This window comes from Pristiophorus japonicus, chromosome 2, assembly GCF_044704955.1.
Source record: "Pristiophorus japonicus isolate sPriJap1 chromosome 2, sPriJap1.hap1, whole genome shotgun sequence".
Taxonomy (NCBI): Eukaryota; Metazoa; Chordata; class Chondrichthyes; family Pristiophoridae; genus Pristiophorus; species Pristiophorus japonicus.
In genome coordinates, this window is record NC_091978.1 from 349,537,617 (window position 1) to 350,079,861 (window position 542,245).

Here is a 542,245-nt window from a genome sequence, read left to right on the forward strand (position 1 = left end):
GAGAGAAGCAATCAGGCAGCAAGCTGGAATAATCTAATGCCTCAGGGACCATAGTAACCAGTCATTCTGCAGAGTGCAGCTCATGTTACTGAAGAGTACAATAGATCGAAAGGACATGTTTCTGTCACGTCATCATCAATAATCTGTTTCAACTGGGCACTTTGATACTAGATCTGAAAAGAATGGCATCTGATTTATTTCTCATCATTTGAAGTCGGAATGCAGTCACTGTTGCCTTAAATATTATACATTATATAAAGGGTTGGAGCTTGCTGCAAAAATAATGGTGTGTTAATGATGCACGCCCTTATTAATATGCAAATTGGCCAGCACATTCAGGTAACACAGTGAATTGGGCACAAACAACAACTCGTCCTTAACCGCCCCCTGTTATTTATAAGAAATTGATGAGTTTGCACATTAATTGCCCATTGAACTCACTACAGAAAGTTAAATCTGGTCATTAACACTGTAAACAACTTTTTAACAATGCGATATTTGTTAATGCAATGGCAAGCAACCTCTCTGGCTGAGAATGGGAACAATCTAATTCCTGCATGTAGTCATAGAAACACAGAAAATAGGTGCAGGAGTAGGCCATTCGGCCCTTCTAGCCTGCATCGCCATTCAATGAGTTCATGGCTGAACATGCAACTTCAGTACCCCACTCCTGCTTTCTCGCCATACCCCTTGATTCCCCTAGTAGTAAGGACTTCATCTAACTCCTTTTTGAATATAGTCAATTGTTGTTAGAGATTTAAAAATGTCACATCTTACATTTATAGATATTTTTCTTACTTTTCCTTTCCATCTCTCATCTTTCTCTCTTAATCCAATCTTTATTTCTCTCCCTTTAATTCTCTTTCTATGTTTGATTTGATTCTAATTCACCCTCATTCTCAGTCCTCCCTCTTTTTCAATCTTTCAATCTCTTAAGTTAAGGAGATAGACTGTTGATCTCGCCGTTCACTAAAGCCACTAAGGTTGCCCTCGCTGCACCGTTATCAGCTCACAGTTCCTGCAAGTTACAGTGCAAAAAAACTTTGAGCTGCAGGGTACAGGAAAAGTTGAACTAACGGGGCCACTCCAGCAAGATCTGGCCCATGTTACCTACTACTCAATTTCCTATATTATAACAATGACTACACGTCAAAAGTATTTAATTGGCTGTAAAACATTTTGGGACATCTCAGACACTATATAAATGCAACTCTTTCCTTTTTTTATTATACCGATTTCAACCCTGCCTGGCGGAAACACTGCAGCCAAGGGTTAAAAAGGCGGCTGGGCAGAACCTGTTGCATCCCAACAGTGTTCTCGCCCCCCCGTCGTCATTTTAACTCCTGGGCTTTTGGGAGCACGGAGGTTATCTGTTGCAGGCAGGCAGAGACCTATAAATAGTGAAATCTTGGCTCCAGTGAATTAATTCGGATCCTGGCATATTATTAATGGTGAGATGCGAAAATCCCGCTCAGTCTCCGAGCCACCAGCAAAAGCTGGCCACAAGCCAGAAGAGGCCCAGGTAAGCAATACATTTTTGAAAAATTCCTTGTGGCCCAGGAGGAGCATCACCCCATATTCTTCCATCTCAGCCCAGACCCATCATCTGCCTGACTTACCTTATGGGGGAAGTTTCAATGGACTCGCCGGCCATGATGTCATTCCCACTGGTTTTGGCTGGAAGACCGATCTGAACTATTCAAATGAGGCTCGGGAGTTAAAATAGCCCGAGCTTCACGCCGAGGACTCTGTATGGGATGCTCACCCACTACACCTTGGGTTACAATCAGGGCTTACGTTTATGCTGCAAGTTCTAGTTTTCCCAATTCCCATGACTTTGCAAGGAGGTCCAATCATGACATGAGGTGCTCAACACTCATCAAAACCCTGCAAGTATTAAGGAATTCTATTCAGTTAAATTCTTATTACAAGAGAATAATTGACCTTATCAGGTTTCCCAAAATATATTTTAAAAATTCAGAACAATATCGAGGCAGAATTCACTTTATTTTCCTAATTGTTTCCTCGTTAATTTTAGTATCTTAATTTATTGTTACCTTTTTATTTACTATTGATTTCCAGTAAAATCCCATTTATTTTATAAACATATTTATCTGATAATGTCACAATTCATGTTCAGTTCATATATATAACATATATATATATTCCATACAAGCTCAGTCTGCAATATTCAATATGAAATGGCCCATGTCAAATATTCCTCAGAAACTCACACCTCATCATCTGAAGGTAAACTCTGTCGGTCTTTTTCATTAGCAATTTTTTTAAAAATCAACTTACAAAACAATTTCAAATTATGCAAAAGAAATTAGGTAATTGTCTAGGGCTCAAAATCAAATCGAGTCTGATAGCTGCATATTAAGAGGTTCATTTTGAAAAGGTTTGTGCAATGGCTTTGTGCCCATTGTGAGCCAAAAGAGCTGGTGGTGATAGAAAGGATCTCTGTTTTACATATATATATACCCCTATGTATATTAATCTCTGTACCTTCTCTGGAGTCACAATATACTTTGAGAGATGGGGTGGCCAAATAAGTACACAATATTCCAGAGGAGGTCTCATCAAAGTATTATATAACTCTATTATCATGGCTTTAGTTTTATACTGATTAGTCTAAACAATTCAACCCAACACCCACAGATTTGCGACACTGCACTTGAACCACTCCCAGGTCGCTCTCCCTTCCTGTCACCTTTACCCTACACCTACTCATGTTATACTGTATGATTTTCGCCTTGTTGTTGGTTCTGTTTTCGCCCCAGAGGGGCGGCAATGGTGACGGTAAGCACTTCCGGGCTCCGGCCAGCTTCCAGCGCCCCATCGGGATTTTCAGGGCCGGTTTCGGTGGGGCACAGAGCATTACCACCCAGAAGAGGCGAGCCAGTGTGCAACGCCCCTGGTTGCGACACCGGCTTGATTTTTGGCTCCCGCCCGATTCATAGCGCTCCGTAGAGTGCCGTGCTGGGACAGCCTGTGATGGCGGGCGGTCCAAGCTGTAACGACTGCCATGAAGTAAGTAATGTCGACCTCAGGTAAGTGTGATTGTTTTTTTTTTCTCTGCGATTTTTGTTGTGGTGGCACGAGTTATTTATTGGGAATGTTTTTGGCGGTTTTTTTTCATGTATTCTTTTCTCCCCAGGCCTGTCTTCGCTCCGAGGCCGGTTGTTTCGCTCGGGATTTTCACATGCTCAGCCGGCCTAGTGCCCTAAAAGAGGTGTGTAACGCCTCTCTTAGCGCTCCGCCCCACACTCAGGGCCCAGCTGCCGAATTTTGCTGACTGAGGTGCAACCTGTTCCCGGGCGCAAACTTTACCGCCCTGTTGCCATTACCGCCCCGAAATAAGCAAAGCTGAAAATCCAGCCCGATATCTTAATTCTGCATATCTATGTGCCTAACTGCACACAGATCTGCATTGAAGGACGCCTGCCAATCTTGGGCCCACTTGCCCCAATCTGTCCAAATCTGGTTATAATCTATTTCCTTATTCTAGGGTCCTGACTTTACTGCACAATTTGGTAATATTTGTGAATTTAATAATGTGCTATCATTGCCTGACTCCAGATTGCTAATAAGCATAATAGGCCTCATGAGACCCAGCAATGATCTCTGGGCCATCCCTGTGGTTAGTGGATCCCATTGTGAAGCAGCTCCACCCTTTGCCTACAATCCTTTAGTCAATTTATGATCCATTTCATAATATCACCCTTGACACCATGCAATTTAATTTTAGCAGAGTCCCGCATGTGACACTTTATGCGAACAGGCTGGAGTTATTTTTCCATAAAAATAAAAAATTGAAATTTATTTCGCCTTTTTTCAAGCAGTCCCTTTTGTTGTGTATGCATGCCTGTTTACAGTGGGATGTCTGTAACACTGTTATGCCACATTGAATGTACCCTTATACTGCACACAACTTACCGGTACACCAGAGGGTGCTGCTGCTGGAGACCTATGGGTTGCCTACACTTACCGGCGACCTGAGGGCCAAGAAATTGCCAAGTATGCTGCACACTTAAGAAGACTAGCTGCACCGTGTGATTTTGGCGACCACCTTAATGAAGCACTAAGGGATATATTTGTCATCGGAATCGGCCACGAAGGCCTCCTACACAAATTGCTCTCGGCTGACATCACGGTCACCCTGTAGAAAGCAATTCAAGTGAGCCAGGCCTACGTGGTTTCGGCCAGCGACTCCAGGCAAATACTGACCCAGGACTCTAAACCGGCGAGCACAGTGCACCGCATGGATAGTTCTAAAGGCAGAAATGCTGCCCCGAGACCCGCAACCCTGAGTCCGCCACATGGAGCAAACCGAATGGCCCCATGCTGGCGCTGTGGAGGAAACCACAGGGCCCACCAGTGCCACTAAAAAGACTATGCAAGCAAAGGCTGAAAAGAGAAAGGGCACCTTCAGAGAATGTGCAGAAAAGGCTGTATTCACCGCGTCTCTGATGAGTTGGCTGATCACCGGGGCTCCGACACAGATGAAAATGAAGCTGCTCACACCTTGGAAGAAGAGTATGGAATCTTTACCTGCTCCACCGGAAGTTCTCCGTGGATGATGGAAGTGGACATCGATGGAGTTCCAGCCTCCATGGAGATCGACACAGGGGCGAGCCAGTCTGTGATGAGCCAAATGACCTTTGAAAAAATTTGGATGAATCCTGCCACTCGACCAAAACTGTCTCCTGTCCAGGCAAAGCTGCTCACCTATAGAAACATAGAAAATAGGTGCAGAGTAGGTCATTCGGCCTTTCGAGCCTGCACCGCCATTTAATGAGTTCATGGCTGAAAATGTAACGGCAGTATCCCATTCCCGCTTTCTCGCCATACCCCTTGATCCCCCTAGTACTAAGGACTACATCTAACTCCTTTTGAATATATTTAGTGAATGGCCTCAACAACGGTAGAGAATTCCACAGGTTCACCACTCTCTGGGTGAAGAAGTTTCTCCTCACCTCGGACCTAAATGGCTTACCCCTTATCCTTAGACTGTGGCCTCTGGTTCTGGACTTACCCAACATTGGGAACATTCTTCCTGCATCTAACCTGTCTAAACCCGTCAGAATTTTAAACGTTTCTATGAGATCCCCTCTCATTCTTCTGAACTCCAGTGAATACAAGCCCAGTTGATCCAGTCTTTCTTGATAGGTCAGTCCCACCATCCCGGGAATCAGTCTGGTGAACCTTCGCTGCACTCCCTCAATAGCAAGAATGTCCTTCATCAAGTTAGGAGACCAAAACTGTACACAATACTCCAGGTGTGGCCTCACCAAGGCCATGTACAACTGTAGTAACACCTCCCTGCCCCTGTACTCAAATCCCCTCGCTATGAAGGCCAACATGCTATTTGCTTTCTTAACCGCCTGCTGTACCTGCATGCCAACCTTCAATCACTGATGTACCTTGATACCCAGGTCTCGTTGCACCTCCCCTTTTCCTAATCTGTCAGATAATAGTCTGTCTCCTGTTTTTACCACCAAAGTGGATAACCTCACATTTATCCACATTATACTTCATCTGCCATGCATTTGCCCACTCACCTAACCTATCCAAGTCACTCTGCAGCCTCATAGCATCCTCCTCGCAGCTCACACTGCCACTCAACTTAGTGTCATCCGCAAATTTGGAGACACTACGTTTAATCCCCTCGTCTAAATCATTAACGTACAATGTAAACAGCTGGGGCCCCAGCACAGAACCTTGCGGTACCCCACTAGTCACTGCCTGCCATTCTGAAAAGTACCCATTGACTCCTACTCTTTGCTTCCTGTCTGACAACCAGTTCTCAATCCACGTCAGCACACTACCCCCAATCCCATGTGCTTTACCTTTGCACATTAATCTCTTGTGTGGGACCTTGTCAAAAGCCTTCCGAAAGTCCAAATACACCACATCAACTGGTTCTCCCTTGTCCACTGTCCTGGAAACATCCTAAAAAAATTCCAGAAGATTTGTCAAGCATGATTTCCCTTTCACAAATCCATGCTGACTTGGACCTATCATGTCACCTCTTTCCAAATGCGCTGCTATGACATCCTTAATAATTGATTCCATCATTTTACCCACTACCAATGTCAGGCTGACCGGTCGATAATTCCCTGTTTTCTCTCTCCCTTTTTTGAACTGTGGGGTTACATTGGCTACCCTCCACTCCATAGGAACTGATCCAGAGTCTATGGAATGTTGGAAAATGACTGTCAATGCATCCGCTATTTCCAAGGCCACCTCCTTAAGTACTCTGGGATGCAGTCCAAAGCCCTGGGGATTTATCAGCCTTCAATCCCATCAATTTCCCCAACACAATTTCCCGACTAATAAGGATTTCCCTCAGTTCCTCCTTCTTACTAGACCGCCTGACCCCTTTTAAGAACATAAGAACATAAGAATTAGGAACAGGAGTAGGCCATCTAGCCCCTCGAGCCTGCTCCGCCATCAAACAAGATCATGGCTGATCTGACCGTGGACTCAGCTCCACTTATCCGTCCACTCCCCGTAACCCTTAATTCCCTTATTGGTTAAAAATCTATCTATCTGTGACTTGAATGCATTCAATGAGCTCGCCTCAACTGCTTCCTTGGGCAGAGAATTCCACAGATCCACAACCCTCTGGGAGAAGAAATTTCTTCTTAACTCGGTTTTAAATTGGCTCCCCCGTATTTTGAGACCAGTGGAAACAACCTCTCTGCCTCTATCTTGTCTATCCCTTTCATTATTTTAAATGTTTCTATAAGATCACCCCTCATCCTTCTGAACTCCAACGAGTAAAGACCCAGTCTACTCAATCTATCATCATAAGGTAACCCCCTCATCTCCGGAATCAGCCGAGTGAATCGTCTCTGTACCCCCTCCAAAGCTAGTATATCCTTCCTTAAGGTGACCAAAACTGCACGCAGTACTCCAGGTGCGGCCTCACCAATACCCTATACAGTTGCAGAAGGACCTCCATCCCTCTCGCAATGAAGGCCAACATTCCATTCGCCTTCCTGATTACCTGCTGCACCTGCAAACTAACTTTTTGGGATTCATGCACAAGGACCCCCCAGGTCCCTCTGCACCGCAGCATGTTGTAATTTCTCCCCATTCAAATAATATTCCCTTTTACTGTTTTTTTTCCCAAGATGGATGACCTCACACTTTCCGACATTGTATTCCATCTGCCAAACCTTAGCCCATTCGCTTAACCTATCCAAATCTCTTTGCAGCCTCTCTGTGTCCTCTACACAACCCGCTTTCCCACTAATCTTTGTGTCATCTGCAAATTTTGTTACACTGCACTCTGTCCCCTCTTCCAGGTCATCTATGTATATTGTAAACAGTTGTGGTCCCAGCACCGATCCCTGTGGCACACCACTAACCACCGATTTCCAACCCGAAAAGGACCCATTTATCCCGACTCTCTGCTTTCTGTTAGCCAGCCAATTCTTGATCCATGCTAATACATTTCCTCTGACTCCGCGTACCTTTATCTTCTGCAGTAACCTTTTGTGTGGCACCTTATCGAATGCCTTTTGAAAATCTAAATACACCACATCCATCGGTACACCTCTATCCACCATGCTCGTTATATCCTCAAAGAATTCCAGTAAATTAGTTAAACATGATTTCCCTTTCATGAATCCATGCTGCGTCTGCTTGATTGCACTATTCCTATCTAGATGTCCCGCTATTTCTTCCTTAATGATAGTTTCAAGCATTTTCCCCACTACAGATGTTAAACTAACCGGCCTATAGTTACCTGCCTTTTGTCTGCCCCTTTTTTAAACAGAGGTGTTACATTAGCTGCTTTCCAATCCGCTGGTACCTCCCCAGAGTCCAGAGAATTTTGGTAGATTATAACGAATGCATCTGCTATAACTTCCGCCATCTCTTTTAAACCCTGGGATGAATTTCATCAAGACCAGGGGACTTGTCTACCTTGAGTCCCATTAGCCTGTCCAGCACTACCCCCCTAGTGATAGTGATTGTCTCAAGGTCCTCCCTTCCCAGATTCCTGTGACCAGCAATTTTTGGCATGGTTTTTGTGTCGTCCACTGTGAAGACCAAAGCAAAATAATTGTTTAAGGTCTCAGCCATTTCCACATTTCCCATTATTAAATCCCCCTTCTCATCTTCTAAGGGATCAACATTTACTTTAGTCACTCTTTTCCGTTTTATATCAGGAAGGTTGTTTGTGTCCTCCTTAGTGAATACCGAACCAAAGTACTTGTTCAATTCATCTGACATTTCTTTGTTCCCCGTTATGACTTCCCCTGATTCTGACTGCAGGGGACCTACGTTTGTCTTTACTAACCTTTTTCTCTTTACATACCTATAGAAGCTTTTGCAGTCCGTTTTAATGTTCCCTGCAAGCTTCCTCTCGTACTCTATATTCCCTGCCCTAATCAAACCCTTTGTCCTCCTCTGCTGAGTTCTAAATTTCTCCCAGTCCCCGGGTTCGCAGCTATTTCCGGCCAATTTGTATGCCACTTCCTTGACTTTAATACTATCCCTGATTTCCCTTGATAGCCACGGTTGAGCCACCTTCCCTTTTTTATTTTTACGTCAGACAAGGATGTACAATTGTTGTAGTTCATCCATGCGGTCTCTAAATGTCTGCCATTGCCCATCCACTGTCAACCCCTTAAGTATCATTCGCCAATCTATCCTAGCCAATTCACGCCTCATACCTTCAAAGTTACCCTTCTTTAAGTTCTGGACCATGGTCTCTGAATTAACTGTTTCATTCTCCATCCTAATGCAGAATTCCACCATATTATGGTCACTCTTTCCCAAGGGGCCTCTCACAATGAGATTGCTAATTAATCCTCTCTCATTACACAACACCCAGTCTAAGATGGCCTCCCCCCTAGTTGGTTCCTCGACATATTGGTCTAGGAAACCATCCCTTATGCACTCCAGGAAATCCTCCTCCACTGTATTGCTTCCAGTTTGGTTAGCCCAATCTATGTGCATATTAAAGTCACCCATGATAATTGCTGCAGCTTTATTGCATGCACCCCTAATTTCCTGTTTGATGCCCTCCCCAACTACTACTGTTTGGAGGTCTGTACACAACTTCCACTAACGTTTTTTGCCCTTTTGTGTTCTGCAGCTCTACCCATATAGATTCCACATCATCCAAGCTAATGTTCTCCCTTGCATTAATCTCCTCTTTAACCAGCAATGCTACCCCACCTCCTTTTCCTTTTATTCTATCCTTCCTGAATGTTGAATACCCTTGGATATTGAGTTCCCAGCCCTGATAATCCTGGAGCCATGTCTCTGTAATCCCAATCACATCATATCTGTTAACATCTATTTGCACAGTTAATTCATCCACCTTATTACGGATACTCCTTGCATTAAGACACAAAGCCATCGGGCTTGGTTTTTTTTAACACCCTTTGTCCTTTTAGAATTATGATGTAGTGTGCCTCTTTTTGTTTCTTGCCTTTGTTTACTCGGCCTTCCATTATTGCTTTTTACCTTTCTACCATCTGTTTCTGACTCCATATTACTACGCCCTGTCTTGCTGTATAGGTTCCCATCCCCCTGCCATATTCGTTTAAACACTCCCGAACTGCATTAGCAAATGTTACCCCCAGGACATCAGTTCCAGTCCTGCCCAAGTGCAAACCGTTCCTTTTGTACAGGTCCCACTTCCCCCAGAACTGGTTCCAATGTCCCAGGAATTTGAATCCTTCCCTCTTGCACCACTGCTCAAACCATTTATTCTAACTATCCTGCTCCCTCTACTCTGATTAGCATGTGGCACTGGTAGCAATCCAAAGATTACTACCTTTGAGGTCCTACTTTTTAATTTAACTCCTAGCTCCCTAAATTCAGCTTGTAGGACCTCTTCCCGCTTCTTACCTATATTGTTGGTACCTACATGTACCACGACAACTGGCTGTTCACCCTCCCTTTCCAGAATGCTCTGCAGCCGCTCCAAGACTCTTGCACCAGGGAGGCAACATACCATCCTGGAGTCTCGGTTGCGGCCGCAGAAACTCCTATCTATTCCCCTTACAGTAGAGTCCCCTATCACTATAGCTCTCCCACTCTTTTTCCCGCCCTTCTGTGCAGCAGAACCACCCATGGTGCATCGAACCTGGCTGCTGGTGCCTTCCCCTGGTAAGTCATCTCCCCCAACAGTATCCAAAACGGTATATCTGTTTTCGAGGGAGATGACCTCAGGGGACTCCTGCACTACCTTCCTGCACTTGCCTTGTCTCTTGGTCACCCATTCACAATCTGTCCTAACCCTTACCTGCGGTGTGACCAACTCACTAAATGTGCTATCCACAACATTCTCAGCATCACGCATGCTCCAGAGTGAGTCTATCCGCAGCTCCAGTGCCGTCATGCGGTCTGTCAGGAGCTGCAGCTGGACACACTTCCCGCACACATAGTAGTCAGGGGCACTGGAAGTGTCCTTGATTTCCCACATAGCACAGGAGCATGACACGGGTCCGAGCTCTCCTGCCATGACTTAACCCTTAAATTAATTTACTTGCATAATTTACTTAAACACCAAACAGCTACTTAGTAGTTCGCTGCCAATTAAACCAATCTAAAAGTCAGTCTAAAAGAGAGTTATACTTACCAGCTGAACAGCCAATCACTTACCAGCTTGGCTGTGATGTCACCTCTCGATTTCGCACCCCTCTATCTTTGTCTGCAGCAGGTTGGGCTGGTCTCTGGGCCTCCGCCTCCTACTCTCGCACTCCTTATCAGCTGCTCTAGTGACAGCACTGGTAGGAAAAACAAGGCAAAACAACACCTGCCACCCCCACTTGCCCGAACTCACCCACTTATCAAACTCACGAATGCCATGCTATACCAAAGGTAAAATCCAAATCGTTGCCAGTGTAGACGTCCAGGTCTCCCAGGGCGGCGTGTTGAACAAACTCCCCCTGTGGATTGTAGCCGGCAACAGTCCCACGCTGCTGGGCAGGAATTGGATGAACCGGGTCCACATCAGGTGAAGTGGCCCTGTGGAAGAAAAGACCACCACAGCCCTCCTGCGTGAAAGCCAGGAAATGGCTTCAGCATCAGCAGCACAAGGGGAAACACTTGTAATCAAAATGGCTGCTGGCCATGCCACCAGTGAGCATGGAGGAGCATCACATGACACCGAGCGGCCAATCGGATTTGAAGGCTCCCTTAAAGGAGACCGGTAACCAAAGAAATTTAAAGGGGAAGTTTCAACTATTTGAGTACACGGACTTTAAAGCTAAAGATGCGATTAAAGGGTGCAAGTATGAAAATGTATGCAATGTAACAATGAATTGTGATGCTGGTTTAACTAATGTGATGAATTATATGAATGCAGGTGTCAGTAAGGTTAAGAACAAGTTTATTATGCTTAACAGTAATGATAGAGATTGTGAAATGCCTAATGTAACCATGTCTGTTGAAACCAGGACACGCAAAAGTGATGCAAATGCTAGAATGTATAATGCAGGCTCGACTATGTGTGATCAGAGCCAAGGTGTGATGTTGGGTCCTACAGGGACCATGCTGATGCCAATGGAATTCCCCTGTGGGAGACCCTCAGGTCCAGCAGGCTACCTGACCATGTAGCCTGGACCTTTGGAACAAATGTGATGCCCCTTGCAGGACACACACACAGGCAGTGGAAGCAGATCCACTACAGGGACAGTGGTCAATGGGCAGCCTAGCCACCACCAATGGCAACCTGCACCAGACTAGCCCTACAGCCCCTGGCTACCAGGACCAACACCAGGAGCATGAGGCTAATACCCTCCAGCTTCCCTGGCAAACGCTGAGATGACCTGACCTTCATCCCAATTGGTGGACAAGGAGCCCACCCAGTCTCGTGGCCCTGCCCACCACCCCACAACTACCCACATCACAGTGTATACACACCACCCAGTGCTGCCGTGGCTACCTCCCCGAGGGATCCCACAACTGTGACACCCACTTGGTTTGTGTGTAAGCGAGGGGAAGCATACGAGGCCAGCCACAAGCACAGGGGTCACACCTGGCAACCACACAACCCTCACCACAACCTCCCATAGCCCACCACTGATCACCTCCCCTGGTCATGACAATAAGGATATGAAAAATGCTCAGGGGGGAGTATTGTTGTGTATTCATGCCTGTTTACTGTGTGATGTCTGTAACACTGTTATGCCACATTGAATGTACTCTTATACTGCACACACCTTACCAGTACACCATAGAGTGCTGCTGCTGGAGACCTAGGGGTTGCCTGCACACGGCAGGTAACCCAGCATAAAAGAGAACTCTCAGCTTGTTGTCAGCACTCAGGAGCTGCAAATAAAGGACTACAGGTCTCGACAGTTTAAGTATCATACCCTGCCTCGTGGAGTCATTACTAAAGGTGCCTACATACACTATACCTTTACGAACCATTCGTCAGGCTATCAACGCCTCGGTACAACTGCGCCCATTTGTACTTGAATTTCAATCCGAATCCTGCAAGCGGCATAGGGGACCCCAATTTTCATTGTCAAGCATCCTAACGCCTGTTTCAAGCCTGCCAGGCTGCTCGCCGCTTCACAGGCCTGGCCTGAATATCGTGTCAGGCAGGGCATGGGTGTCAAAGGGGCAGTCAAGGTGCCTTCCCTTCCGATTTTCAATTGCTGGCCTCCCGTTTCTCAGGCACATAAACAGGCAGCTGTGAGTAGGAATTTCCCCCCGATTTGATGAGCCAATGCCACTGTTGGCAAGCACTAGAACCAGCTTTGGGAAAGAACCTGCAATTATTGCACAATATCCAATACTTACATACCTCAGGCACAGGCAATACTATCTCTTTATCAATTACATTATGAATACGTCTGAGTTGTATTTATACTATGTCAGCAGGCTTCCTTTCTGAACTCGGTGGAAACAATTCTTAGCTACATAATCCATTCAGACTCTTTAATAATGTAAGATTTTATTGAACAGTTATGACAGTTAGACTATACATTATTTACAAATTATCCCTTTATGACTTAATTGCTTCCATTCCTACTCTCGACCATTAAATCTCCTTTCAATTCGATATTCCTTTCAGTATTACTCAACACATTCTGTTTTAATTTCTAACATGTGCCTTATTATATAATTAGCTATTGTGGTCAAATTTTTGCTATCAGGGTAATTAAATCTTTAACTATAGACTGTTTCTTCATTGTAGACCCATATTTGTACAGTTGTGCTCCCCAAGCATTTATATAAAATGACACATGCTTTTAACTTTCAAGACAGTTTTAGATGTGCTTCAGGGAAAGTTCTTGATAATATTTCAGACATTATACAGTATACCTATTGTCCGATAAGAGCATAAATTAAGTTACTTCGTTGTTTTGCCTTAAAAAGTACTGATGCATAATAGACTTCAGTAGTACAGTGGTAAGACACTCATGTACAAACTATAGTTAAGCTTAGGTTTAACTCCCAGCTAAGCTGCTAATTGTTCTTCACAAAAATGGAATCAAACACTTCCTCTTGCTGTAAAATGAATCTTTCACTGATTTAATTTGGCATCAACTGTCATGCAATGACTAACATATCCTTCAAGCTGTAGGTTAGGCATGAATGAGAATAGCTATAAGGATTGGTGAGAGTGACTAACAGCATGGGAAATGTTATGTATGTAACCATGTAATACTTGCCACCAGAGGGCGCGACTGTTGGAGTCCTAATGGTCACCTGCACACACGTGCAGGGCCGGTATAAAAGGTTGGCTGCCATGTTGTTTAGGCACTCTGGAGTTGTAATAAAGAAAACTAAGGTCACACTAAGTTTAGCTCACAGTACTCAGCCTTGTGGAGTTCTTCTATGCACAACAGGAAACATAAATAAAACAAATCACTAATGTGTTGCATTATCATGAATTCCAGGGAAACTCCTTCCATATTCACCAATGTCCTTTAGGGAAGGAAATCTGCCATCCTTATCTAGTCTGGCCTACATGTGACTCCAGACCCACAACAATGTGTTTGGCTCTTAACTGCCCTCTGAAATGGCCTAGCAAGCCACTCAGTTGTAACAAACCGCTACGGAAAACAATAATGAGAATAAAACCGGACGGACCACTGGCATCGATCTCAACACCAGCTACGGACTCAACGACGCCACATCCAGCCCAATCGACCTTGCGAAGTCCTCCTCATGAATATCTGGGAATTTGTGTCAAAATTGGGAGAGCTGTCCTGTGACTCATCATCATAGGCAGTCCCTCGAGTCGAAGATGACTTGCTTCCACGCCAAAAGATTCACAGGTGTTTCAATGAAGGACCTAGTATTCCAGGTCCCGAAAATAAATCTTGAAGGGTGGAAGATGCCAGTGCATGGATTTTTTAAATGTGTGGTTGGCTTTGCAGACCAGCCACCACACGGGCTTGACAGAGCTAGGTCTTGGTCCAGTGGCAAGGGTTAACCAGGACAACTGGAGACCAGCTCTGCTGCACGGACCTAGTGCGCGCACATATCGCAGTGTGGGCTGGCCCGTGCTGCCCCTGGGCCCTCGCCTCTTCTGGGCCCTGAACTCACGCCTCTCCTCGGCCCCGATCACGTCCCTCTACAATCTCTCGGCACTCCTACGCCCTGACCTCACCGCTCCTGCAGTACCTGGGGAGCGGAAAGAGCAGCGAGTCCTGTGACTACACAGGAGCTAGACAACACAGACTAGTCAAGCAACAGCCTGACATAGTCATACTCACAGAATCATACCTTTCAGCCAATGTCTGAGATTCCTCGATCACCATCCCTGGGTATGTCCGATCCCACCAGCAGGATAGGCCCGCCAGAGGAGGTAGCATGGTGGTATACAGTTGGGAGGGAGTGGCCTGGGAGTTCTCAACATTGACTCCGGACCCCATGAAGTCTTATGGCTTCAGGTCATGCACGGGCAAGGAAACCTCCTGCTGATTACCACCTACCACCCTCCCTCAGCTGATGAATCAGTACTCCATGTCGAACAGCATTTGGAAGAAGCACTGAGGGCAGCAAGGGCACAGAATGGACTCTGGGTGGGGACTTCAATGTCCATCACCAAGAGTGGCTCGGTAGCACCACTACTGACTGAGTTGAGCGAGCCCTGAAGGACATAGCTATCAGACTGGGCCTGCAAAACAAGGGAAAAATGTACTCGACCTCGTCCTCATCAATCTACCCGTCACAGATACATCTATCGATGATAGCATTGGTGGCAGTGACCACCGCACAGTGCTTGTGGAGACGAAATCCAGTCTTCACAATAAGGACACCCTCCATCATGTTGTGTGGCACTACCACCATGCTAAATGGGATAGATTCAGAACAGACCTAGCAGCTCAAAACTGGGCATCCATGAGACGCTGTGGGCCATCAGCAGCAGTAAAATTGTACTTCACCACAATCTGCAATCTCATGGTCCAGCATATCTCTCACTCTACCATTACCATCAAACCAAGGGGACCAACCCTGGTTCAATGAGGAGTGAAGAAGAGCATGCCAGGAGCAGCACCATGGGTACCTAAAAATGAGGTGCCAACCTGGGGAAGCTGCAACACAGGACTACATGCATGCTAAACAGCGGAAGCAGCATACTAGAGCTAAGCGATCCCACAATCAACGGATCAGATCAAAGCTCTGCAGTCCTGCCACACCCAGTCGTGACCGGTGGTGGACCATTAACAACTAACAGGAGGAGGAGGTACTATGAATATCCCCATCCTCAGTGATGGCAGAGCCTAGCAAGTGAGTGCAAAAGACAAGGCTGAAGTATTTTCAACCATCTTCAGCCAGAAGTGCCAAGTGAATGATCCTTACCGGCATCGTCCTAATGTCCCCACCATTACAGAAACCCGTCTTCAGCCAATTCGATTCACTCCACGTGATATGAAGAAATGGCTGAGCACACTGGATACAGCAAAGACTATGGCCCTGATAACATCCTGGCTGTTGTGCTGAAGACTTGTGCACCAGAACTAGTCAAACAGTTCCAGTACAGCTACAACACTGGCATCTACCCGACAATGTGGAAAACTGCCCAGGTATGTCCAAAAAGCAGGACAAATCCAATCCAGCAAATTACTGCCTCATCCATCTACTCTCAATTGCCAGCAAAGTGATGGAAGATGTCGTTGACAGTGCTATCAAGTGGCTCCTTCTCACTAATAATTTGTCCACTGATACTCAGTTTGGATTCCACCAGGACCACTTGGCTCCAGACCTCATTACAGCTTTGGTCAAACGAGCTGAATTCCAGAGGTGAGGTGTGAGTAACTGCCCTTGTCATCAAGGCAACATTTGACCGAGTGTAGCATCAAGGAGCCCTAGTAAAACTGAAGTCAATGGGAATCAGGGGGGGAAACTCTCCACTGGCTAGAGTCATACCCAGCACAAAGGAAGATGGTTGTGGTGGTTCGAGGTCAATCATCTTAGCCCCAGGACATCGCTGCAGGAGTTCCTCAGGGCAGTGTCCTAGGCCCAACCATCTTCAGCTGCTTCATCAATGACCTTCCCTCCATCAAAAGGTCAGAAGTGGGGATGTTCGCTGATGATTGCACAGTGTTCAGTTCCATTCGCAACTCCTCAGATAATAAAGCAGTCCATGCCCGCATGAGGCAAGACCTGGATGACATTCAGACTTGGGCTGATAAGTGGCAAGTAACATTCATGCCACACAAGTGCCAGGCAATGACTATCCCCAACAAGAAAGAGTCTAACTACCACCCTTTGACATTTAACGGCATTACCATCGCCAAAGCCCCTACCATCAACATCCTGGGGGTCACCATTGACCAGAAACTTAACTGGAACAGCCACATAAATACTGTGACCCCAAGAGCAGGTCAGAAGCTAGGTATTCTGCAGCTGGTGTCTCACCTCCTGACTCCCCAAAGCCTTTCCACCATCTACAAGGTACAAGTCAGGAATGTAATGGAATACTCTCCACGTGCCTGGGTGAGTGCAGCTCCAACAACACTCAAGAACCTCGACACCATCCAGGACAAAGCTGCCTGCTTGATTGGCACCCCATCCGCCACCATAAACATTCAGAGCTAGATTTTCCACTTTTTTTGCATGCTTAATGCCCATTTAATGCCCATTTTACCGCTGAAATCGCCTATGTATTGCCCATTTAGCCACAAAATGGAAACTGACGGGCATTTTTTGGAAACTTATCGCTGAGCGTTACTTTTCTCATGTGCGTACCAACAGGAAAAAATAATACCGCCCGCCCACTTTTTGGGGGCAAAATCATCAGAATGGGCGAAATCAACGCCCATACTATTGCCCAGCGATAATTTCCGCACTGATTTAACGCCAAGATTCAATAATACCGCCCGCCCACTTTTTTTTGTCGTAAAGAGCATATTTTCTGAAACTAGCGGCCATGAGATCGCCCAGCGTCAATTTCGCCACCTCGCACACATACCGCCCACAATATCGCTCAGCCAAAAAAACGACCAGAAAAAGTAGAACTAACCGGAATTAATCACAGCGTTATGGACGCCATGTTCTACATCACATTTCACATCCTTTAAAAGGTTGCTGTGCTTCAACCTCGGTGGAGTTCGGATGTACTCTGAAGGTCGTTGGAGTTGATGTGAACATCTGTACAAACATCTTGACCATACCGTGACTGATTGGAATTTAATAGGTGTCTTCGTCAGGTCATTCATTGTTTGTGACCAATCGGTGGAAAACAGAGAACTACTGCAATGGGGCCTGTCCTTTCTCACCCTCTCTTGGTGACCAATTACATGCAGCAGACTTGAGATGGCGCTCCACAGCATTATGTGCCCAATGTAAGACATGCCAGACTGATGAGGAGGACCAGATGTTACACCCCCCGCAAGTACTGGGAGAAGCATTCTTACCTCAACACCACCTGCCTTCGGAGACTGCGCTTCCAAAAAGAGGTTATCACTGAGGTATGCCAGCTAATAAGGGCAGATCTGCAGCCTGCCAGCACCATCAGTACTGCACTGTCTGTCGAGGTCAAAGTCACCGCGGCACTGTCGTTCTACGTCTCGGGTTCTTTTCAGGCCACAGCTGGTGACATTTGTGGACTTTCTCAACGTGCCATACATTGCTGCATTAGACAGGTCACTGAAGCCCTGTACGTATGCAAGAGGGACTTGATCAACTTCCCTATGACCAGGGAAGCACAGAGTGAGAGGGCTCTAGGATTCTCCAGCATTACAAACTTCCCCAAGGTGCAGGGAGCAATAGACTGTACGCACATCGCGATGCAAACACCTTTTCAGAGGTTTTCAGGAACTGCAAAGGATTCCACTCCCTGAATGTCCAACTCATTGTCGACCACCGGTAAATTATATTGGCAGTGAATGCTCAATTTCCGGGCAACATCCATGATGCTCACATCCTGCATGATAGCACTGTATCTGACTTGTTTAACAATCAGCCACAAGTCAATGCTGGCTGCTTGGTGACAAAGGATATGGCCTCGCCACCTGGCTGACGATCCCCTGCTTGACACACACATCGATACCGAGAGGCGATTCAACGAGTGCCACAGAGCCACTCGTAATATCATGGTGAAAAGCACTGACGTGCTTAAGCAGCGCCTTAGATGCCTCGACCAGTCAGGAGGCGAGCTCCAATATTACCCTTAGCAGGTAGCTCAATTCGTGGTGGTGTGCTCCATGCTGCACAACTTGGCTATCAGGAGGGGACAATAATTGCCTGAAGAGTCTGACAGTCCACCTCATCAGAGAGAGGACAAGGAAGACGAGGAGGCGGACGCTGACATCGGCGCACACAATCAGGCTGACGCTGAAACCATGCCCCCACCCCCCCTGTAAACCACATGAAAGGGTCCATGGTGGCATGATAGCTGCAAGAGCCTTAAATCAGGAGCTCATCAATGATCGCTTTGCCTGAAAGAACATTGGTGTTATTTACAAAGCTGCCACACTGCTCGGTGTGCAAGTCATACATCAATGGTGGCCATCACCTTGATGACAGTTAAAGTTTAATTTGATTGAAGTTAAGTGTCATTATACACTTTGATGTTAAGGAATCACCAGCATGTAATGGTGCAGCTATCTGAGCCAATGCGCAACAAGGTTTTGTTAAATAAAAAACATTTAAACCGAACATTTGTCTGAAATCATCAATATTTCTGTAAAAACCAACCCTTACCCCCCGCTTCTACTCCCCACCTCTACCCCTTCCCCTTCTCCTCCTGACTCCAAGCCGCCTGGCTGAGGAGCTCCTCAGGTGATGCTTCATTGGGGAGAGGGATGACGGTCCCGAGGTGGGAACGTGCTCTGAGCCAGAAGCAAGATGTTGCTGCTGGTTCTCATGTGTGGTTGGCAATGGGTGTGCGGCACCTTGGGATACAGTGCTGCACTCCGGGACCACTGGGAGCTCTCTGCCACCAGTGTTCCTGGCTACCAGCTCCAGGGCTTCCACCATCCCTTCCATGTTATATCTTATTTGTTGGACAAAAACTCGGTGCCAACTATGTTCTTGGTGCTTAGTCGGCTTTCTGCTGCTGCTAAATCTCTCTCGTGCCTCCCACAACAGCCAAACAAGCACACACCACAGCCACACATGCCTTCAGTCCCTCTGAGCTCCCTCTCTCTCTGTCTCCTCTTCTGCGCATGTCATGATGACAAATGATCTCCTGAATCGTGGGAATCGAACAATGCCATACCATTGCTAAGGATGGCGACACTTTACAACAGAAGGTCATCAAGATTTAACGCTACTGCCCATTTCATATCGCTCGCGGTAACGCCCATTTTTAAAAATGGAGACTAGGGGGTTTGAGAATGGGTGAGAAGCCGGCAATCTGAAAATCATTACCACCCGTGCCGGAAATAACGCCCATTTTGGGGCGATAAGCACAAAAGTGTAAAATCTAGCCCTCAGTCTCTCCACCACTGGCGCACCATGACTGCAGTGTGTTCCATCTACAAGATGCACTGCAGTAACTTGCCAAGACTTCTTCGGCAGCACATCCCAAACCCGCGACCTCTACCACCTAAAAGGACAAGGTCAGCAGGTGCATGTTAACACCATCACTAGCAAGATTCCCTTCAAGTTACAACCATCCTGACGTGGAAATACATCGTCGCTGTGTCAAAATCCTGGAACTCCCTCCCTAACAGCACTGTGGGAGTATCTTCACCACACGGACTGCAGTGGTTCAATAAGGCGGCTCATCTCCACCTTCTCAAGTGCAATTAGGGATGGGCAATAAATGCTGGCCTTACCAGCAACACCCACATCCCATGAACACATTTTTTAAAGCCCATAGTCAATTTGATCACAATCCTTGAATTGTCTTATAGGTTGAATGATCTGTAATATTTCCAAACTTTGTTGAGGTCAGTTAGCTGTTTCACAGGGGCCAAGTTTCGGCCCGAGTTGCTCCTGTTTTTTGGAGCAATTGGTTTAGAATGGAGTATCTTAGAAATTTGAATTCTCGGCATTTAGTTTGCTCCAGTTCTAGTCAGTTAGAACAGTTTCACTTTGGAACAGAATTTTTTTTTCAAAAGGGTCGTGTCTGGCCACTTACGCCTGTTTTCAAAGTTTAGGCAGTGAAAACTTACTCCAAACTAACTTAGAATGGAGTAAGTGAAGATTTTTGTACGTTCAAAAAAACCTTGTCTATACTTTAGAAAATCAGGCATAGGTTACAAATTAGGCGTAGGGAATGGGGGGGGGGGTGTTTAAAGGGAAGTTTACAAACATTAAACACTTCAATTTTACAAATAAAGAGCCATCATCAATAATAAATGATCAATAAATCAACCAATAAATCAATCAAAAAAAATTAATACAATTTTGTAAAAAATGTAAAAATCAATAAATAAAACATTTTCTACTTACCAACTGCAGCGTGCTGGGACGCCCCCCCACCCCCCCAGTGTGTCTCTGTCAGTGTCTCTATCTCTCTGTCTGTCTGTGTGTGTGTCTCTCACTCTCTGTCTGTCAGTGTCTGTGTTTCTGACAGCGAGGGGAGGGGGTGGGAGGGGGAGAGGGAGAAGGGGGATGGGAGGGGGAGGGGAGAAGGGGGGTGGGGAGGGGGAGAAGGGGGGTGCAGGGGGAGGGGGAGAAGGGGGTGGGGAGGAGGGGGAGAAGGAGGGGGGTGAGGGGGGGAGGAGGATAGGGGTTGGGGGAGGGGGAGGAGGAGGGGGGGGGATGAGGAGGAGGAGGGGGGGCTGGGGTTGGAGGAGGAGGGGAGTGGGGAGGAGGAGGAGGGAGGTGTGGAGGAGGAGGAGGGGAGGTGAGAGGAGGAGGGGGGAGGAGGAGGGGGGGGAGAGGAAGGGGGGGAGGAGGAGGAGGGGTGGGCAGGGAGGAGGGGATGGGGGGGAGGAGGAGAGGAGGGGTGAGGAGAGGAGGGGTGAGGAGAAGGGGGGAAGGAGAAGGGGGAGAGGGAGAGAAGGGGGGAGAGGAGGAGGAGGGGGAGAAGGGGAGAAGGGGAGAAGGGGGAGAGAGGGGGAGAAGACAGAAAGGATGGAGGGGGGGAGAAGGGAGAGAGGATGGAGGGAGGGAAGGAGAGAGGAGGGAGGGAGGGAGGGAAGGAGGGAGGGAAGGCGGGAGGAGGGAGGGAGGGAGGGAGGGAGAGAGGAGGGAGGGGGGAAGGAGAGAGGAGGGAGGGGGGAAGGAGGGAGGGGGGAAGGAGAGAGGAGGGAGGGGGAAGGAGAGAGGAGGGAGGGGGGAAGGAGAGAGGAGGGAGGGAGGGAAGGAGACGAGAGGGAAGGAGACGGGAGGGAAGGAGAGGGGAGGGAAGGAGGGAGGGAGAAGGGAGAGAAGGAGGCTGAACGGCTGGGCCCAAGACTTCGGGCTGGATTTACAGGTAGGTGGCGTCGGGTCTCAGGGGGGATCGTGGAGGTCCGGGGTGGGGGGGGAAGAGTCGCGGAGGTCCGGGGTGGGAGAGTCGCGGAGGCCGGGAGGGGGGGGGAGAGAGAGTGTCGCGGAGGTCCGGAGGGGTTGGGGGGGAGCGCAGAGGTCGAGTCAGGTCGGGTCGCCGGGGGGAGCGGAGGTTGGATCGCCGGGTGGGGGGGTGGAGAGCGGGGGACGGGTCGCCGAGGCGGGGGGGTGAGAGCAGGGGTCGGGTCCGGTCCGGTCGGGTGGGAGGAGCCTTATCCACGCAGCCCCAGTGAGGCCATTCGGCCAGGGCTAGGGGCTGCGTGCTTCGGGCCCCTCCCACAGTTTTGGGCGCCTGGAGCTACTGCACATGCGCGCCCACTGTAGCACGCATGTGCAGAGGTCCCCGCACTGTTTTCAGCGCAGGGACCTGGCTCCGCCCCCCACAGCTCGTGCTGCGCCGCGCCCAGCTCCAGAGAGCCAGAGAATAGGTAAGTTTTTTTTAGGCGCACTTTGTGGCGCGAAAAGACGCGGCCCGAAACTTGGGTCCATAGTCTCATCAATGTTAGAGCAATTTCCATGACCAGTACTGTACTGCCACTGGCCACCAATCTACTGTTCAAGTTGGGCAAAATCTACTGAAATCAGCAAAAGTCGGAAAAACAAGGTAAGTGGCTAAACTATGATTGAAGAGCAATAACGAACTTTGCTTGAACTGTACTACTGAATTGAGGATGGCAGGCCAATTGATGGATGAATAACTTGCCTACACTTGATTCTACGTTATTATTTGAAGATAAGCAGCGGAGCTCAGTTGAACAGACATTAATGATGTGTTGTTAATTGTACTGGATTCAACTTCTGATAATATGGGAGCTTGGCACAAATTCGAACTGCTCATTTTCATTTTACAATCTAAACATCTAAAGGAATGTAAATATTTAAAGCCATTAAACGATCTCTTGTGGCATTGCTTGTGGGTAGTCTAGGATCTGAAGTGTGGTTCTGATGTTTACCAAACGTCCTGCTGCAACCTAAATGCACCAGAGCGAGTACGATAAGTTTACTGGTGCAATTATATTACATCACCAATGTGCACTTTACTGATAATGGTAAATATAGGTCCCATATTGGACTGTACAGTCACCTGAGAACTCACTTTTAGAGTAGAAGCAAGTCTTCCTCGATTTCGAGGGACTGCCTCTGATGGAAGGACACCATGTTCAACCTTTGAGTGGACAAGTTTAAGGTGCATTTGTGGCACATAAACTGAATTTTTGCGATATTTTACTATTGATGCTCATGCAGAATCATCTGTGCTTCGCCTTCGCGTGTATGTATACACAGCAACAGCGGCATTGATTCTTAGAGGCAAATAGGTAGCACGCTGAGTCACTGTTCAACGGGATTGGGACAATCATGGACACGCCTGCGGGATTCATCGAAAGCCTCGGCATGAATTATTCAGTTCTTACATTGAGCGGATGGAGGCCAATAACATTATTGAGACCGAAGGTGCAGATGAGAATGTTCATGCTCATACCAAATCATGTGACAAACCACGTATTAATACAATACATTCTCCTATCCATATACACAGTCACCGCTCAACCTTGCCATCTCAGGTGGCCGCTCAATTCCCATCGTCTCAATCACAGACGAGGCCCATTTCCTTCTGCTTCTATGGGCTCTGCACATGATCTCAGAAGCATGGTCCTGGAAGGTGCGTATTATTTTTTGGTTCAGACTAGTTGGCTGTCCTTTCTGCAGTTGGTGATTCAAACTATTAAATTCAGTTTTCTGCCCTTATTTTACTGCTCAATTTTTGCACAGTTCAGACTGGAGTACTCCTTTCTGATGACCTTTTCTTGATCTGTATGAGATCTGATGAAGGAAAGCTGCTTTATTCTCTGCACACTGTTGGTTCCTTTTCTGCCCTGTCAAAAATCATTTATAGCTCTATTATACACCAAAATAATTAATTACTAAAGATAGAAAATACTACTGACACAGGTCTGACAATTAAAACATTTTGGGCCCAAAATTGGTGGACATACCGTCGCATACCATGCGGACCGCCGACATACCGCCCAAAATCACAAAATTGATCAAAAAATACCTACATACCGCCCACATACTGCCCAGCGGGAAATTCATCAGCGACATACCACCGGGCAGTATGCATACCATCCGCCCGTGTACACTACTGACATACCGCCCCAAATTATCAAATTGATCACTTACCAGCGACATAGCGCCAATCCTGCAGACCGCCCTGGAAAAGGTGGTTTTAAGTTGATCTTCAGTCGGCGGTATGCATCTTCACATGTGAAATTATCCTTTTATCTCTCACCCCCAGTCTCTCCCAACGCCCCCCCCATTCTCTTCCCCTCCCACCCCCACAGCGATTCCCCCCAAGTAGCGATCTCCCTCCAAGTAGGCATCTCCCTCCAAGTAGGCATCTCCCTCCAAGAAGTCATTTCCCTCCAAGAAGTCATCTCCCTCCAAATAGCGGTATGCATCAAAGAGCAAGTTATTATTTAAATGGAGAAAGATTGCAAAGTGCTGCAGTACAGCGGGACCTCGGGGTACTTGTGCATGAAACACAAAAGGTTAGTATGCAGGTATAGCAAGTGATCAGGAAGGCCAATGAAATCTTGGCCTTTATTGCAAAGGGGATGGAGTATAAAAGCAGGGAAGTCTTGTTACAGCTATACAGGGTATTGGTGAGGCCACACCTGGAATACTGCGTGCAGTTTTAGTTTCCATATTTACGAAAGGATATATTTGCTTTGGAGGCAGTTTAGAGAAGGTTCACTAGGTTGATTCCGGAGATGAGGGGATTGACTTATGAGGAAAGATTGAGTAGGTTGGGCCTCTACTCATTGGAATTCAGAAGAATGAGAGGTGATCTTATCGAATACGTATAAGATTATGAGGGGGCTTGACAAGATGAATGCAGAGAGGAGACTAGAACTAGAGGGCATGATCTTAGAATAAGGGGCCGCCCATTTAAAACTGAGATGAGGAGAAATTTCTTCTCACAAAAGGTTGTAACTCTGTGGAATTCACTGCCTCAGAGAGCTGTGGAAGCTGGAACATTGAATAAATTTAAGACAGAAATAGACAGTTTCTTAAACAGTAAGGGAATAAGGGGTCATGGGGAGCGGGCAGGGAAGTGGACCTGAGTCCATGATCGGATTAGCCATGATCGTATTAAATGGCGGAGGAGGCTCAAGGGGCCGTATGGCCTACTCCTGCTCCTATTTCTTATGTTCTTATAGTCATCTCCCTCCAAGTAACGATCTCCATCCAAATAGTCATCTCTCTCCAAATAGTCATCTCCCTCCAAATAGCCATCTTCCTCCAAGTAGTCATCTCCCTCCAAGTAGGCACCTCCCCCCCAGCAGTGATTCCCGCCCCCCCCCCCCCACATACCTGTACAGCGCTCTCAGGTCGACAATTGCTGTCGATTCTGGTCGGTGTCTCTCGGGGGGGGTGGAGCTTTGCGCAGAACTCGGGACCCGAAGATTCTCGAGTGCAAAGGACTCACCGCCCGCATACCGCTGGCTGCACTCTGCTCCGCCCGCTGCATTCCACTTGGCATACCGCCAAGAAAAAAGTGATGATAATTGCACACACTCCGCCCAGTAGTACCCAGCGGTATGAAACGACATACCACCAGCATACTGCCGAGAAATGGGCGGACCGTCGGTTTTCACCAATTTCGGCCCTTTATGTTTTGATTTGGCACTAATAGTTTAACACAAGCTGTAGACTAAATGGTTGTGGTAATATATGTTACATTAAACCCCTTATGCAGAATATTCAGACAATACAGATCGTGTCCACAGCCTCCAGTAAATATGATGATTGATAATGTGCCTTTTCGGCACATTTCAAAGGGGACAATTGGCAAACTACCAGCCATAATAAGTAATGTCTGTATGCCATGTGTCTTAATGCGGAGATGTGCAAGTGTTTAACTGCACAAGCACATATGTTATTCTACTTGTCTATACAGGTACTGAGTGGATCTTAAGAGATTTTGGTCATGTGTAACTTTTAGTAGATATTTCCTCTAGAATTACATTCAAAACTTGTCCGTAAATCCATTGAAATATAGCAATAAACCAAATCAGTTTGATTTTTAAACTAATTTTGAACCATATTTTACTACCGCTCCAACTGGTCAGCTAATAATGACAATACTTCTTATATGTTTATTCCAGAAAAAAGATTCCAGTAGAAAATGTGAGCAACTGGCCTGAAATTTATTTCACGCTAAAACTTAGTGAGCAATGCAGACACCGTTCTGCCTACTTTGAGTGATCCATTCAGTTAAAGCAGACCTGCGATCACAGTAGGTTGCAAAGTATCCCAGCTTGTTATCCTTTACGAGCTTCAGTCCTTGGTCTGAGATGAGTTGACTGATCTCAGTTGGAGTGATAATAAAAGTGCTAAAATCGCCTTAGCCTTAGGAAGGGGAAACCATTCAGAGGGCATCTAATTGCTTTCCAGTGGCATGCGTGCAGATGAGGGCAGGATTGGGGTTGGCTATGATACCCCAGTCTAGCTAGCAGCACTCTCGTTTGGAATTTTCAACTTCGGCAGGGGGGGGGAGGGGGGCGCGGGGTGAGGGGAGGAGGGGGAGGGTGTGGAGGGGGGGTATACAATGGGTCGTCCGCCAGTTAATGGAAAGGAATATCAGGCAGGGCGTATAATGGGTGGCCGGAACGACATCGTCCAATTTACACCCCCGCCTAAGTTGAAAGTGCTGGCATCACTGTGTGTGGACACCCATGCTAAGAATGGGAGATGAAACAAAGTGGTATAATGGAATCCGCTTGTAGCAATCCTGCGGATGGGCTGATCAAACCCTGCTTGCCACAGTTCATTTCAGCTAAAGCTGTGTGCTTTCTCTTGGTGGGTTTGTGCTGGAAAACCAGCTCAGAAACTGCCAGTTCTGTGAAAGAATGTGATCATCCAAAGATCCCTTGCAGGCAGTTGTCAAATGAAAGCCACCCTTTGAGCTAAGTGATGCTAAGCTGTTTAAATTGCCAGTAACAAGCATTGTTTAGCAGCGGAGGAGAGCAGGACTCACGTTAAACTGTAAATGAACGTTTAGAGCCTCAAGGTGTCACCAGCACAGAAAAGGTTCAAACTCGTTCCATTTATACTTGCCATTCGATCCATACTTTTCTGTCTGTGTTCTCTTTAACAGGCTGGTAGAGTAAAACAGGGGAGATCAGCAAACATCACATCTACAATGAAATGCTCAACCTCTCCTACCCCTCAGTATTTTAGAACATGAGCACTTTTCCTAAAAAGCAGTGTTGTAATGTATTTGCTTCATGGGTTCTTTGCTTAAGAATTCATAGCAACACATTGCTATTAAGAACGAACTGGTTTATTAACAAAGGTTTAACAATCACACTACACATTACCAGTTCATCCACTAGGCTAACAACTGCATCATCATCATCATCATCATCATCATAGGCGGTCCCTCGAACGAGGATGACTTGCTTCCACGAGTTCACAGGTGTTTCGATGAAGGACCCGATGTTCAGGTCCCAACTGCATAACTCATCGTGGATGACCTAGACCCAACTGACTGGGGTTTTAATGAGTCTGTGAACATCATGTGACTGGCTAAGCCACCCAAAATGCAACAGCTCTACAACTATTTTAAGTAAAAACATTAATACAAATGCCCCCTTATTAAATGGACACTAAAACCGACACATTAAACAAATTAAACTTTGGACATTAAAATAAATCAAATTAAAATTTGGTTGCCGGGGGTGATGATGCACTCCAGTCCCTCCGGTGCCCACCTCTCACGGAAGGCTGCGAGCGTACCGGTGGACACCGCATATGCTCCATCTCCAGGGACACCCTGGCTCGGATGTAAGCGTGGAAGAGAGGAAGGCAGTCAGGCTGAATGATCCCCCCGACCGCCCACTGCCTGGACCGGTTAATGGCCACCTTAGCCATGGCCAGGAGCAGTCCTACGAGGAGGCCTTCCGACCTGCCTGCTCCCCTCCTGTTATGTATTGATGTTTGGGGTCACCAGACACCAGGGGACGCCACTGTCGGAGGTCATCAGGCTGTACACGCGTGTGCGCGGTCACTATAAAGGCGGGTACCATGTCACGCTTGTACTTTGAGCGCGAATAAAGTTGGATCAGGTTTACACATGAAGTCGTTTACAGTAACAAGACTCTTGAGTCATTACATTTGGTGACGAGGTAACTTAAGAACCTTCGCATGTACAATGGGCACTAGTGAAATTCTGAAGAGATTCGCAAATGGAGAGGATTAGGCGTATTTTATCGACCACCTGGATCAGTATTTTGTGGCTTACAAAATGGAGGGAGAGGCTGACGCAGTTCGCCGCAGGGCAGTTTTCCTCACCGTTTGTGGTCCGAAAATTTACGGCCTTATGAAGAACCTTCTCTCGCTTTACGTCCAACAGACAAAGAGTACGAGGATTTGTGTGCTTTGGTGTGTGACCTTCTTAAGCCAAAAGAGGGGATCATCATTTCAAGCTATCACTTCTATACGGATGTTCGTGCTGAGGGCCAGGATGTATCGGGATTCGTCGCTGACCTGCGACGTCTTGCTGAGCCGTGTAAGTTCGGGAACATGTTGGAAGACATGTTGCGAGATTTCTTCGTGATAGGCATCAACCATGATGTGATTCTTCGGAAGTTATTGGCCGAAGAGAAGCTGGACTTGAGAAAGGCCATCGCAACTGCCCAGGCATGCATGACGACTGATGATAATTTGAGGCAGATATGATCGAAGAGTCAGAGCTCCACAGCAGGTACTGTAAACAAGATTGTGTCGTCTTCTGGCAGAGCTGCTTATGGCAGGGCCTACTCGACTGCTTATGTGAAACCTGTAGCTGCTCAGAGTCTGCCAACTGTTACGAATCTGATTTCACTCTGTTGGCGTTGTGGGGGCAATCATCGGCCTCATCAGTGTCGGTTAAACAATATGCCTGTAATGGTTGTTCGAAAGTGAGGCATCTTCAGAGAATGTGCCCATAACTGAGCAAGCGTGCTGCCGCTCATCACATTGTTGATGATGACCAATCCAGTGCTGGCCCAGATACCCAACCCGGGGAGGAAGTGTATGGTCTGTATTTGTTCTTAGGAAAGAGCCAGCCGATAATCGTTAATGTGAAGCTGAGTCAGTCGATAATGAGCCAAAGGACATTCGACAAGCTGTGAGACACTGAGGCTGTGAAGCCTAAGCTGAGTCCAATCAATACCAAGTTGTGTACTTACACTAAGGAACTCATACCGGTGATTGGCAATGCAGTAGTCAAGGTGTCATATGACGGTGTGGTTCATGCTCTAACATTTTGGATTGTCCCAGGTAATGGTCCAAAGCTGTTCGGCAGGAATTGGCTCGGGAAAATCAAGTGGAACTGGAATGATGGCAAAGCGTTGTCCTCGGTGGATGACACTTCATATGCTCAAGTGTTGAAGAAGTTTCCTTCTTTGTTTGAACCGGGCATTGGTAATTTTACTGGAGCCAAGGTGCAGATTCACTTGGATTCTGATGCAAAGCCTGTCTATCATAAAGCTCAGTCTGTTCCTTACATGATGAGGGCGAAGGTTGAAATTGAGCTTGAAAGACTCCAACGTGAAGGGATCATATCACCGGTCAAGTTTAACGAGTGGGCCATTCCAATTTTCCTGTATTGAAGAGTGATGGCACTGTCAGGATTTGTGGAGACTACAATTCTCAAAACAGAATCAGTATCCGTTACCGAAGGCTGATGACCTGTTCGCCATGCTAGCTGGTGGAAAGTTGTTCACTAAACTAGATCTGACGTCAGCCTATATGTCACAGGAGCTTGTCGGCACTTCGAAGAAACTCTCCTGCAACAACACCCATAAAGGACTGTTTGACTACAACAGGTGTCCTTTTGGAATTCGTTCGGCTGCAGCCATATTTCAGACGAATATGGAGAGTCTACTGAAGTCCGAGCCCAGAACTGTCATGTTTCAAGATGACATTCTGGTCAAGGTCACGCCACTTCTGAACATCTGAACAATCTTGAAGAAGTCCTACGTCATCTGGATAAAGTGCGGCTCAGGCTGAAATATTCGAAGTGTGTCTTCATGGCACCTGAAGTTGAATTCCTGGGGAGGAAGATTGCTGCTGATGGCATCAGGCCTACCGATTCAAAAACCAAGGCCATCAAAAATGCACCCAGGCCTCTGAATGTGACGGAGCTGCATTCCTTGGGCTGCTCAACTACTTCGGTAATTTCTTACCCAGATTGAGCACTTTATTAGAGCCACTGCACATGCTACTCACAAAAGGTGACAACTGGGTCTGGGGCATGTCTCAAGATAGAGCCTTTGAGAAAGCTAAGAATCTGCTCTGTTCAAACAAGTTGCTTGTTCATGATGATCCGTGTAAGCATCTTGTATTGGCCTGTGATGCTTCATCATATGTACTCCAACAAGCAAATGAGTCGGGTAAGCTGCAACCAGAAGTGTATGCTTCAAGAAGTATGTTAAAGGTGGAAAGAGCTTACAGCATGGTAGAAAAAGAAGCATTGGCCTATTTTTATGGGGTTAAAAAGATGCATCAGTACCTGTTTGGTCTTCATTTTGAGTTCGAAAAGGATCACAAGCCACTCATTTCATTGTTTTCGGAAAACAAAGGTATTAATACCAATGCAACGTTCCGTATCCAGAGGTGGGTGTTGACATTGTCTGCCTATGATTATTCGTCATAGACCGGGTACTGAGAATTGTGCCGATGCACTGAGTTGTCTGCCTTTGCCCATACCTGATATGGAGATGCCTCAACCTGCAGATCTACTGTTAGTAATGGATGCTTTTGAGAGTGAAGGAACTCCTGTCACTGATCAACAAGTTAGGATCTGGACCAGCCATGACCCTATTTTATCGGTTGTGAAACGTTGTGTCCTCAGTGATGATTAGTCTACAATACCTATGGAGATGTGTGATGAGACCAAACCTTACAACAGTCGCAAAGGTGAGCTGTCCATTCAGTCAGATTGTTTACTGTGGGGTAATCGTGACATTATGCCTAAGAAAGGTAGAGAATAATTCACGGGGTACGTGAACTACATAGTACTCATCCCGGTATTGTCACGATGAAAGCCATTGCTAGGTCTTATGTACGGTGGCCTGGAATTGACTCTGATATGTGTTCGATCTCTTAATTTTCAATGAGATGCGAACTCCGGTTGTAGATTTAAAGTAATTTTATTCCAGCAGCCGCAACAGAACCTTGGCAGGGTTCCAGCTCTTTGTTCTTCTGAGAACACATGGCAAAAATGGCTGTTCTTATCCTGGATCAATTTACAGAAATGAACTCGCCTCCTTTGACCTTATTGGCTCAATTGACATATTGTTAACCCCTAATTGGCTCGCTGCCAAAAGTCCTAAAATGTCAAGTTGATTGATGACTTAATGCAATGTGCTTATTCTCACGTAGACATAGGTCTGTGTTTTCTCAACTTTGCAGCCTGCTTGAATTCTCTATCATCTGGAATCATGTGTGCATCAGTGCAATGTTTGCATGCAGCTAAGTAAAGTACAAGCGGAATCTCCGCTGAGTCTTTGGTCGTGGCCAACTAAACTATGGTCGAGGATCCACATCGATTTTGCGGGCCCTTTCATGGGAAGATGTTTTTTGTTGTGGTGGATGCATGTTCAAAGTGGATAGAATGTATTATTATGTCATCCAGTACATCTACAGATACTATTGAGAGACTTCGTGTCATGTTTGCTACTCATGGTTGGCCTAATATTGTTGTGAGCGACAACGGATTTTGCTTCACAAGTCTTGAGCTTCAGGAGTTCATGAAACTCAATGTCTGGTGTAAAAATAAAAAAGGGAAGGTGGCTCAACTGTGGCTATCAAGGGAAATCAGGGATAGTATTAAAGCCAAGGAAGTGGCATACAAATTGGCCAGAAATAGCAGTGAACCCGGGGACTGGGAGAAATTTAGAACTCAGCAGAGGAGGGTTTGATTAGGGCAGGCAAAATGGAGTACGAGAAGAAGCTTGCAGGGAACATTAAGGCGGATTGCAAAAGTTTCTACAGATATGTAAAGAGAAAAAGGTTAGTAAAGACAAACGTAGGTCCCCTGCAGTCAGAATCAGGGGAAGTCATAACTGGGAACAAAGAAATGGCGGACCAATTGAACAAGTACTTCGGTATTCACTAAGGAGGACACCAACAACCTTCCGGATATAAAAGGGGTCAGAGGGTCTAGTAAGGGGGAGGAACTGAGGGAAATCTTTATTAGTCGGGAAATTGTGTTGGGGAAATTGATGAGATTGAAGGCCGATAAATCCCCAGGGCCTGATGGACTGCATCCCAGAGTACTTAAGGAGGTGGCCTTGGAAATAGCGGATGCATTGACAGTCATTTTCCAACATTCCATTGACTCTGGATCAGTTCCTATTGAGTGGAGGGTAGCCAATGTAACCCCACTTTTTAAAAAAGGAGGGAGAGAGAAAACAGGGAATTATAGACCGGTCAGCCTGACCTCAGTAGTGGGTAAAATGATGGAATCAATTATTAAGGATGTCATAGCAGTGTATTTGGAAAATGGTGACATGATAGGTCCAAGTCAGCATGGATTTGTGAAAGGGAAATCATGCTTGACAAACCTTCTGGAATTTTTTGAGGATGTTTCCAGTAAAGTGGACAAGGGAGAACCAGTTGATGTGGTATATTTGGACTTTCAGAAGGCTTTCGACAAGGTCCCACACAAGAGATTAATGTGCAAAGTTAAAGCACATGGGATTGGGGGTAGTGTGCTGACGTGGATTGAAAACTGGTTGTCAGACAGGAAGCAAAGAGTAGGAGTAAATGGGTACTTTTCAGAATGACAGGCAGTGACTAGTGGGGTACCGCAATGTTCTGTGCTGGGGGCCCAGCTGCTTACATTGTACATTAATGATTTAGACGAGGGGATTAAATGTAGTATCTCAAAATTTGCGGTTGGGTGGCAGTGTGAGCTGCGAGGAGGATGCTATGAGGCTGCAGAGTGACTTGGATAGGTTAGGTGAGTGGGCAAATGCATGGCAGATGAAGTATAATGTGGATAATTGTGAGGTTATCCACTTTGGTGGTAAAAACAGAGAGACAGACTATTATCTGAATGGTGACAGATTATGAAAAGTGGAGGTGCAACGAGACCTGGGTGTCATGGTACATCAGTGATTGAAGGTTGGCATGCAGGTACAGCAGGTGGTTAAGAAAGCGAATGGCATGTTGGCCTTCATAGCGAGGGGATTTGAGTACAGGGGCAGGGAGGTGTTGCTACAGTTGTACAGGGCCTTGGTGAGGCCACACCTGGAGTATTGTGTACAGTTTTGGTCTCCTAACTTGAGGAAGGACATTCTTGCTATTGAGGGAGTGCAGCGAAGATTCACCAGACTGATTCCTGGGATGGTGAGACTGACCTATCAAGAAAGACTGGATCAACTGGGCTTGTATTCACTGGAGTTCAGAAGAATGAGAGGGGACCTCATAGAAACGTTTAAAATTCTGACGGGTTTAGACAGGTTAGATGCAGGAAGAATGTTCCCAATGTTGGGGAAGTCCAGAACCAGGGGTCACAGTCTAAGGATAAGGGGTAAGCCATTTAGGACCGAGATGAGGAGAAACTTCTTCACCCAGAGAGTGGTGAACGTGTGGAATTCTCTACCACAGAAAGTAGTTGAGGCCAATTCACTAAATATATTCAAAAGGGAGTTAGATGAAGTCCTTACTACTCGGGAGATCAAGGGGTATGGCGAGAAAGCAGGAAGGGGGTACTGAAGTGCAAGTTCAGCCATGAACTCATTGAATGGCGGTGCAGGCTAGAAGGGCTGAATGGCCTACTCCTGCACCTATTTTCTATGTTTCTATGTTTTCTATGTATTAGACATGTGAGGCCAACTCCATTCAAACCTGCTTCTAATGGTCAAGCAGAGCATGCTGTTCAAACGATTAAGCAGAGTATGAAACATGTAACTCAGGGTTCACTGCAGACTCGTTTGTCATGTATATTGCTCAGTTACAGGTCAAGACCTCATACGCTTACTGGGGTTGCGCCTGCAGAACTACTGATGAAGAGAAATCTCAAGACCAAGCTTTCTCTTGTTCATCCTGATCTGAATGATTGTGTTGAAAACAGACGTCAAAGTCAGCAATGGTATCATGAGCGTGCTGCTGTGTCATGTGATATCTCGGTCAACGATCTGGTTTATGTACTGAACCATGGTCAAGGTCCAAAGTGGATTGCCAGTACTGTTACAGCCAAGGAGGCTAACAGAGTTGTTATTGGCGTGCTTAAGAATGGACAAACATGCAGGAAACATGTTGATCAGATAAAACTGCGGCACATAGATGAACTGGAACCGTTTGAGGAAGGTGCAGTCAGTGACCAACCAACCAATGTTCATTCATCAGAGGACATGGGTGTCATGACTGAATCTGGACCTTCAGTCACTGATATAGTCATTACCATTCCCATCAGATCGGTTACTCAGCCTCCGGTCACAACTGACTCAGAACACTCGCTGTCATGTATTCAACTATCAATGTAACCCATGTATAAGCTGACCTAAGTTGTACACCTTGAGAACATTGACCACAAGGGGGTGAACTTGTGGGAGACACTCCTAACCTGGACTTTCAGGTATAAAAGGGGAAGCTCCACCCACCTTCATCACTTGAGGTCTTGGTAATCAAGGTAACTGGTCACAGAGTGACCTTTTCTCAAGTATGGGCCTCGTGTGCATTTATACTGTATAGTAAGGAGATATCATTGGCGACGAGAAACTGGGATTTAAACCAGGCGAGCATGGCCACTAGCAGCACAGAAGAGAAGTACTGTGTTGATGATGATTTGGACGACTTTATTGAGAGACTACAACAAAGTTTTGTCACGATGGAATAGTTGGGACAGGATTCAGGCTGACAAACGCAGGGCTCATCTCCTGACGGTTTGTGGATCCAGAACGTACTCCCTGATGAAGGACCTTCTAGTGCCAGAGAAGCCGGCGGACAAGACGTTCGAAAAGCTCAGTAAGTTGATCGGGGAACACCTTAAACCGGCGAGCAGCATTCACATGGCGCGACACCGGTTTTACACGCACCGGTGGCGAGAAGGGCAAAGTGTTCCAGACTTCGTGGCAGATCTCCGACGACTGGCGAGCCTATGTAAGTTCACAGATGCATGCAGAGCGGGGATGCTGCGAGACTTTTTTATTGAGGGCATTGGGCACGCTGGGGTTTTCAGGAAACTGATTGAGCCCAAAGACTTGACCTTGGAAGCGACGGCTCTGATAGCCCAGACATTTATCTCAGGGGAGGAAGAGACCAGAATGATGTATGACAAAAATCTTGGCTCAAATGCGGCAAACAACCAGGGAGTCAACATTGTTAACGCGGCACGCAGTTCTCTAGGCAGACAAGGGCAATCGGACATGCCCCAGCATGCAGTCGAATCCAAAGGGGGAATTCAACAGAGACGATGGCTAACTGAACGGCGATTCATGCCATTGTAATCGACAATGCGGCCAGTAATGGGGCCAGCAACACCTGTTAATGGTACACTAAAGGACAGTTACAGAGACAGTCAGAGATGATCGACTGGTAATGGACCTTTTGTTTCCAACAACGGGGCCTCCAGCTCATGCTGGAGGTGTGGAGGCAAACAGCCAGCCAGAGCTTGCAGGTATCAGCAATATACCTGCAGAAACTGCAACGTCAGTGGTCACTTGGCGCGTATGTGCAGGAAGCCTGCAGCCAGGTTGATGTACGAGGAGGATGGGCCCGATGTAAGCCCTACGGGCCAAATGAATACTGGGGGAATTCGCTGGAAGCTGAAGTTCAGCGAGTTCATCTGGAGCACATATACAGTTCATATACCAGGACGCCACCGATAATGATGAAAGTGCTCTTCAATGGCATCCCAGTATTAATGGAGCTGGACACGGGGGCCAGCCATTCCCTGATGAATATCAAACAGTTCGAAAGGTTGTGGGTGCCCAAGGCCAGGAGGCCAAAATTATTGCCGATTGACGCACAGCTACGGACATATACAAAGGAGATTATTCCGATGCTAGGCAGCGCCACGGTAGTCGTGACCCACAAAGATTCGGAGAACAGGTTGCCACTCTGGATTGAACCGGGGGATGGTCCCGCACTACTGGGGAGGAGTTGGCTTGCTGTCATGAACTGGAAATGGGGCGATGTCAATGCAATTTCTTCGGTGGAGCGAGTATCATGCTCACAGGTCCTGGACAAATTTGACTCATTATTTCAACCCGGCATCGGCACTTTCATGAGGGCCAAGATAGTGATTCACATAAACCCGGTCGCCAGGCCAGTATACCACAAGGCCAGAGCGGTGCCGTACATGATGCAGGAAAAGATAGAAGGCGAATTGGACTGCCTGCTGAGGGAAGGCATCATCTCGCCAGTCAAATTCAGTGACTGGGAGAACCCGATCGTGCCGGTGCTCAAGGCGAATGGGTCGGTCAGGATATATGGTGATTACAAGGCCACCATCAATCGGGTGTCACTCCAAGACCAGTACCTGCTACCGAGAGCGGAGGACCTTTTTGCGACGCTATCCGGTGGCAAACTTTTTCAAAAATGGACCTGACCTCAGCTTACATGACCCAGGAGCTGGCGAGTGAGTCAAAGAAGCTGACCACCATCACGACACACAAGGGGTTGTTTGAGTATAACAGATGTCCGTTTGGGATTCATTCGGCCGCCGCGAACTTCAGCAAAATATGGAAAGCCTCCTCAAGTCGATTCCAAGGATGGTGGTTTTTCAAGACGACATCCTCATCACGGCTCGCGATACTGAAGAACACCTCCACAACCTGGAGGAGGTGCTACCCAGACTGAACCGGGTAGGGCTGCAACTGAAAAAGGCGAAGTGCGTCTTCTTAGCTCCAGAGGTAGAATTCCTGGGGAGGAGGGTAGCAGCAGACGGGATCAGTCCCACTGTGTCCAAAACGGAAGCGATCCAGAGAGCACCCAGACCCCGTAACACGACGAAGCTGTGTTCGTTCCTGGGGTTCCTGGAACTATTTTGGTAACTTTCTTCCCAAATTGAGCACGCTGTTAGAGCCGCTACACATGCTCCTACGCAAAGGTCGCGATTGGGTCTGGTGGGGACAGACAGGAAAGGGCTTTTGATAGAGCACGCAACTTGTTCTGCTCCAACAAACTGTTAACATTATATGACCCGAGTAAGAAACTTGTTCTCATGTGCGGTGCGTCGTCCTGTGGGGTTGGGTGTGTGTTGCAGCATGTGAATGCCAATGGTCAGTTACAGCTGGTAGCTTATGCCTCCAGAAGTCTGTCCCAGGCAGAAAAGGGTTACGGGATGGTAGAAAAGGAAGTGCTAGCATGTGTATATGCAGTAAAAAAAATGCACCAGTACCTGTTTGGCAGGAAATTTGAGCTGGAGACAGATCACAAACCCCTAACGTCCCTTTTGGCGGACAACAAGGCCATAAATGTGACTGCATCAGCCCGCATACAGAGGTGGGCACTGACATTAGCCACCTATGACTACACAATTCGGCACAGACCGGGCACTGAAAACTGTGCTGATGCACTCAGCAGGCTCCCACTAGCCACCACTGAGGGGGCAACTGAACATGATGCTGAGATGGTCATGGCTGTTGAAGCTTTCGAAAGCGAAGGCTCACCTGTGACAGCCCGTCAGATTAAAGTCTGGACAAATAAAGACCCGTTACTGTCTTTAGTTAAGAAATGTGTCCTGAATGGGGACTGGGCAGCCACGTATGGGGCATGCCCTGAGGAGTTTAAACCATTTCATAGGTGCAAGGATGAACTCTCGATTCAGGCTGATTGCCTAATGTGGGGAAACCGAATAGTCATGCCCCAGATGGGCAGAGAGGTGTTTATCAGAGAACTTCACAATGAGCACCCGGGCATTGTCATGATGAAGGCAATTGCCAGGTCACATGTTTGGTGGCCAGGGATAGATGCAGACCTGGAACACGTGTGCTCAGCTGGGCAACGCACCCAGGGAAGCACCCCTTAGCCCCTGGTCCTGGCCCGCCAAGCCATGGTCACGCATCCATGTGGACTACGCAGGTCCTTTCATGGGAAAAATGTTTTTGGTTGTAGTAGACGCCTACTCCAAATGGATTGAGTGTGCCATTTTAAATTCAAGCACATCCTCTGCCACGGTAGAAAGTCTACGGGCAATGTTCGCCGCCCATGGTCTACCAGATGTCTTGGGCAGCGACAATGGCCCGTGCTTCACAAGCACTGAAATCCAGGACTTCATGGCAGGCAATTGAATCAACCATGTCAGAATGGCACCGTTCAAGCCAGCCTCAAACGGCCAGGCGGAATGAGCAGTGCAGATAATCAAACAGGGGATGCTCAGAATCCAATGATGTTCCCTACAAAGCCGCTTATCACGCCTCCTGTTGGCCAATAGATCCCGACCACACTCGCTCACAGGGGTTCCACCCACAAAGCTGCTAATGAAAAGGACGCTCAAAACCAGGTTATCCCTAATACACCCCACTATGAAAGAAATTGTTGAGAGCAGGCGTCAGTCACAATGTGACTACCATGACAGGAATTACGCTGCAGGGCCCAAATGGCTTGCAGGCACTGTGATTGCCAAAGAGGGGAATAGAGTTTTGGTAGTTAAACATACCAATGGACAAATCTGCCACAAACACGTGGATCAAACTAAAAGGAGGTTCAGCAACCCCATAAAAGAAGAAGAGGAAGAACACGATGTAGAGTTCACTCCACCACAGGTGACCGAACACAGGAACCAAAGGGAGGAGAGCCCAATCACTGTGGGCAGTCCGGACAGGCCTGAGGCACCGCAAACAGCAGACACTCAGGCCAGCGCCCAACAACCGGAGCCCCAACTCAGGCGCTCTACAAGGGAGCGTAAACCACCAGAGAGACTTAACCTGTGATTCCAATAAGGCTTTGCGGGGGAGGTGATGTCATGTATTCAACTGTCATTGTAACCCATGTATAAGCTGACCTAAGTTGTACACCTTGAGAACATTGACCACAAAGGGGTGAACTTGTGGGAGACACTCCTAACCTGGACTTTCAGGTATAAAAGGGGAAGCTCCACTCACCTTCATCACTTGAGGTCTTGGTAATAAAGGTAACTGGTCACAGAATGACCTTCTCTCAAGTATGGGCCTCGTGTGCATTTATACTGTACAGTAAGGACATATCACTCGCCGAGAACTAAAGTTGAATTGAGACGATCAAATCATGAGAGGAAAGTCCCAGACTGTCTTAATTTGTAAAGAGAGTGATATTAAGATTTTGAAAGAGGATGTTGTTATGTATTGATGTTTGGGGTCACCAGACATCAGGGGGCGCCATTGTCGGAGGTCATCGGGCTGTACGTGCGTGTGCGTGGTCACTGGTATATAAATGTGGGTACCATGTCACGCGGGTGCTTTGAGTGCGAATAAAGTTGGATCAGGTTTACACCTGAAGCCGTTTACAGGAACAAGACTCTTGAATCATTACACCTCCGCACAGGGTGCCCAAAGATCAGGAGCGTGGGACTGAAGTCCAACCACAATTTGAGAAGCAGCCCATTCAAATATTGGAATGGGGTTGCAACCTCACACATTGCACATACACATGGAACACGGACTCAACCAGACCGCAGAAATTGCAGGCGGCCTGGGAATCTGTGAACCGACTTAAAAACCTATTAAATGGGACTGTTCCGTGCAACACCCTCCAGGCCAAGTCCCCAATAAATACAGGGAGAACTCCCACATCGAGAGCAACAGCTCTACAACTATTTTAAGTTGTGATCAGTAATCAATTGCTCCCTGATTAAAGGGGGAGGGACACTCCAAAATCTTTTCAAGTGCCCCCTTGTTTTTTTTTGAGGGCACTAAAACAAATTATACAAGTGCCACCTGGCTAAAAGCTGGGGGGGGGGGCACTAAAACCAGCACAATAAACAAATTAAGCTTTAGACAAAAAATATCAAATTAAAATTTGGTTGCCGGGGCTGATGCCGGGGCTGATGATGTACTTCAGTCCCTCCGGTGTCCACCTCTCATGGAAGGTCGCGAGCGTATCGGTGGACACCGCGTGCTCCATCTCTAAGGGCACCCTCGCTCGGATGTAACCACGGAAGAGAGGCAGGCAGTCGGGCTGAACGACCCCCTCGACCGCCCGCTGCCTGGACCGGGTGATGGCCCCCTTGGCCGTGCCCAGGAGCAGTCCTACGAGGAGGTCTTCCGACCTGCCCGCTCCCCTCCACACAGAGTGCACAAAGATCAGGAGTGTGGGACTGAAGTGCAACCAGAATTGGAGGAGCAGCCCCTTTAAATATTGGAACGGGGGTTGCAACCTCGTACATTCAATAAAAAGATGGAACACGGACTCTTCCAGACCGCAGAAATTGCAGGCAGCCTGGGAGCCCGTGAACCGACTTAAAAACTTATTGCAAAGGGAGAACTCCCACATAGAGAGCAACAGCTCTACAACTCTTTTGTTGCAAACTAATAAATAAACAATTAAATCAAGTGCCCCCTTATTAAAGGGGGGGACACTCCAAACATTTTTCAAGTGCCCTTTTTTTTGTTTTTTTTTTGTGTGTTTTTTTCTGGGTTTTTTTGTGGGTTTCAACAGCTCTACAAACCTGTGAGCATACATTACACTGGGAAAAGATGACCACTCAAGTTACTTCAATGTTGGGTAAACCTTTCAGACATTGATGATGTTGTGTATGGAGAAAGAGTCAGACTGAACAATGTGAGCTCAAAGTAAAGTGTGACCTTAGTCTTTTATTGCAGGTCTCCAAAGTGCCTCTCCAACCTGTGAAGCCTCCTTAAATAACTGTGCTCCCAAGGGATTATGGAATCCCTTGGGACTCCAGGGGATGAGCCCTCTGGTGGCTGTTCAGAGTGAATACAAGTGTATATATATAAAACAACACTCGCCCGCAAAGTCAATAGTGTGACTATTTACAATGTGAGTCGATCTGGGGCCCTTCTTGCCCTGGTTGATCGTCTCGGTGTGAAAGCTGGTGTTGTTGAATCATTTGTTGGGCCCTTGCAGGGCTGCTGTGCAGCTGGCCTTGCTGGGCTGCCTGGTGTGTTGGGCCCTGCTAGGCTGCTGTGGATGATGGCTTCTGCTTCGTGGTCAACCGTGGTGTCGGTTGCCACTGGTGTGTATGTTGGGGAATCAAAAAAGTTAGGGTCCAAGGTGAGTTGCTCAGGATAGTCCGTGAATCTGAGTTTGATTTGGTCCAAGTGTTTCCGGTGAATGAGTCCATTTGAAAGTTTGACCCAAAACACCCTGCTCCCCTCCTTAGCCACAACAGTGCCAGGAAGCCATTTGAGGCCTTGTCCATAATTTAATACAAATACAGGATCATTGATTTCAATCTCGCGTGACACATTTGCGCTATCATGGTATGCACTTTGTTGAAGCCACCTGCTCTCTACCTATTCATGTAGATCAGGGTGAACTAATGAGAGCCTTGTCTTAAGTGCTCTTTTCATAAGTGCTCTTTTCATGAGCAGTTCAGCAGGTGGGATCCCAGTGAGTGAGTGGGGTCTCGTGCGGTAGCTTAGCAGGACTTGGGATAGGCGAGTCTGCAGTGAGCCTTCAGTTACCCTCTTCAAACCTTGCTTGAAGGTTTGCACTGCTCTCTCTGCCTGACCATTGAACGCTGCTTTAAACGGGGCAGATGTGACATGTTTGATCCCGTTGCGGGCCATGAATTCTTCGAACTCAGCACTGGTAAAACATGGCCCGTTGTCGTTCACCAGGACATAGGGTAGGCCATATGTGGCAAACGTGGCCCGCAGGCTTTCAGTAGTGGCAGCGGACGTGCTAGCCGACATTATTTCATATTCAATTGGAGTACGCGTCTACAACCACAAGGAACATTTTACCCAAGAACGGGCCTGTATAGTCGACGTGTACCCGAGACCACGGTTTGGAGGGCCAAGACCATAAACTTAGCGGTGCCTCACTGGGTACATTGCTTAATTGCAAGCATGTATTACATTTGTGAACGCAGGACTCTAAGTCCGCATCGATACCGAGCCACCACACGTGGGATCTGGCTATCGCTTTCATCATTACGATGCCTGGGTGGGTACAGTGGAGGTCATTGATGAAGGTGTCTCTGCCCTTCTTGGGGACCACTACTCGATTGTCCCACAGAAGGCAGTCTGCCTGTATAGACATTTCATCTTTGTGCCACTGGAACGGCTTTATCTCTTCCTGCATTTCCACCGGGCACTGGACCAGCTCCCATGAAGCACACAGCTTTTGACTAGAGATAATAAGGGGTCCTGGCTTGTCCAGGTTTTGATCTGCCGGACAGTGACGGGTGATTGCTCACTCTCAAATGCTTCCATAACCAAGGCTAGATCTGCGGGCTGCGCCATTTCGACCTCCGTGATGGGCAATGGCAGCCTACTGAGAGCATCGGCGCAGTTTTCTATGCCTGGCCTGTGGCGGATGGCATAGTTGTATGCGGACAACGTGAGCGCCCATCTCTGGATGCGAGCCGATGCGTTGTTATTTATCCCTTTACTCTCGGAGAACAGGGATACAAGTGTCTTATGGTCAGTTTCCAATTCGAATTTTAGCCCAAACAGGTATTGATGCATTTTCTTTACCCCATAGCTAACGCTTCTTTCTCAATCATGCCGTAGGCTCCCTCAGCCTTAAACAGACTCCTGGATGCATAAGCAACCAGTTGCAGTTTCCCGAAATCATCAGCTTGTTGCAATACACACCCGATGCCATATGACGACACATCACATGCAAGTACCAAACGCTTACATGGATCATACAACACAAGCAATTTGTTTGAGCATAACAATTTTCTCGCTTTTATAAAGGTATTTTCTTGGCTTTTGCCCCAAACCCATTCGTCCCCTTTTCGTAGTAAGACATGCAGTGGTTCTAACAGTGTGCTGAGACCCGGTAAGATGTTACCAAAGTAGTTCAGGAGTCCTAGAATCGACCGCAGCTCCGTCACGTTCTGCGGCCTCGGTGTGTTCTCGATTACCTCCGTCTTCATGTTGGTGGGCCTGATGCCGTCCGCCGCAATCCTCCTTCCCAGGAACTCCACTTCAGGTGCCAGGAAAACGCACTTCGAGCATTTTAACCTGAGCCCCATGCGGTTGAGTCGACTAAGAGCCTCCTCCAGGTTCTGCAGATGCTCGACTGTGTCCCGACCTGTGACCAAGAAGGTATTTGAAACTGTCCTACATAACAACAACAACATGGACTTATATAACACCTTTAACATAGTAAAATGGCCAATGCACTTCTCAGAAGCGTAATCAGATAAAAATCAACACCAAACTGAAGAATTGATGACTATTATGTTATGAAATATTAGCAACTAAAAGCTTGGTCAAAGAAGTGGGTTTTAAGGATGGTCCAAAGGAGGAGAGGAAGGTGGCGAGGTAGAGTGGTATAGGGAAGGAATTCCAGAGCTCAGCGTCTAGATGACTGAAGGGTTGGCCAGCAATGGTAGGCAAAGTGATTTTTGGAATGCACAAGAGGCCAGAGTTGGAGCAATGAAGAGCACGTGGAGTTTTCTAGGGCTGGAGAATCTTGCAGAGAGAGGGGTGAGGACATGAAGCGATTTGAATATGAGGATGAGAATTTTAAACTATCCTTAGACTGGGAACCAGTGTACAGGCAAGTATAAGGATGAAGCGTGATCAGGACTTGATGCAGCATAGGATATGGACAGCAGAGTTTTTGGATGAGCTTACGTTTATGGATGGTAGAAGGATGGGAGGCTGGCCAGGAGAGCAGTGAAATACTTGAGTTGAAGTTGAGGTGAAAAAAGCATGTATAAGTGTTTCAGCAGAAGATGGGTTGAGGCAGGACGGAGATGGATAATGTTGCAGAAGTGGAAGTAGGCGGTCTTTGTGATGGAGAGGATTATGGGGTCGGAAGCTCAGCTCAGGACTGAATAAGACACCAAGACTGCGATCTGAGGCATTGGTCAGGGTGGATGATGGAATGAGTGTCAAAGGTACAATGTTTGTAGTGGGGGCCGAAGGCAATGGCTTCGGACTTCTAAATATTGGAGGAAATTGTGACTCATCCAAGACTGAAGGCGGGCAAACAGGCTGATAGCACAGAGGTAGTGGAGGATTCGAGAGAGATAGTCTAATGGTAGAGCTGGGTGTCATCGCTGTAAATTTGGTTCCTGTCCTCATGTATTCAGATAATGTTGCCAAACATATAGATGAGGAACAGGATGGTCTTTGGATAGATCTTTGGAGGACTCCAGAGATAATGGTACAGGGGCAGGAAGTGAAGCCAATACAGGACATGTTCTGGCCAGGGTGGCTAGGCAAGAATGGAACCAAGCAAAGGCAATAGAGGAGAGGCATCAGAGGAAGATAGTGTGGTCAAACATGTCAAAGGTTGCAAATGTGTCAAGAAAGACGAGGAGGGATTGTGTACCATGGTCACAGTCACGAATGATGTCATTTGCGACTTTGATTTGGGCAGTTTTAGTTCTGTGGCAGGGGTGGAAAAATCTTGGAGAGATTCAAGCATAGAGTTGCGGGAAAGATGGGCATGGATTTGGGAGGCAATAAAACTCTTCAAGGACTTCAGACAGGAAAAAGTGGTTGGAGATCGGTGGTAGTTTGGACATTCAACAAAGCAAACAGCTGCTGAGTCTGTTTGACTACACTTCAGAAATGCTTCATTGACTGTAAAGGGCTTTGGGATGTCCTGAGGACATGAAGGCACCACCTACAAGATGCATTACAGCAACTCGCCCAGGCTTCTTCAGCAGCAGTTCCCAAACCTGCGACCTCTACCACCTAGAAGGACGAGGGTAGCAGGCACATGGGAACACCAAGTTCCCCTCCAAGTTACACACCATCCTGACTTGGAAATATATTGACGTTTCATCATCATTGCTGTATCAAATCCTGGAACTCACTCCCTAACAGCACTGTGGGAGTACCTTCACCTCACTGACTGCAGCGGTTCACGAAGGCGGCTCGCCGCCACCTTCTCAAGGGCAGTTAGGGATGGGCAATAAATGCTGGCATTGCCAGTGATGCCCACATCCCGGAATGAATTTTTAAAAATATATAAATGCAAATCTTGCTTTTTACATCTGGAATGGTGTTCTGGATAGGGTACTGGAGACAAAATCTCTGGAGTCACTTAAGAAGTAGATAGATGCTGTGACAGTGGTACTATAGGTTTTTAGAGGATGAGTTATATGGTTTGAATGGACTTGCCCCTCTCTACTTATCTATGTGATGTTTATGAAGAAAAGCATTCTATTCTTTTCTTCTTTTACATTAGTCTTTCACAGAGGAAGAGTTTGAAAACGGAGTTCAGTCCTCCTTAGTTTCCACTCCAATAAACTGCTACAATTTTGAGGGCCTGCCTTAGATAATTCCTTGGGTACAGCAAGTGGTGGTCACTCCTGTAAGCACTTTACGTTTAGGGGTATGCCTGTACTACCCAATATCTAACTATATGACAATGTAATCCAAGACTACCTTGTGTTCTGAACTGGATATAATGGGGCCGATTTTAATTTCCATCGACATCGGGCGGGCAGTGAGCGGAATGATTGTGCCACCTCTCCAGTGTCACCAGTGAGAGTGTTGGGGAATACTAGAAAGAAAAGCTTAGAGTTGTGCTCGCTGTGCCAGCAATGAGAATTCTAGATGCAGAATCTTAAGCTTATAGATTTATTAGCAGAAATAATACTCACCGACAATACACGCAATGATTCAAAGGGTGTGGGAGACCACACGTTGCACTTGCTGACTCAGTAGCAGGATGATCAGCACTGGTCTTCCTAACTTTGCATTGTAGTGTCTCACCTTTATCCCTCAGCATGTCAGCTGTGACTCAGTGAGTAGCACACTCAGTTCTGAGTCAGAAGGTTGTGGGTTCAAGTCCCACTCCAGGGACCTGAGCACATAAATCTAGGTTGACACTCCAGTGCCGTGCTGAGGGAGTGCTGCACTGTCGGAGGTGCCGTCTTTCGGATGAGATGTTAAACCAAAGCCCTGTCTGCTCTCTCAGGTGGACATAAAAGATCCCATGACACTATTTCGAAGAAGTGCAGGGGAGTTATCCCCAGTATCCTGGTCAATATTTATCCCTCAATCAACATCACCAAAATAGATTATTTGGTCATTATCACATTGCTGTTTGTGGGAGCTTGCTGTTGCAAATTGGCTGCCACATTTCCTACATTACAATAGTGACTACACTTTAAAAGTGCTTCATTGGCTGTAAAGTGCTTTGAGACATCCGGTGGTCCTGAAAGACGCTGTAGAAATTCAAGTCTTTCTTTCTTTCTTTCTCAGCTGCACCATCACTCATGTCCTACATTCTGTAAACTTTACCCCCATTTACATTAACTTACTTCAGCTCAGCAGTCCAAAGGCTCGCTGTCTCAGTGGTATCTGTAGTGTATGAATAAAGAATCTGACCAGATACTGTGAGCTCAAAGTAAAGTGCGATCTTAGTCTTTTATTTCAGGTCCCCAGAGTGCCTCTCCAGCCTGTGAGGCCTCCTTAAGTACAGGTGCTCCCAAGGGATTGTGGAATCCCTTGGGACTCCAGGGGATGTGCCCTCTGGTGGTTAAACAAGGTATATACAGGTTTACAATACTTTCCCTCCCCCCCAAAGTTAATAATAGTGTAACTATTTACAAGGTGAGTCGATCTGGGGCCTTCCTTTCCCTGGTTGATCATCTCGGTGCAAATGCTGGTTTTGGTGAGTCGTTTGTTGGGCCCTCACTGGGCTGCTGTGCAGCTGGCCTTGCTGGGCTGCCTGGTGTGGTGAGTCCTGCCAGGCTGCTGCGGGTGATGGGTTCTGCTTCGTGGTCAACTGCTGTGTTGGTTCCCACTCGTGTGTGTGTTGGGGGGGTCAAAAAAGGTAGGGTTTAATGTGGGTTGCTCTGGATAGTTCATGAATTTTGAGTTTGGTTTGGTCCAAGTGATTCCTGTAGATGAGTCCATTTGAAAGATCGACCCGAAACACCCTACTCTCCTCTTTGGCCATGACACTGCCGGGAAGCCACTAGGGACCTTGTCCATAGTTCAACACAAATATAGGATCATTAATTTCAATTTCACATGACACATTTGCACTATCATGATATGTACTTTATTGAAGCCACCTGCTCTCTACCTGTTCGTGTAGATCAGGGTGGACTAACAAAAGCCTTGTGTTAAGTGCCCTTTTCATTAGCACTTCAGCGGGTGGAATCCCAGTGAGCGAGTGGGGTCTCATGCGGTAACTAAGCAGGACTCGGGATAGGCGAGTCTGCAGTGAGCCTTCAGTTACCCTCTTCAAGCTCTGCTTGATTGTTTGCACTGCTCTCTCTGCCTGACCATTGGATGCTGGTTTGAACGGGGCAGATGTGACATGTTGATCCCATTGCGGGTCATGAACTCTTTGAACTCGGCACTGGTGAAACACGGCCCGTTGTCACTTACAAGGACGTCAGGCAGGCCGTGCGTGGCAAACATGGCCCGCAGGCTTTCAGTGGTGGCAGCGGACGTGCTTGCCAACATTATCTCACATTCAATCCATTTGGAGTACGCATCTACAACCACGAGGAACATTTTTCCCAAGAATGGGCCTGCATAGTCAACATGGACCCTAGGCCACGGTTTGGAGGGCCAAGACCATAAACTTAGTGGCACCTCCTGGGTGCATTGCTTAACTGTGAACATGTGTTACATTTGTGCACGCAGGACTCTAAATCCGCATCGATACTGGGCTACCACACGTGGGATCTGGCTATCGCTTTCATCATTACAATGCCTGGGTGGGTATTGGAGATCACCAATGAAAGTGTCCCTGCTCTTTTTTGGTACCACGACCCAATTACCCCACATAAGGCAGTCTGCCTGTAAAGACATTTCATCTTTGCGCCGCTGGCTTTATTTCTTCCTGCATTTCTAACGGGACACTGGACCAGCTCTCGTGAAGCACACAATTTTTTACTAAGGACAGTAAGGGGTCCTGGTTCGTCCAGGTTCTAATCTGTCGGGCGGTAACAGGTGATTGCTCACTCTCAAATGCTTCCATTACCATAGCTAAATCTGTGGCCTGTGCCATTTCCACCCCCGTGGTGGGCAATGGCAGCCTACTGAGAACATCGGCACAGTTTTCTGTTCCTGGCCTGTGGCAGATGGCGTAGTTGTATGCGGACAATGTGAGCACCCATCTCTGGATGCGGGCCGATGCATTCGTATTTGTCATGTATCTTACATTATTATATATAACTGTATCCTAACATGCTATACATGACTGTAATAAGATATGACCTGTAACCACCAGCATACCTCACCACCAGGGGTGCACTTGCAAGAGACAGGTATATAAGCACAGGTCTCAGGCAAGTGCAGCACTCCAGAGCTGTGAAATAAAGGTGCAGGTCCAGAGTGACCTTGACTTCACTACATGCCTCGTGTGAATCTGTACTGAGGGGACAGGACTTTACAGTGGCGACAAGTTACGGGATTACAGAATCCACAGAATGGCGAACAACGGATCAGATGAAAAGTACAATGCGGGAGACAATTGGGAGGACTTTATAGAAAGGCTCCAGCAAAGCTTTGTAACCAAAGACTGGTTAGGCAATGATAAGGCAGACAAGAGAAGAGCCCATCTCTTGACCAGCTGTGGCTCGAAAACATACGCTTTAATGAAGGATCTGTTGGCACCCGAGAAACCAGCAAGCAAGTCGTTTGAAGAATTAAGCAAACTGGTAAGAGACCACCTGAAGCCAGCGAGCAGCCTACACATGGCCAGACACAAGTTCTACAACTACAGACGCTGTGTGGGCCAGAGCATACCCGACTTCGTGGCGGAACTTTGGAGGTTGGTTAGTTTATGTGAGTTCTCCGATGAACTGAGGAGAGAAATGCTGAGAGACTTTTTCATTGAAGGAATAGGCCACGCAGGAATATTCTGAAAGCTCATGGAGTCCAAGAACCTGACCTTAGAGGCAGCAGCACTGGTTGCACAAACTTTCTTGGTAGGGGAAGAAGAAACGAGGTTGATTTACAATGCAGGTATGACAACTAACGAAATATCGGAACAAGAAGTCCACAGCACTAAACAAGCTGCTACCACCACACACAGACAAAACCGGGAGAACAGGCTCTTGACAGCAGGCAGAAGCCATCAAGGGCCATAGGAACGGCCATTCACACCTCATCAACCCACAATGCGAGCAATCAACTACAAACTGAGAGAAGCTCAAGAGAGATCAGCCAGACGCAGCTCGTTCTTTGGGAACACATTGCGCCATGCTCTCTGTCACACACAAAGGGACAGTGAACCGACTTCCCCTGTGGATTGTCCCCGGAAACCCCCCAGCACTGCTGGGGAGAAGCTGGCTGGCAAAACTAAACTGGAAATGGGATGATGTCCATGCCATGTCATTAGAGGAACGGACCTCCTGCTCAACAGTGATAAAGCGATTTGAACATCTCTTTCAGCCATGTGTGGGCACTTCCAAAGAGGCCAAAGTCAAAATCTACATCACACAGGATGCTAGACCGGTCCATCACAAGGCCAGAGCTGTACCCTATGTGATGAGGCAAAAGATTGAACACGAACTAGACAGGCTCCTGCGGGAAGGCATTATATCACCTGTGGAATTTAGCGACTGGGCAAGTCCCATCGTTCCAGTCATGAAGCCTGATGGATCCGTACGAATCTGTGGGGACTACAAATCTACCATAAACAGAATCTCCCTACAGGACCAGTACCCGCTGCCCAGAGCGGAGGACTTATTTGCCACATTGGCTGGAGGTAAATTTTTCTCAAAATTAGACCTCACATCTGCGTATATGACACAAGAATTGACCGAGGAATCCAAGCTACTCACCACCATCAACACACATCGAGGCCTTTTCATGTACAATCGATGCCCATTCGGCATTAGGTCAGCAGCTGCCATATTCCAGCGCAACATGGAGAGTCTGCTCAAGTCCATCCCGGGGACGATTGTATTTCAAGACGACATACTTATCACAGGCAGGGACACCGACTCCCATCTCCGTAATTTGGAGGAAGTACTAAAGCGGTTGGATCGGGTAGGCCTACGAGTCAAGAAATCCAAGTGCCTGTTTCTCGCACCCGAGGTTGAATTTTTGGGCAGAAGGATTGCCGCTGATGGAATCCGCCCAACAGAGTCCAAAACAGAAGCAATTCGCCTGGCACCCAGGCCCCGGAATGTCTCAGAACTGTGCGCCTTTCTCAGGCTACTCAATTACTTTGGGAACTTTATGCAGAACTTAAGCACGCTGCTGGAGCCTCTCCACGTGTTACTCAGGAAGGGGTGCGAATGGTTTTCGGGGGATGCCCAGGAACGCGCCTTCAATAAGGCACGCAACCTTCTGTGTTCCAACAGTGTTTTGACTTTCTTTGACCCAGGTAAAAAGTTAGTTCTCACATGCAATGCATCAGCGTATGGGGTCGGGTGCGTTTTGCAACATGTCAATAGTGCGGGCAAATTACAACCCATAGCTTATGCTTCCAGGTCACTTTCGCGGGCGGAGCGCGGGTACGGAATGGTAGAGAAGGAGGCGCTCGCGTGCGTGTACTGTGTCAAAAAGATGCACCAATACCGTTTCGGGGCCAAGTTCGCGTTAGAAACCGACCACAAGCCCCTCACGTCCCTCCTACCCAAGAGCAAGGCAATAAACGCCAACGCCTCGGCGCGAATTCAACGGTGGGCACTCATGCTGGTATCTTACGACTATACCATAAGGCACAGACCAGGCACAGACAACTGTGCCGACGCGCTCAGCAGGCTACCCCTGGCGACCACGGAAGGGTCTGACGAACAGGACTGTGAGATAGTCATGGCAATCAATGCCTTTGAGTCCACAGTTTCGCCCATGACGGCTCACCAAATCAGAGCCTGGATGGCCAGCGACCCCACGTTATCCTTAGTAAAAAGATGTGTCCTAACCGGTGACTGGACAGAGGCTCGCAATGCCTGCCCCGAGGAATTAAAACCCTTTCACAGGCGCATGCATGAGCTATCACTACAAGAAGACTGCCTGATGTGGGGCAGCTGAGTAGTCATGCCTCTGCGAGGCAGAGAGGCATTTGTCCGGGAGCTCCACTGCGAGCACCCGGGGATCGTTCTCATGAAGGCCATAGCCAGATCCCACGTCTGGTGGCCTGGTATTGACGCGGACTTGGAGCTCTGCGTCCGAATGTGCACCATTTGTGCCCAACTCAGCAATGCCCCCAGGGAGGCTCCACTGAGCCGCTGGCCCTGGCCTACCAAACCGTGGTCGCGGGTGCACATAGACTATGTGGGCCCATTCATGGGCAAAATGTTCCTTGTAGTTGTAGATGCATTTTCAAAGTGGATCGAATGTACCTTTTTAAACTCGAGCGCAACCTCCACCACTGTGGAGAGCCTCGCAACCATGTTTGCAACGCACGGAATCCCTGACATATTGGTCAGTGACAATGGTCCGTGCTTCACCAGCGCAGAATTCGAAGACTTTATAATTGACCACGGCATAAATCATGTCAAGACGGCACCGTTCAAGCCGGCCTCCAACAGCCAGGTGGAGAGAGCAGTGCAAATCATTAAACAAGGCATGCTTAAAATCCAAGGTCCCACGCTGCAGTGTCACCTGTCGCAACTGCTGCTGGCATACAGATCTCGTCCGCACTCACTGATTGGGATCCCCCCCGCGCAACTGTTGATGAAAAGAACTTTAAAAACAAGGCTCTCATTAATCCTCCCAGACACGCACTAAATCGTTGAGGCAAAGCGCCGTAAGCTGACTGAGTACCATGACAGAAATTCAAGGGGGAGATGGAATGAGATAGGGGACAAAGTGTTTGTACTAAACTATGGCAGGGGTCCCAAATGGCTTGCAGGGACAGTAACGGGCAAAGAAGGAAACAGGCTACTGGTAGTACAAATGGACAATGGCAAAACCTGCCGGAGGCATGTAGACCAAGTCAAAAGCAGATTTACCAACAACACTGCGGAACCAGAGGCAGACTATAATGTGGAACTCGCACCACACCTGGTGGATAGACAGAGGGAACAACCTGAGGAAAAGGCAATCCCAACAGACAGCCCAGGCGAGTCAACAACAATCACACCAATCGAAACAGACAGCCCAGGCGAGATACAAGCAACCACACCCAAAGAAAAACAGACACCAAGGCAAACAACTGAACCACAACTCAGACGCTCCACGCGAGAGCGTAGACCACCTGAGAGACTGAACCTATAAAGACAATAAGACCTTGGGGGAGGGTGATGTCATGTATCTTACATTATTACATATAACTGTATCCTAACATGCTATAATGACTGTAATAAGATATGGCCTGTAACCACCAGCATACCTCACCACCAGGAGTGCACTTGCAAGAGACAGGTATATAAGGACAGGTCTCAGGTAAGTGCAGCATTCCAGAGCTGTGAAATAAAGGTGCAGGTCCAGAGTGACCTTGACTTCACTACATGCCTCGTGTGAATCTGTACTGAGGTGACAGGACTTTACAGTATTTATCCCCTTACTTTTCAAAAAGAGGGAAATCAGGGGCTTATGGTCAGTTTCCAATTCAAATTTGAGCCCAAACAGATATTGATGCATTTTCTTTACCCCATAAACACACGCTAAAGCTTCTTTTTCAATCATGTTGTAGGCTCTCTCAGCCTTAGACAGACTTCTGGATGTATAAGCATTCACAAGATTCATTAGCTTGTTGCAATACACACCCGACACCGTATGACGACGCATCACATGCTAGTACCAAACACTTACATCGATCATACAACACAAGCAATTTGTTTGAGCATAACAGTTTTCTAGCTTTTACAAAGGCACTTTCTTGGCTTTTATCCCATACCCATTCATCTCCTTTACGCAGTAAAGCGTGCAGTGGTTCGAACAGTGTGCTAAGACCCGGTAAGAAGTTACCAAAATAGCTTAGGAGTCCTAGAAACGAACACAGCTCCGCCACGTTCTGTGGCCTCGTTGCATTCTTGATTGCCTCCATCTTCGAATCGGTGGGCCTGATGCCGTCCGCTGCGATTCTTCTCCCCAGGAACTCCACTTTAGGCGCCAGGAAAACGCACTTTGAGTATTTTAACCTGAGCCCCACACGATTAAGCCAACTAAGAACCTCCTCCAGGTTCTGCAGATGCTCGACTGTGTCCCGACCTGTAATTAAGATGTCGTCCTGGAAGACCACGGTGCGCAGGAACGACTTCAGTAAACTTTCCATGTTTCTCTGGAATAATGCCACGGCTGATCGAATCCCAAACAGGCATCTGTTGTAGATGAAGAGGCCTTTGTGCGTTTTGATGCAGATGAGGCCTTCGATGATTCCTCCAGGTCCAGCGTCATGTAGGCCGAGGTCAAGTCCAGCTTCCTGAATGTCTTTCCTCCCGCCAGCGTCGCAAAAAGGTCGTCTGCCTTTGGTAGTGGGTATTGATCCTGCAGGGAAAAATGATTGATAGTTACTTTGTTGAGGACTGGAACAATTGGACTGGCCCACTCGTTGAATTCGATCGGCGAAATGATGCCCTCTCGTTGCAGCCTGTCCAGCTCAATCTCCAGCCTCTCTCTCATCATGTATGGCACTGCTCTCACCTTGTGGTGGATGGGTCGTGTCCCCGGAATTAGGTGGGACTGCACTTTTGCTCCTTGGAACTTCCCGATGCCTGGTTCGAACAGCGAGGGGAACTTGTTTAGGACCTGGGCACACGAAGTCTCGTCGACGGGTGAGAGCGCTCGGACATCGTCCCAGTTCCAGCGTATCTTCCCCAGCCAGCTCCTGCTGAGCGGCGTGGGGCCATCGCCCGGTACCACCCAGAGTGGTAACTTGTGCACCGCTCCATCGTAGGAGACCTTTACAGTAGCACTGCTGATTACGGGAATTAGTTCCTTTGTGTAAGTTCTCAGTTTAGTGTGAATGGGAGTCAGGACTGGCCTTAAGGCCTTGCTGCACCACAATTTATTGAAAGTCTTTTTTCTCATAATGGACTGGCTCGCGCCTGTGTCCAGCTCCATTGACACCGGGAGTCCATTTAATGCAACCTTCAGCATTATCGGGGGACATTTTGTGGCAAATGTGTGCACCCCATATACCTCTGCTTCCTCGGTCTGAGGCTCTGGTTCGTCGTGATCCGCCGTGGATCTGTCCTCCTCTGCAACATGGTGGTTTGCAGGGTTAGCAGGGTTTGCCTGCACATACGTTGAAGATGTCCCATTGTTCCACAGCCCTTGTAAACGTATCCTTTGAAGCGGCATGAATGGAAACAATGATCAACCCCGCAGCGCCAACAAGGTGTTAATGGCCTAGCATTCATCACCCTTAATGGTGGACTCTGAGACATCTGCGGACGTGCAGCTGCAGGCATATGAGGCCTGCCCTGTACGTTACAATTCAAAAACAATGTTACTTTGTTCCCAGTACTTGTAGCAGCGCTCGTGTGCTGAGAGATTTGTTTGGTATTGTCACTGGTGGTGATGAACACCTGGGCTATTGCTATGGCTTTACTCAAGGTTGGGGTCTCTACAGTCAAAAGTTTGCGAAGTATTACTTCATGGCCAATGCCGAGTACAAAGAAGTCCCTGAGCATGTTTTCCAAATGTTCTTCAAATTTGCAAAGTCCTGCAAGGCGTCTTAGCTCAGCGACATAGCTCGCCGCTTCCTACCTTCAGACCTCTTGCATGGTACCTCACCATCAGAACGCTTTCCTTCAGGTTAAGATGCTCCCGGACCACTGTGCACAAATCATCGTATGATTTCTCTGTGGGTTTCGCTGGAGCAAGCAGATTTTTCATGGTGCCCCGCAAACGGTGAGGAGAATCGCCATTTGTTTGGCAGCGTTCATTTCTCCTTCCAGCTCGTTGGCCACGAAGTATTGGTCAAGCCGCTCCACAAAGGTTTCCCAATCATCTCCCTCTGAAAATTTCTCCAGGATGCCCACTATTCTCTGCATCGTTGCGGTGGGGTTCGATATCGTCGCCAGTTGTAGTGTATGAATAAAGAGTCTGACCAGATACTGTGAGCTCAAAGTAAAGTGTGACCTTAGTCTTTTATTGCAGGTCTCCAGAGTGCCTCTCCAGCCTGTGAGGCCTCCTTAAGTACGGGTGCTCCCAAGAGATTATGGGATCCCTTGGGACTCCAGGGGATGTGCCCTCTGGTGGTTAAACAAGGTATTTACAGGTTTACATATATAACAGTATAATTGGGTGAAAGCTCCATGACCTCAATTCATCTACCTTGATGGGTGGTCTTAAGACAGTAAGACAGATAAGCTTATCCACAAGAATATTGAGACTATCCAAAGAACAGGTAGCTATCATTATGACACCAGCTGTACCAGCCACAGGATATGGGAGAGAACCCACAACCTTGAAGGTCTAGCCTTACTGGACCTGTTCCAAGTACTACCTGTTTCAGCAGATTTCTGCAGACACTGTCCTTTGTTGCAAAAAGGAGTTTTTAATATAAAATGGATTATTTAACACAGCCTTTCCTGCTAGCATTTCTAACAGCTCCCCATCTTGTGGAATTGAGAGCAACTCCCTGGCCCTCGCGCACTATCTTGTTAACATTACATAAAAATGATCTTCATCCATCCATTCCTGCAGCTTTTGCTTCATCACGTGTGTTCTCCGTTAGAATAATTTCCCCTAATAAATCTATAAACATAAGATTCTGGCATCTAGAATGCTCATTCCTGGCATATTCCTGGTTTCTCGAGTAGTCTCCAACAGAGAGGTCCAGACCACTGTGATGGCCAGGCTTCATTTGCACAATGCTAGCGCTCACTTGTGGCTGGTCTGGGATCATCAAATCCAGCAGCTCCTCTGTGAAGCCGAGCCAGAGGGTTAACTGTTTCCAGCGCAGCCTGCAGCGGCCCCTTTAAGGACTCCCGGCTTGACCGCTCAATGCTGACTAGCAATGGGTGAAGTGTGCGCAGTGGATGCTCAGCCCGTTGATGCCTCAGAATTGCACCGAGGTCTGAAGCTGGTGTAGGAGCCTGATTTGCACCTTGTAAGTAGGCTCCTGCATGTTTCACCTGGGAGAGCTACATGCCTCTTTGCTGTCCCGCTGCGAGATCACAGCGGGTTAGATGGTGGCGGGGATGGGGCAGTAAGTGGTGCACTGCCATTTGTGGACTGCTGCTTGTTGTGTACGCGTAAATAACTGACAAACTGAGACAGGAGAAATGTAATTTAACTTAACTGTGCTTTTATACAACCCAAAATGGAGTCTCAAACCAGCATGAATCAGAATGAATACAGCAACTATGAATAGCTCCCGCAGGGTCCTAATGCCCATCCAGTGAGCTGTAACAAATAAAAAGAATATGAACACAACACTGCTGCCTCATTCCCACCAGGCAGAGCAATGAAAATCAGGTCCTATGTATTTTGCATGTGTCCTTATGTGCCCTTCTCCAATCTTTTTAAAGGTGGACTGAGAAACATTTGGTAAGACAAGGCTGGATACAAATCATTGCGCTGGTTTATTTCACAATCAGCACATGAACATACAAAGGACAAAGCAAATTCCACTTAGTTAACTCAATCTCACCTCACCCTGAAACCATGGGAAAAATGAATAAACCACATGCCCTATCCCTTTCATGGCCAAATTATTTGTTTTATGTAAATTATCTTTCTTTCAGACTGCGTTCAATTGTAAAACTGACCTCTTGCATGGTTTAGCTTCCAGCTCTGGGCCATGAGCTGTATCCCATAGACAGTTGTTTAAAACATTTTTGGACATGTGTCTTTTGTGTCTTTGTGTGTCTCCACTTTGGGGATGTGGGGGCGCGGCGGGCAGGGGGAGGTGCTCTGAGGCACCAACTTCCTTTTTCTCATGATCCGCCAGTAGGCTTGTCAATATAAAGAAAGAAAGAAAGAAAGAAAGACTTTCACGACCACCGGACGTCTCATAGCGATTTACAACCAATGAAGTACACTTTCCTTACCCAGAGGGTGGTGGGGGTCTGGAACTCACTGCCTGAAAGGGTGGTAGAGGCAGAAAGCCTCACCACATTTAAAAAATACTTGGATGTGCACTTAAAGTGCCGTAACCTACAGGGTATGGGCCAAGAGCTGGAAAGTGGGATTAGACTGGATAGCTCTTGTTGGCCGGTGCAGACACGATGGGCCGAAATGGCCTCCTTCCGTGCTGTAAATTTCTATGATTCTATGATTCTATGAGCTCTGTGTTCCTCCAACTCTGGTTTCTTGTGCACCCCCCACTATTGGTAGCTGTGCCTTCAGCCGTCTAGGCCCAAACCTCTGGAATTCCCTCCATAAACCTCTTTGCCTGTATGCTTCTCTCTCCTCCTTTAAGATGTTGCTTAAAACGTACCTCTTAGAGCAAGCATTTGACAATCTGTCTTAATATCCCCTCTCGATCTCAGTTTTTTCCTGATTATACCCCTGTGAAGCGCCTTGGGATGTTTTACTACGTTAAAGGCGCTATATAAATGCAAGTTGTTGTTGTTGACAAAATCGGCAAGAGTGCAAAACGGGAACTAACGAATCAGCAGCCCGTTGTACACTCCAACCGATTTGCCCTTTCCATTGAGTCAACAAAAAGCGAAATCAGGCACATTGTATAACGGGCGACAATCCCTAATCGTCTGTTTTGCATCCCGTCGAAGTTGAATTTCACTCCCTTCCCTTTGTCTCCCTTTTTCTCTGTCTCGCTCAGAGCTACGAGTCATTAAGTTACACCTCAGTGAATAACTCTGATTTGTTTCACTAATTCGCTTAACTAGAATTATGTAATTCCATTCAGCAGAACAGCAACATTAAAATTTATTGGAAAGGACTGGGTTTTTGCTTTGATTGTTTTAATCCCCTTTAGTAGACTCTCTTGTACTTGCAGTAACATGTAAAATTTGCTGACACCATGCTACGTGACAGGATGAGTACAAGATTGAAAGGGGTAGATCTTGACTTTGAGTGATAATGTAAACCGGGCCGGTATCTCTTCTATTGAAGTCAATGGAAATAAAAATCAGGAGAGATGTTAAAACGGGCTGCCAACTCGCTGTATACTGTCACACAAAGTCAAGATCTAACCTATAATATTCAACGGATTTGGACTTGTTGGGGTGGAAATTCCTTTAGGATGATTTTTGGGCCTGAAATGGGCCCCAACTGGGATTACCCGAGGCCGGACTGAAATTTGGCTTTGGAACTCCTTAATATTATTTAGCTCAGCTGCCGGTGTCTGTTGGGCCTCCACAGGTAAATGGCCCATTTTTCAAGGATCAACATCAGGCCACTGGGCTCAATGGCAGTAATCCAAAGGTAACCGGAGGTTTTGGCGGGCGGTTAGTGGAACCACAATGGGGGAATGGTTCTCCAACATATTTTGAGCCAGATCCCATCAACCAAAAAACACAACCAGTGCTAGAGTCACCTTTTCTTTGTTTTTAACCAGAGATACCAGGGCGGTACTAGTATTGACATTGAGGACAGGCAGCACATAGCGATGATTCCAAAAATTGTTTTCAGCAAAACTGAATTTTGCAGGGCAGGTACAAAAAGCCATTGGATTAAGCTCAACAGATTGTTGGCAGGGCCTGGGGGACAGTGCAAGAAACCAGACATCAACAGAAAGAAGAGGGTTACTAATGTGCATGGGAGGTGATGAGTGGATTCTGGATCCTGTTACAGAAGACAAATTGATCAGCAGTAAAAACATTTACAATTATCCAGGATTCCTTCCCACCCTGATGGCTATTCAGCACTATAGTGGAAGTGAGCATATGTGGACTATGGGTGTGGCGCATGATTGCACTCACTGTAATGCTCCCCACCCCCCCAAGTGATCGAATTATCAACCGACCACTCACTGCCAAGACTGGCACATGATTAATTAATTAGGCTGGGCAAGGTGACCGGCGACGGGCGCTTATGGAAGCATAAGTGGGCAGCCTATGTGGAACTGTACCCCAGCAGAGCTAGAAAGAGTGAGGAACAATTGGCAGGAAGAGAAGATTCATTTCCCCACCAATCTGTGAATAAATAGAATAGATTGCAAGGATAAAAAGTTTAACCTGTAACAACAGCAACTTTTATTTATATAGCGTCTTTAACGTCGTAAAACATCCCAAGGTGCTTCACAGGAGCATTATGAGACAAAACAAATAAATTTGACACCGAGCCACATAATCTATTTTTAAAAAGTGTTAATACATATCTGTTTAAATATGAGATTAGAGGTTATAAGGTTAAGGAAGGGACCTAACTTTCTTTGGAACAAGACTGTTGAAACTGTGCAGGAACTATTGGAACATAGAAACTATAGCATTCAGGAACAGGAGCAGGCCCTTCAGCCCTTCAAGCCTCTTCCGCCATTTAATTAGATGATGGCTGATACTGACGCGTCATCTGTGGAATGTAACTGGTCAAACCTGTAAGTGTGGACTTAAGCGTCAATTAATATTCTGGGAGTTTGCTTAATTGTTTTTGAGGGAAATGTTATGGGAGATTATTTTCTTGAAGGTTTACTTTTGGTTAGCTGCCACCATCATGAGATTGATTAGGTTAGTTTAAGTGACAGAGCCATTATGCCATGTACATTAAATGTGGAAGAAATGGGCTTGCTGAGCTGACTGGGCGATTCTCTTTCCTTGTGTTTCTCTTTCTTTCATGAGGCTTATAGAAGCAAAAGAGTTAACAATTATTGTACTGTTTTTGCTGACTTTAAGCGGACTGACAGATTTGACAGAAAATTTCTCTGATCATGTACTACCATCATTATCGAGTGAAAATTAGTTTTCCATTCACTTTGTTGCACTTGTGGTTTATATCACCAAAATATTTACTGTCAAAGAGGTATGCAGACCATATTGACACAATTATGTGCCTCCAATTTTCATAGTTCGTCACTAAAAGTAATGCTGACCTTTTTGGGATGAATCATGCTCTAAGTGTGTTTTTGGTTTGTGTGCTTCTGATGGGTATTTGATGTGAGACAGATCTGTGTGAAGAGAGGTTGCTGTAATGTCTAGACTTATCATTACAATGGGAAAATTTCACACAGCCGCTTCATTGATCCCAAAATTACTAATATCTACCTTCCACTGAGCATTTGGATAAAGTTCAAAATAATTAAATGATTATAAGTTACTTCACAAAGCTAATAGGAAAAAAAACTTGCTGCACATGTAATTGCTGTACCTGAATACTAGATCAAAAGTAAATTGCTCAGTTACCCCTATGACTCAGTGGTAAATGCACAAAGTGGTTTCTCACTGTGTGGTGTGTTACTGTGTGATGTATCATCATCATAGGAAGTCCCTCGGAATCGAGGAAGACTTGCTTCCACTCTTAAAATGAGTCCTTAGGTGGCTGAACAGTCCAATATGAGAACCAAAGTCCCTGTCACAGGTGGGACAGATAGTCGTTGAAGGAAAGGGTGGGTGGGGCAGGTTTGCCGCATGCTCCTTCCGCTGCCTGCACTTGATTTCTGCATGCTCTCGATGATTGGTTTGTGTGCTTCTGATGGGTATTTGATGTAATTAGTAATTAAAAAATTGGCACACAGGTCTGGAGCAGGAAGAGAGACAGAATTGTATACGGCACTAAATCACTCATGATGCTGAGAGAGACTGAATTACTATTTGGAATGGTAGCATAGTGGTAATGTTACTAGACTAGTAATCCAAAGACCTGGATTAATGATCCAGAGACGTGAGTTTCACAACCCACCACGGCTGGTATATCAAGCCAGTATCAGTAATAGTGACAATGAAACTAGTGGTTTGTCATAAAACCCATCTGGTTCACTAATGTCCTGTAAGGAAAGAAATCTGCCATTTTTACCCGTTCTGGCCTATATGTGACTCCACACCCACAGCAATATGGTAGACTTGTAACTGCCCTCTGAAATGGCCTAGCAAGCCATTCAAGGGCAATTAGGGATGGGCAATACATGCTGGCCTTGCCAGCGACACCCACATCCTGTGAATGAATTTTTAAAATCCTATGCTTTCTCATTTTACACTTACACAAATCAAATCTTAAGAGGCGAAATGAAAGTACAGCCAGAAAGTGAATAGCAAACATGGGTGAAAGATATACGTAAGAGAGAACAAACTGATTATTTTCCACATCTTTCACCAGTTTGGAAATTATAAAAAAGGTTTTCATCAATCTTATTCTGCTGCGACCTACAAACTGCGCTACTTCTGATTCAAAATTTCCATGATTTATTCAGTAATGAAGACCACAGAAATAAAATACAATGTTTACAAAAGTGTACTAATGAGCTCCCCTCGATAAAAGGAATATATTTTCAAAGAGAATTATAGTTCACATTGCTGAAATGTGAATGTGAACTATGGCATTTATGAGACAAGAAATATGTTTCTCATCACTGATAGCTGCCTATGAAATCCATAGCCACAAAGAGTCTTTTCTAAACAGTTAATGCAAAATTGATACATTTTGGCTCCATTTAAACCACAAGTCCGTATTTTATTGCTTCCAAAATCCACATATGAAACTATCATTTTAAATCATTTGCTTTTAAGAAATGCATATTGAGCAAAAGATTGCAAATTATGTGGATTCTGTAAGGATATTCATTTATCACGTTTGCATTAACAAAGCAATTTTAGCCAACATTCCAGGAATGTTGGTTAGAAGGATTGTCAAGACAGATAAAGCTGGGAGACGTTGATGTGTGTTTCTGTTGGCCATCCACTTGCATATTAATAGATGAGCTACATTCGAAAATAAACCAGCCAGTTCCACTGACTAATTTCACACCCATTTTCCTTCTAAAATGTCTAACTTTTGCAACTGTGACTCCAGAAAAACTTGGAGAATGAACACGTTTGTTGTGAAAGAACCATATTAGTAAATACACCACAAAAATGAGTCCATCAGAGAGTAATTCTAGCACATTGTTTTTAGTTGGCCAAACTGATAGATTTGAATTTCACTTGTTTTGGTGTTATTGGATAAGAAATGGAAAAAGGGGTTCCATTTAAAATCTAATTGTTTTTAGAAGGATTAGTTCAATTAACAAATGAAGCAAAGTTCAAATCTGGCATGCTTTGGAGGAATTCATTGGGTGTTTTTTGAATGATGTATATTGAGAATATGCTGAATATCTTTTCTGAATGTGTCCTTCTATTTATATTACGAATTGTTAACAACAACTTGCATTTATATAGCACCTTTAATGTAACTTTTGGTCACCTGCCCTGATTTCTCCTTTTGTGGTTCAGTGTCAAATATTTTATCTCACAATACTCCTGTGAAGCGCCTTGGGACGTTTCACTATGTTAAGGGCGCTATATAAAAACAAGCTGTTGTTGTTGTTGTTAAAACATCCCAAGATGCTTCACAAGAGCGTAATCAGACAAAAATTGACACCGGGCCACAGGCGATATTATGACAGGAACTTGGTCAAAGAGGTAGGTTTTATGGAGCATCTTAAAGGAAAAGAGAGAGGTAGAGAGGCAGAGGGATTTATGGAATCACAGAATCATAGAAATTTACAGCATGGAAGGAGGCCATTTCGGCCCATCATGTCTGTGCTATCCAACAAAGAGTTATGCAGACTTATAAAGTTTAGGGAAGGAATTCCAGAGCTTAGGGTCTAGGCAGCTGAAGGCACAACCGCCAATGGTGGAGCAAAGAAAATCGGGGATGCGGAAGAGGCCAGGATTGGAGGAGTGCAGTGATCTCGAAGGATTGCAACTCCTCATTAATACTCAGTTGATTTTTTTTTGTCGTGGATTTTCAGGTATCATGTGCTCTTCATCTACAGGACAGCACAGATTATGACATTTCAAAGATTATACCATCGTGAAACACAGGTTAGTTCCATTCAAGAGACATCAGGCCTGAGTTTGCTTGCAGGTTGTGGGGCATAATGTTGGTGGGGGGACCTCCGGTTTGGAGCATATATTGGGCCGGAACCAGTTTTAAGCAGGCCTCCGCCCTATTTTCAGGCTGACAACATTTCTGGCTCAGGTGGGGGAAGGGCACACCCTCCACTTACCCACAGATATTTAAATCGGATGGGTCCACGTCATGGGGTGAATCCGACAGAGCAGATCATGTGACTTTGACAATGGGTGGGTGAACCACTCCAACAGACGGTGAAGCTAAAAACCCACCATCATAACTTTCTAGTGCCTGTCATTTTCACCGCCTTTGAACTCAATGGGGACATCGTGCACTGGGCTCTATTGGAGTAAACGGGGCGGCAAGAGTCTAAAAATGGAATCGATAGTGTTACCGCCCGGTAACCCCAATGATCGGCCTCCTGCAGCCATCATAGGGGCCTACCGCTGGGCAGCTCAAGAATCTGCCTGAAAAATGTGGTAGACCTCTCTCCGAGGCAATTCGAGGTTCTAATGAGGTAGTTAATTATAAGGGACACATGGTTGAAGCTTGCAACACAAATATTCAGGACCATGTGTACTGATGTTCTATACAGGAAACGGCCAGAAAAAAATTAAACATTTTTAATTCTTAACATTTTTTAGGACTTCAGTTATGTGGAGAAACTAGAGAAGGTGGGAAGATTAAGGGGAGATTTAGTCGAGGTGTTCAACATTATGAGGGGTTTGATAGAACAGATAAGGAGAAACTATTTGCACTGGCAAAAGGTTTGGTAACCAGAAGACACAGATTTAAGGTATTTGGCCAAGAACCAGAGGGGAGAAGAAAAGACATTTGTTTACGCAGCAAATTGTTATGATCTAGAATGCACTGTCTGAAAGAGTGGTGGATGCAGATTCAATAATAACTTTCAAAAAGGAACTGTATATCTGCTTGAAAAGGAATAATTTACAGGGTTATGGGGAAAGAGCGGGGAAATTGAACTAATTGGCTTTCAAAGAGCCAGCACAGGCATGATGGGCCAAATGGCCACTTTCTGTGCTGTATGATTGGATGCATATGTAAGCTGGTTCTTTGTGGAGCCAGATGAAGCAGGAATGCTCCTTCTGGCTCCACAAAAATAGCACTGGCCACTATCGGCCTAGATTCACCCCGCCTCATCATTGCCTTCCCCACCCCCCAGAAAACCTACCTGCTGGAGTCCAACTAGCAACATTCATGAGGCACAAGAGCGGCGGACTATATCGGTACGCTCGTTGGCCATCCGCAACTCGCCTGCCAAATTCAAAAGAGGAACTGGGCCTGAAAACTACGGCCGCCTCTCTGTCACTAGAACGGCGGCCAGCCAGTCTGCCCGATGTACGTCACACATGAAAATCAACTCCAAAGAGTCAGAACTTGTGGAGATACTTATCATGGGTCAATTGCTGGTCATGACATGTCCTCTATTTCTATAACCTTTAGATAGCTTACACTTAAAGTATGAGTTGGTAAGATGTAAGTAAGTCATGGGAGCATTGATGGAACTATCAGGCGAGTAAAACTACTGTTTAACGCAGTTACTGGCATAATCCTAATTACAGAGTCAGAGGCCCAACTCAATCAGTAAGAATTCTGCTTCCCACCACACAGTGCAGGGGAGGGTAGTAGGTGGAGTGTCTATTAAAAAAGCAACTTAAACTGAAAGACAGGAACACACTAGTCCTTATTTACCATTCTTAGATGCTTCCAGTCTCTGAATCACAACCAATTAATTACAACTCACAGGCACCATGCTTGGCAATGTTTATTTAACCCTCTAATTACTAAAGAATGACAAACAATAAACATAGCAAGATTATAGGCTTTGAAAGTTTACTCTACGAATACTAAAATACGCTTTATAATTCTGTGCCGGTCTCTATATTGCGATTTTACTCCATAATATTCACCAAAAAAAAATGGACTGCACCGGTCAATTCTGAGGCATTTGTATTGTAGAACCATTCAAGAAAAAGCAATTGTGTATTATTCTAGGCTCCCAATATTGCAGAATGTGTCCCTTTTATATTGTGGGGTGAATTCCACAGCACTGGAGTAGAACCACAAAAAAGAACTGTGTTTGTAAACGTGTACAAGCACAAAGGTTTTTGAAAGTCGTGATTCACAACTTTCAGTGTCACTGCGAAAGGTCGGTACAGGCTGACAATAGGAATATCATATTGCTTGACTAAACCAGACTGTTCGCAACATAGGCATCATATCCGCGGTATAACTAAAACTGCCTGTTTCTACCTCCTTAACATTGCCCACATTCCGCCCCTGCGTCAACTCTTCTGCTGCTAAAATCCTCATCCATGCCTTTGTTACCTCTAGACTTGACTACTCCAATGCACTCCTGTCTGGCCTCCCACATTCTACACTACGTAAACTTGAGGTGATCCAAAACTCGGCAGCCCGTGTCCTAACTCGCACCAAGTTCCGTTCACTCATCACCCCTGTGCTCGCTGACCTACATTGGCTCCCGGTTAAGCAATGCCACGATTACAACATTTTCATCCTGGTTTACAAATCCCTCCATGGCCTTATGTCTCCCTATCTCTGTAACCTCTTTCAGCCTGTCTGCGATCCTCAAATTCTGCCCTCTTGAGCATCCCTGATTATCACTGCTCAATCATCGATGGCCGTGCCTTCAGCTGTTTGGGCCCTAAGCTCTGGAACGCCCTGCCTAAACCTCTCCACCTCTCTTTCCTCCTTTAAGACGCTCCTTAAAACCCACCTCTTTATACCACGCTTTTGGTCACCTGCCATCATTTCTTCTTGTGTGGCTCGGTGTCAAATTTATCTGCTTTGTCTTACAACACTACTGTGAAGCACCTTGGGATGTTTTACTACATTAAAGGCACTATATAAATAAAAGTTGTTGTTGCTGTTGGCTGCCCAAGCCGGCTCTGAGTGCTGACACTGGTAAAAGCTGCCTTCTGAGGTGCTGAGTGGATCTTGGTGCTTCCAGAGATAACTGTACTGCAACCAAAGTTGAAGCTTCTGATGGCAGCAAGCACTGTAAGGTAGACTTGAAGAATGGCCCTTGGATGACGTGCAGTGGAATTTGCTTTAAGTAACGGATGATACTAAACTGGGGAAGAATGGTGAGTGAAGAGTAAGCAGCCAGGGACCTACGAAAGGAGTTGGATAAAATCTGGAAAAATACTACTCAGTAGCAGATCAAATTCAATGCAGACATATGCAAGATCTACACATTCGAAGGAAAAATCTATCACAAGTAAATAATTGATGATGTAGAAATGATTAATGGTGAAGTGGAAAGAAAGACTTGCATTTATATAGTGCCTTTCACGATCACTCGAAGTCCCAACGCGCTTTACAGCCAATGAAGTACTTTTTGAAGTGTAGTCACTGTTGTAATGTAGGAAACACAGCAGCCAATTTGCACACAGCAAGCTCCCACAAACAGCAATGTGATAATGACCATGATAATGGGGAAGAAATTCGTGAGTGCCCCATTTGGGGTGCTAACTTTTCAAAGTTGGAAAAATTAGCACCAGAAGCTAATGTTTTCTAACTTAAAAAAATTCGGCATTAGCGCTCCGGGGAGGAAGTGGAGCGCTAAATCAAGCAATGACCATTAGCTGAAATGGTTTTCCAAGCAGAGTAATGGAAGAAAAAATCTTATTTTTATTTAAGATGCTAGTATGGTACTTGTATAGTGTTAACTAAAAACTGGATGGTCCCCTGATGAGAGTAAGCACACTGTAAGGAATTACGTTTGTATTTCTTTTGTTATTCTGTAAGGAAATATTCTCGAGGGGAAAATAAAAGCAGCTAGTTATTACCACACCACACGAGGCTCCCAAAGCAAACGCTCGACTCGGAACTCATTCATGGCAAGCGAGCCAAAGATGGGCAGAGGAAACGTTACAAGAACACCCTCAAAGCCTCCCTGATAAAGTGCAACATCCCCGCTGACACCTGGGAGTCCCTGGCCAAAGACCGCCCAAAGTAGAGGAAGGACCTTGATGCCTGGTGCTAGTGGCAGGTACTATAAGCAGCAAGCTAACGATCTCAGTCAAGCAGGTCGGGCGAGACACTTCCCCAGAGGGAAAATGGTCCAAATAAATAAGAGAAACAGCATGTAAAGTGGGTTCGATATTTTTTGAAACTCTTACAGCCTGAGATCTTACCTCATGAAATTCATGTGTTTGCAGAAACCTGATTGTCCTTGATTTCTTCTGGATTTCAAGCACCTGAAATTGATGCTATTTCATGTAGTTAACAAATTGAACTCTTTATATTGTACACATAGTTGCTTGCTCTCGGTTTCTACAGGCTGCGCTGTACTTTCGCTCTCTTTTCTACTTAAAACATGCAGTTTTTCTTTGTTTACTTGTCACTTGTCATTTTACTCGATATCCTATTTGTTTACCTGTCCCTCGAACGAGGATGACTTGCCTCGAATGAGGATGACTTGCTTCCACAAGAGTTTGCAGATGTTTCGATAAAGGACCTGATGTTGCAGTCCTGATCTCCAATTCAGGGGGTGGAAGATGCCTGTGCCTGGATTTTTTTAACGTGTGGTGACCGTTGCACATCAGCCACCACATGGGCTTGACAGAGCTAGGTCTTTATCCAGTGGCAAAGGTTAACCAAGATGACTGGAGACCTGCTCTGCTACACAGACCTAGTGCGCGCACATATCGCAGTGTGGGCTGGGCCCGTGCTGCCCCTGGGCCCTCGGCTCCTTTGAGCCCCCGTACCCTCATTCGCCGCACCTCTGCCCACGATGTTCCAGGGCCCGGCGCTCCAGCTCCATTTATAGCCCCGACGTATTAAGTGATAACGTTTCATTAGTCTTCGGTTTGGAAGTAGCAGTGGTTCATTTTCCAAACTGTAGATTGATGGTCAGGAGCAACTCCCGTGTGAACAATTTTAAAAGCATGCTGAACTAAAAATTGCTTCTCGAAAGCTAAGGTACAATTATAAAGATAATCTTAAACTTTTGCACATTTGCATTGTCTGAACCACAGGAGTGGGAATTTGTAGACGTCTCCACCCAGTTTTAGGTTTGGTTGAACCAGCGGAAATGGTTTTGAATGTTACAAGGTAATGTGACTGATGCAGTCTCACCCTGTTCCTTCACTTACCCCTGGATGTCTTATGACGCACTGACTAGTCGCTTCATGTAATTCTTATGGCTTCTGTTCATTCCTGCCAACTCCAAACACCCAGTCAGACTCATCATTTAATGCTTTTCCAGTATAAAAATTGCTAATTTTATACATTTAACTTCATTCTGACTGCTACCTTGTCGGAACTAATTATAGTGACTATTGGCTTCTCGGCCACAGGGGGACTAACCTTTTACCTAGTTCTCAAGCTTCAAGGTGACTAACTATCTTATGCCTCTATATGCATCAGGATCTTCCACTTTCCAACTCTCTTATTTTTTGTTTCCCAATTATTGTACCTTTATCTACTCCAATCTCATTGCTTGCGCCCAGATCAGATCTCAACACAGCTTTTCTCACAGATATCAAAGCTTTTCTCATCTTTTAAATTTTAAACCTCAAACATTTAATTGTATTTCCAGCCCCAGCCTCTGGCTCCACAGTAATCCTATTGCAAAGACATGTTGAACACCTTAAATGCTGTGCAGCATTCTCAAGATCAATTTTTATTCTCCAGGGGGAAAAAAAATGTAATCATACAGAAGACTTCACGTTTGATCTTTGCAGCTCTCCATTGTTTGTTTTTTTGGTGTAATAATGAGGCTAAAGAAAACTGCAGCAGAATTTATTTTCTGCTCCAACATGCAGTTGGTTCACATGTGGGTCCTAGTGACTTCTATTGACACTTCAAGGATGCTATATCCTTGTCGAAATCAACACCACAATTCCCGCTCCCACCCGCCAGCCCTGATGTCATTCCCAACTGTAATGTATTTGCTTCATGGGTTCTTTGCTTAAGAATTCATAGCAACACATTGCTATTAAGAACTGGTTGGTTTATTAACAAAGATTTAACAATCACACCACACATTACCAGTTCATGCACTAGGCTCACAACTGCATACCTCATCGTGGACCTAGACCAACTGACTGGGGTTTTATTGAGTCTTGTGAACATTATGTGACTGGCTAAGCCACTCACAATGCAACAGCTCTACAACTATTTTAAAATAAACAGATAAAGCTGCGACCTTATTGAAGGGGGACTAAAACCCACAAAATATCAAATAAAACTTTAAAGGGAACTTAAAAGATCAAATTAAAATTTGGTTGCCGGGGGTGCAACAGCTCTACAATTTTAAAGTAACATTCAATCAAGTGCCCCCTTTTAGTAAGGGCACGAGAACTCACAAATTTCCAAGTAAAACTTTAAAAGAAACTTAAATCAAATTAAAATTTGGTTGCTGGAGTAATGATGCACTCCAGTCCCTCTGGTGCCCACCTCTCGCGGAAGGCTGCGAGAGTACCGGTGGACACCGCGGCAACAGCTCTACAAACCTGTGAGCACAGTTGTTTTTAACTTCATGATTTTTGGGTGCGTCAGTTGCTTCAGGCCTCCCCACGCACCAATCCTCCCCAAAGTTATAATCGGCCCCCAAGTCACTGTGTGAATAGAGTGTTACTGGACAGATGTTAAGATACTGACTTACAAAACATTTTCCCCAACTCAAATGCATTTTGCAGTTTTTTTACTGGTGTATTCCAGAGTGATCCGTTTTTGCACTGTTGTATAAACTTGTGAAAACATACCTGTGTACTCGTTTTGGCTAAGGTGATTTGAAGTGAAAGAAATTCTCTTCACTTCTTATTAGTGTTGCCAGCCTATTTTCAAACTGGTTATGGGCCATTTTTATTAATTGGATCACCAACAAGTATTTAAAAGGGACTACAGATTCGTTCTGTAAATGGGATTTTTCTTTAGAAAATGATTGAATGATAGACTGACCAATGATTAAGTAATGACCATTCATTGAATTTACCTGTATGCCAATGATAAATATGAGCACTTCCTTTTGACTTTTGATTTAGTTTGATTATCCCTCTGCTTAACTCACGTTTTCTCATTTTTTTCAGTCTCCTTCTTTCTGTTTTTCTTTAACTCTTTCTGCTCACCTCTTTTATCATCCCCTGTATGCTTCACAATGTTCTCTCGGTTGTTGACTACATCACTCCATTTTGGCTTTTTCTTTTGTACACTTCCCAATCTCCATGTATGCCTATGATTCATGTTACTTCAGTGATTTACTCAACTATGTCTCTTTTATCCTGTTGATGAGTTGGTACTGGACAGGGCTTGAAAACAGGAAGTCCTTGCATGGCTGATGAATGGCCAACCTTGCAGTCAATTTTAAACAAACCTAGGAACTGAAATTCTGCTGGGGTTCTGCCGGTCTCCTGCCAGAATTATTTCATAATATTTGATATCCTTCCTTCAAAATGTATTGCATTCCTCCAAAAAAATACTTTTTCGATCGACAACAAAAATGGCCATTCACACAACGCTGGTGCAGCGTGGGAGTTGTACTCTGCTAACTAGTTGAACCTTCAATAGAAACAGAAAATGCTGGAAATACTCAATAGGTCAGACAGCATCTGTGAAGAGAGAAACAGAGTTAACATTTCAGGTCGATGACTTTTCATCTGACGTCATTGACAAAAGGTCATTGTGTCAGCTGTGGCTCAGTGAGTAGCACACTTGCCTCTGAGTCAGAAGGTTGTGGGTTCAAGTCCCACGTCAGGAACTTGAGCACTTACATCTAGGCTGCCACTCCGGTACAGTGCTGAAGGAGTGCCCCATCTGCCCTCTCGGCTGGATGTAAAAGATCCCATGGCACGATTTCGAAGAAGAGCAGGGAAGTTATCCCCGATGTCTTGGACAATATTTATCCTTCAATCAACATAACAAAAACAGACTATCTGGTCATCATCACATTGCCGTTTGTGGAAGATTGCTGTGCGCAAATTGGCTGCCGTGTGTCCCACATTGCAACAGTAAAAATACTTCAAAAGTGTGGATGCAAAGTGCTTTGAGATGCCCGGTGATCATGAAAGGCACTATATAAATGCAATCATTCTTTCTTTCATTCATTGTCTCCACAGATGTTGCCTGACCTGCTGAGTATTTCCAATATTTTCTGTTTCTATTTCAGATTTACAGCATCCGCAGTATTTTGCTTTTGTATTCGTAGTTGAACTTTCATATCAGCCGGAGAGATGATGGCAGCTATAGGAACTCAACAAAACTCAATGATAAGATTCCAGTTAAAGAGGAGGCCACTGCAGGGAAAGTTATGAGAAATATTTCTAAGATAAGGCCAGGGGACAAAATATACATTCTACAAAATAAATTTGGGAGTTCAACCACAGAGAGTGCCATTTGAAACACTGGCAACCCAAATTTCCGAGTTCTGCTGGCTGAGTGGGAATTTAGGGGTCTGGGATTTTTACCTCAACACTCAACAATTGGACTCACTACTAAGTGAAGTGATCAGGAGGAAGCCTGATTTCTACCTGGGGAGAGTCAAGAATTTGGAGTTTTAATTTCCAGTGGAAAAGACCACGGGCGAATCTTTAACCCCTCTGCCCCTCCCCTCTCCCAACGTTACATCCATCAAAAGAGTATGTTTTCAAGAGTTCCCAGACTTCCCAGAGAATTTCAATGATCTCTGGAGTCCACCTGATGCTTCTACAAAAATGGCAGAGGCTTTCAAAATAAATTGACAGAACTGCTACTGAAGACCATTGAACTGATAGTACTCACAGAAACAGCACTCTTTTAAAAAAAAAAAATCTGGACCAATAAAATGGCACACCCAATGGCACTAGAATAAACGGCAGGGTCTCAAGGATTGGTCAGAATTTAACTTGAATAGGTAAACATTGTTTAGGAAAGATTGTTGGAAGAGGAGACACTGTATTGGATTTAATGTTTAATAATGAGCCAGAGAGAAGGGAGAGCATCTTGCAGATTTGGACTACTGTCAATAGGTTTAAAATATGTAGCTGGTGTAAGTTTGGAGACAATAGTATGTTGGTGCCTCATTTTAAAAAGGCTCAGTTTGTGGAAATCAAAAGGGACTGAACAATAGTTAAATGAGAGAGTGACTGGGTGCAGATAACTACAATGCTCAAAAAGGTAAGCTTTGAAGAAAATCTTGAAAGAAAATGATTTATATATCCCTATGAAAAGGAAACAAGTATATAATGGAAGAAAACCACAATGACGCCATGGGGAGTCAATTTGGCAACCTGTACTCAAGAAGAGGTATTTTAGGCGTTATGAACAGAGTAATAGCCCTTCAGATAAACAAAGGTATATAAAGCAGTTAGAATGGACTTTTAAAGAGTATTAGGAGAACTAGAAAGATCTGAAAGATTGTAGAACAATGGACAATAGGAAAGTATGTTTGCTTATGTTAGAAGTCAACGGTTAGTTAAAGCCACTGCAAGATGATTTTGATAGTTAAAAATGATAATGAGGGCATTGCAGAAAAGTTGAATAGATGCTGTTACCTGTATTTAATTATGAGAAGGTTGGATCTGTTCCTTGCCGAGCAATTAGGACTAAAGCCAGATCACAAGAGGAAAGGTGCTGGATAAATTAAAAGGGCTGAAGGTAGAATCATCATCATCATAGGCAGTCCCTCAAAATCGAGGAAGACTTGCTTCCATTCTTAAAATGAGTCCTTAGGTGGCTGAACAGTCCAATACAAGAGCCACAGTCCCTGTCACAGGTGGGACACATTAGCTGAGGGTAGGGGAGGGTGGGACTGGTTTGCCGCACGCTCTTTCTGTTGCCTGCGCTTGATTTCTGCATGCTCTCGGCGATGAGACTTGAGGTGCTCAGCGCCCTCCCGGATGCACTTCCTCCACTTAGGGCAGTCTTTGGCCAGGGACTCCCAGGTGTCGGTGAGAATGTTGCACTTTATCAAGGAGGCTTTGAGAGTGTCCTTGTAACGTTTCCTCTGTCCACCTTTGGCTCGTTTGCCGTGAAGGAGTGCCGAATAAAGCGCTTGCTTTGGGAGTCTCGGGTCAGACATGCAGACAAAGTGGCCTGCCCAGCAGAGCTGGTCCTCCACCAGCCTGTGCTTGCCACACAGCACTGCCCCCCAGTCACCAAGATCCACGGAGCAGCCCTGGACAACGAGGACCATTTCCCATACCTCGGGAGCCTCTTAACAACAAGAGCAGACATTGATGACAAGATTCAACACCACCTCCAGTATGCCAGTGCAGCCTTCGGCCGCCTGAGGAAATGAGTGTTCGAAGACCAGGCCCTCAAATCTACCACCAAGCTCGGGTCTACAGGGCTGTAGTAATACCCACCCTCCTGTATGGCTCAGAGACATGGACCATGTACAGTAGACACCCCAAGTCACTGGAGAAATACCACCAATGATGTCTCCGCAAGATCCTACAAATCCCCTGGGAGGACAGGCGCACAAACATTAGCGTCCTTGATCAGGCCAACATCCCCAGCATTAAAGCACTGAAGGTAGAACAATATTTTTTACTGAAGGAAATAGTTAGCGGTCAGGGGATCAGGGGGTATGGAGAAAAGGCGGGTGTGGGGTACTGAAGTTGCATGATCAGCCATGATCATATTGAATGGCAGTGCAGGCTCGAAGGGCCGAATGGCCTGCTCCTGCACCTATTTTCTATGTTTCTATGTTTCTATGTGAGATGCCCTAATAAATATTTTCAATAGCTCACTGAAATTTGAGATCCAGAAGACTGGAGATTGGAGAAAAGCATATATTGTCCTCTTATTCAAAAAGATTGTTCTAGAGAACTACAGGCTTATGGTTGAAAAGACAATGGAAAAATCAAAGAAATATTATGAATGAGTATTTGGAACTTACAGGGTTTATAGCAAATACCCAACATAGCTTAAGAAAACGGAGGTCATTTTTAATAAACCTGATCTATTTTTTTGAAGCGGTTACTAGAACAGTTGATCAAGAAGACCTGGTAGACATCATCTTTTTGGATTTCCAAAAGGCCGTTGAGAATATGTCACATGAGAGATTGCGTGGCAAATTAGGTCCCACAGAGTGGGAGGGGGAAATTAAAGACAGATAACAAATTGGCTAAGGGATCATAAACAAAATGTTGGTTTTAAATAGTATAGTGTCCCAGTGATGTCATGAGTGGATGCCCAAGGGTTTGGAGTTGGTCCCTTTCTGTTCATTATACTCACTGATGATCTGTAGCAAAGCATTAGCAGCACAGTAATTAAATTTGCCAATGACAGCAATTTATGTAGGACTTTAGAAGGGGAAAATAGATTACAAATGGATTTAAATAGATTGAGGAATTAGATTGAAGTCTGGTAAATAGCCTTCGTGATAAACAAGTATGTAGTTATGCATTTGGGCATACTTAATAAGAACATGAAATATAACAATAGTAGGTGTTGGTTAAAGAGAGGAAGCAAGATTGAGGAGCAATCATTGGCCATTCCCTCAAAACACCATATCAGGAACCTATGGCCAATGCAAACTGGTCTGGGCAATGCAGCCCAGGACCCTTACATTCCAAAACTTGGACCACAAAAAAGGGTTATATATTGCTTTGGTAAGACTGCATTGTCTAGTTTTGGTTGCCTACTTCAGGAAGGAAATTGTGACTCTGGAGAAGGCGCAGAGAAGAGTAATAAGGATGATCCCAGCCAAAGTGCATCAACTTATGTAGAGTGACTTGGGCCTGTAATTGTTGAAGAAGTGCAGACTAACAAAGGATCTGATTCTGATAATTAAGATTATTAATGAGAAGGACAACATAAAAGTAGATAATGAATGGAACTTTCAACTTTGGCGGGGGCGTAAGACGGGCGGTAGCGAATGAGTTGTTGTTATACACCCTGTCCAATTTTTCTCTCCATGGCAGCCGATCCACTACCACCCAATTTACGTCCCGCCAAAGCTGAAAGCTCCGCTTAATATGTTTGAGGTATGGGTAAATAGGTAGAACTAATGGCCACCCATATCTTTTACTTCCCAGAAGGTGATCAATCTGTGGACCATAATTCCAGAGGAAAGAGTGAAGATTGATTCTTCACAGTCCTTCAAGAAGCTGATGAATGTATTTTGAGAAAAATGGTCGATCACAGTATATGAACCGTAAGAATAAATTATTCTGGATAATAATTTACAAGTCTGAGCCCTCCCGGGCTTGATTGATCACTCACTAGGGACCTGAGGGGAACTTTTGACGGAAGGTTCCTGAATTAGCTACAGGCTTCTGGGTTTTTTTTCCTTTTGAAGGAACTGAGGGAAATGGAAGGCGGATATATGGGATGAAATTAGCTGAAGGATTGGGGTGAACATAAATGTGTGGGCCTACAATCCAGGAATTACATCAGGATCGTGCCCCATGGCAATTTCTGCCACTGACCCCAGTGGACTTTCCAGGGTCAGTGGGTGGTTCCCTACTTACCATTTAGTCACCCCCTTTGTGAATCAAGTCAAAACAGATCTTGTGTAAGTTCCTATATATCGAATAATGGGTGCCTGCACATATACTAGGCTAAAGCACAATTTAGTGATTCAGAAGTCACAGCAAACCATAAGAGTGAAATTTGAGGTTGTGTTACATCTTTGTAACAGGCCCATTTGGTGCTTTGTGTTATACATTCGACTGTAGTCTCTTTGGGATAATTCAAAGATGTTACATTGCCACGGTAACACACTGGCTTGATTACGCATGTATAGCTGTGTTTCACCTGTCAAAAAGGTCACCAGCTGCCACTGGTCATTAAAGGAGTTATATCGGAGTGGGGATTGCTGAGTGGGATGCCTCAGGGCTCAGTACTGGGAGCACTACTGCTTTTAATTTATAGAAATGACCTGGGCTCAATGCAAAGTGGTCAAATTTGCAGAACATACCAAACTAAGAGGGGCAGTGGAATCAGAAGAGGCAACTCGGAAATTACAAAATGAGTTGGACAAAATATGTAAATAGGCAGAAAAACGGCAGAAGAAATTTAACACGGACACGTGCAAAGTAGTGGACATATGAATTAAGAATATGTGACATGACTACCCTCCACGTTGATATGGCTAAAGATAAAGCTGAACAAGATCTAGCAGTCTTAGTAAGCTTGACGTTAAATATATCCAATCAATGCAGAGTAGCAATTAACAAAGCCAATAGGTCGTTGAACGACTGAGCTAAAACAGTAGAATACAAGAAATAGGAGGAGTTGATCAATCTGCACGGTGTTCTGGTCAGACTGCAGCTTGAATCATTGGCCTAAAATTTACCAGGAGTTGCTCCGTTTTTTTTGGAGCAACTTGACTTTTCTGGGCTATCTTAAAAATCCCCATTTTGCACATTCAATTTGCGCCAGTGTAAGTGAGTTAGTTTGGATTTTTTTAGTTTAGTTTAGTCTTTTTCAAAAGAGGGCGTTACCAGCCACCTACGCCAGTTTTAGCCATTTAAGCCACTTTGTACAGATAATAGTTGCTCCAAACTAACTTAGGCCAATGTATGTGACCACGTGGCTGCACAGAAAACCCTTGCGGGGAATTAAGAAATCAGCGCAGGTAACCAGAGATGGGGGGGGGAAGGGAAGCAGAGAGGACCTTGCAAAACACTAAACACCTTCACAACAACATTCAAAAAGCATAAAAACCATCAATAATAAATAAAAAATAAAACTTAAGTCCTACCTTCCTAACTGGGTCCGGGGAAGTCAGCGGGCCGGCCAGTGGAAGAGGCCACTCGGCCGGTGTGAGAGGCCACTCGGCGGGCGGGATGACCGGGCGGGAGAGCACAGGGAACTGACTCTCTCTCTGACTATTCCAGCGATCTGACTCTCTCTGACTATTCCAGCAGCCAGCCCGGCGCGTGTCGTGAGGCCGCTTGGCCAGGGATAGGGGCGGGACGCATCGGGTCCCACGCTGCAGCACGGCTGGGGGCAGGAGCTACTGCGCATGTGTGAAACCTCCAGAGCGCATGCGTTGAGCTGCCGGCACTGTTTTTCGCGCAGGGCCCTAGCTCCGCCCCCTAATGGACAGACCACACCGTGCCAAACCATGGGAGAGGCCACAGAGTGGCCAGAATCAAGGGAGATCTTTTCAGCGCCGTTTTCACCCTCGGAAGTCGGCGCATCTCCGGTGAATGCGCCGAAAAAATGGCTGAGCCAAATTTGGGTCCATTATGTCCAGTTCTGATCATCGAGAACAGAAGAAACATTGAAACAGCAGAAAGAGTGCAGAGAAGAGCCACAAGGCTGATTCCCAGTGTCAGGGTTCTGAGTTATGAAGAAAAGTTGGGTAGACTTGGTCTTTTCAGTCTGACAGCTGACCTTATAGAGGTATATATGATTGTTCATGGCATCGGAAAAGTTAACCCAGAATATGTCTTTAATTAAACTGCGGGGAGGTGGCGGGGGGGACAGAACTAGGGGAGACAGGTTGAAACTACTAAAATTTTATTTAAGAATTGATATCAGAAAATTCCCTTTCTGGTGGGGCCCCAGGAAAGTGAGTCAGGGTGGCAGACGGAAGTCCTGTGTAATCTTTCCCAGTGGTAGAACGGCCCCGGAGGTGGCTTCAGCCCCAGGAGTTCACAAGTAATTTTCTGAAGATATTGTTCAATATTTGCTTAACAGCATAGTATTTCATTCTGGCAGCGGGCGGAGGAGCCTCTGCACAGTAATCACAGATTCCATCCACTTTGCTGTTTGAAGTTTGTTTTTCTGTAAAGTTATCCATTTACACAAAAATATTTTTTACATGTGCTATCCGTTTGCAGCTCTTGTAACTCAACCACAAGTGGTTTATAAAAGCTGTATTGAAGACACATACTTAAAACAAATAATACCAGCAAATATCTCTGCTAAAAGCGACAGATTCACACTAGCCTAATTAGTCCTGGTGCCATGGCTACTGTAAGATTGATTGGTTCCTTTGGGATTCCAAAGTGTCACAGTCCCTCAAGCCACTTATAGCTTCATTTAGAGAATCTGAAAAATCCTGTCCTTGCCAATTAGAATTCCTTATGTTGAGCCATTAGCAATGACTCATAAGGCTTGACATTTCTGTCCAATTACTACTAAAGTTTGTAGGCCAAAGTTTTTTTTCCATTGACAGTAAAATAAAAATGAAAAACTGCAAATGCTAGACATTTTCTGGTTCATACCTGTGTGATATTCAGCTTCTTATGTTTTCATGGACCTCATCTGCATCTTTTCACCACCCAGCCCCCATTCCTACACCACTCCCACCCCCTGGTCCACTATTTGCATATTCTTTCTACATTATTTCATTGATGATCATTCATATCACCAAACTGGTTTCTATTAAACATTTGCACATCATTTGACACATAAACTCCCTTTCTGGAGTATCTGGTCTCCTCCCCTCCCTGCCCCCTTATTTCTTTCCATTTTCTATCCTTACTAAAATGTCTGCTTATCTCTCAACCTTCAGTTCTGAAGAAGGGAATACACCCAAGATGTCACCACTTCTTCACGGATGCTGGTTGAGCTGCTGTGTATTGCCAGAAATCTTTGTTTTCATTTTTTATCTTTTGACTGACTATAGTACAGCATTAACAATCACATTTATATTTTTTGATTCTGTGGTTATATTTCCCTTACTGTCTCTCTTTCCCTTTCCCTCTTGTTCCTCCTCTTTCTCTCGCTCTCTCCCCTTTCATAGTTCTTGTCCTTACCTCATCTCTAACCATTCCTCGTTCTTCATCTTCTCCAACCATATATCCATGTCTTTATAACAGAAACTGTCTCGTGTCGAAGAGATACATCTGACATTTTTCAGTTGTTTTCATTGCGGCAAAGTCACAGCACAATTCAAAATGGTTAGATTTAGATGAGAAAAGATGGGAGGAGGCTCGAGTGGAGCAGAGCATAAACTCCGGCATGGACTGGTTGGGCCGAATGGCCTGTTTCTGTGCCGTATGTCCTATGTAATCCTATGTTGGGACTGCTTGTGATGATGATGACATCACGTACCATTTCAAGCTCTCCTATTGGGCTAGTGGATAAAACAGCACTCTCCTCACTTTCTGGATAAGAGAAAATAATTGCTGCTGTTTAACTAAGATACTTCTTCTGTAAATACACAGTATTTACTAACATTATAATGCAAACAAATCGGGTGTTTAAGTGCACTTCACTACTCACAGTGAGGCAAAAAACATGGTTATGATGCATGTCCAGTTAGTCCCTGAGTCTGAGTTTCCCTGTCTAGCAAATAGAATGATCATCCCCTCCGTTCTGATCTGTCAACTCCACGGTGACCTACTACTCCAATAATGATCCCTTCCCACACCCTAACAGCTTCAGGTATCACTCATGATAGTCTTGGCCTCACACTTGGCATCGAGTCATTGAAACAGGTCATTCAGCCCTTCAAGTCATATTCAGCATGATAATTATGATATCTCAAAACTTGCTGATTTCAACAGGAAACACCGGCAGTAGAAGAATAAGCACTCCCTGAAGGGCTATGCAGTAGTAAATAAAGAGTACTGTGGTATGTTGCAATGTGATTAACACCCAAATATTTTAACACCCCACACTAATAAAACTGCTACAACTGGTTAGCTTTCACACCTATAGATAGTAATGTTTTGGACATTTGCAAGTATGTAAACCACTCTAGTGACAAGTATTATTTATTGTTACCATGTGCACCATTACAAATTACTCTGTCAACATTGGCGTTTCTTGCACACCAAGGTTAAGAAACCAAGGTAAACTCATATTTGATGTTATTCTTAAATGTCCTTAACAGGTCAGTAAGTGATTAAACACTTCCATGAAATAGGTAATTAGGCTACATGCCTAGCTTCCCAGCCTTTTACTGTCTAGCGCCTACTGGAATGGTAAGTCATACAAAACATTCCAGTTGCTTTGGAGTGCAGTACATGTAATCAGCAGGGTTCAACAATGAGAATTTTTTTTTAAATGTGTTTATTTTTCCTGTCTTTCTCTGTTTTAAGCCTCACAGAACAATGGGTACAGGTGAACATAAATGATCCTATGACATTATTTTGAAGAAGAGCAGGAGAGTTCTCCCCACTGTCCTGGCCAATATTTATCCCTCAACCAACATGACTTAAAATAAAACAGATTATCTGGTAATTATCACATTGTTGTTTGTGGGACATTGCTGTGCACAAATTGGCTGCCGCATTTCCTACCTCACAACAGTGACTACACTTCAAAAGTACTTCATTGGCTGTAATGCGGATTAGGACATACTGAGGTCATGAAAGGCGCTATATAAATGCAAGTTCTTTCTTTCTTCCTTTCTATTTCCCATGTGTCTGCCCTCAACCCTTCTCCTAGCTGTCAGAACTATGATAGGGTCCCTGTTATCCTCATTTTCCACACCACCAGTTTCCGCATTCGACAGATCATCTGCGGTTTCCACCATCTCTGATGCAATCCCACAAGCAAACAAATCTCCTCCTCCCCTCGTCTTTCAGCATTCTGAAGGGACCAACACCTCCATGACACCTAAGTTCACTGTTCGTTCACCCTGCCCAGCCAGCTGTTCTTCTTCCCCTGGCTCCTTCCCATGCAAGTGCAGGACATGAAACACCTGCCCATTTACCACTTCCACAACACTATCCAAGGCACCAAACACTCCTTCCGGCTGAGACAGCAAGTTATATGTACTTCCTTCATCATACTGTATTCACTGCTCACAGTGTCATTTTCTCTAGACTGTGGATAATCGTGCTCCTCCTCCCCTAGCTCTTAGAAGAATCCTGCCTTCTCTAAATTACTTTGGCCCTTCCCTTTACACAGAAACATAGAAACATAGAAAATAGGTGCAGGAGTAGGCCATTCGGCCCTTCGAGCCTGCACCACCATTCAATAAGATCATGGCTGATCATTCACCTCAGTACCCCTTTCCTGCTTTCTCTCCATACCCCTTGATCCCTTTAGCCATCAGGGCCATATCTAACTCCCTCTTGAATATATCTAACGAACTTGCATCAACAACTCTCTGCGGTAAAGAATTCCAGAGGTTAACAACTCTCTGAGTGAAGAAGTTTCTCCTTATCTCGGTCCTAAATGGCTTACCCCTTATCCTTAGACTGTGACCCCTACTTCTGGACTTCCCCAACATCGGGAACATTCTTCCTGCATCTAACCTGTCCAGTCCCATCAGAATTTTATATGTTTCTATGAGATCCCCTCTCATTCTTCTAAACTCCAGTGAATACAGGCCCAGTCGATCCAGTCTCTCCTCATATGTTAGCTCCGCCATCCCGGGAATCAGTCTGGTGAACCTTCACTGCAACCCTTCAATAGCAAGAATGTCCTTCCTCAGGTAAGGTGACCAAAACTGAACACAATATTCCAGGTGAGGCCTCATCAAGGCCCTGTACAACTGCATTAAGACCTTCCTGCTCCTATACTCAAATTCCCTAGCTATGAAGGCCAACATGCCATTGGCCTTCTTCACCGCCTGCTGTACCTGCATGCCAACTTTCAATGACTGATGTACCATGACACCCAGGTCTCGTTGCACCTCCCCTTTTCCTAATCTGCCACCATTCAGATAATATTCTGCCTTCATGTTTTTGCCACCAAAGTGGATAACCTCACATTTATCTACATTATACTGCATCTGCCAGGCATTTGCCCACTCACCTAACCTGTCCAAGTCACCCTGCAGCCTCTTAACATCCTCTTCACAGTTCATACCACTTCCCAGCTTAGTGTCATCTGCAAACTTGGAGATATTACACTCAATTCCATCATCTAAATCATTGATGTATATTGTAAATAGCTGGGATCCCAGCACTGAGCCCTGCGGCACCCCACTAGTCACTGCCTGCCATTGTGAAAAGGATCCGTTTATCCCTACTCTCTGCTTCCTGTCTGCCAACCAGTTCTCTATCCACATCAGTACATTACCCCCAATACCATGTACTTTAATTTTGCACACTAATCTCTTGTGTGGGACCTTGTCAAAAGCCTTTTGAAAGTCCAAATACACCACATCCACTGGTTCTCTCTTGTCCACTCTACTAGTTACATCCTCAAAAAATTCTAGAAGATTTGTCAAGCATGATTTCCCTTTCATAAATCCATGCTGATTTGGACCGATCCTGTCACTGCTTTCCAAATGAGCTGCTATTTCATCTTTAATAATTGATTCCCACATTTTCCCCACTACTGATGTCAGGCTAACCGGTCTATAATTCCCTGTTTTCTCTCTCCTCCTTTTTCTACTTTCTCAATTAAGTTATGTGAATCGATCGAAAAAAGTGTTTCTTCTCCCCCGCCCCTAAGAGCTGATGGAGAGATTGCTTTCTTGTACCCCTGCCTCATGGGCACCCCAATGGGGAGACTGAACACCTCTGTTCTATCAGCAAGTGTGGTCTGAACTCCCTGTCACTTCCCATGTCAATTCTCTGCCCCACTCCCAGTCTGACCTTTCTGTCTTTGGCCTTCTAAACTATTCCAATGAAGCTCAACAGAAGTTCTTCTTTCCACAAGGCATTTTGCAGCCCTCTAGCCTTAATATAGGATTGGCTAGAAATTCGTTGAAGAATTTTTTTAAGGCATTAAAAATGTTGGGTGGTGGCTAAATTTAGTGCCAGGAAATGGTTTGCGTCGGCAGCCAAAAAATTCCGTGGAGTGGAGCACGAAGGGAAGCGTTCCACACTTCTCTTAGGGTGCTAGGCCGGGTGAGCAACTGAATAGCTCGTGCTAAAGAGCTGGCTCGTAGCGCCCTCAGAGAGGCCTCTCTGCAAAAAAGTGAATCAGAGCAAAAAACAAAAAAACATTCCCGATACAATACTCACCCCAAATAAGGTTAAACCGCAAAAAAAAAGAAAATCAATCACACTTACCTTGTGCAGACATTCCTTCCCTTAGCGCCCCGGGACAGCTCTGCACGTCAGCTTTCTCTGGCGGGGTCATTGCGAGGCATTGCAGTGCAAAACAAATTTTGAATGCGTGTTGATACAAGGGGCGTTGCACACCGGTACAACACTCCCGGGTGATACTCCTCTGCCCCACCAATACCGGCACACTGAATGCCGGCGCTCGTAGCTGCAAACCCTTTAGCGTTCCTGTTCCGGCCCTCACCAGGGGCAGTATCCCATCGAATTTATAGCCATTAAACTTTAAACATAACTCCCATTTTCTTTCCGCAGTAGGTTCTTTTAATGTTTGATGGGTGTGCCAGGATTTCTGAGGATGGGGAAGTGAGCTGGTTGGTGCTAGGGATGTGAATCCCCATCCCGGCTTTTATTGAGATAAACTAGGAAGCCAATTTGTACACAGCAAGGTCCCACAAACAGTAGCTAGACAAATGATCTAGTTATGGTTGAAGGAGGAATTTTAGACAGGTCATCTCGTTGAGTAATATCAGAGAATCTTCTGAGCAGTCACAGAAGTTTAACATCTCATTCAAAAGATTCCTCCTCCAACAATGCAACACTGCCTCTGTGCACTGCAGCATCAGCCTAGATTATGTGCTCACATGAGCATGTGTCGTGCATACTCTGACTAGTTTGTCCTGTTGTACAGCAGCCTCGGTCCTTAAAGGCCACCGAAGAAAAGGTTGGTAAACTTGTTTTTTAATTACCCTCCTGTGGATTTAGGAGAAGCAAGACTACGCCCTGCCCATAATGGTCCCGCGGCAACCAACAAACTGCCTCTGGAGGTGTGACAGATGGCCACAGCTCATCAGTAATATTATAATGAGGTACCAAAGCCCAATGATCTGGTTTAGTGATTTTGGTTTAGGGATAACTTGTGGCCAGGACAAAGCTAGGTGGGAGAGTAAGCTGTGAGGAAGGCGTAAAGAGGCTGCAAAGGGATATAGACAGATTCAGTGATTGGGCAAGAAGGTGGCAGATGGAGTATAATGTGGGGAAATGTGAAATTATCCACTTTGGAAGAATAAATGGAAAAGCAGAATATTTTAGGTGAGAGGCGAGTAAATGTTGGTATTCAGAGGGATTTGGGTGTCCATGTACACAAATCACAGAACGTTAACATACAAGTGCAACAAGCAATTAGGAAGGCAAATGGTATGGTAGCCTTATTGCAAGGGGATTGGAGCATAAGAGTAAGGAAGTCTTGTTGCCATTATATAGGGCTTTGGTGAGGCCTTACCTGGAGTACTGTGTACAGTTTTGGTCTCCTCGCCCCTCGGGCCTGCTCCGCCATTCAATAAGATCATGGATGAACTTCCACATCAACTCCACTTTCTCGCTCTTTCCCATAACCCTTGATTCCCTTAGTGTAAAAATATCTATTAATCTCAATCTTGAATATAGTCATCGACTGAGCATCCACAGCCCTCCGGGATAGAGAATTCCCTCTGAGTGAAGACATTTCTCCTCACATTAGTCCTAAATGGCCAACCCCTTATCCTGAGATTATTTGAGCCCCTAGTTCTAGACTCTCCAGTCAGGACATAACAGTTTCTCAACATCTACCCTGTCAAGCCCTCTAAGAATTTTATATATTTTTCAATGAGATAGATGAAGAAACCAAAAAAACAAATTTGAGTTTTGTGTAATTGGAAAGCACTAAGCTTTTTTGTAACCTGTAATAGAAAACAGTAGATCAATGCCTCTTTATTCTAGAGTAAAAAGAAAATTAAAGATTTGCATTAATATAATGTTATATAATGTCTTTGAAAATCATCTCAACCATTTGATACAAATTACTTTTTGACGTACAGTGACTATTGTTAAGCAGGATAATGTGGCAGCCAATTTGCATTTAGAAAGATCTCTCAGACAGCAATGAAGTGAGATGAATGATCATTTAATCTGCTTTTTTGGTGGCTTTGATTGAAGGACAAATGTTGCTGGGTAAACCAGGTGCACTCTCTGTTCTTCAAAAAGTGACGCAGGCCAACTGAATGGGTATACAAGGCCTCAGTTCCGCATTCCATCCAAAGGATAGTGCCATTGACACTACAGGACTCCCACCGGCCCCTTCAACCCTGATCCGGCTTTCTGAGTGAAGTCATCTCATTCGCGAAGCAGACTCCTAATGTGATCTCTGCCACTCTCTCTCCCTTCCTTTAAGGCCCTGCTTAAAACCCACCACCTTGACCAACCTTGTATCACCACTCCTAATAGCTTCTTCTTTAGATCGGCATCCATTTTGTTTTTAATTACCCCCCCTCAGTGAAGTGCCTTGGGACATTTTTCTACATTAAAGGCCCTAAATAAATGCAAGTTGTTGTTGTATGGATAAAATTGGCCTCTACTGGGATCCCCCTTCCCTGTCCATCTTCCTTTTCTACCACCACTGCCCCCTGAACCATTGCAGTCAAATGGCGTATTACCACACACTGACTAAATTCACACATGAAGAATGGCCATTTGACTGAAGTAATGGAGAGCAACCAGCACCGGTAGAACTGAACCCCAGCAGAAGTCAAGAATTTCAGGGGTTGAGCGGAACTTGGTAACATTTCATTGGGCATTTTCTCTTCCGGCTTACATGCTTCACAATTGAAAAAATTTTTAAATAATTTAATCCAGTTAAGTGACTTGTTAGGTGCTTCAGATTGTGAAAACAGTATCATTACAAGCATATTATGAGTAATCAATTTGACATAGGTTCATTAAAATCTATGAAGTTAGAGCATTTAAGTATTTATTCCAAAAAAAAAGGAAGTTATCATTCAAAATGATATTGATAATGCGTGGGCTATTCTGTGCTATGGGCTGATGTCTAACTGGAAGTGAGTGGAACTGTCCATACTCATTGGCCCCGGTTTTCATAAGCTGCAAGGCCCGCCCACTTGCCGCCCAAAGGACCGCCAATGGCCGCCGAGAGACCGGGCGGTACTTTGCCTGAAAGATTCCTCTAAAAGAGGTGGCAGTAACACCCGGCAGCAAAATAATGGCTTACACCGTCAATATGGGCGACAGCGGGCAAGTGCTCTCAATCTCGGTGGCAAATGAGCTTGCCGCCCAAGTGCCGACAAGAATGGAGTCAGGCCCAGGGAGAGGGGAACTCTGAAAAGTAAAAAACATTAACAAAAAAAATAACACCGGAACACCTTCAGGGGATCCCATCCAGGTAAGTTGCTGTAAAAATAAATTTAAAAAAATATTCACTAACCTTTTCTTTCATGTCTTCATACCTACCATCGTGGTAAGAACAGCCTCTACGTAGCGGTCCTTCCCTCTACTAGCGTCGACTCCCGCCGACACCCGCCCACACCAATCTGGCAGCTCAGCGGGAGGGAGGCCACTTACGCGACTTGGCCACCAGAGGACGTCCGCGGGTGGTTCCCGGCAGTGCTCCCCTCCCGTCCGCTCCAGCCCAAGTGGAAACTGAGAGCGAAAGGAAAATGGCAGCAAAACTCGGTGGCAGTCGGCGGCAGCAGGCAGCAGTGGGTGACAAGGCCACCAATATCGGGGCCAATGGACTTGAGGACCTTAAAAAGCCAGTACCTGAAAAGCATCAATCTGAACTGGGTGTGAACTGCACCATCCAGGCTAATTAAAAATTGTGTTTCGGAGCTATGAGTCAATGAGAACTGAAAGGTTCAGAGGAAAAGTGAGAGCTGAATAATGTTACAAATAATGAAGAGTGCCAGAACATCAGTTCGTTCCATACACCACTTGCGATGAGTTCAGTTGGCCTTCACTGAACATTGCTCTGCTATTAATTGGTGAATAATACAGTGAAGAAACATTGTGGCAACAAATTTCACTTTTCGTCTCCTCGGTGATAAAATCAAAGAATGAAAACACAATTATGTGTAATGGATACAAAACACTCTTCTGGGACCCAGACAGCTACAGCACATAATTACACATTAATTAGTGTCTGTTTTGCTCTGCATTCCTCTTTATTGTGAAACATCGTCAAGGAATGAAGAAGTGGTCAGCGAGGTTACCCAATGCCCCTGAATATTACACTGCCGCCGCCTGGCTCGGCAGGTGGTCTTCTGGAGTCGAACGATGGTTAGATGTGGCAAATATATTAAAGAGCCACCAGCCCTGGACATTGCGAGCCATTGCTGTGTGGTTTTTTTCTTTCCGTGTGGACGCCACCCAACATCAAGAAAGGCAAACCACCTCAAAACAAAAAGTGGTCATTGCCATTTTTAAATAGTCGCACAAGTGCATTTGTTTGCCTTTTGTTGCTGGCCCATGGAAATCCACCCTGCAGTGTGAATCGAATAGAATACTGAGCAGGCAGGCCTAGCGCAGCGTAGAACCCTTCGAAGTGCAAATGGTTGCGTCACATTAAAGGACTTATTCAGTTATCTGTCAGAAGCAAAACTTTCCATACTTTATTGTTTCTGGGCAGGGAGGGGGTGTTTAAACTGTTTTTTTTTTACATGTCCCCTAAACACAAATTTAAAACATGTGTTGCCATTTACTGTCAATACCCTGCAAGCATTTCCCACCTCCCTCCCACATCCAAACTCATCTGAAGTCGTTTTGTTTTCATATCCGTGGACTCTGCATGCCACATGAACTAGGTTGAGACTGTCAGGTCAAGCAGCTCGGCAGTGTGGCGCCTGCTGGGACAGTTGACAGCTGAAATGATTTCTGCTACAGTGGAATTTAAGTCTAATAAGCACCTATACATCTCCTTTTTCTCCACCTTTCCTGTACGCCCACAGCACAGGAGATCAAAAGGCTTTCAGCATGAATAAGGTGTTGGTGAGGTACTTTGCTGTATTAGCACAAAAACAGTGATTGCCTCCGTGGCATATTAATTGCATACTTGTACGACTTATTTTGGCATTAAAGTGAAGGAAATGACACAGTCCAGTCTTGTAATTTTCAGAAGCTATTCATTTTTGTGTATCCATCGAATGATCTTCAAAACCAAAGAAGCATTTTAAATCCAAAAATTATGTTTATTTTCCTTCTCTTTTGATGGGCTGTGTTTCATGGTGTTCTTTTTCATATTGCATAGATTATAACTGCATCATGCCATACTCCAATAGCTAAAACAAATAAATAAATCTAGAATACTGCCTTCATAAATACCTTGCATAGCAGCACCACACAATCAGAAGCAGGTTCAATCTCGACCTGAATGTTATCATTTGTGGGACGGCAACAAGCAGAGGCCAGAGGAATGGGAGGGAGAATCAGAGGGAAATTGTTCCTCAGGCTGTTCTCACACACCTCTAAGTAGCTGTCTTAATGCAGCTTTGGCAAAGTACTGGGAGGAGGTCACCTACCCATTCTCATGGCTTCAGTTGGTGTATGGCCCTCGGCCTTTGGCTAAGATCTGCATAACTAACCTGACCAGCCACCATGACGTCCGGGTGGTTTCTCCCTGGTCAGGAAGGTATATGCTTACATTTTTGTAAACAGGAGGTGGGTGGGATTGGTGACCCATCCACCTCCACGGAGGTGTGTGGGGGACCTGACCCATCCACCTCCATGGCACGAACCTGGTATTGCAGTACTTCCAGGAACGGTGCAGTGGCTCTAGGCCTTTTGGCTAAGAGCATTGGCGCAGAGTGATCCTTGACTGGTGCAGGGTGACCTCTGGCGTTTGACAAAGAATTGTAACGATTGGATAACGATTGGACATGAATTTAAAAAAAAATAAAAATAAAAATAAAAAAATAAAAAAAAAAATGGCCCTTGGGAAGAGAAAGAAAAAAATGTGGATACAAAAAGAGAGAGATTATTCTTAATTTTTTAAAACATCTAATAGACAATACATCAAAAGGTGCATTTTTCAGTCATTTGCTATGGAATAAAACTGGTAATGCTACAGTATCTCTAATATGGTACACTAAAAATTCAGATCTATGTGGCCTAACTTGTTCTGAACTTCAACAATCTTGACATAGTTCCTCATGAACTTTAACTCACTAATACAGCAACTTTAATTAGCTGTCCCTAATTTGGCAATCTCACTCAAGAAGGCCACTGGGTATCTGGCGTGGAATAATGGGACATGTCACACTTGTGCAGTAATAGTACTTTTCTGAGTTTGGCAATAAGACATACTGTCAAGAGAGAGAAGAGAGACCTTTCTCTATACAAAAGCAAAATACTGTGGATGCTGGAATCTGAAATAAAAACAGAAAATGCTGGAAATCTCAGCAGGTCAGGCAGCATCTGTGGAGAGAAACAGAGTTAACGTTTTGGGTCTGTGACCCTTCGTCAGAACGGGAAAAGTTTGAGATGTAACAGATTCCTAAGGAAGTGCAGGGGCAGTGAAAGGGGGAGGGGAGGGAAGAACAAAAGGGAAGGTCTGTGATAGGGTGGAAGGCAGGAGAGATTTAAGAGACAAATGGGATGATGGGCAAAAATGAGATGGTAATGGCACAAGTTAAGAAACAAAAGATGAGTCTAGATGGGGTATGAATGGCAGAACCATCGCCAGCTGCCATGGGAAAGAGAAAAATAGGGGGAGGGTCTATTATAAAAGGAGGAAAGGGAAAATAGTATGGGCAAAGGTTATGGTCTGAAATTGTTGAATTTGATGTTGAGACCAGAAGGATGTAAAGTGCCTAAACGAAAATGAGGTGCTGTTCCTTGAGTGTGTCCGTTGAGCTTCATTGGAACAGTGTAGGAGGCCAAGGACGGAGAGGTCAGAGTGGGAGTGGAGCGGAGAATGAAAGTGACAGGCAACCTATGTTTGGATGTGCTATAGCTGATCCAGTAACATTTGATGCTGACAATGGTTGACTGAAATGGAAAGTGTTCTGCTCTCCAGCACTAACATCCTTTGCTTTGATGAGTACAAAAATTAGTATCCATTGCTCTATGTAATAGGGCACTATAATTAACTTTAAGCAACATTAGAAAACTCCCACATCAAAGAAATGGTTCCTCACAATGGGTATGAAGAAAAAAAAATCACCAACTGCTGTAAAAGATGATGCTTAGTCAGAGATGCAAATACTACCACTGTGCCAGTAGTCACTCCGTCTGATCAGCCCAATATTAGAGACAATCGTATTTTGGTCTCCACTCACTAGGACTGTCTGGAGCAGGGTTCAAACTCTTCACCTTGTGATTCAGAGGTGAGAAAGCTACCACAAAGCCAAAGGCTCGCTCCATGTTCCAAAGTATTGATGTTTTATTCAAAGTAATGAACATATGTATAAATAAGATCTCACAGTACCATCTTGTACAATTGTGGCATTATTCAGTAAATTCTGATGAAAGTGCAGAGTATTGCAAGCCTTTGAAACATATTTCCTTCTTTAATAGTCTATTTCTGTAGACTACTAAAGATATAGTTGAATGCTACATTTAGTTCAGTAAAACATGCATTTGTCTTTCCAGTTTCTCACTTTTGAGGTACATCTAATGCAGTCAAAGCATCAATTAACTTAAATTGACACGGGGTGACCCTAGCAAGAGTTATGGATACATTTGCTGCCCTATTCAGATAGGGCGTGGTTAGAACTTCACAGTCATCAAGTCCCCTCCACACACTGACAGACTATTTTGCAACAGACTGGTTTTCCCAGTGTCGAGATCAAAGGAAATTATTTTTTATCAGTATCTGTATCCCTTCAGATCACTCCAGCCAGACTCCTGACAACTGCCCAGGCAGCAACCTTAAAGGAGCAAAGCACGGAAAGAGCAGAAGAGAAAGCCCCCGCGACTGTATTATAATTGTGAGATTATGTCGGAGGAAATTGCTGCATGAGCACCCGCAGATGCTTTGAAGGTGCAGTGGCAGAGCCTGGGGACTGTGGCGTCTGCTGATTGTCGGTCTGTCCAGCTTTGCAGGCCTTTGGGTCACAAACCCATTAAGACCTCAAGTTAATAGCTCTGAAGTTGAAACAGCATCCACTTGTTTTTTAAAGACGATGGTTTTAAGGAAAAAAAAGTACATATATATAGACCTGCCTCAACCTGCCTCAATCTGAATTATTAGCGAATTAATGCTTTAGAGGTTCCATATGGCTACTGGCACCAGACAAAAGGAAGTTGGAAAAGGAGGTTAATTAATTAGGACACATTCCTGCAAACGTTCACACTGTGTTATTAGTGTTGAGAATGTTGTGCAGGATGTTATTATATTTTCTTGTTGTGGCATTTCAGAAATATGTTAAGGAACACCGTTATTATGGGGAGGAGCGGAGAAATTGTCACTCAGGGATTCAAATGCAGTGCCTTAAAAGAAATAAAAATTCAATATAAACTGGAACTACTGAATAACTTTAAGTTAGTTTTGTACAATGTATACAACCTGAGGAGTAGCAAGGTAGGATCACTTTACGCATGGGTCAATCACATCGCATTCAAATTTTTTAGCAAAGAACTGGCAAAAAGTACATCAATATCAAAAACACTTGCACTGAAACACCAATTAAAACATTATTTTGAAGAAATCCCCCCAAATTATGCAAATGAAAAACAATCCACCAACAATATTAGACATAATCTGCAATGCCACAAATCTACATAATCGCCAAGTAGATGGAGTTAGGTCACAGATCAGCCATGATCTCATTGAATGGCTCAAGGGGCTACATGGCCTACTCCAGTTCCTATGCTATTATCATATCCCTCCATTATCAACAGCTAAGTTCTCTAATGTTTTGATTTTACTTTCCATTTCTTACCCTTTATATAAGTTGAAGACCACGGGGTTGAAATTGGACAAGGGCGCAGAAACAAAATAGGCAATATCCTGTTACACTCTCCGCCCCATATTCAGTTCCGCTGACTTCAATAGAACTGACTGTCAGGCGAGTCATGTAAAAGAAAGAAACATAGAAACATTCAAACATAGAAACATAGAAAATAGGTGCAGAAGTAGGCCATTCGGCCCTTCGAACCTGCACCACCATTCAATAAGATCATGGCTGATCATTCACCTCAGTACCCCTTTCCTGCTTTCTCTCCATACCCCTTGATCCCTTTAGCCATAAACGCCATATCTAACTCCCTGTTGAATATATCCAATGAACTGGCATCAACAACTCTCTGCGGTAGGGAATTCCACAGGTTAACAACTCTCTGAGTGAAGAAGTTTCTTCTTATCTCAGTCCTAAATGGCTTACCCCTTATCCTTAGATTGTGTCGTCTGGTTCTGGACTTCCCCAACATCGGGAACATTCTTCCTGTCCAGTCTCGTCAGAATGTTATATGTTTGTATGAGATCCCCTCTCATCCTTCTAAACTCCAGTGACTACAGCCCAGTCGATCCAGTCTCTCCTCATATGTCAGTCCTGCCATCCCGGAATCAGTCTGGTGAACCTTCGCTACACTCCCCCTCAATAGCAAGAACGTCCTTCCTCAGATTAGGAGACCAAAACTGAACACAATATTCCAGGTGAGGCCTCACCAGGGCCCTGTACAACTGCAGTAAGACCTCCCTACTCCTATACTCAAATCCTTTAGCTATGAAGGCCAACATACCATTTGCCTTCTTCACCGCCTGTTGTACCTGCATGTCAACTTTCAATGACTGATGTACCATGACACCCAGGTCTCGTTGCACCTCCCCTTTTCCTAATCTGCTGCCATTCAGATAATATTCTGCCTTCGTGTTTTGGTCCCCAAAGTGGATAACCTCGCATTTATCTACATTATACTGCATCTGCCATGCATTTGCCCACTCACCTAACCTGTCCAAGTCACCCTGCAGTCTCTTAGCGTCCTCCTCACAACTCACACCGCCACCCAGCTTAGTGTCATCTGCAAAGTTGGAGATAGTACACTCAAATTCTTTATCTAAATCATTGATGTATATTGTAAAAAGCTGGGGTCCCAACACTGAGCCCTGCGGCATCCCACTAGTCACTGCCTGCCATTCTGAAAAGGACCCATTTATCCCGACTTTCTGCTTTCAGTCTGCTAGGGCTTGTATTCATATAGCGCCTTTCACAACCATTGGACGTCCCAAAGTGCCTTACAGCCAATGAAGTACTTTTGGAGTGTAGCCACTGTTGTAATGTGGGAAACACAGCAGCCAATTTGTGCACAGCAAGCTCCCACAAACAGCAACGTGATAATGACCAGATAAGCTGTTTTAGTCATGTTGACTGAGGGATAAATATTCACGAGGTCATCAGGGATAACTCCCCTGCTTTTCTTCAAAATAGTGCCATGGGATCTTTAACATCCACCTGAGAGAGCAGACGGGGCCTCAGTTTAATGTCTTTTCCGAAAGACAGCACCTTTGACAGTGTGACACTCCCTCAGTACTGCACGGGAGTGTCAGCCTAGATATTTATGCTCAAGTCTCTGAAGTGGGGCTCACAACCTTCTGACTCAGAGGCAAGAGTGCTACCAACTGAACCACGGCTGACACAATTGGTAACAGTCGGGAAATGCAATTCTGCCTGTTTTGCGTCTCAGTCCATGTTTAATTTCAGCCCCGCAAATCCCATTGTGATACTACATTTAAACAACTGGACGTTCACATGTGTCGTTTGTGTGTTATGGGATCATTGCTACTCATTGCTTAAGTGTGGCACCCAGCAGGGAGGCCATGCCTTTTTCTTTATTTCTCATACAAGCAACATAGATAACATTTATGAGATGCATAGCCTAAAAGTGTTTCATATTTATATTATTTTCTTTTTACTGAATATATAATTTTCTAAGACTGCCCTATTATATCATAAATTCCTGCTTCATTGGCCCAGCCTGCTGAATGGTGTGATGTAGCAGAGGTCTCATAAGCTAAGCTCTGCCATGCCCCTTCTTCCTGTCAAGTGATGTAAACAGTGAATGTATTAAGAAAAGACTGTCATTTACAATTGTACTTCAAAGGGTGTTCCCTCACATCAAAGGAAAAAAACACTCCAAAGTTTTTTTTAAAGGCTACTGTTGAATACATGTTCTGAGCTTGATAATGAACACTGTAGCCTCATTATACACCATGCTTCGTAACATGATGCACCAGTGTAGTCAATTCATTACTGTGACTCCAGGGCTACAGAGACAATGGAGAAAACCACAGCTCTGAAAAACCTCTCGGAGATTGCAAGGTGATATGTGCTGCACATATTAATAAAACAATTGGGTCGGAGCAAGTTATAGGTTGTCACATATTGTGAGAGCTTCAATCACTACAGAAACCATTTAGGTCACGATCGGAACCTTTTGGTCGTGTTGCAGCACTACAAAACATTCCAACTTAAGTATTAAACCGCGTGTAACCGTTAAATTCGGAAGGCAACAAGAAAAAGCAATCGTCCATGCTTGACTTGGAATGGATTGATATGGCGCCTTTCACAACCACCAGACATCTCAAAGCGCTTTACAGCCAATGAAGTACTTTTGGAGTGTAGTCACCGTTGTAATGTAGGAAACGTGGCAGCCAATTTGTGCACAGCAAGGTCCCACAAACAGCAATTTGATAATGACCAGATAATCTGTTTTATTGTTATGTTGATTGAGGGATAAATATTGGCCAGGATACCGGGGATAACTCCCCCTGCTCTTCTTCAAAATACTGTCACGGGATCTTTTATATCCACTTGAGAAGGCAGACAGGGCCTAGGCTTAACATCACATCCGAAAGACGACACCTCCGACAGTGCAGCACTCCCTCCCTCCCTCCCTGGAGTGGGAGTTGAACCCACAACCACCTGACGCAGAGACGAGAGTGCTACCTACTGAGCCACAGCTGGCATGCTACAAAATCTGAAAGAAACACCATGGGGTAGAAATTGGTATGCGGGTGTAAATCGAGTGCAAAGCCTACCAATTTAACAGTGGGACAGTCTGTGCCCAATCTGCGCAGATGACTGTCCCACTGCCAAAATCATGTGGGTCACTTTTTAGGCATCCCAGGCAGATGCCTAAAGTTAGCGGCCTAATGCTTGTCAAAGGAGAGCAGGCATTGGGCCTGTGGCGATCAGGATTCTTTAGCGTCCCCAATGAACACCAACCTAAGGAAGTTTTAGAAATGTTTTCCTCCAGAAACCAGGAAGAGCAGGAATTCTCCCCCGACTCCACAGGAGACATGATCGCTACCCCAATCACACACGTCACCCCCCACTCCCACACCCCTCAGGACATACCTGAGGGCCGCTGCCGGCGATGCAGGAGGGCCGAAATTGGTTTCTCCCGTGGGGGAGAATTGCCTGTGGAGGTGCGTCCAGTGCTGGCAGCGCGCCCCATGTCTGCAGCTTCAAATCTGAGCTCGAAAAAAAGGCCCAAACTAATTTCTACACCGATATGATTTAACAAGTTGGAAGTGACAGCGCCCTTCTTGCAATCTTTAACATTTGAAATGACGACTGGTTATAAGACAACACAATACTGTCGAAATTGGTATTCATTTTGCAGCTGGGAACAGGGTAAAGCTGCCCAATTTTACTGGGGTACGCCCTACGCCCAGAATGATTTTGTGCGAGTTGCGTCAGAAAAACCAGCACAAATCGAGCAGAAACTCCAGGCCCAAATATGAGACGCAAAACATTGCAGCTGTGTTTACTGGAGCAGAGAAGTCAGGGCCCGAGGGGGAAGGTGGGGGGCGGAGGGTTAAATCTAACAGAGGATTGACAATCGTGAAAGATTTTGAGGGGGCATTATAAATTTCGGGTCTGCATTAGATAGCCTCTTGAGTACAGCAGAACTGGCCGCTCCCATACCCAATCTGAGCATACTAATCAACATCTAGTGATATAACATAACCTGGGGTGTAGCAATAGACCCACTTGTGAGCTAAACGATTGTGTGTATCCTCATGTGCGCTTCTCCAATCTTTCAATAGGCAGATTGAAAAACACTTTCGTGTGACGCACTCTGATGTGTATCCTGAAGCTGCTTTACTTTTATAGCAAGTGAACATAAAGAGTATCAGTTAAAGCAAATCCCATTTCCTTCCCTCAATCACACTTCACCCTTCGAAACAAATAATAAAACACACGCCCTGTCCCCTTTGTGGGTTGCCTTATTTATTTCTAACTACAAACACTGATCTCCGGCATCTTAGCTTCCAGGTCCAGGACTGCATCTCACAGTGTTCTGTTCAAAGCATGATTAACTGTCACGATATTTTCTTTTCCCTCTCTGTCTCTGTGAAGAAAGAAAAACATAAAGAAGAAAGACTTGCATTTGTATAGCATTTTCAAGCCCTCTGCAGGTTTTCAGCCAATTAAGTACTTTTGAAGCGTAGTCACTGTTGTAATGTAGGAAGCGCAGCAACCAATTTGAGCACAGCAAGCTCCCACAAACAGCAATGTGGGAGCCTGATTTAAATATAATAATGAAGTGAGCTGCCTCTCCGAGATGGGACACAGGCATGCCTCACAACCCACCGCCATAAAAATGGCAACAGGTAAGTGAGTGTCAGGTAGGCAAGGTGTTTCGCTATTTTAAATTTTAACCCACTCTCCTGACCCTCTCCCACACATCATGGGGGTTAATATTGATCCCCATGATTTAAAATGACCAAAAGTTCCAAAATGTGCCAGAGTAAAGGCTATTTTAACCCTACTCGCTCAGCAGAAATCTGGCGAGTGGGCAGTTAAAATCACCTTGGCTCTTACCTGTTCAAAAGCCGCCATGATCGCATCTGCAATTTTAACCTGCTCTCTGTGATATATTCTTCACAAACACACAAACTTTACAAAATAGCTTCAACACAGGAACTTGTCAGGTGACCTGTCACCTGATGCTTTTATTCTTGTAAACAGGAATGGCTGCATTACCACAATAGTCCACAAGGTGGAGCAGTAGTCCATAAGATGGAATTATATTACACTTCTCCCTCCTTAATGTAGAAATAATTACAACAAACAATCATCAAACATAACATGCATGGTTATATATAACAAAAGATATGGACTTATTTTGCCATATTTACAAATCAAACTTAACCACTGGTTTTCTGTTTTGAAGTGGACACCTTCACTCTCGAACAGAACCTTCCATACATGGTGTTGCACTTAGACTCATTCTAGGCTGATCCTGAGGAAAGTTTTCCTCCAAGAGATGCCCTTTATTTACATTTGAACTCTTTACAACTTCAGACTGTCTGTCTGCCTGACTCGGACTCAGACTTTAATTCTGATTTTCTCTTGGATTTGTTTCTAGTACATTTGATATAGGATATGCTACTATCTGATGAGTCAAAAATAATCGAATCATTCCAACTTTCAACTCCTTTCACATCTGTAGGTAAAATATGATCTATGTAAACAAACCTAATCTGTCCATGATCAAACATCTTGACCAAATATGTGCGAAGACCACATATCTTCACCACTCTTCCTGGTAACCATTTCAGCCATTTATGGTGATGGTTCTTCACTCTCACATTCTGATTTAATTTCACACTTCTCTCTCTTAATCTACCTCTATCATGATTCTCTTTACGCTCACTGGCACTGAGATTGCGTGAAGCAAAAGCAATTGGTCTCCCCTCCCCACTATGTAGTACATGAGAGATCACTGCCCCAACTCCATACGGAGAGGCGTCACATGCTAGCTTGATCTCCTTAGATACGTCATAGTGAACTAACATGGTGCTCTCTACCAACTGGCTTTTACACTCCTTGAATGCTGCGTCGCATTCTTCTGACCACTTCCACTGGACCTGTTTTTTCAGCAGCTCATTCAGTGGATGTAACACTGTAGCCAAATTTGGTAGGAACTTCCCATAATAGTTCAAAAGACCCAAAAATGATCGCAGTTCAGTGACATACTTGGAAGTGGGTGCATTTCTAATTGCATCCAGCTTTCCCTTGGTTGGATATAAACTATCTTTGTCTACTCTGTGCCCTAAGTACTCCACTGAGTTTTGAAATAACTCACACTTGTGAGCAGTCATTCGTACTCTGTGCTTCTCTAGCTATTTGAGCACTTCATTCAATATGTTACTATGGATTTGCCTATTTGTTGCTGAAATTAGTATGTCATCTAAATAACATACTACCCCTTCAATGCCTTGCAAAATGTGGTTCATCATCCCTTGGAGTATGGCGGGGGTGGGAAACACTCTAAATGGTAGCCTATTAAATTGATATAGGCCGAGATGAGTATTTATAGTCAAGCATGATTTGGATTCCTCATCTTGTTCAAGTTGTAAGTAGGCATTTTTGTAAGATCCAACTTTGAGAAGATCTGTCAGTGTTGTGAACAAATCTTCTACATTTGGCAATGTATTGGGGAGATTACCCTCTAGAACTTGGTTTACATTTACTTTATAATCCCCACACAACCTTACCTTACCATCTGACTTAGTTACAACAACATTAGGTGTAGCCCAATTAGATAGATCTATCTTAGAAATAATATTCTCAATTCCTAGTCTTTTGAGTTCTTGCTGAATTTTCTCCTTGAGTGCATATGATATGGGGTGTGGCTTGTAGTAAACTGGTCTAGCGTCCTCTGTATCCTAACACTCGCCTTGAAGCCTTGGATCGGACTGCCTGTTTCGGAGAACACCTTCGGATACTTCTAGATGATATCATCCTTCGATGATATCATCCTCCAGGGATATTCAATATTCAGGAAGGAGAGACAGAAAGGAAAAGGAGGTTGAGTAGCGTTGCTGGTTAAAGAGGAGATTAACGTAATAGTAAAGAAGGACATTAGCTTGGATGATGTAGAATCTGTATGGGTAGAGCTGCAGAACACCAAAGGGCAGAAAACACTAGTGGGAGTTGTGTACAGACCACCAAACAGTAGTAGTGAGGTTGGGGATGGCATCAAACAGGAAATTAGGGATGCGTGCAATAAAGGTACAGCAGTTATCATGGGTGAGTTTAATCTACATATAGATTGGGCTAACTAAACTGGTAGCAATACGGTGGAGGAAGATTTCCTGGAGTGTATAAGGGATGGTTTTCTAGACCAATATATCGAGGAACCAACTAGAGAGCTGGTTATCCTAGACTGGGTGTTCTGTAACGAGAGAGGATTAATTAGCAATCTTGTTGTGCGAGGCCCCTTGGGGAAGAGTGACCATAATATGGTAGAATTCTTCATTAAGATGGAGAGTGACACAGTTAATTCACAGCCTATGGTCCTGAATTTAAGAAAGGTAACTTCGATGGTATGAGACGTGAATTGGCTAGAATAGACTGGAAAATGATACTTAATGGGTTGATGGTGGATAGGCAATGGCAGACATTTATAGATCACATGGATGAACTTCAGCAATTGTACATCCCTGTCTGGCGTAAAAATAAATTGGGGAATGTGGCTCAACCGTGGCTAACAAGGGAAATTAGGGATAGTGTTAAATCCAAGGAAGAGGCATATAAATTGGCCAGAAAATACAGCAAACCTGAGGACTTGGAGCAATTTAGAATTCAGCAGAGGAGGACAAAGGGTTTAATTATGAGGGGGAAAATAGAGTATGAGAGTAAACTTGCAGAGAACATAAAAACTGACTGCAAAAGCTTCTATAGATATGTGAAGAGAAAAAGATTAGTGAAGACTAGGTCCCCTGCAGTCAGAATCAGGTGAATTTATAATGGGGAACAAAGAAATGACAGACCAATTGAACAAATATTTTGATTCTGTCTTCACTAAGGAAGACACAATAACCTTCCGGAAATACTAGGGGACCGAGGGTCTAGCGAGAAGGAGGACCTGAAGGAAATCCTTATTAGTCAGGAAATTGTGTTAGGGAAATTGATGGGATTGAAGGCCGATAAATCCCTGATAGGCCTGATAGTCTGCATCCCAGAGTACTTAAGGAAGTGGCCCTAGAAATAGTGAATGCATTGGTGGTAATTTTCCAACGTTCTATAGACTCTGGATCAGTTCCTATGGATTGGAGGGTATCTAATGTAACCCCACTTTTTAAAAAAGGAGGGAGAGAGTAAACAGGGAATTATAAATCGGTTAGCCTGACATCGGTAGTGGGGAAAATGTTGGTATCGATTATTAAAGATATAATAGCAGCGCATTTGGAAAGCAGTGACAGGATCGGTCCAAGTCAGCATGGATTTATGAAAGGGAAATCATGCTTGACAAATCTTCTGGAATTTTTTGAGGATGTAACTAGTAGAGTGGACAAGGGAGAACCAGTAATGTGGTGTATTTGGACTTTCAAAAGGCTTTTGACAAGGTCCCACACAAGAGATTAGTGTGCAAAACTAAAGCACATGTTATTGGTGGTAATGTATTGACGTGGATAGAGAACTGGTTGGCAGACAGGAAGCAAAGAATAGGAATAAACGGGTCCTTTTCAGAATGGCAGGCTGTGACTAGTGGGGTACCGCAAGGTTCAGTGCTGGGACCCCAGCTATTTACAATATACATTAATGATTTAGATGAAGGAATTGAATGTAATATCTCCAAGTTTGCAGATGACACTAAGCTGGGTGAGGAGGATGCTAAGAGGCTGCAGGGTGACTTGGACAGGTTAGGTGAGTGGGCAAATGCATGACAGATGCAGTATAATGTAGATAAATGTGAGGTTCTCCACTTTGGTGGAATAAACAGAAAGGCAGAATATTATCTGAATGGTGACAGATTAGGAAAAGGGGAGGTGCAACGAGACCTGGGTGTCATGATTCATCAGTCATTGAAAGTTGGCATGCAGGTACAGCAGGCGGTGAAGAAGGCAAATGGCATGTTGGCCTTCATAGCGAGAGGATTTGAGTATAGGAGCAGGGAGGTCTTACTGCAGTTGTACAAGGCCTTGGTGAGGCCACACCTTGAATATTGTGTATAGTTTTGGTCTCCTAATCTGAGAAAGGACATTCTTGCTATTGAGGGAGTGCAGCGAAGGTCCACCAGACTGATTCCCGGGATGGCAGGACTGACATATGAAGAAAGACTGGATCGACTAGGCTTATATTCACTGGAATTTAGAAGAATGGGGGTGGATTGCATAAAAACATATAACATTCTGGAGGGATTGGACAGGTTAGATGCAGGATGAATGTTCCTGATGTTGGGGAAGTCCAGAACCAGGGCTCACAGTCTAAGGATAAGGGGTAAGCCATTTAGGACCGAGATGAGGAGAAACTTCTTCACTCAGAATTGTGAACCTGTGGGATTCTCTGCCACAGAAAGTTGTTGAGGCCATTTCGTTAGATATATTCAAAAAGGAGTTAGATGTGGCCCTTATGGCTAAAGGGATCAACGGGTATGGAGAGAAAGCAGGAATGGGGTACTAAAGTTGCATGATCAGCAATTATCATATTGAATGGTGGTGCAGGCTCGAAGGGCCAAATGGCCTATTCCTGCACCTATTTTCCATGTTTCTATGTTTCGATGATGCAAATCTCATTTCAACATGAAAAATCTCACTCCAATCCAGCTTCAGTGATCCCAACCAATTTCTTCCTAGTAAAGCAAGCTTGTTTCCTGCCACTACTAAGAGAGGCAAACTCTGAAATTGAACCTTATATTTCACCGGTATGGTGATACGACCTACCACAAAAATGTTCTCTCTTGAGTAGCCTTGCAGTTCTATCTTGGATTTCTCCAATGGGAAATCACGCAATTTGTCGAGATATAATGATTACGGTACTATGCTCACGGATGTATAAGTGTCGATTTCCATGGGTATCTTGGTTCCTGCAACATTTACTTGGATGATCATACTTTTTGAATCGCTGTTAGATACTCTCGTGCTCCTGATGATGTGTATCTCTTCATCCTGTTGCTTTTCTTCCATGCTATGTACTCTTTGGGATTTCTACTTATAGCCTTGAAAGTTGGTTTACTCTTCAGTGGGCATGCATTTGCAAAATGCCCAGTTTTCATGGAGAAGAAACACTCTGCCTTCATATATGGACAACTTTGAGCAATATGTTGTCCCAGATACCAATAGCACGACTTCAATGCTCTCTTCCCATTGCCAGTTTCTGAGAACTTGGGGCGCAACTGCCTTTTACTTTTAACCTGCAAGCGATTCACCTCAGTTGTCTGATGACTGGAAATCGTACAAAATTCTCGGGAGTATTGGTCGGCCATATCCATCGACTTAGCTTTCTGACAAGCTAAATCAAAAGTTAAGATAGGCGCTGTCAACAACTTTCTTCTGATCGCTTCATTTTTCATCCCACAAACAAAGCAGTCACACAATGCTTGGTCCTGAAAGTTTCTGAAATGACAGTGAATAGATAGTTTCTTTAATGCTACAATGTACTAGTTGATACTTTCGTCAATTAACTGATCTCATGTTCCAAAACGATAACTGTCAGCAATTTCCAGGGGCTCAGGATTGTAGTGCTGTTCTAACTTCCTTAGAATCTCCATAAGTGATGTATCCTTTGGCTTGACGGGAATAAGCACATTTTTCAGGGTTTCATACACCTCAGGGTCTACTTCAGTCAGATAAATAGCCCGTTTTCTTTCCAACACCATCTGGTTACGGTTTTTATCATCGGGGACTTCGATGATACTATTCGCGGTGAAAAACATTTCTAGGCGTTCCACATAAGCTCCGAAAGTCTCACAGTCACGATGAAATTCACCCAAGCACCCTATTATTCCCATAGGCGCGGCCATCTGGACTCTGGTAGGTCAGTCAAGTGTGCTTATATTTACCTTCGATTTTTAGCTGTTCTGCAAATAAAGGACCTCTCTAGTTTCTCTGTTGTTTGGCTGGAATCATCCACCAACAAAAATTTCAGCTAGGAAATCCAGAAATACAATCCTTCATCGCCAATGTGATATATTTTTTACGACATCACAACACACACAAACTTCACAAGATGGCTTCAACACAGGAACTTGTCAGGTGACCTGTCAATTGATGCTTTTATTCTTGTAAACAGCAATGGCTGCATTACCACAGTAGTCCACTAGGTGGAGCAGTAGTCCATAAGTTGGAATTATGGGCTTTATTTTCGCCACCACTGGGCATTGTTTTTTTTTGACGTCCGCTGATTTTTTTTTGAGCAATCTTGATTTTGCAACTTTCCTCAAAGTTTGTATGCTGGCAGCGATGGTCAGTGCTGGATTTTTTGTACTCCAGATTTTTTGGCGCAGGTCTGGTTGAAAATTGATTTCCGCACCGCTTTTGGCCCTTTTTGGCCACTTAACCGATTTTTGCCAACACCAATTTTTTTCAGGACGGCGCACAGTGGCCTTAAGTACCGATCAGAAAAATCCTACGTTAACTTAAGTATACGCTGAGTATATTTCTGAGTTTTTGGAGCGAGGGAAGGAGACAATTGAAAACACAAATTCATGATGATTTTTGCAGAAGGAACTCGGAAAATATCTCGGAAAGTTAATTTTTCCCACAGAATGTTAGAAATGTAATTTTTTCCATGTCATGTGAGAAGGCAAGTTGCGACTCCACCCCACCACAGAATCTCTGCTGACAGGGTTCCAGGCACGGGGTCGGAGGAGTGCCGGCCGACTGGCGGCAGGATCGCTCCCTCGACCGGACACAAGCACAGGAGCTCGGCGCTTGGATTCCAACCCTCCCCCCACCCTGGGCTCAGCTTGTAAAGAAGCCCGGGGGGGGGGGGGGGGGGAAGGGTGGCATGGGTATACGAATAATACGACGCCACCATCGCAGAAACCAGATCACTCGGGCATTATTGGGGACGAGGCCAAACCTTGATCGAATCTATAGGGACAGGCACTCATACCAACACCTGAGTGAGGCAGACTGCATTCACAGGCTGCGATTTAGAAAGGAGGTTATCATCGAGATCTGCCAGCTAGTCAGGGCAGACATTCAGCCATGACGTGGCAGGAGGGCTGCCCTACCTGTGAAAGTGAAGGTCACTGCAGCACTTGCCTTCTATGCTTCTGGCTCATTTCAAGCAGCAACTGGGGACATGTGCTGCATCTCGCAGCACGCCACATATTGCTGCATTCGACAGGTGACTGGTGCACTGTATGCCAAAAGGGACCAGTTCATCAATTTCCCTATGACCACGCAGGCAATGCAAGACAGGGCTGTGGGGTTCTCCAGAATTGCTGGCTTCCCAAAGGTACAGGGTGCGATCGACTGTACCCACATCGCCATGAGAGCACCTTTGGACGACTCCTAGGTTTACCGCAACAGGAAAGGGTTCCATACCTTAAATGTGCAGCTTGTCTGCGACGATTTGCATCGGATCATGGCAGTGGATGCCAAATACCCAGGTAGCATCCATGATGCTTTCATCCTACGTGAGAGCATTATATCTACCATGTTTCAGGAGCTGCCAGAAGGGCACTGCTGGTTGCTTGGGGACAAAGGGTACGAGCTCACCACCTGGCATCTGATCACCCTATGCAAACCCCTCACTGAGCCAGAGCGTCAGTACAACATATCACACATAACAACATGGAGCATCATAGAGAGGACAATTGGCATATTGAAGCAGCATTTCTGATTCCTGGACCACGCTGGAGGCTACCCTCAATACGCCCCTCACCACATCAGTCAGTTCACTGTCATGTGCTGCATGCTGCACAACTTGGCCATCATGAGGGGCCAAGCACTGGACATTGAAGATCCTCCTGAGGGGAGAAGGTGGGGGTAGGGGGGTGGGGAGAGGAGGACAAGGAGGCTGACAACAAGCATGATGAGGAGAAGGAGGATGAGGAGGTGGAGGAGGAGGAGGACAAACCCATGCCACCACCTCAACCCCAGGACGATGGCAGAGGAGGTGGCCTCGTGCACCTATAGCCATAGTTAGTGACTTGCGTCAGCGGCTAATCCCTGATCGCTTTGCTGCCTGAAGGCTAAACGGCCGGACAGTGTTGACTCTTTGCACCTGTTAGTGTGAAAAAATAATGTACATAATACTAATAATAATGTAATGTTGTGTTGGTTTATATTGCTTTAATTCAAAAAATAATGTACAAGATTCTGCTTAAATTTAAAATATAATTAGGTTTATTAAACATTTGTACAGTTTTACTTAACTTTAATTTTTAAAAAACTGTAAACTTTTCAAAGTAAAAAAACAAGTAGCAGCAACAAGCAAACAAACTCTAGCTGCAGCCATCTTTCCTCCCCCTTATTCAAAGACCTTAGCGCTGTGTGCCCCTCTTGTTGCCTCTACCCTACCCATGCCCGTTGTCTCAGACTTCTGCTTCCTCACCCTAACCCCAAGGTCTTTTCTGTCTTCTGCGTGAAGGCGCATTCGTTGTTGTTGGGGTTGGACAGGGATAGATGTAGCAGACAGCATTGTGGGAGGCCCAGGTTCCTCTTCGGACTCTTCTTCAGCCTGTGGATCAGCCCGCAGCACACTACCTGAGGTTGGTCTGAGGATTGGAAAGTGAGTGTCAGCAGTTGATGCTGCCAATTGCTGTTGGGCAATAACAGCTTGGACATGTCCACTTATTGCAGGAGCTATCTCCGACATTCCCTCCCTAATCTGTCCCGACACTGCATCAGCTGGCTCCAATATTCCCTCCCTAATCGCCAACATTCCCTCCCTAATCTCCGACATTCCCTCCCTAATCTGTCCCGACACTGCTCCCATTCCTCCAGTCAGTGTTGCTACTTCTACTGACAGTCCCGCTAATTCTATCCTCACCCCACCCGTGGTGGCCAGGAGCGATCTCGTTAGCTCAATGCTCTCCCTACTCAGTCCCATGATCTGTCCGATGTCTCCTGGTCCAGCTCTCCGTCCCACCCTCCTTGGCCATCTCCCAGGTGTGGCTTGCTGTAACCCACTGGGACCCGCAGCCTCAGATAGTACCCCATGAAATGTCACGTCGGTTGTATCACTCAGCAAAGGGTTTCGTGTTCTCAGGGGGTTCACCGGCTCCATTTCCAATGTAACCATCTCGTAATTGGGGTCTTCCTGCTGCCCTTCATTTTCCAGCTCATCCTCGTCCTGAAGTTGTTGAACACTATTTAGACCGACAGCTTCCTGATCATGCTCTGCTTCTACTTCTGTCTCTTCTTGATGCGCAACATCTGCAAAACATAATAGAACAGATGTTTGGTTAGCAGCAGGGGAGGGGGCAGAGAGGGCAGGATGACATGAGTACGTGGGTCACACAGCGCAGGCTCTTTTCAAAGGCCATGATGCCAACCCAAACTGTGCAATTTACAGGACTTACCCTCCGTCGGTAACCTGGGCCCAGCGTCTACATTGGTGGCTGATCTTCTCTTGCGAGATTTAATCATAGCAGCGATTCTCTGTTCCAAGGCTGTTAGTTGCAGCCTACTTGGTGCACCTCCTCCAGTTTTAGACCTTCCTTGGTTGAGCTGTGACACCTTCCTCTGCAATGATGAAAACAGAACTTTTTAAGAGAGAGTGCTGTGGTGGCCACACACAGACACACATATTAGTCACATTTACAAATGTAATTACAGTGCATAAATAAAAATATTACTTACACTACCTGATTGGCCAAGGTCCTGCCACTTCTTTTTGATCTGCATGTCACTTCTCAGGGTCACGGCCACTGCATTGAACTCTTCTGCAACTTTGTCCCAAAGTTTTGCTCGTAGAGAGGGTTTCAGTTTATTTTGTCCCATTCTTCCTTTGTTCTCAAGCACATTTTGTAATGTCCTTACACACTACTATAAATTCACACGAGGCACGTTCTGCAGACAAGGTCACTCTGTAACCTGAACCTTTATTCACAGGACCAAGAAGTGATGACCCTACGTGGGACCTTCCGTTATATACCTGGATGACCAGGTGAGGAGTGTCTCCCACAAGTTCACCCCCTGTGGTCAAGGTGTGCATTTCTTAGGTGTATATAGTATGCAGTGTTGTTATGAAGGTTACAGTTACATGAAGGTTACATATATGACATCACCTCCCCCCCAACGTCTTATGGGGTCAAAGATTAAGTCTTTCAGGCGGTCGACGCTCTCTCGTGGAGCGCCGCAGTTGGGGCTCTGGTTGTTGAGCCTTGGCATGCGTCTCTGTCACCTGTGGTGATTCCGGCTTGTCCGGGCTGGCCGCAGGGACTGTGCATGCTGCTGAATGTTCTTGTTGCTCGTTCACTGGCGGTGGTGTGGGCAACATCTCATGATCTTCCTCAGATTCCTCAGTGTCCATGCTGAACCTTTTTTTTTTATACTTGGTCCAGATGCTTATTAAGTCTGACCACTATGACCCTATTCCCCTCTTTGCCAATTACAGTACCCTCAAGCCACTTGGGCCCCAAAGCATGATTAAGAACAAATACAGGGTCATCGATTTCTATATATCTCCTCTTTGAGTTATGGTCATGGCACTCATTTTGGGACTGGCGCTTGCCCTCAACAATGTCTGACAGAACAGGATGAATGAGGGACAGACGAGTTTTAAGTGTATGTTTCATGAGTAGTTCCGCGGGCGGGACTCCCGTGAGCAAATGCGGTCAGGACCTATAGGCCAGCAGGAGGCGCGATAGGCGGCATTGAAGGGAGGGTCCTTGAATCCGGAGCATGCCCTGTTTTATGATTTGGACGCACGTTCCGCCTGGCCATTGGAAGCCAGCTTGAACGGTGCTGTCCTGACCTGTTTGATGGCATTACCCAACATGAACTCCCGGAATTCATAGCTAGTGAAGCACGGGCCGTTGTCGCTAACCAGGATGTCCGGCAAGCCGTGGGTCGCAAAGACCGTACGCAGACTCTCCACCATGGTGGATGCCGTGCACGAATTCAATATGATGCACTCGATCCATTTCTAGTACGCATCAACAACAATGAGGAACATTTTTCCCATGAACGGGCCCACATAGTCTACGTGAATACGTGACCATGGCCTGGTGGGCCAGGGCCACGGGCTGAGTGGGGCCTCCCTGGGGGCATTGCCCAACTGGACACACATCGTGTACCTGCGAACAGAGTGTTCCAGGTCTGAGTCAATTCCCGGCCATCATACATGTGACCGGGCAATGGCCTTCATTAGCACGATGCCTGGGTGCTCGCTGTGGAGTTCCCTGATGAATGCTTCCCTTCCCTTCTGAGGCATGACTACCCGGCTGCCCCATAGTAGGCAGTCGGCTTGAATGGAGAGCTCATCCATCCGTCTGTAAAATGGTCTGACCTCCTCGGGGCATGCTCCGTGTGCAGGCGCCCAATCCCCAGTCAGGACACATTTCTTAATCAAGGATACGAGGGGATCTCTGTTGGTCCAGATTTTGATCTGGCGGGCTGTGATGAGGGAGCCTGTGCTGTCAAAGGCTTCAATGGCCATGACCATCTCAGCGCTTTGCTCCGCTGCCCCCTCAGTGGTGGCCAGTGGAAGCCTGCTGAGCGCATCAGCGCAATTTTCGGTGCCTGGCCGGTGCTGTATGGTGGAGTCATACGCAGCCAGCGTGAGAGCCCGTCGCTGTATGCGAGCTGACGCATTGGCATTGACAGCTTTGCTGTCTGACAACAGGGATGTTAACGGCTTGTGGTCCGTTTCTAACTCGAGCCTTCTGCCAAAAAGGTACTGGTGCATCTTTTTCACCCCATAGACGCTTCCTTTTCAAACATCCCATATCCCCGTTTTGTTTGGGAGAGCGACCTGGAGGCATAAGCCACAGGTTGGAATTGGTCCTCATCATTACTCTGCTGCAACACGCACCCAACCCCATAGGATGATGCATCACATGTCAAAACCAATTTCTTACAGGAGCTGTGCAGGGTCAACAGCTTATTAGAACAAAGCAGGCTCCACGCCCGATTGAAAGCCCGTTCTTGACAGTCCCCCCAAAGCTATTCGCAACCCTTACGCAGGAGCACGTGTAGCGGCTCCAACAATGTGCTTAAGTTTGGCAGAAAGTTCCTGAAATAGTTCAAGAGTCCCAGAAATGATCGCAACTCCGATGTGTTGCCGGGCCTGGGCGCACGACGAACCGCCTCCGTTTTGGATTCAGTAGGCTGGATCCCGTCTGCGGCAACCCTCCTGCCCAAAACTTGACCTCTGGGACCAAAAACACACACTTGGACTTCTTTAGTTGCAGGCCTACCCGGTCCAGTCGGCGTAGCACCTCCTCCAGGTTGTGGAGTTGTTCCTCGGTGTCACGACCCGTGATAAGGATGTTGTCCTGAAATACGATTGTTCCAGGGATGGATTTGAGCAGGCTTTCCATGTTCCTTTGAAAGATAGCGGCCGCTGATCGAATGCCAAATGGGCACCTGTTGTAGACAAACAGTCCCTTGTGCGTGGTGATGGTGGTCAGTAGCTTGGATTCTTCGGCCAGTTCCTGGGTCATGTAGGCTGAAGTGAGGTCCAACTTGGTGAACAGCTTGCCGCCTGCCAGCGTGGCAAAAAGATCCTCCGCTCTCGGAAGCGGGTATTGGGCTTGTAGTAACACTCGGTTGATAGTGGCCTTGTAGTCGCCACAGATCCTGACCGAGCCATCCGTTTTTAGGACAGGGACGATGGGGTTTGCCCAGTCGCTGAATTCAACGGGCGAAATTATGCCCTCTCTTAGCAACCTGCCCAACTCACTCTCAATTTTCTCCCGCATCACATATGGCACAGCTCTGGCTTTGTGGTGCACTGGTCTGGCGTCCGGGGTGATGCTTATCACAACTTTGGTACCTTTGAAAGTCCCGACACTAGGTTGAAATAGTGACTCAAATTTCTGTAGGACCTGTGAGCATGAACTTCACTCCACAGATAAAATGACGTGCACACCCCCCCATTTCCAGTTCATCTCGGCTAGCCAGCTCCTCCCCAAAAGCACGGGACCATTTCCTGGGACAATCTAGAGTGCCAGCCGGTTCTCTGATCCATTATGTGTGACCACCAAAATTGCACTGCCTAGCACTGGGATGATCTCTTTGGTGTACGTCTGTAATTGCATGTCAATGCGTTCTAGTTTGGGTCTGCGAGCTCTGAGTTACCATAGTTTCTCGAATTGTTGGACACTCATAAGTGACTGGCTGGCCCCTTGTCTAGCTCTATGCGTATCGGGATGCCGTTTAATAGGACTTTCATCATCATAGGTGGCGTTTTGGTATATGAGCTGTGGATGTTTGCCACATGAACCCGCTGAACTTCAGCGTCCATTGCTTTGTCCCAAGCATCAACCTGCCTTGCAGACCCCTCTTCTGGTTCATCTGTCTCGTAAATTAGCCTCGCTGCGGGCTTCCTGCACATTCTGGCTAAATGTCCACTGAAGTTACAATTTCTACAGATAAATTGTTGAAACCTACAGGTTTTTGCAGCATGTCTGCCCCCGCACCTCCAGCATAAGCTGAGATCATTGTGAACAAAAGAGCTGTTACCAGTCATTCCTCTCTGATTGTCTCTTTGATTACTCTTAAGCACTCTGTTAATGGGTGTCAATGGCCCCATCCCGGGATGCATTGTCCACCGTGATGGCATAAATGTCCGTTAACCTGCCATTGTCTCTGTTGAGGACCCACTCTAGAGTCTATTGCTGCCTGGGTGGTGTCGAATTGCCCTTGCCTGCCTGCGGGTTTCTGAGTCGCGTTTACAATGTTAACTCCCTGATCCATCACCACATTGGAAGCAGAGTTGCGCGCGTATATTATCTTGGTTTCCTCCTCCGCCTGAAGGTCTGAGACATCAACGCCGTCGCTTCCAAGGTCAAGTCCTTGGTCTCAATTAGCTTTCTGAAAATCCCGGCATGACCAATGCTCTTAATAAAGAAATCCCTTAACATCTCCCCCCTGCAGGTGTCTGTGAACTTACAGAGGCTGGCCAAGCACCGAAGGTCCGCAACAAAGTCCAATATGCTCTGTCCTTCCCGACGTCGGTGTGTATAGAATCGGTGTCGGGCCATGTGCATACTGCTTACCAGTTTGCGGTGCTCACCGATCAGTTTGCTGAGCTTTTCAAAGGTTTTGTCCACCAGCTTCTCGGGTGCAAGCAGGTCTTTCATCAGCGCGTACGTCTTAGGTCCACAGCTGGTCAGTAGATGCGCCCTTCGCTTGTCAGCCGCTGCATCTCCCAGCCCGTCCATCATGACAAGGCTCTGCTGGAGCCCCTCAACGAAATCGTCCCAGTCCTCGCCAACACAGTACCGTTCCTCTGTGCTACCGGTGGCCGTTTTCGTGAGTTGTTGATTCCGTTTCTCGTCGCCAAATGTAATATCCTTACACACTACTATAAATTCACATGAGGCACATTCTGCAGACAAGGTCACTCTGTGACCTGAACCTTTATTCACAGGATCAAGAAGTGATGACCCTGCGTGGGACCTCCTTTTATATACCTGGATGACCAGGTGAGGAGTGTCTCCCACAAGTTCACCCCCTGTGGTCAAGGTGTGCATTTCTTAGGTGTATATAGTATGCAGTGTTGTTATGAAGGTTACAGTTACATGAAGGTTACATATATGACACATTCCATCTCCTCTCAATGATGTTTACCAGGGGCTCAATTTCTTCTGCTAGAAATCTCTTGGCCCTCCCCCTTCCCCTTCTCCTTCTCCTTGTCCTTCTCCTTATCCTTCTCTTTCTCTTGGATCCTTCTTTTGCAGCTAAAATTTAAATGTCCAGATCCATCTCCAATCCCAAAGTGTTCTCACAAGCTCATGATCCAGACCAGGAAGTTCACTGTGGATGCACGGACAAACCCCTGTCACATGGAAAAAGTTTCTTTTTTCCGGCGCATGTTCACTGACTTTTCGGCACACACTTGAAGCTCCACCCCCAGATTTAACTTCGGGTACCGCAGCGCCAAAATTAAGTTTTACTTTGGCAAAAGTTGTATTTTTTTTCAGCGCAATCGGGCTCCAAAAATCGGCAAAGAGGAAAATAGAGCCCTATATTACACTCTCCTGAGCAGGCAGCAAGGACACCCGCCAACAGTATGTTGCGGCCCAATGGCATCATTGAGACCCGACCTTAATTTTAACAAAGAAAGACTTGCATTTCTATAGTACCTTTCATGACCACCGGACGTCCCAAACTGCTTTATAGCCAATGAAGTACTTTTTGAAATGCAGTCACTGTTGTAATATAGGCTTGAGCAGAGAATCTACTTGGAGTTAAAGTTGAGGCCGCTGGTTGACGATTTGGTAACAAGAGACCATAGACTCAGGATTTAAATATTACAATGAAGCTGCGTGACTCAGATTTAATCTCCATTTTAAATTTCACCCTGGCAGGCCTTGGGAAACCTGGCAGCTAAAGGGAGGTGAGGACTACATTTTGGCTATGAGGAAAGATTGGAGATGCTGGGTCTGTTTTCTTTGGAACAGAGGAGGCTGAGGAGAGACCTGATTGAGGTGTATAAAATTATGAGGGGCCTGAATAGAGTGGATAGGAAGGACCAGTTTCCCTTGGCAGAGGGATCAACAACCAGGAAACATAGATTGAAAGTAATTGGGGGGAGGTTTAGAGGAGATACGAGGGTAAATGTTTTCACCCAGAGGGTAGTGGGCGTCTGGAACTTACTGTCTGAAAGGGTGGTAGAGGCAGAAACCCTCACCACATTTAAAAAATACTTGGATATGCACTTAAAGTGCTGTAACCCAGGGACCAAGAGCTGGTAAGTGGGATTAGGCTGGATAGCTCTCCGTCGGCCGACGCAGACACGATGGGCCGAAAGGGCCTCCTTCCGTGCTGTAAATTTCTATGATTCTATGACTACCGGATCTAGCAGATAATTCTAGTGCATTTCCACTTATCTGCTGGATCCAGCTTACCTGCTTCAACAACCCCCACCTACCACGATCAAATACCCCCTGCCTCGATCAAACACCCACCCCCCCACCTGACATCTGACGCCTTTGATCTCCCCCTCCCCACCCGACATCTCCGATCTCCCCTCTGACCTTCGGTCTCCCACCGCCATCCAGCCATTCCGATCCTGCCCTCTATCTGGTGCCCTCTCCCCGCCCCCCCTGCCACACACCCGACGTGACTCCAGCCAACCCCCACCCCACGCCGGGATGTCTCCAACCTCCCGATTTGTCTCTTCCCCTCCCTTGCTGTGTCTCCGAGCCCCCGATGTGTCTCTAGCCCTCCCCCCAATGTCTCTGGCTCCCCGATATCTCCTGACGTGTCTCCGCCCCCCACCCCCCCCCCACTTATGAACGTGATTTTGCTGCTGCTCAGCACTGGTGACGTGTCAGCTATGAAATTTTAAATGATTGACAGCGGGTCAGGAACACGCACACCTGCATTTCCCAATGATGGGTCGGCCAGCGCTGAGCAGACCCGACAGGCAATCTTTAGTGGCTTGTTTACAGCCACTTAACAATGCTTGTTTTCCAAGCTTTTTAACTTTCACAGGTCTCCCACGGGTTTCCTGCTGTGCCTAGACCTCGTCTGTGAAGCTGAGGTGGGAGGTCAATGGCCATTGAAACAGCTGTTGAGTTGACAGCTTTAAATGCAAACTCAAAGCTCCCAGCTGATTCAGATATCCTCCCTTAAGAACTAGCATCTCTAAACTGCATTTCCACTGTAGATTCACGATGCAGCAAGTCTTTACACAAGTCTCTATGCGGTCGAACCTCATTACCTCTCCCACCATTGACAGATCGCTTCTGTCATCTCTACTTCACCTGTCATCTATTCCATAAACATGGGTGCCCTTTATACTCTCTCACCTTGGTCCTCAGAACAGGACCACGATCAGCCCCAACACCAGAAGCACCAGGCACACCAGTAGCACCAACAACCACACCAACCTTCTCCGCAATCACCTGATGCTGCACAGGACATAGGGCATGAACCACATTGCTGCCTGGAATACCAGGGATGGTCTCACCATGGCCAGATTTACTTCGCTTGACGCTGCACACCCTGGCTGCCACATAATGTGCTAGGTTGGCATCACCCCACACCAGCACCATAAAATATCGCTACAATGCCCAGACATTCCTTTCACACTCATCACCATTGTGGGGGAGGGTACCATTATGTCTCACCATTCACTACAACTCACTAAGCCACTTCCAAATGTGCACACAAATCTGTCCAAGAAAGCAAAGTGCTGAAAATAAAGATTTCAATGTTTGACGGCACATTAACAGAAACTTCACATGAACGTTTTCTAAAACACACAAGCGCCTACCAATGTGTGTTGCTAGTTGGTATGATTGCACCCAACTAACTGGGATGAGGGTGAGTGTGAGGGGTGGCTAGTAAGATGGGGAAATGATAATGTAGATCGAGTGGGATGGGTGGAGGTGCAAGGTAAGTTGGTGTGAGTAAAGATGTGCAGGAGTAGGTTATGGAAGGCAGAGTGATGGGGATGTGATGAGTGGCACAGCAGGATGACATTGAGTGTGGCTTTGCAGTAACGTTTCATGATCCTACCGAGAAAGGTTTGCATCACTGCAGCCAGGTCCTGCTGACGACATCTCTGCTTGTGCCCAATGTGCAATTAGGTGCGTTGGTGTCCTGGGGAAGTCTCTACCGCCCATTGGAAGGGAAGAGAACCTCCCTGCGTGCTGTGACTCCCTCCATAAACATATGGAGGGTGTTGTGTATGTATAACATAAGTATATACCCTGTACACTCAATGTACAGTTACGTAAGACGACTGGATGTATTTTCACACTGTATACACTATGCTTGTACAACCCGAGGGTGCAACTGGTGGAGACCTAGCGGTCATCTGCACATGACAGGTAACCAGGTATAAAAGAGAGCTCACCACGCTGTACCCTCTCTCACGAGCTGTAATAAACAGACTAAGGTCACCACAGTTCAATACTTTGCCTCGTGGAGTCATTACTAGAGTGCTTACAGATATAATAGAAGGAAGAGCTTGGGTGCAGCCCTACACCTCTGTGAAGTGATTGTCAGTGTTTGCAGCAACTCAGTGCTGTAGAACACTGACAGCACAAATGTCAAAGTAAATTTGTGCATGATCCCTTTAAGGAAACCGGCTGATGATGCATCAAAAATGATGGCATCATACCTACTTTCTTCAGTTGGCCGGGAAACTCACTGGGCGAGCTTAACAAGCCCTATCAGGGGAAAGTTATGTCAGAGGCCGGGATGGAGCCAACAGTGAGGCCGAGACCCGCCACTGACATCGCCCACCTCGGTCGGGAAAATCACGACCAATGTCTCCAGTCCTCCAAAGTCTCTCCAACTCCCCCGATGTGTTTCCAGCCCAACGATGTCTCTGACCCTCTGATGTCTCTGACCTCCTCCCACCCCCTCCCCCCACCGATGTCTCTCCGGCCTCCCGATGTCTCTGGCTCCCCCCTAATGTCCCTGATGAGTCTCCAGCCCCCCAATATCTCCAGCCCCCCACTGTCTCCAGCCCCCCACTGTATGTCCGACCTCCCCCGCTATGTCCACCTCCCTCGATGTGTCTCCGACCCTCCAATCGATCCATGGCCCCCGACCCACGATCTCTCCCTCCCTCCTCTCCGCTCCCCAGCTGCAGCCTGATGCCACAGGCCTTTCCGCCCGACAGCCAGCCAGCCTCTCAATCATTACATTCGGCAGGATCTGAGGGAAACACATTCTCCTGGACTTCCCAACCGCAAAACAGCAGCCCTCTCCCTCCACTCCCTTCCCACCTCCAAATTAATATCAGGGTCTATGATTCTATGCGTCAGCTTGGTCACATTCGTGCCTCTGAGTCAGAAGGTTGTAGAGTCAAACATTACTCTAGGGGCTGGATTTTCCGCTCCTGGCTGCCTCTGTTTTTGCCCAGGAGGGACAGCAATGGCGGTAGTGAGCTCTTCTGGGCAGGTGGCCAGCTTACAATGCCCCGCCGGGGTTTCGGGGCTGGTTTCGGCGGGGGTCGGTGCGTTACCGCCCAGAAGAGGCGAGCTGGAAATGCAACGCCCCTGGTTGCGACACTGGATCGACTTTTGCCTCCCAGCCGACCTGTACCACTGCGTAGAGCACCGTGCTGGGACCGCCAGAGAGATAAGTAATGTCCACCTCAGGTACGTGTGATTGTTTTTTTATTTTTTGTTTACAATTTATGTCGTGGTGACGTGAGGTATTTCTTGGGAATGTTTTTAGTGTTTTTTTTTCAGGAGTTTTTTTTCTCCCCCAGGCCTCTCTTAGAACGCTCCCAGGCCGGGTCTTTAGCTCAGGATTTTCACATGCTAAGCCGGCCTAGCGCCCTAAAAGAGGTGTGCAACGCCTCCCTTAGCGCTCTGCCCCACACTCAGGGCCCAGCTGCCCAATTTTACTGACTGAGTTGCAAAATTTTCCAGGCAGTATCAGGACCACCATCCCGCCGCCATTAACACCCCAAAATCTTAAAAGCCAAAAGTCCAGCCCCAGGACTTTAGCATAAAATGTAATTTGACTCTTCAGTGCAGTACTAAGGGTGTGCTGCAGGATTGAAGGTACCATTGCTGGACAAACTGAGGTCCTTGCCTGTTCAAGTGGGGGTAAAACATATTTGTGCATGATCTGCTTGATATTATACCTCACATCAAAAACAGATCAACTTGTCTTTCATCTAATTTGTGTATGTGGGCTCTAGCTATGCATAAATAGGCTTCCAGTTTTGCTTCCATAACAACAATGACTCCACTTCAAATGTAACTCATTGGTTGTGAAATTCTTTGAAATATCCTCAGTTTATTTTTCTTTTCTTTGTCAAAGATCTCAACCCTTGGATGAAATGTTAAACTGAGGCTCTGTCTGTCTGTTCCCAAAACACTGTGTGAAGAAGAGCAAAGAGTTCTCCCAATATCCTGGCCAAATACTTTTCCCTCAACCAACACCACCACAATCAAATTAACGAATTATTCACATCATTATCATTTTTGGGGTCTTTCTAGGTGCAAAATGATTGTTGTATTTGACTACAGAGTCACTGTGATTCATTCTATACGCTTTGAGGTGTTTCTGAGAGATGTGATAATATGACACAATGGGCCAGAAATTGCAGTCGGAAGCTTCCCGTGGGCAGATGCATCCGACCTAAATTTTTTTTTTACGGAAGTACCTGGTGGTCCCGGAAGAACGAACACTTTGGCTCCGAGGCCTAGATGCGCAGCCTAGTGAAGAGGCCCACGCATCCCAGGAGCGTGACGGCATTCTGGGATCACGTGGATCTGGACCACCAATGAACATGGAGTATTCTCATTGATAGTAATAGTGAGTTCCATTTGTATGGAGTTCCCATTACTATCAACGAGAATACCCCCAACAACACAGAAATAAAATACATAAATTTTAAAAACACCTCACTTATTTAAAATTAAGTGAAATTGAATTATATTAAATGTTTTAGAAAAGGTTCAATTTTTTAATTATGTTTCAATAGGGTTAAAAATAAACTTATCTTAATGGACAGGTTTTTAATATAAAAATTAGAGATAAAATTAAATTTTTCTATCTTTTAAAACTCTTATGCTGGTAAAAGCAGGCCCTTCTCCCGGGGATGCCCGCGATCTGCCAAAAAGAAATTTTGACGGATCGCAAGTGCCGGGTTTAGGCGCATGTACAGTGCGTGCCTGAAGCCGGAACTTGCGAGGCCTCTTCAGGCGCGTGCGCAAACGTCGTATGCACCCGGAGAGGCCGCAATTTACAATCATTATGAATGCAAGTCTTTTTTCTTTAATGGATTGAAACTTTTCTTATAATAAAAATAAAGACAATCGTGCCACTAGATGTCATCAGCCCACTAAGAAAATGGTATACTGTAAGAGGATGGTGCAGTTGGTTAGCATGCTGTCCTTTCAACTCTGCACTTGGATTTGAACCTAATACATTATTAGATGGGTTAAAGGCCTTTGGGGGTAATTTTGACTTCAGATGACAGTATAAAATGGGCAATATTGATTCAGCTGTCGTTATACATCGCTCCCAATTTTAATTTTCATTGACTTGGAAATGAAAATCAGGAAAGAGTTTTAATGGACAGCTGAATCGATATCACCCCTTTTACACTATCACGAAGTCAAAATGATCCTCCTTCTCTGCTGGCTATAAGCTCCTGCACGAACTGAGTTTGGATAATCTTGATCTTCTTTGTCGTGAATATGAGCCCATACTCCAAACCCACCTATAATCCACTACAAGTTTGCACTCAAGCATCAATCTCACTCAGCGGGGGTGTTGGGCAGGGAAAATGGGAAACAAATCACTGAATCAGTATGAAGTGATTTTCCGAGGCTGATGTTGAGGTTAGGATTATGGTTCTCAGGGGATAGCTGCACTGTGAGAGCATACAGTAGCTTCCCAAAGAACAAAACTGTTTTTTCCTGTAACACTGGCATCCCTCAACTTAAACTCAATAAAAATCCGCCAAAACTAAAGAAAAGAAGGAAAAAACAGGGAAATATGGCAATTTTATCATTCAATTTTGAAACTGTTTGTTTTCATGAAACTTTTATTACATTTGGGAAGGATTTCTATTCCATTCATGCACGGTCTAAACCAACACTTTTACAGTTTGTTACTTTGTCATTTCCCGTTTTCTATAAACAGCCCACAGTGTTATTATAACCGAACATTACATTGTCGAATACAGAGTGTTGAAAATACATCTAAACATTTCTCTTTTTCTCTTTACAGATGCAAATGGTCATCAAAATAGACAGAGTAGCATAGAAGGAGGCCATTCGGCCATTCGATAAGGTGCCACACAAAAGGTTACTGCAGAAGATAAAGGTACGCGGAGTCAGAGGAAATGTATTAGCATGGATAGAGAATTGGCTAGCTAACAGAAAGCAGAGAGTCGGGATAAATGGGTCTTTTTCGGGTTGGAAATCGGTGGTTAGTGGTATGCCACAGGGATCGGTGCTGGTACCACAACTGTTTACAATATACATAGATGACCTGGAAGAGGGGACAGAGTGTAGTGTAACAAAATTTGCAGATGACACAAAGATTAGTGGGAAAGCGGGTTGTGTAGAGGACACAGAGAGGCAAAGAGATTTGGATAGGTTAAGCGAATGGGCTAAGGTTTGGCAGATGGAATACAATGTCGGAAATTGTGAGGCCATCCACCTTGGGAAAAAAAACAGTAAAAGGGAATATTATTTGAATGGGGAGAAATTACAACATGCTGTGGTGCAGAGGGACCTGGGGGTCCTTGTGCATGAATCCCAAAAAATTAGTTTGCAGATGCAGCAGGTAATCAGGAAGGCGAATGGAATGTTGGCCTTCATTGCGAGAGGGATGGAGTACAAAAGCAGGGAGGTCCTGCTGCAACTGTATAGGGTATTGGTGAGGCCGCACTTGGAGTACTGTGTGCAGTTTTGGTCACCTTTCTTAAGGAAGGATATACTAGCTTTGGAGTGGGTACAGAGACGATTCACTGGGCTGATTCCGGAGATGAGGGGGTTACCTTATGATGATAGATTGAGTAGACTGGGTCTTTACTCGTTGGAGTTCAGACGGATGAGGGGTGATCTTATAGAAACATTTAAAATAATGAAAGGGATAGACAAGATAGAGGCAGAGAGGTTGTTTCCACTGGTCGGGGAGACTAGAACTAGGGAGCACAGCCTCAAAATACAGGGGAGCCAATTTAAAACCGAGTTGAGAAGGAATTTCTTCTCCGAGAGGGTTGTGAATCTGTGGAATTCTCTGCCCAAGGAAGCAGTTGAGGCTAGTTCATTGAATGTATTCAAGTCACAGATAGATAGATTTTTAACCAATAAGGGAATTAAGGGTTACGGGGAGCGGGCAGGTAAGTGGAGCTGAGTCCACGGCCAGATCAACCATGATCTTGTTGAATGGCGGAGCAGGCTCGAGGGGCTAGATGGCCTACTCCTGTTCCTAATTCTTATGTTCTTATGTATTCCTATCTGCAGACCAGCTGTGCATTTCAACCTTTGTCGTTTCTGTTTCAGATTTGCAGCATTTCATAAATATTTGTAGCGTATTATCAGTTTGTTGCTAGTTATATCCTTTTCAATATGATTCATTCTGTAACTTTTCCTTTTCTTTTATTCCTCTTTCTATTTTTTGGAGTCATTGATATTATATCTGGTCCCCCATTACTCCATTTCCTACATTACAATAGTGACTGCACTTTAAAACAACTTCAATGGCTGCAACACAATTTGGGACATCCTGAGGTTGTGAAAGGCGCTATATAAATGCAAGATTTTCTTTCTTTATTAATGTGAGTATGTTTGGGAGAAATATGAGGACTGAATGACAACGAGGAATATAGAGTGAGATAGGGGTTACGGTGGCATAGTGGTTATGTTACTGGACTAGTGATCAGAGACATGAGTTCAAATCCCACCACAGCAGCTGAGGAATTTAAATTCCGTTAATTAAATAAATCTGGAATAAAAAGCTAATATCAGTAATGGTGACCATGGGCTAGACTTTCCATTATTGTGCAGATCGGCCAAAAACAGACATTATTTCCAGTGTTGCCATTTATTATGGGTTTTGAGATCGCTGGACTATCGCCTGTTTTCAAAACCCCAACTTTCCATTTTATAAAATGGGCATTACCGCGAGCAATCTGAAATGGGCGTTAGCGTTAAATTTTTTGACCTTCTGCTGTAAACTGTGGGCGTCCATAGCAACGCCATGGCAACTGTCGTTTCCCGCGTTTCAGGGGGTTAGGGGTCATCAATACATGAGCAGAAGAGGAGAGAGAAAGGGAGCAGAGAGGAACTGAAAGCGTGTGTGGGTGAGTTGTGAGGTTGTTTAGCTGTTGTAGGAGGTAGGAAAGAGATTTAGCAGCAGTAAAAATAATTGGGAGCACAAATAAAGTTGTTTGCACAGAGATTTTGCCAAAATAAATATAATTAAAATGGAAGGAATGGAGGAGGCAACACACCACGACGTGGAGTTTGAGGACGCTGGTGAAAGCAGTGAGGTGGAAGAGGATCTAGAAGTGGGAGGACGAAAACGAGCTTGGAGATTCTCCGACGAGGCAATTGCCTCCCTCCTGCAGGAGGTGCAGTCACGCTGGGATCAATTGACCCAGGGTGGGCTTGGGAAGCCCACCTCAAAGGTTTATTAGAAGATATGGGCTGACATAGCCGAGGTGGTCTCATCAGCGACGAACGAGGTGCGTGAGGGTAACCAGTGCCGCAAGTGCTGGAACGACCTTGTCAGTTCCGCCATAGCAAATATTACATTTATTTACATTTACCTATATATTTATATAATTTGAGTTGTAAGTGTAATGAATGATTAAATCACATGTAATATCTTGCACTTATAACCGGGAATGTTTTACTCAAAGCCTGCATTTATGGTGTATGTCTTTAGGTAAAAAATGATAATTATCATAGTAATCATGATTACATCTGTTGGTTATGTGTTGTATCAGTGTCTGTGACAATACCTAGCAATGATCTCACGCAATGATCTTATGCCATGTCGTGCTATTGTTACCTTTTGCAGAATAGGACCAAGCAACGGCGCACGGGTGACAGCCCACCAGTCATCAGCGAGTTGACATGCTGGCATGAGTGGAGAGCCACCCTCGGACAGCCACGCAAGCAGCAGCAGAACCTCATGTGATGCCACATGAGTAAAGTATACACCATTGTGTGATGTATAGTCAATAGATGCCACACCCACTCATATCCGAACAATTATATATGATAGATGATTGATAAAAGTGTTTTCTAAATAATGATGGCCTCATGAAAATCATTGTAATGCAGAATTTGGTCATGGTCATGAAATGTGATGTCTGTGATGATATTGATAGCGGCAGTGCTTTTGTCATGCATATGCTGTGTGTAGTGTTTGAATCATCTTGTAAACCTAGCACACCCTTCACCTCTAATAACCTAATTTATGTTTTGTTGCTCAGCCAGTAGCGCGGCCCCATTCAACACCACCGAGCCAAGAAGGTGCGGGTCCAGCATCAGACTCACCAGGGGATCGTCGATCTGGTGCTGAGGAGCCCCGAGTCTCGCCCATGGAGCTGCAGGATGCCTTCTCCACTGATGAGAGTGCCAACTTTGAGGAGCCTGCATCGACAAGGCTCCATAAACTATGCAACATCGATGACATCTAGTTCTCCTGCGACCATGCCCTGCTCCACCGTGGAGGTAGCAGGCCCAAGCACCTTGCCGCAGGGCACCCCAATTGTCTCCAGGATGGCGCGGAACCTGCGGAGGTTGGTTCGATGCAGCAGGACTGCTCCACGAGCGGCAGATCTGAGCGGGGACATGGTACACTTGTCCAGGAGGGGTGTTGACATAGGTCAGCAGATCCAACAGACAACGGGGGGCATATCCCAACAGCTGGCCAGCGTGTCTGCCACCATGACCGAGTACATGCCGCGGAGGCCCTGGAGGTGATAGCCAGGTACACTGGTGCCAGAGGATACCAGTGGTCCCGGAGCGCGGTACCGAACCCTAAGGTGCCGCACCCCCATTGCCAGCACAAGAGATTGTTGGGCAAAATCAAAGCACATGGTATTGGGGGTAATGTACTGAGGTGGATAGAGAATTGGTTGGCAGACAGGAAGCAGAGAGTCGGGATTAATGGGTTCTTTTCAGAATGGCAGGCAGTGACTAGTGGAGTGCCGCAGGGCTCAGTGCTGGGACCCCAAGTCTTTACAATATATATTAATGATTTGGATGATGGAATTGAGTGTAATATCTCCAAGTTTGCAGATGACACTAAACTGGGTGGCGGTGTGAGCTGTGAGGAGGGCGCTAAGAGGCTGCAGGGTGATTTGGAAAGGTTAGGTGAGTGGGCAAATACATGGCAGATGCAGTATAATGTGGATAAATGTGAGGTTATCCACTTTGGGGGCAAAAACATGAAGGCAGAATATTATCTGAATGGCGGCAGATTAGGAAAAGGGGAGGTGCAGCGAGACCTGAGTATCATGGTTCATCAGTCATTGAAGGTTGGCATGCAGATACAGCAGGCGGTGAAGAAGGCAAATGGTATGTTGGCCTTCATAGCTAGGGGATTTGAGTATAGGAGCAGGGAAGTCTTACTGCAGTTGTACAGGGCGTTGGTGAGGCCCCACCTGGAATATTTGTTCAGTTTTGGTCTCCAATCTGAGGAAGGATGTTCTTGCTATTGAGGGAGTGCAGTGAAGGTTCACCAGACTGATTCCTGGGATGGCAGGACTGATATATGAGGAGAGACTGGATCGACTGGGCCTGTATTCACTGGAGTTTAGAAGGATGAGAGGGGCCCTCATAGAAACATATAAGATTCTGACGGGACTGGACAGGTTAGATGCAGGAAGAATGTTTCCGATGTTGGGGAAGTCCAGGACCAGGGGACATAGTCTTAGGATAAGGGGTAAGCCATTTAGGACTGAGATGAGGAGAAACTTCTTCACTCAGAGAGTTGTTAACCTGTGGAATTCCCTGTCGCAGAGAGTTGTTGATGCCAGTTCATTGGATATATTGAAGAGGGAGTTAGATATGGCCCTTGCGGCTAAAGGGATCAAGGGGTATGGAGAGAAAGCAGGAAAGGGGTACTGAAGGAATGATCAGCCATGATCTTATTGAATGGTGGTGCAGGCTTGAAGGGCCAGATGGCCTACTCCTGCACCTATTTCTATGTTTCTATATGAACCGACCTCCGATTTACAAAATGGCGTCCATACCGCTGGGTTTAGTTCAGATGAGAGCAACTTTTTCTCAGCGTTTTTTTTGGCGAGCGATATTTTGCGGCGATATATGGGCAAGGTGCCAAAAGTAACGCTCGGCAATATCATGGGCGTTAGTTTCACCCACTCTGATCTTTACAGCAGAAAAAAGTGGGCTAGTGGTATTAAGAATTATTGCCGTTAACTACATGCCGAAAGTAACACTGGGTGATAAGTGAGCGATACATGGGCGTTAGTTTCCATTTTGTGGCTAAATGGGCGATATCTGGGTGTTATACCTCATCTCAGCGTTAAAATAGACGTTAAGTGAGCGGTATTACTGCAAAAAAAGTGGGAAGTCTAGCCCCATGAAACTACCAGTTTGTCGTAAAAACCCATCTGGTTCACTAATGTACTTTAGGGAAGGAAATCTGCCGCCCTTACCCGGTCTGGCCTATATGTGACTCCAGACCCACAGCAATGTGGTTGACTCTTAACTGCCCTCTGAAATGTCCTAGCAAGTCTCTCAGTTGTACCAAACTGCTATGGCAAAGTCAACACTGTGGGAGTACCTTCACCACAAGGACTACATGGTTCAAGAAGACGGCTCACCACCACCTTCTCAAGGGCAATAAATGCTGGCTTTGCCAGCAATGCCAATAAATAAAAAATAAAACATTGTTGCTCTGAGCTCCTCACTTTGATCTCTTGGAAGAGCCAGATACCCAAACTCAGCAACTCGATAAACATAGTGATGACATGGTTGTTATTGCAGCTCCTATTTTGGCCTCTCCCCTTACTCCACTTGTATTTTTTTCTCATTCAAGCATTTTCTCCTCTTCCACTGCTCCCACCTCTCCTTTAAAGTTTTCACTGCCCTCCCAAGATGCACAGCAGTTTCTTCACTTTCCTATTCTCCTCTCTTAGCCTTTGCATCCTCTATGATTTCAACATTCACCTAAATTCCCATTATCCTCTTCTTCCAATTCTCTACCCCCACTCATCCTTACGCTGAACATCAACTACACCCATACCCACCCTAATGATCTTTTCATCACATAAGGCTTCAGTCATTGACAAGACCATCTCTGATCACTTCCTTGTCTCCTTCAACAACCTCCAACCCCATTGTCCTCACCCTCCACCCATGAAAAAAAACCTCCTACCAGCTCTCTCACCATCACACCTTCTAACTCCCAATGTTCTCTCCTCTGGCCCTCAATCTGCTCCAACATATGATAAGTACATGAGGGAGAAAGGTATTTAAGGATATGTTGATAGGATGAGATGAAGTAAGCTGGGAGGCGGCTCATGTGGAGCATAAACACCGGCATAGACTTTTGAGCTATAAATCCTATGTAACATCACTAACGCCCTGAATTCATTAGTCATTTCAGCCGTGGCTCAGTTGGTTGCACTCTTAGCTTCTGAGTCAGAAGGTTGAGAGTTCAAATCCCATGTCAGAGACTTGAACACAAAAATCTAAGCTGACACTCCAGTGCAGTACTGGAGTGATGTTGAAGGTACTGTCTTTCAGATAGGACGCTAAACCAAGGCCGTTTCCTTCCCCTCAGGTGGATGTAAAAAACCTCATGGCAATATTTTGAAGAAAAGTAGGGGAGCCAATATTTATCCCACAATCAACATAATTAAAACAGATTATCTGGTAATTGTCACATTGCTATTCTGCGACCTTGCAGTGTGCAAATTGGATGCCACATTTCCTACATTACATTTGACTGCACTTCAAAAGTATTTCATTGACTGTAAACATTTTGGGACATCCTGAGGGCACAAAAGGCGCTATATAAATGCAAGTCTGTCTTTCTTATAATTTGCTTCAAAAAGATAATTAAAAAGTACAGCATTCAAATCTTAATTGACAAGATTTGTGGAATAAATTGTAAAATGTCTCGTTTTAAATTTTGGTATGAAAATATTACTGCATTCCTCAGAGTGGCTAGACACAACAGGAGAACATGACTTTTAGAATGTAAATAAACTGTTGCTGTGACCAGTACCAGAAACATCCTGTTGAAAAACATCGAATGTAAGACTCTTCTATCAACAACAACAACTTACATTTATATAGTGGCTTTAATGTAGTGAAACATCCCAAGGCGCTTCACAGAAGTATTATGAGATTTTAAAAATTGACACCGAGTTGAAAGTAGCAGTAGAGCTAGGTTTTAAGAAGCATCTTGAAGGAGGAAAGAGAGGTAGAGAGGTGGAGAGGTTCATGTAGGGAATTCTAGAGCTTAGGGTCTAGGCAGCAAAAGGCACGGCCACCAATGGTTGAGCAATTAAAATCAGGGATGCCCAAGAGGGCAGAATTAGAGGAGCGTAGACATCTTGGAGGGTTGTGGGGATGGAGGAGATGACAGAGATGGAGAGTGGCAAGGCCATGGAAGGATTTGAAAATAAGGAGGAGAATTTTGAAATCAAGGTGTTGCTGAACCGGAAACCAATGTAGATCAGCGAGCACAGGGGTGATGGGTGAGCAGGACATGGTGCGAGTTAGGACACAGGCAACCAAGTTTTGGATCACCTCTAGTTTACGTAGGGTAGAATATGGGAGGCCAGCCAGGAGTGCATTGGAATAGTCAAGTTTAGAGGTAACAAAGGCATAGATGAGGATTTTGGCTGCGGATGAGCTGAAGCAAGGGGGGAGACGGGCGATGTTACGGAGGCGGAAATAGGCGGTCTTAGTTACGCTGTGGATATGTGGTCGAAAGCTCATTTCATACCTTGAAAGTCCTTATTATTGCCCGCTATATGTTTTTTTAATATTTCACTAATCCCCATCTTCAATTAGAAGTAGATACTTGGAATTATCATGTCTGTCACATTGATTGATTATTTCAGGATGTTTTTGTATATATTGTCAAAGTTTTCTTCGGGGAAATTCAGTGAACAAAAGAACTGCCATGTGTGAAGTGCAGCAACAAAATGCACATCCAATGCAAAAGAGAATCTGATTCCATTTGGAATTCAGATATGGTCGAGCAGATGAATCCTAGTTGTATCTTGTTGTGTATAGATAGCAGCTCAAAGACATTAATACAATCACTGCAGCTATTGTAAAAAGGCTCAAAATAAATACATGATGAGTTCATTGCATTTATCACTCTGAACTCTAAAATAGCTTTTCAAACCCTTCAAATTACAGAAGGACCAATTCCCTGTTGTTGAGCTCGGGTAGTGGCACACACTAGTAGTGTGAGCATCATGAAACTGGGTGGCTAAGGCCAAGTGCAGGTGCACTCAGCTGTGTGCGGGGTAAGAATAGTGCTGTAGACATGTCTCGTTAGAGCCATCAAAATCATTTCAGTTCATTTAAATTGCTCCTGCGACAAATTCGCAACCATAGGTGCAGGACTGGATCAAAGGGGCCCATGCCCAAGGAACACAGCCAAATATGAGATTCTGTGATATCCCAGGTGCTGGTGCGAGCAAGCCGGGAGTTGGGAGCGGGTGCAAAGAGGGTTTGTGGTCACTGATTCTTCACCGCCTAGGGTGCACAGAAGAGAAACTGGGAACTATGAGACCCTGGGGCCTAAACTCAACAACGTTGTGCCTATTTTACGCTTGCAAACTGGGTGCAATTATGACAAATTTAGCCACTGGGAAGGCCCATGCCTGAGTTGAATGTGCACCTGGACCATTGCTAAATTCAGCAGGGCCATTTTTTCCAGACAGCCATCTGAAATGAGTGCAGGGCTCATTTCAATAATGAAATGGGCTCCTGTGCCCCTCTCTGGACCTGCTTGCGAAATTCAATAAAATAGTCGGAGCTTGCTTTGCGTAGGCTCCCGCTACATTTTCCAGACTCTACAGCGATTTTACCATCAGCCCTTAAAGGGATGCCGAACACAGAGGAACGGCAAATGTTCATGGTGCCCAGGGCCCCAAGAATTCTTAGCCTGTCTCTGCAGAAATGAGAGCCAAATTAAAGCACAAGGGTCTAATTGAGATCGATAAAGTGTGGGCCTGCAACATTACAGCTGCACTTTGTCCTCAAGGACTCTCCTGCAGATGACTGTGGAGTTGCCATTCACTGCATTGGTGCTCTCCAGGTTCCTGAAACCCTTTTGCAAAGCGACATAGTTGTTAGAGCATCTTTCATGCATATTTTACACCATTCCATGTAAAGAGCTCTGAAGATTGTCAAACGACTGATGTTGTCTATATATGAAGTTTCAAAAGGGATTTGATAAAGAACCACATAATAGGCTTGTTAGCAAGCTTGAAGCCCATGGGATTAAAGGTCAGTGGCAGTGTGGATATGAAAGAAAGACTTGCATTTATATAGTGCCCTTCACGACCACCGGACATCTTAAAGCGCTTTACAGCCAATGAAGTACTTTTGGAGTGTAGTCATAGAAACATAGAAACATAGAAACATAGAAAATAGGTGCAGGAGTAGGCCATTCGGCCCTTCTAGCCTGCACCGCCATTCAATGAGTTCATGGCTGAACATGCAACTTCAGTACCCCATTCCTGCTTTCTCACCATACCCCTTGATTCCCCTAGTAGTAAGGACTTCATCTAACTCCTTTTTGAATATATTTAGTGAATTGGCCTCAACAACTTTCTGTGGTAGAGAATTCCACAGGTTCACCACTCTCTGGGTGAAGAAATTCCTCCTCATTTCGGTCCTAAATGGCTTCCCCCTTATCCTTAGACTGTGTCCCCTGGTTCTGGACTTCCCCAACATTGGGAACATTCTTCCTGCATCTAACCTGTCTAACCCCGTCAGAACTTTAAACGTTTCTATGAGGTCGCCTCTCATTCTTCTGAACTCCAGTGAATACAAGCCCAGTTGATCCAGTCTTTCTTGATAGGTCAGTCCCGCCATCCCGGGAATCAGTCTGGTGAACCTTCGCTGCACTCCCTCAATAGCAAGAATGTCCTTCCTCAGGTTAGGAGACCAAAACTGTACACAATACTCCAGGTGTGGCCTCACCAAGGCCCTGTACAATTGTAGCAACACCTCCCTGCCCTTGTACTCAAATCCCCTCGCTATGAAGGCCAACATGCCATTTGCTTTCTTAACCGCCTGCTGTACCTGCATGCCAACCTTCAATGACTGATGTACCATGACACCCAGGTCTCTTTGCACCTGCCCTTTTCCTAATCTGTCACCATTCAGATAGTAGTCTGTCTCTCTGTTTTTACCACCAAAGTGGATAACCTCACATTTATCCACATTATACTTCATCTGCCATGCATTTGCCCACTCACCTAACCTATCCAAGTCGCTCTGCAGCCTCATAGAATCCTCCTCCTGCCACCCAACTTAGTGTCATCCGCAAATTTGGAGATACTACATTTAATCCCCTCGTCTAAATCATTAATGTACAGTGTAAACAGCTGGGGCCCCAGCACAGAACCTTGCGGTACCCCACTAGTCACTGCCTGCCATTCTGAAAAGTCCCCATTTACTCCTACTCTTTGCTTCCTGTCTGACAACCAGTTCTCAATCCATGTCAGCACACTACCCCCAATCCCATGTGCTTTAACTTTGCACATTAATCTCTTGTGTGGGACCTTGTCGAAAGCCTTCTGAAAGTCCAAATATACCACATCAACTGGTTCTCCCTTGTCCACTCTACTGGAAACATCCTCAAACAATTCCAGAAGATTTGTCAAGCATGATTTCCCTTTCACAAATCCATGCTGACTTGGACCTATCATATTATCTCTTTCCAAATGCACTGCGATGACATCCTTAATAATTGATTCCATCACTTTACCCACTACCGATGTCAGGCTGACCGGTCTGTAATTCCCTGTTTTCTCTCTCCCTCCTTTTTTAAAAAGTGGGGTTACATTGGCTACCCTCCACTCCATAGGAACTGATCTAGAGTCAATGGAATGTTGGAAAATGACTGTCAATGCATCCACTATTTCCAAGGCCACCTCCTTAAGTACTCTGGGATGCAGTCCATCAGGCCCTGGGGATTTATCGGTCTTCAATTTCCCCAACACAATTTCCCGACTAATAAGGATTTACCTCAGTTCCTCCTCCTTACTAGACCCTCCGACCCCTTTTATATCCGGAAGGTTGTTTGTGTCCTCCTCAGTGAATACCGAACCAAAGTACTTGTTCAATTGGTCCGCCATTTCTTTGTTCCCCGTTATGACTTCCCCTGATTCTGACTGCAGGGGACCTACGTTTGTCTTTACTAACCTTTTTCTCTTTACATATCTATAGAAACTTTTGCAATCCGTCTTAATGTTCCCTGCAAGCTTCTTCTCGTACTCCATTTTCCCTGCCCTAATCAAACCCTTTGTCCTCCTCTGCTGAGTTCTAAATTTCTCCCAGTCTCCGGGTTCTCTGCTATTTCTGGCCAATTTGTATGCCACTTCCTTGGCTTTAATGCTATCCCTGATTTCCCTTGATAGCCACGGTTGAGCCACCTTCCCTTTTTTATTTTTACGACAGACAGGAATGTACAATTGTTGTAGTTCATCCATGCGGTCTCTAAATGTCTGCCATTGCCCATCCACAGTCAACCCCTTCAGTATCATTCGCCAATCTATCCTAGCCAATTGACGCCTCATACCTTCAAAGTTACCCTTCTTTAAGTTCTGGACCATGGTCTCTGAATTAACTGTTTCATTCTCCATCCTAATGCAGAATTCCACCATATTATGGTCACTCTTCCCCAAGGGGCCTCGCACAACGAGATTGCTAATTAATCCTCTCTCATTACACAACACCCAGTCTAAGATGGCCTCCCCCCTAGTTGGTTCCTCGACATATTGGTCTAAAAAACTATCCCTTATGCACTCCAGGAAATCCTCCTCTACCGTATTGCTTTGCAGTTTGGTTAACCCAATCTATGTGCATATTAAAGTCACCCATTATAACTGCTGCACCTTTATTGCACGCACCCCTAATTTCATGTTTGATGCCCTCCCCAACATCACTACTACTGTTTGGAGGTCTGTACACAACTCCCACTAACGTTTTTTGTCCTTTGGTATTCTGCAGCTCTACCCATATAGATTCCACATCATCCAAGCTAATGTCCTTCCGAACTATTGCCTTAATTTGCTCCTTAACCAGCAATGCTACCCCACCTCCTTTTCCTTTTATTCTATCTTTCCTGAATGTTGAATACCCCTGGATGTTGACTTCCCAGCCCTGATCATCCTGGAGCCACGTCTCCGTAATCCCAATCACATCATATTTGTTAACATCTATTTGCACAGTTAATTCATCCACTTTATTGCGGATACTCCTTGCATTAAGACACAAAGCCTTCAGGCTTGTTCTTTTAACACCCTTTGTCCTTTTAGAATTTTGCTGTACAGTGGCCCTTTTTGTTCTTTGCCTTGGGTTTCTCTGCCCTCCACTTTTCCTCATCTCCTTTCTGTCTTTTGCTTTTGCCTCCTTTTTGTTTCCCTCTGTCTCCCTGCATTGGTTCCCATCCCCCTGCCATATCAGTTTTGTAGTCACTGTTGTAATGTGGGAAACGTGGCAGCCAATTTTGTGCACAGCACGCTCCCACAACAGCAATGTCACCCAGTCCAATTTTGTCTGATAACACTCCGGTGAAGCGGTTTGGAACGTTGCATTACGCTGAAGGCACTATATAAATGCAAGTTGTTGTTGTTGTTGTGGTTGAAGTATTGTTGAGCTTAAATTTTGCTGATATGGTAACTTCTAATGGGCAAAGCCAAGCTAGTCAAAGAAAATAATGAAACCGACAAATTGCAGGAGGAGTGATATAGAAAGCTCATTTGGAATAAATTCTCACAGGCTGTAGGCAAGAAGAATGTGGAAACTTGGCTTTGTTTAGAAAGCTTCTGAGTGGTGAAATGGCCTCACTTAATTTGAGATGTTTCCCTTTCTGTTTCAGTTACTGTTTAACATCTCCGCCCACATTTAAGCTAAAGTTGAAGGGTAGTTTACACAATGTAACACACTGAATGATCACTTACGACAAGCACGTATTCAGCTTCTGTGAAAAGCCCTGCAGGTCTTTCAGTTCTTGTAACTCCATCTGCTGTTATTAGAGAGGCTATTGACCTGTCCTTTTTAAGATTTTTGTCACACAACCTCATGTATTCCATCTTCTACTCTCTAGTGCTTCACAAAGAGAAAGTACATACACAGTTCCCTGACAGCAACAGCAGGTTAAGACTGTCAATAACTAAGCTTATGCACACAGGTTTGATTGGCCTATGCTGAATTAAGTGATCTCGGCCAAAAGCAGATAAAATTGGCCTTAATACCTCATGGTTAAGAAGACAGAAACCAGACAGAAATCACACTCCTGTTAGAAGTGTGAACATCAAGGATCAGGCTTGGCTGCAATGCTTCCACAGTCAAATAGCCTGTTGCCACTCTGCTTAGGTTCACACATGAAGGATAGCAATTTGTTCAAGAAACCAGCGGGTGGCTGGCAGTATGGAACCTTACCAAGCAAGGGGTCAACTCATTCAGACAAGGAAACTGTGAAACATAGAAACATAGAAACATAGAAAATAGATGCAGGAGTAGGCTATTCGGCCCTTCGAGCCTGCACCGCCATTCAATGAGTTCATGGCTGAACATGCAACTTCAATACCCCGAGTCGGGTCGGGTCGGGTGCGGGGCGGGAAAGAAAGGAAAGACTTGCATTTATACAGTGCCTTTCCCAACCTCAGGACGTCCCAAAGTGTTTTATAACCAATTAAGTACTTTTGAAGTGTAGTTACTGTTGTAATGTAGGAAACGTAGCAGTCAATTTGTGCACAGAAAAGTCCCACAAACAGCAGTGTGATAATGAACAGATCATTTTTGTGATATTGGTTGAGGGATAAATATTCACAAGAAAATTTGGCAGCAAGGGAAGAAAAAAAGCAATGGAAAAATATGTTCAGTATTTTTCACAGTTTTGATAGTTAAAGCCTTCTTTTTAATCAGCTTGGTGTCTGATGTAGACAAAACCCATCGTTGTGTTTCAGAGTCTCCAAACGAAGCTATTGAGAAATGCATGTACTGTAGTTAAAGTTTCTGTTTGTTCAATATGAATTGCATACTCACCCCACCCCCCTCACCGGTCACACCTTATTTACCCCATTGCAGAGAGCTTAGGTGTAGATTGGTAAGCCCCAAGATTTAGGCACTCCCTATTCCTCAGGGATACAGCTGGAATTTTACCCGTTAAAACAGCAACTACTTGTATTTATAGAGCGTCTATAACATCTCAAGGCTCTTCACAGGAGGGTTATGAAACAAAACTTGACACCGAGCCACATAAGGAGCAGTTAGGGCAGATGAGCGAAAGCTCGTTCAAAGAAGTAGGTCTTAAGGAGTGTCTTAACGGAGGAGAGAGAGGTAGAGAGACGGGGATGTTTAGGCAGGGAATTGCAGAGCTTAGGGCATTGGCAGCTGAAGGCATGGCCACCAATGGTAGAGCGATTAAAATCAGAGATGCTCAAGGGGCCAGAATTGGAGGAGCTCAGATATCTCGGGGGGATTGTGGGGCTGGAGGAGATTGCATAGAAACATAGAAAATAGGTGCAGGAGTAGGCCATTCGGCCCTTCTAGCCTGCACCGCCATTCAATGAGTTCATGGCTGAACATGCAACTTCAGTACCCCATTCCTGCTTTCTTGCCATACCCCTTGATCCCCTTAGTAGTAAGGACTACATCTAACTCCTTTTTTAATATATTTAGTGAATTGGCCTCAACAACTTTCTGTGGTAGAGAATTCCACAGGCTCACCACTCTCTGAGTGAAGAAGTTTCTCCTCATCTCGGTCCTAAATGGCTTACCTCTTATCCTTAGACTGTGACTCCTGGTTCTGGACTTCCCCAACATTGTGAACATTCTTCCTGCATCTAACCTGTCTAAACCCATCAGAATTTTAAACGTTTCTATAAGGTCCCCTCTCATTCTTCTGAACTCCAGTGAATACAAGCCCAGTTGATTCAGTCTTTCTTGATAGGTCAGTCCCGCCATCCCGGGAATCAGTCTGGTGAACCTTCGTTGCACTCCCTCAATAACAAGAATGTCCTTCCTCAAGTTAGGAGACCAAAACTGTACACAATACTCCAGATGTGGCCTCACCAAGGCCCTGTACAACTGTAGTAACACCTCCCTGCCCCTGTACTCAAATCCCCTCGCTATGAAGGCCAACATGCCATTTGCTTTCTTAACCGCATGCTGTACCTGCATGCCAACCTTCAATGACTGATGTACCATGACACCCAGGTCTCGTTGCACCTCCCCTTTTCCTAATCTGTCACCATTCAGATAATAGTCTGTCTCTCTGTTTTTACCACCAAAGTGGACAACCTCACATTTATCCACATTATACTTCATCTGCCATGCACTTGCCCACTCACCCAACCTATCCAAGTCGCTCTGCAGCCTCATAGCATCCTCCTCGCATCTCACACTGCCACCCAACTTAGTGTCATCCGCAAATTTGGAGATACTACATTTAATCCCCTCATCTAAATCATTAATATACAATGTAAACAGCTGGGGCCTCAGCACAGAACCTTGCAGTACCCCATGAGTCACCGCCTGCCATTCTGAAAAGTATCCATTTACTCCTACTCTTTGCTTCCTGTCTGACAACCATTTTTCAATCCATGTCAGCACACTACCCCCAATCCCATGTGCTTTAACTTTGCACATTAATCTCTTGTGTGGAACCTTGTCGAAAGCCTTCTGAAAGTCCAAATATACCACATCAAATGGTTCTCCCTTGTCCACTCTACTGGAAACATCCTCAAAAAATTCCAGAAGATTTGTCAAGCATGATTTCCCTTTCACAAATCCATGCTGACTTGGACCTATCATGTCAACTCTTTCCAAATGCGCTGCTATGACATCCTTAATAATTGATTCCATCATCTTACCCACTACCGATGTCAGGCTGACCGGTCTATAATTCCCTGTTTTCTCTCTCCCTCCTTTTTTAAAAAGTGGGGTTACATTGGCTACCCTCCACTCGATAGGAACTGATCCAGAGTCAATGGAATGTTGGAAAATGACTGTCAATGCATCTGCTATTTCCAAGGCCACCTCCTTAAGTACTCTGGGATGCAGTCCATCAGGCCCTGGAGATTTATCAGCCCTCAATCCCATCAATTTCCCCAACACAATTTCCCGACCAATAAGGATTTACCTCAGTTCCTCCTCCTTACTAGACCCTCTGACCTTTCTTATATCCGGAATGTTATTAGTGTCCTCCTCAGTGAATACTGAACCAAAGTACTTGTTCAATTGGTCCGCCATTTCTTTGTTCTCCGTTATGACTTCCCCTGATTCTGACTGCAGGGGACCTACGTTTGTCTTTACTAACCTTTTTCTCTTTACATATCTATAGAAACTTTTGCAATCCGTCTTAATGTTCCCTGCAAGCTTCCTCTCATACTCTATTTTCCCTGCCCTAATCAAACCCTTCGTCCTCCTCTGCTGAGTTCTAAATTTCTCCCAGTCTCCGGGTTCGCTGCTATTTCTGGCCAATTTGTATGCCACTTCCTTGGCTTTAATACTAATCATGATTTCCCTTGATAGCCACGGTTGAGCCACCTTCCCTTTTTTATTTTTATGCCAGACAGGAATGTACAATTGTTGTAGTTCATCCATGCGGTCTCTAAATGTCTGCCATTGCCCATCCACAGTCAACCCCTCAAGTATCATTCGCCAATTAATCCTAGCCAATTCACGCCACATACCTTCAAAGTTACCCTTCTTTAAGTTCTGGACCATGGTCTCTGAATTAATTCTTTCTTTCTCCATCCTAATGCAGAATTCCACCATATTATGGTCACTCTTCCCCAAGGGGCCTCGCACAACGAGATTGCTAATTAATCCTCTCTCATTACACAACACCCAGTCTAAGATGGCCACTCCCCGAGTTGGTTCCTCGACATATTGGTCTAGAAAACCATCCCTTATGCACTCCAGGAAACCCTCCTCCACCGTATTGCTTCCAGTTTGGTTAGCCCAATCTATATGCATATTAAAGTCACCCATTATAACTGCTGCACCCTTATTGCATGCACCCCTAATTTCCTGTTTGATGCCCTCCCCAACATCACTACTACTGTTTGGAGGTCTGTACACAACTCCCACTAACGTTTTTTGCCCTTTGGTGTTCTGCAGCTCTACCCATATAGATTCTACATCATTCAAGCTAATGTCATTCCTAATTATTGTATTAATCTCCTCTTTAACCAGCAATGCTACCCCACCTCCTTTTCCTTTTATTCTATCCTTCCTGAATGTTGAATACCCCTGGATGTTGAGTTCCCAGCCCTGATCATCCTGCAGCCACGTCTCCGTAATCCCAATCACATCATATTTGTTAACATCTATTTGCACAGTTAATTCATCCACCTTATTACGGATACTCCTTGCATTAAGACACAAAGCCTTCAGGCTTGTTTTTTTAACACCCTTTGTCCTTTTAGAATTTTGTTGTACAGTGGCCCTTTTTGTTCTTTGTCTTGCGTTTCTCTGCCCTCCACTTTTTCTCATCTCCTTTCTCTTTTTTGCTTTTATCTCCTTTTTGTTTCCCTCTGTCTCCCTCCATTGGTTCCCATTCCCCTGCCATATTAGTTTAACTCCTCCCCAACAGTACTAGCAAACAATCCTCCTAGGACATTGGTTCCGGTCCTGCCCAGGTGTAGACCGTCCGGTTTGTACTGGTCCCACCTCCCCCAGAACCGGTTCCAATGCCCCAGGAATTTGAATCCCTTCCTGCTGCACCACTGCTCAAGCCACTTATTCATCTGTGCTATCCTGCGATTCCTACTCTGACTAGCACGTGGTACTGGTAGCAATCCTGAGATTACTACTTTTGAGGTCCAACTTTTTAATTTACCTCCTAGCTCCTTAAATTCGTTTCGTAGGACTTCATCCCTTTTTTTACCTATGTCGTTGGTACCAATGTGCACCACGACAATTGGCTGTTCTCCCTCCCTTTTTAGAATGTCCTGCACCCGCTCTGAGACATCCTTGACCCTTGCACCAGGGAGGCAACAGACTATCCTGGAGTCTCGGTTGCTGCCGCAGAAACGCCTATCTATTCCCCTAACAATTGAATCCCCTATCATTATCGCTCTCCCACTCTTTTTCCTGCCCTCCTGTGTAACAGAGCCAGCCATGATGCCATGAACTTGGTTGCTGCTGCCCTCCCCTGATGAGTCATCTCCCCCAACAGTACTCAAAGCAGTGTATCTGTTTTGCAGGGGGATGACCACAAGAGACCCTTGCACTACCTTCTTTGCACTGCTCTTCCTGCTGGTCTTCCATTTCCTATCTAGCTGTGGACCCTTCTCTTGTGGCATGACCAACTCGCTGCACGTGCTACTCACGTCATTCTCAGCATCGTGGATGCTCCAGAGTGAATCCACTCTCAGCTCCAAATCCGCAACGCGGACCGTCAGGAGCTGGAGGTGGATACACTTCCTGCACACGTAGTCGCCAGGGACACTGGAGTCGTTCCGGAGTTCCCACATGGTACAGGAGGAGCATAACACGCGACCGAGCTCTTCTGATATGACTTAACCTTTAGATAGGCAACAATAATGTTAAAGTTTACTCACTGTTAAAAAGAAGAAAAACTACTCACCAATCACCAGCCAATCACTTACCCCTTTGGCTGTGACGTCACCTTTCTATTTCTTTTTATTTCTTTTTTGCCTTCTCCCTGTAGCTGCACAAGCATGCCTTTTATAGGCCTCCAACCCCGGACTCGCGCCTCACCAACTGCTGCCGCCTCTCGCTGCCACTGGGCCTTTTATAGGCCTCCGACCCCGGACTCGCGCCTCACCAACTGCCGCCAATTACGGAGATAGAGAGCTTACAGTGCAGCTTAGCAGACATCAGTAACTTTTCCACTGCTTGTCCAGCTAGGTACACTATCTATTAGAACATTGGCTTGCAAGATTATCTGGAACTAAGAATCCCTGGCTTCAATGATAAGTTTATCCCGTCAGGTGCCATGAATCAGAATGACTGATCAAATAACAGTGCTGTGGAATACTATATATCTGGCTTGGCTTATTGGGTTATCAAGTCTGTTTGATTTAATTCCAATCTTTCAACATCAGGTGTGTCACCTTGGAACCACCTTGTCCCCAGAGCCCCTGCTTACCTCCTCCCAAGGAAGATCATCACTTGTAGGTTTGTGTTGCATTGACGCTGGTAAGAAATCAGGGGGTGAATTTCCCTCAGGGTTCTCCCACTCGTCTGCAGTTTACGTCATTTTTATGTTGCCCAGATTTTCCACGGCTCTTCTGCCAAAGTTATGGCGGATAAGTGTGAGATCACCCTGGAAGTTCACCTCTGTGGTGTACTAGCCCAATGGCTCAGTGAGTGAGCTATTGAGTTATGCAAGTCACAAATGCCTTTGGTTTGCACTGTGTTAGCCTCTTTTAAGATGGTCGCCTTTTACGACCATTGGACATCCCAAAGCGTTTTACAACCAATGAAGTACTTTTTGAAGTCCAGTCACTGTTGTAATGCAGGCAACACGGCAGCTAATTTGTACACAGCAAGCTCCCACGAACAGCAATGTGATAATGACCAGATAATCTGTTTTTAGTGATGTTGATTGAGGGATAAATTTTGGCTAAGACACCATGGAAAACTCCTGTGTTCTTCTTCAAAATAGTGCTGTAGGATCTTTTATGTCCACCTGAGAGGGCATTACGGGGCCTCGGTTTAACATTTCATTTGAAAGACAGCACCTCCAACAGTTCAGCACTCCCTCAGCACTGCACACCAGTGTCAGCCTAGTTTTTTGTGCTCAAGTCTCTGGAGTGGGACTTGAACCCACAACCTTCTGACTCAGAGGTGAGAGAGCTACCCACTGAGCCATGGCTGACACATGGCATGCATGGTCCTCAGAGGCAGTAGTGCCACTTTTGTTTTTTGCCACAACACTGCTACGTTGAGACTATTGCCATCAGTGGAATACAGTAAATATTCAACAATCAGCCATTGAAGGAGAGCTTTCTCTGATAATTGCTGAGATAATCCACAAATAGGAATTCTCAAACGAAAGACTCAATTATCAACTATTTCCTACTGGAATGCCAAACTTCAACGAGCTGCTTACAACATGTTTAGATTAAAATGTTCCGTTAATTAATTATTTTCTTTGTTATTTTACTAGTGTGTAAATATTTACAACATTAGTAAAGACCAAAATGAGCACAGTTTTAATGATTAGAAAAAGCAGATTTATGATTGTGCTGTGTCATTAATGTATATCATTTATGTGAAAAATCTTCAGCAATTAGCTGCAGGCCTTAACTACTTTCTTGTTATTGGAAACTACATTACAGTTTATACAAGTGCTGTGAGACTATCCAGCCACTCTCATAATTTTCGGTAGCAACAGCGAATGAAAAAGCCAGATACATTTCCGAATGAATAGGGGTGGCAGACATCCTAGCTTTCAAATCGCAGCCTTTCACACACGCTGCCACAACTGTCTTCTCTCCCTGCCGCTGCTGTGCAAAATGCGAAAAAGAGAGGCATTTCTTTCAGTTATTTGTGCCAGTGTGCATCATTTTCCATCAGGGTCAACCTGGAATGGGGAAGTGTGCTGCAGTCAGTGTTTTATACTGGTTGGCTTCAATCATAGCTGGTAAAAAAAAAGAGAAAATGCTGCAAATGCACAGCAGACCAATCAAGCATCTAAAATAGAAAGATCTCAAACCACTTTATTATTGCCAACATCCCCTAGTTTCTGCAAACCTTCACTATCCACCGTAAACAAATTTTCTAAATGATCTCTTCCATGAGTTTTACCTGCTGCATCCTCAATTCCTGATCACTCAATGTCAATGGCTCCTTTTACTCAGGTAATGTCCCTCTCTATTGTATTACTCCGGACAGTCGGACACAAGTTCGACTGCGGCAACTACAGAGGAATCTCCGTGTTATCAGCCATTGGGAAAGTCATTGCTAGAATCCTCCTCAACCGTCTTCTCCCTGTGGCTGAGGAGCTCCTCCCGGAGTCACAGTGCAGATTTCGTCCACTACGGGGTACAACGGACATGATTTTTATGGCGCATCAGCTGCAAGAAAAATGCAGAGAACAGCACCAACCCTTCTATATGGCCTTCTTTGACCTTACAAAGGCCTTTGACACTGTCAACCGCGAGGGACTATGGAGCGTCCTCCTCCGTTTTGGCTGCCCCCAAAAGTTAGTCACCATCCTCTGCCTGCTCCACGATGACATGCAAGCTGTGATCCTGACCAATGGATCCATCACAGACCCAATCCACATCTGGACCGGGGTCAAGCAGGGCTGTGTCATCGTGCCAACCCTCTTCTCAATCTTCCTTGCTGAAATGCTCCACCTCACAGTTGACAAGCTCCCCGCTGGAGTGGAACTAAACTACAGAACCAGTGAGAATCTGTTTAACCTTCGACGTCAGGCCAGATCCAAGATCATCCCAACATCTGTCGTTGAACTACAATACGCGGACAGCGCTTGTATCTGCACACATTCAGACTGAACTTCAAGTCATAGTCAACATCTTCACTGAGGCGTACGAAAGCATGGGCCTTACACTAAACATCCATAAGACAAAGGTCCTCCACCAGCCTGACCCTGCCACACAGCACTGCCCCCCAGGCATCAAGATCCACGGCGAACCCCCGGACAACGTGGGCCACTTTCCATACCTCGGGAGCTTATTATCAGCAAGGGCAGACATCAATGACGAGGTTTAACACCATCTCCAGTGCGCCAGCGCAGTCTTCAGCCATTTGAAGATCAGGCCCTCAAATCTGCCACCATGCTCATGGTCTACATGGCCGTAGTGATACCCACCCTCCTGTATGGCTCAGAGACGTGGACCATATGCAGTAGACACCTCAAATTGCTGGAGAGATACTACCAACAATGTCTCCGCAAGATCCTGCAAATCCCCTGGGAGGACAGACGTACCAATGTTAGTGTCCTCGATCAGGCAAACACCCCCAACATCGAAGCACTGTCCACACTCGACCAGCTCCATTGGACGGGCCACATTGTTCACATGCCTGACTCAAGACTCCCAAAGCAAGCGCTCTACTTGGAACTCCTACACGGCAAGCAAGCACAAGGTGGGCAGAGGAAATATTTCAAGGACACCCTCAAAGCCTCCTTGATAAAATGCAACATCCCCACCGACACCTGGGAGTCCCTGGCCAAAGACCGCCCTAGGTGGAGGAGGTGCACCCAGGAAGGTGCTGAGCACCTTGAGTATCGTCGCTGAGAGCATGCAGAAAACAGGCGCAGGCCCTTTCCTTCAATGACTGTCTGCCCCACTTGTGACAGAGACTGTAATTCTCGTATTGGACTGTTCAGTCACCCAAGAACTCACTTTTAGAGTACAAGCAAGTCTTCCTCGATTTCGAGGGATTGCCTATGATGATGATGACTCTCCATGAAAAGACCACCCTTCACCCATCCATCCATCCTCTCCAATTACCACCCCATTTCTAACCTCTTTTTCCTTGAAAGTCCTTGAATGTGTTGACTTGACACCTAGCTCAATGCCCTTCTCACCCTAAATGCCCTCTCTGAATCCCTTCAGTCCATCTTCCACAGTGTTCAGAGCATCAAGCTTGCCCTGACTAAAGTCAGGAATGAAATTTTCAGTGACTGTTACCTTGGTGTGTTATCCCTTCTTGTCGTCTTCAAATTTGCAACAGAATCTCATACAATCGACCACACTGTAATGTATTTGCTTCATGGGTTCTTTGTTTAATAATTCATAGCAACACATTGCTATTAAGAACTGGTTGGTTTATTAGCAAAAGGTTTAACAATCACACTACACATTACTCATTGTGGATCCGCCGAACCCAACTGGCTGGGGTTTTATTGAGTCTTGTGAACATCACGTGACTGGCTAAGCCACTCTCAACTCAACTCAACAGCTCTACAACTATTTTAGTTGTGAACATTAAACAAATGCCCCCTGATTAAAGGGGGGGGGGGAGCACACTTCAAAAATGTTTCAAATGCCCCCTTGTTTTTTGTTTTGATGGCACTAGAAACACAAATTATACAAGTGCCCCCTGGCTAAAAGGGGGGTGGCACTAAAACCGACAACTTAAACAAAATTAAACTTTAGACATTAAAATCAATTAAAATTTGGTGGCCGGGGGTGATGATGCGCTCCAGTTCCACTGGCGCCCACCTTTCGCAGAAGGCCGCGAGTGTACCGTGAACATCGCGTGCTCCATCTCCAGGGCCACCCTGGCTCAGATGTAACCACAGAAGAGAGGCAGGCAGACGGGCGGAACGACCCCCTCAACCGCCCACTGCCTGGACCGGCTGATGGTCCCCTTGGTCATGCCCAGGAGCAATCCTACGAGAAGGCCTTCCGACCTGCCCGCTCCCCTCCACACAGGGTGCCCAAAGATCAGGAGTGTGGGACTGAAGTGCAACCAGAATTGGAGGAGCAGCCACTTCAAATATTGGAACGAGGGCTGCAACCTCGCACATTCAATAAAAACATGGAGCACGGACTCTTCCCAAACCGCAGAAATTACCGACGGCCTGGGAGCCCGTGAAGCAACTTAAAAACTTATTGCACGGGTCTGCTCCGTGCAACACCCTCCAGGCCAAGTTTCAACAGCTCTACAACTATTTTGTTGTCAGACAATTAAATCATTAAAACAAGTGCCTCCTGTGGGGGGACATTCCAAACACTTTCAAACAAGTGCCCCCTTGATTTAGTTTTTTTTTAGGGCACTAAAAACACAAATTATACAAGTGCCCCCTGGCTTAAAAGGGGGGTGGGCACTAAAACCAACACAATAAACAAATTAAACTTTAGACAAAAAATATCAAATTAAAATTTGGTTGCCGGGAGAATGATGCACTCCAGTCCCTCCAGCGCCCACCTATCATGGAAGACGCGAGCGTACCGATGGACACTGCGTGCTCCATCTCCAGGGACACCCTGGCCCAGATGTAACCATGGAACAGAGGCAGGCAGTCGGGCTGAATGAACCCCCCCCCCCCCCGCTGCCTGGCCCACTTGGCCATGCCCAGGAGCAGTCCTACGAGAAGGCCTTCCAACCTGCCCGCTCCCCTCCGCACAGGGTGCCCAAAGATCAGGAATGTGGGACTGAAGTGCGACCAGAATTTGAGGAGCAGCCCCTTCAGATATTGGAAGAGGGGCTGCAGCCTCGCACACTCAATATACACGTAGAACACGGACTCCTATAGATCGCTAAAATTACCGGCGGTCTGAGAGCCCGTGAACCAACTTAAAAACTTAGCGCACGGGACTGCTCCACACCTTCCAGGTCAAGTCACAACAGCTCTACAACTATTTTGAGTTGTATCAGTAATCAAGTGCCCCCTGATTAAAGGGTGGGGGGGGGGGCGGGGGGGGGGGGGGGGCACACTCCAAAAACTTTTCAAGTGCCCGCTTGGTTTTTTTTCAGGACACTAGAAACACAAATTATACAAGTGGCCCCTGGCTAAAAGGGGGGTGGCACTAAAGCCGACAATTTAAACAAATTAAACTTTAGACGTTAAAATCAAATTAAAATTTTCTTGCTGGACGTGATGATGCACTCCAGTCCCTCCGGTGCCTACCTATCGCGGAAGGGCGCGAGCGTACTGTTGGGACATCACGTGCTCCATCTCCAGGGACACCCTGGCTCGGATGTAACCACGGAAGAGAGGCAGGCAGTTGGGCTGAATGACCCCCTCGACCGCCTGCTGTCTGAACCGGCTGATGGCCCCCTTGGCCATGCCCAGGAGCAGTCCCACGAGGAGGCCTTCCGACCTGCCCGCTCCCCTCCGCAAAGAGTGCCCAAAGATCAGGAGTGTGGGACTGAAGTGCAACCAGAATTTGAGGAGCAGCCCCTTCAAATAATGGAACAGGGGCTGCAACCTCGTAGTACTTTCAATAAAAACATGGAACACGGACTCTCCCAGACCACAGAAACTGCAGGCGGCCTGGGAGCCCGTGAACCGACTTAAAAACCTGTTACACGGGACTGCTCCGTGCAACATCCTCCAGGCCAATAAATAGAGGGAGGATTCCAGCGTAGAGTGCACTCCATTGGAGACTCCTGCCTCCTCCGGATGGCAAGATGGTGCGCCATGGCGTGTTCGGATGGCAGCCGAGAATGGCAAGGTGGAAAGTGTCAACAGCTCTACAACTATTTTGTAGGAAACAATTAAATCAAGTGCCCCCTGATTAAAGGGGGGAGGAGACACACTAAACCCTTTCAAACAATTGCCCCCTTGTTTTTTTGTTTTTCTTTTTTTTGAGGGCACTAAAACACAAATTATACAAGTGCCCTCTGGCTAAAAGGGGGGGGGGGGCACTAAAACCGGCATAATAAACAAATTAAACTTTAGACAAAACATCAAATTAAAATTTGTTTGCCGGGGTTAATGATGCACTCCAGTCCCTCCGGCGCCCACCTCTCACGGAAGCCCGCGAGTCTACCGGTGGACACCGCGTGCTCCATCTCCAGGGACACCCTGGCTTGGATGTAACCACAGAAGAGAGGCAGGCAGTCGGGCTGAATGACCCCCTCGACTGCCCGCTGCCTGGACCGGCTGATGGTCCCTTTGGCCATGCCCAGGAGCAGTCCTACGAGGAGGCCTTCCGACCTGCCTGCTCCCCTCCGCACAGGGTGCCCAAAGATCAGGAGTGTGGGACTGAAGTGCAGCCAGAATTTGAGGAGCAGCCCCTTCAAATATTGGAAGAGGGGCTGCAACCTCGCACATTCAATAAAAACGTGGAACACGGACTCCTCTAGACCATTGAAATTACAGGCGGTCTGGGAGCCCGTGAACTGACTTAAAAACTTATTGCAGGGTACTGCTCCATGCAACACTCTCCAGGCCAAGTCTCAACAGCTCTACAAATTGTGAGCATACTCACAGGTGCATACATTACACACACCATTACCTTTTGTCTGTTATCCAGTTCCATGCGACTGCCCTTGCATGGTTCCAGTCCTACCTGTCTGAAAACAGCCAGTGCTCTACTAATTGCTTCTCTTCCTGCCTCCGTCAGGTCTGGTATCCCCCTAGCCAAACCAACCACCCACCCGACCATACCCCATCCCCGCCACCCACCCCACCATCCACCCCTCCTCCCATATTAATCTTCTACTGGACCCTCCACTACCTCATCTACATGTTCCTGCTTCATGAGATGGGGTCAGATTCATTTCCAAGTGTCAGTTTGGTTCAATGGTAACAATCTTTACTCTGTGTCATAAGGTTACGAGTTCAAACCCCACAAAAGGACTTTATCATGTAATCTAGGCTGACACTGCAGTGCAGTAGTGAGGGAGTACCAAGTTTAAGAAACAATCTTCCTGTTCAGCTGTATTTAAAAGATCCCAAGGCAGCATTTGAAGAAGAGTAAAGGAGTTCCCCAGGTATACTGGCCAACACATATTCCTGAACCAATATCCCCCAAAAGAGATTCACTGGGCATTGATCTCATAGCTGTTTGTAGGACCTTGCTGTGCACAAATTGGCTGCCAAGTCTGCCTATGCAACAACAGTGAACTATACTTCAAATGTAATTAATTAGCTATGAAGCACTTTGGAAAGTCCTGAGGCTGTGAAAAATACTACATAAATATATTCTGAGACAGCACCTCCCAAACCCACGACCTCTACTATCTAGATGGATAAGGCGCATGGGAACACCACCACTTCCAGGTTCTCCTTCAAGTCACACACCATCCTGACTTGGAAATATATCGCCATTCCTTCATTATCATTGGGCCAAAATCCTGGAACTCCCTCTCGAACAGCACGATGAGAGTACCTTCACCACACTGACAGCAACAGTTCAAGGCAGCGGCTCACCACCACCTTCTCACAGGTAATTAGGGATGGACAATAAATGCTGATTTTGCCAGCAACGTCCACATCCCAGGAACTAATAAAAAAAAAGCTATATAAATGAAAGTTCCTTCTTACCTCTGCCTCAGCTCTACCACTGCTGAAACCTTTATCCACCTCTAAACTTAATTTTTCCAGTGCCTTTCTTGTTGGCCTCCCAACTTCCATCCTCCATAAACCTCAACTTGTCCAAAGCTCAATATCCTGTCTGCACTAAGTCCCTCTCATTCATTCTCACTGACATTGGCTGCCTGTCTCCCAATGCATCAAATTTAAAATCTCCTCATCACTGCAGGCTCCTCCAGCCTTATTTCTCTTCCCATACTCGTCAGTCCTCTGTCTCTAGCCTTTCCTGCATCCCACACCCATCATTGGTAGCAGAGCTTTCTGTAGCCTTGGTGCTGTCTATCCTACATTACAATAGTAAGTACACTTCACAAGTATTTAATTGGGATGTCCTGAGGTCATGAAAGGCACTATATTAATGCAATTTCATCTATCTATCTTTTTTCCTTCCTACCTTTCTTTCCCCCACCATAAAGTGTTTTGGGATATTTTCTACTGTATAAATAGAAATTAAGAACATAAGAACATAAGAAATAGGAGCAGGAGTAGGCCACACAGCCCCTCGAGCCTGCTCCGCCATTTAATACGATCATGGCTGATCCGATCATGGACTCAGCTCCACTTCCCTGCCCACTCTTCATAACTCCTTATTCCCTTATCGTTTAAGAAACTATTTATTTCTGTCTTAAATTTATTCAAGGTCCCAGCTTCCACAGCTCTCTGAGGCAGCGAATTCCACAGATTTACAACCCTCTGAGAGAAGAAATTTCTCCTCATCTCAGTTTTAAATGGGCAGCCCCTTATTCTAAGATTATGCCCTCTAGTTCTAGTCTCCCCGATCAGTGGAAACATCCTCTCTGCATCCAACTTGTCAAGCCCCCTCATAATCTTATACGTATCGATAAGATCACCTCTCATTCTTCTGAATTCCAATGAGTAAAGGCCCAACCTACTCAACCTTTCCTCATAAGTCAACCCCCTCATCTCCGGAATCAACCTAGTGAACCTTCTCTGAACTGCCTCCAAAGCAAGTATATCCTTTCGTAAATATGGAAAGCAAAACTGCACACAGTATTCCAGGTGTGGCCTCACCAATACCCTGTATAACTGTAGCAAGACTTCCCTGCTTTTATACTCAATCCCCTTTGCAATAAAGGCCAAGATTCCATTGGCCTTCCTGATCACTTGCTGTACCTGCATACTGCAATAAATTGCTGTTGGTCACAGGCTAACATTTAGGGTGGGACTCTCTATCAGAAGCTCACATGCTGGAGGGACAATATTATGCTCAATTCAATCAGAAGTAAAATTGGACTGTTCTAGGATAATTAATGAAATGCAGGAATAATCTTGTAAATTTGTAACAGGTTGAGGCCGCTGCAACGCTTTGGTTTACAACATTTTATTGGCTAGAGTATGCAGTGAAATGATGATACCCAAAGATTCTGAAGATTAAATGAAATAAGTCCAGCCAAACACACATAGATACTTGAGATAGGTAATAAGACAATCTTTCCTTAAACTGAAAATAAAACACTTTATAGAACAGATACTGCATTATGCTCCAATGTGAGTAGGTTACAGGTACGTTGCTCAGTGCTTAAAATACGAAAACTGCTCCAGCTGCGTCCTTTTCTGGTCAGAATTTTGAATGATCAAAGTCAGACAATAAACAGCAGAGTTTGTTAATTCATGTACAGGCTTTTGGCTGGAATAAATCCATGTTGTTGACCCAGTAGCTCATGCATATACTTTTACAAGCTAGCCTGGAAATACCTACTGGACACCAGCTAAATAATATATATCATCCTACTGATCTTAATGCCGCTGCCCCATTCTGTGTGTGCGTGCGTAGCAAAAAGTGTGCAGTGGGATTTTCCAGGTTTTCTTGCAGGATAATGGGATGTCAGAGGCTAGAGCCACTGAAACAAAGTGTATTTTTTTGCTGCTTCTGTTTCTTCCCATTTCTCTTCCATCACTGTCTCCCTCTGAACCACAAACCATAGTGATTCAGCGGCACTAATTTTGTAAGTTTACATTCATATCTGCAGTCGTTTTGCATCCCCTTTCCACTGGAGATTAGTGCTGGGTGTGTGTTTCCCATGCCTGGCTGTCTCTTGAGCACGATAGGTATGTGTCTGAACACTGGCAATGAAGTGTGAAGGGAGTGAGTATTTCTCTGATTCCTGGTGATCTAGGGATTGATAGGCATCAGATCCTGAAATCTATTGGGTGGGGTGGTTATGAGCTTGATCCTTGGTGGTGTTGTGGAAGGAAGGATGCTGTTGATTGCCTTTTATTAGGGCTAGGCTCTCAGCCCACCCATATAGGACAGTAATGCGACTTTTAGATTGCTCTCCTGTTCGGATCTAGCCTGACAACAAAAAAGCTTCATGGCCAGAAAACTAAAGTTAGGATTGCATCTTTTGAACACTGTACATATGAGATTTTTGGCGAATGAGTGATATGGTGGGGCACGTCTAATTCCAGTGGTCTTTCAGTCAGGATAATTATGTTGTCCGATCCCTGACAATTTAATTGTTAGTTGTGATCAGAAATAAAATCCCACATCGGTGCAACGCATTGAAGCAGCTGGGAGCTTTTCACCTTATTCATTTCACAGAGCTAGCTCCAAAGGCACTGACCCATCTCATGAGGTATGTTTCCAAGAGGCCTCCAGAGGCAAAATGCTGTCAACTAAACAAAAGAAAGACCTGGATTTATATAGCGCCTTTTACAACTACTGGATATCTCAACGCGCCTTACAGCCAAATACCTGTTTTCTGGCAATAGGTGGGTTAATTTACCCACTTAGGCCACCATTTTATATTAATACTTGACATTTGAACAGCTGCAGAAGATGTGTAATTGTGCACAGGCACAGTGAGTTCGATGAGGCTGCTTAGTCTGTGAATCTTCCTCAAAGTATAGATTGGGGCGGGGGGGCTGGGGGAATTCAATCATCAGCAGCCTGAAAACAATGCGGAACTGTATTCAGTGGAAGTGGCCTCGCAGTATAAACATGTCCTTAATCTGGAACAGCTAGGGGTAGAACCATAAAGGAACTGGAGCTGACACAACACACTTGTCTGTTGTTTCCTAACAGGCAGAAAGTAATAGAGTATGGTTACCTGACAAATATGCTTCAGATAAATTAGAGATGCTTTAACACCCTTGGGATCAGAGAATCTTTGTGCAATTTTACATGAAAGAAGATAAAATCGATTCATATGTTGTGGAAAGTGTTGTAGCTTGTTGTATACCAAACCCCATGGCAATTTAAGTTTTGTATATTCATAGTACAGTAAAATATTATTTGAGACATTTGAACCGTCATATTGACAACAAGATAATGCAAGCATGTGTTCATTTAAGTGTCTGATGCAACTACAGATGACACATTCACAGCAAGTTCAGACAAAACATAAAAACTATATTGCAATTAAATGTTTATTTGCTTTACTAGTTTTATAAGAAATAAAACATTGCAGTTAATCTATGCCTTATCTGGTATAATCATTAGGTACTTCTAAACTATAAGAATGTAGACTGCAAATATCAGGGTCTGTGTGTGGACGCATTGGCCCAGAAATCCCGTTCGGATGCTTCCTGCGGGCGATCGGGTAAAAAACTTTTTTTAAATGCGCACTTACCTTATCCTGCTGCATCCACGTGAGTTCCCGGTCCTGAGGCCTCTACTGACTGCCCGTCGCAGTGCGTGCACATCAGGACATGCGCAGACCTGGAGCTGGAGTCACATGGCTCTGGGCAGCCAATCAGGTAAAGTATGTTCTCATTCATAATAATGGGAACTCCGCAAGTTGGAGAGATAGAGAAATAGCCCCCAAAACACACAAAACCAATAATAAAAAATAGAAAAAATTCACCACATATTTTTATTAATTTAAATTAAAGTTATTTATGTATTTAAAAAATATATATTTTTCCGATTTTAAAAAAGTTTTTAAAATCATGGTTTCAAATAAATTTACCGTAATGGGGAGGGTTTTTAAACAATAAAATGTGTTTTTATCATTTTATTTCAAAATGTTTTTATGTATTTTAAAACTCTTATGCCTGTAAAAGTAGGCTTTTATCAGGTGCAAGAATTTTGAGGACATTTGCTGGGCAAAGTATGGGTAAATCCCGCAATTTTGCCCTTGTAAATGTCCTTGCTCCCGAGATACGGAAGATCTGTCAAGCTCCAGCCTGACAGATCGGAAAAGCCGGTTTTCAGTGCATGCGCATTGTGTGCTGAAAATCGGCTTTTGCAATGCCTTCCTGGGTCCGTAGACACTCAGTACGGACCCGGGAGGCCGGAATTTCTGCCCCATTATGTACTGTAGCAATCCTGGCTTCCAGGCACTGATGGCATCATTGACTGTCAGTGCCTAGAAGCTGGAACATGCATGTACGATCTTAAAGTCAGGATACGAGAGACAATTTTAGTCATGGAAACACGGAATTAGTGCCACGTGTTTGCTTTCTGTGGGTGTTTATATCAAAGCAGCGCCCAAAATGCCTACCGAGACCAGTTTGCCAGTCCGAATGTAAAAATGGCAAAGCAGTTCACAGAACTGGATGCATTGTCAGGTGCAAGTATAAACACATCTATTAATGCACATCTCAGTAGAATAGGACTAAATGGCGTCTGCGCTTACAGTTGGGCATTGTAACAATGTCAGGTTCTTCCGATGGCTCAGTTGGTAATGGTAATGTATAGCTGAGCAATATAGATCAGAAAGTCACTGGTTTGACCCGTTGAGTGGCAGAAGGGTGCTATAATTGGCATTAGTTGTCCTGGAATAGGATGGGTGGAAATCAGCCACTTATTGATATAATTGCAGTGCAGTAATGCCTGCGGGGAAATGTGTGTGTGTGTGTGTGTGTGTGTGTGTGTGGACGTTGGGTGATGTCTCCTGCAGTCATAGGTACCAGAGGAACACTGGTGCCTGTGGAACCATATCCCCGTAGGATCAACACCATTAGAAGGGGAGAATAGGTAAGAAAACAGAGAAATTTGGCACCTAAAGAGGAACAAAATTCTAACAATGATAATATGTATGCTCCAGATAAGAGGCTAAAGAATTTCTGCTCATATTCCTAATAGTGAGACTTTGGCATTTAGATTAGCTGAAGATTTAGTGGAACAGAATGTGTTCAGACACACAACATTGCATTGACACACTGACTTGGTTCTACAATGTGCTCTGCCAAACAGTGATAGGAGGTAATTGCACACTCCTGATTTCCCCACATTGTGTTAAATTCCCAGTCTCAGTCATTCGGTCATGAAAAGGCCGCAATAAAAGAGAACATTCAGTTGCCATCACCCAAAGCATGCTCACACACCTCCTGGTGGCCATCTCAAGAGTGGCATTGTGAGGGATCACAAGAGATGTTGCCTTCTATCTTTACCAGCGAATGACTTATGGTGTACGGAAAACCTAAAAGGAGAGGAGGAAGAGAAGAAACGCCTTTTTACATTGAGAGAAAATTGAAAAAAAACAGTCAACATGTTGAGAAAGAAAAGTTTTATGAAGTGAAATGGAGACTGGATCGCTAGACCTGTGCTGTCAATACACATCAACAACTTATATTTATATAGCGTTTTTAATGTAGTGAAACGTTCCAAGGCATTTCACAGGAGTATTACGAGATGAAAGTTTGACACCGAGCCGCACAAGTAGAAATTAACGCAGGTGACCAAAAGCTTAGTCAAAGAGGTATGTTTTAAGGAGCGTCTTGAAGGAGGAAAGAGAGGTAGTGAGTTGGAGAGGTTTAGGCAGGGAGTTCCAGAGCTTCTGGCCTAAGCAACAAAAGGCACAGCCCTCAATGGTTGAGCGATTATAATCAGGGATGCTGAGGAGGGCAGAATTAGAGGCACTAAACAACATTACACATGGCACTAAACAATATGGTTTCTGGAGGGCTTTTGTACTTTGTACATGTACTTTGAAGGAGCCATGACTACCCAGGATGAAATTGCAGTTACGGTGCAAAATTGTGATAAAGTGTTGCAGGAATCCGGGAGATGAACAGGAATTAAGCTTTCCTCATAGGTGATATTAAATATATTAGGAATCACTTACTGGACTTATGTTGTGGAGAAATGTGACATACTGTAAACAATAATTAAAAATCACCAACAGGTGGCAGCAGATTGTTTGTCAAAGTGTGGTAAAAGTTTCAAAGGAAATTAGATCTTTATTACACTGCAGAACAACTCGCGCAATCTGGGGGGAAAGATTGGTGGAAACGTAACGCTGGGTTTCTTGTTGAACATTTGAACTTCCATAAGAATTCAATAGAAAGCTTGCATTTTATGACTTGTTGAATTCGCTGTATAGAGAAAAAAGATTCTGTGGAATTTAAGAACATTTAACAGTCTTCACTGACTCTTAAGTTAATTACACAGTTTTACTCCAGTGTTTACCAGTCAAAGGGGTTGGTAGGCAACAGTCATATCATCTCAATCACTGTCTAAGCTAACAAAAGAATCAATAAAGATGAGTCACTATAGTATCACAAAGTGTCTGATACTGAAAGCCGCCCATTCCTAATTGCCTTTAGAGATAGCTGATAATACAAACTTTGAAGTGAAAATCAGCCTAATGAGTGGCCTTGCTGGGAGGAGAGATCATGTGTCACACCAGTTTGCAAATACTCACACACAAAGCAGCCAAAGGGAAGTCTTTCCCTTTTGGCTGGGTGACTGTCAAGAGTCTCATACCCACCGACCAATACAAAGACACAGACTGACACCCAGCAGGAGACAGTGGCCTGCTGATCAGGAGAGACTCCATCCATCTTCCTCTGCCTTTAATCAGCCTAGCTGGAGCCCTCTGGACCTCTTCTTGTTAACATTAAATTCATAGGAATGACTTTTCTGTCTATTCTTGAAAAGGCAGGAGATTAAAATTGTAATTATCTTTAAAAGAATGCTGCAGGCTGTGGCTGGCTATCAACCAATACCTTAAAAAAATTAAGACCAGAGAGCAATGCAACATGAGTCAAAGTCCAATAATGTTTTCCGTCTCATTCTGAAAGCAGTGGCACCATTCGGCTGCAGTCAAAACCAATAGTATCAACTTCATTATACTTTGTTATTTATCAACTTGAATCAGATAAATCATTATGCATGGAATGAAACAACTGCACCTCATCCAGCATTCAATTGTAAAAAGAATTCAAATCACAATCATATGGAATCTGAACATCAGTCACCTTTGAAGACTAAAACTTCTTACTATAACCTTTAAAGATGCCCATTATGCATGCTTCAGTTTAAAAGGCTGTACAGTTATTATGCAGTCAGTGCTCAACTTTTCCTATAGCTTTTAACACTATGAAGTATGCCAGACTTCTGTGAGGTAAAGGATATCAACTTAATTGGTAACGTAGTTGTGTAAGTAATTTAAATGGATTTACTGTAACATCTCTTGGTCTGGAAAGTTTGATGCTAATGTTTTCAAATCAGCTGTTATCAAGTTTCCAGACTTGTGGTGCTCTTTGTGTGGACAGACATTTGGTCTGAATTAGGTGAAACCTTACAGCTGGCACCAGCCATGCTCCACTGCAGTTTGAGTAAGACATCAGTACAAAGAACTCTAATCATTTCCACTGGTACAGGTTAATATGATGGTCTTGGAGCAGCAGATATCTCCTAGACAAAGCGGTGACTGAACTTTAATCAGTAACGTTGAGAGACTTTCAGCACTGTTGGACAGAAAGCATCAGACATCTGATAAGACTTCACAGCTTTTTCTTCCTCCCTCCCCCCATTAGAATTTCGGTCCAATTTAGAAATCGTTCCAGTTCACTTTCAAAAGGACCCAACGTTCAAACTGAAATTTTAAAAAGAAAGCGAGAGAGCGCGCGAGTGTTCTTTGTGGCCAATTTCGTCATAAACTGTCAGCAATCTTTTCAATACTTCATAGATGCAAAAATTATAACGGGCTTTATTTTCAGGATTCCAACCCCCCCTCCAAAACAATTCTTTGTATTAGTATAAAGTTGAACATTATTTTCAAACTGTTCTTTAGCGCAAGGATCGCACAAATAATTAGTACCAGTTTGGAGCAACTTCAGAGGGGAAAAAATCTCTGTCAGGGAGGGTGCAAAAATACTTCTCAAACTGTTAGCTGAGAAAACAATGTGGGCTTGTACATTCGCATTCTGTGACTTTCTGCTTGTGCAGTGCAGTTGCCCTCAATTATCTGAAGTCTGATATTTCTATTAAATGACTATAAACATAAAATTTTAAATCACTTCAAATTTTCCATCTATGGCCATGATATTTGCTGCTGCTAACTAAATAATTTGTTATTTGTTCGTGTTAGCACATCTTTTCAGCCATGATAATTACACAGTCTAACTGGTTTACAGCCCATTTTGTACAAAGCCCTTACCTGGAAGCAGTTCTTATCTTGCTATTACATTATTTGACTGGCCCCATCAAGTTTTAACAATTGTTTGGGCTTTAATGCCTAACATACTTGCCATCAATGTTCCCTGTAATTTTCTGGAGGGTACATGGCCCCTTTAAGGAGCTGCATGGCCCCTTTAAATTGCCACGTTTTTTGCCATTAGAATGCCATGGAGCCGGCTGTGCAGGACCTGCAAATAGCTGCTCAGACGATCTAAACAGGAATGTTGCTTGTGATGCAAACGCGCAGACAATAACTCAAGAGCTTCTTCAATCGTCAGCCAATTCGATTCACTCCACGTCACATGAAGAAACGGCTGAGTGCATTGGGCACAGCAAAGGCTTCGGGTCCCAACAGCACCCCAGCTGTAGGTCTGAAGATGTGTGCCCCAGATCAAGCCACACTTCTGGCCAAGCTGTTCCAGCACAGCTACCACACTGGTGCCCATCCGTCAATGTGGAAAATTGCTCAGGTAGATTCTGCCCACAAAAAGTTGCACAAAACCAACCCAGTCAATCATTGGACTGTTATCCTACGCTCAATTCTAACAAGATAATGTATAACGGCATCTAGCTAGGAGGTAACGATATACATATAGCGTCCTCTAGCTAGGAGGTATAGGGAGTTGTATGGAGAAAGAGGGTCTGTGAAGGAATGCCATTTTAAAGCTCCACATGGCTGTCTGACATCTTCCAAATAAATAAGAGTTAAGCTGAACTAAGAGTGTTCAAGAGGTTATAAAATACATGGTGTCAGAAGCAGAGACTTCCGATCTTTCGTTGAACGCACCTACGACCAAAATATTGGAACTGCAAGACATTTTCGAGCCGATCGAAATCGACGTTAAGCAGTGCAGAACAGAGCGTGCTTCCTACGCATCGCGCGTGGATCCATGAAGGACGATAAAGTGTCATAAGCTTGTAAAATAATCTGGAGACATTAGTAAAGTAAAATTAAAGTGGCATAAGCTATTGTGGAGCCTCAATTGAAAACGTATTTCTACAAATACATGGCCACGATATTTTACTATTAGATTTGTTCTAGTCCTCTGGGTATTTGAACTGTATACATTTATGTGACAAACTCAAAGTCCTAAACTGTAGCGAGCTATCATGACCACCACGGTGCCAACTCCCGCGCACATTCCTCTCCCAGCTCCATTGCAAGTGACTGCCGATTTGAAAGCCAACTGGAAAAAATTCAAACAGCTGTGGGAAAGCTATGAAATTATCACGAATATTGTGGAAAAACCAGATAGAGTTAGGGTTGCAATGTATATCACTGCCATTGACAGCGATGCCCTAGATATCCACAATAATCTTCCCTACAAATCAGAGGAAGACAAGCAGGAAACTGAGATTATTTTGAAACTCTGGGAAGAACACTGTAAAAGTAAAACCAACGTCATCTATGAACGGTACCAGTTTAACAATTGTGTATAAGGGGACGAGCGGTTTGACAGATATCTCGTGAAAGTGAGAGAGCTAGCATCGTCATGTGATTTCGGCAATTTGAGAGATGATTTCATCAGAGACCGCATAGTCTGCGGAATATCTGATAACACTCTGCATAAGAGGCTGTTGCAAGAATCGAGCCTAACATTTGATGAATGTGTGATGCTCTGTAAAGCTACAGAAGCCACAGTGCGCAAATGAAATCCATGAAGCTCACTAAAACAGACTCGGAAGATGTCAAAGCTGTCAGACAGAAACCCCAACCCACAAAGAAAGAATTCACAGACAAAGAGTTCGCGAACAATTGCAGATATTGTGGCAAAAGGCATGAGCTGTCAAAAACTAAATGCCCAGCATATGGGAAGACCTGCACAAGTTGTGGCAAACTAAATCACTTTTCTCAAAAGTGTAGGCAGAATGGATCGAGGCAGAAGTTTACACATAATCCTAAATATAAGGGCAAGCCAAAAGTTCATGTACTATATGAAGAGAGTTATGATTCTGATTTTGAGGTCATGACTGTAAAGGTACTGGTAAAGTTGATCGCACAATCAAGAACAAAGCTGACAGAAAGTATCCTAACAAGATTATGGCTACCTTCTCCATTAAAGGTCAAATGATAAAAATGCAAATAAATTGTGGGGCCACAAGCAATGTGCTACCTCTTAGATACTTATCAAAGGACTTAAAGAATCTACTGTCACTCTATGATAACCTTGCAACAATTCCAGTGGTAGGGACTTGTAATGTGCCACTGGAAAATACAAAGAACAAGCAAAAGTACATTGAGCCCTTTGTGATCATTGGGGGCCAAAGTGCATCACTGATTGGCTCATGCACTGCTCAACAGCTACAACTGATAAAGTGCAGCATCAGAATATCACGGTGGTAAATGAACCACGCAAATTGCAAACTACGAATAAGGCAAACATCTCGCTAGCGTCAAAAACTGATGTCAACAATGCGTATCCGGATGTGTTTAAGGGACTTGGACACATGCCAGGGACAGTTCACCTTGAACTTAATGAATCAGTGACACCAGCTGTAATGCCAACCAGACGGGTGCCAATAGCGATCAAACAAAATAGAAAATCGACAAATCATCACAAAAGTTGTTGAACCGATGGACTGGGTATCCAGTCTAGTGACTGTACAAAAAACAAATGGAAAGATACGAGTAAGTATCGACCCTCAACATCTGAACATTGCCCTGAAACGTGGACACTAACCATTTCCTGTGATCGATGAAATCTTGCCACAGATGTCAAATGTAAAGGTCTTCACTAAAGCAGACTGCAAGGAGGGTTTCTTGCAATGTGAACTAGACACAGAGTCCTCCTACCTCACGACCTGCCAGACTCCATGTGGATGATATCGATATAATAGAATGCCATTTAGCATCAGTCCTGCCCCGGAAATCTTCCAGCAGAAGCTAGACCAGAATCTCGAGAGTCTAGATGGGGCCTACAAGATTGCAGATGATATCTTGATCACTGGACGCGGTGAGACACTTAGAGGCCAATCACGATCATGTCACAAACTTACTCAAATTCATGCAGCGATGCAGAGAGCGAAACATCAAACTTAACTTTGATAAGTTCGAATACAAGAGCTCCCAAGTGAAAAACATGGGACACATACTGTCTAGTGATGGACTCAAAGCTGACCCAAGCAAAGTGGTCGCAATCAATGAAATACAGAAACCGCAGGATGTTGCAGGTATACAACGATTTGTCGGCATGACAAAATACCTCGCAAAATTCTTGCCTGATCTTTCAGACCTCAGTGAGCCTCTGCGACAACTTACTCATAAAGACACGGTCTGGAAATGGACTGAAGATCAAGACAAAGCATTTGAAACCATCAAACAACAAGTGACAGATTCTCCAGTGCTCAGGTACTTTAACCACAAACTTGCAATTGAAGGTCAAGGAGATGCTTCGAGCAAGGGTCTTGGGTTCGTCCTTCTGCAACAGGGACAAATCAATTGCATACGCAAGGTGAGCATGCACTCCAGCAGAAACGCGATACTCTCAAATCGAAAAGGAGCTTGCTCAAGCCTTCAGAATGGAACGAAACCATCAATATGTGTACGGTCTCAAGATCATGCTACGGACAACTCATAAGCCTTTGGTTGCTATACGATGCAAGCCGTTATCTGCAGCACCCAAGCGACTACAACGTCTGCTCATTCAGCTCAACCAATATGACATCGAAATAAAGTATCAACCAGGAAAAGAATTGGACCGAGCAGACACCCTTTTGCGAGCATACCTCAAACATTGAGAGATCACCGACAGAAACTGCAGTGGAATGCATCCAAATAGTGGACTTTCTCCCACTCTTCAAACAAGGACTGACTACCATACAACGCGCAACTGCAAGCGACTCTACACTACAACTGATCATACAACAAATCACAGAAACGACACATGAATGCCCACCTGAAACGCATGCATACTTCAAAGTCCATGACGAACTCCCAACACAGGATGGCATAGTCTTCAAAGGCTATCGCTGTGTCATACCAAAATCCCTAAGATCAGACATTCATCAGCGACTTCATGCTGCTCACATTGGCATTGAGAGTAATCTTTGACGTTCCAGTGAATCAGTTTACTGTTTGGACTGAACAGTGACATAAAAGAATATGTTTCAAAGTGTGAAACATGTAACACCTATCAATTGAGCCAACCAAAAGAACCATTGATAAGTTACGACCTCCCTCAGAGACTGTGGGAAAAGATTGGTTGTGACATACTCACACTCGATGGCAAAGACTATTTATGCACAGTGGACTACTACTTGGACTATTTCGAGATAGACAATCTGCATGGAAAGAAAGATGCCACTGTCATCATCAAACACCTCAAGAAACACTTCTCTAACCACGGTATTCCAGACAAGATTCAATCCGACAATGGACCTCCCTTCAACTCACAACAGTTCACAAACTTTGTCACAGAATATGATTCGATCATGCAACAAGCTCACCAGAATATCCACAAATCAACGGAATGGTTGAGAACGTGGTTAAGCTCGCAAAGCAGTTAATCAAGACGACAAAAAGACTGTAGTGACTTCGACATGAAACTTCTCATCTGGCGAAACACACCAACTGAAGGCCTTGGTAGTTCGCCAGCACAACGCTTACTCGGTTGCCGCACAAAAACAAACATCCCAATCGCAAATGAACTACTCAAACCGAGAATCATACACGACATCATCGTCAACAAAGAAAGGAACCATGCCAAACAAGGACACTACTACAACAGAGGTGCTACAGCAATTCCTATACTGCAGGAAGGAGAAACAGTGAGACTCAAACAAACTCAGGTTCAGAAACTCGTTCATATCAGGTCATTACAGAAGATGGCCGTGAGTATCGCAGAAATAGGAAACATCTGAGAAAGACCGCTGAGGCATTCATCGAAACTCCAAAGATCTCAATGACACCCACAGACAATCCACTGCCAACACAACCAACTAACACGTGAAACAGCATTTGAACAACAATGCATGAAAACATGAATATGTTGCCTGATATTTCCCCTCAGAGCACTGATAAAGCAATCAGTACACAGAACATATCTGAAACAACCAATTTGAGGCGAAGCAACATAATCCACACATCATCAAAATACCTGGAGCACTATGTACAGAAATAAGAAATCATGGACACTGGTCAAATGGATAAAGAATGAATAAGACAAGAGTTTTGTTGTTGTTTGTTAAACTTGTAGTTATTTAATACATGTATTCATAAGAAGTTAACTACACATTTATATTGAAGCTAACTTTAATTTATTTTTGTTTCTTATGAAAGGAAAGGTGTAACGAGATAGCTAGGAAGTATTGATATACTGTATAGCATCCTTTAGCTAGGAGGTATAGGGAGCTGTATTAAGAGAGAGGGTCTGTGAAGGAACGCCATCTTAAAGCTCCACTTGGCTGTCTGAGATCTCCCAAATAAATAGTTGAACTAAGAGTGTTCAAGAGACTATAAAATACATCAATCATCAGCAAAGCGATGCAAGAAGTCATCTAAATGCAAGGTTTTACCCAATCAGGAAAGTGTGATCAGGCTGGGCCTCTTTTCTCTTGAAAAGTGAAGGCCAAGGGGGTGCCCTAATAGAAGTCTTTAAAGTTATGAAAGGTTTTCATAGAATAAACAGAGAGGGTGTTTCCACTTGTGGGGAAGAGCAAAGCTAGAGGCTTCTAATAGAAGATATTCACCAAGAAATCAAATAGGGGATTCAGAAGAAACTTCTTTACCCAGAGAATGGTGAGAATGCGGAACTTGCTACCACAGGGAGTGGTTGAGCCGTATAGTATAGGTCCATTTAAGGGGAAGCTAGCTAAGCAAGTGACGGAGAAGGGAATAGAAGGTTATGCTGACAGAGTTAGATGAGGAAGGATAGGAGGAGGATCAAGTGGAGCATAAACACTGACATAGACTAGTTGGGCCAAACAGCCTGTTTCTGTGCTGTACATTCTATGTAATTCTATGTCGACAGTGCTATCAAATGACACACACTCACCAATAACCTGCTCACGATGCTCAGTTTGGATTCCGCCAGAACCACTCGGCTCCAGATCTCATTACAGCCTTGATGCAAACATGGCCAAAAGTGCTGCATTCCAGAGTGAGGGGAGAGTGAATGCCCTTGACATCAAGGCAGCACTTGACCGAGTGTGGCACCAAGAAGCCATTGGCAGGGCATCCCCACACCCCAGTGGTCCATTTCATCCTTGCAGAGTTTGCAGCTTGAGCCCTTCCCGTTAATGAAGGGAAGAGCCCTTCCATGCGGCAGCGCTACGCGGCCCTGTGCCTAGCGTTGCGCCCCACTCTCGATCTGTCCGCCGCACTAGCATCCCAGAAAGGAAGTGAAGCACATTATTTTGCGCTCCACTTCGTTTCGGGGGCGGTAACCCGAATTTTTCGAGCGGGGTGGGACCTCCGCGTCTGGTGCAAAATGTCCCGCCTCCCGGATGTTACCGTAGCGCAACAGAATTTCACCTCCAATGTTGTGGTGCTGAGGAGTTAAATGACAGTCAGCTACTCTATTTAAATATTGATGTGTTGCCCATCTGGGAATGATTGTGCGTGGTATTGTAGCTTTTGTGCTTGGATTTTAGAACAAACCTTTAAACGGGGAAGATTTTAGAAGCAGGCACAATCATTGATGTCATCATGTCACTGATTGTAGTTCATGTTTACGAAGCTGGTAAAAGTAGTAAATTGCTTTAGCAGATTAATCATCTTGTTTAATGGTATTGAACTTGTCTACAAGGTGCCCATGACAGAATAGTGCCACGTGACAAAGGTACAGGCCATAAGATGACCCAAGGAAGTGAAAATGGGGAAAATTACCACACAAAAAAAGAAAATATGTTTGATGGTAAGTGGATTGAAAGAAATTTCGTACAATTGCCATTTACATGATGCACTTTGCTAAATTCAGTGAATTAAACAAAAGGGCTGAAAAGACCAACATTCCAATTTGGCATAAAAATGTCAAAGCACGACAGCATCTTGTCAGATTATGCGAAAATACATTTCTTACAATGTTTTAAGTACATGTTTATCAAAACTTTTCAGATTAGAATACAAATATGTGTAGGGTTCAGGGTTAATAATTTTATTTGAAGTGGCGGCAAGTGGCTATTGGTATATTTGCAACAAATTCCTTCCTGATATTGTCTTGCTGTTACTGAGCGCCTCATAGTCTCCTTTTTAATCCTCATGAGGAAAGTTTCCCAACGTCTTCTCTCAGCCCTGCAAGGAGGCAAATTAAAATCGGAGGGTGGGAGTGCTCTAATATCAGTCTGTGCCATCTTCAGGCTCTAAATAGACCACTCCCTCAACCCTTCCTGTCAGAGGTCGAGCCAGCGCTCTTCTTTGCAATAACTCGCAGGATTCCTTTGCATTCTCTGATGACTCTTATTCTTTCTCAATTTACTTTAAAAATAAGTTTTAAAATCTGCAACCAGTGGCAATTGCCTACACCAAAGAGACGTGTGACTTTCCATGAACATAAGATACATTTCTGAGTTAATATGTTTAGGAGAATCATTCACATGTTATGCTTTGGCCCAGGAACGAATCCAGGATTGCTGGGTCCCCACTGCTGCTAAAGCAATAGTGTTTTGTCATGCTTGTATATAATTGACGAATCAAATCTGGATAGAGCTGACAACTGTGCAGACAGATGCACGGTAGTTGAGAATTTGGTTAAACAGGCTTAAAAGTCTCAGAACAAATTAAAGCTCAGTTTATGACTGAAAATTGCCAGAAGCAAATTTTCAGACCCAGGGGCTCAGGATAAATGAGTATAAGCACTTACGAAAAGAAAAAAAGTAACAGACTGGCCCACAGCAAACTCTTTTAACCTGAGCTAGCGGATTTGGCTACAGCCATGAAGTGATCGATCTCCATCAGACTATTGCAAAAACCAACAGGGAATCCCCTGTGGGTTTCAGCTGGAAATCAAATATTTGGGCATACATCAGCCTGGTAAGCTAATCCCTCTTGGTGTGCAAACTGACTTGGGTAAGCCCTCCATAGAAACCCAAGGGGATCAGATTTGGTCCACCTTGACTCAACCTGTACTATGCTGGGGTTAGCTATGGTGTGCAATACTCACAGGGCACTTGCAATGGTAATGCCCAGAAGGGATGTGGACTGTCTGTTTTGTTCTGTCAAGGTGCAGCTTCTGTGGTTGATCCATTGGGGGCACCGGCAAGGAAAATTTGCTTGTTTAGCTAAGGAAGGATGATATTGAGGCATGACAGGACACGGATAAAAGAATGGTGTCGAAAAACAATATTTAATGGTGATAAGCAAAAAGGCTGAGCTGTAAAAAGAAATCCCATCCAGCTAAGTATAGAAACCAGATCAAAGATAGTTATCAGAAGGCACATTTATGTTAGAAATTCATATTAATGGGCCAAAAATTGCAGTCAGCGCATACCTCCGGAGTACGCCACCAACCTGAAAAAAGAATCCGCACCTACATGATGGTGAACCTCGTGCGAAAACTGCCGGTCTGACGCTGTGTTCTGGAGGGCAGGATAATGGCCTACAGATCCCAGAGACGCAGCCTATGTAGAAGCATACCTGGGAGCATGTGGGCTTGGTCCTCCGATCAAGAAACAGGATTAGATTTTACATCATTTCAGCAGGGAATCCCATAATCAGATTTAATGGAATCCTGTAATCGGATTTAATTACGATTTACAGGATTGGAATTTAATTCCTAATTAGCTTCATTCTACCAACTTCACTAAAAATTCAATTTTGCTGATAATAATTATCGACATCATTAAAACTCCAATCATTGGCAGAAACACGAAAAACTAATTTGATACAATTAAACTATTCAGTTTCTGAGATGAAAATAGTTAAAACATGCCTGAGGTATCCCCTTACACTGATGCAAACAGGCCCTGTACTTGTTTGCATCAACCGCAAGATTTTCATACGCAGTTGGTGGGCAAGCTGTTCAACTCTGCACCAACAATTGTTTTTTCTTTGCGTCTGTTGTATACATTGACAGACTGCGTCTTCTGGAGTTAGCGTACGCACATGTACTTGAATTTTGCATGCAGATATCCTGAACTTGCGGTGGATTTCAAAGGAGGTATGACGGAGTACTCTGAGAGTACGCCGCCATAGCCATTGCAAAATCCGGGCCATTATGTTAGCTGACACTCACTGTCAAATCTCACACATGGATAGGTTGAGGAATGATCAGGGTGAGGAATCAGAGGGTGAATGCTGACTATGGAACTGTACCTCAGTGAAGGAATCAGCATCTTCAGATGAGTGGGGAAAAATTGGTGTGGAAAAAAAAGTAAAGAAATGGTTATCATCACCAAACAGTACTTGTATTGCTATTTAATTTTGAATAAAGCAGAAGCTGGCCAAACCATGAAAAAAGCCTGCACTGCTCATGGGTGGTTGGGGTGTGGACATTCAAAAGCTTCACATTTTCATAGCGGTTTAAGTATGGGGACTAGGATTACTTCTCCAGAGCTGATTCACTCAATGGTCCAAAAGCAACACCTTTTATTTTACTTAGGAGCCAATTACCTTATTCAAGAGATTGAGTAAGTATAAGAACATAAGAACATAAGAAATAGGAGCAAGAGTAGGCCATACGGCCCTTTGAGCCTACTCCACCATTTAATACGATCATGGCTGATCCGATCATGGACTCAGGTACACTTCCCTGCCCGCTCCCCATAACCCCTTATTATCTTATCGTTTAAGAAACTGTCGATTTTAGTCTTAAATTTATTCAATGACCCAGCTTCCACGGCTCTCTGAGGCAGCGAATTGCACAGGTTTACAACACTCAGAGAAGAAATTTCTCCTCATCTCAGTTTTAAATGGGCGGCCCCTTATTCTAAAATTATGCCCTCGAGTTCTAGTCTCCCCCATCAGTGGAAACATCCTCTCTGCATTCACCTTGTCAAGCCCCCTCATAATCTTATATGAAATGATAAGATCACCTGAATTCCAATGAGTAGAGGCCCAACCTACTCAACCTTTCCTCATAAGTCAACCCCTTCATTTCTAGGAATCAACCTAGTGAACTTTCTCTGAACTGCCTCCAAAACAAATATATTCTTTCGTAAATATGGAAACCAAAACTGCATGCAGTATTCCAGGTGTGGCCTCACCAATACCCTGTCTAACTGTAGCAAGACTTTCCTGCTTTTATACTCCATCCCCTTTGCAATAAAGGCCACTTGCTGTACCTGCATACTATCCTTTTGTGTTTCATGCACAAGTAACCCCAGGTCCCGCTATACTGCAGCACTTTGCAATCTTTCTCCATTTAAATAATAACTTGCTCTTTGATTTTTTTTCTGCCAAAGTGCATGACCTCACACTTTCCAACATTATACTCCATCTGCCAAATTTTTGCCCACTCACTTAGCCTATGTCCTTTTGCAGGTTTTTTGTGTCCTCCTCACACATTGCTTTCCCTCCCATCTTTGTATCTTCAGCAAACTTGGCTATGTTACACTCAGTCCTTCTTCCAAGTCGTTAATATAGATTGTAAATAGTTGGGGTCCCAGCACTGATCCCTGCGGCACCCCACTAGTTACTGGTTGCCAACCAGAGAATGAATCATTTATCCCGACTCTCTGTTTTCTGTTAGTTAGCCAATCCTCTATCCATGCTAATATATTACCCCCAACCCTGTGAATTTTATCTTGTGCAGTAACCTTTTATGTGGCACCTTGTCAAATGCCTTCTGGAAGTCCAAATACATCCACTGGTTCCCCTTTATCCACCCTGTTCGTTACATCCTCAAAGAATTCCAGCAAATTTGTCAAACATGACTTCCCCTTCATAAATCCATGCTGACTCTGCCTGACCGAATTATGCTTTTCCAAATGTCCTGCTACTGCTTTTTTAATAATGGACTCTAACATTTTCCCAACCACAGATGTTAGGGTAACAGGTCTATCGTTTCCTGCTTTTTGTCTGTTTTCTTTTTTAAATAGGGGCGTTACATTTGCAGTTTTCCAATCTCCTGGGACCTCTTCAGAATCCAGGGAATTTTGGTAAATTACAACCAATGCATCCACAATCCCTGCCTCTACTTCTCTAAGGACCCTAGGATGCAAGCCATCAGGTCCAGGGGATTTATCTGCCTTTAGTCCCATTATCTTACTGAGTACCACCTCCTTAGTGATTGTGATTGTGTTAAGTTCCTCCCCCCCCATAGCCTCTTAACTATCCACTGTTGGAATATTGTTAGTGTCCTCTACCGTAAAGACTGATACAAAATATTTGTTCAGAGTTTCTGCCGTCTCCATGTTCCTCATTACTAATTCCCTGGTCTTGTCCTCTAAGGGACCAACATTTACTTTAGCCAATCTTTTCCTTTTTATAAACCTATAGAAACTCTTGCTATCTGTTTTTATATTTTGTGCTAGTTTACTTTTATAGTCTATCTTCCCTTTCTTAATCATTTTTTTAGTCATTCTTTGCTGGCTTTTAAAAGCTTCCCAGTCTTCTGTTCTCCCACTAGTTTTGGCCACTTTGTATGCCCTTGTTTTAATTGGATACCGTCCTTTATTTCTTTAGTTAGCCACGGATGGCTATCTTTTCTCTTACACCCTTTCCTCCTCACTGGAATATATTTTTCTTGAGAGTTGTGAAATATCTCCTTAAATGTACACCATTGTTCATCAACCGTCCTACACTTCGTTCGGAGAGGCAGCGGGAGATCGAGCAGCATCGGTGAGGCGAGCGTGGGGAGGCCTGATATGTCCTTACTGTACAGTATAAATGCACACGAGGCCCATACTTGAGAGAAGGTCACTCTGTGACCAGTTACCTTTATTACCAAGACCTCAAGTGATGAAGGTGGGTGGAGCTTCCCCTTTTATACCTGAAAGTCCAGGTTAGGAGTGTCTCCCACAAGTTCACCCCCTTGTGGTCAATGTTCTCAAGGTGTATAACTTAGGTCAGTTTATACATGGGTTACAATGATAGTTGAATACATGACATCACCTCCCCCCCCAAAGTTTTATTGGGATCACAGGTTAAGTCTCTCTGGTGATTTACGCTCCCTTGTAGAGCGCCTGAGTTGGGGCTCCGGTTGTTGGGCGCTGGCCTGAGTGTCTGCTGTTTGCGGTGCCTCAGGCCTGTCCGGACTGCCCACAGTGACTGGGCTCTCCTCCACTTGGTTCCGGTGTTCGGTCACCTGTGGTGGAGTAAACTCTACGTCGTGTTCTTCCTCTGCTTCTTCTAAGGGGTTGCTGAACCTCCTTTTAATTTGATCCACGTGTTAGCGGCAGATTTGTCCATTGGTAAGTTTTCTTTCATAGTAGGGTGTATAAGGGATATCCGGTTTTGAGCGTCCTTTTCATTAGCAGATCTGCGGGTGGAACTCCTGTGAGCGAGTGTGGTCGGGATCTATTGGCCAACAGGAGGCGTGATAAGTGGCTTTGTAGGGAACTCTCTTGGATGCTGAGCATCCCCTGTTTGATTATCTGCACTGCTCGTTCCGCCTGGCCGTTTGAGGCTGGCGTGAAGCACGGGCCATTGTCGCTGACCAAGACATCCGGTAGACCATAGGCGGTGAACATTGCCCGTAGACTTTCTACCGTGGCAGAGGATGTGCTTGAATTTAAAATTACACACTCAATCCATTTGGAGTAGGTGTCTACTACAACCAAAAACATTTTCCCATGAAAGGACCTGCATAGTCCACATGGATGCATGACCATGGCTTGGCGGGCCTGGACCAGGGGCTAAGGGGGGCTTCCCTGGGTGCGTTTCCCAGCTGATCACATGTGTTGCACCTGCAAACACAAAGTTTCAGGTCTGCATCTATCCCAGGCCACCAAACTTGTGACCTGACAATTGCCTACATCATGACAATGCCCGGATGCTCATTGTGAAGTTCTCTGATAAACACCTCTCTGCCCCTCTGGGGCATGACCACTCGGTTTCCCCACAGTAGGCAATTGGCCTGAATCGAGAGTTCATCCTTGCGCCTGTGAAACGGTTTAAATTCCTCAGGGCATGCCCCGTGACCGATGGATGAATTACAACAATTGTACATTCCTGTCTGGCGTAAAAATAAAAAAGGGAAGGTGGCTCAACCGTGGCTATCTAGGGAAATCAGGGATAGTATTAAAGCCAAGGAAGTGGCATACAAATTGGCCAGAAATAGCAGCGAACCTGGGGACTGGGAGAAATTTAGAACTCAGCAGAGGAGGACAAAGGATTTGATTAGGGCAGGGAAAATGGAGTACGAGAAGAAGCTTGCAGGGAACATTAAGGCGGATTGCAAAAGTTTCTATAGGTATGTAAAGAGAAAAAGGTTAGTAAAGACAAACGTAGGTCCCCTGCAGTCAGAATCAGGGGAAGTCATAACGGGGAACAAAGAAATGGCAGACCAATTGAACAAGTACTTTGGTTCAGTATTCACTAAGGAGGACACAAACAACCTTCCGGATATAAAAGGGGTCAGAGGGTCTAGTAAGGAGGAGGAACTGAGGGAAATCTTTATTAGTCGGGAAATTGTGTTGGGGAAATTGATGGGATTGAAGGCCGATAAATCCCCAGGGCCTGATGGACTGCATCCCAGAGTACTTAAGGAGGTGGCCTTGGAAATAGCGGATGCATTGACAGTCATTTTCCAGCATTCCATTGGCTTTGGATCAGTTCCTATCGAGTGGAGGGTAGCCAATGTAACCCCACTTTTTAAAAAAGGAGGGAGAGAGAAAGCAGGGAATTATAGACCGGTCAGCCTGACCTCAGTAGTGGGTAAAATGATGGAATCAATTATTAAGGATGTCATAGCAGCGCATTTGGAAAATGGTGACATGATAGGTCCAAGTCAGCATGGATTTCTGAAATTTTTTGAGGATGTTTCCAGTAAAGTGGACAAAGGAGAACCAGTTGATGTGGTATATTTGGACTTTCAGAAGGCTTTCGACAAGGTCCCACATAGGAGATTAATGTGCAAAGTTAAAGCACATGGGATTGGGGGTAGTGTGCTGACATGGATTCAGAACTGGTTGTCAGACAGGAGGCAAAGAGTAGGAGTAAATGGGTACTTTTCAGTATGGCAGGCAGTGACTAGTGGGGTACTGCAAGGTTCTGTGCTGGGGCCCCAGCTGTTTATATTGTACATTAATGATTTAGACGAGGGGATTAAATGTAGTATCTCCAAATTTGCGGATGACACTAAGTTGGGTGGCAGTGTGAGCTGCGAGGAGGATGCTATGAGGCTGCAGAGTGACTTGGATAGGTTAGGTGAGCGGGCATATGCATGGCAGGTGAAGTATAATGTGGATAAATGTGAGGTTATCCACTTTGGTGGTAAAAACAGAGAGACAGACTATTATCTGAATGGTGACAGATTAGGAAGGGGGAAGGTGCAGTGAGACCTGGGTGTCATGGTACATCAGTCATTGAAGGTTGGCATGCAGGTACAGCAGGCGGTTAAGAAAGCAAATGGCATGTTGGCCTTCATAGCGAGGGGATTTGAGTACAGGGGCAGGGAGGTGTTGCTACAGTTGTATAGGGCCTTGGTGAGGCCACACCTGGAGTATTGTGTACAGTTTTGGTCTCCTAACTTGAGGAAGGACGTTCTTGCTATTGAGGGAGTGCAGCGAAGATTCACCAGACTGATTCCCGGGATGGTGGGACTGACCTATCAAGAAAGACTGGATCAACTGGGCTTGTATTCACTGGAGTTCAGAAGAGTGAGAGGGGATCTCATAGAAACGTTTAAAATTCTGACGGGTTTGGACAGGTTGGATGCAGGAAGAATGTTCCCAATGTTGGGGAAGTCCAGAACCAGGGGTCACAGTCTAAGGATAAGGGGTAAGCCATTTAGGACCGAGATGAGGATAAACTTCTTCACCCAGAGAGTGGTGAACCTGTGGAATTCTCTACCACAGAAAGTAGTTGAGGCCAATTCACTAAATATATTCAAAAGGGAGTTAGATGAAGTCCTTACTACTTGGGGAATCAAGGGGTATGGCGAGGAAGCAGGAAGGGGGTACTGAAGTTTCATGTTCAGCCATGAACTCATTGAATGGCGGTGCAGGCTCGAAGGGCTGAATGGCCTGCTCCTGCACCTATTTTCTATGTTTCTATGTACGTGGCTGCCCAGTCCCCATTCAGGACACATTTCTTAACTAAAGACAGTAGCGGGTCTTTATTTGTCCAGACTTTAATCTGACGGGCTGTCACAGGTAAGCCTTCGCTTTCGAAAGCTTCAACAGCCATGACCATCTCAGCATCATGCTTAGTTGCCCCCTCAGTGGTGGCTAGTGGGAGCCTGCTGAGTGCATTGGCGCAATTTTCAGTGCCCAGTCTGTGCCGAATTGTGTAGTCATAGGCGGCTAACGCAAGTGCCCATCACTGTATGCGGGCCAATGCATTCGCATATATTGCCTTGTTGTCGGCTAAAAGGGACATTAGGGGTTTGTGATCTGTCTCCAGCTCAAATTTCCTTGCAAACAGGTACTTCATTTTCCACGATCCTGGAGCCCCTTTCTGCCTGGGACAGACTTCTGGAGGCATAAACTACCGGCTGTAACTGACCATTGGCATTCACATGCTGCAACACACACCCGACCCCATAGAACGATGCATCGCACGTTAGAACAAGTTTCTTACACGGGTCAAATAACGTTAACAGTTTGTTGGAGCGTAACAAGTTGCATGCTCTATCAAAAGCCCTTTCCTGGCTGTCCCCCCAGACCCAATCGCGACCTTTGCATAGGAGCACGTGTAGTGGCTCTAACAGCGTGCTCAATGTGGGAAGAAATTTACCAAAATAGTTCAGGAGTCCCAGGAACAAATGCAGCTCCGTCATGTTAGGGGTCTGGGTGCTCTCTGGATCACTTCAGTTTTGGACGGAGTGGGTCTGATCCTGTCTGCTGCTACCCTCCTCCCCAGGAATTCTACCTCTGGAGCTAAGAAGACACACTTCGCCTTTTTCAGTCGCAGCCCTACCCGGTCCAGTCTGCGTAGCACCTCCTCCAGGTTGTGGAGGTGTTCTTCAGTATTGCGATCTGTGATGAGGATGTCGTCTTGAAAAACCACCGTCCTTGAATCGACTTGAGGAGGCTTTCCATATTTCGCTGAAAGATCTCGGCGGCCGAACGAATCCCGAACAGACATCTGTTATACTCAAACCACCCCTTGTGTGTCGTGATGGTGGTCAGCTTCTTCAACTCATTCGCCAGCTCCTGGGTCATGTAAGCTGAGGTCAGGTCCAATTTTGAAAAAAGTTTGCCACCGGATAGCGTCGCAAAGAGGTCCTCTGCTCTCGGTAGCAGGTACTGGTCTTGGAGTGACACCCGATTGATGGTGGCCTTGTAATCGCCACATATCCTGATCGATCCATCCGCCTTGAGCACCGGCACGATCAGGCTCGCCCAGTCACAGAATTCGACTGGCGAGGTGATGCCTTCCCTCAGCAGGCGGTCCAATTCGCATTCTATCTTTTCCCGCATCACGTACGGCACCGCTCTGGCCTTGTGGTGTACTGGCCTGGCGTCCGGGTTTATGTGAATCACTACCTTGGGCCCATGAAAGTGCTGATGCCAGGTTGAAATAATGAGTCAAATTTGTCCAGGATCTGTGAGCATGATACTCACTCCACAGAAGAAATTGCATTGACATTGCCCCATTTCCAGTTCATGACAGCAAGCCAACTCCTCCCCAGTAGTGCGGGACTGTCCCCCGGGACAATCCAGAGTGGCAACCTGTTCTCCGAATCTTTGTGGGTCACGACTACCGTGGCGCTGCCTAGCACCGGAATTATCTCCTTTGTATATGTCCATAGCTGTGTGTCAATCGGCAATAATTTTGGCCTCCTGGCCTTGGACGCCCACAACTTATCGAACTGTTTGATACTCATCAGGGACTGGCTGGTCCCCGTGTCTAGCTCCATTAATACTGGGATGCCATTGAGGAGCACTTTCATCATTATTGGTGGCGTCCTGGTATATGAACTGTAAATGTGCTCCACATGAACTCGCTGAACTTCAGCTTCCAGCAATTTCCCCCAGTATTCATTTGGCCTCATAGGACTTACATCGGGCCTGTCCTCCTCGTACATCAACCTGGCTGTAGGCTTCCTGCACATACGCGCCAAGTGACCGCTGACGTTGCAGTTTCTGCAGGTATATTGCTGATACCTGCAATCTCTGGCTGGGTGTTTGCCTCTGCACCTCCAGCATGAGCTGGAGGCCCCGTTGTTGGAAACAAAAGGTCCATTACCAGTCGATCGTCTCTGACTGTCTCTGTAACTGTCCTTAAGCGCACCATCAACAGGTGTTGATGGCCCCATTGTCCATTGCAATGGCATGAATCACCATTCAGCTAGCCATTGTCTCTGTTGAATTCCCCCTTTGGGTTCGACTACATGCTGGGGCATGTCTGATTGCCCTTGTCTGCCTAGAGAACTGTGTGGCCGCGTTAACAATGTTGACTCCCTGGTCGTTTGCCGCATTTGAGCCAAGATTTTTGTCATACATCATTCTGGTCTCTTCCTCCCCGGAAATAAATGTCTGAGCTATCAGAGCCGCCACTTCCAAGGTCAAGTCTTTGGGCTCAATCAGTTTCCTGAAAACCCCAGCGTGCCTGATGCCCTCAATAAAAAAGTCTCGCAGCATCTCCGCTCTGCATGCATCTGTGAACTTACATAGGCTCGCCAGTCGTCGGAGATCTGCCACAAAGTCAGGAACGCTTTGCCCTTCTCGCCGCCGGTGCGTGTAAAACAGGTGTCTCGCCATGTGCATGCTGCTCGCCGGTTTAAGGTGCTCCCCGATCAACTTACTGAGCTCTTTGAACGTCTTGTCCGCCGGCTTCTCTGGCGCTAGAAGGTCCTTCATCAGGGAGTACGTTCTGGATCCACAAACCATCAGGAGATAAGCCCCTTGTTTGTCGGCTGAATCCTGTCCCAACCATTCCTTAGTGACAAAACTTTGCTGTCGTCTCTCAATAATGTTGTCCCAATCATCACCAACACAGTACCTCTCTTCTGTGCTGCTAGTGGGCCACCATGCTCGCATGGTTTAAATCCCAGTTTCTCGTCGCCAATGATATGTCCTTACTGTACAGTATAAATGCACACGAGGCCCATACTTGAGAGAAGGTCACTCTGTGACCAGTTGCCTTTATTACCAAGACCACAAGTGATGAAGGTGGGTGGAGCTTCCCCTTTTATACCTGAAAGTCCAGGTTAGGAGTCTCAAGGTGTACAACTTAGGTCAGCTTATTCATGGGTTACAATGATAGTTGAATACATGACAAGGCCTATAAAGGCCGAGCGTCGTTTGGAGAGGCAGCGGGAGATCGAGCAGCGTCGGTGAGGCGAGCGTGGGGAGGCCTATAAACGCCAGGCAGTGCAGATGCAGCAGGGAAAGAAGGCAAAAAAGTAGAAAGAAATCGAAAGGTGACGTCACAGACAAGGGGGTAAGTGATTGGTAAGTAGTTTTTCTTTATCTTTTCTATATCAGTAAGTAACCTTTAGCATTGTCGTTGCCAAATTAAGTGTATCTAAGGGTTAAGTCATGGCAGGACAGCTCGGATCTGTGTTATGCTCCTCCTGTACTATGTGGGAAGTCAGGGACGCCTCCGGTGTCCCTGACGACTATGTGTGCGGGAAGTGCATCCATCTGCAGCTCCTGACGGACCGCATTGTGGCCCTGGAGCTGCCGGTGGATTCATTCTGGAGCATCCACGATGCTGAGAATGATGTGAATAGCACGTTTAGTGAGTTGGTCTTACCGAAGGTCTATCTACACAGACAGATAGGGAATGGATGACCAACAGGAAGAGCAGTGCAAGGAAGTAGTGCAGGGGTCCCCTGCGGTCATCCCCCTGCAAAACAGATACACATCTTTGGATACTGTTGAGGGGGGTGACTCAGCAGGGGAGGGCATCAGCAGCCAAGTTCATGGCACAGTGGGTGGCTCTGCTGCACAGGAGGGCATGAAAAACAGTGGGAGAGCTATAGTGATAGGAGATTCAATTGTAAGGGGAATAGATAGACGTATCTACGGCCGCAACTGAGACTCCAGGATGGTATGTTGCCTCCCTGGTGCAAAGGTCAAGGATGTCTCGGAGCCGGTGCAGGGCATTCTGAAAAGGGACGGTGAACAGCCAGTTGTCGTGGTGCATATAGGTACCAACGATATAGGTAAAAAATGGGATGAGGTCCTACGAGACGAATTTAGGGAGCTAGGAGCTAAATTAAAAAGGACCTCAAAAGTAGTAATCTCTGGATTGCTACCAGTGCCACGTGGTAATCAGAGTAGGAATCGCAGGATAGCTCAGATAAATATGTGGCTTGAGGAGTGGTGCAGAAGGGGGAGATTCAAATTCCTGGGACATTGGAACCGGTTCTGGGGGAGGTGGGACCAGTACAAACCGGACGGTCTGCACCTGGGCAGGACCGGAACCAATGTCCTAGGGGGAGTGTTTGCTAGTGCTGTTGCGGAGGGGTTAAACTAATATGGCAGGGGGATGGGAACCTATGCAGGGAGACAGAGGGAAGTAGTATGGGGATAGAAGCAAAAGATAGAAAAAAGAAAAGTAAAAGTGGAGGGCAGAGAAACCTAAGGCAAAAAGCAAAAAGGGCCACATTACAGCAAAATTCTAATGGGGCAAAGTGGGTTAGAAAGACAAACCTGAAGGCTCTGTGTCTCAATGCGAGGAATATTCGGAATAAGGCGGACGAATTAACTGCGCAGATAATTGGCGATGATTCACTAGGCTGATACCAGAGATGAGGGGGTTACCTTATGATGGTAGCTTGAGTAGACTGGGTCTTTACTCATTGGAGTTCAGAAGGATGAGGGGTGATCTTATAGAAACATTTAAAATAATGAAACGGATAAGACAAGATAGAGGCAGAGAGGTTGTTTCCACTGGTCGGGAAGACTAGAACTAGGGGGCACAGCCTCAAAGTACGGGGGAGCCAATTTAAAACCGAGTTGAGAAGGAATTTCTTCTCCCAGCGGGTTGTGAATCTGTGGAATTCTCTGCCCAAGGAAGCAGTTGAGGCTAGCTCATTGAATGTATTCAAATCACAGATAGATAGATTTTTAACCAATAAGGGAATTAAGGATTATGGGGAGCGGGCGGGTAAGTGGAGCTGAGTCCATGATCTTGTTGAATGGCGGAGCAGGCTTGAGGGGCTAGATAGCCTACTCCTGTTCCTAATTCTTATGTTCTTATATGTTCTTAACGGGTATGATGTAATTGGCATCACGGAGATATGGCTCCAGAGTGACCAAGGTTGGGAACTCAACATCCAGGGATATTCAACAATTAGGAAGGATAGACAGAAAGGAAAAGGAGGCGGGTGGCTGGGTTAAAGAGGAAATTAATGCAATAGTAAGAAAGGACATTAGCTTGGATGATGTGGAATCGGTATGGGTGGAGCTACGGAATACCAAGGGGCAGAAAACGCTAGTGGGAGTTGTGTACAGACCACCAAACAGTAGTAGTAAGGTTGGGGACAGCATCAAACAAGAAATTAGGGATGCAGTTATTATGGGCGACTTTAATCTACATATTGATTGGGCTAACCAAACTGGTAGCAAAGCGGTGGAGGAGGATTTCCTGGAATGTATTAGGGATGATTTTCTAGACCAATATGTCGAGGAACCAACCTAGACTGGGTGATGTATAATGAGAAAGGACTAATTAGCAGTCTTGTTGTGCGAGGCCCCTTGGGGAAGAGTGGTAGAATTCTTTATTAAGATGGAGAGTGACACAGTTAATTCAGAAACTAGGGTCCTGAACTTCAGGAAAGGTAACTTCGATGGTTTGAGGCGTGAATTGGCTAGAATAGACTGGCAACTGATACTTAAAGGGTTGACGGTGGATAGGCAATGGCAACATTTAAAGATCACATGGATGAACTTCAGCAATTGTACATCCCTGTCTGGAGTCAAAATAAAACAGGGAAGGTGGCTCAACCATGGCTAACAAGGGAAATTAAGGATAGTGTTAAATCCAAGGAAGTGGCATATAAATTGTCCAGAAAAAGCAACAAACCTGAGGACTGGGAGAAATTTAGAATTCAGCAGAGGAGGTCAAAGGGTTTAATTAAGAGGGGGAAAATAGAGTACGAGAAGAAGCTTGCCGGGAACATAAAAACTGACTGCAAAAGTTTCGATAGATATGTGAAGAGAAAAAGATTAGTGAAGACAAACGTAGGTCCCTTGTAGTCGGATTCAGGTGAATTTATAATGGGGAACAAAGAAATGGCAGACCAATTGAACAAATACTTTGGTTCGGTCTTCATGAAGGAAGACACAAATAACCTTCCGGATGTACTAGTGGACCAAGGGTCTAGTGAGAAGGAGGAACTGAAGGATCTCCTTATTAGGCGGGAAATTGTGTTTGGGAAATTGATGGGATTGAAAGCCGATAAATCCCCGGGGCCTGATAGTCTGCATCCCAGAGTACTTAAGGAAGTGGCCCTCGAAATAGTGGATGCATTGGTGATCATTTTCCAACAATCTATCGACTCTGGATCAGTTCCTATGGACTGAATGGTAGCTAATGTAACACCACTTTTTAAAAAGGGAGGGAAAGAGAAAGCGGGTAATTATAGACTGGTTAGTCTGACATCAGTAGTGGGGAAAATGTTGGAATCAATTATTAAGGATGAAATAGTAGCGCATTTGGACAGCAGTGACTGGATCAGTCCAAGTCAGCATGGATTTATGAAGGGAAAATCATGCTTGACAAATCTTCTGGAACTTTTTGAGGATGTAACTAGTAGAGTGGACAAGGGAGAACCAGTGGATGTGGTGTATTTGGACTTTCAAAAGGCTTTTGACAAAGTCCCACACAAGAGATTGGTGTGCAAAACCAAAGCACATGGTATTGGGGTAATATACTGACATGGATAGAGAACTGGTTGGCAGACAGGAAGCAGAGAGTTGGGATAAACGGATCCTTTTCAGAATGGCAGGCAGTGACTAGTGGAGTGCCACAAGGCTCAGTGCTGGGACCCCAGCTCTTTACAATATACATCAATGATTTGAATGAAGGAATTGAGTGTAATATCTCCAAGTTTGCAGATGACACTAAACCGGGTGGTGGTGTGAGCTGTGTGGGGGACGCTAGGAGGCTGCAGGGTGACTTGGACAGGTTAGGTGAGTGGGCAAATGCATGGCAGATGCAGTATAATGTGGATAAATGTGAGGTTATCCACTTTGGGGCAAAAATGCGAAGACAGAATATTATCTGAATGGCGGCAGATTAGGAAAAGGGGAGGTGCAACGAGACCTGGGTGCCATGGTTCATCAGTCATTGAAATTTGGCATGCAGGTACAGCAGGTGGTGAAGAAGGCAAATGGTTTGTTGGCCTTTATAGCTAGGAGATTTGAGTATAGGAGCAAGGAGGTCTTACTGTAGTTGTACAGGGCCTTGATGAGGCCCCACCTGGAATATTGTGTTCAGTTTTGGTCTCCTAATCTGAGGAAGAACATTCTTGCTATTGAGGGAGTGCAGCAAAGGTTCACCAGACTGATTCCAGGGATGGCAGGACTGACATATTAGGAGAGACTGGATCAACTGGGCCTTTATACATTGAAGTTTAGAAGGATGAGAGGGTATCTCATAGAAACCTGTAAGATTCTGATGGGACGGGACAGGTTAGATGCAGGTAGAATGTTCCCGATGTTGAGGAAGTCCAGAACCAGGGGACACAGTCTTAGGATAAGGGGTAGGCCATTTCAGGCTGAGATGAGGAGAAACTTCTTCACTCAGAGAGTTGTTAACCTGTGGAATTCCCTGCCGCAGAGAGTTGTTGATGCCAGTTCATTGGATATATTGAAGAGGGAGTTAGATATGGTCCTTACGGCTAAGGAGATCAAGGTGTATGGAGAGAAAGCAGGAAAGGGGTACTGAGAGAATGATCAGTCATGATCTTATTGAATGGTGGTGCAGGCTCGAAGGGCCGAATGGCCTACTCCTGCACCTATTTTCTATGTTTCTATGTTCTATGTTACACTTTAATCTATTTTCCCAGTCCACTTTAACCAACTCTGCCCTTATACCTTCATGGACTCATCGTGTAGAGTTTACGATAGTACTATCCATGCAATCTGATGGAATCAGCTAAACCAGTGCAAAAGTGAGTTAAGCCCAAAACCAGTTAGGTTCATGTTTTCCGCAATCTTTTACGCTGGTTCAAGATTCAATTCACTTGGATCACGCCCCGCCCACAAAACTGGTCAAAATTGCAGGATTCCACCGACTGTGCTGGTTCAGGAAAGCTCTTCAAATTGCACTCATTTTCTTAGACGCACAGGCACCAGTAAGCACTTTAAAAAAGTTTTTAAATGTTTAATTTACTAAGAACTTCACTAGGATCCACCAATTAACTATTAAATGGTTCAGTAAAGTTTTATTAAAGTCATTTTCAGTGATTTTAAATTAGGTTACTCACGGGTGGAGGATTCGACACTCTAATTAAAAATGTTTATTTTTGGTGGTAAAACCCATTTTCAGCTGTATTAATAAAACTGCACTAGGTTACCAGTCTTAAATATATCAAGGAATACTTTTTAATAGAAAGAAAAAAAATGATTACGTTCAACTACAATGGCCGATTGCACTAGCTCATTGAAAATGTTATATTTGTGATTATACAAATTAATTTTAGTGGAAATTCAAGACCATTTTGAGTGCAATTTCCCAAAGCGAAAACTCTACACCTTTATATTTGAATCTATAAAGACAAATTATTAAAATCTTCTTGGAATTGAACTTACACAATTCTAATAATAGAACTAAAAATCATTCTAAAAAGTCTGGAATCCACACTAACTGACAAGTGACAACACAGTGCTTAAAATAGATTACTACCAGACAGACAGGGACATAAGCATTAATACTAGGCCTTTCCTAAATGGCCAGGTGGTAAATGTGCTACCCAGAGTGAAACTGAGACCTACAGAGCAAGAAGGTCCCAGTTTTGATCCCTAATCTGATTCCAGCCCAGAGTAGCAACTGGGGGTCTATGGTTGGCATCAGCACCTTTCGACTGGGGAGATGGAAAATCAGTGAGAATTGCTTGTCTCCTGCTGGAAAAGGTATCCGTGAGGGTAGGGTCATCCCCTCTATGCTCCCACTGTCGAATAGCCTACTGATACTCACTGTCTAGGTACACACATGAAGAACAACTACATTCGCAATATAGCAGAGGGCAGTGGCTGTCCGTGGGACTGTACAGGTCAGCACCTTCAGGAGTGGAGGGGAGAAAATTTGTGGGGAGTTGGGGAATATGTTTAACTATTTTGGTGTCCAATGAAGGAGCATACAGCACAAAGCAAACCTAAAGTGTTGCAGAACAAACACATCTTTAAAGGAATGAGCTTTGCCAGAGATTAAATTAGTGTGAAAAATGGACCAAATGAATGTCAAACGTTGTTGACTCTTCAAATTGTGTAATAAAATAGCTGTTCTTTGTCTATTAATGGTCAAGAGTCACGGAATCTTCCCTTGGGGCATAAGAAGCAGCTTGGCAGCTTCATAGAGTTTCATTTCTTTGAACCTTGGACAAAGCGCCAGACTGCACAACAAAGAACAGCGAACTGGAAATAAGACAGGCAATAAAATAAATTAAATTTAGAGGAAACAAGCACATTATGGGTCTACTCCACAAGGTCTCATTGAAGAGCTTTTGAACAAGATGAGAAGAGTAACGTGCTTAAAAGGGAAGATAAAATGAAAAGGAAATAAACTGACCCATTTAACCATCAAAAAGTTGAATGCATGTAATCATGTATAATTACAGCAGTTTCTAATAAGATCGGATGTCGTCACAACCATCAAAAATCTGAATTCATTTTTTTTCTGCATCCGATTAGTCCCTATTCTGTCATATCCTAAAAATACTTACCGGCCTCTTATAAACTATGATTATTTATGTAGCATGAGTCCTGTGTAAGTTGAATAAACAATGTACAGTTTTTTCACTGATCAGAATTTCACTGGTCAGATATGACAATGGATTGCATTCAGAGAATAATTGTGCATCTACAATAAAAAAAATTAAAACTAATGCTTCACAATTGCGATCATCAATTTTCTTGTAACGTGCAGTAAAACAAACTATGACCAAACAGTCAGACTGAATTGTATGTTTCCAGGTTAGGATCGGCCAGATTTTGCCAGTCCTATTAGTAAGTACAATTCACACAATAATGGGCCAGAATTTGCTGCCAAAATAATGATGAGGCTAATGGCGCTCGCCGTTATTTATGTGTAAATGGTGCAATAACCTCAGGCGTGGGACAAATGTGGGGCTAAATGCGGATATCCAAACGCTGCTGTTCAAGATACGCCACTCCGCTGTTAGCTTCACAAAAATGCTATCTCGCTGTCTGCCTCACCATTGAAATGCATCGAACGGTGTGAAGTTGCTGTATTTGCGCGGTAGATATGAACTAAACCCGCCACAGAAGTTAAGTCTTGTCATTTCAAGTCATAGTACCATTTTAACAATGTGATTACCACCAGTCAACCACTCTGGCACTTAAAATTATCTATTACAAGTGTGAAGTCTCATCCCTTCACGTTTTAATTGCTGTTGGAGATTTTATAAATGCCACATTTTTCATTTTTCATTTTTTTACTTTTCCCTCTGCCTCTTTTTTCTCTCTCTTAATCCAATCTTTCTTTCCTTCTCTTTATTTCTTTCTGTACATGATTTGACACTGAATTCACCAACTCTAATTTACACTCCCTTCTCAGTACTTGTGCTGTTTAGTTCACAATCCTTCAATATAATTGGTTAAGGAGATATACAGTTGTTTGCCCTGTTAACTCAGGTCCCACATGCCCTGTTTCCCTGGCTGCGACGTTATTAGCTCACACTTTTAGCAACTTGACACGCAAAAAAATTAAAAACCTAAACGTGCAAGGGCTAGTCTAACTAATGGCAGACACCATTAGATGCCCTGCTACAACAAATTATGATATGTGTATATAAAATATTCTGTGTACAAGGTAACCATAGCCAGCTGGCACTAATATAACGAGGTAAACTATTAGTCTTAGCTAGTGGCTCATGGCCCAGAACTTACTGGAAAAATAATGGCGAGTTCATGGCGCCCACCATTATTAATGCATTAAAAAAATGCAATATGTGGTGAAGACGAGATACATCATTAGTTTCAATTCGCCACAAATTGCTCTGCCATTATCCTCGCCAAAACCAAAAAAATTTCCATCTTGCCGGGGGTCTCCCTGTTGTATGTCGTGAAATTGCCAGATTAAGCCGTTAATATAAATTAAACTGTTAATATAAATTAAACGCACGCAGCCATTTAGAGTTGGTAATTCATATCATAAGGACTCTGTTAATGAAGTGACTTACGGTCCTGACATGCCACTCAACCGTGGCAGCTCAGAAGGGGAACAATAAAACTCACTCCTGCAAATAGTAATTTGCTCCTAGATTTTATTTAAATTTTAAATGTTTTTAATATTTTCTTACTTTTCCTTTCTTTCTCTTTTTCGCTCTGTTAATCCATTCTCTTTCTTTATCTAAATTGACTCTAATTCACCCTATTTCCTTCTCCGTCATTCGCTCAGTTTCTTTCTTCATCCTTAATTTCATTGGTTAAGGAGATAATGTTGGACCCATCGTTCATGAGGTCCAGATGCAGCGTTGACATCGTCACACCGTTATCAAATCACATTTCCAGCAATTTGCGGCACAAAAATAGTATGATCTGAAGGGCGAGGTAAAAAAAATCCAATTCTGCATTATTGACTCCAAATATAGTGCCATCTAGTGTACAGCCTGAGAAATTGCTCGTGCATATTCATAACATATGTGTAGCACCACCCATTGAGAGATGAAGAGCATTAAATGAGCCAGCAAGTGGTAACTAAAACAGGAAAAACTCTTGTAAATAAAGTGCCTATTTGGAATAAAGCCTGACTTCTCCACTGAAAAATTGAAATAATTAGAGAATAAAAGAATTGATACTGATTCTCCTTTTTGTAAAGAATTTTATGCCAATATTTACAAACTGTTACTTCCTTAAGTATTGGTATTTCAGTAAAAGTCATAAATCAATTTCCAACCCACTAGATGTCAAAAGTCTAGAGCTTTTCTATGACAGCAAGAATTACTGTGCTACGAATGTTACTGCAACTGTTGCTTCAGAGCTTAGAGCACTTCAGGATCAAAAAGTCAAATAATTGAAAAGACATGACAATCCAATTTTTGGCTACTCATTATGATGATGACAAGGACAGATACTTTAACAGACACGAGTCACACATTACACAAATATTATGACACTTTCCACATATCAATAAAAAAATGACTAGTTTTTATTGGCCAACAATCAATTCAAACTGAAAGTGTTGAGACAACAGAAAAATAAGATATGTTTTGTTTTCTTTCAAAATCTTCCCCCTCCTCTTGACGCAATGAGTCTTCTGGGTTACATTCCACATGTCAGCAGCCCTGAGTATTTTGCCCGAGTGGCTGTAATTCATGCATGACTCTGCACAGTTAATGTTGGCAGGCTATTCAAACATGGAAAGCATCAGATCCTAACCAAATCCTGTCTTCAACCTGTCATCTCAAAGTGTCAGCCTTGGCTTAGTGGTAGCACTCCCACTTCTGAGTCAGAAGGTTATGGCACTATTTGATGAAGAGCAGGGACATTCTCCCTGTGTCCTGGTCAATATTTATCTCTCAACCAACATCACTAAAGGACAGATTATCTGGTCATTATCTTATTGCTGTTTGTGGGACCTTGCTGTCTGCACATTAGCTGCTGTGTTTTACATTACAACAGCGATTACACTTCAAAGTACTTCATTGACCATTAAATGCCATGGGACGTCCTGAGGTCACGAAAGCCACTATATAAATGCAAGTTCTTTCTTTCTTTCATCTCTTTATATATATACAGGATAATGATCAGGAACAGGAAACGGTCTGATTTTTCATCTTCCAAACCCAGGAGAGCTATGATCAATTACAGTGCCCCAGCTAAGATCAGTTAACTCAGTAGAGACCAGAAATTGAACCCGGGCCTTCTTGTCTGTATGTCGTAGTGCCACACTGGCTGGGAAGATATTGCTTTGGATACTGGGCTCCGAAGTTTTGTTTAGCCCACAAGCAGTCAATTATGGATTGAACAAAAGGTTAATAGGGGATAGTAGATAGCAAGGATTAGTCGAGCAGAAAATACTATCTTTGTATAGAATAAGTTATTGTCTGATCTGGCTAATTGCTTGAAACTGGAGTCTTTGATAAAAATGGGTAGTAGCTACTCTGGTTGTGCACTACCACTGAAGAACCAGCATGTGGTGCAGAAAAAGTAGGGAGCCTGGGTTTAATCCTCTATGATACTGAGCTGCCAGTTTCAACTGTGCTGCTGTAGGGTGGTACCAAGTGGAAACCAGGCCCCTTCCCATGTGGGGTAAGGAAAGATTTGAGGGCAAATCATGCCCGGCCACATTCGCGTGCTTCCTTGTGGATGCTATGGAGCAACACTACTGGATGTTTAGGGCACATTTTTATAACCCCCTTACATTTTAGATCAGCTGTCCATTCCCTCAGCTCCAGAATATGAGTGATGCGGGGAGGAGACCAAGTGTACCGGAAGGAAAATAAAGAAATGGAATAGCACTGGTCTTTCTAGAAATTAAAGGCTAATTGGAGCATTGTATGACAGATAAATGTCACAGCATTTACTTTCTAACGGGTTCATCTGTGCTTGATTGCCTCTTACTTCATTGAGTGGGTTAGTCCACAATAGGGTAGGTAGTACATGATCTATGACGGCAATGGGCTTGATTGTGCTTGAGGACTCACCAGAACTCAATTGGTAGCCAGCTGGAGACCAGGGTGCCAAAATTGCCCCCCGATGGAAATGGGGCGCACGCACCACCACAGTGGATGAGGTGGCCCCTTGAGCAAAATTCCTCTCCGTGGCTTTTTTTCCCCCCGGCAGACTGGAAGTCACTCATAACGGGGGCATAATGCTGTGTTGAGCAACTTGAGCGGGCAGAAGTTGGGAGGGGGGTGTAGTGGCCGCCACTGTCGGTCATCAGCATAGCGCTGATGATGTCATCATGGCGCCACACCACCACGGCTCTTCCCCTCACTTAAAGGGGAGAGCCTGCGTGATTTTTAAGTTTGGTCCACTGGGCCACCAGGGAGGGTTTTGGCCAGGCCAGCACCCAAGAGGGGTGTCAGGCTGCCTACTGGCGGCCTGGCAAAACTCGGGGGCACAATTGTCGGCCTGACATGGCAGTCAACCAACGAAAAAAAATTGGCAGCAACAGTTCGTCCTCCCCTTTAAGGGAGCCACACCATCATTTTAGAAGGCCACAGCTTCACTGTACCGTCTCAAAAAAGCAGGTTTTGGCACCGCCTGGTGGGAGGAACATTTTCTTGGCTGAATTTCATCTTCGGGGGGCGGGGGGGGAATCATCACTGGTGAGCACTCTGATGACACATTTAGGATGGCTCGGCAGCAGGGGAGCGGGTTACCATAGGGATACAGCAGGAGCAGAATTTTGATAATGGCGACTATTACACGAAAAATCGGCGGCCATTGCACTCTGCAACTTGGCCGCTGATTTCTGGTGTTAACAGGCCTTAAGGGAAGGGGCAATTTCGGCTTTAGGCTTTTTGATACGTCATTGGACAAGGTTTTTTTACACCTGGAAGCTTTGACAGTGCTGCCTCTAGGAACCCACAAACCTATTGCTGTGAGAAGGTCCTTTTGTATATGGCCCAAGCCTACCAGTAAATGCTGCAGTACAGCATATAAAACATGGGGCAGATTTTGCGGTGGGTATGACAGCGTACTCTCGGTATGCCGTCATACCATCTTTGAAATTGACTACAAGTTTGGGATTTCCGCAGGCGTTAAATCCCAAACTTGCAATCCATCAAGGTACGCCTTGACAGATGATACGCACCGATGGGGGAAAGTTGAGTTGGCTAATTGCCTAACAATTATGGATGAAAATGTTACTGTTAGTCATAGGAGATGCAAGAGCCTGTGAAAGGAACCCATTTGTATTGAACATTGAGAGCAAGCAGCAGATTTGGTTGTAAGCAATATAACTTTTACCCTAAAATGTATAAAATCTGCAAGTTGTTCAGTAAGTTTAAATAAAATGTAAATAATACTGTTATTAAAAAAACACCCCCAGAAACAAACCACTTGTACTGAACACATACCGCTTTTATTAGTATTGTGCACCAACAAGCCTGATCATATTCCCATATTTCATGTACTGTTTGTAAATGATACGGAGCCGTGGCAGACCAGGTGCTCAACTTTTTAAATAAGTTATAGAAACGTACACATGAAATGTTTAATTACATTTATTGCACATATACTAAATATCCACACATTTTATAGAACTATATATAAATGTGCGAGAAAGCAGATAATGTGACAAGTAAATTATACATAGATATCTAATACTATACATAGCTGCACGTGAATTTCATATGGAATAGGTGGGAAAATACAACTATTTTTTGGTTTAGTTGGCAAATGTCACAGTACATAGTCCCCTTTTCTGCACCCACTCTCACCGAAGCAAGTTTTGTTTCTGAAAACCTAGTGGGAGTTTTTTTTAAAGCTATGACCTTACACAGATAATGCATTTCAAAAAACAACATGTTGGTATTTTACAATCATAGAAATTTAGTATAGTATAGTATTAGGCAGTCCCTCATGTCGAGGATGACTCACTTCCACACCAAAAAAAAATGAGTTCACAAGTGTTACAATGAGCTACATCTTTGTTGGAGAGAAATTTCTTAACCTATAACCTTTGTAACTTTTATAATGTGTAGCCAGCTCCCCTGTCTTTCTCTGATGAATTATGGGACAAGGAGAGTAGTCAAGTAAGAAATGTATACTTAAACAAAAAGCATGTATAGTCTCAAGTCCGGTGACCCTGAGTCATGGAGATAGGGGAAGTAAGACAATGGGCGGTTGAAGAGGCAAAGAGATGTATATCGCTTGTACTAATAACAGGAAGACAGTTCCTTGTTTTTCTGCTGATGCGGAGAACTAACCCCACTTGTGCGAGCTTATGCTAGTTAACCTTTGACTTACCACAATGTAAAGATAGATTGTCATAGTATTACCATATAGGGTAAGATGTACAAAAATGTTAGATAATTGGACAATGGTGTAAGGGGACAGGACCGCCCCCAAAGGTATAATTGTAACTTGGAAACTTCGCTCGGAGAGAAGGTGTGGCGAAGCTACGGAGTTTCCCCACTTCTCCCAGAGTGCTCTGTACGAATAAACTGTGACGTTTTCCTTCACCGTACTCTGACTTGGTGTGGAATTTATTTCCCTTACAATCTTCAAGGGTGGAAGATGCCTGTGTGTGAATTCTTTTAACGTGGAGTGGCCGTTGCAGATCAGCCACTATACGGGCTTGACAGAGCAAGGCCTTGGTCCAGTGGCAAGCGTTAGCCAAAACGACTGGAGACCAACCTCTGCTGCACCATCCCTGGGCCACGACCCTGCTGTTGATAGATGCTGCGCCGCTCCTGGCCTCCGACACCGCCGCTTCTGGGCCACGACCCCCCCCCCCCCGGCCACGACCCTACCGCTCCTCGACTCCAACCCTGCCGCTCCTAGGCGCCAAACTCTCGCCTCTCCTGGGCCCCAACCCTGCCAATGGTCCTGCCCACACTCCAATCGGTGACCTGGATTTTGGTGACGTCAATCCAATCGTCCTCCTCGAAGCCGTCGCACTCCTGGACTAACTTGCGCTGCTCCCTGCAGGGGCTGGCTCCTCCTTTTATCCCCGACCTGCTGTGATGTTCTCGCGCAGGTTGGGGGGCATCGTGCTGGGTCTGGCTCCTCCTCTTATCCCTGACCTGCGGCGATGGTGTTCCTTCGCAAGTCGGGGGGCGCTGCAAAATTTACAACATGAAAGGAGGCCATTTCAACCCATCCTGCCCGCGCCAGCCAACAAAGAGCTATCCAGCCTAATTCCACTTTCCAGCTGTTGGTCCGTAGCCCTGTAGGTTATGGCACTTCAAATGCAAATCCAAGTACTTTTTAAATGTGGCGAGGGTTTCTGCCTCTACCAGACTTTCAGGCCGTGAGTTCCAGTCCCATACCACCCTCTGGGTGAAGAAATTTCCCCTCAAATGCTCTCTAAACCTTCTACCAATTACTTTAAATCTATGCCCCATGGTTGTTGACCACTCTGCTAAGGGAAATAGGTCTGTCCTATCAATTCTATCTAGACCCCTCAATTTTATAACACCTCAATTTTTACAAAATGCTGATAAGAACATAAGAAATAGGAGCTGGAGTAGGTCATTTGGCCCTTCGTGCCTGCTCCGCTATTCAACAAGATCATGGCTGTTCTTCTACCTCAACTCCACTTTCCCACATTATCCCCATATCCCTTACTTCACTTAGTTCCCAAAAATTTATTGTCCTCTGTCTCGAATATACTCAGCGATTGAGCATCTACAGCTCTCTGGGGTAGGGAATTCCAAAGTTTCACAACCCTTTGAATGAAGAAATTTCTCCTCATCTCAGTGCTACATGGCCAACCCCTTATTCTGAGATTGTGACCGCATGGTCTAGATTACTCATCCAGGGGAAACATTTTGTAGCATTAACCTTATCAAGCCCCTTAAGAATTATGGGGAATAAGTCCAAGTACCTGTTTTGGTAATTGTGCAGTTAGAAACATAGAAATTACATGCAGGAGCAGGCCATTCAAGCCTGCACCGCCATTCAATAAGATCATGGCTAATCATTCAATCGCAGTACCCCTTTCCTGCTTTCTCTCCATACCACTTGATCCCTTTGGCCGTAAGGGTCATATCTAACTCCCTTTTGAATATATCTAACGAACTGGCCTCAACAACTTTCTGTGGTAGAAAATTCCACAGGTTAACCACTCTCTGAGTGAAAAAGTTTCTCCTCAGTTCTAAATATTTTGCCAACAATTCTATCATCTCTATTTGTTTTCATTTATTGCAATCAGTAACTGTCTCGCAATGAAATATGTGACGTGATGTTCCCTAAAATACTTACATCTAAATTTATTAAGGAACAATTTACCATTTAATTAAACGTTTTTAAAATTATGTAATAGTTTTTAAAATGTAATCTCAATTTAAAAGACTGACAGAAGTTTCTGTGGTGGTGGTTTAGTTTTCACAGACTTTGTGGGCATGTTTTCTCTTGGGCATAGGCCTTACACTGCACTCCTGGCCTCCGTGATGTCATACACTGCGCACAACTCCGCAGCGCCGAACAGCAAGTCTACATATGGAGCCTGGCACAAGGCAAGTTCGTATTCTTTTCGGAGGTCGGCGCGTACTCCATATCTATGCCGCCAAATGCAATTTTTGGGCATATATATATATTCCCCAGGAGTTTAGGACTAGTGAGCACTGGGGTAACTGCCCTGAGAAATATCAGCTGCCAACACAGAAAGTGAATCAGCCCTCAATCGTGGCAGCATCAACCAGACTCACACCATCTGATCTATCCAAAAAGCACCTTCCAGATGGGGCAATTTTAGCCTAACCCACTGGTAGGGAAACTGATGAGATCAGGTGCAATGCTAGTTTTACATCCCACCTGATTTTACTGTCTCAATGGAGTGTAATTCCACCCAATCTCATGGGTTTCCTGATCAGTGAATTAGGTTAAAATTAGCCCCAGATTGCTCGCACCTGAGCTCCATAAAATGGGAGGCAAGAGGCAGATTACCTCACTCTCCCACAGGTTCTCCGTGCTGAACCCGGACAGTAACTCAATACAATGCTTCTCCCTCAATCCCCCCATCACTACCTCAGCAAGGACCATGTGGTTTCTTATATTTTAAAATGAAACAAGAGAAAATACAGATTAGATTATTTTTTGCAACTTTCCATTTCCTTAGAGAGAGAGAACTTTAGGGTTCCCTCTGGATTTTAGGTTATATGGTGAGAGTTCAGGCCAAGAACCAGGCTTGGACCCCCAGATGGGCTCCACTTGTAATGACCAGCAGGATCTAGTTTGGGACAGCACCACAGAAGGATGGGTCCCATCCTAATTTCTAGGCTTACTGCCACATTCCCTTTGCAAGTCTGGTTGGAGTGCACTGAAAGCATTGGGGGGGGGCGGTGTTGGTTTGGCCACATTCGTTTTCCTGAAGCTTATTAAGAATGAAATTACAGTATATTGGACTTCAGGATCAGGGATTTTCAGGTGGATCTTCCAGTAGTTTAAGGTTTGGGATTTGGGAGATTGTTTTTAGAAAATAATGGCTATGTTTCAACAAGCCAGTCTAGCACATCTTTTGTTCAAAGCTAATTTTCTCCTCTCCTCCTTCTGAAGATGTTGACTTCATTGTGAGTATCGTTCCATGGGTGCATGTCACCCTCCAATATCCCACCCGAGTTAACATTTTCAATTATGTTATATTCACTTAATATGTTAAAATGTGTAGCAGACAATGGCAAGCTGTCTTGTCTAAATTACATCTTTCAGGGGATTAAGATGAAATATAAGTTGGGAACAGCTGCCCTTTATATTTGAACAATTTCTTGGCATGCTCAAACTTTGGCTATGGCTCAAACGCAACTGCTTGCAAGGTAATGATGATCATTCCAATATTAGAATAATTTTGCGAGTTTAATGTGTTAATTTGGAAACGCTGCATCTTCAAAATTGTTTCTTACATATGAAAGGCATTGAATTGTGCAATGCAGTGACTAAGTTGCTTTTGAAGGCCAACAGATTTGTTGCCATTGGCATAACTAAATTGATTTTATTTGTTGATACAGTTCAGAGCAGATAAAATACACTGCCCCTTAATACAGACCAGAGGTCCCAAGATTGCTTTTTTGGAACATGGTGAATTAGTTGATCTCAGTCGAGGGCAAGTGTTACAGTTGCCCTCAGCACCTCTGGGCTAAAGAGGCACACAAAAGCAGCTAGGATTAAAAAAAAAATCTTTTCAGGGTGCAAGCAGTGCTGGCAACACTGCATTTATTGTCCATCCTAAAAAGCATAATGGCTTGTTAAGCCACTTCAGGGGGCTTAAAGAGTGAACTATATAATGTGGGGCTGAATCAGGTGTAGGCCAGAGTGAGTATAAATGGTAGATCCCTGCCTTGAAGGACATTAGTGTACCAGTTGGATTTTTACAAAACACTGGCAGCTTTCATGGCCATTGCTCTTCTGGTCAGCCTAATGGTTCCTGAACTCAATCTGTTATGAAGTGCATATGTACACTCTGGACACAGGATTAGGCTTAGCAATCACGTCCAGTACAATTGAAGAGCCCAGAGAAACTTATCGGCTTGGCTCACACAAGAAAAATGGCCACTGGGGTAAGATACTAGAGGCAGTGCCCATGGAACCGTGCCCCAGCAAGAGTTGGTGCCTTCACTATAGGAGAAAAAACTTAAAACAAAAATTAAATTCTTGACTGACCACAATTTTCTTTTTCGACTTCAAGTAGAGAATTGGCCAAAAATCTGCCCTCATCATTAACTAAATAAAATTCAACGTAGGGAATGTCCCCAGTTCCCACAGAGCAGCTAAATGACTGGAGGTATTTGTTTCTCCGTAATCCAGTTACAGGAAATCTTACTATTGAGGCTATCTGCAATGTAAAGTAGAAACTCTCATGTGTCTCCTATAATCAGGTGAATCCACAGGAAACTACAATTCATGAAGCAGGACGAATAAAACATTGGATTGATGTGACAGCTGTTGGCCAGGAAACATTGAATGTGATTCTAACTTAAGAAAACTAATATAGTGCCAGAAATAACACAAAGAGTCAAAAAGTTACTATAAAAAAAATTAAAGCAGAAGATTAATGTTAAAACTGAAAAATCCTATTTTTAAAAATCTAGGAAGTTGCTGACAACACATTCATAGAATCATAGAAGTTTACAGCACGGAAGGAGGCCATTTTGGCCCATCGTGTCAGTGCCGGCCAACAAGAGGCCATCCAGCCTAATCCCACTTTCCAGCTCGAGGTCCGTATCCCTGCAGATTACAGCACTTCAGGTGCACATCCAAATACTTCTTAAATGTGGTGAGGGTTTCTGCCTCTTACCACCCTTTCAGGCAGTGAGTTCCAGACCCCCACAACCCTCTGCATGAAGAAATGTCTCTTCAAATCCCCTCTAAACCTTCTACCAATAACTTTAAATTTATGCCCCCTGGTTGTTGACCCCTCTGCTAAGGGAAATAGGCCCTTTCTAGCCACTATATCTAGGCCCCTCATAACTTTATACACCTCAATGAGGTCTCCCTTCAGCCTCCTCTGTTCCAATGAAAACAAATCCAGCCTATCTAATCTGTCCTCATAGCTTAGATTCTCCACTCCGGGCAACATCCTCGTAAACCTCCTCTGTACCCTGTCCAGTGCAATCACATCCTCCCTGTAATGTGCAGACCAGAACTGCATGCATTACTCCAGCTGTGGCCTAACCAATGTTTTATACAGTTCAAGCATAATCCCCGCTTTTGTATTCTATGCCTCGGCTAATAAAGGTAAGCATTCCATATGCCTTCTTAGCCACCTTATCTACCTGGCCTGCCACTTTCAGGGATCTGTGGACATGCACTCCAAGGTCCTTTATTTTGCTCTAAACTTCTCAGTATCTGACCATTTAATGTGTATTCCCTTTCCTTCTTAGCCCTCCTCAAATGCATTACTTTACACTTCTCTGGATTAAATTCCATTTGCCTTTGTTCTGCGCACCTGACCAGTTGATTGATATCTTCCTGCAGTCCGCAGCTTTCTTCTTCATTATCAACCACACAGCTGATTTTAGTATCATCTGCAAACTTCTTAATTATACCCCCTATATTCAAGTCTAGATCATTGATGTATATCACACAAAGCAAGGGACCTAGTACTGAGCCCTGCAGAACCCCAATGGAAACATCCTTCCAGTCGCAAAAGCACTCATCAACCATTACCCTTTGCTTCCTGCCTCTGAGCCAATTTTGGATCCAACTTGCCACTTTGCCCTGGATCCCTTGGGTTTTTACTTTTGTGACCAGTCTGCCATGTGGGACCTTATCAAAAGCCTTGCTAAAATCCATATATACTACATCATATGCTTTGCCTTCATCGACCCTCCTGGTTACCTCCTCGAAAAATTCAATCAAGTTAATCAGACACGACCTTCCCTTAACAAATCTGTGCTCACTATCCTTGATTAATCAGTGTCTTTCTAAGTGAAGATTTATCCTGTCCCTCAGGATTTTTTCCAATAATTTTCCCACCACTGAAGTTAGACTGATTGGCCTGTAATTACTCCCTTCTTAAACAAAGATACCATATTAGCAGTCCTCCAGTCCTCTGGCACCACACCTGAAGCCAGAGTGGATTGGAAAATGATCGTCAATGCCTCTGTAATTTCCAGTTTTGCTTCGCTTAACAGCCTGGGATACATTTCATCCGGGCCCGGGGACTCATCCACTTTCAAAGCTGCTAAACCCCTTGATACTTCCTCTCTTACTATGTTTATTTCATCTAATATTTCACACCTCCTCCTCGACAGTAGTGTCTTCATCGCCCCTCTTTTTTGTGAAAACAGATGCAAAGTATTCATTAAGAACCATACCCACATCTTCCGTCTCCAAACACAGATTACCCTCATGGCCTCTAATAGGCCCTACTCTTTCTTTAGCTCTTGCTCTTAATATATTAATAAAACATCTTTGGGTTTTCCTTGATTTTACTTGCCAAGAATTTTTCATGCTCTCTCTTTGCTTTCCTAATATCCTTTTTAATTTCACCCCTGAACTTTCTATACTCTAGTTTCTGCAGCATTTAGCCCTCGGTATCTGTCATAAGCCTCCCTTTTTTTCTTTATCCTGCCCTGTATGTCCCTTGAGATCCAGGGGCTTTAGATTTGTTAGTCCCTCCCTTTCTCTTTAAGAACACATATTTGGCCTGATCCTTACGAGCTCCTCCTTGAATGCCTCCCAATGCTCTGACACTGATTTACCTTTAAGTAGCTGTTTCCAGTCCACTATGGCCAAATCACCTCTCAGCTTAGCAAAGTTCCATTTCCCCAATTTAGAACTTTTATTCCTGGTCTATCCATGTTCTTTTCCATTACTACCTTAAATCTAACTGAATTATGATCACTAGCACCTAAATGCTCTCCCAGTGATACCCCTTCCACCTGCCTAGCTTCATTCCCTAAAACTAAATCCAGAACCGTCCTCTCCAAAGTTGGGCTTGCTACATACTGGCTATAAAAAAGGTTCTCTTGAATGCATTTTAGGAATTCCGCACCCTCTATACCTTCACACTAATATTGTCCCAGTTAATATTAGGATAGTTGAAATCCCTTACTATTACTGCCCTATAGTTTTTGCTCTTCTCAGAAATTTGCCTACATATTTACTCTTCTATCTCCCTCTCACTGTTTGGTGGTCTATAGTACACTCCCAGCAGTATGTACAAATTGCCCAAATCAAATTCTGCTAAATAAAGTCAAGAACTTGGAAGATAGATTCACAAGGCTTAACTTCTTAATGGCGGCAGTATAAATAATAGGTTTGAGAATGAACTTTAAAGGCGAGTGTCAGGTTGGCTCAGTCGGTAGCACTCTCACTTGAGTCAGAGGATTGCGGGCTCATATAAATCGGACAGTTCAGTGCAGTGTTGAGGAAGTGTTGCATTGTTGTAGGTGCCATCTTTCAGAGAAGATGTTAAATTGAAGTCTTGTTTGAAGATCATGTAGCACTATTCAATAAGAGTATGGGGGTTCTCCCTGTCTTCTAGCTAACATTCCTCATGCAACCAACACCTTTGTACAAACATGGGTGCCACATTTCATCTACGTGTAACAGTAACAACATTTTCAAAAGTGTTTCATTAAATATGAATCATTTTAGGATATTTCTGAAAGACATGGTAAGGTGTCATATAAAGACAAATCTTTCTTTTACTGAACCAAGTCTAAGAAAATAAAAGCAAAGCACTGCGGATACTGGTTCTGTACTTGCTTAAAAACTGTTAAATCTCTTAACTTCTCCCAGTTCTGATGAATGGTCATTGACTTGAAATGCTAACTCGGTTTCTCTCTCCACAGATGCTACCTGACCTGCTGAGTGTTTCCAGCATTTTCTGTTTTTATTCCTTAAGATGCTAATAAAATTAATCTTTATATAATTTTTCTTTTTAAACTTTAATTTTTGATTCAAGTACAATAAAGCCAGTTGAAATTCCCTGACTTCAGAACATGCAGGTTATGAAACGTGAGAATTTCACTTGTATTTTTGGAGGGAGGGAGATGAACTTGTAGAAATTGCTTCTCACGGCTACATTTAGTGAAATTGGTTAATGCTTTTGGGTGAAATTATTCGGTCACTATTTTAACAAAGCTCTTAACTTGTTTAAAATAAATTGGTTAATGACTTTGTTAAAATAGTGAACACAGTAATTTTATCTTTTTTTTAAAAAAGTGTTTGTGACATTAAGCAATTTTGTCTGGAATTTATGATGGTATCCTGTATTGGAGATTAAAAAAGCAGCTGCACTTACAGAAATGCCAGCTAATCTTGGAACATAAGAACTAGGAGCAGGAGTAGGCCACCTGGCCCCTCGAGCCTGCTTCGCCATTTAATAAGATCATGGCTGATCTGATTATGGACTCAACTCCACTTCCCTGCCCGCTCCCCATAACTCTTTATTCCCTTATTGCTCAATAATCTGTCCATCTTCACCTTAAATATATTCAATAATCCAGTCTCCACAGCTCTCTGGGGCAGAGAAATCCACAGATTTACAACCCTATGAGAAGTTGTTCCTTCTCATCTCAGTTTTAAATGGGCGGCCCCTTATTCTGAGACTGCGTCCCCTAGTTTTAGTTTCCCCTGAGTGAAAATATCCTCTCTGCATCCACCTTGTCGAGTCCCCTCATTATCTTATATGTTTCGATAAGCACCTCTCATTCTTCTGAACTCCAATGGGTAGAGGCCCAACTTACTCAACCTATCTTCATAAGTCAACCCCCTCATCTCCGGAATCTAGTGTACCTTCTCTGAAGTCTCCAATGCAAGTATATTCTTCCTTACATACGGAGACCAAAACTGTAGGCAGTGCTCTAGGTGTGGCCTTAATATCCTGTACAGTTGTAGCAGGACTTTGCTGCTTTTATACTCTATCCCCCTTACAATAAAGGCCAACATTCCACTTGCTGTACCTGCATATTCAATTTTTCTGTTTCATGCACAAGGTCCCTCTGTACTGCAGCACTTTGCAATTTTTCTTCATTTAAATTATAATTTGCTTTTCTATTTTTTCTGCCAAAGTGGATAACCTCACAATTTCCCACATTATACTCCATCTGCCAAATTTTTACCCACTCACTTAGTCCTGTCTATATCCCTTTGCAGATTTTTTGTGTCCTCCTCACAATTTGCTTTCCCACCCTCTTTGTATCATCAGCAAACTTGGCTATATTACACTTGGTCCCTTCATCCAAGTCATTAATATAGATTGTAAATAGTTTAGGCCCCAGCACGATCCCTGCGGCACCCCACTCGTTACTGTTTGCCAACCGGAAAATGACCCGTTTATCCCGACTCTGTTTTCTGTTAATTAGCCAATCCTCTATTTATGCTAACATATTACCCCCAACCCCGTGAACTTTTATCTTGTGCAGTAACCTTTTGTGTGGCACCTTATCGAATGCCTTCTGGAAATCAAGTACACCACATCCAGTGGTTCCCCCTTATCCACCCTGCTCGTTACATCCTCAAAGAACTCCAGCAAAGTTGTCAAACATGATTTCCTTTTCATATAACCATGCTGACTCTGCTTGATTGAATTATGCTTTTCCAAATGTCCCACTACTGCTTCCTTAATAATGGACTCCAGCATTTTCCCAACCACAGATGTTAGGCTAACTGGTCTATAGTTTCCTGTTTTTTGTCTGCCTCCTTTTTTAAATAGGGGCGTTACATTTGCGGTTTTCCAATCTGCTGGGACCGGCCCAGAATCCAGGGAATTTTGGTAGATTACAACCAATGCATCCACTATCTCTGCAGCCACTTCTTTTAAGACCCTAGGATGTAAGCCATCAAGTCCAGGGGACTTGTTCGCCTTTAGTCCCATTATTTACCGAATACTACTTCTTTAGTGATAGTGATTGAATTAAGTTCCTCTCTCCCTATCGCCCCTTGATTATCCATATTGGAATGTTTTTAGTGTCCTCTACCGTGAAGACCGATACAAAATATTTATTTTGATACATTTGTTGCAACAATAAGTTGGGTGACGTTCTCCTACGAAGCTATGCCCATCAATAACAAACATCTTGTGTAATTTGTTCAAATATATTTTTGATTGGCAGATCCTTTTGAATTTCAAAATAGACAGCTATTTAATTCCCTGGTTCAGTCACTGTTTTAAGGGAATCCAACAGCCTGTCCTTTTTCAAATCAATTTAGTCCCTGTTCAAAGGGTTAGTTAAGCCTCAGATAGCTTCCGTATCGTAGCTCATATCGTAGTTTAGCATAGTTGGTTGCAAACTATATTATTTTCAATTACAACCTTGGAGCTAGCTAAGATTAACAACTACTGTCAAAATGTATGTTGTGTTACTGCTACTAATTATTCAATTACTGTTTAAGAAATTTGTTTGGCAGTCAAAGCCCAAGAGAAAGTCCAATGTATTCTGTCACCTTTCAAAGACTAGGAAGATCCCTGAGGATACCTAATAAAACCAATAGTTGAAATAATCTGAAAAGGATTTGTTGTTTATTACCTCGGCACACCACAACTTTTACCTAGATATCTGTACAAATGGAAACACTTTCTGGGACATAGGGAGTTAAAGCTCGCTCTCGTACTCGGAAACACAGAAACCCAAAATATTTAGAGTAAATTATAAAGAAAATTAAACCTCAAAATAGTTACAGTATTAACCGATTCATGAAGGAGCACTTTCTATCCCGTTCTGTTTATGTTCAAACTGAAAAAAAAATTTGGGAAACTGAGAAAATCAGTCACGTAGAAATATAAAAATGAAAAGAACTGACAAATTTTTTTAAAAAGTCGCAGATTGTCAAATAAACAAAACGAAAAATTCTGAAAACACATTACAATTTAAAGAAAAATCTGTGAGAATTTAAGTAATTGGTCAATTTGAAAGCACAGCAGGAGAAAGTTGATACAGCTGCTTTCACTAGAATTGACTTTACTGAACGCTTGAGATGGATTCACACGGTTCAGTCAATTAATATATCAAATATGCATTCCGCCTGCAAAATTCTAACATCCAATATTATGCTCACTTCTTCCATTTTGCACATTAAATCTCTAACTCCACCTTAAAGTCCAATACTAATCCAGACTGTGATCCACTACAGTCTCTTTAAACCCTCTCCCCTACCCCCTCCAACAATTGCAAAAAGCTCAAGGAATTCTTTGCAAGCAAGATTGAGGCCATCCATTCAACTTCTGCTGCCTTCCGACTTTCCATTTGCCCACTAAACCAAACATCTTCACAGGCTCTCCCATGCCCCCACCCTGATCCTGCATCTATCTCGAGTTTCTCTCCACTCATGTTGTCCATGAAACCCAGCTGCTGTTACACCATTACCACGAAGCTGCTGACCACCCAACTTCTCTTTCTGTCCCCCATGCTAGCTGACATTGTAAATGGTGCCCTCTTCTCAGATAGCTTCCCCTCCCCTTCATAACTGCCATTATCATCAACCCCCTCAGAAAATCCACCCTTAACACTTCTGTCCTTGCAAACTACCACCACCATCTCCAACCCACCTTTTCTCTCCAAAGTGTTTGAACATGCTGTTGCCTCTCAAATCTATTCCCATCTTTCCGACAACTCCTTGCTTGAACTAATCCAATCAGGTTTCTGTGCCTGCCAGAGCACTGAAAAGGATCCTAATCAGTCACAAATGAGTGACTCAAAGTCACACTCTGTGACTGACCTTTATTCACCCTTTCAGACTGTCCACCTCCTCCGCTGTCCAGCTCAATGGGACTGCCCTCACTTAGGGCTCAAGTTTCGGCTTAGAAATTGCAATTCTCGGCATTTAGTTTGCTCCAGTTCTAGTGAGTTCGAATAGTTCCATTTTAGAACAGATTTTTTTTTTCCAAAAGGGGGCGTATCCAGCCATTTACGCTTGTTTTACAAGTTTAGGCAGCGAAAACTTACTCCAAACTAACTTAAGTGTAAGTGCAGATTTTTGTACACTCAGAAAAACCATGCCTACACTTATAAATCAGGCGTAGGGAACAAGAGATTGTTGGGGGGGGGGGGGGGAGAGGGGGGTTTATAAACATTAAACACTTTACTTTTACAAATAAAGAGCCGTCATCAATAATAAATGACAAATAAATCAATAAATAAATTTAAAAAAAATTAAAAAATAATTAAAAAAAATTACGTTTCCACTCACCGACTGCAGCACCGGGAGCTCTCCAACAGCGTGCTGGGATGCCCCCCCTCCCCCACCCCCCACCCCCGCCTCTCTCTCTGTCTCTGTCAGTGTCTCTCTCTGTTTCTGACAGCGAGGGATGGGGGGGAAAGAGAGTGGGGGGGGGGGGTGGGGAGGGAGGGGGAAAGAGAGTGGGGGGGGGGAGAAGAGAGTGGGGGAGGGAAGGAGGAGGAGGAGAAGAAGGAGAAGGAGGAGGAGGAGGAGGAGGAGAAGAAGGAGAAGAAGGAGGAGAAGGAGGAGAAGGAGAAGGAGGAGGAGGAAGACTGAATGGCCCCGCCGCCACCGGGCTCCCATGGAGGACTTCAGGCGGGGCCCACGCCCAGCGAGAGGCCAGGTGGGCAGGCGCTGCCGATGACGATGCCGACTCCCACGAAGGACTTCGGGTGGGGCCCGCCCCCAGCGAGACGCCGGGTGGGTGGGCCCCGCCGCCGCCAAGGTAAGATGTGTCAGGCCACTAGGAGGCGACGTCCCTTCGGCCTGGGATAGAGTCCTCGCCCAGAGGCTGGACGCGCTGGGAAGGCTGGGAGCTACTGCGCACGCGCGCAGCTGCCGGCACTGTTTTTGGCACAGGGCTGTAGCTCCGCCCCCAGCAGCTCCTGCTGCGTTGCGCCGAGCTGGAAATAGGCCTACAGATATCGGAGAATTGCGAGGTAAGTATTCAACGCAAATTTTGTTCCACAAATTTTGTTCCACAAATTAGGCGGGCCTCTCCGATGTGCGCCGTTCTCGCGGGGGTCCGAAACTTGAGCCCTTAAATTGAGCCTACTACCTATCCAATTGTAGCCAGAGCATCTTCTGCAATGGGTTTTCTTGCTACTGCTGCACGGTCACCACTGGAGTCCCTCCTGGATTTATACTTGGACTCTCTCCTCTTTCTCATCTACAGGCTGCTGCTTGATATCATCCAAAGACATGGGGTCAGCTTCCACATGTGCACTAAGGACACCTAGCTCTACTTCACCACATCTCTCAGTCCCTCAACAAAAACAACTTGCATTTATATAACACTAATTTAACGTAGTAAAACCCTCCACTGCATCTATACTGTCAAGACTATTTATCCAGCATCTAGTCTTGGTTAAATCATAATATCTTCCAGTTAAACACTGGGAAGACCAATGTCATCATTTTCGGCCCCCACCACAAACTCCATTCCCTCGTCACTGATTCCATCCCCTGGCCACTATATCTCATCTCAAACCAGAATGTTCATAACGTCTGCATCCTATTCGATTCCGAGATGAACTTCCTATCCCATAACTTCTCAATCACAAAATTTGCCTATATCCACTTCCATAATATCGCCCTCCTCCATCCCTGCCTCAGTCCATCTTCTGCTGAAGCCTTCACCATTCCTTTGTCACCTCTTGACTTGACTATTCCATTGCTATCCTGACCAGCCTCCAATTGTCAATGCACTGTAATCTTCAGCTCATACAAAACTGTGCTGTCAGTATTCTATCCTGCACCAAGTTCTGCTCACCCATCATTCCTGCCCTTGCTGGCTTACATTGACTCTCAGTTGCCCAATGTCTCCAATTTTAAAATGTCACTCTTGTGTTTAAATCCCTTTTTGGTCTTGCTACTCCCTCCCTTTGTTATCTCCGGCCTTTCAACTCCCCCTCTTTGTCCCACCAGTGGTGGCTGTGTCTTCAGTCATCTAGACCCTACTCTGGAATTTGCTACCTAAACTATCTCCCCCTCCTCCTTTAAAGGACCTCCTTAAATCCCACCTCTTTGGTGTAGCTTTTGGCTCAGCATCCATTTTTGTCTAATCATGCCTCAGAGAAGAATCTTCGTGCACTTTTCTCTTAAAGGCATTATATAAATGCATGTTGTCATACGTGAAACTAAAATTAAAGTCAATTGCTTGTTCGTGAACATTACAGAAACAATGTGCTAAGTCCTGCTGCTTAACATATCATAGGACCTGCATAAGAATCTCATCATAAAAGTTGACAGTACAGGAATGTTCACAGCCAACAGGATGATTCCGAGGTACAGCACCTTTTGCTTGATCAAAACAAAGGAAGTCCTAGATCCATTTGACCTGGAGATTGAACTTTACAAGCAACTTATAATTCACCTGAAGAATTTACAAATGGTTACAATTGCAAGAGGCAGGACTTAAGCAGTTGCCTTGACAAATGAAGTCAGGTTTAGTAGCTAAACATCACAATAATGGTCCATGCCCTGTGAACAACACCATGCGAGATGCACTAAACTCTTGGTCTACAGAGCAGTAGTGATACCCGCCCTCCTATATGCCTCAGAGGCATGGGCTATGTACAGTAGGCTTCTCAAAGCACTGGAAAAGTGTCACCAACGCTGCCTCCACAAAATCCTGCAAATCCATTGGCACACCAACGTCAGTGTTCTCGCTCACGCCCCAGGAGGGCAGAGGAAACGCTTCAAGGACACCTTCAAATCCTCTTTGAAAAAGTGCAACATCATCACCGACACTTGGGAATCCCTGGCCCAAGACTGCACAAAGTGGAGGAGAAGCATTAGAGAAGGCGCCAAACTCTTTGGGTCTCTTCGTCGGGAGCACACGGAAGCCAAGTAAAAGCAGCGGAAGGAGTGTACGACAAATCAAGCACCCCACCCACCCATTCCTGCAGCCACCACTTGCCCCAAATATGACAGAGACTGTAGATCCCGCATTGGTCTCATCAGTCACCTTAGAACTCATATTAGTGGGGAAAAAAATCATCCTCGACTCTGGGGGACTGCCTAAGAAGAAGATAAGCATTGCATACATTGCATAAGAGAAGTATGAAACATTGCATACACAATAAACTACTGCAGAGGTACAATGTAATATAGGTGAAGGGCTAGTCCTGGTCCAGTTTCTGAATGGCCTCCTTCTGTGCTGCAGTTTCTGCGAAAGATTATTTCTCTGAGATACAATAAAACACATCTCAATATAGAGGGAAGGAAGTTTCCATGTCTTCTGGTCTCTATGGCGACACAAGACTCTCCACTTCCTCAGAAACCAAAACAAGCCTTCATTAGAATGATTCTTTTCCACCCGATCTCTCGCACAACGTGGGGGGGGGGGGGGGGGGGTGGGAGTCCTGACCGTCTCCCGGTGTGTCGCCACCTGACGACCGTTTATTTCCAGTCCCGGGATTTTAGCGGCTGCCGTTTCCAAAGCAGCCGGCATGCGACGACGCGGAGACCCCGGATGATGACGTTGCTCCCCTTGCGGCTGCCCAGGGACGGGTGGAGGGTCGCGCGATGATGAGCGGGGCCAGCTGGTGACGTGTCCAACGGTAACATGGCCGCCGACATAACGTTGTTGTTCCGAGCGAGCGTGAAAACAGTGAAAACTCGCAACAGGGCGCTCGGGGACCATGGCGAGCTGGTCAAGGAGGAGATCCTGAGGAAGGGCAGGACCAGGGCCGAATTCACCGCCCGGGCCAGAGAGGTGGTGAGTGTCAGAGAGAGAGAGAGAGAGATGTAAACAGTGGAGGAGGGAGAGAAGTTCTCGAAAGCTGAGTTTGCATTTACCCAGCACCTTCTCACGTTATCATGAAATCCTGAAGCTCTTTACACCCAAAGAATGATTGCTGAGGTATAATTACTGTTGCTGTGCCAGCCAAGTTGCGCACAGCACGATCCCACAAACAGTAAACGAGATAAATGAACAGTTAAGGAGATTTAAACAGTGGTGGTAGAGAGGCAGTAGCAAGAAAGAAAAAAACTTGCATTTATATAGCGCTTTACCATGCCTGCCCACACTGCGATATGTGTGTGCACTAGGCCCGTGCAGCAGAGCTGGTCTCCATTCATCTTGGGTAATCCTTGCCACTGGACCAAGACCTAGCTCTGTCAAGCCCGTGTGGTGGCTGGTGTGCAATGGCCACCACACATTAAAAAAAATCCATGCACAGGCATTTTCCACCCTTCAAGATGTAGTTCGGGACCTGGAATATTAGGTCCTTTATTGAAGCATCTGTGAACTCATCCCTTTTTGGCATGGAAGCAAGTCCATCCTTGTTTTGAGGGATAGCCTATGATGATGACCATGCCTGACCAATCGTTGGTGTTGTTGGTTTATCTTTGAAGTGCAGCCAGTTGTGTGGGCAGACATGGCAGCCAATGTCTGCACAGCAAAGTCCAACAAATGCATATGACAGACCAGATAATCTGTTTTTGCTGTTGCTGTTTGAGGGAGGAATGATAGCCAGGATATGGAGAGCTCTTCCCTGCTGTTGTTCCAATTGTATCGCGGGATTAATTGTGTTGATAGTAGACAGATGGGGAATAGGATGTGGGGTGGGGTGTGCCTCAGTGTAACGACTCATCCAAAAGACAGCACCTTTGACAAGTGCAGCACACTCTCAGCACTGCACTGAAGTGTCAGACTAACTTCAATGCTCAAGTCTAGTTCTTCTCTTCTTAGGCGGTCCCTTGGAATCGAGACTGACTTGCTTCCATGCTAAAAATGAGTTATCATGTGACTAATGGGTCCTATGCGGGACCTACAGTCTCTGTGGGTGGGGCAGATGGTGGGTTGGGTGCTTGGGATGCCATGCGCTCCTTTCGCTGTTTATGTTTGGTTTCAGTTTGCTCTCGGCATAGAGACTCTGTGTTCGGAGCCTTGGCGCCTTCCCAGATGTTTTTCCTCCACTTTTTGCGATCTTGGGCCAGGGATTCCCAGGTATCGGTGGGGATGTTACATGTTTTCAAGGAGGCTTTGAGGGCGTCCTTGAAGCATTTCCCCTGCTCACCTGGGGCTCGCTTGCCATGTCAGAGCTCCGAGTAGAGTGCTTGTTTTGGTAGTCCCGTATCGAGCATGCGGATGACTTGGCCCACCCAACGTCAGTGCTTCGATGCTGGGGATGTTGGCCTGAGTGAGAACGCTGACGTTCGTGCGCCTATCCTGCCAATGGATTTGCAGGATCTTGTGGAGGTAGCGTTGGTGGTACTTGGCCAGTGCTTTGAGGTGCCTGATGTAACATAGTCCATGTCTCTCAGGTATGTCTCTGAGTCTAGTAGGGCTTGAATCAACAACATTCTGACTTGGGTAAGAGTGCTACTAACTGTGCCAAGTTACCAATGAGTTCTAGATATTAGTGAGAGGGAGCTATAAAGAATGTGAGAGGCTGAGTTGAAAATAGTGCTGCTCCTTCTCTCTTTGCCTCTTAATGCTGTTTTTACCCAGGGAAATAAATCTTTTCCTTCCTATTCTGTTAAAATTCAGGCACCCTCGAACCATGAGTGGACGAATAATTGTGTGGGAACAGGACTTTGATTGTAATCAGTACAGTTAGAGATGAGTGATTCACAGAACTGAGCTATGAGGAGGATATTTAGAAGAGACATAAAAATTATATTTGAACAGAAAAATAAAAAAAATAAAATTAACAAATTTCACGTGAGATTTGAGAGTGGAAGTGTTTTCTTCTCTGGTTGTGGATATTTGGAATACATTTTCAGATAAAATATTTCATTGGTTAATGCCTTTAAAAAGAGCTTGAAGAATACCAAGTTATGAATAGAATTGAAGTTTATCAGAATAAATGTGGATAGTTATCACAAGATAGTGGAGCAGGTTCAAGGGGCTGTATGGCCTATTTCTGCTCTTAATTCTTCTGGGTACAGATGATGACGATTGATTATGGCTTATCCACTCAGAACAACCAACAATTTCCCCCATCACAGTCTACAACTATATTTCTTAAATAATTAGTGCTTTAACCTCCACTACCTCACCTTTACATGTTGATCACTGTGTGTGAAGAAGGACTTGCTAATATCAATCCTGAATTTGCTTTTTGCTATTTTGAATTGCTGGCCTGTTGTCACACTGTCATCGTTTAACTTAGTGGTCTTCCAGATTTACCTTTTATGTGTAGTTTAGTATCTTATGTACTTCTGTGAGATTGCCTCTCAGTTATTTTCTTTCAACCCTGAAGATGCACATTAAATTAAACCCTCTGATAATAGGCATCAGTCTCATGTTCATCTCTGCACTGCTCCAGGACTTGAAATTCCCAATCATGCCTTGGTGATCAAAACTGCATGCTGTAGGTAAGGTGCAGTTTAGCCAGAGAACTATCCTGTTTCACTGACTTTTTCTGCCTTGTATCCTATTGTTTTGGCTAAATAGTTTAACTATGTTGATAGCTGCCCCAAAATGATGGGACAAATTGAATTTCAAGGGTATGAATAGTCCTATTTCTCTTTCAGCTTCACCCATAACTCTTTTAACGTTATCATGGTCATTATGACATGACATGACCATTTTTATTTCAATGTCAAACACTTCATACTTATCAGCAATAAATTTCATTTGCTTCTGATTCTAGCCATTTACAACTTTGATCTAACTTATTTTGTAATTCCTTGGCTGGTTCTACAGACTCGAAAGGAAAATGCTACATTTACGTGAACCTGTCCAATATTAAATAAGCTGTGGTTCAAACATCAACACAAGCTTTTCATAATGTTTCCCTCTGTTCTCCTCAAGTACATCCCATCAACCTCTCCTTTCCTCTCCTTTCAAACCTGTTGTTGCCACTAATGCATTCCCATCTGTCCCATGACTCCTTAGTCCAGTTTTTGCCCTCTCCACAGTACTGCCCTGGTGAAATACATTAGTGACATTCTTTTGATTGCGGCCACAGTGCGCTGTCTTCCTCAGTCTCTCAGCTGACCAGCATTCACCTTTGCTGTCTTTCCTCTATGATCTACCTCTGTGGCTTAGTCTACCTTATTTCAGACCTGTGAAGCCAGCATATCTCTTGTAAAGGCTTCGCCACCGACCTCCACACAGTCATCTTCTGCGCAAGGCTCAACCCTGGGGCTCCTTTCCTTTTTCCCCATTGTTCCTCAATGGCATCAATGACATCATAGACATGGCGTTCACTTTCACACTTAGCTCGTGAATCCTCAACCACCTGTGTTCTGTCTGACTGGTTAATAGCCACATCCTCAATTCAACATCAGCAAGACAAAAAACATCCTGTTTGGCTCCTGCCAAAAACTCTGCATCATCACCCGATTCCATCCCTTTCACTTGCTGCGTGCTCAGGGTCTGCCCTAGGGTACGCAACCTTGGTGTGCTGTTTGACTCTGAGCTGTGCTTGAAACTCACATCCAAGCCCAGCCACCAACTAGACTATCTATTTCTACCTCAACAACATCGCTCACCTCTACTCTCTCATCATCATCCTAGGTAGTCCCTCGGAATCGAGGAAGACTTGCTTCCACTCTAAAAATGAGTCCTTGGGTGACTGAACAATCTAATACGAGAACCAGTCCCTGTCACAGGTGGGACAAATAGTCGTTGAGGGAAAGAGTGGATGGGACTGGTTTGCCGCATGCTCTTTCCACTTCCTGTGCTTGATGCCTGCATGCTCTCGGCGATGAGACTCGAGGTGCTCAGCACCCTCCCGGATGCACTTCCTCCATTTAGGGCGGTCTTTGGCCAGGGACTCCCAGGTCTCAGTGGGGATGTTGCACTTTATCAGGGAGGCTTTGAGGGTGTCCTTGTAACGTTTCCTCTGCCCACCTTTGGCTTGTTTGCCATGAAGGAGTTCTGAGTAGAGTGCTTGCTTTGGGAGTCTCGTGTTTGGCATGCGGAAAATGTGGCATGCCCAGCAGAGCTGATCAAGTGTGGTCAGTACTTCAATGCTGGGGAAGTTGGCCTGGTTGAGGACACTAATGTTGGTGCGTCTGTCCTCCCAGGGGATTTGCAGGATCTTGCGGAGACATCGTCGGTGGTATTTCTCCAGCGATTTGATGTGACTACTGTACATGGCATTCTCTCTCATCTCACTGCCGTTGAAACACTTAGCCAATTCCTTGTCACTTTCAGACATGATTACTCCAAAGTTATCATTGCTGGCTTCCAGCTTCTGCCCTTTACAACTTACAGCGCCATCCAGAACTCTGCTGACGGCACTAAATCCTGATCCTCTGTTCACCCCCATTCTTGCTAACCTTCATTTGCTGCCTAAACCCTATACATTACCTGTCATCATCTACAAGTCTCTACGTGGCCTAACTCCTCTATCTCTAGGTCCTCATTCAGCCCTATGTTCCTGTATATGCCCTCCCTTTTTCTTGAATTTAACCTCCTTTATCTCTTCCCTTTCCCCGTTTCACCTTTGGCTGCAAACCCTTCTGCCATTTCAGCCCCACTCTTTTGTAATGTTTTTGTTACACCTGTCTTCCTACCTTGCTCCCTTCATTCAAAGGCCTCCTCAAAACCTATGCCCTTGACTCTGCCTAGTTCATTCTTTACTAAAGTAAAGTGCCCTGGACAGTTCCAAGATCATTCCTTTTAAAATTGGAGCTGTGACTTTTGCAATATGTCTGAAGTTGTAGATTTCTTGTGTGTTCCTGGCGACTTACTGTAGACTTCACTGAAGTTAGGGGCTTGTGTAACTGTAGCACAGAAATAGTTCTGTAAAAGTTATTGAGTAAATCATTACACAGATGTAATGATTAACTTATTTGAAATTCCTTTATCAATATTATAGCATAGTAACATTATCCCATAATATTGGAATGTTTTAATCTACGGTAAACTGATACACTCCTGCTTATTTTACCACACAAGGCCAACTGCAGCTTTTCCCATATACTCTTCAAATACAAACCATATTGGTGTTTGGGTCGACGAGGAATTAGTGATTAGTGGACGAATGATGTTAAAGCTGAACAAGAATGGTGAAACAAAAAAAAACATTGAAAGTAGAGCGCAGTTCTTCCTACCCTACAGTGGACTCTATTTTGCAGACGAACAGCTTATATTTGTGTTGCATCTACGTGTTTTTAACAGTGACATTGTGACGAAATGTCTAACATTCTTTTATTGTTTGCCATTGTTTGAGCCTGCAGCTTCAACGCAAGCCTTGATATCATTCGTAGACTCCTGCAGCCTGACCTGGTTTCCCAGGCAATGGTTAACACAGTGATAGACATGCAATAGGATTATCAGTGAAGTGCAGAATCACTTCTCTAGAAAAGCAGGTCATAATGCAGAATAGTTGAGTGAATCCTGAGAATGTAATAGTTAACCTCCTGTAAGGCTTAGTGCCATTATGATGATGTCGCAGTAGTACAGTACTAATAATCCCTGATATCTCACTTTCACCTATTGTAATGGCACTCACCCTTTCAACTGTTACTCTTGTATTTCCTCCTAAGTTAGCTGGAGTAACAATAACTTGCATTTCTAAAGATTCCCACATACTGAATGGTGTTTCCAAGGTGAATGTGCAGGCAGAAGAAGATATCATAATGATCGATGTAACGTTTTTGTTGTAACAGGTATAACTGGAACCATGGGTGAGCAGTCACTGAAGGAAAGACATTGGACGGGCTGACGGTTTGAAGGCAGCAGAAAGATGAAAATAAGAGAAAGGAGCCACAGTTAGTCACGTGACTTTGACTAGGGCAGTTGTAGTGTGGATTAGATTGGAGGATCGTGAATAGGGAATGTTGGGAGAAATGGGAACATAATTTTGAGGCGGTAGCATATTCTAGCCTTTTGGAACGCAATGGGAGGTTGGTGGTAAGCTGGTAGTTGGAGAGAATTGATGGATTAAGGGTGTTGTTTGTGGAGGGAGGTGATATTGAAGGAGGAGGGACAGTGCCAGAATATAGAGGCAGGTTGATGCTGTTGGTGAGCTTGAGGCTGAGAAGGGCAGGATGGATGATCAGGAGCTTGGATTAGAGTGAGCAAGGCAGCAAATGGAGAATTATATGAACCTAATGAGGCCTGGGGAGTTCCTTGCAGTTAGTGTCCATAGTGAGGATAGAGGGTGCAGTCAAAGGAGGTCAGAGGAGAAGAGTTTCAAGTTGTTCCTGTGGCTCAAGATTATTTTTGGAGTACTATGAAGATTTAACAGTGGAAAGGAAGGGATGGTACAACTTGAGGAGGACTAGACAAATCTGATGGTGGACAGCCAGTTGCTTGCCATATGTGCTCAGAAAGTTAGGCCAACTGAGGTGCTGGGAGTGGGAGACCATCTGGAAATAATGACAGTGAAAGTATTGAAGGAGGGGCGAAACAGTCATGAGTAAATCAATGGAGATGCCGATATTGTCATAGCTGGCAGGCCAGAGGAGCAAGCGGTTGGAATTTGAGAAGGTGTTTGTGAGGGACCTTTTTCAGGGGCTGACAATGAGAATGGAGTGCTTTTGGGGCAAGCTGAATAACATGTAAGAAAGCGGAGATGAATTGATCAAGAGAGCCCTGTCAGTGATGGGACCTTGTGTATCCTGAAAACATGATGAGAAGATTGAAGGGGTGGCCATGTGTGGAGAGTGAAATTGAAGGAAGCAAAGAGGGCACAGAAGTAAGGGAAGGTGAGTTTAGATGGAGGTTGAAGTTGCAGAGCGGTAGGTTTTAAGGAGGGTCTCCAGTGGGGGGAGAGAGGCAGAGAGGTTTAGGCAAGGAATTCCAGAGTACGGCCTTCAATGGTGGGGCAAAGGGAGTGGGGGATGCATCAGAGGCCAGAGTTGGAGGAATGCAGAGTTCCTGTGGAGGGTTTAGAGATGGGGAGGGATATGAGGCCATGGATTTGAACACTAGGATCAGAATTTTAAATTCTAGCCAATTTAGGTAAGCAAGCACGGGAATGGTGAGCTGGACTTCGTGTAGGGTTAGGATACGGCCAGCTCAAGTTTATAGAGGGTGGAAGATGAGGAGGCCGGGCAGGCGAGCATTGGAATAGTCGGGTCTGGAAGTTTTGAGCAGCACGTGGGATGGGCTTAGGCCGGGTGGAGACTGGAGATATTATGAGTGTGAAAGTAGGCATACTTTGTGATTGGGAGGTAGTGGGATCGGATGCTCGGCTCAGGTTCACCGAGGATGCAAACAGACTGGTATTGTCTGAGATAGTGGCTGGGGAAGGAAATGGAATCGATGGCAAGGGAATGGTGGGGCGTTTGTGGCAGGGTCCGAAGGCAGTTTCCTGGATATTAACAGGGGCGGGTTGCGTAGGCAGGGCAGCGGGTGCGGAGTTTCAGATGGGAAGTCTGGGTTTTCCTGCATGCTGTGGAGTTTTAAATACACAGCGTGCATCTTTTCTATTTGACAGGTTTCCCAGCCAGAAGTCAGCCTGATTGACAGGCCTAGCTTCCATTCGATCAGGGAGGACTCCGCAGCAGGCTGCAGGTCGGTCCGATCCCGGACCTGGGCTGGGAGAGTCCAACCCCTGACCCTGGAGGTCTTTGTATGGGGGGGGTTGGGGTAGGTCTGATGGGGGTGTGGGGGAAGCTTGGGGCCCAGGAGGAAGCACTCCTGCTCCTCCTGGCCCCCAAGCAGTGCTGTGAAGGCACTTGCATTCTCCCCGAAGCTGACCTCGCCTCCCTTCAGCTGCCGGGGTTCCCGAGGCCTGGGAAACCTGGCCGGCCACTGTTAAACCACAAAGCAGATTAAATCAGAGGGTACCAGCCAATGTTCCCTGTTTGTTCTGAGCCGCGCGGCCCCTTTAAGCTGGCTCACCAGCTGTGCGGGTCCTCGAGGCAACCATCCGGCCACGCTGCTTAAAGTGAACGTTGGTGCCAGCCTCATTAAAATATTTAAATTTGGGGTAATATATTAGCATGGATAGAAAATTGGCTAACGAACAGAAAACCAAGAGTAGGGATAAATGGTTCATTCTCGGGTTGGCAATCGGTAACCAGTGGGGTGCCACGGGGATCAGTGCTGGGACCCCAACTATTTACAATCTATATTAACGACTTGGAAGAAGGGACTGAGTGTAAAGTAGCCAAGTTTGCTGACAATATAAAGATGGGAGGAAAAGCAATATGTGAGGAGGACACAAAAAATCTGCAAAAGGACATAGACAGGCTAAGTGAGTAGGAGAAAATTTGGCAGATGGAGTATAATGTTGGAAAGTGTGAGGTCATGCACTTTGGCAGAAAAAAATCAAAGAGCAGGTTATTATTTAAATGGCGAAAGGTTGCAAAGTGCTGCAGTACAGCGAGATCTGGGGGTACTTGTGCATGAAACACAAAAGGATAGTATGCAGGTACAGCAAGTGATCAGGAAGGCCAATGGAATCTTGGCCTTTATTGCAAAGGGGATGGAGTATAAAAGCAGGGAAATTGTGCTACAGTTATACAGGATATTGGTGAGGCCACACCTGGAATACTGCATGTAGTTTTGGTTTCCATATTTGCGAAAGGATATATTTGCTTTGGAGTCAGTTCAGAGAAGGTTTGCTAGGTTGATTCCGGGGATGAGGGGGTTGACTTATGAGGAAAGGCTGATTAGGTTGGGCCTCTGCTCATTGGAATTCAGAAGAATGAAAGGTGATCTTATCGAAATGTGTAAGATTATGAGGGGGCTTGACAAGATGGATGCAGAAGAGATGTTTCCACTGATAGGGGAGACTGGAACTAGGGGGCATAATCTTAGAATAAGGGGCCGCCCATATAAAACCGATGAGAAGAAATTTCTCCTCGAGGGTTGTGGATCTGTGGAATTCGCTGCCTCAGAGAGCTGTGGAAGCTGGGACATTGAATAAATTTAAGACAGAAATAGACAGTTTCTTAAACGATAAAGGAATAAGGGATTATGGAGAGCGGGCAGGGAAGTGGACCCGAGTCCATGATCGGATCAGCCATGATCGTATTAAATGGTGGAGCAGGCTCGAGGGGCCGTATGGCCTACTCCTGCTCCTGTTTCGCATGTTCTTATGATACTCGCCTGCTGGGAGCGGGTTGGCTGCCCTCCGCTTGTCCTGCGTCTGTTAAACCTGAATTGGGCGGGTTGGGTTTGAGATTTAATATCTTTTTTACATCTGACCCATCCCACCCATTTTTGGGGGTTAAAGTTCACCCCAACATCTTCTAGAAGTTTAATTGGAGGAAATTGCGGCTCATCCAGGACATGATGTCAGACAAGCGGGCTGACCACACCGAGGCAGTGGAGGGGTGGAGATCATTACTGGTGAGGTAGAGCTAGGTGTCATCAGCATACATGTGTAATCTGATGATGTCGCCAAAGGACAGTATGTAAATGAGAAATAGGAGGCCAAGAATAGATCTTTGGAAGTCTCCAAAAGTAACTGGGCGGGAAGAGAAGCAACTGCAGGATTTTCTCTGGCTACAACTGGAGTTCCTTGCAGTTAGTGTCCACGGTGAGGATAGAAGGTGCAGTTACAGGATGTCTGATGAGGAGTTTCAAGTTGTTCCTGGGGCTCAAGATTAAGAGTGGAAACGGGCAACGGCAGTTCCACTTAGTTGGATAACGAGGGAGAGGCATTGGAGGAGGACAGCCTTGGTCAACCATGTCAAAGGCTGCAGAGAAGTTGAAAAGGAGGGGAGGGATAGTGTGCTACTGTCACTGTCACAAAGGATTTAATTTGCGACTTTGATTAGGGCTGTGGCAGGAGCAGAAACCTGATTGCAGAGGTTCAAACATAGAATTGCGGAAAATGTGGGCATAGAGTTGGGAGGCAACAACACCTTCAGAAACTTTGGAGAGGGAATGGAGGTTGGAGATGGGACAATAGTTTGCAAGGAGAGAGGGATTGAGGGTGGGTTTGTTGAGGAGGGCATTGATGTTGGCTGATTTGAAAGGAAATGGAGAAGGAACCATTTATAATATCAGCTAACATTGGGGGGGGGGGGGGGATTTTACACATCTAGGCCCCGAAATTGCCCTTCGCCCCAATTGGGGGTGGTAGCTTTCTGGGGCCGGGACGGCCTGCACCCGGCCCGGATGTCCCGCCCTCAACGCAGAACTGGGCTGTGCGCCCCTCAAAGGCAGCGGCGCGCTGTCTCCAGTGCTCTGTTTCCTTTGAGGGGCACTCCCGGGGTGGTAGTGTGGCGTTGGGTTCAGCGCCACATGGAGGAGGCTAGCGCTACGTAATAGTTCTCCGTATCGTTAACGTACTACAAAGCTCCGAGGGTCGATGCACACTCTCCAGGTCCTCTGGTGGTTGTTACTGGACCATCAGGGAGGCGATCGATAGGGCCAGCAGCACGCTATCCAAAACGGAGTGCTGGGCTGCACGATGGCGGCCCAGTCGATGTGAGGACCGCCATTGTCGGGCTGATGCAAGAGTTGGCGAACAAGTAAAAATGGCAGCCCAGGACGCTGAAGGCCTACCCTTTAAAGGGGTGACCCCAGCGGCGGATGTCCACCAGCTTCTTTACTCGCAAAGCTGGCATTGACATCTACCGCGCTAACCTTGTGGGCCGTGGGGCAAATTCCTCTGTGGGGCACAGAGGTCAGAGCGGTGAGGGGGCAGCGTGCACGGTGATGATGTCACTGCCAGTCGCGATGGGTCACGCTGCTGCCAGGACAGCGGCCTCCAACCTCCGGGACAATTTTCCCAGAGGTGTGCCTCCTCCCCCCGGGCGAAAATGCCATTGCACCCCCATGGAGGTGTTAATTGGGCTATAGAAAGGGGCAATTTCAGCCCCCTTCTGTTATACATCATCATCATCATCATCATCATAGGCAGTCCCTCGGAATCGAGGAGGACTTGCTTCCACTCCCTAAGTGAGTTCTTTGATGGCTGAACAGTCCGATACGGGAGCCACAGATCCTGTTACAGGTGGGACAGACATTCGTCGGGGGAAGAGGTCAGTAGGACTGCTTTGCCACATGCTCCTTCCGCTGCCTGCGCCTGGCCTCTTCATGCTCCTTGCGTCGAGACTCAAAGAGCTCAATGCCCTCCCGGATGGACTTTCTCCACCTCGGACGGTCTGCGGCCAGGGTCTCCCAGGTGTCAGTGGTGATGTCGCACTTTACCAGGGAGGCTTTGAGGGTGTCCTTATAACGTTTCCGCTGTCCTCCTTTGGCTCGTTTACCATGAAGGAGCTCCGCATAAAGCATTTGCTTAGGGAGTCTTGTATCTGGCATGCGTACTATGTGGCCTGCCCAGCGAAGCTGATCGAGTGTGGTCAGTGCTTCACTACTGGGGATGTTAGCCTGGTCAAGGACACTGATGTTGGTGCGCCTCTCCTCCCAGGAGATTTGCTTTATCACAGTCCAATTGATAGCACTGCACTTTTTTAAACAAATGCACTTTTTACTCCAAACTTTTCACTTTGGTGGGGAAACATTGTACTGGTAAGTGTGATGAAACCACGTGACATGGAGGAGGTCAGCAGGATTTGGCCGGTTGGTTGATAGGAGTCCTGTGGCTGGGTACAGTTGTAGGAAAGTGAAGTTTGGTGAGTTAGGATGCGTGTTTTTAGTTGAGAAGCTGAGTTGAATTGATTATACAATTTATGGTAGTAAACAGAAGTAATGAATAACTGCTTCTATTTACAGTAAATGGTATTAAATTCAAACTAATTACAGTCTATTTAAATCAAATTGCTGCTTGATCCTGCTGCTTAATAATAATTTTTTTGTTGTACTTATTATTGTGACTCTTTGGGGCATGTTGAATGTTATTTTGCTTTTTGTTCCCTGTGGCAAAACACTAAGCTTCCTTTTAGGATTCTTTCCTGGATTGACTAAGCTCACTGACTGGCTGCTTCTGTACACTAACTATTTGCAGCTTTTATATTGTGCTATTGCTGTCAGCTGCTGATGCACAGATCCCGTACATCTAGAGAAAACAACAAAGATTTGCAAGGGCTGGTGGTTGGAAAGACCCAGTTTTAAAAAAAAAAAAGGTCCTTGTAGCCACCCGCCTTGGTCAATCTGGCACGCTTGCCATTGTTGCAGCTGGCTGTGTGACCGTCACATGTTCTAAGCCTATATAGCGCATCTGTAAGTCCCCTAGACAATGACATTTTTTCCTATTTAAAAAAATATATATATTTCTCTCTGTGGATGTCGCTGGCAAGACCAACATTTATTGCCTAATTATCCTTGAGAAGGTGGTGGTGAACCACCTTTTTTAACTGTGAAGGTACTCCTACAGTCCTGTTGGAGAGGGAGTTCCAGGATTTTGACCCAGCAACGATGAAGGAACGGCAATATATTTCCAAGTCAGGATGGTGTGTAACTTGGATGGAAGCATGGAGATGATGGTGTTCCCATCTGCCTACTGCCCTTGTCATTCTTGGTGGTGGAGGTCATGGGTTTGGGAGGTACTGTCAAAGAAGCCTTGGCGAGTTACTGCAGTGCAGCCTGTAGATAGTATACACTATCGCCATGGCAGGGAGTGGATGTTTAAGGTGGTGAATAGGCTGCTGATGAAGCGGGCTGCTTTGTCCTGAATGGTGTCAAAATTCTTGTGTTGTTTCAGCTGCAACCATCCAGGCAAGTGAATTACATCACACTCCTGATTTGCGCCTTGTAGATGCTGGAAAAGCTTTGGGGAGTCAGGAGGTGAATCACTCGCCACAAAATGCCCAGCCTCTGACCTGTTCCAATAGCTACGGCATTTATGTGGCTAGTCCAGTTGAGTTTCTAGTCAATGGCGATCCCTAGAATGTTGATGGTAGGGGAATTCAGCGATCATAGTGCTATTGAATGTCAATTGAGCTGGTTAGTCTCTTGTTGAAGATGGTCATTGCCCGACACTGCATGAATATTACTTGCCATTTATCAGCCCAAGCCTGGATATGTCTTGCATACTGGCACTGACTGCTTCATTATCTGAGTGTGAATGGAGCTGAACATTGTGTAATCATCAGTGAACAGCCCAATTCTGCTCTTGCAATGGAGGAAGGTCATTGATGAAGCATAAGAACATAAGAACATAAGAATTAGGAACAGGAGTAGGCCACCTAGCCCCTCGAGCCTGCTCCGCCATTCAAAAAGATCATGGCTGATCTGGCCGTGGACTCAGCTCCACTTACCCACCCGCTCCCCATAACCCTTAATTCCCTTATTGGTTAAAAATCTATCTATCTGTGATTTGAATACATTCAATGAGCTAGCCTCAACTGCTTCCTTGGGCAGAGAATTCCACAGATTCACAACCCTCTGGGAGAAGAAATTTCTTCTCAACTTGGTTTTAAATTGGCTCCCCCGTACTTTGAGGCTGTGCCCCCTAGTTCTAGTCTCCCCGACCAGTGGAAACAACCTCTCTGCCTCTATCTTGTCTATCCCTTTCATTATTTTAAATGTTTCTATAAGATCACCCCTCATCCTTCTGAACTGTAACGAGTAAAGACCCAGTCTACTCAATCTATCATCATAAGGTAACCCCCTCATCTCCGGAATCAGCCCAGTGAATCGTCTCTGTACCCCTTCTAAGGCTAGTATATCCTTCCTTAAGTAAGGTGACCAAAACTGTACGCAGTACTCCAGGTGTGGCCTCACCAATACCCTGTACAGTTGCAGCAGGACCTCCCTGCTTTTGTACTCCATCCATCTCGCAATGAAGGCCAACATTCCATTCGCCTTCCTGATTACCTGCTGCACCTGCAAACTAACTTGCGGCGCCTAAATTCTGCCAACGTCCGCCGCGCGGCCAATGCCATCGAGTTGTTAAAAACAGCTCTGGGCCCCGACTCTGTTAGGTGCATCGAGGAGGCTCAAGCACGTGGGAAGATCCCGTCCGAACTGACCCCCGTTCGGACGGAATTCCTCATCGGCGCCAAACCCCGGAACCTCCCTCGGGAGCCGGCGCCTCACAACTTGAGCCGCCTCGAGGAAATCCCCTCCGTGCCTTTCAATTCCGCGCGGAGGGGTTTCCTGTACGGACTGCTCCTGCACACTCTCAACTTTGCCATCCTCGCCTGCCTTCCGGACACGCCATGGCGTACCATCTTGCCGTCTGGAGGAGGCGGGGGTCCCCGATGGAGGGCCCTCTACGTGGGAGTCCTCCCAGTATTTGTCGGGGACTTGGCCTGGAGGGTGGTGCACGGAGCAGTGCCGTGCAATAAATTTTTAAGCCGGTTCATGGGCTCCCAGGCCGCCTGCAATTTCTGCGGTCTGGAAGAGTCCGTGTTCCATGTTTTTATTGAGTGCACGAGGTTGCAGCCCCTGTTCTGTTATTTAAAGGGGCTGCTCCTGAAATTCTGGCTGCACTTCAGTCCCACACTCCTGATCTTCGGGCACCCTGTGCGGAGGGGAGCGGGTAGGTCCGAGGGCCTCCTCGTAGGACTGCTCCTGGGCACGGCCAAGGGGGCCATCAGCCGGTCCAGGCAGCGGGCGGTCGAAGGGGTCGTTCAGCCAGACTGCCTGCCTCTCTTCCGCGCATATATCCGGTCCAGGGTGTCCTTGGAGATGGAGCACGCGGTGTCCACCGGTACGCTCGCGGCCTTCCGCGAGAGGTGGGCACCGGAGGGACTGGAGTGCATCATCACGCCCGGCAACCAAATTTTAATTTGATTTTATGTTTTTAAGTTAATTTGTTTTAATTGCCGGTGCTTTTAGTGTCCCCCTCCCCTTTTATAGGGGGCACTTGGGAAAAAAAAATTTGATTCTGTGCCCAAAAAAAAGACCAAAAAAGTAAAAAAAAAAAGGGCCTTGTAAATGTTGGTGTTTCCCCCAGATCGGGGGGCATGGTTTAATGTTTTTTGTTTACTCCTAAAAGAGTTTCATGCACAAGGACCCCCAGGTCCCTCTACACCGCAGCATGTCATAATTTCTCCCCATTCAAATAATATTCCCTTTTACTGTTTTTTTTTCCAAGGTGGATGACCTCACATGTTCCGACATTGTATTCCATCTGCCAAACCTTAGCCCATTCGCTTAACCTATCTAAATCTCTTTGCAGCCTCTCTGTGTCCTCTACACAACCCGCTTTCCCACTAATCTTTGTGTCATCTGTAAATTTTGTTACACTAAAGATAGTTTGGAGTAGGACCATTTGCTGCCTTGAGTTATGATTTGGAATGCATTGCCTGAAAGGGTGATGGAAGCAGATTCAATAATAACTTTCAAAAGGGAATTGGATATACACTTGAAAAGGAAAAATTTGCAAGGTTACGAGAAAGAGCAGAGTTGAGAGGGACTAATAGGAGGTCTCTTTCAAAGAGCTGGCACAAGTACGATGGGCCAAGTGGCCTCCTTCTGTGATGTAAGATTCTGTGATGCACCCTTGAGGAACTTCTGCAGCGATGTCCTGGGGTTGAGATGATTGGCCTCCAACAACTACAATCATCATCCTTCGTGAAAGGTATGACTCCAGCCATTGTAGTGATTTCCTCCTGATCCTCATTGACTTCAGTTTTACTAAGGCTCCTCGGTGCCACACTCAGTCGAATGCTGCCTTGATGTCAAGAGCAGTCACTCCCACCTGTGCGGCCCCCGGCCTGCGAGCACCATCGGAGCAGACTGAGGGGCGGAAGGAGCAGCGTGGCAGCCTAGCCCAGCAGTCTGCGGCCTGCGAGCACCATCGGAGCAGGCCGGGGAGCGGAGGGAGCAGCACGTGCTGCAGCAGGAGAGCAACGGCAGTAAAAAGAGATGTCACAAGGTCCAGATCGATGATTGGAGCGTGGGCAGGTATATCAGGAGCGGCGAGATCGGGGCGAAGGAGCAGCGAGAGATTGTAGAGGGACGTGGTCGGGGCCCAGGAGAGGCACGAGTTTGGGGCCCAGAAGAGGCCCAGGGGCAGCACGGGCCAGCTCACACTGCGATAGTGTGCGCGCTAGGTCCGTGCAGCAGAGCAGGTCTCTGGTCATCTTGGTTAATCCTTGCTACTGGACCAAGACCTACCTCTGTCAAGCCAGTATGGTGGCTGGTGTGCAACGGTCACCACACGTTTTTTTAAAAAAAATCCAAGCTTAGGCTCCTTCCACCCTTCAAAATTGGATTCGGACCTGGAATTTTAGGTTCATCATTGAAACACCTGTGAACTTTTTGACGTGGAAGCAAGTCATCCTCGGTTCGAGGGACTGCCTATGATGATGATGACCTTTGGAATTCAGCTCTTTTGTCTATATTTGGACCAAGGCTGTAATGATGTCTGGAGCTGAGTGGTCCTGGCAGAACCCAAACTGAGCATCGGTGAGCAGCTTATTGATAGCACTGTCAACAACACCTGCCATTACTTTGCTGATGATTGAGAGTAGGTTAATGGGACGGTAATTGGCCAGATAGTATCTACCCTACTTTTTATGGACCTACTTTTTATGGACCTACTTTTATCTAATGTGCTTTGAGTGGAAGAGTACTTTTTTCATCTGTTTGCAGCTTTAAGCATTGTAACTGATGCTTTTTGAAGAGCAGGAAGTATTTGCATAGTCTAGAAGCTGAGCTTCCCCCTTGTGTGGACTCAGTGGGGATAAAAGAAGATTTAGTGGTCACAGTCTTGCTCCTAACCCTTCCACTATTGTCCTCAGTAAGTGAGACTTGTATTCAGCTAGGCTCCTCCTTTCATTGTAGTTTTATTTTCAAAGAGCTGAAAGATCATGACCTTTCCTTTAATAACACATGTGTTGATAGTTGTGTAGTTAGGTAATCTCACCCAGAGCGAGAGTGAGTGAAACCACCATTGGATTCATTACACCAGACAAGGGGGGAAGGGGGGGGGGATAAAATGCTCCAGATGCCTGCTGCAGTAGTTATCCGCTTCCCCTGCTAGAAATGTGTGTGTGTGTGTTGCTGGATGGTGGGAGTGGTAATGATGCTCGCCTGAGTTAAATAGCCTGCTAACACTCACATTTTGGATCATTCATGAAGGATGTCACTTGGTTGAGGTCCTGGAGGTGCCGCCAGTCCCGTGGAACTATACGTCCGTATGGATCACTTGTCATCAGGACAGGAGGACTACGGGGAGATTTGGGAGCAGGAAATAAATAATTTAATAAAATATAAGACTGGATTGCTGTTGCACCCCCCACAGATGGATTTTTTTAATCTAAATATTTTTGTTGCAATTTGAGTAAATGATGTGCCATTTTTTCTTCTTAACTTTTTTTCTCCAGCTCCAGAAGGCAGACTCTCGTTGTAGTATAGTTTCATTTGTGTAGGCTATTTGACTGAAAGCATCGCAGGCAACCGTAATTCTGCCCTTACTAGGCATCTAGCAGGGATCAGCCACAAAAGCGCTGGTTTGTATTTACAAGTTTTTTTTTGCACTCTCTGTTCCTCCACTCCCTCCCCCCAGATTCAGAGGCACTGCGACATATTGTGTGGCTCCCATCACTCCACAGGCGCTTGCGAACACCATCAGCTGTGCGTTCCCCTCAAAGTCACACGCCATCCTGACTTGAAAATATATTGCCATTTCTTTATAGTCGCTGGGTCAAAATCCTGCAACTCCCTCCCTAACAGCACTGCGGGACTGCAGCGATTCAAAAAGGCACCTCACCACCACCTTGAGGGCAATTAGGGATGGGCAATAAATGCTGGCCTTGCTGGTGAAGTCCAGTTCCCAGGAACAAATAAATAAAAGCTAAATCAGCATGGGCCTGGAATCTTCCTAGTCTGCACCCATGTCTGACATTTCACATTAAATTTGTATATGGGATGTTTATTCTTCAAAGATTGCTTCAACATATCTGAAATGACTTTAGGATGTTTCTGCTCTGGTTTCTTCTGAATCAGCTCTTTCTGATTGAGGTTCACCATAATTATTTTAAGGATTGCTGTTTCACTGCCAAAACGGTTGCTCCTCCGCCATGTACAATCCATACACATTTGTATGTGTGCTGTATATTCAAGAATCGCTCCTTAATATTTTCCCAAGGTGTGCCACTTGCACCCTTCAAAAATTCCCACTGTGATCCCTGGCTATCGCCTATCAATTTGTGGTGCAGCCATCTAGCAATAGGTACTCTTTAAAACAGCGGGTGGCATATGAATCCCATTAATGTTCATGTCTCTAGATCCCCTTTATATCCATTTGCTGTACAAAACTGAGCTATGTGTTTCCAGAATTGCACATCAGGTTTTAATTTTTTATATATTATTTCCATCCGTGTGTTTATTCAATAATGAATCAGGAGATGCATGTTTATCCGCAGTTTATTATACCAGTAATTGCTTTGGTAATAGTGGAAGAATTGCCAAAGTGTTTATAACCCAATGTGTGCATTTCTATAGCGTATTCCCTTTAGACTTGTTTGTTTTTGGTGGAGGAAATAATTGGATTTACTCAGCAAGAGTATTTACTGCTGTTGCACACAGTACGTTAAATGTTATCTCACCTGTAATTTAATCAGCTTCGACTTTTTCGCCAGTTAGTTCTGATGGAGAATTACTCTGAAAATATTAACCAATCCCTCTCTTAGATATTGTGCATTTCTAACATTTTATCTATTTATTTCTCGATGTTCAGTTTTGTCCTCCTGCTGGTAAAATTGCCCTTTGTGTAATATGCAACACTTCCTGCAACAAAAAGGAGAAAGTGATAACCAAAACGCATTGCCATGATGGCTGGCTGACCCAACTCCCCCCCCACCCTTTTTTCAACATTCCATTGACTCTGGATCAGTTCCTATGGAGTGGAGGGTAGCCAATGTAACCCCACTTTTTAAAAAAGGAGGGAGAGAGAAAACAGGGAATTATAGACCGCTCAGCCTGACCTCAGTAGTGGGTAAAGTGATGGAATCAATTATTAAGGATGTCATAGCAGTGCATCTGGAAAATGGTGACATGATAGGTCCAAGTCAGCATGGATTTGTGAAAGGGAAATCATGCTTGACAAATCTTCTGGAATTTTTTGAGGATGTTTCCAGTAAAGTGGACAAGGGAGAACCAGTTGATGTGGTATATTTGGACTTTCAGAAGGCTTTCGACAAGGTCCCACACAAGAGATTAATGTGCAAAGTTAAAGCACATGGGATTGGGGGTAGTGTGCTGACGTGGATTGAGAACTGGTTGTCAGACAGGAAGCAAAGAGTAGGAGTAAACGGGTACTTTTCAGAATGGCAGGCAGTGACTAGTGGAGTGCCGCAAGGTTCTGTGCTGGGGCCCCAGCTGTTTACATTGTACATTAATGATTTAGACGAGGGGATTAAATGCAGTATCTCCAAATTTGCGGATGATACTAAGTTGGGTGGCAGTGTGAGCTGCGAGGAGGATGCTATTAGGCTGCAGAGTGACTTGGATAGGTTAGGTGAGTGGGCAAATGCATGGCAGATGAAGTATAATGTGGATAAATGTGAGGTTATCCACTTTGGTGGTAAAAACAGAGAGACAGACTATTATCTGAATGGTGACAGATTAGGAAAAGGGAAGGTGCAACGAGACCTGGGTGTCATGGTACATCAGTCATTGAAGGTTGGCATGCAGGTACAGCAGGCGGTTAAGAAAGCAAATGGCATGTTGGCCTTCATAGCGAGGGGATTTGAATACAGGGGCAGGGAGGTGTTGCTACAGTTGTACAGGGCCTTGGTGAGGCCACACCTGGAGTATTGTGTACAGTTTTGGTCTCCTAACTTGAGGAAGGACATTCTTGCTATTGAGGGAGTGCAGCGAAGGTTCACCAGACTGATTCCCGGGATGGCGGGACTGACCTATCAAGAAAGATTGGATCAATTGGGATTGTATTCACTGGAGTTCAGAAGAATGAGAGGGGACCTCATAGAAACGTTTAAAATTCTGACGGGTTTAGACAGGTTAGATGCAGAAAGAATGTTCCCAATGTTGGGGAAGTCCAGAACCAGGGGTCACAGTCTGAGGATAAGGGGTAAGCCATTTAGGACCGAGATGAGGAGAAACTTCTTCACCCAGAGAGTGGTGAACCTGTGGAATTCTCTACCACAGAAAGTAGTTGAGGCCAATTCAATAAATATATTCAAAAGGGAGTTAGATGAAGTCCTTACTACTCGGGGGATCAAGGGTTATGGCGAGAAAGCAGGAAGGGGGTACTGAAGTTTCATGTTCAGCCATGAACTCATTGAATGGCGGTGCAGGCTAGAAGGGCTGAATGGCCTGCTCCTGCACCTATTTTCTATGTTTCTATGTTTCTATACAACAACAACCAGAGATGAGGGGGTTGAGTAGGTTGAGCCTATCTTCATATCATTGGAGTTCAGAAGAATGAGAGGTGATCTTATCGAAACATATAAGATAATGAGGGGGCTCGACAAGTTGGATGCAGAGAGGATATTTCCACTCGTAGGGGAAACTAAAACTAAGGGCATAGTCTCAGAATAAGGGGCCACCCATTTAAAACTGAGATGAGGAGGAATTTCTTCTCTCAGGGTTGTAAATCTGTGGAATTCTCTGCCCCAGAGAGCTGTGGAGGCTGGGTCATTGAATATATTTCAGATGGAGATAGACTGATTTTTGAGCGATAAGGGAATAACTGGTTATGGGGAGCGAGTAGGGCAAGGGAGCTGAGTCCATGCTCAGATCAGCCATGATCTTATTAAATGGCAGAGCAGGCTCGAGGGGCCAAATGGCCTACTCCTGCTCCTATTTCTTATGTTCCTATTTCTTGTGTAACAACAACAGCTTCCATTTATATAGCGCCTTTAACATGGTAAAAACGTCCCAAGGTGCTTCACAGGAGCGTAATCAGACAAAATTTGACACCGAGCCACATAAAGAGAAAGTAGGACAGGTTAGCAACAGCTTGGTCAAAGAGGTAGGTTTTAAGGAGCTACTTAAAGGAGAAGAGAGAGGCGTAGAGGTTTGGGGAGGGAATTCCAGAGCTTGGGGCCTAGACAGCTGAAGGCACAGCCGCCAGTGGTGGAGCGGTGAAAATCAGAGATTTGCAAGAGACCACAATTGGAGGAGCACATAGATCTCGGATTTTTGGCACTTAGATCTGCGGGATGTTACAGAGATAGGGAGGGGTGAGGCCATGGAATGATTTGAACACAATGAAATGGTTTTGGAGGATGAAATGGCACCAGGCCTGCTATGTGTAATTATATTAAACTAGGCAAATGGGAGATTCTAATCAACCTATTCTGTATATACAGCATTTTCTTTGTGTTCCAGATTTCCAGCACATTTTTTAAAATCTGCATATCTGATAGGTGGTTTAGTTAACCAAGTGTCCAACTCAATTTTTTACAGGAGTGCTATTTCTCTCTTTCGCTCCTCCCCCAACCCCCCCCCCCCCCCCCCCCCCCCCAGGTGCCGCTACCTCACCACCACTTTTCTGCTCTAATTGCCTTCGTTTAAAATACTGAAGTCCAATGCCTCACAAATATGCTGATGGGTTTTTTCAACATTTTTGATTTAAGTGAACGCCAATCTTAATACTCGCTAAGTTTCTGTCTTATTGGTGAAGGTAGATTGTCCCGCAGCAGATCAGGTGGGCAAATAATTTAGAGACACAATGCTTGGAGTCGCTGGAGTCAGCTATGGATACAGGTACAGTAAGGCATTGCAGGGCATGGATCTTGTGCGCGAGGCCTGGGAAATGTCGGGATGGATGGCTGGGGCAAGTGTGGAAGCTGCAGGAAGTGGGCAGGACTGAAATCCTAGGCACCTGATAGTAGCTAGGACTCTGGGCAAAATTTTATTGGACAAATTTCAAACCGGTGATGGACAATTTTGTGGGTAAGTTGGAAGACTTTTGTGCATTATTTCAAATTGTTCTATATTTGTTGATTGTAACTCTTAACTTTATATAGTTGGCTCAAGAAACAATACACTGCTGAGAGAATTTTGGTATAATTAAAGGATTTGATTGATGTGATATTTTTGTGAATGGTCGCTTTAAAAATAAAGGGATTTTCTGCTGGTTACTTGTTTTTCATTGGTACTTTTTGCTGCTTTTGATTTATTCATATTTATTTGATTGGTGATTTCACAGATAAGCAGATATTTGAGTCCGTCATGATATTTTGTCCCATAGATTTTGGAGCAACTCACGAGATGCAAAATTTTTGAGTCTGTAAATGTAGGAAGTCATTACCTAAAAAAAAAAATAATCACAGGCTGGAATATTTTGGAATTTCCTAAAATCTTGTAGGGGACTACAATTAATATACCATAGTGATTGTGAAATGCTTTTACTTAAAAGGTCCTCTGTTACTCTACTGGGGCATTTGTACCACTGCTGGAGCAATCTTGTGGTCTGCTAAACCAGATTCTGCGTTTTGTGCCGTGAATTTGTATCTCTTTCAATATACTGTAACTCCGCTGCAGCTAATAAGTGATTCAACACAAGTGTGTCTCAGTTTCAATCAGACAGGGAACTAGGAAAACAAATGGTGGTAGTGGTGTCAGTGAAAAGTAGCACATTCTGAAAAGCTACTACTACACTATGCTGCATGCTAGTCCTTCTATGGTGTTGAAGCCAAGACTCCTTGCAAAGACTCCTAATCTAACTTATTTTTTTCCCCAGGGCCTCACAACTGTGGAATTCCTTAACTCCCTCAGTCTGCACTGGGTCTTGGCCTTTACCTTTTCTCAATAAAACATTCACCAGGAATAGAATCAGAAAAATAATCCCATCCTTCTTATGAGGAAAGGCTCATTACCTGTCTAGTTTTAAAACAAATCTTTAGTCTTTTAAGGATGTTGCACGGAAATGCTAAATTGAATCCATGTTTTTTTTTCCCAGGCCATTTAAAAAAAAATGATAAACATCCATCTACAGTTGTGCACTTTGATTATGATGAGACTTAAAACAAAACACTTGAAGTGTAAACTTTATAAACAAGAAGTTGTCTTTCTATTGTTGTACCTGTACTCTCTTTAAACACAGTCTTCTTTCATGGTGCAGGGTGAATTTTGTTTTGTGATCCTGACTTGGAGCCTTTGCTTTGGCTTCCCCATCCTTTTATAGTAGACTGGCTGGGGCCGATTTTAATCTTGGAACAGAGAGCAGTGAACTCGAATTGGATTAGTGGATCTAGAAGTAAATTATCCCTGAAGGCGGAGTCCTTTATTCCGCGGGCATTGATGGAAAACGTCTGTAAACAATTTGCTTGTGGTATAGTCTATGTGATTGTAAAATCTCTTTAGTGTGCACTTTTATGTGTGCTTTTTATGAATTCTAGCTGTTTCATGCAACAATGTTTAGAATTGGGTTCCCAGGCTGTCGGTTTGTGTCTTTGATCACCAGCACCTTTCTACAAAGTAAATATACAAGTATGACGATGCGTTATGAACGAATGCTATTTGAGACATTTTTGGTCACGCGAGTCAGTTTGTTTGCAGTGTTCACAATATTTTTAATTTTTTCTTTTCAGTCTCCAGGTCTTTGAACCACACTGTATTCCCTGCATAGAAATACCTATATTGTTCTTGATCCTAGATGAGGTTTGTGAGATTTTTTCCCTTTCACTCCCTCTGAGTAAGTTCCTGGTTTCCACATGCTGCTTTCCCCAGGCGACACAGATGAGATCAATGATTCAAGTGGGCATATTGGGAATTATAGAATCTCATAACACAGGAGAAGGCCATTCAGCCTATCTTGTCTGTGCCGGCTCTTTGAAAGAGCTTTCAATTAGTTCCACTCCCCTGCTCTTGTAGAATCATGATACATGAGCCCATGTAGCACATTGCTTTATACCAGCACCATGTTTTTGAATTCCTGATGGATTAGATTGGAGGAGATTGTAATCTAAAAACAGAAATTTTGCATTAATACATTTTCAGTTACTTGTATCTGCATTCCACACACTTGAACAATTTAGAATAATGCCCACATCCATTTTTGTTAATACTCTTTTCTTGTAGGATATTTGAATGCTATTCTAGGTTTACATTTAACTTTCCTGCACAATTTTTGCTTCCTTTTAATTCATTCAAAAAATAACATTGATATAATCACCTAAGTTTTTAAGAATAGATATTCTCCAGCTATATGGCCAAATGATTTGGAATTAATGGAACAGTTCCAAAGTCAATAAGTAATTTTCTCTAACTGTGGCTGATCACCAAGTTAAACAACTCTGCACATATACCCAGTAACTCAGGAAAGTCCCAGACCACTGAAGAGTTTAAAAGGAGTGCTGCTAGAGTGCTGTCAACTTCGCAGAAGTACTGTTGTAGTGCTACAAACAACATAAGCACGATGCCAGAGTGCCTGTAGATTACAGTACATTGGTAATAATAGTGCCTGTGTCATTTTACTCTAATGTTTATGGTCATTAATGAGCACCTCTGGGCCAGTTAGCTGAAATGATGCAATTGGTAAATTTTAAATTATCACATTTAGAAAAAAATCATCTCATTTTTGTTCTGCTGTACTGTGTAATTAGCCTTCTGAAAATGTCCCCAGGTGTGTATTCAAACGGTAATTAAAGACAGTAGCATAAAAAGTAATGAAATGGCTATTTGCTGTTTGACAGCTTTTTTTCCCTTCAAATGTTGTAAAAAGTGTTAACTCACAAAGGACTGTTTACTGTACCAACTCTTTGTTTTAGCCATTCAACTTATTCAAAAAGTACATCAGTTGGAGTTGCATCTGCTTAAATGTAAACTGCACGGTTCGGTATTATAATCACAGAAGAAATGGGCTTTTCATTGTTTGAATAGGCTGCTGTGTTGGAACAGGAAAATGTACAGTCTGCAATGTGTTCCAGAGCAGTAACACATTGAGCTGTTGAGATGACATTAACTGCAAGAGCAAAGTTTGATCAATTTACCAATGATTCAGCCCTAAGATTAGTTGCACTTCAGCCTGTGATTCTCTGTAGTAATACCTGTACAGAAATCTAGTGATTCTTTCCACCTTTGTTTAGTTTTTTTTTTCTTGTGGTGTCATGGTAATAATAATTGACTATTGCTACTTTATCTTGTGATTGAGCCAAACGTGCTGTTGTACTCTATGGTTTGATCAGGAGTACTATCCTGGTTTTGCTGGCTGTTACAGGGGTTACTGTATCACTACAGAGTACTATAAACCATATGCTTTCCTTTCACTAGTTCCCTCCTGGGGAAAAAACACTGCTCGATACCTGCACTGTGGTGTTTGTCAGCTGATGTCATATACCTTTAAGTATAACTGCATTATCAAAATTATTGTCTGTTTACCATTTTTCCTCCTTTTTCTGTTAGTTTTGTTTCCATTCGCTACTTCAGCCATGGCTCAGTTGGTAGCACTCGCCTCTGAGACAAAAGGTTGTGGGTTCAAGTCCTACTCCAAAGACTTGAGCACAAAATTCCAGGCTGACACTCCAGTGAGGGAGTTGGAGGTGCCATCTTTCGGATAAGACATTAAACCGAGGCCCCGTCTGCCCCCTCAAGCGGACATCAAAGATCCTATGGCACTAGTTGTCCCCAGTGTCCTAGCCAATATTTATCCCTCAACCAAAATCACTTATTTAAAAAAAAAAAGACTGAATAGCAGGTCATTATCATATGGCTGTTTGTGGGACCTTGATGTACGCAAATTGGCTGACGCGTTTCCTACATTACAACAGTGACTACACGTCAAAAAATACCTCATTGGCTATAAAACACTTTGGGATGTCCTGAGGTTGTTAAATGCACGTCTTTCTTTTTCCTTTCCTGAAGGTGTTGAGCATTTGTCGTGATGCATACTGTGGGTAGTGGTCACCTAGTGCTTCACCTAAATGGTCATTCTTCATGTGTGATCATCAGTATCAGCAAGCTTTCAACTGTGGCTGCCATCCTAGCAGAGTCTGATGCTGTCCTTCACCTAATGGCCATGCACATATACTTCCAGTAGGAGCTAAGGTCTAACGATCAGGAATTTTTTCTCCCCATCTCTCTAACTCAGGTTTACTAAAACTAAAGGTATCCTTACTGCTGCCTTGGCTGGTAACAGCTAACTCAGCACAGACCAGAAATTAAACCAGGACAGTTGGAATTGTATGCCTTTGTAGCGCATAGAATATGTATTTACCCACCAAACCATTGGGTGAGCTTTTAAAAAAAAAAAAAATTCATTCGTGGGATGTGGGCGTTGCTGGCAGCATTTATTGCCCATTCCTAATTGCCCTTGAGAAGGTGGTGGGAGGCCACTTCGAGGGCAGTTAAGAGTCAACCACATTGCTGTGGGTCTGGAGTCACATATAGGCCAGACCGGGTAAGGACAGCAGATTTCCTTCCCTGAAGGACATTAGTGAACCAGGTGGGTTTTTACAACAATCCAGTAATGGTCAGTAATCCAGCTAGTGTCAGTAATGGTCGCCATTACTGACACTAGCATTTTATTTCAGATTTATTTAATTAACTGAATTTGAATTCCCCAGTTGCCTTGATGGAATTTTGAACTCGTGTCTCCGGATCTTTAGTCCAGTAACATAACCACTATGCTACCATACCTTAATGGTGCAAATTAGCACAGAGCTGATATTATAAAACAATAATAGAGTTTAAAAACTAGAATTATGATTTGAACTGCTTTCATGAATTTTGAGTTTAAGCTGGTATGCATTTAGTAAAAAAATCAATCCAGTAATCCTAAACTCTCTTGAAATAAACTCTCTTTTATTTAAAGACTTTTTAATCTCAAGTTGACACTTCAAATGGGTAATGTGACTAAAAGGAACATTAACTATGTACAATGTAGTCACGTTTTTATGTCCATGTTTATGAGAAGCTCTGTTCATGAGAATGAACAATTAATGGCTGGTGCTAACTTGTTCCACAGTAATGCTGATAATTAACTTAGCTCAGATATATTGAGAGAATCTTGGCAATGTTGCTGTGCCCTTTAAATCTTAAAGAAACCTTTCCAGTCTGACATACAGCGTGCTATAATAATGTAAAGTCTTTCCTGCTAACGTCCAAAACTTGAATAAATAATATATGAATTGTATCTGCAAAAGACAATTATGATCCAGACTTTTTTTTGCAAAGAAACTGCATGTGTTCAGTAGGACCCGTCTTTTTGTAATTTTACCAAATTTGCCCGTTTGCTGACATTGCATAGGCATTCGGCATTGGGCCAGCAGCAGTAGGGTTATGCATTGCCTTGTAAGACCTGAAAATGAATGGGCTTCTTAATGATTTTTGTACGGTTTAATGATAAAACTTTAAATGTGCCAAATTTGCTTGTTCAATTATAAACTACTCACAACCTTTATAGTAAGTTACTGAGTCCTGCAGAGATAGGGAGGGGGGAAATCTAAATCCAGGACTTTTCTAATTAAATAGTTCTAGACCAGCAACCTGCTGTACACCTAAGTTATAATTAGAGTTTTATGACTGGCTTTTTGTTACATTTCTAAGTTAACAAATGAAACACACATACAGATTATATACAGAAAGCTTACTTTATACTTGATCTTCAGTGACATTCGGACTTTTTCCTGTGTGTTTCTTCCATCTGTTCCTTGCCTCTGGTACTGTCACTTTAATCAATTAATTTACACTCCATTCCTGCACTTACTGCACACTATCCTCATACAGGGCCCAAATTTGCCCAGGAGTTGCTCTGTTTTTTTTTTGGAGCAATTTTGATTTTTCTGGAGTATCTTGAAAATCCTCAATTCTGCACGTTTAATTTATGCCAGTGTAAGTGAGTTAGTTAGGATTTTTTTTTTGTTTCGTTTTTCTTTCAAAAGGTGGAGTTACCAGACACCTACGCCTGTTTTGGCCATTTAAGCACTTTTGGACAGCTAATAGTTGCTCCAAACTAACTTTGGCCAGCGTATGTGGCCACTTGTGACTGCACAGAAAACCCTTGTGGAGAGTTAAGAAATCAGCGCAGGTTGCCAGAGATAGAGGGGGGAAGGGAAGCGGAGAGAACCTTGCAAAGCTCTAAACACCACCTCAACATAGTAACATAGAAAATAGGTGCAGGAGTGGGCCATTCGGCCCTTCGAGCCTGCACCACCATTCAATATGATCATGGCTGATCATGCAACTTCAGTATCCCATTCCTGCTTTCTCTCCTTACCTCTTGATCTTTTTAGCCATAAGGGCCACATCTAACTCTCTTTTGAGCAACATTCATGAAGCATAAAAACCATCAATAAAAAATAAATAAAACTTAAGTCCTAACTTCATATTCAGCCCGGAAGTCAGCGGATCTGCCGGTGCGAGAGGCCACTCGGCCGGGGATAGGTGCGGTGGGTGGGATATCCGGGTGGGAGAGCAGTGAACTGGCCACACACAAGACGCAGCAGGCTGGGCTTGCAGAAGGAGGCTGCAGGAGGGAACTTAAAGGTGGCTGGCAGGAGGGAGAAGGGATGGGAACACACAGGCTGCAGGAGCCTTAATGTGTTAAGTGTAAAAGTCTATGATGTACTTATTGTAAGTTTTGATATGACATTTCATAATAAATCATAAATAATGCTGACAAAAAGGCCATGAAACAATCCAAAACATCCGTGCTAGACTAAAAAAGTACATTTTAAAAATTAAAGCTCATCTGAGACAACTAAATATGCTTCCAACAGCATGTACCATTTGTATGGACTTCAGAAATGATTATAAATTTGAATGGTAGTGTCATAATTCATAGAATTAAAATCAGGTTGCATGAGATTTGCTTGAATTGAATCCAGTGATTAAGATTGAAGGAGCTTGATTGAATCTTTACTTCTATCTGCATACATCTCAGGGCTGCAGCCATTCTGTGGTCAGCTATTCAAGGTGCCTTCATACTCAACAATTGCAGAGTTATTTCTCTGGGCAATAGGTCTGATGCTAAAGCAATGCCGGTGCGAAAGGCCACTCGGCCGGGGATAGGTGAGTGGGACGCCCGGGCGCATGCGCGAACGCTCCAATGCGCATGTGCAACGCTGCCGGCACAGTTACACATGCTGGGCCCTAGCCCCGCACCCCTGCCGGCACTCTTTCAGCCGCACGGCCCTAGCTCCACCTCCGACTGTGATTGCCGCGCCACACCAAGCACAAGGACGGTCCACAGAGCAGGGAGAATATGGCGATATATTTTCGGCGCCATTTTGAGAGCAGAAAGTCACCTCACTTAAATGCACCGAAAAAAACAGAGGGCCAAATTTGGGCCCACAGTAACCACACAATGCAGTCTTTCACCTTATCCATCATTCCAATTAAAACAATGTGTCCTTTAAACTTGTGATGCTGTAATAAAGATTTTTAAAATTGTGTAATACATTTAATTAAAACTAACCAGATCAGCAGTCAGCTGCTCCTGCCCTCTCCCCTTTTTTTTAAAAAAAAACCTGATCCTGTATTTTGGAAACAATGACTGCAGTTTGAGATTCTGTATGTTTGAAACACCACTCGTACTGTAGCATGGTGTAAAATTGGCAAGGAATGGCCTGCAAACAATTAAAATGTGGTCTGATTTTTGGGCAAGTAGAAGCTCTCTAGCTATGATTTCAGATACACTCAGCAATAACATTTTCTTAATATTTAACAGTTTCTGTTAGAAAACTGATACTCTCATGAGGCTGTGATTAAAGGAACCGCCCGAGAAGAAGTAAACATTAAATTAAAAGTGAAGTTATAATAGTTTGCTTATAATATTAAACAGATGTGCCCTTTTTTGAGATCGTATTTCTTATTCCATACTCTGCTGTGCACTCTTTCAGGGACAGCTACAAATTTTTTGACAATTAGAAAGACTTAAAAGCCTCCATTCACAATTTCCTTGATTCTGAAGTTACTCTGTCAAAAACATTTTAAACAACTGTCTGAAAAAGGGAAAAACAGTGAAGTTTAGAACTAATAGCATCAGGGTCAAACTCAACTCAACACTTCACTGCTTTGTGTATGTTACACCAACACTATGGTATTATAATGTACCTGTGATTTGCAGGCTGCTCATTTTTTCCAGTTATCTTGAGTCCTGGTCTGTTTGACACTTAAGACGGGAAGGAAAATCTAAGGGGAGCACTTTTCTTTAATGTATAAATCATCAGTTCTTTTAAAATCTGAAACAAGACCTGCCACATCTAGTCCAAAATTGTGTTTCCTGTTGTTTGGGTACAGCTATACTAAAAACAACATCCTGTTTGTGCCTCCATACCCACCAATGAGAAGTGCCAAACTAACGGTGCCATTTTTGTTATGTTTTTAGAAAGTGTATCTTTTTCCAGTGTAAAAATGGTTCCACCCTTTCCTCACTAATTTTCTCCCCTTCTCTTTTAAGCACTGAAGAAATAGGAACAGAAGTAGGCCATACAGCCCCTCGAGCCTGTTTCGCCATTCAATAAGATCATGGATGATCTGATATTGGCCTCAACTCCACTTTCCTGCCTGTTCTCTTATCTTTCTTTTCAAAGCCCTAATTCATGTTGGGATGCAGTTCAGTGGACATTGGCAGTCCTATGTGCCCAAGTGGCTATTCTCCATGTGTGAGCCCAGACAGTGCATGTCAGGAGGATATTTAACCATGGCGAGCATCATAGCCAAACCTGATTCTGTCCTACCCCAATGTCACATGGATGTGCTTTTCAGCGTGGGTTTCTGGATAGAAATCCGAGCCAAAAGCCTTGGTAATCCCGTATCCCACCCCTCCCAAATCTCTCAGACATGCAGGTTTTTACTGAATTCAATAAAATTCAGTTTCTTGGGTTTATGGTACATTACAGTGACATACAGTGAGGGTCATAGTGTTCTGTACTCATCTTTTTACGGAGGGTTGGTGGTGTTGGAGTCTTTTCCTTAATACAGGGAAGCTTGAATCCGGTGAGAAGGGTGGATCAGAGGCATGACTAAGGATCCGTGATTGCCCTTAGTGTGTAATCTGACTGGGGAGATGTTAAGCCCTGTCTTTGCTTCAATTGTGCCCTGGATCTCTCTCCATCATCATCAGAGGGGCTGAAGACAGATGAATGATCTAAATGCATGTTGTACAATGCCTTTTTGGCTATCGACATAGGTGAAATTTGCGTTGTGTGTAGTGAGGCCCTTTCTTATTATAAAGCAGACGGTGGGCGCTGTCATTGCCCTCAGTGCTCCCTGCCAGTCCCCTCTCGTTAGTGGGTGAATGAGGCTAATTGTAGCACTTAAACTGCTGACCCTGTATGACCAGCTAACTCTGTGCAGACTGGAAATAAAACCTAGTCTGTATGGCTTTGTGTTGCACTGAGATGTCCTTGCCCATTAGGGCATTGGGGGAGCATGAAAACACTCCCTCCCCAACTCTCCTATACTTCTTGAGGTCTGTTGGGGTTCTCCATTTTTTCTTTTACCATGACACCAAAGTTTTCATAGTTTTTCTTCAGTTTAATGTGCTGCCCTGTCAGTTGCACTCAAATGCCCAGTAATTTTCTTTTACGTCAGCTTGGTCTAGTGATGGCCTCTCTTCTCTGAGTCAGAGAGTCATAGGTTTCAAGTCACCCCACTCCAAGACATCAGCATATAATCTGGGCTAACACATCAGTGCAGTACTGAGGGAGTGCTGCATTGTCGGAGTAATCGTCTTTCAGATTAGACGGCCCTATTCGTGTGGATGTAAAGGCTCCCATGGCATTATTTTAAGAAGGGTAGGGGAATTCTCCCAGTGTCCTAACCACTATTTATTCCTCAATCAACACCTACAAAAACAGATCGACTCTTCATTCATCTCATTTTGTGGGACCTTGCTGTGTGCAAAGTGGCTGCACTTCAAAAAATAAATTCATTAGCCGTGAAGTGTTTTGGGATGTTCTAAATGCAAGTTAATTTTTTTTCTGCGGGTGCACTTTTTTTTAATGTTTATTGAAAGGCAACTTTTGCAGACATGAACATGATTAGATAGCGTTGTGACGAGGCTAATAAATTCAACTTGTGTCTTGATCACTTATCTAAATAGATTTAAAAGAAGTAACTGAATACATTGTAAATGTTAATGTAATTATATGTTGCCTTTATTGAATAACATTCCTGCTTCCCTCCACCCACCCCCCAACGCCTCAGCCCTTGGTTCCAATGTATACATCTCAAATTGTCCTGTTAGTGCAAGGAAATCCCAGAAGCCCAATCTAATTTCAGCACTGATGTTAGTTGCATATCAGCACAATCGGTGAATGTTTTATATTACACTGTTCCTATTTACCAAGAATTATCTCTGTGGGCTACTCCCAAATATCATGAGTTTTTAATTTCAAATTGATAAACCCGAGATGAAGGGCCGATGCCCGTAGTTCAGGGCACCACGGAGACTGGGAAGCGAAGAGAACACGAGATAAATCGGGAAGCAACAGTTTGTTGGTTTTTAAAAGCTTTAAATTATAGGATTCACTGGATAGTGATAAATGGAAGGCGAATCCACCTGTATTGTGTTTTTTTTCTTGTCCTTGCCATGCAGTTGAAAGTATATATGGTCCTGAGACCAGAAAGTGGCATGTAGCATTATTGAAGAGACAAATGCAGAATTAAAAGGTTTCAGTGTATAATCCAGTACTCTTGATTCAAAGCCACTTAATACAATTTATCTGATTATTACATTTTTAAGCACTAAATTCTCGCCATGTTTATTTACATTGCTTATTTCAAATTATTGGATAATTCATTTTTCTAGTGCAAAAATAACTGAATTATCAGGAATAGTCTAAATCACAGTGTAGGTAAAAACCATACCAAAAATTGCTGGTCACAGGCATGTGGGAAGAGAGGACCTTGAGATAATCACTATCACTAGGGGCGTAGTGCTGGACAGGCTAATGGGACTCAAGGTAGATAAGTCCCCTGGTCCTGATGAAATGCATCCCAGGGTATTAAAAGAGATGGCGGAAGTTATAGCAGATGCATTCGTTATAATCTACCAAATTTCTCTGGACTCTGGGGAGGTACCAGCGGATTGGAAAGCAGCTAATGTAACGCCTCTGTTTAAAAAAGGGGGCAGACAAAAGGCAGGTAACTATAGGCCGGTTAGTTTAACATCTGTAGTGGGGAAAATGCTTGAAGCTATCATTAAGGAAGAAATAGCAGGACATCTAGATAGGAATAGTGCAATCAAGCAGACGCAACATGGATTCATGAAGGAGAAATCATGTTTAACTAATTTACTGGAATTCTTTGAGGATATAACATGCATGGTGGATAGAGGTGTACCGATGGATGTGGTGTATTTAGATTTCCAAAAGGCATTCGATAAGGTGCCACATAAAAGGTTACTGCAGAAGATAAAGGTACGCGGAGTCAGAGGAAATGTATTAGCATGGATCGAGAATTGGCTGGCTAACAGAAAGCAGAGAGTCGGGATAAATGGGTCCTTTTCGGGTTGGAAATCGGTGGTTAGTGGTGTGCCATAGGGATCGGTGCTGGGACCACAACTGTTTACAATATACATAGATGACCTGGAAGAGGGGACAGAGTGTAGTGTAACAAAATTTGCAGATGACACAAAGATTAGTGGGAAAGCGGGTTGTGTAGAGGACACAGAGAGGCTGCAAAGAGATTTGGATAGGTTAAGCGAATGGGCTAAGGTTTGGCAGATGGAATACAATGTCGGAAAATGTTAGGTCATCCACCTTGGGGGAAAAAAAACAGTAAAAGGGAATATTATTTGAATGGGGAGAAATTACAACTTGCTGCGGTGCAGAGGGACCTGGGGGTCCTTGTGCATGAATCCCAAAAAGTTAGTTTGCAGGTGCAGCAGGTATTCAGGAAGGCGAATGGAATGTTGGCCTTCATTGCGAGAGGGATGGAGTACAAAAGCAGGGAGGTCCTGCTGCAACTTACAGGGTATTGGTGAGGCTGCACCTGGAGTACTCCGTGCAGTTTTGGTCACCTTACTTAAGGAAGAATATACTAGCTTTGGAGGGGGTACAGAGACGATTCACTAGACTGATTCCAGAGATGAGGGGGTTACCTTATGATGATAGATTGAGTCGACTGGGTCTTTACTTGTTGGAGTTCAGAAGGATGAGGGGTGATCTTATAGAAACATTTAAAATAATGAAAGGGATAGACAAGATAGAGGCAGAGAGGTTGTTTCCACTGGTCGGGGAGACTAGAACTAGGGGCACAGCCTCAAAATACGGGGGAGCCAATTTAAAACTGAGTTGAGAAGGAATTTCTTCTCCCAGAGGGTTGTGAATCTGTGGAATTCTCTGCCCAAGGAAGCAGTTGAGGCTAGCTCATTGAATGTATTCAAATCACAGATAGATAGATTGTTAACCAATAAGGGAATTAAGGGTTATGGGGAGTGGGCGGGTAAGTGGAGCTGAGTCCACGGCCAGATCAGTCATGATCTTGTTGAATGGCGGAGCAGGCTCGAGGGGTTAGATGGCCTACGCCTGTTCCTAATTCTTATGTTCTTATGCTAGTGCTGAAATCTGATGCACATATAGAGGATCTCTAATTGCTTTGGTGCAATATTGGTGTTTTTTCGCAATGATCAAAGACCTGCAACTGAGGATTCTTTACGTCTTACAAATGAATTCTGAATCAAAGCACTATGCTACTGACCATATGCAGTGGGAAGTCTCATTACCATCCATACTTAGGAACAGGAGTAGGCCATTCTGCCCCTCGAGCCTGTTCCGCCATTCATTGAGATCATGGCTAATCTGCAACCTAACTCCGTATACCCACCTTTGGCCCATGTTTCTTAACACCTTTGGTAAACAAAAAGCTATCAATCTCAGATTTAAAATTAACAATTGATCTACCACCAGTTGCCGTTTGTGGAAGATAGTTCCAAACTTCTACCATCCTTGTGTGTAAAAGTGCTTCCTAATTTCACTCCTGAAAGGTCTGGCTCTAATTTTTAGACTATACTCCCTAGTCCGAGAATCCTCAACCAGCAGAAATAGTTTCTCTCTATCTATCCTCTCTGTTCCCCTTAATATCTTGAAAACTTTGATTTGATCATCCCGTAACCTTCTAAATTCTAGGGAATACAACCCTTAATACCTATAGCATATGTTTATTAGCATCCTCTCACTGGAAACCGAGAGCGTGCAAGAGGCTGGAAAGACTGCCTCAGTTGGTAGCACTCTCATCTGAGTTAGAAGGTTGTGGGTTCAAGAACCACTCCAGAAACTTGAGCGCGTAATCTAGGCTGACACTGAGGGAGCGTTGCACTGTTGGGAGGTTCCGTATATTGGATGAATTGTTAAAACAAGTCCCTGTCTGCCTCCTCAGGCGCTTATTTGAAGCAGGAGAGTTCACCTGGTGTCCTAGCTAATATCTATCCCTCGACCAACATCACTAAAACAGATTATCTGGTCATTACACATGGCTGTTTGTGGGATCTTGCTCTGCACAAATTGGCTGCCGCATTTCCTACATTCCATCAGCAGCTGTGCTTCAAAAAGTACTTCATAGGCTGTAAAGGACTTTGGGATGTCCTGAGGTCGTGAAAAGTGCTATAATAAATGGAAGTTCTTTCTTGGAGTAGTTTCAACAATATGTGACCACGAATAGTTTGGAAATGAAATATACAAATCTGATCTCGCCCCTCCTCAAAGGATAGACCTATTTGAAAACACAAATCACAAAACTGGGGATGATTATGTCTAATCCATCATAGCCCAGTCATATGCTAATGTTGTCTCCAGATAACGAATCTCTGTCTTATTTAAAAACTGTGGCAAAGGTCTGTAATACGAGCAAAAGGCTGATGAAGCTTGCATCCCAATAGACTCTGCAGCATGAATTCAGAACTAGGGTGGGAGGTGATACTGGTGAGGCTCCAATCTTGACTGTGACAAATGCAAATAAAAAATTCTCAATTATGTTAATCACAAAGTGTGGAAAAACCTCCCATTGAAGTGGCCTTCTCAAATACAGTACTGTGGACAGGAATATTTTCCCTTTTCCCCCATGCAATTTTCTCTCCTCCTATTCTCTCCTGAAGGCAGTAGCTCTGTGGCAGAGTATGGTTCCATGTGGGCTGGCAGCCTCTGGTACCTCACCCACATGGCCATTGTTAATGTGTGTGTCGTAACAGTGATTACCAACGGGTTATTCTATCACGAGGAGCCTTGCAACAGAACTCGCTTGATGCCTATTTCTGATTTTCCAGTAGGGATTGCTGGATGTAGATCAGGTATGGAACTTGGGATGCTGAGGCCAAGTGGAGTGCCACTACCTAGATCAGATCATCTAACTCAGTACAGATAGAGGGTAGGACCTGGGACTTTCATAGTCTACGTGGTTCAGCTGCTCACTGTGGAGCAAGCAGTAACTGAGAGAACTTTGAGAAGTTTTGCCTTTCATTTTTGAGGAAAGTTAAGGGTTAAAAGATTGATATTTATGAAATACAAAGCCCCTTGTTTTTCATTGACAATGTTCAAATGCAACATTTTATAGTAAAAGTCAATGATGTGATGCTATACAACACCATAAAATCTCTAAGAGAATCCCAGGATTTCAAAATGGGTGCGACTAGATATTGTAGATATTGGAATGGTGGAGTTATATTTGTGTGTACATACAAGATAGAATTATTTGCAAATCAACTGAAAATTAACCACCAAAGGCATCAGTTGAGAGTACCACAGTTATGCCATTCACCAATCCCTGACATAATAGGATGTACATGATAAAGAATAAGAACATAAGAAATAGGAGCAGGCATAGGCCATTTGGCCCTTCGAGCCTGCTCTGTCATTCAATTAGATCATGGATGATCTTCTACTTCAACTCCATTTGCCTGCACTATCCCCATTTCCCTTAATTCCCTTAATATTAGGTTTTCTTAATATGAATTTTGCATACACAAAGTTGAGGGATGTTCGTGGTGGGAATAAAACAGTTTCTGTTTCCAGCCTCCTGAGATAAGCACCTCTTACAGCATCAGTTTGAATTTTTTTAAGTGGAATAGGAACTGCTTAAACTTTTTCATACAAGAACACTGAATCCAGCAGACAGAGAAGCATTTTAACTCATCAGCATGGGCTGGTTTTGAACCCAGATTCCAGAACAGAAAAGTAATGTGTATAGGTAGATTTTAAAATTATATTGATGTTTATCGCTGTTTCCGTGTGTATTTACCATTTGGGTGCAGAGTGATGTACAAGCTGAGCTAATAATCACATTTGTAACATGGCATGCTTAATATATTTTGTGGCAATGTAATAACAGGACATTGTTTTTTTTAAAATAATAGGTGTTTTTGGGAAATGAAATGCACCGCTTTGGACTGCACATCTGTTGTTGCAGCCAAAAATGTACAGGAGTTTGAAACTTCTGACTCCGATACTCTCGAGTCTTAGTAGATTTATCCTGTTGACATTGTGTTTCTAGTCCATGAGAAGAACTCTTATCCTGCGAGACCATTATTAGTTGTTTTAGGGAGATAGCCTTTAGCTTAAATTCCTAACAGAAAAGCTCATTTTAAGGAATTTAAAAAAGATTCTGTTTAGAATTTTTTAAAGAACTACAGCCCTTGTGTGAAAATATAAGCTAGAAATTAGAAAGCAAACACCCAAACATTTATACTTTGATAGTTGTGAGATATACCAAATGTATTTAAACAGAGTGCATTGCACTGTGTCTGTTATCTGCAGTTGGCAATATATAATGAGACCTGGAGCAGGTGACTTAGAGAAGGTTGAAGTGAAGTTAGAGTCCGATAGATGTTTGGGTTAAGGTAATGATGGTTTTAATTCTAGCATAGATTGTCAACTGTTGACACAATGGGGTAGAAATTGATGTGCAACAGATCCATAATGAGTGCCGCAAAGTCGAATTCTGCAGCGTAGTATTCCATGCCAGAACAGCGCTGGAAGTGCACCCAATGCCATATTTCATGATGGGCGGCCCTGACGGCTGCCTACAACAAGTGCAGACATCATTTAAATATCTTGTGCCTGAATCAGAACTCTTTTGTGAAATTTCTGTCCGTGTGTGCCTGAAACATCACTTCGTTAACATGCCCAGCAGATCACAGCGGAAACAGCCAGCATGCAGCTTTCACAATGTTATTTAAAGGATTCCTCGCCTCTATTAAGTTGAATCTCTTTTTAGTTGTTTTAGGCATCTAGGGTGATTTGGGGACAAGTTTTTAGCTGTTTGGCAAGTGTTTGTCTGTGAGATACTTTTGCAGTGCAAGTTTGTCGAGAGCGGAACTGCTGAACATGGCAACGCTGCTGGGCCTTACCACTGAGGCTCCCAAATCAGGAAGAGGAGGAGCAGCAAGGAAGGCAGCCAAGACCTGTAAGGGTGTAAGAAGAGTGTGAAGACATTCCAGCATGCAGGCATTCAGAAACAGAATATCATACCTAAACCTCACAGAGGAGCAGTGTATAAAGCTATACATGCCCTCTTTGGAGCAAGAATTAGAGCTCAACACAAAGGCATGCACTGCATTGCCTGTGGCAGGGGAAATGGAGGGGGCTTGCAGCTTCATCTGCGCCTGCCATTGTGCATAATCTTCGGTTATAATTTCCAGCAGCCAAAGTCCACCTCCCCGTTAAGAGGTGCAGGCTGACTTTAAATGGTGTCAGCAGCACACAATATTGATGCCCTCCATTGGATGAGCTGCCAGTGAACAGCGTGAATAGTGCTGACAATCCACCTATTTTAATTAATCGGGGGACCAATTTGCAGCCTTAGTTGCTTCCTTGTGATTGTGTACATGCTTCAAGCACTGTGCCCATTCTGCACACAAATGGGCTTAAACCAGTGTCTACCCCAATATTCCTTTGAGGAGAGCCCACTTTGTGTGTCTTTAAGAAAGCAGTTCTATTCTGTGTTTGTTTCCATCGCCGTTTCCTACTCCTTCCCCCACCACCACCATTCCACAACAAGCAGAATGGGCAAAGGGCAGGTGTCTTTTTCTCGGGCTTTATGCAAAGGCCGTTTGGCTGCTGGTTGGATTGTGAAAGTAGTAAAAAAGACCTATATTGATGCCCTCGGATCTGCTGAGTGTTTACTTTGATTGCACTGAACTGACAGAATCAGAATTTAAGAGGAGGAAATTGGAGGGAGAGTTTAGCTCAGACTGCTCTTCCGCAGCTAGTGGCCAGTTTAGAGTGGGACTGGTGCAGGCTGGCCTGGGAACGGATTCGCTGTAGTCAGATATAGCCCAGAGAGACTAAGGGAAACTCAGAAAATGGAGGGATATTGTATCTCAGTTGAGGCGTGGGGTGAAATTATTTGCCTTGCAGCAATTGTATATTTCACTTTGATGCCTTGACCCCATGTGATTTGCAGTTAATCTGCTCACATCTTGTTGAACATTTTTGCTGTAATTTTCAGTTTATGTGTGCAGCGAGCTGGAGATGTAGATTTTAGTAGCAGAGTAAATTTAATGGGAAAACCTCTGCATAGATGCAGTGGTGTAACAACCTACTGATCACTTCAGTATTGTCATAGAATCGTAGAAGAGAAATTTACAGCACGGAACAGGGCCATTTCTACCTATCGTGTCCATGCCAGGTGACAAAGAGCAATCCAGCCTAATCCCACTTTCCAGTTCTTGGTCCGTGGCCTTGTAGGTTACGGCAATCCAGATACTTTTTTAATGTGGTGAGGGTTTTTGCCTCTGCCATCCTTTCAGGCTGTGAGTTCCAGACCCCCACTACTCTCTGTGTGGAAAAAAAAATTCCCCTCAAATCCTCTCTAACCCTCCTACCAATTACTTTAAATCTATGCCCCCTGGTTGTTGACCTCTCTGCCAAGGGAAATAGGTCCTTCCTATCCACCCTATCTAGGTGCTTCATAATTTTATACACTTCAATAAAGTTTCCCCTCAGCCTGGATTGTTATTTGGAACCGGGCAAAGGCGCTTCAAACACAATCGTAAGTAACATTTTTATTTCAATTTTTTTTTGTTTGTTTGGATAGTTCCAATCTTCATTATTCATTGTTTGCTTTATTTAATTAAGTATGCTGTAATTATACCTCTTTCAGTGAGTATGAATAACTACTATGTTTATAGGGGAGATTTGGCAGATCTTTCATTTGATGGCAAACTAGCAGGCACCATCGGAAGGAAAAATAGGGGAAGGAGGTTGCAGACTGTTCTCTGCTGTTTGTGACAAAACCTTTAATCACAGTGTTTTACAGCAGAATTAAATCCACACCTTTTTTGAGTTGGATGACTAAGTTGTGCAGAAAAGATGCAGCAGACAAATTCATGGTTTTGATGGTGAAAATGACCTTAATTTAGCAGAGCTCCTGGTTAGTAATGAGGCAGGAAGTAGCAGGTGCCACCCAAACTGGTCATTGAGCCCCTGTGTTGTGGCTGAAAGAATAGGATACATGCAGCAAAACATCAATTTATGGCTTACATTGAATCGGAATCAAAACTTTGAAAGGTTTACAAAATAAAAACATCCATGCAGATGCTTGGAAGACAAGAAAATGGAGTATGCTGGGAATATTTTATAACCGATGCCCACGTGCGATTTTTGTTTTATTCTTGCACATATGTTTTCTCTTCAAAAAGATTCTAGGTTGTATCTACACTGTCCGCGAGCATATTTTAACTAATGGAGGAAAGAAAACTAGGTATACATCTCTCAATAATTTCCTTGTGTATATAAGCTGTCCCACAAGTTACAGAGATGATGTATTTCCACTGGACTGAATAGCACACATAATCTGAGTTGGCTCCATTTATGGAGCAAACTGTACTCCAGTGTACAGTATTTGATATCTGTTGGAATGCAGCTTCTGGTACTTTGCATGCAATGTGGTGTATTGGCTATCCAGAGCCCATTAAAAAGGCTAGAATTTTGAGCTTAAAGGCATGTATATGATAAATAACTGCAATCTCCGAGCTCCTTCAACAGTGACTACACTTCAAAATGTACTTTATTCGTTGTAAAGTGAAAGGTGCTATATAAATGCAAGTCTTTATTTTTTGAAATGTATTGCACAGTGCATAATGACCCATACAGATCAGAAGTCTGTTGTGAGTTGGTTTACCTCACGGGATTGTTTGTTTGTTGACCCTTGTTGAGAAGTACATGTGTATGGATGTTGGGTGAGGACAGGATTGAGCTCGGTTATGATGACCTCCATACTCGGATGACCTGACGGCAATCACTATCTCGCACGTGAAGAATGCCACTTGGGCAAGGCCTTGGGAGAGTAGCTGAGTCCTGTGGAACTGCATGGCAGTGAGGGAGTCACTACCTTCAGGAGAGGAAGGGGATAAAACTAGGGAGACGGAAAAAACATTGGAATTCCTGACGCTTTTTCTCTCACCCTTAATAAGAAACAATTGTGTAAATAAATAATACAGAATGTACCCTGCAGAGGGATGCTACCATTCATCGTGGTGTATGGTTGGCATATCAGCAAATTTAAGAGATTCTCTCCACCTTCCAACTCGTGACCCCATTGACTGCCAATCCCAATGGAACTGTACCCCCAGCATAAGCCAGTACTTTCAAGAGAAAATTGGGGTAAGGAGAGGGAAATATTGATTCTTGATACAGCATGGTATATACAAGGTGAATGCAGAGAGGATACTTACACTCATAGGGGAAACTAAAACTAAGGGGCATAGTCTCAGAATAAGGGGCCTCCCATTTAAAACTAAATGAGGAGGAATTTCTTCTCTCAGGATTGTAAATCTGTGGAATTCTCTACCCCAAAGAGCTGTGGAGGTTGGGTCATTGAATATATTTAAGGTGGAGATCGACAGATTTTTGAGCAATAAGGGAATAAAGGGTTATGGGGAGCGGGCAGGGAAGTGGAGCTGAGTCCATGATCAGATCAGCTATGATATTAAATGGCGGACCAGGCTCGAGGGGCCAAATGGCCTACTCCTCCTATTTCTTATGTTCTTATATCCAAGATTATTTTCACTGTTTGATATTCAGGTACAACATCATTTGCATCTAATCCTGTGCTAGTGATATTGATTATAGGAACTATTAGCTATTTAGCTGGGGCAAGCCTCTGATCTTCACTGGGACTTGTAGACCTGTCACTGGGATCCTGCATACTTCGCTTTAGCCGTAAGGGGAGGTGCAATGAGACCTGGGTGTCATGGTACATCAGTCATTGAAAGTAAGCATGCAGGTACAGCAGGCAGTAAAGAAAGCAAATGGCATGTTGGCCTTCATAGCGAGAGGATTTGAGTACAGGAGCAGGGAGGTCTTACTACAGTTGTACAGGGCCTTGGTGAGACCACACCTTGAGTATTGTGTGCAGTTTTGGTCTCCTAATCTGAGGAAGGACATTCTTGCTATTGAGGGTGTGCAGCGAAGGTTCACCAGACCGATTCCCGGGATGGCAGGGCTGACATGAAGAAAGACTGGATTGACTAGACTTATATTCACTGGAATTTAGAAGAATGAGAGGTGATCTCATAGAAGCTTATAAAATTCTGACTGGATTGGACAGGTTAGATGCAGGAAGAATGTTCCCGATGTTGGGGAAGTCCAGAACCAGAGGTCACAGTCTAAGGATAAGGGGTAAGCCATTTAGGACTGAGATGAAGAGAAACTTCTTCACCCAGAGAATTGTGAACCTGTGGAATTCTCTACCACAGAAAGGTATTAAGGCCAGTTCATTAAGATATATTCAAAAGGGAGTGGCCCTTACGGCTAAAGGGATCAATGGTATGGAGGGCTGAATGGCCTACTCCTGCACCTACTTTCTATGTTTCCCAATTTTTCCCAGATAATCCTGTAAACCAGTGTCCTAAAGGCTAGGATAGTCTTTGAGCTGGACAAGCAGCAGAAACTCGCTAGTTCTCTCATGATCAGACGAGCAGTTATATCTGGCTAAACTCCAGCCGAAACAGTGGAGATTTCTAAGCTCTCTGGATTTAGGTAAGTAGGGCGAGTCCTTTATGAGGAGAGACTGCACTCCACATCAGGCAAGCAGAAATGTCACTGGATTTCTCAGCAGCTTGGATTGGAGACTTTTAAGCCAGGTTTTCATCCTGACAGCCAACAGATCAAAAGAAAGAAGCTGTCATCCACACAGTTTGTAATGTTGTGAGCTACAAACGTTATTCAATTTTAAATGACTTTTTGTCTCACCAGCACCAGTTGCTCACAATCTAAATTTCCTTTTGCAAAAGTGTGATTTAATATTAGCTTCAAGAGCAAGTTTAAATTTTGAATGACTTTTATTCCCTTTATAGGATTCTGATCCTGTGTCAGGAGCTGTTGACAAAAAGATAGAAGTAAATGTCGATGGAAAAACTGTTGCCACAGCCAGTGGACCCTTTGGCCTCCAATTATTGCAATAGAAATGCATTAAATCTGAGCCTACGGCAAAGGAAAAGAGTAGAAGGGCCACATTTCCTGATGTAACTTATATTGGAGATAAAAATAATTTTTAAAAATGCATGAGGCATCTGAGCTACGAATTTCAAATACTCTGGTGCTGCTGGGTAGATGAGCAACACTTTTTTTTATTTTAGTCTTGGAGCACTTTGTTTAAAAATGGCCTCTTTCCCCAATGAAAATCTTTTAAAATACAATGGCATTTCTTTTTGGCTTTTTTCCTATTAAAAACAACATTTGCGTAGTATTTTTTATTTTATTTTTCTATTTTCAATGAATTCAACTTAGAGAGGAAGTTTCACTTTGGATTTCCTTCTTTGTTTGTGACACTTGATTCATATGTTGTCTCCTCAAGACATCCTGCTTGTGTATGTGGGATGGCACCCTAAGAAAAATACTTAATGTAGTGTGTTAACAGAATTCCTGGCTTTAGAGATGCAAGTCTCTTCTTGCTGAATTTGGCTAATTTGCTATCTCATTACCTGTCATTTGTGTTCTGAAAGATGTGGCACTTAACCTACCGGACTTTATATATACAGCATGGCAGCTCTGCGTAAATGGCTGGGTTAATAATTGGACGCATGATATGATACAAGTCAAAATGGTTGAAAACCATCATTTAAGATGTACCCCCAGGAATTGTGAACTTATTTAACAGATGAAAGTAAATTTTGAAAAAGTCTGACCTTCCAGGCAATCACGAAAATGAATCAAAACAGCTCTTTTTGTGAAGTGCACACAGCCCATCTGTGTCTAATCCAGTAATTATAGACCAAGTTCAATTACCTTTTCAGCGTTGGAGTAGACTGGAGACTGGGCAGTGCACGAAGTTAAGGTTTTGTCTAGACCACAAATAGACCACAGTCTAAAGTTTTAATTTATTTCTAATTCTGTTTTTGTAGCTAGTTCTTGGTTTGTTAGTTTTTCAAAGTATACAATTTTACTTTGTAGGGAACAATTTATAGTGCTGCTGAATTCTGATAAACACAAATGGTTTGCCAGTTTTTTAATGTTTGGATCAAAATTTAGATAAAACAAATAGTTTACAAATCTTCGTGCCACAGCCCATAAATTAATTCATTCAACCATTCAATGTAAAGATAAAAATGTGCGACAGAAGCACGTATTAGGCACAAGTGCTTACACTTCTAAAACGTACTACTGTACTTGCTGAGTCTCAAGTAAAATCTAGTCACAGAAACATAGAAAGTAGGTGCAGGAGTAGGCCATTCGGCGCTTCGAGCCTGCACCACCATTCAATATGATCATGGCTGATCATGCAACTTCAGTACCCCATTCCTGCTTTCTCCCCATACCCCTTGATCCCTTTAGCCGTAAGGGCCACATCTAACTCCCTTTGAATATATCTAACGAACTGGCCTCAACAACTTTCTGTGGTAGAGAATTCCATAGGTTCACAATTCTGAGTGAAGAGGTTTCTCCTCTTCTCAGTCCTAAATGGCTTACCCCTTATCCTTAGACTGTGACCCCTGGTTCTGGACTTCCCCAACATCGGGAACACTCTTCCTGCATCTAACCTGTCCAATCCCATCAGAATTTTATATGTTTCTATGAGATCCCCTCTCATTCTTCTAAATTCCAGTGAATATAAGCCTAGTCGATCCAGTCTTCATATGTCAGTCCTGCCATCCCGGGAATCGGTCTGGTGAACCTTCGCTGCACTCCCTCTATTGCAAGAATGTCCTTCCTCAGATTAGGAGACCAAAACGGCACACAATACTCGAGGTGTGGTCTCACCAAGGCGCCCTGTACAACCGCAGTAAGACCTCTCTGCTCCTATACTCCAATTCCCTCGCTATGAAGGCCAGCATGCCATAGTCGTATGCTGACTGATCATTGTGGAGGTCCATTTTAAAAAAGGCTCCCTGGTTTGTGCTGAGTTAGTAGTTCTCAGCTGGGACAATTGTGTGGGGTACCCTAATTGGCTTCAGTACCCTGGGCAATGGAGTGGAAAAGATAAGCCTAGGTCCCTGCTCCTGATTGCGATTGAGTAACTGCTGTTGGTAATAGTCTATTTGTAGTTATCAGGTGAGGATCAAAGCAGGTTTGGCTGTGATCTGCACTCATGTTCGACTATTCTGCCACTATCTAGGCTCGTACATGAAGAGTGGCCATTTAGGTGTACCAGAGAGCAGGTGCCTGTGGAAATTTATTCCACCATGAGTCAATGCTTGAAAGCTGGGGATCAGGGCAAAACTTGAGTATGGATACATCATTGATGAAGAGGAGAAAATAACAGGAACTGGTTAAAGGAGTGATGTCAGGGTGGCAGGAGGAATTATTGAGTGGTCTGTCCCAATACTAATTATTGGGACTCATGCAATTTCTAATTTACAGCAATGACTTGGATTCAGAATTTCATTGCAAAGTGATGCAGATGATACAGAAATCGAAGGATGCAACCCCTAAATGTGCAAAACAAAATGTGAATTGGCCAAATAATGACAGATGAAACATACTGCAGAGAAGTGTAATGTATTGCACGTAGGGAGGAAAAGTAGATGATATGCTATTCTCTGAATGGTGTTGAAATAGCTCAAGGCGAGGTTGATAAAACTCCTCGTAAACTCGACGCTCAACATGTCCAAACAATGCAGAGCAGCAATCAACAAAGCCAAAAGAATGTTGAAATGCAACAGCCAAAAGAGTAAAAGACAAGTTGGAGGAAGTTGTGATCAAGTTGTACAGTGCTCTAGTCTGACCACACTTTGAATATTGTGTCCAGTTCTGGCTGCCGAGAAACAAGCTGGACATCCAAAAATTGTAGGCAATGCACAGAAGAGCCACCAGGCTGATCCTCAGAGGTCTGAGCTACGAGGAAAGATTGGAGAGACTTGGGCTTTTCAGCCTGGGTAGGAGGTCTCTGAGAGCTGATATTATACAAGCTGATATTATAAAATACCAAATAGTATGAATAAGGTCAATCTGGAATACTAGTTAAAAATAACAGTGGTAGTGGGACAAGGTGATACAGGTTTTAACTAATAAAAGACAACTTTAGGACAGATAGAAAGAGAGAGTTCTTCATACAGACAGTGATCAATGCTGGGAATAGACTTCTAAGCATAATGGTTGAAGGAAAACCCTGGAATCATTTAAGAAACAATTAGATGCAACAGTGTGGGGTGGGGAGGGGATGAATTAAAATGGGAGAAATGGTCGCCTTCATCCGTAAGATTTTCATGATCTTGTGCAAGAAGAAACTTGGGAGGAGAAAAAGGATAAATGAAAATATATTGCTCTGAATTAGGAATTAATATTTTTAATTATGGCTGGATAGAGAATTCTGTACTTTGGAAATGAATAGGAAATTGTCTGCCATGTTGGAATTTTGTAACTGGATAAGGTATGCTTTTAACTGGAGCCAACTCGGTGTTGCTCATAACAAATTTATCTGTCAGTGTTTTATAATTGATCGCAGCATAAACTATAGTAGTTTTATTTATAATATTTGGGCCGGAGGCAACTTCTGGCCTTTATGTAAGATTCTCTGGGAATCTTGCTGTTTGCCTCCTGCTCAGCTCAAAGGATATTAATACACGAGTTGTTCTGTTATTCGTTGTCCTCCTATTACTCTCCACTGAGTGAAAGTAGGGGAATACTATTGGGCGGTAGGGCTTTCCCAACAGCTATAGTGCATACTTACGTAAGATGTACCTAGAAGCTGCCAAAAGTGGAATATTAGAAACAAGCGATTCATTGTCTTGGGATCTTGAGCACAAATTCATGTTCCATCATTCCATGTTGGAATATTCGTGAACAACACGTTGCTTGGAACTGCGACCCTCAAAGGAAATTTTAAAAAGTTAAGCAGCATTCAAAAAACATTGATGAGAGTACTAGTGACTCACTTGTTCTCTTTATGGCCCCAAGTTTCCACACACGGCGAAAAAGGCGCACCTCAGAGCTGGGCGCCTGTTTTTCGCGCCGGAAAAAAGGTGCGGTATTCTCGAGCTCCTTGGAGCTCGATGTCTGCTTGGCGCGGTGCACGGGGCGGAGCCTACCACTCGCGCCGATTTTGTAAGTAGGAGGGGCCGGGTACAATTGAAATGAGGCTTCTTGGTGCCGGCAACCCTGCGCGTGCGCGTTGGAGCGTTTGCGCACGTGCAGTCTGAAGTAAACATTGGCACTCAGCCATTTTTAAAAGTGCTGCAGAAAAAGTGAAGATTTGTTTCTTGGACCGCTGCAAAGGTTTGTATTTTAATTTTCTTGATATTTCTGTGTGTGAGGGAATGCTTTTAGCAGCACTGCTGAATAAATCACCTGCTGAAATCAGTGAGTTCAGCTTTTCACTGCTAAACTTGCAGAACCAGTGCTGCATTGGTACATGCAAATTAAGGACTGTGTGTTTGGAGAAATAAGAGTGCCAATTCAACTTTGCAATGGATCAACGTCCACCAAGAACAAATAATTTTTTGCATGAGGAAGTGAAGATATTAGTCAACATAATTGAGCAGAGATGGCAGGAGCTAGATACCAGCAACAGAGGTCGCATAAAAGTGCCACCAAAAGAAATGAAGAAACGCTGGAACCAAGTTGCAGAAGATTACTGCGCAGTGGTGCATACCAGGAGATCTGGAAGTCAATGTAAAAAGAAATGGCACGATCTTGGTCAAGTAGTTAGTGTAAGTAATATTTCCCATTTTTAATTTAATCGTAATTGTAACCTGGCTATCTGTATGTACACCTTGCAGACTGACACACTCTGTAAAAAGTTATATTTTACTCTTTGCAGAAGAAATTGGCCCACAACAAAAGGGAGGCAACTCGGACAGGAAAAGGCGTGCCCAATCTGCATCCACTAACACCCTTGGAACAAAGGGTAGCTGCTATGATGAGTCGGACATGGAGAAAAGCAATCGGTACAGCACAAGCTGGGCCCGCACGCGAGGAAGAGGGTAAGTCCTGAAAATGCATCATGGCCCTTTAAATCAACCTGTTGCCTGGCCTGCTATGTGTCAGAGTACTCATGCCACCCACCCGGCCCCCTTCCTTGCTGTTAAGCATTTGACTGTTCTGATGTATTTTGCAGAACATCATGATGATGATGATGATGATGACGATGCTGCTGCTGCCAACCCTGAGGATCCTGAGGGTACAGAACAAGAACCAGTACAACCAGCTGCGACGATCCAAACTGGATGATGGCAGCGATGACTGAAATGTCTGCAAGGGAGAGCTTCCAATTTAATGTTTATGAGCCCCCATCAAGGGGCATCAGTTTCAACCCCTAGCATAGGTCTTGGTTCCACCTTCCATGGTTTCGCTTCCGATGTTGCGGGTCCCAGTGGTGCTGCTGGTATAATGCAGGATTCTACAGTCAGTGCACTACTATCCCAGCCTGCGCCTCCCTCTCGCATAGGTTCTGGTTCCACCTACTATGGTTTTGATTCCGACGCTTCGGGTCCCAGTGTTGCTGCTGATATCATGGAGCAGTTTACACCCATTCGTCCAACATCCCAGCCCACGGCTCGCACTCGAGTGCTGTCGTCTGGAACACCGAGCGTCCTACCATTCCAGCCTGAGCCTCTCCCTCCAGTTCAACCATCTGGAACACAGAGCGTCCCACAGTCCCAGCCTGCGCCTCCCTGTGTAGTGGTGCCGCTTGCAACACCGAGCATCCCACCGTCCGTGCCCACGCCTCCCAGTGCAGTGGTGCCTCGAGGCAGACCCAGGCAGAGGAGAAGGAGTTTGGAGACACGCTCTCCTGAGATGCAGCGTGCAACAGATGTGACTCAGGTTGTGGCATTGGGTATGGAGACCAATGAGCTTACCCGATCACTCATCGGTGGCGTCAATGCAGTAGGTGAAGAGTTGACGGTCCTGACGGGAGAAATAGCAGTAATGACACGGGAACTTAGGGAGGGAATGTCCGAGGGAGTGCAATCGACGGCACAGGCCATCAGGGAGGGCATGCAAATTACGGCACAGGCCATCAGGGAGGGCCTGGTTGAGGTAGCTGCTGCAATAAGGGCACACAGCCCAGCCAATCAAATGACACCCCCATGAGGAAGTGAACATTCACTGAGATATGGATGAGACATGGTTGCAGCCTTTGCTGCTTTTGTTCTTGTTCTTGATGTAGCTGTAGTAGCGTTTTTCAAATTGAAATTGTTTTGTAAGTTTTGTAACTTTACAACTTATAAGGGATCGTATGGTTTTTAAGTGATCTTATAGTGTAAATGCTCTCACATTTTTTTGTATCTTATTTAATTTTGCACCTAAAAAGTGATCCTGAAGTTTAAGTGTTCTTCAGAGTGTAAGATTTTTCACAATGAAACTGTTTTGTAAGTTTTGTAACTTTACAACATATAAGTGATCTCAGGGTTTTCAAGTGATCTTATAGTGTAAATGCTCTCACATTCTGTAAATTAATTTTGCATCTAAAAAGTGATCCTGAAGTGTAAGTGATCTTAGAGTGTAAAATTTTTCACATAGAAAGTGTTTTGTAACTTTTGTAACTTTACAAGTTTATAAGTGATCTTAAAGTTTTTAAGTGATCTTCAAGAGTCATATTAAAAAGTATAGTTTGATACAACAAATATTTTATTAGTGACGTTAACTTTTCAATAAAATATTTTTTCATTAAAACTGTTTCATGTTCCATTAACACAACACAACGTAGGAACAACTGCAAAGAATAAACATGTCCATATGCAAAAGTGGTCGCAGAGCCCTCAGGCATCAGTAGTTGAAGCATTCACGGATGAGCTGCTGGCACAAGTCTCGAGCAATCGTTAAAGGGGCACGATGGACGGCCCTCCTCCAACCTCGTGCTCCGGCATCAGGCACTTGCATGCTTTCCTGATTGTCGTTATCATCCACATCCTGGTCTTCCGTAATACTATCATCATGCACTGGACCCTCACGTCGGTCTTCGGGTTCCACTACCAGCTCCTGCTGCCTCATAATGGCTAAGTTATGAAGCATGCAGCACACAACAGTGAAGTGACCGACAATCTGAGGAGAGTATTGCAACTGTCCTCCGGAATGGTTCAGGCATCAGAATCGCTGTTTCAATATGCCAATCGTCCTCTCAATGATGCTGCACGTCGCAATGTGCGCCATGTTGTATTGACGGTCAGCTTCTGTCCGTGTCACGTGTATGGGCGTCATGAGCCAGGTGGTCAGGCCGTACCCTTTGTCTCCCAGTAGCCAGCTCTGCCCTTCTGGCTGCTGTTCAAACATGTCAGATAGAACGCTGTCGCGTAGGATGAACGCATCGTGGGTGCTGCCAGGATATCTCGCATCGACTGACATGATGCGCTGCTTGTCGTCACACACGAGCTGCACATTGATAGAGTGGAAACCTTTCCTATTTCGGTACTGCTCAGATTCCTCCACGGGTGCTCGCAAGGCTATGTGGGTACAATCAATGCAGCCCTGTACCTTTCGGAAGCCGGCAATCCTGAAGAAGCCCACAGCCCTCTCATGGATCGCTTGTGCGGTCATTGGGAAATTGATGAAGTCATTCCTTCGTGCATAAAGTGCAGCCATGACCTGGTAAACGCAGGCATGTATTGCACGTTGAGAGATGGCACACACATCTCCAGTTGTAGCCTAAAACGATCCCGAGGCATAGAAAGAAAGTGCAGCTGTTACCTTCACTTCAACAGACAAGGCAGTTGTCCTTCTGCTTCTGGGCTGCAAATCTGCTCTCACCATATCACAGATCTCAGTGACAACTTCTCTGCGAAAACGCAGCCTTTTCACACAATCAGCCTCGCTCATGTCCAGGTACGAGCACCTGGTTCGATATTGTCGACGTGGGTAAGGTCTCCTGCCCATCAACCTACGGGCTACGACATTCCTGGTGCGGTGAGCTCTAATCAATTCTCTCCTATGCAGTGAATTGATGGCAAACCATTGCATAATATGTGGTGTTGACAATGCAGCACCCATTCTGCAAATTTAAATATAAAACTGTCTATGTGGCTGCCTCTCCCTGTCCAAATGGCCTCAGTTCCCCTCACAGCTCGAAGGCTGCTGCTGTATCTTTGGCTGCCGGCCAGCCACTGACGCCGCCCCTAATGCGTGGCCGAATGGCCTCAAGAACCTTAATGAGCTGCGTGTGTCCTGCGTTGATTCTTCGGCTGCCGGCCAGCCACTGACGCCGCTGATATCTCATGGCCGAATGGCCTCGGGTCCGTCCGGTGCTGCTTCTTCGCGGCCAGCCACGAAGAGAATGAAGGCCTGCCTCAAGCACTGCAGCTCAGCTTGAAGCTTGCTGCCACTGCCGTCGAGACACTGACACCACACCGCTGCCTCTGTCTCCAACATGAAAGGCCTGCCTCAAGCACTGCAGCTCAGCTCGAAGGCTGCTTGCTGCCGCTGCCGTCGAGACACTGACGCCACACCGCTGCCTGAAAGGCCTGCCTGAAGCACTTTCACACAGGTAGGAACATGGTTTATTTAATCTTTTCTTTGCTTATAAATTTTTATTCAGGTTGGATTTATTTGTATAATATTTGTATAAGTATAACTAAGGATTGATTGTAGAACTTAATGACTTCCCTCCCCCCCCACCTCGTTCCCTATGCCTAATTTGTAACCTGCGCCTGATTTTTTAAAGTGTAGACAAGGTTTTTTCAAGCGTACAAAAATCTTCACTTACTCCATTCTAAGTTAGTTTGGAATACGTTTTCACTGTGGAAACTTTGAAATCAGGCGTCAGTGGCCGGACACGCCCCCTTTTGGAAAAAAAAATTCTGTTCCAAAGTGAAACTGTTCTACCTGACTAGAACTGGAGAAAACTAAATGTGGAGAATTCTGATTTCTAAGATACTCCGTTCTACACCAGTTGCTCCTAAAAATCAGGAGCAAATCATGTGGAAACTTGGGGCCTATAAATGTAACCTTTTCAGACTGCACTAAAACAGTCCTTCTGGAGGGTAGAAAATTTAGAAGGCATTGAAGATGTGATAGTTGTATGAGGTGATCAAAGGTTTAGGTGTCGACATTTTGTTTGGAAACCAAAGGAATTTCAGGCAGAATCCTTGAAGAGCAGTGAAAGGCCATTGTGCACACCCACTGCACCATTTAAAGCAAGTTGTTGTAGGGCTCCATTGTCCCCAGTGATTTGCGCCGTTTGTTTTGGCGCATGCCACTTTTTTTGGCCTAAATTTTAAAATCCAAGTTTCCCCAAAGATTGTGCACTAGCGTAATTCAGTTAGTGACGATTTTTTTAGGTTAGTTTTTTTACGTCCTAGGGTCTGTGCCAGTTTTTCACATTTATGCAAGTTTGGCCAACTTCCATTTCTCCTAGGACAGTGTATGTGACCGCTCCCAAAAAACCTTCTGCGCACTTAAGAAAAAACAGTGCACATCAAAAAGACACCATTGTTTTTATGTGAAGTTTTGGAGGGAGTCAAAAACACACAAATATCCATCATCAAGCTCAATTTTTTTCATACTGAAAACGCAGAAAATGGAATTTCATGCAATTCTTAAATTTTGGATTTTTTTTAAAAATGCCACGTCACCACCGAAAGTCTCCAAACTGGACTTGAGGGTTTGAGTGTCGGCCGGCAGAATCGGTCCCTCGCCTGGACACGTGCTTGGGGCTCGGCTTCAAAAGAAGCCCAGGGGCGGGGGGGGTGGGGGGGTGGGGGGGAAGTCTAAGTGAAAGGATGAAAATCCTTACATTATGCAGCAAGCAGCATCAAATGAAGCCCGGGGGAAGCCTCTTGCGCATGCTCAGACCTGGGTGTGGTCCATTCTAGGACGTCAACCTTGGGGAGAGCGACAACAAAGAAGCTTGTCCTGCCTGCTGTTTTGAGCAGCTTGCAAAGGTGCAATTTAATCATGGGGGCGATACTGACAATGCCATATTTCATGCAAGCCTTCTGCATGATGGTGCTGCGGAGGAGACAATTGATTCAATGTCATTGCATGAGGCACCTCTGAGCATGTAGAATGATGGGCAGGAGGCCTTACCCACGTTGGTTATATCGAGACAGGTGTTCATACCTGCACCGGAGTCATGCAAATTGTGTGAGAAGGCTGCATTTCCGCAAAGAAGTTGTAACCGAGATCTGAGTTAGTAAAAGCAGACCTGCACCCTAGAAGCATTAGGAGGACTGCATTGTCAGTTGAAGTGAAGGTTACAGCTGCACTTTCATTCTATGCATCTGAATCATTCTGGGCCATAGCTGGGGATGTGTGCGCCATTTCTCAACATGCAACACATATCTGCATTCAGCAGGTGACTGCTGCACTATATGCTCAGAGGAATGACTATATATGGCAGATGCGGTATAATGTAGATAAATGTGAGGCTATCCACTTTGGTGGTAAAAACAGGAAGGCAGATTATTATCTGAATGGCGACAGATTAGGAAAAGGGGAGGTGCAACAAGACCTGGGTTGTCATGGTACATCAGTCATTGAAAGTTGGCATACAGGTACAGCAGGCGGTGAAGAAGGCAAATGGCATGTTGGCTTTCATAGCGAGAGGATTTGAGTATACGAGCAGGGAGGTCTTAGTACAGTTGTACAGGGCCTTGGTGAGGCCACACCTGGAGTATTGTGTACAGTTTTGGTCTCCTAATCTGAGGAAGGACATTCTTGCTATTGAGGGAGTGTAGCGAAGGTTCACCGGACTGATTCCCGGGATGACAGGACTGACATATGAAGAAAGACTGGATCGATTGGGCTTATATTCACTGGAATTTAGAAGAATGAGAGGGGATCTCATAGGAACATATAAAATTCTGACGGGTTTAGACAGGTTAGATGCAGGAAGAATGTTCCCAATGTTGGGGAAGTCCAGAACCAGGGTCACAGTCTAAGGATAAGGGGTAAGCCATTTAGGACCGAGATGAGGAAAAACTTCTTCACTCAGAGAATTGTGAGCATGTGGAATTCTCTACCACAAAGTTGTTGAGGCCAGTTCTTTAGATATATTCAAAAGGGAATTAGATGTGGCCCTTACGGCTAAAAGGATCAAGGGGTATGGAGAGAAGGCAGGAATGGGGTACTGAAGTGCATGATCAGCCATGATATTGAATGGTGGTGCAGGCTCGAAGGGCCAAATGGCTTACTTCTGTACCTATTTTCTATGTTTCTATGTTCTGTGAAAGGGCTGTGGGCTTCTCCAGGATTGTTGGCTTCCCAAAGGTACAGGGCTGCATTGATTGAACCCACATCACCTTGCGAGCACTTTTGGAGGATTCACAGGAACAGAAAAGGCTTCTATTCCATTAATGTGCAACTCGTAAGTGACGACATGCATTGCATCATGTCAGTCAATGCGAAATACCCTGGGAGCACCCATGATGCGTTCATCCTATGCGATAGCGTTATATCTGCCATGCTTGAGCAGCAGCCAGAAGGGCAGAGCTGGCTACTGGGAGACAGGGTACGACCTCGCCACCTGGCTCATGATGCCCCTACGCGTAACCCGGATGGAAGCTGATCGGAAATACAACATGTCACACATTGCGACGCGCAGCATAATAGAGAGGACCATTGGTATCTTGAAACAGCGTTTGCGATGCCTGGACCATTCCGGAGCCTACTTGCAATACTTCCCTGAGATTGTTGGTCAGTGCACTGTTGTGTGCTGCATGCTGCATAACTTAGCCATCATGAGGCAGTAGCAGATGGTGGTAGAAGACCCACCTGAGGTGAGAGTGGCTGATGATGAGGATGAAGAAGCTGTGCAACTACCTGAACCAAGAGCACGACGGCGGAGGAGGGCAGGCCGTGGTGCCCCTTTTAACGATTTCTCGAGCCTTGTGCCAGTAGCTCATCCGTGAACACTTGCTGCCTGAAGGCTCAGCGGCAGCTATTCAAAATGGACCATGTTTACTGTTTGGACACGTTCCGTAATGTTGTGTTGTGTTAATGGATCAAGTAATGGAAATGATTCTTCTTTAATTCAAAAAATTGTGTTAATAATGGAACAAATAATGGAAATGATTCACTTATAATTTAAAATATATTTTATTCAAAAGTTTAACAAACACTTGTTTGTACCTAACTTTCGTAAAAATATTCTTGTATCAAACTTTAAAGTTTTCAGTTAAGATCATTTACAAATTTTTAAACTTGAAAATTGACATAACTTTTAATTTGAGAATAGTTACAACAGTAATAATAACAACAGCAGCAAAGAAAGGCTGCACCCATCTCTCCTCCACCTTATTCTAAGACCGCCCGCTGTGCTTGGTCTTGTTGACTCCACCCCTGCCCACAGACGGTGACGCAGCATTTCTGGGGTTGGTACCAAGCTTATTCTTTAAAACATTTCTAGCGCTGCGCACTTACCGATTGGGGGTGAGGGGGGCGGGCAGCCGGTAACGTGGGAGGCCGACTTGGGTCTCTTCAGAGGCTGTTCTGTGGATTTGAGTGGGAGTAGCAGTTGATTCTGTCAATGGGCATGGAGTCTGGGTATGTTCCCTTATTGCAACAGCTAACTCCGACATTCCCTCCCTCGTGCCCTGACAGTGTCTCAACTACCTCCAACATTCCCTCCCTCATGTTCAACCACAGTGTCTCAGCTGCCTGTGACATGCCCTCCCTCATGTTGAGCAACAGTGTCTCAACTACCTGCAGCATTCCCTGCCTTATGTTCACTGACAGCGCATCAGCTACCTGCGACATTCCCTCCCTCATGTTCCTGGACGGTGTTCCCATTTCTTGAGAATGTTGTTACTTCTCCCGACAGTCCCAATACCTCATCACCCACCCCACTGACGGTGTCCAGGAGTGATCGTGTAAGGTCAATGCTCTCCCCATTCATTGCCATCATCTGAACCACATGTGTTAGATCCTGCACTACAGGAGAGCGCTATCGAGCTCTTTATCCCCTCCTTACCCTGGGTGTGACTCACTGCACCCCACTGGAATCCCCAGCTTACGACTGTTGGAAACCATGGAAGGTCCCAACAACAATCTTACCACTCAGGAAAGGGGCTGGCGCCTCATTGGGCTGCACCGGCACCACCTCCAAACTAAGTAAAACAGTGGGGGCTTCATCCATCACCTCCTCCTCCCCCTTACCCTCACCCCCATGTTCTTGGTCTGGAAGATGATCTCCTCTTCAGCCTCGTCCGCATCTGAATCATCTTCTGCATTGGCTTCAGCCTCGTCAGGGTTGGCCTCAAGCTCTGCAAAATATAACAGAACAGACAAATGGTTAGCAGCAGAGGAGGGGGCAGGGTGGCATGAGTAGGCTCACTTAGTGCAGGCAACAGACTCATTTGAAGGACCATGATGCACATTGCATCAACTGAAGCGTAGCTGACGGAGACACCCCCATAAACCGAAGCATGGCTAGCCGGCTCAGTAGTTTAGCAAAGCCAGACTGGAATTTGAAGGACTTGCCCTTTTCCTCGAGTGTGGACCCAGCTTGTATAGTGATGGTTGCTTTTCTCCAGGCAGGACCCATCACAGCAGCGACCCCCTCTTCCAAGTGTGTCAGTGGGTGCAGATATGCCGGGCCTCTTCCTGTTCGAGTTCTTTCCCTTTTGTTGTGTGCCACCTTCCTCTGCAAAGATGAAAATATAACTTTTTAGAGAGGGTGTCTTTCTGCTGGGTGGGACATTTAGGGCCCAAGTTTCCACACGCGCCTAGAACGGCGCAGTCCCGACCTGGACGCCCGTTTTTCGCGCCACAATGTGCGCCTAAAAAAATCCTCTGTATTCTCCACCTCCCTGCAGGTCCTCTGGCCCTCGGCGCAGCCAGCACGAGCTATGGGTGGGCGGAGCCAGGTCCCTGTGCTGAAAACAGTGCCGGGACCTCTGCACATGTGCGCTACAGTGGGCACGCAAGTGCAGTAGCTCCAGGCGCCGAACTGTGTGGGAGGGGCCCGAAGCACGCAGCCCCTAGCCCTGGCCGAATGGCCTCACTGGGGCTGCGTGAATAAAGCTCCTCCCACGGCCAGCTCCTGCTCCCCCCCCCTCCCCGACCAGACCCGACACCCGCTTCCCGCCCCCCCCCCCCCCCCCCCCCCCCGCCTCCAGACCAGACCCGACACCCCCCCCCCCCCCACCCGACTGGACCCGACCCGACCCGACCCGCGCTCCTGTTCCCGCTCCCCGCCTCGACCCGACCCGACCCGACCCGCGCTCCTGTTCCCGCTCCCAGCCTCCCCGACTGGACCCGACCCGACCCGATCCGCGCTCCTGTTCCCGCTCCCCCACCCCCCCACCCCCCGACTGGACCTGACCCGAGCTCCTGTTCCCGCTCCGCCCCCCCCCCGACTGGACCTGACCCGACTCCCGCTCCGCCCCCCCGACTGGACCCGACCCGCGCTCCTGTTCCCGCTCCGCCCCCCCCCCCCGCCCCGACTGGACCCGACCCGACCCGCGCTCCTGTTCCCGCTCCGCCCCCCCCCCGCCCCGACTGGACCCGACCCGACCCGCGCTCCTGTTCCCGCTCCCCGACTGGACCCGACCCGCGCTCCCGCCCCCCGACCTGACTTCCCCCCCCCCCCACTGGACCCGACCTGAACCGACTCCCGCTCCCGGACTGGATCCGACCTGACCTTCCCCCCCCCTGAACCGAACCTCCCCGACCCGACCCAACCCAACGCCACCTACCTGTAAATCTGGTGCTGGGGACGGGCCCTGCCCGAAGTCTAGGGCCGGCCCGTTCAGCCTTCGGTCCCGAAAGGCCTGCCTGAAGCACTTTCACACAGATAGGAAGATGGTTTATTTAATCTTTTCTTTGCTTATAAATGTTTATTCAGGTTGGATTTATTTGTATAATATTTGTATAAGTATAAATAAGGATTTATTATAGAATTTAATGACTTCCCTTCCCCCCCTCCCCCCCACCTCGTTCTGGACGCCTAATTTGTAACCTGCGCCTGATTTTTTAATGTGTAGAACAGGTTTTTTCAGTTCTACAAAAATCTTCACTTGCTCCATTCTACTTTAGTTTGGAGTACGTTTTCACTGTGGAAACTTTCAAATCAGGCGTCAGTGGCCGGACACGCCCCCTTTTGAAGAAAAAATTCTGTTCCAAAGTAGAACTGTTCTACCTGACTAGAACTACAGAAAAAAAAATGTGGAGAATTGCGATTTCTAAGATAGTTCGTTCTCCACCAGTTGCTCCTAAAAATCAGGCGCAAATCATGTGGAAACTTGGGCCCATACAGCTGGTCACATTTACAATTGCAATTCCATTGAATAAATGAAAATATTACTTACACTAACTACTTGACCAAGGTCCTGCCACTTCTTTTTGCTCTGGCCTCCAGACCTCTGGGTGGTCACCATTGCACAGTAATCTTTTGCAAGTTGGTTCCAGAGTTTCTTTATTTCTTTTGGTGAAACTGTTATGTGATTTCTGCTGGTGTCCAGCTTGTGCCATCTGGCTGCAATTACAGTAACTAGTGCCTCCACTTCATCCTGTAAGAAATTCTTGGTCCTTGAACCGCATTGCATCTTGTATTGCAGCTCCGATTTTTCCAATGAGAATTAAAGTTCTGCCACAAAATTGGCTCTTTAAAAATGGCCGAATGCAGACCAGGAGCTGTACTGGGCAAAGCCCGCTCATAGCAATCATGTCAAAATGACATCCCCCCCCCCCCCCCACCCTGCGCATGCGCAGACGACGGGGGGCATCGTTTTTTTGGCACAGACATTAGGCTCCACCACCCCCCCCTCCCCCCGAAGCTAAAGGACAGGCTGTGGTCGCCAATTTCAAAAAATAGAACGGGGAAACTTGCTACTTATTACTTTGGAGTAGTCGGGGCCAGAAAAAACTGGCGTAACTCTGGCAATACGGCAAAAAACGGCATTAGGGAAAATTGCACCCATCATCCTCACTAACCTTAGTAATCCTTACTCCATAGGTTCCTTTTAATGTGACAATAGATGGCCATTGAATTTGAGGCGAAGTGAAACTCTTTGAGTCTACCTGCAAAACATAAAACATTAAACCGTGCCACCCGACCTGGGTGACACACCAGACATTTACAAGGCCCTTTTTTTCCTTTTTTTGTTTTTTTTTTTGTGTTTTTCATTTTTTTTTTGTTTTTTTTTTGGGCACTAAAATCACAATTTCCCCAGTGCCCCCTATAAAAGGGAAGGGGACACTAAAAGCACCGGCAATTAAAACAAATTAAACTTTAAAACGTAAAATCAAATTAAAATTTGGTTGCCGGGCGTGATGATGCACTCCAGTCCCTCCGGTGCCCACCTCTCGCGGAAGGCCGCGAGCGTACCGGTGGACATCGCGTGCTCCATCTCCAAGGACACCCTGGACCGATGTAAGAGCGGAAGAGAGGCAGGCAGTCAGGTTGAACGACCCCCTCGACCGCCCGCTGCCTGGACCGGCTGATGGCACCCTTGGCCGTGCCCAGGAGCAGTCCTACGAGGAGGCCTTCGGACCTACCCGCTCCCCTCCGCACAGGGTGCCCAAAGATCAGGAGAGTGGGACTGAAGTGCAGCCAGAATTTCAGGAGCAGCCCCTTCAAATAATGGAACAGGGGCTGCAACCTCGTGCAATCAATAAAAACATGGAACACGGACTCCTCCAGACCGCAGAAATTGCAGGCGGCCTGGGAGTCCGTGAATCGGCTTAAAAATTTGTTGCACGGCACTGCTCCGTGCACCACCCTCCAGGCCAAGTCCCCGACGAATAGTGGGAGGATCCCTGCGTAGAGTGCCCTCCATCGGGGACCCCCGCCGCCTCCGGACAGCAAGATGGTACGCCATGGCGTGTCCGGACGGCAGGCGAGGATGGCAATGTTGAGAGTGTGCAGGAGCAGCCCGTACAAGAAACCCCTCCGCGCGGAACTGAAAGGCACGGAGGGGATTTCCCCGAGGCGGCTCAAGTTGTGAGGCGCCGGCTGAGGCGAAGTGAATGCAGCGGGAGTGGGGGGGACTGATTTTAATAAACTGATTAGCACAGGGGGGGGAGCATTTTCTCATTAGTTTAATCCCTTGACTCTCATGCTATATGTGTGAGAAAATCATGAGACTATCTTCATTGCTGTTGCACTGAATTTGATACTGTCTCATTTAGTATTCAAAATGGATGTCTGATTTTGTCTGCCAAATGCCAAATCGCAAGGTCGATTCCAGAGATGAAGGGGTTGACTTATGACGAAAGGTTGAGTAGGTTGGGCCTCTACTCATTGCAATTCAGAAGAATGAGAGGTGATCTTATCGAAACGTATAAGATTATGAGGGGGCTTGACGAGGTGGATGCAGAGAGGATGTTTCCACTGATAGAGGAGATTAGAACTAGAGGACAAAATCTTAGAATAAGGGGCCGCCCATTTAAAACTGAGATGAGGAGAAATTTCTTCTCTCAGTGGGTTGTGGATCTGTGGAATTCGCTGCCTCAGAGTGCTGTGGAAGCTGGGACATTGAATAAATTTAAGACAGAAATAGATAGTTTCTTAAACAATAAGGGAATAAGGGGTTATGGAGAGCCAGCAGGGAATGGATCTGAGTCCATGATCGGATCAGCCATGATCGTATTAAATGGCGGAGCAGGCTCGAGGGGCCACATGGCCTTCTCCTGCTCCTATTTCTTATGTTCTTATGTACCAGAAGGAATGCTAAACTGTTCAAATTTCCCGAGGACTATGAATTACCTGAAGCCACCTTCGACATTAGTCTGAGTAGGAGAGATTCAAAATATTAGTTAGTAAAAGAATAGGTAGACCCTGTCCCCAAATGCCATATTTCTAAAAGAAATGGTTGTCACTGACTCTTCCTGCTCGTCTGTCCATTGGTTTCCCCCCCTACTTTGTCTGGACAGATATTAAGGAAATCATGTACCCTGTATTAGAACATGTATATTAAAAACATGTGTAGTATCTTTGTTTTGTAAATGTTGAATTTTCCTGACTGCTACTTTTAGGAAGTAAGAATGAAAAAATTTAAGTTTATGTAACATTTTATCTGGTCATCAGAACATCCCAAAGCACTTCGGAGTCAATCAAGTGCATTCTGAATTGCAGTCGTTATTTTAATGTAAGTAAGTGCAGCAGCTAAAATGTGCACAGCGTGGTCTCCCAGATGACACGTGAGTTGAATGACCAATAAGTTTGGTGACGTTGGTTGAGTTAGGAACGTTGGTTAAGACTGAGAGTACTTCTTGCATTCTTTGAATAGTGCCAGGTCACTTTTTTTTACATCCGCCTTAGCAGGCAGCTAGGGGCCTCGGTTTGATGTGTCGTTCGAAAGACGGCACCTCCAACACTGCGGCAGTTCCTTACTACTGCATAGAAGTGTTGGAGTGGGCCTTAAACCCACAACCTTTGACTCACGGGCAAGTGCTGCCAACCAAAGTTCCTGCTAAGCTACACGGACGCGCAACTTTCTGGAAGTCCCGTGCAGCCCAGGACTGGTTTTTGAATGGGAGATTTCACACATGCCCGAAATTTTGAATGGATCGTATATAGAAATTTACAGCGCAGGAGGAGGCCATTTTGGCCCATCGTGTCCATGCCGGCCGACAAAGAGCCGCACGACCCTTGGTCAGCAGCCCTAAAGGTTACATATAAACCTATGAACAATAACGGAAAGGCAAAGAGCAGTCTGCCTCACACAACTGCGACACCGCTTATACTGAAAACATTCTACACTCCACCCCAACCGGAGCCATGTGATCTCTTGGGAGAGGCAAAAACCAGATTTAATAACCCAGAGGCCAATTTAGGGAGAAAAAAAATCTGGGAAAATTCCTCTCCGACCCATCCAGGCAATTGAAACTAGGAGATCACCATGGCCGTAATCTATTCCCTGCAGTACTTACCATTATATCTGCACTGTTCAACGAAAGGTCATCCAGTCTAATCCCAATTACCACCTGTAGATAAGTGCCCATCCAACCATCTCTTGAAAGTGGTGAGGGTTTCTGCATCCACCACTCTTCCAGGCAGCGAGTTTGAGATCCCCACAACCCTCTGAGTAAAGAAGCCCCCTTCAAATCCCCTCTCAACCTTCCACCAACCACCTTAAAACTATGCCCTCTCGTAATAGACCTCTCCACTAATGGAAATAGACCCTTATTATCCACTATGTCCAGGCCCCTCAATATTTTGTACACCTCTCCTCTCGACCTCCTCTGTTCCAATGAGAACAAACCCAGCCTATCCAATCTGTCCTCATAACTAAGATTCTCCATTCCAGGCAGCATCCGAGTAAATCTCCCCTTCACCCTCTCTAGTGCAATCACATCCTTCCTATAATATGGCGACCAGAACTGCACGCAGTACTCAACTGTGGCCTAACCAAAGTATTATACAATTTAAGCATAACCTCCCTACTCTTATATTTTATGCTTCGGCCAATAAAGGCAAGCATTCCGTATGCCTTCTTAACCACCTTATCCACCTGACCTACTTTCGGGGATCTGTGGACAAGCACTCCAAGGTCCCTTTGTTCATCTACACTATTTAGTGGCCACCGCTTAATGTGTATACCCTTTCCTTATTTAAGCCAAACTAACACCTTTTTTTGTGTTTTGTATTACTTTCCTGCCTGAAACTGTGGAAGAAGCTGGTTTTCAGTTATCAGGAGCAATTCAATTAGTGCACTTTATGTCAGTGCACTTTATTTCAGTGTTTTAATGCAAGATCAAAGCTATCTAGCAGCATGATTAGAATCATAGAATGATAGTAAAATAAATATATACCTTTTAAAATCCAGTATATCATATAAACTAATGTTTGTAGCAGTCAAATATTTTTTACTAACAGTCTTCCCCAATTTTTAAAACACATTGAATTTTTGTACTGGTTTTGTTTGACTTGACATTGTGGTTCAGTAGCTAGCTGGCATCATGGCGATTGAGAAATGTAGGCATATTTAGCATCTGAGGCAAGTGCTCAAACTACATCTGTGCCAGATGTCGTTAAATTGATGACATTGCTTAGACAAACAGTTGTATTCTTGTCTTCCAAAGTGCCAGCTGAGGCCGTCTCTGTTTCAGTAGTCTTGATTGTGCCCCTTGTAGTACAGTAATGTTACTGTAAGCTGAATTACAGATATACCCCAGGGACAGGTATGAGAAGGCTTGTGCCAATTGGTGGATGATAATTAATGTTCTTCAGACCCTACACGACCAGTAGTTAATATACATCTGTAAACTGCCCTCTCTGCCTTATGATTACCTAAAACATTGCCACAAGGTGGCATCATCTACTCTACTCCATATACTGTAGCTGGAAAAGCTCATGAGTTCTGTTGTACAGAATGATGGTATTAACAAATTCACAAATCGAAGTGCAGTTTTTTTTGGTTATTCTAGCTAAATAATTTTATGAATTCATTGCTATGAATACTCTGATACATAAAATGCGTTTCCCTTTGTTGTTCTTGCTTAAAATGTGCAGTGTTCATGATGGTAAACCTTTTAGGAAAAAAAATAATGCTATTAGCATGATGGGACAGTGAAAGGTGTCATTTGTAGATGTTGATTAGAATCATAAAATGATACAGTACAGAAGGAGGCCATTCAGCCCATCCTGCATGTCATGGTTCCTGCATGTCATGGTTCTTTGATAGAGCTATCCATTTAATCCCATTCCACTGCTCTTTCCTCATAGCCCTCTAAAATTGTTTGATTTGAAGTAACATTGGATCCATGCTGAGCAATTTATTAAAATGCACTATTGTGGTTTAGCCATTGTAAATATGACTCAAAAAATAATTTGCAAGAAACACTAGTTGTAATTGAAGGTAAGTGTGCACCTATTCACCTTGTGGCATGTGTGTGGGTGTGTCCAGGCCTCAGCTATGTATTGTTTCATTCTGGTTGCAAGGGTTCGAGTGAGAAGCCCAGAGTACTGATATTTAATTCCTCCCCTTTAGGAGATCATCTGTCCTCTGCTTTCTGCCTCCCTCTGATGGCACAACAAAACTTGCTCTGGGGGGATGCTTTGGGCTTAAACCTGTGTTTTATCACTCTGCAGGCTTCGTGCCACACGCTAAACTGTTTGGTTATTGGTTTCAGCTCCAATGGGAAGTAGTGCCATGAAGTGCACTTTTTGAGCACTGTACTTGCAAAAACATGTTCCTAAATATTTGGCTGTGGAAGACTGGGTAATGCAGTGGGTTATACACTGTAGTTTCACCTCCTTGAGGTGTGTGTTTGAATTCGGCTCAGAGTGAACACTATGAAAATCTCTTCATAGGCTCTCTTGTTGTAGTTCTGAGTCTTACAGCCCTGGAAGGTACCTGGTTTGTGCTTAGTTCATTTATTTCAACCAGAGTGATAGTGAAATATTCTTTGTGGTCTTGTTGGCCACCGGCTAGAGAAGGGAAATCGGCCCCTGGGCTCCTACTCCTGAGGGTTATCATCATCATAGGCAGTCCCTCGGAATCAAGGAAGACTTGTTTCCACTCTTGGGGCCCAAGTTTCCACACGATAAAAAACGGGCGTCCCCCCGAGCTGGGCGCCCGTTTTTCGCGCCTAAAACGGCGCCTAAAAAAAAACTCGCGATTCTGGAGCGCCCTGCAGCTCCTTGTCTGCCTGGCGTGGCGCCCAGGGGGGCGGAGCCTACACTCGCGCCGATTTTGTAAGTGGGAGGGGGCGGGTACTATTTAAATTAGTTTTTTTCCTGCCGGCAACGCTGCACGTACGCGTTGGTGCGTTCGCGCATGCTCAGTGTGAAAAAAACATTGGCACTCGGCCATTTTTGTAGTTCTTTGTAGCTGTTTAATTTTTGAACATTTTTTTAATAAAAGCACATTGCCATCAGCACTTGCAGCCATCTCACTGTCTCCTCTCCCCCCCCCCCCCGTGGGAAGAACGTGTGCCTCCCCCCCGCCCCCCCCCCCCCCAAGCGGGAAGAACGGGTGCCCCCCCCCCCCCCTGCGGGAAAGGACAGGCGCCTCCTCTTCCCCTCCCCCTCCCCCCCCCCCCCCCCCGCAGGAAGAACGGGCGCCTCAGGCTGACTGCAGCATTCTCCGTGCCTGAAGCACTTTCACACAGGTAGGAAGATGATTTATTTAATCTTTTCTTTGCTTATAAATGTTTATTCAGGTTGGATTTATTTGTAGAAGTATAAATAAGGATTTATTGTAGAATTTAATGAGTTCCCTTCCCCCTTCCCCCCTCCCCCCCCCCCCCACCTCGTTCTGGACGCCTAATTTGTAACCGCCTGATTTTTTAATGTGTAGAACAGGTTTTTTCAGTTCTACAAAAATCTTCACTTGCTCCATTCTAACTTAGTTTGAAGTACGTTTTCACTGTGGAAACTTTGAAATCAGGCGTCAGTGGTCGGACACGCCCTCTTTTGAAGAAAAAATTCTGTTCCAAAGTAGAACTGTTCTACCTGACTAGAACTGCAGAAAAAAAATGTGGAGAATTGCGATTTCTAAGATAGTCCGTTCTCCACCAGTTGCTCCTAAAAATCTAGGCGCAAATCATGTGGAAACTTGGGCCCTTAGCATGAGTCCTTAGGTGGCTGAACAGTCCAATATGAGAGCCGCAGTCCCTGTCACAAGTGGTACAGATAGTCGTTGAGGGTAAGGGAGGGTGGGACAGTTTTGCCACACGCTCTTTCCACTGCCTGTGCTTAATTTCTACATGCTCTCGGCGGTGAGACTCGAGGTGCTCAGCGCCCTCCCAGATACACTTCCTCCACTTAGGGCAGTCTTTGGCCAGGGACTCCCAGGTGTCGGTGGGGATGTTGCACTTTATCAGGGAGACTTTGAGGGTGTCCTTGTAATGTTTCCTCTGCCCACCTTTGGCTCGTTTGCCGTGAAGGAGTTCCGAGTAGAGCGCTTGCTTTGGGAGTCTCGTGTTTGACATGCGGACAGTGTGGCCTGCCCAGCGGAGCTGATCAAGTGTGGTCAGTGCTTCAATGCTGGGGATGTTGGCCTGGTCGAGGACGCTAATGTTAGTGCATCTGTCCTCCCAGGGGATTTGTAGGATCTTGCAGAGACATCGGTGGTGGTATTTCTCCAGCGACTTGAGGTGTCTACTGTGCATAGTCCATGTCTCTGAGCCATACAGGAGGGCCGCCACAAGCTCCCCGCTGGAGTGGAACTAAACTACAGAACCAGTGGAAACCTGTTTGATCTTCGCCGTCTCCAGGCCAGGTCGAAGACCACCCCAACCTCTTGTCGTCGAGTTACAGTATGCAGATGACGCCTGGGTCTGCGCACATAGAGGCTGACTTCCAGAACATAGTCGACGTAATTACAGAGGGGTACGAAAGCATGGGCCTTACGCTAAACATCTGTAAGACAAAGGTCCTCACCAGCCTGTCCTCACCGCACAGCACTGCCCCCCAGTCATCAAGATCCACGGCGCGGCCCTGGACAACGTAGACCATTTCCTATACCTCGGGAGCCTCTTATCAACAAGAGAAGACATTGATGACGAGATTCAACATCTTCTCCAGTGCAGCCTTCGGCCGCCTGAAGAAAAAAGTGTTCGAAGACCAGGCCCTCAAACCTACCTGAGGGTTATCCAGTAACCAGTGGCAGTGGTGTCCATGTGAGATAGTCCAGTGAGAACAGGATCGGACTACGCTGTGATTTATGTCTCTGCTCCACTACCACCCCCCTGCCCCCCCCCCCCCCCCCATGTTTTGTGTATGATCTTTTATCTCCTGAATAGTGTTTGTGACAGCGTACCACAAGGTAATCGCTGATTTACACAAATAAAAATGATCGACAGCGAGGCAGAAGGTTTTTTTTCTTACTGTAGCTTTCTGACACCGATCAAGCTTTCAGAAGACCTGTGTCCTCCATGTTCAGAATCTTACTATGCTGCTACTTATCGTTATAAAGGCTGCTCAAGTACGACCAGTAACTGAGTACCAAATACTGATTGGTTAACATTCGATCTTGCATAGAACCCATTGGTCAGATGGTAACATTTCATTACAAAATTTTAAATTTTAAAATCTGGGCAGCTGAACATTAAAATCTAACAATTTATAAATGAAGCACTCTCACTGAAATATTCAAGGGAGAAGAATAATTATTATTTCTGTTTCTAGTTTGGTATCGCTTGAATTTTTAGGTCAATCCTCTGTTTAATCTACAGTAAGCATATGTATTCTAATTGGCGCAAATCAGAATAAATGTACATTTATTTAATCTGGGATGGCTTTAAGCCGTTTTGATTGCTGTTTATATAATACTGTGCAGTAATTCACCACTTCTGTAAAATACATTGCGGTTAGCTCTTTTACATAAGGCTGCAGATAGACTAGGACCTGTATTATTTATTTTCCTTAATTTTCAAGGCCATGCCTCCAAATAATTGTGGCTACAGGGGAGCAAGGCCCGGCTGGTGAGAGAGTAACATTGGTGCTAATATAGGAAACATAGATCTGAGAAAAAGAATTCAAACCTCAAAAGGAGCCTTGAGACTTTGCAACTGCATCTGATTACTATTCCCATTATACGCTGCAATCTCTACCACAGGTTTGTTTTTGATTACTAGAATTGAAAAATGTAGAAAAAAACATTTGTTTATCTGTGCTTCCACAAAGCAATGCAAGGTGGTGGGTAGTTACTGTAAATGGGGCTTTGGCGAGGTTGGGTTTCTTCCCTTTGAGGCCGAACAGGATTTGTAACTACTTGCCTCCAGTAATTATGCACCCAGTTTACACAAAGTGAGAATTTAACTTTGCATTGCACTACAGTGTAATCTTACAAGGTTTATCAGATGTACTCTGTACTCCACTCTAAACATTGTGGAAATTTCATTCATGCACCTGCTGTCTTACATTATACTGACTTTCATAGAAACATAGAAAATAGGAGCAGAAGTAGGCCATTCAGCCCTTTGAGCCTGCACCGCCATTCAATATGATCATGGCTGATTCTCTAACTCAACACCATATTCCCTCTTTTTCCCCATACCCCTTGATGCCTTTTGTCTAGAAATCTATCTATCTCCTTCTTAAATATATTCAGTGACTTGACTTCCATAGCCTTCTGTGGTAGAGAATTCCACAGGTTCACCACCCTCATGAGTGAAAAGATTTCTCCTCATCTCAGTCCTAAATTTCCTATCCTGTATCCTGAGACTGTGATCCCTTGTTCTAGACTTCCCAGCCAGGGGAAACATTCTCCCTGCATCCAGTCTGTCGAACCCCGTCAGAAATTTATACGTTTCAATGAGATGCCCTCTCATTCTTCTAAACTCTAGTGAATACAGGCCTAGTCGACCCAATCTCTCCTCATATGACAGTCCTGCCATCCCAGGAATCAGTCTGGTGAACCTTCGCTGCACTCCCTCTATGGCAAGTATATCCTTTCTTGGGTAAGGAGACCAAAACTGCACACAATACTCCAGGTGCGGTCTCGCCAAAGCCCTGTATAACTGTAGTAAGATATCCTTGCTCCTGTACTCAAATCCTCTTGCAATGAAGGCCAACATACCATTTGCCTTCCTAACCGCTTGCTGCACCTGCATGTTTGCTTTCAATGACTGGTGTATAAGGACACCCAGGTCCCTTTGTACATCAACATTTCCCAAACTATCACCATTTAAATAATACTCTCTCTTTGTTTTTCCTACCAAAGTGTATAACTTCACATTTATCCATGTTATACCACATCTGCCATGTGTTTGCCCACTCACTCAACCTATCTAAATCGCCTTGCAGCGTCTTTGCATTCTCCTCACAACTCACAATACCACCTAGTTTTATGTCGTCAGCAAACTTGGAAATACTACATTTGGTTCCCTCACCCAGGCACTGATCCCCGTGGTACCCCACTAGTCATTGCCCGCCACCCCGAAAAAGACCGGTTTATTTCTACTCTCTGTTTCCTATCAGTTAATCAATTTTCAATCCATGCCAGTACATTACCCCCAGTCCTATGTGCTTTAATTTTGCATACTAACTTCTTATGTGGGACTTTATCAAAGGTCTTCTGAAAATTCAAATACACTACATCCACTGGTTCTTCCTTATCTATTCTATCAATTACATCCTCAAAAAACTCAAAAAAAATGATTTTCCTTTCATAAATCCAAGTTGACTTTGTCTAATCCTGTTGATATTATCCAAGTGTGTCATTATCACATCCTTTATAATAGACTCTAACATTTTCCCTACTACTGATGTTAGGCTAACCGGTCTGTAGTTCCCTGTTTTTTCTCTCCCTCCTTTTTTGAATAGTGGGGTTACATTTGCCACCCTCCAATCTGCAGGAACTGTTCCATAATCTATAGAATTTTGGAAGGTGACGACCACTGCATCCACTATTCCCATGGCTACCTCTTTTATTACTCTGGGATGCAGATCATCAGACCCTGGGGATTTATCAGCCTTCAGTCCCATTAGTTTCTCCAGCACTATTTTCTTACTAATAATCATTTACTTTAATTCCTCTTGCTCACTAGACCCTTGGTTCCCGAGCATTTCTGGGACGTTATTTATGTGAAGACAGAACTGAAGTATTTATTTAATTGTTCCGCATTATAAATTCTCCCATTTCTGTCTGTAAAGGACCTACATTTGTCTTCACTAATCTTTTTCTTTTTACGTACTTGTAGAAACTTTGGCAGTCGGTTTTTATGTTCCTTGTAAGTTTACTCTCATACTCTGTTTTTCCCCTGTTACTCAATCTCTTGGTCCAAAATGATTATGTGCAATCAGTACGCAGTAAATATATTTTTGCAGTTGTAAGATGTCTTTTTTAGTTTTGAGTGAGAGTTGGTGAATATGTAATGAGATTCTTTAAAGTGACACAAAATTTAAAATGCCTTTTTGTTGGAGATATTTTTATGTAGACCAGATACTGCACTTGTCATGTATCCTACATGGTTACTGTTGGTACTATCACAAGGTGTGCCACCAGGTGTGATCCTCATTCTGGAGTTATCAATAAAGGACTAAGGTCACTACAGTTCAAGTACAACACATTGCTTCGTAGAGTCATTATCAGAGCATCCAAGGGCATAACAATTGGCGACGAGATTGCGGACTTTCACGCGAAAATGGCTACCCTTGGTATGTTGCAGCAGTTCGCCGACAGAGTGGCGCCTTTTAGAGGCCAAACAGTAGAATGCGAACCTTCTCCGGGAAGAGAGAACAGGCCCCCGAGTCCCTTAACTCCGAGTCCGCCGAGTAGCTCCACGCTGGCATTGTGGAGGGAATCGCAGGGCTCACCAGTGCCGTTTTAAAGACTATGTATGCAAAGGCTGCAGCACAAAGGGCCACCTCCAGCGAATGTGTAAGAGAAATATGACTCACTGTGTCGATGAAGAGTCTGCAGATGGCCATGAATCCAGCGCGGATTATGAAACGATAGGCAGCGAGGCAGCTCAGCCCCATGACTAGGTATATAGCATGTTTACCTGCAACACCGAGTGTTCCCCATTGAGGATGGAAGTCGAGATAGATGGTGTTCCAGTCTTCTTGGAAGTGGACATGGGGACGAGCCAGTCAGTAATGAATCAAGAAGCCTTTGAGAGGCTATGGGGCAATCAAGCTGAACGACCCAAGTTGGTCCCGGTCCAGGCAAAGCTGCATACCTACACCGATGAATCAATCCCAGTCGTTGGTAGTGCAGATGTTAAGGTACTCCATGATGGCACAGTGCACAAGTTACCTCTGGATCATTGCAAGTGATGGACCAACTCTACTCGGAAGAAAGTGGATGGAAAAGATCTATTGGAAGTGGGAAGACTTCACCCCCCCCCCCCAGCGATCGACGTCCTCTGCGCTCAGAGGCAAAGCAAGCCCCCACCTGAGGTTGGATCCGGCAGCAGAGAGCAGACCAGCATAACACCCGAGGCACAGACCGCTCAGCACGACTGCGTAGAGATGATCCAGCTGGGACGACCTGAGCACACCTTCCAGGCTCCAGTGGCAGAAATTCGGATCCAGAGGCGACTTCCCAGCTTCGGAGGCAGAACCCAGGGAGAAGAGGATCACCGTGATGGAGGAAAGATGGTGCCCGAACCACGAGGTGATGCGCTGAAGAAAAAGATGGCGGTGGCCAGACCACAAGGCCTGCAGCGCTGATGGAGCAACATGCGGCACCAAACGGAAAGAGGATTGGGGTAAAGAAAGCAAGGCTCTCTTAAAGGAGGCCTTCAACCCACCACACTTAAATGGACAGTTCCACACACTTAAGCAATGTAATAGCAACTGTGAGTTAGAGATAAAATGTGTAACTGATGATCAGAGTTGTGTACATGCAATAAGCAAGGAAAAGTCACGCAATTGCGATCATGTAAAATGTGTAATTGATGATCAGAATTGTGTACATGCAAACGGCAAGGAAAAGTCACGCGATCACGATCGGAGCTACAGGGTATTCACAATAAGTAATGAAACGTTGTGTGAAGTAGAATTTCAACTGCCACAGCCTATGCAGCGGGCAAACATCCATCAGAAGCACACGGCTCCAGCGAGCTAGCCAACGCTGTAGCCTGTGTCCCTGGGACCAGAGTCATGCACCATGGAGTATGGCCACAAGCAGCCAATACACACGAGCTGCAGAGCAAGCGATCTCAGGAGGGCAACGGCACCGGTATCGATACTCTGCCCCTGATCGGCTCTGCCTCTCAGGCACCCGATGGCACCAACCGCCACGAGCCTGAAAGAGCAAACTGTGCTAAGGCGCAACCCCCAGACCCCATCACCACCAAGGCCATACCCGGGAACGAAGGGTCACCCACAACAATTCTCCCAAAGGGGACCGGGACCAGCCAGGATCCCAAACCAAACAACGCTCAGGCTAGCGAGTCAGCGGTTCCCTGTGCACTGCTAGATGACAGCTCCTCAGGAAGCAGCAGCGACCCAGGGCACAAAGAAAGGACAGGGAGGTCACAGACATCTGTGAACCTGCCTGATGCTGGGAGCAACAGCAACAGCCCCAAGAGCAGGCAACTTGAGCCAACCGGGTTCCCACTGCCAGCACTGGGCACCACGCTGCCACCAGACTGCCTGGACACCATCCAGCAGTTCTGGAACAAGCTTGTCCTTACGCACCGATTACCAATCCTCTAGTACACATCGATAATGTATCTCACCAGTCTAACGTACTTGTCTCACAACTGAACCACAAATGTAATGCAAACTTGTTTTTCTGGACTTGAATGTACATGAATGCAATGAGCCTCCAGCATAATCTATGTGTGTGGGGGGTGCGGGGCGGGGGGGGGCGCGCGGCGGGGGATGGGGGGGGAAGAGAGAGAGAGAGAGAGAGAGAGAGAGAATGGAGTGGTAAGGGACACGCACAAACAGCAACCACCAGCACTCTACGGCCAACGAAACACCAACCACTCACCCAAGATCGAAACGACCCGCCAAGAGTCAACCAGATAGAGGAGCTAAGCCCAGGGCAGTCAATGCACTGAAGGCTTGGGCTTGGGGGAGAGTGATGTCATGTATCCTACATGGCTACTGTTTGTTCTATCACAAGGTGTGCCACCAGAGGGCACAATAGTGGGAGACCTGTAGGTTACCTGTACTGGTGTGCCTGGCCTAGTATAAAAAGCAGGCCACCATGTGTGATCCTCACTCTGGAGTTATCAAGAAAGGACTAAGGTCACTACAGCTCAAGTACAACACATTGCGTCGTGGAGTCATTATCAGAACATCCAAGGACATAACCGTACTTGTCAATTAAGTACTTCAATATTTTCACTTGTATTGACTGAGAAACTCTTCCGGATCAAATAGCTCGTAGATGTAACATGGTAGAAGGTTTAGATGGGAGTTGAGGTGAAGTGTTTTCACCCAGAGGGCAGTGGGGGTCTGGAACTATCTGCCTGAAAGAGTGGTAGAGGCAGATACCCTCATCACATTTACAAATTACTTGGATATGCAAGGCCGATGCAGACACGATGGACCAAATTTCTGCCTTCTGTGGCATAAACCTTTATGATTTATGAGCTGCAATGCTAGTTGGCATTATCCAGAGAAATGTAACTGTCAGTTATCATCTCTATGTAACTGTGTGTGATTAATGGAATAATGTAACATAGATCCATGCGGGCTTTTGTGAATTAAAGTAATTTAAACTAATTTCATTTTCCTTTTATAACTCTTCAATGTTTAGGAGACTAAAATTGGAAATTTGAGTTTCTGGAATCAGAAAGGTCAAATAGTATATATTTTTTTAAAATTAAGCTTCACATCACAACAATATTGTTCCATTAATATTGCAAGAGCACAATGGTGCAGATAGTGCTGTACAGATCTGTAATAATAACAGCCTGTCATGAAACCCATGAAAGAACCCCACATAATCAAATATTGATGGACCTGCAGCATCAAAACAGTGGGGTTTTGTATTCCTGATGACTAGGCGATTGCAGATCAAACTGGAGTGGAATAGACCTTTCCCCAAATCTGTGGATATCATTTCAGCATATCTTTTGTAAATTAAAGCCAGCTTCCATCCAGTGCTTGGAGATTGGTTTAAACATCAACATAAAAGTGGAAAAAAATATAAGAGTAGGATGGCCAGCATAGTGCAGGTTCTGGAGCTGTTCTTTATGCTAACACAAGAGAATGCAGCTGAATTGACCGGTTTTAGAATGGGTTTGAAACAAACCGATCAAATCCTGCTTTAGGCTGATTTTTCACTTAAATGTTTTTAAATTGTTGATCTATTTAAATGTAAGCTATGTTTCCCGCCTGTACTGATGTAAAACAGAAATAGAGTATAGTTTCAGTGATGAGATTATATGCAGCCAGGCTGACTGTCTCCTGGGTCTCCATTTCTCTAAAGCATGGGCCACCCCTACTTCATTGTTTGGGTATTAGTTGCTCTTTAGGGTCTTGAATTACAAGAGCAATTGATCCCTATGACCTAGTGTAAAGCCTTCATCATGGCAGTGGGAACCTGAGCTTAAACGTATACATGCAGAAGACCAATCAACCACAAACACGGGAGTTGTCCTGAGACATTTGTGCTGTAATGCAAGAGCTAATGCCCTCTAGCAGATTATTGAAGTACTGCAATGCTGTTTCTTTTTGAATTTAAGGGAAATCCCAGAAGATATCTTAATGAGGTGTACTAAAATCATAAATTGCCAATGCTGCAAGTTCTGTAGTAACTACAAGCTTACCTTTCCCATCTATTGAAAAGGTGCATCCTTACTGTAGAAAACCAGTTTGATTTTCGGTGAGTCAATAAGAGGATTTTAGCAAACTACCTGTGAAAAGTACTGCTGACCTTGTGATTAGAATACATTATAATAGTGCTATTTGGTTCTGCTCCCATCTCTTATTCCTGGGAACTTCGTTCTCAAATTTTACAGTTCTATTTAAAGCTATCTGTGTACTTGTGTAACTATTATTGAACAAAGGTCAATAGCCGGAAACCAAGCATTTTGTACCTGGATGGAAGATGTCCTCTAAATGAGCAAAAGTTTGGCTAGTGTGGCTAAGCACATAGTCCTAATGTAATCCAATAATTTACCGTAAGAATATTTAGTAACTTAAATCAATTGTCACAGCCTTGCTATGGTTTGTGTTCTGAGCAACTTCTGTTTCAGCTATTTGCTTAATCTGTTATTTCTAGTATCTAAATGTCATGTTTTTAAACCAATTTTGTTTTGCATTGCTAATTTTATATGTTAAAGACCCCTCTGCAATTGCAGCATTGTAAATAATTGTACACTGTATGGAGTTCAGGGAGACTTTCTTTTTTTAACCCAGACTTTGTTGGGATACGGAAGTGCACTTCTGGTGAAAGAGCATGCTTAGCTACTTGTTAGTAAGCTAATATAGATGTCAAATGATTTGAGTGTTTTTGTTCTCTCTAAGATCACTCTACTGTGTAATATAGCCATTTGGTTAATGATTACATTAATTTAATTAACCAAATGGATATATTACACTTTAGAGCAATCTTAAAGAAATAGAATGGGAACATTTGATGGAATGCAAACCTCCCGCAGGGTTGCGATTTGTTACTAACTCTGTCTTGGATCTTGCCAAAAAGACCAGTTATCTTAACAGTTTATAATGTGGAGATACTTGCACTTGTGTTTGGGCAAATTGATTGATAAATGTTTCATTTTCTTGCATGGTCTTTTTCCTGGTTTATTTTGTAACAAGTTCACTTTTTCATTCTTTTTTCTGGTTCATTTTCTCATCCCAGTTCATCTTTTGCCCTTTTCTCCTTCTCTTCCCTCACTCTCGCCATTCTTTATGTCTCTCCTCTTTGCTTCTCCTCTCCACTGTCCCTATTTGTTACCATCTTTCTCAAGTGTCAGCTGTGGCACTTGTGGGTAACACCCTTGCCTCTGAGGCAGAAAGTCGTGGGTTCAAGTCCCACTCCAGGAACTTGAGCACATAAATCTAGGCTGACACTCTAGTGCAGTGCTAAGGAAGCGCTGCACTGTTAGAGGTGCCGAAATTCACCGTCCATGAAAGGTCGGCTACTGGGAGGGTTTGGGCGCCCGATCAAAAAAATTAATCAGTCGCCGCTGTCGGGTGTTTTTCCCTCCCTGAGCCATATTCAGCTCGGGGGTGGATTTGAGCGATGCGCAATTCCGCTGGAAACAGCGGGGTGAAGCCACGGTCAAGGAAGGTTTGCAGAGGTGACCTTGGCCAAGACAGCAAAATTCAGAGATTAAAAAGGTAGGATTTTTTCCGGTAGTGCCCCCCGCAAGGTTTTCCAGTTGGTGCACAAACACGACACTGTTGGAGGTTTGCCGAGATCGGATCCGTTTCTTGTGGTATATAGTTTGTAATTGTTTTGGCTCTATTAAACCTGCTGAGTGCTGCTCAGAGGTTTTCACAGAATTTTGTACAACTTTCAGGTCTGACTGTTAGTGGAGGCCAGTAGGCCTCATTATGGACTGCAGAGACCTGCTAGGCAGGGTTCACCCTGAGGATGGGAGGGCGACACCTGGTACACCTGGTCAGAAACAGGGCGGCACGCAAGAGAAGTCATCTGCATCAGCACCATGCAGCGAGGCAGCGGGCAAGGGAGGCAACAGCCATGGCTGCACAACAGAAAAGGGCATGCAGATATGCGCAGACCTGCAGCTAGAGAGGGTGGCCAGGAGGGCGAGGGATGCTCACCACCCCCCCCCACCCCTCCAAATACTGGGAGAGGAGCTTACTTCCAGCAAGTGACTCCACAGGAGCCCGAGAATGAGGAGGACCAAATTGATGGCCAACAGGCAGCTGCCAGGGGAGATAGCCAATGCTGACGTAGAGGAGGGAGGCCATACCCTCCAAGTGTCTACAGACCTCAGTAGTTCTTCCTCCAGTTCAGTGATGAGCAATGCCTGCGAAGGCTACGATTTCAGACAAAAGTATTCAGGGAGCTCTGCACTGTTCTGTGAGAAGATCTGCAGCTTCAAACAAGGCTCAGGACTGCCCTCACCGTAGAGACCAAGGTCATCATCGCCTTGAATTTTTACGCCACGGGGTCTTTCCAGTCTGCCACTGCAGATAGTGGCAACATCTCCCAATTCTTGGCACATCGGTTCATCCGGCAGGTCACAGATGCACTGTACAGGAGAAGGGTCCAGTACATCTTATCGATGACCGGGGACAAACTGGTGGAGTGACAGGCCGGATTTGCCCGAATGGCAGGCTTCCTGAGGGTGCAGGGTGCCATTGACTGTACACACATTGGGTTAAGGGTGCCACATCATCACCGTGAGATTGTTGTCAACCGCAAAGGCTTCCACTCGCTGACTGTGCAGCTCGTGTGTGTGACCACCAGCGTCAGATCCTGGGAGTTAATGCGAGGTACCCAGGTAGCAGCCATGATTCGTTCATTCTGCACCAGACCAATATGCCCGCCGTCTTCACCGGCCCGAATCAGGATTGCGGTTGGTTGCTTGGGGACAAGGGATATCTCCTATCCACTTGGCTGCTCACTCCACTGCGGAACCCCAGGACCGCTCCAGAGCATGCATACAATGACGCTCATTGTACCACCAGGTGCATCATCGAGCCTGGACCGCTCTGGTGGCACCTTGCAGTACTCTCCTCAACGGGCCTCCATAATCGTCGTGGTCTGCAGCATGCTGCACAACTTCCCCATCATGAGGGGACAGCTGCTGGAGGTCGAGCCAGCAGTACCACCTGAGGAGAGGGAGGAGGATCCCCGTCACCCCAGAGGTAGGAGGCGTCGTCCCCATCGCAACCCTAGAAGGGAGGTGCAGCTTCATCTCATAGGATTATCTGAAGTGAGAAGCTATCTACACATGACCCTTCAGGTCCCACTTTCAATGGCCATCGCGATGAGTGCCTTTACACAGAATTGCCCACTCCCAATGAAACACCTGGCCAGATATTTATGCCAAAAATAAAGATTTATCCAATTATCCAAATCACTACAAAAACAGAACATAAAGAACAATGTAATACTGTAATCATTTTTTAACCCCGTGTATCTCACTATAAACACCCGTTACGCGTGACTACCCTAACACTGCGCCTAACTATCATCCCCGTGGCTGCATCATGAGTCCGGAAAGGCTATTATGGTTGTTGTCTGGGACCTATAGCTGTCCTTCTAGGATGCCCTGGAACACCTCTGGGCCTGGAAGGGTCGGGTGCAGATTGGCCAGCACCCTCCTGGGAGGGTGCATCCTCACACATATGGAGGTGCCTGACACCTCCCCTGCAATCTCCCTCCATGCATTATGCATTGGCAGTCTGCCAGGTCTCCCCACATCTGCAAACAGTATTCTTCTGTCCTTCATACCATTCATCAGTGTCTCCAGCTCCAGCTCCATATCCATGAACCTGTTGCAACACTGGGAGGGAGCAGGCCGAGTCTTTAAATAGTGAGATAGAACTGACCAGCTTTGTTAGCAGCGAGAATGGGTGGTTTGGGCCTGTTAGCAGTGAGATGGAAAGGGTTAGCGTTAAGATATTGCGGTTCGGGACCACAGTGGCTGTTCAGTGGAATGAGCTGGGTCGGTTGTGGCAGTGGGAAAGAGTGGGCCCTGTCTGCCACCATTGCGAGCATTTGGGAATGAGCCTGAACCACTGGCAACAAATAATGTGGGAGGAAACGGAGAGGAGCGACTTGCCATGACTGACGTGATATGCAGTCGATCAGAGGGAGTTAAACCAGCCCTAATCCCCAGTACAAACACATTTGCGCAATTTGCTCAGATTGAAAGTGCACTCACCACCAACATTCCCGTTGAGCTGCGTGGCCATGCAGCGGTCTGGAGGTCCCATGCAGGCCGCTCACCAACTTTTCAATGGAAGAAACCATGGATGCGTGAAAATATGAATGGGCCGTGCAGTCAGTTAAAGGGACCGTGCATGGAAAAAAAATTAGAGGGGGTGTTGATCACCACCGTGCAAATGTTAAAGTTACAAATTCGCAGCAAGAAAAGCAAATTTACCACCAGATGCACAACCCATGCTCTGACAAGGTATCACTCCCTTAATACTAGTGGTGCTTGAAGCCACAACCTTCTGACTCCCAGAAATGAATACTACCAACTGAACCAAACTGGTACTCAGGCACTGGACTAGTAACGTACCAGTCTGTGCTGAGTTACCTACTCTTGACCATGGCAACAGTCAGGTACATTTAGCTTCTGCATCCATGAATCAAGCTTCAAGCACCTGATTGCCATCCGTGTGACTTTTGCTGTAAAGTGCACATGTGTGGACATCACAGGATAAGGCATGAGTGCTTTACACCATCAAAGGTGTGATACTCAGTGTTTAGATTCACTTATGTAGGATGGGCACATGAACGAGATAGAAATAAAGTAAATCAACTAAATCAGTTATTATACTTTATTTAGGTTTAGAGGAGAAAAGACAATATATTCTTTTAAAGTATAATTGATCAAATCTAGCTGAACAGAGTAATGCATGGCATGTCCTACATGGTGTGAATTTGGTCTTTCAAAGTTTGGAAACATTGCAAGACATGGATACATTTTAGATTTAATATTACCCATGATTTCTATACCAGCAATACTTATCAGATCAACATCAAAGAATGCAGACAAAAATTACAAAAAATTTCAGCTATAATTGCAAAGCTTTAAAAACAATATACTTCGTTGGATCCCTTCGAATACGATATAGCCGCTGCCTTTTTACAAATTTAAAAGTAGGAATGGGAAAAATTTAAAATACAAATTACTTTCTATTGCAGGAAATTATTTGAATGTATTTAAGAATATACTCTCAATTCCAGTACTCCCTTAAAAAAAAAAACAATCTCGGCACAAATGTACCATATCACGGTGCATCTGCACATACTGCTTTAACAGAGAGTGCATTTTCCATAGGCCGAGACATTGGAAGTGTGCTAATCTGTAGCTATAGGGGATTTATTGAAAATGTATACATTATTTAACAGGGTTTAGCCTGTGAGCTACCTTGGAACAGTTTTACTTTGCCTAGTGTTCTGTAGCCTGTGCTAATGTGTTGTGGAAAAATCCTTCTTGTACACATCATACCTGGAAGCCCCTCACTATTTATCCTTCACCAGTGTAATGCGTTATTTGGGTGCTTTCAAATAGTCTGGTTACGCTGAACTGCTTCCAGAGGAATTGCTGTTCCGTAAGAGAGTCATATTGGAGTTCCAGCATACCTCGTTACCAGTTCTTTACTCGAGTCGCATCTTTTTGAAAGTAGTGTTTTCTTTAACACTGCTTTGCTAGGCTTTCATTTTTTGCACTCTGAATGCTTGAAAAATTATGGCTACCTCCTTTTCCAACACCCCCCCCCAAATCAAGTAGATTTCAGCACATGGTTAGATGAATGTTGTCTGTGGTCAAGTTATGATATTGAAATGCATTAACATTTTAAATGGATCTTTCCCTTTCATTTTTGTCCAGGATGCAAAATGTTTAAAATGTACGTTTTAATCGGGTCGGATTTTACAAATCGTCTCTTTCATGTTCTCTCTGCTGAGAAGTCTATCTCAGAAATGTCAGGTTACGACTGTGTAATACTGACATTCAATCTATGGTGGGTGCCGTGATTCTGAATTGCAAGGCTCGCTTACAATCCATCTGTGACTGGTCAAAACATTCCCAGTCCAGCTTAACAAATCACCAGTTAAAATTGAGCCCACAGACAGAGATTTGCTTGAAATGGAATTTCTCAATCTCGTCAAGCTCATTTGGATAAATTTGAAATTACTGATTTTGTACCTGAATGCTAATGTAATTACATTTATTTTGTTAAGTAATTGGGGCTCTGCTGTCTGTCCATTATAGGTTGGTTTCTAGTCTGTAGGGGATTCCGATTTGACCATTATGGGAGAATGATTTACTAAAACCCATCTTCATCACTACAAACCTGATTTAAAAACGTTCAAACTGTCGATGCTGATGCTGATGTAAGGCACCCGGTACAGTACTGAGCATTATACTGTCTGGAGTGTATATAAACTTGGCAAATTATTTGAATACTCATTTTAAAGGCATCAAAGCGCACTTTGTCACTATATTTACCGCTCCACATTCCTTCCTTGCACCGTATACTTTATGAATATGCATTGACCATTTGGAACACCAACCGAGTTTTCATGGTAATTTTGTGTTGAAGCGTTTGTATGAGAAAGTTTCTCTACTTTCAGGTTTATTAAGTGTACAGAACTCCAAAATGTGTGCTTATAGTAATCATGGCTGTTCAATGTTTCTCTGTTTTATGTTGCCTTTTATTAATGTTGCTGTAATTGCAAAACTATAATTTTTGAGTCTTCATGCAATAGGGATAAATGCAGACACCCAGTGCAATGTTGTGTCGTGTAATGGGGGTTACATTTGTGATTTGGGCATTAAGTTAACATAAGGTGATCACAAATTTAACACCCAATGTGATAGGACTGTTTGAAGCCCACCACTCGGGTTGCGTGCAGTTTTGGTTTCCATATTTACGAAAGGATATACTTGCTTTGGAGGCAGTTCAGAGAAGGTTCACTAGGTTGTTTCCGGGGATGAGGCAGTTGACTTATGAGGAAAGGTTGAGTAGGTTGAGCCTCTACTCATTGGAGTTCAGAAGAATGAGAGGCGATCTTATCAAAAAATATAAGATTATGAGGGGGCTTGACAAGGTGGACGCAGAGAGGATGTTTCCACTGATGGGGGAGACTAGAACTAGAGGATATAGAAACATAGAAAATAGGTGCAGGAGTAGGCCATTCGGCCCTTTGAGCCTGCACCACCATTCAATATGATCATGGCTGATCATGCAACTTCAGTACCACATTCCTGCTTTCTCTCCATACCCCTTGATCCCGTTAGCCGTAAGGGCAACATCTAGCTCTCTTTTGAATATATCTTAACGAACTGGCCTTAACAACTTTCTGTGGTAGAGAATTCCACAGGTTCACAATTCTCTGAGTGAAGAAGTTTCTCCTCATCTCTGTCCTAACTGGCTTACCCTTTATCCTTGGACTGTGACCCCTATCTGGATTTCCCCAACATTGGGAACATTCTTCCTGCATCTAACCTGTCCAATCCCGTCAGAATTTTATATGTTTCTATGAGATCCCCTGGCATTCTTCTAAATTCCAGTGAATATAAGCCTAGTCGATCCAGTCTTTCTTCATGTCAGTCCTGCTATCCCAGGAATCAGTCTGGTGAACCTTCGCTGCACTTCCTCAGATTAGGAGACCAAAACTGTACACAATATTCAAATTGTGGCCTCACCATGATCTTAAAATAAGGGGCCATCCATTTAAAACAGAGATGAAGAGAAATTTCTTCTGAGGGTTGTAAACCTGTGGGATTCGATGCCTCAGAGAGCTGTGGAAGCTGGGACATTGAATAAATTTAAGTAAGAAATAGACAGTTTCTTAAACGATAAGGGGTTATGGGGAAAGAGCAGATAAGTGGAGCTGAGTCTATGATCAGATCAGCCATGATATTGAATGGCGGAGCAGGCTCGAGGGGCCGTATGGCCTACTCCTGTCCTTATTTCTTACATTATTATTTTGGGGCATAATAGAATGTGACATCTATGACAAGTGGTATCCAGCTCTGATTATCAGTGAGGGGGAGATGTGTGTATGGGAGGGGATAGTAACAACAGTGGGATAACAATATTGTTACTTTGTTTTATGAGTGTTTTGTGCAGTGTTGAATACACAGCATCCAATGGTAAACATGAGCATTTGGAATAGCGCTGGAGCGCAGAGCGGGGCTGGGAAAGTTTTGAGGTTGGCTGAAGGCTAACTTTGTTACTTTGGTTTATGGATGTGTTTTGTTTAAAGTGGAAAGATTCTCCTGGAGTTTGTTGGGAACTTTGTGAACTTGCAGAAAAGAGCAAAAAATTACAGATGCTGGACCTCCGGAGCAAAAGCGGCGAAGGCTGGAAATACTTGCATGTCAGGTAGCATCTGTGGAGAGAACAGAGGAGTTAGTGTTTCAGGAGTGGACCCTCGGTCAAAACTGGAAAATACTGCAGACGAGCACCATTTTGAAGAGCAAATGGGAAACCGGCGTGAAAGAAAACGAGCCAACATAGACATACGCACACAATAAGAAATAGAATTGCTTGTGAAGTGATTACACAGGAGATGGTTAAGAAGCCTGGAGAAGAAAAATGGAGTATTTGGGCTCTGGACTGAGAGGAGGTGAATGTGAAGGTGTTAATCAGATGTGATATTAAATTGAGGCCCCACCTCCCCTCAGGTGGATGTAAAAGATCCCATGGCACTATTTGAAGAAGAGCAGGGGAGTTTTCTGGTGTCCTGGCCAACATATATCCCTCAGCCAGTATCACTAAAACAGATTATTTGGTCATTCATCTCATTGCGGTTTGTGGAACCTTGCTGTGTGCAAATTGGCTGCTGCGTTGTCTACATTATAACAGTAACTACATTTCAAAAGTGAAATTCTTTAGGACAGTCTAGGATATGAAGGGCATTATATAAATGCAAGTACATTTTATTATTTTTCTCTTTTTCCTCAATACACTGTGCTTTAATAACACGCAAATCAAATATACATTTAAAAGCATTTTCTAAGGCCATTTATAAAATATTTTTTTCTCTGTACACATAGTGACTGGCCATTAAAGGAGTTAAAGTATCTTAATGTTGATTGGCTTGCAATATGGTACAGGAGAAATTAATTGCTTTTATTAAATGACGCACCAAGTGACTAATTCAGTATCAGATTTTGCAGCAGTAGAATTGAAGAAGTATGCTTTCACATCGTCAATTATAACCCTTTTTGAAGTGCTAATTATTGCAGTGCAGGTTAGTACAATATGATTGCCACAATCTTTATTAATTAAAAAAACATTTAGTAAGAAGCCTGAGGGATTATGTACAGACGTGCAAGTTTGGACAATTCTCAACCAGTTGGTCGTGTCCTTTTGTAAGTTCTTGGCGCTAGCAACCCCATAGTGCCATCAGGTGTTTGTGATTGGGAACACACAGCAGGGCTGGGTCTCAAAGTAGATAAAGGCTCCTGTATCAAAGTACATGGATTTGTGAAATGAATTTAAAAAATAATCAATCTTTATAGATCCCCCTCAATGGTGAAGAGTTTATTCTTTTCTATTATTTTTTTTCTTAATTGTACTGTATTATTTTCATGCTAATAATTTTGTAGTAATAAAAGCCTCATAGCTTAGTGCACAAATAATGACCCAGATTTTGCAGTGAGACTAATGGGGAGGCTTTCAGTGCTCACCATTATTAAGGAGTAAATTGTTCAGCAACTTCTGGAGTCCACACACGTGCTGTTAAACGCGGAATCAGGAAATTGCTGTCCAAGTTGCCCTGCTTCTCCAGAAGCTTCGCTGTACTTATTTCTCACTGAGATTTGGCATTCAAACACATGAAGGGCATGAAGTGGTGCTATTTACCCACTAGATACCCACTAAACACGCCACAAAATATTAGTGCTTGTCCATTCAAGTGCAAGTGAATTTTTAATGGCGTTATAAGCAATGTTCCCCCTAATTTATTTTTCATGCGCAATCCCTTTAAATTTGCTGCGCGGTTTCTTTTCCAACGGCAACAGCTGATGAGCAGGCTGCTTGGGACCTCCTGATCGATGCGCGGCCACGCACCCGCATACCTCAGGGGATAAGTCTTAATTACTGACAAGCAACTTCTCTGGCACTGAAAATTAACTTTTAAAAGTGTTGTAATTATGCACCTATGAGTATACTCTCAGGTTTGTAGAGCTGTTGTGTTGGGAGTGGCTTAGCCAGTCACATGATGTTCACAAGATTCAATAAAACCCCAGTCATTTGGGCTCAGGGGATCCACGATGAGACAGGTGGTTGTGAGCCTGGTAGATGAACTGGTAATGTGTAGTGTGATAAACTTTTGCTAATAAGCCAACTAGTTCTTAATTGCAATGTGTTGCTATGAATTCTTAAGCAAAGAACCCATGAAGCAAATACATTACAAGTGTGGGGTCTGATTCCTTCAGATTTTAAACTTTTTCTTTCTCTTTCTCTCTTAATCCCTCTTCATTACATCTTTTTTTCCTCTTTATTTCACTTTCAGTACATGAGTTAGCATTGAAATAACTATTCTGACTTACACTTCCTCGTTTAGACTTTGCGTGTCTCAGTAAGGATTCTCCAATCTGATTGGTTAAGGAGACGCACCATTGATTTCCCTGTTCATACAGATTCCAGATCTCCTGTAGAGGGCGATACACTTTTTTGACTCTCTAATTACCGCAAGTCACAGTGTGCAAATGCAATGAACAGCGAGTGACATTAGTTTGCCGCTGCCCGTAAAATCCAGGCCAATATTTCCATCTACAAACAGGAATTTGGTCATGAGAGGAATAAATGATCAATTAAATAAAGATCTTGTGTGATTTCTTGGTAGTGAGGTGGGCTATTAAGTGTACATTTACACTACAATAGTAGCGCGTTACCAAAACCAAAACTTTACAGTGCAAGTCTGGCATTAGGGGTCTGCTTTTCTGGGTTTACGCTGCAACTTCAGTATTGTTGTGAAGCAAAAACACTTAATCAATGGTTCCACTGTAATGAGAATATATCCCAATGAAACTCATGTTGGCAGTTATCTGCATTTTTCCACTTTGAGACTAAAGCCTCTCACCACCTAAACAAGTCTCTGCAGAGACAATCTGATGCTACAGTAATTAAATGACTGGAAGATGATTTCAGCAAACAAAACATTTCAACAAAAAGGATTGTGGTGCTGTAGATTCAGCCAAGTCATAAAGTTCACAACCCTAATAGCATTTTACAGGAAGAACTTATTTGCACTTTTAAAAGACGGTACCTCCGACAATGCAACACTCTTTCATTACTGCACTCAAGTGCCAGCCTAGTTTATGTGCTCATGTTTGTGGAGTTGGTGCTTGAACTCTCGACCTTCTGATCAAAGACAAGTGCTACCACTGAACTAAGGCCGACACCGAACTGTAACAATTAAGTGTGATTTTTGAAATGATCCACTTCAGGGCAACTACTCTTAGATGCCTGGATCAGCAGAGCACTAATGGGCTACACAGTCAAATTAAAAAAGGTTCTGCAAGTGAACATTACACAAAACTTATTCTGATAGACTTGTGCTTTGTGAATTCACACTATAACTGTAGTGTTGGTGCAAAGCGGTGATGCCTTACACCGACACGAGTGAAAATGCACCCAGAATCTGGAGTCTTCTCATAACCTGACCCTGAAACGAAGTGGAAGGAGACTCCCTGGAGGAGATGGTCTTACTTCACTTCGCGCTGAAGTCAGTTTGGGCATCGGTGTGAAGCGGTTTCAGTTTCTCACCATCGCTAAACTTGTGGGGCATAAATGCACCAAGTAAAAACAGCTGAAATAAAGTAACTGTACTCCAGACCCTCCTCACCAGCTTCTGTTTCATACTCCCTGCAGCTGCAGAGTTCTGAAATTGTTGGGTAGCGTAACTGGAGTCGAGAGCCAAAATGAAAGTAGTGTAATTACCTGACACCTGGTTGGGGATTTTCATGTTCCAAAGCTGTAATGCTGCTGAGAGTTACTGCTTGAAAATATGCAGTGATGAAACATAGAAAATAGGTGCAGGAGTAGGCCATTCAGCCCTTCGAGCCTGCACCACCATTCAATAAGATCATGGCTGATCATTCACCTCAGTACCCCTTTCCTGCTTTCTCTCCATACCCATTGATCCCTTTAGCTGTAAGGGCCCTATCTAACTCCCTCTTGAATATATCCAATGAACTGACATCAACAGCTCTCTGCAGTTGGGATTCCACAGGTTAACAATTCTCTGAAGAAGTTTCTCCTCATCTCAGTCCTAAATGGCTTACCCCTTATCCTTCGACTGTGTCCTCTGGTTCTGGACTTCCCCAACATCGGGAACATTCTTCCTGCATCCAACCTGTCCAGTCCCGTCAGAATTTTATATGTTTCTATGAGATCCCCTCTCATCCTTCTAAACTCCAGTGAATACAGGCCCAGTCGATCCAGTCTCTCCTCATATGTCAGTCCTGCCATCCTGGGAATCAGTCTGGTGAATCTTTGCTGCACTCCCTTAATAGCAAGAATGTCCTTCCTCAGATTAGGAGACCAAAACTGAACACAATATTCTAAGTGAGGCCTCACCAAGGCCCTGTACAACTGCACTAAGACCTCCCTGCTCTTAAACTCAAATCACCTAGCTATAAAGGCCAACATACCATTTGCCGCCTTCACCGCCTGCTGTACCTGCATGCCAGCTTTCAATGACTGATTTACCATGACACCCAGGTCTCGTTGCACCTCCCCTTTTCCTAATCTACAGCCATTCAGATAATATTTTGCCTTCATGTTTTTGCCCCCAAAGTGGATAACCTCATATTTATCCACATTATACTGCATCTGCCATGCATTTGTCCACTCACCTAACCTGTCCAAGTCACCCTGGAGCCTCTTAGCGTCCTCCTCACAGCTCACACTACCACCCAGCTTAGTGTCCTCTGTAAATTTGGAGATATTACACTCAATTCCTTCATCTAAATCATTAATGTATATTGTAAATAGCTGGGGTCCCAACACTAAGACCTGCGGCACCCCACTAGTCACTGCCTGCCATTCTGAAAAGAACCCGTTTATCCCGACTCTCTGCTTCCTGTCTGTCAACCAGTTCTCTATCCACGTCAATACATTACCCCCAATACCATGTGCTTTAATTTTGCACGCCAATCTCTTGTGTGGAACGTTATCAAAAGCCTTTTGAAAGTCCAAATACACCATATCCACTGATTCTCCCTTGTCCACTCTACTAATTACGTCCTCAAAAAATTCTAGAAGATTTGTCAAGCATGATTTCCCTTTCATAAATCCATGCTGACTTGGACCAATCCTGTCACTGCTTTCCAAATGCATTGCTATTTCATCTTTAATAATTGATTTCAACATTTTCCCCACTACTGATGTCAGACTAACCAGTCTATAATTAACCGTTTTCTCTTTTTTTTTTAAAAGTGGTGTTACATTAGCTACCCTCCAGTCCATAGGAACTGATCCAGAGTCGATAGACTGTTGGAAAATGATCACCAATGCATCCACTATTTCTAGGGCCACTTTCTTAAGTACTCTGGGATGCAGACTGTCAGGCCACGGGGATTTATTGGCCTTCAATCCCATCAATTTTCCTAACACAATTTCCCGCCTAATAAGGATTTCCTTCAGTTCCTCCTTCTCACTAGACCCTCGGTCCCCTAGTATTTCCAGAAGGTTATTTTGTGTCTTCCTTCGTGAAGACCGAACCAAAGTATTTGTTCAACTGGTCTGCCATTTCTTTGTTCCCCATTATAAATTCACCTGAATCTGACTGCAAGGGACCTACGTTTGTCTTCTAATCTTTTTCTCTTCACATATCTATAGAAGCTTTTGTGTTCCTGGCAAGCTTCCTCTCATACTCTATTTTCCCCCTCCTAATTAAACCTTTTGTCCACCTCTGCTGAATTCTAAATTTCTCCCAGTCCTCAGATTTGCTGCTTTTTCTGGCCAATTTATATGCCTCTTCCTTGGATTTAACACTATCCTTATCAGATATCAGATTGGCCATCCATTATATACTCCTCCCGATTACCGTTTGGAAAATCATGAGAGGTATATAACGAGCCATTTTACACTATCGCCATTCGTTAAAGTTACCCCCAATTGTATTTTCTTGATGTGAAATATCACTTTATAGATTGAGAGAGAATTGTCAGTTGTTTCCACTAGTGACTTACTATAATTAATAATAATTGCACTTCTGTATGAGATGTGCTTTGGGAGGCTCAGTTGAATTTTACAAATCAAATGCATGGCTACATGTAATACCTGTCTTGTGGGGGAGAAAAAGATCACATCCATGTTTTGTTAATTAAGTTTTGCTCCCTGAGCTGTTTTGTAAACCATGTTTAAAAGATGTGCAACTGACATATTTGTGAGGAACATTTCACTATCCATGGCTCTGGAACTACAATGTTTCCTTCCTCTCCTTTCTTTATAGAATATTCACATGGAACTGTAAATAAGCTATATCAGACTATAATTATATCCAGTCTTACAGAGGGTGCAAAGGAAATTTACTAGAATGGTAAATTCACCAGGGACGAAGGACTTCAGTTACATGGAGAGATGAGAGAAACTGGGGTTATTCTCCTTGGAGCAAAGAAGGCTAATTGATGTAGATGTTCAAAATCATGAAAGGTCTCGATAGAGCAAATAAGGAGAAACTGTTTCCAGTGGCAGAAGGGTTGCTAACCAGAGGACACATATGAGATAATTGGCAAAAGAACTAGAGACGACATGAGTAATTATTTTTTTAACTCGGCAACTTGTTATGATCTGGAATGCACTGCCTGATAGGGTGGTGAAAGAAGATTCAATAATAACTTTCCAAAGGAAATTGGATAAATACTTGAAGGCAATTCATTTGCAGGGCTAAGGGGAAAGAGCAGGACAGTGGGACTAATTTGATATCTCTTTCAAAGGGCCAGCAGAGACACCATGGGCTGAATGGCCTCCTTCTGTGCTGTATTATGTTATGATTCTATTGCTCCTAATTCACTTCATTTCCCACTAACTCCCCTCGATCTGAATTCTACCATACGCGATTAGTGTCCATTTATTGTCTGCAGCTGAAACTGGTAGATCAAAGCCATTACTGTGTTACAGTATTACACAGACGTAACCTTTACTGTTGCACTGAAAACATTCATGCTACTCTGAAGGTGAAGCTTGATTGATTTTTTTTTAAGTTGGACAATATGGCTGTGAAGAGTACTGCATAACATTACAGTTGGCACTTTCTCATACTTTCATGCTTAGATCAGAAAGCTCTTCAGTTTTCAACCTATTAATATTTTTATTGTGTGTTTTTATTTTTCAGCTCACCAACATTAGCAAGTTGAAAGATTTCCTTCTGGAGCACAGAAAAGATTACATCAATGCCAGCAGGTATTGCAGTAGGGCTATTGTTTTATTGTTCTCCCCAACTGGTTATTAAATATATTGTATTAAACATTTTATTGCTCTGATTCATCTATCAGTTCGTGCTCTGCATTTAGCTTCCCTGTCTAATCGTAGGTGTGCATCCAGTTCACTAACTTGGTATGGTTAAAAAATGCTATGGTTACCAATTTGTTGATCCTTGTGGACATGTTCTGGATTGACTAATGCATGACCAATATTTACATGCATACAGGTGCCAACTTGAAAAGTAGGTAGCTATCGCATTGTATCAGGATACTAACACCTTATGGGTGAACTCCCCTGAAGGCTAGTGTTCATATGTATCGCATGATGTAGTGCTGAACCTCCGAGACCAGCAGATCCTCGGTTTGCTAACTTCGAAGCAGTAGCGATTAGCCTCTCTGCCTGTGGACACTTGAGTGAAGTATTCGAAGCCTGCTGAGACCATATCCTTGAGGAGTCACTGCATCAGAGAGGGAGGTTGGAGAGAACTTGAAGAAAACAAATCCGTTAATGAAATATTTAGCACATGGGTGTACCTAAAGCACTAGTTTTGTTGCTTTACCCATAATTGTTCAAGCATATCACATTGCCACCTACAGGAGACTTAAATGAATGGTTAATGGAGTACCCTGGTGCAAAATATGAATTGACAGAGAAAAGGCTTGACAGAACTAAACAGAAATATGCTGAGACAGTCCACATTCACCAGACCATTTTCTAATTACTACAAATAATGAAAGAATACACAAATTTGCCCCACTTTTGACACCAGGAAGCTAACATCTATACTCAATTTTGAAAGGAATTTCATTCAGTACAGGGTATTTATTTTTAAAAAGTAGTTTGTCCTTTCAGCTTAATAGAGCAAACTGAAATTGTGTACTGTACATTAGAGTGAGTCTGTAAATATTTTTTAAAGAAGGAAATGCTGTGGTGCATATCGTCTACAACCTACTGTTGTGGGTCTGTCGTGCTAAAATATTGTCCAGAGGCATTTAGAAACAACAAACTCTCAAATCTAGACCTTTAAACACACTGAATATCGCTGAGTGTTTCTAAATTTAAAAAAATACTCTCTCATTACCTGAAGAATATTGCATAGACCAAGCAGCCATTCATGTGTGAACTGAGACAATGAGTAATGTCCGACTATTTCACCACAGGGAGCATCACTGCCAGCCCAATCCTGTATTCACCCATTGCTTACACAAACACACTGCAGCACAGGTTGTGAATAGCAATTGGTTGTGAATAGTGATTGGGAGCATGCTCCTCTGCCTAGTCCAGGATGCTGATGCCAATTGTAACACCCTACTGTTACCTCCGCTGCGTTCAGTTATGCCATCACAGCGAAGGAATTAAACCTGGGATGTAGTCTGTATGGCTCAGTCAAATGCAACTTTTCAAAACTCTGTCTTTGGGGCATCTCACTTTTTTTTTAAATGGCTGGAACGTTTGACAAAGCAATTTCACTTCCTCCGCTGGCCTGATGACGTTTTCATTCTGGAACTCTTAGAAAAGCTCAGACTTTTCAGCCTTTAGCTGAATCATATGAGAGGGAAACTTTCTAGAGATGTACGAGATACCAGCTGGAACACACAAGATTAGTTTTTGGTATTTTAAATTAAATCACGACTGCAGGATAAGCGGACAAAACTGGTAGAAGTCATGCTCACGACTGATGTCAGGAAACACTTTACATAGAGTATCAGTTTAGGGTAGTGCAGATAAAAAGGCCAGAATCATTCAACAGGCAGTTAAATGCTAAAAATGGCTTTCTATGACTTTAATGATCAATGGACCCCCCCCCATCTGCACTTACATTTGTGAACTTTGTGTGTATTTATAAACCATACATTGTGTTTATGGTGTGATCCTGCCTTCTGTTGAGGCAGTACATTATCATCATCATAGGCAGTCCCTCGAAATCAAGGAAGACATGCTTCCACTCTAGAAATGAGTTCTCAGGTGACAGCACAGTCCAATGCGGGAATTACAGACTGTCACAGGTGGGGCAGACGGTGGTTGAAGGAAAGGGTGGGTGGGGAGTCTGGTTTATCGCATGCTCCTTCCACTGTATGCGCTTGATTTCTGCATGCTCTCGGTGACAAGACTCGAGGTGCTCAACGCCCTCCCGGATGCTCTTCCTCCACTTTGGACGGTCTTGGGCCAGGGACTCCCAGGTGTTGGTGAGGATGTTGCACTTTATCAAGGAGGCTTTGAGGGTGTCCTTGAAATGTTTTCTCTTCCCACCTGGGGCTCGCTTGCCATGTAGGAGTTCCATTATATAAGTCATCCAGTACATGCCACATTATTTGATACAAGTGCGCGCACATTCATTGGTGGAGGAATCCTCAGCTGCATGGTCAGTTCACTCATACAAGAGTGAATCTCTTTCTGGTGTGCAGTCAACACAAATAAATACATAATCAGCCCAGCACAGTACCAGTTCACTGCAATTGTGTTGATGTAGTAACTTGATACTATAGCTGCCCCTCTAAGACTTCTCTGATGCGAGTTCCTCATAATCTTTCCATGCTTGGTTCTAATTTCTCACAAATGGCTGAGTTTTTCAGCGAGTATTCCCAGAAATATTACTCAGTTGGAAGCAGCCCATTTAAAAAAAACAGACATGTTTACAGCACAGAAATAGGCCATTTGCTCCTTTTATGCAAAAACTTTTGCCCACATGAGCCACCAAGTATAATTCCAATCTACGGAATGCTCCCCGTGCCCTTTAAGCAGATAAAGCACATTGAAGATATGCAGTAAAGTGTGGCAAAAATCTTGGAAAGTCACAGTTGAAATAATTGTTAGATTTTTTTTTTGTTGAATTCACAAATCCTGAAATGAAATGCATTTTACTTCCTGTGAGAAAAGTTAGTGGAAAGTGCATTCAAAATCAAGAAAATTAGAAAATAATATATGTACCAGGCGTTAGCACTTGAATGGAAATGCTGAAACATATCTGAAAGTTGTTCCTTTTGAGATATATTTAGATACCTTGAGGGTAATTCAGGGAAAAAATGGTAAGCCTTGAGTAAATCATTTCACTTCCATGCATTTTTAAAGTAATTTATTTAAAAATTAGACTGTCTTGTTGTAGGATATTGATCGTCGATGTTCAAATGTATCCGAGTAAACTCGCGACCAGAAATGTGGGTTGTGGTGGTAAGATATCGGGCTGATGAGTCATGGGCATGTGGTCGGTCCATGCTGATGGCCATGTGCTCCTGGACTAGGGCTTACTGCTGCAAGGAGGGAGATAGAGAGCTGCCTCATGCAGCCTGCCATATACAGATTACAGCATGCCTGCTGTTGGAAGGCCAGAGCTTTGGCTGGTGCTGCTGCCCAAGGAGGTACCAGCACCAGGCACTTGAACCGCACCAAACACCCTTCCACCGTGACCTTGATTTGCAGCCCCGTTCGTCAGCCTGATGGCTCGCATGATAGCAACCGTCAGAACCCGCAAGGCCTCAATACAAAAACTGTAAACCCCGATTCATCCACCCTCCAGCCTCATTCAAAATCTCGAGCAGAAGTCTTAGCTTCCATCAAGATAGAAAACCTGATTCATCCCTCACCGTTCCCTGTCAGGGGACCTGCTGCGTGTCCCAATGCAACATCCATCTTTGCAACTGTGCGAAGTTGGTACAAAGCATACAGGCGAAAACCGGTGCTGAAGAGTCCAATCTGGTGTGTGATATACATTGGTTAGGACACCCAATAGTCGTAAATAGTTTGCCTGTAGCACCACCACTGGCAGGAGGGTGTAACTACTGTGTGCCAAGTTTGCACAGGTAATTTCCATTGTAAATGTGGAATTTGGAGTTTATAATGGAAATATGAAAATAAGGACAGAATGGGAGTCATCATTGACCAGAAACTTAACTGGACCAGTCACATAAATACCAAGGCAACAAAAGTGGGTCAGAGGCTGGGTATTCTGCGGTGAGTGTCTCACCACCTGACTCCCCAAAGCTTTTCCACCATCTACAAGGCACAAGTGGAATGCTCTCCACTTGCCTGGATGAGTGTTGCTCCAACAACACTCAAGAAATTCAACAACATCCAGGATAAAGCAGCCCACTTGATTGGCACCCTATCCACCACCTTCAACATTCACTCCCTTCACCACCAGCGCACTGTGGCTGCAGTGTGTACCATCATAAGATACACTGCTGCAACTCGCCATGGCTTCTTCAGCAGTACCTCCCAAACCCGCAACCTCTACCTCCTAGAAGGACAAGGGCAGCATGCGCATGGGAGCACCATCACCTGCAAGTTCCCTTCCCAAGTTATACACCATCCTGACTTGGAAATATATCGGCGTTCCCTCATTGTTGCTGGGTCCAAATCCTGGAACTCCCTCCCTAACAGCACTGTGTGAATTCCTTCACCGCATGGACTGCAGCGATTCAAGAAGGCGGCTCGCCACCACCTTCTCAAGAGCAATTAGGGATGGGCAATAAATGCTGGCCTTGCCAGCAATGCCCACATCCCAGAACAATTTTTTTTTAATGGGGACTGAATTGCATTTGCATCCTAGTCCAATTATTCCCAGCTTCTAACCCTACATCACCTGAAGTCTACACTTGTGTAGATCAATTAGTATATAGTTTTTAAAAAACTAATCGCATTTGTTTCTCTCTCGATTTTTCCTAATTGTGTTGGCAAATTTGCTTCAAATTTGCTTCAGTGTTCACACAATATAATTTATGCTTTGTATTTTCCCTTTCTTGTGCTAGGCAGAATCCTTTGTTTCCACAGAGAATTTTGTCTAGGAGACAGACTGTCAACATATTCAACTGAATCAAGTAAGTCAGGGTAATCACCAGCCCTGACACTTGGCGATTTCTATTTGGCTGTTCAAAGAATACTTGAGCTGTCACTTTTAACAACTGAATACTGTATTTTTAAATACTGCTGGTTATCCTTCTATCACTCATGGAACCTAAATGGAAGTGCGAATACATTTTTTGTTGATTTATACATTTTCCCGTAACAGTATTCCATACTGCTGGCCCTGGTATAATGCAGTGGACAGAGGTTGTAGTTGCTACTGGGAGCCATCCTTTGCTGAGATTCTGTTTTGAAGATACTGTAGACGCCAACATGTGGTTTTTTTTGTGAGGAGGGAAATGGATTGTGGTTAGCAACACTAGCACAGTAAATTTTATTGGATGTAAAATAAGGATTTCCCCACAGGACATGCTTCCCATTTGAAGTGGTTTGCTTTTAACTTCCTTTGCTGTATTTTTTTTTTCTATTTTAACTTTTTTGGTCCACTGCCCATTTTCTTCATTACACCAAAGATTGCAAAGATAAAATGTAAATCCTCCTGCCCCACGCTCCCCCAAAAGTTCTGCGTTGACATGGACATGGTCGTGAATAACTGTAGACATCTGTGAACAGAACAAGTAACTGAGTGTCTCCTTAAAACAATCAGACTGTTGATGAACAGTGCAAAGTCAGAACCAGGAAAGTTAGAATAGTGAATTCAATGTCAAACATTGGGTACGAAAGCAAAATAAAGTGAATTGGATTAAGAGAGTGAAAAAAGAGACACAAAATTTCATTTAAATGTTTTTTTTAAAATCTCCAACAACAATTAAAATCTGAAGAAATGAGGCGCCACAATTGTAAAAGTTAATTTTCAGTGCCAGAGAGGTTGTTTGGCAGTAATTAAGATTTAACACGCTGTTTAAAAGGGTACTTAGACTGAAATTGACCAGCCCGAACTTTGTGGCTAGTTTGGTCCTTATCTACCATGCAAGTACAGGAATTTCAAGTTGTTCAATACATTTGAATGGAGAGGCAGACAACAAGATGCTATTTTCGCACAGTTTACGGAGAAGTGGCACATCTCGGACAGCAACTTGCGGTTTTTCGCATTTAACTGTGCATCAGTGCTTGCCTGAAGTTGCTGTCCGATTTATGCATAAATAACGGTGAGCACATAATATTTAAAGTTATGTTCTATAAATATTGAAAGACTACGGTATGGTATTAGTGTAAGTGAAACAAATGGTATGATCTTACAATTAGTAAAATTTAAATTTGTCTTATTCATTAACCTAACTTTCTCACAATTTATAAAATTGTTCTTTTTTATATATAAATTGATGTAGATTCATTTATTAGTGATGCCTCACAGCATGTTCACAAGATGTTTTAGGGGCGACATTGCCCTCTGCCCGAAACGGGGCACACCTACCGATTTTTAAGTGTTCTGTTCGCCCCAATGGATGGGACGGACAATCCGGCGATTTTCGGCACTTTGTTTCTTGTTTCCGATCAGAGTGGTGTTGGTGTCGGGAAAGGGGCGGGGCGGAGCAGCCGTCATCAGCGGGGTAGAAGTGGAGGTGGGTCGGAACGACCATCGCCCCAAGTCATCAGCGCATGCTGATTATGTCAGCGCGATGTGAATGTGCCGCGTTGCACTGATGCGTCACAACATCCCTCCCTTTCAGTTAAAGGGGAGGACTGCTGCAGCCACTTTAGTGGCAAGCACTGGGCCACCAGGGAGGGTTTCTGCTGGGCCAGCGGCCAAAGAGAGGGTGCCAGGTTGCCTATTGGCGGCCTGGCCGAACCCTTGGGCATAATTATCGGGCCGACCTGGCAGTCAGCCGACAAAAGAAAAGAAAATGGAGTCGGTGGCAGTGTGACCTCACCTTTTAGGGGTGAACATGCCGCCCAGCCACAGCTCCCCGCTGGGGAAAGCTGTCCGTGGCACTGACCGGCAGCGGCACCGTTCCCGCGGGGCAATTCCGCATGTGGCAATTTCCCGCAGGGGTCCGAAAACGGGTTGCTGCCGGTTGATAAGGGATTGACGCGTGCCCGATGCGGCAGGAAAAAGGGAGGGGTGGTCCCGTACACCACTCCAAAATTAAAGGAGGGCAATTTACAAAATGGTGGCCCCTCTGTGCCAACCGAGCGCTGGGTCTTTACCGACCCATGGCCGCCTCTTTGAGGTGGTCACGGCTCTTATACAAGGGGCAATTTCGGCCCCTATATTTCTTCACATTCTTATTAAATCGCATTATATGTCCGTCTGAGGGTTAACCCTCTAATTTGACACCTTGGGCTATATTTTTCTGACCAGTGCTGTTCCTGTATGAACACTTAACTTCCTTGCTCATACTAAATTCTCTGTGTGCTTGTTAACATTTATAGCTTTAATTCTTTAACAAAGAAAGATCCTCATCTAAAAAAAAAAAGGCGATGTTGGTGATAATTTGTTCTTCTCCTCGACATCACCATAAAGACGTTGAATTATGTAGCGACTAATCCATGCTCTTGCCTTCCTGTATTCTTGTTGTACGTGTCCTGTATTCTTACTCTTGCCATGTACATCTTTTAGTGATGTGGCCATTATGTAATATATACTGCTTTCGCTGCTCATCAAATGTCATTTACTCTCAATAAGTTTGCATTGATTTTAATGGTCACTAATTGTTCAGTGTGAACATTAGTCAGGATCTATGTTTGCCATGATGCCTGCATTGACTAAAATTGCCTTATTAACAACTGGGTATATATATATTTTTTAAACTTCTGCACAGATTCAGGGTTGTAATTTCATGGTTTATGACCTCGTGAACTCTGACCTTTATGCACTCAATGAGATTATTGCCCAAAAGTCACTACCGGGAATCTGCTGCCACTGTGGGTAAATGAACAATGCAGAAACTTTAATCTAGGAACAGCTTTAAATTAGCGCAGTAAACCAAGATCTCAGCACTGTGTTCCTGAAAACATTACTGTTAGTACCTGTGCTGGCTTTTTAAACCTTCCTAAATTCAGAGTGATTTGAATAAATTCTCTAGAATTCCTCTGCACTTCCAAAGGGGATATCGTAAGTGTTCCATATACTGTAGTCAAAGGCATTGCTGCCTCAAAATCAGATTTTTTTTTTCACTGTTTAAAGTCTAAATTTTACTTAGTGTTTTCATTAGTTTTACAATTCAACATTGGCCGGTATTTTCCGGGTCCTATGGCCGTAAGTGCCCCGCAAGGTTGGGGTTTCCGCATGTGATGCGCATGCGTGAAAACCCAGAACTTGCGGTGTGTCAAGAAGCTTCTTGACAGATTGTACGAACCCCTGGGAAATGGGCGGAGAGTTGGGCTGGAATGAATTTAACATTCAAAAACCTATAAAGTAAGTTTATGATATTTTTAGTCCCTGGAAAAATGTTTACATTTATTTTTCAAAAAATGATTTTTGTTTTAAATGTTTAATTAAATTGTATTTTGATTTAAAACAGGTAATTATTTTATTTCAGTGTTGTGTACATATATCTTTGGGTGATTTCTATTAAGCTTATGGCGATTCCGTATGTAAATAGAATCCCTGTAAGCAATGGGAATCTCCTTTCTGATTGGTTGAGCTGGCCCACGTGGCCCTAGGGACACTTGAAAATCGCATGCACTCCTGGGATACGTGGGCCATTACACAGGCGTATGCCTACAGGCCCAGGATTGCGAGTCTCCGTGGATCCAGGACCATCAGGTAGGTTTGTTGTTTTATTGCGGTTCGGAGGCATCTGGCCTCGGGAAGCCTCTGACTGCAAATTCAGGCATATTAAAACCAGTTGAAAGTGTGGTTTGAGTTTGAACACTTTGAATACTTGGCTACTTTTACCCAGAGATTGCAGTGATATCTCTATTAAATGCTTAATTACAGTCAATTATCACATGCTCAGCTCAGTGATTGTAGTTGTAGCGTATAATAAAGGCAGCATTAATACAATTTTCAAATGGTAGAATATTTGATTTCTTTAAGTCCAAAAATATGTCTGAGCAAAAATGTTTCAAAAGCAGTTGACTATTTATTCTGGTTCAACTTTATCTGTAATTTTCTTCCTGTATTCTTCTACTCCTGAAGTTGGGACTTCTGGGAGTAAAAGAGTGGTCCCCTGCCATCTCTACCAAGTGACCATTATGAGTGTGTTAAACCTTCAGTGTTGGCAGGCCATTTGCCTGTGAAGTACATGACTGGCAACCCTAATCCTGCTTTCATATGTACTTACTTCCAGCAGTCATGATCAGGAGTAGGATCTCCCTTCTTCCCTTCCCCCTCCCACTCCACCAGACCAAGTACTGGATTGGTGAAGCCAAACGTGCCTTGCACTGCATGCTAACGGAGATTGACCAACTCAGCATAGACCAATTAATGAATTTGGGACCTTCCTGCTAGTGTCATACCATACAGGGCATTTACCCATTTAAGCACAAGTGGAGAGACTCACTGCAGTTGATACTGAAAGCTGGGTGACTGATTTTGTGATGAGAAAAATTATTTTCAAGCCACCATCGGCTTTGAAGTTTCTATTGATTCTGTCACATTTTCAAATGACCTGATGAACATTCACATTCTAAAGGGACATCAGAGGGCGTTAGAAAAAAAATTTTGAAATATAATGGAGGACCTATGGACTATTTTACAGTATATAAACTGGAAGGCTACAAGGAGGTACGAGGATTCAATTTGTATTCCCATTCCTTTGAACTGTTCCCCCTCCCCCACCCTTGCCCCACATGCCCTAGTGCCAGGCTTTGATTGGACACTCAATAAGTATTGCAGAAGGAAAATGAGGTGGGAGGTCAGGAATACCCACTTCCCTTCCACTTCATTTGAATTTCAGTGATGGGCCTGCAGGTGCAGGCTCAGCTCCTTCACCCACCCCCCCCCCCCCCCCCAGGATGCACCAGAAATCCCAGGGCAACATAAAAGGAGCACAGACCTGTTTAACTTGGGTTATGTCCCTTTTATTTTAGACATTTGCATCCAGGGAATTGTACTGGATGAGAAATATTCCTTTGAATATAAAGCCTACTCTTGGACTATTGCAACAAATAAATGATTGATCTCTGATCTCTGGTTCATGCATGACGTTTGAGCTAGAACTAGTGATGACAGCAGTTGTATTCTTGGTCAATGACTCCTCCAATGGGGTCATTGTATCTGCTGGTTTGAGTGATCTTGGTTTCTTTTTTCCATAATTTGCTTAATTATTTTTATAATCTTTTACTGTTGCTGTTTAATTTTAGATTGTCATGAACATATAAGATATACCCATTGTTTAGAAATTTTTTGTATACTTGTTGACTCTTGTATTTGTGCTTAATATTTTCAATTACTCTTGTGGAATGTAAGTTCTGTTTTGTCAGCTGGAAATTTATGGGCAGAGTAAGCAATGTAATATCGCTTACTTTGTCAATGAACCATTAGTTAGTAATGTAAGCGGTCCATTAAAATTCAGTATTCTTCTGTGTGAAATTTGTAGTAGGAAGCTGCAAAGCTCATAAATCCATATAGGGATGGTCCCACAATTTGTACTTCCAACCCAAATATATATATCCTAATAATCTAGCTGATTCGGAGTGTTGAGATGATAAATAGATTTCCAATTTGCAGCCATACCTTTTTGAGCTGGAGCATTCACACGTGCTAGGGGGAATGATGGTGGAAATGAGATCAGCCATCAGAATGGAAAAATGCACCTAGCTGGTGAAAATGAGAGGATCACGCATTCCTGCTGGTGTTTGTGTAGAAGTGACGGTCTCCAGTGACGAGGAAAGACATTCTGTGCCGTCGCAATGTAAGCATTGAATGAAATTTGGCAGTCAGGTCAGTCAGTGCCTGATTTGCCAGTGTTGGTCTTGTGGTCAGTCACAGGCTTTTACAATCATGGAACAATCATTTATATCAAAGACTTGTGTTTTTGGAAGCTACAATTTTTATAAAAAATAATTTCTAGAATTTGACCAAGATCATTATGGATGGTCTGGTGCAGCAAATCGGCCATCTATACACACAGCATGGGCTGGTGGGTGCTAATTTAATTTTCCTCTAATATTGCTGAGTTCTCAATCTCCATCAGCACAGTAGGGGAAATGTACCCCCCCCCCCAAAATCCCCCTTACAGTCCTACAACGGATACTCTTGTGCACCCAATGACCAGTTAAGAGCAGCATTGGTGGAGCTGGATGGATGTCCATCTGCCCCATTAGATATAGGATGCGAAGCCTCCGATCAGGTTAAAAAATTGCAATGAATTTGGGGTGGGTGGGGGCGCAGGGGGTTATATCAGAAATTACTCCTTTAATGTTACCTACCTTTTATATAATTTAGTTGCTGAGCTTAGGAGTTTTTACAGATGTTGTAGGAAGTAAATTATTGTATGCTGCCAATTTTCTTTTTATTGTCCTCACCGTCTTTACATTGGCATGTTGAGCTCTGATTTCTGCAAAGTAATGGAAAACAATTAGAATCGGTTCTTCAAAAGAGCATTATGTAAAGGACATGTGATAGAAAGACACTGTGTTCACTGAGACACTTCACGGTACAATAGGTGATGGGTTGAATACTGTTGATACTCCATATTCTCCTGTTGCATATTCATTTTGGGATGAAGAAGAAGAGGACTCACATTTATACAGCGCCTTTCACGACCACCAGACGTCCTCAAAGCGCTTTACAACCAATTAAGTACTTTTGGAGTGTAGTCACTGTTGTAATGTGGGAAACAAAATGAGTAGTGCAAAATGTCCCAATTGTTAAAATATTGCTTCACTAAGTATCCGTGTGTTTGATGGGTGACATTCAGACGGTCCAAGGCTTCTTTCATTATATAATCAAGAGTAAGAAAATCAGTTAGATGATTTGTGGCAGTTGAAACAGGCATCATTTTAGGCACGTCCCAGGTAATGTGTCCAATCACTTGTTTAAAGCCAAGGTTAAACCCTCTTAAAATTAGGGCCTGGGAATCATGTTATCATATTGCCATCTGATCCTGGTCACCCTCAGGCATGCAATACAGTGGATGGCATCTAGCCTGAGATCAAAGTAAATGCCGAGACTATAGAAAGACCCCTGTAGTTAATTGTTTGGCACAGATCCTCTGAACAAAGTCAAGAGGTATTCAGCCACTTATTCATTTAACTTTGTTTTTCTTTAGTCATTCTTCAAAGTTAGTTATACAGTACAATTCCTGTTGGTAAAACAACACCAGTAACTGAAGTGTCGTAAATGATGTCAGAACACAGAGGAGGCTTCCCTGACTTTCAGGACTTAACCATGCTCTAGTTTGCAGATATTTAATTAATGGGTTTTCTCGAAAAAACTCTTCTGTAAATAACCTATGAAGAGCAATATTGGTATAAAGGGGACACATGTCGTATCATAAGTTTTAAAATAAACTGGAATCAGCAACCGTGAAGCCTATGTCTGTTGGCCCGAATAGGAGTGAAACCTCGGATTGTCTACCATAATGGAGGGAATCCCTATGGGTAGTGTAAATTGGCAGAAAATCAGGAGTCTAATGGAACATGGAGCACAATGTTCAGCTGGTCAGGGAATCACAAGAGTTAGTTATTTCTGCGTTACGAAAATATTTCAAAAGCAGAAAGTAAAGAAAACTGTGGCTTATCAACCGCCCACCCCACTCCTCCCTGAATGGCTGATTAGTGCACTTTGTTTGCTGATCGTGTTGTCCTTGTGTTTTTCTACAGCCCCAAGCTGCTTTCACTGTCCTCCATTCCCATTTGCACATTTTTCTCCTTGCTTTCTATTACTTTTAATTTGCTTCAGAATCACTTAAGATAAGAGATTTGAAAAGAAACAGCAAGTTATGGGAGCCATATGCAAGTGGCTCTTCTACTCCCCATAGCAACTGATCAATGCACTCTTCTCACTCATTGATCCCTACAAATTCTTGCAGATAATGTAGGCAAGCTTAATCAGTTCTAGTATATAATCTTTCTCTGTAATGCAATAAGGTTGTATTGCTTTGTGAGATTTTTTAATATATTGTTTTGCTTTCCACTATCTGCTTTCTGGTCCTCCATTTTGCAGCTTTATTCCCCATGTTCATTAGACCGTCGATCAGCTTGGCTTACTACTATTAGTGTATTGTCACAATACCAGGTTTGCCAATTGCACACTGCTGCAATCTCGTGTTACATAGCAAACTTGAAAAGTAAAATTTAAAATATTTGGAAATTGCTGATTACTAGCGTAACTGAAGCCGTTTCTTTGTGCATTATAAATACTGAGGTAAGTTTTTTAAGCCAATTGAAGTTATTGAAACCGTTAGAAATGGGCAGGAGCAGTTGTAGGACTCAGTGAAACAAAGTTTTAAAGTGAGTCCATTTTTAATGTTGCATTAAGGTTGCAGTTTTCAGATTTACGGCTATTCTTTAATGATCTGCCACCAAAAATATGACTAGGATTCATGTTGCATTATTCTGTTTTTCAATTACGTTTTTTAAACATTTTATTTATTTAACATCATTCTTTTGCTTCCGTGGGATATGTGCCACAACCAGAATTCAGTTTAAGCTGTTTCACTTCATGGGACATTGAGATTTTTTTTGCTACTCACCATATTAAAAAAAGGTATTATTGCAGATCCTGCCACAAATTCATTTTCCTTATAGTTTTGTGTCATACAATACCCATCATTGTGTTGTCGTTGATGAGAATAACCAAGATGAGCATAATTCAATCCTTTGTGTCAACTTGGCTCAGTTGGTCGCATTCTGGGCTCCAAGTCAGAAAGCTGTGGCAAGCTCTACTTATGGTTTCAGCACATCAAGGCTGACTTTCATTACATTACTGAAGGAGTGAGGCATTGTCGGTGGTTCAGTCTTCAGATAAGACGCCATCTGCCTGCTCAGATAGAAATCAAAGATTCCATGACATTATTTGAAGAGCAGGGAACTCTTCTGTCTCCTAACCAGTGTTCCTTCCTCAGCCAGCAACATCATAAACTGATTAACTGGTCATTCACTCACTTGTTGTATGTGAGAGCTTGCTTTGTGCAGATTGACTGCTGTGTTTGTCCACATTACAAGTGACAGCATTTCAAAAGTAATCCATTGGTTGTAAAGCACTTTGGGACATCCTGAAGATATGATCTAGTGATATATAAATGCAAGTTCTTTTTTTCTTTATCTATATACACTAAACAACGCTAGCAACTTCTCAATAATCCAATCTTGAGTTTCTTCTGTCAACAGAGGTAGGAGGAAGATAAGAATGGTCTGAGCGGTTCATGTGCATTGACCAAACAGGATAAGTTTGATTGATTTGATGGTTCTTGTTATTTTATGTAACAGTAAAGAGATGCTAATGCAGTCTTTTGGTTTATGTCAACAGAATCCCTTGATTGAAGGCTAGATGCTGGACTGAAACCATGGTTAACAAATAGATACAATAGATGGTTCTTAAGTGATCAAATTATTGCTTTTTTTTGCCTCTTGTCAATAATAATATTCTGGCTTCTCACCAGGGTCATTAGTACCAGTAGATAAGGTACATGATATTGAATGGCGGAGCAGGCTCGAGGGGCCTTATGGCCTACTCCTGCTCCTATTTCTTATGTTCTTATATACACTCAACTAGAAATAGAAAAAAAATAACATTTTAATAAAATATACCAACTTTTGACGAATTCATATTTTATTATATTTATAATAAGTAGTATTATAGTATATGGGACATTTTCATTCCTTTTATAGAAAATTGATTTTTTTTAAATTGCTGTGCTTGTCATTATTGGGTGTACAGTATTGCAGTGCAACATTCGGATAGAACTTCGACGGCAATATATATGATATGGAAAGAACTACTTATAGTTTACTTTTGTGGATAGATGGTGATGCATCGACTGTTTCAAGTCTATATTTGTGTCTCAAATTATCGAGTTAAATAGCAACAACAACTTGCTTTGATATAGTGCCTTTAACTTCATAGCAGCATTATCAAACAAAATCTGACACCAAGCCACATGAGATATTAGATCAGATTACCAAAAGCATGGTCAAATAGGGAGGTTTTAAGGAGGAGAAAGAGATAATAAGGCTGCGAGGCTTGGGAAGGGAATTTATGAGCCTCATAGGCAGTCCCTCAAAATCGAGGAAGACTTGCTTCCACTCTAAAAGTGAGTTCTTGGGTTTGTGATTCCACTCTCAGTGAGTTTGTAAACCTAGAGCCTAGTCAGCTGAAGACGAGACTGCCAATGGTGGAGACTAAAATCGGGAATGCACAGTGGCCAGAATTGGAGGAGCGCAGAGATATCGGACGGTTGTAGGGTTGAGGGAGGTTATAGAGATAGGGAGGAGGGAGCCATGGATGGATTTGCAAACCAGGATGAGAATTTTAAAATCGAGGTGTTGCTGGACTGGGAGCCAATGTAGATCAGCGATCAGCAGGAGTGGTGGGTGAATGGGACTTGGTGCGAGTTAGGACATGGGCAGCAGAGTTTTGGATGAGCTCAAGTTATGGCGGGTGGAAGATGAGAGGCTGGCACTGAGAGCATTAGAATAGTTAAGTCTAAAGGTAACAAAGGCATGGATGAGGATTGAGGCAGGGGTGGAGACAGGCGATGTTATGGAAGCGGAAGTAGGCAGTCTTGGTAATGGAGCAGATATGCGGTCGGAAGCTCATCTCAGGGTCAAATAGGATGCCAAGGTTGCCAACAGTTAGAATCAGCCTCAGAGAAAGATGGAGTTGGTGGCTAGGAAAAGGAGTTTGTGACGGGGACCCAAGGCAAAAAAAGGAGTATGGATATCTTTTTTTTGAAAGATGAGTTAATTGAAAACATTATTAGATTTCTCATCCTTCTGTTCTTTTTGAATTAGAAGCGTGGGCTGCTGGTATCAGGAGAATGGCTTGCAAAAGTTGCAGGATTGGGGTAATGTGTGCAGGGAGAGTAATTACGTACAGTGATGTGTAGGCATTTCTGCAAATTGTTTAATAACTGCCTTTCATGATAATTGTGTTTCTTACAGTATCCGCTGTAGAAACTCATCTAATCCATAAATAGAGGGGGAGGATGGGAAATTCAAGATGTTGAAATTACTCTGTTTTATTTGAAAGAGTACTGCTGATTATTAAAGATAAATCAGCAACAGCAATACCTTGCATTTATATAGCGCCTTTAACATACTAAACATCTCCAGACGCTTCACGGGAGCGATATCAAACAAAATTTGACACCGAGGCACATTAGGTGATATTGGGGCAGAGAGAGGTTTTGAGGCACGTCTTAAAAGAGGAAAGAGAGGTAGATAGGCAGAGAGGTTAAGGGAGGGAGTTCCAGAGCTTAGGGTCTCGGCAGCTGAAGACACGGCCACCAATGGCGGAGCGATGAAAATTAGGGATGCGCAAGAGGCCAGAATTCGAGGAGCGCAGATATTTTGAAGGGTGATAGGGCAACAACATAGGATTAGTGGTGAGTTGGACTGCCTCATTTAAAATTAAAATGTATAAGTAACCTGGAGAGCAGTGAGGGCACATATTAATGCCTTTTTAGTTTTTTTTTAATGAAGATGTCCACCAACTGTGTCTTTTCGTTCTAGGTGAAATTCTATTCCAACCCAAAATTTTTCGCCTGCTGAGTTGCAAATGAAATGTAAAAATTCAAAATTGAAAAGGAAAAGACAGCTCTTTTGTTGGCAGGTTTCAATTGCAATGCTTCATTCCATTTTACGCGGTGCTGCAAACTTTTAACAAGTAACATTTCAAGGGTGTCGCTATAAACCTGGGAGCTGATTTTTCACCATGACCTTGCAATAACTAATTTGAGACCATTTTCTAGTAATACAATATGGTTTCTGAACATACTTTGGAGGCATAAACGTCGCTGTGCATTAGACGTTAAGAATACAGAAATAGTGTGCCCATACTGAAAGTTATTCATTCCCTTTAACCGTTGATATTTATCAGCAAATCAAATTAGAGCTGAGATAATGGCCTGTCATTTTTGGCAATCCTATCTAATTTTCAAGGGAAAACAAAGAAAGCTGCTGAAAAGTCTGTCGGGTTGTCAGCTGCCCGGTTATGAGATGTAGTTCAGGAGTAACTGATAAGCAAGACTTAATGTCAAGGTCATGTTAATAGGTTAGCTTTAGCAGAAAAGAACTGAGAGATTGTGGGCCTCCATAAATTGGACCACACAGTAGGAGGTAGCTAGAATTATATACGCTGACCCACGTAGACAGCACGGACTGATTCAATCTCAGGGGCATCGCCTGTACAGTTACCAGATGGTGCTGATTAGTGGGCGAAGAAACTAGAGCTGGTACTAGTTTATTTAATAAGTAACCTTTTGCTCATCATATATTTGCAGCAGACAGTTGAATGTTTAGTCTGTTCTAGTATTGAAATATGAATTGAATAGAATGTTGGCTTTTGTTTTTAGCAGCTTTCTCATTTATACATCAGCTACATTAGAACCATTTGTTGGCACATTCAAACTCCATTATTCAAGAAATTGAAGATGGTTTGTAAATCTAGTTGGATCTAGTGTAGGTGCGACTATAAATATTGTTTCGTAGCTGGCAGTTATAATACAGAATCTGTTATGAAGTCACAATTGCAGTTTAGGCAAGACCCATAACATGGTGTATTAGACACTTAACTGGGAATTATTTCATTGTGCAATATTTCGGCACCATTAAGTGACAAATATTGAAAGAGTTTTACACTGTTGGCTTGACTGCCTTCAATTGGAAACCTTAGTTAAAAAGGTTGCCTGTCTCTTGGGGTTTGATTGCTAACTGTTGATATTCTCTGTTACAATAAAAATACAGGGCTGTTTTTGCACCAAAGTAAAAACAGAAAATGGTAGAAATTCATAGCAGGTCAATCAGCGCCTGAACGAGGAAGACAGGTGACATTTTAAGAATTGACCATTATTTTTGTACTTTTAGGCTTCATACTCTTTTAATTCCATAAGCTTTTGGATTGGTTACCAAGATGAGACGATAACAGGCGCCTGTTTAAAATGTCTGTTGCCTTTTGGCTGTAGGCTCCAATGTACAGTAACAGCAAAATATTCTTTCACGGTCTGTTCATGATCAAGGCTACTGATTTGCAATTTTAATGGAAAATTGGACAGTATCGTGGAACATGATCCTCAAAACATCAGTAAAATCATGGAAAATGCCTTAATCCCATGTAATAAAAACAGAATTTGACTTACTCAGTCACTATAAAACAGTTGGAGTAATTACAAGTGGACAGAATCACAGTGATTCCCACTGCACTGATTAAAAATACTCACAGCCAATGTTGTAATAAAATCTGAAATGAACAGTTACCATAAACAAGTGTGTCTGCTTACTATTATTGGAAACAGTACATTTTAGTTACTTTTTCAGATGTAGGTAATTTTATAAAAATACATTTAGCACAGGGACAAATTTGTTTTGCTGTTTTAGTATTGCGCAGATCATAACGTGCTTGTGTTAACTTTCATCATCATAGGCAGTCCCTCGAAATCGAGGAAGACTTGCTTCCACTCCTAAAGTGAGTTTTTTGGTGGCTGAGCAGTCCAACACGAGAGCCACAGACCCTGTCACAGATGGGACAGATATTCGTCGGGGGAAGGGGTGGGTGGGACTGGTTTACCACACGCTCCTTCCGCTGCCTGCACCTGACTTCTTCACGCTCGCAGCGTTGAGATTCGAGGAGCTCGACGCCCTCCCGGATGTACTTTCTCCACTTAGGGCGGTCTTCTGCCAGGGTCTCCCAGGTGTCAGTGGTGATGTCGCACTTCACCAGGGAGACTTTGAGGGTGTCCTTGTAATGTTTCCGCTGCATATCTTTGGCTCTTTTGCCATGAAGGAGCTCCGCGTAGAGCAATTGCTTAGGAAGTCTCGTGTCTGGCATGCAAACTAAGTGGCCTGCCCAGTGAAGCTGATCGAGAGTGGTTAGTGCTTCAATTCTGGGGATGTTAGTCTGAGCGAGGACACTGATGTTGGTGCATCTGTGCTCCCAGGGGATTTGCAGGATCTTGCGGAGACATCGTTGGTGATGTATCTCCAGCGACTTGCTGTGTCTTCTGTAAGTTGTCTCTGATCCACACAGGAGGGTGGGTATTACTCCAGCCCTGTCGACCATGAGCTTGGTGGTAGGTTTGAGGGCCTGGTCTTCGAACACTCTTTTCCTCAGGCGGCTAAAGGCTGCACTGGCGCACTGGAGGCGATGTTGAATCTCCGCATCATTGCCTTTGTGGACAAGAGGCTCCCGAGGAATGGGAAGTGTTCCACGTTGTCGAGGGCCGCGCCGTGCATCTTGATGACTGGGGGGCAGTGCTGTGCGGCGAGGACAGGCTGGTGGAGGATCATTGTCTTACGGATATTAAGCGTGAGGCCCATGCTTTCATACGCCTCGGTGAATACATCGACTATATCCTGGAGTTCAGCCTCAGAATGTGCACAGACGCAGGCGTCGTCCGCATACTGCAGTTCAACGACAGAGGATTGGGAGACCTTGGACCTGGCCTGGAGGCGGCATAGGTTAAACAGCTTCCCACTGGTTCTGTACTTTAGTTCCACTCCAGCGGGGAGCTTGTCGACAGTGAGGTGGAGCATGGCAGCGAGGAAGATTGAGAAGAGGATTGGAGCGATGACGCAACCCTGTTTGACCCCCGGTCCGGACATGGAATGGTTTGTAATAGATCCGTTGGTAAGGATCATGGCCTGCATGTTGTCGTGGAGCAGGCAAAGGATGTTGGTAAACTTTCGGGGGCATCTAAATGGAGGAGGATGCTCCATAAGCCATCACGGTTAACAGTGTCGAAGGCCTTTGTAAGATCGAAAAAGGCCATGTATAAGGGCTGGCTCTGCTCCCTACATTTTTCCTGCAGTTGTCGTGCTGCAAAGATCATGTCCATTGTTCCCCATAGGGGACGAAATGCACACTGTGACTCCAGGAGGAGCTCCTCGGCCACAGGGAGAAGACGGTTGAGGATGTAACGGAATGCAGTCATTCAGTCACTGTGACTGTGGTGCACCATCCCGCCTCATCCTTGTCAAAGGTTGCAGCTAGGTTGATATGGTTAACCATATCATCCTCCTCCGCTGTCCAGCTGAGTGGACAGCCCTCGCCTGGATCCACTTGCGTTTATCCAGACAATCTCCTGCAATAGCTTTTCTCAACCCCTCACCCGTTGCCTCTGGAGTCCAACAACAACAGCAACTTGTATTTATATAGCGCCTTTAAAGTAGTGAAATGTCCCAAGGCGCTTCACAGGAATATTATGAGGTAAAGAATTTGACACTGAGCCGTAAAGGTAGAAATTAGCGCTGGTGACCAAAAGCTTGGTCAAAGAGGTATGTTTTAAGGAGCGTCTTGAAGGAGGAAAGAGGTGGACAGATTTAAGCAGGGAGTTCCACAGCTTAGGGCCTAGGCAGCAGAAGGCATGGCCACCAATGGTTGAGCGATTATAGTAGGAATGCTCAGGAGGGCAGAATTAGAGGAGTGCAGACATCCGGGGGGGGCGGGGGCGAGGTTGTGGGGCTGGAGGAGATTACAGAAATAGGGAGCGGCGTGGCCAGGAAGGGATTTGAAAATAAGAATTAATATTTTGAAATCGAGGCGTTGCTTAACCGGAAGCCAATGTAGGTCAGCGAGCACAGGGGTGATGGGTGAGTGGGACATGGTGCGAGTTAGTGCACCCCCAGGATCTTTCCTTAGCCCCATCCTATTTATCAGCCTCATGTCCATCGGCGACATCATCTGAAAACACAACGTCCGGTTTCACGTGTATGCTGACGACATCTAGTTCTACCTCACCAACACCTCTCTCGACCCCTTCACTGCCTCCGTGTTGTCAGACTGCTTGTACGACGTCGGAGTCCTGGATGAGCTGCAATTTCCTATAATTAAACATTGAAAAGACTGAAGCCGTTGGCCCGGATTTTGTGGTGGTTATGTTGGCATACGCTGAGAGTATGCCTTCATTTCGCCTTTGAAATCCACTGCAAATTCGGGATTTCCGCACGCGCTAAATCCTGATCTAGCAATCTGTCAACATATGTATTGACAGACCATCCGCACTGCCCACAAAAAAGCAATTGCTGGTGCAAAGTTGGTCTATTTGTCTACCAACTGCCAAGAAATTGTGTACGGAAATGTTACAGTTGATGCAAACAGTCACAGGCATAATTTGAACATTTCCATCTCAAATCGTATACTTTATCCGTTTGGAGTTCTAATGAAGTCGATAAACTTATCAGCAAAAGTAAATTTTTAGTGAAGTTGGTGGATTGAAGCTAATTCGAAACTAAATTCCAATCCTGTAAATTGTAATTAAATCTGATTATGGGATTCCCTTCTGAAATATGTAAAATCTGATTCTCACTTCTGCTTGGAGGATCAGGCCCACGTGATCCCAGGTATCATCATCATAGGCAGTCCCTCAAAATCGAGGAAGACTTGCTTCCAGTCTAAAAGTGTGTTCTCAGGTGACTGAACAGTCCAATACGGGAATTACAGTCTCTGTTACAGGTGGGACAGACAGTGGTTGAAGGAAGGGTAGGTGGGTCGCCTGGTTTGCCAAACGCTCCTTCCGCTATCAGCGCTTGATTTCTGCGTGCTCTCGGCGACAAAACTCGGGTGCTCAAATGCCCTTCCTAATGCTCTTCCTCCACTTCGGGCAGTCTTGGGCCAGGGATTCCCAGGTGCCGGTGGGGATGTTGCACTTTATCAAGGAGGCTTTGAGGGTGTCCTTGCCCACCTGGGGCATGCTTGCCATGTAGGAGTTCCGAGTAGAGCGCTTGCTTTGGGAGTCTTGTGTCGGGCATGCGGACAATGTGGCCCACCCAATGGAGCTGGTCAAGTGTGGCCAGTGCTTCGATGCTGGGGATGTTGGCCTGATCGTGAACACTGACGTTGATGTATCTATCGTCCCAGTGGATTTGCAGCATCTTGTGAAGGCAACGCTGGTGGTACTTCTCCAGCGCTTTGAGGTGTCTACTATATATGGTCCATATCTCTGAGCTATATAGGAGGGTGGGTATCACTACTGCACAGTAGACCATAAGCTTGGTGCCAGATTTGAGGTCCTGGTCTTCAAACACTCTCTTCCTCAGGCAACCGAAGGCTGTGCTGGCGCACTGGAGGTGGTGTTGGACCTCGTCGCCAATGTCTGCCCTTGCTGATAGTAGGCTCCCGAGGTATGGAAAATTGTCCAAGGTCACACCGTGGATTTTGATGACCGGGGTGGGGCAGTGCCGAGTGGCGGGGTCAGGAGGACCTTTGTCTTACGGATGTTTAGTGTAAGGCCCATGCTTTCATACGCCTCAATGCTGCGGATGTTGGCCTGAGTGAGAAAACTAACGTTGGTATGCTTCTGCACAGGCTGCATATCTGGGATCTGCCCTCAGTTATGCAGCGTCAGACTGCAAGTTTTCGCAGGAGGACCGCCATCAGGTAGATTCGTATTCACAGAGGTTCACCGCCGACTGCAATTTTTGGCCCATTGTCTTCGGCCACAGCCACATACCTCATTTTCCTCCCATGCCACTATCTCGGGCTGAACCAGACTCTTCACACCCTCTGCCTATTTAATCCTGAGCTGAACTTCCGAGCCCATATCCTCCAATCACAAAGACCGCCGACATCCACCTCCATAATCTCATCCATCTTCACCCCTGTCTCAGACCATCTGCTGCTGAAACCCTCATTTGTGCTTTTGATGCCTCCAGCTGCAACTATTTCAATGCTCTCCTGGCCCAACCTCCTATAAGTTTTGCTTATCCAAAACTCTGCTGTCCGTATCCTAACTAGCACCAAGTCTGGACGACCATGTGTACTGGAAGTGTCACCAGTTGCAGCAACTTGAGCTCCGCATTTCGGAGCTTGAGCGGCGGCTGGAGTCTCTGTGATGCATCCACAAGACTGAGAATTTCATAGCACATTTCTAGAGGTGGTCACCCCACAGCTTAAAAGTGTGCAGACAGGGAGGCAATGGGTGACCACCAGACAGAAGAGGACTAGGCAGGTAGTGCAGGAGTCCCCAGAGTCCATCTCGCTCTCCATAGAAACATAGAAATAGGTGCAGGAGTAGGCCCTCCGAGCCTGCACCACCATTCAATAAGATCATGGCTGATCATTCACCTCAGTACCCCTTTCCTGCTTTCTCTCCATACCCCTTGATCCCTTTAGCCGTAAGGGCCATAATCTAACTCCCCCTTGAATATATCCAATGAACTGGCATCAACAACTCTCTGCGGTAGGGAATTCCACAGGTTAACAACTCTCTGAGTGAGTGAAGAAATTTCTCCTCATCTCAGTCCTAAATAGCTTACTCCTTATCCTTAGACTATGTCCCCTGGTTCTGGACTTTCCCAACATCGGGAACATTCTTCCTGCATCTAACTTCTCCAGTCCCGTCAGAATTTTATATGTTTCTATGAGATCCCCTCTCATCCTTCTAAACTCCAGTGAATACAGGCCCATGTCAGTCCTGCCATTCCGGGAATCAATCTGGTGAACCTTCGCTGCACTCCCTCAATAGCAAGAATGTCCTTCCTCAGATTAGGAGACCAAAACTGAACACACTATTCCAGGTGAGGCCAGTCTAAGGCCCTGTACAACTGCAGTAAGACCTCCCTGCTTCTGTACTCAAATCCCCTAGCTATGAAGGCCAACATACCACTTGCCTTCTTCACGCCTGCTGAACCTGCTTGCCAACTTTCAATGACTGATGTACCATGACACCCAGGTGTTGCTGCACCTCCCCCTTTCCTAATCTGCTGCCATTCAGATAATAATCTGCCTTCATGTTTTTGCCACCAAAGTGGATAACCTCACATTTATCCACATTATACTGCATCTGGCATGCGTTTGCCCACTCACCTAACCTGTCCAAGTCACCCTGCAGCCTTTTAGCGGCCTTTCTCACAGCTCACACTGCCACCTAGTTTAGTGTCATCTGCAAACTTGGAGATATTACACTCAATTTCCTCATCCAAATCATTGATGTATATTGTAAATAGCTGGGGTCCCAGCACTGAGCCCTGCGGTACCCCACTAGTCACTGCCTGCCATTCTGAAAAGGACCCGTTTCTCCCGACTCTCTGCTTCCTGTCTGCCAACCAGTTCTCTATCCACGTCAGTACATTACCCCCAACACCATGTGCTTTAATTTTGCACACCAATCTCTTGTGTGGGACCTTGTCAAAGGCCTTTTGAAAGTCCAAACACACCACATCCACTGGTTCTCCCTTGTCCACTCTACCAGTTACATCCTCAAAAAATTCTAGAAGATTTGTCAAGCAGGATTTCCCTTTCATAAATCCATGCTGACTTGGGCTGATCCCGTTACTGCTTTCCAAATGCGCTGCTATTTCATGTTTAATAATTGATTCCAACATTTTCCCCACTACTGATGTTAGGCTAACCGGTCTATAATTACCTGTTTTCTCTCACCCTCCTTTTTTTTAAAAAAGTGGTGTTACATTAGCTACCCTCCAGTCCATAGGAACCGATCCAGAGTCGATAGACTGTTGGAAAATGATCATCAATGCATCCACTATTTCTAGGGCTACTTCCTTAAGTACTCTGGGATGCAGACTATCAGGTCCTGGGGATTTATCGGCCTTCAATCCCATCAATTTCCCTAACACCATTTCCTGCCTAATCAGGATTTCCTTCAGTTCGTCCTTCTCACTAGACCGTCGGTCCCCTAGTATTTCCGGAAGATTATTTCTGTCTTCCTTTGTGAAGACAGAACCAAAGTACTTGTTTAACTGGTCCGCCATTTCTTTGTTCCCCATTATAAGTTCACCTGAATCTGACTGCATGGGACCTACGTTTGTTTTCACTAATCTTTTTCTCTGAAAAAGCTTTTATAGATATGTGAAATCAGTTTTTATGTTCCCAGCAAGCTTCCTCTCTTACTCTATTCTCCCCCTCCTAATTAAACCCTTTGTCCTCCTCTGCTGTATTACAAAATTCTCCCAGTTCTCAGGTTTGCTGCTTTTTCTGGCCAATTTATATGCCTCTTCCTTGGATTTAACACTATCCTTAATTTCCCTTGTTAGCCACAGTTGAGCCATCTTCTCCGCTTTATTTTTACTCCAGACAGGGATGTACAATTGTTGAAGTACAGCCATGTGATCTTTAAATGTTTGCCATTGCCTATCCACCGTCAACTCTTTAAGTATCACTCGCCAGTCTATTCTAGCCAATTCACATCTCATACCATCGACGTTACCTTTCCAACCAGTATTCTGTTCTGAGAAACAATTACAGCTGTGAGAAGGGATGATATGTTAGAGGGGTCATCAAACGAGGCCATATGGGTTGAATTGAAGAACAAAAAAGGGGCGATCACACTACTGCATCACCAAACAGTCAGAGGGAGATAGAAGAACAAATATTTGGGCAAATTGCTACAAAGTACAAAAACTATAGAGCTGTAAAAGTGGAGGATTTTAACTTCCCTAATATTAACTGGGGGAAAAGTCTTGTGAATGATAACGAGGGTGAGGAATTCCTAAAATGCATTCAGGAGAACTTCTGTAGCCAGTATGTAACAAGCCCAACAAGGGAGTGGGTGGTTCTGGACTTGGTTTTGGGGAATGAAGAGGAGGCAGGTGGAAGAGCATTTTGATGCTAGTGATCTTAATTCAGTAAGATTTAGGGTAGTTATTGAAAAGGACAAAGGGGGACCAGAAAATAAATTCTCAATTGGGGTAAAGCCAATTTTGCTGAGCTGAGATGCAATTTGGCCAAAATGTACTGGAAACGGCTACTTGATGATAGATCGGTGTCAGAGCAGTGGGAGACATTCAAGGAGGAGACCCTGAGGATACAGAGCAAGTATGTTCCTTTAAAGAAATCTAGAGCCCCCTGGATGTCAAGGGACATACAGGGTAAGATAAAGAACAAAAGGGAAGCTTATGACAGATACCGAGAACTCAATACTGCAGAAACTCTAGAGAAGTATAAGAAGTGCAGGGGTGCAATTAAAAAAGATTTCAGGAAAGCAAAGAGAGAGCGTGAGATAATGTTGGCAAGTAAAATCGGGGAAATCCAAAAGATGTTTTATAAATACAATGGGCCCAAGTTTCCACATGATTTGCGCCTGATTTTTAGGAGCAACTGGTGGAGAACGGACTATCTTAGAAATCGCAATTCTCTACATTTTTTTTTCTGCAGTTCTAGTCAGGTAGAACAGTTCTACTTTGGAACAGAATTTTTTCTTCAAAAGGGGGCGTGTCCGGCCACTGACGCCTGATTTGAAAGTTTCCACAGTGAAAACGTACTCCAAACTAAAGTAGAATGGAGCAAGTGAAGATTTTTGTAGAACTGAAAAAACCTGTTCTACACATTAAAAAATCAGGCGCAGGTTACAAATTAGGCGTCCAGAACGAGGGGGGGGGGGAAAAGGGAAGTCATTAAATTCTATAATAAATCCTTATTTATACTTATACAAATATTATACAAATAAATCCAACCTGAATAAACATTTATAAGCAAAGAAAAGATTAAATAAACCATCTTCCTACCTGTGTGAAAGTGCTTCAGGCAGGCCTTTCGGGACCGAAGGCTGAACGGGCCGACCCGAGACTTCAGGCAGGGCCCGTCCCCAGCACCAGATTTACAGGTAGGTGGCATTGGGTTGGGTCGGTTCGGAGGGAGGGAGAGGGAGGGAGGAAGGGAGAGAGAGAGAGAGAGAGAGAGAGGGGGGGAGAGGGGGAAAAAGTGGGGGGGGAAGAAAAGAGGGGGGGGGGAGGGAGAGAAAGGGGGGGGGGAGAAAGAGGGGGGGGGGGAGGTCAGGTCGGATCCAGTCCGGGAGCGGGGGTCGGGTCCAGTGGGGGGGGGTCGGATCGGGGGGTGGGAGCGCGGGTCGGGTTGGGTCCAGTCGGGGGGGCGGGGAGCGGGAACAGGAGCGCGGGTCAGTCGGGGGGGGCGCGGGTGTCGGGTCTGGTCCGGAGGCAGGGGGGAGCGGGTGTAGGGTCTGGTCTGGTCCGGAGGCGGGGGGGGTGGGGGAGCGAGTGGGTCGGGGGGGGAGCAGGAGCTGGCCGTCGGAGGAGCCTTATTCACGCAGCCCCAGTGAGGCCATTGGGCCAGGGGCTGCGTGCTTCGGGCCCCTCCCACACAGTTCGGTGCCTGGAGCTACTGCACTTGCGTGCCCACTGTAGTGCGCATGTGCAGAGGTCCCGGCACTGTTTTCAGCGCAGGGACTTGGCTCCGCCCCCCTACAGCTCGTGCTGGCTGCGCCGAGAGCCAGAGGACCTGCAAGTAGGTGGAGAACACCGAGGATTTTTTTAGGTGCACTTTGTGGCGCGAAAAACGGGCGTCCAGCTCGGAGGGGCGCCCGTTTTTTTTCTTGTGGAAACTTGGGCCCAATAAGAGCAAGAGGTTAACTGGAGAAAGAGTGGAGCCTATTAGAGACCGTAAAGGAAATCTGTGTGTAGAGCCAGAAGACGTGGCTATGATTCTTAATGAATACTTTGCATCTGAAATATTAGACGAGATAAACATAGTGAGAGAGGAAGTATTAAGGTCCTTAGCAGCTTTGAAAGTAGATAAATCCCCAGGCCCGGATGAAGTGTATCCCAGGCTGTTAACAGAAGCTATGGAGGAAATACCAGAGGCTCTGACCATCATTTTCCAATCCTCTCTGGCTTACAGGTGTGGTGCCAGTGGGCTGGAGGACTGCTAATGTTGTACCTTTGTTTAAAAAGCGAGAAAGGGATAGACCGAGTAATTACAGGCCAGTCAGCCTAACCTCAGTGGTGGGAAAATTATTGGAAAAAGCCTGAGGGACAGGATAAATCTTCATTTGGAAAGACATGGATTAATCAAGTCAGCATGGATTTGTCATGGGAAGGTCGTGTCTGACTGACGATTGAATTTTTTGAGGAGGGTCGATGAGGGCAGTGCGTATGATGTAATATATATGGATTTTAGCAAAGCTTTTGATAAGAACCACATGGCAAAGGGGTCCAAGGGAAAGTAGCAAGTTGGATCCAAAATTGGCTCGGAGGCAGGAAGCAAAGGGTATTGGTGGTGGTTTGTTTTTGTGACTCGAAGGCTGTATCCAGTGGGGTTCTGCAGGGCTCAGTACTGGGTCCCTTGCTTTTTGTGGTATATATCAATGACTTGGACTTGAATGTTGGGGGTTGGATTAAGAAGTTTGCAGATGACAATAAAATAGGCTGTGTGATTGATAATGAAGAAGAAAGCTGTGTAAATGTAGATTTTTTTCTCTCAATCTGGTTCAGTAAAATTACTGAGTCGAATACCTCTTGTGCTTTGAACAAAGCAGTCTTTATTTTACCGGCCGGCAAGACTTATCAGACAGAGGATATACATTCTAGGTCGAGCGTTGACACTCCCTACGGATAAGTGAAGTTACATCGTAAAGCGACAACAGTTATACATTCTTGGCAAAAGATAACAAGATAGGGCTAGAGTGACATCCTAGTTCAACCTATCTCTTTTGGTCCCTCTTTCCCTTTGTCCACTCATAAGCCGACCTAAGTATGGTCTGATTTTAAACAAAGACCTTCTGTTAATGTTTCAGGTTAATAACATGATTTAATAAGACCTTGAGGTTTTTCTGCAAGCTGTGGGTTTTGTTAGCCATGTCATGGCTATTCCTCCATGAATTCTTTGTTAGCTTATACTGTCCCTATACAATTCCCACGTTCTCAACTTCAATGTCTCTATACATTTTAAACATTCACATTCCCCCCTTTTATCATTCCATGATAACACTTAGGATCATTCCAGGAGTAAAATGTATAGGGAATGTGAACACACCTAATATCCAGAAAAGTTCCCATTTTGCGCATAAACATAAGACATGTAGCTCTCGTCTCTGTCTCCCCTCCCATGCGCCGAAACTGTCATATATCAACACTATTATACAGACTGTGGCATACAGACAGTTTCATCTTATGGCTCAGGATTTAGATAAATAGTCCAATTATTTTGCTGATTAAAAGAGTTTTTTTTTTATTTTTCATTGCCAATCTTTCCAATTCTTTGTCAAATCACAAACGCCAGAGGTCACCTTGCACACATCAAGGATCACTCTGCGCCAATGCTCTTAGCCAAAAGGCCGAGAGCCACTGCACCGTTCCTGGAAGTACTGCAATAACAGGTTCGTGCCATGGAGGTGGATGGGTCAGGCCCCCCACACACCTCCGTGGAGGTGGATGGGTCAAGCCACCCCACCCACCTCCTATTTCCAAAAAGCATAGGAGAACCACCTTCCTGATCCAGGGAGAACCACTTTGGGGTCATGGTTACTCCCCTGTCAGGTCAGTTACACATGATCTTAGCCAAAAGGCCGAGAAGCGATTAAATAAAAGAGTTCAGTTTTCCCGTCTCTCTTCTCAGGTCACCGTCGGTGTAGCTGGCTGTCTATCACTGCGGGTAAAAGTTCAAACTGGTCCACGTTCCAATTAGGATGCCAACAGCCTTGTTCAGCTATGGAGAAGAGGAAGTCTGGAACAGAAACAGGAGTTAGAATAACCAGTAAAATAGGTTCGTTAGAGGGTGGTGAGCTTGCAGTGGTGCAGGTGAACCCAGGCACTTTCCACTTTACAATTCCCACGTTCTCAACTTCAATGTCTCTATACATTTTAAACATTCACAGCTGTAGACTGAGGGAAGATATCAATGTACTGGTCAGGTGGGCAGAACAGTGGCAAATGGATTTCAATCCGGATAAATGTGAGATAATGCATTTGGGGAAGTCTATCATCATAGGCAGTCCCTTGGAATCGAGGAAGACTTGCTTCCACTCTTAGCATGAGTTCTTAGGTGGCTGTACAGTCCAATACGAGAACCAAAGTCTCTGTCACAGGTGGGACAGATAGTCATTGAGGGAAAGGGTGGGCAGGGAGCCTGGTTTGCTGCAAGCTCATTCCACTGCGTGCGCTTGATTTCTGCATGCTTTTGGCGACGATAGTCGAGGAGCTCAGCGTCCTCCCGAATGCACTTCCTCCACTTAGGGCAGTCTATGGCCAGGGACTCCCAGGTGTCAGTGGGGATGTTGCACTTTATCAGGGAGGCTTTCAGGGTGTCCCTGTAATGTTTCCTCTGCCCGCCTTTGGTTCGTTTGCCGTGGACAAGTTCCGAGTAGAGCGCTTGCTTTGGGATTGTCGTGTCTGCCATGCAAACTATGTGGCTGCCCAGCAGAGCTGATCAAGTGTGGTCAATGTTTCAATGCTGGGGTTGTTGGCCTGGACGAGGACACTAATGTTTGTGCATCTGTCCTCCCAGGGGATTTGCAGGATCTTGCGGAGACATCACTGGTGGTATTTCTCCAGCGACTTGAGGTGTCTTACTGTACATGGTCCATGTCTCTGAGCCATACAGGAGGGCGGGTATTACTACAGCCCTGTAGACCATGAGCTTGGTGACAGATTTGAAGGCCTGGTCTTCAAACACTCTTTTCCTCAGGCGACCGAAGACTGCACTGGCGCACTGGAGGCAGTGTTGGATCTCGTCGTCAATGCCTGCTCTTATTGATAGGAGGCTCCTGAGATAGGGGAAGTGGTCCACGTTGTCCCGGGCCACTCCGTGGATCTTGATGACTGGGGGACAATGCTGTGCGGCGAGGACAGGCTGGTGGAGGACCTTTGTCTTACTAATGTTTAGCGTAAAGCCCATGCTTAAATATGTCGACTATGTCCTGGAGTTCAGTCTCTCTGTGTACAGACACAGGCGTCATCCACGTACTGCAGCTCGACGACAGAGGTTGGAGTGGTCTTGGACCTGGCCTGGAGACGGCGAAGGTTGAACAGCTTCCCGCTGGTTCTGTAGTTTGGTTCCACTCCAGCGAGGAGCTTATCAACTGTGAGGTGGAGCATGGCAGCGAGGAAGATTGAGAAGAGGGTCGGAGCGATGACGCAGCCCTGCTTGACTCTGGTCCAGACGTGGATTAGGTCTGTGATGGATCCGTTGGTAAGGATCAGGTCTTGCATGTTGTCGTGGAGCAGGCGGAGGATGGTGATGTACTTTTGGGGGCATCCGAAACGGAGGCGGACGCTCCATAGACCCTCGCGGTTGACAGTGTCAAAGGCTTTTGTAAGGTTGAAGGCGGCCATGTATAAGGGCTGGAGCTGTTCCCTCCATTTTTCCTGCAGCTGTCGCGCTTCAAAAATCATGTCCGTTGTGCCCGGAGGGGATAAAATCCGCACTGCGACTCCGGGAGGAGCTCCTCGGCCACGGGGAGAAGACGGTTGAGGAGGACTCTAGCGACGACTTTCCCGGTGGTTCATAGCAGGGAGATTCCTCTGTAGTTGCCGCAGTCGGACTTGTCCCCTTTTTTAAAGATGGTTACGATCACTGCATCTCTAAGATCTCCCGGCATGCTCTCCTCCCTCCAGATGAGAGAGATGAGATTGTGTATTCATGCCAGTAGTGCCTCTCCACCATACTTCAGTGCCTCAGCAGGGATTCCATCCACTTCCGTTGCCTTGTTGTTTTTTTAGCTATCTTATGGCCTTTTCTACCTCATGCAGTGTTGGGGTCTCACTGAGGTGGTGGCGGGTAGCATGCTGTGGAATGGAGTCGAGAACACTCTAGTCAAAGGCAGTCTCGATTTGAGGAAATCTTCGAAGTGTTCCTTCCAGCGGGCCCTGACTGCCTCAGTCTTGGCCAGGAGTGGAGTGGGGCCTTGGGAGTTTGGTCCGTATATGGCCTTGACTGCGGTGAAGAATCCTCACACATCATGGCTGTCGGCCAGCTGCTGTATCTCCTGTGCTTTCTCCATCCACCACCTGTTCTTTAGGTCCCGGGTTTTTTGTTGGACCTTAGCCTTTAGCCATCTGTAATGCTGCTTTGCTGCTCCAGAGTTGGGTTGCTGTTTAAGGCTCAGGAGTGCCCTGCGCTTGCAATCTATTAGTTCTTGAATCTCCTGATCATTCTCATCAAACCAGTCCTGGTGTTTCTTGGTTGAGTGACTGAGTGTCTCCTTGCAGACACTGGTTATGGAGGCCTGGAGTGCAGATCAAGCTCTGTGGACATTCTGCATCTCGGGGTCATCAAGACATGCCAGGTTAGCTGTGAGGCGCTGACTGTAAAGGGCTCTCTTAGCTGGGTCCTTATGTGCCCCGGCATTGACTTTTTTTGCGACACTGCTTCTGCTGCCTCCTTCGCTTTGGGGCTATGTTGATGTCAATGATGGATCGGATTAGGCGGTGGTCCGTCCAGCAGTGGTCAGCTTCTGTCATGGCACGGGTGTTGCGCACATCCTTGTGATCCCTGGCTTGGACGATAACAGCTGAGCAGGTGTCAGTGTTTGGAGCGAGGGTGTTGCCATGATGCCTTGTATTTGTCCCTCTGGTGGAACAAGGTGTGGATGATGACAAGTTCATGCTCTAGACATTTTGTCAGGGGTAGGGTACCACTGGAGTTGGCTTTCCCTACCTCCTCTCTGCCAATCACTCCTCCCCAGAGGTCTCTGTCCTTGCCGACCCTGGCGTTGAAGTCGCCGAGGAGGATCAGTTTGTCGCCCTCGGGAACGCAGGTCAGGGATTTTTCGAGGTTGGAGTAAAAACCCTCTTTGGCCTCATCTGTTGCATCGAGTGTTGGGGCATAAGCACTGATGACCTTGGCACACTGGTTCCGGGATAGGGTGAGTCGAAGCGTCGTGAGGCGTTCGTTAGCCCCACAGGGGGAGGTCTAACAAGGGAAGGGAATACACATTAAATGGTGCGACCCTGAAAAGTGTAGAGGAACAAAAGGACCTTGGTGTGCAGGTCCACAGATCCCTGAAGGTAGCAGGCCAGGTAGATAAGGTGGTTAAGAAGGCATGTGGAATACTTACCTTTATTAGTCAAGGCATGGAATACAAGAGCAAGGAAGTTATGCTTGAACTGTATAAAACACTGGTTAAGCTGCAGCTGGAGTACTGTGTGCAGTTCTGGTCACCACTTTACAGTAAATACTTGATTGCACTGGAAAGGGTGCAGAGGAGATTTACAAGAATGTTGCCTGGATTGGATAATTTTGGCTATGAGGAAAGATTGGAGATGCTGGGTCTGTTTTCATTGGAACGAAGGATGAGGGGAGACCTGATTGAGGTGTATAAAATTATGAGGTGCCTGGATAGAGTGGATAGGAAGGATCAGTTTCCCTAGGTTTAGAGGAGATATGAGGGGAAATTTCTTCACCCAGAGGGTGGTGGGGATCTGGAACTCACTGCCTGAAAGGGTGGTAGAGGCAGAAAGCCTCAACAGATTTAAAAAATATTTGGATGTGCATTTAAAGTGCCGTAACCTACAGGGCTACAGACCAAGAGTTGAAAAGTGGAATAAGGCTGCATAGCAGTTGTTCGTCCGGCGTGGACACGGTGGGCTGAAATGGCCTCCTTCCATGTTGTAAATTTCTATGATTCTATGAAGTCCTGTTCACCCATCACCCCTGTGCTGATTGACCTACATTGGCTCTCGCTCCATCAAAGCTTTGATTTTAAAATTCTCATCCTTATGTTCAAATACTTCCATGGCCTCTCTCCACCTGATCTCTGTAACAAGCAACCTCCGAGAACGCTATATGCACTCAGAATGCAATTTCTTCCTAAAGCTAATAGCTTAAAAATATCAACTTCAAACCCAGGTTTTTGAGAAAGGCTGAGGCCTTCATGTGAAAACATTGAATATACTCAAAAATGAAAGATTCCTTTAAGGTAAGTTAAATCACGTTGTTTTGCAATGGCTTTTTTTTTCATGTAAATTACAAAGTTTTAAACTTTACAAAAACATTAGAATTTTCACTTACAGAGGAGAAAGTATTTGCATTTTTGCAGGGGGTGGGTAATTTGATTGGTTCGCATGGCTGGTCTTCTCTTCTAACAAATTAAATGCTATTGAATGTGTAAATTTGAGTCGCATCCAACCAGCTGGAGGAAATTTACTCAAAGTAGAATAAATTTGTTCAACACTAACCAACTGCAAGAATCTGTATTGTAAATTTATAAATTTGGTCATGTGTGACCGCATGTAAAAATAGAGAATCTTTTCTAATATATTACAAGCAAATCTCCCACAGTATTGTTCAAGGTGAATTGGAGGATTTCCTATTTTATTACAACTGGGGTGTTATGCCTACTGATTTAAGATGGCTGATTCAAATTCTGCTTTTATTACATGTTGTTCTTAATTGATTTTATTAATATTTATGAGATTGGGGTGAAACAAGACTGAATGTAAGATGTACCAGATTTAGTATTGGATACCTGCAGAACTGATGAGTTGGGTCATGGGATTTAGTGACACTGGGAGAGCAGTGTCGAGCTTTGGTAGCACTAAAGGGATGTTGTAAGACTTGGCAACACTGGGGAATGGTCCTGGATAATATCAGCAGTGAGTGGGGATGCTGGGATTTGGAAGGATGGGAGGGGGGGCTGTCCTATGATAAGGCAGCACTGGAGGGGGAACCTCAGATTTTGGTTTACTGGTGGACTTCTGGGATCTGTCAGAAATGGGATAGGAAAGGGATAGGATCTTATAGTATTGCTATGTGGATCCTAGGTGTTGTAAGTTTGTAAATTTCTAACCGATCTCTGCAAATATTGAATTAATTGGTTTGTGTGTGGTTATAAAAGGGGTCGGAGGGTCTAGTAAGGAGGAGGAACTGAGGGAAATCCTTATTAGTTGGGAAATTGTGTTGGGGAAATTGATGGGATTGAAGGCCGATAAATCCCCAGGGGCTGATGGACTGCATCCCAGAGTACTTAAGGAGGTGGCCTTGGAAATAGTGGATGCATTGACAGTCATTTTCCAACATTCCAATGACTCGGGATCAGTTCCTATGGAGTGGAGGGTAGCCAATGTAACCCCACTTTTTAAAAAAGGAGGGAGAGCGATAACAGGGAATTATAGACCGGTCAGTCTGACATCTGTAGTGGGTAAAATGATGGAATCAATTATTAAGGATGTCATAGCAGTGCATTTGGAAAGAGGTGATATGATAGGTCCAAGTCAGCATGGATTTGTGAAAGGGAAATCATGCTTGACAAATCTTCTGGCATTTTTTGAGGATGTTTCCAGTAGAGTGGACAAGGGAGAACCAGTTGATGTGGTATATTTGGACTTTCAGAAGGCTTTCGACAAGATCCCACACAAGAGATTAATGTGCAAAGTTAAAGCACATGGGATTGGGGGTCGTGTGCTGACATGGATTGAGAACTGGTTGTCAGACAGGAAGCAAAGAGTAGGAGTAAATGGGGACTTTTCAGAATGGCAGGCAGTGACTAGTGGGGTACCGCAAGGTTCTGTGCTGGGGCTCCAGCTGTTTACACTGTACATTAATGATTTAGACGAGGGGATTAAATGTAGTATCTCCAAATTTGCGGATGACACTAAGTTGGGTGGCAGTGTGAGCTGTGAGGAGGATGCTATGAGGCTGCAGAACGACTTGGATAGGTTAGGTGAGTGGGCAAATGCATGGCAGATGAAGTATAATGTGGATAAATGTGAGGTTATCCACTTTGGTGGTAAAAACAGAGAGACAGACTATTATCTGAATGGTGACAGATTAGGAAAAGGAGAGGTGCAAAGAGACCTGGGTGTCATGGTACATCAGTCATTGAAGGTTGGCATGCAGGTACAGCAGGCGGTTAAGAAAGCAAATGGCATGTTGGCCTTCATAGCGAGGGGATTTGAGTACAGGGGCAGGGAGGTGTTGCTACAGCTGTACAGGGCCTTGGTGAGGCCACACCTGGAGTATTGTGTACAGTTTTGGTCTCCTAACCTGAGGAAGGACATTCTTGCTATTGAGGGAGTGCAGCGAAGGTTCACCAGACTGATTCCCGGGATGGCGGGACTGACCTATCAAGAAAGACTGAATCAACTGGGCTTGTATTCACTGGAGTTCAGAAGAATGAGAGGAGACCTCATAGAAACGTTTAAAATTCTGATGGGGTTAGACAGGTTAGATGCAGGAAGAATGTTCCCAATGTTGGGGAAGTCCAGAACCAGGGGACACAGTCTAAGGATAAGGGGGAAGCCATTTAGGACCGAGATGAGGAGGAATTTCTTCACCCAGAGAGTGGTGAACCTGTGGAATTCTCTACCACAGAAAGTTGTTGAGGCCAATTCACTAAATATATTCAAAAAGGAGTTAGATGAAGTCCTTACTACTAGGGGGATCAAGGGGTATGGTGAGAAAGCAGGAATGGGGTACTGAAGTTGCATGTTCAGCCATGAACTCATTGAATGATGGTGCAGGCTAGAAGGGCCGAATGGCCTACTCCTGCACCTATTTTCTATGTTTCTATGTTTCTGTAAAACGACTATTTCTCTCGAGAAACATTTATAACAACTGCATAAATAAATGTACAGATTCTACGTTCTGTGTCTCTGCTTCATGGAATAGTAAATAAGCAAATTAATTTTTATTTTCAATTAGCGAAGTTCAGTCAACAATTTTTGCATCTCTTGTAAAGTGGCCAAGGAGGGACAGGACTTGCATTAAACAGCCTTTGTAAGTACCTGTAATCAAATGAGGAAGACCCCCAAAATATTTTTTTGGATAACTTCTGATTTCAAAAACAAATGGTTTACATTATCAGGTTAATCTACAAAAATATTTTTACCCTGCACCACTTCTGATATTTTCTGCCCACGACAGCTGTATGAAGAAACCTTATGTAAGTTAAGTGTTACAAATATCCTGGGTTAAGTGTTACAAATATCCTGGATCTACAGTATATATTCTATTGAGTTTGGCATCGCCAGTTATTCCATAAGTGGATCTCGTATCCCCTACAAATTGCGGAACACCTTTACTGTCTAATATTTGGTGAAACAATAGTGTGACCTGGGTCATAGCAATAGATTACATGTTGTGTATTAGATACCATGATCTTGCAGACACCACAATTTACACTCTCCTGTCTTTTCAGAGACAGACAAAATCTCTCGGGTGAGGCGAACCAACAAATTGGTTTATTTTGCATGAAATGTGAGTGAACAGTATACAGTCTACTAGTGAGATACATCTACTTCCTGCTGCTTCTCATTACATAAAAATAAATCATTGTGCATTGATGCTCACTTACAGATTAGATGTCTCCAATTAACTGATGCAAACTTTTGCTCATAAACAGTTTGGATTCACTTTGCCATGGTTCAATCTGTGTGTGTGTGTGTTTCTCCCTGTCACACTCACCACCTAGCGAGTGAGATACCTCTGTATCTTTGGCTATTCCAGGCTGCCTTGTAACTCTTCGCTCAACTCTTGGGTATCAAGGATTGGTCTTCCAAGCTGCCAATTAAAATTATCACTTGAATTAAAACCTCGACCGGGAATCGTCTGGTCCCTGTGTGCATGTTCAGCTAAGCCCCCTGCTAGGTATTTTGAATGAAAACCTACTCTAGCATCAGGGTGCGACATGATCTGAGGTCTGCTCAATGACTTCTCATTGTCTCAATGCTGATCTGATGTGAAGTATGCAACTTAATGGTTGTTCCATCTGGCATCCCACGTACTTATTTTGACGAACATTCTAAATAGCTTGTATATCTCTGGGAGTTACCTGTTGTAAGCTGAAACTGACCACCTGTCAATAATGTAACAATGTCAAATCCAGGCCAAATAGATAAAAATCCCAAAATGTTACATTCGAGCATGCAGTTCAAACAATGTAGGCTTACTCATCAATCCCCACCCATCATCATCATCATGCTGTTTGCAACTTCTTCCTCCTGCCTCTCGCCAGTTCTGCTCCACCCTGCCCTGAACGCGCATACTATTGCCTTCCTCCCCATGCTCTCCACGCCAAATACTGATATAATTTTCCTACTGCCCTCTGGCAGTTCAAGAAAACATCCATTGTCGCACATTTTATCACTGGTGCCCTACAACTCTCCTCTCACTATTCCCCTGAATCCCCTTCCTATGATTTTTTTTTCTGTGTCTCATCGTCCCCCTTCTAAGTCTTCCATACCCTGATAACCCCTTCACATTGCTTTCAAAGCCATGACTGCTCCCTCCCAGTGCTCCCACATAATGTTTAACATTCATTTTCCAAAAGTAACTAGCTACCCTGATATTACTGGTACAGGTGCAACGTCCCAAATCCGGAATTCCAAAAGTGGAGTTGTCCGAAAAGCGGACATTTCTGCGAGCGGCGAGGAGCGGAGGATCGGCAGGCGGCGAGGTCTGAATTCCAGCACGGATTCGGTCCAAAGGATTCTGGATTTCAGACGTTGTACCTGTATTGTTTTTCCTAGAATTTCATGTTTCAACTATTAGCCGCTGCTAACTTGCCCTTTGAAGCAAAGTATCTTGCTGTCATGTTTTTGGGTTTTATGCTAGATATTTTCTTAGGTTCAGTATCCTCAGCCACTCCCAGGTGTGGACTAAGCACCTCCTATGAGGGCCCAGGGGTAGCACGTGCCAGCCCACACTGCGATATGTGTGCGCACTAGGTCCGTGCAGCAGAGCAGGTCTCCAGTCGTCCAGGTTAACCCTTGCCACTGGATAAAGGCCTAGCTGGTGAGCAACGGTCACCACACGTTAAAAAAAATTCTCGCACAAGCATCTTCCACCCTCTCAACTGGAGTTCAGGAACATCGGGTTCTTCATTGAAACACCTGTGAACTCATGGAAGCAAGTCATCCTCGTTCGAGGGACCGCCTATGATGATGTGGTCCATACGTTAATCTGGCATCATAGAATCATGCAGCACAGAAGGAGGCCATTTGGTCCATTGTGCCTGTGCCGGCTCTTTGAAAGAGCAATCCAATTAGTCCCACTCCCCTGCACTTTCCCCATAGCCCTGTAATTTGCTTCCTTTCAAGTCTATATCCAATTTCCTTCTGAAAATTACTATTGAATCTGCTTCCACCAGCCTTTCAGTCAGTGCATTTCAGATCATAACAACTCGCTGCATGAGAAAAGTCTCCTCATCCCCCGACCCCCCCCCCCCCCCCGATTCTTTTCCCAATTATATTATATCTGTGTCCTCTGGTTCCCAATCCTCATGACAGTGGGAACAGTTTCTTCCTATCTACTTTATCAAAACCCTTCATAATTTTTGACACCTATTAAATCTCTCTTAACAACTGCTCTAACGAGGACAATCCCAGCTTCTCTAGTCTCTTGTCCCTGATACCATTCTAGTAAATCTCCTCTGCACCCTCTCCCAGGCTTTCCTAAAGTGTGGTGCCCAGACTTGGACACAATACTCCAGCTGAGCCTAACCAGTGATTTATAAAAATTTAGTATAACTTCCTTGCCTCTCTGCCTCTATTTAGAAAGCCAAGAATCCCGTATGTTTTTATCACCTTGTCCTGCCACCTTCAAAGATTTGTGCATGTGAACCCCTCGAGTTTCTGTTCCAATACCACCTTTAAAATTGCAACATTTAGTTCATATTGCCCCAAAATGTATTAAATTGCATCTCCCATGCGTCTCTCCATTTCACTAGTGTCTCTATGTCCTCCTGACGTCTGCTATTATCCTCTGCACTTTTCACTACATTTCCATGTTTTGTGTCATCTACACTTTGAAATTGTGCCTCCTATACGCGTCCAGATCATTAATGTTAATCAAAATGCGCAGCGGTCCTAATACTGATCCCTGTAGGCCACCACTGTATGGGCCCAAGTTTCCACAAGAAAAAAAACGGCGCCCCTCCGAGCTGGGCGCCCGTTTTTCGCGCCTAAAACGGCGCCTAAAAAAATCTTCGGTATTCTCCACCGACTTACAGGTCCTGTGGCACTCGGCGCAGCCGGCACAAGCTGTGGGGGGGGCGGAGCCAGGTCCCGGCGCTGAAAATAGTGCCGGGACCTCTGCACATGCGCGCTACAGTCGGCACGCAAGTGCAGTAGCTCCAGGTGCCGAACTGTGTGGGAGGGGCCCGAAGCACGCAGCCCCTAGCCCTGGCTGAATGGCCTCACTGGGGCTGCGTGAATGAGGCTCCTCCCACGGCTAGCTCCTGCTCCCCGCCCGACCCGACACCCGCTCCTGTTCCCCTCCCTCTCTCCCCTCCCTCTCTCCCTCTCTCTCTCTCCCTCCCTCTCTCCCCTCTCCTCTCTCTCCCTCCCTCTCTCGCTCAGCGGCACGAACAGCTGCAGAATTCTCCCTGGCTGAAGCACTTTCACACAGGTAGGAAGATGGTTTATTTAATCTTTTCTTGGCTTATAAATGTTTATTCAGCATGGATTTATTTGTATAATATTTGTAGAAGTATAAATAAGGATTTATTGTCGAATTTAATGAGTTCCCTTCCCCCCACCTCGTTCCGGACGCCTAATTTGTAACCTGCGCCTGATTTTTTAATGTGTAGAACAGGTTTTTTCAGTTCTACAAAAATCTTCACTGGCGCCATTCTACTTTAGTTTGGAGTACATTTTCACTGTGGAAACTTTCAAATCAGGCGTCAGTGGCCGGACACGCCCCCTTTTGAAGAAAAAATTCTGTTCTAAACTAGAACTGTTCTACCTGACTAGAACTGCAGAAAAAAAAATGTGGAGAATTGCGATTTCTAAAATAGTCCGTTCTCCACCAGTTGCTCCTAAAAATCAGGCACGAATCATGTGGAAACTTGGGCCCTATACTTCCCTCTAGTCTGAAAAACAACAATTCACCATTACACTCTCTCGTATCCAAGCTGCCTCTGATCTTTTAATCCCATGGACTTAAATTTTGCTAACAAGGCTATTGTGTGACACCTTATCAAACGCCTTTTAAAAATCCATATACACAACATCAACTGCACTATCTTCATCAACCCTCAGTTATTTCATCGAAGGACTCAATCAAGTTTGTCAGTCACTATTTGTCTTTAACAAATGTGTGTTGGCTCTCATTTACTAACCCATGTTCTTCCAAGTGACAATTAATTCTGTCCCGGATTATCATCTCTAGCAGTTTTCCCACCACCGATGAAGGCCTATTTGGCCTGTAGTTACCGGGTTTATCCCTCTCTCCTTTTTTTGAACAAGGGTATAACATTTGCAACCCTCCAATCCTCTGATACCACTCTCATTTACAGCACCACTTGCTATTATCTCGGTAAGTGATGGTGAGACCCAGGGATTGCAACAGAAGCCTCTTGCTCTATTCACCAGCTACTGGAATTTATCATGTGCAGCCGTGTGATTGCTCTCTTCAAAAATATACACTGATCACAACTGAGGCTCTGAGCTCGATGGTTTATTTGCATAAATAGATGAGTTCAATAGCATTTTTCATTATTTTGTTTCTAAATGTTCTGTTCCTTCCACTTTCCAATTTAACCCTCTCCCATTTTCTTCTGAAGGCACTGGCTCCTTGCTGAATTCTGGCTGTCCTCTAGTAGCTTGCCCACCTGGCTATTTTTCCACCCTTGATGATGAGTTGGCAGGCTATTTGACTTTGGGGTCCTTCACACCTGAGCCTAATCTCATTCTCAGCTGCCCTCTAGCATTGTACACTTCCGGCAGGATGATAATCAGGATCAAGAGCTCTGACCAATGGATTTTAATCTACTAATCCTTGATTGAGATGAGCAAATTCAGCACAAATAAATGACTGAACATGGATTCTTCCTGGTCTGTGTGGCTGTTACTTGGCAGATAAATTTGCTGATCCATCAGAGAAACTGCACTTTATAGTTTTAAAATGTCTTTTATATCCTTCTGCAAAGTCACAGCAACATGTATCTAATTACTAGACTGTTGTGCTGGAAGGTGCTGTAATGCCAGCTTTACTGCACTCCTGAGGAAGGTGTCTTAATTCACACTGCTTATGTTGCATGTAAATTTTAATTGAATATACTACGGATGCACTGTTCTCTAATTAATGTAAAAAAAAATCCAATTTTAGATGACTTTCAGGGCAAGATATGCTTGATATTTTAGTAATCAGTTGCAAATGTGGCCTGAAAACATTGGGCAGTACATTGCTGCAAACAGCCAGCATATTCTGCTGTAAATGTATATTCAAAAAGAACAGGCAGGACATGGCTGGCAGGAAGTTAGGTCTGATGGTGGTGGGGGCAGGGGGGCAGTGGAGGAAGAGAAAGAGCCCGGCTTGAAAGTGGCCCACATTATCCTGCGTCTCCTAACCTCTCGCACACAATTTTTAGACTTATTTTTTGGGGGCCACTTCATCTTCATCTTCACCAGGTTTTACTGAGTGGAGTGTCAACAGAGTGCAGGCTGTTAAAATTGTATTGAGGTGCTATGTATGTCGTATGACCCTGATTTGCATAAATTAATGAGGCCCTCGCCTGTTTTAGACGAGATGCCTGGGCTTCACAGTGGAAGACTCCGGGGAAACGGCAGCGGAGCTGGAACGGGGCAGTAAGTCCACCATCTTGATTTTAATTCCGCTACTGTCCCATTTCTGCCAGGTAGAGGGAGTTAAATGTCCTTTCTAATCTGATACTTCTGTGGGTGCAGCACTCCCTTAATCCCAGACTGAAGCATCAGTCTATATTGTATGCTCAAGGTGCAGGGTGAGGCTTGAACCCACAATCTTTTGACTTTTGAGACAAGCGTCTCAATTAGCCAAGCAGACGCTGTAAAGTAGAACGTACGAAAAGGGTAGGAATAGACTAACCAGTCCATCAAACCACTTCCATCCGGTCATGATACAGTCAGTTACACCATTGACCCAACTCCCTAGGTACACAATCTCCTGGGAGAATGGTTTGATTTGATATGCTCGTGTCTAAAGTGAGAAGTTTTCTTTCTTGTAATTTAAAAAGAAAGCCTCTGTCCATTGCCATGCTCTTGTCGAAGGGATGGACCTCTTTCTGGGCGATTGTCAATGCCACTCTTGAGCAGCCACTAAAAGTTGCAACAACTATGCTGGTTAACTCTAGCTTTAATTTTCACTTTCTTTAGGGGTAGTGCTTCTTTACCCCATTTGACCAGATCCCATCGAAATGAGAACCTCCATGTTTGTTTTTTGAGAGCAAGGCAAAGTGGAAGAAAAAGTCTGAGCTCTTATCCACCTGCGTGCGGTCACTCTGGATCCATGATATTGTACCAAGAAATTGTCCCACCAGGGAACTTCTGTTGGAGTAGAACCTTCAGCAATGAATTATTACTTGCTGAATTTGCAAATTTATCAATATAACAGTGGCTTGCCTATTTGTGCTGCAGCTTTTAAATTGTAGCGTTCATCTAAATCCTTAAGCAGCACAAGGAGCTTCAACAGTGGCACTTACAAGTGTGCACAGACTGGTTGTTTAAGTAAAATCAATGTAACCTCTTTATGGGGTTTATAGGTTTCATAATTTAAATTGATTTCCATAAGCAATAGTAAATTGTAAAACTGTTACAATAAGACACTGGGAAAATTTGACAATTAGGACAATTATTTTTAAGGGAATTTACTAGCTTATCTATTGCCTTTGTCAGTAGCAAATAACTAGATGACTTTTTAAATCCTGCATTTTAGCATCTGCAGCATTCCAGCCCTGAACCAACACTGTTGTGACAACAGCACAGGCCATTAATTTTATTCCAAATGTTCTGCCTTGTTGAGTTCAAAATCAATTGTAATAATTCAGTTGGTGGTAATTACTGGTGACAGAATTGGCGCAGGGCCCAAATGGCAAAAATTTCTCCCAAGCGAAGACGCTTCCCGGACGGTAACTTTCCTGCCCCTCCTCCATTTTTGCCCCGAAAATGGCAAAACTAAAAATCTAGCCCATAATTTTTTTAAATGCTGAGAGTTTGGAAAATCTTGGTATTCCTTCTACATGAATCACTGAAAGTTAACATGCAGCTACAGCAAGCAATTAGGAAAGCAAATGGTATGTTAGCCTTTATTACAAAATAATTGGAATATAAGAATAAAGAAATCTTACTGCAATTATATAGGGCCTTGGTGAGACCACACCTGAAGTAGTGTAAACAGTCTTGTTCTCCTTACCTAAGGAAGGGGATATACTTGCTTTAGAGGGAGTGCAACAAAGGTTCACCAGACTGTTTCGTAGGCTGGGGGGATTGTCCTGTGAGGAGAGATAGAAGAGACTAGGCCTATATTTTCTAGAATTTAGATGAATGAGAGGTGATCGCATTGAAACATATTGAATGCTTACAGGGCTGACAGGGTAGATGCTTGGAGGATGTTTTCCCTGGCTTGGGGAGTCTAGAACTAGGGGTCACATAAGGGATCAGCTATCTAGGACTGAGATGAGGAGAAATTTCTTCACTCAAAGGGTTGTGAATCTTTGGAATTTTCTACCCTAGAGGGCTGTAGATGCTCAGTATTTCTGTTTTTATTTCAGGGTTAAAACCGTTCCTAAGTATATGAAGCACTTAGAGCTATCTTTAGTTATCGTACAAAATTAGATTGAGTTTAGATGGCTACAGTAGAAGTTACTTAATGGGAATACATCGCTATAGGCAGCAAAAAATTCTAGATTCAGATTATTTCTACAAATGTTGCCTTATCTATTTAATCTAACATTTTAGGGCTGGATTTTCCTTTTAAATCGCCCCCGCCTTTTTCAACCACCGGTGCGCGCTCCAGCAGTTTTCGGGTGCTCCATCGCGGTGGTGAAGCGGTGCAGAAGCGAAGTGCAGCGGGCGGTGTGCGGCAGAGGAGGCTTATCGACTCTGGAACTTACGGCTCACAAGTTGTACGCATGTGCGCGCGGCTATCAAGTTCCGTCTCTTTCTCCCCCGCCCCCGAGAGAGGCACCGACGAGAGGCCAGAGATTGCCGGCCTGAGATCGCTATGGTGGGGGGGGTGAGGTGGGGGAAGAGAGTGAGATCGCTGTGGGGAGGGAGGGGGGGTGTGGGGGGGGAACGTGGTGAGAAAGACTAAAGGAGTAAATAAGGCTTTATTAGACCATTTATATTATTGCCTAACAAGAAAATACTACAATCCATTTCAAAATACATCAAACTGTGGAGAGCTATAAAGATCTGTGTAATATCAAACAAACCTGTCCGGTCTGTGTCCATACCGCCCACTTAAGATCCAGTAAGACATGCTTTTTCAGGTCGGTATTAAGGTCCGGTGGTAAATGGATCTTAATGATGAAACTTCCATTTTGGGCGGTAATATATGGGTGGACAGTATTGTATACCACCCAGCGGTAATGACTGGAATTTACCGCCGGGCGGTATCTCGGTGGTAAATGTGTTTTTTTTTGACAAAACTTGTATTTCTGGGCGGTAAATGGATGATTTGAGAGGAAACTCTAGCCCTTTATGCTATCTATATTTAATCTATCTTTCTCTTTCTCTTTTGTGTATCGCTCTCATCTATCTATATTATGTGCACATAATATGTATTTTTATAAAATGGTTCATCTAACATGTACACCCTTTCTGTCATACTTCATATGGCACTTCAAATTTCTGTCATATTTTTAAATTAAATTATAAAAACTAAGACATACAGAGGAGTCACAAGGTTTGTAACTTCTAAGTGACCTTACCAATCACACTTCAAAACCAAGACAATCATTCGACCCAGGAGCTATAATCTTCAACCTCTGAGCGATCTTGCCAATCACACTTTTTAAAAAAAAAAGAGAAACAAGCCAGGTTTGTAACCTACAGCTAGAAAAGCAATTAAACTTCGGTCACCCAGTGTTTACTTAATGACAGTTAGCCTCTGTGGCCTTGAAAGGACACAGCGTCACCTCAGCAGCAGAATAGTACATTCTACATTAGGTGGTATAACATGTTCATTATAAAGCAGCATATCAACCGACCTGACACGCACAATGTGGCAGGCCATCCAATAGTGATATATTAAAAAGTGTAGGTCAGCGTGTGCAGATGTCACACTTCATTACTGACGCAAAACAATCTTAACATATTAGGTGCTTTGTGTTGCAACCTGAAACTGATGAGCACTTTCCAATCTGCAAAGTTCTCTAACCAAGCTACAGTCAATCACTGGTATTTATGAAAGCAACATGTGCTTATTTACTATTCTGGAAACAGAAGGCTCTCATTTCCCCAGCCACTTTCCTTCCTCTCCTCAGGAATACTACTTTGGCTTTGTTTTTATTTCCCAATGTCTGCACTCGGGGTCTGGCCACGTGTCCTGGACGGATTCCACCCTGTGCTTTCAGCTCCCTTTGCCACTATCAGTGGTCCCTGTCACCATACCATCTTCAGTGGTTCTATTCTTTATCTCCCCTCTCTATGTTCCATGGTTCTTCAGTGATCCCACAACTCAATCTTCCTCCAGTGTGCCTAATCTCCCACCTGCCCAGTCCTTGAATCATCTCCCTGACTGCTTCCAATTCTTCCAGAGCCCCGAACTTCTCCATGTTCCCCTTGAGTGCACCCAGGCTTTATTGCCCGCCCACAAAGTGTTTTCAGACCTCCAACCCCCCCACCCCGCCCCCAAGCATTCTTACCCGCAGTCCCTCGCTATTGCTCTCACTTCCAGTTCTCCTCTCTGCCTTCTAGGCCCTCACCATCTCCACCTGCTTACTTCCAATGCTCCAACGCCTTGGAGAGCTGCGCTGTGGTAGGCTCTGGGGAAAACCACTTCCATTTACATATTAACCACCTTTCATTTGAAATATTCCTTTAAATTAAATTGTGAGAATGCGACACGGGACAGAGGTTCAAATCAGTACCAGATAAATTTAGGCTTGATATCAGGAAATCCTTCACCTGAAGAGTGATAAATGTATGCAACAGGCTTCCAGATAGAATACTGGAAGCAAAAACCCTGGAAGCATTTAAGAAACAATTAGGAAGGCAATGACAATTTTCAAATGGGTGGGATGGTCGTCCTTATTCATAACTATCTGTTCATCTTTTAAACAATTAGGATCATTTGTAATTAATCTAACCATTTTGGTAAAGTTGAGTGACTAACTGGACGGAATGTTAACTTGGACACGGGTAGGGAACAGCAGGGGGGGGGTGCAGGGATTTTGATTGCATTCGGGAAACCTAGAATAACGAGTTTCTCTCAGGCTCTGGAGAATTTAACAACGGAGCCTGATTAACATTTTGCTTCTCCATTTCCTGCCCACAGCAGATGGAAAGACTGGCCGGCTGTCAGTCAGGTAGGCCTGCGACACCAGGAGGGGATTGGAGGCCGGAGGGAGGGAGTGTCGGGGGCTGCAGATTGTCGGAGGGGTCGGGGCTGCAGGTTGGAAGAGGGACTGGGGTTGGAAGGCCGGAGGGGGGAATCAGAGATCGGCGGCCTGGGGGGGGGGGGGGGGGGGAAATCGGGTCGGAGGACTTTGGGCGGGGAGTGGGGAGGTCAGGGAGAGGTTGTAAGGGTCGGGGGGTGGAGTGTCCGATCACGGTGGGGGGGAGGGGTGGGGGGCGCGAAGCAAGAACGCTGGATCCAGAAGGTAAGTAGAAAGGCACTTACCTCCTGCATCCAGCAGTTCTTGCCTTCATTTAGCTAGCGGGTTCCCAAAGCCCCGGAAACCTGACCAGCCAGAGTTAAATTCAAAATTGAGCTTCAAAATGAGGCACACCATCTCACTATAATATTTAAAGTGTCAACCCTCCTCCTGGGAGCGTGTCCCATCCCGCTTCTGTTAAAACCGGAAGTGGGCGGGTTGGGATTGGGATTCAGATTTTCAACACCTTTAACCTCCCACCCGACGCCAACCCACCCGTATTTTAGGGTTAAAATTCCCCCAAATGATTTTATGTCTGATGAGAAAATACAAGTAAAAGCATCCAGTTCAGGATGTCAAACAGAATCAAATCTAAGCAAATTATCAGCAATGTCTAAATGGGAATCGTCATTGGAAATTGACATTATTGTTCATAAAGATGTGACTGAAATATGTGCAGTAGAAATGTAGACATAATCAGACATCATTCATGATTCATAAATCTTCAAATGAACAACTTCATTGATTGCACTTGAATCATTGAGTTATTTCTGTTTTAAGGTCATTGCAGTCTAGCATGCTGCTGCATGATAGTGTTATAAGTATTAAAGTAAAAAGGGAATTTAGCTAATCCAGTTCCATTTTCAGGATTCAATGAGACCATTTTTCCATTGTTCGACATCAAACACGTATCCTCGGCTCTCTCTCATGCTTGATTCAAACTGGCAGATCTTTGAGGACAGAAAGGAACAAATTGGAATGCAAAAGCTATAACACTTGAGTTAACAAAGTATTTTTTTAATGAATCTAAAGATTGAGGGAGACCAGGGATAAGTTGAAGTGAATTAAACCAAAATAAATATTCAACAGTGATCATCAGAAGTATATGGAATTGTTACCAGAATAGCTCTCAGTAAACTAAGGGGTGCAGGGAACCAAGGTTTATTTTTGAATGTGGTGATTCACCAGATTTTATTTTCCTGTGTTTTTCATTGCTGCTCTGCCTGCAGCCTCTCAATTTCTCAAAGGTCAGTTGTCATACAAAATGCACACACTGATGGGCAGGTAAAGATCAGCTGTTCCATCGAGTCTGTCCCATATAGTCATGTTGCAACCATGCATCACGACCCTCAATTCTTGCCAACCAGCAGCCATATAATCTCCTGAAAGAGGCAAGAATAAAGATGAAAGTACAGCCTAGGTCAATTCTGGGAAACTCCTCTCCGACTTCCAACGGTCATTAAGACGAGTTCCAGGAGACCACCGTGATCATCCAGCATCCAACCCAATGTTCCCCGTAATTTATTTTGGGTGCGCAGCCCCTTTAAGGGGTTACGCGGTCCATTCAAATTACCGTGCATGCACGGTTTTTGCCATTAGAATGCCGTGGAACTGCAGATTGCTGCATGGCCGTGCACCTAAACGGGAAAGTTGATGCCACCTAGCCTTTGTACAAAGTGACATTGGCCTTAGTCAGGAACTCGTCCAACTCCCTTTTGAATGTTTGTAGCGAATCCACACGAGCTGCACAAGCTGACATCTTGTTTCAAAGATCAATAATCCTTTGTGATAAGGCAAACCTTCTGGCATCTAACCATTTCTACACTTGTGTAACTTATATGCATGTCCCCTCGTTCTACCTAGCCTATCTAATTCAAAACGTTTACCTGCATGGACATAGTCTAGTCCCTTCATAATTTTAAAATTATATCGCCCTGAAATCTACATTTTATGAGACTAACACAAGACATATTCTGTGACAACTAAGATCTTCTACAACAACATCAACTTGATTTATATAGAGCCTTTTAACGTAGTAAAACGTCCCAAGGTACTTCACCGGAGTGTTTTAAGACACAACAAATAAATTTGACACTGAGCCACATAAGAAATTATGCAGATGATCAAAAGCTTGGTCAAAGAAGTAGGTTTTATGGCATGTCTTAAGGGAGGAAAGAGGCGGAGAGGTTTAGGGAGGAAGTTCCAGAGCTTGGAGCCTAGGCAGCTGAAGGCACGGGCATGAATGGTTGAGCAGTTATAATCAGGGATGCTCAAGAGGGCAGAATTTGAGGAATGCAGATATCTCTGGAGGGTGGGGTGGGGTTGTAGCAGATTGAAGAGATAGGTAGGGGCGAGGCCATGGAGGGATTTGGTGATGGGTGAGCAAGACTTGGTGCGAGTTAGGACATGGGCTGACAAGTTTTGGATGACCTCCAGTTTACATAGTGTAGAATGTCGGAGGCCAGCCAGGAGTGCGTTGCTGTAGTCATAGAATCATAGAAATTTACAGCACAGAAGGAGGCCATCGTGTCCGCGCTGGCTGACCAAGAGCTATTCAGCCTAATCCCACTTTCTAGCTCTTGGTCCGTAGCCCTGTAGGTTACGACACTTTAAGTGCACATCCAAGTATCTTTTAAATGTGGTGAGGGTTCTGCCTCTACCACCCTTTCAGGCAGTGAGTTCCAGACCCCCACCATCCTCTGGCTGACCAAATCACCCCTCGTATCTCCTCTAAACCTCCGCCCAATTACTTTAAATCAATGCCCCCTGGTTGTTGACCCTTCTGCCAAGGGAAACACGTCCTTCCTATCCACTCTATCCAGGCCCCTCATAATTTTATACACCTCAATCAAGTCTCCCCTTAGCCTCCTCTGTTCCAAAGAAAACAGACCCAGCATCTCCAAGCTTACCTTCTAGCCAAAATTCTCCAGTCCAGGCAACATTCTTTTAAATCTCCTCTGCACCCTTTCCAGTGCAATCACATCTTTCCTGTAACGTGGTGACCAGAACTGTACACAGTACTCCGGCTGCGGCCTAACCAGTGTTTTATACAGTTCAAGCATAACCTCCTTGCTCTTGTATTCCATGCCTCGACTTATAAAGGCAAGCATTCCATATGGCTTCTTAACCACCTTATCTACCTGGCCTGCTACCTTCAGGGATCTGTGGACCTACACTCCAAGGTCCCATTGTTCCTCTACACTTTTTAGTGTGCCATTTAATGTGTATTCCCTTGCCTTATTGGACCTCCCCAAATGCATTACCTCACACTTAGCCAGATTGAATTCCATTTGCCACTGTCCTGCTCACTTGATCAGTACATTGATATATTCCTGCAGTCCGTCATTATTAATCACACAGCCTATTTTGGTGTCGTCTGCAAACTTCTTAATCATAGCTTCTTAATCAAGGCTCGAACGGCCGAATGGCCTACTCCTGCACCTATTTTCTGCGATTCCTAATTTCTATACCCCCAACATCTAAGTCCAAGTCATTGATATATACCAAAAAAAGCAAGTGACCTAGCACTGAGCCCTGTGGAACCACACTAGATACCACCTTCCAGTCACAGCACCAATCAACCATTGCCCTTTGCTTCCTACCTCCGAGCCAATTTTGGATCCAACTTGCCATTTTGCCCTGGATCCCATGCGCTATTATTTTCATGGCCAGCCTGCCATGTTGGGACCTTATCAAAAGTTTTGCTAAAATCCATATACACTACACCATATGCACTGCCCTCATCGCCCCTCCTGGTTACCTCTTCGAAAAATTCAAACAAGTTAATCAGACACAACCTTCCCATGACAAATACATGCTGACTGGCCTTGATTAATCCACGTCTTTCCAAATGAAGATTTATCCTGTCCCTCAGGATTTTTTCCAATAATTGTCCCACCACTGATCTGAGGCTGACTGGCCTGTAATTACTCGGTCTATCCCTTTCTCCCTTTTTAAACAAAGGTACAACATTAGCAGTCCTCTAGTCCTCTGGCATTGCACCTGTAGCCAGAGAGGATTGGAAAATAATGGTCAGAGCCTCTGCTATTTCCTCTCATGCTTCTCTTAACAGCCTGGGATACATTTAATCCGGGCCTGGGGATTTATCCAATTTCAAAGCTGCTAAGCCCCTTAATACTTCCTCTCTCACTGTTTATCTCGTCTAATATTTCACGCTCCTCCTCCCTCTTTGCAAAGTCTGCATCGCCCCTCTCTTTTGTGAAAACGGATGCAAAGTATTCATTGAGAATCCTACCCATGTCTTCTGCCTCCACACACAGATTTCCTTTTTCCCACTCTTTCTCTAGTTATGCTCTTGCTCTTAATGTATTATAAAACATCTTTGGATTTTCCCTGATTTTACTTGCCAACATTCTTTCATGCTCTCTCTTTGCTTTTCTGATATTTTTTTTAATTGTACCCCTGCACTTCTTATACTCTAGAGTCAAGTCTCGAGGTAACAAAGGCATGGATGAGGGTTTCAGCAGCAGATGAGCTGAGGCAGGAGCAAAGACGGGCAATGTTACAGTGGTGGAAATTAGGCGGGTTTTAGTCATGCAGTGGATATGTGGCTGGCAGCTCAATTCAGGCTCAAATTTGACACCTAGTTTGTGAACAGTCTGGTTCAGCCTCATAGATGCTAGGGAGAGGGATGGAGTTGGTGGCTAGGGAACGCAGTTTGTGGCAAGGACAAAAGACAATGGTTTCCCAATATTTAATTGGAGGAAATTTCTGCTCATCCAGTACTGGATGTCGGACAAGCGGTCTGACAATTTAGAGACCATGAAGGAGTAGAGAGAAGTGGTGGTGAAGTAGAGCTGAGTGTCGTCCGTGTACATGTAAAAACTGACGCCGTGTTTTCAGATGATGTCGCCGAGGGGCAGCATATAGATGAGAAATAGGAGGGGCCAAGGATAGATCCTTGGGGAACACCAGAGGTAACGATGTGGGAGCAGGACGAGAAGCCTTTGCAGGTGATTTTCTGGCTACAATTAGATAGATAAGAATGGAACCAGGCGAGTACAGTTCCACCCAGCTGGACAACGGTGGAGGCATTTTAGGAGGATGGAGTGGTCAACCTTGTCAAAGGCTGCAGATAGGACGAGGAGGGATATTATAACTTTGTCACAATCACAAAGGATGTCATTTGTGACTTAAATGAGAGCCGTTTCAGTACTATGGCGGGGGCAGAAACCAGATTGAAGGGATTCAAACATGGAGTTCCAGGAAAGAGGGGCATGGATTTGGGAGGCGACAACACGTTCAAGGATTTTGGAGAGGGAAAGGAGATTGGAGATGGGGCGGTAGCTTTCAAGCACAGTGGGTCAAAGGCTGTTTTTTTGAGAGGGGTGATGATGGCAAATTTGAAGGAGAGGAGACAGTACTTGAGGAGAGAGAACCATTAACAATGTCAGCTAACATGGGAGCCAGAAAAGGAAGTTGGGTGGTCAGCAGTTTACTGGGTCTCATGGACAAGATGAGCGTGGAGAGGTCAAGAGGGGAGATCCGAGAGAAACTGGAGAGAGATGAGAGTTAAGGGCTAGGGGAGGGAGTAACCTCAGAGGAAGTTTGGCCCGGTGGGCTACGGAAGGAAGGGAAGTGGCAGAGGCAGCTGATTGGATGGTCTCAATCTTTGAGACAAAGAAGTCCATGAGTTCCTCGCACTTGTTGTTGGAGGTGAGTGTGGTGGAGACAGGGGAGAGGGGTTTAAGAAGACAGTTAGCAGTAGCAGCTGGGGGTTATCTTTGCATTCCAGAATGATCCTTGAATAGTGAGCAGTTTTAGCAGACAAGAGTAGGAATCGATAATGCTTTATTTGGTCCAGCCAGATCTGGCGGTGAATGGCGAAACCAGTTTTATCCGCCACATCAGTTCAAGTCTGCATCCCTTGGACATGGGGGAGCGAAGATGAGGGGGAACAGGCAAGTTGAGAGAGAGTTTTAATAGGGACTAGGGCATCAAAGGTGGTGGTGAGGGTATGGTTGAGCAGATCGGTGGCTGCAGAAATGTCATGGTGAATGGAGGGCCAAAGGCTGGACAGTTTGGAGTTGATGTACAGTTGTAAGAGAGTCTGGAGAAAGTTTTTTTCCAGTGGCGGACACAGAAGGAAGTAGATTTGGGTGGGGAAGGGGGATGTGGGTGGAGAGCGATATAAGGAAATGGTCAGAGATGGCCTTATCTGCAATAGACATGGTAGGAATAGCGAGGCCAGGAGAGATGGCAAGGTCAAGGGGGAGGCCGTGAATATGGATTGGGGAATTCACATGGAGGGAGAGATTAAGGGAGGATAGGAGGGTAGTGAACTCAGAGGAGAGAGAGCATGGTGAATTGAGAGAGAGATTGAAATCAGCGAGGATGAGAAGTAGCTCAGTGCAGAGGCTAAGGGAGGAAAACAGTGAGGATATATCGGTGATAATATTTTTATGGTACTTGGGTTGGCGGTGGAGAACGAGAATTTTAAATGAGCGATGAGAGGGGTGGAATAAGGTAAGATGCTCAAAGGAGGAGAAGTGCTGGAGGAGTAGGGGGACAGAGCAAGGTATGATTTGGTGAAGAGAGCCACACAGTCACCATGGCTGTCGGGGGAGCGGGGTGGGGGGGTGGGGGGCAAGAGATGGAAATGATAGTAAGGCGGGGAGGCTTCATTTAAAGGTAAAGGGGCGTGCACCTATCGCTTCCGAAGTTTTCTGGCCACCGCAATGGAGGCGGCGGCCTATCCAGAGAAATTCAACTCTTCAAACTTTTTGTTCAAGCCGGGCGGAAGTGGCCTCATCATGCTGGCAGAAGTGGGAGCGGAGCGGAGTGGCCGTCGCTAGCTGGGGGGAAGTTGGGAGCAGGACGTAGTCTCTGCCGCTGTCAGTCATCAGCGCATCAATACGTCTCTCCCTTTCAGTTAAAGGAGAGGGCTGCTGCGAGCTCTGCATCTTTTTCAGTTAGGTTCACTGGGCCACCAGGGAGGGTTTCGGCTGGGCCAGCGGCCTGGCACCCAAGAGGGGATGCCAGGCTGCCTATTGGCAGCCCGGTCAAACTCGGGGCATAATTGTCGGCCTGACCTGAAAGTCAGCCAACAAAAAAAATAAAATGACGTCGCTGGCAGCACCACCTCCCCTATAAGTGTGGCCACGCCCCCAACCCACAAGGAGTGCCCCGACACAAAAAGCTGTCGGGGGCACCGAGCAGCGGCCGGGAGACTTTTGCAGGTGAATTTCCCTCCTGGGGCGGCTCCGTTGCAGTGCGCGCTCTGATGAAGTCTTTAAGACGCATCTGCAGGAGCGGGGTGGATCGTCACACCGCAGCAAAAAGCCCCGAGGTGAATTTAGCGAGTGTTGGCCAGGCCGCCGCAAGTCAGCGGCCATTTGGCACCGTACCATGGCCGCCGCGTCCAGGGAGGCTGAATAACGGCACCAAAGTTTCAGTCAAGTTTCCGTTTCTAAATTAGATGTCAATTTTTTGACCAACTTTGGTATCCTTTCCAGAGCCTCTAGATCATCCACCATGTGAGAAACCGTAACTAGACACAGTATTCTAAATGAGGCCTAACCAAGGTATTTTACAACGATTCTACTGTACTTTTTGTTTTCTATTGGATTGTCCTGGCAATGCATCCTAATCTCTATTTGCTTTTGCTACAGTCTGGCCATGACCATTTACAAACTTTCACACTATAACACCTAAGGGGCAAAATTGCCCCGCGCTCTGCTGGGGGTGCACAATTTGAATTAAATGAATATTTAGCACCCGGCCAGATGGGCTGTTAAATGTCGCTGAATTGGGGTCTTTATCTGGAAAAAAATGTGCGGGGCAGTATCGAGGTGTGGTTCGTATCACAACGTCCTGCCCCTTCTTTTAATGGGGAGGGCCGCTGTGAACTCCGCAGCCGCTTTCCTGGCACCCACTGCAAAGTCGGCCGACGAAAAAATGATGGACGCAGTGCAAGGCCCTCTCCTTTAAGGGCGGCCGGAGTGCCCCAGCCATGACAGTCCTTTGCATCACCCCACACCATTGTCGCATCCCGCGGGGCACAAAGGTGTCGGCCCAGGGCGATAAGGAGTTGGCGTGCACGGCGATGACGTCATCACCGAGTGCGCCCCCACCCGGGACGAAAAGTAAGGGGTACAGCGCCGACCCATTTTCGCCCGCGGCATCTCGGGGGGCAATTTCAGGCAGGTCGCTTCTGCAGCCCGCCTCGGGCGATAAACTATTAGCGCCCCATTAGCGCCTCCCGGAAGCACTAAGAGGACTATAAAAAGGGGCAATTTTGGCCCTCTAGTCTCTTTCCCACTCAGCAGACTTGAGTTCAGAATTCTATGATGGTAGACATGTGCTTGGCATTAGCCTAACCTACATGCATTTAATGTCATCCATCAAATGTGGGCCCATTCCCCCACATCTAGATCGAATTGTAGTACTTTTTTCTTATTCACGGTTCTAATGCTAGCGCAAATCTTGGTGTCATCTACAAACTTGCAGACAGTTCCCCCAATAGCTTCATCCAGATCAGCCTTGGCCTAGTAGTAGCACTCCGAATTAGAAGGACATAGGTTCAAGCCCCACTCCAGGTAGTTAAATGCATAATTTAAGCTGACACTCGGGCAGTACTGCAATGTCAGAGGTGCTGCCTTTTAAATGAGAAGTTAAACTGAGTCCCCATCTTCCCCTTCAGATGGTCTGAAGAATTCTCCCAATGTTCTGCCCAACATTAATCCCTTAACTAACACAATAAAGACAGATTTACCTGGTCATTTATCTCACTGCACTGTGGAAACTTGTTGCCGTGTTTCCCTATATTACAAGAGTGATTACATTTCAAAAAGTATTCATTGGCTGAGAGGATATAAAAGGCACTGCATAAATGCAAGCTCTTTCTTTCTATTAATATAGATAGTGAAGAGGAACAGTCCTAACACCATTCCTTGTGGGATTACAGTAGTAACCAATCTACACTCAGAACCACGACCGTAATAAGAACGGTCTGCCTACGAGTATGCAACCGATTTTTTTATCCAACTTGTGATCTGCCCTCCAATCTCATAATAACTTCAATGTGGCAACTTGTCAATAGCTTTTTGAATGGTCAAATATACTTTGTCGACTGGGCTTCCATCACCACCAACCTAGTAATCTCCTCAAAAAAAATAACCGGTAGGTAAAGAATGACCTTTTTCAGCAGCCATGTTAAAAGTCTCCAATAACACCTTCACTGTCCAGCTGGCTGTACAGAGTATTTCTAATGATTGCTTCAGTATAACTGTGAAAACCTTTCCAGTGCATTAGTTTTTTGTTAAAACTAGGATAAAGAATCAATAGGTCAAGTTTGCTGTAATAAGAACTTTTTGTTGGATCACTGCATATATGGTAAAACGCAGAAGCCAATGGCAGCTTTAGCTTCAGACTATGAAAACCCAGTTAACTGTAAAAGTATTTAGAGCATACATTATTTTTGTTTAATCCCCTCCACTAATCCAGGTTGGGGTTTTGTGATGGACAAAAGTGTTGTCAACAGAATATGGCAAGAGTAGTACATATAGTTAGCAGCTCTGCAGTTCCTTTTTTTGCTTTTGGAGACTGATTCGCTGCATGATATTTTTTGACACCAAGGCATATGTTGCTGTTCACAGCACCCAAGGCTATAAAGTGGAACTATATAGCACCTCATAGAAATGAGTGAGCAGATCATTGATGAAATACTAGATTTGTAATTATTGGTGGTATTGGTTTGGAGAACAATAATGAACTTAATAATGGTATAGACAAATGCATCTTTTTATCGGAGTGAAGTCAAATGGAATAATCAGCAGACATGTCTGAAAATTCATATTATTTTTCGTGGGCATGCTCCCACTCTCTTGCCTGTTTTTTTTTTTAATTCTATAGTGCCATTCAGAAATCTTATACTGTTTTCAAAGTAAACAGATTGTTTTTATTTTATCATATTACCAAAATATCATGAGTCTCTAGTGTGAATAGTGCAGGCTATAAAAAGCTGCATACATGTTAGCAGCCATCTTAACTTTCCCATGTTTGCTGATGTTGCTAACAGTTCTTTCTCTTGAGGTACTGTACCCCTCTTCTTCAAATCTGCCATCATCAGCCTTCTCCTCAAAAAAAAAATAACCCTGAACCCTCTGTCCTTGCAAACTACCACCCCATTTTCAACCTCCCTTTCCTCTCCAAAATCTTTGAACATGCTGTCTTCTCCCAAATCCATGCCCATCTTTCCCGGAACTCCACATTTGAATCAGGCTTCCGCCCCTACCACAGTACAGAAACTGCTGTTATAAAAGTCACAAATGACATCCTATGTGACTGCGACAAAGGTAAGCTTATCCTTTGTTGTCTTTCTCGATATGTCTGCAGCCTTTGACATGGTTGATCACACCATCCTCCTCCACCGTCGTCCAGCTGGATGGGACTGCATTCACCTGGCTCCGTTCTTATATATCCAATCGTAGCTGGAGAATCATCTGCAATGGCTTCTCTTTCCAGTCTCGCACCGTTACCTCTGGTGTCCCCCAAGGAACTATCCTTGGGCCCTTCCCTCACCCACCCCCCCCCCCGCCATTTCTCATCTACATGCTGCCCCTCGGTGACCCACCTCTACCTCACCACCGCCTAGTTCAAGCCCTCCACTGTCTCTAAATTGTCATTCTGCTTCGTCGACATCCAGTACTGGATGAGCAAAAATTACCTCCATCCCTCTCCCCACAACTGAGGCTGAACCAGACTGTTCGCAACCTTGGTGTCATAATTGACCCCTAGATGAGTTTCAAATGACTTATCCATGCCACCACTAAGACCGCCCATTTCCGCCTCCGTCCCTTATCAGCTGCTGAAACCCTCATCCTTACCTTTGTTGCATCTAGACTTGACTATTCCAACATACTCCTGGCCGGCCTCCTGCATTCTACCTGCCATACATTGGAGGTCATGTCATCCAAGACTCTACTAGTCCCGCTCACCCATCTCCCTTGTGCTTGCTGACCTACATTAGCTCCCAGTTAAGCAACGCCTCGATTTTAAAATTTTCATCCTTGTTTTCCCTCCATGGCCTCGCACCTCCCTATCTCTGTAATCTTCTCCCTGAGATCTCTGCGCTCCGCCAATTCTGGCCTCTTGAACATCGCCGATTTTAAACGCTCCACCACAGGTGGCCATGCATTCAGCTGCTAAGGCCCCAAACTCTGGAATTCCCTTCCTAAACCTCTCTGTCTCTTTCCTCCTTGAAGACACTCCTTAAAACCTACCTCTTTGACTAAGCTTTTGGTCCCACCTGTGACGGGGAGTGTGGCTCTCGTATTGGACTGTTCAGTCACCTAAGGACTCATTTTAAGAGTGGAAGCAAGTCTTCCTCGATTCCGAGGGTCTGCCTATGATGATGGGGTCATCTGCCCTAACTACTCCTTGTGTGGCTTGGTGTCAAATTTTGTTGGATAACGCTGTGAAGCGCCTTAGGATGTTTTAGTACGATAAGGATGCTATATAAATATAATGTTGTTGTAATCAAACCTTTAATAAGATATGTAATATCAAAGATATCATTTATATAGGATGCCTTTGGTGAAGAAATGGTATGAAATTGTTTACCAGGATATAAAGGGGTGCATAGAAAGTGGTCCTAATGACACAGCATATTAGCTTCCCTATCTAGCCTCTGTTGGAGAATAGTGTGTGATGACAGACTGAGAATATAATGTGACAAATTTGAAGTTTAGACCGGTTAGGCCTATTATATACCCTTTAAAAGTTCGGTAATCCCGTCAAAAGATTCCATAAATTACATTGCAAAGTGAAATGGCTGCTTTGAAGTGATTTGTCTCTGAATTCTTTTTGAAGTTAGTGAATATAAAGAAACTCTGAAGAATGCAGTGTGACTAAAATGCTGATGAGAATCTCAAAGGTGTCAACAACCTATCAACACTTTGACAGCTTTACTGTGAGTTGTACCAGTGTGTTATAAAATGGTTTTTTAGATGTTTCCAGTTTAATCTCTAACATTGTATTTTAATCTCATTGGAACATTGAGTTTGTACCATTAGATGTGTGATAAAATAGACTGTCTGTGATTATGGGTTTGATTATAATAGGCCATCTTCCCATTGTGTCCTAAGACATCCAAAATGATGTTTGCTTTGCAATTGTCATATCATAGGATTACATAGGATGTGCGACATAGAAGCAGGCCATTTGGCCCAACCAGTCCATGCTGGTGTTTATGCTCCACTCGAGCCTCCTCCCATCTTTCCTTGTCTAAATCTATCCGCATAACCCTTAAATGTCTAGCCTCCCCTTAAATGCATCTATACTATTCGCTTCAAGCACTTCCTGTGGTAGCGAGTTCCACATTTTCAGTGGAGGATCAGTCTTTGAGCATATTCAAGACAGATGGATAGATTTTTGGATATTAAGGGAATCAAGGGATATGGGGGTAGTGCAGGAAAGTTGAGGTAGATCAGCCATGATCTCGGCAAATGGCGGAGCAAGCTTGTGGGCCGAATGGCCGACTCCTGCTCATAAGAACATAAGAACATAAGAATTAGGAACAGGAGTAGGCCATCTAGCCCCTCGAGCCTGCTCCGCCATTCAAAAAGATCATGGCTGATCTGGCTGTGGACTCAGCTCCACTTACCCGCCCGCTCCCCATAACCCTTAATTCCCTTATTGGTTAAAAATCTATCTATCTGTGATTTGAATACATTCAATGAGCTAGCCTCAACTGCTTCCTTGGGCAGAGAATTCCACAGATTCACAGCCCTCTGGGAGAAGAAATTCCTTCTCAACTCGGTTTTAAACTGGCTCCCCCGTATTTTGAGGCTGTGCCCCCTAGTTCTAGTCTCCCCAACCAGTGGAAACAACCTCTCTGCCTCTATCTTGTCTATCCCTTTCATTATTTTAAATGTTTCTATAAGATCATCCCCCATCCTTCTGAACTCCAACGAGTAAAGACCCAGTCTACTCAATCTATCATCATAAGGTAACCCCCTCATCTCCGGAATCAGCCTAATGAATCGTCTCTGTACCCCTTCCAAGGCTATTATATCCTTCCTTAAGTAAGGTGACCAAAACTGCACGCAGTACTCCATGTGTGGCCTCACCAATACCCTGTACAGTTGCAGCAACACCTCCCTGCTTTTGTACTCCATCCCTCTCGTAATGAAGGCCAACATTCCATTCGCCTTCCTGATTACCTGCTGCACGTGCAAACTAACTTTTTGGGATTCATGCACAAGGACCCCCAGGTCCCTCTGCACCGCAGCATATTGTAATTTCTCCCCATTCAAATAATATTCCCTTTTACTGTTTTTTTTTTTCCCCAAGGTGGATGAGCTCACATTTTCCAACATTGTATTCCATCTGCCAAACCTTAGCCCATTCGCTTAACTTATCTAAATCTATTTGCAGCCTCTCTGTGTCCTCTACACAACCCGCTTTCCCACTAATCTTTGTGTCATCTGCAAATTTTGTTACACTACACTCTGTCCCCTCTTCCAGGTCATCTATGTATAGTGTAAACAGTTGTGGTCCCAGCACCGATCCCTGTGGCACACCACTAACCACCGATTTCCAACCTGAAAAGGACCTATTTATCCCGACTCTCTGCTTTCTGTTAGCCAGCCAATTCTCGATCCATGCTAATACATTTCCTCTGACTCCGCGTACCTTTATCTTCTGCAGTAACCTTTTGTGTGGCACCTTATCGAATGCCTTTTGGAAATCTAAATACACCACATCCATCGGTACACTTCTATCCACCATGCTCATTATATCCTCAAAGAATCCTAATTCTTATGTTCTTATGTTATTCTCACCACTCTTTGGATAAAGAAGTTTCTTCTGAATTCCCTATTGGATATCTTGGTTATTTTATGGTGGAGGACCTTCGTCTTATGGATGTTTAGTGTAAGGCCCATGCTTTCATACGCCTCAGTGAAGATGTTGATTATGACTTGGAGTTCAGTCTCTGTGCACAGACGCAAGTATCGTCCGCATACTGTAATTCGACGACAGATGTTAGAAACATAGAAAATAAGTGCAGGAGTAGACCATTCAGCCCTTCAAGCCTGCACTGCCATTCAATGAGTGTTCATGGCTGAACATGCAACTTCAGTACCCCATTCCTGCTTTCTCGCCATACCCCTTGATCCCCCGTAAGGACTACATCTAACTCCTCTTTGAATATATTTAGTGAATTGGCCTCAACAACCTTCTGTGGTAGAGAATTCCACAGGTTCACCAGTCTCTGATTCTGACTGCAGGGGATCTACGTTTGTCTTTGCTAACCTTTTTCTCTACATATCTATAGAAGCTTTTGCAGTCTGTTTTAATGTTCCCTGCAAGCTTCCTCTCGTACTCTATTTTCCCTGCCCTAATCAAACCCTTTGTCCTCCTTTGCTGAGTTCTAAATTTCTCCCAGTCCCCGGGTTCGTTGCTATTTCTGGCCAATTTGTATGCCACTTCCTTGGCTTTAATACTATTTGGGACGGTCTTGGATCTGGCCTGGAGATGACGAAGATTTCTCAGGTTCCCACGGATTCTGTAGTTAAATTCCAATCCAGCGGGGAGCTTGTTGAGTGTGAGGTGGAGCATTGTAGCGAGGAAGATCGAGAAGAGGGTTGGCACGATGACGCAGTCCTGCTTGACCTCGATCTGGGCGTGGATTGGGTCTGTGATGGATCCATTGGTCAGGATCACAGCTTGCCTGTCTTCGTGGAGCAGGCGGAGGATGGTGACAAACTTTTGGGGGTAGCCGAAACGGAGGACGACTTTCCATAGTCCCTTGCGGTTGACAGTGTCAAAGGCCTTTGTAAGGCGTGGCCCTGGACAACATGGACCACTTTCCATAGCTTGGGAGTCTATTAGCAAGGGCAAACATCGACGACAAAGTTCAAACCTCCTCAAGTGCGACATTGTTGCCTGAGGAAAAGAGTGTTCGAAGATCAGGCCCTCAAATCAGCCACCAAGCTCATGGTCTACAGGGCTGTAGTGATACCCACCCTCCTATATGGCTCAGAGACGTGGACCATATACAGTAGATACCTCAAATTGCTGGAAAAATACCACCAACGATGACTCCGCAAGATCCTGCAAATCCCCTGGGAGGACAGACACACTAACGTTAGCGTCCTTGATCAGGCCAACATCCCCAGCATCAAAGCACCGACCACAATCGACCAGCTCTGTTGGGCGGGCCACATTGTTCGCATGCCTGACACAAGACTCCCAAAGCAAGCGCTCTACTCTGAACTCCTACATGGCGAGCGAGCCCAAGGTGGGCAGAGGAAACTCTTCAAGGACACCCTCAAAGCCTCCTTGATAAAATGCAACATCCCCACCGACACCTGGGAGTCCCTGGCCAAAGACCGCCCTAAGTGGAGGAAGTGCATCCGGGAGGGCGCTGAGCACCTCGAGTCTCGTCGCCGAGAGCATACAGAAAACAAGCGCAGGCAGATGAAGGAGCATTGGCAAACCAGTCTCGGCCACCCTTTTCTTCAACAACTGTCTGTCACAGGTGGCACAGAGACTGTAATTCCCATATTGGACTGTTCAATCACCTAAGAACTCACGTTTAGAGTGGAAGCAAGTCGTTCCTCAATTTCGAGGAACTGCCTCTGATGATGATGACTATCTTATAATGATGGCCTCTAGTTAAGCTTTCCCCCAAAAGTGGAAACATTCTCTCTGTATCCATTCTTATCAAAATCTTTCATAATTTCAAAGACCTCTATTAGATCACCCCTCAGCCGCCTTTTTTCAAGAGAAAAGAGACCCAGCCTGTTCATCCTTTCCTGATATGAATACCCTCGCATTTGTGGTATCATCCTTGTAAATCCTCACTGCACCCTCTATTGTTTTTATAGTATGGTGACCAGAACTGTACGCAGCACTCTTAAGTGTGGTCTAACCAAGGTTTGATACAGATTTAGCATAACTTCCCTACTTTTCAATTCTATCGCTCTAGAAATAAATCCTAGCGCTTGGTTTGCTTTTTTATGGCCTTGCTAACCTGTGTCGCAACTTTTAGTAATTTGTGTATTTGTACTCCGAGATCCCTTTGTTCCTTTACCCCACAGACTCGCACCCTTCCTACCAAAATGTAATACCTCACATTTATCTGCGTTGAACTTCGTTTGCCAATTATATGCCCATTTTGCAAGTTTATTAATATCCTCCTGTAATTTGTTGTAGTCCTCCTCAGTATTGACTGTCGCCCCTCATTTGATATCATCTACAAATTTAGAAATTGTGTTTTTGATTCTAAAGTCTAAATCGTTAATATAAATTGTGAACAGTGGTCCCAGCACTGATCCTTGTAGAACACCACTATCCACCTTCTGCCACTGTGAATAGCTACCTTTTACCCTTACTTTCTTCTTTCTGTCTTGAAGCAAGCTAGCTATCCATTCTGCTACTTGTCCTCTGACTCTGCATTCTCTGACCTTGTTCATCAGTCTATTATGGGGTACTTTATCAAAGATGTTTTGAAAAACTAGATAAATTACATCTATTGCATTAACATTGTCTACTCTCTCTGTTACCTCTTCAAAAAATTCAATGAGGTTGGTCAAACAAGACTTTTCCTTTTGAAATCCATGCTGACTATTATTATATGTTTGTTTTCCAGATTTTCTATTTTCTCCTTTCGTAGGGATTCCATTATTTTTCCTACCATTGATAAGCTGACTGGTCTATAATTACCTGAACATGTTCTATCCCTCTTCTTAAATATAGATATTACGTTAGCTATCCACCAGTCCTCTGGCACTGCACCTTTTTCTAATGAATTATTAAATATGTGTAGTAATGCCTCTGCTATCTCATCCCTAGATTATTTTAAAATGCGTGGATGCAATCCATCTGGACCTGGAGTTTTGTCCTCTTTGAGTTTGATTAGTTTATTTAATATATCCCCTCTTTTTATTTTAAATGTACTTATCTCATTACTAATCTCATCATTCAATGTCATGTCCACCTGTTCTATCTCCCGAGTAAATACTGAAGCAAAAAAAAATTAACATTTCTGCCATCTCTCTATCGTTACTTGTGGTATTAAACTGTCTATCCCTTAATGGCTCTATTCCCATCCCAACCTTCCTTTTTTTATTGATGTGTCTGCAAAATATTTTACTATTTTGTTTTATGTTCCTTGATAATTTCATTTCATAGTTCCTCTTTGCCTTCCTAATTTTTTTTTACTTCTCTCCTAATCTTTTCGTATTCTCCCTTATCATGCACCCCCCCTGCTGTCTATGTATGCCTCTTTCCTTGCCCTCAGTTGTTCCCTTATTCTTTATTCATCCATGGAGTCTTTTTAGTGTTGAGTTTTTTCTTTCCAATTAGCGGAATATATTGTTCCTGCATTCTGTTGAACATCAAAAAAATAAAACGCGAGAGTCTTTCAGTCCTTAGAAGTACTGGCTTTGTTCGATATACTTTTGGTTTTACAACGCTGTAAGCAGCTACTCTCCCTGTTCCTTCTGCCAATCTCTTGAAATGACGGGGGCTTCAAATTAAGAGTTTGACAGAATATAGTAAGAAAGCAATTGACTCAACTAAACAAAACAGTTACCCTAGTTATACGTATTGTAATTATTGTGTTGTATATTTCCTCTGTAAATTACCTAACCAAATAAATTCAGGCAGAAATGTTATCCTGTATGATATTTTCCATCTTCTGGATTCACAGGTCATGCATTGAAAATCCTACCTAAATTGCAGTGTACATTGTAATGTATGCAGCTGTGAGTATACTCACAGGTTTGTAGAGCTGTTGAGCCTACAGCCACACTAATCTGAAAACACCCGATCTCGTCTGATCTTGGAAGCTAAGCAGAGTCAGGCCTGGTTAGTACTTGGATAGGAGACCGCCAGGGAATACCAGGTGCAGTAGGCTATTGCTGCTGCCACAGGCCGCTCATGGTTCTGCACACATCCTTAATCCATTAATCCATCAACAACCTTTTTGCCCCCCTTTAATCAGGCACTTGTATTAATGTTTAACAACACAATAGTTGTAGAGCTGTTGTGTTATGAGTGGCTTAGCCAGTCATGTGATGTTCAATAAAACCCCCGCCAGTTGGGTTCAGGGGGTTCACAATGAGGCAGGTGGTTGTGAGCCCGGTGGATGAACTGGTAATGTGTTGTGTGGTTGTTAAACCTTTGCTGATAAACCTTTTTAGTTCTTAATAGCAATATGTTGCTAGAAATTCTTAAGCAAAGAACCAATGAAGCAAATACATTACACACACAATTCCCGGTTATAAAGGGCAATTCATAAACCTCATCTATGCTAACTGAGTGCAGCAGAGATTGAAAGATAGGGGTTTCATCCAGAGAAGTGCATGGTCTGCATACAGGAACTGCCGTTAGACTGTGCCCAAACATTAGCAAAAGTCATGGAAAATAAAAGTTCAAGGGGGAAAGGATATGTTTTAACAAGGGGTGTTTGCTGGTTTGTAAACCTTCTTCTGCATGTGCTGGAGAATTTTACTTACTGAAATGAATTTATTCTGCGATGTTGATAGCTTACAGTATTTGTGGATAACAGTTGGTCAGGTGCAGCTGTATTGAGATTATTTTTTGTGCAGTATATTTTATTTATCCAAATAAGGAATGAATGGATTACTGCCAACAAAAGTCTGACAATTGCATCTTGTTCATATGTTAACTTTACATAGGATATACCGCATAGAAACAGGCCATTCGGCCCAACCAGTCCATACCGGCTTTTATGCTCCACACAAGCCTCCTCATCTAAATCTATCAGCATAACCTTCTATTCCCTTCTCCCTCATGCTTGTCTAGACTCCCCCTAAATGCATCTATACTATTCGCTTCAGCCACTCCCTGTGGTAGCGAGTTCCACATTCTCACCACTCTGGGTGAAGAAGTTTCTTCTGAATTCCCTATTGGATTTCTTGGTGGCTATCTTATATTGATGGTCTCTAGTTATGCACTTCCCCAAAATTAGAAACTTTCTCTATCCACTCTTTCATAATTTTAAAGACCTCTATTCAGTCACCAATTGGCCTTTTGTCATGAGAAAAGAGACCCCGTTCATCATTTTCTGATAGGTATACACTAACATTTCTGGTATTATCCTTGTAAATCTTCTCTGCACCCTCTCCAGTACCTCTATATCCTTTTAATAATATGGCAGCCAGAACTGTACACAGTACTCTCAGGTACGATACAGGTTTAGCATAACTTCCCTACTTTTTAATTTTATCACTCTAGAAATAAACCCTAGTGCTTGGTTTGCTTTTTTATAGCCTTGTTAACCTGTGTCACAGCTTTTAGCGATTTATGTATTTGTACTCTGAGATCCCTTTGTTCCTCTACCCCACCTAGACTCTCACACTTAAGTAATAAGTGACCTCCCTATTTTTCCAACCAAAATGTAACACCTCACATTTATCACCAACTATATGCCCATTCTGCAAGTTTAATAATGTCCTCCTGTAATTTGTTGCATTCCTCCTCAGTATTGACTGTCACCTCCAGTTTGGTGTCATCCCAAAGTCAAACAGTGAAATTCCTACTCCTGCTACTCTTTTTTGCAGATTGAGTGTGAGGGGGTTTAATCAACTCCGAGTCTGTCTGATTTGCTACTATTTTAGACTTTACATTCAAGTTCAGCCGTATGCCCCACAATATATACAAAAGCAAAATACTGCAGATGCTTGAAATCTGAAATAAAAACAGAAAATGCTGGAAATACTCAGCAGGTCAGGCAGCATCTGTGAAGAGAGAAAAAGAGTTAACGGGCCTTAAATTGCGGCATACGATGTGCGCACCCGCCCGAAAAGGGCCCGCAAGTTCTGGGGTTAGGCGTGCACTGGGCATGCGCCTAAACCCGGCACTTGTGATCTGTCAACTTCTCGGGCAAAGAGTTGGGTTATTTGCCCAACTCCTGCCCAGCGAATGTCTTTAAAACTCTTATGCCCGGTAAAAGCAGGAGTAAGGCCTGCTTTTACCAACGTAAGAGTTTAAAAGATAGAAAAAACATTTAATGACTGATTTTTATATTAAAATCCCTGTCCATTAAGGTAAGTTTATTTTTAACACTATTGAAACACTTTTTTAAATCAAAAAAAAAAATATTTTTTTCTAAAACATTTAATTTAATTCAACTTCTATTAATTTTAGATAAGTGAGGGTTTTTTTTAAATTTATGTATTGTATTTTCATATTTGGGGGGTATTCCCATTCATAGTAATGGGAGCTCCATACAAACGGAGCTCCCATTACTATCTGGGAAAATACTTAATTTTGATTGGTGGTCTGGCCCACGCGATCCCAGGATGCGCTTATGGTCCTGTGATGCGAGGACTGCGCATCTAGGCAATGGAGTGGAAGTGTTCGTTCCTCCAGAACCACCAGGTATTTTCGTAATTTTTCTCGCGATCGGAGGCATCTGCCCACAGGAAACCTCCAATCGCAATTTCTGGGTCAACGTTTCAGGTCGATGACCCATCGTCAGAGGTTCTCTTCCAAGTCGCACGCTACCCTAATTTGGTGGTGGACAGCCGTTCCTTTGTCACCACTGGCTCAAATTCCTGGAATTCTTTACCTAACAGCATTGTGGGAACACCATTTGCACAAGGACTGCAGCAGGTCAAGGCAAAGGCCCACCACCACTTTCACAGAGCAATTAGGGATCGGCAACAAATGTGGCCTTGCCAGCATTGTCCACATCCCATGAGCAAATTTTTAAAAACCTGCAGCTGATGCTTGGGGCAATGTTTTCCACAACTGCGCAGTTACTGCGAAATTCTGTTAATAAGTAAGCAGGACAATTCAAAATTGATCAATGTTTCCCAATTTACAGTGTAAAACAGTAAAGTGTTATTGATAGATTTTGCAGGATCATGTTTCATGTTTAAAAGCATAAATCCCTCAATTGTATTGTATAAATATTAATTACAAGTATTAGTTGAAATAAAAAGTATCACTATTTTGTGTTTTATGCCCCAAAAGGGAATAGAAACATAGAAAATAGGTGCCGGAGTAGGCCATTCGGCCCTTCAAGCCTGCACCGCCATTCAGTAAGATCATGGCTGATCATTCCCTCAGTACCCCTGTCCTGCTTTCTCTCCATACCCCTTGATCCCCTTAGCCGTAAGGGCCATATCTAACTCCCTCTTGAATATATCCAATGAACTGGCATCAACAGCTCTCTGCGGCAGGGAATTCCACAGGTTAACAACTCTGAGTGAAGAAGTTTCTCCTCATCTCAGTCCTAAATGGCCTACCCCTTATCCTTCAACTATGTTCCCTGGTTCTGGACTTCCCCAACATTGGGAACATGTGTTATGTAGGGGTGCTTGTTACATGTAAATTTATAGAGAAAGAAAAATGACAGTAATTCACTAGTTATATTCTCCTAGAAAATGTGTTAAAGTTTCTTCAGCAGCAACAGTGTTCTTCAAATATCTCTGGGCGCATCATTGTTTGTGTTGGTAAACACAAGTCAAATTTCCTACAGAGGAAATCATTTTCGTAGTGCTGGGTTTCTAAGGCAAGATGAGAGAGCTCAAAATGTTTATAATGAAAATCAAATGTTGGTTTCATCACAATAATCTCCTTCCCCTAGGGAAGAAGGTTAAAATGGAGCTACATAACAGCATCATAATTACTCTGTTGGCTCGGTGCTCCACTGTGTCTGTAGAGCATTGTTGATTGCTGTGACTTACTCGGAAGGTATAATTAATGTATTGTGACCTTCAAACTGTTTCAATGTCTTTACTGCTAGTTTGTGCTAAAATCAATACATACTAATCAAGCGCCTTTTTTTTACATTTCCAAATTATTATTGTGCTACAATAGCCTGGTCACTCAGCCATGTTGCAGGACTAAATACTTCTAGATGGTTATCTCAAATCTGGCAATCTAACTGGGTAGTTAACAGGTAAATCTCTTTGGAGTCAAAATGCTCTCAAAATACTGTTTAAACTTCAAACAGTAGAGTGGCTATTCAAATTATAACCTAATGGGTATAGTGTGCAATCACAATGACTGTACTAAAATAATGGGTCTCGAGATAATTAAACACTTGGCTGTCACTTTCTACTTGATCTGCATCATCTTTTCAGTGTTGCACATTATAGATCTACTTTGTAAATATTTAAAACATTCAATTGAAACATCACAAAGGGCCTCCAATTGTTTTGGGCTATAAAAATATTCTACCAAAATTCTAATTTTGTTTTTAATTGTAAAACCTCCCAGAATGTGTTGGCTGAAGGCCTTTTAACCAAAGGTGGAGCAAAAAATGGGGGAAATCCGAGGGATGCAAGGATTGGAAGAGCAGAGAGCAAATATTGGCACATGGGGCTGGAGGAAGTGGCAGAGATGGGGAGGAGTGATATTATGTAGCGATTTGGAGACGAGGCTTTTGAGATGCTTTGTAGGAGCTAAGTAAGGACAGAAAGTGGGGGAGAAGGATGACACAGAGAGAGAGCACACCAATGCTGCAGTCACAAAGGATGTCATTGATGACTCTGGCATTCTTGGTGCTGTGGGTAAGCGGAAACTGACCAAGAATTTAAATCCAGGCGATATGAGCATGAAGATGGATGTGACCAGTTCAAGGGCCTTAAAGAGGAAAGGAAGGTTGGCTGTAGAACAGTAGTTTAAGAAGCAAATGTGATCGAGGAGTGATTTTTGAAGAAAGGAGAGGAAGGGATGGGTTCTGAGGAAAGGGAACCATTGACGATATCGGCACACATTGGATCAAGTATAGGTAGTTGTGTGGAGGGAAGCTATTTGAGAGGGATAAAAGCACAGGAGGAAGAGGACTGGAAAATTGAAGTAAAACATCTGTGAAGAACAACACAAATAATTGGAATCACTGAACGATAATATGTAACATTGTTTTGGAAAGTCTGGGCTCAATTTTCCCCAGTTATCTACGCCATTATTTTGGCAGCGGCGCTTTATTTGGCCTAAATTTAAAATATCCAAGTTTCCCCAAAGATTGTGCGCCAGTGTAACTTAGTTAGGTACGATTTTTTTAGGTTTGTTTTTTTTTTGCGTCGCTGCCACCCGCGCCAATTCTGGCTATTTAAGCAAGTTTGGCCAGCTCCAATTTTTCTTAGGACAGCATATGTGACCGCTGTGGAAAAACCTTCTGGGCGGTTAAGAAAATCAGCAGAGCAGATGCAGTTCCACAGCCCAGACAGCAGCAGCAGAGAAGGGGGGAGAGAGAGAGGAGGGGGGAGAGGCTTTTCAGCCAGAGTTAGGAACGGTAACCGGCATCGGGAGGAGGAAGTCCTTCGGCCAGGCTGGCACCGACACCGGGAGACTCTTTGGCCAGGGCTAGCAGCGGGCACTGGCAACGGGAGGCCCTTTGGCCAGGGCTAGCAGCGGGCACTGGCAACGGGAGGCCCTTCGGCCAAAGCTAGCAGCGGGCACTGGCAACGGGAGGCCCTTTGGCCAGGGCTAGCAGCGGGCACCGGCACCGGGAGGCCCTTCAGCCAGGGCTAGCAGTGGTAACCGGCACCGGGAGGCCCTTCGGCCAGAGCTAGCAGTGGTAACCGGCACCGGGAGGTCCTTCGGCCAGGGCTAGCAGCGGGCACTGGCACCGGGAGGCCCTTCGGCCAGAGCTAGCAGCGGGCACTGGCACCGGGAGGCCCTTCGGCCAGAGCTAGCAGTGGTAACCGGCACCGGGAGGCCCTTCGGCCAGAGCTAGCAGTGGTAACCGGCACCGGGAGGTCCTTCAGCCAGGGTTAGCAGCGGGCACCAACATCAGAAGGCCTTTTGGCCAGGGTTAGGAGCGGCACCGGCTCCAGGAGGAGGGGTGGAGGGAAGCCTTTCAGCCAGGGTTTGGAGCGGCACCAGGAAGGGGGGGGGGGGTGGGGAGGGGCAGGGGGTGATGGCATTTTGGCATAAACACTTTAATAATTTAATGATGGAATGCTGCTGCAAGGTGCTTGTGCAGGTTGCTGTGAGCTGGCCAGAATGTGTTGTATGTGTCACTCTCCAGCCTCAGCCCACAGTGTGTCCCTGGCAACCCGATCTTTTTGGCGCAGATCTTAGTCTCCACCCCCAAAGCTAAAGGACAGGCTAGGCTGCGCCAAAATGAACAATTCAAACGGGGAAAGTTGGATGATTTTTTTTTAGGTGCGTAATTGGGCCCAAAAAAAACGGGCGTCACTCTTCAAGTACGCCAAAAAAACAGTTTTGAGGAAAATTGAGCCCATTTAGTTTAACTTTTTTTCCGAAAATGTGAATTAGAATTTGAGATTACATGCAATCAATTTGAATTCATTGAATCAATATGAAGTAATTGAATTTTATATTTCAAAGAGTACCTGATTTTGGTCAAAAATATGTTCAATCTTGCTGGAGATTATTTAAAATCAGTCAGATGTACCTTTGCAAAATGCCGTATTTAAAATGAACTTACAAATGCTGACCAGTTTCACATGGACAAAATCAAACTACTTTTGTTGTTGGACAGACAAAGTGAGCCTTGTGGTAGGTTGTTTATAATGATCATTGGGTTACTAAAGGTTAGGATTGGTGGCATTGATTATAACTAGCTATCATTTGGAAAGTAAGGTTATTGGAGTCTTGTGCAATAAGTGTATCTAATTTTATGTTGTTGTACTTTGAGGCTATTCTAACCCAACAGCTCTCCTCACGTTGAGAAGCTAAGCATGGTATTTATGTTATCATGTTCCATTAGTCCTATTTCACTGTAGGAGCAGAACCAGAAAGAAAATTGCTGGGTATATACAGAATGTCAGTCAGTATCTGCAGAGAGTAAAGACAAATTAATGTTCCAGGTGGAACCTTCAGATTTTGAAATGTTCCAATTTTTTTCTCTTATTTTACAATATCAGAACACCGAACAAATCACTTTTTAACACAAAGACTGCAGATTCTGGAAATTGAAATAAAAACAGAAAATGCTGGAAACACTCGAGCATCCTTGGAGAAGGAAACATTAACCTTGCCTTCCTCTCGGGTGCTGCCTGACCTGCTGAAGGGTTTCCAGAATCTTCTGTTTCTTTATTTCCCACTTTTTGACCCTGTCTTGTAACATTATTTGTTTTCTTCTTTTCCCAGCTTTGTAATGTCAGAATATTCGAGCATGACAGACACAGAACGCGACCAGATTGATCAGGACGCCCAGATTTTTATGCGAGCGTGCTCCGATGCCATCCAACAGCTGAGGACAGAAGGTAAAGACAAACGGTTGGGATTTTGCCGGCGCTCAGCGGGCAGGTTCAGAAGTGGCTCCGTTGTCAAAATCTAAAAGATTGACAGCAGGGCGATATCCCGCTCTGAACCTGCCTCCGTGTCAGTTTCCCAAGTGGCGGGTGAGCCTGAGATAGTTAAGAGGGTTTTTAAAGGAAATTGAACAGGATTTTACCACCTACTAACCATTTTTCCAACTTTTTCAGGAGGTTCCCGTCGCTCGGGGATCACGTCAGGTAAGTAGGTCGGGTTTTCAATGATTCTCCACTGCTTTGAATAGTTGACAACTGCCAAGGTGGTATAAAAGCTGCCTTTTCAGAGCTGGGTTGTTCACTTTCCAATGTTAGAAGTTGGAGCCTTCAAATTTGGAATACACTTTTGAGCTTTATGCAGTTTGGAAGTGTTGGAGTATACTCTCTATCCAGTGTCGCCTCCTTGGAGAAACCTCTCTGACCATTGACAGATTGCTTCTGTCATCTCGACTTCAGCTGCCATTAATTCCATCAGCATTAGTGCCCTTGATAAACTCTCACCTTGGTCCTCAGAATCCCACCACGATCAGCCCCAACACCAACATCATCAGGCACACCAGCAACACCAACAACAACACCAACCTTCTCTGCAATCACCTGATGCTTGAGAGGACACATCAACACATGAGCACATTGCTGCCTGGGAGGCCAGGGATGGCCTTACCATGTCCAGATTTACTTCACTTGATGCTCTACATCCTGGCATCACCCCACAATGCCCATTTATTTGGTGCGGGAAATGCACATGACTGCTTTAATGGGGCCATTAAGTAAAAGTTGCACTGAAGAACCAATTAAAGCAGTCACATGCATTTCCCGGACCAATTAAATGGAGCAGCTCTAATTACTTCATTGATGACTCAATTCCAGCGCTGATACTTAAAGCATAGATCTCATTTTTAAAAGTTGATGTAGGAGTGTTCGAGATGATTTCCAGAGATCTGAGTAGTGTTATAAAGCTGATAAAAGTGTGGGTCATGGATACACAAAGGCAGAGGGCCGGTGCAGGCATGTGCAGGGAGTAAAGACTGGGAAACTCTTAGTGGTGTCAAGTCTGAATTTAGTAATGTCATTTTGGCTTTTCTCAGATTTTTGTTTTTCTGACTTTCAATTGTAATTCCACTCTTCCCCTGCCCCACCAACTCTTTGCAGGGTGAAACCCACTGTAATGCCCAGCATTGTGTTTTACCCCAGTCTCAGAAAAGCATCACTGTGCCCTTTGCTATTTGCTTCATGGATTCTTTGCTTAAAAATTCATAGCAACACATTGTTATTAAGAACTATGTTCCTTCTCTTTTTTTTTACATGCCCCCCCCTATTTATTTTATTTTCTCCGTTTCCCATAGTAGCTGGTAATTATTCTGCTATTCACACCCTATCTAGACTCATCTTTTGTTTCCTAACTTGAGTCATTACCATCTCAATTTGGCCCATCATCCCATTTGTGTCTCAAATTTCTCCTGCCTTTCACCCTATCATAGACCTTCCCTTTTGTTCTTTCCTCCCCTCCCGCTTTCAGTGCCCCTTGCATTTCCTTAAGAATCTGTTACACTTCAAACTTTTGGCAGTTCTGACAAAGGGTCATCGACCTGAAACGTTAACTGTGTTTCTCTCCACAGATGCTGCCTGACCCGCTGAGATTTCCAGCATTTTCTATTGTTATTAAGAACTAGTTGGTTTATTAACAAAGGTTTAACAATCACACTACATATTACCAGTTCATCCACTAGGCTCACAACTGCATACCTCATCATGAATGACCTAGACCCAACTGACTGGGGTTTTATTGACTGGCTAAGCCACTCACAACGCAACAGCTCCACAAATCTATGAGCATACTCACAGATTACACCACACTAGCCATCTTTAAATCTAGTTAGCCAACAATGCTGGAAATCGACCTCTTGTGTTTTTTTTGCGGGTCAGGTCGCATTCTCAATCTGGAGGATTTGTATTATGAAACCTCTCACGAGTCAGGTAGACTGAACCGAATCTCCCTTCAAAAAAAATTAGCAACACATTGTCTGCAGCACCAATTCATCAGTACTGGGATCACCCTGGTCAATCTCTCTAACTGTTCTTTCTGACCACAACTGGAGCACCTTAAACTCCCTTAGTCCTCCTCATTACAACCCCCTCCCTCCCCCCCCCCCAGCCATTGAGAGATATTGGTTTCACTTTCTTTTGTAAATAGAATTGACTCTGTTTCCAAAGCTGACCCTGTATATCAGTTCGATGGGAAAAGCTTTTAATTGTTGAAATAATTTAGTAGGGTAAGCTGTGTTGGATTTCTGTCAGAACCTCTATACATAAGACAAAGAATGAGTCACTAATGAATGCTTGCAGTTAACTGTCTCCTAAACTCAATGCTAGATTTTTCAATGATGAGATACTTAGCCCATGTGGGATTATTGTTGACTTAATGTGACAATAAGTTACAGAAAATTGTGGATAATTGTGCATTAAAGGCTTGTTTCTGTTACAGCAACCAAGAACGTGATTTCTCCCCAAGTGAAGGAACACAGGGAAGGTGTCCTGGATTTGCTAGAAGTTTACCTGAAAAGTAATTTTTATTGATATTTTGATTGGGACCATGGGAAATGCTTCATGACTTCAAGAAACACTAGAAAAAGTGTTTGCTACATAAAATATTGCTGTATTAATTTGCTTACAAAGGATAATAATAACTTGCATTTATATATATATATATAGCCCCTTTAACATAGTAAAACTTCCTAAGGCACTTCACAGGAGCTTTATCAAATAAAATTTGACATTAAGCCACATAAGGAGATATTGCGGTAGATGACTAAAAGCTTGGTCAAAGAGATAGGTTTTAAGGATCACCTTTAATGAGGAAAGAGAGGCGTAGAGGTTTATGGAGGGGATTCCAGAGGTTGGGGCCCAAGCAGCTGGATGCACAGCTGCCAGTGGTGGAGCGATTAAAATCAGGGATGTTCAAGAGGTCAGAATTGGCGGAGTGCAGAGATTTCGGAGGAGGGAGGGGTGGGGGGCTGGAGGGGATTACAAAGATGGGGAGGGGTAAGGCCATGGAGGGATTTGAAAACAAGGATGAGAATTTTAAAATCGAGGAGTTGCTTAACCAGGAGCCAGTGCAGGTCAGCGAGCACAGGGGTGATTTGTGAATTGGACTAGCTGCAAGTTAGGACACGGGCAGCAGAGTTTTGCGTCACCTCAAGTTTATGGAGGGTTGAACTAGGGAGACCAGCCAGAAGTGCATTGGAATAGTCAAGTGTAAAGGTAACAAAGGCACGGATGAAGGTCTCAGCAGCAGATAGTTGGAGGCAGGGACAGATAAAATGATAAAATAAACAGTCTACCAGACCACAAATTTGTTAATATGTTTGTTAATGTAGTTTATAAACAATAAATAGATGAGAAAAGACAAATAGCAAATTTATAGTTATATACAGAACATGCATTCTGCCTTGAATGTAGAAAGTAATGAACACTTTTTAAAAAAAAAAACTGGTCCTGAGTTTCCCATGGAACCTACTGCTTGTCTTTCAGGACTTCAGAAGGGCTAGGAATACTCTCCCTAAGATCTAACCCTGGTACCCTTTGAAGTTGACCCAGTACAAAGGATATAAAAATATGTATCTCTAGTAATTGCATCATCTCTGATTTCCTAGGAGGAAATTGCCTGTTTCTGGCACTTTGGAAGGACTGAAAGGCTTCCCCTTGCCTATAAATCCTATTATTAGGTGACAAGGCATGAAAACTCCTTGTGCACATCCTACAATAAAAAATCAGAGCAGAACTGTTGCAAACTTATTTTCAGCTCCACTGAAATCCGGAGCAAATTAGCAAACTCATCTGTCTTGCTACATGTCGCAGAATTCTAATCCGTTCAGCAGGAGGCTAAGCTTTTCAGTAAATCATCACCTTTCCCAACACCTGGAGAATGCAAACATTCAATGCATAACCCCAAACAAAACACATCTACTCCATATATGTATTGTAAACCTCCTCAACAGCGATTATTAAATATTAACCAAAATTCTTACGCCATGCTCTTAAGCTAGTTGACATTAACGCAGATAGGCCGCAAAATTTGGTACCGATCCGTTTGGGGGGCGGTAACAGCAGTGAGGCAGGAGTTCCTGTGCCAGGTGCGGTAGTCTCGCCCCGCGACCTATATTCAGGTTACCACCCCCGAGAGGAAGTGGAGTGCAAAATATCACGCTCCACTTCCTCTCTGGAGCGGGACACAAAGCCTCTGCGAAGTTCGCAGCGCTATACGGTGGGAGGAGTAGTGCTGCTGCGTAGACAGGGCCCTCCCCTTCATTAAAGGGGAGGGCCAAGCTGCCGACACTGCGGGGGGGGCAACGGGGCCAATTTTGCGATTTATGTTGTGGTGGTGTGAGTTACGTATTGGGAATGTTTTTTTTCCACAGTCTTCTCTTTGGGCGCTCCGAGGCTGGCTGTTTAGCACGAGATTTTCGCTTGCTCAGCTGGTCTAGCAATCCAAAAGAGGTGTGCAACGCCTCCCTTAGCGCCCCGCTCCTCACTCTGGGGCCCAGCTGATGCATTTTGTAGCTGAGGATGCAAACCATTTCCCAGTGCAAACTTTGCCACCCCGCTGCCATTACCACCCCAAAATGACCAATCACCGAAAATCCAGCCCCTTGTGCCACGGAATTTTTCATTTTGGTAGTTTGATAGATCAGCAAATATACAAAAATGAGGTGATATACTGTTAACTGTACAATAATTAGTTGATATTTTATTTCCCACATGGTGAATCTTGATTTCGATTATTGGAATTATGGAGGGAGACCCGACACTTCCCATGGGTCCAGCAGTCTTGGGCCACTTTCACATACCTCCTGGTGGTTGGTTGTGGAGGAGTGTTGGTGGAGGTCTGGGCTGAGCTGAGCTGCACAAGAATGGGAACATTTATTTTAAATCCACAAAAAATAAAGTCTCATTCCCAATTATTATGTAATCAAATTCAAAATTTTAATCTTAATATATTGTATATAAATTCTAATTTGAGCATGTGTGTTCTTGGCAAAGCAGTACTATTTGAACCCTTCATTAACAATAAAATGCTTGTGTTACTGGATGTTGCAAATTTAGCCAAAATGTTTGCTATTTACCTTTTTTGTTCTGGTTTAATGGCTCTTACCTTTGTAATTTGGCAGATGTATGTAAAGTATACTCTGAACAAAGGGCAATTCGAGTCAAACGAGTGGTGGATAAGAAAAGATTGTGAGTACAGTAAAATGTTGATGCTCAGTTTTATCCTTAAAGGAGAGTCGATTTGGGAAGCTAGGTATTGACTGCAATGTTCAAACTACCATCCTTAGCACGCCATAATGTCGTGTCGCTGTTCTAACATTATTGCCGGTTTTCCTTTTGATCATTCACTGTTTAAAATCGCTAGGATTCGGAAGGGAATCGAGGGATATCGGATCAGGTGGGAAAGTGGAGATGAGGTTTATGATCTTATTGAATGGTGGAGCAGGCTCGAAGGGCCATGTGGCCTGCTTTTGTTTCTATTTCTTATGTTCTTAACCGTGGTAGTTATCAGTTGTGGTGCCATGAAAGTCATGTTTATGCAACAGCTCAGTTTTTGATTTTTTTTAAAAAAAGCTGTTTCTGGCAGACAATTCATATATGACATGTTCCTTCTGTCACTTGAGGTGAGACCAAACTAAATGTTGCTCCACATGGAGGGAGAGAAAATTTGGAGGGCAAGTCACCTGTGGGCTATTTTTCACCAGCAAGAGAGCATCTTAGAGGACTCCCCAAGTAGCACTAAAACTTCATAGTTCACAGTAGTAAGTATAGGAATTTTAATCCCCACAAACGGGTGGGTTTGGATCGGATGAGTTGTGAAAATTAGAAAAATATCGAACCCGCCTACTTCCGGTTTTAATGGAGGCGGGGAGGGGGAGGGGATGGGGGAAGTGGGCAGCCAACCTGCGCCCAGGAGGCAGGTTGGTCATTTAAATATTATAATGAGGCTGCGTGCCTCAGATTTAACCTATGTTTAACCCTGACTGCCCCGGCAGATAAAGGGAGGCGAGGACTGCTTTGTGGAAAAGGTAAGTGCCTTTACAGCACTGTTTGTGGGCCAAGAGGAGCCCGAGTGCTTGCCCTCAGCCCACTAACCTTACCTTCTTTCCTGACCGCCATCAGAATCCCCCACCCTCAAGATCGGCGACTTCCTCCCTCTCCCACCCAAATGCTGTCACTAACCCAGTTGCAGGCTCCCTACCTACTCCTGGGCTGCGACCTCCTCCACGCGTTCCCTGCCCGACAGGGTGCCAAGCCGGCCAATCAGGCTGGCTTCCGGGTGCGTAACCAGCTGGGGGAAAAAAAGACGCACGCTTTGACAAAACTGAACAGCATGCAGGGAAACCCAGACTTCCAGGTTTCACGGCAAAATTCCTCTTTTCCCCCACCCACCTGCTCACAAATCCTGCTGATGTCGAGATCGGTTCGGAGTCATAGTTGTATAAAAAAATTAATGCAGCTGGAAAGGTTGCATCCTCCATGGCAAATCCTGAAAATAACTACCCATGTAGAATTATGAGTGTGTAAAAGTGTTTAACAAAGCATGGTCTCAGGCTGAGAATCTACCTACACACTTTGTTATACTGTGATTATTGCCTAAATTTCTGTCAGCAGCAGTATTAATTCAACATAAGAATTGTAGCGTAGAACTGCAAAATTGCACTCCATTTCAGCTTGGATGAAGAACCATCCATGGAGATGTTCTGACTGAGTAGTGCTGTGCCGGTTACAGCATTAATGGGGAATGCTTCCACAAAATCCGATGTGCAGCACAGTGTCCGGAAGTGCATTGAAACCATCCCATTCCTACTTGCTAGTACAAGTGCAAACCATCAGGCTAATTGAAAATGTTTCCCGGAAACTATGCATCATTTTCTGTATATCTTGTTTCTTCCCCTCCTATTGAATTTTCACTATTCCACGAGTAAATAAATGTTTCTTTTAACTTTACCAATTTATGAGCAAAGTATCTATTTTTGTTATAATTTTATTCCCCATAACCTACCCTTTTCTTATTCATGTTTATCTAATTCAGCCTTTAAATGTTGTGATTCTTCTAACCTCTCCCATTCTTCTAACCTCCGCCCACCTAAGTATAATAAAAACTTTATCACGGATATATCCTCACTGCTTTCCTCCCTCAGCCTCTGCGCCGAGCGACTTCTCATCTTCGGTGACTTCAACCTCCATCTTAATTCATCATGCTCTCTCTCCTCTGAGTTCATTCCCCTCCTGTCCTCCCTTAATCTCTCCCTCCATGTAAATTCCTCAACCCATATTCACGGCCGCCCCGTTAACCTTGCAATCTCTCGTAGCCTTGCTATTCCAACCGTGTCAATTAAAGATAAGGCCATCTCTAACCATTTCCTTGTATCGCTCTCGACCCACATCCCTCTTTTCCAAGCCAAACCTACTTCCTTTTGCAACCATCCCTGGAAAAAAAACTCTCTCTAAACTCTCTTAAAACTGCACTTATCAACTCAAAACTGTTCAGCCTTTGGCCCTCCTTTCACCATGACGTTTCTGCAGCCACCGATCTGCTCAACCACACCCTCACCACCACCTTTGATGCCCTAGTCCCTATTAAAAAGATTACTCTCTCCCACGCTGGTCGTTCCCCCTGGTACAGCCCTCATCTTTGCTCCCTCAAGACAAAAGGGCGCAGACTTGAACGGACGTGGCGGACAACTGGTTTAGCCATTCACCGCCAGATCTGGCTCGAACACACAAAACATTATCGATTCCTACTCTTGTCTACAAAAACTGCTCACTATTCCAGGATCATTCTGGAATGCAAAAATAACCCCCAGCTACTATTCTCTACTGCTAACCGTCTCCTTAAACCCCTCTCCCCTGTCTCCACTACCTCACCTCCAACAACAAGTGTGAGGAGCTCATGGACTTCTTTGTCTCAAAGATTGAGACCATCCAATCAGCTGCCTCTGCGAGTTCCCTTCCTTCACCTAGCTCACAGGGCCAAACTTCATCCGACGCTCCCACCTGCCCTAGCCCTAAACTCACATCTTTCTCTAGTTTCTCTTTGATCTCCGCTCTTGATCTTTCCAAGCTCGTCTTGTCTATGAGACCCACTAAACTGCTGACCACCCAACTTCCTTTTTTGGCTCCCTTGTTAGCTGACATTGTTAACGGTTCTCTCTTCTCAGGTACTGTTCCCCTCTCCTTCAAATCTGCTGTCATACCCCTCTCCTCAAAATACCAACCCTTGACCCCACTTTGCTTGCTAGCTATTGCCCCATTTCCAACCTCCCTTTCCTGTCCAAAGTAGTTGAACGTGTTGTCACCTCCCAAATTCGTGACCCTCTTTCCATGAATTTAATGTTTGAATCCCTTCAATCTGGTTTTCGCCCCTGCCACAGTACCGAAATGGCTCTCATCAAAGTCACAAATGACATCCTTTGTGAGTGTGACAAAGGTAAACTATCCCTCCTCGTCCTTCTCGACCTGTCTGCAGCCTTTGACACAGTTGACCACTCCATCCTCCTCCAGTGCCTCTCAGCCATCATCCAGCTGGGTGGAAATGCACTCGCCTGGTTCCATTCTTATTTGTCTAATCGTAGCCAGAAAATCTTCTGCAATGGCTTCTCTTTCCACTCCTGCATTATTACCTCTGGTGTCCCCCAAGGATCTGTCCTTGGGCCCCCTCTTATTCTATATGATGCCCTTTGGCGATATCATCCAGAAATACGGAGTTAGTTTCCACATGTACACTGACGACACCCAGCTCTACCTCTCCACCACTTCTCTCAACCGCTACTTAGTATCTAAATTGTCAGATTGCTTGTCTGACATCTAGTACTGGATGAGCAGAAATGTTCTCCAATGAAATATTGGGAAGACCGAAGCCATTATCTTTGGTCCTGGCCACAAACTGCGTTCCCTAACCACTGACTCCATCCCTCTCCCTAGCATCAATCTGAGGGTGAACAAGACTGTTCGCAGCCTAGGTTTCTTATTTCACCCTGAAATGGATTTCCAGCCACATATCCACGGCATAACTAAAACCGCCTTTTTCCACCTCCGTAACATTGCCCGCCTCTGCCCCTGCCTCAGCTCTTTTGCTGCTGAAACCCTCATTCATGCCTGTTACCTCTAGACTTGACTACTCCAACTAACTCCTAGCTGACCTCCCACATTCTACACCACGTAAACTTGAGGTCATCCACAACTCAGCAGCCTGTGTCCTAACTCACACCAAGTCACGATCATCCATCACCCCTGTGCTTTCTGACCTGCATTGGCACCCGGTTAAACAACGCCTCAATTTCAAAATTCTTATCCTTGTTTATAAATCACTCCATGGCTTTGCCCCTTCCTATCTCTCTAATCTTTTTCAGCTTCACAACCCCACAAGATATCTACGATCCTCAAATTCTGCCCTCTTCAACATTTCTCATTATAACTGCTCAACCATCGGTGGCCGTGCCTTCAGTTGTTTAGGCCCTAAGCTCTGGAACTCCCTCCCTAAACCTCTCCGCCTTTCTACCTCTCTTTCCTCCTTTAAGATGGTCTTTAAAACCTACCTCTTTAACCAAGCTTTTGGTCATCTGCCTTAATTTCTTCTTTTGTGGCTTGGTGTGAAATGTATCTGTTTTGTCTTGTAACACTGCTGTGAAGTGCCTTGGGACATTTTACTATGTTAAAGGCACTATATAAATAACATTTATTATACTTCCAATATTAATCCTAAATTTAGGCCCCTCTTTACTGACTCACTGGCCAGTAGAAACATAGAAATTTACAGCGCAGAAGGAGGCCATTTCGGCCCATCGTGTCCGTGCCGGCCGACAAAGAGCCACACGGCCCTCGGTCAGCAGCCCTGAAGGTTACATATAAACCTATGAACAATGGCGGAAAGGTAAAGAGCATCCGGCCCAACCAGTCCACCCCACACAACTGCGACACCCCTTATACTAAAACATTCTACACTCCATGCCAACCGTGTGATCTCCTGGGAGAGGCAAAAAACCAGATTAAAAACCCAGGCCAATTGGGGAAAAAAATCTGGGAAAATTTCTCTCCAACCCAACCAGGCGATCGAAACTAGTCGAGATCACCCTGGCCATATTCGATTCACTGCAGTACTTACCATTATATCTGCTCCGTCCAACAAAAGGTCATCCAGTCTAATCCCAATTACCAGCTCTAGGTCCGTAACCTTGCAGGTTACTGCACTTCAAGTGCCCATCCAAGCATCTTTTAAATATGGTGAGGGTTTCTGCCTCCACTACACTTCTAGGCAGTGAGTTCCAGACTCCCATAACCCTCTGCGTGAAGAAGCTTCCCCTCAAATCCCCTCTGAATCTTCCACCAACCACCTTAAAACTATGCCCCCTCTTAATTGACCCCACCACCAAGGAAAATAGGCCCTTGCTATCCACTATATCCAGGCCCCTCAAAATTTTATACATCTCAATGAGGTCTCCTCTCAGCCTCCTCTGTTCCAATGAGAACAAACCCAGCCTATCTAATCTGTCCTCATAGTTAAGATTCTCCATTCCAGGCAGTATCCTAGTAAATCTCCTCTGCACCCTCTCTAGTGCAATCACATCCTTCCTATAATACGTCGACCAGAACTGCAAGCAGTACTCCATCTGTGGCCTAACCAGAGTATTATACAATTTAAGCATAACCTCCTTGCTCTTGTATTCTATGCCTCAGCCAATAAAGGCAAGCATTCCGTATGCCTTCTTTAACCACCTTATCCACCTGGCCTGCTACTTTCAGGGATCTGTGGACAAACACTCCAAGGTCCCTTTGTTCATCTACACTTCTACATGGCCTACCGTTTAATGTGTATACCCTTTCCTTATTAGCCCTCCCCATATGCATTACCGCACACTTCTCCGAATTAAATTCCATTTGCCACTGTTCTGCCCACCTGACTAGTAGATTGATATCCTCCTGCAGTCCATGACTTTCCTCCATTATCAACCACACAGCCAATTTTAGGTCATCTGAAAACTTCTTAATCATACTCCCTTTATTCAAATCTAGATCATTGATGTATACCACAGAAAGCAAGGGACCCAGCACTGAGCCCTGCGGAACCCCACTGGAAACATCCTTCTAGTCACAAAAACATCCATCAACCATTACTTTTTGCTTTCTACCTCTAAGCCAATTTTGGATCCAACTTGCCACTTTGCCCTGGATCCCATGGGCTTTAACATTCGTGACCAGTCTACGATGTGGGACCTTATCAAAAGCTTTGCTGAAGTCCATATACACTATATCGTACGCACTACCCTTATCGATCCTCCTGGTTACCTCCTTGGAAAATTCAGTTCGATTAGTCAAACACGATCTTCCCTTGAAAAATTTGGGCTGACTGCCCCTAATTAATCCTTGCCTTTCTAAATGCAGATTTATCCTGTCTTTTCAATAATTTTCCCACCACTGAGAGACTGACAGGCCTGTAATTACCCAAAACACGGAGCTCGAGTAGTTGAAGCTGGAGATACCTCCTGCACACATGGTTGTCTAGGCCGCACGAAGCACTCCACAGGACTGAGCTCCCTTGCCAACCCTCTATTTAAACTTATCTGATTAAAAAGAGAAAGAGAGATACTTATCAATCAAACAGGCAATCACTTACCTGCCTGGCCGAGGGTTGTGAGCTCCCCGCCAGAAGTGAACACCTCGTCAACCTTCGGGCCTCCTGCTCCTTGAACTCCTGACTTCCCAAACTCTTGGACTTCCGGGCCTCCCAAACTCACAGGGCCTCCCGACCCACCAAACTCACTAGTTACCCTCTGAAACCCTTTCCTTATTTTGAGCACTTCTAATAGACCAACTTGTTTCTGATACCTCCATTGCAATCTTGTGCAAATTCACCACTGAGATCAATTTGTCATAATGTTTTGATTAGAAATGGTGCTGCACTTGGATACTGTTTGACTGTTGGACCAATTTTGCTGCAGATAGAAATGTTGTAATTACGCCCATGAGTGTTCAGTTCTGATTGGGTCCATATTGAGACTTAATATGAAATACCATTATTCTGTATCTATTTTCTGTCTTTAATTCACATAGTTTAAAAAAAACACATTTATATTTATGTTTTGCCTGAAGTTTGGTAATGTATGAGATGTCAAAACCATTGCTCCATTTGAGGGTATGGCATTGTTTCTAAAGTACACGCAAGATCTCCACAGTGTTTTTATAAAGTGTTGAAGTAGTATTGTAATTGAGATCTAGTTTTGGCTAAATATTTAGCTTCACATAAGCAACCAGCATATTCAGACAAGTAAGGGAATTGTGTAGTCAGGAGAGGTGAAAAGAAAATAAGTTTTATGTGCAATCTAAGGAGCAGTTGAAAAATAATTCAAAAAATGTATTGAAGCAAGGAATGTAACACATACAGAAATGGAATGTGATCAGAAGAAACAAATTAAATGAAATAATTAATCATGAATTAAAATGTGTACAACTGCACCGATGGCTCAGTTGCTAAGGTAGTTTGAGCTGAGCCGTACAGATCATTAATAATTGCCTTTCAGATACCATTTATTTTAATCGTAGCATCATAACAAGAAGTGAAGATCGTCACTGAGCTATAGGATTATTAAAAGTGTCATGATTAAATGAGATAAATTGAGTCTATTTGTGGAAACCTTAATGTTGTTTTACCTTTGACCCTCGGAAGCCGTCTTAACTCCAAGTTACGATCTTGTGAATCAGGAAATATAGGGATGAGAAAATCAAATCTGCTGTTGCACACTGTTCTGACAAATTTATTCTTCATAGGTCAAGACTTGAACCAGAACAGCATAGCAACAAGAAGTTAGTATCATCTTCAGAGAGGATTCCTCCCAGCAAGCCCGCAAATTCAGAGGAGCTAGACTTAAAAGATGAAAGCAATGGTTTGTAACAGTGCTGTGAACTGCATGCAATGGTTGGTGATGATGGGAAGGTTGAGGCCTCGTCATTTTCTTATGTACTGAAAATGTATTAATAGTTATTGGTAGAAAATGGACACAACATATGTTAGAAGCTAGAAGTAACTAGTAGAATCACAAACTTTATCTTAACTACTTAAATGATGTACAGCATTTAAAGGTTTGTTTTATATTATGCAGCACTAAGTAAAGGAATGAGAGAAAGAAAGTGCCATAGTTGTCAACTTATCCACTTTTTCATGAATAATTAAAAGATGGCCACCATTTATACAAAATGTAAAGTCTATTTTTACACTTGTGCAGATAGCATTCATGTACTACTTAGCTCTCATTTGCGCAATTAGTTTGAAATTAATCAGAATAGACTTTCCCTATCATTTAAATTGTGGGAGCAGGTGTGTTACATTTTGGAGGTACTTATACTGAAATGGAGACGATTGGGGTGAATTGTACAGATTAGTCTGTTGGAACAAGACAAATTTTGCTTAGTTAAATAAGTATCTTTGATGTTTTTGAAATTGGCAAGGTAATTGGAAGAAATACTGAAAGTACATAAATTTGAGGTTAGTTAATGTAGATGATGCTGACAAAATAAACTTCCTGCTACAATTCAGTTGCTTGACAGGCAGTAATCTTGTCATCTTCATGGAATTTCAGTGCTAGAGGACTGATAATTCGCATCAAAGAAAAATTAACAATACATACTTACTTATCCAACTAAATTGGCCTAGCATTCTGGAATTCAAGGCTACCAGGCATGACATCAATCATAAAATAGGATCAGGGAAAACTGATTTCAGATATGTTTGCTGTTTAACAGCAGTGTTGCAGAGTTTACAAATCAATCTTGTACAAGAATCCAGCAACTCCATGATCATTGGTGACAGCAGATACTAATTCCAGTTCGATCAGAAAGCAGAATATTCAATCTTAGTACCTTCTGTTCCATCAAAATAGTATTTTATTGCATCTCTATTCAAGTCAACTAAACAAGTCTTAGGATGGACTAGTTCAAGACTTCGGGTGGGAAAGCAAAGCGTAGTCAGTAGTCCAAGATGAACAGATAGCATCCATTCTTTAAGAAGCAAAGACTAATGATCTTGTCATTGCTGCATCATTTGGACATCTTCACTCATTTCACTGCTCTTCCTCTTCATCTAGCCACAAGAGGTATGGTTGATTATTTTTGTATTTATTGATTTCAAACAATCAAATTTTGCTGTGCCTTTAATTTCCCATAAAACAGTCAACAGTCAATGATTGTACTTTTTCACCCTGGAAAGGGTTTACATGATTTTTTGTTGTCCAACTTGTGACTTTGCTGTCACCATAACTTAAATCTGTCCTGTTCAGTTGATACTCACTAACCAATTTCATCCTATTGATGGTGGGAAAGTTATTGGAAACCATTATCAGGGACAAATTAATCTTTCATTTGGAAAGGTATGGGTTAATCAAGGAGCACCAACATGGATTTGTTAAAGAGAAATCGTGTCTGACTAACTTGATTGAATTCTTTGATGAGGTATTAGAGAAGGTTGTTCAAGATAGTACAGTAGATGTTGTATATATGGACTTTTGGAAGGCATTCAACAAGTTGCCGCATAGGAGGCTTATTAAGAAGATGGAAGCCCAAGGAATTAAGGGGAAAGTGGCAGTATGGATTACTTATCTATCATCCCCTTAAATGCATCTATGATGATATTGCATAATATTAATGTTAAAATTATTTTACAGTGTGTTTTCTTTCTTCACAGATAAAAGCTTTCCCGAGGTACAGAATAATTTGGGTCTTTGGGAGGATGCAAAAGAAGACGAACTTTCACCAGAAGAAATTCAAGTGGTAAATTCCGTTTTTCAGTATAATTAATTAATTTTAGCTAAGTTCATGGATTGTGGTTATATTAACTTGTTCATCACCAAGTATTTATTTTACAATTATTTCACCTATAATTTTGATCCTAGGAATGTGCCAGATGGTTTCTTTATAGGCAGCAGATAGTAAATTGTATCATGCTAACTTTTCTGTTTTTCAATGACTGCTCAATGAGGAGCATTAACACTCATTTATGGTCCTCATTCTTTCAAAAACGTTTAACCTTCACATACCCTCTCCGCATACCCTTTGTTTGCTTTTCTGAGCTATCCTGTTCATTTACGGTGTTATGTTTGTGTTTTTGCTGTTGGTTGTCTCTTTTGCTGCCTTCTCAAGGCACGGCTAAAGGCTGGGATGGAATGATCACATTGCTGTGTGAAGGTTTGAGGTTCAATGGGCTGGATTTTGGGCTTTGATGTTTTTGGGGCGATATGGCGACGGGGTGGTAAAGTTTGCGCCCGGGAACAGTTTGCACCTCCGTCAGTAAGTTTGAGTAGCCGGACCCTGCATCAGGGGGCGCAGCATTAAGGGAGGCCTTGTACACCCCTCTTGGACGCTAGGATGGGAAACTCATGAGCTAAAGAACCGGGCCGGGAGCGCTCCAAGAGACACCTAGGGGTGGGGAACCTTAAAAAAAAAGCCACACAAATATTCCTAAAACATTGCCCACCACAACACAACACATCACATAAAAAAAATTAAAAGAAAAATCAATCACACTTCCCTTGGGAGTTCATTACTTACCTCCCTGCTGTCGGCATCATTGGATTGCCCAGGCGGTCAGTGCAAGGCATGCTTTGGGGCGTACAGGTCAGGCTCAAGTTCAAACTTGCACCGGTATCGCAACCAGGGGTGTTGCACACCGGCTGCATCTTTTCCGGGAGGTGCTTCTCAGTGCCACCACTAAACTGGACCCGAGGATCGCTGTGGGGTGCTGGAGGCCAACGCTCCGGGCGAAAAACGGAGCGGAGAGTAGCCGAAAATCTGCCCTCCAGGTCTTTCAAGGATACCATAGCTACAGTAGGGAATCTAATAAGACAATAGAAAACAATAAAAGGCCAGATTCATCATTTATCTGCACTATGTATATTAACAAGGTGTTGCATTTTACACACACATTCACACATGTCCGGTTTTTTTTGTTACACTTAGATTGTAAGTAATGCTAATAAATTCTAGTGACCAACACTACAGGATGTCACAAATGATACAAAAGTGAATGAATTTTTGTAAGGTAAGGTACGGTGGGCACATGTTATAATGAAGATTCTTTTCCCAGGTAGTCAATGTGACAGAAAATGGATTGTCGGTAACTTTATAGGTTTATTGTATTACTTAGATTCTGAAATAAATCTTCTGAGCTAGGACATCAAATAGTAAAATAAAATTAACCAAAGTACACTTTGGAAGTCTTAACAGATGAAACAATAAAATAAAGAACTTGCATTTGTAAATCAACTCTCACAACCTCAGGACATCCAAAAGCACTTCTCAGCCAAAAGTACTTTTGAAGTGCAGTCACTGTTGCAATGTAGAGAAACACAGCAGCCAATTTGCACACAGCAAGGTCCAAAAAATAAAGCACTGAGATAAATGAGCAAATAATCTGCTTTGTGATGTTAATTGAGGTATAAATATTGGCCAGGACACCAGGAGAATTCCTCTACTCTCTTCTTCAAATCATGGGATCTTTTATCCAAGAGGGCAAACGGTACCTCAATTTAATGTCTCCTCTGGAAGGCAACACCTCCAGCAGTGCAGCACTCCCTCAATACTCCACTGAAGTGCATTATGTACTCAAGTCTCTAGAGTGGTACATAACTTCACGAGCTTCTGACTCATAGGCAAGAATGCTACTACTAAGCCCAGGCTGACAGTAATATTTACATTTACTCAGTATGCTTTTGTATAAAACCGGAAATGTATTTAACTATTTGGGATCAAAAATATAGGAGTAATTTTGTATGCTGGTCACAGCCTCACTTAGCTAGTTTCTTGCTAGTTTCCCTCCTGGTGCAACAATATTTCCAAGGTCAGTGGGCCCAGCAATATCCGAGGATTCCTATCAGCTGTTGCTTCGATTTGTTCCTCCAGTGCTGTGATATTTAAAATGGCAACCTTCACTCTCATCTTCTGACTTTAGTATAATCTCCTACAACAACAACTTGTATTCCTACTGCCGATTTAAAATCACAGACAGTTTTGCAGGATAGATACAGGAAAAGGAATATTAAAATCAGCAGCGAGAGTCGGGATTGAAAGCAAGAAGGGGGAGTTGCTATTTAAATGTCACAATGCTGGAAGAGCAGAGTAAAAGCTGATATGAGAAGGAAGAAAATAACATGTTGGTGAATGGCAGCCGGCATGAAGGAGAAAATTTTGATGGATAGAAACTTTGTGATGGTGGCCTCCTTACAGAAGGGTAACACATTTTGGGGGTTTCTTAGGTTGGATTGGGTGGGAGGGATGGGTTATCTTGTGCTAGGGTTCTATTATATGCAGATATATTTGGTAATAGTCTACATATCTGTAATTATTGTGCAGTCTATTACCAAATAGTCTGAATAGGCTGGGGCTCTTTTCTCTGGAAAAGAGTGGGCTGTGGGTGACCGAATAAAGGTATTTAAAATTATGAAGGCGTTTGACAGAGTCGACATAGAGAAAATGTTTCCATTTGTGGAGAAGACCAAAACTTGGGGTCATAAATATAAGATAGACACTAATAAATCCAATAAGGAATTAAGGAGAAACCTCTTTGCCCAGACAGTGGTTAGAATGTGGAACTTGCTACCATTTGGAATAGTTGAGGTGAATTATAGATGCATTTAAGGGCCAGCTAGATAAACACATGAGGGAGAAAGGAATAGAAGGATATGCTGATAGAATAGGGTGGGAAAGGCTTGACGGAGCATAAACATCAGCACAAAACCAGATGGCCTATTTCTATTCTGTAAATTCTATGTAATTCTTTGTATTTAAACTATCAATACCGAAGAATACAATTAAAAGTATGACATAAAACCAAACAAAATAGTGGGGAAAAACATGACCAACATAGCAAAATATAACTTTATTTAAATGATCTAAAGTAATTGTCAATGTTGTCTTTACTGTATTTGGGTAGAAGTTGTTAAGTAGCCACATCGCTGCTTGTTACAAAGTTAAACTCAACTCTGATTTTTAGAAGATGCAAGATATCCAAATAGCTTATTTGTCGCAGTAAATGTAGCTAGGGTTGCCAACCCTCCAGGATTGCCCTGGAGTCTTCCAGAAGTTCAAGATTAATCTCCTGGACACTGCTGCAAGCAACCCGGGAGAAAAGTCATAGCGGCATTAAAACAAATTGTGTTATTTTCATTTTCTTTGAACACTGTAATTTCTTAGTTATAAAATATGTTGGAGATTAGGCTGTTTGACTGACTGTCAAGAATTATCCAATCGGAATTTCCAATTGGCCTGGGGAGGTGGTGCACGCAAGGTTAGACGTGCCTGGCAACCAATGGCAGGACAGAGAGAGCGGAGCGATTGGAGGTGAAGGCTCATGTGATGAAACCTCCAGGGTTGACGACCCTAAATGGAACTGTGGGGTATGACTTACTTTAGAAGCGAGCAGATCCTTTTCAAAACCACTTGTATACAATTTTGAAATTAATCCAAGCATTCTGTGTCTTGGAGGATGAAGCCAAGATATTCCATGGGGAGTAAGTGGAATGGCTGAATGATGGAATTTGATTTAGTTAATTTGTTTGTTTCTCTCTCATCCCAGGATTATAATTTAGTTTTATTACTCATAACTCCATTTTAACATCGTCAGAGAATTTGGCCTTTGGGGAAAGTGCGGCATACATTTTACATTCCCAATTTAAGTTCCGGGGTCCTTTTTGTTATAGCATCATCAAGAGACTTTGCTGTATCAGCCTTTAGGTAATATTAAAAGGGGACATAACTTAAGCCCATTCTGTTGCAACTATGAACGTTAAATATCATTACATTAAATTTATTAGTTTCTTATGCAAACTGTAGCTAGCCTACCAAGTTCATTTTTGTACCCCATACACACAATATAGCCTGCTCTTTTTTTCAGTTATGTGGGCAGTTTATTAAATCCTTTCAATATAAAGTACTTTTGTGTTTTGGCAAGATTTTGTTTCTGCAGTGATGAGAAAAATTTGATTAAAATTCTGAATTGAACTGGTTATACTAATAGACGCTGTGGTATGCTGCTGAAAGATGGGGAGCAGGCTAGTGTCTGAGTGGTCGAGCGTTCCAATAAAGTATTCCATTCATTTTTCTGCACGCAGAGTAACATTTAGCTATCAATCCACTTAAACTTGGTGATTTGTGCATTCTGAATGTGCCCCAGATTTGATTACATTTTTATTTTCCCAAGTATGGATAACCTTTATTCACATGTAAATGTTAATAAATGCACTATTTGAAAGGGAGGGAGGGAATCAGTCATTGTGAGGACATTTGCATTCATATTGACTCTTCAAGTACTTGTGCATCGCCGATCTCCGTTTCCTGATATGTTGTATATGCTGAAAGGTTATTACGCATGAATGAAAGGGTCTGGTAGATTCAAACATCTGTAGTGAGTGTTGCAACAAAAAAACAATCTTTTTTTTTATCCGTGGAAGCTCTCTCTGCTCATAAATTGATTTGTTTTTGTTTTTATTTGAATCTGGTAAGGGTTATAAATGAATCTGAAATGGGTAGACGTGTTATGAATATTCATGTTTTATATTTTGCATGATAATTAATTCTGTGCTTTATTCCTGGCAGTTTGAACAGGAAAACCAGCGCCTTGTCAGTGAGATGAATAGCCTGGTGGATGAAGTGAGGTAATTTTATAATAATGTGCTTCTCTTGACGGAAAAGTATGTAAAGAAAACAATTCCGACCTAATGCACGCTTAAATATAATTAATGCTGCTGTCGCCCATTTATGAAAATCATTGCAAGTGGAGGAAAATGTTAAGTCCTCTGACATTTGCACAGACTTGAGTTTTCCTAGATTTATGAATCATTTTCCCTCTGAAATTGAATAATTGCACAAGTAAACATACACTCCTCCCTGTCTTATTTTCTTTCTATTTTTAAAATTTCCGCTGGTACATATTTGTTACAATTCATGATCCATAACAATGTCACCATCTATACTAATTCAGCAGTTTTATAGGTGGACATCCAGTCAGCATATCCACATTTCCCGAAGGTTTTCTCTGCTTTCCTAAAAGCAATGACTCATGAAATTTAATCCAGTCACGTGTGAGCTGCACAACATCCCTAGAAAGGGGGCAAGGGTTGGAACCGGGAAGCTGAGGTAGAGCAAGCCAGAGCTCTCAGGCAGCAAAGCATTGATGAGAGATTCTCATGAATGTTCCCTCCCCTTCCCCAGTGCATCAAAAGTCTCTCTATCCACCTAACCCAGTCCTTACAACTACCATCTGAGTGTCCCCATACAGTCCAACTTCAATGGCTGTTGTTCTTGCATGACTAAGAATATCCAGACCAACAGCAATTCAAGAATTTTGACACAAGTCCTCAGATATCACGGTCGACTGGGCTGGGTGTGCTCTTGTCATGTCCGAAGTCAGTGACCAGGTCAAAGCTGGATGGTCCGTCTGGTTTTATTATTTTCCGTAGTGGTTTGTTACAACTGAGTGGTTTGCTAGGCCATTTCAGTGGGCAGTGAAGAGTCAACCACATTGCTGTGGGTGTGGGTCTGGACCAGACCAGACCAGGTCAGGACGGCAGCTTTCCTTCCCTAAAGGACATTAGTGAACCAAATGGGTTTTTACAACAATCCAATCGTTTCATAGTCTCCAATACTGATACTAGCTTTTCATTACAGATTTATTAAATTAACTGAATTTAAATTCCCCAGCTGCTGTGGTGGGATTTGAACTCTAGATTATTAGTCCAGGCCTCTGGATTACTAGCCACTGTGCCGTGCTACTGTTCCTGTTTCATGGAACTTCCTATAACTCATGCATATTCTCAGTTACCTCCCTCAGGAGAATAAATAAATGGTAATGAATTCCTGATATTGTAGATGAGACACCAATCTGTGGGCTTGATGCCCTTTGACCTCTTTCATTCCATATTTTTCTGTGTTCAAGGTAGCCAGTAGTGCTTCAGAACATTTCCAATTTTCTTTGTCTCTTGCGCCTTATTAGAGAGAACTATTTTAGTTATTTACTTTGTATTTTTCTCTCTGCCTAAAAAGAAAACAGCTGTTTTAAATTTAGGCACTGTTCAGGGGTTAGAGGTGGCATAATATAATCTAGGATAAAAGGGTTTGTGCCATGTGTTGGCTGGAAGTCTCGGTGTGAATGCATTGGCAGCATTTTTGAACAACTTGCAAGTGATTATCTTTGAGACCTTGCATTTAGATCAGGTCTGAAGCTTTGTTTGTGATGTTTGTTTTTTCAGTCCTAGAGTATTGTTGCCAGTACGTTAAATGTGAACTGCAGAATTTAAAAGCTATTTGGTCAAGTTGCTATGTTGACTCTGGATAGTCTATACAGTACCAATATACGAGTAAAAATCAGAATTATTAACATCCATAAAACAGATCTCTCAAAAGAAGCAAAATGGCAACTAATTAAGAGTAAATCAACTTTTCTTCAGAACTAGAGATCTAGGAATGTGGGTAGGTGAGACTTGCATCAGGAAAGTACCTGCTGTAGTAGATGAGCATTCTGTTGTTTCCCCTTGGGGAACATGGGTTTGATTCTAGCCCAGACAAATGGGATGAACATCTTCTCTCCTATGTGAAAGGAGTTTGGGAATCTCAATCCATCCTGGAATTCTTATCTAAAGACAGAAGAACTTGCGTTTATATAGCACCATCCATCCACGACCTCAGGACGTCCCAAAGCACTTTACAGCCAATGAAGTACTTTTGAAGCGTGGTCACTGTTGTAATGTCGGCAACACCACCCTGGCAGAACCATCATCACAAGGACTGCAGTCGTTCAAGAAGAGTCACCACCACCACCACTAACTGAGGTCAACTAGGGATAGGCAATGAATGTGACTTTATCAGCATCGCCCATGCCCCAAAACAATTTTTAAAACAATTTCTTAGTACATATGGGCTCAAAGGAAACCTTCCTTAATTTGTCACTCCGAGAATCCACTGCTGCAGTCTTCTGGCTGAGACACATCATCGTACAGGTGGAGCGTCCGGAAACCTTGGGACCGAGACCCTTCCGGATTTTTCCTATGTCCCAAATCTGGAAATGCCCAGGCCGAGGTTTGGGTATTTCCAGATTTCGGAACATCTTTCCGACATCCCGAATTCAGAAACACCTGGGCCGAGGTAAGGGGAGGGGAGGGGAGGGGGAGGTGAGGGGAGGGTCCTGGGTGGCGTGCGAGGCCGATGCGGGTCCGGTTTTCGGAACATTTTCAACATTCCGGACCACCCCGCCACGGATCGGTCCGGATTCCGGAGCGTTATGAATTTCGGAACTCCGGATTTCGGACTCTCAACTTGTAGAATAGAAGGTTTACTCTGCATGTAGTCCTCATGCTATACCAGTGCTGGAATAACCTGAACTGGGGAAAGTGTTCAATCTCCATTGATCAGAAACAACCATCAAATTATGGAAATCTGAAATTAAAAACATAAAATGCACAACAGGCTAATCACTATTTGAAAGATGAAGATGGGTTAAAGTTTCAGTTGTGACACTTCATCAGAATCCAGTTAATATCCTTTACCTCGATGAGCACCAAAAGTAAAAAAGAGACTCGGTGCAATACTATCTACAGCCTTGCTGGCGAGGATGGAGGATGATAGGTCTTCCCTCCATAACTGAGGAATTAGGAGTTTTTTTAAAGACACCAAATTGTCATTATCTGTTTATTGCATTTGCTTTAATTTGAAGTGATTAACAGCCCTAACTCCGTAACCTATATCAAACAAACTGCGGTATTAGTAGCATAGTGGTTATATTATGGGACTGTAATCCAGAGGCCTGGACTAATGATCTGTGAACATGAGTTCAAATCCTACCACGGAAGCTGGGGAATTTAAATTCAGTTAATTAAATAAATCTGGAATTAAAAAGCTAGTATTAGTAATGGTGATCATGAAACTACATGATTGTTGTAAAAACCCACTAATGTCCTTAAGAGAAGGAAATCTGCTATCTTCACCCGGTCTGGCCTATATGTGACTCCAGACCCACAGCAATGTGGTGGACTTTTAACTGCCCTCTGAAATGTCCTAGTACCAAACCGTCAGCACTGTGGGAGCACCTTCACCACACAGACTGCAGCGGTATAAGAAGGCAGCTCACCACCACCTTCTCGAGGGCAATTAGGGATGGGCAATTAATGAGTTTCCTGTTGCTGTCTTTTTATTCGTAACAAAGTAAAGTTTTCTTTTTAATTTATAAACAGGCAAATTGAAGGAAAAGTGGTTGAAATCTCCAGACTTCAGGAAATTTTTACTGATAAAGTGCTGCAACAGGCGAGTTACATTTCATGCTGTTCTATGAAAATAATTCTGCACAACATCATTGAACTTGGACGAGCCGATCATGCCATTCCCATTCCCATTAAGTAAAGCCCATCAGAACTGATTTAAATATACTGAGAACCAAATGATGCTTCAGAAGTTTGTTCATACAACGCATTGTTCCTATTAGGCGTGTTCATTTGCCAGGCACCGTGTATAACGTACTGAAATTGGAGGGTCTTCGGATTAACTTTCTCACTTAACATTGAAATAATGGCAATTGCATCTTTCAAAAATTAAATGCACATTTTACTGAGGATAAAAACAGACGACCAGTGGTCTACTGAACAATAAGCCATGGAGTGATACTGCATTAAATCAGGCGTGTGAGTGATGGAGACCTGATGTCAGGAATAAATTGCAGCTCACAGGCTTCTTTCATACAATGCTCCTTTTAAATAGCTGTCGTTATTCTGGTGTTAATGTCATATTTATAAATTTGTCAACCTAACATTGATAAAATGTGATATATTACATTTCTTGTCAGTTTAAAATGCTGCTTGTCAATTTTAGTATAAAATACCTTAAGCATTTTTAGGAATAAGCACAATAGTTTTGCTCCGTTCCAAGTTTTGCCAAACCCATAAAACAATTGGTTCTTAAATACTTGTTAATAGAGATGTTGTTTGCAATGCATTTAATGTACAGGAACACATCTGAAAAATTGTGTTTACAATCTTTGTATAATCAATATTAAGTAGTAATGGTGTGTTTTATATCTTTTGAGGACAGAAAATATTTCCACACTACAGTAACGTTCACACCAGATGAGTTGTCATTTACATTACGATAGTCTCATTCCTGTACAGAAGTTTGAGAATGTTTTTGTTACCGGCTGCTGTAATATTACGTGTTCGTGAAATGGAAATTGTGGCCATCTTATGATATTTATGTCATTCAATAATTGCAAATTATGATTTCTTTATTCTTGTTTGGCAGGAAAAAGAGATTGACAATATCCATGAACTAGTTGTAGGTACAACCGAGAATGTTAAGGAAGGGAATGAAGACATTAGAGAGGTAAGGGGTAATGTTGGTTGGAAAATGTCATTTGCACAGCCTTCTCCACAAGATGGATGACTCATTTCTGTAAAATAAAGCAGAGAGTCATCACTACAAACTAATGTTATTAATTAGGGATGAAATTATCTGGAAAGAACTGTGGGGTTTGACCCCGGCCATTAAATTCCATTCTTTCCCAAAAATGTGCTATTTTGTTACCTGAAATACTGACTTCCAGCGTTCCTTAGTTTATCTCTCCTTAATCAATGTCAGTATCCAGCACAGAACTTCGCTTTCAGTTCTGCTGTAGTTCTGTATGTGTTGGCTTTGATTTAGGAAGGGGAAAGAGAGAATTGATTTTAGAATTTGTTGATTATAATTAATGCTTTTAGAAAGGATGTTGAGGGCTCGGAGAGGAGATTTACTAGAATGGTACTAGTTATGTGGAGAGACTGGAGAAGCTGGAGTAGTTCTCCTTCGAGCAGGGTAGGTTATGGGGAGATTTAATAGGGGTGTTCAAAAACATGAGTTTTAGTGAACAAGGAGAAACTGTTTCCAGTGACAGAAAGGTCAGTAACCAGAGGTCACAGTTTTAAGATGATCAGCAAAAAAAAGAGGCGAGATGAGGAAAATATTTTTTACGCGGTGAGTTGTTGGGATTTGGAACACACGGCCTGAAAGGGTGATGGAAGCAAATTCAGTAATAACTTTAAAAAGGGAATTATATAAATACTTGAAGGGGAAAAATTTGCAGGACTGTGGGTTGAGTGGGACTAATTGGATAGCTCTTTGAAAGAGCCAGCAGGGACATGATGGGCCGAATGGCCTCCTTCTGTGCTGTATCATTCTATGATTACATTCTGTAACTTAGTTTATTCACTTTAAATTCTAAAATACTTGGATGGGAAAAAGAACAGAGTTAGCACCAAATACCAGAAAAGTCAGTGTGCAATTGCAGGCTGTGGCCACTGAATGTCACTGTGGAGCAGCCTTAACCGTTTGCGCCTCCATGGCCTTGGCCAGTGGATATGTTGGTATAAGTAAAGGAGTTAAGAATTGAAGTATTAAAAACCTATAGCCAATAGTTAGGTTCCAACCATTCTCTTGGAATTCTCCCCCCCTCGACTCAATGCCTAACTTTTGTAGGCACCTTTCATTCACCATTCCCTGATGGGGCCATCGTCCAGGATTGTTTGCTGAAAGAACCCTGAGGCTCAAGTTGCTGATTGCCTGCAACGCCATCTTTCCCAGTCTTCCTCCCAGATGAAACTGTGGCCTGCCCAGGGACCACAGCATCTCGCCTTGCACAAAACTGTTGTACTCCCAACCATTGAGAGCAAATTCAGGGCCCCTGGGCAGAAGACCAATTAAAGCCTCCTACCCCCTCCATTGCTGATTCCACCCATCTCCATGGTCAGACAGAAGTTCTGGCCACCCCTTCCTGCTGGGGTAGATTCCTTGCTTTTGTTTCCCCCTTCCCCCAACCTCCCCTTCCCCCGGAGTCAAGCCTCTTCTGTTGTCATAAATGCTTGAAGAAAAAACTTTGAATTCTAACAAACTGAATGAGTTGATACCTACATCTGAACATTTCTGCTGGAAATATTTATCGAAGGTATAATTGGCATGTATGAAGGTTAGATGAGCAATGTAGTAACGAATTTTATTTATCGAACAGGCAATCAAAAATAATGCTGGATTTCGTGTGTGGATCCTCTTCTTCCTGGTGATGTGCTCGTTCTCTCTGCTTTTCTTGGACTGGTATGACAGCTAGCAGATGGAGATAGCCAAGGGTCTTTATTGTGTTGCATTCAATATGACCTGACAGGACTTTATTGAAGTTAACATACAACTTGTACACAGGAGACTGGCTTACACAAAAAATGACATCCAATATCAGCACTTGCAATACCTTGCAACACAGCTTTGCAATATTATTTAATATAACATGTTTATATATTTGTGTGCTCAGTTTAGCAACAACCTTAAAGTGATCCTTTAAAAACACTTTATTTTATACTAGAAAGCTGGATTGTATGTTTGTTTTTCTCAGACACAAAATTACATCTGATGTGATTGCCTGTATGTCCAATAATGTTGATTTATAATTCTAAAGTCTTGAAATGAACCAGTGAACAGAAACATCAGGAGACTCTAGCTTTGCAGTTTTCAATGTGATGCTTCTAGTTACAGGGATTTCGGTGTAGTGCACATTGCTGTCAGCATGAAATAAATGCAAACTCTTGGTTTATTATTTAAGTAAAGTGTATTTAACATTTGAAATTGTTAATAAAAATAATAATCTATGAGATTGCTTAAAGTCTCTCAACGACCATTTTGTTCAAACACTAGGATACACCGATTTTCATACTGAGCAGGTAATTGCAGTGCCAAACAGACTCCTGCTTTGATCTTTAGTCTCCAGTCTCTGATAAATTAACTAGACCCAACCAGGGCAACTGTTGCAGTGCAAAAACATTACCCTCAGCAGCCCTCTGTTGTGGAGGGGAGAAATAAAAGTCAGGGTTTCTGCTCCAGATTGCTCACCAGTGACCTCTGTTGGGCAGTGCATGAGTCGGAATCTGGTAACAACCGGAGTCTTTGGGCCCAAAATTCCACATGGACTTTTTTTGTTGCTTCCGTTTTTTTTTAAGTGGGCCAACTGCACCCCCAAAAAAAATCAAAGTTTCGCCGGCATAACCTTTCATTTTGGAGTGGCGCAGATGTCCTTAAGCTCTGTGGGGTGGAGCTTAAGGGCTGAGCCGAAAAACTTAGGTTGCCAGGATAACGAGGGCCATTCTCAAGGGCCGAGGCACAAATAAAGCATTTCCCCTTTGTAAAATAGATCACTAAGTGAGACTTAAGACAACCGACAAATCTCAATATATGAAACAATATGAAATTCCTTTATTCCTTTTTAGCATATAATTTTTTTTCACCTCTACAGTGCCAGTGCTGCTGCAATCCCAGGCCGCAAGGACCCCGCACTGGCCCGCTGCCGTCCCTTCAACTCCGCTGAAACAATGGCATCTTCTCACTGCCGATTTCCTTAAGTAAGTGTAGGGAAGGTTTTTCAGAAAGGTGCAGTGTGTCATTTTAGAAAAAAAAATCATACACGGCCAAACTCACTTAAATGGTCAGAAATGGGCCACCCGGCAAGTTCTGCCCCCAGTGACGTTAAAAAAAGTGACTTTAGAATGGTGGCGAAAATTCAGCCCCAAGTCATGGTGCCCTTTATGGTCAATTAGCCGACTCTCGCAAAGAATGGCTATTGGGTAGATATCCTAGCAAGACTAGTGGAGGTAATTTTCATCATCTTCACTTGGGCGATACAGTCCAGAGGGATTGCCCGAGCCCATTACAGAGCCCACATTATTTTCATTCCGATTGATTTGAATGGTAATGAAAACCGACGGGTTCTATAATGGTTAAGCGATTCACTCTGCCAGTTTACTGCATCGGTGGTAGTGAAGGTGAAAACAGTGTCTGCAGTGAAGAAGAGAAAACGAGCAGGAAAAATGTTACATTTAAAAAGAAACCAAAATGATTTGAGAGCATTAGATGCTGCAACGGGTCTTCCAGCATAGATGAACTTTTGTGATTGATATATTCAGATCAAAACTTTTATTTTACTGATAACTATTATTTATAACTGCATTATTGCCTGCTGTGATTGTAAACGGAGGAGGAATTTTTACGTCAAGGCAAAATGTTTTTTTTAAAAAAAGCACACAGTGAGGATGTCATTATTACTTGACTTTATTTGTTTTATATATAGTGAATATCAGTTATACCCTCATTGCTTCAGTTTACATCCAATACAAGTATAATTTTTGCTCAGATGTATAAAACACATGGAGTTCTGTACAAACAGGACTTAAATAACACCGTAAACACTATATGACAAGTATGGCACACGTTTTACAAAGCATGATGTTTTGGCACTCGTTTTAATTTGTTGTGTGTCTGCATCTTTTGTTCCCTCCCTTTTCCTGTCATGTCTTTCCCTCAACATCCAACATGTAGAAATCAGTCGCAAGTGGGCCACATCTGGCATTCTGGCTTGATATTGGCACCTGAGGGCAAATTTGACCAATTGGCTTCTGCATAATGATGTATATACCAAGTAGAGTAATTAAATAACTATTTGCAGTAACAAAATGAGGTGCTTATTTCCCTCCTGAATTTGAAGGGAGAAAGATGTCAAACCAAGGAAATATTACTAAATCCAGGCCCAAATTTCAGGATCCTGTCAAATTTGCGTGTGTATAATTTAAACCATGTTAATTATAAAACATTATGCACAAGTACTCCTGGAAAATCAACACTTTTTAAAATGCCCATTGATGAAATTGTGTTTCCTAAACATCAGTAAAAGGCTTCATTTAAAAAAAAAACATTTTTGAACATGTTATTTAAAATACTTTAAAAACATTGTATTTTGTTTCTGATTTTTCTACACAAATTTGGCTTGTGAAGAACAAGCTCCTATTGTTAATGACTGCAGAAATGCTTAGTTAAATTCTAACTCTACTGGATTTCTTCCTGGGAGAGGGGAAAGAGTTCCAAGTGCCATTCAAATCCTGAGCAGTCAAGGCATGTGCACATTTCAGGAAGTAGCTACTTAGGACGCCTCCTAGAATGGCAGGAACCAATCAAAACCATTCTTTTTTAAAAAATATAAAATCACAGATTATTTTCTTCAAAATGTGTGATTTACATAGATGGGATATTCTATCATAAGAAATGAGACAGTGATTCTTTTCCTTTGTAAATCCATATTGTTGGCTAAGAGCAAATACAGAACAGCTTCAGAATGTGGCCTTTACAACTTCTGCTAGACTAACTGGGAGTCTGCTAGGCTGGGCCTTGAGCTGTTGCAACGATTCACTGCCATCTTTTACTTTAGCCATGCTTACAACTAAGGAGGTGGAACTGGCCCTGTTGTGCGTCAAGGCCAAAGTGTTTAACTTTGTGATCCAACTGTCAAATTTGCTAATCCATAAACCGACCACAACTGTCCGTTCCCTGGATTCAGTTTCAACTAAATGCAAAGTTTGTATCAACATCGCTGCATCGGACAGAAATGGAGTATTTCATTCTAAATGGTTTATTTTATAAAATCTTTTGCCGCTTTCATGTTCTAAGAAAGAAACACGTCGCACTATAGTTTAACACAGAACCAGAGTAATCTAATTCACCGAGTCTGCTGATTTGAAAGTACAAGAGAAACTTGCTATTCTAACATACCATATTATCAAAGTATCCATTTCCCACTACATAGGATTTTTTGAAGGAGACTTTGCCCCTTTTTAAACCAGCACAATACAAGGGTGTTTAATTGCATTTTCAAAAGATCTAGCCAGAGAATTGGTATGTGGAGTAGGTCTTTGTCTACTTACTTACTTTCACATCCACAACCTGAGATTAATAAAAGTACAGCAATCCTAGCTGAATGTACTAATAAAATGAGACAAGCATGCCATCTTGCGAAGAATTTCATTAACACTTACAAATAACATGAACAGAATGAAGAGGAGTGGAAGAAAAACTGAGCTGGATCAAATTAACAAGTTCTCTTCCATAACTTACTAATGTCAGTGCCTTGTACATTAAGCAGCTAATGTTGGTTCCCGTGGTGGTTTCTGCGAGGAACTGTGGGTCGCACCTGGGAGCTTACTCGACTGTTTTGCCAGCACCTTCACTTTCCTTCTCCAACACCTTCTCTTCAGAGAGTGCGGCCAGCCAGGGTGATACCGAGCGTGAAATGGTCTGTTTAGCCAAGTTGTAGTGGTTAATGATGGTGTAAAATCTTCCCCGAGAAGCAGAATCCTGCTCGGAGTAGTAGGTCTCCAGCCCAGCTGGAATGCAGCGGTTATGCTGAAGAGAAGCAACAAAGAAAGAAAGAAATCAGACTTAATCCAGAGGCTGGCATTAGTGGAAATAACTTGCATATGAGAAAAGTGCATACATTCACTATTTATTTCCTAAACATAGAGTTACTTTATCAGAATGAAACTTGTGAACGATATTGTGTAATCTCGACTTCCAAAAGCAATACGAGTTTACAGAATGGAGAGGCGATGCAGATTATCGTGCACTCATTATCATAGAACTTAAATAAATCTGATTAATTTACAATGGTCATTTGTGGAGAGGGGATGATCCACACCATGATCCATTACAAATTACTGTATGATTCCAAATCTTTGCAATTTGTGCCACCTCATGAAAAGGAGAGAGAAAGCAGCTTACTGAACAGCTTCTTGTACTAGGGTACTATTCTAAAATAACGTCAGATTTATATGTTACCTTGCTGATTCTGAATGTCAAATATCCTGGACATAGTCACTCCTCTGTTTTTGGCTTAATTCCTGAAGCAATTCTGATTTCAAGAGTTCAGTGGCCACTAAACAGATGTGAGCTTTCCTCTGAATCTGTACTGTATGCCAAGAAATCTCTCTGCTGACACTCTATCTCTTCCTGCCCACCACAGACTTTCAAACCTTCTCAGCATGGGATGGGGGGGGGGGTTCCCCCTTCACTGCCAGGACTAGCTGAAAACAACTGAAAATATGTTTCAAAATCTCTGTGCACTGGTTAAATGTGCGCGCAGACAATGGCATCTTAATCTGTGTTTCTTGTATGAACCAGTCACAAAATGGCTCAAATTGGTGGTTAAAGCAACAGAGATGAGGAGCGAGATCCATCAAGTTTCAAGAACATATTTAAGGTATTTTTGCAGCGCGAGACTGTTAGATCTCTTAATTGTCAATGAGATGCGAACTCCGGTGATAGATTTAAAGTAACTTTATTCTGGCAGCTACAACAAACTGCTGGCTTGATGCCAGGTCCTTTGTCCTTCTAAAACACATGGCAAAAAATGGCTGTACTTATCCTGGATCAATTAACAATAGTGACCTTGCCCCCTTTGACCTTATTGGCTCACTGCCAAAAGTCCTGAAATGTTAACTTGATTGATGTCTTAATGCAATGTGCTCGCTCTCACGTAGGCAAGGGTCTGTGTTTTCTCAACTTTGCAGCCTGTTTGAATTCTCTATCAGCGGCCTAATACTAACAATTTAAACTTCTTTCTGGGAAGATATGCAGCAGTTTTGTTAGTTCAATACACTAATTGTTTGGGAGTTCACAGACCATTAAATGGTGGTAGAAATTCTCTCTCGGCTGTAAAAACCTTCAATTGCCCCATTAACTGTTGTACTGCAGCTCACCAAGTTTTGGATCCTTTGTAGATGTTATTTTGTAGTTTCCTGACACATCCATAAGGATCAAGTATTGTAATGGCTATCTAGTATAAGACAGGAGTCTCACCCAAGTTTTTTACAAATAATTAACTTATTTTCCAGCCAGTTGCAAAAGAAAACAATTTTAAAGGCTGCCGCACCGAGGGGTGTCCTGCGTACATAGAATTTACAGCACAGAAACAGGCCATTCGGCCCAACAGGTCTATGTCAGCATTTATGCTCCACACAAGCCTCCTCCCATCCCTCTTCACCCAGCTATATTAGCATAACCTTCTATTCCTTTCTCCCTCATGTTTATTTAGCTTCCCCTTAAGTACATCTATGCTATTCGCCTCAACTACTGTGTGGTAGTCAGTTCCACATACTTACCACTCTCAAAATTTCTCCTGAATTCTCTAATGGTGGCTATCTTAGATTTATGCTTGCAATAATCTTGTCTATTCTGACAGATCTGCTTTGTACTGGAGCACTGACAGTCTGCTTGAATCAGGTATCTTAAGATGCAGCCCTTATGTCTTTGATCAGCTCTCTTTCCAGAGGGATCCCCAGGGGAGAATAACTAACAGCAGCTGCAGATTGGTTTAGTTCAACCAAGTGTACACATCCCTGTGTCAATGTAGATCTGTGAAGAGGCAATGTGCTTTTGTAAAAAGTTCATCAAAGCACTGTTGTGATTTTGGTAGCAGAAAGTGGTTTTAAAATACCAGTGATGATCATTTTAAACTGCGAAACATGAATCTCTGGTTTTAGCCTGAGCTACATGGTCCTACAAATTCATTGGCAGGATAGACGCACCAAAGTCAGCATTCTCTCTCAACCAGCTCCGTGAGCGGGCCACATTGTCCGCATTTCCGATGCTAGACTCCCGAAACAAGCACTCTCCTCCGAGTTACGTCACGACAGGCGAGCCCCAGGAGGGCAGAGAAAACACTTTCAAGGACAGGTCAGTGAGCACAGGGGTGATGGGTGAGCGGAACATTGTGCAAGTTAGGACATGAGTTGCTGCGTTTTGGATCATCTCTAGGTACAGAGGGTAGAATGTGGGAGGCCAGCCAGGGGTGCATTGGAAGTCACCCTCAAAGCCTCCTTGAAAAAAAATGCAACATCCCCACCTACTCTTGGGAATCCTTGGCCCAAGATCGCTCAAAGTGGAGGGGGAGCATGCGGAAGGAACGTACGACAAATCAAGCACCCCATCCCCCGTCTGTCCCACCTGTGATAGAGACTGTAGATCCCGCATTGGTCTCATCAGTCACCTTAGAACTCATTTTCATGTGGAAGCAAGTCCGGGGGAGTGCCTAAGAAGAGTTTCTCCATCTATTGGAGAGATCAGGAGGCCAGCCTGTATGATTATTGATGTACACCCCAATGGCATAAGGGTTCATTGTTTGCCATTCACTTCACGCACAAGGTCAACTTTCAGTTCATAAGAAGCATAGGCTTGCCGGTGGAAATGCACTTTTTAGTGAGCATGTGTAAAGGGTATCTGAAGAATATCAATGTAACAGTGCCTTTCCTATCACTCACAACAACTTGCATTTATATAGCACCTTCAACATAGTAAAACGTCCCAAAATGTTGCTTCTAAGCATAATCAGACAACATTTGACACTGAGTCACAATGAAATATTAGGATATGTGACCCAAAGCTTGGTCAAAGTGGTAGGTTTTGAGGAATATCTTAAAGGAGAGAAGTCGAGGATGGGAATTGCAGAGCATATAGGGCCTAGGCAGCTGATAGCATGGTTGTTGGGCTGGAGGAGGTTAGCGAGATGGAGATATTTGAACACCTGCTCATTCTAAAAATGGACAAATTGCAGTACTTCCAGGAACGGTGCAGTGGCTCTAGGCCTTTTGGCTAAGAGCATTGGCGCAGAGTGATCCTTGATGTGTGCAAGGTGACCTCTGGCATTTGTGATTTGACAAAGAATTGGAAAGATTGGCAACGAAAAATTTAAAAAAAGCTATTGGAAAATGCAAATACATTCTAATCCCTGTTGAAACCAGAAGCAATGCTGTAATTGGCTATCATGGTCCTATGCACTAAATGTTATTCTGAATTAAATTTATATTTTGCCGACATCTCCTGTTCCTGCTCCCATTTTGTTTTAAAGCTATTTATTTACAAAGAAGTGATCTCACGGCAAAAGTGATCTCTATGTTGTAGGTATGGCAGAGTTTTAACTCTGCACTTAATTTAACCCTGTACTCAAACCACCCTGGCATGCCTTGTTCATTATTGTCTAGTGAAATTGAGCTGCCCAATAGACTAGTGGGTAAATGGACCACTTCAGTTGCCTCGGTCCTAGTCTCTGGAACTTCTTCCCTAAACCCCTCTGCCTCTCTACTTCTCTATCTGTTCCTATCTCCATATCACGCAGTCGGACAACACTTGTCTACGTTTGTGGATGAAATGAGTGCCGCTCCCAGCTTGTCTCTGCAGCTGCTCCAGTGAGTGGAACCAGGCTGTGAACAGCTATTTTCACAATAGTTTTGAGATCAGGAAGTCCCATAGCCAAATTCCACTCCCTGGCACAGCATCAGGTACAAGGTACAGTTGGAGGAAGGGGAGAAGGACTCTGCCATAAATTGGGTGGGGAAGAGGTACCCAGTAGTCACTGTTGTAATGTAGGCAACACAGCAGCCAATTTGTGCTCTGAAGTCCCACAAAAAGCAATGTGATAATGACCAGATAATCTGCTTTAGTAATGTTGGTTGAGAACCCCCCCTACCGCTGCCCTTCTTCGAATAATGCCGTGGAATCTTTTACATCTAGCTGCGAGGGCACTCCTAGCTGGACTCCCACAGTATACCCTAAGTAAATTAGAGGTGATCCAAAACTCGGCTGCCCATGTCTTAGCTCGCACCAAGTCCCGCTCACCCATCACCCCTGTGATCGCTGACCTACATTGGCTTCCGGTTAAGCAACGCCTCGATTTCAAAATTCTCATCCTTGTTTTCAAATCTCTTCATGGCCTTGGCCCTCCCCAATCTCCAGCTCCATAACCCCTGCCCCCGCCCAGAGATGTCAGCGCTCCTCTAATTCTTCCCTCTTGACCATCCCTGATTATAATCGCTCAACCATTAGTGGCCGTGCCTTCTGTTGCCAAGGCCCCAAGCTCTGGAACTCCCTGCCTAAACCTCTCTCCCTCTTTCCTCCTTCAAGATGCTCCTTAAAATCTACATCTTTGACCATGTATTTGGTCACCTGCGCTAATTTCTACTTATGCGGCTTGGTGTCAAATTTTTTATCTCTTAATACTCCAGTGAAGCGCTTTGGGATGTTTCATTATGTTAAAGGTGCTATATAAATACAAGTTGTTAGTCAGTTTTTGCTAGTTTTGCATGTTGCTATGCAAGTATTTCTAATGCTATAGCTTTGGTTATTTGTGAATCTAGCCTTTATTACAACAGATGGGTTTTATACAAACACTACAATTACATAGAATATGTAGCATAGAAACCGGCCACTCAGGGCAACCAGTCTATACCGCTGTTTCTGCTCCACTTGAACCACCTCCCATCCTTCCTTGTTTAACGCCATCAGCAAAATCCTCAATTCCCTTCTCCCTTAGATGCTTATTTAGTTTTCCCTTAAACGCATCTATACTATTTGCCTCAACCACAACCGGTGGTAGCAAGTTCCATATTCTCACCACTCTCTGAATAAAGAAGTTTCTTTTGAATTCCATGTTTGATATTCTTTTGGTGACTATCTTATATTGATGGCCTTAAGTTTTGCTCTTCCCCACAAGTGGAAACAGGGAGGAGGGGGGGATAAGAATTCATGGTGCCAACGTTAACTCGGTTTAACGGCTGCTAAAAATACAAAAGGGCGGCTGCCCTCTTCACAATTTTTTGATTGTGCCAGGTGGCATAAAGCCCCTGAATTTTTAGCCCTCTGTCTACTCTGTCAAAACCTTTCATAATTTTAAAAGTCTTCTATTAGGTCATCCCTAGCTCTCTTCGAGAAAAGAGCCCCAGTCTGTTCATCCTATCCTGATAGTTGTAACCTTGTAGTTCTGGTATCAACTTTGTAAATCTTTTTTGCACCCTCTCCAGTGCCTCCATATCTTTTTCATAATATGGCGACCAGAACTGTACACAATACTAGTGTGGTCTAAGCAAGGTTTAATACAAGTTTAGGGAGTCCCTGGTGGAGAAAGTGCATCCGGGAGGGCATTGAGCTCTTCGAATCTCAACGCCGCAAGCATGAAGAGGTCAGGCGCAGGCAGCGGAAGGAGCGTGCAGCAAATCAGTCTCTCCTTCCCCCCCACCCCCGACGAATGTCTGTCCCACCTGTGACAGGGTCTGTGGCTCTCGTATTTGACTGTTCAGCCACCAAAGGACACTTTAGAAGTGGAAGCAAGTCTTCCTTGATTCCAAGGGACTGCCTATGAAGATGACAAGTTTAACATAACTTCTCTACTTTTCAATTCTATCTTTCTAGAAATAAACCCTAGTGCTTGGTTTGCTTTTTTTTTTAAATGGCCTTATTAATCTGCATCATTATTTTCAGCATATATTTAGACAAGATCATGATTTGTAGTGCAACAGAGACATTTGAATTGTACTCTCATCTCTTTGTTCCTCTAGCCCATTTAGATTATTTTCTAAGTAATGTGTGACCTCGTTATTTTTCTAACTAAAATGTAATACCTCACTTAGCCATGTTGAAATTAATTTGCTCAATGTCTCAACTACTATAAATGTGTGTGACAGCATATATTTAGACAAGATCATGATTTGTAGTGCAACAGAGACATTTGAATTGTGTTCCTATTTATAAAATGGGAGAAAAGGGTTCCAACAAATTGCAGGAGTCTGCTTCAGTAGCAAAAATCCAAAGTCAGTTTGACCCTCTGCTTGGCCGCTGTTCCTTTCTCTTGCTAATATATACGCCGGCGTCACACAATCGAATGGATTATAGCTGAGTCGTGCGCCAATTTGAGGCATCTTTCTGACAGCAACTTGAATTTAGAAAATCATAGCCCATTTTACAAAAGCAAACTTGCTGACTGTGCTGAGTCATGAAATGTGGCATTCCTGATGAGGTGGTTGTGATGGCAACTCTCAATTGCTTGGTGCACTTTTAATTGCACATTACTGTAATGAAAATGTGAATGTTTTCCATTAAGTGCACTGAGGCAGTAAAAATGCATTTTGCCAAGAAGAATTATTGAGAATAAGACTCAATGGTATAAATAAAAGAATTATAGTGCAACTATATTGGACATTATCCTAGGCAGACACCTAAAGCAGGCAGTAGGGGCTTTGAATATTAAAATTCTCCCTTTCCCTGGGTAATATTTAACCTAGTGGAAACAGGATTACACTCCCAAGTTTTCAAGTAGATTTTTTTATTCTTGGTCATGCTCCCAAAAAAGCTAGGTGATTTAAAACTTCCTACGCCTCAAGCGTAAACACGTTTCACCACAAGTACTGGATGGCCACTCTATGTGCCCTGGAGCGTAGCTGACAGCCACCAGCATTAATGATGTCCATTTCCAGACAGACATCAGGAAAAGCAACAAAATTCGTATTTCAAAAAGCAAAAACTGTCACTTTTACAAAGCGCTATCTGTTGGTCTTTTCACACATAGAATCACTTCATTAAGTGTTTTGTGGCTAAAGGGGTCTTGTATCTCTCATCATGCTACCTGGATGAATCTGTTAGAAAACAACCCAAGAGATGGACTGTTAGACTACACTTGGAGTACTGTGAACAGTTCTGGCCTCTATATTATAAAATGGTTATAAAGGCACTGGAGACGGTGCAAAAAAAAGAAATACCAGAACTGAGTGCATCAGGAAAGAGTAAGTAGGCTGGGACTCTTATCTCTAGAAAAGGGATGACTGACGGGTGACTTGATTATGAAAGGGTTTGATAAGGTAGAAGTAGAGAAGATGTTTCCACTTACGAGCGAGATAAAAACGAGGGGCCATAAATATAAGATAGTCACTAATAAATCCAATAGGGAATTCAGGAGAAACTTCTTCACCCAGTGAATGGTTAAAATGTGGAATTCGCTAACACGGAGCTGTTGAGGCGAATAGAATAGATGCATTTAAGGGGAAGCTAGATAAGCACTTGAGGGAGAAAGGAATAGAAGGATATTGAAGATGTTGATGGGATTAGAAGAGGTGGGATGGGGCGAGGCTCATGTGGAGCATAAACAAGGGCATAGACCTGTTAGACCAAATGGCTTGTATCTGTGCTGTAAAGACTGCAAGGACCTGGTCTTTTATTAGTTCTGAAAATCAGTAAGTTCACTCTTTGAATCTTGAGATTGATGGTAATCTTCATCTTTGTAGCTCCAGAGCTTCAAAAGATGATTACACCAATTACACCTGCACACTTTGGTTTCCTAAGCACATTTGGTTACATTAACTAGTAAGAATGTTGAGTGTCTACTACAGTCATCAATGATGGAGTAAGAATACTGTAGGAGTATCCTCTTCTGTCTCAGATCAGTCTAGGATAATCTGGTCTGTGGCACGTATCCAGTTGCAGCTCCTACCGCCATTCCCAGATACAGAACCAGTTAGCTTTGTAGACATAGCAATCAGATGGATGGGTTCCGGGGGCAAACATCAAACATAGTTTGAGACCTGGTGCCTGTCAGGAGGTTTAAGCCTAGTCCTGCTAGACCATCCGTGTGCAGTGTGCCCAAACAAAAAGACGCTGACTGTCAGATCTCGTCAGCAACAATGCTATCCTACCCAGTGAACTGAGCTAAACTTTAAAAGCCACTGACAGCAGTACAAAGCAGCAAGCAAACAGTTGAGCAAATAATTTCATTACGATGCAGATGGTCTACCTAACACATTTGTTAAAAATTTAGGTCGAGTACAATAGCCTCAGAGGGAGAGGCCATGACTTTATAAGCTCAGATTTTATCTCCACGCTGTTATATTACTCAAAGTAACTTTAAACATATGGCTAAAGAAGCCCATTTGGCTGCTGATTTAAAAAAGATATATTAGCTCAGTTGTTTCTCCATGCTGATTCCATCCAAAGCCTATAAAGGACATAAGGAGTAGGCCATTCGAGCCTGCTCCGCCATTTAATAAGATCATGGCTGACCTTCTATCTCCCTGGATTCTCTTAATATCTAAAAATCTATCGATCTTTGTCTTGAATATATGCAACGACTGAGCATCCACACCACTCTGGGGTAGCTAATTCCAAAGATTCACAACCTTGTGAAGAAATGTCTCCTCATCTCAGTTCTAAATGGTTGTCCCTTATTCTGAGACTGTGACCCCTAATTCTAGATTCCCCAGCCAAGAGAAACATTCTCCCTGCATCTACCATGTCAAACCCTATAGGAATTTTATAATGTTCAATGAGATAGCCTATCAGTCTTCTAAATTCTAGGGAATATAGGCCTAGTCTCCTCAAGGCTCAACCCTCTCATCCTTCTGAGGCAAGTATATCCTCCTTTAGGTACAGAGGCCAAGACTGTACACAGCACTCCAGGTGTGGTCTCACCAAGGCACTATATAATTGCAGCCTATTTAAAACTAACAGAGGAAAAAAGCCACACTAAGTATAACTGAGGCAGATCATCTATATGTTAAATCCGATCATCACAGTTCATTCCAATATTCTTTTGGTTGCCTGTGGAGACCAACAATGCAAAGAAAGCAGAAAGCACGTCACTTCAGATGAAAATTAAACGTAGACCCCATGCGCCTGTTCGGGTGGGTGTAAAAGATCCTGTGACATTATTTGAAGAAGAGCAGGCGAGTTCTCCTGGTCAATATTTCTTCCCTCAACCAACACCACTAAAACAGATAAACTAGTCATTTATCTTATTGCTATTTTAGGACCATGTAGTGCACAAATTGATTATTGTGTTTGTCTACAACAGTGATCACACTCGATGAATTAAAGTGTAAAGTATTTTGGGATATCCTGAGGATGTGAAAGGCACTTTCTTCTTTCCCAGCCACTTTGAAAACAGGCAGCACAGTAGCAGCGCAAAAGGCATTGAACAATAATGTTTTCTTGACTTAGAGAATACAATCTGTGCTATTAAGTATGGCAATCTCCCTAAATATGGCGACACAAAATTAATCAGTCAGTGCAAACCATTTAATTAATGGAGCACTTTGGATCAACAGTGTCAAAAAAAAAAACCACAGCACTGACAAAGGACAAACCAAGAACCTTAGAGACAAAATTCAAAAATTTTGCAAGTATCTAGCCAGATAATTAAAAATGATGAAGTTTCCAGGTTTGATTCCTGAACTGGCAGACCTTGACTCGGATGGCAGTAAGCACAGTAGAAAATACCTCAGCGTTCCTGGGTTAAGGAAGGTGAAATCAGCCAGGTTCGCACTCCTGATCACTATACTCTAATGGAAGTGCACGTTTATGGTTATTGGGGGAAGGGCAGGATCAGCCTCAGTTTTCATACCCATCCATTGCAAATCTTCTGTCATGGCACACACGACAATAATTGCCACTTGAGTGAGGTACTGGGAGACAGCTTGTATCCATACCCCAAACAAGTAGCTAATGCTTTCATGAGAGGTGGAGGGTAGAAAATTATTGTCAGCATTACTATTACCTGGCATGCATATTTAACAACAACTGGCATTTATATAGCACCTTTAAAATAGTAAATCTTCACAAGAGCATTATCAGAAAAAAATTGCACTGAGCCACAAAGGAGATATTAGGACAGGTGACCAAAAGCTTGGTCAAAGAGGTAAGTTTTAAAGGAAACATAGAAAATAGGTGCAGGAGCAGGCCATTCGGCCCTTCGCGCCTGCACCGCCATTCAATATGATCATGACTGATCAGGCAACCTCAGTACTCCCTCAATATCAAGCACATCATTCCTCAGATTAGGAGACCAAAACTGCACACAATACTCAGTGTGGTCTCACCAAGGCCCTGTACAAATGCAGCAAGATCTCCCTGCTCCTATACTCAAATCCCCTCGCTATGAAGGCCAGCATGCCATTTGCTTTCTTTACTGTTTGCTGCACCTGTATGCCTACTTTCAATGACTGATGTAACATGACACCCAGTCTCATTGCACCTCCCCTTTTACTAATCTGTCACCATTCAGATAATATTCTGCCTTCCTGTTTTTGCCACCAAAGAGCAGCATAAAAGGAGGACAGGGAGGTGAGAGGTTTAGAGAGGGATTTCAGAATGTGGGTGAAGGCATCTCTGCTAATGTGGGGCAAAAGAAATTGGGGATGTACAAGCGGCCAGAATTGGAGGAGGGCAGCTATCTCGGAGGGTTATAGGCTGTTGGAGGTTAAAAAAGATAGGACAAGGCGAGGCCATGGAGGGATTCGAAGACAAGGATGAGAATTTTAAAAATCGAGGTGTTGCTGGACTGGGAGCCACTGTACGTCTGTGAGCACAGGGACAATGGGTAAATGGGCCTTGGTGCAAGTTAAATGCAGCAAATGTTCAAATTCCTAGTAATGCCGCTAAGATACTGTCAATGGGTTTTTACAGAATATTTTCTTATTACTAGATTTGTCAAAGGAAAATTCTCACCTTGAAGACAAACCCGTCTGGGCAGCTGTGCTCATACTTGTAAGCTTTGTACACCACCAGGAACACTATGCAGGTAAGAAATGCCAGTGCAAAGAGAATGAGAACCGTGACCTACAAAAGAAGAAAATGTACAGTATTATTTTTAAGGGAATAACACGCTGTTGTAATTGGTTCCCAATTTTACATCACACACAGAGAAATTATACTTTTGTAATTTACAACATATCATTGTTTCCTCTTCCTTACAACTGTAATGATAAAATGTTAATAATTGGCCTCAGTTCAGTATGGAAACATGAATATTAGAGAAAATTATTAGGAAAATTAGAGCTCGTCATTCTCTTCTTCTAAATGCTGCGGTCAGTCTTGAACCGATTTCAGTAATTGACCTAAAACAGGCTTTAGGCCCCCAATTTGCACAATGGGCCCCGTCACCAGTTTCAGGCAGCCTTCCTGGACAACTACAGGGCTCCCTAATCAATATGGTGTGTGGCTCACTTTTGGTGTGGACTGTGCATGCCGAACGTCATAATGGACCCTTCAGCACCCATTTTTCGCCTGAACAACACAATGCTTTGGAAAATAGGCATATTTTAAGCACGACCAGCTAACATCAAACCTCTAATAGACCAAAACTTAATTTCAACACTTATTGAATCCCAGGCAGTGACTGCAATATAAATAATAATTGAAATGAGAAGGACATTTGAAGGCAGGGTAGAGAACATCAAGTGACTACAGATAATACAAAATGTGCAATTTTTGCAACTGCAAAGCATTACCTTTCCATGCTTCAAACAAACTAGAGTAATTGACTGTGAAATGTATTCATATGGTTGAAGTCTATGAAAGTGTGACCTGTACCTGCACACAACACTGAACAAAGGAGGTTGGGTCCATTAGTTCCAACATCTGGGTACCAACTCTTAATTCATGTGACTCTCAAGGGATCACATGGTTAAAAAAGTTGGTTATAAACAACGACCAGACAAATTCAATAAATAATCGATCCCACAAAACAAGAAATAAAACTGACATTATCGCAAGGTTAAAAGTGCACAATCCAAAACTGAAAACATGCAATAGTTCCATTTTAGTGTTAGAAATGAATGAAATCATCATTCGAATGTTTCAGCTGGATAAGAATTGATTACAATAGGTTTTCAATTCTTAATTTCATTCCGATCATTCGGCCCCGTCAACCCAATTCATAACAAATTTCAGGAAGATTAATTTTTGTTATTGGTGATCTGAATAATTAACAGTTAAACAAGCTTAAAAACAACAGGATCACAATTAAAGTGGTTCAAAGCTGTGCTGTGTGACTGCTTCGATTTTAGGAACTGCACGCGGTAGGGGTAGAAATGAGTCTGGGCCCCCAGGCTCGGCAGTACGCGAGCACTGCGCACCTGAATGAAGAAGCCCGAGGATGGATGGAAATTGGTCGGTGAGCCTCGTCGACATGCTCAGGGCGAAGTGCCAATGCTGGTCACATCTCCACAGGCAGATCACCTGAAGCAAGATTCAATTTTCGGGCTGCCTGCCTCAGTGAAGTCCCGGGAAGGGGTTGGGGGTCGAAGCAGTCTACGAGGGGTAGGAGGCGATTGGGAGGCCTGTGCAGTCTGGGTAGCCTACCTGGCTCCACAGAAAGGTTTGTTTTCTTTAACTGAAATTTACCTTATGTTGGAGGCCGCTGAAGAATCCCTGCTCATCGCTGACTAATTTCACCAAGGGTTGCATCTGCAGACGTAGGCCCCTAATTAGCATGTCCGTCTGGGATGCCTAAAAAAATGGGCTGCACAAATTTAGCAGTGAAATCAACACCTGCACAGGTGGGACACAGGTCATCCCGCTGCTAAATTGGTATACTTTGCGCCCACTTTATTCCCAAAAAACGGGTGCAACACATGTCAATTTGTGTTCCAATCCAGTTACTATAAAGCAGACCCAATCACATGCAATGTTCTGGTGTACAGCTTGGTCCAACATGCATGATCTATGAATGGAAACAATCAATCCTCCCATCGCCAAATGGAAATGCTTGGATGGTGGTGGAATGAGACATGTGGTGAACTTAGGTTCTTTTTTTTTCCCCTCCCTCAAGCCGTCTAATTTTCCTTTCCTTTTTCCTACTCCATCTCCTGAAGACAAATCCTCATGTTGTGGTCGAGCTCTATGGGTACCAGTCAGGCGGCCCAATCTTGACCAACCGGCCACTCTTCGTGCATGAGCCTGGACGTTAAATGTCATCACATTACTCAACAGGAGAAAGGCGGTCTGACAAGTAAGCCAAGCTCAATCCTGCCCTCATCCTACATCCTACTATATGTGCAATTCTCAGCAGAGGTCATCGGATAACAATCTGGAATGAGACGCCAAACTCCCCCAGGTGTACTGAACAGCCCATCATCTGATATATACTTGCTCAGCACAGATCAGGGATCAAAGCAGCTGTGAGGCTCTGAATCAGACAGTATTTTCCAATTTCATGACAATGCACCTTACATTTGGATTTATGGTTTCAGGCATGTGAAGCAGCAAAACCTTTAGAGCAATGTCAGATTGAGCTACAAAGGAATGATTCAAATGGACTTGGTATCGTATCTGACCCCGAGTTGAGCTTCCGATCGCATATCCACGCCATCACCAAGAACACTTACTTTCACCTCCGTAACATCGCCCAACTCTGCCCCTGCCTCAGCTCACCTGCTTGCGGAGACCCTCATCCATACCTTTGTTACCTTTAGACTTGACTATTCCACTGCTCTCCTGGCCGGCATCCTATCTTCCACCCTCCATAAACTTGAGCTCATCCAAAACTCTGCTGCCTGTATCCTAACTCGCACCAAGTCCCATTCACCCATCACCCCTATGCTCGCTGACCTACTTTGGCTCCCGATGCAGCAACGTCACAATTTTAAAATTCTCACCCTGGTTTTCAAATCTCGCCATATCTCTGTAACCTCCTCCAGTCCAGTCCTACAACCCTCAGAGCGTTGCGTTGCTCCAATTCTGTCCTCTTACGTATCCCGTATTTTAAGCACTCCACCATTGGCGGCCGAGCTTTCAGCTGCGTAGGCCCTAAATTCAGGAATTCCCTGCCTAAACCTCTCCGTCTCTCTAGCCTCCTTTAAACTTACCTTGGTGTCAAATTTTGTTACTATGTTAAAGGTGCTATATAAATTAAAGTTGTTGGTTTTGCTGATATTTCAGTTTGATAGCACAGCTTGGGCTATAAATTTGGCGATTTTGCAACCGGGTTTGTTGCTAGTTCATCTTTTTTTGGTGAAAACCCGGTCGGCAGAGAATTCGGAGAAATCTTGCAGCGGCAGTTTTCAAACACCGCTGGAGAGGGGTGCAAGACTCAATATCGCTTTCGCCAAAAATTTGGCTCTGAACGCTCCCGTATTTAGGACGGGAAAAAATGCCACGGAAAAAGCTGGATCAGCAGTAAGTATGAAGACCTGCAAAAAAGGTAAGTTAATGGTTTTTTAAATTTATTCTTTTGCAGAAATTCACTAGTGTCTTGTAAATGTTTTTTTCTTCTTTTTACCCCCAATTTATTTTTTCAGATGTTTTTCCGCCCTCCCTAGGCCCAACTAGCAGTGGTATCGGCCGCGGACTAAAGTTGGCGAGGATCACGGTTTGCTTTGCGAATCCTTGTACAATGCCGATTTTTACCGCTGCGCAAATTAAACCATGAATTTACGGTCTCATAGCGATAGCGTTGCGGTAACGATAATTTTGGCGAGAAAATACAATTATCGCCAAGAACCGAATTTCTAACCCCAAGAATCTAAGCTGTCGAAACTGAACTGTCTGTCCATTTAACTGCTGTTCTGCAACTAGATGTCACTGGTACATCGAGTAATACAGGTTATCAGATGGTCAGCAATGGTCACCAGGGCCAACAACCAAATGACATCATAAACCATGACAGCACAGGGGTTCATTACTCTACCAATTCGCCAATAATATTTACATTAGGAGCTTAATTTTCTCCGTACATCTATTTTACTGTACGCATTAATATATTTACATTAAATCCCTATCTGCACTATCCACTGCATTAAATAAATGGGTTAATAACTGGGTTAAAATAGGAGTTTAGGATAAACACATTAACCATCCTAGGCAGTCCCTCGAAGCGAGGATGACTTGCTTCCACGCCAAAAAGGGATGAGTTCACAGGTGTTTGAAAGAAGGACCTAATATTCCAGATCCAGAACTACCTCGTGACGGGTGGAAGATGCCTGTGCTTGGATTTTTTTTACCGTGTGGTGGCCGTTGCACACCAGCCACCGCACCAGTGTGATTACAAATAGCACACATAAGAAATTAAACTGAGTTTTTGTTTTACTAATGGGAGAATACAAATCACATCACCACCACCACCCACCCCACAAAGTGGAAACATCTTGGAGGATAGTTTAATGACCAGTGAGGCACAAACTAGATGCAGCAAACAGGTTTTTTTTAAATCCATTCCTCACAAGTTTCTTTCCAGTTACCCTTCTTTGCCTCCTAAAAGGTAAATGCTCATGCTGTGGGATGGCTCCACAGGTGCAGATCAGCCTTCGGCTTCATGACCAAGTGCCATTCTTCACGTGCGAGTCTAGGATGGATTTTCCAAGTTATTTTTGCCCGTTGCTGGGCAGTTGCAGGAAATTGGGCCTGAAGGCATTTGGCCGAGCCCCCACTCACAGAAAGACCAGCATTAAGTTCGCACCAGAAGTGAATGCATTGCAATTTGGGCAGGTAAATGTAAATGGCATATTGAAGATATACTGACGATCAGCATTCATTCCACTGCATTTCCACTCATGCTGAGAACACCTTATTAAAGCAAATGTCTAGCATTGTTAAATGGCCAGATAAGGCAAAAGTCATTTTAAAGAATGACAGATTCCGGCAAAAGTCATTTTAAAGAATGACAGATTCCGGCAAAAGTGCAGCAAACCTTCATTTTGAAAGCGTTTCTCATTGTTTTGAACCTCAGCATTGCAGGATTGATGTTCAGCTTGACGTCTTGTGCTGTGGGACTTGGTAGACCTGTTCCCCCCCCCCCCAAGCACTTTGCAAAGGAAAAACTATTGTAAACTGTGCAAATACCCTGTGCTTTTGAAGGAAGAGGAGGAAGGTTCAGATCACAATCCATTTTCTGCTACAAGAGACAACATGGCAATCTTAGTCTACTTTATCTAGGAATGTGTGGCCAAGTACAGGTTAATGTACAAATCTGATGTTTGACTTCAAATTGAATAGGGTTGATAAAAGTATTAAATAATGAGCAAAGCTGTTGCCCTTGATGTGATGGGAGATCAGAGAGAAATAAAGAACAATAACATTTTGCCTGATTATTAGATGCTAGATGTCAGGAATCCTGTACCCTGTTATTGGAGTGGAATGCATAAGAACCTAACCCTACCTCAACAAGCTTTCTTATAAAAAATCTTCTCATTCCTACAGTTCATGCTGACATTAGTGAGAGCTCCACCTTATTCACATTCCTAATTTAACTAGTCTGTACCCATCTACACTTAAAGAACTTGCAATTATAAAGCACCTTTCACAACTTCAGGATGTCCCAAAGTGCTTTACAGTCAACCAAGTACTTTTGAAGTCTAGTCACTGTTGTAATGTAGGAAACGTGGCAGCCAATCTGTGCACTGAAAGGTCTTTTTAAAATGATAATGACCAGATAATCTGTTTTGGGGGTGTTAGTTGAGGAATAAATACTCGCCAGGACACTGGGCAGAACTCCCCAGCTCCTCTTCGAAATAGTGGCATAGCATCTTTTTAGGTCAACTTGAGACGGGGCCTCGGTTTAATGCCTCATCCGAAAGACGGAACCTCCAACAGCGCAACGCTCTCCCAGTACTGTACAGATTGTCAGCCCAGATTATGTGATCAAGTCTCTAGAGTGGGACTTGCAGCCACACCTTATGACTCAGAGGCGAGAGTGCTACCCACTGAGTCACAGCAAACACCTACTTATTAAAAACAAATGCCATTTCTTTAACTTTAGTGTCCAGAGTTAACCACTTTGCAGTGTGTGTTATTCTTTGAAGGTTTCCAACAAATGCAGTCTTGTTTCCACCCCCTCATGTTCTGTCAGGCTAATGCTCACTTTGGTTCCACTGGAGTATTTTTTTTTAAAAAGGAGACCTTAGGTTCTGTCTGATCAGTGTGATGCAGCGACAGCACAATGTACCTTTTTAAAGAGAGACCTAGGTGAAGGACCAAGGGGGGAATGCCAGAGTTTAGGGTCCAGACAGCTGAAGGCACAGCCAACGACTGTGGGCCGAAGGAAATCGAGGATGCACAAGAGGCCAGAATTGCTGGAACGCTGAGCTGTTGGAGGGTTGTAGGCTGGAGGAGGTTACAGAGATAGGGCAGTGTGAACACAAGGACGAGAATTTTAAATCAAGGCATTGCTGGACCAATGTAAGTCAGTGACAAATAGGAGAGGTCCAAGGATATATTCTTGGGGAACTCCAGAGCTGACAGTGCGGGAGCAGGAAGAGAAGTAATTGCAGGAGATTCTCTGGCTGCGACTGGATAGATAGCAATTGAACCAGGCGAACAGAAGACAGTGGGAAGTAGCTGTGAAAAGATGAGTTAGACTAGGAGACCAAGTGGTTAGCCTCAATTTCAATATAGTGAGACTGCAAGGAGGTGGAAGAGTGGCCAGGACCTTAACAAGGGGTGCACCGAACTGCACCAAATTCAATCTTGCAACGAGAGCAGCTAATTTATGGAATACCATATTAATGAAATATGCCAGTTTTGAGAAGCCTCATCTATGAGAACCAGTTTCCACAGAAAGGGAGCTTAAGTTTTGAAGAAGTAAAGCAAAATTGGTCTTCAGCAGGAATATTACCTGAGAAAAGATGTTAATCACCAACAAAGTAGAATTTTAGACAGATGACTTTTGCTTGTACTAATTTACTGACTGAAGGCAGGATAGTGATGTAACCATATCCTGCTCGATGGACAGATGAACCAAGCAGTTAACATAATGAGTACTGTGATACAAGCTAAAGCAGACAAAATGGATAGATCTGTTTAATTTTATAACTGAATAGTACAAAGAGTTATTTACTTAACTCAAACTTCCAATCTTTGAACTTCCCTTCTTCCTGCAAGTTGCTGGCAATTGAAACCTAAGCCATCACTTTTGGATTAATCTCATCGTTTGCCCCACTTTTTATAATCTTAATGGTGTCCTGCACTTATAGGCTTTTAGCCCTTCACTTAGACTTCTATAAAAAGACTATGGGGCTGAAATTGCGGTCGGAGGCTGCCCGCGGGCAATTGCCTCCGACCTGAAACATTTCTATGAAATTACCTGGTGGTCCGGGAGGAGCTTGCAATTCCGATGGGGAGGCCTTCTCTTCCCGCACTGCGAAGCGCGCTCCCAGCCGGAGGGTTCCCACACAGAAGGTGCAGTCACGTGTGGCTGCTCAGCCAATGAGGTACAGTATTCCACAGCTTTCCCATTAATAGCAATGAGAACTCCATATCTACGAGTTCTCACTGCTATTAGTGGGAAAAAATATAAACCTCAATTAAAATGAATTGAAATTAAAGTTAATAAATGCCTTAGAAAAATACAATATTTCCAATTTTTTAAGTTTTGTAATTCTGGTTAAAAATAAACTTACCTTAGTGGACAGAGTTTTTAAAACAATAAAATGTGTTTATATACTTTTAATGTATTTGTGTATGTTTTTAAACACTTACGCCTGTAAAAGTAGGCTACACACCAGCTTTTTCAGGCACAAGAATTTTGAGGACATTTGCTGGGCAAGGCATGGGTAAATCCCACAATCTTGCCCTTGCAAATGTCCTCGCTCCCGAGATGCGGATCATCTGTCAAGGAAAAGCTGGTTTTCAGCGCATGCGCATTGTGCGCTGAAAACCGGCTTTTCCGATGTCTTCCCAGGTCCTTAAAAACTTCGTACTGGCCCAGGGAGGCTGGGATTTCCAGGCCCATATGATGCAAGTGTGGGTAATGCTTCATGTTGATCAGACCACATGCCCTGTAAATAGTTCAAAATTGTCAGAAGCCCTCAAATTATTTCATCTACTAAATGTATATGCCAGTTAACCATGATGTGACATCACCAGTATAGATGGATAACAAGAAATGGTTCAGAGAGAGAAAAAGTATTGTATTCAGGCCTAGTTATTAGGTTACACTATTGGATCTCTGGTGCACTGTACAGACACATGCCAAGCACTACTCATCATCCAAAGAATTTTTGACAGTTTGTATTCAAAAAAGGTCCCCTACGATTGAAGAGGCAGTTGTAAAACACGCACATGGTCTGACCCTGGGCGTAAAAAAATCACCGTGAGGCATAGAACAACACTGCCAGCTTGACGCCATGTGATTCACACCATATGCACACACTGATGCTTGGCTACAGGGTCTGCCGCAGCTGGATTTCTATCTGTGCCAGGATCGCCTTGATCAATCCAGCAATGGCATGCAGGCTGCCTGACTGCAGCATATTCCAACTAGCATGCTGGAGTCACATTGAAAATCCATTATAGAAAATTATATTTTCCTACCAGTGAGCTCACTGATCCTATTAATTGTTGGGTTCAGCATTGCATTTCAGCATGCCTTGTGCATAGGAAACTTCCCTTTTCTGGTTGTATTTCTGTTTCTCATTACTATTGTGTGCTGATCACTCAATTGTTCAGCAAGGCAATCAAAAATTTCTACTCAAAACTCATTTCAGCATATAATCAACCCAGCCACTCATCACTGAAAGTACTTGAATAGGACCTGTGACTACTTTCCTATCACGGGTATACTTCAATTTAATACCAGTTAAAGAACAGAATAACAAAATGTATGTATGACTGTTTACATTGTGTAAAATCTTTAGAACGTTTCATAGTTCAAAGTGTGATCGTGTAAGAACATGCACAAAATTCAGTTCTGCTGGCTTATTTTGTTCCAAACGCCGTATCTGGTACAAACAGAATAAGACAAACTAAATCCACAGCTTGGGTGTTTACTGAGAGCACGTCTGATCACATTATATATTGTGCTGTATTCTGCGGTTTTTAGATCGCATATGTTACATATTTTATTTAATAAACTCCTGCTTCACATCATGAAATCACAGAAAATATGCAAGCATATTAATGAAATCCAGGACCACGGGAATTATATTTGAGCTTCATTTTCTCAATTTTGGAAACACAATGCCTTGCAAAATCTAGACTTATTTTACCTAGTCCCTACAAAGCAGCTAGAAGAAGAAGTAACATCGCTTTTGAGCATTCGACATTACCATTTTATGATAATCAGAATACACTCTCGGCAGCTGAGAATTGTCTTGAATTTTCTTCCTCAGACAGTGGATCCCGTTTCCATGGCAAATCTCAGCGAATGTTCAGTAATGGATTCCTGTGCTCGAGAAAATGTTTTATACAGTCTACTGAAAATTCAAAGTTGTTATTTTAACGTTAACCTATGAATTATCCGGTAATTTGATTTAAGCAACATAAACAACAGAGCAAAGTGGAAATTTTATGCTCAAAAAGATCATTCAAATTAAGAAACTTTGAATTAAAAGGAGACTGCATTTTATTTCTCAATTTCAGGGAAATAGTGAGGTATACCCACACACGCTGAAATGTGTGTGTGTTTCTTTTTCGGAAAAGATTTATTCAGAACGTTATGATTTCCATACGAATTCACCCCCATGGTCTCGGCGTTGACTAGACTTGGTGGTCTGATACTTCACAGTTGAACAGGAAGAACTCTCAAGAAGGCACTTTCCATATGGAGATAAAGACTGTGCACCACCACTGAATTGTTAAAAAAAAACTCGTGTGTGTGTGTGTGTGTGTGGTGAGACCCCCTGTGTTCCCAAGACATGCTGCAGCATGGCTTGGCCAGCTCTCAAAGCACAGTTGGGCATCTCCTGCTGTCACACACAGTGGCATCAAGCAACAGACTTCTGGTAACTAAGATTCACTGCAACATTTAAAATCATTTGCCAGCGGAGGTTATTTATCATAGTTGTGATACTTTGACGAGGCCTCCTCATCATTAGGTGGAAACAGTGCAGCATCTGATGAGACACGATGGGTCGAAATAGCCTCCTTCCGTGCTGTAAATTTCTATAATTCTGAGACTAAGACATGCAAAAACTTACACACAAGACAGTGCAAGAATCTCACTAAATTCTTATTCACCACATCCTATAGCTCAATGTTAGGAAGCAACTGCCAGCCTCCTGGTTTTCCCATTAATCTAGCAGTATACTCTTTAAATTCAAAATTAAACAGTCAGAATGCTGGTGGACACCAAATACACTGTCCCTGGTTACAAAATCTTGATGCAATGGTAAACGAATCAATATATAAATCGGTTCTTTATTCAGTTGTAAATTGAACACATCGCACACACACAAAATGTTTGCATAGAATTCCAGTGCTGGCCCAACTGGTCTCCTAAATCTCCATCCATGTTCAAATATTGCTCCCATGTTGTTAGCACATCTCCCGCACTCCTGCAGAAGATAAAAGATCAACCTGATGGTTAATCCCTCACATCTTTAACCGCCAACTTCTCACTGTTACAACCTTCGTTGTCTCTATTTTATTAATACTATGATTAGCGATACTCTGAATTTCCCCTTTTTTTTTTCTATGTTCTAAATACACCACCCACAAGCTCCTCCTGACATCCTTATTGTGTAGCAATCACGACACAATGCACAATCTCTTATTCATTATTTTGACTTGGTATCAAAATCCTTTCTTTCCCGCCTTCTATATCTTCAGCCTTTTAAACCCCAACTGATGCCAGCAAATTATTACTTAGAGTTCTTTTTTTTGTTTCACTTTATTCAATATTGCACAATGTACATCGACCTTCACTTTGGTATCACAGCGTTTATAAAGAACAGTTCAGTGTGGAGCCATACAGACCAGAAGGAGCCATGTTCAATCAGCAGTCTGTGCTGGGATCACCGATCTCAGCCAAGGAGGGGCGGGGCATTACTATAAGAACATAAGAAATAGGAGCAGGAGTAGGCCACCTGGCCACTCGAGCCATTTAATAAGATCATGGCTGATCTGATCATGGACTCAGCTCCACTTCCCTGCCCGCTCCCCATAACCCTTTATCGCTCAAAAAATGTGTCTTATCTCCATCTTAAATATATTCAATGACCCAGCCTCCACAGATCGCTGGGGTAGATAATTCCACAGATTTACACCTTCTGAGAGAAGAAATTCCTCCTCATCTCAGTTTTAAATGAGCGACCCTTTATTCTGATACTATGTCCCCTAGTTTTAGTTTCTCCTATGAGTGGAAATATCCTCTCTGCATCCACCTTGTCGAGCCCCCTCATTACCTTATGTTTTGATAAGATCACCTCTCATTCTTCTGAATGCCCATGAGTATAGGCCCAACCTACCTTCACAAGTCAACCTCCTCATCTCCAGAATCAACCTAGTGAACCTTCTCTGAACAGCATCCAATGCAAGTATATCCTTCCTTAAAAAAGGAGACCAAAACTGTACAAAGTGGCCTCACCAATACCCTGTACAGTGTAGCAGGACTTCTCTGCTTTTATACTCTATCCCCCTTGCAATAAAGGCCAACATTCCATTTGTCTTCCTGATTATTTGCTGTAACTGCATACTAACTTTTTGTGTTTCATGCAAAAGGACCCCCAGGTCCCTCTGTACTGTAGCACTATGCAATTTTTCTCCATTTAAATTATAATTTGCTTTTCTATTTTTTCTACCAAAGTGGATAACCTCACATGTTCCCACATTATTCTCCATCTGCCAAATTTTTGCCCAATCACTTAGCCTGTCTGTATCCCTTTGTAGATTGTGTGTCCTCTCCTCATAATTTGCTTTCCCACCCGTCTTTGTATCATCAGCAAACTTGGCTACATTACACTCGGTCCCTTCATCCAAGGCTTTAATATAGATTGTAAATATTTGAGGACCAAGCACTAATCCCTACTGTTTGCCAACCGAAAAATTACCCATTTATCCCGACTCTCCGTTTTCTGTTATTTTAGCCAATCCTGTATCCATGCTAATATATTACCCCCAACCCAGTGAACTTTTATCTTGTGCAGTAACCTTTTATGTGGCACCTTATCGAATGCCTTCTGGAAATCCAAATACACCACATCCACTGGTTCCCCCTTATCCACCCTGCTAGTTACATCCTCAAAGAATTCCAGCAAATTTGTCGAACATGATTTCCCTTTCATGCTGACTTTGCTTTTCCAAATGGTCCGCTACTGCTTCCTTAATAATGGACTCTTAACATTTTCCAACGACAGATGTTAGGCTAACTGGTCTATATTTTGTTGCTTTTTGTCTGCCTCCTTTTTTTGCGGTTTTCCAATCCGCTGGGACCGCCCCAGAATCCAGGGAATTTTGGTAGATTACAACCAATGCATCCACAATCTCTGCAGCCACTTCTTTTAAGACCCTAGGATGCAAGTCATCTGGTCCAGGAGACTTGTCTGCCTTTAGTCCCATTATTTTACCGAGTACTATTACATTAGTGATAGTGATTGTATTAACTTCCTCCCTCCCTATAACCCCTTGATTATCCATTATTGGAATGTTTTTATTATTGGTTTCAGTTCCCTGAACTAAAGGCAAAAATTATCACCCAGGGTTGCCACTCCTGTTTGCGGTTTAATGAGTGTCTGGACAGCGAAGGATTAAATTTCTATGGGGAGTCATAGAAATATTACGACACAGGAGGCCATTTGGCCCATCGTATCCGTGCCGGTCAAAAAAAAAAGAGCTACCCGGCCTAATCCCACCTTCCCTAATCTCCTTCAGCAGAAACCCCAGTGTAAACCCATATGCGTTCATATGATTAGCAGCTGCATTCACTTAGCTGAACACTATAAAGCGGAGCCTCCACGATCAACATCACAGCATAAATACCAGGCCTGAATCCGGCACCATTCTAGTAAATCTGCTCTGTACCTAGCCATCCGTGGAGAGCACCACCAGGATTGCTAGAGGACAAAAAGCAAAGGAGTAGATGGAAATAAGTCTCTTTTGATTTGGTGGGATCTGGGTAGTAGGGATCAGTCCTGAATTAGCAAGTGATTAGATAAGTAGCAGATGCAATTAAATCCAAAGACATTTTGGGGAAAACAACAGGGGATTATTAAGAGCAAGGAAGTGATGTTGAATTTTTAAAAGACATTGGTTAGAACACAATTGGAGTATTGTATGAAGTTCAATTATAAGAGCAACAACAAATTTCATTTATAGGACACCTTTAACGTAGTAAAACGCCCCAAGGGACTTCACTGGTGCAGACAAAATTTGCCACATAGAGGAGATATTTGGACTGGGCTTGGTCAAATATGTAGGTATTAAGGAGCATCTTGAAGGGAGGCGAGGCGGAGACGATTAGGGAGGGAATTCCAGAGCTTAGGGCCTAGGTAGCTGAAGGCAAGGACGCCAATGGTGGAGTGACATGCAAGGGGCCAGAATTGGAGGAGCACAGCGATCTCGGAGGGCTGTGGGTCTGGGGGAGGTTACAGATAGGGAGGGTCAAGACCACAGAGGGATTTGAAAACAAGGATGAGAATTTTAAAATCGAGGTGTTGCCGGAGCGGGAGCCAATGTAGGCCAGTGAGCACAGATGGGTGAATGGAACTTGATCTGGTATTAGAAGAGGGGCGATACGGAGCGGTTCATTCATGCTGATCTGGCTGATGCAGTGTACAATTATACAGCAGGCAACAGGACAGGTATCACAGGCTTAGCAAATAGAGCCCCGCCTGTCAGAACAGAGGGGTGCTGGAGTCATGGAAGGATACGGCAAAGGTTCACCAGAATTATTCCAGTAATGAGGGAATAGAGAGCCGATTTTAAATCTCCCGTATCCAACAATAGCAGAGCAAGTGAGGAGCTAACATGGAGGCTGCACCTACCAGATGGCATTTTAACTCCTAGGTTTCAGGAGGCATGTGAGGCCCTCGCCACAGGTAGGTGGGGCCTCACTAACATATAAAAGTTGGGAGTCTGATGACGTCAATAAGACCCCTGCTTTATTTTAATTTTGTATGGCGAGGTTGACACTTTATGCCAGCTTCACGAGGGAAAGCTGGTGCGAAGGAGCAGCAGTCGCAGAAGAGAGTCGAAAAGAGGTATATTTTGGCCCAAATGAGACCGTGGTAATGAAAATTCAGGAATCCTTTAAGAACCAGTGGATGTTGTACTAGGTAGATTAGTCTTTCTGAATGATGGATGTGTTCTGTTTGGGTGAAATGTTGCCCTCATCTGCATCTATCTTCTGATCTAGTGAGTGCTAAGTGTAATGTATTTGCTTCATGGGTTCTTAATGCTTAAGAATTCATAGCAACACATTGCTATTTAGAACTAGTTGGTTTATTAGCAAACGGTTTAACAATAACACTACACATTACCAGTTCATCCATCAGACTCTCAACCACCTGCCTTATCGTAGATCCCCCGAACCCAACTGGCTGGAGTTTTATTGAGTCTTGTGAACATCACATGACTAGCTAAGCCACTCCCAACTCAACAGCTCTACAACTATTTGAAGTTGCACCTGTAAATCAAGTGCTCCCTGATTAAAGGGGGTGGGGGGGGCACTAAAACTGACACAATGAACAAATTAAACTTTTGACAGTAATTTTAAATCAAATTAAAATTTGGTTGCCGAGGGTGATGAAACACTCCAGTCCCTCCGGTGCCCACCTCTCGCAGAAGGCTGCGAGCGTACCGGTGGACACCGCATATGCTCCATCTCCAGGGACACCCTGGCTCGGATGTAACCGTGGAAGAAAGGCAGGCAGTCGGGCTGAATGACCCCCTCGACCACCCACTGCCTGGACCGGTTGATGGCCACGCCGAGGAGCAGTCCTACGAGGAGGCCTTCCGACCTGCCTGCTCCCCTCTGCACAGGGTGCCCAAAGATCAGGAGCGTGGGACTGAAGTGCAACCAGAATTTGAGGAGCTGCCCCTTCAAATAATGGAAGAGGGGCTGCAACCTCACACATACAACATGGACTCCTCAAGACTGCAGAAATTGCAGGCGGCCTGGGAGTCCGTGAACCGACTTAAAAACTTATTGCACAGGACTGCTCCATGCAACATCCTCCAGGCTAAATCCCCATGGACTCCCGCTTAGAGAGCACTCCATTGAGGACCACTGCCTCCTCCGGCAAGATGGTGCTCCATGGCGTGTCCGGATGGCAGACAAAGATGGCAAGGTGGAGAGTGTGCAGGAGCAGCCCGTACAGGAAACCCCTCCGTGCAGAACTGAAAGGCACAGAGGGGATTTCCCCGAGGCAGCTCAAGTTGTGAGGCGCCGGCTCCCGAGGGAGGTTTCGGGGCTTGTTGCCGATGAGGAATTCCTTCCGGACGAGGGTCAGTTCAGACAAGATCGCCCCACGTGCTTGAGCATTCTTGACACACCGAACGGAGTCAGGGCCCAGTGCTGTTTTTAGCGACTCGATGGCATTGGCCGCACGCCAGATGTCGGCCCAGGATAGGCCGGTCAACAGCTCTACAAACCTGTGAGCATACTCACAGGTGCATACATTACACCAAGCAACAAAACAACTATACCTTAATGCAAAGTTTACATGTGCACTATAACACTTCAGCAACAAAATCCTTGGAATGGTTGACTATAAGAAGAACTTTACAGACGATTGAGTGAAAAATGGGAAATAGGAAATTAAACTGGGGAAAAAAATGGAACGTTTTAAAAACTACCTTAGGGCGTTCAGGAAAAAAAGTGCATATAACAAGGAAATAAATAGAAAGACCTAGGATAAGGTGGTTGAATAAGGAGGTCAGAGCTAACCCAGAGGCTAAAAAGAATTATTTTTATAAATATAAGAAAGCAATCAACAGAATGAGCTGAGAGTCATATAAAAGTCAACTGAGGTTAACTGAAATATTACAACGAGCGTAAGAACAGTAGAAAGGCAGATTGTGGATAGAAAAATATTTCTTTGGATCCGTCTTGCGGATACGAAATCATAGATCTGAGATGGATCATTTGGAAAATGTTCACATCGTTTTCAATACACTAGGAAGGTTCAAATTAAAAAGTGCAGAGACCATAACACGTAGGCATTGTGGGCTGAATCTCGACAGGAGCGGGCTGTGAGGAAATAGGGAAATTCATGTTTACCCTCATGCTGTGGAGATTTAGCTCTGTGGCGTGCGTAGTTTTGCTTTGACAGGTTCCCCGCCCGGAAGTCAGCCGGATTGACAGGCTTGGCTTCCAGTCGGGCAGGGAGCGCTCCAGAGGAGGCCGCATTCACAGGCAAGTCATCCTGCTGCTGCCAGTGAGAGCATGGGGGAGGGGTCCGATACCTGACCCCGGGGGGGATAAGTCTGATCCCCGACCCAGGGGAGCTGGAGGGGTTGGGGGGAGTTCAGGGAAGCTCTCCTTGAATGCTGTCTTCGCCTCCCTTTAGCTGCTGGGATTCCCAAGGCTGGAGAAATCCAGCCGGCCAGGATTAAATCTGCAAAGCAGCCGAAATCAGCGGCTGCCAGCCTCATTAAAATACTTAATTGGCCAACCCGCCTCGTGGGCGAGTTGGAGGCGGGTTGGGTTGGGTTTTGAGATTTTTGGAGTTTTAACATCTCAAGACTCCGAGACCCAACCCACCTGTTTTGGGGGTTAAGATTCAGCCACATGGATCTAAAAGCAATGCATCATGTCTCTCAAACCAATTGGGAGCCTTTGAAGAGGGAAGTAAATTAGCTGACAGGGCTGTCAAATGAACATTATTTACTAGGGTTTTTATAAGGTAGTTCAAAAGGTACAACATCATCTAAAGCTGGCACTTCAGTGCAATACTGAGAGATTGCTGCATTTCAGATATCGTCTTTCAGATGAGACATTAAACCAAGATCCTAACTACCCGTTCAGGTGACTGTTCAATTCCGCTTGATCAGCCAGACCAAAGCTGCTCGGGACTTAACACTGGTTTTGGATTTCAAGAGGGCTAGATTTGCAGAGATGGCAAAGGGCTTGAATCAAGTTCATTTAGAAACCTCGTATTAAGCAGGGATATTACCGTCTTCACACAAAAAGGAAACTATGAATGTTGTAGAGTCAAAAGGCGGCCAAATGGTAACACAAACCTAAAGTGTCTAACTGGTCATGTACAAGGACAAATCTGACTTAATCAAAAATACTTTTACAGACTCAACGAAATAACTCAGGAGAACAGACACAGATATTAAGCTCAAATAAAAACAAAAAATCAAAGTAGTCAAAGTCACTGGAGACGCGAACAGTGGATAGCTGCAAGAGCACAATCGTTTTAGTACATTAGGAGTCAGAGGACTGGGCCATTAAAGGATTCCTTGGGGATGATTCAGGTGGACTCCCAGGATATGGCAGAGATTTTAAGTGGCTACTTTGCATCAGTCTCCAGTAGGCGATGCTCAGTTATTAATAATGTAATGTAAAGTTAACTCTAAAGTTGTAGGAGTCAACATGTATGCCAATATAGCCCTGAATAGAATAAAGGATCTCGAAACAGATCAGGCTACTAGTCCTAATGGCATTCACCCAAGGGTGCTCAAAGAAATGGGAGCGACTCATTAGGGTCTGGGATTGTTCCCATGGACTGGAAGGAGACCCATATGGTGGCAATATTCAAAAAGAACAAGCCATAACCAGAAAATTAAATGCACATTAGCTTGACTGGGATCAGTAGAGATACTCTGCATGACCACCTGGACCGAGAAGAGGATATTCGAGATGCTCAACGTGGCTTCTAGAAAAGGTGGCCATGACTTACCAAACTAGTTGATTTTTATTTTAGGAAGTTATCTGGTTGGTGATTGTAGGTAGCATTGTTGATATCATATACTTGCACTTTCAAAAGATGCTGCACAATTAGCTATTTAATAAGATAAGAGACCTGTGGTTAGATCTTGGATTGGATAAAGAATTGGTTGCAATCTTGTAGGCAGAGGATTGTTATTAATGGTGGTGGTGCTACGTGGAGAGCGACTATTAGTGGAGTCCCACAGGGGTCAGTGTTACAACCATTGGTTTTCCCTATCTTCGTTAATGATCTGGATGAAGGCATTGGGAGAAATGGTTCACAAGTTTGAAGAAGATACAAAGATTTGTGTGAGTGTCATGACCTTAAGATGAGGAAAAAATGACTACAATCAGATCTAGATACTACAGAGGAAATGGGCTTATGTCGAACAAATGGTTTTTTAATATAGATAAAGTGCTACTGCCAAACATATGTACATCATGCAGCATTCTGAACTAAAGGCTATTGAGTGGAAAAAAAGATTTAGGTGTTGTAGTACATGAATTTCTAAAGGTTCACAACTAGTTCTGCAAGGCTATATAGGAGCAGCAAATAGAGTACTAGGATAGATTGCGAGGATGATTCAATATTTAAAATAAGCACTATACTGTCTTGTTTAAGACCTTGGTAAGGTCCCATCTAGAATAGTATGTCTACATAAGAACATAAGAAACAGAAGCAGGAGTACGCCTCAATTCAATATCATGGCTGATCTGATCTTGGCCTCAACTCCACTTCCCCGCCTGCTCCCCATAACCCTCGTCTCCCTTATCGTTCAAAAATCTGTCTATCTCCACCTTAAATATATTCAATGACCCAGCCTCCACAGCTCTCCGGGGTAGAGAATTCCAAAGATTCATGACCCTCAGAAGAAATTCCTCCTCATTTCTGTTTTAAATGGGCGACCACTTATTTTGAAACTACGCCCCCTAGTTCTAGATTCCCCCATGAGGGGAAACATCCTCTCTGCATCTACCCTGTCAAGCCACCTCAGAATCTTATACGTTTCAATAACATCTCTCATTCTTCTAAATGCCAATGAGTATAGGCCCAACCTGCTCAACCTTTCTTCAAAAGATTAGTTTTGGTTCCCCCCACATGCTGGGTGACAAGAGGCTTAGAAAGGGTTTAGAGAAGGACCACTGAATTGATACCTAGTTTGAACGCCCTTAGTTACCATGATAGGCTATTATAGCGGAGTCTACTTAGTCTTGTAAAATGTAGACCGGGGAGATTTGACTGAGGTCTTCAAAATAATGGAGGGACTTGGCTGTAGACAGACTGAGTGAGATAAATTGGGAAGAACTAGAGACATGCATTGTAAATTAAGTAAGCATAGAACTAGGTTAAATGTCAGGAGGATTCTCTTTTTGTAGGGGATCATCGACCTCTAGAACATAGTCAGGTGGCGTTGGTGGTCTGGTCATCGTCCTACATTATGCTATGTTAAAGGCATAATTGCATAATGTCGCAAAGCGCTTCACAGGAGCATTATCAAACAGAATTGCACACCAAGCCACATAAGGAGATATCAGGGCAGATGACCAAAAGCTTGGTCAAAGAGATAGGATTTAAGGAGCTTCATAAATGAGGAAGGAGAGGTGGAGAGGCGGATAGGTTTAGAAGGAGAGAGAAACTTGGGAGGTAAAAACCTAAACATCTGCAATAACCAAGAATGCAAATAGTAAAGAGTTGGTGCAAGGGCCTGAGAAGACGGGAAAAGGGGAGAACAACTTGGGAATTACAAATCTACTCATACATGGTCTCCCAACAGTAAATCAAGTAAGATAACTTGGCTCACTTGTCAGTCTCCAATAATATCACCGAAGTTTAATCAACAGAAAACAGTGACTACACTTTAAAAGTACTTAATTGGCTATTGTGATATATTCACAGAGCACAAGCACACACAGCTTCCTACATGGCAGGCAGCTCTCTCGGAAGCCTCCGGAATCTGCCTGGTTCTGTTTATTATTAACTCTGCAGTTGCAGTACACAATACGTCCACATCCAGTGTGGAGCTACAAACATTACACTTCTCCCTCCTTAATGAAGAAGTTATTATAACAAACATCATACATAACTTTCATGTTTATACATAACACAGGATATAGACTTTTTTTCCCCCCTATTTACAAATTTAACTTTTACCACTTGTTTTCTGTTTCAAAGAGGATACTTTCACTCTCGAACAGAACCTTCCAAACATGGTGTCGAACCTAAACTCATTCGCGGCTCATCCTGAGGAATGTTTTCCTCCATGGAATTTCCTTGATTTTCATTTGAACTCACTAACTTCAGGCTCTTTGTTTTCCTGACTTGGACTCAGACTTTTATTCTGATTCTCTCCTGGATTTGTTTCCAGTACATTGGATTTAGGATTTGCTACTGGTGTATCAAAACTATCTGATGAGTCAGAAATAATTGAATCATTCCCACCTTCAACTCCTTCCATGTCTGTAGGTAAAATATCAATATGAACAAACCTAACCTGTCCATTATCAAACACCTTTACCAAATATGTGTGAGGACCACATATCTTCACCACTCTTCCTAGTAACCACTTTACCCATTTATGGTGATAGTTCTTCACTCTCACCTTCTTGTTTAATTTCACACTTCTCTCTTTTACTCTACCTTTATCATGATTCTCTTTCTGTCTTAATTGTGTCGCTTCTACGGACTGTGCCAAATTTGGCTTTAACAACGAGAATCTGGTTCGTGGCTGTCGTTTGAGAAACAACTTTGCTGGTGTTCTACCAGTAGTTGTATGAGGAGTATTTCGATATGTAATCAAAAAATTCGCCAATTTGTGATCCAATGACAATTGTCGTTTCCTTGGATTTGGATCTAACATTTGTTTTATTAGGGCATGTTTTACAATTTGTACAATTTGCTCTGCTGCACCATTCGAAGCAGGATGTTATGGTGGAACCTTGGTATGTTTTTGCTCATGAATTGTACAAATTCTTCTGAACGAAATTGTGGTCCATTATCCGAAACAATTTCTTCAGGGAGGCCAAATGAAGAAAATAATTTTCGTAAAATGTCCAATGTTTTACTTGTTATTTTCCACGTTGGAAACACCTCAACCCACTTCAAATGGCTATCAACCACAATGAATAATTGTTGTACTTCTAACTCAGCAAAATCACTATGTAGCCTTTGCCACACCCTGGGAGGCCATTTCCATGGCTGTAATGGTACTGGTGGTGGTTGCTTGCTTACCGATTGACATGTCGTATACTGACTCACGATGTAATCTATATCTTTATCAAGACCTGGCCACCATAAATAATTGCGTGCAAAACTCTTGGTCAAGCACATTCCCAGATGTTGGTCATGGAGATCTCCTAATAATTTTGACCTGAATTTATTTGGTATAACCACTCTTGCACCCCACATGATACAATCTTTAATGACTGATAATTCATTCCTATGAATGAAGAATGGATATGTATCTTTGTCTGCTACCTGTTTGGCCATCCATTTGCAATATACTCATACACCTTTGACATCACTGGGTCACGTTTGGTTGCTCTACCAATCTCTTCAGCTGTGACTGGCAGTTCATCAATGTATGAAAAATAAAACACTTCTTCCCTATCAGGTGTAACTTGTGATGGAGAAGGCAATCTAGACATTGCATCAGCATTACTGTGATCAGCTGATCGTCTGTATTCAATATCATATGTATATGCTGACAAAATCAAAGCCCATCTCTGCATTCGGGCTGCAGCTAATGTTGGAACTGGGGACTTTGGATGGAGGATTGTTGTTAGGGATTTATGGTCCGTAACGATGGTAAACAAAGTTTCAAGTATTTGTGAAACTTCTTGACCCCAAAAATTAATGCCAAAAGCTTCCATTTCAATTTGCGCATAATTACTCTCACTGGCACTGAGTGCGTGAAGCAAAAGCAATTGGTCTCTCCTCCCCACTAAGTGATACATGAGAGATCACTGTCCCAACTCCATACGGAGAGGCATCACATGCTAGCTTAATCTCCTTAGATATGTCATAGTGAACTAACATGGTGCTCTCTATCAATTTGCTTTTACACTCCTTGAATGCTGTATCACATTCTTTTGACCACTTCCAATGGACCTGTTTTTTCAAAAGTTCATTCAGTGGATGTAATACTGTAGCCAAATTTGGTAGAAACTTCCCATAATAGTTCAAAAGACCCAAGAATGAACGAAGTTCAGTGACATTCCTGGGAGTGGGTCATTTCTAATTGCATCCAATTTTTCCATGGTTGGATGTAAACCATCTTTGTCTACTCTGTACCTTAAGTACTCCACTGAGTTTTTAAATAACTCACACTTACGAGCAGACACTCATACTCTGTTCTTCTCTAGCCGTTTGAGGACTTCATTCAATAATGTTGTTATGAATTTGCTTATTTGGTGCTGAAATTAGTATGTCATCCAAATAACATACTACCCCTTCAATACCTTGCAAAATCTGGTTCATCACCCCTTGGAATATGGCAGGGGCGGAAGACACTCCAAACAGTAGCCTATTAAATTGATATAGGCCTAGATAAGTATTTATAGTCAAACATGACTTGGACTCCTCATCTAGTTCAAGCTGTAAGTAGGCATTCGTAAGATCCAGTTTTAAGAAGATCTGACCACCTGACAGTGTTGTGAACAAATCTTCTATATTCGGCAATGTATTGGGGACATTACCCTCTAGAACCTGGTTTATGGTTACTTTATAATCACCACACAATCTTACTTTACCATCAGACTTAGGTACAACAATGGGTGTAGCCCAATTACATCGATCTATCTTAGAAATAATGTTCTCAGTCTCTAGTCTTTTGAGTTCTTGCTCAACTTTCTCTTTGAGTGCATATGGTACGGAACGTGGCTTGTAGTAAACCAATCTAACGTCCTTCTGTACCCTGACACTGGCCTTGAAGCCTTGGATCGGACTGCCCGTTTCGCAGAACACCTTCGGATACTTCTTGATAACCTCATCCGTTGATGAAAATCTCGCTTCCACACAGAAAATCTTACTCCAATCCAGCTTCAGTGAGCTCAACCAATTTCTTCCTAGTAAGGCAGACTTGTCTCCTTTCACTATTATTAGAGGCAAGTTCTGAAATTGATCTTTATATTTCACCGGTACGGTGATACGACCTACCACAGGAATTTTCTCTCCGGAGTAGCCTCACAGCTCTATCTTGAATTTCTCCAATTGGAAATCACGCAATTTATCGCGATATAGTGATTCCGGTACTACACTCACGGATGCACCCGTGTCGATTTCCATTAGTATCTTGAATCCCGCAACATCTATGTGGATTTTGATGCTTTCCGAATAGCTGTTCGTTAACCTCGTGCTCCTAATGACGTGTAACTCTAACATCCCCTCGTCCTGTTGTTGTTCTTCCATGCTATGTAGTCTCTTGGGATTTCTACTCAAAACTTTGAACGCTGGACTCATAGCTTTGGAAGCTGGTTTACCCTTCAGTCGGCATGCCTTCGCAAGATGCCCAGTCTTTCTGCAGAAGAAACACTCTGCCTTCACGTAGGGACAACTTTGAGCAATGTGTTGTCCCAGGCACCTATAACACGACTTCGACGCTCTGTTAGAATTTCCAGTTTCTGAGACTTTGGGCCCCCACCATTTTTTTACTTTGAACCTGCAGGTGATTTACCTCTGTTGACTGACGACCATAATTATGATTTAATTCTCGGGAATATTGTTCGGCCATGCCCATCGACCTCGCTGTCTGACAAGCAAGCTCAAAAGTCAAGTCATCCCGTTGTCAATAACTTCCTTCTGATCACATCATTTTTTACCCCACAAACAAAACGATCCAGTAATGCTCAGTTTTGAAAATTTCCAAAATTACAGTGCATCAATAGCTTTTTTAATGCTACGATGTAATCACTGATACCTTCATCAGTCTTTTGATTCCGAATCCCAAAATGATAGCTTTCAGCAATTTCTAACGGTTTGAGGTTATAGTGCTGCCCCAGCTTTGTTAAAATCTCTAAGCGTAGTGTCCTTTGGCTCGTCAGGCACAAGCAGATTTACAAGGATTTCCCCACACGAAGGACCCGCCTCCGATAAGAAGATCGCTTTCTTACGTTCTAACACAGCCCGGTTCTGGACTGCATTGTCTGGAACTTCGATTATGTTATTTGCAGTGAAATACATTTCTAGTCGATCTACATATGCTTTAAAACGTTCCCAGTCGTGTCTATATTCCCCCAAATGTCCGATTACACCTGCCATTTTAATCTCTAGCTGTTCACACCGTGTGCTGTATTTTACCTCGGATTTTGTAGCTTTTTTCCAAAGACAGAAACTTCCAAAGTCTCTGTCGGCTGGCTGAATCCTTCAACAAAATGTAAGCTTTAAATCATCCAAAAAATCCCATCTCATTGCGAAGTGTGATATATTCACATAGCACAAGCACACACAGCTTCCTACATGGCAGGCAGCTCTCTCGGAAGCCTCCGGGAATCTGCCTGGTTCTGTTTATTATTAACTCTGCAGTTGTAGTACACAATATGTCCACATCCACATAGTGTGGAGCTACAAACATTACAAGCTTACAGACATTACAGCTATAAAGCACTTTGGGACATCCGGAGATTTTGAAAGGTACTACAGGTGCAGCGTCCAAAATCCGGAGTTCCGGAATCCGGACTGATTGGTGGCAGGGTCGTCCGGAATTTTAAAATGTTTCGAAATCCGGACCCTGCCGACCTCGAGGTGCCGCCGCTGCACGACCTCGGGCCTCACCTCGCCGGCCCGCCCAAACACCTCCTCCATGACAGGGCCGCTCGAACATCATCTCTTCGGCGGGGCCCCGCCCGAACACCTCCACGGCGGGGCCCCGCCCGAACACCTCCTCCACGACAGGGCCGCTCGAACATCATCTCTTCGGCGGGGCCCCGCCCGAACACCTCCACGGCGGCAAGGCCCGGCGCAAACACCTCCACGACGGCGGGGCCCCGCCCAAACACCTCCACGGCGGCAAGGCCCGGCGCAAACACCTCCACGGCGGCAAGGCCCGGCGCAAACACCTCCACGGCGGCAAAGCCCGGCGCAAACACCTCCACGGCGGCAAGGCCCGGCGCAAACACCTCCACGGCGGCAAGGCCCGGCGCAAACACCTCCACGGCGGCAAGGCCCGGCGCAAACACCTCCACGACGGCAAGGCCCGGCGCAAACACCTCCACGGAGGCGGGGCCCCGCGCGGCGACCCAAACAACTCATCGACGAGCACCCACCCGGCTTTCTGACGTTCCGAAATCCAGAAATACCCGAACCTGGGCTCGGGTGTTTCCGGATTTGTGACATCAAAGACGTTACAAAATCCGGCAAAATGCAAAATCCGGAATGGCCTTGGTCCCGAGGTTTCCGGATTCGGGACGCTGCACCTGTATATATAAATGTAAGTCTTTCTTTTTAACAGCAACAAACTTCAACTGTTTTACATTTCAAGAAAATCCAACCTCATTGATTTTATCCAAATTTTCTCTGTATAAATCAACCCCTGTATTCAGTGAAATTGGACATGATATAATAAAACCAGAAATTAATGTGAATTTAGAAAACATGAACAATTTTGCACAATTGATGCAATTGTCCTATTTCAGTATAGACGAATAAAAAGTGCTACCATTTAGAAAGAAAGACTTGCATTAGTAATGCACCCTTCATATCCCCAGAACATCTCAAAACACTTCACAGCCAATGAATTGTAATCAGTGTCATGTAAGCAAACACAGCAGCCAATTTGTGCAGAGCAAGCTCCCATAAATAGCAGTGAGATAGAGGATGTGTTTAATGATGTTGGTTGAGAGAGGAATGTTGGCCAGGACAATTCTCCTCCTCTTCAAATAGTGGCATGGGGTGTTTCATGTCCATTTGAGCAATCAGATGGGAATTTCGCTTTAATGCTTCGTTTGAAAATCAGCAAATCCTCACAACGGAGGTATTTCATTTAAGTATTAGCGTTGATTATATAATCACATTTCTGGTTCTGTGATCAAGTCTCCAGAATGGGGCTTGAACCCATAACCTTCAACCTCAATGGCAAGAGTGCTACACTGAGCCAAGGCTTACACTTACTGGGAAAGTCAGTTTTATGCACAGTGGGCCTTGCCAGCACTGAATCTGCAGGAAGACTCGCCTCCCAATACTCTGGAAATGGTGCAATTCATCTGCAGAAGTTTCTGGACACTGAGCCTGACCTACAACTTCTTATAAATCATCTATACAGTGGATGCCGGCAATCCCAATCCAGGCACAACTAAGTCAAGAGCCTGTGAAAAAAATAATGTAAATTGGCATCTGTTAGGTACAATATCCGGCCCTTGCTGGGATATATATTCAGTCATTCAGGAACTCCCCAAAACTGGCAAGGTATTGATGTGACTTTCATGGCATCTGAGCCATTAAACCAGCGAGATGTTGGCATGAAGCCCAGGGATCGGAAAGGTGGTCTTTCATGCTGATTTCACACTCGCATTGAGTTGGCACGACTTATACCAGCACTGGCCTCCATTTTTCCACATTCGCGTCAATATAAAATTGATGATAGAAGTGGGAACAGATGGAAACAAATTGCTGGAGTGCAGTAGTTAAAATCATGCCTTTTAGACACAGGATGGAAGAAGTTTTTAAATTGGCTTCTTCATTAAAGTAATTGTAGTTGCAAATAAAAGGGTCTTTAATCAAAGATCATCAATGTGAATCATTTGCAGGGACAACAAAAGCTGAGCAATTTTCAAGGGCCGGATACTATACCTAACAGATGCCAATTTATATTATAGCCTCAAACAAGCACACAAATTAAATATGATCCAAACAGATGCACTGAGTTTCGTATCCCTATAGAATCCCCAGGAGATTCTCATTTGGTATTTAGGTCATACTGATATACAGCAGGCTCACTACTCCGAGATGGCAAACTATTTTTTTCCAGTAAGATCAGAGTAACCTAGAAGGCAATATCTGGGACTAAAGGGGCGAATGTAACTGCCAGCGGGTTTCCAGCAGAATTCCACTGGTTATAGTTAGTTCCCTGCCCACGGCAATATTTAACTACGGTGATTCCACCCACCGGGACTCATTAAACGTGCCGCCGGCAGCAAGTGGCTGCCAGCCTCCAGAGACGGGGCCATCAGCCGGCACTCCTATAAGTGTGGGGAAGAGAAGGAATAAACATTCCTCTACGATCCTCTTCACGCAAGCCGTCACCTGGCAGGAAAGCCCAAAGAACTGCCCACCCGTTCAGTTTCCCAGTGCGGGCAAGGTTGAAATCTCCCTGCCCCAGGTTTCCTCACAGAGCATATGTAGGTTGAAAAGTCGGGAGAAGCCGATACATCTGACAGAAATATCCAGCACACAATGTTGAACCCTAGAACACGGATGATTTACACTGAGTTTCCCCACCATCGCAGAACTTCATGGAGTCTGCATACAATAAATGACAATGAATAACTCTGATCAGACCAGACTGTGCTATCTTTCACCACACTGAGTCGTTTCCCAAACTCATTATTATTACCACTGCAAATAAAAGGGCTGATTCATAGATGATGAGCACTCTTACAAGAAGTGCTGGTCAGGAAATGACATGCTACAGTGATCTACTGTCCATTAATTATCGGGGCCAGTGATTTTCCAACTAGTGTTCCCAGGAGCACGTGAGTGGGGAATCAGTCCTATAATCTAAATCGCTGGTCCTCGGGGTCAAGGTAACCTTGGCAACAGGTACCTGTGTGCCCACTTTATGCCAGAAAAATGTAACGCATCCTTTCCTATCATTTTCCCCCTTTCATGTCTGCTTTCTGTTCATTGTCCCCATTTATATATCCAACAATCTTTCCTTAGAATTTCTTGTGCTCGTTCCATGGTTTCTAGTGAAAATTACAAATTTTGAAGACTCGTACTAAGCAAAGGAGCAACAGTAAGAGCTACCACTACTGGCAATTACACGTTGTGAACTCCAGCAAATAAAGCATAATCATCAAGCATAAAAAAAATGCAACATATTACAGCTAACAGTGGAGTATAAAATTTGTTAAGGCTTTTTTTTGTAAACTCCATTACTCCTTGAATGTGCATACAGAAGTAGTACTCAGCACCATTGATGTTAGGAGAAGTATTGCTGCAGGGCAGCTTTATAGTACAGGTTGAACCTCCCTTATCCAGAACTCTCTTATCTGGAACCACCCTCGTCCAGAACCATTCCCGGCCACCGGGTGGTGCATGCGCAGAACTCAGTCATGAACAAATTGAAGTTTTTCCTCGCTGCCGACTCCTGCAATCGCTGGCCTGACCTCGCGACCCACCCCCGCCCGCGATCCCCTCCCCCTCACTATCCCCCAAGCCCGCCCCCCCCATCCCACAATGATCTCTCTGCCGCACTCCCAGCCCCAAGCCAGCCAGCTGCGATACCCCCTTGCTCAGTACCTGTACCATCCAATTTAACGTGACCAGCCCTCGTCCGGTAAAATTCCTTATCCAGAACAGGCCAAGTCCCGAGGGTTCCGGATAAGGGAGGTTCAACCTGTACCCAAACACGCCAAGGCAAGAGACAGGGATCAGCTCACGATATTGCTCTTGGTGGGTTCCACTCTTAGCTGTGCTGTCAGACAGGGATGAAATAAAATCTCTCTCATAATGCCCAGTGTTAACCATAACATCAACAATAACCTCCTCTTTAGCCTCCAGAACAGAATGACAAAAAAAAGTTAAATGTGGAATTGTAATAATAGAAAGCTTATTATGAATGAACTACAAATGACAACAAATACAAATTTGCAATGTGGTGCTTGACTCAATTAAAGGTATTCTCACTCAATTATCCCAAATAAAAATACATAGGCCCTGAAAGCCCATGGGTGTACCCCAGTCTCCCATTCACCCACCAGGGCTTCTTACAGTCTCCCACCCAAGTTACAATTGGAGACTCAAAAAAAAAACGCTGGGATTTCAGGGCCATTCATGTTAAAAAAAAACTGTGCAGCATTAAGACTGTGTCTTCCTGGATTCCAACAGTATTCAGACCTTTATCAATTCAATCTCGTCCAGTCCAGTCCCATCCCATTCTATCCAGTCCAGCCCAACCCAACCCAGTCCCAACCCAAATTTCCCTCAACACTCGGTGCCTGTAGGTTTAAGTCCTAGTTCTGGGCTCTACTTCGGCATAGAATTTGTGAACCGCAGGTTTAAATAGGCCGCCAAGAGATTAGTCATCCATGATCATATTGAATGGTGGTGCAGGCTCGAAGGGCCAAATGGCCTACTCCTGCACCTATTTTCTATGTTTCTATGTTACATTAAACTATACTATTGTATATAACACCATTCGGCAGTTCATGAATGAAATCAAGAGCTAAGTTGAAGTTGGAGGCACTAAGATGATTTGAGGGATCAGAAAATTGTAACGATTCCCAACTCATGCCTTTTGGTAGCTTGTCTTGGTTATTCCTTGAAATTCACCTCATTATGCTACATTTAACAGACCATCTCACTTTCATGCCCGCAAAGTGTAATGTAGAACAGGTGTCAAAGGTTGCTGTGAAAACTAGAACAATTACCTTGAACCGTTCGGAAACCCCGTCAGTGAAGCTGATGGTAAATTCAGCAATTTTCGGTGCTTGAAGCTTGCCTTTCTTTTGATTTGGCTGGTACTCTGCCCGTGTTTTAACTATAACCTACAAGGAGGAGAAAATAAATCAGCTCATCACAGTTATGTATCCTACTAAGTAAGTGCATATCAGCTCAAATACCACATGCACTTACCTTCTTCCTCAGGATGAAGCTGTTCAAGCAACAACCAGATCATATACAATCAATCAATTCCACTATACTTAATACTTGTAAAATAAACCATTTTTGGAGGGCGACTTTCGAACAAAAATTCATAAAAATTTTAAAGGTTTGTATTTGTCTTAGAGACACCAGTGGTAATCACAAGGTTTATTTTGTATACTGGTGCCAATGTGCTAGAGAAAAATTACTCTTAAAACAATACTCCTCTTGTACAATGTTTTTGTTTCAATACCTTAAATTCCTCCTCACTCCCAGCACAAGTGACAGACCTGTAACAAACAGAACCTCACCCTACAGCTATACAGCTCAGACTGGTCTCTCTAAGCACAACCCAAGAGAAGGACAAAAATGTTAATTGTACTGCTGGGTGTTTTCAGTTCAAGTGGACATAATCTTCACTCAATCACATTTGCACTTTACTGAAACCCGAGTGACATCGCCAGTATTTCTAAAAAAAACTAATTTGTCACCAGCCTCAAACCACCTTCTGTGATGAGTCACGTAAATCCAATCTCCACTCCAGACTCTGACTGTTTTGTGATCTGTGGCACTAACCCAATAATTAACGCAGGCAGTGTTCTCCATCTCATGCTCAGTTAACCAGCTTAATTAAAAATCATCTTATAAACACAGGAAATTACACCTTCAGGGGTGCAACCCAGCCTCCTCCACCAAATGTCTCTTCTGTAGCATAATAGAAAATTGTCAATTTAGCATGTTTGTGTTTTTGGACAGCAGATCACAATTATGCCAGAAATCCTATTTTGGCCCTGCCACTTTCCAATGCAACTGCCGGAAAGGCCGGAAAATGCACCACAACCCAGTTCTGCTGGGATTTCACCTCATGGAGAGGAGGCTGGGAAATTCCAGCAGGAGGAGAAGGCCGGATCTTCCATCGGTCCCACTACTGTAGCTAAGATCTGGCACGAGTCCCATTCTGAGTCATTTTGAAAAGGTCCCCAAACCTTTACTAGCAGCTTCTCCCATCCATGCAGATGATCCCCCCATCCTTAGTCAGGGTCTGAGCCAGTCTGTTTGGATAAACTTACAGCCCACAACATTTCTTTGCACCATGAAAAATGACCTCACAGCAATTTCAGGGTCCTAATGTTTAGAGTCTATCGAAAAAGAGAATTAGCCGTCATTTTATAACTTACACTTAATATTTTTGCACTTCAAACGTTGCTGTGGACATTAAAGTTACACGTTTGGATAGAATGCACATTAATATGGTCATGACTAACAGCAAGGGGGGGGGGGGGGAACAACAACTTGCATTTATATAGCACCTTTAACGTAGTAAGTGTCCCAAAGCACTTCACAGGAGTGTTATCAAACAAAATGTGACACCAAGCAGAGATATTAGGGCAGATGAGATAGGTTTTAAGGTGCCTCTTAAAGAAGGCCATGCCAGAGCTTAGGGCCTTGGCGGCTGAAGGAGGTCACCAATGATGGAGCGATTAAAAATCAGGGATGCGGAAGAAAAAAAAACACTTGCATTTATATATAGTGCTTTTCACAATCACCGGACGTACATTTGAAGGGTAGTTGATGTTGTAGTGTAGGAAACACGGCAGCCAATTTATATAGCAAGCTCCCACAAATAGCAATGTGACAATGACCAGATAACCTGTTTTTGGTATATTGATTGAGGGATAAATATTGGCCAGGATACCGAGGATAACTCCCCTGCTCTTCTTCGAAATCATGCCATGGGATCTTTTATGACCACCTGATAAACCAAGGCCCCATCTGCTCTAACGTCCCATCTGAAAGACGGCACCTGCAACAGAGCAGCACACCCTCAGCACTGCACTGGAGTGTCAGCCTGGATTTTTACGCTCAATTCTCTGGAGTGGGACTTGAACCCAGAACCTTCCGACTCAGAGGCTACCCACCTCAGCCAGAGCCGACACACAAAGGCCAGAAGTGGAGGAGCGCAGATATCAGAGGGTTTTAGGGCTGCAGGAAGTTATAGTTTTGGATGAGCTTAAGTTTATGGAGGCTGGAAAGATGGGAGGGATGGCCAGGAGTGCATTGGAATAGTCAAGCTCTAGGAGGTAACAAAGGCAGGGATGAGGGTTTTAGCAGAGGCAGGGTGAGCAGAGGCAGGGACTGATTCGGATGATGTTACGGAGGTGGAAATAGACAGTCTTGGTGATGGCATAGATGTGTGGTCGGAAGTTCATCGCGGAGTCAAATATGACACCAAGTCCATTTGAATTATTCCTTTGTAGCTCAATCAGTTGCTCTAAAGGTTTGCTGCTTCACATGCCTAAAACCATAAATCCAAATGTAAAGTGCATTGTCATGAAGCTGGAAAATATTGTCAGATTCACAACCCTATAGCTGCTTTGATGCCTGATCTGTGCTGAGTTAATACATATCAGACGATGGGCTTTAAGATCAGGCGATGTCACTTTGGTGGAAATAGGCAGTCTTAGTGATGGGCGGATGTGTAGTCAGAAGCTCACCTCAGGGTCAAATTCAACACCAAAGGTTCGAAACAGGGATTGAGTCAGTAAGGATACTAAGGAAGCATAAATTCCACTGCCGGCAGTGCTAACATACTCTGCCCGGCACACAGAGTGACCTTCTGTGGGTTTTCTACTGTCCCCTTATTTAAAACAGCGAGCAAAGTCCCAACATGATTTTTGTCAAGCAGCAGATGCGCAGAGATCAGGATTTTCTGTACAGGAGCTGAAATGTGCAGGTAGCCTGTCGGGCTAAATTTAAAATTGGATAATTTCTGGTTTGTTTGATGTTGATATGAGGCAGGAGACTGTTAATGTCCAGGAGGAAAGGCTCAGCACCCTACATCAAGCTAAATGGTTTGGATGGTGATGTCAAGCAGTAGTTGACACCAAGCAAAAGACGTCAAATAAATAATCCACAAAACCATCAATGCCAAGAAACCAAAAACAGCAGGAAAGGAGCACTAATCTCATTAAAACATCAGTTGGGACAGTTAAAGGTACGTCCAGGTACTGTGCATCCGCAAAAGTGTGCTTTGCTCTAACTTTTAAAGTGACACAGAGTTAGCCTAGTGCCAAGGACGAAACTCATTAGAACTCATTAGGGACAATCCCCAAATGAATGCTGTGTTGAGGCTTGCGCTTGAGCAGCACAAGTCTCCTGTGTGCCCTGCAGATGCCCATCATAAAACAGAGGGCAAATGGTGGTGGCAGGTAGAGCAGCCTTGCTGCCCAATGCTATCAGCATGAGTGCGATCAAGTTTTCTGGTCAGAACTCATTTGAATGCATTCGTCGAGCTGATTACTTGTCCATCACTCTGAACTTGTTGGCAGACATTGGCTCCTTACCTCCAATGCAATGAATCCTCATGTTCAAATCTCTTCATGGCTTCACCCCAACCTATCACTGTAACCACATCCAGCCTTAAATCTCCAGCCACATCCTTTGGTCTTCCAGCTCTGGCTATTTATGCTCCTCCTGCCCCCCGCCCTCCAGCCTCACCATCGTAGCACAGCCATTTTTTGCCTTGGTCCTACTCTCTGGATCTTACTCCCTTCTTTCTGCACCTTTAAAACTTATCTTTTTGACCAAGTTTGCAGTCACCTCCTAATTTCCATTATTGTTATTTGTTCTTTTATTCATTTTATCTACTTTTTCTATCTCCTCCATAAAGTGTCTTAGAATGTTTTCTACATTAAAGGCACTGTATAAATACAAGCCATCGTTGTTGTTGCTTGCTGGACAAAGTGTGAATACTGGTTTAAATCAAAATTCAACACTATTGTGATGCCATCTGCAGTTGTATAGCCAGATGCTATTAAATATCTAGGCTCGCATTGGAAGAATGGTGCATGTACTGGAGGTACTAGCAAATCCACTAGACCTGATGTCCTACATCCTAGGGTTTTGAAAGAGGTGGCTATTGATGCATTGGTTGCCATCCTCCAAAATTCCATAGAAAGGTTCCCGTGGATTGGAAGGAAGCAAATGTAATCCCACTATTTAAGAAAGGAGGGAGAGAGTAAACGGGGAACTACAGATCAGTTAACCTGACATCAGCAGTAGAGAAAATGCTAGAATCTATTACGGACGTGGTAACAGGGCTCTTATATAGAAAGGAATAATAGGATTGGGCACAGTCAACACGGATTTATGAAAGGGAAATCATGTTTGACAACTCAGTTTTTTTGAGGTTGTAACCTGCAGAATAGATAAGAGGGAACCAGTGGATGTGGTGTTTTTGGATTTTCAGAAAGCATTCGATAAGGTGCCACACAAAAGAGGTTATTAAACAAAATTAAGGCTCATGGGATTGGGGTAATATACCAGCATGGATTGAGGATTGGTTAACGGACAGAAAACAGAGTAGTAGGAATAAACTGGTCATTTTCGGTTGGTAGATTGTAACTAGTGGGGTACCATAAGGATCAGCGCTTGGGCCTCAGCTATTCATCATCATTATCAATGTTTTGGATGAGGGGACCAAATGTTATATAACTAAGCTTGCTGCCGATACAAAGCTAGGTGGGAATGTAAGTTGTAAGGAGGATGCAGAGAAACTTCAGGGAGATATGAGAGGGGACCTCATAGAAACGTTTAAAATTCTGACGGGGTTAGACAGGTTAGATGCAGGAAGAATGTTCCCAATGTTGGGGAAGTCCAGAACCAGGGGACATAGTCTAAGGATAAGGGGTAAGCCATTTAGGACCGAGATGCGGAGGAATTTCTTCACCCAGAGAGTGGTGAACCTGTGGAATTCTCTACCACAGAAAGTTGTTGAGGCCAATTCACTAAATATATTCAAAAAGGAGTTAGATGAAGTCCTTACTACTAGGGGGATCAAAGGGTATGGCGAGAAAGCAGGAATGGGGTACTGAAGTTGCATGTTCAGCCATGAACTCATTGAATGGCGGTGCAGGCTAGAAGGGCCAAATGGCCTACTCCTGCACCTATTTTCTATGTTTCTATATTGATAGGCTAAGTGAGTGGGCAAGAACATAGCAAATGGAATATAATGGAGAAATGTGAAGTTATCCACTTTGGTAGGAAAAATAGCAAAGCAGAGTATTTTCTTTTTTAAAAAGGGTGAGATTGGGAAATGTTGGTGTTCAGAGGGACCTAGTTGTCCTTGTACACGAATCACAAAGTTAACATGCAGGTACAGCAAGCAATTAAGAAAGCAAATGGTCTGTTGGCCTTTATTACAAGAGGATTTGAGTATAAGAGTAACGATGTCTTACTGCAATTATATAGGGCCCTGGTGAGATTACACCTGGACTATTGTGTACAATTTTGGTCTCCTTACCCAAGGAAGGATATACTTGCCATAGGAGAAGTGCAACGAAGGTTCACCAGACTGATTCCTGGGATGGGGGGACTGTCCTATGAGGAGAGATTGAGTAGACTAGGCCTATATTCTCTAAAGTTTAGAAGAATGAGAGGTGATCTCATTGAAAAATACACAATTTTTACAGGGCTTGACAGGGAGGATGTTTCCCCTGGTTGAGGAGTCTAGAACCAGGGATCACAGTCTCGGAATAAGAGGTTGGCCATTTAGGACTCGGATGAGGAGAAATTTCTTCACTCAGGAGGGTAGTGAATCTTTGGAATTCTCTACCCCAGAGTCTTGTGGATGCACAGTCTTTGAGTATATTCAAGACAGAGATCGATAGATTTTTGAATATTAAGGGAATCAAGGGATATGGGGACAGCGCAGGCAAGTGGAGTTGAGGAAGAAGATCAGCCATGATCTTATTGAATGGCGGAGCAGGCTCAAGGGGCCGACTGGCCTACTCCTGCTCCTAATTCTTATGTTCTTATGTTCTATTTGTGGAGCCATCCCCCAGCGCAAGTCAGCATCTTCAAGAAAAGGAGAAAGAAATTAGGCAGGAGAACTTCTAGAATCTCCCGCTTCAACAAAAATGAACTTCAGATGTATGAGAAGATAAAATAAAGAGATGTTTCAGAAACTGAATGACGATGAAAATCTCCACATCACTATTCGTTAATTCATTTTTTTAATAGAATGTGTACAAAGGTAATTCACGAGTAACCGTGAAAAGGTTTAGCAGATCACTGCTGTATCAGATCGAGGCTCGTGAAAGCCTAAATAAAATGAAGGAAATGTAATAGTGCAGCTCCTTCCTGTCATTCATATTCTGCCTCATGTTACTCCCAATCCACAAGGAAGAAAAGTAACAGTGAGTTTGGACTAATTATGCATCTAGCTGATAAACCACTAAAATCCCATATGTCCCTGTACAATTTTCTGGCTCAGTTGCTCGTAACTGAAATTTAGTATATACACTGCTGTTTCTTTGCAGGTAGTCAGGCACACCACTTATCCAGTATACACTATGGACATCAGGTGCCAATTTTATTCTGCGTGTTGCTGTCGAGGTGGTTTCAGGCTTACTGATCCCATTCGTAGTTGGAAGTTTATCCGCCTTCTCGGTCCATTTGAGCAAGCTGGAGACAGTAAATCAACAGGCACATTTCTTATCCAGTCACTTTATTCAAATGGCAGCCTGCTGGTTTCATGAATTACCGATCAAGTCTGTCACTTGCATTTTGACACTGATGTATCAATCTTTTGATTCACCTCCGGGGGAAAAAAAAAAGTTCTCAGAATGTGTCCTGACAGTTTGATTGTAAATTCTCGTGCATAGCATCTTGCCGAGGATGCTGCTGAATCGTTTGAGCTTTCGCAATCTCAAGCACCTTGCAAATTTCCTAGAAGGCAGGTACCTTAGAGTGTTTCTCCCTTGGGTGAAAGTTAATTTACCCACAACGGCAGCAGCTGCTATCATTTTTGCTCTCCGATCCTGGATGGGTGTACTTCCATTCGTTGGTGAGTCATGGTATATTGCTACGTATAGAATCATGGGAGGAAATGTTAACCCCCAAACACGGGTGGGTTTGGGTTGGATGGGATTTTAAAGTCTCAAACCCGCCTTGAATCTGCCCACTTCTGGTTTTAACGGAAGCAGGCGACCCATCCTGGAATGGGGGGATTGTCCAATGAGAGACTGAGTAGACTAGGCCTATATTCCCTAGAGTTCAGAAGAATGAGAGGTGATCTCATTGAAACATACAGCATTCTTACAGGGCTTGACAGGGTAGATGCAGGGAGGATGTTTCCCCTGGCTGGGGAGTCTAGAACTAGAGTCTAAAGATTTTATCTCTCTTTAATGCTGGCCAGTCAGGCCTCAGGAAACCCGTCAGGTAAAGGGAGGTGAGGGACTGCTGCATCAAAGAAGCCAGTGCCTTTCCAGCATTGCTTGTGGGCCAGGAGGGGTATGAATGCTTCCAACTCCACCCACCCCACTCCCCCCTCCTCCACCTCACCTTCCCCCCCACCTCCCCCAATCTCTCTCCAACCTCACCTCCCCCCCCCTCCCCCAATCTCTCTCCAACCTCCACGATCTCCCTCCCGACGTTCCAAACCATGCTGCATCTCCCACCCACCCTCGCGATCTCTACCTCAAGCAGCAGGAAGTCTCCCTGCTCCAGGGCTGCGGCCTCTTCTGGATTGTTTCGCCGCCCGAATGGGAGTCAAACCCGTCAAACAGGCTGGCGTCCAGGCAGGGAACCGGTTCATGCACGTAGGAGAGTTAAACCTCCACAGTGCTCGGGGACCCAGCCAGAAATCGTCCCCCACACTCCGCTTGGAAATCCCACCCCACTAAATATCAGCTCCAAGAATCTTACAGCACATAAGGAGGCCATTCGGCCCATTGTGTTGCGTCCATTATCAGTGATAGGAGGAACAAGGACATCACTAGCAATAGTCTTTATTTCGGTTTGTTCAAGATTCCTGTGGCTTTTCACATCTTCGATCCTCAATATTTCATATTTTGCCTATACCAAGACAAGAAAGGATGATCCTGATCTTTTCCCAAGGTCTCTGGCATACCTAGCATTCTGCACATCAATAAAACATGTGGTAGATCAAACATCTCACTTCTTTTTTCATGAGGCCCCAAGCAGTTGGCATTTTCCCAATTTCCAAGTATCTTACCACCGGTATTACTTTTGTTCTTGAGCCAGAGTCTTTGTTCTCAGGTACTGTGGCAAAAACAATAACCCAGTATGGTCAGCATAGTTTGGTTTATAAAAAGGTCCATCAGATGTTCATACTGCTTGAAGTGCCAGCTGTCTTTCAGTTGCTAGCACCCTCACCTCGGAGTCAGAAGGATTGTGGGCACAAATCCCACTCCAGAGACTTGAGCACAAAAATCTAGGCTAGCACCAGTGCAGTACTGAGCGAGTGCCGCACTGTCGGAGGTGCCGTCTTTCGGATGAGATGTTAAACTGAAGCTTTGTGAAGCTCTGTCTGCTCTCTCACGTGGACATAAAATATTCCATCGCATTATTTCAAAGAAGAGCAGGGGCGTTATCCCCGGTGTCTTGACCAATATTTATCACTGAAACAGATGACCTGGTCATTATCACATTGCTGTTTGTGGGACATCCAGTGGTAGAGAAAGGTGCTATATAAATGCAAGTCTTTCTTTCTATTCATAAAGGTCACAATTCTTTAACTTTCTTTAATTTGATCCAAAATTGTTGTGACTTTGGGCTCTCGTTATCACTGGACTCGCGTTATCACGGATTATTGTCAAGTTTCAAGATGTTGGCTATGATTCATTATGTGGCACTACTTTTTCCAAATAATCTCTTGATTGGCGATATATTTCCAGGGTGACATTTGTTTTCATGTACATGTTATGTGGAAACAGCAGCTTATAGATCACTTACAATTTCAATAATAAATAAAGAGACAATTTATTCATCCAAAATCATTTTGTCTGTCAGGATATTATTGCTGAGTCAAGTGACCATATCTTCCCCTGCAGCACTTTATAGATTGGCATCAAGCACAAGGTGCTTGTGTAGATAAGTGAGATCCATTTAATGAATTCTGGGCCTAACTGATTGTGCGGGAAGCAATGTTCCAGCCTGTCAGATGCCCTTTCTATTTTGAGAAAGAGTATTACTGTAGGCTCTAATCTTTACCCACTGCATGGACTATTTTCAAGTGGCATCAGGTACACAAATGCTCCCTAAGAATCCAGTCTGGTCCTAGTAGACTCATTGGGCCCAAGTTTCCACGTCATTTGCGCCTGATTTTTAAGAGCAACTGGTGGAGAACGGACTATCTTAGAAATCGCAATTCTCCACATTTTTTTTTCTGCAGTTCTAGTCAGGTAGAACAGTTTCACTTTGGAACAGAATTTTTTCTTCAAAAGGGGGCGTGTCCGGCCACTGACGCCTGATTTCAAAGTTTCCACAGTGAAAACGTACCCCAAACTAACTTAGAATGGAGCAAGTGAAGATTTTTGTGGAACTGAAAAAACCTTGTCGACACATTAAAAAATCAGGCGCAGGTTACAAATTAGGCGTCCGGAACGAGGTGGGGGGGGGGGGGGGGAGGGAAGTCATTAAATTCTATAATAAATCCTTATTTATACTTATACAAATATTATACAAATAAATCCAACCTGAATAAAAATTTATAAGCAAAGAAAAGATTAAATAAACCATCTTCCTACCTGTGTGAAAGTGCTTCAGACAGGGAGAATGCTGCAGGAAGCCTCACAAGTTGAGGCAGCAGTTCGTTTCTGCGGGGGGCGGGGGGGGGGGGGGAAGGAGGCAGCCGTTCGTTCCCGCGGGGGGGGGGGGGGGGGGGGGGAGGAGGGAGGAGGGAAACAGCTGCCTCAACTTTGAGGCTTCCTGCAGCCTTCTCACTGCTGCAAGAAGCCTCAGTGCTGATGGCAATGTGCTTTTATTAAAACATTTTCAAAAATTAAACAGCTACAAAGAACTACAAAAATGGCCGAGTGCCAATGTTTCCTTCACACTGCGCGTGCGCGAACGCTCCAACGCGCACGCGCAGGGTTGCCGGCAGGAAAAAAACTAATTTAAATGGTACCCGCCCCCTCCCACTTACAAAATCGGCACAAGTGGTAGGCTCCGCCCCCCTGGGCGCCACACCAAACAGACATGGAGCTGCAGGGCACTCCAGAATCGCGCGTTTTTTTTCCGGCGCCGTTTTCGGCGCAAAAAACGGGCGCCTAGCTCGGAGGGGCGCCCGTTTTTTATCGTGTGGAAACTTGGGCCCATTGTTACTATGCATTTTGGAGGTAAAGTGCACGATCTTAACTAATATCACATTGCGGGATTTCTGATCAATTATTTTTGTCTTCACACGAAAATAATGATGTTTAAATGTGTTTTACAAAGCAAAATGATTTCCATAGGTATAACCAGCCTTAAGCTGAAGCCACTTAGACAAAGGCATTATTTGTTAATAGGCCAGGCATTGAAGATATGTATTAAAGCTGGATGAGCCCGTTTGTGGATGCCACACTCTCAGTCTATTGCAAACTGAGACAATGAGAATCAATTGTCTCATTAAGCCAGGATGGGCCCTATTCATTTTGAGATGATAGTTTGATGGTTTCTTTAAACCTACACTCAGGAGAGGAGAAGAGGAAGCATTTTTTATTGACAGGTCTACTGGCCATTCACTGAACATGGAAGTTAGAGGGACAGCCTGCTTACTTGTGGGCAGCACAGAGGGACAAGAGCAAGAGAGAACATGGGCAGTCAGCTAGTCTGGCCCAAAGAGGGGAAATTCTCTCATTTCAAGACTAGAATCAGAAGACTGACCATGTTATAGCGAGTCCACTAATCATCATCATCATCATAAGCAGTCCCTCGAAATCGAGGAAGATTTGCTTCCACTCAAAAAGAGTTCTCAGGTGGCTGTACAGTCCAATACCGGAATTGGTGTCTCTGTCACATATGGTACAGACAGTGGTTGAAGGAAAGGGTGGGTGGGGAGTTCCACACGCTCCTTCAGCTGCCTGCGCTTGTTTTCTGCATGCTCTCGGCGACAAGACTCGAGGTGCTCAGAGCCCTCCCGAATGCTCTTCCTCCACTTTGGGCGGTCTTTGGCTAGGGACTCTCCGGTGTCAGTGGGGATGTTGCACTTTATCAAGGCGGCTTTGAGGATGTCCTTGAAACGTTTCCTCTGCCCCTGGGGCTTGCTTGCCGTGTAGGAGTTCTGAGTAGAGCGCTTGCTTTGGGAGTCTTGTGTCAGGCATGCGGACGATGTGGCCCGCCCAACGGAGCTGATCGAGTGTGGTCAGTGTTTCGATGCTGGGGATGTTGGCCTGATTGAGAACACTGATGTTGGTGCGTCTATCCTCCCAGTGGATTTGCAGGATCTTGAGGCAGCACTGGTGGTACTTCTTCAGCACTTTGAGGTGTCTGCTGTACATAGTCCATATCTCTGAGCCAGTGTGGGTATCACTACTGCCCTGTAGACCATAAGTTTGGTGCTAGATTTGAGGTCCTGGTCTTCAAACACTCTCTTCCTCAGGCGACAGAAGGCTGCGCTGACACACTGGAAGCAGTGTTGGACCTTCGTTGTCGATGTCTGCCCTTGCTGATAGTATGCTCCCGAGGTATGGAAAATAGTCCACATTATCCAAGGCCGCGCCGTGGATTTTGATGACCGGGGGTCGGGGAGCATTGGGGGGGGGGGGGGGGAGGGCAGTGCTGTGAGGCAGGGTCAGGTTGGTGGAGAACCTTCGTCTTACGGATGTTTAGTGTAAGGCCTATGCTTTTGTACACCTCGGTGAAGATGTTGATGGTTTGGAGTTCGGCCTCTGAATGTGCGCAGACACAAGCATCGTCCGTATACTGTAGTTCGATGACAGAGGATGGGACAAGCTTGGATCTAGCCTGGAGGCGACGAAGGTTGAACAGGTTCCCATTGGTTCTATAGTTTAGTTCCACTCTAGTGGGAAGCTTGTTGAGAGTGAGATGGGGCATTGCAGTGAGGAAGATCGAGAAGAGCGTTGGTGCGATGACGCAGCCCTGCTTTACCCCAGTCCGGACGTGGATTGGGTCTGTGGTGGATCCATTGGTCAAGATCACAGCTTGCATGTCTTCGTGGAGCAGGCGGAGGATGGTGACAAAATTTTGGGGGCAGCCGAAACGGAGGAGGACGCTCCATAGTGCCTCATGGTTAACAGTGTCAAAGGCCTTTGTGAGGTCAAAGGCGGCCATGTACAAGGGTTGGTGCTGTCCGCTGCATTTCTCTTGAAGTTGTCGCGCGGTGAAGATCATGTCCATTGTACCCCTTAGTGGACAGAATTCGCATTGTGACTCGGAGGAGCTCTTCAGCCACAGGGAGAAGACGGTTGAGGAGGATTCTAGCGATGACTTTCTCAGTGGCCGAAGGCAGGGAGATTCCTCTGTAGTTGCCGCAGTCGGACCTGTCCCCCTTTTTGAAGATGGTCACGGTTATGGCATCTCTGAGATCTCCCGGCATGCTCTCCTCCTTCCAGATAAGAGAGATGAGGTCATGTATTCATGCCAATAGCGCTTCCCCGCCATTATTTAGTGCCTCGGCAGGATTCCATCTGCTCCTGATGCCTTCTTGTGCTTGAGCTGACGGATGGCCTTTTCTACCTCGTGCAGGGCTGGGGTTTTGCTGAGATGATGGCAGGTAGCATGCTGCGGGATGGAGTCGAGGATACTCGTGTCAAAGGCAGAGTCTCGATTAAGGAGATCTTCGAAGTGTTCCTTCCAGCAGGCCCCGACTGCCTCAATGTTCTTAAACAGTGTCTCCCCATTCTTGGCCAGCAGTGGGGTTGGGCCTTGGGTGCTTGAGCCGTAGGTGGACTTAACTGGTGTGAAGAAACCTCGCATGTCATGGCTGTCGGCCAGCTGCTGGATTTCCTGTGCTTTCTCCACCCACCATCTATTCTTTAGGTCGCGGGTTTTTTGTTGGATCTTCGCCTTCAGCTGCCTGCAGAGCTGCTTTGCTGCTCCAAGTTCAGCAATGCACTGCGCTTGCGGTTTATCAGCTCCTGGATCTCCTGGTCGTTCTCGTCAAACCAGTCTTGGTGTTTCCTGGTTGAGTGACCGAGCGTCTCTTCGCAGGCGTTGGTTATGGAGGCCTTGAGGGCAGACCAGGCACTGTGGACAATCTGCGTCGGAGTCGTCGAGGGTCGCCTGGTTGGCGGTGAGGCGCTGGCTGTATAGGGCTCTCTTAACTGGGTCTTTGAGTGTCCCGGCGTTGATTTTTCTGCGGCGTTGCTTGTTGCCGTCACCGCTTTGGAGCTATATTAATGTTGATGACGGAACGGATTAGGCGGTGGTCCGTCCAGCAGTCGACGGCTCCTGTCATGGTGATGCGCACGCCCTTGCAGTACCTCGTTCGGTCGATGATGTAGTCAAGCAGATGCCAGTGCTTCAATTGAGGGTGTTGCCATAAGGCCTTATACTTGTCCCTCTGATGGAACAAGGTGATGGTGATGACAAGGTCGTGTTCTAGGTATTTTGTCAAGAGCAGAGGACCGTTGGAGTTGGTTTTCCCTACCCCCTCTCTGCCAATCACGCCTCCCCAGAGGTCTGTGTCCCTACTGACTCTGGCATTGAAATCATCGAGGAGGATCAGTTTGTCGTCCGTAGGTACTCAGGACAGGGATTGCTCGAGGCTGAAGTAGAATTCCTCTTTGACCTCATCTGTTGCGTCGAGTGTTGGGGCCTACGTGCTGATCACTGTGGTGCACTGGTTCTGGGATAGGGTGAACCGGAGGGTCATGGGACGTTCATATATCCCACAGAGGGAGTCTCTGAGGCGGCCGACCAGCTCGTTCTTGATGGCGAAGCCAACTCCATGGAGGCAGCATCCTTCTTCTGGTTTGCCTTTGCAGAAGGTGGTGTAGAATAGGGGTGCATTTCTATTATTTTTCTTGTTCTCAAGCAATGTTCTGTAGTTAGCTGAATCAAGGTGAGATTTGATTCTAACTGTTAGGGCTCAATTTTCCCCAGTGATTTGCGCCTTTTTTTTTTGAGCAGGCTGCTTTTTTTGGCCTAAGTTAAAAAAAAACCCACAGTTTCCTCAATCAATTTGCACCGGCGTAACTCAGTTAGTAACGATTTTTTTTTTAAAGGTGCATTTTTTTCTCTGCCAAAGGGGGCATAACTTGCCACCCGCGCCAATTCTGGCCATTTAGGTAAGTTTGGCCAGCTGTGAGTTACTCCAGTTCTGCTTAGGCCAGCATATGTGGCCTCTGCAGAAAAACCTTCTGGAAAGTTAAGGAAATCGCCGCAGGCAAGGAAATCGCCGCAGGCAAGTGCAGCATATGGCTGGACAGCAGCAGGAAAGGTGAGAGAGAGGGGGAGGGTGTAAAAGAGAGGGGGTGGGGAGGGGGGGTGTGGGAGCCTTTCGGGTGTAGTTAGGGGCCGGAAAGGAAGAGACCATTTGGCCTGGGATAGGGGCGGGGGAGAGTCAAGGCACTCGAGGCTGAGGGAGCTGGACCGGCATCGGCAAGGGGCTCGGGGCGGGCTAGGGAAACAGATCAGCAAGCCCTTCGGCTAGGGGTGGGGGAGCGGGACCGACTTTAATAATTGGAGGCAAGTTGCTGCAATATATTTTCATGTGTTTTTAAGTTGATGCAATGTGTTTTAATGTGTTGGGAGCTGGCTGTATGTTTCACTTTGCAGCCTCAGCCTGCATTGTGTCCATGGTTACTGTGGCAACCCAATCTTTTTGGCGCAAATCATGGCTCCACCCCCAAAACTAAAGGACAGGTTAGGCTGCACCAAAATGAAGAAATCCAATGGGGAAACTTAGAACATTTTTTTTAGCATACTTGGGCCCCCAAAAAACAGGCATAACTCAAGTACGCCAAAAAAAAGCGCTTTGGGGAGAAGTGAGGCCCATACTCTGTACATTCACTTGCTGCCTTTAAAGCAACTTCACAATTCTTACTTGGTTTAGTTTGACCAGTGATTCAGACCGCCTTGAGAAAGATTGGAGGAGAGCATAGGGCATGTGTGAACCACATGACATTCAGCTCAGATCACCAGCGGCTTCTATTTTTACACACAAGGCACTCAGACCACTCACAGGAGTGACCAACATCACTGTACCAGAGGGAATATTTAAAGCAAACCCAAACCTTGTATTATGTCTGCAATGTACCTATGAATGACTCCACGATACAATGTGTTGTACTCAACCTGCAGTGACCTTGGTCCTTTATTCGTAACTCCAGAGTGAGGCAGCCGCATGGTGGCTCCCCTTTTATACAGCCCCTGCCACCAGGGCAGGAAACCCCGGTCTCCACCAGTTGCACCCTCTAGTGGTGCCAGCATGTATATGCACAGTGTAAACCTTAGGTAAACAAGTCTCCATCTTATGCAACTATACAGTAACTACACAGAGAGTATATCTATAGACTGCATATATAACACCTTGTACCAGCTGAGATGCTGGCATTGCAGTTTAATGAAAATGAGCCGACAGGAGTCACAATGTATCAAATCTTCAACTTGCTTATGTAAAGGCGATAGTGACACTCTCTGCCATCTGGCTGATCTCATGTTTATAACATTTTTCATCAACAAGTCAAATTAGTCGCCCTACACTGGTGATCAATTCTTTTGTGTCTCCCTAGTTACTGTAACACTGTGAGAAACTGTTTTGGTTCATGCAACTGCCCCAGTCCTGTGATTTTTCATTTCAGCATGTTCTACTTCGTTAGAGATGGTTTTCTTCCGATGCCACAAATCTGTACTCTCTTATAGCATGACTAATGATGTCACTAGTTAGATTTCTGAATATTTATCTCCTCCCCCCTCCCAAATCGGTTGCCATTTCCAATTAACTCTGCCATCAGTATTATCATGTGATGGCTTCTAGGGGGTCACAAGTTTCTTGTCCATCTCTTTCTGCTATAATATAATGATTGACGTTAAAGTAGTTCTGTATATTACATATTATTATTAGCTCAGTAGTAACATCCAATGCCCTGAAGACAATAACCAATTTGTATTTATATAGCGCCTTCAATGTAGTTGCAAAGCGTTTCACAGGAGTATTATGAGACAAAAAATTTGACACCGAGTCACATAAGCAGAAATTAGGGCAGGTGGCCAAAAGCTTGGTCAAAGAGGTAGGTTTTAAGAAGCATCTTGAAGGAAAAAAGAGGTAGAGAGGCGGAGAGGTTTAGGCAGGGAGTTCCAGAGCTTAGGGCCTAGGCAACAGAAGGCACGGCCACCAATGGTTGAGTAATTATAATCAGGGATGCTCAAGAGGGCAGAATTAGAGGAGCGCTGACATCTCGTGGGGTTGTGGGGCTGAAGGAGATTACAGAGATAGGGAGGGGGCGAGGCCATGGAGGGATCTGAAAAAAAAAAAGGATGAGAATTTTGAAATCGAGGCGTTGTTTAAATCGGGGGCCAATGTAGTTCAACAAGCACAGGGGTGATGGGTGAGCAGGACTTGGTGCAAGTTAGTACATGGTCAGCCGAGTTTTGGATCACCTCTAGTTTGCGTAGGATAGAATGTGGGAGGCCAGCCCGGAGTACTTCTAGAGGTAGCAAAGGCATGGATGAGGGCTTCAGCAGCAGATAAGCTGAGGCAAGGGCGGAGACGGGCGATGTTACGGAGGTGGAAATAGGCGGTCTTAGTTAAGCTGCGGATATGTGGTCGAAAGCTCATTTAAGGGTCAAATGTGACACCAAGGTTGTGAACAGTCTGGTTCAGCCTCAGACAGAAGTTGGGGAGAGCAAAATATAAGGTTCCACATTCTACACTAAAACAGGCAACAGATTATTAATAATCTATAGATAAATATTACAAGTTCCACCAGTCTTCAGAAATGGTTTACAAATATTATGAACAGAAAGGGACTTAGAATGGACTTTAGTAGAGCTCCACTCATTACTGCCAAAATCTCTTCCATTTATCATCATCATCATCATCATCATCATCCTCCGCTTGCTATTAGGCCAGTTTTAAAACCAATCAGCTAATTTGCCATTAGCTCCATCAGCCTGAAGCCTCTTTAAAAATTTACAACGTGCCTTGTGAAAAAAAAAGCAAGCCACCCTTGGAGACAAGACAGCCCAGTCCCTTCCGAGGATGATCCGAGATTCAGACAGCTGCTAAACTGAACATTAACCATGCTGAGGGGCAGGGGAATCAAATAATCAGTTTTGTCTTTCCCAAGATGGAACCTCTCTTTCCCTCCCTTTTACTGATGTATCAGATAAATTTCTCAATTCTACCGTCATATCTCAAGTGATAGACGCTACTACAAATCGGGCATGCAATAATCCAGTTGCATATTGAAATACACCCAATTCCTACACGTGGATCATATTTCTAAGGGGATATGATGGTAAAACATTCCAAATCAATTAGTTCAACAAACGTAAGGAGCTGAAACTGCCCCTTTCTATACAAGGCCCCTGGCCGCCTGAACGTGGTGCGGAATGGCTGCCGAGTCTCCATGTAGGGGCCTCCATTTTTAAAATTGCCCTTCCTCAAGTTTGCAGCGGTGTAGAGGAGCGCTTCGCCCGTTTTCCCGCCGCAACGTGCACACGCCGACCCCTTACCAACCGACGGCGACCCCTTCCTGAAATTGCTCCTCGGGAAATTGCCCCTTTCTCAGAATTGCCCTGCGGGAACGGTGGCGCCGCCGGTTGGTGCCCCCGGCAACTTTTTCTGTCAGTACACTTTGTGGCTTGGCGGCGCGACCGCCCTTAAAGGGAAGGTGGCGCTGCCGGCAATGTCATGTCATTTTTTTCCCCGGCCGATCGCCAGGTCGGGCCGACAATTATGGCCCCGGGTTCGGCCGGGCTGCCAATAGGCAGCCTGGCAACCCCTCTTGGGTGCCAGGCCACTGGCCCGGCCGAAACTCTCCCTGGTGGCCCAGTGTTTGCCACTAAAGTGGCTGCAGGGTTCGCAGCAGCCCTCCCCTTTAACTGAAGGGGAGGGACGTTGTGACATGTCAGCGTGGCAGACCCGCTGAAAGGGCACTCCCGCCCCTCAGCCGCCAAAACTTCTACCCAGAGCCAAAAGAAATGTCAAAGATGTGAATGTCTCCGGTATCTCCACCTCATGAACTGGGGCAGAGAAAAACTTTCAAAAACGTCAATTTCGGCCCCCAAGTGTCTATTATTTCATTAGAAGAGCGGTTACCAATGGCAAACACTTCCATTATTCATCCACCTACATATAGATATACTCAGTGCTTCTGTAAAGAATGACAAAATAATGAAATATTTATTTCTTAAACTTTTAGTTTTAACCACATAGCACTGTCCTGGTAGCACTATTGTCTGGTAAGAAAAAAAAAGGGTGACCTATCAACAATGCTACTGGCAAAGCAAGTTGTTATTTTCAATTACAAGATCCAGACAGACAAAAACACTTAATTTCCTCGGTGTGCTGTTTTACTGTACTGGTTAATGCATTGGCATTAAATTCCTGTCTCAGTTATTTTAACAGTCATTAACAATTTATTTTAAATGAGTTAAGTGATGGTACTAAAGGAGCCCCAACAGGAATTTAAGGTGTATGTCTAGAACGGAACCTAGAATAGATGATTGTCGGGCAGTAATTCATCGAAGAAACACTCACTCATTGTGCCAGCTTCATCACTCGCAAACAGCTAGCTATCACCCCTGAGGCTTTTCGATATTATAACCCACTTCCAGCTGTGGACCATTCATAATTTCTCTTCCAAATAACTGGTTTAAGTTAGAGAAACTGATTCCTACTCAATAGGATTAAAGTATTCCCTGTTAAAAGAAGTTGCATTGTTCTTTGACCCGAGATTGTCAGGTTAAAATAAAATCTCCCAGTCACAATAATGGTCAAAAACTGATAGTCAGATGAAGGATAAATATATTGGGCTCGAAATCGGGTGCATTTACATCCCCCGTTAGCACCCCCAGGGGGCGCTAATGGGGCATAAATGCCTTTTGTGACCGCGCGCGGTGCTCACATAGACTCCCGCTATTTTGGGCGGGAGTTTTGCAGCGGTGCTACAGTGTTGCGCTCCGATCCCCTGCACCCGAAGATCGTGACGTCAACTGCATGCGCATTGCCCCAGACCCGAAATTCAGCATCCCATGCAGCAGCGCCGGGCAAAAACACCGGTAGCTGCAGGAGGCGTGGAGAGGACGGCTGGCTTTACCGGGGACATGATTAAAGGCGAGGTGGCTGAGGCAAGCTAAAAAAAAAAACTTGCCTTTGTTGATGCCGTTTTCTTCGTGGGTTCTTGCCCGGGATCTTTCTCGGAACAATAATAGGTCATTCGGTCCCTCGAGCCATTCCATTGGAACATGGCTGATCTGCATCTTAACTCCATCTACCCGCCTTTGTTCTGTAACCTTAATACCCTTGCCTAACAAAAAATCGATCTGAGTTTTGACATTTTCAATTAACCTAGCATCAACAACTTTATTGGGGGGGGGGGAGGAGAGGAAAGAGTTGTTCACATTTCCACTATTCTTTGTGTGAAGAAGTGCTTCCTGCACTCACAACAATTTCAATTTCCAATAAGGATCATTGGACAGCAACTAGAATTAGGAGCTCGTCAATTCTTCCCTCCCTGACTCAGGAACATTGAGGCCAATTATAGGAGCCCCACTGTTGCCGCAGCCAACTCCAGCACTACATTGTTCTAATGTAGAAGTTCTCTCACATCAGTGGGTTTTCAGCACTATTCTCAACACGTAGCATTAAAGCAACCATTCAACTTGTGATTGGTGATTTGTTGAAATAAAAATTGACAGACTTTCTTCGTCTTAACCAGTTGAGCCTTCAGATAAGCTCAGGAATATGGGTCTGATGTTAAATGAAGCAGCCTGCAGTGCTCTGCCTGGCATACATTTGTATTGGATGCAGCTCTCAGTTTGTCAGAGATAAACCACAACATTTATATACCATCTTTTAAACATGGTAAAAGCGTCCCAAGATGCTTCACAGGAACATAATCAGACAAAGTTGGACTCCAAGTCAAATAAGGTGATATTAGGACAGGTGACGGTCAAAGAGTTTGGATTTAAAGGAGAAGGGAGAGGCAGAGAGATTTAGGGAAACAATTCCAGACCTTAGGGTCTAGCAAGCTGAAGGTACAGCCCACCAATGGTGGAACAATAAAAATAGGGATTGCGCAAGGGGCCAGGATATTGGAGCGCAGAGATCTGAGGATTGTAGGGCTGGAGGAGGTTGCAGAGATACGGAGGGGCGAGGCCATTAAGGGATTTGAAAACCAGGATGACAATTTTAAAATTAGAACCAATCTATCTATATATACATACACATATGTAAAAGACTTGCACCCAACGTGTTCTAACATCCAACTCCAGACATCACACTCCCAACATCACAATTTGTTACAAGTGCTAAACAATCTCAAAACTGAAAGAAAGCTAGTTTATTTTATCATGTACTGTTCTGACTTAAGTTAATGTTGCCACTTACTGACGTCAGCAATATAGGTGCAGTTACATTAACTGAATTTGTCTATTTAGCCCACTTGCAATAGGGACCGCTTGAGAAGTGGTCTAGAAAAGGAAGGGCAGGTCAGCAGTTAAACACTACAGCTGTACTCCAGACCCCAGACTAACCATAAACACCATCACACAGGATATCCACTATGCTTAAGAATAAGTATGGAGACCCTAGATGAAAATGGGCAGGCTTGTGAAGAACTGAGCAAATCAGAAACTAAAGTGGCAGTGCTGAACTCCGATAACAAAATCAATAACTTGCTTTTAAATAGTGCATTTAATGTAGTGAAACATTGCAAGGCGGTTCAATTGAGCATAATCAGACAAAAAAAAAAATTACACTGAGCCAATGGAGGTGCCATTAGGCCAGGTGGTCAGAGATAGGTTTTAAGGAATGTCTTAAAGATAGAGAAAGCAGATCTGGTGCGAGTTAGGATACGGGCAGCAGTGTAAAGATACGGGCAGCAGTATAAGAGAAAAAAAACAAGAAATATTTCAGCTAAAATGAAGAATATTAGCATGCATAATAGCAAGGCAGTAGAATTATAAGAACATTAGGTCATTTTACAATTTAGTGGTTCATGTGGGACTTTGCCTGCATATTGGAAATTGGACAAATGTCAGGAATGAAAATTGCCCTATTGTTCCATTTTTTTCCCACAAATGTCTTTCTAAAGCACTCAGCAAAATAAGGTCTAGCTTGAAAACAATCCACCTTCAATTCTCTTCAGGAGACTTGAGAATGTAGTCAAATTTGTCAAATCCATTTCCCTTTAGAAGAGTCAGTCAACCATGTGGATATAACTAGAATCACAGGCACCAACCTAACAGCAGGCTGCAGTCCCAGCCAAATCACAGTGCTGAATGACATTCCTAAAAAGTAAATGAATACAAGTTTATACATTGTTATAGCTCACTGAATACAAAAAAAGAGAATTAAAATTGATTTCTCGCAAGTCTGACTGGAAAGCACATTAGAATTATTTTACTGGTATTAGCTTTTCTTACTCGCAGATCGCAGTTGGTCTGGAGCATGGTTGTAACTATTAGCTGCCAAGATGGAGCTGCTTTTAACTTGGCCTGTCTCTTTTAAGGTCACTGCTTAGGTACTCCCCCTTAGGTTAAGTGACCTAAACAGTAAATCTCATTTCTGTTGCTGTTGTAAGTTCTTGATTAGCAGTTGCACGGCTCGTCGCTCTCAGGAGAGGCCAGGTTATCTCAAGGTCAGAAAAAACAACAAGAAATGACTGTCTTCCTTTTTCTTTTTGTATATTGTTTTAAATTCTTCAGTTGTGACTTGTTAATGTTTTATGCAAAGTGTAATGTCTGGAGAGTCTTGTCTGAAGTGTGTCAGGAATACTAAATGAGAAACAGAAATACATACTGCTGGCTCTTTCATGGCATATCATAAGTCAGATGGTAACTGTTCTAGAAGTACGACTGTGTTGGGCCATATAGACTCCCAAAACAAGCGCTCTACTCAGAGCTCCGACATGGCAAGCGAGCCCCAGGTGGACAGAGGAAATGCTTCAAGGACACACTCAAAGCCTCCTCGAAAAAGTGCAACATCCCCACCGACACCTGGGAATCCCTGGCCCAAGACTGCCCAAAATAGAGAAGCAGCCAGGAAGGCACAGAACACCTCAGAAGGAGCGCACAACAACCCAAGCACCCCACCCACCCATCCCTCCAACCACCGTCTGCCCCACCTGTGACAGACACTGCAGGTTCCACATTGGACTCATCAATCACCTGAGAACTCATAATAGTGTGGAAATAAGTCATCCTCGACTCTGAGGGACTGCCCAAGAAGAAGAATGCAGAGTGTAACACCGTCACGTTTCAAGATTTTTTTTTCTTGGTTTGAAGGTGTTGTTTTAAGACCAGAAAGTCCAACTACTGTTAAGTAAATATGGGGAGAGTCACACAGGCATCTAATGTGAGGTTATGGACATTCAGACTCCAGGAGAGTTCCTGTGATTTTTCATACTTTTTTGTTGAAGTGATCTCTAAACATTTGAGGGGTACACTTGCACTGTGATAGGTGTCTCATTTTTATATTATGCATACTGGTTACGTGATTCAAAAAGAGAACTCAGCTGACCTATTTCTCCCTCGGCGCGACCATTTTTCTGCAGCTGACGCTGTAAGTGTAGGCAGATGGCACAATCCCAGTCCTCTGCCAATGTGACTCTGGTCCAGTCACAAGTCTGACAGCATTTGGATTTGGGGATGCCTCATCTACTGATTGCTTCCTCCATAGGTGGAGGGAAAACAAATACCCGTGGCTATAATTGGGCGCTCACCATATTAGAAAAACTCAAACTTGGGATCCCTATTCCATGGCTGCAAATATCTGTATGGCAGCTGAAACTACAAAACATAGTCATCATAATCAGAACAACCCAAGAGCTTGAAAGACAGTTGATGAAATAAATAAAAAAGAAATAAAGACTTGCATTTGTATAGCACCTTTCATGGCCACTGGACGTCTCAAAGCACTTTACAGGCAATGAAGTACTTTTGGAGTGTAGCCACTGTTGTAATGTGGCAAACGCAGCAGCAAACTCTCAAATAGCAATGTGATAATGACCAGATAATGTGTTTTTTGTTATGCTGATTGAGGGATAAATATTGGCCAGGACAACAGGAATAACTCCCCTGCTCTTCTTCGAAATAGTGCCATGGGATCTTTTACATCCACCTGAGGGGGCAGACGGGGCCTCGGTTTAACATCTCAACCGAAATGTTACCTCCGACAGTGCAGCACTAGAATGTCAGCCTAGACGTTTGTGCTCAATTTCCTGGAGTGGGACTTGAACCTACAACCCTCTGACTCAGAGGCGAATGTGCTACCCACTGAGCCACAGCTGATACTAAAAAATAACACGCAAACATCTATCTACAACTTTCACCAATATAGTTAAGTGTTCTCTGCATCTAACTAGCTATACAGGATGCTCCCTGTGCAACGTGTTGGTAAGTAAACCACTTCAACTGATACTGTGCACATATTAGAAAATGTATTACTGGCTGATCTCCCATCACACTGCTCATATGTAGTCTGAAGTCATTGTGATTTTACCTACTAACCTGGCCTGTCTCTTTAAGGCCACCACTTAAGTACTCCATGTAATGAATTAGTCTAGATAAAAAAATTAGCTTCTAATTGGCCTATGTTTATTGAAGGTTCTGTATGTTGCCAGCTGGTTGGCTTCTCTTCTTTGGAACAGACCAGACTGTCTCAAGGTCAGAAAGACCAGAAAAGAAATAATCGGCTTGTTTTCAGTTTTTGTATACTTTTTTAAAAAATATAGCGTTCAGTTGTGATTTGTTGTTGTGTGATATAAAGTATGACTGATCTTGTCAAAACTTATATTATATATGATCCACAATGTAAACGCCGTAATGCTCAAGACTCTAGCCTACATCTGTGGCATTAATACTCAGAACACACTCCACATGGCTTTTGAAATCCCATAACCCTTCAAATTGCTTTCAGCCCAAAATAGTAATGCCAGATTGATAGTGGCAATGAGTACTGATGCACTTTGATTAAAATGAGTCACAAAAATGTCAATACAGTGAAAATAACACATGGCTGATCCACCTCTGAAAACAGCACTGCTTGACATCTTAGACATTGAAAAAAGCGCCTATCATGACCACCGGACGTCTCAAAGCACTTTACAGCCAATTAACTACTTTTTGGAGCGTAGTCACTGTTGTAATGTGGGAAACACAGCAGCCAATTAGCGTACAACAAGCTCCCACAAACCACAATGTAATAATGACTAGCTCATTTTGTTATGTTGATTGAAGGATAAATATTGGCCAGAACGCCAGGAATAACTCCCCTGCTCTTCTTCTAAATAGTGCCATGGGATCTTTTACGTCCACTTGAGAGCGCAGACCAGGCCTCGGTTTAACATCTCATCCGAAAGACGGCACCTCTGACAGTGCAGCACTCCCTCAACACTGCACTGGAATTATCAGCCTAGATTTATGTGCTCAAGTCCCTGGAGCAGGATTTGAGCACATTAATGGAAAACAAAAATGTTCTGCAGGATTTGGTACTGTAGGCTAGTGGCCATCCTGTTTCTGTGAAAGATAAAGTGTGATCCTCTATCTTGAAAAGCAGACATTACATGCTCTCCATCCCAGAGCCCTGGTTCCCATTACCTTTCCGATGAAGAGCCTGCACCCAAATTATTAACCCGTCTTTTCACTTTACAGATGTTCAGCACAGCCTGCTGAGCACTGTATTTTCACCATTCTCTGCCTTTATTTTCTGTTATGCTTACCTTGTCCGGAGCTGGGAACTGGAGCTGGTTGACATCCAGTGGTGTGATGAGGGGAATGGTGTCAAAACCATCTTCGGTGGCCGCAGCCTTCCCATTGCTCTTGTCAGTCAGATTATTTCCCAACTTCACCATGGCTGCAGAGGACCGGACTATTGCTGAGGGAATTTCTTTATTCAGAGCTGGGGGTGAGGGGGGGAAAAAAAATCAATGAAGCAGATTGGGGCTTTAGAGAAGCAGGACTGGAACCAGCAAGCTCCTTGTCAGAATTCAGCACCATCACCACCACCACCACAATACTCAGGAGATCTCCGTGCAGATTTTTTTTTGTGCCTTTTTCCATTTTGATTTTCCCAACTACACAATTAGGTTATTCGAAAGAAATTGTGCGTATAAAAAGGCGAGGTTAAAATCATAAAACCATGTCCTATGTGCCTCAGTGCCCAGGGCACAAGCGGGCCACTTTGTTCGGTCAAACCCCAACAGCAATTGCTGCATAAAAATTCGGAGTTTAATTTGACGCATTGTAAAATTGCGCACAACTGCTCGAATCTGTTTAAATTATTATTTTTAAAAAAAAATAATGATTTACACAACCTGCTGGTCACGGCTTCAGACACATGCAATGCCAGTGGGAAAACGCAACGAAATGTCAACTGCGTTTCGTTAACCCTGCCCTTCTAAATAATTCGAATGAATCAAAACATGTTTGTTAAATAGAAATCAAACGTTCCAATCACATTTATTGCGGGTAGAATCAGACCCCAAATATCACGCAGAACAATGCGGCTTTAGAACAGAAATTCCCGAACACCAGGGGAGCATCTTGTGGGTTTGTCGAGGTGGCGACTGATTCACATCGTTCGCTTCACAACAAGCAGATTTGCAAACTCGCTCTCCTGTAATGATACCGCAATAAACTGAATTAAAAGACCTATCTTACCTGATCAATTATGTTAAAAATTAGTTTAGCTGTTTTTTTTTATTGTCTTCTTCGAGAAAACCTCCTCAGATAGAAAAATGGCGGAGAAATAGCGAGCCTGAGGAGCGCTGCCTTGGATGCAGTAAAGTCATTGATTGAGTTTGGAGAATGTTTTCATTTGCAAGCCTCGTCTGTGGTGACGCAGCCGCGGTTTCGGCTCTGGAACCAGCAGGCGATCCAACACTTAAAGGGACAGCAAACCATCTTCCTGCTGCATCCAGACTGCATTAGATTGGTGGGTTGGGGGCAGGCGGGCGGCGGCGGCGGCGGGGGGGGAGAAAAAACAACTTTTATTTTTGGAAAGCTTTTCCTTTTTAAGGATATTTTAGTTTTAACATAGACCAGCAACAGACCCTTATGCGTGCAAGTACTAAAATGTGCATTATCCGATCAATTTCCCACAGTGACTGCACTCCAAAAGTACTTCATTGGCTGTAAAGCGCTTTGGTGGTCGTGAAAGGCGCTATATAAATGAAAACCAGCGTGCGGCAAACCAGTCCCACCCACTCCTTCCCTCAGCGACTATCTGTCCCACCTGTGACAGAATCTGTGGCTCTTGTATTGGACTGTTCATCAGCCGGTCCAGGCAGCGGGCGGTCGAAGGGGTCGTTCAGCCTGACTGCCTGCCTCTCTTCCGCGCCTACATCCGGGCCAGAATGTCCTTAGAGATGGAGCACGCAGTGTCCACCGGTACGCTCGCGGCCTTCCGCGAGAGGTGGGCGCTGGAGGGACTGGAATGCGCATCATCACCCCCGGCAACCAAATTTTAATTTGATTTTATTTCTTTTAAAGTTTAATTTGTTTTAATTGCTGGGTTTTAGTGTCCCCCTCCCCTTTTATAGGGGGCACTTGTAAATTATATGATTTTAATGCCCCAAAAAAAATCACAAAAGGAAAAAAAACACAAAAAAAACACGAAAAAAAAACGAAAAAAAAGAGGGCAGGTATAAGTGTCTGGAGTGTCCCCCAGATCGGGGGGCACTCGATCTAATGTTTATTTTGTACTCCCTAAAAGAGTTGTATTGGACTGTTCAGCCACCAAAGAACTCACTTCAAGAGTGGAAGCAAGTCTTCCTTGATTCTGCCTATGATGATGATAATTTCTTTTCCCCTAGTTTCCTAGGTTGAAACAGAGAACAACTAGCATTTATACTTTAACGTTTTGCAAGGCGCTTCGCAGGACCAATCATCCGACAAAATTTGACACCCAGCCACATAAAGAGACTGGTGGGGTAGGCTTTAAGGAGCATCTTTAAAGGAGACAGAGAGGTTTAGGGAGGGAATTCCAGAGCATAGGGCCTAGATAGCGATGTTCTCGTTAAGTGAGGTCCCGTGCAGTCGGCTCACCGGCTTTTCAATGGAAAAACCATGCATGCGTGGAAATTTGAATGGGGAAATTGGAGGGAACATTGGTAGGCAGATGACTGTTTATTAATGTTTACCAGTTTTTTTTTAACTCCTACTTTCTTGGTTCTCAGTGCCGGTATTGAATTACAAATTGACGAACAATTAGAGGAACCTCCATCTGAGAAGTGACTGAACTGCACTAAGCATAAGGGATATGAAGAAGGAGATTTGAGCAGATAATCCAGGCTGACATATCAGTGTGGTACTGAGGGAGTGGATACCCTCTCAGCCGGACATAAAAGATTCCAATGTCACTATTTGAAGGAGAGCAGGGGAGCTCCCACAGTGCCCTGCCAACATTTTCCCTCAATCAACATCACAAAAAAACCACATTATCCGCTTATTCTCTCATTGCTGTTTGTGGGACCTTGCTGTGTGCAAATTGGTTGCTGTGTCTGTCTACAGTATAGCAGTGACTACACTTCATGTGTACTTATTTGGCTGTGCAGCACAATTGGGACATCCTGAAGATACCATACAAATGCAAACTCTATCTTCCATTTTTTTTTGTAAAATCAAATCGGCAGATGACATTAAACTTAGTGGTCAGGTGCCCAGTATAAAATAGATTTATAGTATTCAAAATATCTGGACAAATTAAGTGGATTGGCTAATCAATAACTGATAGATTTTAATATGGATATAAATATAAGTCAATACACATAGGAAGATGCGATGTATGTGCATAATGAGTTCAACAAAGATAAAAAAAGAATTAGGTGTGGTAGAAACATCTTAAGGGCATATGATTATAAGGTTTTTACTGATGGAAATGAAAATCTATCCTGCTTCAATAATCTCCATCTATCTATCTATCCACACCTACAACTATCTCTATCTATAGAATACATTACAAATCGTACATCTGCATGCATTTCCTGTCAGTAAAATCTCACTTTGTGTTGTCACCTTTTTGACACACTTCTGTGTCAATTTTTTCCATTATAAATTCTATGGCCACATTTATAATGGAAGCTGCCAATCTAAACTTGTTGGCCCGGAACCTGCGGTCCTGATGATGGCGAACTGGTGGCGTTCTCTGTAATTTTGCCTTTGAAACTGATTGCAACTTCAGGATTCGGTGCATGCGGAAATCCTGAAGTTGCGGTCTGCCATTCACTGCTCTTCCACAGGCTGCGTTCTGGACCACCCTCCCCTCAACCCCCCCACACTAGAGCCAGCAATCGGTGAAATCACTGATCTGATGAAAACCTCCCCTTTTCCAAACAATTATCGCTGTTAGTAACCCCATAAAAAGTTAGACCTATTCAAATGAGGTGTAACTTTTTTTTTTTAACGCCAATCTGTGTAATAGCTACTGATAAGCAACCGTTGCCGTTAAAAACTAATTTTATTTCGGCTGAATGTCAAATTTCAGAGGTCAGGAAATGGGATGGGGGGTTGGGAGGGGAAAGGAGATCAGGAATTCTGGGGAGGGTGAAGGGGAGAAAAGGTCAGGAACTTGGGGGCGGCAGTGGGGGGAAGTCAGGAACTTCTTTGTGGGATGGGAGAAGGTCTTAACCTGTGTGGGTGATCCCTCTCTGTTCCAAATGAGCCCTGTTCTATCTGGAGCCTGGCAGTCAGAATGGCTCGAATTACATTTTGCAAATTAACTGATTACATACATAAGAACATAAGAACATAAGAATTAAGAACAGGAGTAGGCCATCTAGCCCCTCGAGCCTGCTCCGCCATTCAACAAGATCATGGCTGATCTGGCCATGGACTCAGCTCCACTTACCCGCCCGCTCTCCATAACCGTTAATTCCCTTATTGGTTAAAAATCTATCTATCTGTGACTTGAATACATTCAAGGAGCTAGCCTCAACTTATCCACGGCTGATTATCCCTTCTCTTACCGCCCTTCTTTTTCATTGGAATATATTTTTGTTGAGCACTATGAAAGAGCTCTTTAAAAGTCCTCCACTGTTCCTCAATTGTGCCACCGTTTAGTCTGTGTTTCCAGTCTACTTTAGCCAACTCTGCCCTCATCCCACTGTAGTCCCCTTTGTTTAAGCATAGTATGCTCGTTTGAGACACTACTTCCTCACCCGCAATCTGTAATACAAATTCAACCATACTGTGATCACTCATTCCGAGAGGATCTTTTAGGCAGGGTTGATCTAATTACACATTCCAGAGAAATTGCTGGGTGTGTCTTGTCCTCCAAGGGGACCAATTAGCAATCAAGTCTTGTCATCCAAGGTGACCAATCAGAACTTTGGTGTTGCAAATAGACATATCCCTTTTTTTAGTGATGATGGCTGAGGAATATATATTGGCCATATAATAAGGAACAATGAGGTAGAGGGTGACAAGGATGGTTATGGTGATAAAGAATTAGTAGGACAAGGCAGAAAGATGATTGTGAACGGATGCAAGAGGGGTAGAATTGATGGAGAGAAGAGAAAGTAATAATTATGGGTGGATCAACTTCAAATACTTCGTAACTGCTTTACCTCGCACCCCACTGATGAAACAACATCTATCACCGCCCACCCAAAGTAAGAAAAGACAGAAAAAAATAAAAGATGACACAGAAAGGTGTAGAAGATAAAGAGAAGAAGCATCAACATGAAGGCAAAGAGAAACAAGTAAAATACACTCCTCTGACTCAAGGTGAGCAGTACTACTGGACGTGCACTGGTATTAGACACTTTTAAATCAAATTTTAAATTAGGTCAATGTCCTGGATTTTTAAAATGGACTTAAATCAGCTGTTTCCTAGGGGAATCCATTGCTTCTGGAGCTTGGGATGCAAAGGTTTGATGCTCAGTAACTCTTTGAATTCTAACTTATGCATTCTCTGTAGAACAATGGACATTCCATTTTGGGAATTCCTATCCGACAGATGTCAAAGAATGCAAATTAGTAGACGTGAGCTCACTGTGATTATTGTCTGATCACAGCTTCTCCTGCTAAGTCAGGCTGCTGTAATCTCGAGGGGGGGAGGAAAGGAGAGGAGATAAAATGAGGAGAGGAGAGGTGTAGTAATGCCCCGCTCCAGAAAATTCTGGTTCAACATTTTCTAGTTAAAGCAGACACATATTGCATCCAATTAACACGTATGCAAGCCATTCTTTGTCATTGTCTCTTAGTTCTGATTTACATTAACAATTCTATACTCACGAGATGCTTGGAGCTAGTGATAAATGTGACAGCAGCCAACAATTGCTTCTGTTCATGATTCAACCATTTAGTTCCACATTGGAGCAATGAACTGGAACTCTATACAGATCAGATCAGCCATGATTTCATTGAATGGCGGAATAGGCTCGAGGGGCTAAATGGCCTACTATGTTCCATACTTTAGAGCATATGAGTGACTTATAACCTTAGTTAAAGATAAAAGAACTCCAAGAATCTCAAAACGATTTTTTTACGCTGCACTCGAAGAGATAGATTTACGCATTAAAGTTAAGTAATGTATTGCATTCTACTCTTAATAAATCTAATTAGTAGTTTAGTCTGAACTACACAGCCTGTCAGCATGGTATTTTTCAAGCAGTTCAAAGCAATCTATTTTCATCATCATAGGCAGTCTCTCGGAATCGAGGAAGACTTGCTTCCACTCCATAAGTGAGTTCTTTCATGGCTGAACAGTCCGATATGAAAGCCACAGACCCTGTTACAGGTGGGACAGACATTCGTCGAGGGAAGGGGTCAGTGGGGCTGGATTGCCGCGCGCTCCTTCCGCTGCCTGCGCTTGGCCTCTTCACGCTCTTTGCGTTGAGATTCGAAGAGCTCAATGCCCTCCCGGATGTACTTTCTCCGCCTCAGGCGGTCTTCGGCCAGGGTCTCCCAGGTGTCAGTGGTGATGTCACACTTTACCAGGGAGGCTTTGAGGGTGTCCTTATAATGTTTCCGCTGTCCTCCTTTGGCTCGTTTACCATGAAGGAGCTCCGCATAAAGCATTTGCTTAGGGAGTCTCGTATGTGGCCTGCCCAGCAAAGCTCATCGAGTGCGGTCAGTGCTTCAATACTGGGGATGTTAGCCTGGTCGAGGACACTGATGTTGGTGCACATGTCCTCCCAGGGGATTTGTAGGATCGTGCGGAGACATCGTTGGTGATATATCTCCAGCAACTTGAGGTGCCGTCTATACATCGTCCATGCCTCAAATCTATACAGGAGGGCGGGTGTTACTTTAGCCCTGTAGACCATGAGCTTGGTGGTAGATTTGAGGGCCTGGTCTTCAAACACTCTTTTCCTCAGACGGCTGAAGGCTGCACTGGTGCACTGGAAGCGACGTTGAATCTCCGCATCAATGTCTGCCTTTGTTGATAAGAGGCTCTCGAGATATGGGAAATGGCCCACGTTGTCCAGGGCCGCGCCGTGGATCTTGATAATTGGAGGACAGTGCTGTGCGGCGGTGACACTCTGGTGGAGGACCTTTGTCTTACGGATGTTAAGCGTAAGGCCCATGCTTTCATATGCCTCAGTGAATACATTGACTATATTCTGGAGTTCAGCCTCTCAGTGTGCGCAGACGCAGGCGTCGTCCGCATACTGCAGCTCAATGACAGACGCATACTGCAGCAGCAACTAGAGGGGAATCTCCCTGCTATCAGCTACTGGGAAAGTTGTCGCTAGAGTTCTCCTCAATCGTCTTCTCCCTGGGGCCGAGGAGCTCCTCCCGGAATCACAGTGTGGATTTCATCCCCTACGGGGCACAACAAACAAGATCTTTGCAGCGCAACAGTTGCAGGAAAAATGCAGGGAGCAGGGCCAGCCCTTATACATGGCCTTTTTCGATCTTACAAAGGCCTTTGACACTGTCAACCGTGAGGGTCTATGGAGCGCCCTTCTCCGTTTCGGATGCCCCCAAAAGTTTGTCAACATCCTTCACCTGCTTCACGATGACATGCAGGCCGTGATCGTTACCAACGGATCCATTACAGACCCAATCCATGTCCAGTCCGAGGTCAAACGGGGCTGCGTCATCGCTCCAACCCTCTTCTCAATCTTCCTCGCCGCCATGCTCCACCTCACAATCAACAAGCTCCCCGCTGGAGTGGAACTAAACTACTGAACCAGTGGGAAGCTGTTTAACCTACGCCGCCTCCAGGCCAGGTCCAAGATCACCCCAACCTCTGTCGTTGAGCAATCTATTTTATTTCTAAATGATACTCTAATGTAGTACTGAGGAGTGGAGGGGCTGTTGGCCTACTCCTGCTCCTCTTTCTTATGTTCTTATATGTTCTTATGTTGGAAGTGTCATTTGGATGAGCTGCTAAACTAAGACCCCTATCTACCCTCTTGGGTAGATGTAAAAGATCCCATGGCAGTACTGCTAGAAATTGCCTCTTTAAATAATCCAGTTCATGTGCAAACCAATATGCTGGATATATTGTGTTTAATCAGAGTTTAAGACTGAATATAACACATTAGTTATACAGTAAAAACATACGACCGTAACAATAGTTGAAATTGATCGGATCGGACAGACGGTTGACACACGTCAGCAATTCTGTTCTTCCTATCGTCTAGGGCTTTGTTCACTCTTTCTCTCTCTCTCTCTCTCTCTCTCCTTCCGTCTGTGAGCCTCCTCTTTGTTCCTTCCGTCTGTGACTACAAACATGCAGGAGGTCACTATTAACCTATTTTTAGGGGTTGGCCTGAACCTGAATATTGGTAAGACCTTTTGACCTAGAGAGGTTTCCCTAAAAACTTGCTATCCAATACTGTATTGTGTTCTTTGTCTCAATTCCCGCCTTAAAGATGTCTTAACATTTTGATCACATGTCATCGTTTATTCCTTATCGCAGTCGCTTTTCTGTAGAATTCCTTTGATATCTCTGTCTCTATTCTCTTGGGTACAATGAATACAAAGCCTTAGCCCTCTACTCTTTGAACTATGAGGCCAAACCAGAGCTTTGTCACCTCAACCATTCTTTACGACACAACAAACTGCTTGTGTTTACATTAATTCCTACTAACTTCCTTCGATTCTAAGCCTTTCCATACAAATTGCCTTAAGATACATAAACAAACTGAAGCTTTAACTTGAAAACCACAGATAATTAGCAGTTCTCAGCATTTCTCTATCATTCTAAGCAGACATCTTGTCTCCAATCCAAAACAACAATTTAAACACAGCATTAGTATCAGTCTTATACTTTTGTATTAGTTTTATACATTTTTAGGCATCCTTACTTTCTAACACTACTTGAAGAAGAGCAAGAGCGTTCTCATAGTGTCCTGGTCAACATTTACCACTCAACCAACACCAGTAAAAATAGATTAACCTGTCATTTATGGCATTGCTGTTTGTAGGACCTTGCTGTGCGAAAATTAGCTGCAATGTTTGCCTACATTACAAAAGTACTTTGTGGCTGTGAAGTGCTTTGGGACATCTTGAGAACATGAAAAGTGCTATATGAATGCAAGTTTGTTCTTTTGTTATTTTTCTTTTTTTTCTTGCTGTCTTTCTTTCTGTCTTTCCCTCCCTCCAAGGTAAAAGGGTTAATTGTTTGTCCTCCAGCATTGCAGTTCCAGATATTAAACACATACAGTCAAGTGTTAATGAATTGGAACTGTGCCATGCCTATTGAAACTGTCTTTGGCATTTGCACAAGAAAGATGTATTGGGGAGAAATTAGAAATGTCACACAAGCCTTATATAGATCAATGATGAGGCTGCTTATATTGCGTGCAGTTGTGAATGCCTTCTTTTTGAAAGGATGCTGATGCATTGGCAAAGGATCTGAGCGGAGTAGCAAGGATGATTATGGAAAGTAAGGCTCTAAGTTGCGAAGAGAGATTTACAGAACTGAACTTTTTCTACAGTAATGGATACGAGCAGCAGACTCCCAGCGACAGTAGTTCATTCAAAAGCAAAATACTGCGGATACTGGAATCTGGAATAAAACAGAAAATGCTTGAAATCTCAGCGGGTCAGGCAGCATCTGTGGAGAGAGAGCAGAGTTAACGTTTTGGGTCGATGACCCTTCGTCAGAGCTCTTTATTAATTCCTTCAGAAAGTGTGATACCAACTTCTGTTTAGGAAGAGGATTCAAAGTTATACAAATAATTATACTTAAAGTAGGTATGTGCTTCATGGCTTTTGTCCTGTTAGAATCTTGAAAATATAGTTTGTGAAAAATAGCCACCAAGAATTGGTAATGAATATTATACATTCAGATAGATATTGTAGTTTTGCATGACCTTCTCAAGGAAACGTTTTGCAGAACTCTCTATCAGGAGTTGAAATAAGATAGATAAGCACTATTTTAGAATAGATTATACGTGGTCTGTGAAATAATGGGATTAATAACCCAAATGGCTTCTTCTTCTTCCATGTTTTCTTAAGTTGTCAGCAGAAGCTCGGGCCAAAATTGGTGCCTATCCTCATTGATTCAGTGGAGTGCGTGCTTACTGAGTCAGTAGCTGACATGGGCTGAGTGATTCTCCAGGAAATTTGCAAACTCATAAATCGAGATTCCACGAGGGTGCAAATAAGCAATTCCAATTAATATTTCTGTAACCAGACAGTCTTTAAAAAAAAATTATGTTGTTATATTAATATTCGCAGTAATAATGTTGATAAATTACCACTGGCAGTACTATTGTTGTAATGTTACTGTTGGCAATAATACTGTTGCTACATTACTGTTAACAATAAACTTATATTAATGTTAGCATTAATAAAAGTTGCATTACCGTTGGAGGCAATATTGTTAAATTAATGCTGGCAGTAATATTGTTGCATTACTGTTGGTGGTAATACTGTTGTCATCTTACTGTTGGCGGTAACAATGGACAAACATTTGACACAATTGGATGACATTTCTCTATCTAAAGACTTTAACCAGTTTATTTTAAATGGGTTAACATCTCTGTTAAAATAGTATTTCTATATCCAGCACTGCTGTACACGATGCTTTACTATATTTTGTCTTGGAATCCCTGTAACAAAAACGATTCAATGTTGGGTAGACCTTCCACTTAATTTATGACAAGCATATGTCTCACTACCCCTTCAGTGTAACTCTTTTGTTTTCACAACTCACAAGGTCTATACTCAGGGGTCTTTTTGAGCTGTCAGCATTTTTGCAGCTTTCTGTTTCCCTTAAGCTAAATCAGTTTTTTCTGAATTCTCCAGGTTGTATAGATAGATAGATAGACTTGCATTTATATAGCGCCTTTCACGACGACTGGATGTCTCAAAGAGCTTTACAGCCAATTAAGTACTTTTTAGAGTGTAGTCACTGCTGTAATGTGGGAAAAGCGGCAGGCAACTTGCTCACAGCAAGCTCCCACAAACAGCAATGTGATAATGACCAGGTAATCTGTTTTTTGTTATGTTGATTGAGGGATAAATCTTTACCAGGAAACTGGGGATAACTCCCCTGCTCTTCTTCGAAATAGTGCCATGGGATCTTTTACATCCACCTGAGAGAGCAGACCTTGGTTTAACGTCTCATCCGAAAAACGACACCACTGACAGTGCAGCACTCCCTCAGTACTGCACTGGAGTGCCAGCCTAGATTTTTGTGCTCAAGTTCCTGGAGTGGGACTTGAACCCGCAACCTTCTGACTCAGACGCTACCAACTGAGCCACAGCTGACACAGTATGTAACATGCAAGTAGCCTGCAATGCACAGAACAATATTATGCTTAGTATGGCTACGTTTCCTGGCTCCACATATTGACCTAGAAATTGGTCCGCGACTATATTTTAGGCACTTGGGGCATAATGGTGAGGCCTGAGGCTCTCCAGATCCTGACGAAGCGTGAGGAGGCCACCAGTCAAGAGAACTACAAGTTTGGGTCCCCTGCAAGTGTTGCAGCGGCCCTTGGGTAAGTGTTGTTGGGGCTTGAGACCTGGGTCGGGGATTGGGTTGGGGCCGACCGAGACTCGGGAGAGGGGTCGGTGGGGGGGGGGGGGCGCGATCGGGGGCCAGGAGAGGAAACCGGAAGGGTCGGGTGTGGATCTGGAGGGGAGGTGGCTTAAAAGTGGGGTCAGGAGGAGCAGGAGCAGGAGTAAGTTACTTTGGTTCTTTGTTGCAGTGGACCCCTAATGCTGGTTTTCCTGCGTGCAGCCCGCGATGGTGCTGGCTGCCTCAGGGCAAACCTAATCTTAGAAAGGCTACCTCAAACAGGTGTTAGACTCCTTATTTGTATATCCAAAGGGCTTAATGCCTGCATCAGGCATGGGTAAAGGACACCTCTTGTTTGTCCTTACTCAATATGGTGGGTGGTGCACTTCTGGCCAGAAACTTACGAACAATGATGGACAGGTAAAGACCATTTGGTCCATCGAGCCTGTCCCACACAATGTGTATCATAACATTTACATTCCACCCCACCCGAAACCATCTGATCTCCTGGGAGAGGTAAACAAACAGATTAAAAACTCAGGCCAATTTGGGGGGAAAAATCTGGGAAATTCCTCTCCGACCCATCAAGGCGATTGAAACGAGTCCAGGAGATCACTCTGGCCATTAAATTCCCTGCAGTACCTACCTTCTGTAAGAGGTGATAACGACCGCAGCCAGAAACAAATCCAGCTTTTGCTTGAAGGAACTCAGTAAGTCTGCATCCACCACATGAGAGGGCGGCTTGTTCCAGAGGTCTACTATTCTCTGGGAAAAGAACCACCTCCTGATGTCTAACCTAGATCTAGCTTTATACAACCTAAATTTATGACTCCTGGCCCTGCCTAGCCTATTTAATTCAAATAAACTGTCAGCTGGAACACCGTCTATTCCCTTCATTATCTTATAAACTTCAATCATATCCCTCCTAAGGTATAGGCTTTCAGCCTATCTTGATAACTAAGATGCTTTAGACTTGGAATTAGTTTACTGACCCTCTTCTGCATCCTTTCTGGAGCCTCAATATCACCCACCATGTGAGGAGACCAAAACTGGACACATTATTCCAAGTGCGGCCTGACTAAGGTCTTGTACAAGGACAAAACAGTACGCCTCGTCTTATAAGAACATAAGAATTTGGAGCAGGAGTAGGCCATTAGGCCCCTCGAGCCTGCTCTGCCTTTTAATAAGATCATGGCTGATCTTATCTTGGGCCCAGCTCCACTTCCCTGCCCGCTCCCCATAACCTTTCACTCTTTTATCGATCAGAAATCTGTCTATCTCCACCTTCAATATGTTCAATGACCGTGCCCCCATAGCTCTATGTGGCAGAGAATTTCACATATTTACGACTCTTTGAGAGAAGAAATTCCTCCTCAACTCAGTTCTAAATGGGTGGAACCATCCTCTCTGCATCCACCTTGTCGAGCCCCCTCAGTACCTAATATGTTTCAATAAGATCATCCCTCATTCTTCTAAACTCCAATAAGTATAGGCCTAACCTACTCATCCATTCTTCATAAGTCAACGTACTCATCTCTAGAATCAACCTAGTGAACCTTCTCTGAATTGCTTCTAATGCAAGTATCTCCCTCCTTAATTAAGTACACTAAAACTGTATAGCCTCACCAATCATCATCATAAACAGTCCCTCGAATCGAGAATGACTTGCTTCCATGTCAAAAAGTTTACAGGTGTTTCAATGAAGGATCTAATATTCCAGGTCCGAAACTAAATCTTGAAGGGTGGAAGATGCCTGTGTTTGGATTTTTTTAATGTGTGGTGACTGTTGCACACCAGCCGCCACACGGGCTTGACAGAGCTAGGTCTTGGTCCAGTGGCAAGGATTAACCAAGGCGACTGGAGACCAGCTCTGCTGCACGGACCTAGTGCGCACACATATTGCAGTGTGCTCTTGGAAGAGGCGAGGGCCCGTGCTGCCCCTGGGCCCTCGCCTCTTCTGGCCCCGAACTCACGCCTCTCCTGGGCCCCGATCACATCCCTCTACAATCTCTCGCCGCTACTTCGGCCCGACCTCGCCGCTCCTGCTGTACCTGCCCACGCTCCAATCACCGACCTGGATCTTCGTGACATCACTCTTCACTGCCATTGCTCTCCTGCTCCAACACGTGCTGCTCCCTGGAGTGGTATGCCATCACGCTGCTCCATCTGCTCCCCGGCCTGCTCCGATGGTGCTCGCAGGCCAGGGGCTGCTCATCAATACCCTGTACAGTTGTAGCAGGACTTCCCTGCTTTTATACTCAATTGTCCTATGGATACACCCCAACACCCTATTTGCTCTAGCTATCGCTGCATGGCATTGCTCATGTACCTTTAAGAATGTATGTACTAGAATGCCCAAAACGTGAGCATTCTTCCTGCCCTCCATATTGAGGCCTTAGTAGTCGGAGTAGCATCTGAAAAATGGCAGCTGAGCAGACCAATTTCTAAGCCCACAATTCTTTCATTGTTATATATTCAAGTGAGACAACATTATTCAAACAGGGTACAGCTATTGAGGCGTGGGAATCAGAAGTATGCGCTAAAACCGCAGCTCACAATACCTATAGTAAACTTACAAGTGAAATATTAATTTTATGGCCCTAGCCATAAAATTACTCTGTCAACTACTGAGTGTACTTTTGCACTTTCGGATTGAAATGTCTGAATGGCTCATTTGACCCCAAAAAATTGCAGTTTGCTGTGAGCTGTAGAATCTTGCAACACAAAAGATGATAGAATTGCAAATTAATGAGAAGTCTACAAGCACCGTGAAAATGGAATCTCAAGGGCTTCAATAGCCTACCCAGAAGATGGTGTCCTAGATCTGGCTAAAATGTGCAACCAAAGAATAGTGCACCACTTCATTTCAATGTATTTAGCTGACAAATTGTCTTTTCTATCTGTAACATCGTTAATAATGATGCACAGTGTTTTATGTTTTTATTTCCCAATTTCTCCCTTTCTGAAGGTACTGAATAATGCTGAAATTGTTCCATGAGCATTGGCGGGTCGAAATTCACCCCCGCCGGAAACAGGTCGCACCCACTGTTTTTGTAGTGTTTTGGTCGCCGTAATGGATGCAGCTGCATCTTGCGAAATTCAGCTTTGTCGTTTTTTTTCGAGCGGGGCAGAAATCAGTCATAATGGGAGCGGAAGTGGGGGCGCGAGTGGAGATACTGTCATAATGGGGGGTGGAAATGGAGATGGGATGGAGTCTCCGCCGCTGTCAGTCATCAGCGGCGGGTTGATGATGTCATTCACGCTGGCACGTCACAATGTCTCTCCCCTTCAGTTAAAGGGGCGGGCTGCTGCGAGCTCTGCATCTTTTTTAAGTTAGGTCCACCGGGCCACCAGGGACGGTTTTGGCCGGGCCAGCGGCCTGGCACCCAAGAGGGGGGGTGCCAGGCTGCTTGTTGGCGGCCCGCTCGAACCCAGGGGCATAATTGTCGGGCCGACCTGACAGTCGGCCGACAAAAAAAAAATAAGATGGCGGCCACGGCAGTGCGCCTTCCCCTTTAATGCCAGCCACACAGCCATTCCCAACACAGTGCACCGACAGAAAAAGCTGTCGGGGGCACGGGCAGCGGCTGGAACACTTTCTAAGCTGAATTTCACCTCTGGGGCAGGACATCGGCGACGCGCGCTTCGATGACGCACTTTGGAGACTTCGGCAGCAGCGGGACGGAAGTGGGGGGAGCGGGCCCGATATGGTCACCACCAGAAAAACCCCTGAGGAGAATTTTGCGAGAGGCGGCCATTCGACACCCGCGTGTGGCCGCTGCTTTCCGGTACCTGGACAACTTATCGGGAGGCTTAATTTCAGCCCTGGCAGTGTTATGTTATCTCACTCAAATTGCTAATCTTAATGTGTGAGCCTAAAAATTCATTGAATTATCTGCCCTTTGCCTCCCTTCTTGTCACAGTCAAATGAGCATAGAAAACAACAGTTATGATTGGACTCTCCTAATTCAATTAATCATATCTTCACGTAATAATACAAAAGAGAGAACACAACCATGCTTCCCCACTTCAGTGTGTCATCTTATTTGATTTAAATAAGGTGACTTCTAACTGTCCTTCAGCACTTCAAGCCTCTTAATCTTAAGCTTTCTCTTTAAAAATGTGAGTGTCCTCACAGCCTTTGCTGGAACTGACTGTCCGTTGGCCTCTGTGTGTTTTTTTAATCTCGCGGTTCATGGCCAAAAAGGAAGGCCTGCCAAGTGCCTGGAACCAGACACTTTGTGAAGTGTTTATTGATCACTAAGGCAAGCAAATTAATTGCTCATTCTTTGAAAGTTGGCAAGCAGGTACAGTAGGTGGTGAAGAAGGCAAATGGTATGTTGGCCTTCATAGCTAGGGGATTTGAGTATAGGAGCAGGGAGGTCTTACTGCAGTTGTACAGGGTCTTAGTGAGGCCTCACCTGGAATATTGTGTTCAGTTTTGTTCTCTTAATCCGAGGAAGGACGTTCTTGCTATTGAGGGAGTGCAGCAGAGGTTCACCAGACTGATTCCCGGGATGGCAGGACTAACATATGAGGAGAGACTGGATCGACTGGGCCTGTATTCACTGGAGCTTAGAAGGATGAGAGGGGATCTCATAGAAACGTATAACATTCTGACGGGACTGGACAGGTTGGCTGCAGGAAGAATGTTCCCAATGTTGGGGAAGTCCAGAACCAGGGGACATAGTCTAAGGATAAGGGGTAAGCCATTTAGGGTTGAGATGAGGAGAAACACCTTCACTCAGAGAGTTGATAACCTGTGGAATTCCCTACCGCAGAGAGTTGTTGATGCCAGTTCATTGGATATATTCAAGAGGGAGTTAGATATGGCCCTTACGGCTAAAGGGATCAAGGGGTATGGAGAGAAAGCAGGAAAGGGATACGGAGGTGAATGATCAGCCATGATCTTATTGAATGTTGGTGCAAGCTCGAAGGGCCGAATGGCCTACTCCTGCAACTATTTTCTATGTTTCTGTGTTTCTATGTTACAGTTTTGGATTGAACATCTACTGATTCATGTAAGTCCTTCCTCAGCTGGCAGTGCTATTTCCTCTGTGCCAGTTGCATGCTTATGTATGGGTAAACAAACCATGGGCTTTGCTGAAGGTTCAATTGAAACCATGCTGGTATATGGACTCTGAGTTTCTGGTGTAGATGATACTAGCGGTGAAGATTATGCGCTTACCTTGTGGCTAAGCCAGAAAGTCCAATTATATTTGCGAAGAGAAGAAATTAATGAAGTTGGGAGGACATCCTTCCAACTTCAGGATCTCCATACTTTTTTTATTCATTCATGGGATGTGGGCATCGCTGGCAAGGCCAGCATTTATTGCCCATTATTATTTGCCCTTCAGAAGATGGTGGTGAGCCGCCTTTCTTGAACTGCTGCAGTCCGTGAGATGAAGGTATTCTCACAGTACTGTTAAGGAGGGAGTTCTGAGATTTAGACCCAACAACCATGAAGGAATAGTTATATATGTCGAAGTCAGCATGGTGTGTTACTTGGAGGGAAATTTGGAGGTGGTGGTGTTCCAAAGTGCCTACTGCTCTTGTCCTTCGAGGTGGTCGTGGTTGCAGGTTTGGGAGGTGTTGCAGTGCATCTTGAAAACAAGGGCATATAATGTGGCCAAGACTAGTGGGAGGTCAGAGAATTGGGAAACCTATAAAAGCCAAAAAAGAAAAACTAAAAATATAATGGAGGGAAGATAGATTATGAAAGTAAACTAGCACAAAATATAAAAACAGATAGTAAGAGTTTTTACAGGTAAATAAAAAGAAAAAGATTGGCTAAAATAAATGTTGGTCCCCTAGAGGATGAGACTGGGGAATTAATAATGGAGAATAGGGAAATGGCAGAGACTTTGAACAGATATTTTGTATCGGTCTTCATGGTAGAAGACACTAAAAACATCCCAATAGTGGATAATCAAGGGGCTATAGGGAGGGAGGAACTTACTACAATCACTATCACTAAAGAAGTAGTACTCGGTAAAATAATGGGATTAAAGACGGACAAGTCCCCTGGACCTGATGACTTGCATCCTAGGGTCCTAAAAGAAGTAGCTGCAGAGATAGTGGATTCATTGGTTGTAATCTACCAAAATTCCCGGGATTCTGAGGAGGTCCTAGCGGATTGGAAAACCGCAAATGTAATGTCCTATTTAAAAAAGGAGGGAGACAGAAAGCAGGAAACTATACATCAGTTAGCCTAACATCTGGTGTTGGGAAAATGCTGGAGTCCATTATTAAAAAAGCAGTAGCAGGACATTTGGAAAAGCATAATTCAATCAAGCATGGTTTTATGAAAGGGAAATCATGTTTGACAAATTTGCTGGAGTTCTTTGAGGATGTAATGAGCAGGGTGAATAAGGGGGAACCAGTGGATGTGCAGTATTTGGATTTCCAGAAGGCATTCGATAAGGTGCCACATAAAAGGTTACTGCACAAGATAAAAGTTCACAGGGTTGAGGGTAATATATTAGCATGGGTAGAGGATTGGCTAACTAACAGAAAACAGAGAGTCGGGATAAACGGGTCATTTTCCAGTTGGCAAACGGTAACTAGTGGGGTGCCGCAGGGATCGGAACTGGGACCTCAACAATTTACAATCTATATTAATGACTTGGATGAAGGGACAGAGTGCAATGTAGCCAAATTTGCTGATGATACAAAGATGGGTGGGAAAGCAAATTGTGAGGACACAGAAAATCTGCAAAGGCTAAGTGAGTGGGCAAAAATGTGGCAGATGGAGTACAATGTGGGAAAATGTGAGGTTATCCACTTTGGCAGAAAAATTAGAAAAGCAAATTGTAACTTAAATTGAGAAAAATTGCAAAATGCTGCAGTACAGAGGGACCTAGGGGTCCTTGTGCAACAAGTTAGTGTGCAGGTACAGCAAATAATCAGGAAGGCAAATGGAATGTTGGCCTTTATTACAAGGGGGATAGAGTATAAAAGCAGAGAAGTCCTGCTACACTGTGCAGGGTATTGATGAGGCCACACCTGGAGTACTGCGTACAGTTTTGGTCTCCGTATTTAAGGAAGGATATACTTTCATTGGAGGCTGTTCAGAGACGGTCCACTAGGTTGATTCCAGAGATGAGGGAATTGACTTTTGAAGGTAGGTTGAGTAGGTTAGGCCTATACTCATTGGAGTTCACAAGAATGAGAGATAATCTTATCAAAATATATAAGATAATGAGGGGGCTCAACAAGGTGGATGCATAGAGGATATTGCCACTCATAGGGGAAACTAAAACTAAGGGGCATAGTCACAGAATAAGGAGCCGCCTATTTAAAACTGAGATGAGGAGGAATTTCTTCTCTCAGAGGATTGTAAATCTATGGAATTCTCTGCCCCGCAGAGCTGTGGAGGCTGGGTCATTGAATATATTTAAGGCGAAAATAGGCAGATTTTTTGAGCGATAAGGGAATAAAGGGTTATGGGGAACGGGCAGGGAAGTGGAGCTGAGTCCATGATCAGATCAGCCATGATCTTATTGAATGGCGGAGCAGGCTCGAGGGGTCAAATGGCCTTCTCCTGCTCCTATTTCTTATGTTCTTATGTTCACACTGCAGCCATGGTGCACTTGTGGTTGAGGGAGTGAATGTTTAAGGTGGTAGATGGGGTGCCGATCAAACGGACTTTGTCCTGATGGTTTCAAGCTTCTTGAGTGTTATTGAAGCTGCATACATCCAGGTATGTGGACATTATTCCATCACACTCCTGACTTGTGCCGTGTAGGTGGTGGAAAGGCAGTTGAGGGATGATTCACTCGCCATAGAATAGCCAGTCTCTGACATGCTCTTGTAGCCATATTATTTATGTGGCTAGTCCAATTACATTTCTGGACAATGGACAAAAGAGTAGGAATCGCAGGATAGCTCACATGAATACGTGGCTTGAGCAGTGGTGCAGCAGGGAGGGATTCAAATTCCTGGGGCATTGGAACCGGTTCTGGGGGAGGTGGGACCAGTACAAACCGGACGGTCTGCATCTAGGCAGGACCGGAACCAATGTCCTAGGGGGAGTGTTTGCCAGTGCTTTTGGGAAGGAGTTAAACTAATATGGCAGGGGGATGGGAACCAATGCAGGAAGACAGAGGGGAACAAAATGGAGACAGAAGCAAAAGACAGAAAGGAGATGAGTAAAAGTGGAGGGCAGAGAAACCCAAGGCAAAAAACAAAAAGGGCCACTGTACAGCAAAATTCTAAAGGGTCAAAGTGTAATAAAAAGGCAAGCCTGAAAGCTCGGTGCCTCAATGCGAGGAGTATTCGGAACCCAGGAGAGGGCTCTGAGCTAGTTAGAGTGGGTGAGAGCTCAGATGAACAGGACCCCAAGAAAGAATGCAAAAGGCAGGAGGCAACAGAGCAGAGTAGCACTGGGGTAAGTGTAAACCACAAGGTGATAGGAAGCGACAATATGTATGAATATAAAGGGGCTGCAGGAGAGGTCAAAACTAAAAATCATGGTTTAAAAACTAGTATTAAAACACTCTACCTAAACGCACGCAGCATTCGAAATAAAGTAAATGAGTTGACGGCACAAATCATTACAAATGGTATGATTTGGTGGCCATTACAGAAACATGGTTTCAGGGTGGCCAAGACTGGGAATTAAACATACAGGGGTATCTGACAATTCGGAAAGATGGACAAAAAGGGAAAGGAGGTGGGGTAGCTCTGTTAATAAAGGATGATATCAGGACAGTTGTGAAAGATGATATTGGCTCTAATGAACAAAATGTTGAATCATTGTTGATGGAGATTAGAGATAGTAAGGGGAAAAAGTCACTGGTGGGCGTAGTTTATAGGCCCCCAAATAATAACTTCACGGTGGGGCGGACAATAATCAAGGGAATAATGGAGGCATGTGAAAAAGGAACAGCAGTAATCATGGGGGATTGTAACCTACATATCGATTGGTCAAATCAAATCGCACTGGGTAGCCTTGAGGAGGAATTCATAGAATGCATACGGGATTGTTTCTTAGAACAGTATGTTACAGAACCTACAAGGGAGCAAGCTATCTTAGATCTGGTCCTGTGTAATGAGACAGGAATAATAAACGATCTCCTAGTAAAAGATCCTCTCGGAATGAGTGATCACAGTATGGTTGAATTTGTAATACAGATTGAGGGTGAGAAAGTAGTGTCTCATACGAGCGTACTATGCTTAAACAAAGGGGACTACAGTGGGATGAGGGCAGAGTTGGCTAAAGTAGACTGGGAACACAGACTAAACGGTGGCACAATTGAGGAACAGTGGAGGACTTTTAAGGACCTCTTTCCTAGTGCTCAACAAAAATATATTCCAGTGAAAAAGAAGGGCGGTAAGAGAAGGGATAACCAGCCGTGGATAGCCAAGGAAATAAAGGAGAGTATCAAATTAAAAACCAATGCGTATAAGGTGGCCAAGGTTAGTGGGAAACTAGAAGATTGGGAAAATTTTAAACGGCAGCAAAGAATGACTAAGAAAGCAATAAAGAAAGGAAAGATAGATTACGAAAGTAAACTTGCGCAAAACATAAAAACAGATAGTAAAAGCTTTTACCGATATATAAAACGGAAAAGAGTGACTAAAGTAAATGTTGGTCCCTTAGAAAATGAGAAGGGGGATTTGATAATGGGAAATGTGGAAATGGCTGAGACCTTAAACGATTATTTTGCTTCGGTCTTCACAGTGGAAGACACAAAAACCATGCCAAAAATTGCTGGTCATGGGAATGTGGGAAGGGAGGACCTTGAGATAATCACTATCACTTCGGGGGTAGTGCTGGACAGGCTAATGGGACTCAAGGTTAACAAGTCCCCTGGTCCTGATGAAATGCATCCCGGGGTATTAAAAGAGATGGCGGAAGTTATAGCAGATGCATTCGTTATAATCTATCAAAATTCTCTGGACTCTAGGGAGGTACCAGCGGATTAGAAAGCAGCTAATGTAACGTCTCTGTTTAAAAAAGGGGGCAGGCAAAAGGCCGATAACTATAGGCCGGTTAGTTTAACATCTGTAGTGGGGAAAATGCTTGAAGCTATCATTAAGGAAGAAATAGCGGGACATCTAGATAGGAATAGTCCAATCAAGCAGACGCAACATGGATTAATGAAGGGGAAATCATGTTTAACTAATTTACTGGAATTCTTTGAGGATATAACGAGCATGGTGGATAGAGGTGTACCGATGGATGTGGTGTATTTAGATTTCCAAAAGGCATTTGATAAGGTGCCACACAAAAGGTTACTGCAGAAGATAAAGGTACGCGGAGTCAGAGGAAATTTATTAGCATGGATCGAAAATTGGCTGGCTAACAGAAAGCAGAGAGTCGGGATAAATGGGTCCTTTTTGGGTTGGAAATCGGTGGTTAGTGGAGTGCCACAGGGATTGGTGCTGGGACCACAACTGTTTACAATATACATAGATGACCTGGAAGAGGGGACAGAGTGTAGTGTAACAAAATTTGCAGATGACACAAAGATTAGTGGGAAAGCGGGTTGTGTAGAGGACACAGAGAGGCTGCAAAGAGATTTAGATAGGTTCAGCGAATGGGCTAAGGTTTGGCAGATGGAATACAATGTCGGAAAATGTGAGGTCATCCACCTTGGAAAAAAAAAACAGTAAAAGGGAATATTATTTGAATGGGGAGAAATTACAACATGCTGCGGTGCAGAGGGACCTGGGGGTCCTTGTGCCTGAAACTCTTTTGAGTTTACCTGAAAATAAACATAAACATTAAAACCATGCCACCCGCCTGGGTGACACAGCAGACATTTTCAAGGCCCCTTTTTTTTTCTCCTTTTTTTCTTTTTTTGGTTTTTTTTGGGGCGCTAAAATCAAATTTTTCCAGTGCCCCCTATAAAAGGGGAGGGGGACACTAAAAGCACCGGCAATGAAAACAAATTAAACTTTAAAACGTAAAATCAAATTAAAATTTGGTTGCCGGGCGTGATGAAGAAGGCCGCGAGCGTACCGGTGGACACCGCGTGCTCCATCTCCAAGGACACCCTGGACCGGATGTAAGAGCGGAAGAGAGGCAGGCAGTCAGGTTGAACGACCCCCTCGACCGCCCGCTGCCTGGACCGGCTGATGGCACCCTTGGCCGTGCCCAGGAGCAGTCCTACGAGGAGGCCTTCGGACCTACCCGCTCCCCTCCGCACAGGGTGCCCAAAGATCAGGAGAGTGGGACTGAAGTGCAGCCAGAATTTCAGGAGCAGCCCCTTCAAATAATGGAACAGGGGCTGCAACCTCGTGCACTCAATAAAAACATGGAACACAGACTCCTCCAGACCGCAGAAATTGCAGGCGGCCTGGGAGTCCGTGAACCGGCTTAAAAATTTGTTGCACGGCACTGCTCCGTGCACCACCCTCCAGGCCAAGTCCCCGATGAATAGTGGGAGGACCCCTGCGTAGAGTGCCCTCCATCGGGGACCCCCGCCTCCTCCGGACGGCAAGATGGTACGCCATGGCGTGTCCGGACGGCCGGCGAGGATGGCAAAGTTGAGGGTGTGCAGGAGCAGCCCGTACAGGAAACCCCTCCGCGCGGAACTGAAAGGCACGGAGGGGATTTCCCCGAGGCGGCTCAAGTTGTGAGGCGCCGGCCCCTCCTTGTGCCTGAAACTCTTTTAAGTTTACCTGCGAAAACATAAACATTAAAGAGTGCCACCCGACCTGGGTGACACTCCAGACATTTACAAGGCCCTTTTTTTCCCCCCCTTTTTTTTGTTTTTTTTTGTGTTTTTCTTTTTTTGGTTTTTTTTTTTGGGCACTAAAATCACAATTTTTCCCCAGTGCCCCCTATAAAAGGGAAGGGGACACTAAAAGCACCGGCAATTAAAACAAATTAACTTTAAAACGTAAAATCAAATTAAAATTTGGTTGCCGGGCGTGATGATGCACTCCAGTCCCTCCGGTGCCCACCTCTCGCGGAAGGCCGCGAGCGTACCGGTGGACACCGCGTGCTCCATCTCCAAGGACACCCTGGACCGGATGTAAGAGCGGAAGAGAGGCAGGCAGTCAGGTTGAACGACCCCCTCGACCGCCCGCTGCCTGGACCGGCTGATGGCACCCTTGGCCGTGCCCAGGAGCAGTCCTACGAGGAGGCCTTCGGACCTACCCGCTCCCCTCCGCACAGGGTGCCCAAAGATCAGGAGAGTGGGACTGAAGTGCAGCCAGAATTTCAGGAGCAGCCCCTTCAAATAATGGAACAGGGGCTGCAACCTTGTGCACTCAATAAAAACATGGAACACGGACTCCTCCAGACCGCAGAAATTGCAGGCGGCCTGGGAGTCCGTGAACCGGCTTAAAAATTTGTTGCACGGCACTGCTCCGTGCACCACCCTCCAGGCCAAGTCCCCGATGAATAGTGGGAGGACCCCTGCGTAGAGTGCCCTCCATCGGGGACCCCCGCCTCCTCCGGACGGCAAGATGGTGCGCCATGGCGTGTCCGGACGGCCGGCGAGGATGGCAAAGTTGAGGGTGTGCAGGAGCAGCCCGTACAGGAAACCCCTCCGCGCGGAACTGAAAGGCACGGAGGGGATTTCCCCGAGGCGGCTCAAGTTGTGAGGCGCCGGCCCCTCCTTGTGCCTGAATCCCAAAAAGTTAGTTTGCAGCTGCAGCAGGTAATCAGGAAGGCGAATGGAATGTTGGCCTTCATTGCGAGAGGGGTGGATTACAAAAGCAGGGAGGTCCTAATGAAACTGTACAGGGTATTGGTGAGGCCGCACCTGGAGTACTGCATGCAGTTTTGGTCACCTTACTTAAGGAAGGATATACTAGCTTTGGAGGGGGTACAGGGATGATTCACTAGGCTGATTCCGGAGATGAGGGGGTTACCTTATGATGATAGATTGAGTAGACTGGGTCTTTATTCATTGGAGTTCAGAAGGATGAGGGGTGATCTTATAGAAACATTTAAAATAATGAAAGGGATAGACAAGATAGAGGCAGAGAGGTTGTTTCCACTGGTCGGGGAGACTAGAACTAGGGGGCACAGCCTCAAAATACCAAGGAGCCAATTTAAAACCGAGTTGAGAAGGAATTTTTTCTCCCAGAGGGTTGTGAATCTGTGGAATTCTCTGCCCAAGGAGGCAGTTGAGGCTAGCTCATTGAATGTATTCAAATCACAGATAGATAGATTTTTAACCAATAAGGTATTAAGGGTTATGGGGAGCGGGCGGGTAAGTGGAGCTGAGTCCACAGCCAGATCAGCCATGATCTTATGGAATGGCGGAGCAGGCTCGAGGGGCTAGATGGCCTACTCCTGTTCCTAATTCTTATGTTCTTATGACCCCCAGGATGTTGATGGTCGGGGATCCGATGATGGTAATGCTATTGAATGTCAAGGGGCGGTGGTTAGACTCTTTTGTTGGAGTCGTTCATTACCTGGTACTTGTGTGGTGTGAATGTGACTTGTCACTTATCAGCTCAAACCTGGATGTTGTCCAGGTCTTGCTTCATGCAGGCATGGACTGCTTCATTATCTGAGGAATTGAGAATGGAACTGAACACTGTGCAATCATCAGCGAACATCCCCACTTCTGACATTATGATGGAGGGAAGGCCATTGATGAAGCTACTGAAAATGATTGGGCATAAGACACTGCCCTGAGGCAGTGTCCTGGGGCTGAGGTGATTGGAGATGATTGACCTCCAACCACCACAACCATCTTCCTTTGTGCTAGGTATGACACCAACCAGTTTTCCCCCTGATCCTCATTGACTTCAGTTATACTAGGGCTCGTTGGTACTACACTCGGTCAAATGCTGGTTTGATATCATGGGCAGTCACTTTCATTTCACCTCTGGAATTTAGCTCTTTTATCCATATGTGGAACAAGGCTGTAATGAGGCATAGAGCTGAGGGGTCCTGACAGAACCCAAACTGAGCATCGGTGAGCAGGTTATTGGTGAGTAAGGACTGCTTGATAGCACTGTCGATGACACCTTCCATCACTTTGCAGGTGATTGAGAGTTGGATGATGAGATGGTAATTGGCCGGATTGGATTTGTCCTGCATTTTTTGGATAGCACATATCTGGGCAATTTTTCACTTTGTCGTTAGATGCCAGCTGTACTGGAACAGCTTGGTTACCCTTTTTATATTGAGATGTTTTGAAATACCCTACCAAAGTTCTTTTTAGATTGTGAGCAATTACTGAGTTATCTGCCCCTTGCCTCCCTCCTTGTCTTGCATTTGGGATGCCTGGTGCCTCCAAAAATCAATGGGGTAATCCTGACTTCGTGTGATAGTGTAAAATGGGCAATATCTCTTCCCGGAGAGATGTGTAACAGTTTGCTGAATTGCTATCGTCTGTTTTATGCTGTTACTCAAACTTAAAATTACCTCGAAAGGCTCTGGCCATTACCTCTTCCAGACAGCGTTTAAGCTCAAACTTTGTCAATTTTAGTTTTCTAAGTACATTTTCACATTTTCTGCTAAATTTACTGATCATTGTTGTTGGATATATTTCGACAATGTGTCTTCTCGGGGCTGAGGCTGTAATTTTGTGTTTGCTGTGATATCTCCACTGTGATCATTTGAGCCATTGTATGACTGGCTGTTTTAAGTTTCTGTCAGTGAAATTCAATTGCATGGCTGCATTAGAAATGTTGCCAGGAATTACTGAGCAAAGTTATTTCCTCCAAAAGTGGCGAAATTTTTCCCAAAGTGCCTTTCAGCTTGAAAAATAACTCAATTTACCTATAAAATCTAACAGGCATCCCGGAGTGTTTTCATGACAAGAATCAATATCAGGTATCAGATTTGTTATGAACTGCTGTGGCGCAGAAAGTCATTTGAGCTCCTCAATTATTAAGTACCTGGAAATCGCTCTCACATATCCATTGCTCTCAATAATTCAAAGCCCAGAAATTGCGGTCGGGGGCTTCCCGCGGGCGGATGCTTCCGACCGCAAAGATTTCCACAAAAGTACCTGGTGGTTCCCTAGTTTTGGAGATTCCTACTCCTGGGCATCTATGCGTAGGCCTGTATAGAGGCCCATGTATCCCAGGGACTTACGCGGTTCATACACATCGCTGAGATCATGTGGGCCAGCCCAACCTGTCAAAATTGAGATATTCCCATTCATACTTTTGATGAGTTCCGTTGTTCGGAGCTACGGTAAGTACGAATGAGAATACCCCCCAAAACACACAAACACATTAAATAAATAAAAAAAACACATTACATATTTAAAATTAATTAAAATGAAATTTAATTAAATATTTTATACAAACATTTACTTTCTTGAATTTTTTTTTGGGTGCCCTGAAATCCTGGCCTCCCCAGCTCCGAACGGAGTGTGTACAGACCTGGGAAGGTATTGTAAAAGCCGGGCTTTTGGTGGGCAATGCGCATGTGCTGAAAACTGGTTTTTCCGATCTGTCAAGTTTCTGGCTTGGCAGATTGCACACATCTCGGGAAGAAGGACATTCCCATGGCAGAGATTGGCTATTTGCCCATCTCTTGCCCTGCGAATGTTCTTAAAACTCTTGCGCCTTGTAAGAGTTTTAAAAGATATCGAAAACATATGAAAATAAAATTTAAAAATACATATTTATGTTAAAGAAACCCTGCCCACTCAGGTAATTTTATTTTAAACCATAATTAAAACTTTTTTTAAAAATCGGCAAATACTTTTTTCAAAACATTTCGATCAACTTTAATTTCTATAATGTATTTACGTGAGGTGTTTTTTTAATATTTTATGTAGTGTTTGGGTGTTTGAGGGTGTTTCTCATTCATAGTAATAGGAGTTTCGGACTTACAAAACTCCTATTACTATGAATGAGAAAATACTTTACCATGATTGGGTGTCCAGGCCCACATGACTCCTGCCCACATGTCCCAACATGAATGCGCTCCGTTGCGCAAGAAGAGGAGGCCTCAAGTCCAGAATCTCTGGTGAGCATTCGACCGAAAGGTAAGTGCGCATCTTTTGTCCTATTTTTAGTCGAACACCCGCGGAAAGAAGAAACCAGAATTTCAGGGCCAATATGTTTTAACAGGGCTAAAAATAAACTTACCTTAATGGGCAGGATTTTTAATCTATAAATGAGTGATAAAATTTTATTTTTCTATTTTTTTAACACTGGTAAAAGTAGGCCTTTACATCTGCGTTTACCAGGCGTAAAAATTTGAAGGACATTCGCTGGGAAGAGTTGGACAAACAGCCCAACTCTCCACCTGCGGAGGTCCTTTTCCTTCAGATGCAGTGGATTCTTGACAGATCGCAAGTTTCGGGTTTAGGCACATGCGCAGTGCATGCCTAAAGCCGGAACTTGTGGGGTCCCTCCGGGCACGTGCGCGTCAGTAGGGGCCGCGATTTCAGGTCCAATGAATCATTTTGCATAGATCTTTGTAGGCTTTGTATCATTTTATATAAAGAAGAGCCCTGTAATTTTATTCATTTTCCCAGGTTACCTATATTATGGTCTTAAGAACAAGTAGCCATCCAGCTCACAGGCATTTGCTAATGAAAATGCCAGCTGGCCACTAAGAGGCATGGAAAGTGGTCCAGAGATGACTCTGCTTCCATTTTATGTCAAGTTACAATTTCCCCCGGATACTTTAGGCAGTAAACAGCCTCTGAGGTAGGCCAAACTGGGGTCTTGAGCTGAAGCAATGGATTAACCCACGTTTAGCGCAAGGCGCCATCTTGGTAAAGGAGTTGAAGCTTGCAGCCACCAGAAGGATCACTAAGGGGCTGATTGTCACTTAAATTGCCTGCTAGTGCTCATTAAGGAGGCAACATGGCATTTTGGTGGATTGCACTTAACAAAACACCCTCTCCTAACAGGTCATTGCAGAGAATTGTGAGCGATACTTAAAGTAATATCACCTTTTATTGTTCACTTGCTGCTGGAGACTTGAAGAGGACTTTTAAAACACATTGGGAATCTTTCTGGGTCACTTTGTCAAGACTTCACCAACACTCTATCAACATTTATTCCGGAAATTCTCGGAGGATTTCACCTAAAAAAAGCGAGTGTTGTGCTACTCTACATTATTGGACACCTTATTGGAGTCAGCAGGAGAAAGGGAGTGCTTGGTCGTTGGCATCTTGCTAGGTGTGCTCCTTGGTCTGCAAGAGGAATGGGAGGAGGACACGAGGTCAGGCAGAGCAGAACTAACTGCTGCAGGAGAGAGGGACAGGAGGGCGAGGAGGACACATCAGAGAACCTGTGCAGTCTCTCACTCGGTCCCTGAGCCATGCTGAAATGTGCTGTTGTGTCAGTTAGCCCAATCCACACCTTCAGTGGAAGTGGGTGTGTGGAGCCCACATATACTACTCCACGAAAATTGCACCTAATCAGCGCTTGAGTGCTAAGCCTGCAGGTGTCTGTTTTAGCACCTGCAGACAAAAAATTATGGTATTCAACAATTAGGTCCAAAATTGCGTGCTAAAACCAGACATTTAAAGAGGTGTGTCTTATTAGCATAGCACCCATTTAGAACCTGTTTTCAACCTTTCACCAAAATAACCCCACAGTGTTTATTTCCCCAAATCTTGAACTTTCTTCCAACAGCTCCAAAATTCCATCTCCAGTCTCTGCCCAAGTTTGCTTATCTCAATTAGGAAGATATTACAATTGACTCAGTGCCTCCGAATTAGGTGGGGCGGGGAAGGGCGTATTTGGGCAAAGAATCATCCAGGTTTTCCTCCAGATCATTATCTAGTGACCACCCCCACCCCCACCCACTAGAAAGTGAATGTAGAATAATGGTGTTATGTATTTAACCCCATGTAACACACCTGTCCACCAGAGGGCCTACCTGTTGGAGTCCCAAGGGATCCCAGCATCCCTTGGGAGCACAGTATATAAGCAGGCCCCCCACGAGGTACCTGCACTCTGGAACTAAAGGAGCTAAGGTCAAACACTTGCTCATTACACACAGTACTTAGTCTGACCATTTATTATGAGTAAAACAAATGGCAGATTGGGCTCACCTATGATGCTTTTGACAGTTGAATAGCCTGCTAATATTCACTGTCCAGGTTTACACATGAAGAATATGCCTACTTGGGGGAAGTACCAATACACTGCAAGTGCTCATCGAACCAGTAGGAGTCAGTGCCTTTAGGAGAGAAAAGAAAAACAATTAAGGAGATCAATCTTTCCTGTACTGCTTGTTGCACAGCTATTTAAAAATATTTTTCAATTTCACTTTCAGAGAGCTTGAAGCTTGTATTCCCACACCTTTGATCGCTGCATCTCGCCTTTGTGTTCTTGTTAGTGACTGTGCCAGCATTTACAGAGGACAGCAAGATGAGGGTGCAAGATGTGGAGTCATTTTTACTTTGGGCAATTGTGTAAAATGGGCGATATTGGATCAGTCCCCTGTTATACATCTCTACCAGATTTGTACAATGGTTGGCTGATCCGATGTCTCATGTTTAACACTATCGTCCAGAGTCAAAATGACCACCAAGCTGTGCAATCTTGGATTTACGATCTGCAATGAAACTTGAAAGCATCATCACAATGAATAATGCTAGCATTTCTTTTTTAAAAAAGTTACTGGTTGGCCTCTTTAGCTCGTGTAATTAAAAGGTAACCAGGCAGTGCAGCTTATGTTAAAACATCTTTCTTTCCTCAATTTGACATGCAGACTTATATTTTCATAAGTTGCCTAGTTGTGACTGGTATTTTTCATTAGCCCCATAAATATATCTGAATATCTCTAACTGTTGTATTAATGGTCCTGAAATTCCGGCTTGGCCTTCCCACGGGCATTTTAGAGAAAAAATACGCACCTACCTTAAGCTGGTGTCCATGTTGGACCTTCCGATGCTGTGGCCTCCTTCGACTGCGATTCGCAGTGCGTACGTCGACGCATGCACAGGCCTTGAGCTGGAGTCACATGACTCTGGGCAACCAATCAGGTAAGGTATCATAGTAATAGGAGTTCCGCAGGGTCCTAAACTCATATTACTATGATTGAGCTAGAGCCCGAAACATCCAAAACACAGCCCCAAACACCAAAAACACTAATAAAAAATAGAAAATAATTACACTACATTCATTTAAATTAAAGTTATTAATGTCTTTAAAAAAAAATAATTTCCCAATTTTTACATTTTTTTTTAAATAAACTTACAATTGTGGGGAGGGTTTTTAATGATAAAATATGTTTTAATAACTTTATTTTTTAGATGTTTTTGTACTTTTCTAAAACACTTGCACCTGTAAAAGTAGGCTATGCACCTGCTTTTTCAGGCGCAAGATTTTTGAGGACACTTGTAAACATAAATATTAGAAATTTCCACTTACAAGTGTCCTCGCTCCCGATCTGGCTACGATCTGTCAAGCCAGAAACTTGCCAGATTGGAAACGCCGGTTTCCAGCGCATGCGCATTACGTGCTGGAAACCGGCATTTCCGATGCCTTCCCGGGTCCTAGGAACTCCGTACGGACCCAGGGAGGCCGGAATTTCAGGGCCAATATTTTTCTCCGTTCTTTCTTATTTGCAAAATCCTTACTCTCATGTTTCCTGTTATGTATTTAACCCCTTGCAACCTGTATCATACTATCACCAGAGGGCCTACCTGTTGGAGTCCCAAAGGATCCCAGCATCCCTTGGGAGCACTGTATATAAGCAGGCCACCGACAAGGTACCTGCACTCTGAAGTCTTATTAAAGGAGGTAAGGTCACACTTGCTCATTGTTCACAGTACTCAGTTTCATCCTTTATTATGAGTGTATCAATTGGCGACGAGGTAACGAACAACCGTGCGAAAATGCAAAGAACAGTTGGTATCCTGCAGAAGTTCTCAGAAGGGGACGATTGGGAGGCCTTCGTGGAGAGACTCGACCAATACTTTGTGGCCAACGAGCTGGAAGGGGACGAGAACGCTGCCAACCAAAGGGCGATCCTCCTTATTGTCTGTGGGGCAACAACCTATGACCTCATGAAGAATCTTCTAGCTCCAGTAAAACCAACAACTAAATCCTATGAAGAATTGTGTACGCTGGTCCGGGAGCACCTAAATCCTAAGGAAAGCGTTTTGATGGCGAGATATCGGTTCTACACGTGTCAACAGTCAGAGGGCCAGGAAGGAGTGAGCTATGTCGCCGAACTAAGGTGCCTCGCAGGACATTGCGAATTTGAGGGATTCCTAGAACAAATGCTTAGAGACTTTTTTGTATTGGGCATTTTCCATGAGATAATCCTTCGCAAAGTGTTGACTGTTGAAACTCCGAATCTAAGCAAAGCTACAACGATAGCCCAGGTATTTATGTCCACCAGTGACAACACCAAACAGATTTTGCAGAGTAAAGAAGTTTTGGCCAGTACTCTGCACAAAGTAACGTCATTTTCGAGCAGGAATATACATGGCAGAACGTACAGGCCAGCTGCTGCTGCACAACCTCAGCTGACCCAGAGTCTGCCATCAATCGTTAATGCGAGGCAGTTAACACCCTGTTGGCGCTGTGGAGGTGATCATCGGGCCCATCAATGTCGCTTCAAGCACTATGTGTGCAATGGCTGCAGAATAATGGGACACCTCCAGCGAATGTGCAGGAGAGCTGCAAACCCTGAAAACCCTGCAAACCACCACGTTGTAGAGGAAGATCGATCCACTGTGGATCAGGCTGAATTGGAGACTCGTACCGAGGAGGCAGAAGTATATGGGTACACACATTCACCACGAAATGTCCACCAATAATGTTGAAAGTTGAACTGAACGGAATTCCAGTATCTATGGAACTGGACACGGGTGCGAGTCAGTCCATAATGAGTAAAAAGGCCTTCGACAGGCTGTGGTATAACAAAGCACACAGGCCCAAGCTCAGCCCCATTCACACCAAACTAAGGACTTACAGCAAGCAACTAATCCCTGTAATTGGCAGTGCAGAAATCAAAGTCTCCTATGATGGAGCAGTACACGAACTCCCGCTGTGGATCGTACCAGGGGATGGCCCCACACAGTTTGGCAGAAGCTGGCTGGGAAAAATCCGCTGGAACTGGGACGACATCCGAGTCTTTTCGTCCATCGATGACGCCTCATGTGCCCAGGTTCTGAGCAGATTTCCATCGTTGTTCGAGCCAAGCATTGGAAGCTTCTCGGGGGCGAAAGTGCAGATCCATTTGGTTCCCATCCACCACAAGGCACGGGCGGTACCATATATGATGCATGAGAAAGTGGAAATTGAGCTGGACAGGCTGCAGCGAGAAGGCATCATCACGCCGGTGGAATTCAACGAGTGGGCCAATCTGATTGTCCCAGTACTTAAAGAGGACGGTACGGTTAGAATTTGTGGGGTCTATAAAGTAACGATTAACCGTTTCTCGCTGCAGGACCAGTACCTGCTATCCAAGGCGGATGACCTATTTGCGACCCTGGCTGGAGGGAAGACGTTCACCAAGCTGGACCTGACCTCGGCCTACATGACGCAGGAGCTGGAGGAATCTTCGAAAGGCCTCACCTGCATCAACACATACAACGGTCTGTTCATCTATAACAGATGCCCATTCGGGATTCGGTCGGCCACGGCAATCTTCCAATGGAACATGGAGAGCCTGCTAAAGTCGGTCCCTCGGCCTGTGGTTTTCCAGGACGACATACTGGTTACAGGTCGGGACAGCATTGAGCACATGAAAAATCTGGAAGAGGTTCTTAGTCGGTTGGATCGCATCGGGCTCAGGTCGAAACGCTCGAAGTGTGTTTTCCTGGCGCAGGAGGTCGAGTTCTTGGGAAGAAGAATCGCGGCAGACGGCATCAGACCCACCGACGCCAAGTCAGAGGCCATCAAGAATGCGCCGAGACCCCAGAACGTGACGGATTGTGGTCGTTCCTGGGACTCCTTAACTATTTTGGTAATTTCCTACCCGGGTTAAGCACCCTGCTAGAACCCCTATATGTGCTACTGCACAAGGGAGATGACTGGGTATGGGGGAATTCACAAGAGGCTGCCTTTCAGAAAGCCAGAAATCTGTTGTGTTCAAACAAACTGCTTGTCCTGTATAACCCTTGTAAAAGATTAGTGCTGGCTTGCGATGCGTCGTCATACGGGGTCGGGTGTGTGTTACAGCAGGCTAACGAATCAGGGATTTTGCAACCGGTCGCTTATGCGTCCAGGAGTTTGTCCAAGACCAAAAAGGCCTACAGCATGATTGAAAAAGAGGCTCTGGCGTGCGTTTACGGGGTAAACAAAATGCAACAGTACTTGTTTGGCCTCAAGTTTGAGCTTAAAACTGACCACAAGCCGCTCATATCGCTGTTCGCTGAGAGCAAAGGGATTAACACCAATGCCTCTGCCCGCATCCAAAGATTGGCGCTCATGCTGCCTGCATACAACTATGTAATCCTCCACAGACTGGGCACAGAGAACTGCTCATGATTCTCTCAGTCGGCTACCATTGCCCACCACTGGGGTGGAAATGGCACAGCCTGCGGACTTGTTCATGGTAATGGATGCATTCGAAAACGAAAAGTCACCCATTACGGCCTGCCAGATCAGGACCTGGACCAGCCAGGATCCTTTACTGTCCTTGGTAAAAATCTGTGTCCTCCATGGGAGCTGGTCCAGCGTCCCAGCGGAGATGCAGGAGGCGATTAAGCCGTTTCACAGGCGCAAAGACGAAATGTCCCTGCAGGCGGACTGTCTGATGTGGGTAATCGCGTGGTCTTGCCCAAGAAAGGCAGAGATATGTTCATTTGTGAACTGCACAGCACCCACCCAGGCACTGTAATGATGAAAGCCGTAGCCAGATCCCTTGTGTGGTGGCCCAGCATCGACTCAGATTTAGAGTCTGAGCAATGCACCCAGAGAGGCACCGCTAAGTTTGTGGTCGTGGCCCTCCATACTGTGGTCGAGGATCCACGTGGACTATGCGGGCCCATTTCTAGGCAAAATGGTCTTTGTTGTTGTGGATGCTTACTCAAAATGGATTGAGTGTGCAATAATATCCGTAAGCATGTCCACGGCCACCATTGAAAGCCTGCCAGCCATGTTTGCCACGCACGGCCTGCCGGATGTCCTAGTCAGCGACAATGGGCCGTATTTCACCAGTGCTAAATTCAAGGAATTCATGACACAATAGGATCAAGCACGTCACATCTGCCCCGTTCAAGCCCGCATCCAACGGCCAGGCAGAACGGGCAGTCCAAACCATCAAGCAAAGCTTGAAACACGTATCGGAAGGCTCCCTGCAGATGCGATTGTCCCGAGTGCTGCTCAGTTACCGCACCAGACCCCACTCACTTACCGGGATTCACCCAGCCGAGCTGCTCATGAAAAGGGCGCTCAAAACAAGGCTCGCTCTTGTCCACCCTGATCTCCATGATCACGTGGAGGGCATGCAACAACAACAAAGTGCGTACCATGACCGTGCAAATTTGTCACGCGATATTGAGGTCAATGACCCTGTGTTTGTACTCAATTATGGACATGGTCCCAAATGGCTCTCTGGCATGGTCATAGTCAAAGAGGAGAGTAAGGTGTTTCAGGTCAAATTGGCCAATGGACTAACGTGCGGAAAATACTTGGACCAAATCAAATTGCGGTTCACCAGCAGTTACGAACAACCCAAAGAAGACACCACCAAATTTGACCCTCCAACACGCAAGTGGCAACTGACATCATGGTTGACCACGAAGCCGAACTCAACAACCCCAGCAGCCCGGCAAGGCCGGCTGCTCAGCAGCCCAGTGAAAACTAACCAACTCACGCACACCCGCATTTGTACCGAGACAATCGATAAGGGAGCGAAAAACCCCAGATCATCTCACCTTGTAAATAAGTGTACTATTAACTTTACGAGGGAGTGATGTTATGCATTTAACCCCTTGCAACCTGTATCACACTACCACCAGAGAGCCTACCTGTTGGAGTCCCAAGGGATCACAGCATCCCTTGGGAGCACTGTGTATAAGCAGGCCACCCACGAGATACCTGCACTCTGGATCTTATTAAAGGAGCTAAGGTCACACTTACTCATTGTTCACTGTACTCAGTTTCATCCTTTATTATGAGTGTATCATTTCCCAATTACAAATTACAAATTTGGCAGTATATATATATAAGGATATGAACATGGTACAAAGGTTAAAGAGAGTTAGAGAAATAGAAATTGGTCATTATTCCAGACAGAAAACCGGGGCAAAATTGACTAGTTTTGCAGAGTTATGCTTTGGCCCAAGAACGCCTGAGCCACATTGACCATGGACTATTTGCAGGCGACCAAGTCGGTCACCTAAAACAGATGTTAGGCCCCTCGCATGTGCTAATGAAAAGCCCAATGCCTGTTTTCAGCCCTCTCCAAGACATTGGGGTGCTCTGAGGCAGGCGCTCAGGTTTTCAGGGCACCACGGAAAAAGTAAATTGAAATAGTTTTAAAACATTCATGTGCATTCAGCAGTCTTGCTGACCTCCGCTGATGGTGATCAGCCTCCTCCCCCTATCCTCCCACTACCTCTCCCACACCCCTGCCTGGAATTTACCACATTCAGTGAGGCGAGTGGCACAAAATTCATCTTCTGAAATGGACGAGCTACCTGTGGAGGTGCGGAAGTTGCCGGAAGCTTGCCTAAATTACTGAAATGAGGCCCGAGGCCCAATTTTGAGTCAGCCTTGAGCCTCCTGGTTAGGGTGCATGGTGCTTTCTCCAGAAAAGAGTACAGATGACCATTTCTACCACAAAATATATTTTTTGAATCCTGCATGTCAATCTGAACAGCCTTCTGTGAGGGATCACCTCTTTCAGCATGTATGGCTTGAATTGCACCACTTTCAGTCAAAAAACGTTCTTGCCGTTAGTTGAGGAGAATTCTGCAATTCAGACCATCCCTCCCTCCCAGTAAAAATGGATGCACAGGGAAAAATGGTATGAAAAAGGAATAACTAGGGAAAACAACAAGAGATGATTAAGTAGGCACAGAATTCTCTGCTGATCATAGCCCAGCACCCAGGTAAGTAACTCTACATTAGTGAGATGGCAGAGAATGCCAAAAATCCTTTCTATTTGCGAGCAGTAATCAGGAACTTGACCTTCAGCTTTTCATTGAAAACATCCCAAAAGATCATTCAATCAGTAAGATTTTTACATATAAAAGGACTACCTGTATAAAGGGTTTGAAGATTGACGGTGTGCTGTGAAGCAGTTTGAGGTTTGTGCCAGTCACTTTAACCTGGTCAGCATTGTAATTATTAGCTGCTTCATCTTCTTCTGCATTGAAAATATTGAAAATTACCAAGAATATTAAAATATTCTTTGGCTCATTCTGGTGCTGTGTCATCCCCATTCACATATATTCACCTGCACTTCACTAATCACGCAATTCAGCTCAGCTGCCTACCCTCTTATCCTTTCATCTTCCCCAATCAATTGTAAAATAAAATTTTCAATTACAGGACTTTCTTCCTCTTCACTTTCACTGTTAAAAGCCACCACCCTCAAGAGAAGAGTGTTTATCTAATCTTTCTTCATTTGCTGCCACACATACAGAACAATTGCATAAATCATATCAACATATCATTGCCCATTTGTCATTGTGATGAAAATGGTTCAATGCTTCCCACCTCTTCACTTGCCCTCAACCAAATCCAGGTTTCATCCTTTATTATGAGCACTCTTCATGAAGATACAGACGTTTAATATTCATTTTCACAGCTCGAGCAGGATCTGCTCAGCAAAGCACCATCTGTGAAACTGTGATTTGTAGCTATCGAAGTGACAGCTGCCAACACAACATGTGGGCGATTTGATTTCATTGGTCAGCTGGGTGTGTGGCATGTGCGGAAACATGTCACCAAGTTTAAGCACCTCCAAAACAAGCCACTGAGGAATCCGCACTGGGGCACTTTCTGTTTGCCCGATATGCCCAGAGAGCTAGGCTCAGGTGGGCAGAGCCAATGCTTACTGAGCACTCAGTTCAACCTGCTCATCATACTTGCTGTTTCAGCTTCTTCCTAATTGAAAATGATTGAAGCAGGGGCAGGTACAGCAGGGGCTGCGAGGTCGGGGTGAAGGAGCGGCGAGTGATCATAGAGCGACATGATCGGGGCCCAGGAGAGGCGCGAGTTCGGGGCCAGAAGAGGCGACGGCAGCGAAGAGGGACGTCATCAAGGTCCAGGTCAGTGATTGGAGCACAGGCAGGTACAGCAGGAGCGAAGGAGCGGCGAGAGGATGTAGAGGGACGTGATCGGGACCCGGGAGAGGTGTGAGTTCGGGGTCAGAAGGGGCGAGGGCCCAGGGGCAGCACGGGCCAGCTCACACTGCGATATGTGTGCGCACTAGGCCCATGTAGCAGAGCAGGTCTCTAGTCGTCTTGGTTAATCCTTGCCACTGGACCAAGACCTAGCTCTGTTAAGCCCGTGTGGTGGCTGGTGTGCAATGGACACCACACGTTTAAAAAATCCACGCGCAGGCATCTTCCACCCTACACTATGTAGTTCAGGACCTGGAATATTTGGTCCTTCATTGAAACACCTGTGAACTCATCCTTTTTTGGCGTGGAAGCAAGTCATCCTCACCTCGAGGGACTGCCTATGATGATGATGATGATGATGATGATGATGATGAATTGAAAATATTGAGATTAACTGAGAATATTTCAATATTCTTTCGCCCATTCACTTCCAAATGTACACCTGAGGGGTTCATTGTGATTCATGACCGGTCTCACTGGTAGGAAGAACATTCTTCTTGGATTTTCTTTTTGCACAAGTCAAGAAGGATTCCCACAAGATTCATCAGAGATGGTCTGCATGTTCCTGCAGCAGGTGTCACAGAACCACAAATCCCTGTTCCACAGACCTCATCGGAGTTCATCGAGTAGATCAGAGCAAATATGGCGAAGGTGATCTTTCTCCAGGTTGGGATTGTGCCCTCAAGATGCCACCTTGTTGCACCAGCAGAATATTTGTCACGAGAGGTTGGAAGTCGAAGGAGCATATACACATTGACAGGCATTTGGACAACCTGAACACCAATCTGGATGTCAGTAAATGACTACACCTCTTGCCGCTAGGTTGTTTCACAATGTACATTGTATCTTGAAGATTTACCTCCTGAAGCATGGCTGTACAAGAGATACAAAGAACAAGCTGTAGGGTTTTGTGAGGGTTTGGTATGGATAGGAATGCATGTGCAACAGGCAACACTTTATGGAAAGCAACCTTTGAGCTGTCCATGAGATACTGTTAGGTACCATTTCCTTGCCAGATACCTGTAAGTGTGTCATCTTATCCGTTCCTAACTCCTTCACGGAATTACATACATACAACACAGAAACATACAACTAGGCCAAACAGGTCTATGACAGTGTTTATGCTCCACACAAGCCTCCTCCTAGCTTACTTCATCTCACCCTATCAATGTATCCTTCTATTCCTTTCTCCCTCATGTACTTCCCCTTAAATACATCCTTCGGGTAGTGTTCACAGCGTGCAATGGCCCGGCTTGGAAATCGTCGCGGTCCCGGCCTGCAAGACCATCAGCAGGCTGGGGCCATTACAGGGAGCAGCGTGCAGGGGCATACCACTGCAGGAACAGCGCGTGCTGCTGCAGGAGGGCAACAGCTGCGAAGCCAGGTTCTTCATTGCAGTGCGGGCAGGCAAAGCAGGAGGGGCGAAGGAGCAGCATGAGTTTGTAGAGGGAAGTGACTGGAGCCCAGGAGAGGTGTGAGTTTGGGGCTCAGAAGAGGCGAGGGCCCAGGGGTAGCATGGGCCAGCCCACACTGCGATATGTGTGCGCTAGGTCCGTACAGCATAGAAACATAGAAACATAGAAAATAGGTGCAGGAGTAGGCCATTCGGCCCTTCGAGCCTGCACCACCATTCGATAAGATCATGGCTGATCACTCCCTCAGTACCCCTTTCCTGCTTTCTCGCCATACCCCTTGATCCCCTTAGCCATAAGGGCCATATCTAACTCCCTCTTGAATATATCCAATGAACTGGCATCAACAACTCTCTGCGGCAGGGAATTCCACAAGTTAACAACCCTCTGAGTGAAGAAGTTTCTCCTCATCTCAGTCCTAAATGGCCTACCCCTTATCCTAAGACTGTGTCCCCTGGTTCTGGATTCCCCAACATCGGGAATATTCTTCCCGCATCTAACCTGTCCAGTTCCGTCAGAATCTTATACATTTCTATGAGATCCCCTCTCATCCTTCTAAACTCCAGTAAATAAAGGCCCAGTTGATCCAGTTTCTCCTTATATGACAGTCCAGCCATCCCTGGAATCAGTCTGATGAACCTTCACTGCATTCCCTCAATAGCAAGAACATCCTTCCTCAGATTAGCAGACCAAAACTGAACACAATATTCCAAGTGAGGCCTTACTAAGGCCCTGCAGTAAGACCTCCCTGCTCCTATACTCAAATCCCCTAGCTATGAAGGCCAACATACCATTTCCCTTCTTCACCGCCTGCTGTACCTGCATGTCAACTTTCAAAGACTGATGAACCATGACACCCAGGTCTCGTTGCACCTCCCCTTTTCCTAATCTACCGCCATTCAGATAATATTCTGCCTTCGTGTTTTTGCCCCCAAAATGGATAACCTCACATTTATCCACATTATACTGCGTCTGCCATACATTTGCCCACTCACCTAACCTGCCCAAGTCACCCTGCAGCCTCTTAGTGTCTCCTCACAGCTCACGCCGCCACCCAGTTTAGTGTCATCTGCAAACTTGGAGATATTACACTCAATTCCTTCATCTAAATCGTTAATGTATATTGTAAATAGCTGGGGTCCCAGCACTGAGTCCTGCAGCACTCCACTAGTCACTGTCTGCCATTCTGAAAAGGACCCGCTTAGCCCGACTCTCTGCTTCCTGTCTGCCAACCAGTTCTCTATCCACGTCAGTACATTACCCCCAATACCATGCGCTTTGATTTTGCACACCAATCTCTTGTGCGGAACCTTGTCAAAAGCCTTTGAAAGTCCAAATACACCACATCCACTGGTTCTCCCATGTCCACTCTGCTCATTACATCCTTAAAAAATTCCAGAAGATTCGTCAAGCATGATTTCCCTTTCATAAATCCATGCTGACTTGGACCGATCCTGTCACTGCTTTCCAAATGCGCTGCTATTTCATCCTTAATGATTGAGTCCAACATTTTCCCCACTACTGATGTCAGGCTAACTGGTCTATAATTACCTGTTTTCTCTCTCCCTCCTTTTTTAAAAAGTGATGTTACATTAGCTACCCTCCAGTCCATAGGAACTGATCCAGAGTCGATAGACTGTTGGAAAATGATCACCAATGCATCCACTATTTCTAGGGCTACTTCCTTAAGTACTCTGTGATGCAGACTATCAGGCCCCGGGGATTTATCAGCCTTCAATCCCATCAATTTCTCTCATACAATTTCCCGCCTAATAAGGATATCCTTCAGTTCCTCCTTCTCACTGGACACTCGGTCCCCTAGTACATTCGGAAGGTTATTTGTGTCTTCCCTCGTGAAGACAGAACTGAAGTATTTGTTCAATTGGTCTGCCATTTCTTTGTTCCCCATTATAAATTTACCTGAATCCGACAGCAAGGGACCCACACTCGTCTTCACCAATCTTTTTCTCTTCACATATCTATAGAAGCTTTTGCAGTCAGTTTTTATATTCTCTTCAAGCTTCCTCTCGTATTCTATTTTCCCCCTCTTAATTAAACCCTTAGTCCTCCTCTGTTGAATTCTAAATTTCTCCCAGTCCTCAGGTTTGTTGCTTTTTCTGGCCAATTTATATGCCTCTTCCTTGGTTTTAACACTATCCTTAATTTCCCTTGTTAGCCACGGTTGAGCCACCTTCCCCCTTTTTATTTTTACTCCTGACAGGGATGTACAATTGCTGAAGTTCATCCATGTGATCTTTAAATGTTTGTCATTGTTTATCCACCGTCAACCCTTTAAGTATCCTTTGCCAGTCTATTCCAGCCAATTCATGCCTCATACCGTTGAAGTTACCTTTCCTTAAGTTCAGGACCCTAGTTTCCGAATTAACTGTGTCACTCTCCATCTTAATAAAGAATTCTACCATATTATGGTCACTCTTCCCCAAGGGGCCTCGCACAACAAGATTGCTAATTAGTCCCTTCTCATTTCACATCACCCAGTCTAGGATGGCCAGCTGGTTCCTCGACATATTGGTCTAGAAAACCATCCCTAATACACTCCAGGAAATCCTCCTCCACCGCATATCTACCAGTTTGGTTAGCCCAATCAATATGTAGATTAAAGTCGCCCATGATAACTGCTGTACCTTTATTGCACACATCCCTTATTTCTTGTTTGATGCTGTCCCCAACCTCACTACTACTGTTTGGTGGTCTGTACACAACTCCCACTAGCGCTTTCTGCCCTTTGGTCTCCAGTCGTCTTGGGTAATCCTTGCCACTGGACCAAGGCCGTATGGTGGCTGGTGTGCAACGGCCACCACACGTTAATAAAATCCACTCACAGGCATCTTCCACCCTTCAAGATATAGTTCGGGATCTGGAACATTGAAACAGCTGTGAACTCATCCCTTTTTGCCATGGAAGCAAGTCATCCTCGTTTCGAGGTACTGCCTATGAGATGAGACAGCATTTAGCGTACTTACCACTTGCTGCCAGGAATGATGCACTTCTGCCCTCTGAGGAGGGTGCCCGTAAGTGCCAGATTGGGCAAACTTCCTTGCAGCTACATGTCCATTCAGCCATCCATCAAACAAGGCATTGGGTACAGTACTACTCCATCACTTGCCCATAGAGTCTCCTTTGTGTGTCCACAATTAGTTTGCCTTCATTTCATCATGCATGCTCCTCCCCCTGCCTTGGCCAAGGTTGACAAATATCTAAAATTAATTTTGAAGCTTGATAAGAGCTGAAACAGATATTTGTCCTCGAATGCAAGCTCTTAACTTTAAGTGCACACATCCCTATAATTTGAACACGTCGATGAGATTTTCCACTTCCCTCAATAAGCTACACAAGAGAAAAGTTGCCCTCGCAGCTTTGAGTGATTAGTTAATGAGCTGAAGCAGAAAATTCAAGCCCATCAGTTCTCCAGTGATGGCGCAAAAGCCTAATTTGCACTATGTGGAATTTTGGCTATCGTTTATCAAGAGCTCGCCCCGAATGTGTAACAAAGCCTAACCCTGGAAGGTTGTGGAGATTAGTCCTGCATAACTCAAACATGTGCAATCTCTGCACTGCAACAATCCTATTGTCTTCACATTCAGATTGGAAAATGGGCACTGCTGTCTCCAAGTAACTCCCGAATTGAAGGCACAGAAAGCTGCTGTAGAAAAAAATTAGGACATTAATTTAACTTTTAATTGTGTTACGCCTCATAAAATCTCATCCACTTTTAAAATTCAGAATGGAAATAATAAATTGACAAGCAAAAGTCATATTTGTAAAACAATCCATTCTTGACATTTCATTTTTGAAGACAAGATAAAAAATGGTAATGTTGATGTTTACAATTACACATTCTGATCTACTCCCTGTAGTGATATTTCAACCCGTGAGGTCGGCTGACAGTTGATTGCAGACTCTCCACACCACTGCTAACATTACTGATCACACTTCAACTGATAAGAGGAAAAGCTTTTTTATATTCCTCAAGGATCAGCCAAGATCTATTAAAGTTCATCATATCGAATGTGGCTGGAAGACAATACTGCATGTCGAAGCCAAAATCACAGCAGTGAGACGCAATCATCTTGAACTAACATGTTTATAGCTGTTAATGCTGTGTGATCTTCCTACACATGAGCCCATAAATTCCATGTCATTTTTGGTGCTGCTGGGGCTTGAGATCAGGGTGACTCAATGTACTGGGCTGAGTGGAAGCCATCACTTGTTAATTTTCTGCCCTCCTGACCGGCCTCCCCCCTTGCGCCCTCTGTAAGTCCTGTAAGCTTAAGTTCATCCAAAACTGCTACCCGTATGCTAACTCGCACCAAGACCCGTTCATTCATCATCCTGTGCTTTCTGACCTACATTGGTTCCTGGTCCGACAATGCCTCAATTTTAAAATTTTCAGCCTTATTTTCCAAATCCTCCATTGGCCTCGCCCCTCCCTATCTCTGTAACCTCATCCAGCCCGACAACACTCCGATATCTCTGCGTACCTCCAATTCTGGCCTCGTGTGCATCCCCAATACTCTTCACTCCACTATTGATGGTCGTGCTTTGAGCTGTCTGGGAGCTAAGCTATGGAATTCCCAACTGAAAGCTCTCTATCTCTATCATCTCCTTTAAGACGTTCCTTAAAACCTATCTCTTTGACCAAGCTTTTGGTCACCTGTAGTGATATCGCTTTCTGTGGCTCAGTATCACATTTTTTTTGATAATGCTCCTGTGAAGCGCCTTGGGATGTTTTGCTATGTTAAAGGTGCTATACAAATGCAAGTTGTTGTTGTAAACTCAACATATCCAAGTTCCTAATCAATATTTTGATCTCCCCACAATCCACACGCCACATCTCTTTGGATCTCATTTAAATAAATGGAAATGGAAGCCAGCGGATTTGATGTGCCTAAATTTCAGAAGTTAGACTCACAGGAGGAGAAATTGGCCTCCTTTGCACTTCATGTTAGCGTCCCCAAGGGGCGAAAATGGGGCGCTACCGGCTCTGCGACCAGGCGCGGCGAGAGTACCGACGCCCACAAACTTGCCTTCTAGGTTCGTGGCGGTGGTAACGCCGAACGACACGATTTCCTGCGCCCCAGAGATCGTGACAACATCCGGTGCGCAGTGCCCCAGTACCGGCCCGGATGCGAGCTTCAGTTCCGCCCCCTGCAGCATCGCCGGGCTTCAACACCAACTGCTGCAGGAGGCGTTGTTAGGTAGGCCGGCTGCCTGGGGAGTGCTATTTAAAGGGATTGCCGGTGAGATAAGTGCAACATTTTTTGCAGCATTTCCTTCTGCCGTGAGTGATCAGCCCTGCAATCTGTCAGCGTGCTTGGGGCTGATCGTTGGGGATCGTGGGAGTCGTCGGTGAGCAGGGGATTAGATTTATCGCAGAGCCTGCAGCGATGGCCCTTCCATTTAAGGGAGGGAAGGAGCCTCCGATCCCAGCAGCGCTGCACTGGACATAACGGCAGAGCGTTGCACAATCACCTCTCTTGGCTGCTTTGGCGCTTCAAGGGAAGGAATAGTGCTTGATTTAGTGCTCCACTAGCTTCCTGGATCGCTAAACCAAAAGTTTGCGTTGGCTTCACTTGCGTAGCGTCCGGCCATACTTTTGCACTCCCAAAGTTACCACCCCAAATGGGGCACTGCGCCAGTCCTAGCCCACAATGCACCAAGGGTGCCAGTGGACACATTTTTAATGTGGACCTGTTGCCTGTTTCAGCTGAGGTTGGCGGAGGTGAGGGACCTTTGAGTCTGAAGAATGCTTGAATTTTGTTTATGGATTACTGGAACTGAGAAATAACTTTTTTTCATATGCAGCATTGGATTTGCCTCTGACTGCCTGTGGGACTGTGAGACCCCTGCTTCGACGGCACCTCCCAAACTCACAACCCAGAAGGTCATGGGCAGCAGGTGCATGATAACACCATCACTGACAAATTCTCCTCCAAGTCACGCATCATCCAGACTTGGAAATATATCACTGTATCTTCATCGTCGCTCGGTCAAAATCCTGGAACTCCCAAGCTAACAACAGTATGGGAGTATCGTCACTACATGGACTGCAGCGGTTCAAGAAGGAAGCTCACTGTCATGTATGCAACCATCATGCAACGGTAATCTTCATGTAACTCCTGTACACTGTACTTATACCCTAGAAATGCACACCCTGACTACAGGGGGTGAACTTGTGGGAGACACTCCCCACCTGGGTTTCCAGGTATAAAAGGGGAGGTCCCACCCAGGGTCAAGACTCCTTGGTCCTGGGAATAAAGGTTAATTCACGTAGTGACTGTGTCTGCAGTACATGCCTCGTGTGAGTTTGTAGTACGGTGCAGGGACACCACATTTGGCGATGAGAAACGGTAATCACCGAACCACGAGGATGGCCACCGGTAGCGCAGAGGAGCGTTACTGTGTGGGTGAGGACTGGGATGACTTCGTGGAAAGACTCCAGCAGAGCTTTGTCACGAAGGACTGGCTGGGAGCGACAGCGGCTGACAAGCGGAGGGCGCATCTACTGACCAGCTGCGGACCACAGACGTATGCGCTGATGAAAGACCTGCTCGCACCCCAAAAGCCAGCGGACAAGTCCTTTGACGAGCTCAGCCAGCTGATCAGTGAGCATCTCAAACCGGCGAGTAGCGTACACATGGCTCGGCACTGGTTCTACGCACACCGGCGTTGGGAGGGACAATACATTTCGGACTTCATTGTGGATCTGCGGCGCTTGGCCAGTCTCTGTAAGTTCACAGATGCCTGCAGGGGGGAGATGTTAAGGGACTTTTTCATTGAGGGCATTAATCATGCCGGGATTTTCAGGAAGTTCATAGAGGCCAAGAACTTGACTTTGGAAGGGGCGGCATTAATAGCTCAGACCTTCATAGCAGGGGAAGAGGAGACCAAGCTAATTTACGCACGCAGCCCTGATTCCAACGTGGTGATGGACCAGGGAGTTAACATTGTGAACGTGGCTAGGGACCCCGCAGGCAGGCAAGGGCATTTCGAAATCACCCAGGCAGCAATAGATTCTAGGTTGGGCCCACAACAGGGACAATGGAAAGGGGATCGGCAATTCACGCCATCACGCGGAACAATGCGTCCCGCGATGGGACCATTAACACCCACCATCAGAGTGCTTAGAAACAACCAAATGGGCAATCAGAGAGGAATACCTGGTAACAGTCCCTTTGTTAACAGCAATCTTAGCTCATGCTGGAGATGGGGTGGGGGGGGGGGGTAGACATACTTCGAAAAGCTGCAGGTTCCGGCAATATACCTGTAGGATTTGTAACATCAGTAGACACTTGGCCAGGATGTGCAAAAAGACTGTGGCGAGGCTAATCTGCGAGACAGAGGAACCAGACGAGGAGTCTGCAATGCAGGATGATGCCTGGGGAAAAGCCATGGATGCTGAAGTTCAGCGGGTTCATGTGGCTGACGTCCACAACTCATACACTAAAACGCCACCTATGATGATGAAAGTTTTATTGAATGGCATACTGGTGCACATGGAGCTGGATATTGGAGCTAGCCAGTCACTATGAGCGCCCAACAATTTGAGAGACTATGGCCACACAGAGCTAGCAGGCCCAAACTGGAACGCATTGACACGCAGCTACGGACGTACACCAAAGAGATCATCCCAGTGCGAGGCAGTGCAAACTTGGTGGTAACACATAATGGATCACAGAACCGGCTGCCACTCTGATCATCCCGGGAAATGGCCCCGCGCTTTTGGGGAGGAGTTGGCTAGCCGAGATGAATTGGAAATGGAGGGATGTGCATGCCATTTCATCTGTGGAGTGAAGTTCATGCTCACACGTCCTACAAAAATCCCATTGTCGGAACATTCAAGGGCATCAAAGTAGTGATACGCATCACTCCGGACGCCAGACCAGTGCACCACAAAGCCAGAGTGGTGCCGTACGTGATGCGTGAGAAAATTGAAAGTGAATTGGACAGACTGCTCAGAGAGGGCATAATTTCGGCCGTTGAATTCAGCGACTGGGCAAGTCCCATCGTTCCTGTCCTTAAAGCAGATGGCTCGGTCAGGATTTGTGGCGACTACAAAGCCACCATCAACCGAGTGTCGCTGCAAGACCAATACCCGCTCCCGAGAGCGGAGGACCTTTTTGCCACGCTGGCAGGTGGTAAGCTGTTCATGAAGCTGGACCTCACTTCGGCCTACGTGACTCAGGAACTGGCTGAAGAATCCAAGCTTCTGACCACCATCACGACGCACAAGGGATTATTTATCTACAACAGGTGTCCGTTTGGCATTCGTTCGGCGGCAGCTATCTTTCAGCGGAACATGGAAAGCTTGCTCAAATCCATTCCTGGAACAATCGTATTCCAAGACAACTTCCTTATAACGGGTCGAGACACCGAGGAACACCTCCACAACCTGGAGGAGGTGCTACGCCGACTGGACCGGGTAGGTTTGCGGCTGAAAAAGACCAAGTGTGTGTTTTTGGCCGCAGCGGTCGAGTTTTCGGGCAGGAGGGTTGCCGCAGACGGGATCCAGCCCACTGAATCAAAAACGGAGGCGATCCGCTGGGCGCCCAGGCCCGGAAACACGTCGGAGTTGCGATCGTTCCTGGGACTTTTGAACTATTTCAGGAACTTTCTGCCAAACTTAAGCACATTGTTGGAGCCGTTACACATGCTACTGCGTAAAGGTTGTGAATGGCTTTGGGGGGACTGTGAAGAACGGGCTTTCAATAAGGCGAGGAACCTGCTGTGTTCTAACAAACTGTTGACTTTGTATGACCCCTGTAAAAAACTGGTTTTAATGTGCGATGTATCGTCCTACGGGGTTGGGTGTGTGTTGCAGCAGGGTAATGACGACAGCTAACTCCAACCGGTGGCTTATGCCTCCAGGTCACTCTCCCAGGCAGAGCGTGGATATGGCATGGTCGAAAAGGAAGCACTCGTTTGGGTTTACGGCATGAAAAAAATGTACCAGTACCTTTTTGGTAGACGTTTCGAGCTAGAGACGGACCACAAGCCGTTAACATCCCTATTGTCTGACAGCAAGGCTGCCAATGCATACAGCGATGGGCTCTCACGCTGGCTGCGTATGACTACACCATACGGCACCAGCCAGGCACCGAAAATTGCGCTGACGCACTCAGCAGGCTCCCACTGGCCACCACCGAGGGGGCAGCGGAGCAAAGCGCCGAGATTCATGGCTGTTGAGGCTTTTGACACCGCAGGCTCCCCCATCACAGCCCGCCAGATCAAACTCTGGACCAACAGAGACCCATGATAAGGAAATGTGTCCTGACTGGGGATTGGGCGCCCGCACACAGAGCGTGCCCCGAGGAGGTCAGACCGTTTCAGAGACGGATGGATGAGCTCTCCATCCAAGCCGACTGCCTGCTATGGGGCAGCCAGGTAGTCATGCCCCAGAAAAGCAGGGAAGCGTTCATCAGGGAACTCCACAGCGAGCACCCTGGCATCGTGTTAATGAAAGCCATTGCCCGGTCACATGTATGGTGGCCGGGGATTGACTCAGACCTGGAACACTGGGTTCGCAGGTGCACGACATGTGCCCAGCTGGGCAATGCCCCCAGGGAGGCCCCACTCAGCCTGTGGCCCTGGCCCACCAAGCCATGGTCACGTATTCACGTAGACTATGCGGGCCCGTTCATGGGGAAAATGTTCTTGATCATTGTCGATGCATACTCGAAATGGATCGAGTGCATCATATTAAACTCGTGCACGACATCCATCACCGTGGAGAGTCTGCCTACGGTTTTCGCGACCCACGGCTTGCCGGACATCCTGGTCAGCGACAATGGCCCGTGTTTCACCAGCCATGAATTCCAGGAGTTTATGTGGGGCAATGGTATCAAACATGTCCGGACAGCGCCGTTCAAGCCGGCTTCCAATGGCCAGGCGCAACGTGCGGTCCAAGTCATAAAACAGGGCATGCTACGCATCCAAGGACCCTCTCTTCAGTACCGCCTATCGTGTCTCCTGCAGGCCTACAGGTCCTGCCCGCACTCGCTCACGGGAGTCCAGCCAGCGGAACTCCTCATGAAACGCATGCTTAAAACGTGGCTGTCCCTCATTCACCCAGCCCTGGCAGACATTGTTGAGGGCAAGCGCCAGTCCCAAACCGAGTTCTATGATCGAAAGTCAAAGGGGAGGTGTATAGAAATGGATGACCCGGTATTTGTTCTTAACCATGCTTTGGGACCCAAGTGGCTTGAGGGCACAGTAATTGGCAAAGAAGGGAATATGGTCATAGTGGTCAGATTAAACAATAGGCAGATATGCCGCAAACACTTGGACCAAGTAAAGAAAAGGTTCAGCATAGACATGGAGGAACCTGAAGAAGAGCATGAGATGTCACCCACAGCACTGCCAGCGGGCGAGCAACGAGGACAATCCACAGCATGCACAGTCCCTGTGGTCAGCCCGGACAGGCCGGAATCACCTCAGGTGACAGAGACGCATGCTGAGTCTCAGCCACCAGAGCCTCAACTGCGGCGCTCCACGAGAGAGCGTCGACCACCTGAAAGACTTAACCTTTGACACAAAAAGACGTAAGGGGGGAGGTGATGTCATGTATGTAACCATCATGCAACAGTAATCTTCATGTAACTGTAATCTTCATGCAACTCCTGTACACTGTACTTATACCCTAGAAATGAACACACAGGGGGTGAACTTGTGGGAGACACTCCTCACCTGGGTTTCCAGGTATAAAAGGGGAGGTCCCACCCAGGGTCAAGACTCCTTGGTCCTGGGAATAAAGGTTAAGGTGACGTAGTGACTGTGTCTGCAGTTCATGCCTCGTGTGAATTTGTAGTACGGTGCAGGGACACCACACTCACTACCACCTTCTCAAGAACAGTTGGGATGGGCAATATATGCTGGCTTTGCCAGTGACGCCCATATCCCGAGAATGAATTATAATTAAGATATATATATATTTATAATGTATGTATATGTATATCCTGTGTCAGCTCATGTGGTGTCGCCTCACGTGTGCTACTTACATGGTGCTCTGAGGGGGAAGGCATGATGTTTGGAATGTGCTGCTGTCCTGAGAAATAGCAGTCTTATGCTGGTCGACTCCATTCCACTGCACTTGGCCCTGGAGCAGTGTCCCCTATGACGGCTGTTTTAATGGCAGCTCTCAGATCCTGAAAGCTCTGTGAGACAACAGCCTCAATTACAGCTTTCGTGGTCTGAGATCTAGTACGTAGAGTACTGTTTATATTCTCACCTATTGCCTCCAGAGCATCAGTTCGTGCTTCCGTAGAGGAAGAGGTACATGACCTCTGTGTTAGCTGGCCGATTTTGAGATGGGTGTCATCGCAGATTGGAATGGAGCTGCTACACAATGAAGCACCATTGAAGCTGCATCAAAGAAAGGTCTTCCTTGATGTTGCCGAAACGATGACTGTAGTGAGTTGCCGCACATCCTGCATGGAAACGCGATGTTCCTTGAAAATCCTGCTTTTCAGTGAAGTGCCCATGTGCTCTAGATCCCACAACGAAGATGCCATGGGCAGCCTTCTCCTCGGCCTCTGCTGGGAAAGTGGCATTCTGTCACCCACTCTCCAACTCCTTTGTGCTCTGTGAATCACCCGGTGGCACATCCTGTCTGATACTATCTAATTCCCCCAGCTGATAGCATCTATGCTGGTGCTCGGAAGCGAGAGGGCAGGTGATGCAGGGACTGAGATCGAAGGGGTTAGGTCAGGTGAATATGGGCCTGGATCCTGTTTCTAGAACTCACTGGTGGCTTCGTTCTCAGCACTAATCTTTATCACTGTTATCATCATCATCGCTGGCGAGGAAGAATTGCCTCTCCTCCAGCTCATAATCATCGTCATAGTCCTCCTCCTGTGTCCATTGTTGTTGTGATGTTTGTATAAGAACGGAACATACAAGCTAAGAATGGGTGAGCATTACTGCCTTGGGATTAGGGAGACATGGAAGCTTTGGCCTATCTACCAAGCCATAGAGATGCTAAGGCGACTGGCTAGGTGTGCAGCCACTAACCAGCAGCATGCACTGTCCCACCTATCTCACATCTCCCATGGTAACTGTTGCATACCTCCCCATCAAGTCCAGGCCTGTTTCTTGCAGTGGGTCAGCTCTGCAATGCCAATGATGTCCCCTTCAGATCCCTGCCTCTCACGGGCATTGTGTACCGGTTTTTCCTGCAACGAATGAGCTATTAGGTTCTAAGTAACATTTGAGAGACATCTTCGAGATGGCATTAGACGGCTGAAGTTATAGATCTGTTAAATTGGAGGAAGTGGTTTCCAGAGAGCAGTGTGAAGGGTTGGCTATGCAGCAATTGATTTTAGGATTGTTAACAGTGTATTGATGCCTAGGGTATCCAAAGATAACAAGGAACAGTGGTCTTGCCTACCCTCATTAGGTCGTTGAACCTCCAGAACAGGTTCTGCAGTCCTGGACATGTGAGAGGTAGCACTCAGTTTTTGAGGTTTCCTCCCATGGGCAACCAGTAATCTGTTCCTGGATTTCATCTCAGAGGATTTTTAGGATCACTCTTGGTAAAATAAATAAAGAAAATGCTGGAAACACTCCTTTCCCCTGGCTGGAATGTCTAGAACTAGAGGGCACAGTCTCAGGATATTTAAGACAGAGATGAGGAATTTCTTCACTCGGAGGGTTGTGAATCTTTGGAATTCTCATCCCCTGAGGGCTGTGGATGCTGAGCCCCTGAATATATTCAAGGCTGAGATAGATAGATTTTGGAATCAAGGGATATGGAGATCGGGCAGGAAAGTGAAGTTGAGGCCGATGATCAGTCATGATCTTATTAAATGGCGGAGCAGGCTCGAGGGGCCTTATGGCCTACTCCTGCTCCTAGCTCTTATGTTCTTATGTCAGGCAGCATCTGTGGAGAGAGAAACAGAGTTAACAGTTCAGGGTGATGACCTATCATCAGACCTGGAAGATGTTAAAGATGAACAGCATTTAAGCAAGTGTAGAGCCAGGGAAAAGGATGATCAGGCAAAGAACAAAAGGGAAAACAGGAACAGGGTAACTGATAGCAATGAAGGTAAACCGGGTAAAAGAAACAAACGAATCCTGTATTTGTTAGGTCTGATCAGGTCACTTTATATTTTTAATCATTCTAATTTTGATAAAGAATGGATTATTTTTATCCCCTCTTTCTCCTGTTTCCTCTGCTTCAGGGTAGGCCCAGCTCCTCACAGGAAAGCATGGCCTTTTGGGCTGCAGATACTTTTCTTGTCATTGCCAAGGTTACACCATTGCCAGTCAGGCAGGTGAGCCAGTTTTCCACGTCCCCAAAGATACAATGCCTCACAGCCCACGTACTCTTATCGGGTGAAGAACTGGGGAAATCCATCCAACTGAAACCGATGGATTGGAGTGACAGCTATCGCTGGGACCTGTCTTCACAGCTTTCCTGTCAGGAGGCAAAATGCTGTGCCGTTTCCACAATATTGTGCTGAGCACAAGAAGAGACATTTATTGTGCTGTTTATAGCTGCTGTGTTTGCTTCTTCTCAATCACTTGTCATTTCAATTCTGAAAGCTTAGGTTCAAATCAAGCTCAGGGACTTGTTACTGTGGACACAAATAAATGAATTCTGACAACATTATCACAGTTTCTAGTTGGCATTTACAACATAAGCCTGTCTATTGTTTGGTGCTTTTAATATCACACCAAAGTGAAAATAATAACATTTAAAATATAATGGGGCGGGGGGGGATATTCCGGTCAGAGGCTTTCTTTGGACGAACGCCTCCGACCCAAAATTTTGTAACGAAAACACCTGGTGGTCCCGGAGGCTCCTTCGATTTCGGTCAGAGGCCTTCATTCGATGCATAGCGCATGGGGAGAGGACTTTACCGTACGTGTGAAAGAGCTGGAGTTACATGGGCCTGGTAATAGAAACTCCGTTTTTACAAGTTCCCATTACTATCAACGAGAATAACCCCCCAAAAACAAGAAACACAACATAATAAATACATAAAATACCTCACATATTTAAAATTAATTGAAATTAAAGTTAATTAAATGTTTTAGAAAAAATATATATTTTTGGATTTTTTTTTTAATGTGTTTTAATAGGATTTAAATGAAACTTACCTTAATGGACAGGGTTTATAACATAAAAATGTATGATAAAATGTAATTTTTTAATGTTTAAGGCTCTTACACTGGTAAAAGTAAGTCAGGCTTAAGAGTTTGAAGGACATTCGCTGGGCATGAGTTGGGCAAATAGCCCAATCTCGCCCGAGCGACTGTTCTCCTCCCAGGGATGCGGAGGATCTGTCAAGAAAAGTCTTGACAGATCAGAAAAGCTGGTTGTCAGCGCACATGCGCATCGCGCCCCGAAAACCGGCTTTTGCGAGGCCTCGCCGGGTCCGGGCACATTTCGTACGGACCCAGCGAGGCCGAAATTTTAGGCCCAATATTGCTGTATTGGAGTTACTCTTCAGCCTGCAGTCTGTTGACCGGACACTATGGAGATTGGACGAGAGCACAGATAATTTAATTAAATGACTGTTACTGTTTATAAAGCCAGAAATATCAGACCAGTTCTGCATTGTTGTCACTTAACACTTTAAATCCTAACTCACACCAAGGACCATTCGCCCATCGCCTCTATGCTCACTGAACTACAATGGCTCCCAGTTAAAATTCTCAGCATTGTTTCCAAATCCGTTCATGGTCTCGCCCCGCCCTATCAATGTAATCTCCTCCAGCCCCACAACCCTCCGAGATATCTGCGTTCCTCTCATTCGGGCCTCTTGAGCCTCCCGATTTTAATTGTTCAACCACTGGGGGCCATGCTTTCAGTTGCCGAGCCCCTAAGCTCTGGAATTCCCTCCTTAAACCTCTCTGCCTCTCTAGCTCTCTATCCTTTAAGATACTTCTTAAAACCCACCTCTTTGACTACCTTTTGGTCATCTGTCCTGTGGCTCAGTGGGTAGCACTCTCACCTCTGATTCAGAAAATTGTGGGTTCAAGTTCCACTCCAGGGACTTGAGCAAAGGAAAAACTAGGCTGACACCCCAGTGCAGTACTGAGGGATGAGATTTTCATCTTTCAGGTGAGATGTTGAACTGAGGTCCCGTCTGCTCTCTTAGGTGGACGTAAAAAATCCCATGGCACTATTGCGAAGAAAAGCAGGGAAGTTATCCCCAGTGTCTTGGCCAATATTTATCCCTCAATCAACATAACAAAAAAAAAGATTATCTGGTCATTATCATATTGCTGTTAGAGGGAGCTTGCTCGTGCGTAAATTGGCGGTCGTGTTTCCTACATTACAACAGTGACTACACTCCAAAAGTATTTCATTGGCTGTAAAGCGCTTTGAGACGTCCGGTGATTGTGAAAGGCACTATATAAATCCAAGTCTTTCTTTCTATTATCTCCTTATGTGGCTCAGTGTCAAATATTATCTGATTACGCTTCTGTGAAGCGACTTGGGGCATTTTACTATGTTAAAGGTGCTATATAAATACAAGTTGTTGTTGTCAATAGTTAGACATATATGGGTAATTTTTGTGATTCACAGTGCTCCATGCTCCTGATCTTTTTCCATGATTACTTGTAATCATCAGAAAATTGGGAGCTCTGCAAATTGGATATGCTAACCTCCATCCTCAATTCTCCAGTCGAGACGCATGTTGATGGAAGCTCTGGTTCTGGGAGCCTCGCTTTGTAAAATTTAACCTTTAACCTTCCCCAGCTAGAGCTGATCATCACACTGTATATACACCCAAACCGATACGAAGGCCAATTTTCCTGGGGCCTATGCTGGGGCCTGCAACACATAGGCCTTGATTTCCTGTTGCGGCTCGTTTTAATATGGTGGACAATTACATGGGTGAGAGTAGAGAGGGGGGTGGGTAGAGAATTGGAACAAAGCTTAAAGGGATCTTGGTTCTGTGGGAAAGCTAGTGCAGGAAGCACTACAGAGAGAGTACAGTGTGTCATTTGGAAAGTCTGCAACTTCATTACAAAACTCCTGGCAAGTTATTTTTCCCCAAAGCTCAAAGTATAAAATGACAAGGAGAAATAACTAGTGTCTGATTTGAAATAATGTGCAAACCATGATAATGTCAAACATAAGGACACCCTGCTTTGATAATAAGGCGATTGAATAATTACTGCAGGAAGTTGAGAGCAATGATAGGATTCCCTGTTTCCCCAGCTATGAAGGAAAGGTGATTGAGTTGTAGCATATGGAGCATGGCAAGAGATAGCTGAGGTTATGAACTTGAAAAGATCTAATACATAAAAGAACAGGATGTAGTACAGGCACAATACACGAAGGGTAAAGCAAGTCTGAAATGTTATCTCTATAAAGCTCTTGATGAGCTACCTTACAACAACCGAAAGCATCCTATCCTACAATGTGGTGTCCTCCTCCAAACCTACTAGCTCCCGTTAGCGGGGCTCATGATCACGCTCCATTAGTGCCGCTGTTCCCGCCCCTAAAGGAAGTGGAGCGTGTGAGATTTCACTCCGCTTCCTTTGAGGGGGCGGTCAGTCCAATTTAGCGGCTGGGGCGGGACTTCCACGCCGGACACAGGAAGTCCTGCCCCCAGCAGGTCACCACCCCCAATTGGAGCACAGTTGAATTTCAACCCTTCAGAGTCTCCTGCCCACTTATTTCCCTAGTCACAATCCACACAGGTACTTGAAAGGATATTATGCATGAACGAATATTAAGCAGCGGCAACTGCTACTTAACTGAAACTCCTTGTTAATGCATAGGGAAAGGAGTTTGCTAACGTTGTCCCGATATTACCATCAGTAATGAAATGTCTCAAATATACTGTCTTTAACATAGGAAAGTGTCCCAAGGTGCTTCACAGAAGTGTAATCAGACAAATATTAACACCAAGCCCAAGGAGATAATAGGAGGGGTGAATAACAGGGTCAAAGAGGTAGGTTTTAAGGGGGGTCTTAAAGGAGGTGGAAAGGCAGAGAGGTTTAAGGAAGGAGTTTCAGAGCTTAGGGCCTAGGATGAGTAAGAGGCTAGAGTTGGAGGAACGCAGACTTCTCAGAGGGATGAGGCCTGGAGGGTTTGAACATGAGGATGGAAATTTTACATTTGAAGCATTGGTGGACTGGGAGCCAACGTAAGTCAGCGAGCATGGAGGGGGAGGGCGGGTGATGGGTGAACAGGTCTTGGTGCGAGTTAGGATACGGGCAGCCGAGTTTTGGACAAGCTCAAGTTTATGGTGGATGGAAGTTGGGAGGCAGACCAGGAGAGCATTGGAATAGTTATCTGGAGGTAACAAAAGCATGGATCCATAAATAAATCACTTACAACTCATTATGCATGAATGAGGGTTTCGCTGAAAGGGGCAGTGATACAAAGGTACAAGTATGCGGTCAACGTGCTGGACAGCATATGCGTCTGAAGGTCAGCTCGGGGTCAAATAAGAAGCCGAAGACTGGTTCAGCTTGAGACATTGGCTGGGGAGAAGGATGGAATTGGTAGCGAGGGAATTGAGTGTGTGGGGGTGAAACTGATGATAATAGGGGGATTAATAGACCTCAAAGTTAACTCTGCATTTGTTTTGAAGATTATCCCCTTTAATGTCTTTACAGGAACAGTGCAACAAGCAGATTCAAGACACTCCGCAGGACCTCCAGGGACCAACTCACCTGGCACCTGGTCACAATTCCAAGACTTGACTCACAGAAGTTCAATTGCATCCACCCGGGGTGGGCGGGGAGATGGGGGCCCACTGAGATGGAGTCACTGGCCACAAGAAAGTAGGAGCAAGAGGTGCAGGAGGGGATAGAAGAGGACTAGAAGGGGAGAGTGTCTCCTCCAGCAGCTGGGACAGGCAGTGGACCCAAAAGGTCGATAGCGCAGCTTTCCAAAGATGAATGCTTTCAGAGCTTGACAGTCGTTGGAGCGACTGGCAGCTCCGGTGCTATCTGCTGTGCAGTACCTCACGCTGGACAGGGTGGTGGCATATCACTGCAAGGTACAGCGCGAGCTGGTGCAGGAGGGTGACAGCAGAGAAGAGGGACGTCATCAACGTCCAGGTCGGCGATTGGAGCGTGCGCAGGTACAGCAGGAGCGGCGAGGTCGGGGTGAAGGAGCAGCGAGAGAATGTTTGGTGTGAGTTTGGGGCCAGACGAGGCGAGGGCCCAGGGGTAGCACGGGGTCAGCCCACACTGCGATATGTGTGCGCACTAGGCCCGTGCAGCAGAGCTGGTCTCCAGTCGTCTTGGTTAATCCTTGCCACTGGACCAAGACCTAGCTCTGTCAAGCCCGTGTGATGGCTGGTGTGCAACGGCCACCACACATTAAAAAAATCCACGCACAGGCATCTTCCACTCTTCAAGATGTAGTTCGGGATCCCGACTATTAGGTCTTTCATTGAAACACCTGTGAACTCCTCCCTTTTTGGCGTGGAAGCATCCTCCTTTCAAGGGACTACCTATGGTGATGATGATGACCTCACAGCAGAAGGCTCATTGCTAAGCTTAGGTTCTCCTGTGAATGCTCAGACTGCTACAATATATAGGACTTCAGCTGCACTGTGGCCTCATCAAAGAACAGGCTTGTAGAGGAGCTGGTTCTAACTGGCCACATTGGTCAAAGCCACACCTGCCATGGGGTCTGACAACCCTCAGATCTACAGGCAGAGTAACAGAGAATCGTTCACTGGCACAGAAGCCTGGTTTTCCTCCGATAAGCCAGGCTGGGCCAGGCTTTTCCCCGTAGCAGCGAAAGAGCTACAGCCTGAAGCCAGCCTGTCTGGTTCGCAGAGATCAAAAATCAACCCAGCTCCCAGACCTGGCAACAACATCAGCTGCCATGCTCTAGGTCTGTTCCTGTCTCTGGGATTCCACTTAAGATTAGTTAGCTATGCACAAAGGACACCAACTATTAGGAAAGATTACATAGGATTACATGGGATATATGGCACAGAAATGGGCCATTCGGCCCAACCAGTCCATGCCAGCGTTTATGCTCCACTCGAGCCTCCTCCCGCCTTTTATCATCTAAATCTATCAGCATTACCCTCTATTCCCTTCTCCCTTCATATGCCTATCTAACCTCCCTTTAAATGCATCAAGGAGACCATTGTGGTGGAAAAACAATAGTTAGATACAGAAAAAGGGGCCAATTTTCCACATGGCCGATTTTTGGCGCAGTTGTCGAGGTACGTCCGATTTTTTAGTGGTCGATTGCGGCAAAAGAAAGTTCCAAGTTTGGCCGACATCACCTTTCATTTGGGAGCGGCGCAGATTGACCTTAAGCTCTGTGGCTGGAGCTTAAGGTCTGCGCCGAAAAACTGAGGTTGCCAACATGACAAGGGACACAATGAAAGGCTGAGGCATACAAGATGTAGCAAGACAGATGTAGGCACATATTACTATTGCCAAGATCTCTTCACTTCTGTTTATTGGAAGATTGTAGTGACAAACTATCATACTAATGTTAATATTAATTTCTTTCATTTTAGATGAAACAGGCCTAATAAAATGAAATTCATTCCACACACATTCGGTTACCGCTTTTTTGTAGCGCCCCAGTGCCGCTCCTACCCTGGGATCGAAAGCCGCTCCCCACCCCCCCTCCCCTGGTACCTCTGCTACCCCAGGCCAAAAGGCCCCCATCCCCTGCACCGCTCCTATCCTGGATTAAAAGCCCCCCCACTCCGCACCCCCGGTGCCCCTGCTACCCCCGGGCCTAAAGGCCCCCACCCCCACACCCCACACCCCGCCCCCGCACCGCTCCTATCCTGGACTGAAAGCCCTTACTATCCCGGGCCGAAAGGCCCCACTCCCCCACCCCCACCCCACCCGCCCCCGGTGCCGTCTCTTCAGCTCCACTAAAACAATGGCGTCTTCTCTGCTCCGATTTTCTTAAGTGCCGGTAAGGTTTTTCAGAAGGGTGCACTGGGCCATTTTTGAAAAAATCCTACTTGGCCAAACTCACTTAACTGGCCAGAAATTGCACCGCTGGGAGCAGGCACCCCAAAAAAATCGGGAACTAAAAAAATTTGCCATAATTAGTTTAGGATGGCGCAGAAACTTTGGCGAAACCTGCAGATTTTTGTCTGCTCCCAAAGTCAAAAAAACGGCGCAGAATGGTGGCGAAAATTCAGCCCAATGAAAGATAGGAACAGAGGAACAGGAGTAGGTCATTTAACCCCTCGGGCCTGTTCTGCCATTCAATGAGATCATGGTAGTTCTGTGACCTAACTCCATGTCCAACCTGTGCCCCATATCCCTTAATACCTTTGGTTAACAAATATCTCAGATTTAAAATTAACAATTGATCTAGCATCAATTGCCGTTTGCAGAAGAGAATTCCAAACTTCTACCACCCCTTGTGTGTAGAAATGTTTCCTCATGTCCTGGCACCCCGCATGAGTATTGGCCCGATGCCACGGCACCCCGCTCCCCGTTGGCCCATGGAGTACCTTGCAGAGTCTGTAGCTCGGCTCTCCCCTTTAAGGATGGGGAGGGCTCCTCCTACGTGGCAGCGCTTTGCATCCCAGCATGGAGCGCGTTATTTTGCCCTCCGCTTGCTCTCGGGGACAGGAACCCCAATATCGCAAGTAGGGCGGGACTTCCGTGCCTCGCGGCTGTTACCACCCCCAAACGGGGCCCTACGTAATTTCTCCCCCCCCCCCCCCTCTTAGTCTCCCCGCTCCACACACCAGCCCAGCTAGAATCGTGGACGGGCGATCTGTTTGTAGACCTGCAGCTGGAAGGTGTCTGAGAATAATCTAGTGAATCTTCCGTTGGTTCTTCTGCACCTTGCTGTGGGGAAGCACATTGCCTCACCATGGTGTCAAGACTCCAATCAGGAATTCTCTGTGGGAAATTGGCAGTCATCAACCCACATCCTAACACTGTTACAATGTGTTGGAGCTTCAATTTGCATTGTTAGAACAGTCTGCTTTTAAAAGGGCAATGCCACCATGGTATTCCATCTCACAAAATTAGGCGATGTGTTTCTGAACAGAAAAAATGTGATGACACACTCAGTGGTGTGCTGTTGGAGGTACATTAGCAATTAAGTTTGCTGCCATCATTTATTAGTTTTATCAAAGCATTAATATAAATGACCCCCAAAAATATAAAAAGCATAATGAAATACTCACTACAGCAAATATAGCAGCTGCTTCAAAAGAAAGACTTGCATTTCTATAGCGCCTTTCACGACCTCAGGACATCCCAAAGCACTTTACAGTCAAAAAGGTACCTTTGAAGTGTAGTCGCTATTGCAATGTAGGAAATGAGCCAATTTGCATACAACAAATTCTCACAACCAGCAATGTGATAATGACCAGGTGATATGTTTTGTTGTGATGCTGACTGCGGGATGAATATTGGCCAGGACACCGTGGAGAACTCCCCTGCTCTTCTTCAAAATAGTACCACTGGATCTTATACATTCACCTTAGAAAGCAGACGGGGCCTCGGTTTAACATCTCATCCAAATGACGGCACCTCCAACAGTGCGGCACTCCCTCAGCACTGCACTGGGAGTGTCAGCCTAGATTTTTCTGCTCAAGTCCCTGGAGTGGGACGTGAACCCACGACCTTCTGACTCAGAGGCGAGTGGGAGCTTGCTTGTGCGCAAATTGGCTGCCGCGTTTCCTACATTACAACAGTGACTACACTCCAAAAGTACTTCATTGGCTGTAAAGCGCTTTGAGACATCCGGTGGTCGTGAAAGGCGCTATATAAATGTAAATTTTTAAATTTTATTTCCAGGTTTGACCTGATGACTCACCTGCCTTTCTCATCAGCTGTACGAGATGTTTGAATCTGTGCATTGTTAACAGCTTCAGTGATGCACCCCTCTGTACAGGATAGAATGTGTCCACTAGCATCACACAGAGGTATTTGGTTTAAATAAAAGCAAAATAGTGTGGATGCTGGAGATCGGAAACAAAAACAGAAGATGCTGGAAATACTCAGCAGGTCAGGCAGCATGTATGGAGAGAGAAACTGTCGATGTTTCAGGTCGATGACCTTTCCTCAACACCTAGCTCAGCTGAATGCAGAGTGGAGAGTGCTGAAACAGGCCAGATTGGATAAGAACATAACATAAGAAATAGGAGCAGGAGTAGGCCATCCAGCCCCTTGAGCCTGCTCCGCCATTTAATACGGTCATGGCTGATCCGATCATAGACTCGGGTCCACTTCCCCGCCTGCTCCCCATAATCCCTTAATCCCTTAGCGTTAAGAAACTGTCTATCTTTGTCTTAAAATTATTCAATGGCCCAGCCTCCGCAGCTCTCTGGGGCAGAGAATTCCACAGATTTACAACCCTCTGAGAGAAGAAATTCCTCCTCATCTGTTTTAAATGGGCAGCCGCTTATTCTGAGACTATGTCCTCTAGTTTTAGTTTCCCCGAAGTGGAAATATCCTCTCTGCATCCACCTTGTTGAGCCCCCTCATTATCTTCTATGTTTCGTTAAGATCACCTCTCATTTTGCTGAACTCCAATGAGTATAGGCCCAACCTACTCAACCTATCTTCATAAGTCAACCCCCTCATCTCCGGAATCAACCTAGTGAACCTTCTCTGAACAGCCTCCAATGCAAGTATATCCTTCCTTAAATACGGAGACCAAAACTGTATGCAGTACTCTAGGTGTGGCCTCCCCAATACCCTGTACAGTGTAGCAGGACTTCTCTGCTTTTATACTCTATCCCCCTTGAAATAAAGGCCAACATTCCATTTGCCTTCCTGATTACTTGCTGTAACTGCATACTAACTTTTTGTGTTTCATGTACAAGGACCCCCAAGTCCCTCTGTACTGCAGCACTTTGCAATTTTTCTCCATTTAAATTATAATTTGCTTTTCTATTTCTTCTGTCAAAGTGGATAATCTTACATTTTCCCACATTATACTCCACCTGACAAATTTTTGCCCACTTACTTGGCCTGTCTATATCCCTTTGCAGATTTTTTTGTGTCCTCCTCACAATTTGCTTTCCCACCCATCTTTGTATCATCAGCAAACTTGGCTACATTACACTATGCCCCTTCAGGAAAGTCATTAATATAGATTGTAAATAGTTTGAGGACCCAGTTCCGATCCCTGCGGCACCCCACTAGTCATTGTTTGCCAACCGGAAAATGACCCATTTATCCCGACTCTCTGTTTTCTGTTAGTTAGCCAATCCTCTATCCATGCTAATATATTACCCCCAACTCCGTAAACATTTATCTTGTGGGAAACGCATCAGCCAATTTGCGCACAGCAAGCTCCCACAAACAGTAATGTGATAATGACCAGATAATCTGTTTTTGTTCTGTTGATTGAGGGATAAATATTGGCCAGGACACCAGGGATAACTCTCCTTCGCTTCTTCAAAATAGTGCCATGGGATCTTTTATGCCCACCTGAGAGAGCAGACGGGGCCTCGGTTTAACGTCTCATCCGAAAGGCAACACCTCCGACAATGCAGCACTCCCTCAGCAGTGCAATGAAGTGTCGGCTTAGATTTCTGTGCTCAAGTCCCTGGAGTGGGACTTGAACCCATAACCTTCTAACGCAGAGGTGAGGGTGCAACCCACTGAGCCACAGCTGACATGAGGCACAATGAGAAAGGAAATAGGGAGAGTTAGAGTCAAATTAAGTGCAGAAAGATAAATAGAGAGGGAAAGTTAGATTGGATTAAGAAGAAAAAAAGTCAGACAGAAAAATCATAAATATTTAAAATTTTCAGTTTTTAAAATCTCCAGCAATTTACCACCTGCAGCCACAGTTTCAATGTTAAAACTTTCTGGGTGGGAGAGATTAAGTGTCTTTTCAGGAACATAAATCATAGGACGAACTGCCGTTTTCGTGAGGCTAATGCAGGAGCAATGTAAATCATCCAACAATTTGTGGCGATTCGCAACTCAGGAGGTATGACTTCCTTGCCACAGTTGGTGGACGATTTATGTGTTAATAATGTGCACATTAAACAGCAAATTCTGGCCCATTAATATCACATGCACTGAAGCATGCTGTTTGAGAGTTGAGCACAATAATCAGCTGGCAACTGCTGCCACCTTGTGGAATATCTCTAGCCTTGCAGCATTCAGCTGCTCACTGATGTGAAGGTTCAATTTATTTGAGTTGTGCTTATTAACACATTTTATGTAAAATTCCTTTGTGTGCTGTTTTAGTGCAGTCATTAAACTGCTTAAAATAAATGGCACTCAAAGGATTGAATGTGGGCATGTTAACTAGTATACTATCAGAGGGAATTAAACTACTAAGCCATTTGGAGTGTGGCCTTCTGTAATTTATGTGAGGTATGTAGGCACCTTTCGTAATGACTCCACGAGGCAGGGTATGGTACTTAAACTGTGCAGACCTGCAGTCCTTTATTAGCAGCTTCTGAGTGACGACAACAAGCTGTGTGTTCCTTTTTATATCTGCCATGTGCAGGCAACCCCTGGTTCTCCAGCAACAGCACCCTCTAGTGTACCGGTAAGGTGTGTACAGTACAAGGGTACATTCAATGTTGCATAACAGTGTTACAGATATCATACAGTGAACAGGCATGCCTACACAACAATACTCCCCACTGAGCATTTTTCATATCCTAGTTGTCATGACCAGGGGAGGTGATCAGTGGTGGGCTATGGGAGGTTGTGGTGAGGGTTGTGTAGGTTGCCAGGTGTGACCCCTGGGCTTGAGGCTGGCCTTGTACGTTTCCCCTCCCTCACACACAAACCAAGTGGGTGTCACTGTTGTGGGATCCCTCGGGGAGGTAGCCTCGGCAGCAGTGGGTGGTGTGTATACACTGTGATGTGGGTAGTTGTGGGGTGCTGGGCAGGGCCACAAGACTGGGTGGGCTCCTTGTCCACCAATGGGGATGAGGGTCAGGTCATCCCAAGGTTTTCCAGGGAAGCTGGAGGGTACTGGCCTCATGCTTCTGGTGTTGGCCCTGGTGGCCAAGGGCTGTAGGGCTGGTCTGGTGCAGGTTGCCATTGGTGGTGGCTGGGCTGCCCATTGACCACTGTCCCTGTAGTGGGTCTGCTCCCACTACCTGTGTGTGTGTCCTGCAAGGGGCGTCACATTCGTTCCAAAGGTCCAGGCTACACAGTCAGGTAGCCTGCTGGACCTGGGGGTCTCCCACAGGGGAATTCCATTGGCATCAGCATGGTCCCTGTAGGACCCAATGTCCTTTGGCAGTGTCCTACCGGTATACATGACACCTTGGCTCTGATAACACAAATTCGAGCCTGCATTATACATTCTAGCACTTGCATCACTTTTGGGTGTCCTGGTTTCAACAGACATGGTTACATTAGGCATTTCACAATCTCTATCATTATTGTTAAGCATAATAAACTTGTTCTTAACCTTACTGACACCTGCATTCATCTCATTAGTCACATTATTCAACCAGCATCACAATTCATGGTTACATTGCATACATTTTCATACTTGCACCCTTTAATTGCATCTTTAGCTTTAAAGTCATGTACTCAAATAGTTGGAACTTCCCCTTTAAATTTTTTTGGTTACCGGTCTCCTTTAAGGGAACCTTCAAATCCGATTGGCCGCTCGATGTCACATGATGCTCCTCCATGTTGATTCATGGCATGGAGGAGGCCATTTTGAATGCAGGTCTGCTGCTTGTGGTGCTGCAGCCATTTTGTGGCGCTCTTTTCTTCCACATGCTTGTGGTGCTGCAGCCATTTTGTGGTCTTGCTGCAGACAGACTGTGGTGCTCTTTTCTTCCACAGCACCACTTCGCCTGATGTGGACCTGGTTCATCCAGGTTCTCCATGGAGAACTTCCGGTGGAGCAGGTAAAGATTCCATACTCTTCTCCCAGGGTTTGAGCAGCTTCATCTTCATCTGTGTTGGAGCCCCGGTGATTAGCCAACTCATCAGAGACACAGTGAGTACAGCCTTTTCTGCACATTCTCTGAAGGTGCCCTTTTTCTTTGCAGCCTTTGCATGCATAGTCTTTGTAGCGGCACTGGTGGGCCCTGTGGTTTCCTCCACAGCGCCAGCACGGGGCCATCCGGTTTGCTCCATGTGGCGGACTCAGGGTTGCGGGACTCGGGGCAGCATTTCTGCCTTTAGAAGTGTCCATGCGATGCACTGCGCTCGCCGGTTTAGAGTCCTGGGTCAGTATTCGCCTGTAGTCGCTGGCCGAAATCATGTAGGCCTGGCTCACTTGAATTGCTTTCTGCAGGGTGACCGTGATGTCAGCCGAGAGCAATTTTTGTAGGAGGCCTTCGTGACCAAGTCCGATAACAAATATGTCCCTTAGTGCTTCATTAAGGTGGTCGCCAAACTCACACGGTGCGGCTAGTCTTCTTAAGTGTGCAGCATTCTTGGCAATTTCTTGGCCCTCAGGTCGTCGGTAAGTGTAGAACCGATGCCTGGCTGTGAGGATGCTTTCTTTGGTTTTAGTTGTTCCTGTTTGATTGTTACAAGTTCCTCATAGCCCTTGGTGGTTGTCTTCTCCGGGGCTAGTAAGTCCCTGACGAGACCGTAGATGGTGGGCCCACAACTGCTAAGCAGGATGGCCCTGCGTTTGTTCGTTAGTGTGGCCGGTGTGTCCCCGTCCAGGTCGTTGGCAATAAAGAAGTGTTCCAATCTTTCCACAAAAGCATCCCAATCTTCCCCCTCTGTAAATTGCTGAAAGTTGCTGAGATTAGACATCTTGAGCATGTAGTTCGTGATCTCATATTCCCGTTGCCAGTTGTGGGGTATGTAGGCACCTTTAGTAATGACTCCACGAGGCAGGGTATGGTACTTAAACTGTGCAGACCTGCAGTCCTTTATTAACAGCTCCTGAGTGACGACAACAAGCTGTGTGTTCCTTTTTATACTGGGTTACCTGCTGTGTGCAGGCAACCCCTGGGTCTCCAGCAACAGCACCCTCTAGTGTACCGGTAAGGTGTGTACAATACAAGGGTACATTCAATGTTGAATAACAGTGTTACAGACATCATACAGTGAACAGACATGCCGACACAACAATTTACCTTTGTGATGTATTTAGAATCCAGAACGTGCATTGCATTCTCAGCTGGGTGACAAAAACACTTGTAGAAGGTCTTCCCGTATAGAACTGAAATATCACTCTCTCTGCCCCCCTATCTGCACGGAACTAGTACTTTCCAAATAATGGGCCAAAAATTGTGGTCGGCAGCGTACCTCCGGAGTACACTGCTGACCTATGAAAAAAATACACACCGACCTGATGGTGGCCCTCCTGCGTAAACATGCGTACTGACGCTGTGGGTAGGAGTGTAATGGCCCACGGATCCCTGGGACACAGTCTGGGCAGAGACGTACCTGGAATCACATTGGCCTGGTCCTCCAATCAGAAAACCGGTTGTCTTTCACTCATTTAAATTACCACATTACTTCATGACTACAGATTTAAAAATACATACAGATTTAGCTTTTATTGTGGAAATTCAATTCATTACTTGTAATACCCAATGTGCAGAAAGTTATGAAATGAAAACATTATTTTTTTAAAAACCTACAGCTTTAACATACACTGGGATTGCTTCTCATTAAAACTTTTAAGTCATTTCATTTTAAAAAAGCATTCTTTTCATTTTGGGTGTCCCCTTATGCTGTGGAAACGGGCCCTGCACCTGTTTCCACCAGCAGTAAAGTTTCCGTATGTAATTGTTGGACAGTTGTTGGACAAATAGCCCAACTCTACTCCAGCAATTAGGTTTTCGGTGGTGGAGTGGATGGTCTGTCAATGCATACATATATATACGTATACACATATATATAGTCGTCCTGGTAAACCCTTGCCACTGGATAAAGGCCTAGCTCTGTCAAGCCCATGTGGTGGTTGGTGTGCAACAGTCACCACACGTTAAAAAATTCCATGCAAGGCCTCTTCCACCCCTGGCATTCAGGACTGGAATATCGGGTCCTTCATTGAAATATCTGTGAACTCATCCCTTTTGGTGTGGAAGCAAGTCATCCTCATTTGAGGGACCTCCTATGATGATGACTTATATAAAAAAATATAACTTTTACTTATGATATTTATTTTTACTACATCTAAGTATGGTCTGGCCTGTGCCTTATAAATCTTCACAGCATTTCTCTAGCATTATATTCTATTGTTCTGACTATATATATATGGAACTTGTATTCAAGTTTGCTGATGATACAAAGCTGGGAAAGTTTTTTTTAGTCGTTCCTGGGATGTGGGCATCGCTGGCATGGCCAGCATTTATTGCCCATCTCTAATTGCCCCTGAGAGATGGTGGTGAGCCGCCTTCTTGAACCGCTGCAATCCTTGTGGTGAAGGTACTCCCACAGTGCTGTTAGGGAGGGAGTTCCAGTAAGCTGTGAGGAGGATGCAAAGATGCTGCAAAGGCATATAGACTGGTTAAATGATTGGACAAGAAGATGGCAGATGGAGTATAATATGGGAAGGGCGAAATTATCCACTTTGGTAGGAAGAATAGAAAAGCAAAATATTTTTTAAAAGGGCAGGTTAAAAGTAGGTAAGGGGGAATCTCTGGACAATCCATTGTTTATTTGGCCGACCGTATTATGACAGTAAATGTTGTTCAGAGGGACCTGGGTGTCCTTGTACATAAATCACAGAAAGTAAACATGCAAGCACAGCAAGCAATTAGGAAGGAAAATGGTATGTTGACCTTTATTGCAAGGCATTTGGAGTATAAGAGTAAGAAAGTCGTGCTGTAATTATATATATATTTCTGCTTTGGTGAGACCATACCTGCAGTATTGTGTACAGTTTTGGTCTCCTTACTTAAGTAAGGATATACTTGCCTTAGAGGGGGTGCAACAAAGGTTCACTAGACTCGGCAGCCTAACTCACACCAAGTCCCGCTCACCCATCACCCCTGTGCTCGCTGACCTACATTGGCTCCCGGTTAAGCAATGCCTCAATTTCCGAAATTCTCATCCTTGTTTAAAAATCCCTCCATCGCCTCGCACCTCCCTATCTCTGTAATCTCTTCAGCCTCACAACCTGTCAAGATATCTGCGCTCCTCAAATTCTGCCCTCTTGAGCATCCCTGATTATAACTGCTCAACCATCAGTTGCCTGGGCCCTAAGCTCTGGAATTCCTTCCTTAAACCTCTGTGCCTCTCTACCTCTCTTTCCTCCTTCAAGACGCTCCTTAAAACTTACGTCTTTGACCAAGCTTTTGGTCATCTGATGAAATTTCTTATCTGGCTCGGTGTCAAATTTATTTTTTGTCTTATAACACTCCTGTGAAGCACCTTGGGATGTTTTACTACATTAAAGGCACTATATAAATACAAGTTGTTGTTGTTGTAGATTTTATTCTTGGGATGCGAGGGTTGTCCTATGAGGAGAGATTGAGTAAAATGGGCCAATACTGTCTGGAGTTTAGAAGAATGAGAGGTGATTTCATTGAAACATATAAGATTCTGAGGGGGATTAACAGGGTAGATGCTGAGAGGCTGTTTCCCCTGGCTGGAAAGTTGAGAACTAGGGGTCATAGTGTCAGGATAAAGGGTTGGCCATTTAGGACTGAGATGAGGCAAACATTCTTCACTCAGAGGGTTGTGAATTTTTGAAATTCTCTCCCCAGAGGACTATAGCTTCTCAGTTGTTGATTTTATTCAAGATGTAGTTCGATAGACACTATGAGAATCAAGCGATATGGAGAAAGGGTGGAAACGTGGTGTTGAGGTAGATCAGCTATAATCTTATTGAATGGTGGAGCAGGTTCAAGGGGCCATTTGACTACTACTGCTCCTATTATGTACTTGTACTCCATCTGAGAGGGCACCGTCTGCCCTCTCAGTTGGAGGTAATAGATCCCATGGCACAATTTCGAAGAAGAGCAGGTGGGTTATCCCCGGTGTCCTGGCCAATATCTATCCCTCAATCAACATCATTCATTAAAAAAAATTATCTGGCCATTATTGCATTGCTATTTGTGGGAGCTTGCTGCATGCAAAATAGCTGCCGCGTTCCCTACATTAGAACATTGACTACACGTCATTGGCCGTAAAGCGCTTTGGGACGTCTGGCGGTCGTGTAAGGCACTGTATAAATGCAAGTCTTTCTTTGAGTTATCGTTCTTTCTTTCCCCACATTACAATAGTGACTACATTGTACAATCATTGACTGTAAAGCGCTTTGAGATAGAAACATAGAAAATAGGTGCAGGAGTAGGCCATTCGGCCCTTCGAGCCTGCACCGCCATTCAATGAGTTCATGGCTGAACATGCAACTTCAGTACCCCATTCCTGCTTTCTCGCCATACCCCTTGATCCCCTTAGTAGTAATTCTAGTGATGGTAAAAAGGCGCTTTATAAAGAAAGACTTGGATTTATATAGCGCCATTCACGACCACTGGACGCCTCAAAGCACTTTACAGCCAACGAAGTACTTTTGAATTGTAGTCAGTGTTGAAATGTAGGAAACGCGGCAGCCAACTTGCGCACAAGCAAGCTCCCACAAACAGCAACGTGATAATGACCCGATCATCTGTGTTTTTTGTGATGTTGATTGCATGATATATAAATACAAGTCTTTTTTACTTTTTTTTGCTTCACATGTACTTATTCCACGAGTTATGAAATGTTGATTGTTTGCAAAGTAGTGCAATAATGCTTGTTGTTGCAATCAGTCTTTTTAGTTCTCCAAGTGCTCCCCTGTCTGCTCCCCGCCACTTGCTGACCAACTCTGCGCATGTGTAGCTGGCTCTGCCAGCCGCGCGTGCGCAGACCGGCCGGGCCGGCGCGCGGAGAAGATGCGGCTCCGCTCGTCGCTGTTGGCCTGCTGCGGCCTCCTGGTGCAGCTCTTCGGGATGGCCGTGTTCCTCAGAGGGTTTTTCCCCGTCCCCCTGAAGTCATTCGGCTCTGCGAAAGCCAAGGCGTCGGACGTCCCGGCAGAGCCGGTCGGCGGTAAGCGGTGCCCCGGGAGGCGGAGCCCTGCCCCGAGGTCTGGGCCTGCTCCCTGGTGGTGCGGCCCCTCTCCCCACAGGCAGGGCTCCGGGGGGAGCGGTTGCAGCGAGCACCTAGCACCTAGCACCTTCCTCACGGCCAGGCAGGCAGTCATTCCGCCTTCATCCTCGCCCTGAGGGCCGAGAGTCCTTCGGGCTGGCGGAGGGCCATTGCTTGGAGACGTGTCCTTTTATTGCCCCGGCCGGTGCCCACTCTGCGCCCCGCCCGTGTCCAGCCTGCGCCCCACCAGTGCGTCTGTCCTGCTACTGCCCCGCCACGGCCCTGCCACTGCCTCCACAGTCTAGCCACTGCCATACACTCCTGCCAGCGTGTCATTGTCCTGCAAATGTGATATTGCTGCGTTTTTGCAGGTAACTAGGTGGCGGCGGCTGTAGGATAGGCACAGGACACGCTGCTTTGGTCCGACATCAGTGCAGTTCTTCACACTTCGCGATGATTACTATTTGAATCGCCTGAGGCTGAGCTGGGTGGTTCGCCATGCCTGTTACTTGAGGGCTTCAATGGGGTGTGGGAATCTTCAGCGGACTGAAGATCAGTTGATGTTAGGGGCTTGGGTTTTAAGTAAGTAGGAAGGAGGACCCTATCTACTCGTCTTCTCCCAGTTCCCGGTCCAGTTTATGCATCACTTGCTCTGCTTGGCAGATATTGTACATTTTCTTTCTCCACGTGTTTCATGGGCAGCAGAACAAAATAAATCATTTGCAGTTATGCAGCTCCTTTCATGACCCCAGAATGTCGTGTTTCACAACCAATGAAATCTGTTTGAAGTGTCGGCACTGATGTAATGTAGGGAAAAAGCGTTGATTTGCACTCGAGCTGAAGGATACATTTGCTGATGGCACTGAATGCTGATAATATTTCTGAGGAGCACAGTAAGCCCACTAGACATGCTGTATCTCCAGTGGGATGTGAAGGCTAGTCATAGCTTTGGTGGTAATTTATGCAGATCGTCTTCCTGCTCTTCAGCTTATTGTTTAAGAACCAGAAAAATTCACATTGCCTTTGCTTGTCATCATAAGTCAATAACGGATGAAGTCTAGCTGGCTCAAAAGCGGAATTTGAGCAGAATGCGGCTCAGCTGTTTAAAGTGCTGACGAGGTCCATGATTTCATGACGAGCAAGTAGCGCTGACTGGTAATTTAAAAAGAAAAGACTTGTATTTATATAGCGCCTTTCACAACCACCAGATGTCCCCCAAAAATCCATCCTTGGCCCCCCTCCTATTTCTGATCCACATGTTGCTCCTTGGCGACATCATTCAAAAACACGGTCAGTTTCCACATGTACGCTGATGACACCCAGCTCTACCTCACCACCATGTCTCTCGATTGACTGGTCTCTAAATCGACTGCTTTTCCGACATCCAGATGAGTAGAAATTTTCTCCAATTTAATATTGGGAAGACCGAAACCATTGTTTTCGATCCCTGCCACAAACTCCATTCCCTAGCCACTGACTCCATCCCTCTCCCCAACTTATGTCTGCGGTTGAACCAAACTGTTCGCAATCTTGGTGCCATATTTGACCCTGAAATGAGCTTTCGACCACATATCCACAACATAACTCAGACCGCCTATTTCCACCTCCGTAACATTGCTCGTTTCTGCCCTTGCCTCAGCTCATCCACTACTAAAAGCCATCATCCACGCCGTTGCTACCTCCACACTTGACTGCTTCAATGCACACCTGGCTAGCCTCCCACATGCTACCCTACGTAAACTAGAAGGGATCCAAAACTCGGCTGCCCATGTCCTAACTCGCACCAAGTTCCGCTCACCCATTACCCCTGTACTCGCTGACCTTCATTGGTTCCGGTTAAGCAATGCCTCGATTTCAAAATTCTCATCCTTGTTTTCAAATCCCTCCATGGTCTCGCCCCTCCCTAGCTCTGTAATCTCCTCAACCCCCCCCCCCCCCCCGAGATATCTGCGTTCCTTTAATTCTGCCCTCTTGAGCATCCCTGATTATAAATCGGTCAACCATTGGTGGCCGTGCCTTCTGTTGTCTCGCCCCTAAGCTCTGGAATTCCCTGCCTAAACCTTTCCGTCTCTCTACCTCTCTTTCCTCCTTCACGACGCTCCTTAAAACCTGCCTCTTTGATCAAGCCTGCCCTAATTTCTCTTTATGTGGCTAGGTGTCAATTTCTTTGTCTCATAATACTCATAAGAAGCGCTTTGGGCAGTTTCACTATGTTAAAAGCGCTATATAAATACAAGTTATTGGTGTTTACAGCCAATATTGTACTTTTTGAAGCGTAGACACTTGTGATTTCAAACACGGCAGCCAATTTGTGCACAGCAAGCACCCACAAGCAGCCATGTGATCATGACTAGATAATTTGTTTATTTTTTTACTAATGTTGATTGAGGGATAAATATTGGCCAGGACACCAAGGATAACTCCTTAGCTCTTCAAAATAGTGCCATAGGATCTTTTACATCCACCTGAGGGGGCAGACAGGGCCACGGTTTAACGTCAATTCCGAAAGATGGCACCTCCGTCGGTGCAGCACTCCCTCGGGTGCCAATGTTGGTCAATGAGTATGGGTGAGTGGGACTTGATGCGAGGTAGGATATTTGCAGCTCAGTTTTGGATGAATTGAACTTTACGGGGAGTGGCGGTTGAGAGGCTGGCCAGGAGAGCACTGGAATCGTCAACTGACTTGGACGTGGGGCCAGAACACACTCCAAGTTTGCAAATGATACTAAATTCGGAGGGACTAAAAACAAAAGAGAATTGGCTGAGCAAATGCAGGATAGATTGGGGAGTGGGGCTGGCAGATGTTATTTAAAGTGGATGAATTTAGAAAAGAATAATAAACAGTGACAATACAAGATAAATTATATTATTCTACAAAACACAACCGAGAAGACGGATTTAGGGGTACTGGTAGATAGATCACTGAAGCCACACTGACGAGCCCTCTCCTGGAAGAGAGGAGTCAGCCAGCTGTCAATCTGGAGAAATTTCCAGGATCAGCATTTGTAGCGTGCAGTCACCTCAGGCACATGTCTATTTGGACAACTTCCATATGGAGTCTCTGAGCAATGGCTTTAAAGGGCCAAGCGAGATTAGCAGCTCAACATTACACTGCGCTGTAAATACCAAAGTACATGTGAATAATGCCAGGCAGATCCATTTGTTTTAAAAAAAACCTTAAAATGTGAATAAAGCATATGTCCATTCTTTTGACTTAGGCCTTACATCAAACTGGACAAAACTACCATCTCCATTGTTTGGAAAGGTTGTTGTTATGTTGATTGATGCTTTGAGAGAAGATTTTGTGTTTGGGCCAAAAGGAAGACAATTCATGCCATATACACGACATCTGGTTGAACAAGGTCCATCGCACAGCTTTATTGCTAAAGCCTGGCCACCGACCGTCACTATGCCCAGAATTAAGGTAAGACTTCAAAAACTGGTTCATCGTAATTTGATGAGAGATTCACCATTACATTGGGACTTTTAGATTCTGTACCTCATGCCATAAAACTCAGTATCCCATTAGTCGTCTTTATGGTCTTATCATTTGAGGTGCTGCCTTTACTGTCTTGTGAATCTGATCCCAAATCTCTGCTCTTCCACATCAACCAGCTTTCCCCAATTGAAAGTTATATATTTTTAAACCAAACTCACATTTACTGACTTCAAATTCTATTTGCCACTATTTTTCCCATTTCACTATCTTATCAATGTCTCCTTGCCGCTTCCTTTAGTCCATTATCAATACACTCTATTACTTCCTCAATGACTTGACTTTGGTAGAAGGATTAGAGCAGAGTTGAGGAGAACTTTTTTCACCCAGAGGGTTTGGCACTCACTGCCTGAAAGGCTGGTAGAGGCAGATCCTCTCATCACATTTAAAAATTACTTGGATATGCTCTTGAAGTGCTGTAACCTACAAGGCTATAGAGCAAGAGCTGGAAAGTGGGATTGGGCTGGATAGCAATTTTTCGGCCGGCACAGACACTGCCGTAAATTTCTAAGATTTACAAATTTGTGCTGACTGTCTTGAATTGACCCATGTTGTTTCAGTTGAGCATTAATTGTACCCTGTATTCTGGCCTTTAGAAGCTTACCCACTACCAATGCTTGGCTGACTGTTCTATAGTTACCTGGTTTATCCTGATCTCCCTTTGTGAACAGAGGTGTTACAGTAGCAACCCTCCAGTCCTCTGGTACATCTTTGATATGCAAGATTCTGGTTAGAGCCTTTGCTGTTTCCATTTTAACTTGCTTCAACATTATAAATTATATGCTATTTGGGCCTTTTCATTTTATGTACCGCTCTTTTTTTTGAGTTCAACTTCCTTATCTAAAGTTATCCTATCTACTTGCTCCACTGCTTGCTCTTGTACTCTTTCCTTTTCACTTTTGTGTGAAACCTGATCTAAAGTGTTCATTTAGTATCTCTGTCATTCCTCCATCCTCCTTAAGAGGACTTCCTTTTTCATCTCTAATTGACCCTACCCTTAACTTTAACTATTATACTTTTAGATAAGTTTGTAAAATCCTTTATTTCCCTTTGTTACTGGCCAGTCTTCTTATAAGCCTAGTAATGTGCTTCCCCTCTCTCTTTTCCATATTCCACTTCATTTTATTGTGTATTATTAGCTATACATTTGTCAAATGCATCTTTTTAAGTCTAGTTTTAACCTTAATTTTTCTGCTTAGCCAAGGAACTTTTGAATGCTGAAGTTTTGAGAGAGGTCCAGGGACCTCGCTATCATTTATACAATACTGACACACACCTATATGCATGTAGCATGAATTGCAATGATTTGCTACTACTTGTAGCACATAGAAATCCACCAAATTACAGCCATATCCTACTTGCATAAGAGCATGAATATGCAAGAATACGCACTATACGTTGTGGAAAATGTGTGTTCTGTTGAATGCCTCCTTTCTAGTTGTTAACACAGATGTAGAGGGCCCTCTGTGTAAAGTTTTTTTTAAAGTAACTTTTACTAAAGTTCTCTCATAAACCAATGACAGTTTACTAAAAAAAAATATTGTTTAACTACTGTGGCATATATCAAAGACTTGGACTTGAATGTTGGGGCTATGATTAAGAAGTTTGCAAATGACACTAAAATAGGCTGTGCGGTTGATAATGAAGAAGAAAGCTGTGGACTGCAGGAAGATATCAGTGTACTGGTCAATGGCAAATGGAATTCAATCCGGAGAAGTGTGAGGTAATGCAATTGGGGAGGTCTAACAAGGCAAGGGAATACACATTAAATGGTACGACACTGAAAAGTGTAGAGGAACAAAGGGTCCTTAGAGTGCAGGTCCACAGATCCCTAAAGGTAGTAGGCCAGGTAGATAAGGTGGTTAAGAAGACAAATGGAATACTTCTCTCTAACATAGAAACATAGAAAATAGGTGCAGGAGTAGGCCATTCGGGCCTTCGAGCCTGCACCACCATTTAATGAGATCATGGCTGATCATTCCTTCAGTACCCCTTTCCTGATTTCTCTCCATACTCCTTGATACCTTTAGCCATAAGGGCCATATTTAACTCCCTCTTGAATATATCCAATGAACTGCCATCAACAACTCTCTGCGGCAGGGAATTCCACAGGTGAGGAGGACGCTAAGAGGCTGCAGGGTGACTTGGACAGGTTAGGTGAGTGGGCAAATGCATGGCAGATGCAGTATAATGTGGATAAATGTGAGGTTATCCATTTTGGGGGCAAAAATACGAAGGTAGAATATTATCTGGATGGCGGCAGATTAGGAAAAGGGGAGGTGCAACGAGACCTGGGTGTCATGGTTCATCAGTCACTGAAATTGGGCATGCAGGTACAGCAGGCGGTGAAGAAGGCAAATGGTATGTTGGCCTTCATAGCAAGGGGATTTGAGTATAGGAGCAGGGAGGTCTTACTGCAGTTGTACAGGGCCTTAGTGAGGCCTCACCTGGAATATTGTGTTCAGTTTTGGTCTCCTAATCTGAGGAAGGATGTTCTTGCTATTGAGAGAGTGCAGCGAAGGTTCACCAGACTGATTCCAGGGATGGCTGAACTGTCATATGAGGAGAGACTGGATCAACTGGGCCTTTATTCATTGGAGTTTAGAAGGATGAGAGGGGATCTCATAGAAACGTATAAGATTCTGACGGGACTGCACAGGTTAGATGCGGGAAGAATGTTCCCGATGTTGGGGACATAGTCTTAGATAAGGAGTAGGTCATTTAGGACTGAGATGAGGAGAAACTTCTTCACGCAGAGAGTTGTTAACCAATGGAATTCCCTGCCGCAGAAAGTTGTTGATGCCGGTTCATTGGATATATTCAAGAGGGAGTTAGATATGGCCCTTTCGGCTAAAGGGATCAGGGGGTATGGAGAGAAAGCAGGAAAGGGGTACTGAGGTGAATGATCAGCCATGATCTTATTGAATGGTGGTGCAGGCTCGAAGGGCCGAATGGCCTCCTACTGCACCTATTTTCTATGTTTCTAAAGAGCTGGGGTCCCAGCACTGAGCCCTGCGGCACTCCACTAGTCACTGCCTGTCATTCATAAAAGGACCCGTTTATCCCGACTCTCTGCTTCCTGTCTGCAGCCAGTTCTCTATCCACTTCAGTACATTACCCCCATTAGTTGAGGCATGAAATACAAGAGCAAGGAAGTTATGCTTGAACTGAATAAAACACTAGTTAGGCTGCAGCTGAAGTACTGTGTCGTCATCTTCATAGGCAGTCCCTCGGAATTGAGGAAGACTTGCTTCCACTCCTGAAGTGAGTTCTTTGGTGGCCGAACAGTCCAATACGAGAGCCACAGACTCTGTCACAGGTGGGACAAGTAGTCGTTGAGGGAAGGGGTGGGTGGGACTGGTTTGCCGCACGCTCTTTCCGTTGTCTGCGCTTGATTTCTGCATGCTCTCGACGTTGAGACTCGAGGTGCTCAGCATCCTCTCGGATGCACTTCCGCCTCTTAGGGCGGTCTTGGGCCAGGGACTCCCAGGTGTCAGTGGGGATGTCGCACTTTTATCAGGGAGGCTTTGAGGATGTCCTTGTAGCGTTTCCACTGCCCACCTTTGGTTCGTTTGCCGGGAAGGAGCTCCAAGTAGAGCACTTGCTTTGGGAGTCTCGTGTCTGGCATGTGGACTATGTGGCCTGCCCAGCGGAGCTGATTGAGTGTGGTCAGTGCTTCAATGCTGGGGACGTTAGCCTGAATGAGGACGCTGATGTTGGTGCGCCTGACCTCCCAGGGAATTTGTAGGATCTTGCGGAGACTTCATTGGTGATATTTCTCCAGCAACTTGAGGTGTCTACTGTATGTGGTCCATGTCTCTGAGCCATACAGGAGGGCAGGTATTACTACAGCCCTGTAGACCATGAGCTTGGTGACAGTTTTGAGGGCCTGGTCTTCAAACTCTTTTCCTCAGGCGGCCGAAGGCTGCACTGGCGCACTAGAGGCGGTGTTGGATCTCGTCGTCGATGCTTGCTCTTGTTAATAGGAGGCTCCCGAGATACTGTGTACAGTTATGGTCACCACATTACAGGAAAGATGTGATTTCACTGGAAAGGGTGCAGAGGAGAGTTACAAGAATGTTGCCTGGACTGGAGAATTTTGGCTAGAAGGAAAGATTGGAGATGCTGGGTCTGTTTTCTTTGGAACAGAGGAGGATATGGGGAGACCTGATTGAGGTGTATAAAATTATGAGGGGCCTGGATAGGAAGGACCTATTACCCTCGGCAGAGGGGTCAACAACCAGGGGACATAGATTTAAAGTAATTGGGGGGAGGTTTAGAGGAGATATGAGGGGAAATCTCTTCACCCAGAGGGTGGTGGGGGTCTGGAACTCACTGCCTGAAAGGGTGATAGAGGCAGAAACCCTCACCACATTAAAAAAAATACTGGGATGTGAACTTAAAGTGCCGTAACCTACAGGGCTACGGACCAAGAGCTGGAATGTGGGATTAGGCTGGATAGCTCTTGGTCGGCCGGCGCAGATACGATGGGCCGAAATGGCCTCCTTCCATGCTGTAAATTTCTATTGATTCAGTGGGGGAGAAATTGGCCAGCCTTGCGTGCGTTTTTTCAGCAATAATTTCACCTTTCTTGCCATAAATTGGCCAAAGTTAATGAATGGCGGTTCTGAAATATCACTGAAAAGCGGATCAACCACGTACAACGCCAAAAAAAAACGCACTGCTTAACATTGGCTGTTCGGGGAACCCGTACTCTGGGTGAGAAAATAACACCTGAAAAAAGCCTGTGTTGAAGCCCCAGAAACAGCGATAGTTATGAAGACTGACAAAAAAGGTAAGTTGAAGTTTTTATTTTTAAATTATTTTTCAGCAATTCATTAGTTAAATGTATAGTGAATGTTTTCTGATAGTTTATTTTTTGATTTTTGCATATTTGCTTTGTGTGTTTTCTCCCCTCCCAGGGCCTGTATTTTTGGTGGTGATAGGCCTTGGGCTAAAGTTGGTGAAGACCGCAGTTTCCACCGCGAATCCTCGTGCAATGCCGATTTTGTTTTAACCGTCTGGTGCATTTTTTTGCCAATTTTACCCCCTTAAAAAATGGCAACGTTTTTAGTGGTATTTTTGCCATAAAATAACATGAAAAAAACAATATCGGCAAAAATGGAATTTCTAGCCCTATGATTCTATACACACACCCCAACAATGTAGAACTCTGAGCCACATCTGCGATTTTCCACCAATTGAGTTGCTGCTTTTCATTGTGTCACAGGGTATTGACATCTTTAACATTGAAAAGGTCTGTGTGAAGAAGAGATAGATATCACGGTTTTGATGTGGGTTGATGAATGGCTGTCTGTTCCTTTAGGCACAGCATTGAAAGGTAGCCTGACTGGCTTTCGGCTGGGAATAGTGTGGAGAGACTTGACTTTGTTTTTAAAAAGTGGGGGCTAAAAGAAAAACTGTCGCATGCTTGGGGGAATGTGTTTGAATGGAATTTCAAAGAGTTGTTTTATTAGCCAAAGGTAATTTTTTTTTTATCTTTTGATTATCTGATATAATCGGAATAGAACACGAACATTGTTTTCTTATCACATATTTATCAAAATGCTGCTGATGCTCCAATTTTTATGTTTGAACTGTGTGGATTTATGTAGGCTATGATGACTGGCAGAATTCCTGGATTTATTGATGTCATCATGAACCTAAATTCTGCTACCCTGCTGGAAGATAATCTGATCTGGCAGGCAAAAGCTGCTGGAAAAAGAGCTCTGTTCTACGGTGATGACACTTGGCTTCGACTGTTTCCTGATCACTTTATAGAATATGATGGGACTACCTCTTTCTTTGTGTCTGATTATACTGAGGTAAGTACATTTTGTGCCGTACCAAATACAGTTTGATTTTCCTCCTACCAATTAAGGTATTTGTAGCCTCTCCAGATAACAAGGTCGAAAGGTAATCAATTAAATTAATTGTGCAAAATAATTAGTATTAGAGTAAGGAGTCAAAAGACGGGATGAGCATGTGTTAAATAGAACAGTACAGTGGGCTAATCACGAGATCTGTGGAACAAATTCTCAGAAAAAGGAGTTACTTTTTTGATATTAGAACTTTTAAAAGGAGCTGGAATGATATTGGAGAAAGGAGTTCAAGGTTATAGAGAGATATTAACAACACACTGGTGCAGTCAGGGAAAAGTTGTGTTACAGAGATGTTCCACTCTCTCCTCCCAACTCTTAATTTAAACCTAGAGGAAAGATTAAAAGCATAAAATTGTTTTAAACTACAAACTAAACTTAAGAACTTAAAACTAAAAATAAATCAAAATTTTAAAGTTTGCAACAAATTTATTTGCGCAAAAGCATCACTTCAAGAAGAACCAAGAGCTTGACCAGAGTCTGAACTTTGGTTCACGGAGCCATCCCGTTGCCAAATGGTACAGCTACAAATCATGACAAGTTTACATAGGCGATTTCATTATAGATGTGGACATGAGAATTTATAATCAAAAAACATTGACACGATATGACAAAAACATGACAACATGCAGTAAAGTTTTGTATACAGGAAGCGTGCACAAAAGTTAAGATTTTTAATATATATAGATGGATACAAATAGATATCAATTGTTTAGATATAAACCGGTACTTCACTCTTAAGGGAGTATAGCTTTTAGATTAATTCTACCAGGATAGGATATATCCTTGGTGCTTAACTTGTCAGATTGGCTCAGTGTAGCACTCTCACATCTGAGTCAGAAGATTGTGGGTTCAACATAAGAACAAAAGAAGCAGAAATGGGCAATTCGGCCCCTCGAACCTGTTCCGCCATTCAATAAGATCATGGCTGATTTGATTTTGACCTCAACTCCACTTCCCTGCCCACTCCCCATAATCCTTGACTCTCTGCCATTAATAAAACATGGTCTCAGGACTTAAACATATAACCGAGGCAGACACTCCAGTGCAATACTGAGTGTTGCATTGTCGATATGTCGACATTCAGATGAGATATCCAGCCAAGTCCCCATCTGCCAGTTCTAGAGGATGTAAAAGATCCCATGGCATATTTGAGGATGAGTAGGGGAGTTCTGGTGTCCTGGTCAACCATTTATTCCTCAACAAACCCCACAAAAATAGTTTCATTCATCCCTTTGCTGTTCGTTGGACATTATACAAATTTGCTGCTCCGCTTTTTATATGACAGGTGATTACACTAAAATAATTCAAATAACTCAAAGGCTTTGAGACATCGGGAGCATTTGAAAGGTGCTATATAAATGCAAGTTAATTCTTAATGTAAACTGGTTTACTCACTTTAGTATTGGCTTCTGTTCGTATGTTCACATTTTTAACATGCAAAAGCCCTTTTTGATTGTAGATGTTTCCATCACATTGAGAACAAATTTTTTAATGCAGTCTCATAAAAAATAGTAAAGCCTTTTGATTACTCTTGTCTAAATCATTGGTATCAGTAAAAGTTAGCCTTTGAATAATAGTTAAAAGCAAAATATTACCTGACTCTACTGTGATAGGTTATATTTGAGATTCAAAGTTTTCATGCCTTTTTGAGTAAATGTTTACAATACTCTTATTTTATGGTGCTGCAGTGACCAATTTTTGTGGATTGTAACTTGCCAGTACAATATGCATTTTTTCCTAACAGGTTGATGAAAATGTAACACGGCACTTGGATAAGGTATTAAAAAGAAATGACTGGGATTTATTAATTTTACACTACCTCGGATTAGATCATATTGGTCATCTGGCTGGCCCAAACAGTCATCTGATTGGACCAAAACTCAATGAAATGGATAACATTATTCAGAAGATTCATGTAGAACTACTATCTAAGGTTTGTAGAGTTTGAGTAAAATTTGCATTAATCCCAAAACTGCTTTTTTTTTTAAAAAAAGGCTTATGATATGTTGGCATTTATCTTAAGGGGATTGGAATTCAAAAGTGAGAAAGTGGTGCTTCAGTTGTACAGAGCCTTGGTCAGACCTAATCTGTAGTAGTCAGTTTTGAGCACCGAACCTCAAGAAAGATGTATATTGGCTCTGGAGGCGCTATAGAGCAGATTCACCAGAAAGATACCAGGACTTGAAAGGGTTAAATTATGCAGGTTCTTCACTGAGTTCTCTCCACCCTAGAGTCTTCCAGTAAACCTGTACTGTAAAGGGCTTTTTTGGTCTGCTAAGAGAGTTTGTGGAAGGGGATTATATATTATTAATAAAACATCAGTTGAACATATGTGTAATATGTTTCCACTTGAAAACCTTAGGACCTATTGCATGTTTTACATATTTGGAATAAGTTGCAAATTATATCCAGTGTATTGGTGTAAAGATGTGTGCTTTTTGTATGGCACTTTACAGGAAGGTGAAGCCTCTCTGCCTAGTTTATTGATACTGTGCGGGGATCATGGAATGTCAGATACAGGTAGTCATGGAGGATCTTCAAATCATGAGGTGAACACTCCATTGGTTTTCATCAGCCCTGCTTTCAGAAAGAGAGGTGAGGAATAGAAAGAAGTTTTGACCGACCATTATAACAGTACAGGTTGAAGCTCCCTTATCCAGAACCCTCGGGACTTGGCCTGTTCTGGATAAGGGATTTTTCCGGACGAGGGGTGGTCATGTTAAATTGGATGATACAGGTACTGAGCAAGGGGATATCGGGGCTGGGAGTGCGGCAGAGAGATCATGGGGGGGGCGGGAGGCGGCAGTGAATCGCGGGGTCAGGCCAGCGATTGTGGGAGTCGGCAGCGAGGAAGGACTTCAATTTTTTCATGTTGGAGTTCTGCGCATGTGCCACCCGGTGGTCGGGAATGGTTCTGGACAAGGTGGTTCCGGATAAGGGAGGTTCAACCTGTATTGTGTTAGTATTTTATGCATTTGATTATTTTAGATCTTTCAGATGCCGAGCATTTCCAGTATTTCTGTTTTTATTTTAGATTTCCAACTTTCGTGTTTTGTTAAGAATCTACATCCTCTCAGCTGTGTTCAAACTATGACTGACTACTCCTCAGTTTTCATGAGATTGTAAATGAAAGTAAGAGATTATGATTTAATTAGCCGAGATCAAAAGTAATTTTAAATACTATTTACCTTACAGTTAAACATTTATTTCTTCAGTCCATTACTTTTAACTGCTTACTGACTTTGCTTTTGATAAAGCTTTGCTAAAGATGTGTGAGTTGTCCATTCTTGCACCCAGCACTACCCTAATCTTGGTCCTTCCATTTTAGTGCCTCAGAGTAATGCTGAGAAAAGCTGAATTGAGACCAGTTTGGTACCAAAAGCATATACCGATTGGACTACCTAAGGTCATTTTACTTAGACTATTTAAGTTTATGTAGTTCGAGGGAAAAGATTCATCCCATCATTCTGCATTTGATTTGAACCCAGAAGTAAAAGCAGTGTTTTAACATGCTATTAGAACATAACATAAAAATTAGGAGCAGAAGTAGGTTATATGACCCTTCGAGCTTGCTCTGCCATTTAATATCATGGCTTATCTTTGACCGCAACTCCACTTTTCTGCCCGATCCCCATATCCCTTGATTCATCTAGAGTCCAAAAATCTTATCAATCACAATCACAACCTTGAATATGCTCAATAACTCAGCATCCACAGCCCTTTAGGGTAGAGAATTCCAAAGATTCACAACCCTGAGTGAAGAAAGTTCGCCTCATCTTAAATGGGCGGCTCCTTGGGCCCAAGTTTCGGACCGCGCTTAGAACAGCGCAGCCCCGACCTGGACGCCTATTTTTCGCGCCACAAAGTGCACCTAAAAAAAACTTAGATTCTCCGGCTCCCTGCTGGTCCTCTGGAGTCGGGCGCGGCGCAGCACGAGCTGTAGGGGGCGGAGCCAGGTCCCTGCGCTGAAAACAGTGCCGGGACCTCTGCACATGCACAGTAGTTCCAGGCGCCCAAAACTGTGTGGGAGGGGCCCGAAGCACGCAGCCCCTAGCCCTGGCCGAATGGCCTCACTGGGGCTGCGTGCATAAGGCTTCTGCTTCCTCCCGACCCGACTCGACTCGACTCCCGCTTCTCCGCCCCCCCCCCCCCAGACTGGACTGGACCCGACCCGATCCGCGCAACCCCGTCCCCAGACAGGACCGGACCCGCGCATCACCACCCCCAACCTGGACCCGACCCGCGCTCTCCACCCCCACCCGACCTGACCTCCCTCTCCTCGCCCCCGCCCCCGACACGAACCGACCCAACTTCCCTCCTCCCCCCCCCCCGCCCCCCCCCCACTACCCGACCTCCCTCCTCCCCCCCCGACCCGACCTGTGCTCCCGACCGCCCCGACCCGACCCGCACACCCCCCGACCCGACCCGCGCTCCCGACCCCAGACCCGACCCAACGCCACCTACCTGTAAATCTGGTGCTGGGGACGGACCCTGCCCAAAGTCTTGGGCCCGGCTTGTTCAGCCTCCCTTCTCCTTCCCCCTCCCTTCTCCTTCCCCCTCCCTTCTCCTTCCCCCTCCCTTCTCCTTTCCCCCTTCTCCTTCCCCCTCCCTTCTCCTTCTCCTTCCCCCTCCCTTCTCCTTTCCCCCTTCTCCTTCCCCCTCCCTTCTCCTTCCCCCTCCCTTCTCCTTTCCCCCTCCCTTCTCCTTCCCCCTCCCTTCTCTTCCCTCCCTCCCTTCTCTTCCCTCCCTCCCTTCTCTTCCCTCCCTCCCTTCTCTTCCCTCCCTCCTTTCCCCCCCCCTCCCTTCCCCCCCCCCCCTCCCTTCCCCCCCCCTCCCTTCCCCCCCCTCCCTCCCTTCCCCCCCCTCCCTCCCTTCCCCCCCCTCCCTCCCTTCCCCCCCCTCCCTCCCTTCCCCCCCCTCCCTCCCCCCCCCCTCCCTCCCTTCTCCCCCTTCTCCTCCCCCCCTTCTCCTCCCCCCCCCCTTCTCCTCCCCCCCCCCTTCTCCTCCCCCCTTCTCCTCCCCCCCTTCTCCTCCCCCCCCTTCTCCTCCCCCCTTCTCCTCCCCCCCTTCTCCTCCCCCCTTCTCCTCCCCCTTCTCCTCCTTCCTCCCCCCCTTCTCCTCCCCCCTTCTCCTCCCCCCTTCTCCTCCCCCTTCTCCTTCCCCCCTTCTCCTTCCCCCTTCTCCTTCCCCCCTTCTCCTTCCCCCCCTTTTCCTTATCCCCCCTCCTTTCTTATCCCCCCTTTCCTTACCCCTCCCCCCCTTCTTCCCCCTTCTCCTTTCCTTCGCCCTCTTCTCCCCCCTTCTCCTCTTTCCCCCCCCTCCTTCCTTCCCCCCTTCTTCTCCCCCCTCCCTTCTCCCCCCTCCCTTCTCCCCCCCTCCCTTCTCCCCCCCCTCCCTTCTCCCCCCCTCCCTTCTCCCCCCTCCCTTCTCCCCCCTCCCTTCTCCCCCCTCCCTTCTCCCCCCTCCCTTCTCCCCCCACTCCCTTCTCCCCCCACTCCCTTCTCCCCCCCTCCCTTCTCCCCCCCTCCCTTCTCCCCCCCTCCCTTCTCCCCCCCCCCTTCTTCCCCCCCCTCCCTTCTCCCCCCCTCCCCTTCTCCCGCCCCCCTTCCCCTTCTCCTCCCCCCTCCCTTCTCCCCCCTCCCTTCTCCCCCCCTCCCTTCTCCCCCCCCTCCCTTCTCCCCCCCTCCCTTCTCCCCCCCTCCCTTCTCCCCCCTTCCCCTTCTCCCCTTCCCCTTCTCCTCCCCCCTTCCCCTTCTCCTGCCCCCTTCCCCTTCTCCTGCCCCCTTCCCCTTCTCCTGCCCCCTTCCCTTTCTCCTGCCCCCTTCCCCTTCTCCTGCCCCCTTCCCCTTCTCCTGCCCCC

General features: G+C 44.6%; 3 protein-coding genes, 1 non-coding gene and 1 pseudogene across 12 annotated transcripts in view; 3 read left to right on the forward strand and 2 right to left on the reverse strand.

Annotated features, from left to right (window-relative positions):
* The first annotated feature begins 199,989 nt into the window (after positions 1-199,989).
* stx18 (syntaxin 18) lies at positions 199,990-388,533 on the forward strand. 3 transcript variants are annotated; one of them, XM_070872272.1, is made up of 12 exons: positions 199,990-200,200; positions 289,689-289,756; positions 361,678-361,793; positions 362,016-362,045; positions 364,327-364,404; positions 367,010-367,076; positions 374,655-374,770; positions 376,564-376,649; positions 381,468-381,526; positions 385,097-385,166; positions 386,154-386,234; positions 387,892-388,533. In XM_070872272.1, exons 1-12 carry the CDS (start codon positions 200,048-200,050, stop codon positions 387,985-387,987), a joined length of 1,020 nt encoding a protein of 339 aa, XP_070728373.1. In that variant the 5' UTR covers positions 199,990-200,047; the 3' UTR covers positions 387,988-388,533. The 3 variants fall into 3 exon arrangements, with proteins under 3 accessions (XP_070728373.1, XP_070728374.1, XP_070728375.1); XM_070872273.1 differs by lacking the exon at positions 362,016-362,045; XM_070872274.1 differs by lacking the exons at positions 199,990-200,200; positions 289,689-289,756 and adding an exon at positions 348,473-348,541.
* On the reverse strand, positions 318,698-318,894 carry LOC139252029 (U2 spliceosomal RNA). Its single transcript, XR_011591439.1, has one exon. It is a non-coding gene; the product is annotated as a U2 spliceosomal RNA (small nuclear RNA).
* Positions 354,378-354,496, forward strand: LOC139251332 (5S ribosomal RNA; annotated as a pseudogene).
* A 2,356-nt stretch (positions 388,534-390,889) lies between the features above and the next one.
* On the reverse strand, positions 390,890-487,352 carry LOC139234917 (neuronal vesicle trafficking-associated protein 1-like). 5 transcript variants are annotated; one of them, XM_070865799.1, is made up of 6 exons: positions 487,269-487,352; positions 486,458-486,585; positions 457,303-457,481; positions 432,451-432,567; positions 403,008-403,118; positions 390,890-392,093 (listed from the first exon to the last, which is right to left on the reverse strand). In XM_070865799.1, the coding sequence occupies exons 3-6, from the start codon at positions 457,432-457,434 to the stop codon at positions 391,890-391,892; spliced, it is 564 nt and encodes a 187-aa protein (XP_070721900.1). In that variant the 5' UTR covers positions 457,435-457,481; positions 486,458-486,585; positions 487,269-487,352; the 3' UTR covers positions 390,890-391,889. The 5 variants fall into 5 exon arrangements, with proteins under 5 accessions (XP_070721900.1, XP_070721909.1, XP_070721928.1 ...); XM_070865808.1 differs by having other exon boundaries at positions 487,265-487,348; XM_070865827.1 differs by lacking the exon at positions 486,458-486,585 and having other exon boundaries at positions 487,269-487,332.
* Positions 487,353-526,792: 39,440 nt separating this feature from the next.
* The window catches only part of pigg (phosphatidylinositol glycan anchor biosynthesis class G (EMM blood group)), a 43,601-nt gene continuing 28,148 nt past the window's right edge, over positions 526,793-542,245 (forward strand). For all 3 annotated transcript variants that reach the window (XM_070872275.1, XM_070872276.1, XM_070872277.1), the window contains exons 1-5: positions 526,793-526,968; positions 530,226-530,431; positions 536,119-536,328; positions 538,130-538,318; positions 538,842-538,980. In XM_070872275.1, coding sequence (XP_070728376.1) covers positions 526,815-526,968; positions 530,226-530,431; positions 536,119-536,328; positions 538,130-538,318; positions 538,842-538,980 — 898 coding nt within the window. In that variant the 5' untranslated portion in view covers positions 526,793-526,814. The remainder of the gene's footprint in view (positions 526,969-530,225; positions 530,432-536,118; positions 536,329-538,129; positions 538,319-538,841; positions 538,981-542,245) is intronic.

What these genes read in the sequence shown, in the direction of transcription:
- stx18 (XM_070872272.1), top strand. Translation starts at nt 200,048, where the DNA reads ATGGCCGCCGACATAACGTTGTTGTTCCGAGCGAGCGTGAAAACAGTG. An exon ending in CCAACAGCTGAGGACAGAAG is followed by an intron (nt 361,794 to 362,015) that starts GTAAAGACAAAC and finishes CAACTTTTTCAG; the next exon opens with GAGGTTCCCGTCGCTCGGGG. An exon ending in AGCCTGGTGGATGAAGTGAG is followed by an intron (nt 381,527 to 385,096) that starts GTAATTTTATAA and finishes ATTTATAAACAG; the next exon opens with GCAAATTGAAGGAAAAGTGG.
- LOC139234917 (XM_070865799.1), bottom strand. Translation starts at nt 457,434, where the DNA reads ATGGTGAAGTTGGGAAATAATCTGACTGACAAGAGCAATGGGAAGGCT. An exon ending in GGGTTTCCGAACGGTTCAAG is followed by an intron (nt 403,119 to 432,450) that starts GTAATTGTTCTA and finishes CTTCTTTTGTAG; the next exon opens with GTCACGGTTCTCATTCTCTT. An exon ending in CAGACGGGTTTGTCTTCAAG is followed by an intron (nt 392,094 to 403,007) that starts GTGAGAATTTTC and finishes GCTTCTCTTCAG; the next exon opens with CATAACCGCTGCATTCCAGC.